At 40.6% G+C, this 576,716-nt stretch overlaps 14 protein-coding genes across 21 annotated transcripts; 6 read left to right on the forward strand and 8 right to left on the reverse strand.

The window, feature by feature from the left end:
• Positions 1-13,248: 13,248 nt before the first annotated feature.
• smarca2 (SWI/SNF related BAF chromatin remodeling complex subunit ATPase 2) lies at positions 13,249-77,179 on the reverse strand. 2 transcript variants are annotated; one of them, XM_069682484.1, is made up of 34 exons: positions 77,100-77,179; positions 75,333-75,596; positions 74,726-74,855; positions 74,088-74,486; positions 73,327-73,428; positions 70,389-70,641; positions 68,347-68,473; positions 67,701-67,874; positions 66,567-66,740; positions 64,883-65,053; positions 63,548-63,598; positions 60,745-60,875; positions 59,597-59,654; positions 59,197-59,291; positions 58,238-58,385; positions 54,417-54,580; positions 51,923-51,989; positions 51,708-51,818; positions 48,748-48,990; positions 47,086-47,199; positions 44,095-44,199; positions 42,952-43,038; positions 42,490-42,536; positions 39,231-39,397; positions 35,811-35,974; positions 33,228-33,455; positions 32,810-32,887; positions 31,040-31,258; positions 29,069-29,292; positions 23,779-23,884; positions 23,543-23,644; positions 21,903-22,029; positions 20,572-20,705; positions 13,249-16,053 (listed from the first exon to the last, which is right to left on the reverse strand). In XM_069682484.1, the coding sequence occupies exons 2-34, from the start codon at positions 75,564-75,566 to the stop codon at positions 16,018-16,020; spliced, it is 4,770 nt and encodes a 1,589-aa protein (XP_069538585.1). In that variant the 5' UTR covers positions 75,567-75,596; positions 77,100-77,179; the 3' UTR covers positions 13,249-16,017. The 2 variants fall into 2 exon arrangements, with proteins under 2 accessions (XP_069538585.1, XP_069538586.1); XM_069682485.1 differs by lacking the exon at positions 13,249-16,053 and adding an exon at positions 19,892-19,922.
• Positions 77,180-147,828: 70,649 nt separating this feature from the next.
• On the reverse strand, positions 147,829-153,355 carry dmrt2a (doublesex and mab-3 related transcription factor 2a). Of its 2 annotated transcripts, none has more exons than XM_069683219.1 (4): positions 153,188-153,355; positions 151,982-152,406; positions 149,540-149,642; positions 147,829-149,114 (listed from the first exon to the last, which is right to left on the reverse strand). In XM_069683219.1, the coding sequence occupies exons 2-4, from the start codon at positions 152,354-152,356 to the stop codon at positions 148,021-148,023; spliced, it is 1,572 nt and encodes a 523-aa protein (XP_069539320.1). In that variant the 5' UTR covers positions 152,357-152,406; positions 153,188-153,355; the 3' UTR covers positions 147,829-148,020. The 2 variants fall into 2 exon arrangements, with proteins under 2 accessions (XP_069539320.1, XP_069539319.1); XM_069683218.1 differs by having other exon boundaries at positions 147,829-149,126.
• Positions 153,356-161,852: 8,497 nt separating this feature from the next.
• Positions 161,853-164,903, reverse strand: dmrt3a (doublesex and mab-3 related transcription factor 3a). 3 transcript variants are annotated; one of them, XM_069683872.1, is made up of 2 exons: positions 164,540-164,903; positions 161,853-162,889 (listed from the first exon to the last, which is right to left on the reverse strand). In XM_069683872.1, the coding sequence occupies exons 1-2, from the start codon at positions 164,901-164,903 to the stop codon at positions 161,853-161,855; spliced, it is 1,401 nt and encodes a 466-aa protein (XP_069539973.1). The 3 variants fall into 3 exon arrangements, with proteins under 3 accessions (XP_069539973.1, XP_069539972.1, XP_069539971.1); XM_069683871.1 differs by having other exon boundaries at positions 161,853-162,862; positions 164,504-164,903; XM_069683870.1 differs by having other exon boundaries at positions 161,853-162,879; positions 164,473-164,903.
• Positions 164,904-173,750: 8,847 nt separating this feature from the next.
• dmrt1 (doublesex and mab-3 related transcription factor 1) lies at positions 173,751-207,407 on the reverse strand. Its single transcript, XM_069683873.1, is given in 8 exon segments — positions 173,751-173,911; positions 191,852-191,854; positions 194,451-194,628; positions 198,809-198,868; positions 198,870-198,890; positions 203,841-203,998; positions 205,862-206,036; positions 207,189-207,407. Coding segments are annotated over 8 exon segments (975 nt in total).
• A 3,473-nt stretch (positions 207,408-210,880) lies between these two features.
• cfap157 (cilia and flagella associated protein 157) lies at positions 210,881-216,494 on the forward strand. The gene is made up of 9 exons (XM_069682382.1): positions 210,881-211,044; positions 212,215-212,486; positions 212,801-212,954; positions 213,847-214,114; positions 214,309-214,430; positions 214,657-214,807; positions 215,157-215,287; positions 215,687-215,824; positions 216,464-216,494. Exons 1-9 carry the CDS (start codon positions 210,881-210,883, stop codon positions 216,492-216,494), a joined length of 1,431 nt encoding a protein of 476 aa, XP_069538483.1.
• Positions 216,495-217,395: 901 nt separating this feature from the next.
• kank1a (KN motif and ankyrin repeat domains 1a) lies at positions 217,396-279,735 on the reverse strand. 2 transcript variants are annotated; one of them, XM_069683098.1, is made up of 12 exons: positions 279,691-279,735; positions 244,241-244,370; positions 230,106-232,760; positions 226,362-226,547; positions 223,500-223,608; positions 223,034-223,258; positions 222,764-222,851; positions 221,335-221,554; positions 220,100-220,242; positions 218,713-218,913; positions 218,400-218,498; positions 217,396-218,301 (listed from the first exon to the last, which is right to left on the reverse strand). In XM_069683098.1, the coding sequence occupies exons 2-12, from the start codon at positions 244,275-244,277 to the stop codon at positions 218,239-218,241; spliced, it is 4,026 nt and encodes a 1,341-aa protein (XP_069539199.1). In that variant the 5' UTR covers positions 244,278-244,370; positions 279,691-279,735; the 3' UTR covers positions 217,396-218,238. The 2 variants fall into 2 exon arrangements, with proteins under 2 accessions (XP_069539199.1, XP_069539198.1); XM_069683097.1 differs by lacking the exon at positions 279,691-279,735 and adding an exon at positions 250,670-250,749.
• A 2,068-nt stretch (positions 279,736-281,803) lies between these two features.
• On the forward strand, positions 281,804-288,023 carry LOC138609993 (fructose-1,6-bisphosphatase 1-like). Its single transcript, XM_069682691.1, has 7 exons — positions 281,804-282,011; positions 282,860-283,022; positions 283,683-283,775; positions 284,062-284,202; positions 284,318-284,455; positions 284,715-284,834; positions 287,304-288,023. The coding sequence occupies exons 1-7, from the start codon at positions 281,842-281,844 to the stop codon at positions 287,493-287,495; spliced, it is 1,017 nt and encodes a 338-aa protein (XP_069538792.1). The 5' UTR covers positions 281,804-281,841; the 3' UTR covers positions 287,496-288,023.
• Positions 288,024-290,147: 2,124 nt separating this feature from the next.
• Positions 290,148-303,481, forward strand: fbp2 (fructose-1,6-bisphosphatase 2). The gene is made up of 7 exons (XM_069682794.1): positions 290,148-290,414; positions 292,361-292,523; positions 294,072-294,164; positions 295,361-295,501; positions 296,517-296,654; positions 300,917-301,036; positions 302,697-303,481. The coding sequence occupies exons 1-7, from the start codon at positions 290,242-290,244 to the stop codon at positions 302,880-302,882; spliced, it is 1,014 nt and encodes a 337-aa protein (XP_069538895.1). The 5' UTR covers positions 290,148-290,241; the 3' UTR covers positions 302,883-303,481.
• Positions 303,482-307,212: 3,731 nt separating this feature from the next.
• ctsla (cathepsin La) lies at positions 307,213-313,127 on the reverse strand. Its single transcript, XM_069682462.1, has 8 exons — positions 313,044-313,127; positions 311,910-312,044; positions 311,707-311,829; positions 311,003-311,155; positions 309,265-309,489; positions 308,612-308,780; positions 308,405-308,522; positions 307,213-307,652 (listed from the first exon to the last, which is right to left on the reverse strand). The coding sequence occupies exons 2-8, from the start codon at positions 312,030-312,032 to the stop codon at positions 307,553-307,555; spliced, it is 1,011 nt and encodes a 336-aa protein (XP_069538563.1). The 5' UTR covers positions 312,033-312,044; positions 313,044-313,127; the 3' UTR covers positions 307,213-307,552.
• Positions 313,128-319,856: 6,729 nt separating this feature from the next.
• dapk1 (death-associated protein kinase 1) lies at positions 319,857-402,577 on the reverse strand. Of its 2 annotated transcripts, XM_069682550.1 has the most exons (26): positions 402,485-402,577; positions 400,349-400,573; positions 375,566-375,787; positions 371,077-371,215; positions 367,037-367,166; positions 364,929-364,977; positions 364,768-364,794; positions 360,923-361,075; positions 356,961-357,006; positions 356,631-356,720; positions 354,820-354,912; positions 351,639-351,758; positions 348,878-348,976; positions 346,329-346,427; positions 345,098-345,196; positions 344,804-345,001; positions 344,292-344,489; positions 340,887-340,985; positions 335,421-335,498; positions 331,077-331,293; positions 326,875-327,060; positions 326,576-326,773; positions 325,905-326,043; positions 325,496-325,616; positions 324,769-324,957; positions 319,857-324,268 (listed from the first exon to the last, which is right to left on the reverse strand). In XM_069682550.1, the coding sequence occupies exons 2-26, from the start codon at positions 400,444-400,446 to the stop codon at positions 322,973-322,975; spliced, it is 4,383 nt and encodes a 1,460-aa protein (XP_069538651.1). In that variant the 5' UTR covers positions 400,447-400,573; positions 402,485-402,577; the 3' UTR covers positions 319,857-322,972. The 2 variants fall into 2 exon arrangements, with proteins under 2 accessions (XP_069538651.1, XP_069538652.1); XM_069682551.1 differs by lacking the exon at positions 402,485-402,577 and having other exon boundaries at positions 400,349-400,645.
• A 4,138-nt stretch (positions 402,578-406,715) lies between these two features.
• On the reverse strand, positions 406,716-460,234 carry LOC138609640 (phospholipid-transporting ATPase ID-like). Of its 2 annotated transcripts, XM_069682258.1 has the most exons (28): positions 460,124-460,234; positions 441,309-441,390; positions 439,695-439,753; positions 436,552-436,665; positions 431,840-431,938; positions 426,133-426,194; positions 425,246-425,318; positions 424,783-424,853; positions 424,521-424,603; positions 424,078-424,236; positions 423,839-423,927; positions 423,459-423,652; positions 423,139-423,347; positions 422,862-422,905; positions 422,491-422,656; positions 420,785-420,973; positions 420,574-420,689; positions 417,539-417,703; positions 417,337-417,448; positions 416,691-416,796; positions 416,304-416,445; positions 415,931-416,114; positions 415,280-415,503; positions 415,022-415,105; positions 413,640-413,885; positions 413,408-413,546; positions 411,045-411,175; positions 406,716-410,640 (listed from the first exon to the last, which is right to left on the reverse strand). In XM_069682258.1, the coding sequence occupies exons 2-28, from the start codon at positions 441,349-441,351 to the stop codon at positions 410,311-410,313; spliced, it is 3,633 nt and encodes a 1,210-aa protein (XP_069538359.1). In that variant the 5' UTR covers positions 441,352-441,390; positions 460,124-460,234; the 3' UTR covers positions 406,716-410,310. The 2 variants fall into 2 exon arrangements, with proteins under 2 accessions (XP_069538359.1, XP_069538360.1); XM_069682259.1 differs by lacking the exons at positions 406,716-410,640; positions 411,045-411,175 and adding an exon at positions 413,276-413,316.
• A 5,151-nt stretch (positions 460,235-465,385) lies between these two features.
• On the forward strand, positions 465,386-526,101 carry LOC138609986 (metal transporter CNNM4). The gene is made up of 7 exons (XM_069682678.1): positions 465,386-466,793; positions 489,324-489,467; positions 489,710-489,844; positions 492,693-492,862; positions 510,021-510,117; positions 520,231-520,409; positions 521,029-526,101. The coding sequence occupies exons 1-7, from the start codon at positions 465,386-465,388 to the stop codon at positions 521,284-521,286; spliced, it is 2,391 nt and encodes a 796-aa protein (XP_069538779.1). The 3' UTR covers positions 521,287-526,101.
• A 12,350-nt stretch (positions 526,102-538,451) lies between these two features.
• Positions 538,452-541,205, forward strand: LOC138610350 (interleukin-1 beta-like). Its single transcript, XM_069683088.1, has 5 exons — positions 538,452-538,520; positions 538,951-539,190; positions 539,674-539,838; positions 539,941-540,074; positions 540,217-541,205. Exons 2-5 carry the CDS (start codon positions 538,977-538,979, stop codon positions 540,436-540,438), a joined length of 735 nt encoding a protein of 244 aa, XP_069539189.1. The 5' UTR covers positions 538,452-538,520; positions 538,951-538,976; the 3' UTR covers positions 540,439-541,205.
• A 7,017-nt stretch (positions 541,206-548,222) lies between these two features.
• Positions 548,223-561,161, forward strand: ckap2l (cytoskeleton associated protein 2-like). Its single transcript, XM_069683471.1, has 9 exons — positions 548,223-548,299; positions 549,877-549,943; positions 550,048-550,102; positions 550,967-552,165; positions 553,210-553,405; positions 554,002-554,160; positions 556,051-556,111; positions 558,539-558,698; positions 560,623-561,161. Exons 1-9 carry the CDS (start codon positions 548,260-548,262, stop codon positions 560,930-560,932), a joined length of 2,247 nt encoding a protein of 748 aa, XP_069539572.1. The 5' UTR covers positions 548,223-548,259; the 3' UTR covers positions 560,933-561,161.
• Positions 561,162-576,716: the final 15,555 nt, after the last annotated feature.

The following is a 576,716-nucleotide window of genomic DNA, read 5'->3' on the forward strand; positions in this document are numbered from 1 at the left end:
CACCTGGGTCCTTTACCGTTTTATTTTTACCCAAACCGTGACATGCCTTAAGATGGACACCACCAGGCAAAAGAAAACCCGGAAGGCCCAAATCAACCTGGCGCTGAACTGTGACACAGGAGCTGAAAAAAATGACCCTGTCATGGAGAGAGGCCCAACATGCTGCCAAGAACCGAGTGCAATGGAGTGAGCTCATTGAAGCCTTATAAGGGTTGAATAGTGAAGAGACTGTTACACCTGTGTCAGATTTATATCTAAACCTCATGTCTGAGTTGTGTCATTTAAGTATCAGCTGAAATAACAAAGCAATGTAAACAAGAGTTTGCCCCTAAACAAGACTGGACCTCTTTATTCAGTTCAGCTTGATGTTCTTATACAGTTTTTATGTGTCATATTTCCAAACACATCTGCAATAAATTAAATTACTTACAACTGACAAATGAACCCGGCCTCCTTTCACCTCCCTCTCTGGATATTTACCTGATTGAACAGGGCTTTACTGTCAGGGTTTCCAGTTAAACAAAAGGTTGAGGACCCAGATGCAGACTGATATAAAATGATCTGTATTTAATCAAAAAGGAAGAAAACAAAAGGCTTACTGATTTAAGGAGTCCAAGGGGGGCAGGCAAACTAAATATAATGGCGAAAAGGTCCAACAAAACAGGCAATAAATAATCCGAATAAATCGGAAGGTGAAAAACCACAGAAGGAACAACGAAGAAAATCCACACAGGGAACAGAGAACAGAGATCACTGAGAACAAGCTAACACTCTGATGGTTGCACATGGACAGACGACAACAAACTAGCACAGGGACATGGGAAGACATGTTGTGTTCAAAATGCCATACTATACTAGCAGTACGTACTGATTTGGCCATAATGCAGTATGCATGCAAGCAAAATGTGCTGTATGCCAAAAATACCCGGATGTCGTACTGATTCGGAGAAAATCTCCAGTATGCATTGGACCAGTCTACCTCGCCTACTGCATCCCACAATGCAAAGTACTGGAACGTCACAGCGGTAGTTGGAATGACTGACAGCAGCCACATTCCAGCAGAAGGGGGCGCTATAGCTAAAGAAGTGGCGGTTATTGTTTACACCCACCTGGCGTAGGAAACTGCAAAACGAATTTACTACAAACTACCGCTGAGCACCGTATGCAGTATAGCGTGTAATATATCGCATGTACTATATAGTATGTAGTATGCAGTATATAGCATGTAGTATATAGTATATAGTATATAGTACGTAGTATGTTGTATATAGTACGGCATTTCGAACACAGCCACAGACTAAACACACTGGGGAGGTGAGACTAATCGGACACAGGTGAAAACAATAATGGCAGGGCACACAATCCAACAGGCAGGAAAACGCACAAAGGCAGGAAGTAAAACAAGACGACATACACGGGGCAAGAACTACAAGAGAAAACAGGAAACACTACAAACCAAACTCAGGACTGACAGTAGATCTCCAGGAGATCATCTCTAAACAATGAAACACTAATGAATTACATAACTAAAAAAGACAAGAACACAGAATATATTAAATACAGAACTAAACAATAGAACTCATGACATTTATATTGTGATAAAATACGAAGAAGCAGTTCTATACAAAGTGTTCTATAAATGAAGTCTGAAAGATGGAAGAGGCAAGCGTTACATACATGCAAGGACGTGAGCTGCACATGCTGCCATCGTTCACACTCCACACCAGCCACTGTCAGGTTCTTTCCTCAGGTGAAAGTTTAAATCCACCCCAACTGATCAGCTCGACCCCAGCTGCAAATCCTTTTTTTTCATGTTGAACTGAGATAACCTTCCAATCAGCTGGACAGTGTGTCGGTGGTGATCGGTTCATCTGAGAGCGCTCTTGTGTCTGAGACTTGATGAAAGCTTTAGGTGAAGCTGGCAGGTCCTCTGTGGGTTCATCGAGGTCTGGAGCAGAGTCTGTCTACTCGCAGGCTGCCTAATAGAAAGTTTTATTGTGAAATAGCTCAGAGAGACATGACAATGAAGTGTTCTAACTGGTTAGATTAGTCTTTTAGCATTTAAGACTTCAGTGTTACGATAAAATACATAGTTTGAGCGCACATAATGCTCGAGCACAGCCGTGAACAGACAAATAAGAAGCCTGGCTGTTCTGTCTTTAGACTGCACCATTATTCCAAATGCAGATAAGCTGCTTGCTGCAATGTTGAATTAGTTTCCTACTTTCACGAATTGTAGCTAATGAATTGACCTGTCATGTTGTTGAACGGGTGGATTAGTCACAGCTTCAGCTAATCTGTTATTGCATAATTAAAACAGACAGTGAATCAGTCATGGTTTATTTATACTGGACGTTTAATTGAGACATTTAATGATACTGAAGGGAAGCCACGACGTCTAATCTGGAGGTCATCCTGATTACACTCACACACACCTGTGATGAGGACAGCAGATATGTGCTAAATGTGGGTCAAACTGTCTGTACAGCTGTCGCTCAGCACTCCTGTGAGGCCTGGTGTCATGAACCGGGGACCACGAGGAAGGGCTCAATTGCAAACACACAGCCGGGTGATCCAAATTCAGAAACGGCTTAATGACAGGGTTCGGTACACAGATGAGCAGTCAGATCAGGCACAGGCATCCAAAAACATGAGGCAGAAAAAGGCAAGGTCAGAAGGCAAAACAGGGTCAGATCAGTAATCAAAAAACGAGAGCTAGGAAACAGAATGCTGGAACGCGACACGGAGGTACAAACGAACTGGCAACGAGACAGGGGAAGACAGAGAGGGTAAAATACACGAGCTAATGGGGCTGATGACACACAGCTGGAGAGAGCACAATCAGGAGCAGGTGAGCACACGATGGGGGAGGGGCAGGACACAGACCTGGAACAGAGACAGGGGTGAGTGATTTCAAGAAAACAGGATATATATGACATGAAACAGGAGGACAAATAAAAGACAACTTAACCTAACGAGCAGACATGACACCTGGATCCCCGTCAGCGTCATACTGGAGTTCTGCTTTCGTGAATTTTGACCAACCATCTTTTCTGTTTTCTGAATATAGTCTGAAACAGTTTGTACAAACAGGGAAGCAGGAAGACAGGGGATAGGACCAAAATGCAGACTACTGAGGAGGAGCAGGTGCATTTCAATGTGTTTATTAAAAAACAAACGAGCAGTGAACAACCTTGTTGTAATAATTTGAGGCGGGAAATGGTCAAAGCCACAGAGGGCAGTCCAAACAGGTTTATAAATCCGAGAGAGCAGGTAAGAACAGGTACAGATCGTTAAAAAAACAAACAGGAACACAAACACTAGAAGAAAAGCTTGACTCTTGACACACAGGAGGTGGAGGTGGAGGTGAGGCTTACACTGCACAAGTGAAAACAATCAGGAAAAGGCACACACTCACTCAGGTGGGAAACACACAAGGGCAGGAAGTAAAGTATCAAAAACAAGAGGCTACAAAAAATACAACAGGAACCGCTGACTTAAAGTGCTAATCTCGAAGATCTCAGCTTCGTTCTCTTTGGCGGCACCTATGGCGATAAATGGTAATTGCGGGAGCACACTTCACAGATATCCAGACAGTGTCGCATCTGACTCCGCGTATGTTTGGAATGTCACAGACATCTGTTGGGTTTCGTGGCCCCGGTACTAAACGACCTACGGCCTGGTACTGGTACCCCTGGTCTAACCATTACAATATTTTTATATAAATCGCTCGTTTAAATTATATTAAGACTTTAAATGATGCATAATTAGGGGTGGGGCAGCTCTAAGAGGCATGTGGGTGGTGACATCACTTTAGCTAACTTTACCTCTCGACCCTGTTCGTGTCTTTGTGTGTGCAAGATATGACACATAAAATATGTATCTATCAGTTAATACATCTGTACAATTATTTAACATTATTGTTTCTCCACCTACACCCTTCTGTCCACATCAGGAGCTGCAGCTGTGGTTTAACAAAGTGCATCAGTTCATGACAGAAGAGTGATGTTAGAGGACAGTGGGAAAATATATAAATTGACTACTTGCACCAGAAAAGACTCCTATATTACCCCACTTTGTTTGTGGAGGCATTGGAGCAGTAATGCACATCAGGCTTCATACAGCATCATGTGCTAACCTTCAGCTGGCGTCACAGAGGGTGAAGCTGCCCCCATCCATTCCATCAACCTGAAGCGACGAGGCCACCATGTGTAGGAGTTTGTTGGATAATCTGTCTGAAGGGTGTGACATTTTACCAGAGGGCAGGAGTAATGTAAGCTGCAACACGGGGGAATCTGGCTTTGTGGATATCAGAGTGCTTAATATCGGTGTATAAAATGGGGATTTACACAGAAAAGATTTGATTAAGTTTCATAGGCTTCTGTCCTGGTTGTGATGTCGCTGTACATCCAGATAAATCAGGATAAACGCACAAAACAAGTTAAACAGAATGTAAAATGAGTGAATGAGTTCAGGTCTGCTGCTTTTCCGAGAGGCCATAACAGATGTGGTCAGAATAATGTTGTTGCAGCCATATCGCTATGTATTTAAGGTAATTTGCTTAATACTTAATGCAAGGCAGTCTCGTCTCAGGTGATTATGTTTATCCTGTCGGCTAAGGGATGATTATGTGGATGATTTTCATTTGAAATGAGTTCACTTCCTGTCTTTACAGCAATGTCCTGTTCAGAAATAATACAGAATTCTATATTTCAAACATAAAGAAAGTGAAATGCACTTTCATAAAAGTTCTAAGAACTTTTGATTTTAATCTCACTCTGGTCGTGTTGGGAATTACGGCTCTTTGAAGGGAGCTGGATCTTATGGCTCCGTTCCTTCCCCGAGAACCGTTCATCATTCTGCACGTGACCTCGTATAGCAGTCCTGCAGTTGATAAAAGCTGCCTGTGGTAATTTGGCATAAAGGGGCGTGGATCTCGAGCGGGCAGGGAAAAAAAGAGCGTCTCTCGCCTACGACTCCCATCGTTCGCACAAAAGAGCCATTCAGAGGAATCAGATCGTTCTCGAACGTGACAACACTACACTCTAGCAGACAAACTGTTCCCATCTGGCTGCAAACAAGCTTGTAGTTATCAACATGGTTGATCAACTATAATTGCGGCTGAATTAAATGTGCTACGTTTATGTTTGTACCATCATGGCACTTAAACAAGCACCTTAAATTGCTGTATGCAGCATATTGTTGCTTATGCACAGCTCTTGGTCGTGTCTGACGATGTCTTTTTCACTGAGATGCACCGTGATGTTTCTCTGCTTCAATAATTTAAGTGCAGCAATTTTCTCTCGGGTGATTATGTTTATCCCGTCTCTGGCTGAAGGATGATTGTGTGGATGATTTTAATTTGAAAGGAGTCCATTTCCTGTCGTGGCAACAGCGTATGGAGAAAAATAACAAGAATCTAAAATGCAAGCAAAGAGAGTGGGAATTAAAATGCACTAAAGATTCATGATTTGGCTTTACATTACAATGCAGGCTTTTATGTCATGCATAATGTAAGGGTGTTTAGATGACATACTGAGGAGTGAAGATGCTGCATATCATGCTGATTGATTTGACTGAGAAGGAACTGAAACTGTGGGGAATGGTAAATATCAAATATCAAATTCGAAAAGACGGGATTGTCAGAGTGACAGCATTTTTTATGTCAAATTCAAGCAGCATCCCTTGGGACTGAAAAAAGAAGTCAACCTGGAAGTGCCAAAAAGTGCATTACCTCAGACGTCCACTTGAGGCTGACTCCAAAAGTGAGTCAATCCCCATAGACCTCCATGTTAAACTTTACAGCAGAATAAAACATGCTTACATCCTGGTACAAAGGACGGGTATGGTCTCTATAGTTAACTTCTCTTCTCAAGATAACAGTAGGGAGATTGAATTGTGATATAACTCTGCTGCAGAGTATATGATGGCTTAAAGTTACGCATAATAAGGGGCATGGAGTGACAGGTGACCTAAGCTATAAGTCACTGAACTTGACATCTCAGCTGTGTTTGTGGTGTGAAATGCTAATTGGCCAGCTTATGAATTTGTCTTTAGCATACGGGGTAAGTGTTTATTTTGGATAACTAGGCATCATTTGCAAGCAAGATGGCGACTGCCACAATGCCAAAATCAAGGCTGTAAAACAGCCGTTAACATATCAATGACAACGTCTCGGTGGTTATTTCAACGTCTTATACACAGTCTATGGATATTTTTGGAGGGAAGGGGGTTGTTTTCATGACATAGAATACATACATACAAGTCATAATTAATCACATCATAATGTTGAGCCGTTCACATCAACAAGCACAACAAATTAATATAAACAAATGCCAGCAACTGCTCAATTTAAGCCAAGAAAGATGTCTGGAAAATAGTTTTAAAAATACACAAGGCGAGTGACTAAACTCAGCCAAACATTTTATTATATTAACTTTCCATGGAGAGGGGAGATAAGGGAATCCCTGAGTCTTCAAAGAAACTCATTGGACCTCCTACAGGGTGGCAACAAGTAAATAAAATAATAATAACCATTGCGTTCTTCCATTAGCTGCTTTTACACCATGTCCATTTCCATTGTCATACTGTGCCATCAGGCAGGCTCAAGGCTGAAACCTGTTCATTGATGTGCTGTTTACACCTCTTGTAGTTTTTGTTGCCGCAGGCCTAGACAGACTGCTGAGCGATATCCATGACGCACTGAGCTCGTCTCTCTTCCTCTCCTTTTCAATCTATACGCTCTCTAATCCCATTAATGCATGTTAGTCACCCAACACCTCTCCTTTAGTTTTGTGCTTTCTCTCTTCTTCCGTCACTCCGGAGCTGCAGAGTCTGGATATGATTACGATCCACCTGCCTGTATGTTTCTCCTCCTTTCTTTTGTCCATGCTAAAGAAAATTGTATATTTGGCAGCTTAAAGGTGCTCATATGCTCAGAAAACTTTGCAAACACGTCAGAAGTGGGGAGAAAAAAAGATATTTGAAGATTTTTACAGTCAAATTGTATTTTATGAGCCTCAAGCATGAGTGTGGCAAGATAGCTCTATATAGCGCGCCCTAAAAGATTCAAAAGGAGTCAGCATAGAAGTTACTTTTAACCTGCATTATTGAAACTTGGTATGCATATTTACCATGTCAAGACCTCTAAAAAAGCCTCTTGCACCCATACCTTAAACCCAACAGGAAGTCGGCCATTTTGGTTTATATTTCATATTATGGTGTATTTTTCCAAATTACAGGGTCCATCCTTGACTTAACTCCTCATAGGCACTTTTTCACCCTGGACTGGTTGCCAGTCAATCACAGGGCCCAAACATAGAGACAGACAAGCTTTTGCACTCACATCCACACATACGGGCAATTTAGAGTGACCAATTAACTTTACAAGCATGTCTTTGGACTGTGGGAGGAAGCTGGAGACCCTGGAGGGAACCCACGCATGCATGAGGAGAACATGCAGACTCCGCACAGAAGGGCCCACTGTGCCCAAACTGGGGTTTGAGCCGGTGACCTTCTAGCTGTGAGGCAACAGCGCTTACCACTGCACCACTGTGCAGCCCCCCTGAATAGATCATCTTATAAATATGTAAGTTATTATTTAAGAAAAATTGGCTGTGTCCAGATTGTCAGATGTTTGAACTTCCTGCTATAAATCATTGCACATTGAATATCTTTAAAATTTTGGGCTGTTGGTTGGGAAAAGCAACTTGAAGACATCAACACAGCCTTAGGAAACTAGAGAGAATTTTCCACTTATCCCTGACATTTTTATAGACTTAACAATTGGTCAAAATAGACCTAATCATCAGTCATAAAAACAATGCTCTTTTGTACATAAAGCCCCTCATTGTCCTGCTATCTTTGATGCAGCCTTCCAGCTTACCAGGACTCGGCTCTGCAAAGAAAAATGATCCTTTTCCCCGATCATGCGTTAAACTGATAGTGAACCCCGGAATCCGAAGGGAGACAAAGCCTTTTCCCGCTCTGCCTTTTAAGTCGTGCAAGAGTTAGCATTGATAGCGCCCGTTTCCCGCCTTGAAAGCAGATAAAAACTGACTCTCTAATAATAGAGAGCACCTGGCCTTTTCAGATCACCATTCATGATTCACTAGGAAGGAAAATTCCCTGAATTAGTTTGCGATTGGAAGGACCTGCATCTGCTGCTTGGAGAATGTGATGATTGTGGACAAAAGCTACAGAGGAATAGCAGAAATCGCACTGGCACCTGACTTTTTCCAGCTGACATCTCTGGCACTCAGACAAGGATTAACTTCCACTTTGCCCCTCTCTTCCTGGGCTCAAGTCTATCCCAACAGCTCGGCACTTCAAAGAGGGAGATAAAAAGGGGGCGATGGATGGTCATTCTTCAGGGGGAATTGGCTTAGTGAGGCTCTGTTTAAAATGGCAGGAATACAAAAAGGAAAGCTGTTTTGATGTGCTGCAGAGCGTCAGGGTCCGGCCAGCTGTACAGTACGACGGCATGTCTTCTGCCCTCCAGTGTCTGAGCTGCACAACATAGCTGTGATGCCATGAAATACAGTAGGAACTAGACAGTAAACATATCACAGCCGGGGTTCACACAGGTGTGGCAAGGCAACTTTTTAAAGGTTAAATTGAAGTTTTCCCTCTGTTGTTTATTGTTTGTGTATTTTCTGAAGTAATTGAAGTATGCAGAAGTCAATGACTTCTAGACTTGAGGATTTTCAGGGTTTCCACACACTCTTGAAAACCTGGAAATATGGACATTAAGATTCTAGTCATTGAAGAACCTTGACATTGATTAATATGACCAAATATCTTGGAAGTATTTTATGTTATCTAAGAACATTTTAATTAAATTTTAGCCTTTTAAATGAAACAGGACTGTATCATAAGATGTGCAATGGGACCAACACAGTTACCCTTAAAATATGTCAGTGTTCAGATGTCAGCTGACGTGTTTTCTCTGTGTCTGAATTCTTAATAAGTCAGTGAAATAAATGAATTTCATGTATTCATCAATTAGAAAGACTCTGGGGTTTTGTTAGATTCAGAAGACAAAGCACTTTTATTTCCTGCCATTAAATATTTAAAAATCTGACTTAATAATGACACATTTGGGGAAAAATGGGAATTGTGGTAGACGTTGTTGTAAAGTATTCATGGTCAAGAGGAAGTATAACATGTTTCCTGTCAATTTTTCTGTGCACAGTAGAGTTGGCCACAGTTTACATCACTCAATCTCGACCTGGGCGACCGGTTGCCTCGAGCAGAGCAACAACATGAAGTCCCAGATGAAATTATTTTCAGTTTCCATGATTCCCACTTTCTCTCGGGACTCTGTTTACCCGGCTCTTCTCCCAGAAAGACAGTGAAGTACAGTAAACAAACAGACTGTAGGGAATAAAAATGCGATCGCCTCAGGTCAGGAGAAGTACACTAATCTTTTGCAGTCATGCTGGCAGCTCTAATGTAATGTTCACCAACACCACCAGAGATACATCTGCTCTTTCTTCCATAACTAAGAGATTCCAAAATTTCAAAAAAAAAATTGACCTGAGGGTGATGACCAATGACTGTATATATAGATGGACAACGCGTCTCATGTACGAAATTGATGCCAAAATAGCCCCTGTGATAGGCGCTGCCATCTTGCAATGGCGACGTCATATGAAGCCAGAGACTGCGCAGTAGAGATCGGCGAGTGAAGCGGCCGTAGCCACTTCCGCTAACCCAAACACACACACTTAACTTACCGAAAAAACAGCAAGGATCCCGCACACTGGCGTGTTTAACAGCAGAACAGCTTCTCTGTTGCGGTCTGAGGTAAACGTTCATGGAAACTTCAATGACTGTAGTGATTGTTTTAGTTACGTTTCCACTCGCGGATCGTCCTCCGCTCTGCTCACCCGGAACTGATCGGCTGCAGGAGTCGTATTTGTCAACAGAGCTGTCAATCATCATTTTGACAGCATCAATTAACTAATTAAACATAAACTTGTCAGAAAAATTAACACTTGGACGTAAATCAGCATGATAAGAACTAACTATAATGACAGAAACCATGTTTGAGAAAAATTTATTGGGCGTGTATTTTGATTTTATAGTTTGACTCATGTCCCATCTGTTAACATGGATGAGACAGGCTTTATGACCTATACTGCAGCCAGTCAGCAGGGGGCGATAGAGAGGGTTTGGCTTCATTTTTAGGGAGCTGTCATGTCGTCCATCTTTTTATACAGTCTATGGTGATGACAGACAAAAGGCACATGCCCAGGTATTTGTTTCCAGATGTTATCCAGAGTTCATAGAACCATAGTTCAAGTTGTAACTCCAGTAATTGTAGCATACATAGTTTCAGATTTGTATCTTTGTATAGTGAAATAATTTAGAGCTAATATAGATAATCACAAATGATTAAGTGTCTGTAAAGTATCTCAATGTCTGACTGAAAATTGACCAAACTTTTTCTCTAACGGTTGAAAGGTTAAGACTTTTATAGTCTACCCTGTATTTAATACTAACAAGCCAAAGCCAGATATATCTGTCCATTTGCACCATAGAGCATCAGTGTTGTCCAAAAACACTTCAGTGACACACTGTTTTACTGAGTTCAGACCAAAAGCTAAGCACGTTTTTCAATTAGTCGTCACTGACTGATCCTTAGCAGTTTTATGTGAGAACGCAGCAGAAAGCTCTGCTTCACCTTCAGATAAGCTTAGGGAAACGTAGCTTATATGGATGTTACAGTACTACTTGACAAATAAAAGAGCTAAGCTACATGTACTGTAAAGCTATGTGATACAGGACACGGTGACATTACTAACTCCTGGGAAATGTAGTTAAACTAGTGATGCTACAATGGAATGTAGTTAAACTAGTAGCACAGCTGGTAGCGCTGCTGGGAAATGTAGTTAAACTAGTAACGCTACTATGAAACGTAATTCAACTAGTAGCGCTGCTGGGAAAGTAGTTAAACTAGGAGTGCTGCTGAGAAAAGTAGTTCAACTAGTAGCACAGCTAGTAGCGCTGCTGGGAAATGTAGTTAAACTAGGAGTGCTGCTGAGAAATGTAGTTCAACTAGTAGCACAGCTAGTAGCGCTGCTGGGAAATGTAGTTAAACTAGCAGTGCTGCTGGGAAATGTAGTTTAACAAGTAATGCTACTATAAAATGTAGTTAAATTAGTAGCACAGCTAGTAGCGCTGCTGGTAAATTAGTAGCAGAGCTAGTAGCGCTGATGGGAAATGTAGTTAAACTAGTAGCGCTGCTGGGAAATGTAGTTAAACTAGTAATGCTACTATAAAATGTAGTTCAACTAAGCACAGCTAGTAGCGCTGCTGGGAAATGTAATTTAACTAGTAACGCTGCTGGGAAATGTAGTTAAACTAGGAGAGCGACTGGGAAATGTAGTTGAACTAGGAGTGCTTCTGGGAAATGTAGTTGAACAAGTAGTGCTGCTGGAAAATTCGTAAGGCTGTAGCTTGTAGTGCTGCTTCTGCCCAACACTGGTTGCGTCCTCCAAAAGGGTTTAATAAACACAAATTTTTTTATCATGAAACTATTCAGTGTTTTATTGGTTAATTATCTTTGCTATATAACAGATAATAATACAAAATACAGCCTTAATAATGTTTGTGTGTGTGTAGAAAACTTCCATCCACACATCCAAAACCACACTACTTATTCTTTCAACTAAAGAGCAGCACAGTGAAATGTAACAGGTTTATATAATCTGTCATGACGAGGACTTTTTCAGTACGTGTAGACATCCTGTTTCTAAACTGAAATTTTTCTGAGATCCTTAAGAAACACCCTCAAACTTGACTCAGGCGACCGGTTGCCTCGAGCAGAGCAACAACATGAAGTCCCAGATGAAATTATTTCCGTTTCCATGATTCCCACTTTCTCTTGGGACTCCGTTTACCTCTTCTCCCAGAAAGACAGTGAAGTACAGTAAACAAACAGACTGTAGGGAATAAAAACGCGATCGCCTCAGGTCAGGAGAAGTACACTAATCTTTTGCAGTCATGCTGGCAGCTCTGAAAGGCTGTAATGTTCACCAACACCACGAGAGATACATCTGCTCTTTCTTCCATAACTAAGAGATTCTAAAATCCTAAAAAAAAAAATTGACCTGAGGGTGACGACAGAGAAAAGGCACATGCCCAGGTATTTGTTTCCAGATGTTATCCAGAGTTCATAGAACCATAGTTCAAGTTGTAACTCCAGTAATTGTAGCATACATAGTTTCAGATTTGTATCTTTGTATAGTGAAATAATTTAGAGCTAATATAGATAATCACAAATGATTAAGTGTCTGTAAAGTATCTCAATGTCTGACTGAAAATTGACCAAACTTTTTCTCTAACGGTTGAAAGGTTAAGACTTTTATAGTCTACCCTGTATTTAATACTAACAAGCCAAAGCCAGATATATCTGTCCATTTGCACCATAGAGCATCAGTGTTGTCCAAAAACACTTCAGTGACACACTGTTTTACTGAGTTCAGACCAAAAGCTAAGCACGTTTTTCAATAAGTCGTCACTGACTGATCCTTAGCAGTTTTATGTGAGATCTGAAGGTGAAGCAGAGCTTTCTGCGGCGTTAAGCTTAGGAAAATGTAGCTTATATGGATGTTACAGTACTACTTGACAAATAAAAGAGCTAAGCTACATGTACTGTAAAGCTATATGATACAGGACACGGTGACATTACTAACTCCTGGGAAATGTAGTTAAACTAGTGATGCTACTATGGAATGTAGTTAAACTAGTAGCACAGCTAGTAGCGCTGCTGGGAAATGTAGTTAAACTAGTGATGCTACTATGGAATGTAGTTAAACTAGTAGCACAGCTAGTAGCGCTGCTGGGAAATGTAGTTTAACTAGTAGCGCTGCTGAGAAATGTAGTTAAACGAGTAGCACAGCTAGTAGCGCTGCTGGGAAATGTAGTTTAACTAGTAACGCTGCTGGAAAATGTAGTTAAACTAGTAGCACAGCTAGTAGCGCTGTTGGGAAATGTAGTTTAACTAGTAACGCTGCTGGGAAATGTAGTGAAACTAGTAGTGCTACTGGGAAATGTAGTTGAACAAGTAGTGCTGCTGGAAAATTCGTAAGGCTGTAGCTTGTAGTGCTGCTTCTGCCCAACACTGGTTGCGTTCTCCAAAAGGGTTTAATAAACACAATTTTTTTTGATCATGAAACTATCCAGTGTTTTATTGGTTAATTATCTTTGCTATATAACAGATAATAATACAAAATACAGCCTTAATAATGTTTGTGTGTGTGTAGAAAACTTTCATCCACACATCCAAAACCACACTACTTATTCTTTCAACTAAAGAGCAGCACAGTGAAATGTAACAGGTTTATATAATCTGTCATGACGAGGACTTTTTCAGTACCTGTAGACATCCTGTTTCTAAACGTAACTTTTTCCCAGATCCTTAAGAAACACCCTCAAACTTCTTTTTCAACCACATGCACACACAGATGGTGACAGATGGTAGAAATGGTTCTAAGGACAAAAAAATAATTGAATGAAACGTTTCTGTGCTGAAAATCTGTGAGATTTTTTATTTGCCCTGGGCTATGAAATAAAACCACAAAGACACTGTGCAAAGAAAGCAAAGATTAAGTCACACTTATGGAGAGTCGGCAAGCACAAATTACACAAACAAAATGATATATGCATGTACACAGTATACTGCCAAACAAGTTCATGCTACGCACAACATACAAATCAATAAAATGAGGGCTAATACAGAAACACAAACACCTCAATCCAAATGTGTAAATCAATACATAGTTTAAAATATACTGTTATATTCAAATCAAAGTTTTTAATCCAATAATACTGTTTTTTGTTGTTTTTTTCATTGTTTTCTGTTTTGCAAAAATCCAGCCAAACTTTATTCTTTACATTCTGTTTGCTGCCAACGAACCTCACGATGCAACATGTTTTCAGACGCTTTGAAAAGCTACATTAACTGCTACTGAAGTTTTATTCAACAGGACAAGTTGTTTCCCATTTAATCTGCTACCTAAAAAGAGAGACTGTTCTGAAGGCCTGTCTCTCAATCTAAATAACCCAAAGACTTCTTTCTAAGTGAAGTAAACTGTATCAACAAAGTTCAAAGCTTCTGCTCTGATGCACAACTTGAGACCATTACTAGAGAAGATACATAAAACACGTGGACATATCTAAATGATGTGCTGCCTACGTTATGCAAGGTTACATTTTAATAAAAGCAGGTTTAAAAAAGCACTCAGCATCAAATTCAGTTATAAGTCATTGAGCAACAACTGACGTTTTGTTGTGCTGGCCGTAAAATAAATGTACTTTAGAAATAGTCCAAAATAGTTTTTAACACTCAAAATTCTCGTTAATGACCGTTAGCTAAGCCACGCCCCTCACAGTTACTGTTGCTACATCTGTCAAGCTCTGTATGTCTTAGTTTTCAGTAATAACAGTAAATGATTCACTGATGAGTAATGTTTGAAATATTGGTGTCCCTTTCATTCTAGACAAGATTCATTTTTGCAATGAAAATGTAACAGTTGTAAATAGCTAACTAGCTTTTTAAGCTAACTTTGGCTTAATATGTTGGTTGTAAAGGCAGTTTCCAGCTGTTTGTTCTACATTGTCTTGACTCTTGTAAAGCAGTTCTAAATGTGCATTTAATGTATAGATGTGATCAAATTAGCAGCTAAAAGGCAGAAGCTAAAGCTACATGTGCCAGGACAAAAGTTTGCATCCTCACTAGTTACACATCAGGATCTTTGCTGCGTGCTAAAGTGTGACAGAGCTGCTCTGGACGATGCCCGGATAACACCACGAGATATGCTTTGCTTATATACTATTCATATTTTCAAACAATATTTTTTCACTTTTGAAGGAGAAAAAGTTAAGAAATGCTAATTTAACACTATCTTAGGGAACAATTTCATTTTTTTGAAAACGTTTTAAAAATAGAAAAGCAGCCAAAGCTGCTAACGTTAGCCTAAACTTGGTATCATCTGGGAACAGCTTCTACTCAGTGGAGAAATAGTATACAGTGCATGTTCCAGTCCTGAACCGGGCGTTTATTGATGTATTAAATAAACCAACAAAATAATGTCAGGTTTGTTATTGGCGGGTTCTCTTTCAACATTCGTTTCAGTCAATATCTCACTGTGGGACACGCTCCTTGTGCTGTCCGCCCGTGAGATACCTCACTCATGTTTTAGAGAACCGGGGTTACCTACGTAACCTAAAGTTTTCTTGGCCTCTGAAAAATAAATTTAAGCTAGTAAGCAGGGCTGCATTTTTTTAGTTATTGTTAATAGTAGTTGATGATGATGACATAAATAATACATATATTAATATAACAGATAAACACTGTCGAATGTATTCTCTGCCCTTTCTGCTTTTTATTTGTGGTTTTAACTTGCGGACAGGCCTGCCGTGCCAAGTAACAGTTGTAAGCGTTGATTGGACAGTCACTGGTCGGGGGCGGGCTTTAGCGAAGAGTCACTTTCTCAACGTTCCACAATTTGGCACTACGCAAGGTCAAACAACTGATCCAAAAATTAAAAACATGATTGATTGCCATCATTTTAATCACCAGTGGCTCTCCAAATTCACTTAGATGTCCATGGCTATTACTATATATGTTTTATCTTTAAAAATCTGGATATTCATATTTCATTTTCTAAAAGTGCGAGCAAGCGAGTACAAATTAAGCAAAAGCGCTTATGGCAAGACCAATCTTTTTTTTTTCCTTTTTCTCATACACAATTTAAATCTTCTTCAAAGCAGAGTTAAAAAATAGACTACAAAATTGTCTTAAAAACAGGAACAAAAGCTGATAGATATTGCTGTAGCTTATTGATTATTAGTAATACATTTCCAAGCTGGTAGGTGAAGGTGCAACAAAACACGACACAGACTGACACAGAGGACAAATGGACAAATACAGAAGATAAACCTGAAAAGACAGTAATGGAAGATATCGTCCTTTTGTTTATAAGCGCTATAAACAATGTCCTCACGTCCTCACTCGTCGTCGCTCTTGCTCTTGTCTGACTGATCCTGCAGAAAGAGAGAGAGATGGAGAGTGTGATGAGAGAGGGAGATTTAAGGGTAGACAAAGGCAGCGGAGAGAAGGAGAACACTGTGTGATGAAGGTTTATTGTGTGTGGAGAGCATCAACAAAGGGTGGCATAAGGGCAGCACAAGATGAATATATCAACACCAGAAAATAAGAGCGAGAGCTCTTCAGATTCAAGGTGTCTGGAGGTGAACCAGTGCCCTCTCCTCCCCGTTAGTGAGGAGGAGCGTTGAAGGAGGATGAAGACTCTGTAAGACTAATTTAGGAGGGAAGGTTAGTTTTTTAATTTGTGTTAAAAAAGCAAGCAGAGGGACAGAAGGACTTTTCATTTGAACTCAAATGCAGAGGATTTTTCCACCATGACTGATGGACAGCTGAGAAAATCACTCTCTACATTTGTATTCAGAGAGCCGTGGCTTTTGGCCATGCTCAGGTAAAGGTCTTATTTTAGCTGAGCTGTTTACATCAACCTCCAGCACCTTGCAGGTCAGGCTCACCGCCGGCATGAATAAAAACACAGATCCAACAAAAAACAGCAAAGACTAAAACTTCAGCTCTTCTGCTGAATATTGACCCAAATCAAACGGAGGACAAACCTTTTCAGATCCCTCTAGTTTAAATCTGAAACTAGGTCTGACTGCAGTTTTAATGACATCAAAATGTATGTATTTTGACACTCCTAAGTTGGATTTATTCTCATCATGTGTTAGTTATCCTGCGAGGATTCAGAGCGAACAAAAAGTGCTGCAGGAGGCTGTGCTGGTGGGATTGTGTTGTTAAAATACCGCTGAGACAAACAATTAGTAGTAGTAACGTTAACGTTAGTAGTCAGTAATGAGTTTGCAAAAGTTACGATGATGGTTACAGCTAACTCGCGCATCGCCAAAGTGGTTGCTATAGGTTGCACATAATGATAAGCACAGCATCACCCCGTCCATTAACGGGATTGGCTCCTTAGGTTTGTGACGTCTCAAACCTGCCAATCTGAAAACGTGTTGTTCAGCCTGTCCTTGGTACACTGCAGTTTAAAAGCAGACAGGCCCAGCCATGGAGATGACTGCTGATGTTGTCCCTGATTTGTCTTGTAGCACATGAAGAACACCACATGGAGATGTGTACAAGGTTAAACACTTGATTTTCACTGGAGGGGGGCTTTAAGGGCAAAATACTGCACATAAGCTTGTAATACTCACACACAGGATTTTACAACTCTAGAAAGTTATATAACTAGGTGTACTTGCGATGTTAAAGCACCAAGTGATCAAACCATATTAAAAAAACATAACAGCTTTGTTATCTCTTGTCTTGAGGATGGCTGTTTTTACATGAATGGTTCACGTTGGTCAAAACACTGAACACACAGAGGATACAAGTTTAAGACTCAATAGATATTGCTCTTGCTAATCTCCTTACAAATGTAACCACACTTGTAAACATTGGCTACAGAGATGCCAAGATCTGTGAATGGTCGGTTCAAGTAGCTTCTACAGATGTTCTTTTTGGGAGCCAGCTTTGAGCGATTTGAGTGGAGCGGGTCAAATCTGAATGTAACAAGGTTGAACAAAGCTCAACAAAAAGATCCGTGGACAAGCAGAGAAAATTACCAGCACTCCACTCAGCTCTCAATCTCCGGTAGCAGAGCATAAGTGCTGAACAGATGGTGGTCCGCACTAGAATTGGTTGAAAATCTCTATCAACGAAATAAATCTTTCTTTAGTTATTCTGTTAAATGAAGCAGCTTTAGGAGAACGTTTGCATAGTCAGATGTGTGCAAAGTTGGAGCCATCAGTGTCCGTCTTAAAAGTTCCATATGGGTCAGGCTTTAATAAACACGTTGAGTAGTTGAGTAGATTAGAAATGATGAATATGAATTAAGTTAACAGGGAGATGTGTTTTACTTTCAATTTCCGGGATGTGACCTGGATCCAGCAAGGACTGTGAGTCATTGTACTATATTTATCTCACTGTCTCTGTGTTTTTATACAGGGTCACTGCTTGACCTTTTACTCACACGTATACAACTTGAATTGAAGCACCCATTGAGAATCCAATTTGAAACTAAGAACTTTGCAATCAATAGGTGCTCAGGTGTGAAGATCTGTGTCTGGGATGGAAAACACTCAGCAGTTGTAAAGCAAAACAAATGCATCTCATCAGAGAAAAAGGAAGGCTATAATTACTCCAGGAAGGAGTCACAGAGACCTGCGGTTTACTCGATAAACAGGCAGATTGAAATTTCAATGAACTCTGATTGAGACTGCACAGTAAAGAAACAAAGGTGAAATTTCCAAGTGGGAAAACTCCCTGAAGTAAACAAAGCAAGACAGCACACTGATCAATCACACTCAACATGGTGGACTTTAATGTTTTGTTGTCAGAGTTTTTTAGTTTTAACGGACACTGTTCCACAGATCGATCAGTTCCACTCTCCTTTAGTTTTTCACTGAACAGTTCTCGTACGTTTCCACAAGCATTTGTGAAATTGTTTGGTCAGCCCATATTTCTATTTCCTCACCGCTCCCCCACATCTGTCCTCTACTCATCTCGCTGCGTGTCTCTGTAAACGTCAGCACCCGTAAACACTACAATGCACAGTTTTATGGTTTGTTTCCTGTATTTGGTCCTACTTTATGTCCGTTTACGTTCTCACCAGAATCAAACCGGACCGTGGTTTGTTTGGAAACAGACCGAGACCCGTCTTTTCTAGTGGACCATGGTCCGGTTGTTTGGTCCGCACCAGAGTTTCATTCCGGTGTTCACACCACCTCAATGAACCACACTGAGGGGACAAACGCTCCAGGGTTCAGTTTCAAGGCTGGTGTGAACCCGCCCTAACACTACATTGAACTTTCCATAACTGTGAATATCTGCTTCAGACCAACACAAGAAGCTTTTCTGCTGTTGAACGCGCCAACATGGGGGATCTTTGCTTTTTCTTCGCCAAGTTAAATCTTTGTTTTAGTTAGTGGAAGTGGAATTACTACAATATTCTTTGATTGGGCACTCTGAGCCTGATGTCAGTGAAAAAGGGCCACCATGTGAATGTGGTCAGTAGAGATGAGCTGTGCGCCATGATGGAGATACCACGCCACACGTTTCAACAGTCTCGTCTTGAAAACATTCTTGGTGTTTCACTTGGTAGACACAAAAAGTGAGTAGTTCTCTGGAGAACATACAGTACAATGGGAAATGTGTGCACTTCTTCCACACCTCTGCACACGTGTTCAGTTCCTCTTCTGATTTAAGAAGTTTTAAAGTTTTATTACAGCAGCACTTACCTGGACAGAGGAACAGGCCTTTAGAGGGCATCTCTGTAATATATGCCCCGAAGCATCGTTCACTTATCATTTGCATGATGAAAAGGGAAAATGGGTGGTAATTATATGAAAATTGGTACGTTAGTGATGGTTGCCATGGCTTTAATTTCCAATTACTGGTTTCATTGTGTGCTGGCAGAAAATGAGCCGATGTTGGAGCGTCTTTAGAACTCAGTGAAGAGGAGGATAAGCACAATAGACTAAGAGTAATGACTAAGAGATGGCTTCACAATAGAATATTTAATTGCATACAACTTAAAAGCTCAACTAATTATACTAAGTGGAAGATTACCTGTGTGGTATTTATTTCATTTTCCGCCTTTTTTATCTTGTACACATCAGGTTTAGATCCTTTTGTGTTGCGAATCCTGTTGTTTATCTGCTACATGGAAAGTGTTGTAAATTAGGTCTGAATTATTCACACGATGCTCCACCGGTTGAAGGTCCCGCTTCAGTCTGATTTAGAGGATGGAGGCGTGACTGTCTGATAAAGCCTCTTTCTGAGCGTCCTGCAGATTTGACCTTCAGACCAGCTAAAAAGTGGAAACAAAACCGCATTCAAAGCTTGAGAAAACTATGACTGTAAAATTAGACTTCAGTATTTATTCAATGGAAATTCAATGGATAATGGAATAGTGTAAGTTTTGGATTGTTAATTGGACGAAACCACCAATTTCACTTCACCATTTTCTTTGCTCTTCAAACTTATGTCAGTTTTTTTTTTTAAATCTAACTGACCAAACAAATAAATGATTGGTCTAAACTTCATTACTTAGAAGTGTCTGTAAGTAACAGCTGTAACAACAGCTTTTACAGAGAGGCAGGCTCATTTGTGCATTTTACTGTAAATGTTTAAACGATTTAACTTCAATTAATCGCCTGTATCTGACATCCAAGGTGTGAAACGACTGCTGATAAGATGGCTGGAAGGAAACAAGTGTGACTCTGAATCTCCATTTTTGTACCCAAAGTGCTGGCATAAGACTTTCTACTGTGAGCTTTTATAAACTGTCCTAGTCAATATTACTCAAATAATTTTAAGGCTGTAATTACTCTTTTCCTCATCCACAATCATATTGAAATGAAGTTTAACAGCTGAACAGCAGAGAACGTCTTTTCCTGAGTTCAAGTTATTTTTGTTATAACGATGTGTAAATGATCCAGTGGGGTGGAATGACCTACATTGTCATCCTGGTCTTCATCACTGTCGTCGTCACTGACGACCGGCTTGGCTTTCCCTCGGCTCTGCCTCTTCTTGCCTTTGTCACTGCTGCGGCCCTCCTTACTCAGCTTGATCTTAACCCACACCGACTTGGCTGAATGAAGAAAAGGGACAAGTAGGAGTGATTTAATTCCCAGTAAACAATCTTACAGAAGTAGTTACAATATTGTCTGTTTAGTCAGCAAATATAAATTATGCTTATCTAATTCTAAGCTTAATCCAAAAGAAGAACAAGTCCTGTTGCCTTCTGGATTAAGCTAATAATATAACTAACTATTACCTGGATGACTGAGAACCTTCACAGATAAGATGCTTCTCTAAGTTTTGAGAAGACAAACTGATTATATGTGGAATTACCATAAAATCTGGAATATAAGTCGCACCAGAATGTAAGTCGCAGTCTGTTTTTGGGGGTATCCCAGAGTGAAAAAGGTTTTCTGTAGCTATTCATTAATGGAAATGTGTATACAAGTTATTTCAACACTATTTCAATTCACTTTCATTTAAAACACATTCAAAACACACACAAATTACAGCCTACCATCTGTTTTCACAATGTCGAATTTCAATCCTGCTAGCTACCGGTGCGGTAGTTGAGCTCAGCCTATGGTAATGTTGATTGTTGTGAGGATGGTGGCTGCACTGGCAATCATGACGGCGCATGTCTGTGACGCTTTAGCTAGATAATAGCGCCATCATCTGGTTAAAATACCGTATATATATAAAATACTTGGCCAGTATATAGGACGCAGCCCACTTTTTAGATGGAAAAAAAAGGGGTTTCAGACTGCTGTTGGGTTAAAAAACAACAACAATTTCTTAAAATTCTTTTGTACAGCAAATGGAACAAAATAAAGACAAATATAATGAAAACTATGATTGCTAAAATTAAGATGTTTAGTTGTCATTATTTCTAACAATTGGAAACAACAAATAAACATATTTTTCTCAAAATTTAAATACAGTTTTCTACATGTTTTACTCTTTTCGTAATATACAGATATGTGGCATTTGTAAGATCACAACATTTATTCAGAAGCAGTTTAAAGCTCCAAAAAATAAATAAATAAATAAACTAGAAGAAAAAGACCCTGAGTGGCCCCCAAGTGCAGTTTCAGTTGTTTTTCCTTCCTGTCTTTTCGTAATATATTCCTTCAGTAGTCCATGCTGCTCAAAGTGAATGGAGCAGCATATACTGGACCAAAAGTGTAGAATTTAAATGAGACAATAGAAACTGTGTGTGTGTGTGTGTGTGTGTTTGTACGTATGCCCTAGAGGATGTGTGTCGTACCCTCTGACTCTGACTCATCCTCGTCATCCTCCTCCTCCTCGCTGTCGTCTTCACTCTCCTCGTCCTTGGCGATCTTCTGCCTGGCGCTCTTGAACACAGACTGAAGGACAATAGAGTCCTCGTATATCTGCGGGGGGAAAAACACAGATGGTGTAAACAGTTCCTCGAACAGCCTGACACACAGTACTGGGAATATGAGAGAGAAGAGCCTGCTGGACAAAGAGCGGATGTGTGCAGAGTTAATAACAGAGGAGAGATTAGATGAGATAGAGGTAGATGAGATGCCAGACAAGTGAATTTCCCTTTGGGGATCATTTTAGTTATTGTTATTGTTTTTAGGCATTAATGAAGAGAAGTGGGAGAGGAGGGAGGTTCAGATAGAGTTAGTACTGGTTTATTGATACTCTTTGGCTACAGAAGTGGATAATTGAACCTTCAATAAAATAATTTGTTTCCTCTAAAAGCAATGACACAGTGCTCTGTCCACAGGAAAATTGTCTCCTTTGTTTAATATAATTATAACAGACTGATACCTTTGGTAAGGACAAAATCGAGCCTTCAAAAACAACTGTACAAGAATAAAACAAAGGGAGAGTATTAGGCTGTCAAACCATGTCAAAAATGATTAACAATATTGTTACAATTAATGTTTTTCTAATGAGTTTATGGCCTCAATCACTCGTTTCATGTCTTTAATTGTGTAAAAAGTCCCATTTATATTAAAATACCATGAAGCAGGCAATTCCGATATACAGACAAGGAAGCAGGATGGCTACCTGTGATTCAAAAGTTGCTACCACAGAGACCCGTCAACCCGGATAGAGGCGTAACAATCTGTTTCCTCCTCAGCTCCATTCTCTCGTCCAAATTTGGTCACTTTTGTCTCCAAAAAACTTCCAAAATGCCAAACTCAATGTTTTGAAACTGTTGAGTGACATCATGGTGGCTACTTTCACTCATTCCAAACAGTCTGTGGCTAAGATGCACACCATGTAGCAGCATCATCTGTTTTTGCATGCCATATAACTATCACCTTTATACCAGCCATTCCCAACCTGTGGGCCACGGCCCCCTGAGGGTATTGCAAGTGGGCCGCCAAATCATTTGCAAACAAGACTAGGTCAAAACCTAGTATATTGCTGACCTCATCAGGTCAATGTGCGCTTTTGTGGGCAATGTGTTACAAGGACTGTCCTTATGAGGCTGATGACAGCGTGTTTGTGCTGCGGATGTAGGTGAGGACAGCGGAGGAGCAGCCCAGTATCGAGAGTATCCAGAGCCATATAGACAGAGAGTCGGGTCAGTGGAGGTCCAATATGAGTCGGGAAAGGTTGGGAACCGCTGCTTTATACATTTCAAGAGCCCAAGTTTATGCCGTCAATTATACTGTTCTTTTAAACCAACAGCCAGTAGCTTAAATATATTATATTCACAGTAATGCAGGAGGGAAATATTCATATTAGAAAAGCAAGAACCAGAGTGTTGGACATTTTTCTTGGTAAATAACTATGAATTTTCAGTTACCTGACTCAGCAGTACTTGTAGAAGTGTAGAAGTTGTAGAAGCACAATGAAAACATTTTAAAGACATTAGAGGTATTAAAAGGGAGGAATGTAGTTCCACATGGGGCTGTTTCTGACCTGGGATCCCTCCAGGTTGAAGGTCTGGGCGTTGTGACAAAGCAGCATCACGTCCTTCTCCAGGTCTCCCACGTTCCTGTATTTATGGCTCCTCACACGGTCCTGTTGACAGACAACAACTTAATTCACTCCTCTCAGGATCTGTGAGCCTTCTCTTCCTGTAATTTTCACAGTGTTCAATGTCTTACCTTTAAGTACTTTTCCAAAACTCAAACACAATGTCATTGTTAGCATACCTTGATCTTTTTGAAGTCCACAGGTTTTCTGATGAGCTCATAATATTCTGGGAGCTCTTTCCTGGATGGTAACTGCACAAACACTTCACTCAGTTGTCTTCCTGACCTGTAACACAAAATAATTTTCACATCATTATGAAACTGGTCCTCTCTCCTGTCTAGTTTTACAAGCAGTTCATTTCTTTAATTTACCTTTTTAACTCACCAGAAAGTTTTGTGTCCACTTTTTTAAAGCTTTTTTTGTGTTTGGAATCTCAAATATGAGCCATTAAAATATGGAAATTACAGACTAGCAAATACCAAAATGTGGGTGGCCCTTCATTTGAATGTATAGCAACAGAAAAATAATGAAAACTAAAGTTATAAAGCAACTTTAATGGTGTTCACTTATAAACCTGAGCTGTTTTAGAGGTAAATAAAAAGCATATTATATATAATTTACATATAAAATGAATTAGAAGTGTGAAATCCGCTGCTCTCTCCTGCTGTATTGACCACCACGGGACACCAATGTTGAAAAGCATCAAACGGCAAGAAATCAATGGGACTCATCACAAGTAAAGCTCAGTAATTAGACACACTCAAAGTGTTACAACAAATAAAATAATTACAGTACAAAATTTGTGATTCATGTATTTTTAATCCAAAGTCCCAAAGCTTCCTTAGGTTTATTGATTGCAATTTGGCCAGTGTTATGTTTAATATCTGTTGTTATGAGTATGAATAATGCAGCATGATCAATAATAAAGTGTTGCTTGGGGCCAATCTGCCTGAGTTAGTGAGGTAAACACAAGTACATGGAAAGAATTGCAATATGGCGACAAGGGTGAAAATAAGGTATCTATTGAAGCCTGTATGAGTTAGATGTTGAATACATACAGAGCTGTAACAGGGTTGTTTCAACAACACGACAAAAATGAGTTGTTGTGGCTACTTCTATTTTCCATCGAGGTCACAACGATATATAGACTTTGCACTCTGAAAAGCCTCCTGTCAGATGAGGGTTACTTCAGGTAAAAGAAGCAGAGTTTACTTCATACTTGTCCCTAAAGATTTGATTTGCCAAGTAAACATGTCCAATGCTACATCCAATCCAAGGTTCCTCTGAGGGCCTCTGCAGTGCACAGCTGCAAGGATGAGCCCACATTAACAAGGAAGTGAGAACTATCCTTGAATCCCTCTTCCTGCATTGAGGATAAACATTGACAGGACAGAATTGAACTGTGATTTTCCCCAACTAGTATCCCCAGGGTTTGAAAATGTGAATAGACTTAATAGAGAGGAGAGTTTTTAACGTCAACCTTGTAAACAGAGTTTGATGGCTCCTGTCAATTATACCAATTGCTGCTAATCTGCAATGCTGCCTCCCTCAGAATGTTATCTATGCAAAGACTAACACTGATCCGTCTGCCTCAAACTATTAATGACTGATTCATTTATTATGGGTTACATATAGCGATCTCACCGTTGTGTTATTAGCATCAACTAGTGTTCATTTCGTACATAGTAGAGATCATTCAGAGACTGGCTTGTTGCTTCTTCCACCGCCTCTTAATAAGCAACAGAGGAGCAGAAGAAGCAGGCCTCTCTGTCCAACAAAACAACAGTTCAAATCCTGGAGAAGCAGGGAAAAACTCTGCAAGTAAAGTGAAGAAGAAATCGTTTTTAAACAGTAACTGTAAAAAACAAAGTCAATATACTCAAAGCTGCGCTGTAACCACATGTGTTCGACCGCTCACAACAAGACTGCTGAAAAATCTCTAACTCTCCGGTGATAATGGAACAATTTAGAGACGAAAAAAATCTGAAGATGAACAAGGATGCAAAAAAAGTTTCACAGTACCTAGCTCGGCATCACTTACTGTCAAATGTGTATTATTAAAAAAAAAGCCCAAAACTTTCTGGTTCCAGCCTCTCTAATGTGAGGAATTACTGCTTTGCTCTGCAAGAAGAGGGGACACAAAAGACCCCCAATGCAAGAGAAATGTGGGCAAATAATATATAAATCCTGACATAACTTCTATATAGAAGGTGTATTCAGACAACTGAATATCAGTAATGCATATACAGCATTAGGGCCTGTGTCCACTAACTGTTTTTTGTGATGGCAGTGCCTATTTTCTACACAAAACCAATTTAGCTCTTTCAGCGCTCAGCATCCTCAGCGCAAAAACACCCTCAGGGTCAGCTGTTTTTTGTCCCTGTGCTCACAGCGCTCTTAGTTGAAAATTGTTCAACTTTTGTAACTCTGCCACATGCCACGCTCATCATGTCACTTCTCCCTCACTGACCAATCAAAATCAAGAAGGAACGGGACTTACAATATTAACCTTATCAACAACAATGGCGGCGGAGAAGCTAATCCTTTCCTTTTTTTTGAGGGTACAATTTCCAGGTGTAGAGCTGCTGCTAATGCTAGGACATGATTCCTCTCCATTGTTTTTATGTTTTCTTTGTAAAATTTCCTTGAATAAAATGAAATATTAAGCATACAGAGTGATTTAAAACAGACTTAACGGTCACTACCGAGGGAAGCGGAAGTGCCGCTGGACAACTTTAAGCGCCGATGAGAAGCGCTCTGAAGTTGAGGTTGTGGGCGCTACTGGCCCAAAAAACTTAGTGGACACAGACCCTTAAGCATTGAATATAAGAGATTTACAGTAAGGCTGTGTTTTTTCTTTGAGAGCTTTGCAAGTTTAGACATATTCAAGATTATTCTAAGGAGTTTGTTTTTTATTGCACATTTATAGTCTAAGATAGCCAAAAAGACGTGGGAGAGAGAGGAGGGCTGACATGCAGCCAGAGCTTGGGTTGGAATCACATCTGGGCTGCAGTGATAGGGACTCTGCCGTAAAAGTTACACGCTCTAATTGGTGACATACTGGGAAGACAGTTTCAGACATTTTCATGGATATTTTCGAGAGATTTTTTTTTTACCTTTACTGGATATTTACAGCCTGAGATGGACAAAAAGAAGTGGGAGAGAGCCGGGGGGTTGACATGCAGTCAAGGCTTGAGCTGGCCTTAAAAGGTACACGCTCTAATTGGTGAGATACCGAAATGTTTTAGGTTTTTCTGCAGGAAAAGAGCACAGACCAGCAGAGAGAAGACAAGGTTTTACTACCAGATTTGACCTGTTTTGTAAAAATCTGAATATTAATTATGATTGCAATAATTCCGTTCTGCACCAAAACACCAAAACAAATTCCTTGTATTTGTAAACCTATGTGGCAATAAACCCCCATTCTGATTCTGATAATAAGTTCCTTGATTTTCTTTAAAAAATCAAAACCCAACAATGAGCCTCAAGTAGAGACTTCCACCTAAAAGGCTGACCCTCCAGCAGCAGAGCAGTCTAGCCGCATCTCAAGGTCTCAGAAGACTCACATATTGTTCAATAAACAATCCTCCGTGGTGCCTCAGAAGTCTGCACGTGCTGCGAGCTGAGATCCAATGTGCGGACTGTGATGTAACCACAGAGGTGGACGGTATGTACAAAATGGGCTTTTACATATTGATGTATGAAGTGTGATGCATTTCAGGACGGCGTTATGGCGATGGGGGCCTCTGGGAACAGACCAAGTTGTTGACTTGCGTGAAACCACTGGAATGAACGGAAACATGATCATGAAGGCTTCAATGAGCAGGGTTTCTTCTGATGGCTTGGTAAAATAACTGATGATTTCAGAACAACATCTGTGCCTGATCATGAAAGGGATTTAAATTTCTTTACATTAGAAATCTCTACACTGCTACACTTTAATCTGGACTATGGAGGAAATAGAGGCTCCACTCTTGTTGACTTCATGCGGGTTTGAAGTTTAGTTTAGAAGTCCTGGAGTAGAAATGGCAGACTCTGTCCCAGGGCTTTGATTGAGATGCTCTGGGATGAACAATCATCAACTGGGAGAGGAAAGAATTTGACTTTTGGAAAGGCCGGTTGTAGTTTCCTGGAAACACTCCGACACAGTAGTCAGCCAGTGCATAGTTTAGTAACGGGAACACAAATGCACATGTTCTTTCATGCACGGGTGCATATTATAGAGACGGACACAGACTGATTTTGCACACGGGCAAAAGAGGAAAAACGCAGACACAACAGAACCAACCACACACACAGAAAATCACTCACACACCAACACCAACACACACACACACACACACACACACACACACAGACTCTCAGGGCTGAATGACTAAAAGAATACAAGGATGTTTTTTCACACTGTTCAGTTCCTCAGACACGTCTGTACTTTCTTGGATAATCAAAGCACATCCTCACATATAGAGGTGATGTTTTCTTCAAAGTCAATTTTAATAGAGATGCACCATAATAAGGACAGAAAATGTGCTTTTATACAACAGAGAACTAAAGTATTTTTCTGACACTTTCCAGTAAAAATATGTTCCACTCATAAGTTTCTACGTTCAGCTCATTAACGGGTTGAGGTGCATCAGTGACACAGGGAACAGCACTTTCACATTACTGCAGAGCTCTCAGTGCCCCATCAAACACCAGTGACCAGTGCTGTAAATTGCTAAGTTTTGCGGCTGATTTCTTGAGTTATCACCACCATTATTATGAGGTTGAACTGGCCTCATAAACACTGATGGAAAGCAGAGATTTTGGGTTAATCAAAACCGTTTTCATCATTTTGGAAGTTATTCAGACCCAGAATGCTTTTTAGAAAGGTTTGATGAAGAAAAGAATTAGACTATGGAAGTCAGACAGAAGTGGTATGTGAGAATGCTGAGTGGAGTAACAAATCCCTGCAGGAATGAGGATTGCACTCATCAAACTCAATGATCTCTTTCAGTGTAATCAGAAGAAGATGCATTGTTTAATTAAAACCTTGCATGTTCTCCCAGTGCACATGTGGGTTCCCTTCGGGTACTCCGGCTTCCTCCCACAGTCCAAAGACATGCTCGTTAGTTGGTTGTCTGTCTCTGTGTGTCAGCCCTGTGATTGACTGCTGATCAGTCCATAGTGTAACCCCGCCTCTCGCCCAATGAACAGGATAAGCGGTATAGATGATGGATGGATGGATAGGTGTTGCCTATTTACACGCTTTTCCCCGTGTGGAAAAACAATCTTGTAAATCTAAGCTCTGTATTCTGGATACACAATAAAGATGCAATCTTCCTGTACTAGAGTCACTGCACTATCAGCCTGCATCAATTGAAAATCACAACAAAGGCAAAATTGCAGCAAAAAAATGTGTCAAGTGTAGATGAGATCTTTGTAGCTCAACAGCTTGTTTTAGGTCAAGGTGTAAATAGATGTCCTTACCCGTCTCTGTAGTTGATGACTGTATCGATGATGGTATTCATCTGCTTGGTGAGTTTGGGGGGGTTAGGAGAGAGTTTCTCAGCTGGAGGACGTCCACGTCTCTTCTTGGCCTTGGAGCTGCCCTCGTCTCTGCTCGATGAGTCCTTGTCCTGACGCCTCTTACGTTTGCGCTTTTTCAGCCTGATCTCCTCCTCCATCTCCTCCAGGTTTCCATCCTCAATGGCCTGAAGTTGAAAAATAACCACAGCAAAGACACGGTTAATTACGGAAGCCCTTGGCGGACATAAATCCGTATACTTTATTTACTCTGTTTTCCCGTGATAACGAGTTATTTGTGGTCGTTTTTCTTGAGATCTCGACTTATTTTTCTCGTTATCTCGAGATAACAAAGCTTGTTTGCTCGTGATAACGGGATCATTTTCTGGCGACCTAGAAAACAAAACAACAGTCTGGTCACTGTGATATTACAGACCAGGACTTGCCATGCTGCCTTTGTCCACACTAATGAGGTAAGCCTGTTTCTGTTTGTTGTCTTTTGCAGCTTCATGATCATCTGATGTTACAGTCGTGCTGCATCTCACGATAACGGGATATATAAGTTGAGATCTCAAATAAACGACCAGAAATGACTTGTTATTGCAGGACAATGGAGTAAATATAATGTATGGGTGCATGTCTGCTAAGGGCTTTTGTAGTTAATCCCCAATCACTTATGATGTGGAATTTTAAGATCCATTAATGAAGAGTTTTTACAAACCATCTGTTTTATGAGATTTATGATTTTCAAGGCGAAATAAGAACAAATAACAGCAGCAAGTGCTTCAAATGACTGCAGTATTACTTCTTGGCATATTGTAATATTTTTTGTTGAGTGCATTCAGGTCTCTACATAATTATCTACTTCTAATTAGAGCCGCTCTGAACAGCAGCTAACACTTCCAACAGTGTGACACCCAGGTCACAAAGCCTCTCTGTTCAGTTCTTGTTTCCCCACCGCCTGAGCCCCAGTCAATAAAATAGATGTGCCGGGGTGGGATGAGTCTCCAGTGTGGCACAGTTGATTGCTCATGTTTGAGTAACATTTATGTAAAGCTACAGTGAGCAGCTGTTTAAGGAAATTACTGACCCTTTGAAAAGAAACTGAAACTATGCATTTGTGAGTAGCTGTTTGGAATTAATAAACAAATGAGCTTTTGTCTGAGACACAGTCAGGGCTAATACAGACTAATACATGAACACGTTCCTTGTGTGTCATTTGTTCTTTGGAGGGTGAACACAGCTTGATTTTCAATTTGTCAGTGTGAGAATAAACAAACAAAACAGATATTAAATTGCAGGTTAATGACTGTATTAAATATGAACAATGTGTGATTATATAAAAGACCATATCAGTAGACTGAAACTTAACAAGTTCTGTGTTCTATGTGCAGGGAAAAGTTTGGTATCTTTAATTACACAGAATGAGTTCGTGCAGATCAAATCAGTCTGTATATTACAGAAGATTGCTGCAATTAACTGCAGAAGCACCGAGTGGAAAGGAAACAAAGTCTGTCAACCATAGCAGCCGCTGTGCACTATTTTTTATCTGCTCTTTCACTGCATTCAGATTAAATGTTTGAATTAATTTCCTTTCCAATGATTGCGATATCTGAAATGGGGAATAGGCCAATAATGGTTCCCACTGAAAGCCATAAGACATCTGCAGAGCAGCTTGCTGAGTAAGTTGTTTAGGATCGATGAAGGAGAATACATTTTCTAGTAAGCGGCGCCGGTTTAGGTCGGCGGTTAAATTGTGCGTCCAATCTACAGAGGCTACAGTCCCATCCTCAGCCCTTTGCTGTGTGTCATCCCCACTTCCTCTTATGACACTATCCACTGTCCTCTCTGTGTCCATAAAGGCATACAAGGGCAACAAATAAATGACTAGATAAATTAAGAAAATACTAGTGAACCAACAACTGTATATTTTACCCGTAGCCACTGTTTTTCGGTCAGTGCGTCGCTGTAGTCCACGTCCCGACGGCAGCGCGATCCTCGGCCGAACATCTTCTCCTCCTCCTCTTCATACGTGAGCCGTTCAACCTCGGCGTCATCTTTGATGATCCAAGAGGGCAACTCGTCCTCCTCCATGAGACGAGGCTTACGCTTTGGGTTCCTGGCGTGCTCCCGGCGGCGGTCCATGTCCATGCGCTACAGAGCAGAAAGAAGGAAAACCACACTTTAACAGCAGGTGGTGACAAGGTTCATTGTTCCTTTGTTATATTACAAAAATGGAGCCCTTATGATGGATTTATACTGGACTCAACGGCAGTCCTAATGTAGGGTATAATTTACTGTGCAAGTTAAAATCACGGTAGTGTCACTAAACAGATGTGTGGATAATGATCAGGCCATGTTGTGCTTTAATGTTTGTTTAGACACATGACAGATGCATTATTCTTGTGCAATAGGTGGGTATATGGGGATGCCTTGCTGTCAAGTACTGTCCTGATTTGTCTTGTTTTTATGTCTTAAATTACAATGTTACAATTTCATTTATTCATTTCATTTATGTTTCATTCATTTATAAATTAGGTAGTCACTGCTTTTATGAACTGCTCAGAGAATGCCGCTCTACAAGCCCTTGGTGGGTTTTAAGGTAATTCTCTCTCTCATTTCCATGCAATTATATTGTTGTTCATCTTAAATTATTTTTTTATGTGCAAACTAAATAGATAAAAAAATAATAATTGCAATAATAATTGTTATACAGAGCGACTGTTGTGTTCGCGTGTTACAAGCCAGGTCACTGTTGTCTTCTCTCGTTACTTATTAAGATAATGCTGCCATTCATTTTCCATGTTGATGTATTTTCATTCACTGAGACCGAGCTGCCCTTGCCCAGATGTGAAGTTGCAGCATGTCTCATAAGCTGTGCTAAACCTCTCTGCACCTGGCAGTTTTTCTCCTGTCTTTGCACCTGGCTTTGTATTTATTGGGGTAACCTGAGAGCAGATGTTTCACAAGTGCAAGGAAGCAGCTTGTGTGCAAGATGAAGGGCTGCAGCTTGAGCGCAGAACATCAGTGTAGCAACAATACAATTTAGTTTAAGCATGCAGTTTGAGCAAAGCTGTGCAAATCTAAGCGCAGACAGGGGACGTTTAACATTCTAAAGGCTGAAACCAGCAACTGCTAACTTTACAATGTTGAAGTGAGTTGGTCATTGTCTGGGCAGTGTGCAGTCACCTAGACTGAAAGACCTCGCACTTGATTTAAGAAAGGAAAAAATCTCTCTAACACATAACTAATAATCCAACTTTTGATTTAAGAATACTAGATAAACCTTGGGAGAAAATCCTTCTGGAAGCATACAGCGAATATTTGCTATATTTCGTTTAGGAGTCATGGGGAAGCGATATGGAGCTAGATAAAGCATGAAAGATGTGTTACTACATTTCAAGCACAGAGGGTCACAAACTGAGTTTGAAACTGTCAAGTGTTGAAACTGTCATGGTGTATGTGAGTCCTTTATTCATGGCTATTCAGTCATTTACTATGCAAAAAGAAGCACCGTTTGAGGACTGATGTCTGAAAGTGCCCGAACAAATGATGATATTTAACAAGATAATAGCCCTGACATGATGGGGACAAGATGGAAGAGAAATAGATGTCGGCTTCTTCTCTTGCGAAAATTAATATTTGAAGAGTTTTAACCTGTAATTTTAAAGTCTATTTGATCTCCAAAAAATGTGTTTTTCTTACCATGAAGAGCTCAAACTCATCTTCGTTGCGAGCTATCATCTGGTTAAGGGTCTCGTCATCGGGTACTTCATCTTCTTCCTACATTTTGGAAAAAACATTAAAAGTCTCCTTCAGACATCCGAGTTTCAGTTTCAAAAGTTACAACAAAAAAGAAACCCAAAATGCAGAGTTCAAAACTAATCAGCTGGCATACAGATTTAATCAAATACCAATAAGTGTCTGACATTGACTTACAAAATGATGTAATATTAAAAGTGCTCTCTGATCGTATCTTAAGAGCTGCCTCCGGAAAAGCAGACATTAAATCAAAACCAGCGTTCTTTAACTAGAGAGTCAAAATGTATTTAGGGCTTCCTCCGTCATTCATTATATACAAATGCCTAATACAGCATTTAATCTTAAATAATAATAACATTACCTCATTCTGCTCCTCATGCTCTAAAATGGCCTGCAGGAAGACACGGCGCTCCTGGCCTGAGGACTTCTGGTCGAACATGCCCGCCTGGATGACCTTCTGATCCACGTTCAGTTTGTATTTGGCTGCTGCCAAGATTTTCTCCTCCACACTGTTGACGGTGCAGAGACGCAGCACGCGCACCTCGTTCTGCTGACCGATGCGGTGAGCCCGGTCCTGAGCCTGAAGGTCCTGGAGTCAGAGGATGAAAGAGGAATATGAGCTCATTTCAGTTGCTTAAATATAACGGATGACTTTGTCTCTGTGATCTAGAGAAGCAACTTTCTTCAGAAAAAGGGAGAAACGGTCTGCCTACATATCAGCAGAAGAGGACGCTTCGTGAAGGATTATTTAAGAGGATGTGCCCTCACACTGTATCCTTTTTTTTGTTTGTTTGTTTTCTTCCTGTTTCTCTTTTGTACATTGGTGACTCTAAAATTGCCTGTGAATGTGAAAGGTTGTCTGTCTCTGTGTGTCAGCTGTGGTGTCACCTGTGATTGACTGGTGATCAGTTCAGGGTGTACCCCGTCTCTCACCCAATCACAGCTGAGATAGGCTCCGGCCCCCAAGCCACCCCGAACAGGGTTAGCAGTAAAGATAATGGAAGGATGGACATCATATACATGTAAACATTTATAAAATAAAAAGTAAAAAACAACCTGATTTTAGCCTCCCCTTCTCTCTCTCCCAGTTATTGAAAACATGACAGAATGAATGATGCAACGCAATGCGTCAGCCCACATCTTCTGTTAACACAAGCCTGCAGCACCTGCTTCAGATATAACACACACTCTAAAATAAAATATATATCTATTATACAGCGACTATGAGCACTGGAAAGTTAAGCTTTTGTTTTCTTTGCATTGCATTGCACAGGTGTGGTTAGACTGTCTTCTTCTGCAGTGGGCACAAACTTATACAAAGCCACACAGAAAGGGGGATTAGTTGGACTTGGGCAGTCTGATGGTGCAATCCCAACATGTTTAGTTGGCTACAACCATTGATTAAAGGTGACTGGAGCCAGTGGCGCTGAACACATCACAGAGACTGAAAGTGATGGTCGCCCACAGACACTTGATGTGACAGCCAACCATAGCTTGTAGAGTCAGGAGCCTTAGGCTGCAACTTTGATCTGAGTTCCACTTTGTAGTGAGTCCCTGGATTGATTGTGAACATGAGACAATGCATTTTTCTCAAACTCTCTCAGGGGGATATTATTCACTTAGTCCCTTGCAAAATCACCATCAGGGGCCCAGAATGATGCATAACGACATTTCTTTCAATTTATTGCAGTATTTACAGGCTATTCACAGAGAATACAGGTGTGAATGAGCCCAGCCACAGTTTCTCATTTGCATAAAGTGCTGCTAATTAAGTTATGGCACCAGGCTGTAGTGACAGATGTTGCACATATCTAGAAAGTTGCTAAACAGAAAACTTAAGTGTTTTCTGCTGCCAGACTTTGAATAAAGGTCGAAGAGAGTTTTTTTTTTTTTTTGCCAGTGTGTATTAATAGCTGCTGAAAAATGTAAATGATGTGGTCAGCTCAGGAAAAACATGCTTGTTTGAATAAATTATTAACCAGAAGTGTGAGAGAGAAAGCTTTTTCTTTTGATTCTTTCTGCAAAGAGAAAAGATGAAATTACATATAGCCAGCCTGCTTATCATGAATCACTGGCTGCTTTAATTGCATCCTCTTTGAAAACAACAGAAAAACAAGCAGGAGAACACTCTGAGAAACAGAAATGCAGAAATATGAAAAAATAACAGGTTGTTGCTTGTGTTGGTGTTGTTTGTGGTGACAGAAGAGCTTGGTAAAATAACTTTATAATGGATCTTTACATTTGTGTTTCTCTCTTCCTCCCTTTAAAGTTCTGACATGATTTTAGTCTCTCTAACCTCGTGTGTTGCTTGATCAGTGCAACAAATTTTACACCTGGTTTTTCACATTGTTCTCTGCGACAGTGGTCTGCCTGAGGTGTTTTATAACTTGCCTTTCAAAAGCCACCCTGGTGCCAGGAATATTTCTTTTAATTTGCATTTATTCCTTCAATATTTGTATCTCTGATTTCAGCGGTACCTTCACTGTCGTCTGTGCCTCAAACCGGGTAGGACAAGCTTATTGGCGGTTAGCATGCTAGCGCAAAGTTAACGGGCGGTTAGCATGCTAACACAACGGTAACCGGCGGTTAGCATGTTAGCGCAAAGGTACGTGATGCTGTCGGTGTTAGCTCGGCGGGGTGGAGCATGTTCTTGCACAAAGAGTGAGAGTGAGCTTCTGGTGATGAAGAGCCCAGGAGGAGGGGCCCAGTTTGAATGTGTTATTAACAAAATGCAAGGAAAAATCCTACTTATTATACCTTTAAAACATAGCCTTTTAAATCTGCCTGTCTGAAGTTTTATTTTGTTTAGGTCATCAGTGGCATCAATGAAGAACTGATGATAAGAAGAACTACACTCTGAACACACTATAATCATACATTGACACTGTGTACACAAGTACCATACTTACAGGTTATAATAATAGAAATCTATAGACATACATACCTGGTGAGGGTTCCAGTCACTGTCAAAGATGACGACAGTGTCTGCGGCCTGCAGGTTGAGGCCGAGTCCCCCGGCTCTGGTGCTGAGCAGGAAGATGAAGTACTGAGATCCTTCCTCGTTAAACTTCTTCAGTAGAGTCGCTCGGTCCTCAGCCTTTGTGGTTCCTGAAAACCAAAAAGGATCATTTTAAGTCCATCAAGTTAACTGTTATAAAGTCTGCTTGAACTTTGTCTTGATCTTTTGGTCTGAAGCGTATTGTTGTCAGGAAAGTAAAAATGTCACAGTGCCATTTCTCTGACCAATTAAGCTGTTTCAGGGGTATTGTGTGGAAAAGGGCATGAAGTGGTTCACAGTCTGTTTAATTTAGTTCTGAAAGGGCTGTGTGGATGGTTTAACGGCTATGAAAATAAGTAACAGATTCCTTTGATTTGTTTCTTTCTTTCGTTGTGGACCAATACTATCATTATATAAATAAACCGATTGAAACTTTACCCACTTTAAACTGTGTTCTTTTCTTCCGAATATAACTATGCTTACTTACTGCAAAGTTTGTCATTACAGAGGTTTTTTCACATTGTTCTATTAAAGTTGGAGCTGTCTGTGCAAAATCTGAGATTCAAACAAACCCCGGGCGAAATAGATTTGAAACTAATTTAAAAGCCAGTCAAAGTCAAATATGCAACAACACCAACTCAGACACCTGACACCTCCAGAGCAGATGATATCAAACTTGTGAGCAGGCAGTTTGCATTAGTTTTGACAGCTAGGATGACAGTGAGTGCTTACGTTTGGATGTAATCTCTGGAGCTTCTTTCCCCTACCTAACACCTATCTATAACACTGAAGCAGATATTATTGTTTATTTTACACCCACTAAGGCTGTGTCAGCCACTGTTAGTTACAAGCTAACAAGCTAACAAACAATATACATACTAGAGTTGACTATTTTCTTTTAAAAGAGCTATGCATTCATGATAAGTATTATAGATGGCCAGATTAAACCCTCAGCTAACCCTCTAAATTGGGTGCCAGTTTTGTGGCAACTGCGCAGTAAGCTAGCATGATGGCTGGGGGGGAGAGAAGAGCAAAGGAAGTGTGCTTAAGGAATACTCTTCTATTGTAGTCTAACTATTTTGGATCAAAGCGAGACAACCTGTTCCAAACAGGTGGTTTGAAAACATGCAGAACAGCAGAAACAAGAACTGTAACAATATAGCTGCTTCAATACTGTAAATTCTCAAATAGTGGCAAGGCCTTTATTTACCTCAGCTGCAGAGAGTACCAGGCTTTTATATGAAGCAGCCTTATGTCAGAGACAGGCCGGTAATACTAATTCCCGTACAAATGTACTGTACATGTCATATTTTAGTATGAAGCCTCATTGTTCTATGGTCTGCTCTGTTTGCGCTGTTTTTTCCAGTTCCTGATTCTTTTCGGATCAATGTTAAAGCTCTATGCTAGATCTAAAATTCTATAAATTCCTTGAAACTGTGTCGCGAAAGCCATTCAGTGCTCAGATATCCCAACTTCCACAAATGCATCAGATCGATCCGACCTCCGTTCTACAAACGAGCATTTTAAAAGTAGTTTTTTTTCTCCTCTTGAGAACAGATCTGAAAAAACGTTCAGTTTTACTTTTTATCAATCTGCATCATGATGTTGAAATTTCGGCAAAGGTAAGACCCGTTAATTAAAGTCAATCACAAGAAAAAACGGGTTCTTTTTCTGTAACAATGCAGCATGTGGAACAGGAAGTCCTGACGTCGTTCATTGCCACTCCGGTTAGATCGCACCCGCAGTGACTAAAACAGAACACTTTAGATGAGTAATCCACAACAAACAAAGTGTTGATTTATTCAAAGTAACATGATTGTATGATTATTGGCTCATATTTGTAAATAAAAAGAATGATAGAATTCGTCACTCAAGAATAATTAAAAAATACATCTATAAATGATTTGATTTTACTTTTTTTTGTCTTCACTTTTTTCCCCAGCCTGTGTTCGGGGCTGGCCACGTCCCCAGCTATTTACAGAGAGCTGGCTTTTATTTGAGAATTTACAGTATTTGTTTATTTATCACAAGGCACATCGCCACACTATTGAACAATGTTACCACTCATCGCAAATGTTCTTCACACCGTGCAGGCCTTGGATATACATAATAAACACAAAGATGCTACCCACACTAGACATTCACATGTGTGGTGTAGTAAATTACAGACTTCACATCTAAGTCTGCGTCTAAATGAGGCTAAAACATGTCGGTCAGTGTTTCCTCAGAGGGACTAGATGTGCTTTCAGACACTTTTCAAAGGTATCAAAGTATTATCATTCGTAGTATGTTTTAACAAACTTTTAAATGTGTCTGGAGCAGAACTTTTTAATTGGCCACACTTTAATGCTCCTCTTGTTTTTCATGTTTGCTATGTGCTGCTATCTGATTCGTATCTCTCCTGTAAGTCTCTCACACGCAGAGGTAGAGGAATAAAAGATTTAAAGACAAATTCAATATCACGTCGCTCATTTTATTCTGTTTCAAAGAGCCGGAAAATGAATCTTAAACATCTCCTCAGATACCTCGAGGCCCTGTTTACAGAACTACTGGCTGATAGGATTTCTCTTTGTGTGAGATGCTGAGAGTATTCCCATCTCATACACTCAGCATGATAACCACTCTGACAGCTCAGCGTGAAAGATTACTATTCTTTTATTCTGACAAGTCTCACTCGTCTTGCATTAGAAATGAGAAATTGATCCTTTAAATACCCCAAATACACAAAGGCATAAAGGGATTATAAGGGCTCAAAATCTGACTTATTGTCAGATTATAATCACGTGTCCTGTTGCCAGGACTAGTTGGAAAACGTTCATATTTCCTTATATAGTTCTTCTATATAAGAAGAATAGTTCTTCTTTGCTCGGTACACAGAAAGTGTGTGTTGATGCATTATGGTATTTATACCTGTGGTTTTACACAGCACATGGACACTGCAGGAGGTGCGGGCTTACATGTGTAGCTGCAAATATCCTCCAACTTCCTCTGACGTGAAAGCAGTGATTTGTTAATGCCCCATTTTAGCAAATCTGTGTAAAGTGAACCCCGGTGTCAGAACAGAGTCACTCGCACCAGTGCACTCAAATAGTTTATCACGTTAACACACTAATTTTCATTTGCATAGGCAGTCAATTGCTCACACTGTTGAGCCTGGCTGTCATTAAGGAGAGCAACTCTGCAACACAAGCAGGCTGAGGTGGAGAAAACAGTAAACAAAGGAACAGCACCCACAAGGAAACACATAAATAAATCCTCATGATAGCCTGTGGTCACCTCAAATAATTAAACATCTTATATTAGACACATTATTGAGATGTAAAATGATGTAGCATATTTGTAGATGAAGTATAGGTGTAAGCTCACCATCAAGACGTAGATACTGGAAGTTGCGGTACCCGAAGTAGTCCTCCATGATGGTCATGAGGGTGGTCATTTGGCAGAACAGCAGGACTCTGTGGTTGGTGGCCTGAAGCTTTGGCAGGATGCGGTCCAGGAGCTCAAACTTTCCAGAAGCTCGATACAGATCATGCCTGGGTGGATACAAACAAGTGAAACATGTAACATAAATTATCACTGCTCATATGATGATTTAAAGAGTCTGTTGCTTTTAATTTGACAGCCATTAATGGTCTAAATCAGAGGTTCTTAACTGCTCTAGTCACAGGACCCACCACCTCCTCTTTACTGACAAACTGCGACCCAAATTTCTGAAATGTTTTCTTCAAATGTATTTAATAAAAAATGGTGCAGTTTAGACCTGAGACAACAAAACATCACAGTATGTCAGCTTCACAAAACACAACAGCATAATGGTCAACCTGAATGACCAGCAGGTGGCAGTGCGAGGAAAATATTTCCTGCACAATTAATTCAATAAACAGCTTTTTTCAAAAGAAATACACAAAAAAAGTGCAACATAAAGGCAACTACTGTCGTGCTCATCAAGTTTCAAGAATGTGAATGTAACTGTAGCTGGCATTTCCCAATCAGTTGATACATAGAGTGTGAATTAACTACACTCCCACTGCAAGCACATCATAGGAAACCCTACAAAAGAAAAGCGTAGCATAGACTTTTTGCCACAATTTGTATTTCATGCAGACTTACAGACCCAGAGAACACAGCGACCAGTTGAGAATCATGGGTCTAAATAACATTCTAATGAACTTCATGATCCATGAGCTTCTTAGTGTACAGCTTTGTTAGGCGTTGAAATTGTAACCTCTTGGTATTGTTTGAATAACCTGCATCGACAGCAATTTTAGCAGCTCTGTGAGGCTAAACTTTAGGACTGTGGTGCTTTGAGTTAAAAGCGCAGGACTTAGTTTTAATCCATCTGATCCCAGGACCACCTCCAAACATATAAACAAAAATGTAACATCACTCTTCTTATAGAATCATGTCTAAGCCTGTTGACACTTTGGCAAAAAAAGAAAGAGAAGAAAAAGAGAGGAAGAAAACGGCAGAAAAAGCAAGAGAGGTTAAAACACACAAAGCGCAAGGTGACAGAGTAATCAGAGTATTGGCTATGACGACTGGTTAATGGAAAGAAAATGTCAACAGACTTCAACAGCTGCTGTGATTCATGAGGTCCCATTAAACTTGTCTCGCTTCATCATCAATGGAAATGCTTAGTTAAGTGTAAATGTAATTATTTAATAGCTAACTAGGAACATTTTAAGAGGCCCCCAGAGACTATTTTTCTTCAAATGACAAACTACAGACCTGTGATCCTCTAACAGGCAGTGAGAGGTGTTCACACAAACACTGATGCTGCAGGTAGACGGATTAAGTTTTAGAAACATTCAACCCTTCTTAAAACTTTCTATTTCAAAACATTACAGTTAAAATCTATTTTATGACGGCAACAGAATAGGAATTATCTTTAAAAATAACTTATGGCAAAAATTCAGACAAACTAAATAAATTTCAAGATAAGAGCTGGCGTGTATGTGTGGTTGTACTGAGCGCACAGACTACACAGAAGCAAAGTAATGCTGGATTACACACTTCTGTGAGTCCTGTAAGAGGCGTAAAGAGGGAGATAAATCTCCCTGGATGGAGCAGCATTACATGGAGAGCTTAAGTGCGAAAACCTTTCAACATTTTTACTCTCATTCACCTGTTTAAGGTGGAGGTGGTGTTGCAAAATATTGCATTTTATTGATTTCACAATGTATGGCTCTAGTATCAATGCACTGCAGGATTCTGTGCTGCTGTGGAGTTCAAAGAAGAGTTAAAGCGTCCTTTCACCACAGACGGTTGTTTGAGGTGTTTTGAAAACCTATATACTGCAAGTGATTATAGTTTCATTAGCACGTCAAACACACATCTAAAGGTTTGTCACTTCTTATTAGAGGACTGTAATTTGAAGGCTCACACTACTTATTTGAGGTGAATTGCTGCTATAAGTGATTTCTATCGTCCTGAGAAGAAGTAATTATCTTCAGATGTGTTCTCGCTTAGGACGGTTTCACTGAGCTTTAAAAAAAGTCAGAGAGAAAAACAGTAATGCTGCGCACAATGTTGCTTAAGAACATAATCTTGGTGTCAGAACATTTATTCGGCATTCGTCTGTTTATAATCCTTTGTATAAAACTGAGACCCAGGCAGGTTATATCAAATAACAAGCTCGTCTAGACAGGATGTTCACAATTACTTGGAAAATTGAAAATGTAATTAAAGCAATAACTTGAGACTTCAGGTGTCTCAGTGTGTCCTATAAATTATCCTGCTTATTAACGACTTTGTACTAAAGAACTCGACTATTTGCCACAAAAATGTTGCTTTGGAAATGTTGAATTGATTAAGAAATGGTTTATTTTATTTCACTAAAACAAAACTTTATTAATTTCTACAGTTGGAGCTGCCTCAACAGCAAAGGTAATGTCTCCTCAATGTTAGCCTACTTAGCATCTGTAATACACAATCGATGGTAAGGTTAAACAAGGTAGGCATGAATGACAGCAGCACATGATTAAGGTTTATTGCACCAGAACTGTTAAGGTCAGTTGTCATTTTCCTTGCGAATAACGAGTCTTTGAACCATAGTTCATACTGTGTTCCATTAAGTGTTAATACAATGGACATCTTCAATTTCATTGCTTTTCTGAAGTTCTCTTTCTTTTTCTACCATGTTTTCATCTTCTCCTTTACTTTTCTTGTTTTTGCCACACTGCCAAAAGGCTCACAGACATACAGCATTTCTAACAACGAGCTGCCGTTAAATTGACCAAAACTTTTTGGATGGATTGAAAAAATGTTAGTCCTGAGATCAGGCAGGAACTGAACTGTGCCAGTAGCAACTGTCTGTTATTTATAGCAGTGTTCTGATACATATGAAGTAACAGTTTAAAGTGCAACGTGTGGAATGTGTACGTTTCTCTCGTCCGTCTGTCATGTGTATTGTAAGTGTTGCATTTTGGAATAAAGCAAATCACTGTTTCAAATAAAGATTTCAATTTCATACACCCAACACATCTTTAAAGGCTTTGTTGGCACTAAACCTGGTAACACATTCAGACCGCTCATCCAGTATTGGGCTAGATACATGGAAAAAAGAAACACTTTCTAGGTTTCTAGGTTTTTTAAAAGAACACATGACTTAATTTGTCTGACTTACCCGCTAATGATGCCGTTGGGATATCCCAAGTGTTCAGCAAAAGATTCCTGTAACAAAGAACATGTACTGGTTTTAATAAGAAGAGACAATCAAACCATCTCCTGCCTTTGAATCAGGCTGTCCAGGGAACAGACTTCCAAACAACTGTCTGAGCTGTCTGTCAAAATAGAAGACAGGAACTTTGTTATTTTAATTCTGACTGCTACCAAGTTTCTTCTTAAATCATATTTCTATGTTTAGCTGAGTTTTTTGCACACAATTAAAGTTCTTTGCTTGAAAAGGGCAAAGTCGGGCAAATCCAAAGGTGCAGTACATGTGTAACTCAATGTAAGAACATAAAAACTAAATGAGAAACCACCCAAATGTTACAAAACAGAGAATGCATGAAATCAGCCTCATATTTTCCAGTGTCAGTATTCACAAGTCCTTAAAAGCCAGTACCAGTGATCTTCCGGCACTCACCTCAATGTGCTGGAACATGTACGGATGGTTGCAGATCTTCTTCAGCTGCATGATGGTGTTCATCAGAGTCTTTGCTCCACCTTTGCCCTGGGAAAAGTTATAACGTTCAGAACTTTCACTTCATAGCTCAAAACTTTCAGTGCAGTACTTTGATCTGGAACTTTCCTTCTAGATCAAAGCGATAATGGAAGTTGAAAATCTCTCGGGTCAGAGAAATTGAGAAACATTGAAATACTCTCACTTTTAAGTTGGTAACATGTCACACGTGTAAACAAACAGCTGCTTATTTGCATATCCAGCAGTTATGGAGCAACATTACATCTTATTTAGAGATGTGTTTCAGGCCTCTGCTTATAGTCACGACTTCTCTCTGAAAGAATATCTCCGGCTCTTTCTGATGCCTGGTGGTGAGCAGGTACTGAATAGTGGGTTTTTAACGCCTTTTCATTTAAACAGCCGCCTGCTGCGACCAAAAAATGAGGCTACGAGAGCAGTGAGAGTGAAGCCTGTTGCAGCCAGGCAGCTATTCAATAAACTGAAACTGACTATAAAGCCCCTTTAAGACGAGGAGAGCTACAGATTCAGATGATGATTCTCTGTATGATTGTCGTTACAAGTAACCCCTTTCACTCTTCACATTGTTTTCACATTGTTTTTTGATAAATTGTTCATATAAAAATATAGATTTTAGCCTTTTTATGTAACTTTAACAGCAGAGAAACCCTCATAGAGACTCAGTTTTATTACAAAGTGTTGTCAGGTATCGCTGGATTGCACTGAAAAAGATTTGGAGTCCTCAATTACAATTTGTCTGAAAACCTTTGCAGCCTGCATCCCCGGGTGGTTTGGAGAACAGACTGCTGGTCCAGATTGAGCCTCAGAAGTTGAATAAAATTAGCAAATAATCTTCATCTTCGGCAAACATCGTATCTTGTCCATTCCACGGTGCATTATAAAAAGAAAGCGAACAAAGAGACTGTAACTCCAATTATAAAGAAAACTCTGGGATCTTCTGATGTCAAACAGCGGGAGCCTGTGAATATGGCTGTTCTCTGAGCTCTATGGCTCACTTTGTCAGCATGACACGCTGATAAAGCAAAGCACAGACGGACAGCGGAGCCACAGGGGTCTCAGTATGTTTACCTTCTTGTCTTTCTCCGAGCCGTCAGTGAGAAGGATTCCTTTCTGCATGTGTCGGTACAGAACCTTCTGTATGGCAGACATGTCACATTTTATGACATACTCCACCTGAGTGAATGACAGTAAACACAATGCATCAGGGACACTGTGGTGTCTTTTCAGTGGTAAGCCTGTTAGAGCTGACACCAATTTCACTTCGTTCTCCACACTAGAGAAGAAGTTAATGAGCAGGGAAAAACAAAACAAGGCACATTGTGTTCTTACATCATACATTATACATACAAAGAAGAATTTCAGTCTGTGCAAGTCTTGCATTCATAAATATCATGTTTTCAGAGTCTGGTCCCTGTTTTCTTCTGAAAATGATCAATTTTAAAAGATAAACTTGTTTCCTACAAACGCTTTTACATTTCTGCACAAGTTTCCCAAAGCAGAGTTGAAGAGCTTCTTCACGTTAACTGTCCATGGTGCTGAAGATGAAGCTAAGTACACTTTAAAGTTCCCATGAAACAGCACGCAGAGTGTAGTTTGATTTTGCATTTTGAAGTGTTTCCTAAGTGGAATTACAAACCTTTGAATGTCTTGCTATCTCTGATTGGATTGCAATTCTGATGGGGTTGCATTGCCCCCCAACCACACCAGAATTTAAAGTCACAAGGAGGGACTTAAAAAAAAACACGATGCGTTTAATTGGACACAGATTCAACGCCTTTCCTTGCAGGACGATTCATTAAATTTTTTGTATGTTTTCCAAGAAATTAAGAACTCTAAAACACCATTAAGAATACCAGAAAAAAAACATTCCTTGTTATTATAAGGTATATTATATTATAATGTTATTATATATAGATACTGGCATATGGACGACAATCAAAGCGAGACAAATGTGAAAAAAACCCAATTTTTTTAAATTTTGTGTTCAGCATAACAGGGAAGCTTAAATCATAGTTAGAAGACTTTCCGCTTGCTATTGTTTGGAATTCTGGGAGCTGGAAGTCGGATTAGGAAAGTAAACTTTGACTGATTTAAATTCTGCTTGAGGCAGAAGTTGCTCTTAAGTTCATGTTAAACCTAAAATATATTAGGCTTAAAGAAGAGGAGGATGAAGTCGATGAAGACTTGGAGATGAACTGAATTGAATGAGTTGAATTAATTTGTTTCTGCGTTAGTTTTGTTTTCACTGATGTAAACACTATCAGTCATTATAAATCAGACGGCAGTTTACAAAGAACATCAGTGGTCTAAAACAGGGGTTCCCAAACTTTTCCATGCCAAGGCCCCCCAAACAGCATTAGCTTCTGGCCGGGGACCCACAGACAATGCTACAAAATATGTTAAGAAACATCAACTTTTATAATGTATTTTCTTGCTTTTATTCACTATTCAATAATTATTGCATTTGTTTAGCATAAGAAAAATTATTAACGAACATCTTTTCAGCACTGTATATTCCCACTGAATAATAAACTTTTCAAGCAATGTGGTACGAGGCTAAAAATGATGCCTTCAGGGCCCGCTTGGGCACGGTAGCTTGCTGTGTGAATGCAGCAGATTGCCTGACCAAATGCTCTTCTTTACGTCTGAAGAAGTCTACTGTTTTATCGGCCTCTGCCGGATGTTTTTGCATCAAGTGACGCTGAAGTTTCGAAGGTTTTAAACACTCGTTTGAGAAGGTCTCCAGACAGAGGACGCATTTCGGGCAATCATGGCCATTTCTCTGTATTGCTGTAAAGCCATACTTAATGTATGCTGCCTCATATTTTCGGATTTTAGTTGGCCATGAGTTCTTAGGTTTTTTTGCAGCAGAGGCCTCCATGGCAGGGCTGTTGGTCTGCTCCTTCGGTCTATTTGTTGTCAAAAACCTGTCCATTTTGCGCTAGCTAGCTACAAGCAAGCTTGAGGAGCAGAGCAGCTTGATAACAACCGCCAGGTCTACACAGATTATGAAGTCATTATGACGTCGTCATGCCAAATTTGCAGCTGAATTTGAGAATCCGAGATTACGGCAGTTTACGTGTTGTACGGTTCAGGACAAATTGTTATTAAAAAAATTAAATTAAAAAATTAAAAATATATTTATTTTTTTTTGGCTTTTTTTTTCTTAGCGCCCTAGCGCCCCCTGGCGGCCCCCACTTTGAAAACACCGGTCTACATTTTAGTAATTAAAATGCCTTTTTTGTTTCCCTGCTTTTTTTTGGGATGTTCTCAGTGCGTGCGAGCTTATCATTTCATTTAATGAGCTCATTAGTAAGATCATCGTAGCCATAAGATGCTTTTTGGGAAACACGGACCTGATGTTTCTTCAATCAGTTCCATTCGGATGATTTTTGCCTCACACTGATGGGATGATACATTTAATGATTACACCAAAACTGCTTTCAGTTTTATTTCTACAAATAAGACTGCAGGTAGACTGAGAAGATAACTTAAATAATTGCCTTGTTTAATTAATTATTACCCGGGCTGGGCCACAGAGAGTAACTGATCCTTATCAAGAGCTATTCACATTAATTTCAGGCACTTTCACAGCTCTGACATAGTGGCCTCATCGCTGCTTTAATTAATACTTCAAATCTGGAAAGTCGCCTTTTCAGCAGTTTCAGGGCTTTAACCTTTAATAACTGCTGAATCAGTTACGTGTTAGTGTTAATTCATGGTTGTTGAAGAATGTAGTTTTCATTTAAGAATTGTACTGAACTGTAATAAGAATTTACATGTTTGTGTTAAGAACACTTTTACAAGAGCGTGAAATAAGAGACAAGAGATAAGACACTTGAACCCAGGCTGTCATGAAAACACTCTGCAGAGATTTTGAGCCACACAATAGGGAATTATTTTTAGTTAGAGTTAATATTTACCAAAGTCAATTTGGGATATGCTAGTTCAATGAAAACCCTCTAAATCAAATAACACTGCAGCGTTTCTGCATGGCAAATCATGCAGTAAATATAATAATGCTACATCAAACCATGGTACATTTAGTTCTAGTCCCACCTTCTCTGGCAGCTGAGACTCCACCTCTTTCTTCAGTCTGCGCAGCAGGAAGGGGCGGAGCACTTTATGCAAACGGCGAATAATCAGGATGGTCTCCTCCTCATTTAGGTCAACCTGAAAGACAGAAAGTAAATGTTATGGTATGTTCCAGAATATTGTGTTATGCATACTGGGCCACAAAAACCACAGTGACAACAAGACTGTTACGCACTACCATGACCCTAAAGCTGCAGCATAACCTGATACAAAAACACACATATAAACAGGATATATTTCACATTGACAATTTGTATGACTTCATGTACTCATATAGCAGAAGGTGCTGTTAAATAAAGTTGAATTGAGTTGATTCTTCTGCTTGCCTGAAGGTGGATTTTTCCTCAGGCATCATGTTTGTTATAACCAGGGGTGAGTGTAGTTGGAACATTTAAGGTACCCTGTGGACTTTTTGACCACTGGTGGCCATACTGAGCAATGTTTTAAAATTGGATTTGTTTGTGTTTGTTTGGTGCACATTCAACAAATGCACAGGTTGTGTGGTCATTGCAATATGCAGGTTATAATATAAAGTAAAGCAATGCACAAAAACGCTAGAACAAATGGATGTAAACACTGCATCATTTTAAACATGTTGCATGTTCATGATGAATCAAGTGTGTTGTGACCACTTTGCCATGGAAAATGAATGGTTGCTTTGATATGAATATTTTTCGTCAAAACCTATCCTGAGACAAATTTGCATACTTGCAAATTTGCACCAGCTTTGTGAGGTGGGATGCAGCTAAATATGAAGAGACTAGCTGAAGCAGCTGTGTTTTGCGTCTAATCTTCAGATACTCTGAGTTATGTTGGAAAAATAAGAACTTCCTTTAGTTTAAGGCAAATCAGGTTCAGAGGTTTCCTCAGCCTCAGGCAAGATCACACCTGAAGGTGGATAGTGAGGGAAGATGTCAGCACCGCCAGAACAAGTTTTCAAGTGCAGCACCCCTGAATCTCTAACAAGGATGTAAGTTTGTGACCTTGGCTCTAACTTTGCTGAGGACAGAGGACATTTCTCTGTGGGGAATTATAATAACTTTCATCCTTGGTCACAAAATCTCCTGAATGTTAATTGTGTGTATGGAATAACTTTTTCTTTTGCACCCTTTTAGTAGAAATGACCTCAGAGCTGAACAGAATGTGGTACAAGTTACAGCTCAAAAACCTTCAGAAAATGTCACATTTATACTTTATGTTCTGAGGATGAGAAGATTATTATTTAAAAGTTGTTTAAACAACTATTGCATACAATGGCACTTATTCTCTCTCTAGTCAAGTCAATATTATTTTATAAAGCACATTTAAAAACAGCAGCAGCTGATAATGAATACCATTGACAATACAATACCAAGGTGCTCAAGGTTTTTACAAGACTTGGTTTTCTCTGATCATTAACCAAAAGAAATTCAATGGTAGAATTTTTGAAAAACTGTTGAGCACTCTGCCGGCGCAGCCTTTAATCCTTTGTTCCTCCTGCATTTTTTGTGCTCGAGATAAATTACTCAAAATCACAACCTACGTTGGCGAAAAAGTAGCAAAAACTATCTGATCCTGTTCATTTAAAAATGTTTCACTAAACCGGAAAGCAGACTTTGTATGAAGGCTGTTTCTGCTCGTGCTTACCCTCTCTCCTGTCATGGCGAACGGGGCGTTGAACCACTGCTCGAAGGTGCTGCAGCTCTTAAAGATGGTGGGCAGCAGGAAGTTGAGCAGGGCCCACAGCTCAGGCAGCTTGTTCTGCAGCGGTGTGCCGGTGAGGAGGAGGCGGCGAGGAGCCACGTAGTGCGTGTTCAACACCTGCGTCAGCTTACAGTGGTGGTTCTTCATGCGGTGACCCTCGTCTACAATCATGTACTTCCAACGAATCTGAATATGGAAGAAGAGGACTTGTTAAAATTTGTATACTTTCAAATAGTGAAAAACACAGAGCACCATGTCTAAATTTGCACTTAAAATTGTGTTGATGAAAAAGGAGCTCAGGAGAGCAGAGGAGACAATCTTGAGTTCCTACTGTGAGTACCTTCAGAGTAAACTACACTTCTGCCACCAAACAAGAAGTTCCTTATTCCCTGTCTTACTTCATATGCTGATAATTCCTGTTTGTGAATGAACATGAATCCCTTCATCGATATTAATCACAGGTAGCCAGGTCTTAAACATACCCTGCCTTGTTATTGATTTTGCTCTTAATGGGACTGTAATTTACAAACTGAACATCAATCTGTATTAAAGAAACCTATAAGTAGCAACTGAGACAATAACATCAGTCATAAGGAAAATGTTTACTGAGGTTGTGAACGAACTGATCTCGTGTTGTTTCATAAAGTCAGACTTCTTTGCAAACACAGTTTACAAATAATGCAGGTTTAAGGCTACATTTACACAGTCTGTGGCCTGTGGTATCTCGTCTGACCCTTGCAGACAACTGAAGGTGCTTCTGATGCTGCTTTGCTAAAGTGCAGCTTTAACCTTATATCCTGTGGAAACACAGTCAGACTATATGCATGAGTTTGTGAGTGGGTTAAAAGCAGGCTCCTTGAAGTCCTTCACATCTGAAGCAACAAAATATTGAGTGATCTGTTTCTATTGAATTTTCAGGCCAACCTCACATAAGTATGCAGGCACCTACGCATAAACCAACAGTTCACTGGGGCAGAGAAATGATTCCTCTGATCGTGTGTGAAAGCACTGAAAGTAGCTGCTGCACCACCTCTGTATCAAATATAAACACTGTGCAGTCAATAGTAAACCTTGAACTTTTAACATGACATAGGTAGCAGAAAGATCATTAAATCAGCCAAACGATTTACAGAGTCCATCTTCAGCTAAATGTCTCTATTAGAAATCTAATTCATTGTGTTGCAGACTTTTTAACATTTTGTAAAACAAACTCTTGACCCTGCTGACAGATCTTAAGTATGGGTTGTATTCACTGCACACACTTTTTCTAATCACTAATTAAATATGACAGTGATGTAGAGAAGATCTGAGACGTCCTCTAACTGAACAAGGACAAACCGGAGGCTCAAGTTTTTACTTTGAGAACATTTCACCCAGTATTATAACTGATTCTCATTTAACTTTCCAGCCTCATAGAAGGAACACAGCTACCGCAGTGTTATATCATCAAAAGAGCCTCCAAAACATCAGATCCGTCCAAGCTTGTGCATTCATTTTCTCCCTGTAGGACTGACTACTGCAATCCTTCCTTCCCAGGTCTCCCCCAAAAAAGTCGATAAATCAATTACAGCTCACACAGAGTGCTTCAGCTGCTGCTGCTGATAGTTCAAAACTTTCAAACTCTGGCACTTGCATGATGAAATCTCAGGTATCAGTCATTTAACTACTGACTGGTGAAGTTGTGGTGAAAACTTTGTATTCAGTATAAAGTGAATTAAAGAGGATGTGTCTGTAAATGTGCTGGACACTGTGTATGAAGAGTACACAACGTTCTTACAGCCTATGTCAAGTTGGTAAGCAAGACTTTTTTAGAACGTTAAATGGGTTATGGAATTACATTAAAGACCAACTGTGCAATATGGCTGCACCATATATTTTTTAACAATCGCAATTGCGATGTCTGCATGTCCAATAGTTACATCGCAGGATGTGTGCTAGTGAAGCAAATTAAGTGAAACACGTCAAGCTGCTCCTTTTTTTGTTGCTCAGTGCAAAACGAAACTTGCCAGTTTCTCGTTTTCAGTGACTAATCCACAGGTAAAGTCCGTCTGATATCACATTAGTGCAGCTTTTCACTGAGCACACAGAGAACTGACCGTTGCAGCAGAGTCTGATGGTCACCTGCCTGTAAACAAGCACAAAAACTCACGTCTCCTGCTTCCTGTCGGCACACAAAACCTCATGCCGTGTGTGTGCTGCAGGTGTAGCTGCTTAAAGTAAACATAAAAGTGTTTTTGGGCCAGTGAAATTGGTATTTATTATCTACTTCTTAAGTTGAAAAGATGCAACACTTTGGAAAACAGCAACATTTCAAATAGCTTTTCTTCTGCATTCATTAGGTATTTTGCCTTTGAGCTACGCCTCACATCAAACACAACATCAAAGAGAACACAAAGTGAAAATGTTCCCTGCTAAGCCCTGATTGGTTGAATAGCCCTCAGTTTGTCTGCACTACCCCGTGTTATTTCTGTTACATGACAGATAGCATCCCAGCTAGCTAGCAGACGATAAACAGAAGTATGCCAGACTGAAACTAAATATGAGAGTTGTTTGTGTAAATGGCAAGATGTTAATTTGATAGTAAAAATACTTGTTTCCAAAGAGTTTTATATTTTAAATTGCGACCCCCCAAAAAAAGGATTCTTAAAATCCTTCTTCCCACGTCTTAGCATTTTAAAGACATTTCCTTTACTGAGGCGGCTGTGGCTCAGTGGTAGAGTCTCTCATCTCTCAGTCAGAAAGAAGACAAGAAAAGTGCTCTGTAAGTGCAGTCCATTTACCATTTACTGAAGACACTTTAAAACAAGACATTTAGACTTGGTTAGGATCTGGCACAAAATGGAAAAAGAGTGCAAGTAAAGAAGAAAATGACAGAGATAGGGAAAAGCTTTAATTTCTTTCACCTTGGCCAATATGTGCTTGTCCTTGATGATGTATTCATAGGTGGTCAGCAAGACATTGAACTTCCCGCTGCGGAGTTGAGGCACCAGCCCTCGGCGCAAAGCAGGGGTTCCCTTTCATGGGGAGGAGACACAAAGAAAAAACTTGCTGTCATAAGTCAGGCAGAAGAAGTCAGAGCGTCTTACATGGAATAAGAAGGAAAAATTGTTTTTCTTACCTTGTAAGCAATTTTCACCACAGAGGGTGCCCACTTGTCAAGTTCATAGACCCAGTTAGACAAAGTCCTGGAAAAACAGAAATCAATGACAATCAGCACATGTGTTGAAGGTGACATGTAAGAAAGTGGTTTTAATGTAGAGCAATTAGAGACAAAGTCTTAGCTGAGAAGTGGAGAGGAGAGGAGAGGTTAGAGTAACACTAAGAGAACCCATTAAAATCTCCATCATGGAGGATCAGATGCAATTTTCTGGATTATCATCAGAAGTAGAAATATATCCCTTGTGGTGGCAAAGTGCGATAGCTTTCCAAACAGTCAAACGGATGCAGCTCACAATGAGACACTTTTCTCTCAGAAAGCTTTGTTAAAACTTGGCCTCCGCGGGCAGATCAATCTCTCGGCCCATTAACTTTGATTTCCCAACACACAACTCTGAGCGAAAGAGGGCGAGTGTGAGGCTTTCCTCCGCATTAGTTCACTCTGCGTATTAAAAAGAACATTTAACACAGCATCCCAGAGCTCAAAGCGGAGCCTGTGCTGTGTTCAGTTTGACTTCCAAACGCAGCGCACTCCTCAGTAATAATAAATGTTTAAAAAATACTATTGTTCATTTTAATCCTTTGACACAGTTGCAAACACAAAAAAAGAATTAAGTGAAAAGTGAATTTGGGTGTTACATCACACAGCTTTCCCTTCAGTCGGAATGTACACACGGTAAGTTTGTGAGCACTGAGGCTGCTTCTACCTGCTATGTTTAAGGAAGGTGAAAAGGGACCCAGGAGCATTCAGCAACTTTTGATGTTTTTTGGGAGGAGTGGGTTTGAAACAACTACAACCCGGTCCACCCTGGAGAGGTGGTCTCCCGCTGCTTCAAAGTGAAGGTTGGAGTGGTTTGTATTTGAAGAATTTGAAGGGATTAGGGGTGAGGAAACAGCAAGGGAAATCACACACTTTTTCCAAAGATGAATAAATGGTTTAAGAGATTACCGTATTTTCATCACGTACCAACAAGAGATGGAGAATAACAAACAAATGAACAATTAATCTTGACCTTGGAAAATTTTAATGTGTCCTTTATCTGAGTAGCCTTAAAATTTGTATCTATATAAGTTTTTGAAAAGCATGTGTAAACCATAAAATTTGGTGAATAAGACGCACTTTTAATACTTTCTTTTTATCGAGAAAGGGGGGTGCATCCTATATACCAGTGCATCCTATATACCAGTATACATGCGGCGTCATGATGGCCAGTGCAGCCGCCATCCTCACAACAATCAAAGTTAATCGCAGGCTGAGCTCAACGTCCAGGATTGCAAACTCGGCATGGTGAAAACAGATGGTAGGCTGTAATTTGTGTTTTAAATGGGTTTCAAATGAAAATAGATTTAAATGGTGTTGAAATAACTTGTATAAACGTTTTTAATAATAAATAGCTATAGAAAACCTTTTTCCTCTCTGGGATACCAAAAAAAACAGACTGCGACTTATATTCCGGTGCAACATATATTCTGGATTTTACAGTAATACAAAGGGATGGGGGCTCTCAGATACATGTTTTTTAAAAGAACCCTTAAAAATTGTTTCTCACAATAAATATAATTTTTTAAAAGAAAATAATAATGAAATATCTCCTGCTGCAGCTATACTATACTGGTGTCATTATATGTCATGGTGGTGAGTTAAAATAGCCAAATAACATCATTCCAACTACCCCAAAGGCCTGACAGTGCAGTGTGACAATATGACTACAAAGTACACACATGTTCAAGAGTCATTCGACTTAACAGGAGAAAAAGGCGTCAAGAATTAGGACTTTCTTCTGCTCGGAGAATTTTGATGTGTGTGTTGAAGTGTTTTCTTTAAAAGATTGTTTTCCAATGCACATTTATATGCTATAGTAGTCTGTATTAATTCATTTATTTACTTTATTTTCTTCATGTATTCATTTTCTTAATGCATGTCTTAATTTACTAATATTATTATGACGTAATAGTTTTAATTTATTACAACTATAATAGGATAGGTGTATTGGAAGTAATGTGTTTAATATGTTATATCATTAGCAATACTTTCCTAACACCACATGTTTATTAGCGTGTAGTTTGGGTGCTAAAATGTCACCCTGGTGAGTCTAGTGGTGCCTGAGTATTAGCTCACTGCTGTAATAGAGTCCGTCTGTGTTTTGCAGTCAATTTTGACTCATCACTCCCTAAAGGCAGATGAGTTTTCACACCTGACACTTGAATATAATTTCAGGTAAATTGCTTGCCACTGGCATCAGTGTCTCAATCAGGGATGGGACCCCTGACTCCTCTGGTCTCTATTACAGCTCCATATTGAGATTTAGATTAATAAGGAGGGGTTTTTCAATCTGAAATGATTTCCTGGTGTAATTTTAAACGCTGTGTACATCGCCCCCTCGCTGAAAATATTTCAGGATGTCATAACAATGTGTGATAAGAGGCGTGATGGATGCAAGCTGAGAAGTACTGACGAGAGAGGAACAATGATGAGGAAGGGGCCGTTGATCCTTTTGTACTCCATCAGGTAGGTGATAAGGGCGATGGTTTGGATTGTTTTGCCGAGGCCCATTTCATCAGCCAGGATGCCGTTTAGATTGTTGTTGTACAAGGACACCATCCACTCCAGACCCTGGATCTAGATAACACAGACAAAGAAAGGCATGCTTTACAATATGTTTGCAGAGAAAATATAATTTACTGTGAGTATTTCTTCACATTCAAATCTTATTATGCATTCTTCTGAGCACATAAAAGATCCAGACAGACATTACTTTAGGCAGTTTTCAAAAGAAATTACACATTGCATGTCTTATTGAATGTCGAAGTGACTGAATGTTTTAGACACAAATTGTTAGGTTGTTTTAAAGGGCAGGCATGACAATCTGAATACTTAATGTGGAAAAACTCTCCTCCTAGCTCAGGTGGCTAACACATGCAGCCGGTCACATTGTGCTCTTTGTGGCTAAATATATCCTGTCACTTTTAGCCATGACAGTCTGAAAGGCAAAATTGCTGGAAAATACGGCTGTAAATAATGATCATTTCTGTGGCTGACTACACTGTCAGTTAATCCTTTGAATTATCGTAGATCAGACTGAAAGAAAGAAAAATGTCTGTTTGATGTTCTTGTCTTGTTTAACTAGTAATATTCAATTTACTATCCTATAATGTTAGCCTTACACCAAACAACTTTTCAAGCAATCGCTGTCGAAGACAAATTTTCAATGTCAGAATAAGATTATGAGAGTTTCATGAGTTTCCGGTTTGTCCTTGGCAGTCATAAAGCTCAGTTCGACCTTCAACTAAAGTTGTTATTGAACACTGTCAAAAATATCACAGAATATCTATCCAATAAACAAGGTGTTAGTAGCCCGTCTAATAATGATATTATTGGCCAATCTATATAACCTGTTCAAAAAGCCACGATGATGGTCTGGTCTAGTATTAACGAGTACGACTGATGAGGCTTCTCTTTGGGGAAAAATCATCAGGTAGCTGGGGTCTTTGATGTTGCGTGTTGCCATAGCGAGGAGTTTGACTGACAGCCAGTCATCCAATCATGACAATCACATACCGGGGAGCTTTTTGAGTCGTCCAATCATGATTCCCAGTTTGCGCTGCGTACAGACTTGATAGTAGGACAGAAACTTGCCAACATTGAATTTCATCATTTTATATTTAACAGCTAACATTCAAATTTAAGAACACACGCAAGTCATCCGAGTCATCATGCCTCGAGTCAAGTGAAGTCTCAAGTCATTAACTTGCAAGTCCAAGTCGCAAGTCATCAAAACAGTGATTTGAGTCCAAGTCACCAAGTCTCAAGTCCACATGATCTCTGCCGGAAGGTAACTGGTTATCCAGCAGAGTATATTACAATGGAAAAAGATGGTCGACATATAGCACAGTAAGGTTAGTAGCACCGAAATAATTAAAAAGTGGACTTTTAAATGTGTTTTTTTCTTCCACTCTGGGTGTAATAAAAAAACCTTTACATGCATCAACAGAAGGAAATTGAATGCTTTTTAAATTGAGTTCTGCAAATGTCCTTTGATCTCATTGCCACTTTGGGATTTTATTTACCAAGTGATTCAAGCGTGGCAGCGAAATACCAACTGTGTGAGTCGCCTGTGGCCTGAGGAAAGACATCAGCTAAAGACAGTACGGAGGAACGGGAAAGGGCAGGAGGGCAACGGTAGCAGAAAAAGAAACTGCCAACCAATTACCAACTGCATGTTATGGCTGACAGCGGTAAAAACAGGCTGGTTAAAGGGTTGAATAATTGAGTAATAATAAATAGTCAAGTATAAATGTGCAGCTTTCTATTAGTTCTCGAGGACAATTCAGTGTTGTTACACAGACTGCTGTTGGCATGACAGACAATTGATCCAATTACTGTACAGCTGAAATCTCTCCTATTTCCTCAGGGAGCTGCCACTATATCTCATTTAAAGCCTGGGACACAATACATCAGAGGAGTGCTACGACTGCAGCCTGGTTGTTAGGGAAAAAATGTCAGCAGCATCCAATTGCCAGTTCCCTATCTCTTGTAGAATACTATCTTTCCCTGCCGTCCCCACTTAGAGACGAGACGCTATACACACTGAAAAATAATGTGGCAGCATCATTACAAGCAGATAGCTCTCTATAAACTTGATTGAGCTTTCAGTTGGTGCAACAGCAGATGTTTGGTCACATCCTCCATCCAAGACCAAACCTAAGACAGCAGCTCTTTCCTACTGCACTGGAATATTTAGGCACAAAGTGTTATATGAATGACGAGGACAGAGTTTGTTGCTGTCTCTGTTTCCACAGCTCAGCTTCAACTGTGTGTTAAAGCTACAATAGCACTAGAGATGTTTTTTAGTGATAACACTGTAAGCGAAAAACAAAAAACCTTTCCCTACACACGATAACAAAATAGAAGCTGAACTATTCACACAGAAGATTCATGCAACTTTTTGATACATAAAAACTCACAGGCCCACACTCAATAACAAGACGTAGAAGAAGTAGAGGTAGAGATTTTATAGAGCGCTACTGACACCCATATAATAGGACAGACTCAGTAATTACAGATATTGAGGCTGAAATTTTGGAGCAGAAATGAAAATAACCCTTTTGCCTTGGATTTTGATGGATTTTTCAGCAATATTTTTATGCAAAGTACCCAGAAGGCTACTTTCTTAACAGGAAATTACCATTATTACACATCAATGAATTCTAATGCAGACCACGTGTTCCTGGCTCAGACGTAGTGGGCCTTTCTATGTGGAGTTTGCATGTTCTCCTCGTGCACGCGTGGGTTCCCTCCGGGTATTCCGGCTTCCTCCCACAATCCAAAGACATGCATTAGGTTCACTGGTGACTCTAAATTGCCCGTAGGTGTGAATGTGAGCATCAAAGGTTGTCTGTCTCTATAGCCCCTATTACACTGCCAGATTGTTAGGCCTCTGTTACGTTCCGTCTTCTATGCAAAACGAACAGAGGCGGAATGATTGGGAGAAGTCTCTGAGCCGTCATCAGAAATAGTAACAGAGGCAAAACAGTGTGTAAACAGCGGAGCCGGCAGGGTGGAAATGCTCTGTTTGATTACACTTTGCGCACCGGAACACTCTGTAAAAACACACACTGGAGCGATTTATTCAAGTGAATTTTGGTATAGTTCTCATTTGATCCTATCTGAAGTATTTTCTAGAATAATAGAGATGTCTTGAAACATGATGGTGTTTGTAATCTGTTCCCCACTGAAAAGTAACAAGAGATTCTCAATAACATTCTATATTTTGTGACTTTAAACTGTTTAAAAGGGAAATATGAATGTATATTTCTCTCTTTATTTTTATTTTACTGCTTAATAATTTATGTATGGACGCTGGATTGTTTCTTTTTATTTCAGTATTTCTGTCCCAGGTTTTGTCATCTGTCAAATGCTGGAGCCTTTTTAAAATCCCTCCTAGGTGATTAGTTAAAGGACAAGCTTTCATCACAGGTTTGACAGAGGGCCTCAAAGTGCTTTTTTGTATTCATGAGTGATTTTGATGGAAAAATAAAAAAATGATATGAAAATAATAGCATGTGTTTGTGTTTGCTGCCCGTATTAAAAAGTTGTTTGGCAGCAAAAATTCAATTTGAAACTCATTGAAAACACACTGTGGATAAAAATGACATATAATCATAAAATAACAACGAACACTGTTCAAAAGAGCAATAACCTTGTCAAAAAGCTTTTAGAAAAGTCGACAAAATAAAATCAAATAATAAATGTGTGTGTGCGTGTTCATGTGTGTACCTGGTAATGTTTGAGCGTGCCGTTGATCAGCAGCGACGACTGCTTCTCCACCCGCTCGATGACAGCGTGGGCCACGCCGTAGTAAGACGCAGAGCTTGTTTGTCCAGTGGGAACGCTGTACTCATCGTCCACATCCTGTTTGGCTGACCTTAAGGGGATGAAAGGAAGATTGAGTATTTGAAATGCATCAAACTACGGCAGAACTGCCCTTTTAATGATCAGTTTCAAGGTAAATGGTAAATGGACTGTACTTATATAGCGCTGTTGTAGTCTTACGGCCACTCAAAGCGCTTTTACACTACATGTGACATTCACCCATTCACACTCACATTCAGACACTGATGGCAAAGGCCTAAGTGCCAATCTCCAATCAGGGTCTATGTACATTCACACACCGATGGCTGTGCCTTCAGGAGCAATTTGGGATTCAATGATCCAAGGACACTTCAAAAAGCGACTGTAGCAGTGAGGGATCAACCCCCAAACTTCTGATTGCGAGACAACAGAGTCTACCACTGAGCCACAGCCACATTAGCTGACGGTATAAGCTCAGCTGGAGTACAGCCAGAGCTCCTCCATATGAACCCCTCTGGAGCGAGTCTGGAGTCTGGTTCAAGGTCTAACTCAGCTTCATTTATTCATGACTTTATTTTACTTCAATCTCAGTGTCTAGAAGTGTGACTTAATAACCTCTGACTGAGGCCCCTTCAGGGAAAATCGAAATAGTTTCAAGGCGAAAAAACATGTTTTTAACATTAAATGTTTCATTTCTTTCTAAACAATAACACGTGTTTTAAAAAGTACAACACAGACAAGTACGCTTCCACTTTTCCAGGAATTGGACCTTAAATTTAAGATTTTATCTTTGTCTCTAACAAAGCATGCAATTCATCAACAAGACACCAACGTGTCCTGCCAAGTTAGTCTGAGATGTGTGAAAGTAAGAGGGAACACAATACTCGATGATGTGCTTGGCAGCCACCACAGTCCCGTCTCCACTGGGATCGATTATCTTCTTCTCCTCTGTCTCTGCCCTGGCAGCGTCATCTTCCTCCTTTAAGGCAAAGTTGATAACACATGACTGAGAGCATACTTAAAGTAATAATAAAAGGAGAAGGAGCTTTGAGGATATAAAACAAAATCATAATTAAACTGAAGTGCATACAGCTACAGCCCCCTGGTGGAATTTGATGTGTGTGTTCAGCGTGTGTGTGTGTGTGTGTGTGTGTGTGTGTGTGTGTGTGTAGAGTTTGTCTGACATGTGGCCCGAATCCCTTTTAATAACATTTGCATGATTTGAAGAATTGCAGCAGAGGAAAGCCTCCACTGTGGGAGTTCATTAATAAGAAAGTCACTGACCTCCTCCTCATACTCTGAGCCGCTCTCCTCACTGTCTGACCGCGGGGCAACTTCATATCTGGTGATTAAACGAGGACGAGGAAAACAAGAGAAAGAGAAAAAACAGTGTACAAATGCACAACTTCAGCAGAAGGAAAAAGCAGCGAGCAGCAATACAGGGGGAGGGACGTTATTTGTGTATTCTGTACCTGGGACTTTTACATCTTCACTCAACCTTGACAAACTACATGCAGCCTCATAATTCTATCAAGGGCTGCACAATTTTGGAGCAAACCTCCCCTCCTTCTTCTAACACACTTGTAGCCCTCTGCCAGCACTCTGACATCAGCAAGGACAAGTGAAGAGAAAACAGACATATTTGAGACAACAAGTGTCTTAATAAACTTTCTAAATGGACCCTTAGTGTTATTTACAATTACATCCTACCACGTCTAATGATGTTGTAATATATGCTTGATCTGCCTGGGCATAGATAAACAGGCTTCTCAGCGCAGCTAACACGTAAAACTCTCAAACTAATGCAAGCAGGCATTGTGTGTGTCAAGTTTTTCTTACATAAGGGCACCTTCCTCTCCTTTAACTTTTTATAAAAACCATAGCTCACTTTCTTGTGTCCCTATGACTCACACAACAGCATGACGTACATACACTGCAAGTGATGCCACTAAAAGAAAACACTCAGTGGCACATCTGCTTTTATGAACAGTCCTTATATGTAGCCACAGATTTAACCAGAGACAGGCAAGATGCTGCTGAGAATGGGAGTACACTTTAAAAGTGACCTTGTGCAACTGTATGGCTACAACAATACATCGTGCAGATATCCAGCAGCCTGAAAGTTGAGCATCTGTTATGATCAGGCTGACAATATTTGCCTTGTCTGTGTATATTTTAACTCTTATTAGGACACTTTGCTGTTTAAATAATGGTCTGTTTGCTCTATTAAAGGCAATTAAATGCGGGTGATCCACTAATTACTGCTTCTAATTGACCATTTCATTGTGCATGTCAGTTTTAGCTTTTGCAAAAAAGAAAGTGGCTCCTTTAGCACTTTTAGAAAAAAGTTACCTTTTAAATACTTTCTTTAGGCCCAAAAACAACAACATTGTCATTTCAGAGTTATGTCAGTTCTAGATTTGCCTCCTCACCCAGGGTTCATCTCGAGCCAGGCCTCCAGCTGGCTGGATTTGGGAGCTTCGGTTCCCTGCAGAACTTTCCCAGTTTCCGTCTGAATCACTTTGACCGGCAGCTCGCTCATTTGGCTGCTCTCATCCATGGGCTGCAGGACAAACATACCACACAGAGAAACGTGTGAATTTAGACAAATTAGAATGAAAAACAAAGATTCAATCTTCAAAATGTATTTTCTCAAGCATTCAAGATCTCAGGCTGTTGTTTTGTTTGTTAATTTGTTAAATAATGTCCCATCATTCATTAGAAGGTAAAACTACAACATCTCCACTTATCTAGATGATGCTGTTTTTATGGCTGTGTATAAAGGTCTCATTGGAATCTGTTGTGTTCTCTGTGATCACCTGCACTGTGTTTTAATGTGTTGAATTCCAAATAGAGTTGTTTTCATTTACTTCATTCTCTGTTTGTGTTGTTAGATGTTGGAAGTTTCAATTAGCTTCGGTTGCACTGTTACCCAGGGAGCAGTCTGCAGGATAATTGCTGCTGATTTCATCTGATTTCGTTTTTCATATCTGCCTGGGCATAGCTGTAAGACTGAGGTACGGTGCAGGTTTGGTCTCACAGCAGCAGAGCTATAATTATCATCATAACAACATTCACTGACAACATTAAAAACCCTCTAATGGCAAAGAGCAATTAAAGCCTGAGATCCATCTGAAAATCAGGTACAGACTTTTAGGCACTCAGGGGCAGCAGAGACGAAGCTGCGATCACATGCCATCACCTATTTAGTTGATATAGTGAACTTGTTAGTGAACAGAAGCTAATACACAGATTCAGTAGTTCAGCAGAGTCCTGTTTCTTGCCAGCTGACGAATCTAAGTACAATATTTTCACTCCACCAACTCCTGGAGGAAATGTCTGTCTCTGAAGCTGCTAAATAGTCCACTGTGCTCAATAGCTAGATGACCTATTGCTCTCTTTATTTGTTGGTGAGCAGAGTGAGCAGTGGTGTTTATTTGCTTTTGAAAATGTTATTTGTTATGGAGTGTTAAGAGTGAACCAAACTAGTAAAGCTGTGAACCGTACAGCTAAAAAAATTAGCTGAAACTCATTCAAACCAAGTGAAGCTGCAGATTTAGTTGATAACTCTCTGTAGGTCCATCACTATTTCACATACTCACATTTTCACATTGATTCTGTAATTAGTTCGATAAATTTAAACTGAGAACTGGACAAAACTAAAAATGATTAAAGCAAATAACAAAAACTAAGAAGTAAATAATTCATTTTTATGGTTTCTTTTTTCCAAATTGTTTAAGATAAGATCATTCTTTATTGATCTGCAGAGGGGAAATCTGGGGGTTGCAACAGCACAAGACAAAGTAGCAAGAAGGTAAATGCTTCAAAACAACAGAAGACCTGACTAATCTAATTTGAAGAAGAACAAAATCCACACAATCAACTATTAAAAAATAAAAAAACTCAGGGCTGACCCAAACTAAAATAGTTGTGTTATATATTTAAATATCTCTTTATATTTTAAAGAATCAGGAAATGCTTGAAGTACCAAGGCTTTTTTCTCACCAACTATTTAAAATGTTATTGATTAACACTCTTTTCATCCACTGAAGTTTGGCTGACACTTAGCAAGCAGCCCTACAAGATATTCAACAATCATTTAACACAATAACCTTGCTGTTCATACATCAAGAGCCATCAGTCGATACCCACCACAGAGTTTCATGTAATTATAAACAAAGCTCAAAGCCTTCTGAGAAAGTGCTTCAGGATCCACTCATGTTTAGAGCCACAGAAAATGGGAAAAGTCCAACACTCGACCAATCAATATTTGGGGTACTTTATGACTCATAAGCTGTGTCTCAATTCAGGGGCTGCATCCTTCAAAGGACGCTGTCTACAGAGGATGAGTCATTCATAGCCTGCAGAGAGCGCTGAGGCTGAAGAGTCGAGACGTTCTGGTGTATGGAGGAATTCCTGTTTGCGTCACCAGCTGTTCCTTAACCTTGCATCACCAAACTCAGCTCCTGTCACCTAGCAACAGGAAGTTATCATAACTAACGTCACGTAACTTAACCTATTATTTTAGAAATAATTTGTTTCAAGGCCTCTTTCGGTTTTTTTTTATATCTGTGTCGCTATCTATTCGATTGATTATAACTTTTACATTTAAAGTGTATTCCTCTGCCGTTTAAGAGTCTGCCATCTCATTTGAATTGGCACACAATGAATCCTGGGATACATTGGGCTGCGAATGATGCACCCGATGGATCCTTTGTGGCCCGGGAAAAGGAGGACGCATTTGTCGGCCGCATCTAAAGGAGCCTTTGAAAAAGGACTGCCTTTGACGCGCTGCTGTGACGCAATCAGCCTTGAAATACGTCATTCAAGCCCCTGAATTGGGAAGCAGCTAACGACTCAGTAAGCGGGGGTCAGACATACTGACTGGCTGTTTTTCTGCTGCGATAGGTTGTTAGATCTATCCATAATTAGTAAAAATGGCCATAAAAAGTTTGTTATTGTTATCAGCATACATTTTTTAGCAGTCCCCTTTGAAGATTGTTTTATTTCCCAGCTCTACTTTACTTTAGAGGACTTAATTCAGGACCTTTTCACCTTGATGCCACAGCCAATGGAGAAACTTCAACACTCAACATACTGAAGGTGTCGCTTCACCCCTCACTCACTCAACAAGTCAGGGCCAGTTTTTCATGTGTATAGGACCGGCCCTGCTTTGTTGCAGTCCAGCCAAAAACAAACAAAAAGGGAAATACAACATTAACTACAGCAGCTCACCTCTCCATCAGGTCCAATGGCGCTGGTGCCTTCTCCATCTCCATCCACCTTCTTGACATCAAACACAGAAACATGAACCCATTAAGCTAACAAATCATCACACATGTTGCTGTTATATATAACAGGGTATTTTTAAAGTAGAGGTTACACCATCATCTCTCACTGATGGTGGCTCTACAATGGTTATGGCTGCTATTTATGATTTAATCCATTACTCAGCTAAAGAGCAGAGTCACAAAGGAAGAGCTCTTCAACAGAATTAGTCCGGGTCATGAGGCTTGTCTTCCATGTTGCTACTATAAAGATTATTCTTTTGGTGCTTTTTCCAGAATCATCATCACACATGCTCAGCAGAGGTGACGCATAATGCGCCACAGAAAGACCTTTTACAAGTAGCCGGCATCAGTGTCAGAATCTCTGCAGAGAGTCTGCAGGTGCAGGTTCAGTGATTAGTTCTGCTTCTCTGTTAGAAGGTGTGAAATTAGGTGAGGTGGTTCTCAGCTCACCGTGTCACAGTTTGAGACCATATCAAAGCTTTGAATCACGTGGATGTGGCCGTGTGAGGCTTGACAATAACCACATTGTCATTCTGGAAGATGCTTGAAATGAACTAAATAATGAAGTGTGATATTATAAATTTCATGCCACTGTGGTCAGTGCTTCTACTCAGGGTTGGATTGACTTCATCTAAGCATATACGCCTCACGTTATAATCTGTATGTTGGCCAAAAATCTCTTTCATTTTATCTTTAAAATAAAACCACATATTTGTGACCCATCTAAATAATATCTAAGTCTAACGAGGAAAGAGAAGGTTTGAAGCTGAAAATCAAATCAATCAATCATCAGAGTTATCTCGAGACACTTTACAAAAAGAGCAGGTCTAAACCGATTGTTATGTTATTTAAAGAGAGGCCCAACATGAATCACCATGAGTAGCACTTAGCAACATTTGGCACATTGGCAGAAAAACTTCCTTTTAACAGGCAGAAACCTCGAGCAGAACCAGACTCAGGTTGAACAGCCATCTGCCTCGACTGGATGGGCTGAAAATGGGATAGAAGGAGATGCAGGAGAGAGACAGGCAAAGAGAGCAACAACAACAATATGTCCTTGTTACATCAAAGGCCAGACAGCATGGAGAGAAGGACTAACAACATTGTGGGTTCCTTTTTTCGTGTATTTTTTTTTTTCACTCAAAAGGAAATATAGAGAAAAACATCAATATAAAGTCCTGACCTTAGAGACACACTTTGCTTTTCAGAAACTAGCACAACACAAATGTGACATCCATTAACATGAAGCACATCCTGTCACCACCGTTTCTTGTCCTACCTTCTTTTTCTTCTTCCTCCTCTTCTTCTCCTTGGCGGCCTGGGCAGCTTTGTGTTCGTACACCAGGGTGGTGAGGTTGGCCACGTATTCGTCCGTCTGCTGCAGCAAGTAGGCCAGACGCTTGTCTTTCTTTTGGTCGATAAGTTTTCGGTAGCCTTCCTCATCTTCTGCCTGAGCGGGGGATGTCGACAGGAGGTTAACAGAGGAAGAGTCTTGGGATAACACATATAAAAGCAGCTCTGGTCTGCTAATGCATCAATACAATACAACAGTTAACTTTATCAAATGGACAAGCAAACACCTGTCCATGTTAGATATTGTTTCTTAGTCTCCTTCACTGTCAAAGCTCTAGTAAGACCCTTTCAGCCATGCAGTGCAACCCTGAACCCATCAAGACATTTCTCAGAGGATATGTATGCAAGTATGCAAATGTCCAAATCAGTTGAACCGGACATAAGATAGACTCTACCCTGCAAGCTTAGGAAGAACTCCCAGCGAGCATGTGAGCGTTTTGATTTGCACTCTTTTCTTCTTGCCTCTATATTGCTTTCCACTCTAATAAATCCATCCTAATAAATCCTCCTGCACAATCTACCCAAGCACCATCCCTCATCTAAACATCATGGAGTTTATCCAGTATGTTAGAACATGTCTGACACAGACAATCTCCTGATGTGTGAAAAGACAATGTCATGAAATCTGACTGTGAAAGACCCACAGTCATACATCCTATAATCTGACTATAATCTGTTCTCAGACCTTTATCAGGTAAAATTCACACATATCATGATGCATCATAAAATTAAACTTAGATGATGATTCCAAACAATACTGTAAAGTTTGATCATGTTTAAGAAAGTGCTTTGTATCTGCCAATGTGCACAGTTTGTTGCAGGTAAAGAAAAGTAAGATTAGTGCATCCCTGTTTAGGTGCACACAGTGTAATGTTTAGTGTCACAGATTTTATGATACTTCAAAGACGGTATGCCACTGAAAGAAAAAAACATTATCAAGCAGAGTAGGATATAAGGAGAGCTTTGAAATTTCTAAATGCATCTTTCATTCAAGCAAACATTACACTGCTATTAGTATGTCTGTATAAGCCCCTTAAGCTGGTAACAAAGTGTGATGCTTGTTCTGAACTGCCACATGTGTAGAAGAATTTCAGCTTCCTCCATCTGGACAAGGTACCAGCCTGTAAAAACCAAGCGGTACAAAAATAGCTTCGTCCCAGCAGCCATCAGTGAGATCAACACGTCTTAGCAATACAGCAAATATCTGTATTATCAATCAACTACTTATGGATATCTGCATATGTTGTCTTATTTTTATTTACCTTGTTTTTATTCACTTTGTTCTTTACTGAATGTATATTTTATCTTGTTTTTGGGGTTATCCTTTTAGTCTTGAGCGCTGTCGTCACTTTGTGTATCATGTTTACCAAGTCTGTCTTGTGCTGTTGATTGTGTGTGTGTGTGTGTGTGTGTGTGTGTGTGTGTGTGTGTGTGTGTAAAAGAAGGCCAACTCACTCACTTAGCTGCAACTTCATTCAAAACAAAAAGCCAAAATAAATCAGTAGTAAAAACTGATTTCTGATGGTTTAAAATAAATGTTTTATAAGCAGAGACAGACATGAAAAGTGTACAGCTGTATATATAACATATTTTGACACTCAGGTCCTCACCATGAGTCTCCTCATCCTCTCCTTCTCGATCCTCTCGGTCTCCTTCTTCTGTTCCCGCTCGGTGTTGGTGTGCCAGGTGGCGATGGCTCTGGTGAGTTTCTGCATTTTACCCGACACTGAGCGGTGGTACTCTTTGAAGTCTTTTGCATGCTGAAGGATGCTGTTGAGATACTCCTGAAAAACAAATCATAGAACTGGTTGAGGTTTTTATACTATTTTGACAACTTGGCGTTCTTGTCAGGCTCCACTTTAGATGAATTCATTTCAGCATGGAGGGAGTGTTGCTTTGAAACCTTCAGCTTTCTGATGGTGTTAAATTTGTTTTGACTGTGGCTGTCCACTGTCAAAAATGGACTAGTGATGTCTGTTTTTATGTTTTCTCTTCTCTTCATCTTTACTTTTGTCAGTTGAAGCTTGCAGAAATCATAAACTCAAAGTAATAGTGATTGGCGGTTGTATTTTCTATCATACCAGCACCAGTTTACAGGGAGTTCAAGGAGAATAGATGCAACAGCCAACAAATGTTGTTGGAAAAACAGTGCTGTTGCTGTACTGGTCCAACACACAGATAGAACATAGAAGTGGACGTAGTCTAAGGGTTAGAAAAGTGAAGACAAAACGGAACCTGCATTCTTCTAATGGCTAGTAGGGGAAAAAGGAATCCAAATGTATAGCAGTCTATCAGAAATGAACTTACTTCTCACTTTGCTAATCATCTCAGTGAACATTGTCCTAAAGAGTTTATGATCTCAATCACTGGTTTTAAGTCTTCTTCAAAACAGTATGATGGTCATCTTGTAAAAAATAGTCCAATTTAAAGTCAAATAGACAACAAAGCATATCTGCCTTCTGATTAACAAGTTGCTACCACAGCAACCTGTCAGTCAGGATAGAGGTGTAACAATGCATATCCACCCTCACGTCAAAGTACCCTCCCTCCCTCCCTCTTTTTTGGTGCTATAAAAATAAAATTTGATTTGATTGATTAATTTGAAAGTATGGTGACTCCCAGATCCAAAAAAACAAACAGTGACAGTAGTCTACAAACCCGCTACGTTCCCCTTCAACTGTTTTCGATTCTCAACCATGAATGAAACAAGGTTGTTCTCATATACAAACTCTAATTTTCTTCACCTGATGTTTCTGCCTGCGCTTCTTCTCCTGCTCGAGCTTCTGCTGTTTCTCCAGCTTCTCGGTCATGCGGGCCTCCCTCAGCGTCTGCCGCTTGCTGCGCCTGTAAGCCTTCGAATTGAGGGCCGTCTCCAGGGTGGTGTCTCGCCTCATGCACGCCACCACGTCCTGTCTCAGCTGAAGGTACGACAGGTTAAACATCAGATCTCATTTCTGGGTATCTTGATACTGTCGCATCGAATGAGGCTTTTAATGGACTGAGGCCATGTAAAAACAACTAGAACATTTTTGACTAATATATGGCGATGAGAGGTTGCTGGTGAACCTCAGAAGAAGATATTAAGAATCTGGAGGTGGTGTAAGGCAAAAAACAAAACATGATTAAACTGAATTTAACTACGATGATATTTAATAAGCATAAAGTAATTGAGTTGTAATCCCTGCAGATAAAACAGGAGACTAACTGCAACAACTATCAAGCCTCAGTTATTTCAACAGCTAAACTGTCTACATATCAGAAGATATTAAATCTGTGTAAAATGCGTTATTATGCAGAATGAAATCACTCTTTGAGCCCTTTTGCTTTCTTAGATAATAAAAGAGTAAACCCACTTTGTGCGGTCACTTTGAACATGACACTTCTGCGTACCTGCCGCTGGAAGTTGAGCAGACGTAGAGCCTTGAGCTCCACAGTGGCTTTAGTCCTCAGGTCAGGGGGCAGAGATCCTGGCAAACTCTCCAGCTCCTGGATTCGATGTGCAATCCGAGCCTGCAGTCTGAGGAACATTATGAAGATGGGAAGTCAAACAACTACCCTTGAGGGACCATATAATAAATGCGCACTTGGAATATAAGCGTTTGTTAGACAACACAATCTAAACCTCATCAGAACTTTCTCTTCCTCTCCGAACTTCAGTTAGCCTCAATTTCTTTAAAATGGATAATATTGAGCAGTAAAACTTTTAAGGTTTAGTCAAGCATAGTTTCCTTAGTTTTCCAAGTGCCAATCAAATGATTAAGGCAGCAATGATTGCTTTTCTGGAAGAGGAAACACGGGGGAAGCGAGGGGAATGATGGTACAGAATCACACCAAGGACATTATTTGCAGCTGAAGTTGAAGGGGCAGAGAAACTATACAGAGGAGCCTGAATGTTTTATACCATACTCATGGAGCTTACATCATCTATACTAAGCAAAGGGGAACTTTGCTAAAAGCTCTGATTGTATTGTTTTGATTATACAGCTGTCAGCAGGCTTAGATGTTTATTACTAATTTATTGCACCATAGTAGCACTCAGGGTACAGTGTGTTCAGATGTCCTAATTGGACTGATGGGTTAAAGGGAGGTCAACTTGCTCTTGTCTCTGAGCTTTTCCTGACCAACGCAGCTTGTGAGGGGTGATCTGAGAGCACCAAGACAAGACCATCAAAACAAGAGCCCTAAAGTTTTACACAGAAAAACAAGCCTGAGGATCTGTAGCGAGATCCGGGTCTGTGAGACTTCATCATATCTCCATCGGCCGCCTCTCAGCCTGATAACTGATATCACAGACGATAACAGCGTGTGTTGTGATTGTGTGTGCACAGGTCCTGTGCCAAAAACCACCTGCGCTCCAACACAAAATGTTCCTCACATTATTAAAGCAATCTGTCAGGCGTGGACATGATTTTTTATTAAATTCAGAGCATCAATCTGACTGGTTAGGGTCACATTGTAAATATTTGTCTTTCTATGAGGGACACAGAATTAATAAAGAGGCAATATCAGCCTGAAATCATGAAAAACTGCCTTTAGGATTTATGCCTCCGTCAACCAGTCAAGTAACAGTTTAAATCTAACAGTATTTACATTAAATAAAGTGGATGGGGGCATATTTGTATATTGCAAACATTTGAAAGAATGCATTACCCCAAAAAGAAAACAACAGCATACGTACGCCAACATTAAATAGGGGAAGGTGCACAACAATCATCAAAATCTACACCAGTCTATGCACATCTTTAGGATCAGTTTTATCTTTAATTATTTCAACACAGTAAAACAAAAAGAAAATATTTTTAAAATGGAATAAATAAGCAGTTTAATGTTGGTCTGTTGTGTTTGTAGGACTCAGATGGAGCTTCGGTCCGTAATTTAAAGGATAACTTCGTGATTTTTCAACCTAGACCCTATTTTCTAATGTGTTTGTGTGTTAGTGGCATATTGGCATATGCGCAGCGCCCCGTTTAGTTACATTGTATCTCATTTTGCAGCTGCCGGCCGGTGCTCCCTCCCTGAATACTGGATCGATTTCAATAATTGTTGTCTCCACTAGTCACTTACACACAAACACACGGGAAAATAGGGTCTAGGTTGAAAAATCCCGAAGTTATCCTTTGAACATCTTTGCAATGTTGCTCTCTACTGTGCCCAAATAAGCTCATTATCTTGTATTTAAACTCTCAACAGTTTGTGATCAGTGGAAAGGAGGTATTTTATCCTTTTATCCTCAAATTAAAGACAATACCATCCATTTGTAAACTGCCTCATATTTGAAGATGCCAATTTAAAGACTGGTTTAAGGATTAAATGTTATTCAAATTAGCCAAGGGAGGTTGTCAAGATTGTCTATAAAATGTATGTTCACACAGTGTTTCTGTGCAGCACTGTGCAATGATAACAGTGTTAAAATGGTTATCAAAGATAAGTACCTGTATTCTCTCTCTTGCAGGATCCCCACAGGGTCCAAGCCCTGGGGCTTCTGGATGGGCGTGATGCGGTTCTGCTTCTGCTGCATCTGGAGCATGGGGGACACCTGCTGCCCGGGAGGCTGCGGGGTCACTGAGCTGCCCGGCATGGGTCCAGCTGGCACAGCAGAGGCCTGAGGGGGAGCTGGAGACGGACGTCCACTGGCAACAGGTGTGAGGTGTTTTTGAGCATTGGCTTGATTTTCACCACCCTGACCTAGAGAACAAAGGTTTTGTCTGTTATTGGGTCGAATTATTTTATATTAATATACTAGCAATTATCCTAACAGCAGAGGAAGCACTTTTGGTTCAGATAACGAAAACATGGCGTGCTGGTGATACATTTTGGCTTAGTTTTAAATTATAATAGAGGCTTTATTTCTCTAGTACATTATAACAGATCGACTGTATGTGCCTTGAATTTTGCATGTAGACTCTGCAGCTTTTCACAGGGCTGGACATGGGCAGATCTCCAGAGAAATAAATGTTGTTCACCCACACTTTGGTAAGCAGGTAAATACCAGCCAGGCTTTCCTGAGCTATATGAAAAGCACCTGTACTTTTCTCACTTTCACAGACAGATACCTGCACCTGCTCATAACGTTACTGGTCAGGCGGGGGGTTACCTAATCCCTCCATGGGCTGTCCTTAATCTAGACCTGAACATCTTTAAAATGACTTTAAGCTTGGTTCCTTATCTGGGGACCAATTTGCATTCAGAGATCCTTCCAGGGCCTAATGTTCTTTTCACTAAATATTTTATCTATTTATTCAGCTTTAAGTTGAGCTCAGTGGGATTTGGGATGTTTTTGTAGTTTTTTTGACTACTATTTTTGCTTTTCTCTCAACATTTTACAACAATTAACCCATTTGTATAATCTACTACTAACCTATACCTATATGGGTAAACTGTGAAAGACTGCTGTGTTTGATTTGTAGTTAGGACAAGAAAATATCTGCCTCAAGACACCAGACAGAGAAGGCAAACATCTTGTTTCATATAGCATATTTTGCTGTATCATTGTTCCCATATCGCCTGCCCCTGCCCATCATGTCAGAGCTGTAAACTCTCATTATCCATATAAATTATGAGGAGTAATTTATGCTACATGATCTGTTTTAAAAAACAAGATTTCCAAATACACTTTGTGTGTTGTGTGACAGATGCAGAGACCTGGGAAAAGCCTGTAATTGCTGCTGATGGTGTGTTTGTGTGTGTTTGTAAACAGTGTGGTACATTATAACAGACAACAGGGATGGTTCTCTGGAAAACATCTTTTGGAGGTGGATAAATCCTTTAATTTAACTGACAGCTTAGATCCCTTTACCAGACACCCTTAGTTTAACAATAACAATAACTTCATTGATCCCCAAAGGGAAATTCACTTAAGGTACATTCATTTAAAAAAAAATAAACTTGCTTCAAAAGCCTGGAAATCAAAGAATCTGTTAAATGCCCCCAGAGAAAAATGAACTGGAAATAACTGCTTGACAAAACAGATTTGAGAGTTGAAGACTTCTATGTCTCGTCCTACTGGGATTTGATTTGACAATAACATTCATTAAACACTATATTTTGCATGAATTTGCATAAAATTACAGTGTGTGTTGTTATCGTCATTTATGACTCACAGTGAGGATGTTTGTCTTCATCAACACCCCCTGGCTCTTCACTTGTTTACAGCCTTTCAGAGAAAATGGTTTTTGTTCTGAGGGAGCTGTCCAGATGACCAGCAACATATGCAAATTGTGTTTTGGGGCCATCTTAGCAACAGAAAATAATGTGGGTGTCTTCAAAGGCAGAGCTGTTACACCATATTTCATCTCCACCTCGGATTGCAACATCTTACTACACCATCTCGTGCAGCTTCAGAGAATTCACTTTGGTCTCCTTTCAAAGAGAGTCTGATGTAAGACTCCACATCAAACAGCTGGGTGTGTCCTGGTTAGTCTTAAAACTGATGATTAAAAAAAAAGGTGTATTGTAAGTCACAGCTAATGAAGCCCACTGTGGCTTTAGTCCACACATGCAGTTAAGGGAGCAGTGTGAAAGAGTCAGTGGCATCTAGTGGTGAGGTTGGAGACTGCAACCAATTGGTAATAACTTCCCTCATCCTCTCGTCTTCAAGCCTGAATCCTCCAGTAGAGCGTTGGAGAGACACTGATTTTTAACCTGAGACTGAAACTTTGTTTAGTGTTTTTACTGGTTTTAAATATATAAAATGTCTGAAGAGGAGGAGACCTCTGTGGATAATTAGGCCCTTGTTCAAAAAACTTGATGAACAATGTCAGCTAGAAACCCCTCCTGACCTCCTGTGTTATTAATCTTAGTTATTAATTTTCTTTTAATATACTTTTAAAAACCTTCACTTACAGTGATTCCATTTGTGTTAAATAATGTTTGTTTGTTTTTATTCTCTTTGTGTTTAAAATGTGATAAGTTGTGTTTTAAAAGTGCACTCTTCTTATGGTAAAGCATTTTGTAACTGTGCAACATAAACAACGTTTATTATTATTATTATTACTTTTAAAAAGAAAGAATAATGCCTCAAAATTCCATGACAACTGTGTGAATACCTAAAGCACATGTTAATAAACTGTATTCTAAAGTTTAACCATTGAACTGTCTTGTTTCTCCAGGCTTCTTTCTTTTTTAAGACACTCCTTTAACAAATCCTATATCGTGATAAATATTAACATTGATGAATACAGAAAAAAAATAATGTGATCATATTTTCTTAGGCAACTAAAACCTTTCTTATTTGCGGGTGTTTATACACCAATGAAAACATTCTAACAAAGATATTATTTATTTCCGCCAACAGACCCCTCTGATCTTACACTGGATTTTAACTCTAAAGCTCAAGTGGTCACCATTTAAACGTTTAAAGTGCTCACTTACCTTCAGACCAGGGCTTGGGTCCTGTGCTTTGATTGTGACCTTGCATGGCTGGTGTAGGGCAGGGACTCGACTGGGGACCACCCATAGGGGCCATCGACATACCTTTAAACACAGTAACAATTCATAGTTTGTAAAGTACTAGCTTACATTTTGTAGTTGTAATGTAAAATTATCTGAGACTGTTATGTGAATAAACTAATAAAGTTGATCTATGATGGGATGGTAGCCTCTGTTTGCATAAAATGATTTAATTTTATTCTTAGTTTGTTGTAGCTTCTTGAAACTTTTCTTCATTTAAATGCTTTTGAAGTGGTTTGGTTGGTTGTTTGATTTGCATGCAACAAAATCAGGATTTTTACCATAAAATGTTTCGGACACCTGAGAATGATTTAGATTCATAATATGATTTCCCTTGTCAATGCAAGCTGACACACTGTCCATGCCAGGCTATATAAACTGCCAGGTTGCATTACAGGTGTGGGTGCTCTCTGGTCAAAATGTTGGCAGCACTGAGGTATGAAGCATCTGTGTTTTCAGGTTTCCTGGCTCACATGGAGGACACAGGGCTCATATTAAAGTGTCACACAAGTTATTCTCTGTTTCATCGGATCACAAAGTCACACAAAAATACAATCCAAATTCTGGTTCAGATTTACACTGTGAGCTTTAAGGACCTTTCACTGTAACAAGACAATATACATTCAATTAATAAAAGCAAAACAACCTACAATATCAAACATCGCAAAGCTATGTCTTCTTACCTGGGGGCCTGTTGTAAGGACTAGCACTGGGGGCCTGTTGTTGCTGCTGCTGCTGCTGTTGTTGATGCTGATGCTGCTGCTGTTGCATTGTGGGTAGACTCCTCTTGCCCTGAACAGCCAGTTGCAGGTTTTCAGGCAGGGGTTGGCCACGGCCCAGGATTTTGTAGGCCAGGATCTGAGCTCTGAGCTGCTGCAGCTGGACCGGACTGAAGGCAGAAGGTCCTCGGCCCTGCTGGCTCATGTTGGGCATGGCTCCCTGAGGATCCATGGACATCATTGGGCCTGGCTGGGTGGGGGGAATGTGGGGCGGTGTGGGTCCCCCACCACCTCCACCTCCTGACATGGGACTAGAGGAATGCTCATGGACACTCATGGGGGAAGGATGGGGGGACATGTATCCTACAGCAGACAGGAAGAGAAAAAATGGTAAATGTAGCTATAATCTGTAGACATATGGAGCGATAAAGAGATGCTGTTTAAGGGTTACACAAGCCAAACAGGTTGGAAACCACGACCTAAAAGTACTGATCAGGTTTCTAATCCTAAAGACTTATTACAAGATTAAATTAAATACATAACCAGAATTAATTCTGACCACTTAGAAAGCTTTTAGTGTTAGGAACAAATAGAGAAGATACCTTGGCTGTGCTGGTCCATAGGACTTTGTGGAGGCCCCATACCACTATGCAGAGATCTCATCCCCACGCCTTTCATGTGACCGAAGTGCATCGCATCTGCCATGGTCTTCTCATTCATCCCCTCCATTGTCTGAAAAAGCACAACAAAAGATTTTAGTTTAATTGATTTTGTACACTTAATTTTTCCCAAAGCTGTCATTTCTAAAGCAACCATGAAATCAACAACTGAACACTTTGTTCTTGATATGTATATGGCATAACTCTGGCAAAAGGCGAACAGTGGGCTACAGGGGTAGTTTAGACGACTCGGAGGTTATACCCGTTACATGCTACATGTATACAAAATTGATCAGATGCTGCAGCTTAACAATAAATATCTCAGAAGAACATTAAAAACACTCTAGCAGAAATGCAACATATCTGCAGTATGTGAAAATAATTTGATACAGTATATTGGTCAGGCAGATTTCATTAGTCACACTTTTGTGCCAAGCTTCAACAACTAAGCCTGTTGAAGACATCACACAGTTATAAAATAAGTAGTTCAATGCTGGCCCTGTGCAGATGTGGCATTAAAAGACATTAAATAACAGTAGGCCCACTATACCTTGTGCATAGGATACATTGCATCCTGAGAGTATTCACTTTGTCCCTGGCCCTGCATGCCATGAGGTGCATTTGGTGTTCCAGGTCCAGGACTTGGTCCCATCATACTGTGAACAGAGCCTGGGGAGGGGTCCGGTCCAGGGCTGGGGCCCAAGATGGGCCCTGGGGACAGACCTGCCCCCGGAGAAGGGCCAGGATGGGACATACCACCTGAAGTGTCTGAAGGGGTGGACATCTACTGAACTGCTGGAAGGACTCCAGACAGCTTCAAAGAAAAAAAAAGAGGATACGAATGCCAAATTAACAATGCAACTCTAAAAACACAATAAAACATAATGCATAATACTATCTGCTTTAGATGTCTGCGCTTTTCTGTTTTGGAGCAGTGTTTCAAGTATTAAGTATGTTAAATAGTGGGTATTACTTTCCTTTAAAACAGGCAGATAAATAATCAATGGATTAAACTAACTAATCTGTGGCAGTGTAAAAAATGCACTATAACTCTGCATTTTCATTAGAGGATTATATATTTTATAGGTGCACCCGTCTCTGTATTATTTAAGTGTACATTATCTTTCATTCATTTTAATAATAAACATTGCACACTCAAAAATATCTGCTTCAGGTGCAAATGTGTTAAAATTCAGAGGGATTTTAAAAATTCTGATGTGTTATGTGTATTATTTGTACACAAGTCCTCCATTATAAAATTCTTACAACAAAGCAGAGTAATTTATAGCATTTTATAGTACTTAACACTTGAAGAATACTTAAATCAGGAGTCATCCTGGTTGCATAGATTAACAACATATGTAATGTGTAAAAAAAATTATAATGGTTAAAATTCCTTATTGGTACTGGATATAATGCACGTCAAAGTTAACAAAGTCAGCAAATCTTTTATGGTTTTGTCTGATGACTGTGCCATCACTGCACACTTTATTATCAGTCTGACGGACCACTTTCTCTTTTCAAACTAGAAACTGTCAATCGATTATTTCCTGCTGTCAACCCCTAGAGCGAGTGGTGCACAAGACTTGTGCCCAAATGCACATAATCAGCCTGACCTACACTTTCAAGACATTAACTTTTTACTTTTAATCACACAATATGACACATCTCTGACAATTAATAGTAGGGCTGTCAATAGTGTAATTACGACCACCGTCTAAAACAACTGTACTTAGAGGGTCAGTTTTTCTAAAAAATGTCTAAATCAATCAATTTACGATTAGATACAAAGTACATAATGCGATAAAGGCTATGTAATTGATCTAGCGTTAGCGTTTAACCGTTGTTTTATGACCATTCCTGTACAGTTACAGTGATATTAGCTTGGAAACGATTACTCCGTAGAACTAACTCTGATTGGATCATGGCTTCCCCAAAAAACTGGTGGCCATCACGGATATGCAGGCAAAATCAAAGTTTATGTGACAATCAAGCTCCTGGCATGACCTCGATGACATTTTTTCAGAGCCAAATATTTCCTTTATTGTTAAATTTAGACGTACATAGCTCAACAGTACATATAATACGGACGGTAGACTGTCTGCATCGCGCGACCTTTAAGGAACTCCGCTAACGGCTAGCAGACGTTAGTTAGCATAGCCACTAGCCTGCTAGCTAGTCCGGGAGGCTCAGGCTTCGGTTACAAAACCTCCTGCTTGCGAACTGTGCCCATGTCAGAAAGTTTGGACAGTTAGCAGTACACGGAGTGGTTACATGTCTTTATCTATCAAAAACAAAGCGCTGGTAGTCATTTTACCTTTCGGCTGAACTGTAACTGCACACAATCGGGTAAAAATTATAATGTTTCATCAAAATATGACTGCTGTCCATAAGTTCACTCCCCCTCGGTGTTGTTTTGCTGACATATTAAACTTTCTCTCGTGTCGCCATTACTGATTTGTCAATGTCACCGGAAGTCCCGCCTACCTTCCCAGTGATTGGCTGTATTACACGCCAATCGTCTTATGTTGTTTCTTGGGTGTGTTATGTGCCCTGTAAGCATTACTGTAACTTTCTGGTTCAGTGGCCATGACTGCAAACAATACGATAGTTTTGTGATAGTTTGATTAAATATGGAGATATTTTTGGTCCTCCGCCATGATAAAAAATAAAGTCACATTGTAATAACTTGTGTTTAATTCTAGATTTAGCACCAGTGCAAATTTTGAGGTTTTGAAGTGCTTTTCATTGCTAATTCCTTTTCCTGCTTCTAACAATAAATAAATAAATCTTATTTGCTACTTGCTTTAGCTATTTTTAGGTTAGCAACACAGATATTAAGGGGATGACAGACATATTCTGCGGAATGAATACTCGACATCACCAACTGAATTTAAGAGAGAAAATTATTCCACTAATAACATAGAGTGTGACCCTTTAGCTAAGAGAACACTTTTGACAAAATAACTTCATGCTGCTAAAAATATGTCTGAAGTTTTACTTAACAAGCAAGTATGAATGCAGGACTTTTTTTTTTTGCTTTATCTATTAAATATTGATTGATTGGATCTGATTTGTAAGCCACAGGTGAAGAAAGTTGCACCATTTTATATAAAATATAAATAAATTAAAAATAAAAAACATTATCAAATTTAAATAAAAAGGTAATATAAATGAGATTTTGTTATGTCCAAAATAAAATAATCAGACAAGTAACCTACATTAAAAAAGGAGCCTTATATTTGAAAATCCTCATGCATGTTGTTCATTCTTGTCATTTAAAGATTATGTAGGTGCTAAATGCAAATATTATGTTTACAGTTAAAGAAATGATGAAGCCAAAAAACTTGTGTGACTAATATTTACTATTGTCAGCATCATAAAGGGAAAAAAGAAGATAAGAAAAGACAAATTTTGTGATGCTGTTAAATTTTTAGGTTTAGAAATATTTCTTTCAAACTTTATATGAAGCAACTATTGAGAGGGAAATCCAGACATGTTCTAAAGAATACTTAAAAAAAATTGAACACTAGATGGCAGCAGTGACCAGCCCTTGCCTGGTTGCTTCTGCAGCTCTGCGCTGTAACTCAGAAACACCTGCAGGCAGGTAATGAATGCCCACAGACCTCTGAGCTCTAAACAAACATGTCAAGTGCAGAGTGACTGAGTGTTAGCTCTCATTTACATACACAACCTAGAAAGTCTGATGATAGCAACGCGGAGTTTCAAAGGCAAACCATGCAAATAACTCACAGGTTTAGTCAGGCTCCATTTGCATCCTTCTGATATCAGAACCTTTGTTTTGTTTTCATCATGAAAAGATAACGCTGTTTTTACTACATAATTAGTTTGTTTAAACTTGACAGAGCGATTATTTTTTCTGCCTGTTCTTTCAACAATGTACAGTTCAGAATTTGTCTGCATTTACATCAAGTGGTTCTCTAAATAAAGTCCAATAAATATCATAACTAGAACCTGTTTCAGGACTGAATTGTGTTAATATTGAAAATTCTCTGTACATCCTCTCCTCGATTTATGGCTTCAGAATGCGTTTAGATTAAAATCAGGCAAGGAAACACATCTTTTAAAGTCATTTGTTCAAACTTGACAGACCTGTTATTTTTCTATCCTGTTTTTTTTAATATACTTCAGTTCATAATTTGTTTGTATTTACATACAAGTGTTTCTTATCCAAATACCTTTTAAAAAAATATATATATAAGTAGAACCTGTTCTCAGACTAAAATGTGTCAATATTAAACATTTTCTATGCAGTCTTTCCTTGATCCAGTTTTCGGGGGGCTTTTTTCCCGGATGTTTTTGATCCTTAAAATCAAGTAAATAAAAACTTTAAATTGGCTCTATTTTAAACACCTGCTGAAGTGTGGAAAAAAGAGTGGCAGACTTCATCTTTTGTGTAAATAATATAATATGTCTGTGCAGGCAAAAAAAACTTTTGTGCAGTTTCTTCTTAACAATTATAAAAAGTATTTCAAGAGCAACTTAAAAGACAAAAACACATTTACATATTAAGCAAAGTACCAATATTAAAAAGTATTATTTAAACTTAAAAATGCATAAAATCTATCAAACTTTATCTATCTATCTAGCTATCCATCTAGCTATCTATCCATCTATCTATCTATCTATCTATCTATCTATCTATCTATCTATCTATCTATCTATCTATCTAGCAATCTATCAATCTATCTATCTAGCAATCTAGCTATCTATCTATCTGTGATGACACTTGGATGACCTTGTAAGACATTCAAAGTACTGCAGCCTGACATCCATCATTTGAATACCTCACATAATAATAAACAAAGCCGCGCGTTTAAACTTTGATCTTAACTTCCCCTCCTCAACAATTCTGCCCTTTCTTATACGTCTCCATAAAGGATGTGCAGAGGGTTCCTGAATGTAAATTTTACCCAAATAAACAAACCCAATTAACTCTGCGGTCAAAGCCAGCGTCCTCCTTCAGATTCAGTGAGCCAGGAAAGGCTCAGCCGCAGTCATTTGGCAGTGAAAGGACTAGTGGTTGTGGCTTCCATTCACCTTGAAAGCCTCCGTAAAAGGCTCCGGTGAACCACTGGCGTGACATTTTATTCAAAGTCTACAGGTTTTAAAATGGATGGGCTGAACAATGGAACACTCATTTTACGGATGCAAACAAGGTTCCTTGAACTCATCATTCTTCCCCCTTTTTCTTTGAAATTTCCTAATGCTTTATGTCCCTTTAGAAAGATTAAATAAATCAAGTTGAACTGAAAAAAGAAAGTATATGTACCAAGAATATTGTTATTTTAATTGGTATTTTACTTTTTAAAAGCATCCCAGTACAATGAGTCAAATAGGAATCATTTTAGAGCCAAACAATAATCTGATTTTAAAAGTTCCTCAGAACAACTTTCAATTGTAAAAGACTGGAAGGCTGCAACACAAACTTCAGAGCCTTTGATATCTTTGAGAGACTTAAACCTCTGCTTCTGATTCTGCATTTTTTAGAATAATTGTAATTGTTTTTAATTAGTGTGACTGTGTGCAGTGACCTATGGTGATTTACTCTTCTTTATGTATATTTATATTTACCCTCAGGTCACTCTTGCAAAAGTGATCTTGCTCTAAATGGGTCTTCTTATTTGAATTAAACTTCTACAATGCAAGAAAATGAAAATTTTACATGCAGATTTTGATACGTTGTTATTATTATACAATATATAGTTCTATAGTGATTAGAGCCAGCAGTTTAATATGGGTTATTTTTAGATTAAGTTAAAATTAAACATAATATAATAATATTTTTTGATTACTTTCCAGTTTATTTTACAGAAAAAGGGCTGACAACATATTACAATAAATAAGCAAAAACTTTTCTTAAAGTTTATTCTAAAATCTGTTGATAAAAAGTACCACAAAACAAATTGTATTATAGAAATGGTATACACACCATATTATCTATGCCTAGAAAAATTGCCTAAACAAATCACAAAACAAGTATTTATCATTCACTATATCTCTAAATGTATACATCATGTATGACACACACACACACATACACACACACTTGTGTTCATGCCAGTGCACCGTGTTGTTATCCACAGGTGTGTGCAAACAAAGGGAGGGTTATAATTAGTTTTACATGAGCCACATTTGGCAGCGAGCTGTTTGCTTTCACTCTGTGTTATCTGAGAGTCACATTTGAATAACCCATGCTTACATTGTGGTGCACTAATTTTATTTCTGAGTCAAATGATGGAGCTGTTGTTTAAACAGAGAAGATAGTGAAACAATAAAGAAGGGATATTTACTATGAAGATACACTAGCAAATGTGGTTGTTTCGTATGTTACATTTTTACATTTGTCTCTGCTTGTGTGGAACTTTGTTGGCAATTCATTCTTTTTTCCTTTTCTGCTTTTTCTCGTCTCTTTTGCATTTTTTTTCCCTCCGTCTGTTATCTCTACGGCCTTTCTTTTCATATTTAACATTTTCTTTAATCACTTCCATCTCTTTGCTGCCATTTTTCTTCAGTTTCAGTCCCTAACTCTGATCACATAAGTTTGACTACCAGTGAGCTAACCGCTAACACCTCATGCAGTCTGGCTAGCGTGGTTAGTCACATCAGGTCTCCAAGCTTCTTCTGATTTACTCTTTACAGGCATTTTACTCTCACCTGACATTTTGTGCTTATGATTCTACATCTTTTGTTTTCACTGAAGCAGGAAAAAAGCTCTCAGAACTGGCTAACTGACAGTTACCAACCAAACAGTTTTACTAGCTAGCTAACTAAAGTGACAGTTAGCAAGCTTGTTAGTCAGCAACGGGTGTATGCTCTTTTTTGGGGGGTAGTTTTTGTTCAGCCTTGCACTAACTAAAGGTCTGGTTACACAAGGCAGTCGGTGAGGTAATGCTAACTATAATACCATAGCTTGTCTAGCTAGTCAGTATATCTCTCCAAGCTTCTTTGTATTTGTACTTTAAAGGCAGTTTACTCTCCCCTTCCATTTTGAACTCATTGACAAAATTGTACATCATTTTATTGAAAGAGTCAGAACTCAGTCAGAACTTGATAACTGACAGTTAGCAACTGACTGTCAGTAACAATAGCAACAGGCTAACTAGCTTGCTAACTAAACCAACAGTTAGCAAGCTACTTAGTTATACAAAATGATATACAGAAATACAATAATGAAAGTTATACAAAAAATATACAAAAAGTTATACAAAATGTGAATATGTACCAAAGACTTATTTTCTCATGACTGTTTGTGAAAAAAACTATAATACTAAATTATACCCCACAAAAAGGTTATACAAAAAAGTAACACAGCTAGTAAGCTAGTTTCCTCCAATAGGGACCCCAAAGATTATGATCGCTTGCTCAAAGCACTTCACTTTAACTTCATTATAGGAAAAGCTTTGCAAGCCCATTGTTAATAAATAAAATAAATAATAGGAAATAGAAATCATAATAACTGTGCTTTTCCTGTGACATCAAAAAGTTTTTCAGGGAAAAAAGTAATTTCACGATGATTGAAGTCCGGGCAGAGGATTTTCTTTGTTTCTGACGCATATCACGTTATTGAAGTGATTGCATTAAAATATTCCAATTTTAAATTTTGGTGTGAACAGGTGATTCTACAGCAGCCCAAAGAAATACACAGAATATAAAAAATACATTTGCAGTTCTTTTAATCTTTTTGTTGCAGATATAAAATAGTATAGTCCTTTCTTTTGTTCATTAACATTTTAACTTTTTGATGTTTCAAATAAATGTGTTAGTCATCAAAAGTTTTAACAGTACAAGACGATCCAGACACACTGGTGGAAAAAAACCCACTGTTGTTAAATGTCTGCATGGTTGACTTTCGGATCTCAGAGGTGTTGTCCTGGCAGAGGATTTCCTAAACATTGTTCTTGGTCGTCTGGCTGCTCTCTCCCTCTGTTTTATCCTCTGGCCTTCTGACCGCTGTTTGTTTTTTCTCTCTTCAAGTGCTTCTTGTGAAAGGAAAACTTCTGCAAGATTTACGGGCAGGTGCTCCGTGCCCTCCTCCATCACTCCTCCCTCAATTTCTGCCTGCTGGTGCTCAATTTGCGAGAGCTGCTTTTGAGCTCTCTCGAGGGACCGGCGTCTGGTCCAGCACAACGGCGCTGAGATCTTTTTCCAAGATGGTGCCGGGGTCATGCAGGAGGCTGAGCGGAGAGGAAATGCTGTCAAAGGAAGCCTCTTTGTAGTTGCTTTTGTTGCAGGTGTTCTGCCATTCATTGTTAAAGCACGCTGTTTAATATTACAACCTGCCTGACATCTGGTGGCCCTGGCCGGACCCATGCAGGAGCATGATGATCAAAAATAACCCTGCCTGATAATATCCTCTGACAGATTACACATAGGCACAGATGTTGATCATCAACAGAAAATCTGGAACATTTTTGAGTAAATAAATCTTAACTTTGCTTCCTGCTATCCAAGAATGACGAATCCTCGAAATTAAATCAAATATGTGAAATCTGCCCTCCAGAACCACACACATAAAAACATGATCTGATCCCATGCCATGATTGAAAAACAGCATGACTAGCCAAAATCAACCTAGTCCTATCAAAACAGAAAAATTGTCTTATCTGACTTATCTGGTTTTGTAGGGTTTGGGGGTTTAAATCGGTTGGAATAACTACTTTACGAACATTAGGGGACCTTTGTTTTCAATATTTAAGTAATAAATACCTCATTTAAGGTTTGGGAACAATCTTGATCACGGTTAAATGAAATGGCTGGCAGTATGAAACAGGTAGCAAACCTCCTCTGAGGCTCTATGTAATGTATCACACTTCTTCCTAATTTGCTCCTAATAGACAAAAATAAGAGATCTCTTGAATGTTAGTTGAGCAACAGAGGACAGATGTCATTATTTTCTTGGTACGACGGTTTCTTTGCTGTTTAAAACGTGTAATGTCTTTACACCTAAAAGTGGCCGTCTGTCGCATCATGATGACATTCGTGGGGGGGGGGTAAATGCACTCGCTAAACTACTCCTTAACCAGCCCAACTTTGTTAAACACCACCAATTTACTCTCACTTGGACAGGAACCAGCTTATTTTGGACACTGAGACAGATGCAGCATTATTAAAAAGATGCAGCTGAGAGGAAACCTGGCACTGCAAGCGAGGTCAATAAAAACTTCATTCTGTTTCATTGTGATTGTTTCATCTATGAATGCTGTTATTTGTAAATTCCCCCCCAAAAAAAGCTGGAGTTAGACGTCATCCTGGGTTGCTTGTATGTCGTTATTAAAATCAGCCATGCATTCATTAAAGCATTGATTATAATAATACAAACATGCAATATGCATGATTCTGAAAATGGACTTTCTGTATAATAAATAGTTTGACTTTTGGCACTTAAGGTATATTGTGATTCTATTGAGGTAACAATCTTTAACTTCTTCCATAGTTGTTTTCTTCCTCTGTTCTTATGCGGGGTACACACTACAAGATAATCAAGCTGATTCTGCGCCTGATTCCACCCTTCCTACAAAAATCAGCAAAGTCACTATTTTCTGATTGTTCTAAAGATTATGTTGCCAGATGTTCCTGCGATGTGACGTATGTTAAGAGTGATTTTACTTCCCCCGATCTGCCGATTTTAAATTGTAAATATTAAACATTTATGATCCGATATCCTGTTGTGTGGGGGGAACCCTGAGGACAGCACTCTGCGGATCGTCATGTGGAACCAAACGATAGCTAACCGCCGGTCGCCCGCCATGGTTGTTGACTCTAAAGTCACGCTTGATTGCAAGAGATTTAGTGAGATTTCCAGTTGTGAGAGTTGGACTCTGGTTGTTGGTGTGTGTTGGTCATATCATTGCTCTCCACACAGTAAGGGAACAAGTCTGCTCAATCTGTCATTATTTGTCATCATGTGTGGGCTCTTTTAAAAATCTTTGTGGGGCAGCATTCAGTTATTTTTCTAAGAATTACAAATTTTATACTCATTTTAAAAGGAGAACAAAAAACTTCCCACCTGTATTTTGTTTTTGGCTTAATAAAAATATAAACTTTAATTGAATTTTTAAAAAATCCTTTCTTCCTAACTTTAAAATCTTCTTCATGGTATTTTGATTGACTTCTAATTTAGAGTATTTCTAGTGTATAGCATATTATTACACTGTGGTATTGCTATTTTTCCATCTCCCTCTGACACCCAACTTTCTCCTTAAGTGTGTACTAAGGCAGGAAAAGTTAATCCCATTCCTGCTGAAAACTGTTTTGATTGACATGTAAAGTGCAGAAACAAACACAGAAGTAACTCCTTTTGAACGATGTCTCTTAATGACACCTGTAATTGAGTTGTGTGCCCTTCTTTCTCTGCAGTTGGATGAAACAGATGAAAAACAGAGCAGAAATGTTAGTTTGGCTCCTTTAACCCAAATGTGTTTCCAGCTCTTTCCACTTGTAGCAGAAGCTCGGCTCAAAGTGCGACGCCGGCATGTGTTTTGAACTTGTCACAGTGAATCTACGCAGCGCAGAGGGGGGATGAAGTCAGCCCTGAATACCTGCCCGCCATCAGCGCACGGTGAGCATCTGTGAGCTGTTAAGACCTCTTCATCTCGAACACATGCACCGGAGAGGGGTTAGAGGTGTTAAGATGTAAAGAAGAGAACAATGTGTCGATCTGTATTTGTGGAGGAATGTGTCTGCTGGTGAATATCCAGCCTTAAAGGATGAAATGTGTGAATGTGTTTTGGCTTGTACTCAGTCTGAATCGGTGCAGAAATAAGATACAAGAAGCTCGGGGATGATACGCTCTGGTATGTGTGGCATGCTGGGACTAATTGCTTGTTTCCACTCGCAAAATTTAGCATTCAACAATTTAACGACAGACAGTTTGAGTCATTTTCCATCTCTAAGTCATCCAAAATGCCGTTACAGAAGGAATTCATGATAAAAAAAAATGTTGTCAAAAATAAATGGCTACTTTAAATTTCACATTGCTTCTGTTTGGTATAAAATACGGGTACTTGTGAGGTCAAAATGTTTTCCTGGTCTTTGACCTGCAGTAGTTTTGAAGTGAGGTGTCAAAGGTCAAAGATCAACATGTCCGGTGGATCTGTAGTAGCCTGGGTCTGTCTGAAACATAGTCTTAAAGTCTTTATCAGCTGTTTCTCTCCCTCTCATAAAAGTTTAATCCAACCTGTCTCTACTTTAAGGACGAGTGTTTAAGATTAAAGGGCGGCAGAAATTTAACATATTATTCAGAGGGATGTTTTCATTAGTGCATAATAGCCTGAGAGTTTGAATTGTTGGGTTTGTTACTTTAAAAAAGAGCTGCTTTGGTGCGTGTCTTGTACATGCAGTCCAGCATGTTGCAGTGATATGTTTCTACAGCAGCCCAGAACAGATGAACCTAACGCTGACTCTAGAGACGGCCTTCGTGTGTTTGCAGGTTCTGCAGCCACAGTCAATTCCCCTCCTACAAACTGCTCCTGTAAAGTGATCATTTAAATACTGTTAGGAATTATTTCTAAGTCCTGCAGAAAGATCTAAAGCTCCGCTTATCTGTGTTTTTCTTTATAGGTTGATAAAGCTGTGTAGAACAAGTTTCCAGCCCAATCTAACACACATTTTAACCAACTTTAAAGACAGAGTGTGAGAGTGCCAGACAATCGATGGAAACCAATAATGGGATGGAAAATCATGAAAGTGTTTCATTTTCTCTCCTCACCATCAGACAGGTCTGATGTTTGTTTCTCTTTGTGTCATGATAACAAGACGTGAAGTTTTACTTAGTGAGCTTTAGAGGTGCTGGTGGATGTTGTGACCTTTGAACCTTTCAATAGGCTAGCCTTTCCCCCTGTTTCCAGTCTTTATGCTAACCTAAGCTAACTGATTATTCGCTTCAGGTGTTCACCACGCAGACTCGACAGGTAGGTAAGCAGATATTCTCATCTAAATCCTAAAAAGTTTCTTTCTCAACACATTGAACTATTCCTTTAAGGTACTCATTCAGATGAAATGTTTACGTTAGTTATATACTTACCTGTAAAAAGATGCCCAGTAAAACACCAAAACAACCTTTGTAAATATAATTCTTGTCTGCTTTCTTGGCCTGAGCTTGTTACATAAAGCAAATGTGGAACAGTGATGGCAAGAGAATACAAGAGAGTGAAAAATGTGTGAATGTTTACAGGCAGCTTTGTGAGATGATCCTTGCAATACAGACAAAGAGAACGTCTTTTAACAGAACCACAGAACGCAAGCCCGTAAACTTAAAAAGATCTGTTTGACCGTCCTGACAGAAGTGATTCATTGTGTTATTATGTGGTATATTTTCACATGGATTTTGACCTCTGTGTAAACTCTGCTGCCTTTGTGTGTCTGCGTGCTGTCACGTTTCTGTTGTCTGTCTGGATTTGGGTTTGTTTTCCCACTTTGTATTGTTCAGAGGCGGCGAGAGTACGCACATTCATAGTGAAGAAGATACGTGTGTTAAAAAGAACTGATTCAACATCTTCACTAAAATCAAAGTGTACAAGTACTCACAGTAGAAGTCAAAATTTGCTCTTTGAGGGACATTTGTATCGGCTGTTTCTGTACAAAGCAAATTGAACCTCACGTCATATTTTTGAGACTTTCTTTAAAGGAAAAAAAAAATGCTGAATATAATGATTATTAACTGGAAATCTGTTACATGGGGACTGTATTACTGCTCTGACGTCGTCGGCCATGTTCGCTGGTCATCTTTTATCCATGTGGCCACAGGGTTCTCCCAGTTAATCACAGGTATCACATAAATTAGACACCTCGTCATGGTCAGGTTTCCTTCTTTTTCCTGTTTTGTCTTTAGCTCTTTTTACATTGCAATTCCAGCAAAACGTGCACAAAGTGTAAACAAACAGCGTGAGCCAGGGTTGCCAATTGGGCTACTTTTGAAGTGTTACTGCGGGTGGAAATTTTTGTCCGCTGGGTGGACCTCTTTTGCATCCAAATTTCATGAATAATAGGCTGCGGGAGCACTCCTTGCAGGACGGGTGTAGCAGCCTGCTGCTGAAGGAGCAGCTTAAGGCCCCCACAGTCTCATGCAGGGGGTGAGAGGAGTTGTCCATGATGGATGCCAGTTTTGATAACATCCTCCTCTCACCCACCTCTATGACCGTTAAATCAATCTGTGTATCTTATAATGCATTTGGCAATTATAGCAATGCTGTTGGACTTTAAAAGCAGTGTATACAGTTTGGCACACAGACCTGGCAACCCTGGTGTGAGCTTCACATACACACATATGGCACGTTTCATCCTTATTGCATATTGTGCTTTATCTGCCATATTTGTATCATTTCTGATTCCATTTTCTATCTTTTCTTTGTGTTCATTTTTCATGTGTTTTTCGTTATGATCATAAATTGGACTAAAAAGAACAAAAAAGTGCTACTTAGTTGATTCTTACTCTAACACGCTTACATTGCATTGTGCATTAGCATTAGGTATTCATGCAGGTTATCACTTGCTGTAATGCACACCATTCTTATCAGAGTTAAGAAGATGATGTATGTTTTGTCAGCCCTGTGCTATTTGACAGGTTTGGGGGCTTAACCCATTACTGAGGTAACGACAGACGTGTTTCTGACAAACAGGATCAGCTGCGTCAGCCTTCATCTTTTCACTCCAGACTCAGCGCTCACTTTAAGCGAACAATACCAGAGATAAGTATTTAGCTGTTAAATTCAAGCCTGTGCTATTTCACCTGGAACTGCCGACCAAGGCCCATTGACAGCGATGGATACCGCCCTGCGCTGCAATTAATAAGTGATTCCTCGCCTCACAAAGAGCTTGTCAAAGTGCCCCACCTCGCTCCTCTCAGGCCTTTCACAATACAAATCCCCTCTCCATTCTCCGGCTGCAGTTTAAAGGCTTCTCCCTCCTCTCTCTCGGAGCAGATGTGTGTGTAACTTTTTCACCCTGCACAGGAATCCTGTGATGACTTGTTGTCATTCAGAAACAGATCGAGCTGTCATATTCGTCAGACTCGGGTTTTGTTGTGGCATTAAGCAGGAGGAACGTTCACAGGAGCAGAGATGTTCAGTGTTTGGTTCACATCCAAACTCCTTCTTCTCTGTAACCCGTCCGATGTGAGCTGATACATTCAGCTTTGAGTGACTGACTGACTGTGGAGAGAAGCTGTCTCTATTAGCATCTGTGTTGTTGTCAAGTCTTTATTGACATTTAGGGCATGTGGGAGACTCTTTACAACAGGCAGTGGTTAAAAGTTACTACCTGTACCTGAGCTTCCTTTACTACTTTGATTGTTCTGTAGCATTTCCTCTTTGAAGAAAAGAAAAAGTAAAACAAAACACATTTTCTAATATTTGCTGAACAAAATGGAAAACAAAATTAAAGTGGATGTGGTTGATTTTTAAATGTTTTAAATGTAATTGCAGAAGAAAACAAATTCAAAGCTTTACAAAAAATATGTTCAAATCACTTTGTGATGTTCAAATCCACGTAAGGCGCTTTCACAGAACACAACTAGCCTAGCTGTAGCTGAAGAAACTTGGTCGTGCATTTGCATAAATCTTGCAAACAAGAATCATGCCAGTTCAGTTTTTTCACATTATATTTCGTTAAAAGCTTGTTTTGTCACCTTAACTCCTTAATGTGCAACCAAAAAACCAAGCCAAATCATTCAGTTACCAGAAGGGATGCACCCATGCATCGGCTGAACATCGGAATCGACCGATGTCGGCCGTGTTGACAGACATCGACCCATTGGCAAATAAGGTGGCTTGCGCTGATGGTAGTAGCTGATGTTTTTATTATTTAACTGCTCTAATTGTGCAGTAAATTTAATTGTAACATAAGAATATTTATGTTTTCAGAAAGATTTTTGTTAGGCTATGTAAGCACTGAAAAATGTTTGTACTAAAACAGGCTAAAGAGGCTTTCAGGCAGTTATTGTTGAAAAAAAGTTTGTTTATGTGAAAGAAGTTTAAATAAAAAGATGTGTTGGGAACTTTAAAGATTAAATTCATGCTTTCTCAAAGAGTGTGAGGAAAGCCTGAATACATTTATTTTATATAATTAAAGTTAATTTTGGCCCCTTATCCAGACGAGGGCATTAATAATTACAAAAATTACAGTTATTAAAAAAACATCAGCATCGGCAAAATTGTTGTTTTAAACATCGGTATCAGTATCGTCCCTGATTTTCTCAATCGGTGCATCCCAGAACAGGCAAGCACCCCAACAACTCCTCTTGTACTGAAGGTGTGCTTAGACCAAATGCAAATTGAATTTTTTGCGTGACTAAATTACATAGAAAGTCAATGGAATGATGCGTATATGCGGCAAGCAATGACAGGCAACGTGAATGACGCCTCATTCGAGTATTCCTGTGAGTTCAAAAATTTTAAGTCAAACAGATTGACTTGACGTTCTGTCGAGAAAGCCGATCAGTGTTTAGATTTCCCGACTTCCTGGAATGCATCATAAATCAATCCTACCTTGATTCAACAAAGACGCATTTCAAAAGTTTCTATCTGTTAATTGCTGTTAAATGGTGAGAAAATCTGTTTCTTTTTCAGGTTCACACCGCTGAAGTAAGAGTGCAGCCTCTGTGTGACTTAGGATTTCAGTGAAACTGAGACTCATCAGAAACAGGTGTATGGGCGCTCCTCTGCTGAAACAGAACGCTGTCGGTAGTTTGTTTGTATCTGAAAAATCTCATATATATCTGAAGGAGCGAATTTCATCTGAACAAACCTAAATGTTCCGCAAAAGTAACGCAACATTTTCTTTGCCTTCGCCTATCGTTCTGTTCCTTGCACAGTGTTTTTCCATCTTGAAGTTAGAGGCTAAATAATCCACATTAGACACCAACAGTTCAGACGTTTCTGTTTACATATCCACAGAGCCAAACTCTCAAAGAAACCTTTAAAAGCAGAAGCGTCTGTTCCAACTTATGGAAGAGTTATTTATGACAGTGTCATTTGTAATACATTCAAAGTCCGCATCACCCTGCTATTCGCCTCCTGACAGGTTTGTGCTGAACTCAGTGCTGCTTGTCCTCAAAGAAAAGCTCACACATGAACTAAGTACTGTCTCTGAGGTGTGCCGACATAAAAGGTTTGATTCTATTTTTATTCAGACTCAAATAGCAGAAGTTACAGGAAGGAACACCTCTGAAAATCCGTCTGAAAAGCCAAACATGCCTGAAATTGCCACAGTGATGCGTTTTCCAGAGGTGTAGCCGTACAGCTGGGATCAGTTTGTTCAGGCAAATTGCTGTGCGAGTCCATCAGTGAAATGTAGACAGGCCTGGCTCGGAGCCAGAGCAAAGCAGGGCCGCTGCAGACATCAGGAGAAACTCACTCTGCAGTCACAGCAGAGAGGAGGGAATGATTATGTGACCAGTGGAAACCTGTTGATGAACACTGTCAGTGGAACACGGCGGCCTGCTGCCAGTTCAACAAATCCAGTTTTATTCATTAATGTCAAAAATGTGTCGACTCTGCAGGTTTACTGGATCATCTGTCTTTAACCTTTAGTTTGAGCTGCGCCCACTCGGCCACGTACCGCTGGCAAGGTAAAGATTTACAAGGTTTATCCCCGACCAATTAATGTGGTCAACAAAGCTGTACACCAGTAAGAGCCGACTGCTTTTACATTTACACAAAAAGTGGTCCAAGTCCTTAACTTAAAACCAAATAACTGTCATTTGATCTTATTTTATTATAGAGAACAGATATTACATGTACACTAAGGCTGCTCAATAAATCCCAATTTCATCATTATTTCGCAAAAGTCCGAACTAATGCCAATCAATAACAAAAATAATTTCATGTGAACAATCCGTGCTTTCTCACTCACTTTCTCAGCATGTGTAAATTGTAGAGTTTAGGGTATAATGACCATGTGCCACACCATATGATGTGATCAGATGAAGCCCAAGCAGCTATCAGCCACCCTCAGATTAACTGGTGAAAACAGCTTTTTGGATTTTTTTTTGGATTCAGGAGCGACGTGTTGCAGACACAGGTATTGTGTAAAACATGCAGAACAGCAGATAGACATAGAAACTAAGAGTTACAGCTAATATGCACTCTTTAATATTCCTTTATTTTTTACACATATCGTTATCGCAATATTGAACAACATAATCGCACATCGCAGTTTTCTCATATTGTTCAGGCATAACATAACATTCCAGTGATTTAAATATAAGTTATTAATCATTTAAACACTTTTAAAAACACATTTAAACCCTTGTAGTGTTGACATTTGACTCAGCATGAACTAACTTTAACATTAGCTAAACACCGTTAGATTTGGACTCAGTCATTGATTCAATATGAGTACAGTAAAACTGAGCTCCAAAGGGACAAATCTTCTATTTCCACCATAAAATACCTAAAGATAAAAAGGTATCCCACACACAGATCTTCAGCAAAAAGTGGAAACATGTATTCTGGCAATCACATCCTACCTGCTAATGTTTGGGCCTGGACACTTTCCTCCGAGCATGGATGGGATTGAAAGTTATTTATATGTTGTTTTTTGTGGATGACAGGCTTAAAGGGACACAAGGTCATAACCTCCTAAAGCCCAATTAAAGTCTTTCTTATCTTCCACATTACAAATTCATCACACAAAAAAAACAGACTCAGACAAACTACATCATGAAGACGCTAAACTGACAGATGCAGGATATAAAGGTGGCATGCTAACAGACGTGAAACTGATGTGACCTGTCACCTTTGTACAAGTATTCTTGTCTTTTTATGACGTGCTACTATCACTGTGATTATCTGCAGTAATGTTAGTGCATGATCAGATGTCAAGTTGCATTTTTTTTGTTGCTCATATAAATTGTTCCTTCTGACATGAATACTTGAAAGTTCATGAAGGAGGTGGTGCCATAGTTATTTTTCTCCCGTGTTCATAGCAGGTAGAAGAAAGGCAGAAACACCTGAGTGCTTTTGGAAGAAGACAAAGAAAAATACATTTTTAGGTGTATTTTGTTTAAGTTTTTAAGTTACTATATGCACAAACAAGCTTACACAGGCATACTGGAGGGAAGTTCTCACCAGATGCGCAATTCAGCTCTAAGTGAGCGTGACTGTGGTGTTTTTAGTTTTCATATTTTCTCCTTTGAGCAGCGTTGAAAGGTTTTCACTTCACTGCGACAACATGGCATGGACTGTACCCCCCGTCTCACAAACACTGTGTTCATGTTCAACCTCTTCATTGACTTTCTATGAGATCTTCACATGCATGAATCCAAAAGCTACAAATGTGTTGAAATTTGTCTCACAACATCACATCTCTTCAGTTCTGTAGTCTTGAAAAGCGTTTATAATGAGTCAAGGAGACGCTAAATATTTTCATGTCTCTTAATGACACCTTTGACCAGAAAGCGGTGGGAGCAGACTCGCTGACAGCCCTGATTCTGCGTTTCTTCATGTTACTTTAAAATATTCAGAGTTAACAGTAACACGGTGTGACTTAACGGGGAACAGGTGGACCTCCTTAAGCTGTAAGAAAATAGCAAAAGCATAACAAGGCCCCTGTGGTTTCCTAAGTGTGCCCTCATTTACTGTATATACCCGCATATATCAGGGTTATAATCATTAACAAGCAGTTCAGCAGGAGTTCAGCGAGCACCGTGAGCCTGTGGAAGCCTGTTCTGAACGGGATATTTTGGTTTCCCCTGAAACCACACGAGAGACGCTGACCAAATGTTATGGTTTACTTGTTGCACAGAGCTCAACGGGAACTCTTTCCTTTCACTGCAGAGGGAGAAATCAAACGGGATTGAGTTGCAAATAATGGCTCGGTGCTGAAAATTTCCCTCAATTGCAAACGACTTAACATGCATGACACGTATTTGAGTTTTAACGGGAAGAAAAAAAGGCAAGCTCCTGCAGGCGCCATTGTCCCGCTTTGCCCCAAAATAGCGATTAAGGCTTCTATCGAATATCAGCGGGGATCTTAAGTGGCTCTGCGGCGTCGTATTGTCCTCTGCACGCCTCACCTCAGAGAAGAAACGTGATCGTACAAGGAAAAAAAGCACAAGCCTACATGCAACAACTGAACACTTTCAGAGAGGTAACCATTAGACTCTTAAAAACATACAGTAACCTTCCCACACGGTGCTCCTCTCATATCTCTCCTTTGAGCTCTCCAAACCTCAAACTCAGCTTTAAGAATGACACCATTTTTTAAAGACATCATACCTAAACAAACACTCTTTAAAAGTTGAGCGCACTCGGCCTCAGACAGCTTCAAAAGTCCCCCCCTCCCCTTCTCCCATGTGCAACAATTACCCCTTTTAGGATTGGCTAATCCTGAAATATGGGCCTGTGACTAATGGCGGAATTTAGCAAGAAATCAGCTCCAGTTTCAACAGCTTTTATTGACTCTAATGCATGATGCAGATACCTTTGGCTATGATGAATGAGCGTGGGGATACTGTCAGCTTCACCCCTCCTCCTCCTCCTCGTCTTTCACTCTTGCTTTTGTGCAGGTGATAATGAAAAGTGTCAGAGAAGCACGTAACAGCCCCTTTCACTTGCCTGCCAATAGAATAAGCTGTCATGTCAACATCCATGTTGAATGGGAACACTTGAGCTGTTTTATTTCTTGTTGTTTTATGGGGCGAGGTCCTCCAGAGGAGGTTATTTTTTTTAAATATCTCAGCCTTTAATAAAGTGTATCTTATTTTTGAGCGTGTGCCAGCCCGCTCTGACATTTTGCTACAGGGGGATTGAGCTCAAAGCCGCAACATCACGCTTTAGCGAACTTTACTGCACAAACAAGAGATCAATCAGGCTCTGAATGTGGATCTGAGCTGCATCAACAATGTAAAGGATATGTGCAACGCTTTTATTTGACACTGACACATATTGTGCTGGCGAATTAGTGCATATTGCTCAATTAATCAACCTCGAATGCTCGTGTACTCGTGGAAACAGTTTTACTTTGAAGGGGCCGAAGTTAAATATTTGAATGGTTGCACCTGTGAAGAGAAAAGGTGGATAATTACCACGTCATACAGCAAAAACTTTAGAGATAAGTTTGTTCAGATGTTAGATATGTAAGATATGATGAGAATTTATGGATTTCACTGAAGCGAAAAAGCTAAATAAACAATATATGGTTACAGGAACAGTAGAAACTATGTTGTAAGCAAATACACGCTTGTTGAAATAAAGTGTTTCAACACTTTACGACACAGCTAGACTGCTCATTTACATATCTGCAATATTTGCAATCAGAAACACATGCAATGTATGTTTAGTATTTGTATGCACATGAGTAGCCAGTACAATTTGACGAGTGCTGCTCTACAGTTCTGACTCAGCTGTACTTTCTTTAAGTGTGTCTAATATAAGTTCTATCACAGAAAAATACCCTCAATTTTAGTCCACTTCATATAACTGATGTCTGTAGTGTTTTTCTATTTTGCAGATTATCATGATCATTTCCAAATCGGCTTATTATGATTATAGCATGTCAAAGTTAAACTGACAATCTCAAAGATTTCAGTTTCGTTCTCTTGGGCGCCCCCTAATGGCGAAAAATGATAGATGCGGGACGACAGTTCCCAATTTAACCAGACGTCTACGGTTGGCTCCCTTTGTCACGGCTGTAACTCTTGATTTTCCTGGCTGACGGTCGCTCTCCTTTTCAGACTGTTTGCTTCATCTGAGTGTCCAATTTGTTTCTTTCTCTTTGGATTTTCACTTATTGTTGAAGTTGTATCTGTAGTCATCCAACTTTTCTTTGTTTGTTCAAACATAGTAGATTACTGTTTACTCGCAACACTTGCAGAGAGCGGAAAAGCAGCCGCTTAGCTCCTCCTACCCTCTCTGGCAGACCAATCACTGCTGGGTGATGGAAAACGCGTCTCTAACTGGGCATCGTTTGTGATTTTTTCCGCGAATGTCGCCATAGACACCCAGCCTGTAATGCTGCAAATGCAAAGGCTTTCATCAGTGGGCCATAGGCTCAATCACCATAGTGATAACATAGTGAGCTTATTACAATATTACCAGCAGTTGATTAATACTGATGATGCAGTTGAGAGCTCAAAAGAAGGAACTAAAAAATGACTTAAAGCTGCTGTGAGGAACTTTCAGTTTGTGTTGATTTTGGCGCCCCCTGTGGACAAAGCCGTACCTCTTATCTCTTTGCTGATTTTGTCCTGTTCATGCTTAAGTTGTGGTTTTAAACAAATAGTCTCATCCTGTTTTCTTTAACACTCACATGTATCACTCACTTTAAGTTTTTGCCCTGGAAAATGTAAACAAAGGCAGCGTGCAGTTAATCGCTTCATCTGACACCTACCCCCCCACCAGTGGTTTCAGGCATTAAAAATAACTATATAGAAATAATCAGTCTTGTCACTGATGGTCTGGTTTGCTTTTGTAGGTCATATAGAGTAATCAGAATTAATTTCAGACTGTTTCATAACCAGTGAATCTAAGGTCATGAACGATTATTCAATGTTACAGGAAGAACTGTACCGTTAAAAAGGTCGTGTTTATGACAGTGACATCATTAAAAGATTTACAGAGAATGTATTAGACCTGAAGCAAAGTTTTCAATCCTTCAGCTGAAGTTTGTAGCCTGTACCCGATGTCACACACGGTAGTATTTATTAGCTAAGCTTATTTGCATTTTCCTGTCCCTCCATCCATCTATACCGCTTATCCTGGTCACTGGGTGAGAGGCGGGGTTACACCCTGGACTGATCGCCAGTCAATCACAGGGCTGAGACATAGAGACAGATAACCTTTCACACTCACATCCACACCTACGGGCAGGCGCGTGCTGATAATTGTATGTAATCAGATGACAGTGTAAATGGCCACCTTTTGCTTCATACATTAAAATGTCTTACTCTTGTTCTACCGACCATTAAAATATTATATTTTTCTCCTATGAAGTTTCTCATTTTACACAGAATGTTGTATCAGTTTGGATTAGTTTGCTGATGCATGTTGTAAACGTGTTCCCATGCTGTGATAATGAAGCTTAAATCCTGCAGTAGATGTTCCTCACTGCAGCAGAGGAACCATGACACATATTCCTGAAAAGCTTGAATACATATTTACATAAAACACACAGGCAGCAGCCTCCTCTGCTTCTGTGTTTGATGTCAAATAGGAGATTCTGATGAAAGAAACGTTACCCTTTATAAAAACACTGTTGTATAAATACGAGTGAAACCTGCGCACGGTGGATTCTATTTTATGAATAAACAAGTGTATATATTATTAAAACAAAAAAGGAAGAATTAAAAGAGCAGGAAATATTGAGGCAACAATGAGTCAGGAGAAAGTGGCCAGGAATATGAAGAAAGATTATGTTTATCATATTTAAGAGTTACTGAAATGATACATGTGTTGGGCTTTGATGCAGCTAAAGATAAAGACAATAAACCAGAAGAATAATGCTGAATTTATGCTGTAAACTTGGAGTTTTTTGCTGACTCATTTTCTTGCTCTCAGACGTCTGTCAGACAGTGATAGAGAGATTACATCTTGGCAGTTGCAAAAGCCAACTGACTGTCAGATGTAACATATAACAACAGCAATCAGTCACGCTTGTGAACCCAGAAGGCAAATATGATCAGGTGTTGTTTTAAAAGCGATGCAAATCAAGCTAAAGTGATACATGATGAAAGGCTGAACCTTTGCAGGGAGCTGTCACAAATGTTTGCCTGCAGGACAGAAGAAAAGAGCAGATAATATCAACCTCTTCTCCTGGATATCATCCTGTTTTCACGTGTTAATCTTCTATAAACTGACCGAATTAAAGGTGTGTATCTGCCAGGATGTGGCCTGTGTATCCTGGATTAACCCCCTCTGACTGGAGTCCGTCAGCAGCCTCCTCTGCTCAGAAACAGTTAAGAATCGGCCGTGAGGTTTAATGACACTGGATCCCCCTTTATTGGTGATGTTAAGTACTAATATGAAGTCAGGAGCTCAGTAATGACCCCCTGGGGAGGGAAGCACTTTGCTGAATGGAGGAGATCATAAAGTATTTAAAGTGCTCCAGCAGCTGCAGGGCGCTCATGACAAATGCTCCTCTGATGCTCTCTGAGCGGCCAGTCGTCATCATGTTGTGACTGTTGGGTTTAAAGTTACGATTTAATCAAAGGAGCTGTAATGTGCACATGCAGCACTTTTTTTTGTGATAACTTAATCACATGAACACATTTAAATAACAAAAACCTCCACACGTATTGCATAAATCCCCCATTTTCAGCCCTCCCTTTATATAAAAAAAAAGCTTTTTTTATGAAGAAGTGGATGACCAAAAACTCAGAGTTGGTCTCTGACTGTATGTTAGCAGCCCGGCCGTGGCTTCCGCTGCGGACGAGATAACCCCAAACACCCGAACTACCCTTTGCCAGTTGAGTTAACACGAACACTTTACTGTACTCGGAGCCCGATACTGGATAGAGTAATCATAAAGAACCGCTAGCTGCACGGCTAACGGAAGCTACAATTAGCAGCGGTTACTTTAGCGAAGCTATCAGTTGATCAGAAGCCGTGTCTCAACAAAAGATGTGACTTCTTTGCTCATATTTTAAAGTTGTCAGTAGTACATGACCAACAGAGACGCTCAGCTCCAGCAGCGTCTGAAGCAAAGTCTGAGAAGTAATAAATTCACTGTCACGTCTCCCTCTCTCTCGGCCGTTAATAATAAACCTGTCACACCGAGCGCCCCCTACAGGCCTGGAGCGCTTCCGTTGTGATGGCTGTATTTGCAGCGTTTTTCTTTTGCAGTGCGTTTGATGTTCATGTATTTGTTTTGGCTTTTTGCAGAAGGTTTTTTTATTTGCAGCGCATTTCCGTCGTTGAATTTGTTTTGGACTTTCGCATGTGTTTTTGAATTTACATCGTTTCTGAACTTGCAGCTCGTTTCTTCTAATCAAAATCGTTTGGGCTGTTGCAGCGCGTTTCCGCAGTAGTTGCATCCAGTAAATGTGTTTTTGAAAGTAAATTTTATATTCCTATATATTCGACTATTTGGAACTTGTAAGAGCTCAATATTCAAACGTACAAAACAATAGAATTTTTTCTATTACTGATAATAAGCTCCATTACAGGATGACCAGAAGCTTATCAAAAATGTAGCATTTGATCAAACTGATATTTTGCATACAAATACACAGCCTAGGTATTAAACAATGTATAACTACACTACAGAAAAATACATAAACTATTAAGGGCAAAAATACGAATACAATGCAAAAAGAAATTCCGGAAAACTGGACTGGAAGTTGTTGTCATCATTGAAATACAAACATGTGCGCTTAAACTCCAAAAACTTACCCCATATTCTAATTTGTAACATCTGATAATAATCCAGGATGCTTTAAGGGCAGAAATAATCTGCAGTTCTGGCTTATCACTCAATTTCCACAAATTTCACTATCAGTCAAACAGGCACAATAGATTGTGTAACTGTGAATTCAACATTTAGTGTTAATGTTCTCACTTTTAATTTGAAACAAAGGCTTTTAATTTGAAATAAAATGCCTTTCATCCTTAGACTTACGACTCCTTATCTATATTATCAGTTCAACACATCTCATTCTCTGCTCACCAACTAAAGTGATATTTTCCAAACATGGACGGTGTCTCTCCTCAGTGCGTTTTCTTCTCACAGGTTTGTTGGTCATTTATTTTGCAGGCAGACCCTGGCAGTCTATCAGCACCGGTGTTGATAGACAGCCAATGGAGCGTAGCCAAACAACATGGACGCAGGTGTTGGTGCTGTCCTCCTGAGATCTGAGGAGCCATCTTGCCGAGGTCGTGATCAAAGCTGAGACCATCTGCAAATCAACGAGCCGGTTTATCGTTCATGCTAAAATTGATAGCATGATGGCATTTGGATAGTTTTCACATCAGATAAAGATCACTGTCGTCCATCAAAATGTTAACACAGTTCTACTCGCGTAAGCGTGTCAAATAAAGCGTCGCATCTCCCACCAAAGATGGCCACATCTCTGCTATCTCCTCAATCAGTCGGGCCTTTTGTTTGGGACTCTTATCAGCCTGGTCACAGTCGACCATTCTTCTTGTCCCCTCAATCATATCTGCCTTGGTGGTGGTTTGTGGCGATAGTTTATCATTTATAATCCAAAATACCTGCATGCCCGTACTGCAGAGAACAGTAGCACAAAGATGACTTAACTTTTCACTTCTTTACTTAGTTCAGCAGGTTCACGAGGAGAAATATTATCTGTGGATGCAACTTTCCTAGCATGAAACCCCAAACAAAGATGTCATCTTTAAACAATTCCGTAGAGGCAACAGTGGCAGGAAGATCTCAGTTGGGTCTGATTGGCGCCACCTATGGTGATAAGCAGTAATAATCTCATCCTGCTGATGGGTTTGACTGTTTTTTATCATCTGAAATTTCATCCGCAGCCACAAGAAAGTTGGTGTAATGGTAATGGAAAAATTTTAAGTGAATAATTCATTAAGTTAAAATAGCACGATTTAAACTTGAAAGGGCGAAAGAGGGCTGGACGTTTCCATGACAGATTAAAGTAATCAATAAAGGTGACAAGGTGACAGTGAGCCAAGGGGTCCATGGGACAGCCAAGGAGGCAGATGAGGAGAAGGCTACGCAGCCAGGGAAATCCTGAAGATCGAGGATGTCATATTTGTTCCAGCTGGATATTAAAATGCGGAGGTGCATTAGAGGAGTGCCTCCCTCTCACAAGCACTGACCAGGGACCAGGGACCAGGGACCACAGCTCCTGATGGGAGGGAGTGGAGCCTGTGCTCCTCTTGGGCTCAGGCAGTGCTAGTTTGTGCTGGGCCAAAGATGATGTCCATGAATTTCTCAGCTTCCTGGATCTGGTAGAGAGTGGATATCCCTTATTTCCAACTCAGCGATTTAATCGACAAGGCGAGCACAGCTACCACAGTCGGACAGGGAGATAAGTGGAGCCATAGTGTAGTTCGTCTTGATCCAGTGAACTTTCTGCCGTCCCCGTTGCAGTTGTTAGCTCCCAAGGCTAAAAACAAGCCGCCTGTGGTAGCCTCAGAAAGCTTTCTGTTGGCAGACAGAAACGTAGTTCTTGATGACTGAAATCGTCCCCTTTCTCCAAGCGTAAAAATAAAGACAAACAAGAACTAAAAGTACAGCGTGGAGTAAAACTTAAAACTGTTTGAACAAGAGGATAAAAAGTGGACACGCAACAGAGCTGCTGTCAACCCCCAAATTGATACATGAAACAACGTGGCATATACCCACTTGTTCCTTAGCATCACTGTTCTCTTAGGAGCAGAAAAAGAGTAACGAATAACAAAGTAATTAGTAATTAATGAGTCGTTACTAGTTTTGCCACTTAGTATCTAATACATATGTAATCCGCAAAGACTCATACAGAAAGAGGTCGTTATTCGGATATGAAATGATCACTGATTAGGCAACGGTTATATTAGGGGTTCTTAGGAACTAGTCTAATTTTTTTTTAGGTTTGTCCTGACTCATTACGTTGTAATTACTCATACTTTTGTTACCAGTTGTCTTTACATACTTGAAAATGTCAGACTGATAGGAGATAAACTGATGACAGCATTTATGCAAATGATTAAACAGAACACAGAGGAGCTTATCTCATCCCGCAGTAATCCCTCATGCAAAGAGTTAACTGTATAAACGTCCGTCAGTCTTCTGCTGAGTGACCCTGAATTAGACCTTTTTGCCCTCCGTCAGTTATCCCTCTAATGACCAGTGGCGCTGGTGCAATACACACACACACACACACACACACACACACACACACACACATACGCACGCCTCTGCCTGCAAACTGTGAATTGTCCAAAAAACACAGTTTGTGGCTGTTGGGTGAAAACAAAAGAAGCAGTTATCTTGTGAACTAATGACTGTTCTGTTTCTCTGTTTGTTCAGTTGTGTCACTCAGATGGTTCTGCATGTTCTCCTTGTACATGTTCGTTAGGTTCAGTGGTGACTCTAATTTGCCCGTAGGTGTGAATGTGAGCATGAATGGTTGTCTGTCTCTATGTGGCCGCCCTGTGATTGACTAGTGATCAGTCCAGGCTGTAACCCCGCCTCCCGCCCAATTACAGCTGGGATACGTTTCTTTGGTTATGTTTTCAAATGTTGGCTAAGGAGGCCAAACAAAGAAGCGCTGCTGGGTGATTTAGTAATGACATACAGGTGCTCTTTGGATACTTCAGGTTTGCTGTGGTTAACTCATCTTGTGAAGGATCATCGTGTGGGTGAAAAACAATGAACTCAATCAAAAAGTGTAAAACGCAACTGTTCTTCAAAGAACAATCCAAGGCATTCTGTAGGAGTTTTGTAGAATTAAAAAGCCTAATTTTACATGGCAAAAACATACTTTTAAAATAGCCATTGCATTGCTGCCAACTTGTTTTTATTAATGGTTATGTTAGATTGAAGAAGTCAGCAGTCAAAGGACAACTTTAGTTTCATCTTGACCTCCCTTCCCGCCACACTGCAGAATGATTTGGCATTTAAAGATGGTAAAAAAAAAAGCTCTTCTTTAACTCCATTTGGGTGGCCATATGGAGAGCGAGGCATGAGCAGACCTACACATTGCACAGTCCCCACCCCCTCCACCAGAAGAGAGGCTCAGGCTCCGCACATCAATAAAGTGTTCGTCTTTCACATGTAGAAATACCAAACTATCAGTCACACAGCAGGCAGCAGGTCCCAGTGCACGCACTCCTCTGAACATGTGTGTTCAAAATGTGAGCCACCTTTCTCTCATTCACACCCCTGATTGGAAGTGCTGTTTGTGCAGACTATCAATCATATTCAGCAGATCCAAAGCTCCCTTTTAACTCTGCTTCTATATTTGCACAGGAGGCAGAAATTGGGTGAGTGGTGGGAATTTCATTTAGATATATAGACGAAGTTGGCTGACATAAAGAAGCCTCCATTACTGTGGTTGCATGTAAACATGACTTGTAAAAATCAACACAACAGCGCAGCTTGGTCCAAATCTTCAAAATAAAATGATCCAGCTACCCCTACAAGGTCAGGGCACCAATAATAAATATGCTGGTTAGACTTTCAAAATAAAGGTTTCTGACAACCAACTTTTTATGACTTTTGAACGTGCAAAACAACTTAACAACGCATGATTCGGGAAAAGGGATCCATCCATCCTTTATCTAAAAGGCTTCTCCTGTTCAGGGTCGCAGGGGGCTGAAGCCTTTCCCAGCTTTCACTGGATGAGAGGCGGGGTACACCCTGGACTGATCGCCAGTTAATCACATAGAGACAGACACACTCACACTCACACTCACACCTACGGGCAATTTTAGAGTCACCAATGAACCTAACGAGCATGTCTTTGGACTGCGGGAGAAAGCTGGAGTACCCGGAAGGAACCCACGCATGCACAAGGGAGAACATGCTCCACACAGAAAGGCCCACTTCATCCGAACCGGGACTCGAACCAGGAACCTTCGGGAGAAGGGATTATGGTTTGAATTTAAATAAGGTGTAACTTCCTTACTTTAGTTGCGTAATTAATGTAGGCTGTTACAGAACTCATATACATAATATGACATAGCAAACACTCCTGGAAATGCATAAGGCCCTTTCTCGTGCCAGTTTGTCCGTTCTGAGCTACCGTAGGAATATAGCAGCGCAACATAACCGGCTCAGAAGAAAAGAACCATTAGCTTTTGTAGATACTTGTTCTAAAGTTTCGGAGACACAAGATCCCAATAAACAACAGATGCCCCTATCTTGTCCACTTGTCTTTAAAGTCCAACACAAATCTAAAACCTACGAAACCTATAAGACGAAAGCTAACACTTGAGTCCTAATTATCTCATCCAGAGAAGAAGAAACACGTGGGTACAATAAACCTCCTGATTTCTCCAGGACTTCTCATCACAGAGTGCCAACCTGTTGCTCTACGTCTCTGAGCTCTGTTCTGTTTCACTGGTGTGAAAGGTTGAGCAGGAGCAAAGTGAAGCTCTCACGCCTGATTGTTTGAAGTGTTTCCTCGGGTTTAAAGCACAGAGAGGTGATGCGATAAGGCCCGTGGCTCCCTTAATGTGTATGTGTCTATCTCAGGGAGTTACACGACCTCGTGATGAGGGAAGGAGAGGGGTTGAAGGGGGGAGAAAACACCTGCCTCACTCCTCTGTCCAACAAAGAGGTTATGTTCCAGTGAAAAGCCACCATAAACCTGGACACGGGCACGCAAGCCCTAATCGACCTGATCCCGAGGTGTCCCGTCTTCTCTGAAGTTGCTGCCAAAAACCTCCTCCTCTCCAGAGCCCCCTTATATCCCCCCGCTCCCCCGCTGAGCTCAGGTCTGCTCATCATCTTCAGGGTTCAAAAAATATAAGTCTGCACAGAAAAAGGGACTTTCTGCTGCTGGTGCATGTTTGCAGATAATGTGAGATTCTTCCGGATGATGTCTCCTATTTCCAGGAATATCTCTGAGATTTAAATGACATGATATGAGGCTGTCAAGTGCACTCCAGCAGGCGTCTCTGTTGCTGGAAAAAAAGGGATTGTATCTGGATGGAAAGAAGAGCAGCCCTCCCTGGGGAGCGATCCGTCTTGTAGTGGAGCTCTTGTGAAGTGCTTTTTAGTATCAGGTGCATCATCTTGAGAACACATCTGACATTCCTGGCTGAATTAGTTTGAAATTCCCACATAAAAAAAAAAAAAAAAGTCAAGCAGAGCCAGGTGGCGGAGCGTTACGTGCACATGCTGTGTAGAACTAAAAGGTTTTGCGTGTCTCTGTAGGAGGAATGTTTGGGTGATTTTGAAGCCAGGTCGTTTTTTATTCACTCTGCCACAGATACTTTTAACTGGACACTGTCACAGAAGAATAATTCTTCATCTTCATCAGCAACATGAGAACCACTTTTCCATCGCACTTTGAGCCAGAGTAGCATTTAAGCTAATGTCACTTTTAGCAGTTTGAAATCAGATGTTCCTTGAACATGTGAAACTGCATGTAACATAAATTAACAATTTATTCACCATTTACCTCTCTTCAGATTCATTTGACTAATAAAATATATGTCATAAATATTGAAAAGAATTTACACCCTTTTATGATGTATCTCTTTTGTGCCACAGCTGACGTCTCCTGCTCTTTATTCTTATGTAACTTATATTTCACAAACAGACACGACTGAACTGAAATAAATCATTCAAATATCTACTTGAGAAAAGCTTCTCCAAGGGATAAATAACGGTAATAAAGCTTTGCATGTTGCAACAGGGAACGTTTTCAAAGAAAGGACCTCCTGAAGAGTTTACAAAGTCTCCAATAATGTTTTTTACAAGCTGTTGGTATATAAGAGCAGACATGTTGCAGTGTTATCCAGCTCGTGCTGTACCAAAGAATTCCGTAGGAAGATGTTACGTGATAAAACAAAATACAGTTGTTGTAAACCTTTTGCAGAGCAGAGTGTGGTAATCCCAGCACAATGCTAAATGATCAATAACAGCAGCCTGACTGTCCTGCCAATTAACATTTGTAAGCATTAGCCACTGTTAGCTACTGGGCCAACAACGGATAAAGCAGAGAAAATCAGCCTTTACTGAGAATTATGGTGAGAGTTTTTTCATTTCACTTTATGTGCAGTCAATTTAATGGGTCATTTCTTCTCTTAAAAAAGATCCTTAAAGGCTTGTTTTTGTCATGTTTGCTGACATTATCTGTCTACTTGATACAATGTTATTCATACATTGCATTTAGCATTTATTGATGGAACTTGGAAGAAACCAACTCATGGAATTTTTTCGATTATTATTTATTTATATTTTAACGTTAACCAGGAAGAAATAGACCAATTATTGGCCGGGCCGATATTCGGCATTTTGACGCATATAGGCATCAGCCTTTTTTTTTTCTTTCTTTCTTCTTTTTTAATCCGACAGCCGATAAGAGATCAATTTAAAACTGGGTTATTTTGGCCCTGATGCATATGCTTAAAGGCATTTAAACAAAGTTAAGTGTTGGAGTTTGTATTATTCAAAGTTATCGGCCTCCTTGACTACTAATAATTGGTATCGGTATCGGCCCTGAAAAAACCATATCGGTCTATCTCTAGAAGAAATATGTTTTTAAATATAGCAAAAAACATGTTAATAACTGAAAGTGTTTCATGGTAAAAGATGATGTAGAAAGATCTCAACGGCAATCAATAAATAAAACAAAAAATAAAGAAAAAAAACGAGACCGAATTAAAAGCTTGCAAGCTGGTTGCACAAGAACGGCAGAGAAGGGAAGTTTGATAAACAATAAAAACGATGCACTGAATGTACAGAACAGTACTTGTTAGTTGTGTGTTAGTTAATACGATGCTTAACTTGGAAAAACTACTTAAAATTAAACTAAATGGGAAAATTGGATTTTAAAGTATGGCTGTTAAGTCTTTCCTCCCGCTTCACAGTCTGTTTCCAGTTGTTGAATAAAGTAAAAAGCTGTTATCTCTCTGTTAGCCGCCTGTCTGGTTTTTGTTTTCCACCTTCAGGATGGTAACTATCCACATGTTGTTGTTCTCTGAGGTATTTCTACATGACTTATGGCTCCATCCTGAGATGGGACACCACCACCACCCCCCTCCTCCTCCTGTCCATATGGTTTGACTTGGTTACAGCGTGAGTGTGGTGAGATACTTGTTAAAATGTGGTATGCGGCGGCTGCACTTGCTGAGATTCATCTCGAGGCCGACTGATTTGTTTTGTTCTTGGCTTCAGGGGGAAACGATACCTCCTCATGGTGGGTTTGGCTACAATGAGGTCGTAACGTATGAAAAATGTAATTTAATGTGGACACGAATTATGTGGAAATCACAGTCCTCCACTTAAACCTCTATTAAGATACAGTAAAAGGGATTGGACAGAGTTTTTTCACCTGCTGGTCACATTAAAAGGTTAGCCAACTTTTGCTTTACTGTCAAAGTGAAGCAATAAACTCCAAAGTGTCCAAGTCAGGTGTTGAACACAACAAGAACACAAACGTTTGTGTCAGTGTAACAAACCTCCATAACTCCATACGTCAGCCAAGCAAAAATGTCCTCATGGTAGCAACTTGTCAATCACATTTAGCCACGCCCTAAAGCATGCCCTGCTTAATTGTCTATTTTACTCTAAATGGGACCATAATTTACAAAATAAACATCCTGCTCTACTGAAGAAGAATTGAAACTGCTGATTGAGACCAAAAACTTGTTACGAAAGTTGACTTATTTTCTCCTACTCTTTTATACTTCTTTTTGCAAACAGTGGAGTCGCCCCCTGCTGGCCACAAAAATGCTGCAGGTTTAAGACACTTCTGCGCTGGCTTCAGTTTTGAAACCAAGAGGCTACGTATAGTACATGTGATATTTACAGTCTATGGGCACAATGCTTTCTGGTATATGTGGCCACTTCCTGCACAGCATTTCCCACTAACACTGACTACATACACATAAAACCTGGTGAGAATGCCCTTAAAGGGTTTATTTCATCAGTTATTTTACACAAAAATACTTTAATCAAAGACACAGTATCACTATTAGTGCACTTGTTTTACAGGGTCTGTGTCTCGGCTCTCTGGGATCGACTTGTTCCCCCTCGTTAAGCTTGTGGTGAATCATCGGATCAGTTTTATGCTGCATAATGTAAGATATTTGGGAGACAAGAGGGACTTGTTTCGCTGAGGCAGAGCTCTTCCCAGACAGAGATGTGTACACGTTTGAACCAGATCCACAAATGAGTCAATCTGATTTGACATTGGCTCTGAGTGAACATCTGAGTTTTGTATGTCTTCAGGGCTTTGGCGTGATGCAACATACGGGTCTGCAGAGACTAATTGTTTCAGCCTAACTGTCCTCCTTTTTCTCACTTTGGAGCACAAACAGCCTGAGGAAACATGTTGGCTGCACTCGCTCCGATCGCTTCAGAATGGCTGACACCCAGATCAAATCGCATTGTTCCATAAAAAGTGTAATTTATGATCCATTACCAATGTTTCTCTCTCTGTCCTTTTTTACTTCACGTCAGCTTGTTTGATCCTGACAAAGTCATTCCGTGATGGCGGCGTTTCTCATAACTTCCGTAAAAAAAAAAGAAGGCTCTGCAGCGAGGGAGAGAAAGAAACCGTGAAGGCCAAACGCGAGGAGGCTGAGATGGAAACTGAAGAACTCATCAAGCTCATTCATCTTGTCGGATGTGAAGGCCGAGAACGCCAAGCGGAGACGATTTCACACTCTCTCGTCTTTCCCAACACACTCCATGAATCATATCAGATAACAGGATGCAGAATTTACCAGAACAGCTCCATATTTACTCTTTGAGGTGGGTTGGGGTTTGTTTAAGCCTCATTAAGAGCCACACTGAGACCCTTGGCAGTGGTGAGCGGATGCCTCAGTCTGACTATCAAACAGGTAGTTCAGGAGATTTATGTCTCTTTGTCGCGCAGCAAACAGGACAGGAAGTTAAAGAGTGAAAGTCGATACCTCACTGAAGACAGTTTCTTGCAGAAAACTTGCCAAAACATGCCAAGCTGTCTGGATGCCCGGTGAACTCAGAGAGTGGCTCCAACTGCTGCTGCTGCTGGGTGCAGAATGTGGCTGCAGGAAACACATGAAAGACAAGAGAGGAGCATTTAACCCGTGACAGGAGATGGATGTGTTGTGTTAGATTCTTCTTGTCTTTTTTATTTTGACATTGGAGATATTTTGAATTTGACTCCGGTTGCATACATTTGGTCTGCACCCTATTGATGAACTGATTATATCTACACTTCCCTCTGTCTGCAAAATGTTATATGCAAGTAAATTTTGAATTGTTTCCACGCAGTTTTCACACAGACGAGCCTTACACATCCTTCTTCTACAAGATTTTTCTAATGTTCTTCCGTGCAATTTCTACAGTCAAACTGTGCAGGCAAGAGAGAGGTTGGGATGAAGTCTATTTTTGTCCTGGTTTCAGTACACATTATCCATAAAACAACTAAATTAGGAATGAGGTACAGCCATGCGAGGGCGTGATTTCCCATACTATATCTGTTGTACCGAGTGAATCGACTGAAAGGGCACTCGTATCAAATACGATCCTTATCTATATGTATATTTTGTAACCCCTCTAGTTATGCAGCACATCCAATGACTACAGACCACCTGATTACAGTGCAGTCATGTGATATTTTCCAAATTGACACTTTTACAAGGAGAATCTGAACGCCTCATTAAAAACTCTGTGGGATACTGAGTGCTGCAAAATCTTTGGTTTCCTCAAAATCATGGATTTCCTGTTCTTCTGAAGGCCTTTGTGATGCCAAAAATCGTACGCTGTAAAAACAGGTTAGCAAGTCCTGTGGAGATTGTCTCACTAGTCAGGGCGTACAGAAGAGTAACAGGGCCAGATATAAGAGATAAAACTTTTTTTCTTCTTTGCAATCTATAAAAAGTCGCATTGTCCAAAATAAATTACATTTTTCAGTATTAGTGGCAGGTATTCTTTTTAAATCAGAAGAGGGAAAGTTTATATATCAAAGACGGATTTATATTTTGACATTTCAACTTTATTCACAAAATGCAAAACAAAAACAATCTTTCAATTCTGACTTTTCCTCTTTTCTTTTTTCCTGGCACAAATTCTGACTTTTTTGACTTTTTTCTGACCATTTTAACTTTAACCTCAAAATGCATAAAAAAAGAAACACAAGAAAAAAAAACAGGAGAAAAAAAGAGAGAAACATGTCCTCGGATTTAGTTTTGGTAATTTCTGGCAATAATACGGAGCATTTGACTTTATTCTTGGAATTTTCAATCATTCGATTTATTCAAGAAACACAAAATGTAAAAAAATTATAACATATTTGTCTTTTTTTATTAAATATACTTGGCCCTAAGGCTCCTACATTTTGTCTTTCTGTGTCTCTAACACTTGTAACAGCTCTATGAACAGGTGGAATAATCTCACCTCTCAGGGAGCAAGAAGTCTTTCTTTACTAACGATATCTGAAAGTTGGAGTTAAAAGCCGCTCGTTTTGTTGTTTTGCAAATTGACGGGCCTTGTTGACTTGTTTTGGCACATTTTAAAATATGATATGATTAGGATAATTATGTAATTATAGGATAAAGGATCACTGTGTTGTGTCAGTGTTACTGCAGGGAAACTTAGCTGCATTAAGGAGCTCTGCTCTGCTAAAGCATTTAGAGCAAAGGCCTGATATGAGATAAAGCAGTCTAAATGTAACACAGGTGGCTCAGAGTCTTTCTGCGTGTTGTGTGTACTGTGTCCTCTGCCCGGTTATCTCCTGGGGCTCGTAGTAGCGGCCCATCTCTTTCATGGATCAGCAAATCAATCGGCTGCTGTCATCCTGAGGAATCCACAGCAGAAGGAGCTCGGCGGTGTGAAACGACACCTTGAGCTGAGGGGGGGAGACAGTGCAGCTCGGCCTCTGATGTGTTTCACCTCCCTCACAGCAGTTGTTCGGAGGTTTCAACACACACACACACACACACACACACGGGCCTGCAGTCCCCCCTCCCATGACCACATCATGACCTCATTCCAGTCACCTGCTGCTGAGACCGTGGCTAACCTGCCCTCCTAACCGGAAAATCGGCCGCCTTTTCTAACAAACGCTCGCAGGTCAACGTGCTACTTGCTCAGATACATACCTCCACTTTCTGACATGTTTGTGCACCCAAACAGCGGGGGGAAATTGTTTTGTATTGAGCGAAACAAAATGATGTGTTTGTTGCATTTAAATCAGAGCTAAGGCAGCTCAGAGGGAGAGAGCTGTTGGTTTTGTTGGAGCTGGAGGTTGAATGAAAACCAGCTTGCAAAGTTACATCCTGTACGAGGAACAAAGAGCGATGCCGAACGAGCCCCCCGGGACTCCCTGGCCACTCTTAAACATTTGGAACATTTATGCTGCTTTAAATTTCTCTCGTTTTTTAACATCTTTCCCCCTTGATATTTGGTCCGTGGAATGAATTTTGTTTGCCAAAGCAATTCAGCTCTCTATGGTGAATACCTTTTAAGTACATATGGGGATTTTGTGGTTGCAGGATTATGTTTCGAGATGCAATTTATTACAGTCTCAAAGAGGAGGCACTGGAATAGGTCACTTCAGTTTGATGCTCACACTCTTAAAGGCTGTTTAAAAGGAGCGCAGTGTAAATGTTATGTTTCCATGTGCTGTTTATATGTGAACGAGGAGTTTTGGCTGCAGTGTGATGATGAAAACTTTAAATCCCAGCGCTCGTCTAAGCCACAAACGCATCCAAACAGCGCAGCATGAAAGGCTTTTGTTTGAGCTGCAGTTTCAACATGCCCCCTAACATTATCTTTGTGTAACCATAAGAGGAAACAGGCTAATTCTAAAGTGCTCTACGGCTATTTTAACTGCTAATAGCAGCGCCGGGCAGCTCGGGCCATAGTGGCAATTCCCATGAAATCTGCCGATATTTCTTTCATTTGTTCTCCGTCCACAATTAGTCGTGGTCAGGCTGATCAAAGGCAGCGGTCGGGCGGTTGCATGTGAACTGGCGTCCACTTGCAATGACATCCACAAACCAGAATGAAATATGAAATATCAAGTTTCCACGGATGTATGGACTTGTAAAAAGGAATCTGAGGAATAGGAGGGTTTTCACACTGGGTAATGTGAAACATTTGGTGCAGATTGTAGGCCTCAGCAGAGGGAAGGCGAGAGCCAAAATCTGTCCGGCAGTAAAACCAGGAGCAGGCACAACTTAAAACAACTGCACAGTCCTGATGATTTAGACGTCATTATGTTGCACGGTGCAACACACAATGTGCTGCTGTTTGATGCTTTAGTTACTCCCAAAGCAAACCTGGAAACAAACAAACATTTTCTGCAATGCAGCTTTGGACACACCTTAAAAAAGACATAATGACGTGATTGTGCAACATTTTGCAAATCCTGGGAGGAAGTAATCATAATAAAGCCAGAGGTTAGAAGTGTTCACATGATTCACTAAAGTAAAAGAAGCAATGCTACAGCTTTAAAATATTCTGTTACAAGTAAAAACACCTGCAAACTGCAAATGTGGTATTATGGAAATAAACTTAAAGTACCAAAAGTAAAATTAGCATTATGCAGAATTATATGCCATATATCATTCAACTAGAATGATAGAATAATTACATATGTACAGTATTTCAATGTTGCAGCTGGTAATCTATACAGCTGGGAAGTGCAGTTTTTCCATAGAATCTATAAAGTTTATTTTAAAAGACAATTGTACATTATGTTACCGTTCACTCATCTGTTAAGTTTAGTGTTTTATTCATAATCGGCAAAGAAGCTCAAGTTATCAAATAAATCTAGTGGAGAAGAAACATAAAACATGTCGGAGGAGAAACTGCAAGCACAAGCACCTCAAAAGAGTACTTAAATGCAGCACTTATGTGCATGAACGTTACTTTCCATCACTGCATGCTGCATCTTTAATGTGAAATCTACAAACCCAATGAACTTCGCAAGTTGATGTCATAAATCTTGGAAATCCAGACTTTTCTTTTTTGCAATATTTTACCCTATACCAGCACCCTAATATAAGGTACAATGGCCCTAATTCACTTTCATTGTTTGAAGTGTTAGTAGTAGCAGTAGTAGTGGTATTATAATCTTTTAAACAAATGATTACAATGTGGTTCAGTTAATGCTATTTCAATTAAAACACCCATTTGATATCAGCAGCATGTAGGGTCTCTTCCAAATGTCTGAGCATAACCCTGACTAAATGAGTCAATAGTTAATAACCAGAATTATCATGTGATTTCTGGATCATTACAGGTGGTCTCTGCTGATAAATATCATCATATGTGTCGCGTTCAGGGGAGGTGTACGGACGTCCCGCTGACTGCTGTACATGATGGATCTGCAGGCGCACAGAACAAAGCCTGCCGAGGACAAACTGTGTATCTGAACCAAATGGGCCACTTCATCATTCCACAGCGATTGGCAGTAAATGTGGTGTCGGGTTCCCGTGCGTCTCCCCTCCTCATCTCGCCATAAATACTGCACAAAAGTAGACAGGTTGTGTGTGTATGAACGCAGAAAAAGAAGAAGCGGGTAAAATAATTGTGTCCCCAAACAAAGCAGCAGACTTTGTTCCAATTAGTGTTGACTGAGACAGGTGTTGTGTGCTTATTGACCTTTACAGGCTGAATGGGCCATTGGAAAGCTGTGTAAGCAAATAAATAGCCATCCGTTAAGGAGGGTGGGGTTGCTTAGGGTGGGGTGGGGTGAGGGGGGGTCTCTGTGTAACAGAAGCTGAAGAAAGAGAGGCTTTATCTGTTTAGCAGGCGTCCTCCTGCTACAGAAGTGTCAGGGCGAGAAGCCACTTTGCGACGGACGACCTGAAGCTTTTAATTGCTTCCTATGTGTTTTCCATCTGCAGGGGGGAGTGTGTGCGCGTTCTCTTTCTTATACGTCTCACAAAAGGTTCACGTGTCTATAAATACCAGGGTCACATCACATCACCTTTTCCTTTTCAAACTTAATAGTGGACATTTTAAGTTTGTATTATGTCCGTCTGGGTTTTTGGTGTATTTTTCTCTCCTTAGATCACCTGTCATCCCTGTGAGGTGTTTCCCCTCAGCTCGTTCTTTTTGATTGGCAGGTGATGCTTTTTTCTTCTTCTGTTCAGCCAAAGAAGCACCCACAACATGTTGTTGTTCTTCGGGTCAGTAGAGGCTGGTTTCAACTGATGTTAATTTTATAATTCCTAAAAAACAGAAGGCAAGAATTTTGCTTACCACAAGAAGTATGGGGTCTCTTATGTCTCAGTTTTCCTTTGTCTCATGTGTTTGTTTTACCAAGTTTAAAAATCATTGTTTCATCAATGAGATTAACATGTAGTTCCTGTTATGGCCACTAAATGCTGCCTCCAATTTAAATGATGTATTTCTTCTTTCTTCTTAAAAAACAATTCTTATCTCAAAATGTGTCAGATATTTGTAAAGAAATGAGAAACATAATAAATTATATATTATAGTCATCCTTTTGGAGAGATAATTCACAGTTATAGGAATCAGCACTGAGCCATAATGGATGTGCAACATTTTGATGCCAATTTGGAAAATCAATCTTCTGTTTGGAAATATTAAGGCTTAAAGACAAATAAACACACAAGTTATTTTATATATAAACATTTTTCTATTAACATTAATTGTCCACTTTCCCTATGGATAGCTACAAAAGAATTACCTCCAACAGCATCTGTATTTCTGTATCTGTTTTGTTTTTATCACCCATTTCCTGTAGACATAACTTGAATGTTTCAACTTTTGTAAGCTATAGCAGGAGGCTGTTTCAATAGAAAGAGTTCGCTTAAATCCCCATACACACCAAACAACAGATGGAAAAAGCTGATTTGCATGGATCATTCAGCAGCAGAAAGTTACATTTTTGCTGGTGGAGACCAAAGCAGAGCTACAAAGTGTTGTTACATTTCATATGAGGACATAAACACCACTTCTCTTGGATGATAATGTTGCTCCGTGTTATCTTATTGTGCAAGTAGATAAGTGTATGCTCACAGGTATTCCTTTGAAGTATACTAAATTGTTCTATGCAGCACTGAAACATCATGATAACAACTTACAGCCTTGTGAAGCTGATAACACTGATCAAGCTGACTGTTAGACTCTCTTTCTGGCAGGGTAATTTTGAGGTAACCACCTTCTTTATATAATAAAGCTCATTGGAAAGACCCAGGATTCCTTACATGCTACGACTTTGGATAAAAAGATCCGTGCAAACCTCATGTTTTATCCTTAATGTAAAAGCCTTTGACAATTTGCAGCACTCGTTTATACAGAATGACATCAATGGTCATAAAATGTGTCTTCTTATTAAGTTAATCCGTTTCTATGGTTTCACCACTTAGGAAGTCATTAAATTATATTGGCTTGTAAAAATGTAATAATGTATTTTTGCAGAATTGGGACTCATGTTCCAATTTCACATCCCCTTTCTGAGGAACTCAGTCGGTCCTTACTAATGTGAGTATTTTACTGGGGGTTCGGTAATTCAGAGAGCAGGTTTTTTCAATCAAAGAGAGCATTAGGTTTTTATTATTCCATCTTTAGAGTAGATCTAGGGAGCAAAGTTTCAAAGTTGCCTTTGGAGACTCGACTCCATCTCAAAATCATTATTCATTCAGCATGAACACTTTCACCATTAAGATCAGAGCAGTCAAAATTAAACTGAAATAAAATATGCAAGCGTGTGGAAATAAGGCAGTGTCAGACATCGTTAAAAAGAACGTTTTTAACAAGTAATGACTTGTATCATATCCTAATGGGACCTGTGCTCTGCCTGTTTAGGAGCTGGATGAGGCAATGTTTCTTCTCAAGTTACTTTAAAGATTTATGACATGCACTTATTATTCCAACTTCCTTTTCCACAAGTTTTACAGAATAAAATGTAATACATTTATTCATGACTTCCTGGAGTGCAAATTCTGTGCTCCTGTTGACTCTGCACTCAGAATGAAGTAAAACTACAGGTCAACACTCCTCTTATACCTGCAGGAACTGATCAGTCAGAAACAAGGACAGAACACAGTGTCGACAGATCACCTTTTAAGTTGATATGTTAAAGGATATTTCAACCTAGACCCTATTTTCCCATGTGTTTGTGTGTAAGTGACTAGTGGAGACAACAATTATTGAAATCGATCCAGTATTCAGGGAGGGAGCTGGCCAGCAGCCGCAAAATGAGAAACAATGTAAGTAAACAGGGGCACCGCGCATACGCCAATATACAGTCAGTCTCTGTTGTTGTCTGTAACCAAGTCTCTCTCATGGAGAAGTCTCGCGCTGAAATCTTGCGCCAGACTGTAGTTGTTGCAGGAAGAAGGAGGGAGAAGTGCCGTTTGTTGTGTTGGAGTACAGAAAGCGTTGCTCAGTGCTCTCTAAAAGATTGTCATGGCTGAAGATCCTCTCTCCCTCTTCGTCTTCTATCTCAGGTTTTGGTCTCCACCAACTTCAAAACAGAAGGAAAAAACAGCGAGCCACTAATTATTTTACTTCTTAAAATAAAATCACAGTCAAATTCTTGGCTACATGATTTCATGGTAGACTGAGGCATACGCTTCATATCCCAGACAAAAAGTTAGCATCCTTACCAGTCAAAGAACAGTGTTGTTCTTGTAATGGATAGCAGAGCTAGTTAGCATCATTTCGATCTGATATAATCAATGTTTAGATTCTAGCTTACTGTAGAAAACATATTTAACTGAAAACACAGTGGGTCAGTTTTATTTGCTCTTTATCTGGTTTTAGAAAGGCTCAAAGGGCATCCCCCTCCCAAATTTCAAAGGTGGGTATCGTGCATAGTACTACTATCCCTCAAACCACTCATGTCACGTCAGATGCAGTCATGGCTGACTGATGTTTGTAACTTCACACTGAACAATTATAAAGAGGATCCTGTTGATTCCCGTCCAAACAGAGGATCTATTTTATTCAAAGATTCAGTTCACTTGTTTTAGTTTTAACAACGCCATTAACTGTGCTCGTTCAGGTCCATCTCCGCCTGGGAAAAACCATGTGAACGCATCAAATAAAGATTCAAGAGGCAACTTTCCAACAATGATTTCATCAGTTTTATGAGTTTCAGTATCAAATAAGACAATAGTGTCAGCCTGGGCCTGTCAGCGTGTAGCCGTGTACCAATTTAATTACAAAATTACAATCATTGCCTTCTATCAAATCTTTATCAAAATATTTTTGTTATTAACTGAACTGACTAAAAAACAGTTCATAAAATCTGCTGTCCTGGCCGGCTGCATCCTTTAGAGGGGAAACAACATTTGTTTTTCATGTCCACACAGTTTGATTGTTAAGAATTATTGCAGCAAAGCAAACACTGCACCAACCCTTTCCTGGAATAAATAAATAAATAAATAAATAAAACAGAAGAAAATCCATGCATTTTAAAGGTTTTGTCTTGAACCTGCCGCACATGCAACAGATTTTGCTGAGCTGCTCTCAGAGTCACAGCTCCTCTGTGTTTCCAGCTGGTCGCTGCCGCCACAGGACACTTCTCAACCCTGACACCACTTTAGAAAATACACACACTCTCACTCACACACACACACACACACACACACACACACACACACACACACACAAGCTCCCTAGTTATTGCTTATTTCCTCACATCATTTAACGCCTCTGTTGCACCTGGGGTTACCAGACATGGCCTTCTCAGTTACACTTGACCAGGTTGGGTCAGTCTATTCTACCAGGCGCTCTCAAACCACAGAGCTGTTTTATTTCCTCCTGCTCGGGATTAAGTTATATGAGGACTGTCAGCATCTCTTTGATTCAGCTCTCAGAGGCAGTGGAAGTCAACACGAATGGCTTCAGCATGTACTGGCGGGTTAGTGCAAGAAAAGTAGAGCCGTTAAGTAATGTTAGAATGTGAATCAGCTTTTTTTGGACCCAGTTAAACTCCTGGGTTTTTAAAGTTTCAATCCACACTGCGGTAATCAAGGTTAAAATGCAGAAATGGAGCCTCCTTATCGTCAGCCTACATTTGACTGCGCAGCAATACTGAAGGGGCAAACAACACCATCTGTACTGTGATTGGTCTGCTTAAGAAGCTCGTGTTTAGCCTGTGCTTATCCATAAATCCAATATATTGTACTATAGAGCCAGAAATCCTCTGCAGAGTCATTGTTTAAGACATACACATGCACAAGTTTAAACAACAGCTGCTAACATGCTAACATGAGCTAGTCTTGTCTTCAAGGAATAATGTCGGCGTGTCCTTTTTAATGCCTCGACAAACAACTACAACTTTGATTAGCGGCAGGGCTCGACATAAGCACTGGCCCGGTGGCCCAACGGTATGTTTGTAACCCCCCGGGCCAGTAGATTAACTATTTAACTGGCCCAGTGTGCCAGTAGGACCCACAAGCCATCAATGTAAACAATATAGTAGCCCTCCCGAGATTCACAGTTCTGATGAACGGGACTAATTACTTTCTACGCAGAACCCCGCGGTAATCTCAGTCCGATGTCAGCATCACTGCAGGTACTTTGGCTACTGCTGTCAACAACACGCTCCTCCCTGCTGATCGAGGCAGATGGGCCGTTACATGGCAGGTGGCAATAAGTGTGTGTACTCCCGTTATCAGCGGCACCTCGTCCCGGTGCACGTTAGCGCTGTGGCTACATAAACAGACCGTTCACAGAGCGGACGCGCTGCGGATTGTTTATCTTTAACAGCTACAGGAAGTAGGAGACAGTCAGATTTTGTTTCAAAAAGTTACTCTCACGGGCTGATCACGCTAATTAAACATACATTTGACCAGCGTTAGTAATGGTAGGTAACACACCTTATAAGTAACGCAACTGCAGTTATACCTACTTATTCATGCAGGTGTCAGAGTTGCTGAACCAAGAGTGGTAAAAGAAGCCTCTTTATACCCATATGATTATTTTGGTCTATTTTATGAGTTTATAATAGTTCCACAATTGAACACATATTCAGTAATAAGAACCCTTACAGAGAAACAACATTTGACGTTAAAATGATACAGAAATAAATTATTTCAGGGCCAGTGAATTTGGAAAGTTACTGGCCCGGAGTGCCAGTGGAAAATTGTGCTCATTGTCGACCCCTGAGCTGGCTTGCTTCAACATGAATTCCTTAATAGTAATGATGTCGTTTTTTTTCTTGTCCTTAATTCCTACCAGTCTTCCTCTCTCATCTCTCTGCCCTTGTTCAGGCCGCTCTGAGGCCTCGTCTGATTCGTTCAGGGTGAGAACTGACAATAGAGGCAGAAAGCTCAGAATAATAAAGTTGTTTTCTGGACTGAGCAGAACTTTACTGACCAATAAAGACAACTTACAGCCCAGAAACATCGTGGAGAACAGAGAGGAGGAACGAGCATATGTATATATGTATTCATAAGACATAAACAGATATGAGCTGAGTATATTCATGTATTATTGACTAGACCTTTGTTGGGAATCGTTAACAATGTTTTTTTATGTTGAACACACAAGGTGCAGGATTTTACATACATAAATGTAACTCCACAAACAATTTGAAAATGTGATAATTCTAGTTTTCCTACATCTGGTGAGGTTTAATCTATTTAAGTGTTTTGCTTATAAACAGTTTATACCGTAAAGTAAAGTAAAGTAAGGTCTTATAATCTCATGTCTTGGTCGGCTTAAAGGTTGAAAGGTTACTGGTGGTGAAAATGGTTCATAGTTTAATTGTATTTTTAAACAACACAACACAAACATCAGGCAACCTGCAACCAGCCACACATCCAGCATACTGGTCTCATCTAATATGACACATGCTGTTTAAAATACCAACACAAGCTTTTCAAGTTTTCCACTGTAACAAGAAATGCTTGTCTCATGGGAACAAATGTGAAAGCAGGAAATCCATGGAAAGTCCCCACAGGCCGCGTCTGCACCTCTGTTTTCCCCCAAAACACCAAAGACTGCATGAAGGCTGCTGGCTCAACTCTCGCGAGAAGAGAGATGTTGATTACTTCATCTCAGTAAAGTCAGAGCTGAAAGTCTTCCCCCTGAGGGAAACACGTTGAGGTGTTAACCATTCAAAGCTAAACTTCTCTCTCTGCAACCAGAAGAGAAGCTGGCGAAAAAAAGGGTCCGCTGGGGTCAGAAACATGAGACGCGCTTGGCTTTTTGTCTTCTGAGCATTGAGTAACACAAGCCGCTGGGAGAGTACAGAAGTATTTGGGTGTGAAGTATAAAAATTAATATGCGTTTCCTGCTTCCATTAGCACACATCCATGTTTTGCCAGGCACGGTGTGTGACCTCCTCTCTCTCTTTCTTCTTTAACTCTCTTTACCTTCTGCGGTGCTGATGTAGATCTTGTTACTTTCACTGATCTCTCAAACGAATGTGATCGCACACAGAGTCTGTTTCACGTGTCAACAAAGTGATGAGGGCCTCGCTGTTCTGTTCCCATGTAAAGTTTAAATACTATGCTGTTGGTCAAGATTTCCTTTATTGTTGTTGATATCAAAGAAGTGTTTTAAAGTCAACTTGATCATTAACTCAGTGTTGGAAGAAGTATTCAGATCCTTTAGTTAAGTAAAAAAAAATACATATAATACCTTTAAAAGTACTCTGTGATTACATCAGTGTAAAGTTTAAAGTGTTAAATGTGAAAGTACTCAATGTAGAAAATGTCACTGTGACTGTTACATCATTAAAAGCCATGCGTTCTTGTAAAGCAGGATATTTCTCTTTATTATTGAGGAGGAGCTTAGGAACTACTTTGTATGTGACAGCAACTAATGATTATAATAATTGTCATTATGTATTAATCTGCTGATTATTTTCTCCATTTAACGACTGATTTTTAGGTTTATTGATTACCCAGATTAAAGTGACACCTTCTTAGTGCTTGTTTTGTCCAGACCATGTTCCTGCTTTACTTAAATGTTGTGCGTCTTCACTTAAAATGAAATATGACATTTAATAAGCCCATTATATGTTTTAGGTGCAGAAACCTAACTTTATAAAGTACTACAGAGCTGTCAGATAAATGTATTGAAGTAGTAAGTAAAATATCTGCAGTAAAGTATAAGTATGTTAATTATGAACCTGAGTAAATATGCCTAGTAACATTGCACCACAGCTTTAGCTTGGTGTCGGCAATCAACATAGCTGTCATGCAGCCGCTGTACTTTGCATTGAATTACAAGCAGTAATTCAGCTGCTGTTTGTTTGATTTCAGTGGTGCTGACTGAAAACTGCTGAAGAGGAGCATTTATATGTGTGTTGCATTGTACTGTTGTATGTATTTATGGATGAGCTAATTTAAACTACTTGATAATGTTGTCAATCCAACATCAAAGCATCGCACCAAGTAAAATCACTGTAGATTTAAGGCGTCAATGTCCTGTGTTAACCGTAAATACAAATAGGTATCACGTGTTTTGTAACCTGGTAATGACGTTGTTAGATCCCCTGTTGAAGCTAGTTCCTTTAAAGTCGATAAACAGTTGAATACTCGCAATGACGGAAAAACCTTTTTCCAGTCGGCAGAATGTAACTTACTTACAGTTTGAAGAAGAGCATTAAAGATTCATAGAGCAGTGAGAGATCTCTTTATGTAGAAGAGACGTTGGAAGCACAAAGCATATTTATCTGTCAGAGGCTGGCAGACAGTCAAACTGACCCTCAGGTTTCCACTGAGCGTCTGAGATCAGGCCAAACTCTGATCCTGCTTCGCTTTGAGCTCTGTGATTTACTGACACAGCTGATGATTCTTTACTGCACAGATTTCTCTGCTTGGATCCTCCAACGGCTGCCGTGACAAAGGTGAGATGACTTCCTCTGCCGTCTTCTTACTTGAAAGATGAGGCACCATCCTCTTTTTTTAAGACAACCTGATTTGTTTTGTAGTTTTGGCCAATTTATTCTGTGATGTATTTACAAAGGCAAATGTATTCTCTTCATTAGAATCCGCAGAAAAAGTTCCCTGTTTAATTTTGACCTTCTGTACTTCCTGTAGTTTATTGTGCAGAGGAAAATGATGACACCTTTTTGGTTCTATCGCTAAACAAGGGGTTTAGAAAATACAGACAAACTGCAGGTTGTTTCGTCATGTCTGACTGTAGGAGTTTGTTGCCCTCATGGAAACCCCTCGTGAAGTCACCGTGACCTCTAACATGTTATCACAACAGAAATGTGTGATGGCCACAACCAGAAAAATAAGACCCAGGTTGTAACAAAACACAGCTTTCCTTTAAAGATTTCCAGGAACTAGCATGCTAGTGCAAAAGGTAACCATGATGCTGTCAGTGTTAGCTCGGCGGGGTGGGCGTGTTCTCGCACGAGAGAGTGAGAGTAAGCCATTGGTGGCGAAGAGCCCAGGAGGAGGGGCCCAGCTTGAATGTGTTGTTGACAAAATCGAGGAAAATACCTTTAATACCTTTAAAGTCAGGATGAAATGAAGGCCTTCTGACTCCTTTGAGAGAACCTTTTCACATCCCTGGTCAAAGCCTACTGAGCAACTATTTAACAATATGCCACCAAAAAGGCAGAAATCAATTTCTTGGTATATAAATCAAATCATGTTTTCCTGTAAAACAAAATATGTTGTGAGCTAACGTGGGCTTGAACCAACCAACCAACATCAACCAATAATATCAGTAAATCCACCCATCAATCAATCTTTAACAGTCCAGGGTTCTTTGCCTAGCTAGCTCAGTAACCACATTGTTGTGTCTTGTTTCTCAGAGCAAATTATTGATCAATTAATTGATTTTTAAAAAAGCTACAATATCTTCAAAACTACAACTATGTTGAGAATAAAATAACAAGTTGCAGCTAAGGGAAAAAGAAAGCTTCATTAGCAGCACAAATTGCAAAACATTTAAGTTAAACATCAGGTACTATGTGATGCACATGGCTTTGGCTGCAAGAACGAAAATGTGTCGTCGTCATCATGTTGCTTCAAAGTCACAATAAAGCAGCAGCATGAGAACACATGGCCGCCTCAGTTTGGTGTGTTTCCAGTTAAACAGGACGTTTGGGTGGGACATCCATAATGGATCGCTCCCATCTGTTAAACAATGAGATGTTGTCCGTCAGGGAGAGCAAAAGCCTGTTTATCTGGGAGGACGGAGCCAAACCTGAGATGGATTTAATGGCTCCGTTTTTTGAGTTCACGGTGAAATCATCACTAAATAGTTTACAGTTGCAGGTAGTAAAAGCACCAGAAGCTCTATTTAAAGTTCATCCGGCCTTAATTTGTTGAATAAATTCCAGCATGATTGTATAATGGAGCTCAAGATTGATTTTTCATTTTGCTGTGACTTGAATAAAATAATGAAAACCCTCTGTCACTCATGTATCGTTCTGAAACTGAAGAACCATATGAAAGACATCAACACAGAGGATACAGTATGGGTAAGATTAGAGACATATGTTGCACCAGAGACAGCCAAGCAAACAAATGACCCCATCGGCCACTAGGGGACGCCAAAAAGCACTGAAAATGTGGACTCTCTTTTTGTTCCCTTTCTGTCATAATTAAAGCTTTTTAGTGCTTTTGACCAAAGAAACAAAAATCAAAGAACTAGCAGTCTGAACACTGTGTCGCCTAATACCAGCTGTGACTGGGCCAAGACGTTACACATAAAGACAACATAAAAAACTAAAGGTAATGGCTGAGGACAATGTAGGTCCTTACACGTGACGAGAGAGGAAATACCTCTCCATACCAGCAGGTAAAAAGGCAAACCAGAATACCAAGGACTGTGGATATACAATCATAAACGCTGGCAACAAAAAATGTCATAACTGCTACTGCTACTAAAAAAGTTGCAAAAGGCTCTTGTGTTGCCTCTAGTGTTGTCAAACGTGCGTGACAAACCGCAAAACTAGGGCCGCAGATGCTCAGCGATGGTCTTGCATTGCCGGTTGCTGAATGTCGGCCTGTTGTGTCAAGACCATAAGTGGCTAAATGTTCTACTATGTTTACCAGCTAGTTTCTAACTGTGCTAACTTTCATTAGGTAATTAAGCAGATAATGTATAGGTGAGTTTCAAGAGCCGTTTCATTGAATACTAATGCCTGCTGCAGCTGGAAAATGTGCCATGAAAGCGCTAAGAGTGGAACATTACAGTTGTGGGCCAGACAGTTTAACAATGAGCTGAAACTCACTTTAAAGCTCCATAAAAATGAGCGAGCTGCAGATTCAGGTAAAGATTCTCTGTAGATTATCATGTCATGAAGTGCTAATCAGTTTATATATAACAGATTATAGCTGCTTTAAATTGTAGTTACTTGATGTTATGAACACTAAGTTATTTTTCAGGGGGGTTTAGGGGGGCCAAGTCCTGATCAGGGCTTGTTCCGGCCCTGTGAGGCACATTAACTATTCCTCATCAGCGACATATAGTTTGTCAGTGTTGCGTTGTAACTGACTTGTTTTTTTTATCTACCACATAAACCAGCTGAGGTTACTGAGATTAAACAAACACTATTTTCTCTCTCTGTGTAATCGTGTTTATCTGTGAAAGTGACACATGGCAATAAGATGTTCGCTTGTTTGAAGTATTTTTTTCCCTCTCCCTCCGTGTCTTTTACTTAGATTACAGCTTCTGGAGCTGGAAGCCGCAGCACATCTGTAAGCCAGCGGAAATACCAAAATCTTGCATGCCTCTTTGATTGTTACATTCAAGATATCATGTGCGCTACCAGCTCTGCTGCTGCAAACCATTAGGCTCAGTAACTGGTGGCTTGTAAAATACGTTTGGAAATCCTGGAGACAAGGCAAAGAGGATGAGATGGGGATTCCACATGGTTATCCAAGGAGATGATAAACAAAGGGAGAAGGTGATACAGTCTAAGTGATATATTGGGCACATGTGGGATCTTGGAATAAAAAGAGAGGATGGAGGAAAAAAGAGTTTAGAGCGAGGGGAGGGCAGAGGGGAGTCTCTGATTTATTCAAAGCTTCAGGGCTTGTGTATCCGAGAACAAGATTGGTTCAGTAGATCACATCACCCTACTTCCTTTATAGGTTTTCGTCCCTGCCCGTCCTGCCTCATTCGTCAAAGACTCGACCAGGGCTGCAAAGCAAAGAAGCCCAAGTACTCGAGTACATTACTTAAGTGCAACTTTAAGGCACTTGTTGGTTTCATTTTCAGCTGCTTTACACCCCAATATTGTGTTTTTTACATTTATTTTAGACCAAATGGACAATTTTATGTTTGTTTCATATATAGATTTTAAGATTGTTAAGTATTTTTATTAATTTGCTTTTACGCTTTCATTAATACACCAACCTTCCCACCTCAGCCAAATGTAAAAACATTTTTTGCAGCACGTTTTGTGTCTAGTTGTGGCTCCTTGTCACATTCTAGATGTCTGTGTTTTTAGCAGTTAAACCAAATAATAATAAGTCCCCAATTTGCCTTCTGGGGATCGATAAAGAATGATCTTAATTTCACCTCTAAACTTCTCAAATAGTTCAGAGAGCTCAAATCAATCAATTATTACAGAAGAGTTTTACTCTTCTTTCCTCTCTCATTAGGTTTCCTCATAGCCCCTAAAATGTATCTGTTGACTCTCTGAGATAGGCATTGCTCTGAGACGTTAATAAAGAAGAGAGAAGAAGAAATGGAGAAGTTTGCTGCAGAGAGAGAATAGGATGACTTTTGACGAAATGTATGAGAATTTCTTTAAAGCTAATGTGACTCCCTATAGTCCTCATTACAATCTATTTGTCCATCCTTGTGCGTTGTCTTTATACAAATGTGAAATTCACTAAATAAAAAGTTTTAAAAAAAGAATAGCCATTGCACTACGATACTTTTTAATGTAATTAAAAGTAGCTCCAACACAACCAGCTACAACAGGAAAGTACCGTTTACACAAAACACAATCTGCAGAACAGGACGTTTTATCTCTATACTTCAAGTATATTTTGCTGATGACACTTCTGATCTAAAAGGATTTGAGTACTTTTTCCACTACTGGTCTGGACTCCTCACACTTACCGAAAGAGCCAATGAGAGGAGGCGAGGGGTCGAGGCAGCTTGTTAAACCTGGAGTTGGACAGATGCAGAGGTCATCGCCGGCCGTCACTCTGCAGGAAAAAAAGACATCAGCTCACAAAGGGAAAACCTCCAGCAGAGATTAATGCGCTGCTTTATATGTTCCAATCTAGATTCCAGATCCCGTTTTCTCTTTTATGGCTTTGCGAGCATTCCTGTTCCTATTGTAACCTGCCTGCACGGAAATAGCTGCGTCATACTTGCCGAGGCCGATGATTTGAAGGAGTCGTAGGAGCAGCTGGCCTTTGCCAAAAGGAGCAGATCTGGGCAGGTCATCAGCGAGCCCACATCAAGGAGCTGGAGCACTTCAAATCCTCTGTGTTAACTTTTATGGCAAGTGTTTATGCAAGGTCATGCACATTGACTTACACCTTTATTTTATGTAGGGTTGAAGGGACACATGTGTCAGATGGAAATGTATCTTGTTTGGTCACCTCAGGTCTGTTTTTCCAACTGCTCAGCTCTTTGCACGATTCCATTTTATTAAACAATCACAGTTTGATTTTTCTAAAGATGGTTTTTCACTTTTGACTGTTACCGCTATGATCAGCAAATTCAGGACTGTTTTATCCTCGCACGAGCGACAGCTGATATACTCAGCTCTGTTTCCGTACCTGACCACTGTCAATCATGCACTTGGCTCTGCTTATAGTGGACTCAACTCTATGGCCTTCATCTGGATCTGATCCACAACAGTCTTGATCCTTCTCTCAAGAGAGTAAGTTCATCTCAAGCAGTGGCTTTGGTCTATTTGAATCTTTATAATAAAAAAAACAATCAATAAACTTTTTATTCATTGATGGAATGCACTTATATAGCTCCTTTCTCGTCTTCAGATCACTTAAAGCCATCAGTGGACGACATGCCCTCTCCTGGGGGGACCTTTATTTGTTTTTTAGTGAACGTTAGCTTTACACTTATGGCCTTTACTTATAAAATATGAATATTTTTTACGTCTTACTTATTTTATCTAATCTTTTCTCATCTTAAATGAAGGCTAATTGGCTGTTTAGGCAAACAGCTGCAAGTGCTCATGCTGGTATGTTTCCTCTCTGTAAATACATTCTTATTCTTAACCTTCTTAACCTCTGCAAAAGGAGTCAAAGCAGCAGCCCTCCTCAGTGAAATGTGGTCAGTTTCCCAGCAGGCTGTGGGTGATTCAGTGACCTGTCAGGCCTGCATGTGTCAGGTCAGCCATGTTTACGCAGCAGCTCGTGGATGCATCCTGAAAGAGCTGCAGAGCAACAACAGACCAGCAGGAAGGTTTCAACTGTGTTTCCAACAGAGCAGAAGGGCGCTGAGACAACCAGCTGCACACCGGGGAAGCACTCAGACACACACACTCAGGCTCAGAGGGTGAGCAACGACACATAACACTACACATGAGCGGAGGATGGTGGGTAAAAGAAAACTGCCAGGCCAAAGGGTCACACAGGGACAGTGTTACTTATATCTCAGTTTCACTCAGTTTTCATTTTTTTTCTTTGTCTCCGTCTTTTTAGTTGCCCTTTTAGATTAATGTAGTTTAACTTTGTTTTTTGTTCAGTTTTATTTAACTTGTAGAAAAATAAACTATTGTTTGTTCCAGAAAAAAAAGAAAAGCTTTAGAGAAGAAAGAAAGTTTGGATCATCTGGTCACCTATCTGCGACGGAGTATTAGGGCCACATTGAGGGAAAAAGAAATCTCTAAGATTTCGAGAATAAAGTCATAATATTATGAAAATTTGAGGCTATGGTTAGCCTGTATCTATTTTGAAGGGTAATATCAGAAGAGCAGCCAGTCGCCTGCGCTAAGATCACGAGTCATTTTCAAATAAAATCACTTTTCAGAGTCCTGATCGTTCTGACAAAGTGGTGCTGATGTTCCGAAAGATTAAATATTTCGTATTTGTGAACCTATACTAATGTATTGATATATAGCTGTTTAGTGTGCTTGTGCATTACTGGGCAGGAGATCTCGCATGTTCTTGCGAGGTACATGTATGCTATGTTTCCAGGCTACCGGGTGTGTTCAATAAGCTCCGGCTCAAGTTGTGTTAAGCCTCCTGTGCGATCAGTTAGAAGCAGAACTGAAGATTTCACTGTGAAGTTATACTTCACACGTTCCTCATTTTAGTGACGGCGACTGGCTGCTCTTCTGATATTTATAATATTAAGGCTAACAACAGTCTAAAATGATGACTATATTCTAATAAAATAACAACTTTATACTCGTAATATAACGTCTTTATTCTCGTATTTTTAGGACTTTTTTCTCATATTTTTAGGACTTTATTGTCTTATGACTTCTTTTAGTCTTTTTTCTTTAATGTGGCCCTAATACTCTGTCATACCGATCTGAACAAATTAGATGTGGCAGCATTTAAATATTTGTTTCCTTGAGTTTTTCTGCTCATTCGTTTTATAATAAGGTTTTATCATCCTGTACTGCCAGCACACTTATTCAATTAAAAACAAGACAAAAAATGTAAAACTTTTAGCACTATCCCCGCTATATATAGAAGTTTAATTTAAAACAAAATATTTTATAAGTTTGTCAAAAGTCTAAATAAACTACAGCTGACAGATAAGCGTAGGCAAATAAAAGTATAATATGTTTTTTATAAAGGAAGAAAGTGGCAACAAAAGAAACAAGAACAAGAATCCTACATTTGCAGTAAAGTTCAGAACTTGTAAATGTACAGAGTTGCCTTTTTCATTCACACTAAATCTTTCTGTTAATGTTTGAATAACACAAACAGCAGATCAACAGGCTGAGCAGCAAAGTTAAGAGACAAAAGAGGAAAAGGATGAGCTGTTCATCTGCGTATGTAGAGATGGATGGAGGGATATACGGCTGAATTAAGACAAAGGCTGAAGGATGAGCAGAACTGAGAGAGGAGAGAGACTGAAGTCTGGTTACCATTAGCCCCCACTGGTCTGTCAGGGAACCCTGCTGGGCACCTCAGGGTGTCATACTGGAAAGTATGTGAGTCTGAGAGAAGGGAGGAGAGAGGAGGAGAGAAATATCACATATCACATCATATCATAGCTGTAGGGAAAAGTCTTTGGTGTCCAACAGCAGAGGACGGGCTTCACGCTGCATGGTACGGATGGCTAAAGTCCACTTGATTCTCTTTTGGTTCCTAGTAGTTTTCTGGACTTTGTTCTCTCCTCAATGCAGACGGGATTCTGAGCTGATTGTTATTTCAATTCCCAGTGAAGCTACCATAACATCATCTTCAACGCAACACAAACAGAGAAACGTTTGCTCCTGGCCTGGTTCTAAAAATCTCAATCTCAAAAGTGCAAAAAAATTATTTAATTGTCGCTTTTGACCGTTGCTTGGCTAATTCAAATTTCAGGCATGTGCAACATATATACTTACTTCTGCAGCTTTGAAATTAAGATTCAGTGGATAAATTAGATCTGGAAAGATGGTGACTATTAAGTCCAATAAGATTTGCTCAACTTCTGCCTGTATCGGCCAAAAAGTTCCTTACTTCTGGATGTACTTCTGGAGTTAGAGTTCCTGCACAGACAACAGACAAACAATGTGAATGCTTCATATTTCTTAATTGCATCTTGGCTCGAGTTAAATTCAACAAATACAAAACCATCATGGAATCAAAAGTCCTAATACAAAGAATCCTAATTGATCTTGTTTGCAGGTCAACATGTCCTGTCAGCAGTTATACAGACTCTTTTATGATGGAGGTCAATGGGACAATGCCTTTTTGGCTGCAACAACACAAATAATACATTCATTGCCATTAGGTAGCAGCTCAACAGGCTTGGAGCCTTGACGAATGTAATGCATTATCAAAGAAGTACCAGGAAACAGAGTTTTTGGAGCTGGAGCTCCAGATGGGTGGGTCATCAAGCTGAAAGAGCCGGGCCCCTGCAGATCCAGAGAGGGCTGCGTACAGATGGGGAGGTCCTCTTCTTTACAAGGACCCGGCCCTCCAGAGACCACCCTGCCGCTGCACTATCAAGTCATCTCGCTAACACACTTTACAGGAGGTGAAGCTCATCGTCTGCCTCATTTAACCGCTACATCCCTGTGGGAAAAGGAGGGAACGAGGCGCAGAGCTAAGACGGGTGAAGGAGGGCAGGGAGAAGTCGTTTTTCCTAACCAACATAAGATGTACCAGTGATTAGACTGGACTCTCTTTAATAGCCCTGATGTGAGATGAATCTGAAGACTGAACATTTACACAATATATCACAAAGACAAAGACCAAGTGACAATACCTGCTTTAACATCAAATTTAGCACTCAAAAGCAGTTTAAGACAATAAAGACAAACAAATCAAAAATGCTACATAACTGTTTCTAATTGGGAAATATTTCTGATTGAAGAAATGCATATAGAGTAGCAGATTTTGCCTTTCTCTGCACTCATTTGCTTGTAGGAGAGGAAAAGGCTGAGGAGGCATTTAAGATGCCTTCTGACCAGTTTCTGTCAAACTCACAGAACAGCCACCATCAAAATAGTGCTCATTTGTTTCATACGACTCAGTCAGTAGAAGCATCCTTTCAAAGCGAGAGATGTTTAGTGTCTTGCCAAAAGCCCTTTGACATTAGCATTAGCAGCTTGTAACACTTCTAGTTATAGGGAGACAGAACCAAAGTACAGCATGTTCTACACGGATGAGTGTCTTCACATTGAACATGGGAAGCTGAGCGATCAGCTTGCAGCCTACTGAAGCTGAAGCACATTAAAGGGTCGTCTGCACTCCCAAAAGCTCCCTTTCATGTGAGATTTTACACACGCTGTGACATTTTCTCAGCAAGGAACGAGCGAAACAATAAACTGTAGCGGTAAAGGTTATAAGGCCGTTATTGGACGAACTTTGTGGATCCTGATGAAAGCAATGATGGCCGGGATGAAGAGCGAACGGGAGCTTTCCGTCCTCCTGGCGTCACAGAAACCTCCGGAGAGTCTCTGCTTTGTTACAAGCTCTCTGAGTGAAGCGTGACGGGACCAGAAACGCTCGACCATCCTCTTCAAACATATGGGGCCTTTTAGGAGCCGTTACACCAGCTTTGCTTTTCTCATCAGCTGGGTCAATTTGTAGGAAGTGACTGGCTTTGTCATTCTCCCCGGCCCAGTATTATTCTTTCCTTCTTCCAAACAATACCACAACATATCCTGATGTAATGTAAAAATGGCTCAAATTGGGCCATTAAATTCTGTAACCTCAGCTCAAACCCTCTGTAGCTGAAGGTAATGCTCGGGGCGGATACTTAGCAGTAATGGTGAAAGAATGTGGATGGGCCCACTTTAAATGGAGCCATCAGCATGGCACGGAAAGAGGGGAAAAGGAAAGAGTTTTTATGATTTCCTTTGAAAAATTGATTCCAATTTATAAGGGGTCCTGTAAGGGTGTCGTCTACAGTCCCCCCTCCCACCCTCAATACTAAATCTTTCAGGCAGAAGCTTTTAAAACTTCAAATGCAGCTAGATCTGCTTACACATGTCATGCTATAGCCTATATAGCCCCTTTCCTGTTCGGCCGCGCTCCTCAAACGTGTGTTTCATGGATGTGAGGGTTTTTTTCCAGCGACAAAACAGAAGAGCAGCCCTCAGTAAAACAGCGCACATGCTGTCTGGCTTTCCCATCAATCCTTAAGGACGGGCCGGGCACGGCTCAGGTGGCTTCAAGTCCTCAACACTGCATCACTTCAATCACTCTAAGGCAGTGACGGAAGAAGAACTCAAAGTAAAAGTCCTGCATTCAAATTGTTAGTAAAGTAAAAGTACAAAAGTATGAGCATTACAATACTCAAAGAATTCACATGGATGCAGGCAGATGGACAACTGATCTTGGCACAGGTTCCAATAAAGTCCGATCATTTCTCTTTAAATGTCCGTCTGAAAACAAAGGAACTATACGTGAACAATCTGCTGTTTAAAAACCGCAAAGCGTGAGCTACTGTAGACTAATATTAATACCATTACGGCTCATTCCTAATCCAGATAAATCGTTGTGGTTCCACGTTGCGAGTCTTTATTGCACTGATGGGGATTTTGCTGATCAGATTATTTCCATTTTTCATATCGAGTGTTCATGTATGAAACCTGCAGCTGTTGTGGGCGAGCAGCAGAGGCAGGACGAGGCTGCAGAGCCGAGCTGAGCTCACCTGTGGTTCAGCAGCAGAAAGGAGGCAGTGAGGTCATTATAAAAAGGGGCAAATCTGAAGGTGGAAATCAGAGCTCCTGCTTCTAAACCTCAAACTGGTCCAATGGAGCCATGTTGCCAGATTATATAAAACATTTCAAGTCTCAGGTAGCGTGGAAACATGCAAGATTTAATCAATGTAACAGGTGCACGCAGAGAAAGATAGGAAATAAGCCAAAGAAACTCGAGTAATTTGAGGAGAAAAATCTCCAATTCTAATTCTCTGAGCCTTGTTTCACTACGGACCTTTCTATACAGTCTGCGCAGTATTCACTGTATAGCAACAGGAGCCAACTCTGTAATGGATGTAATAATCATAGACTATATAAGGAGTGGATGTAGCCACCATGACATCGCCCATTAGCTTGTTGGCTGCCATTTTAGATCTCAGCAAATAATGTTTGATTTTCCACAGAAGCTATCCAATATTGTGTCACTGTGAAACTTGATTTACGCCCCCAATTTTTTGGCCTTTGCCTTTACTGGATATGACAGTAAAGATAGACAGGACAACAAAGAACAGGGTCTGCTGCGACGAGAACTCAGGCTCTGTACACGGGGCGAACGCTCTACCAGCTGAGCTAAACCGGCGCCCCTACATCCCTTCATTTTAACACTCATTGCTTCTTTTACATCAGAAAATCACCTCAGCACATTCAGCTACTGTATCCTGGCCTAGTTGTGTTTGCTAACTGGTGTCAGGTTTGTTGCAATTTATTTAATAAAAAGCACTTTAAATTGTGCTTATTTGACTACTTCATAAAAAAAGACTAGAATATCTGATGATGAAAACAATCTTGAAGCCCTCTTTACTTCTAAAGCTCCTGTGTATCATTTTAATTTGACTGTTTAAGTTTCAGAGGCTTGTCTTCATTCATATTCAGGAGCTGTCCAAAGCAATCTAAATGACGATGAGTTATTAAACGTATCAACACGCGGTCACCTGGAAATTCTAACAGCATTTTCTTTCAGCGTTTTTATTTCCTTTTCCACTCTAGACGTAAAAGCAGTGAAACCGTCTGTTCACATGAGGGCCGAGGAGACTTCAGCTGTCGACGCCTCCCTCTCAGGCCCACAGGAAGTGGATATTTTTCCTGCTGAGGTTTGTCCGACCACTCAGGTCATTCTTTACACACGTTACTTATGATGGAGGACATGCAAAGCAGAGCTGTACTCGCCTCAGCAGCAGGTTTCAGAGAGACGCTACCTGAGAAGTTTAGGACTTTGGGAAGTTGTTCCACATGCAAACCACAGGAGTCATTAGTATCACAGATATATACTGTTACATTATTGAATATAATACACTCCCTTGAATGGGAGCAATAATCACCCCGTAGGAGATGTGGCTTGCAAGGTGATTTTTTTTCTGTTTGAGCAGGGGTGTAAATCTTTTTTGTAACGTGTGCAGGTTTTCCTCTGAAAACCAGAGCTGGGCTATAAGGCGAGCAGCTGAGTAGCACATGTTAAAAGACCTCCTGCCGACTTCCAAAGACCCTCTTGATAAATTTCCTACAGGTGGAGCAGTTTACCGCGCACTCAGATGCACAAATGTACACTATATGGTATTTAAGGGAGCAAACATAAACCTGATGTTTACCCTGACCTCTGGTCACGTTCGACACAAGGGCGTATTTGGGGGCAAACAATGCTTGTATGTCATTTTCTGTTACCATGTCTTTCATCTCGGTACATCCGCTGGTTAGTCTCACAGAGGTGATATAAGTTTACACTCAAAAGGTCAAAAGTAGAAGTCTCTTGTATTGCAGGAAAATGACTCTGGTTGGGACCTTTTTTCCTACAGGTGAGAATATTTTAAGCCTCATTGGTTCTTAATAATGAGTTCTGCAGTATAAATCCAATCCGAGGCCACATCAAACCGCCTGTTAAACGTCGTGCTGGGCAGGAAACAGCAGATCCTGTTTCAGTGTTAATATTCTGCACTGTAGTGCTGAGATGATGTGAGGTTAAGTAAGAAACAGGCAGGAGTGATTGTGCAGGATTTTTCTTTCTTGGGTGTTTAGCTTGAATCTTTTCCATCGAAAAGTGTAATGTAATATTTAAGGAAACTTTCAGTTACACAGCACTTCTATTAAAACAACCAGGTCAATAACTTCAACAGATAAAATCCTGATGACTACTGAGAGAATATCTAAGTACATTTACCTCAACAATTTGAGCACATTTTCCTATTATTTGAACTTTACAGTTACTCCATTTGTAATCCATTTAACTTCATTTCAGAGTTAAATGTTGAACTTTTTACTTCATTTACCCGACAGCTATAGCTAACTTGTGTTAATGATTTAGATTAAGATAAATAAATACTAAACATACAGCACAACAACGACTGCTAACAACAATCACACTACAAATCAAATTTACCAAAAGAACATAAGTGGATTTACAAAATGCTTCAGCTGTCAGCAAACACAACAGTAACACTGGCTAGAGTTCCATGTAGCAAAGCAGAGTCAGCTTCCATTAGCCTACTATGAAAACCGCACACAACTCCAGCTAGCTTACAGCTGCCTGTCAACGGAAGCTAGCGTTAGCGTTATGGCTCACAAAACAGCTTTACAAACAGCAGTAGCTTACTTTTAGCTTATGATGCTTACTTACCACATTAACGCAGTTCGTGCAGTCCTCTTCTTCATCATCCTCATCGTCCTCATTACCCTCTATAGCTGGCATAACATGCTGTAATTAGCCATCTTTGAACGTCACAACCGACTTAATCCACTTTAACCCGTTTATTTTTTGCGATAACAAAAGTAAAGCGGTCCATAATCATTGTTTAACACACCATAACGCCCGAATGTGTTGTATTTTGATCCACTGTCCTGGTAACTGCTTATAACTTGACAAGAAACTGCGAGACTAATATAAGTAAACCTTAAATGATAAAATGATATCAAACAACTATCATATTACACGCAAGTCAACGGTTATCATCACAGCTGCAACGTCATTACGTCATTACATAATTTAGATAGATCGATAGATCGATAGATATATGCAGGTTCAATATGTCTGAAAATACTATATTTTTTAATTTCATGTGTAAATCTCATCATTAAATTATATATACATATGTATTGTACATTATGTAGATCCTAGCAAAGTGAAAAAAAGGAAAGATTGAAAATTCAACTCTAAAAGTCAACTTTTTATTATGTAAGAAAGAACATGACAGTGTTTTACTTCTCAATACGTAAGCTAATTTCAAGATGCATATTTCTCCAAACAACATATTTTGTACACAAATATAGTATTGTCAAATACTCATGTCACACATCCCCCATCATGTTTTTTATTATATTTTATTCATACAAATATATAATGGCATGTTGTCTTGTTTGTGCTTTTTAATAAATGCTTTGAGTAATGAAGAAAACAATTTCACATAACATCCTAACTTGTTCCTAAAATAAGAATGTGAAAAGTTCAATATCTTTTTATATAAAAACCTCAAAAAATCCTTGTTAAGTCTCGTCAATGGCATAAAGATTAAGAACACTTTAAATTAGATAATAAGTTTTTCCTGCAATTAAGAAGCCATCTGTTCTGTGAGTGTACAGTAAAGCGATGCTTCAGCTAACATGTGACCTGTCATTTGTATTGTACAGTATGGAGTAACACACACACACACACACACACACACACACCTTGAAACTGACAGCTCTGCACTGGCCCTGATCAAAGGCCGGTTGTCTGTGCTTTCCAAAGATAGACTTACAGGTGATGTATTGGATGAGTCGAGTGTCCAAACTCTCCTTCAGAGGTGGTTTCCCCTGGTGTCACGCAGGTTCCACATAAAACACTTTCATGTACCAGCATAAAAAAGAAAAGTCCTGTAAAAATTTAAACGTGGAGTCAAATATGAGGGTTTTATTTTTCATGACCCAAAGTCTGACTGGCTCAGTTTCTCCTACTGGGACAAATTAGAGGACAGGTATCACAAGAATTCCTCAAGTTTATAATAAATCATCTTCACGACAAGGAACATCTTCATGCCGGCTGGATCACACTTCAACTTCACTTTGCTTTTGTTTTGTTTTTTTGCTTTTTTTTTAATTAATACATCACCTTTTTCAAATCAGCAGATTTATTTGACTTGTTCTTTAGATTCTTTTAATGTGCTAATTAAAAATGCAAATAAAATCAGGTGGATGGAAACACACTTGGTGTCATATAAGCCGGCACAGTCAATGGTACTCGGGGTATCTGCTTTTTCCTTCCTCTGTCTGAAATCAAGGATTGTTTTCAAAATGTCCTTAAGATTTTAGGGGTAAATCCATCATGAAAGGAAAGACTTTGTCAGGCAGAGAAAGAATGTCTCAAAACTGCTGATTATTTTTCAAACCATCTCACAAAACATGCCTTTTCTTAATAAAAAAAAATGTTCACTTTGACTTTTTAGTTTCCCAAATAAGCAAAAATAGTAAGTGTGTACTTTCAGGCCTTTATTAGTCGACCAATGGCAGGAAATGTGGGGCGGGGAGTAACATGCAAAACAACTTTCCCTGCAGGATTAAAATCTTAATTCTTTCGTTTTAGTTGATTATTTGTTACAAAACTGGAATCATGCAGAAACATTTTCTTATTGTCAAGATATTCATGACCCTGATCTTTGGAAGTCACAGCTCTGTTATACTTATGTAGGACTTCATGCAAAGAAACAACAGGCTTAACTCTTTCTTGGTCTTCACACAAAGTTTTGGGGCAAGCAGATTCAGTCTTCTTCAGGTGTCTGATAAGCGAAAGCTCAACAAGAAAATGACAAACAGATTCATCAGATAAGATCATTTCAGCATCGCCAGCACTAAAGTCTGACTGTCGCAGCAGAAATAGCCTCTCTGTTCACCTGCGAGCCACAGCGTAAACAGCCTCTTCACACACGGGGGGCGGATAAGAAATGGAAACCAGTTTCTTCACACTGTTTTGTACAGGAAACAAAATGTGTTGATGTGAAAACAGAGAGAATAGCACAGGCCCTGTTGACTAAACAGGGCCAAAGTGTCACAGTGGCAACAGGTTTTGTCAGACCAACTCCAAGGTTAAAGCCTCACCCTGCTCCTTCAGGGGTCAGCAGGTTTCTGCTGACGTAAAAATGTCATTTATGTAACATGCAGCCTGAAAACCTGGGAAGAGTTGCAGGTCATCGTGTTAATATTGTGATTAAAAATGTGGATAAAAGCAGTTAAATGCATCAAACAGTGTCACAAAGACCCTGGATTACACTCTGAACTGTGTATCTAAACTCTCTGTGACTACATTGTTTTATTTGTTTCATTTACAACATCCAGGAAATGTAACTACATTTCTTTTACTTTGTAGTTTTTTTTGCTGAGCAGGGCCTCAAACAGAAATATGTTTAGTCAGTTTATGCTGAATCTGAATTGTTGTGTCACCTCTCTGAAAGCCAACATGCCTCTGCAGGTGCAAAAGAGATCATTATCTGCAGCCTGCGGCCTCGCACCGACGACTGAATCACAGCCTTGATGATATTCAGTACATCGCTCCCTCTCATGTCATATTGCTTAAATATAGCAAGGTTTGTTAAAGGGCGTGGCTACCTTGTAATTGATAGATTGCTACCAAAGTGGCCCGTTCTAGAGCCAGGATAGAGTTGTAGCAATGTGTTTCAACCCTCTCATCCAAATATGGGGACGTTCTGGCTCTAAAACAACTCAAATTAAAACACTAAAGACTTCCTTCACATACAAGCAGTCACTTCTTTAAACTTCTGATTAGAGCCACTTTTTATAAAACGTCTACAAAATATAAGAGTCGTTGGTTTGGAGAAAAAAAAGAGGACAAATTGTTTGTCTGAGGATTTTGATCTCTGGGACCAGTGTGCTGCTCCTGACCCTTATTTTTATCGACATGACATAAACAGGACACTTAATCCTGCATTGGCTCTAAACATTGCTGCTAGGGGTACAACAAGGGCTGAAGCATGACACACATATGTGATCTTTTAAGGTGAATATATTGCTCACTGAAAAAGAAGCAAGTACAGTGTTAACGATAGCACACCACCTGCACCACACCACTGGTGTTGAGCCTCCGTCCACACATGAGCACCATCAGCTCCTCCAGATGAGCCGCCTTTGATGGACCAGTAAAAGTGTCCCTCTCTGCCCATGCAGACACAGGAAGTTCCAGTCTGGAGTCTGACTGCTGGTGTGAGGACACATTATTGAATCCATGTTTCAATGTGGAAACAAACTGCAGAGGCAGCTGCCTGCAGGACGCGATGAGACGTCTCTGTGCACAAGGTGTCGACTGCAGACTGAGGAGATGCTCCAAGTCATCCTACAACAGGAAACAGAGTCATTACCAAAGCTTGATGAACACACTGATTATTCCCAGTATGAAGTATATAGACGACACTGTAAAAGCCTCACTTCTGTGTTAACTCACTTTGCAGCAGCCACTTCAATTCAACAGAAGACATTAAATGTGTAAAATACTGTTTATTTAAATAACCATCTAACTATTCTGTTTCCCTCCTTCCTACTTCTTCTACCTACAGTCTTCTTTTGCAGTATAAGCTGCATGTTTTTCATGTTTTGTACAAATATAATTGACAAAAAAACCTTTCATCATTAATTTTCCATCCATAATCTATACCACTTATCCTGTTCAGGCTTACAGGGGGCTGGAGCCTCTCCCAGCTGTCATTGGGCGAGAGGCTGGGTTACACCCTGGACAACCTTTCATGATCACTTTCATACCTACCTAATTTAGAGTCACCAATGAACCTAACAAGCATGTCTTTGGACTGTGGTAGGAAGCCTGAGTACTGGGAGGGAACCCACGCATGCACGGGGAGAACATGCAAACTCCACACAGAAAGGCCCGCTGCATCTGAATTTGAACCAGGAACCTTCTAGCTGTGAGGCGACAGCGCTAACCAGCTCAACATCTGGGTCTAGAAACAATAATAAAAACTGCATCAGTATGTAGTATCAAGACACAGTGTAACAGACTGTTTGGTAACCTCAGTGTTATTCGACCCCTCACTTCATCTGCTGATCTGCATTTTTAAGCTTTGTGTGTGTTCACCAGCTGAGTCTTGAAAACAGATCATCCAGGCTTCATTGTACCATCTAAGCACTCTTCTCTAATGACCACCCCTTCTTGTGTGCAGAGACACACATAATGTAGGTATACTGTGCTAAATAATACTGATTTACAGATGTTAGCTTGTGGAATTGAGTTCTTTTCCTGGGCACTGTCGGGGTGCCCTTGAGCAAGGCACCAAATCCCCCAACTAACCGGGGCGCATGTCCACGTGCAGCCCCCTCACTTTGACATCTCTCCATTAGTGCATGCCTATAGAGTCCTGTTTGTGCGTGTGTGTATTCCAGGCATTTGTGTGTGCAGCATGTTTGCAAAAACAGAATGAAATTCTGAAAGTTAAATTCTGTTGCTAGCCTTTTTACACAGTCGATGCTTTGAGTCAGAGGCAAGCGTCATAACCTATGTAGTTTGCAGCTGAGCCTGTATGCTGGCGTTAGCAACCTGCGTTAGCTTCTTCGCATAGCAAAGTGTTAAAAGACAAAAAACACACGGCGTCAGACACAGAAGTGAACCGTCGTTTTTTTGGAACAATATTACAGCTACACCCGAGTAGGTGGGATGACTCACATATCTCTGTGGTGCATGCAAACTATGGCACAGCTTCAGTATGAAATTAACTACTTTCAACACATTAGCGCAGACTTTGCATCACTACATGAGAGACACTTGGTAAAGCAGGATCCTGATAATCTCGTATTTTTCTATTATTGTAAAAAAAAAAAAAAAACAACTTAACTTTATCCTTTGAAAGAATAACAAAGGGAGTTTTTTACGTCTTCTCGTGTTAATAGTGTAATTCTTTCAGCAGTATAAAGATCAAGAACATCCCTCTCTCTAAACATAGGCGCTCTGTTTGCCCTGGGGGAGGCTGTAAAAGAGGGAGTGTACATTTGAATACACTTTTATAGTCGTATGCAAATCGGAGCTTTTAAGTGTTAACCTTGGCAATCGTGGTGTTTATTCTAGTTAGCTTCAGCCAGGTGCGGTGGTCATTTATCTCTGTGTGAGTAGAATTACAGCTGCACCATCTGCACCGACCTCTACATGCAGTGGTGCTCGCGAAGCAACAGCCGCAAACGATCTGTGTTTCCATCCATTCATTCACACTGCAGCTACAAAACTGCTGTGGGTAGAAACAGAAGGCAGCAAAGACAACAAGCCGGACAGAAATAACATTTGTAATCAGTGTGCACAGCCGAGAGTGACAGCCCATGGCGGGGGATTCATGATATTTTCTTTGGGCGACAATGCAACACAAAGCATTTTTCCATAGCATTTACATGAGTGTTTAGACTGGCAAATTCCCTGCGAGAGCTCCGCAGGTGAAGATGATGCCAATGTTTGTGTTTGTCTCAAAATAAAGACATATTTGCAAAACGGGAAAGTCAAATAAATCTCACAAAACCACTTAGAGACTGAAACAAGAGAGCTACGACTTTAAATGTAAATGCTGTAGGAGCAAATACACGGCAGACAAAGTAAGACGTGATTGTCTTCTCGCTCTCTTGAGGTTCGCCTTTTACAAACTCGCTGCTCTAAGATTTACAACTATTTGCATACTCTTGCAAATGTGGCTATCATCTGAATTTAAAGTGGCCCAATTTGCCTTTCTCCTTGATCCTTGCGTGAATGTTTCAAAATTTTTCCAGAGAAGACGACACACCTTAAAGTAGCTTCAACTTGCAAATTGGGGTCAACTCCCGAGGAACACGAAGTCTGAATGAACAAAGTAAAACACAGAGGTGATGTAACTTCCCCTCTTGAAAAACAATAATCACTTTAGTTGTAACATGTCTCTCAGGTCCAGGCTGAAGAGGGCTGATTGTTTTATGGACCTGAGGAGAAGGTTCATGTTTACTTTGGGCCACAGACCGACCGTTCAGTTGTCTTGTTTCTTGCTCCAAATGTCACTTTGTGTTGCACAAATGTTGTTCTTCTCCTGCTGTGAGCAGAAGCACCGGGCTACACTTGAGGCTCCTGCAACAACAAAAACAAGCACAGGTGTCAGAGATAGAAATAATGGTTCTCGACCCTCAGAAGTCATTAGGACACTGAACAATGGGTGGATTGTGTGTATGTAAACCTGCCAAGAGTGTTTGTCTTTGACAAGAAACCAGAGGTTAACATCTTAAACGGTTGTTGATAAAGGTGCATTGGAGCCGTGTTCAGTTTACGCCAGCTAACGCCAGGACACTATTCCTTTCCATAGTTTCTGTTTTCTTTGTACAATTTCCGTGAATAAAAGCAAATATTAAGCAGACAGAGCGATTTAAAACAGACTTACGGCCAAATCAGACAGAGTGCGTTTTGCAGGCTCGCTACACCTTTTTTTTTTAGCAGTTGTTAAGGCAACCACTGACTCATAGCTGTCATTAACCTAACTGTTATATTGTAAACTCACGGAAGGCCCGCCTCTCCTTTCATCCGATTGGACAATAAGAAAGAATGGCCATTACGTCGGGAGCTTTTGTGCTTTGAATTGAAGTTTTTTTAACTCGAGGCGCTCAGAGTTTTTCCTCAAAAACGCGAGGCGCTCTGCAAAGCAAAAGCAGCATGCAAAAAGTGTCCCTCTCATTGAAAACAATGACAAAAAAGCCGCCACCAGTTGCTAAAACGCGTTCTGTCTGATCGGGCCCTTAACAGTCACTACCAAGGGAAGCAGAATTGCCACCGGTCAACTTTCATAACCTAGCAACAGTAAGCGCCGATGAGAAGCGCTCTGAAATTGAGGTTGTGGACGCTGCCAGAGCTAAAAACGTCGTTAGTGGACACAGGCTGTTAATCTCGTTGTATCCTGTCATACTATGACAATAAAGGCTTTCAATTCAGTTCAATTCAATTCAATCAGGACTCACGATGCGTGCTCACAATAAATATTTAAACACAGCAGCCTTGCTTGGGTTGCTCAGTGATCCAACTTTCTGCAAAGATAACATGTTTAACCCAAACCAATATGAGCTTCTCCTCCAGGAGCTGCAATGCTAGATAAAAGTTTCATGGACAGACTACAAAGGATAAAACAAGAAGTTGTATAAAGCACGAAACACTTTAAGGTTGCATAAAGCATCCTTTTCTAACTTGCTGCAAACTGTAGTGAATAGTCCTCCACAGTAGATCAGTTATATTTTGTCTTAACACCCTTTGTTTCCACTTCTCAACCCCAAATAAACCCTCTCAACATTGCTGTTATCCTAGCATAACTTGCATACAAACAGATTTTGGTCATTGAGGTTAAAATCAACCAAATAGATCATCTCTAATCAGTAAATGCTCCGGTGTGTGTTTAATGTTTCATTCCCCTGCTTCAGCCCTGAACCACCAGCCTTCTGCCCCTATCTGCCCCCCCGTCCTGTCAGCCTTAACAACATGGTAATTAAGTGGGAGCTACTTGTCAAAAAGCTGCAGTGCTACACATTTCTTATTGGATTACAAGGTGCTGGGAAGGAATGCAGGAACCGGCCGGTGTTCCTCTCCCTGCTGCTGCTGGTAGAGACGGAGAGAAACAACCCGGGTGAAAATGAATAGGGATCCTACCCTTTCCTTCACGCCCGCTGAACTCCAATGCAAAATACAGCATGTGCCATTTATTTCTAGAGTCATAATAACCCACCGTGTGAACGTGTGTTTGAGTTTGTGGTGCTTAATAGATTCTTAATGTGCAAAAGGATTGTGGCGTATCAGATGGGCTGCGAGCTACTGGCGTGACAATGGAAACAGTGGAACGGATGGCTGGCTTCAACACCTGGACAAGGGTTCATAAGTGTGTGTTTGTGTGTAAGTGTGTGCGTGAGTGTCAGGTCGAGACGACTCGGGCGGTGATAAAGCAATAAACCAACCACACAGTCACTGGCAGGGCAGCCAAATGCTATATGGGCAGGAGGACAGGAGAAGAATGGAGCTGTTGTATCGTAGCAGGGGAACTCCGTACTACAAGTTAAATCTCTTTGCTGATGACACCATTCTTTCGTCATGTTTACTTTTGTTCCAGAAAACCAAAACTTATGATTTACTTCTGAGCTTTTCTATAGGCTTATAGGTCTCTGCATACACGTATAAACAAGACAGATAAGTCTATAGCCAAGGTAGCGTCTATGGAGGGCTGCACTTAAGCACAGTGTTAGTCCAGACAAATAGTGCCTATGCTATCTTATGTTGTGTCATGTGCTAAGATCCTCAGGTTCAGAAGGAGATTTCAGGACAGTCACAGCCATTTGTCTAATATAGGGCGGTATTAATCAAGTTTAATATAATGATTATTCAGAGGAGTCATTTTTGTTAACAACCAAGATGGCTGCTGTTGACGAGGAAAGTTCCAAACTCACTATTGCTTCCATGTTAAACTAACTGAACAGTAGTTCATGTCACGTACAAATATTAAGTGTTGCCTAACAAATGATGTCATGCCAAACATCTGTGTATTTAGTTGAACTACAAGCTAAATAAATTCGATGTTAAAACTAGCCTCCAAGCCGAGCAGCCATCTGTATAGGTTTTGTTGTTCTGATTGGTTGTAGCGTCCAGAGGCATTGTGGTCTGCACGTGTTAATAACACCCCATGAATTTAACAGAACGTTTCAGGACTAATTAGCTTTTGGTCATTAGCCTAATGCCGTGCTAGCACAGCAGTCCTTTAAGCTAAATGCTACAGATGTTAACATGCTCTCAATGACTTACTTATTTACTTATGTTTGACAGGCATACAGTTTACCATGTTAACCATTGTTGTTTAGCATGTTAGCATGCTAAAGTGCTAATTAGCTATAAAACACAAAGACCAGCAAGGATTAAAGACATGTCATTGGAGTAATTATGGGATATATTTCAAATTAAAAATGTAATGTGTATATGGCGCTAGACGAAAAGTCAGACATTTACTATATTAATGTCTGTAGAAAATTTCATAGAAATCCATCGAATGGTTGTGAGATGTTCTACTCAAAACCATGTAGGAATCACCAAAGTCTGTAGGATACATCCTCTGGGGGCCATGGAAGTTTGAAGTACAGTACTGAGCATAAAGACTTACTTTCCAAAACAGGGATCCACTTGCCTTCCACCGGTTGGATTACACACGGTGGTTTAAACTTGTTTAAATTTAGCAACTGCTGCACTTTCTCAGTGATGTAAAGTTTGGTTGTTGAATCTTGAATCTGCAGGAAATTAAACGACTTAAGTGAAAGATGTCGTGCTCTACTTGCAAACAAGTTTAGCTTTGTGAAACTTCAGTCGACCGCATCTGTCTGTGTAAGCAACAAACACACCAGGACCTCTGCTCTGTTTTCTTTCTGAGCCTTGAAACAAGAGACGCCAAAGACAAGATTCCCAGACCGTTTGTGTGTTTTCCTTCTCCAACATCTCAGCATGAAGGAAAGTCATTGAAGTCTCTAAATGGCAAACGACACCTGCGTGCCCCAAACAAAATGCTACTGTGTGAACTACAACTGTTGATAAGAGGGGTGGAGGAGGGGGGAGGAGAACAGGGGAGGGGGGTGAGTCAACAAACCCACTCTGCTGACATGTTAAATCTCACACTTTGGGAATGAGAGAGTAGTCAGGACTTCAGCAGATACTTATCAGTGACAGTTAGTGCAGACAAACACTGTCACCTTCTGCTCAGCAGCCAACTGCTGTCGGAGCGCGCACACACACACACACACACACACACACACACACACACACACACACAAACACACACAACCATTGTTCAGTCATAGACAGACACAATGTCTTTATTGTGCTCTTGTAGTATCGCATGATTTGATACTTTAGAGCTGTAAATGTTAAAGAGCTCGCTGGGAATGTTTGTTTGATCTGCTCCAAAATAGAAGTGTAAAAAACACTGTGCCAAACGTCTTGGTCCAGTGATTTAAAAGATGTTTTCATACCTTGAATAATTTGATATTTTTGGGTTTAAATAAATTATAAGTACGGCAACGTTTGAAATTGTTCCAGGAGATTGCAGCTTGCAGCTTTGAACAAGCTACAATGGCTGCAACGTAATCTTTTTGGGAAACTGCGCTCTATCAAAGTATGTCTATAAGAAGTCTTTTTATGCCTTTATTGACAGAGAGAGGACAGTAGATCGTGTTGGAAACAGGGGAAGAGAGAGCGGGGATGACACGCGGCAAAGGGCCCGAGGGTGGGAGTCGGACCCCAGGCTGCAGCATCGATATGTGCTGCAGCAAGCGATTTAACCGCTGAGCTAAACCAGCACCCCAGATGTGCTATTTTTGGCCCTTGACGGGCCCAAGTGTCTAACAACATTAATGAAAGGATTTCTACAGATATTTACTTATTAATGTAAAATCCTTTTTGTTAAACCAGAAGCTAAAGTGTTCTGAAATTTGGATGAAAAGGTGAGCTGTTTCCGGAAGCAGATGCTGGAGAAATGAGTCATCGTTGGAGAGAGAAGGTCGGAATTCTTTCCATAATGTTATCAGAGGCTAAAACTAGTTCATCAGTACTAATTGGTTTAAAATGCACAACTTTTGCTACGTTTTGGTCTCCATACAATTGGGCGATGTAGAGCCCCTAAAACTGTAGACTCCCAGACCTCGAATAATGCAAAGAAAACAAGTTCATGTTCATGTTTAAACAACAGCATACAAATATTTTCACTCAAGAAGAATTCAGAATCAATAATCACAGCTCTCATGCATCTCTGCATGCTCTCCCCCAGTCTGTCACAGAGCTGCTGGGTGACGTGAGGCCGCTCTTGGAGCAGCTCGTCTTTGTTCGATGGCTTGTGACCATCCATCTTCCTCTTGATCACATTCAGGAGGTTTTCAGTGAGGTTCAGATCTGGATCGGGCTGGCCGTGACATGTAGAGAGAGATGCTGGTTTAAGGAACATTTGGAGTGGTTTCTTAATTTTTTCCAGAGTTGTATGTCTATGGATGTAGCCATAAATGCTCAAAAAGTCTCCATCTACTTACAACAAAGAATCCTTACAGAGACAGACCTTAATATGAAAGAGTAAGATCCTTCGTGTTTAACCAGAAACAGAAGCCACGCTCTGAAATGTTGCAAGAGGTGAGAAAAACATTAAAGGAAACATGAGCCACAGTTGGAGAGAGTGGGGACTTTTTCTATAATGTGGTCAGACACACACAACTGTCCACAACAAGGTCCAAAAATAACCATATGAAACACCCAAATACATGGGATTTATTAAAGAACAAACTAACAACCAAATCATAAACTGAAGACCAACAAAATCCACAAAACACAGCAACACAGAAGCCTCTCCTCTGATGTCACTGCTGGTGTCTTTAAGCATGTCAGACCAGGTGCACCTCAATGAGCAATCACCTGGGAAGAGCTGGGAATAGGCAACAGAAGGGGAAAAGGGACAAACAGTGCGGGGAGCACATACAGCCGTAACCAGTTGACATATTGGGTGCAGTTGCTTGCAAGATTAAGTATTTGCCTTTGCAGCCTGTTTCAAAGCTACCTGCTGAGACGATGTGATGGAGCGATTCCACATATTTATTGGAGCACTGGTTTAAAAAATGCTGTAATTGTCTTTTAATGATGTCTCCTCTGGGCCCACAAAAAAACTCAGTCTGGCCTTTATACGTTGGTTTTTATTATATTGAAACAGACAGGCACAACGTGTTAACCAGAGCACTTTATAGGATGGCTGTTTGACAGGGCCAGGCTAGCTGTTTCACGTCTTTGTGCTAAGCTAATCTCAGTTAAACACCCTACTCATTACTCCACCTAACACGTTACTACATTCCCAAAGGTCAAATCACTCTTTAAACTCAGAATGATTGCACTTTACTGTCTCTGTGTCTCTTAAAATGACATCCGCTGTCTGTCCAATCGTCATCATCAGTCCATTCACAGCAGCAACAACAGCACTCTTTGAAACCATCATCACACGATCTCCTCCTGACGGCAGATTTCTCAGTGGGTTTACCAGAGTAAAAATAAATCGAGGTCGAGTGGTTTGGCTGCAGAAACCTGCCGATGAAAAGTGACTGTTTGTGCCAGAAAGGAGAGATTAGTGACTTTATTTTCCAACCTCTCGTCTTGTTCATTATTGCACGGATCAGTGGTCTGCAGCTCATGTGAGACCCATGTTTGGAGATGTCTTTCAGCGTGTACACACACACACACACACACACACACACGCTGAGGGCCTGTAACTGGAAAGGAATGAGTGGAGAAATGCATCATGAACGGATGAGATGATTTTGCTCACAGATTTATGGGCTGGTATCATGTTTCAACCCCTCAGAGGACACAGTCAGTCCACATCTACACGTCATTCACGTCATTAGTTTGTCTGATTTGTGGTTTTGCAAATAGACAATATCATCAAAAACAATCAATGTTCCTCAGTGATGTGCTTTTGTTACGGAAAGTTACATTTTTGCTATTAAATCTGCGTTAAACACCTTCATGTGATATTGTAGGATTGTTATCAAGATTATGTAACTTAATTTTAGTGTCTCAGGGATTTGCAAAGTCGGTAAAATTACTTTCAGATACATTTCTGCTGCACTTCATTTGACCATTGCCGACATCAACAAGTCAAGCCTCACATGTAGATGCCATAAACCTATTTAAAAAACTAAAAAATACTTGTTTTTTATGTAAATGTATTTTTTTAAATATAGTTCTGTATGCCATGATCTATGATTGTTGCAGAATTCAAGTCAGTAAGTAATAAACAGCACGTTTCCAACAAAATGCATGTGAACTAATGTTAAATATAGGCACTTATTTTGTAATTCCTGTACATGATACAAAATGTTCAAGTTCTGAATTTCAAAATAAGATATAAAATGCCTCTATTCCTTTTTAAACCTGCCTCCTGCATAAATGAAGCTCAAGATAAATTAAAAAACATTAAAAAGTAAAATAATATTATTCTGTCATACGTATCGTTCCGTTATTTTTTTTAATAAACTCTCAGAAAACTCAATTTTAACTACAAACTCTTTTTACTCTGCTGGATTTTGAATTTTTTCAATGTGTTTTGTCTGAAGAGTTTTTTATGTGTGAATGTAAAAACCGTGGTGATTTACGAGAGGGTTCAGACTAACTCCTGACCTAAACAAAAACCTGTTCACAGTTAAACGTGTCAGAACGTGAGCATAAAATGAAATACAAGACTTTTTATGGAAAGAGTTCAGTCTTATAAAGTTTATTGACATGAGGAAAACATCGGGTTTAAATACTCTACATAATAAAGTTATTAAACATGCAGATGTAAAATATAATATACTGTACATAAATATTACATACACGTCTCTAGCTGGTCTAATTTCTGAAGCAGTGCCCTCTGTGTTTAAGATTCTGTTTGACCCCAAAACCACAACATGAGATGTTTATAGTGCAAGATGTTAATGGAAGTTAATGGAATGCTCTACTCATGGCGGGTGTCGGTCTCTTCAGTATGGCCTCCACAGAGAAAGACAAAGACTCGCTGGACGCCATCTTGGTCCCCACAGGTTTGGACAGAAAGTCTTTGGCGTACCTGTCGCTGATTTTGACCGCCTGAATGTCTTTAGCGGAGCCCTCCCTTAACTTTCGAGCGGCCTCCTCTAAGAGCTCTTTGCAGTACGGAGGCCTGAGCTCCGGGCCGGCCCCGCCACTGGCTTTTTCACTCAGCGAGTGCTGGATGAGGGAGTGAAAGGAGTTGAGTTTCATGGAGAGCTTAGCGCTGTCCTTGCTCAGCTTGTTCAGGACTTGGCTGGAGCTGTGGGAATGAGAGTTGTTGGGGAAGGATTGTCCAAAGCTCCTTTTAGGCGGAGAGAAGGCCGAGCACTCCCTCTGCCCCCCCTGAGCGACTACAGGAGGTTTGGGATCAGGTCGTTGAGGGTCTGAGGAGTCCTGCAGGGCAGCGGCTCGGGATCCCTCCAGTTTGGCAGCGAGAGCAGCGGCTGCCTCCTGCTCTGGCAGCTGGCTCTCTGCAGGCATCGCTTTGGGCTCCCACACGGCGCCCGGCTTCATGTTCTGCATGGCCGTGGCGTTGAAGAGACACTGCTGGTAGAGCAGAGCATCACCCAGGTTAGCTGCTCCGCGGGGCCACATCATGAAGCCGCCTCGTGACGGCTGCAGAGGGTAATGGCGGTAGGTGGTAGCGACACTGACGTTGGAGGCGATGAGCTCCACGTTGGCAGAGCTGGCCGGGTACTGCATGGGCAGATCGAGGCAGTTGGGACCCAGGAAGTTACACAGATCTTTGGGCTGTGGCTCAGCCTGAGCGGCAGGTGAGTACGCCGTCTTGTACGAGTTGTATTCGGCAGCGTGGTGGACCATGTTGTTTGGGAAGAGGAGCGAAGCTGTGGCCGCCTGGCTGTTCTCCAGCAGCTCTCGCTCTTTGTATTCCCGCTCCAGCATGATGGTCTCCAGCTCCTTGTCGGCGAAGGCTCTCCTCTTCCTCATGCGGTCACTCAGCGGCGGGGGGAGGGACGGGTTGGCTGCCAGGAACGGATCAGACTGCACTGGACGGTATCCTGCCATCAGAAGAACCCTCATTTAATTGAAATGTGTTTATGATCATTTGATAATGATGTCAAGCATGCAAGGACAAATGTTCAGAACACAGGCAAACATGCATCAAAGCAGAGATTTGCTCTCTTTACAAATCATGCTCAGTAATTAAATCACTCTGTATGTTGTGACAGTGATTAGGATGATAATTCATGAATTTATTGCATGCCAAAGGTTTATCAAGACACTGCTTACAGCTGTTAGTAAGTCCTTATCACTGTTTATGTGTTGTTAATGGAAAAAGATAGAAATCCAGGAAAAGCTAAGGGAGGAAAAGACGTTTGATCAGAGATAAAAAGGGACAGAAAACAAGCAAAGATCAGAAATGCAAAGACATGAAACATGTTTCTTTGTGTCAGATCTGTTCCCTTCTTACCTTCCAGGATGCTTTTGGCGAGCATGGTGGACGGTCGAATGTGTCGCTGATATATCGTCCTCCTCTCAGCTGGAATTTGTTTCCCAGATATTCCTTTCTTATCCTGAGAAATTAAAAAAAGAAAATTGATTAAAGACACGCTCTCAAGGCTGATTTGTTCCAAGTCAAAGGTGGAAATTATGAACCTGTTAAAAATATGGTGCCTTTTTTTCTGTTCTTTTCTGGTTCCTTTAACAGTTAAAGTATGTTCAGCAATTTAACTAAACATGTAAGTCTACAATTTGCATTAAAGTTAAAGATAAGTAATAGATTAAATACATTCATTTTTGGTATTTAAAGAAACAACGTAACAGTTTAAGATGAGGGCATAACTTCACGCTGCAATATTTTCACCAGATTGTGCAATAAAGTCACACATTTAGCTTGACACACACCCTGCACGCACACACACACACACACACACACACACACATTCAAAACGTCCATCTGGTATCATCTTTAAAATACCACAGCTGACGTGGTTCATTATTTTACCGCAGACACTCTCAAATATTTGAATGTCACCACAGTCAAAACACACACACATATATCACACACACATATCCAAATGTTTAGCTTTCAGATGATCATTTAAAGAGATTGAAACGTGTATTTTTACCTTCTCTAATAAAGCTGTGATAATAATCTTTAACATATATTTAATAATGATTCAAAGTGACACAGTAATACACGTAAAATAACGACAAGAGTGGCCAACCTCTAAACCTTAATCCGATCTGCTACATGCATACGAGCTCAAACTTAAATCGAAACCAAACAGAACACTGCTTTCAAAATCAGGAGGGTGAGTTTGGCAGGGACAAACAGAAACGTAACTTTAGAGTGTCTTTTATCATGTCATTCAAAGAAAATAAAATCATCAAGGACTGGTTGTTGACATCTGAAGCCGTGCAGCGTTCCTCTTCGAGAGCTTTACAGGCACTACGTTATCGGCTGAGCCTCTTTGATTTCTTCTCCTGCTTTGTTTACAGAAATACGCCGGTTTAAGAACAAGAATTATATGTGTACTGTAACCCGAAATCAAAACTGGTTTTTTCTGCATATTAGGGTCATAAATTGTGTTTTTTTCCCTCCAGTCTGTTTTACATACTTTGCTGTAATTGTTTCAGTCGTTTTTGCCTCACAACTTGAGGTGCAGTTAGGGGGGACTGTATTAGTCAGGCCGTCTTTTCCTTCAGAGCATCACATCAATGGAATTCAGTAGCACAGTCAATAAGAGAGAGTCGCCATTATGTCATTCGTTTAATGTCAAGAAATGAGAAATGTCAACACTGACTGCTTGAACGTTAGCATAAATTGGATTATGTCCTCTCATGTTGTTTTACGTTGCTTTTATCACAAACTAGTATATTTTTTAACCATTGTGCCTATTGAATTGTTTTGGTTGTTTAAGGATGCCAACAACATCTGACAAAAGGGACTAGCGATGATCAATGTACACTGTTGATCAATATACACTGTCTTCTTTTTCTTCTTCAAATAAACTATCAAGAAATTGTATTATTAATTGTCTTATAAATGTAACTGGTGTGGATTCTACCATCACTGATTCGGTCAACCTTTTTTTAATTATAAAATAGGTTTTAAAAATGAACTTGATTGATTGAATAATAGACGGCCCCCTTGATGTCACACTGCGTCTCAAATAAATAAAAAGAGCCATTAAAAATAACTTCAACTGGAATATTAAGTTGTTATTAGTTCAATCATAATGATTACTTTAAACAAACAATTGAAGTTCTGTTGGAATAAAGTAAAACTGAACACTTGGAGAATCAGCTGTTAGAGAGCTTATTGTGTAGAATTTATGATGATGATATAATTTACCATCTTGCCATCTGAAAAGATTAATAAATTCTTAACATGTCTTACATGATTTTTGCCCTCTGGTAGCAGATTATAAGTAGATATGCATTTTCTGCAGTGTGTAGAGATAGTAGAAACTGAGCCACTGGATTCACAAAGTAAATAAAAAAGGGGTTAGGAGAGGAAAGGTCAACAACTCCAGGTAATCTCTACAGGGAACAATGCTGCGTTCAAAGGCAGCGAGAGAATTGATGGACACTTCTGGATGCAAACGTGAATCTGAGCACGTGAGCATGTTTTGTTTAGATTGTTAATCTTATTGTTTTTGCATTGTTAGTATTCAAAGGAACTTATTTGAATCGATTGATTGTCGACGGGAAATAAAGAGAACTTTAAATGCGGTGTTTAATTTGTTTATCAGCTGTTACTAACTCCACCTGAACGCATCAAACTTTTACTACCTGCTTCTAAGTTTTTAAAGGTTTAGTAGCAGCATTAAAAGATGTGGAGCCAGCCGATGGACTCATGGACAGACACACACACACACACACACACACACACAGAGTCCCGGCTTACCTCAGTGGCTTGCTGCCTCCTCAGGGCCACCTGCGCCGCCATCACCCGCTGCCTCTCCACCACCAGCAGGCAGTTGGCACACTGGCAGTCCCTCCAGCGGCAGAAGCGCTTGTGTCCCTTCAGGCAGGAGACCACGCCGTGGTTTCGGCAGCGGGCGCACTTCGGCGTCCGGCTCAGCTTCCTCTGGTCCCCAGGACACAGGCCGCTGGGGCCCGGCTTGTCGTCGTTCTTGCAGCCGTCTCCGTCGTCCTCCGAGGCGGCGGCGCCGAGCGGCACAGAGCCGGGCCGGCTGCAAGAGGAGTCCGCCGGGTCGTCGCTCTCCGTCTCCAGACTCTCCACGTCGATTTCAAACTCGCAACCGGCGATGTCTGACATGTCTGCCCGAGTCCTCCGCCGGCTGTCTGTACACTTAAGGTTAGCTTTTTCTGCAGACAAATAATAAAGAATTAGCCTTGAATTATTTAGAACCGTGAGCATTTAATGAGACTTCATGGGTAGGCTAAATGTTTCCAACCTCACCTTTAAGGCGCCACTTCAGTAAATACGTTTAAAATAATATCTAAATTCAACCCCGGAAAATTAACTATAAATTGGCAAATTATGTTGTATATTATTCTAGCATATTTACACTCCAAAAACACCTGTCTTATACTAAATGATGGATTAAATGAATAAGGTATTTCCCTTTGAGCTAAACTGAATTTCATCACACAAAGATAACATATCCACACATAGAGAAGCAACAAATAAAAAATAAAAAAGACTTAATAATGGTCTACTTTAGTTATTAACCTGCAAAAATATAGCCAAACTAAAAAGAGGAAATAATCTTCCTACAAGTCTAGAAATGCAGAACAATACCGGTATAACCCAGAAAGTCTATCCTTAGTCTATTAGTCTACTTCTGATAGAAAGCCTGTCTATAGGCTACTATCGATATGGACTTATAGTAAGTCTACGATTGCTCTAACTTATTAAACATTATATTGGAGACATTAAACTATTTTGTACACTAGGCTACAAATCGTAGACGTAATAAGTGAGGAAATAGGAATATCTATAATTGGATGCCTAAATTTGCCTACAGCCAGAGAAGAGATCATTAAAATGACTAAATGTCTAAATTATTGATCACATCAGTCCATTAAAAGTCTTATCACACTCCGTAAATCTGTAAACAATGAAGAGCATAAGAGCTCGGTTTACCTCCAGAAGTTGTGTCAGCGGTGCTTCTCCGGGTTTGTGCAGCAGCGGTGTGGGAAAGCGTTCAGCACGTCGTTATGTCTCTGATGAATCACACACACAAACACACAGTACAGACTCCAGAACAGGCTTGTTATTATCTGTTAATTGAGTGAATAGAAACGTGTCACACTCCGGACAGATCCAGGTTTCCTCTGAAGCAGACACACGGAGCGCCACTCCTAAGAACAGCTTCAGTCTGCGCTCTCTGGCTTCTGATTGGCTGCTTCCAAACACGCACCGACCAATAGGATTACTAGCCGTTATTTGGGCGGATGGGGTTCTCCTAGTAACTGTTAGCAGTAATGTGATTACTGCTACTCAGTAACGAGTCCATCATTTAGTCATACATCGATCATAAAGGTATAGAAACTAAAGGAAAGTCACTTTTAATAATTAATTATTTTTTGTAACAGTGGCCTTATTCACATTGAGTTGCCTAAATAGATATCATTTATAGCTCCCCCTTTCCTCTTATTGAGAGCTAAAGAGACTAATTAGCTTAAATTAAGCTAGCTAGCTTGTTTAGCTAGGAAACTTTCCTGCTTAGCCTTAGAATAGAATATGGATCTTTTAAGTTTACAACCGGGGGGATACATTTTCAATTAGTTTGTTTCATTAAATACAAATGAAAGTTTAATCCTGATTTGCTACTTTACATTTCTATGAATTATTAATAAGGACAGCTTAAGAAACCGAAATAGAGGTGATAAACCGCCTGATAGGCTGTCATAGGAAAGTTTATTTCCTAACTTAAAATGCTGACTATAACAGCAAAATTCTGTAATGTAAATGAGAGCAGGTTAACAGGTGATAAATGTGTCCTACAGGTTGTTGCAGTCTGTCCTCCTTGCAGAAGTTAATCAGGATGATTACAATGTTTTCACAACAATCACACCTGAAGAAAAAATGTGAGTCCTACACGCAAAAACAACCAAAAAAACACCAACCTAAACCTTTAAGTGATCCTATAAATCCAATTAATCAATTTTTACCCCTAAAACACCCCTAAACCTCACAAATCTACTATTATGAAAGGCTATTTAATCCACATTTCTAACTTAACATTAACAAAAAAACAACAATAAAAATATGTCATATGAGGATATATTTTAAAACTTTTTCACTTCAGCTGTATAACTTTACAAGATTGATCACTTCTCTCGCACTGCCCTCCTCAGTCCATTAAACTCATAATGACATTTTTCATAATAAAAGTCAGATAATATTTGATATGTTCAGAGGTTACAAGGAGGAGTAGGTCGCTGTAACATCGCTGGGTGTGACGGATTACACCTGAATTTAAAAGAGGAATGTCGAGAACTTTCTATGTTTGGCTCTTTGTTTGCAGCTCGCTGAGTGAAAATTAGTCTGACGCAAAACAAGAAAAGAGACATCGTGTCGTTTACACAGACGTCCATGGGAACTGACAACAGGACAATACACCCTTCATATACCGCAGCGTTAAAATAGCCATGTTGACTTTAACCTTTTGTCCGTTTATCTGCCTTGTGATGTGAAATTAACGAACAAAGCGAAGTTAAGAGGAGGATATGAATCTCTGTGACGTTTGTAATGTAGGTTATTTTCTTTTTAAGATGTCTTTTTATGCCTGACTTTATACATTTATAATTTAAATTAAGCTTAATTTAGAGAAAGTAACATAAGGAAAAGGAAATCACCTCAATTTGTCATGTTTTGGATTTATGTTGGATTTACAAAGATGGCTTTATGTCTGAGAAGTTTTAAATGTCTGTGTCAGTGGATGCTTTAGATTAGTGACGTCTGATGTTCTTGTGTTTCAAATACATGGGCCAGACGTGGCCATCGAATAGGCCAGGGGGATCTGGCACCGAGTAGTTCCTGGAGCTTTTGTTTTGTTATTAAAATATGTATATAAATCAATAAATATATTGACTCTCAGCACTCTATTAGCTACTTTAGAGTTTGAGGCCTACGTAGAAATTGTATGAATGGTATTTTCTAAATTTTAGATCATATTTATATATACATATAGGCATATTTCATTATTTTTTATATCCAAAACGAGACAAAAACATTCTCACATTTTGATTAGGGACAGTATGTGGTATCCTAATAGTAATTCATACATTTTTTTATCGTATATCTACAATGAAACAAGGTTAATATTGAGGACTTACACTGAAAAATAGGTCAACGGTGTGTTTACTGGTTTGTTTTAGTGTTTATAAATCTTATATGAACTGTGTAGACTATCAAAGAATGGACGGCTAGTTAGCTTTGTTAAGGTAGCTAAAAGACACTGCTAGCTATTAGCTTAAATAAACTACGTCATTGCTTTTTTAAAATCTCGGATTGCGTCATTAATTTAAACGGTGTAAAATTGTAATTTATGATTTTTTTTCAGTTATCAAAACGTATTTAGCTTTTGAATTTTAGATGTTAATGAAATATAAAAACACATTACTTTTATCGTCTGAAAACCGTCCCTCCATGTTTTTCTGTCCTCTCTTCCTCCAGATGAAGACGGTGCCTCTTAACGGCTCCTCCATGTGTTGGAGGTGAAGACGTCAGGCCTGCAGGTGCAGCTTTATTTGCCACTTCGTCTTAATTTATTACGGAGGTTACGAGCGGCCACCCCGGGCTGCCGTTTCCCCATCAGGAATGCTTTGATGTGGGGAGCAGGCTGGACGGTGGGACGGGAGGATACGCACAGACCCGGACCATCCAGGTGAAACGTGTTGTCTGTGTCCGCTGCATCATTAAGGAAGAGCAGAGGGGGGCCTCCAGAGGTCCTTGAATGGGTTTCCAGGAATCTTTCAGGAGTATCCAGGCGTCATTTCAATACTTCCAGGGGTCGCTCCAAGACGCTCTTGGGAATTTGGAAGAGGCTAAAGGTAGTAATGTGTAGCTATTTTAGGAGTTTCTAGGCGTCATTGAAGAAGTTGCAATTATCTTTAATGTATCCATTCATTCAAAAAGGAGTTCCATTGTTTCATGGTCTTGAAGTCCTGGAGGAATCCAGCAGTAGTACCAATGCAACTTTTAATGGATTCCAAGCATTTATTGAAAGTGTCTTTGTGAGGGTCCAGGGATCTTAAACTTTGTAGTCTTTGCAGTGGTGTGGTGATCCAGTCATCCTTGGAGTCATTACAGGGGTCGAAAGGTCCTCTAGGAGTTTCCAGGGATTCTTGAAGTTGTTTGAGGCGGTTTGAATAAGTTTCAAGTGTCTGTGAAAGTGTCTATTGATCCTTGAGGATATCCCAGGAATCGTTGAAGAGGTTCCAGTTGTTAGAGAACGAGTTTTAGGGTCTTTTACAGAGGATGGAGATCCTCGATGCGATTGCAGGGATCCTTGAAGTGGTTACAGGCATCAGTGGAGTAATTTCAGGAGGCTTTACAGAGTCCAAAGCTTTTTAAAGGATCCAAGAGGAGTGTAGCATCCTTGAATCAACTTTAAAGGGTCTTCAAAGATCTGATGATCCTTGAGGAGATCCCAGGGATCTTTGGTGCAGGTTGCAGGCCTAATTGAAGAGATTTTGGTTGTCTTTGCAGAAGACTTGGGATAGTAAGTCCTTAAAGGAGTTTTAGAATCCTTAAAGGAGATTCAGTGATCTTTGACGGTTTTCCATGGGTCCTTAAAGGGATTCCAGGTAATTATCTGGAGGTTCAGATTTACCTTGTAATATCCATGTATTCTTGAAGAAGTTCCACTGACCTCAAAATCCTAGAGGGATCTAAAAGAAGTTCTCATGGATCCTTACATGAATGAAAAGTTTCAGGGTTTTTGAGTGGTCTGGAGGCATTCCAGTAAGGTCTCAGGCATTATCGGAGGAATTTCAGGTAGCTTTACAAGAGTCTACAGGGCCTAAAGGGTCCGAGGATACTTAGGTGGTTGAAGTGGTTCCAGGCAGTCTTGACGGAGTTTCAAGGACCTTTGAAACGGTCTGGCGATCCATAAGGAACTGCCAGACATCCTTGAAAGGCTTCAAGGCACATTTGGAAATTAAATAGTTTTTACAGGGGTCTTGAGATCTTGTCAAATTTTTTAAGGTCCTTGAAGATGTTTCAGAATCCTTGTAAGAAACCAGGGGTCCATGAGGAGATTCCAGGCAACACTGAGGGAGCTGAAAGGTTCATGACAGGATTCAATGGATCCTTCATATACACATATTCACATAGTTAAGGTGTTATTGATTGAGTTCCAGATCTGGGTCAGGACGTATGATATCTTTTCTGCAAAGCCTTGGTGATTTAGAGGTTTCAGGAGTTTTTGAAGGGACCCACTGAGCTTCCTTGACAGGTCTCCAGGAAATATTGGATTAATTCAAGGAGTTTTTACAATGGATACAGGAATCAGTGAACAAATTCCAGGTATTATGGAATAACTTTCAGGGGCCGTTGCAGGGAGATTAAGGAGATTTTAAGAATCTATTTAAGGGTTTCCAGGCATTTAATGAGTTTAGATATTTGATGCATGTCCAGGAATCCTTCCTGAGTTGATAGGGAATCTCAACGTGGGTTCAAGGCCTTACTTAAGTACTTTCAAGGAACAGTGAGGATCCCTGGGGTCTTTGGTGGATCCTTGAGGGGATTTAGCTTTTAGTAAAGGAATTTCAAAGATCATTGAGACATTTTTGAATCTATGAATTGATTCCGGGTATTAGTAATGCAATTCAAGGGGATACTTGAGTGTTTTTCAGGGCTCCATCAATGGCATTTTTTAAATACATTTCAAGGGTCCTTGTAGGCTAGGAGTTGGTATAGAAATTTTTAGGGATCCCAGAAGTAATGATGTCAAAAATAAAAGAGAAATAAAACTTAAAAATGTCCCTTTCCTCCTTTTAAAATCTTGGACAAACCCTGTATAAAAGCTAAAAAACAGGCTCTAACTGATCACGTTGTCCCTTTTTTAATGGGCACAGACTGGAGAAAGACACAGACACGTAATGACACTTTCTCACACGCTGTCCGGTTTACTCTGGGGTCTGATTGAAACAGCAGCATCTTGTTGGAAACGTCCCGCTGTGCCGGTCGTAAAGTGTAACCGGAGCTGGGTATAGACAGAAGAGCAGAGTGTGGGATCACTGGGGATCCTGTTATGTTAATTAGCCTCTGATGGAGCGACAACACATGCAGCTCAAATACTAAACCAGGCGGGCGGCATTTGTCTCTGTCTGCAGGCTCTGACACCTCGACCTCTCCTCCTTAATGTGCAACAAACAGGACGACGTGTCCTTCAGCTGTGCAGGAAGTACTCGGATCCTTCACTTAGGTAAAAGTACTAATAAACAGGGAAAATAATATGTCATGAGTAAAAGTCCAGCTTTAAAAAAGTCAATTAAGTGAACTACAATCGGGAAAATGTGCTTAAAGTATTAAAAGTAGAATTTCTCAATGCAGAAAAAGGCCTAACCTGTGACTTTAATAAAGTAGATCATTAGACTATTAATACACATGCAATAATATAAAAGCAGGATTTTTAGTTGAATGAGGGGGAGCTCATTCGTAAACTGATGATGATTTTGATTTTGGATTAATCTGCTGATTCATTTCTCCAGTAATCTCAGATTTTGGAAAAAGTGACAAATATTTGTTTTTTCCAACCAACAGTCCAAACGTCAACATTTTTTAGAAATAAAGCAAAAGGATTCAACCAATCAAAAGAATAAGAAGCAAATCCTCACAAAAGGACGAGAAGCTGTAAATATAAAATGTTTCTGGATTTTAAAAAATGATTTAAGTTATTATCAAATTCAACACCTCCTATTTTTGTCAGTTATCATTCCAGCTTTATTTTTGTATACTAAAAAAAATCTTATCAATAAGCTCTTCAGAAAGTAACATACAAAGACAAAAAAAAGTAAAAGTACCTCAACTTTGTGTGTGAAGAGTATTTCAATAAATGTTCTTTCCACTACAGGAATTTTTACATTTCTCTGCACCAGTCTGGATTTCTGATTCCAGAAAATCCTGACAGAACATTTTATTTTAGGGCTGTATCAGAAGAAAGTTAATGTAATATGTTTTAGCCTCATTAGGTTACCATTGATACACCATAGTAATATAGTGTACTTCACTGCAGGCAGCAGTATGGTGCAGTAAAAATACACATTTTGCCCACTAGGTGGCAGACTGGAGCAGGTGAACAGGACTCCGCTACCCTGAGGCCTGTGCAGCTTTAGCAGATAGAACAAATATATATTTAGGAAGTGATTTATTAACACAAAGTTTCTTGTTTTAAACTTGAACTGGTTTGAGGACAATATATAGAAACAGTGAAGTGCCTCTTTTAGAATGAAAACCCCAAAGGATCATGTGATATTTACATTACATGGAATTACTTTGGTCTGATGATGCAGAATATAATCACTCAGAAAAGTAGAAGTAAGGAAAGATACATATTAAAATAAATATATGCTATAAAGAAGATGCCAAAAGCTATAATAGATTAAAAGACATCATGCACATAATGTGTTTTTTAAAGTTTAAAGTAGTGCAGGAATGTGCACAAAGTGAATAAGGAAATCAGTCCCCATTTCTTTGTTCCCTTCCTTCCTGAAAATCTAAATAGAGCAATACTTTACTGATTATCCCTTATATTACTTTTATTTCTTTTTTTATTTACATATATTTTGTACTGAAACTCCAATCTTGATGGCCTGTTATGAAATCTGTCCTGTGATGTATGAACATGCTGTAGATCCATTTCACCACTAGATGGCAGCATATTAAAGGCCAGAGACTCGCTGCTGCAGGAGAACACGTTAAAAAACACAAGGGGATAATATGAAGGGAAACAACAGTTTTAATATTTAGTTATATTATCACCAGTGAAAGTAAAATTCATTTATTAGAATTAATATCTAATATAATCATCACAGAAAACAAATGAATGACTTGTAGTGGAAATTCTATAAATTCATTTCTGATTTCATGAACTCTACTTGAATATTTGCATTTTGTGTTCCTGTGATATGCAACTACATTTCAGAGGGAAATAAAGTAGTTTTACAGCAAAAACATTCATTTACATCGACAAAATAAATAAGAATGTCATATATTTTTGATTAAGATAACACTTTATTTATCGGCAGGGGGTTATTTAAAAATCTAGCAAGCATATAAAGTCATTTAAACTTAAAAGGGGTTCTCTGACTATTTTTTCTATCTAATACGGCTACTGAAGTAATTGTCTGTTTAGTAGAGACACACTTACACACACACAATCAGCCTTTAAAATTGACTTAAATATTGTGAGTACATGTGATTTTTTTATTGCTTGTTTGTATAAAGTCAATAAAGTCAAAAAGCACCAGAATAAAAATCTTTACGACGCGCTCGTCTACTTTTGTTGCTGCCTCTGTTGGTGAGATCTTTCTCTGTGTTTTCAGGAGGGGAAATGAAAAACATATTCTGTGTTTCTTCACCGTCAGAGGTACAACTGGACTTTGCAGCAGTGCTTGTGTTCTCTATCAGGAGGTGAGGTGTTAATACTATTAATGTTATATAACATTAGCTTTTCTTTATTTGACCAACGGAATTTCAAACATCAGTGGTGGAATATATATTTACAAGAGCAGGCCTGCAGTCATTTATACCATACCTTAGAGGTTAATAAAGTACTTTTAATGACATTTCTCTTACAGCACTTGTCAGAATTCTTATCCAATGAAAATTGTTTTGTCCAAATGTGTTGATATTACATCTTTGTGATAAAAAAGGGACTAAGTCTTTATTCGCTGAGATAATCGTCCTACTTCTTCATCTAAACAAAATATGTATCAGCTTTTTAGAGATCTTGTAGACCATGATGCATTGCTGCAGATTGAACATTAAACAGTATATAAAGAACTTCAATTTAGCACAAACTTAAACATCTAAAGGAGTGAAATGCAACATTAATGTAGCAAAAATATTCGCGCAAAACAAACACTGACTACAATAGGCCGATAATACTTTGAAAATTAGGTTTGATAAGCTGGATGTTTACTTGTAGGAGTATTTTCAGCATACTCTTAATAAATGATTTAAATTCTCTAACCACAAACATCTTCTATGTAGAATTGTTGGAAAAGACACGTCAGGCTTTGAAATAGTCGGTACTTTCTGAATTTCTTTTGTTTTAAACACATAATAAAAGTGTGTGGATGTGAGTCTTATGTCTAGTGGTGATATTTACCGACATGTTCAGAGCAGAGCTGCACTATTTTACACCTGGATATAAAGACCGTACCAGTGCTGAGTTTGAAAACGCTGTCAGGTTTTACTTCTGAAGCTGCAGAGTGTCTTACGAATGTTCTGAGTGAGACTAAAGACATCAGCCTGCTTTATTTGGGAAACTTTGGGGTTTATTTGGCATACTCTTCACATGCATTGGTGATCACAGTGTTCACAGTACTTAAACATGCTTTACAGGAAATAGATGACGGATTTTCAAAACAAAGCGAGTCCTCTACATTCATCCGTTTTGGTTTAAAGTCCACGTGACATCTTGACAGCGTGATGTCAGGAGGAGTAACATCAGCTTATCAGAGGGTGATTGATTGACACAATTCAAACAAAACATCGACAAAAATAATACATACACCGGAAGTCCTTTCACAATAATACATTTTTGGTGTCCCCTGCTGCAGCTCGTTAGAGTCTAGGTGGAGGAGTTGAGGATGCGGGAGTCTGCGGAGTCGGAGCGCTCTTCGTACTCCTCATCAGGGGAGTAGAGGCCCGGTTTGGGTCCCAGCGTGCAGCTCTCCTCCTGGAGGCTGATTCGCTGCTCCTCGGAGGCTCTGGAGGAGAGGAGGGGGGAGCTGCGGAACACGGAGCCTGCGGGGCCTGATGCGGGGCCTGCGGGGGAGAAGGGCGACACGTACTGTGCGGCCGAGCGCAGCTGGTACTGCTGCTGCAGCGCCATCGTGTTCCACAGAGTCACGTCGTTGTGCATGAACGGGCTGGCCTGGCTGCGCGTGAGAGAGTTGCGCAGCATGAGCGGGTAGCGCGTGGGCTGCGGGAAGGACGGGTGCTGCAGGGGGACACCCAGCGGGCCCGAGGCAGAGTCGGATGTGAATCTGAGGGACTCAGGGACCCGGAAAGCAGAGCCAACAGACCACTTAGCGGAGGAGGAGACGGGGTGGTAGGAGCCCAGCGCGTGCTCGAACAGGTGTCCGTTTGAGGGCAGCACCAGGGCGTCCGCGTGCGGGTCTGAGTGCGCGTGCGCGCTCCCGTCAGGACTCCTGCTGGACAGCAGAACCTCGATGGCCCCCACCAGGTCCCCCCCGCAGCCCCTGAGGATGAGCTCCAGCACGGGGGGCTTGTGCGCGGGGAAGATCTTCTTGAGGACCTCCAGCGGGGGCCGGTTGGCTCTGAGGCTGAAGGGCAGGTTGATGGAGCCTGTGAGGCCTTCAATGATCACGCTCTGCTCCGAGGGGCTGACGGGAAACTTCTGAGGGCTCTCGGCTTTGGCCTCCTTCTCTGTGCTGCCGGCTTTGGGGAGGCTGTAGCGGCTCTCCTCCGGCTGGGAGGGGGTCTCCGGGGGCTCCGGGGTGTAGCAGGAGTTCGGTTTGGAGCCTTCAGGGGAGCTGACCGGGTCCTGCTCCTTCTCGCTGGAGCTGCCCCCGTTTTCACCTCCTGACACCTCATCAGGAGCGTCCTCTGCCGGATCTGCAGGACCAGAGACAGTCAGAGTTTAAACAAAGACAAAAACAAACAGTCAGCTGAAAGAGCAGCGCACACATCTGTTAGACTTATTTTGTGCCCTTCTTAATGCAAACTTAAAGAGGAAACGTAACGTGTAATCAATCTCCTGCCCTCTTGTCTCCACACAGAGACAAATGTGGATTCTCTCGCTGCTCTCCTGCAGAGCTGTTAACTCAAAGTGCTGACTGTCAGTGACGCCGTGTCAGTGAGGGATCTGCCGTCGATGCCCTTTTCCCCACACTTTGTAAACAGATCGCTCGTTGCTCGGTAACTTTTCATCTCCAGTTGACCTCGTGCAGAGAAATATGGCGATTACATTCGATCCTTCTGTCCGCCGCTGATTACTGAGACCTTTTAAAGCTCAGCTCGGTGTGTGAGGCTGCACGTGCGAGCTGATCTGAGGTCAGCTGATCGGTGCTGCGCGTGTCCAAATGTTTGAGAAAGAAATGACGGCAAAATCTGTTCTGATAGTGAAATATTCAATTATTATAGTCAGTAATGTGGGAGGAATACTGAGCATAAAACCGAGATAAAAATTAATTTGCGTCACAACAAACAGAAGGACAAATACTCCAATCAGAGCAGCAGATGTGGGTTAAAAAGGAAGTTTACAGTTACTGAATCACCACGTTTTAAATATTCTGTTATAAATAATAAACAGGATTTAAACCAAGTAAATGTTTGTTATTTTTATAAGTCTATACAGAATAAAATCTTTCATCGCCAAAAGGAAGAAATTGTCAAGAAATCTTCAAGAAATAAAAGAATAAATAAATAAAGACAAGAATACTTCTACTGGGCCAAAACAAATTAATCCCCTATAATAAATAAAATATACTACTTAGGTTTGCTGTTCCTCGTGAGATCCACCGGTTTAAAAATAAATATTGCAAAATATCACAAAAGAAACACTTTATATTTATACGTTAGCAGCCTCACAAAGCAGCACAGCGACAACGTTTTAAATCAGCCTGTTTTATTTCTTCTAATTCTTTTGTGGTGCTGTAACATTTAAAACGTCTTTCCTTTCTTATTTTGATCATTAAAAATCGCTTTAAGCTTTATCTGGTAAAATAAATACATACTTTCCTTTGCCCTGCAATCAATAATAAACGATATATCCTGCAACAAAAGAGCGCACAATGAAGAGGACAGTGTTTTTCTGTGTACCCAGAAAACAAATGTAACACAACAGTCAAATCAGACCCAATGTAACACAAATAACACCATCAAATACAAAACATAGAAACTGTTGGTCAGATAAAAAATAAACATCTCAGTCTGCAGTATTATTGACAAATAACTCTCCCCTTCCAATATTTACAACTTCATTTTAACGTTTTAAAATATAAAAACATTAAATAGAAAATGTGTAAGAAGAAATGTTATTTCTGAGATGCCAAAAGCGATATTTCTGTGTTTTCATTTATTCGCATTATCGATATACATTTGGTCTTTATTTACTTAGAAATAACATCTCTATAATTTGGCGTTATTTCTCAAGTTTTATAGTTTTCATTAAATTAAATAAAAGTTCTAACTTATCAGAAATATCCAAATGTAAACATTAAGATTCCCTCCTCTCCTCTCCCCTCTCCTCCTCACCTGCACATGTTTGCGCTCCAGCCTGCACCGCCTCCGCGCTGCTCCACCTCAGCTCCAGCTCCTCCGTCCTCTGCGTGGCTCCCTGGTTCCCCTCTCCGGCTCCCGCCATGCCGATGCCGGGCAGCACTCGGAGCGACTCCGGGATGAGGCTCTCCAGGCTCTCGTTGGCCTGCTGCCTGCGGAGCGCCACCTGCGCCGCCATGACGCGCTGCCGCTCGATGATAAGGATGCACTTCTCGCACGTGCAGTCCTTGAAGCGGCAGTAGCGCTTGTGACCTTTGAGCCACGAGAGCACGCCGTGGTTCCGGCACCGCGCGCACTTGGGGGTCCTCTGCAGCGGGGCCCGGGGCTGAGACACCGGAGCCCCCATGTACAGGTAGGGGGACCCGTAGCCGTTCATTCTGTCAGACGCGGTTTGTTTTCCTGGACCCACGAGAGCGTCTGCGGGGCGGCGAGGCGGGGCGGGAGTGATGTTGTCGAGATGGAGCAGGATGGAGCTGCTCTGCCTCACGCATGACACGATGAGGAGAAGAGGAGTGGGCTTGTCGCGCAGGATCCACCTTTCCTCCGGCTGACAGCACAGATATGCATCAGGCTGACACGCGCTTATGGAGACGAGTAACCAAACGCTGTCACTCGCGTCAACGCGCATGCACGCTGCAAAAAATGTCCACGAGAGGCAAAAACAAAAACTGGCAGTGAGGATCAGCTAACCTGCATGTTTCCCTGTAAGGCTGCAGAGTCTCCTTTAAAACAAGGAATGTAACACTTCAGGATTCAAGAGAACATTTGTGTGCAGTGGGAACAAACGTGCTCTCTTTTATCAGCAGCTCAGAGATAAGAAGGCTTGGATTCCTGTTGCTGATATGAAAGGGATACCGCAGCTTTATCAGTGGAAAGCTGCAACATTATCTGCAGAAATGTTTCCAGGAAAGCCTTTACTGCAGCACAGGCCTTTAATGTGATATGTTATAAGACTGCATGCAGGAGACCTGAGTCCCTGCATTAAAAACTCAATCTAAAACATTTGTAAGGGGGTAAAAGATTAGGAAAAAAACCTATTTATACAGAAAATACAGTTACATCGAACAAATGTAATCTTAGAATAGCATCATAAATACCTAATATCACATGTGTAAAGCTTTCAGGTCAAAACACTGATTACTCTGCAAATGCTCAACACAAAGAAAATAAAGTTGCAGCTGAATAAACTGCCGCTCGCGACACATCTAACAGATTATAAACAAGAAAACTGAGTCTGCTCATGTAAGAAATATACATTCAATTTCAGGGGAGGCTAAAATACTAAATGTGCCTTTTTTCGTGGGCAGATTAAAATATAGTAATTCCTCAAGTAAAAAACATACAATTTAAGCTGAAAATGCAATTATTATTGCCTGAAAGATATGGAAGCCTATATTCTTGACTGTCGTCGGTATATAATGCCATAATTTGGACATCCAAGGGGTCTAAACTGTCCTATAACGAGTCCCTGCATGAAACAGACGACCATTTAATCATTTGGAAAGATAAAAATAAAACTTTTCAGACAAACTGCAGAGAAAGTTCATATTGGTACCTACTTGTAGGTTTTGAGGCGTACATTTCTTATTTTAACAAGTAAATATGGGGATGAAAACATGACAAAAGCAACCATAAATTCTCTTTTGTAAAAGATTTGTGATGTGCAAAGAGAACTGAGCAAATATGACATCCAAGCTGTCAACAATGAGGCATGCAGGGGAAAGAAACTAGTCCCTGCTTGGAAATACGACCAGTTAGAGATTCTTCATCACATTAAAGACCAATTGGATTTTTAACACAAAATGTAACATCGAAATAAAGGAATAAATATTTAAAATATATCTAATCCAAGTAAAAGTTCAATTGTTTCACTCAGCTGAGACTTACGGATGTTTTTAGGTAAATATCCAAATACATTTAAATTTGTAGGAAATGAAACAAGTATTTCAAGATGTAATTTAATTAATAAAGTCAGATTTGTTTATATTCCCTCTTCCTGTTTGCCTGCAGGCCCTTCATTCAGACAAACCGCTCGCAGCTCCTCGCACCTTTTACACAATCGTACATAACTTAGATGATTAGCTCTCTGCATGTATAAAAGGCCTTTGGGAACTATGTCGAGGACGCTGATATGTCCCTTCTGCTGGACTAATAGAGGGCATTGAAACATAACACCGGACAAAGCCGGGGCCCATTTCTGACCGTAAAAAAGGTTTATTCAAGCAAATAATGGGATCGGAGGCTGCGCGGCTCACAGAGAATAAGAGCACGGTAAACTTCCCCACATGCAGCCCGTCTCCAGGGCTATTAAGCTTTTAATTGGAAAATAGCAGAGGAAATTTCAAGGTGACTAGAGTGGCTTTGCAGTTTGTGCCGGCCGAGTAGATTTGTGGGAGTGGGAGGCGGTGGGTTAACGCCTACAGCACAACGCATAATAAATTTATTCATGTTGTTCGTTGATAAAGAGTAAAACACAAACCAGAATAAAAGTTTATACTGCAGGTTTCACTGGTATTAGCATGAGGCCTGATGCCTTTTTTTTATTCTGATGCACTGCAAAGAATATTTCATGCTCAGGTCCCGTGTGCGTTTAATAAAGAACACAGAATAGGTTTTAAGTAACGAGAAATACATGATCTTTATTAGCTTTGTGATAGACTACTGTATCATCAGGACGGGCTATAACCTGAAATGTTATACAGGTGTGTTTGTGGGAATTAAAAAATAAATAGAACTGTAATATTTGAATAAAATATACAATAAAACAAATAACTTGAAATAAACCTATAATAAATTGTAAAAACTCTCCTTTAATATTAAGATTAAGAAATACTTTATAAATCCCAGAAGAGCATTTTTTTTCGCTCTGTTATTACAAACATGCTACACACACACACGCACGCACACGCACACGCACACACACACACACACACACACACACACACAGGCCCGATAAACACACATGCACAAACAGGACTCTATGGACATGCATTAATGGAAAGATGTCAGTGTGCACATGGACGTGCGCCCCGAGCAGTTGGGGAATTCGGTGCCTTGCTCAATAGTGCCCAGGAAAGGAACTGGCACCTCTCCAGCTACCAGTCCCATTTGCTATGCTTGGTCCAAACGGGGACTTGAACCGCCCACCCTCCTGTTCCCAAGTCCCTACAGACTGAGCTACCGTCTACCCTTACAGCGCCATCATCAGGTTAATAATGTTCCCTCCAGCTTCAACTGTGCAGCTTTTTGCGCTCACTACCAAATTTGCATTGTGTCTGACTTTTAAGTTCGATTTTTATTGTGTCTGATTTTACTGGTAAAGTTGTCCTTGTGTCGTTCTGTGCTCCTGCTGCCAAACAAATCTCCCCTTGTGGGACAATAAAGATAATCTGAATCAGAATCATGCTAACAGGCTAAACTACAATGGTTAAGGTAACCATAACATACCTACTAAACATCAACATGTGAGTAAAGTCAGCGTGGTAGCATGCTGTTGTCGGATAGTGCAGCTGTTCTGTACTGTTGTAGCATTGCTTGCAAAAAATTGCTTTGTTTGCTTAAGTGGAAAAAGTGTGTGTTTATAGAAGCTAAGTGAGACAAAGCTAAATGGAGTCCGGCAGGTTCAGCCCTGATAAAACGTAATAACAGTTTCTCTCTTATAAGTGCATCAATTTACATTTTTCAATTATTTTTAAGGTTAAAATTTGTATAGAAACTTTTGTTTACATTCTTTCTTTCATCATGAATGACTTTCATTTTGCCGTAACTTTTGAACACTTCGACTGCTTTAATTTCTTAAAAACAGCAGGAAATATTCGGGTTATTTTGTTTAAAAGCAGCCTCATATTCTTTACAATAAATACACTTATCTCAACCTGTTACTAAAAGGAACTGACACAGGTTCAAATCAACACTATGGACTTAAATAATTTATTATTAATTTTTATACTGTCTTCATTGCTGTGGTGTTAATCCCAAGTTTGATTCATGACTCACACGTTTAGACACTTTTAAAGCATGAATAGAAAATCATTAAATATACTCCACTTAATAGAAGAGTCGAAAATCTACATGTCAGGTTCGAGCAGGATGTTCATCATAATTATAAATAATCTACTCTTTTGTAGGTATTCTCTATCTTTTCATGAATCATGGCGAGTGCATTTTGTATAAATGGTGATTTTATATGTGCTCTGATTTGCTCCAAAAACACCACATTCTCTTTTTATTTCTAATATCACAGAGATTTTAAGGACTTTAATTGTCGAAAGTCGACTAACGATGAGCTAACAGGACTATTAATTCTACATTTCAATCACTCATCTTTGGTCTCATGTTTATATAAGCAGAGTGAACTCCTCCTGCTGGGCCTCTCCGGAGCAGGAGCAGGAGGAGGAGGAGGAGCTGACCTCTGCTGAGTGGGGTTATTATTAGGTGCTGATTGGGGGCGTTGCTGCCACTCAGAAGTCCTGTCACAGAAACGCTGATTTAAGTCTCCCCGGGGAGGCGGGACACTGAGTTCCTACAGGGGGAATTAGCCGGACGTCTGAATTAGTGACAAAAGCACTGAACATCAGTCTTAAACCATCGGTCTCAGGGGGAAAAGAGGATGTCTGAGGGTTGATTTAGGCTACTGCATTAAAGGCTTTACAAAAGAAGAGATACAGAGTATTAAAAGTAAGTTAAAGCATCCATGAGCACTTAGAAATGTTATATTTTTAGGTTTGACACTACCTTTTACAAGCTTGTGATTGGAGCAACACTTTCCTTTCAAAATAAAGGTTTCGGCCTTTATAATAAAAAGGAAATGTTAAATTAAAGTCTGATATACCAGAGTAAAAAATCTGAATTCATGCCTGTGAGCCACTTGTGGAGAAGAGTGCCGTCCTCCTGAAGGCTGCTGTGCTGCTCTTAGATCAGGTGTAAAGACAAATGACGGGTGACGTCCTCAGATTAGATGTGGATGCACGGCGTCACAGCGGCCTGTTAACTTGGTTTAGTCCGTCAGCTTCAGCCTGTTTATTGGTGCTCGGCTCTCAGGGCGGGACGTTTATGACCGCAGCTCTGCCTGTCCTTCAAATCCTCCACCGCTGCTCAGCAAACACACGGAGACAACATTGGATACAGCCACGGCCTGGTCGTACAAATAATACATTCAAGGAAGAGTTTATAAAATTACTAAAATATGTGTAAAATATGTATCTATATTGGCTTAAAAGCTGCACGATACAACTTTATACTGTATGTTAGAAGTTTTTAATGCAGCAAGTAGGATTATGTTTTAACTTCATTACCCAGAAATCCTGCAACACGTCAGACAGCACCCTCATATTAACTAAAACACTGCAGGTCGAAAATGCTTAAAAAAACTTAAAAGAAATGACAAAATATTTGCAAACTTGCTGAAAACACGCTTTAAGAACTGCATGTTTGCTGCAGCTGATCATTCTGGGGCCTGGCAACAAAATGAAAAAAAAACTGTTTTCCTGTTCGCTTTAAAGATGTCTAATATTTTTGAGCCATAAATGTCAAACGGGGCTCCTTCACATTTTCCTTACAAAATTCCATATTTTCCAGACTTCTTGTTAGATTTTTAAGACCATAATCGACGTTACAGTCCAAAGATCTAGATTTATATTACTTAAATATGAGATTTTGCTGAATTGGCCCGATCCCAAACTCTAAACTCACGAGGGCTCTGGTGTGGAGTCTCTATATCTGCAGACTTGCCCGTAGTCAATAGCAAAGTCTGTAGCTTTTAAAACTCATGATCAAAAAAGACAACACAGATTTTACTCCTCTGCCTCGCCACCGTGACGGATGCAAAGTGTCAGAGGGCACGCTATCTCACGCCTTCTGGTTCTGCCCCTCACTAACTGGATATTTGACTGTTACTCTGACGCCTATAAAAGACTTTCTTCAGCCACAGTAAACTGAAGATCTCTCCACACCCATACAACAGACACTGATGCTGGGGATGACAATTGCCCAAAAGACTCATTCAGAATGAACTGCTGATCTGATGTCAGTCATACAAGTTCCTGAGGACGGGTTCAATAAGGAAATCTTCAGCTACCTGGCCTACTTGGACCAGACTGATGCAGGATGAAAAAAGGTTCTTTTTTGCCTACCCTTCATCTACCTGCTTTCCTTCCTAATTCCTCTCATACACCCGTCCTTGCATTTAGTTATATTTCACATGTCTGAGTGTTTGTCTGTTCTTGTTGTGTTATATTTTATTGTGCTTAAAAACAAGTACAAATAAAGTAATTAAAAAAGAGAGAAAGAAAAATGTAAACAAAGCAAACAGGGACAGTGAAGGAGAGAAGTTTGTGTGAGAAACTGTGGCTGTTGTGGATATTTATTGCACGTTTGAGGAGTTAGAGAGTGTTCAGTGAACTTACTAATTATTAACAGAGTGTTGAGTTACCTCTTTCCACCTCTGAGCTAACAGCCTCCTCTTCCTCACTTCCTGTCTGCATCGAGCGGCCATCACTCCACCAGGAGGTGTCACGGCGGGATCCCGGCAGATTTTATCTATTACGGGAGGGCATGATTCATGGAGGCGGAGGCAGCTCAAGGAAAACCAATCCTGTGACACTTTCTCCCCTGCGCCGTGCAGCGGGCGGCAGCAGCTACAGAAGGACAAGGCAGCGGCAGCCGGTCGCCCCTGACAGTCGTGATAAAATGGCCTTCCTTAACTAAACTCGTAAAGCACGGGGCAATAAAACTCAATCTTCTGTAAAATCCAATTAAGTCATTATCTGACTGATTGTATCTTTAATTGAAAACAGAAGTGACAGTAAATTTCTGTGATATATCAGGATCAATCGATACTGCTGTACAATCTGGTCTCAAGAGGTGATTTATAATGTCAAAGTCTTATAGGTAACTCCACATTCTTCTCTCTAAAACCACTGGTGGATGAAATTAAGAGTAAGTGCGTTTCATAAAAAAACAAGATGGTCACGTTATTGATTACAACAGATGGGGCAGAATCCAATGAATGTTCCCACAGCGCAGCAGAAAGAAAACACAAGTAATTTTCTCTCTCTGTTTTATATCGTTGTTTCCAGCACAGCATCACATACACACTCGATCACGTCGGAGCGTTTTTATTTCTCTAAAACTTGTAGCGACATAAACTCCAAGACTCCAAATTACTTTTGTTGCTGTCTTATTCCAACACAAACACAAATAAACACTTTGAAAGCATGCAGTGGGAAATGAATCTCCATAAAACACAGAACACATTAACAATATACAGTACAGCGGTGTACGAGTCAGCTTCACAGAGGCAGCAAAGTGGGCAAAATCTCATCCGAGTTGTCTCTTTTTAATTAACACTTTAACAACACAACTCAAAGGTGGGCAGCTCCGGATTTCTTTCATTCATTCGTGAAGAAAAGAGTGACTATATGTTGTTTTTGGGTGATCAGGTACACAAAAAATAACACCAGCGACCAGGTATGTAATCTGATGGAAAACACAACTTTAGGGTTTATAAGGGCTGCAGCTAGCTATCATTATTTGTCTGTTAACGGAGGAGTTATTCAGTCTATAAATTGCTCACGGCAGTTCAAACTCTTAAGATATTAAATGTCCTATAATCAAGGACAAGAAGAAGCAGCAAATAACTTTAGAGAAGCTTAAGAGATAAAATGTGTTGCTTATTTTTGTAAATAAATGATTATCAAAATGTTTCTGCTCATTTTCTGGATCCACCTGTCAGTAATCAGCTAATTGTTTCAGCTCTACAGTCGGCGCTAAGGAGTCACCTGTGTGCATGGCCTTCTCCTGGTCTGAAGGGGTTAAATACATAATAGAAATGCAAATCCTCTGGTATAAATGATGCCACTGGATCGTTTCCATAAATAAGCAGCCGGTGCTCATCACACGCTAACACAACGGAGAGACACATGATTCATGTGCAAACCCCGGAGTCGCACTTTGTCCTACAGGAGGAGCCCAGTGTCAGAGATGTTCTGCACACTAAACTTTACTTCAGTGACACTTTTATTTATACCAGAAACAAAGAAATACATGTGTGGTTTTTTAAACATGTAAGAAAATCAGTTGACTTCTCCAAAGTTATCTGATTGTTGTTCAGGGTTTTCCAGCAGGTCACAAGATGTCTGATTGGATGCAGAAGTAGCCAAATATATTTTTGAGTTAATTTGGAAACACTCGATAGTTTGTGTAAGAAAATAATGGAAATAATTCTTTGAAAAGCGTTGATAAAAACATGTATGAAGTAAATGACATCCAGTGTATCATTATCAAAGTTTTTAACTCTGAAAAATCAATACATCGACCTTAAAAAGGTTTCAGTTATGTTACATTTCAAAAGCATCTTGGTGAAAATATAATATAATAAAAAACAGCTGAATAATAATTTGGTTACAGATAAAACACCTGAAAGCCTTAAACCAAGTAGTTTAGCAAAACACCGCTGTTCACCCTGCTGGTTAATTATTAATCTCACATTTTAACCAGGACGTCTGGACATCTTTTGACCTGCAAAATCCCCAAATCATTGTTCACTGGGAGGAATAGGGTCAACTTTGTCTGGATCACTAAAAAACAATAAAAAAAATAACATTTACTGCATATTATTTGCATGTACTGCATGGCAACCACAGGGACTTCAAGAAACAAGGGAATGCATGTGCTTAATTTGTTTCTAAATAAGTGCTTCAGATTCTGTATAAAAGTGATTCCAGATGTTAAGCTCAAAGCCTGAATTCTGATTGTCAAACTATAACTAATCAACACTAATTCACCGTTCATGACACTGTGTGAAAACTGCACTAGTCAGATTTGCTGTTTGCTACAAAGAACTGTAAAGCCATTATTCTACATGTTGCTTCACTTTTTTTCTGAGGAGTTAAAACAAGTGTAAAACTTTACTAATAAACAAGTTACTTTAAATTGTCTTTACGAAGGGGCTTTCCATTTAAACCTGATTTCGCCAATCAAAATGTATACGTTGTTTGTGAACTTGTACATTTTCTTTGCTGAACTGGCTTTAACAGAAGATTTAACAGCTTAATGCAAACTTCAGTATTCTCTCTAACAATTTGGAAGATGTGTTTTTATGCCTCGTGGACAGAAACAGTAAAACCTGCAGCAACAATAAACTATGAAACTATTTTGCAATAACATGAAGTTAACTCAGCTGATCTCATAATGCTTTGTCGTGTAGTGTTCTTCTTAGCTTCTTTTATTTGGCAGCGTCACCCTCCATGATGGAGTCGACGGTGAAGGTTGGCGTCTCGCTGCCGGCTTCGCACTCAGCGCTGACGTCAGAGTTGACCAGGCAGCTGATGGACCTGCAGGTGAGGGTGGAGTCGTGACCAGTGGAGACGCCGTTGGGCGAGAAGGCTGCAGAGACGAGAAACACACAAATGATACACTTTAGATCTCCGTATGTTTCAAACGTAGTTCTTCTTTGATTGTTTTCGGACTTGACAACAGAGTACAAAACGTGGATGCCTTCCAGGAGGACTGTCTGAAGTGTTGTGTTCAAGTGCAGTCGCAGTTTTAACAAACATTTTGGGCTTGCCAGCAGCCATGCTCTATCGATGTCCAGACTTAAATATCTAAAAAAAAATTTGATGTGTGGCCATAAGATTGTGTTTTCATGATCACTACATAACTGACTTTTGTGATTGTTTGACATTTTCTACAGCGCAAACAGCAGTTCAAAGTTTCCACAATTTTAAACAGACATTCATGGTTCCCAGATAATTTATCCTATTACTTTATTTAGTCCCCAATTTTCCTCTAGCGCCACCATGAGGTTCACATTGTTGCTTTTTTATTGAAAAGACTAAAAAACTCTTTCAGGGATTGCAATGAATTTGAGTTTCCCCCAGGATCAATTGTAATCACATTTCTTGTAGAGCCATCGTCAGATTAAACTAATCATTTGTTCAATACATTGGTTTTATTCCCAAATACCTGCAAAAAAGAAAAACATATACAAGAGTATTAATTTGTTATTTAACAGGGACCTCAGACTATGGGTGTCGGTAACACTGTACAGTAAATGTTGAATTTTCCAACCAGACTTTGTCTTTAGGTCTCTTGCCGGTCCTTCCTCCGAAAGCTCTCTGCAGATACAAGCTAGCACATCTTCTCCACACAGGCCACCTAAAGATTGAACTTTATTGCATTTTCTACTATTTATTAAATTTGAAGCCAACTTCAATCAAATGTTTTTGTTCAATTTCAAAATTAGCCACGTTTTTTCTTTATTTTAGGTGCAAAATCCATAAATAAAACAAATTAATTCCAAAAATCTGTGAATGTAAAGATGATCTGGTTATGCTTAAGTTCTTGCAGTAATGTGTTTTGTTTTACACCTGAGTTTGTCCAAGTTAAGTTGCTGTCATATTAAATCCCTCTGGTGTTGTATTTGGAAACCTGTTTGACACTGTACCAGTGAATCCCATCAGATACAGGAAATAGAGGTAAAAATACAGCTCATTTCTGTATGAGACTAGGAGTTAAAGGATGACATACGAGTCCTGAACTGTGAGCTGATCTGGCGGAAATGAGTGACGATATTATGCGTCGGTCAAGATGGTGCACATATTTGTTGAGTTTCGTTGTTGTTATATTCAGTTCCCGATCTTTTTCTTCATGTCCAAAAACTGAGCCATCATAAAATGCGTTATGCTTCTTAGATAATGTTCACTTAAGTTCTGCACAATTAATCGAATATTAACCCTGATCACAATTTTGTCTTTCAATGATTAAATAAACATGATGGACGGCGATATTGACTTTTTAAATGGTCGCTCCGCTCGTAGAAAACTCTGTTGCATATCAAAGGAAGTGCACCTTTAACTAACAGCCACTCCCCCAGGGAACGATCCAGAGGTTTTGGCTTCATGTCATGAGCACCTACCTTTCAGTGGCAGTTTAGAGTGGAAGAGTGAACAACAGAGAGCGGTGTTTTGGTTCCACGAGTGACTATGTTAACTGGCGACTTTCAGCCGAATGCGTCCGGTTGTCGTAGTCACAACAGCTGTTGAAAACGGGAAGAGAATAAGTAGCTGTCTTCGTGAATGCCTTTTAAGTCTAGTTTGTGCAAACGTGTCATGAAGGCTACTGACGCTCAGTCGTGCTTTGAACACTGCTTGTTGTTACGCTAAAACAGGGAGAGAGCAAGTCACTCGTTCAACCGAAACACCGCTCCCCCAAAAGGCTGAACATCGGTTGTTTGGAGGGCGAGTGATGTTAAGCAAGAAAAAACAATATGCAAAGAGTGCATGAAACCTGTGTCTGCGCCGCAAAGCAACAACTAACTGAAAAAACAGCACAAAGTGCAGCATGATGAGTGTATGAAGGCAAAGAGGAAGAACGTCGCTACTCCCCGTCCTTGTCCAGCGTCAAGTCACACATCCATAACAGCGATGCTCTACAGCGCGACACCCTATCCACCCAACTCCCACAAACAGACCCAAATTACCAATGATGCACCAATGTAAAGGAGCACCAAATTCAGGGGAAGAACCAAATTTTAAGTCTCAGTTTGATGCACAATTTGTACATGAGCTTGAATGCAGCAGTGCGTTTTGCTGTGTTTATTTAAATGTGAAAGTACGTTCAGAAATGTTGTTCCTAAACTTAATAAATAATCATGATCTCAAAATGTATCAAAATTATTTGTGATTATCATTCTGGCCATAGTCATGCAGCACTACTTCACTCATTAGAATTATTGATAAAACCAACACAATTCAGTACATTTATCTCTTCTAAAAGGAAATAAACTTTAAATATTTCCCTTCTCCTTCAGATATTGAACAACAAATCTTTTTCTTGGATACTCCTCAAAGTCATTAACATGATAAACTCCTGTTTCCTTGCGTAGGTAGACAGAACAGCAGTGCACATAAAATAAAAAATGTCTTCGTACTGTAAGGCGAGTAAATAAAAGGAGAATAGAAATACTGTAGTGAGACAGACAAAACAGCCGAGTCGTATCATCACTACAGAACAAATGGTCCCCTCTGTTAATGCTGTATTCGCCTGATATAAATATGACTGTACAGTAAAATGATTCTTAGCAAAGCTCAGGATTTATAGCAAATTGAATCAGTCAGCAAAAAGGGAAGACACTGCACACTAAACAAAACCATCAGATCTTTTACAGTTAAAAGGAGAGCGAGTGCACCGACCCATTTTAACACGTGTCTACAGATACTGCTCTGCACTCACACTAATAACACTGTGAGCCCAGCAGACATTAGGCTCTGTACAGTCATTCAGATGGTGCTAACCTTTCATAAACATTGTGGACCCTTCACATGCGTGGCCAAGATGAAAGATGATTATGATAGATCACACAGTTGGAACCGTGACAGGAGACAAAGCTTCAAATATGGATGTTCCTGCTGCGAAGAGGAACGAATCTTCAACAGATGTTTCTTTACACAGTTTCAAGATAAGTGCCACCAATTCAGTATCCAAAAATCAGCTAACATTAGCAGCATTTTTCCCATAGTATTAGCAAGCGGCAACCTCTTAGATGCTAATCTTTGGTACTTCTCAGATTTTAAAACTCTGTGCTCCATACATTTGCTAGATATTAAAGTAGTAACTTGTAAGCAAGTAATGTGTACAATTTACTCATTTTAGTTTCTTACATTTAAATATTTGTTGGTTTTATTACATTTTTGTTAATGGCATCCCTTTGGGACAGTTCAAAGTCCACCTTGGACTTTTTTCCCGCCGTTTTGATATATTTAATCATGACTAAACAATTCACTAAGAAAATAGTTTCCAGATTAATTGATCTTGAAAACAATGCGACCCATATGTGACCCAAATAATTAGAGAGAAAAGCCATTGGTAGATCCACTACAATAGGAATTATCTAGAGACTGTATAAATAATGGACATGGTCACCGTGACCTCACCCATTGGTTTCTTGACTGCGTAAATGAAGCCTCAAATTCGGGATTTGGCCACCGGCGTGTTGGTTTTGCTTCTAAACCAGCCATCAAAACTAAACCAGACACAGACTGTGGCTGATTCATTAACTGGTGACTGACTGCAGTTGTTTATTTAGGAGACTAAAGAGGTAGAAGACTCGCCGCTTGCTCGCCTGGTGAGAGAGCGGCGGGTGAACGACACGTACCGGGAAACAAAAAAGTAAGTACGTTTTCTCATCAATACGGTCTGCCGTAATCTCTGTGGGGAAAAGCCAACAACTCCTGCCTCCTGATTAAACAAATGTTTGATAAACACTGAACAGGCTAACAAGCCAGGTATGGCAAGCACAGTATACCTGCTACTTAGTGCTAAAAATATATCAGTACAATAATACTAGCATTTAAAAAGCTGGAGCTCAGACTCTGTGTGTCCGTGTTGACGTCTAGTAGACAGCCAGCATGATCCACCTGTCACTCAAGTGAGCCGGCCCCTATGATTTGAGGCTTAATGTAATTAAAACGGGTGAGATATTAAATAATTCACCCCCCGTACAGTTATCTTGAACACTAAAATTAGCTATTTATGACAAAACCGCTTTTTTGTACCAGGCTGTAAACATTTAACGTTTATTTGTGCTGTAAAAATGGGCATTTTCCCATCTACTGTAATGTTATTTCTTGTTTTCTGGAGCCTCAAGTGGACACTCAAGGAACTGCAGTTTGTTGCACTTCCACATTGGCTTCATTTTTCAACACCAGAAATCAACACGGCTTAGAAATATCCTACAAAATATAATAAAACAATCTGTACTTTATATGTTTTTAAAGATATTTGATGAACACCGTTATCAGAGGATTCCAAAATGTTTCAAAATACTCCAGAGAAATCCTCGAAAGCCGAAATTATTTGAATGTACCTGTATTTACAATTTCTGATCATCACCGACGTTACGAAGAAAAACCTCCTGATGATAATAACATTAAAATCAGCCAGACCTGCTCTCCATGTTTTTCCCATAATCCTCTGACGTCTTGATTGGCCTCCCTCATCCCTCACCCTCTCTCTCTCTTCCTCAGCAGTGGTGGGAGGGGAAAAAAAGAGGAGCAATTTTTCTCCTCATTAACTTCCTGATTGGTTTCGGACTCCAATTTTTGCTCGTCTGCAGTTTGTCACCAATTCCAAACTGGCAGCCCAATCGTTAATACTAATGTTTGTGTAGCTAAGTGCACCATGCTCTTTTTTTCTATCCTCAGTGGTCTACTTGTACAGCAATAACATCATGTGGGTGGGGGAGAGCGGCTGTGAATTAGCCTGTTCGCTGTTAATTCTCTGCCTGTTCATCAGCAGGAAATCTATGATGTAATTAAAGGCTGGAAGCAACTGGACGTGTTAGTTTCACCGGAGATGTTAAATCATGACGCGCTGCTGTACACATGTTCTCTGCTGCTTCAGACTGTCCTCTGCTCTCCTGTTTAATATAGATTAATGTTGCTGAAACACCACAAAGCCTTGTTCTCAATTAGCCTCCGAGCACCTGTTAATGACACGGCATGCAACTAATTGAACATTTAACAGGTTTTTGTCATTGTCAGTTACATTTTCTGTATTTTATTTGGTTTAACAAGTGATTTGTTGGTCTGAAAAAATGTCAGAAAAACTGTTAAAAGTTTTCACATTCACTTTCTCAGATCTAAGAAGCAGGAGTCACATTGTGTTTGACATGTTTGCATGAAAGAAATACTTATATTTTGTTACTTACTTTGGTTTACAGACTAATCCTATTGGACTGAATAGGCGCCATGTTTGGGTCAGTTATCCAGTACTTCAATTATCCAAACTCTCCTACTGAGCCAAAAATACCAGGAAGTCCTTCTACAACTGGATGCATTTTGCAATGTGTAAGCCAGCATGCTCTTCAGCTCCTCTGACCCACATGTTCCTCCGTGCTAAAATGGAACTTATCTGTTGCCAGCTATTTTGACAGCCATGTTTGTTACTGTGCAGTGGCAATGACACATCGTACAGATTGCAGACTTGGTCTATCAGCTTGTCCTAAAAACTTTCTGCCATTATTGTTCCTGCTGTGTTGATACCTCTTTCTTTATTTGTTTGCTTCTTTTGTTCTGTTGTCTGTTCATTATTTACTCTGTAAAGCGGCCTTATGTCCCTTGAAAGGTGCTATATAAGTCTAAGTTATTATTATTATTATTATTGAGCCTGTCACATTCCCTCTGCTCCTACACTGCCCCTTCTGTTCATGTGCATACTTCATCTTGCGATTAATTTCTGAGGATGTTCACAGCAGATGCAGGGAGCGCGGGGCAGCCATCATGCGCACACACAAAAAACGCGTCATCAAAAGCAAGTGTATCTCCGGCTTGAGATATGATGACTTTTGTTTTTTTATTTGACTTAAAGGTTTGGTTACATCTGCGATTTGATGACACAGAGTGTTGATATAAAGTAAAGATCCTGCTTATTGTATGGTTTGTGGAACACTGTGGATCGTGTTTGACTGGCATGATGCTGCTTCTCTGACAGATTGTGTGCATGAGTCCACCTACAGTTCGTCCAATGACCCCAAAGCAGACAAGAAAGGGATTTCAAATAAAAATGTACAGCTTATATTTTAATTACATCAAACAACAGCCCAAACTAATCCAGGGTAAATGAGATCTCTGAGTTTTCAGCTGTGAAAGCACAATTCTGCTGATACTGTACATCACAGTTGTTAGTGGTAATGACTGCGATTGCTACGTCTCTCTGTGTGAACCTTTAAAAAGAAGCTCTTGTGTAAGATCGAGTCTGTTTGAGGTTCAGGCTAAAATAGTTTGTAACAAGAGAGACTTTACCTGTGTAAGATGTTGAAAGAGAGTTTAGTCTCCTGAATGAACTTTTGCCCTTTTCCCAGTCACTCAGCACTCTATATAAGATTTCAAACTATTAAACAGTCTTTGTGTGGACTAACAAAAGGAAGCTTTTTTAACCTCCCACTTGTCCTGCTGAAGGAGGGGAGGGAGGTGTGGATGAAGGAGCAATCATTTCTGCTGCTGCCAAACGGGAGAACAAAAGCCCAGATGTGAGAGGAGATGGTAATTCAGTCTGATCCAGCAGGATAAGCTTTCTCTGTGGGTTTCATACTCTACACTCATCCACCGTACACAAGGGTCATAGGGGTAGATAACAGTTAAGTAAACACACACACAGGCGTGTACACACACACACAGTGCTGCAGTAAACTGTGGGGATGTGAGTCAGTTAGTGAAGTCTCTGGAAGAACAGCAATAGAAAAGAACAACGTAACATGCACATATATATTACTTTCAAGAGATTATCATCTTCCACTAATTAATTAGTTGGATGTTTAATTAGATGTTATTACTTTAATGCCTTTTCAGTTTACAATTAGATAATGAATGATTAATGAATAAGATCAAATAATGTGTATGTAGCCATGGTGTGTTCAAATTATAAAAAATAAAGAGAAAATTAAAGCAACATTGTTTTATTAACATCGATTTATTGTTAAAATTAGTTCAATCAGAGTCACTATTTCCAATATCTGACACATTGGAGTGTTTTGTTTTGTCTAAAATCATTCAATCAATATTTCTAGACAGATATCCAGACAGTGTCGCATGTGTGACGTCCACCTTTGGCTCCGGTTGTAACTCCTGATTTTCCTCGCTGACGGTCGCTTTCCTTTATAGACTGTTTGCTTTCTTTTGAGCGTCCAATTTGTTCTGACTCTCAAGACTGGAAATCTCTCACAGTCAAACGTGACTTTATAGTAAACAAACATGGCGGACGACGGGCAGGAAGAATTGGCGATGATAATTTTGGGACTTTTTACTGAAAATTCCCAAAGAAAAAAGAACAAACTAATGAAGTCGTGGAGACGGTGTGAACATGTGCTGTACATGTTTGCGTTATGCTTCGTGCTTGCTGCCATGTCAGCCTTCAGTCAGCTTGCTTCCCAGTTAGCTATTATTTCATTCAATGTGCGAAATGTGTGTTCAAGGGGCGGCTGTCGCTCAGTGGTAGAGTCGGTCGTCTTTCAATTGGAAGGTCGGAGGTTCGATCCCCAGCTCCCTCAGGCTACATGTCGAAGTGTCCTTGGGCAAGACACTGAACCCCAAATTGCTCCCGGCGGCATAGCCAACGGGTATGAATGTGTTATCTGATTGACAGTTGGGCACTTTACGTAGCAGCCTCTGCCATCAGTGTATGAATGTGTGTGTGAATGGGTGAATGTGACATATAGTAAAAGCAGCTTTGAGTGATCGCAAAGACTAGAAAAGCGCTATATAAGTACAGTCCATTTACCATTTCAATGTGACAATCCACAGAGTGAATGCTGGGCTGTCCTCAGGGTTCCCCACGCAATATCTGATCGTAAATATTGAACAGGTTTAATATTTATCATTTGAAATCAGCGTGGCCCCTACGTTCTACCGAGCAGATCAGGGGAAGTAAACTCAGTCTTCACATCCCTCACACCACAGGAACATCTGGCAAGATCATCTTTAGAACCATCAAAAAAATCAGGACATTGGTTACTTTTTTCAGGAGGGAGGAATCAGGCCCAAAATCGCCTTGATTATCAGCACCCCACCATATACTTTTGAAGTAGAGTAGTTTGATACCGATACCATTATCAGAAATGCCTGCAAAGCGGCACATATACCATAATTTGCCTAAAAAACGTATTCCACCTCATCACATTGTATTTCTTTCTTGCCACTCCAAAACCCAGACAGCGATTTGCACTATGCTGCCACCATGAATGCATTATGGCTTTTGTTATTGACAAATTAATAATGTTATTGTTTCCACCATGTCTCGGTCTTCTTCAGCGGATAGATTTTGCTCAGTGTGACAATACTCAGTCCACACCCTGCCAGTCACCGCGAAACAATCAGCTGAATCTGTCGGTGCTGTCCGGGGACAAGAGCACTTAGTGGAGGCCATCATCAAGGGAACAGAAATTCAATCTTAAGAATGAAGAGTTGCCTGTCACATGACAAGGTTGGCCTGGGATTAAATGGCTCCCATTAAAATGATACGAGCTGTGTCTAAAAGAAAAAAATCGTCCCTGGCCAGTTTGAGAAGGTCCCACCGGTGTCCAACTGAGGACGACCCCTCGTAGAGATGGACGCTCTCCTCTCTAGAAACGACACGGCCGTCTGGCTGCTCTTCATCAGACCAGCAGCAGAATTAATGACCCAGAAAACTCAGTCAAAGAGCAGACAGGCAGGCTTTAAATACTGAGCAGTGAACAGTGGAGGCTCAGGGCACTCAGCTGATGTTCACACCGCAGACCTTCACCCTCAGTTTCAAACCACTGCTCATATCTGAACTCTCTTTAACGACTCCTATTTCTGCAAGCTTTGTGTGATATAACCAACGTCTGATAACAAACATGAACTCGGAGCAATGCAGAGACGATGAAGAATCAATCAAGGTCTAATCCAGGTTTGTTTCTGACACATATCTGTTAGTATTTACATAAACTGAACCTAGATATCTCTTTTTTACATTGTAACATCATAACGTGAGATGCAGCCTTTCTACGATAAATTACATTTACAACTAAATAATGTAACCGAAAACAGCACACTGAGGTCGAGAAGCGCTTTGTTGCTTAAACACACATAGAAAAACAACACTTGTGCTTTAGTTGCCACATTTTACATAAAACAAATTAAATCTGTTCATATTTGCAGCATAACTATTTTGCGGTTGCAATGTTCATTTAGCTTCAGCTTCCATTTACTGTACAATCCAGCAAAAATTCAAATCAAATAGTAGGGCACTGGAACCAGAGTCGGCCGCTGTTTTCATGATTATTTAAGTAATTATTTGAATGTAAAAATGATTAACATTTTATGGCTCCTGCTCACTAAATGTAAGGTTTTATTGTTTCAATTTACATGAAATAACTTCAAATTTTGTTCGATCTGAAGAACTGAACATTGTGAAGGTGTGACTTCTGGCTCTGGGGAGCTGTGATGACATTTCTCAGTATTTTTAGAAGTTTTGCAAAAGAAAACTTCCTTAGTTAATGGGTAGAATAACCTGGTTCAGCTCAGTTTGTTAGAGCAGGTTCCCCCGTGTACAGATGCAATGTCCTCCACGCATCGTCTGCAGGTTCAACTCCGACTCACGGCCCTTTGCTGCATTTCATCCCCGAACTCTTGTCCCCATATTTCCTGTCACTCTTCTCTGTCCTATCTAATAAAGGCAAAAGGCCAAAAAAAGATCTGCAGAGGAATCATGCTAATAATCATTAGTTAAATTATTATTCAAAATAGTTGAGCTCCACCTCAACTAAATACAACATATCATACTACGTTATATACATATACAATATGTAATAAACCATACTGAGTTGTATTGCCAAATTTATATTGCACTATATCTTATACCTTTATACCTCATATCATACTGGATTATCTCACACTGCTAAAATGTTGCTGCTATTACCCACACGTCACTCTATCTCTTAACTGCCACATTAGCTTTACGAACTTTAACTTGTCACTTACACCTACTTGTTTACCAGTTGTCTTTATTTTATTTTTCATCTTTTATTTTTATACTGTATTAACTTGCTTCCTATTTTGTCTTTGTCCTGCTGCAACACCTGAATTTCCCCTCTCGGGATCATTACAGGATTATCTTATCTTAATATCCAGGTTTTTGTAGATTCATGGATAATAATAATTATCTTCCATAATGACTTTCAATAACTGCAGCCTCTGTGAACAAAGCAGTACGTCCCATCACTTTGCTGACCCTGTCCCGTACATGCTTGTGTTTTATTCACAGAATAAAAATCTCCTCCTGCTTCCTTTAATGTATCACTCACTGTGAAAGTGTGAACTAAAACTCTTCTGGTCTGTGCGCTGTAAGTCTCGCTGACAGAGGAGACAAGTGAAACAACTAGATAAAAATATTTATTCTTCTTGTCGATGGTTTGTTTTGCTTTTGTAGGTTGTAAAGAGGCATCAGCGTTAAATTGAATCTGGTTCATAACCAGTTAAAAACTACTCACAGTACGTTCGTGATAGTATCATACTTTTACCAAAATATCAATGCAAGTAAAGGATCTGAACATCCTCTTAAACACAGACCTTTCAAAAACAGTGTTCACTTTGGTCGTGCTTGTAGAGCAAACGCCAACACTGATCTCACAGTACACCTGGTAGTAAAGCTTGTGCTACTAATTTCAAGCTACATCAAATACTTTAATCAGAGAACTAAATAAAGAGACAAATAATAGCTTTTACATTTTCTTTAAATACCGACTATTCATTGTTGTGTTGTTGTTGTGCAGTTAAATCTTCTACATATTCCTCATTCTCCTCTCCCAAACAGAGCGTTTAAGACAATTGTTCAAAGGCAGCAGTCTCTCATGCAGCCATTACAGGGGTCAGAAACACTTAAATGCTCATTATTGGTTTCTTATGGAGCTGAAGAGAGTGGAGGCCAAACGCAGGCTGACAGAAGGCATCAGTGTTCGGGGTCAAAGGCTAATTAAGCAGAGAGGAACCTTTGCTCCTGCATTGTTAACCAATCTGTCCCCGGTGAAGATGACTGCCGGAGAGGCGTGACACGGCCCACGTCCCTATGCTAAATCTCCATTTCGGCTACTGTGCCCCATCAACTCACAAAATGGCCTGTCAGTCTATCGCCGGGCTTTCTGACGCCATCCGTCGAAAAGTTATGGATATGCAATAATGAGCTGGGGCGGGCCGATCAATATTTGCGGGAGTTTTCTATCAGTACATTTTAAACATGAGATTCATTGTGAGTCGACAGGGTAAGAAAAATGCCAAAGTAAAGGACACAGGAAGAGTGAAATATATTGCTATGGAAAGGAGGACGCCTCTCGCGGGTGCTAAAGCTGCCATATGTGTTTATCCAAGTCGTTCAGCTGTTTCAGAGAGCTGCCAAGGCAACATCATTTATCAATCCACGCCGGGACGCCGCCACCGCTGCTCAGAACAACACAAGGAAAGTGACGAGAACAGAAGAGCACGATTAGGTACACAGGCATGTAACCGAGTTTGTCTTTAACATATAGTTTGCTCAGAGATATCAGGAAAACAGTGACAAATGTATGTATGTTTAAAGACGCGAGTATGACATACCTAGTGTGAGAAGCACTTTAAATGTGGATTCAGTTTGAATACACCTGCTGTGTCTTAAAAATGTGCCATTTCTGTGATTAATTCTTTTTAGATATTGGAATTAAGAACAGATTCATTTATTTGTGTAAACAAAGCACAACATCCATGCAAACCCACTTAGTGAAGGATCTTTCCTGCAGAGGGTTAAAATGTGATTTTATCATTTTACTTGTTTACATGCAGGAAACTTTTCGTTCAGGGGCAGGAAGTAAAAATGTGGATTTAAAGCAACCTAGCAGGTAAGAAAAAGCATAATACAGATAGTTAAATTCTAGCTTCCAGTAACAGAGGTTAAGAATTAGAAAGGCCACATTAATTGCTGTTTTATTAATGCACATTGCATCTTAATTAGAATGATTTGTGCCTTTTAATTTCTTTATTTAATATTGATTCTAGCATCTTTTTTAAACGCCTGATGTTTTTCCAGTAGGTTTCAGCAGGGTGTGCAGATCTTCACTAAAGCCTTAAAAAGCTAAATTAATTTGACAGGCCAACCAGTGTGTAACAGGCAAAACCGAGGGCAGACACACGTTTCTGCTGCTTTTTGATTCTGGGGTGGGACTTAATCATTAAAATGCAACCTATAAGCATACCAGCATTTGCATAAACACATCTATTATTCAGATTATAGAGTCTGAATAGAAAGAGGATAGTGTTTACAAATTTCAGCTAACATCATTAAGGATATACATTCCACAGCCTTAGACAAAATCAACACTTCACACAGATATCAGACTGAAATACATGTTCTTGAATGTTTAAATATTGTTGCAACGAAAACCACAGAAGAAGAAAAATCACATTCCATTTACTTCCTTTCAAGTCCCTCAAAGCTGGACAGAGTATGAGTGTGTGCAAGTGTGTGTGTGTGTGTGTGTGTGTGTGTGTGTGTGTGTGTGTGTGTGTGTGTGTGTGTGTGTGAGTAAGCGAGAGAAATAGAGAGTGAGGGGAAGAGGACATAAACTACACAGCCCCGGCCATTTAATGTCCCCTCAGCCCCAGGCCGGCGTTAATGGTGGTGTTGTACAACACATTACAGCGGTGCTTGTGCCCTGAGCAGACAATTACACCGGTATTTAGCCCATCCACGGCCCTGGAGGCTATCAGGGCACTTAGCAGCACAGCAGGGTGGGAAACACAATCTGACAGGCCACACAGGACTTTTACACTGTAACCAAGAGCCAAGAGAGACACTCAATCAGCCTCACACACAGCGAGGCCCTCCGGGGTCCCACAGGCCCCAGCAGGGTCCCTTTCTCTCTGCTGCTAGCTCTTATTTACAGATTGAATCAAGTCATTACCTTCCCTAAAGTGCATTCATTCCCTAAAGGAAAAGTGGATATTTTCTGGGGTTTGTTAGGTAGCAAAATCATTTACTTAGAAACAGCGGGTAGAGTCGGAAATGAGGGAAGAGAGAGTGATGATGACATGCAGCAAAGGACAGAGGGTCGGAGTTAAACCTTGGACTGCTGCGTCGAGGGCTGGCGTCCACATGTTGTTATTTTTTTAAGTAAGTGTAAGTATGTTTTTAAGTGTGTTTTTGAAGTTTGACAAAAAGTGATATAAAGAACTAAAAACTGGAGGTTGTTTGTTTATCATTGTGATATTTCATTTTGCATGACTAAGAGGGACAAAAGTTGCTCTCCAAATGACAGACTTTTTGCAACTGGTAAGAAAGTTCCAGTAAAGTAGGAACTTTCTCATGAATGAACAGTTAGAAAACCCTCCAAAAAAGTGATTAATCAATTTTATTACATGGCCTAGTTGAATACTTGATTCTGATTGGTCAATTGCGGCGGCCTGTTATTTCTGCATGGCAAACCGTTACTAAGTATACCAGAGCGTTGCTATGGAGGGAGTTCTAACCTCCGACACTAAAGGACGATTTAAATCAACATTTTGTGTCAAATTATTGTTTCAAAGTAAGTAAGTAGCCGTGTAATAAGCGGGATAATGTAAAGCGAGCAAGTCATTGTTGCAAAATGAACCCCTGGGGCAACGATCAATCGATTTAGAGGTCACCTATTAGTGTAAATTAACCTTGAACTATTTTAATAACTGATTAATCGTAGAGGAGGGAAAATGTAAAAATTCTTTGATTACAGCTCCTTTAATGCGAAACTGAATATATTTTGGTTTGTGGACGTAATGGGGCATCATGTTGGGCTTTGTCAAACACTAAACTACATTTCTCACTATTTTCTGACTGATAGATTTTCTTGATAAAATCATTATTTATAAGTGAATGAATCAAAACTTCTTTAGCTGCACAGTAACAAAATGTCATGTAAGCAATCACAGGGAAAACAGTTTTAGGTTAAAACCTGCCTTAATGTAGTTGGAAAGTTAACATTTTTAGACTATTAGATTACATAATATGATACCTTCAAGCACATTCTGATTTAACTCTGAAGCCGATCCTCTCTACATGTTAAAATTATGTCTAAACGAATATTAAAATGAAACAAATGATCTCTGAAAAGACACACATCTAAGAAAACCAGCCAATATTCAGAGGGATACTTGATGTACAACTTGCTGATACAGTATCACTCGAAGATGAAAACAACACAATCCAAACTATTATACTTCTTATCGCCTTGGCTTTTTCTTAGGTCATGAAACACCAGAGTTCACGTACGGACGTGAGTGATGTTCTCAGCATGTCAGTGACCAAGGAAATGAACTCTTGCTGCTACATGACATGAAACAGCACTTCCTTTGAAAAGGTCACCTCTCAGGTTGGAAGTACCGATTTGTTTCAGGTTTAATAAATCCAAAAGAGTGAGAGGCCTCTCTGACATCTCCAGAATGAGCGTGGCCACAAGTGTGCGTGTAGGTACAGTACGCAGTGTGTGCGTTTGAAGGGACTTCCCTAAGTGTTTGTGTGTGTGTGAGAGTGCGTGGGTGTTTGAAGTAATCTGATCTGAAAGCAGGTAAAGCCCACATAACACACGAAACAAAGAAACTTAGTGAAGGCAATCTCTCCGTCGTTTTTTTACTTCTTTTTCAGAGAAGGCGGAGAGCCTGAAACGACAGACTTTATACGCAGTAACTCACTTTGGTGTACAGTACAGTATAGATTGAAGCGAGAAAAATCAATAGAATATCATCTAGAAAGATAGTAATGGATTTCTAACTTAATGGGCTCACACAGGTCTATCGATTAGCAGGATTAACATCTGCAATACCTCAACAATCTGATTTGCATTTAAATTACTGTACGCTCTGCGCTGACACCAATATAACAAAGCAGACAAACGTATAGCCAGCACAGCGGCGCTCGATTGTGCGGTCTGACTTTAGTATAAATATTGTTTTACCAGGAAAAAAGGGTACAAACTATGTGAAAGGAAAAGTTGCAGTGCTGACAGCTTGCAAACTTTGAGCAGTTTTGAATTTTGAAATCGTCTAGACAAGGACGAAAAAAGAAGAAGGAACATAAAGTCAGACTGACTCGGCTCGGAGCTGTCTCCTGTAAGACTGAAACAGCCATAACTCTTTTGGGGCAGCTCATCTGAGCCTCCCCGGGTAGATCTTAGTGAGGAAACAGTGTGAGTGTGTGTGTATATATGGAGGAGGTGGTGGAGGAGGATGGGGAGGGGGAATGGCAGTGTGAGGTGAGATGTTGGGAGGGCAGCGAGGTGGGGTGGGAGTTTGATGGACTGCGCTGTCACCTCCCGCTCAGCGATTTACGGCGGCGGTGCTGCTGACGAGCGCGGGGCAGTAAACAGGCCGGCCGGGGGCGTATTTCACAGAGAGCTGGCTTTTATGAAGAACACCAGGACGGCTCTACCCACAGCTCCGCCCGGCCCGCCGTGACGGATGGAGAAAGACGCATGACAAGCTTCATCATTGTTTGTAAATCTTAACTGTTCCCGCTCACTAACTCCAGAAGGCAATTTTGCGGAGACAGCGGGGCCTGCGGAGGGGGAGGGCGGAGAGAGGAGGGAGGGAGGAAGAGGAGGCTAGGAGGGGAGGGGGAAAGGACAGCGTGGCACTCCTGAAGGTTATTTGGATCTCTGTATTTGGCCAACTGATTAGTCCTATCCGGGGAGGGAGATAAATCTGACGGGCGCTGGTTGGCAGCCAGGTAGAAGAGGAGGGCAGGTAGGCTCAGAAAGCAGAGCTATTTCCTCCTCGTGGATGATCCAGAGGTATACAACATGTTCGGTCAAAGGATTAAAGGTGTGGCTGAAATCTGATGTGCAATAAGCATTGACCCCAAAGAAGTTACATCATGTACTTTTTGTTTAACATGACCAACACACAGAAGTCAACACAATACTAACAATGTTATGAATCAGACAGCTTGTGAACTTTTTCCAGTTCAGATTTTAGTCTGAACATCTGGCTCATGGTTTTGATTAAACAAACTGGGCTCCAACTTGCGCAAGATTTGGCCTCGAGATTAAGGGGAAATACTGCATACTGTACAACAACATGCCGAAAATACACTCGCAGCCAAAGCCGACACTCACAGAGAGTAACACAAACATTAGTGCAAAACTAACTTACATATTCATGGACGCACACACGATAAAAAGAGTCCGTCAGCGATCACTGATGTCTCCGAAGTCGGCGCAGTAAACAAGTCCGGGCATGTCTCCAATCTTGGGATTTATTTATCGATATTGGGTCATTCAAATGAGAAATGATTCGAATCGGAAAAATCGTTTTTTTAAACCAAGTCTTTAAAAAAGATTCTAAAGATCTACTAATTGTTCAATAATTTTTCAACCAAACAGAAGTATAAGGTGACAGCTTATTAAATGTCAAGGTTAGTCTTTTTGATAGCAAAATGAATATTTTGGGTGTATAAGGTTATAAGTCAGACAAAATAATGAATTTGAAGACATCATCTGGGGCTCCAGGAACTTTTGTTTTTTGTTATTTTTGTAGACTAAACGACCAACTAAAAATAAAAAAATAATTGTTAATTGAAGGCCTTGTCCAAAAGCCCCAGAAAAAAATGAAAATACTTATTTTATATTTAGCATCCTAAACTTAGATTTTCATCTCCACTTAAAATTTAAGCTTCATGTCATTCTGGGTAAAATCAGATTTAAAAAAAAAGTGAAATATATTAATTCAGAATATCAGAAATACATCTACATACTCTAAGTAGAAAAGCTACAGTGCAGAGAAGAAATTAACACAGCCACTCAACTTAAGATAAAAAGTTAATTATTTGATGCTCACAAGAACAACACGCTTATACCCCTGCAGAGTGATTTATACTCGGCTGATAAGATGTGATTCAGCCTTGGAACCACATCAAGGACACAGTCAAAGACTTACGCACACACAGTCGTGCAGACAAGGGAAAGGACAAGCTTCAAAAATGTTTCACACAACATCTTAGACACTGAGGCTCTAACAGAAAGACTCCTCTGCAGGAACAAGGCTCATCTTCAGTGTCCTGTGTAGATACGACTCACTCCCACGCACTGGACTTGGCAGAGGTTAATACAGAGTGGGAACCAAATGAGACTGACTCTGAGGTAACAGTGCTGAGTCAAGCTCTTGGAAATCTCCTCTCTCAGCTCTGTGTTACAAAGGACACTGAGAACAAAATGTTGGAAAGCAACGTTAAACAGTAGTAGATTCTACTTCTGATCCCTCGTAAGATACATTACCAAGAAGAGCATTTTCTACTGCATCTGGAAGGATAGATTAACCCTTTAATCCGGGAAAATATTTACAATAAATGCACAAGGATATTTTGTATGGTGGTCAGCATTGTCCTGCATAAATACACACTTGGAAAACGATGCAAAGTTTAATATAGTTTAAAGTTATATTGCAGTATTTGAATGTGTTACAATCAAAATTTGAATATGTATAAAAGAGGGATAGCTCTCTTCAGAGACTTTGGGATGCATAGAAAACTTTAAATAACTGTCCTGTCGCATTAAATCTTTGATAACAAGATTAGCCAAAAGCTGACTACCAAACACTGGCACACAACAATTGTGTCTGCATTGAGTGGGTTTTTTTTTATTTTTCCACATATAAAGACAGAAAAACAGAAAAACTTGCAACCTATAACGAGATGTTGCAAGTAAATATTGCTTGCTTTTAGGGGGTCACAAGCCAGAAAAAAAGCGTTGGAAATCCTGATTTTGTAGTTTTTTCCTCTGTTATTGGAGCCTGAGACAACGCCAAATTGTTGGACCACCTGCTGAGATTGTTGTTCTGTTGTAATGGAGCGTGAGGATTTCACGGCAGGAGGGCTGACGTGGGACCCTCACAGGAAACGGACAGGTGAAAGTCATAAACAAATACAGGTACAAGAGGAGATATGGGGGTCTTTAGGTTTGTGATGCTGGTGGTGTCAGCGGTTTATTACGCTAAAAGAAGGATGTTGATGTTGTCGTAATATTGCTCCTCCCCTAAGCCCTTTGTAAAGTGCTAATAATATACAATTTGTTTTACACATATATGTTAAAGGTTGGTAAGATCAAAGATTATACTGCTTTATTTTGAGAGGAAAAACAGTAGTGATTTTTGTTTTTTGTTTTAGTTTAACTATTTTTGCATGTCAAAAACAAAGCTTACAGGACAGAGTTGGTTCATTACAAACAAATTAAAGCTTGATTAAAAAAAAGAATCCTTCACATGACTGAAAAAATATCTCTGCACTGAAATTATGCAAGGTGCGTCGCAGGGCAGCACAATGAAAGTAAAGGTGGAAGAATAGCATCCAGCATAGTGTCCACCATGCATGCACAAACAACGAAAAGAGCGCCACCTACAGATGTTTTATATTCAGTCAACAATCTCACCCACACCGTTTTTGCTTCATGAATATATCTGCAGCCTTTTTCACTAAACTGGTGACATGCAGGATGCAACCTGCAACAGGAGATCATTTCCTCCTGCTTTGATTTGGACACATTTTACTTTTTAAAGCAAATGCCATACAGTACTCTAAAACCCATACACAACCATACATATTAATGCTATATAACAAAAAACTACTACAACATATTTATCTTCTATTTATGAGTGACATTAATTTTTGAGACAGGCAGCCAGGATTTGTTATCGAGCCTCTGAAAGCACCAAAAGATGTTTAATACTCGGACCAATCTTCATCTTATCTCACGCACTTCATCCACTTACACGCATTCCTTTCAAAGCTCCACAAATATTTTACCAGACATTTAAAGCAATACACACAATCTGATTTACCCACATTCACAGGTACTAAGAAAGCAAAGAATTCCAGGTAACCACTGTCAGCAGCAGCCATGAGATTCCCATCTGAGATTAGTGGGTGTAGAGTGCCAGTAATCTACTAATGCATGGTCAGAAATCAGACGTACTCCATCTTTAAATGAGACAAAAAGAGACACTGCTGCTCAGTTAAAGCTGGTAACTTTTTCTATGACTATAAAATACGTCAAAGCTTGAATACCCTAGACCGCTCGGGACTTTTAAACAAGTTACAAGTTACATTAGTGCTGTTATTCCCACTCACCATGTCTCTATTTGCTTTATCCTACCAATTTGACCAATGTTTAGACGAATGTAATAAATGCCTCAGGACAGTTTAGGTTATTAAGCTGTAGTTTGTAGTAGTTGTAGTTGGATTTTTTAGGTTGTAGATGTTACTGCATAAAGCCTGAATTCAACAGGGCACAGCTACTTTAGAGGAGATGAGTCAGTCACAGGAAAGATGTGAATCAATTCATTTTTCAAAGTGAAACACCCGATGCACACTTCAGATTAGTGGTGCAACGATTACTCGACATTGTCTACAAAAAATCAATGACAAAATTAGTTGCCAACAAATTTAATTGTCAATAATTAGTTGGTTACGTCATCGCACGTTTGTCATGCTGTGCGCAGACATAACATCGTTTTCTGGAGCTGACTTGCTGAGGGGTGAGCCATCTCGCATCCTTACTATCTCTGCTGAGAGTTGTGCATGCAAAACAGCGACCGGGTAGCGACAGGTAAACAAAACATAGTAGAACCCTCAGTGCTGCAAAGAAAAAGATCACCTGCAGGATTTGTAAAGTGGATCTTTCTTGTCACAGGAGCTTGTCGATAATGCAAGAGCATGTGATAAGGTATATATATATATGATATATTACAACACAACACCAACATTTATAGTGATTTAATGTAGCCGCTGGTTCAGAACAAAACCTATGGATGTCATCATTAAGAGGTATCGATTGGAATCCTGGCATAATACATGCACTATTTCAGATCAAGACGATGTGTCAGTCAGCATATATTTTAAACATTTTATCAGGATGTTGCTCTTACATATTTCAGTCTTGTATGATTGTACTTGTGACTGTTTCGTTGTTGGCTCTTAGTTACAGCCGTAAGATCTGTGTTTTTAAATGTCATTAATGACTGTAAATGATAAAAAGTTAAGGCTGAATAGAAGAGCAGAGATTTCATGAACCTTCTATACTCCTGTTTAAAAGAAAAGAAAATCTAACTTTGCTGCTTTTTGGTTCATTCAAGTAAAATCTCAGTCCGGAAAACAAGTATAACTCGAGTCACACTTCCATACACAGCTCTGTATTTGAAGTAAAGTAAAAAGTAAAAAAGTTAGTATAGTTAAACTTAAGAAGCTTCACTTTTTTTTATCTTATACATTTAATGACACTCTAGTCTTGAGTGCACTCCTCCCTTGAATGTACTTAACCACACAGTTGATAAATTCTGGATAAAACTTTATGGGGCCTGAGAAATGTTTGATTATATATGGGACTGAGTGTGTGTGTGTGTGTGTGTGCGTGTGTATCACTCACAGGCTGCCATGGTCTCAGAGCAGTTGTTGTTGTTGTTGTCCTCCAGGCTGAAGAGGGGCGGCACACAGGTGGTGGAGCCCAGGCCCTGAGTCAGGTATGTGGCTGCTGGGTAATAGGAATGCATGCGGTACTGAGAGGACACGTTGTGGCTGGACAGGCGACCGTCACCATGGGGCATCTGCTTTATACAAGAATACACAAAAACAGACAATTCATCAGAGAGGTGAGACTATTGTCTTAAAACACTGTATATCTTAGACGATAATCATCAGCTTGGTATTCCCAGCTGGAAATGTTTTGTTCTAAGAACGTTCTGAGAATGTTACATGCAATGTTCTGGTAATGTTTTGAGCGGGCAGTTTTTATTTGGTTCCTTTTAATGGTAGGAGAACGTTCTCTGAAAACATGTTCAGAACGTTGCAGTGAGAATGTTCAAATCACATTTCAGGAACATTTTATAAATCACGTTCTGATAGCTCAGGTCGTACTAACATCCTGAAGAGATCATCAGAATGTTGCAGTGAGCATGTTCTACCTTTGTTTTGAGCAAATGTTTTATAAAAGGCGTTCCAAAATCCCAGGCCTCAATAACAACCTGAAAATCTCTTCAGAATGTTGCAGTTCAAACGTTTTGTCTTAGTTTAAGTTTTAACGTTACTAGAACTTTATTTCAAATGATAAACATCTTTAAAATGTTCTTTGAATATTAGATTAAAAAGTTTTCTTTCAAACGTAACTAGAACTTGGAGGTACTGTTAGCCAATGTTATGGAAACGTTCCCTGCTAGCTGGGTTGGCCGATATCAAATGCTAATCCAATTTTCACTTCAAAAGCTGCATACCCCTGTGTGTCAAAGAGACTGGCTTCAATTCACAACAACAAACAACAATAGTGAGATGCTAGCAGAGAATGTAATGTTAGTCAAAGCTTGCAAAATGTCAGCTGTCAGTGTTTTCCCTCGAATATTGAATGATATGAATATTTTTTACATTGCACTAGGATGGGACGGGTACCCTGTAACTGCCGATACCCAGGTCTAGGTACCAGAATCAGCATTTGTCCTTTTGAAAAGCATGTAAAAAGTTTGAAAATGGCAAAAAATAAGGAAAGAAAGAAAAAGCCCAACGATTTCATTAAAACCCAAGGTGAAACCTAAAAACCTCTTGTTTTGTCTAAGAATCCAAACACATTTATCTTTATATCACATATGACAAAGAAAAAGCTGCAAATCTTTGCAGAGAATGTTCATTTTTACTCAAAAAATTATAATGATATCATTGTGACGTCCTGTCCTCTCTACCTGCACTGGTTTGGTAGGTTTGGCTTCTTGGTACCATTCATGATCCGAATTATAAACATAGTTCCCAATTAATTTTCTGACAATTGACTAATGGCTTCAGCCTCACAATAAAATATTGTATACGAGTCTCACAATCTGATTTTAACATAGTGGGGGAAATCCTGCTGAGCGTTATCATGTGCAGGGCAGTGAGCAGGAGAGGACCAGAACGCAAATACTCCTTACACTGGCACAGCTATTAAAGGAATATACTTCTTCAACATCTACGGTGGCTTTGTAGTTTTTGGTAAAACATTTTTTGATCCTAATTAGATCACATTTCAAGGTGGACAACAGGTCAAGATGAGTGACAATCACCGGAGCGAAACCTCTCAATCTTTAGAAGGGCTTTGCTTCCTTCCCAAACTGGGAGGCTTCATTTTAATCTCTACAGGAGCACACTCAGGTCGAAATCTGCAAGAAAATAATACAAGTTATATTTCTAGCTGTGACTTCATGTTACTTTGTCCTTGAGGCTATTTTGGATCAGGACCTTATCAGGACTTTATGTATAAAACAAAAGGATTGTTAAATGAAATGCTGTTTATTCTCAAATCATTTTATTAAAAAATCTCTGCAGAAGGACTTTGTTTGTTTACATTGGCTATATGATATAAGCCATTTTACTCACTGATCATCCATGCATACTAATCCAAGCAACACCAGGGATATACTGGCGTTTCCATAAAGTTGTTTCCTTTTCTACTCTTGAAATCTTCAAACACAACATAAACACTGTTGTATGACCATATTCACATATGTTTGACTGTACAAACCTATAAATCAGCCATCAGATATGCATGGGCAACATTTTAACAACCTCAGCTGACAGGAGAAAAAATTGAGAAAAAATAATATATAGCAGAGAATTAGTCGTGTTTGAAGTCACAAGTCTGTGGTCTGTACTAAAAATGAGCTGCAACATGCAGGACCGGCTTTCTCCATCCCTGAAAACTTTAAAACGAGCTGTCTACTCAGCAGCAAGGCCGCCTCGCGAAGGGTTTTCAATTTCACTTTTATGGAATTTGATTTCTGTCAGCCTGTAATATGTCACCCGTATTGTCCACACCATCAATTCTCCGACAGCTTTATAAACTGTTATTTAAGCTACACTCAGCTCCTGTATTAGGCTGTGAAAAATACAATAGAGATTGGACTGGAGTCTTGAAAATGCACTAAGCTTTCGGTTTGCAGGACACATACAGCTCCAAACAAAACTGTCTTTGTGAAAGTTGCTCACAAAAGGCGAGTTTAGCTGTGCTCACAGAAAAAAGGTTTACACCCTGTAATTAAAGGCAGATCCATACAGAGTGAACAACTTAATATCATGCTATATAAACAGTTTATAAACCCTTCTCAGTGTATACTGCTTGGGTTAAGACTTCAATCACTTAAAAGCTATTTCAGACGGAGTTATCTTACAGGTCCCTCCAAGGTCAAGTCACGTGACAGTTGTACTTTTACTGTAAAGCAGGTTTTGTTCTGTGACACGTAAAAAGCAGTTGTGGACAAAGAAAAACATGTTACCATTTTACATCACGACAACAGCCTCAAAATCATTTTGATGGTACATTGACTTGTCATCAGGAGATTGGGGCCTCTTTCATCCCCCCTCTGATACCCAAATGCATGTTCTTGCACTATGCAAATGAAGTTAAACTTCTCTTGTTATCGGCCTTAGCTCAGTATTATTATTACAGACATCATTGCAGAGGGGAAGAGAACGAGGAGGACGTTAACAGAGAAGAGAAAACATAACCAAGTAAGAGGCAGGACAAGAGAATAAACTTAATGTAGACAAAATGGATTTTAGATAAATTACAAGACACATCACAAAAAAAACTATTCTTACAAATAATTGAATATCTTGTTTTCTTTAAGGTTATCTTAGCAGGTCTTTCACAAAACTGGAAAGAAACCCTGCATTTATGTCCTGTCAGAATTATAGGAGAAATTTGTTCTCTACTGGGAAAGTTCATGCTCAAGTTTAAACCACAGCTTGGAAAGTATGAGAACATTTGGGTACACGACTTGGAGTGTTGACATGTCAAATTACCCAGAGGCATTCAGGGATTTGCATTTGGTATGTAAAATAATGCACCTGGGATTTTTGCATTGCTGTTTCTCTTTTCCCACACGAAACTGCATGCTGTTAGGAGTACAGTCTAGCAATCACATTGCCTAACTCTCAGGTCTGCACAACCTATTGTTGGGATCTATGTGGTGTGCGTGTAAATGTAACTGTTAATGTGATGGGGATCGAATAAGAAACCAGAAGATGATCTTAAATATCCCCTAATTACGTGGGTCCTGTTTTGTCCCCAGTGAATTAAAGGAACACTGACAGAGGAGTAAAGTCAGGTAACATTGAGGCTGGAAATAGCTCTTCAAAGGGCTTATTCCGAGAGGTAGTTTTAAAACAGCCTGGCACGAGTGCAATCCTCCGGTCTGTCATCATGCAGCCATAGGTCAAACCGATAACCAGTTCCCCAGGAGTCTTCATCACATCAGACATGCTACAATACTCAGTGAGACTCAGAGATTGTGGCATTTAAACAAAACTATGAGCCCCCGTTTAGTGGTTTTCAAAATAAAGGGAAGGAAATTCAATCTTATGTTTGTACTAAAATCTTACAGCAGAAACCTGCGACCTAGTTGAACCATAAATCCTGTGTACTGTAACACACCTATTACCAGCAGAGTGGGTGGCAGGGTGTGTAGTGTACTTTAGGTACATGAGGGGTTATACGCAAGCAACATCATAGACTATAGAGAAAAAGATGATGATGATAACTTTAAAAACATACATCTCAAGAGCCTGTTCTTACATGTGTTTTCATGGCAGGTAAACCACAGTCAGTTTACAGTTTGGGCAGAGATGATTTGATAGCGTTTAAGTTGTGAGCTACATGAGATTAACAACTCCAGCAACACCAGTGATATATACTTGTGTCAGATGTGTCTCATACTGTACTTTCCCTAAACTCAACTTGCTGACTCCTTGGGGGGGCTTCCTTACCTCCCTGAACGGGCCTGTCTTCTTATCTGGCACCATCACCTGTCTGGAAGCTCTGCACCACCCTTATATTATCATCATCCACCTGCATGACAGCCAAGCACCACTGACAGCACAGGAGAGGAGAGGACGTGGTAGATGGCCTCACACTGATAAAGACCACAGTGTTTACTTGTGGGTTTTTTATTAAGAGGCGGGAAGAGCTGAAGATCACTATATTGTGACAATCGCAAATGTTACATTAGGTCGATGATTTAAAGGGAACTATGATTCTACTGGACTTTTTACAGTTAAAAATAACATTTGCACTTGTAGCAATTACAATGAGGTTGGTGCAGGACTATGCTCTGCAAATGTTGCAAAACAATAAATTGATATTTGTGCATAAAGGTGGTGTGTTTAATGTACATTCGAGTACCTAACCAGAACTAACAAGCATTTAAACGGCCCAACAAGAGGCAGACAGCTTACTGAAGACGCTGTGGGACTGTGAAAGGAAATCATCACCATGTGGGAATGTTCTTCAATTCACAGCTACTGGACAACCATCATAGATACAGTATTAATTTCGTCAACGAAAATGATGACGATAAATGAACGTCAACAACCTTTTTTCCATGACGAAGACGAGACTTCGATGAGCTAAAAATAGATCGTTGATAAAAGCTCTGACGACATTTTTTTTTTTTGTCAAGGCAAGACTAAAATGTTAGTGGTGGGCTGTCGCCCATTTAAAATACATATTTTCCCCCACTGTGCCTCTAATCTGTCCGTCAAAATTCAAGCAATGCAATCCTGTAACTGGCTGAATTGGTTTTAGGGCGTGTGTGGACCCCCCCTGAATCCGACCCAGCCATACTGGTGAGGATGTCCCTTAGCAGCAGCTTGACAACACCGTTAGGGTATCCATGCAAAACGGGTTTAGTCGGGAAAACGGATATTAGGACACACTTTGTTATTGACTTAATGCAATGCACAGTAGTAAATCGACAAGGAAAGACGCCCTGGGGCTACAATTTAGGTGGTAAGAATCGGGGGAAGAGTCCAGGCTAGATTGTGCAAGCTAAGGAATCTGGATATTACACAAGTGTTTAGAGAGTGCAATGTTGCGATGTTGCTTTACAGATTCAAACACTTGGTACAACCTGTCACCTTGATACCAATTTTTGATACCATATAAAGGCTTATTAAATTAGATTCAAGCGAGAATGCTAATGACTAATATGTAATGACTTTTTTTGGACTAAAACTGGACTAAAATGTTTTGAGTTGTCGCTGACTAAAAGTAGACTGAAACTATAAAGGGTAAAAATGACTGAAATGTGACTAAAACTAATAAGCATTTTCATCTAAAGACTAAATTTAAAATAGCTGCCAAAATGAACATAGCAAAGATAGTTCTGAAAAAGATTCAAAATAAAGAATAACTTTTGTTTTTAGGTCTTGTGCTCGCGACCCAAATGTCCCAACCACTCAAATGTATTTAATAAAAAATGGTGCATTTTGGACCTGAGATGGCCACCTGACCAGCAGGTAGCAATGCAAGAAAATATTCCCTCTACAATTCATTTAATCAGAAGCCTTTTTTCCACAGAAATAAACTAAAAACATGCAACATAAATGTAACTACTGTAGGGCTCATCAAGTTCCAAGAATGTAACTGTAGCTGGGATTACCCAATCAGTGAATACAAGGAGTGTGAATAAACTACACTACTACTTCACGCACGCCATAGGAAACCCATGTCCTTCAAAATAAAAGAGCAGCATAGACTTTTTGTCACGCTCTTTTTTTCCCCAAGCGCACATCTAAAAACAGTTCGGTTGTGTCCCAACCCACCATTGGAGAACCATGGTTCTAAAGGATAAATATTAAAAATAATAATGCTGCTTGCCAGTAAAAAACAAGCATTAAGAAGAAAAGGGTTATGTCAAGGACCAATCACATTAGAAGATTGGTTGAATGTGTGCATGGGACTTTTGAGTTGGAAAAATGAACTTTACCTTGTGATTTAAGACACACAGAGTATTGTTCTTTCATGTGTGTTTCTTTTGTTTAGTTTGTTTTAAAAACATAGTGAAAAAATATAAATTATTTGTACCTGTTGACTTTTTATTACAAAGAAAATTAAAATAAATACAAAGACAGAAATGATAAATGCAATAACATGATGGTAAATGTACCTTAGGGTACTCTCTATTGTTGCACTCTGCAATGTGGTCAACCTTTCACTACTATTCACAAACAACTGTGCATCAGGTGAAACCATCACGAGGATCCTCTGTAGCAACTCAAATAAAAAAGTTATGGGTGACATTTCCTATTTAAATCCTTTTTTAAAGATATAATGTACACATTTGCCAGATGCTATGATGGAGACAAGAGCACCACCACCTTCAGAATCAGAAGTTTATAAGGAGAGATGTCACAGCCGGACACTGTGACCACAGCGATGAGTGCATCACAGCAAATATGGAGACAAAATCAAAGTAACTCAAGGATAATCACTTCAGTTTGGGATGCTAAAATTGAAGTGTAGCCCATCAAATTGTGGAGGTTTAGGACAGGTAAAGGTGACAGACAAAGACACAAGAGAAAAGCCAATGGAGACGTGGTAATTATTTCAATTGTTTAACAAGATTAACTGCTTCTTTAACTTCTAATGAAATATAGTGTCACTCTTGGTGAATATGACGATACTTTCAGAGTAAGAAATGGAGCAACTGTGTATTTGTGCCACTGAAATTCATCTTCGAATAACCAGCTCTTAATGCAAATACAAAAAAAAGTGGTCCCTGAATTTAAATAACCGTAGCACGTAGCCCTCTCAACCTGACACCTTCACTGAAAATATCATAAATCACAAAGGAGGATGGCTAAATTATGCTAAAGAGTGCTAACTGATTAGCATTAATGTGCTCACTTTCTCCTTCGAGCGCTGAGGCATAGCGGTTTGTTCCTCTGCCGACAGACAATACCATTAACCTTTGCAATTCAGGCTCTGCTGTGCGCTGGCAGGTTAGCGGAGGCAGTGACCCCAAAGCTAGATGTTGCTATTGGGGGAACGTGGTGGAGGAGGAGGAGGAGGAGGAGGAGGGGGGTGGTGGAGAGGGGAGAGGAAGGGTGGACAAATGCTCTTCATAAAAAAAACAAACCGCCTCATCTGAGATCACAGGAGAGTTATAGATCTAATTTGCTTCACACACAAGCTCATCTCATTTGACACAATAGAGATACATTTAAGCATAAATCAGTGGGAAAATAAAGATTGGTGAATGAAAAACCGACTGTATGTGTATGTGTGTGTGTGGGGGATGTTAGGTACTGTCTCCCAGTGTCTCCTACTTTATGCCGACATTAAAGAGGATACTCTCATTTATCTCGAAGGAAAACAGAAATAAAAGTTTGTATAAATCACTACATGAAGCAACAAACATTAATTTTAATGTTCACAAGGTTACGTTCAGATCCACCAGGAGCACCTGCTTTGTTTTAAAACAATGTCAAAGTGATTGTTTTTCACTAATTTAACTTAATTGTTAAATAAGTTTTTCTATCAAGGTTTCAGTACAAATATATATAAAGTCTTCATCACATTGCTTCTGAACAGTTATATTCTGCAAGTGCTGTTGTATTCTTTACCAAGACATACACCTTTCATCACTGCTGAAAAAATCTGTCTGTTTGACATAAGAATACATTTTGATAAATGATTAATCATCTATCAAGAAAAGAACACCTAATATCTGACTGCTGCTTGTCAAATGTGATGATTTATCTTGCAGATTTTCTCTGTTTAAACATTTATAGAGATATTTTGGATTCTTGGAACCGCCAATCTTTTCTCTGATTCTGGTAAATGACTGTAAAGACTGTTTTTTTTTTTGGTTCCAATTTTGCCTTTAATAGCAGACAGCCGTGACAGACAGGAAACATGGGGACAGAGTGAAGAGGGGGCTGGCATGCAACAAAGGCGCTGGTTGCTTATTTTAAATTGTTGTTTTGGCTTAAAATATTTCAATGTTGAGAGTAAATTAATATGCAGCATGAACAACAAGTGTTTGAATAAGCTGTTGAATGGTACTATGCTTGAAGTCATCTGTCAACCAATCAGAATAAACTTAAGGCACTATATGCGTTTGATAAACTGTATGTACACTGATACCAGATTTGTTACTTTGTAGAATGATTTATTTTTTTAGGTCTATGTATGATATTTGGGAATGGTAGACAATGAACTGTCTTTTGGTCTTTATGCCTTCTAATGACACTTTGAGGATGTGATTGGGAAAGCTTCTTATTATCAAAAAGCATTTGCGTCATTGACAAAGGCAGTTAATCAATGTACAAATTCAGGTTAGACAGTGCAGGAGTTATTTCCATTTCTCGCTCGTCATGTTGTTGTTTTTTTATATTTTCGAAAAATGTGTTGCTGCCTTCATATCCTCCAGCTGTGACGTTGGTTTCATATTACTGGAAGAGTTTTGTGATGAGGTAACAGAAAGTAAGCCTTGTTCATGCTGAGTTAATTTGTAGCTAAGCAGCTTATCTTCTGTTTCTGTGCATGAAGAGGCTTAGATAGGAAGTAACTCCTCCAACACAAGCACACACACACACACACACACACACATTCACACACACACGCACACACACGCACAGTGCCTGCCTGGAGAATGTCACTAAAGGGTGCCCTGGAGAGATTTTATGCAGTTCTTTTTCATATTCCATTGCATTTTTTTCACTGTACCTTTGAACAAATGTAAACATTGTTTGAAGGCTATGGTCCGTCTAGATACTTACTATACTTCATGTTGCAAGGTGCATTTTAGCAACAACAAAATTAGAACTTTCTTTTTATGATATGAGTATTTTCCAGTGCTAGATAAGTAAAGTGGTTGGGTTTGGGTTCAAAATTGTTAAATATCAACAATTTCAATTTAACTCTTTTAAGTTTAATACCTTCTATAAGCTTCAGAAGTGGTATATCAGAGCTTGACTGTTACCGATAAAAAGCAGGGTGGTTATTGTTAGTCACCTGGTATTGCTGGTAGTTGTAGAGGTTTCCGTAGTAGGGGGGATAGCGTGAAGGCTGGTAAAAGTTGTAATAGGAGGTTTCCAGCAGCAGGTCAGACGGTCCCTCAGTGTGAGCCCGAGCACCAGCTGATGGGCTGGGGGACAAAGCCGAGCGACTCCCTGGAGTTAATATAAACAGAATAAAGACAGAGGCTTAAGTTTGATGTTTGGGGCTAGAGTTTTGTGTTTCCTAAACATTGTTGCATTTCAAATATGGATCTAAGAATTGCATTACTAAATGTACAGTATGTAGTTTTATTTTGTAGTTTTAATTGGTTTAATATGGTTCATATTTGTATAAATTTTGCTACCAACAGCAGATCTCAAACACACTTTCAGGTTTTTAGAGACTTTTTGCAAGTACTTAAAACCAATGGATCAGTTATAGATCAAAACTAGCCCTACATAATTTGACTGATGATTCAACAGAAAAAAAGACTTGAACTTAAAATGATTTGTCAGGTCATTCTTAATTCCCAAGCTCAAATTGTTATCAACAGCACCATCTGCAGGTGATGGGTGTCAAATTTGCGGAACTAATGCAACAAAATCACAATACCCATTATGTGGGATTCCCTATTAGGAGAGAAATGACCATCAAATCATACTCATTATCTGCTGTTCTTTCCTTATCAACAAGGCCACATTCTTCTCAGGCAGATCCTGATCCTTCGGCCTTTCACAATGAAGACACTGTGCACCAGTGAAGCCAAAGATAATGACATTTGTTGTCCCTGTTCTATTTCTTGTCATCAGTGAGTCACAGAGTGCTCGACTCCTTTTTCCACCTCAGCCTTTCCCGTCTGTTGCCAAGCCGGAGACCCAGAGTTCACTCTCACAAGAGCAGAATCCGAGCAAAGTCATGAGCAGCCTTGACCACAGTCAACTCTTAATATGTGCTATCAGGCCGACAAGGAACACGATATCTGTCTGCCTCCACACCCTGCCCTTTTATGCTGGTGCCATCAAATCAGCTTTAATTTCACTGATTTTCCCATGAAACTTATTTGATGGTATCTACAGTGTCTCTGCAGCGCCTTTAAAAGTATTCCGTCTCGGTTTTATTGTTGTACAATGTTCAACAACAGACAAAGACAAAATAGCAAAGTGATTTTTAAGTTCAAACGTAACACTCAAAATAATCGATTGAACAGAATGTAGCTTTATGGCCCATTAAACTGTTTCAGTTTAGAGACAGTATCAAATAATTAATCAACAGAGATTCCTCTTTCATCCATGAAAAGCAACTGATTACAATCTGATTTTGGAAAGTTGTCATCCCACATTCTAAGTTTGTTGATAATTCAGATAAGGAATATCCGGTAGTATGTCTTCAAGATGGTGACATCAACACCCTTAAATCTAAATATATTGATTTTATAAACACTAAGGTTAAATCTAATTGTCACAATCGAGTTGTGTAAATCAAGTTATGTTATGTCCTTTTGCTCAAAGAATGTCTGATGCAATTATTTGCTAAAGAAAATAAATGTTTCAGCTCTATGTGTAACTATTTTTATTATAAAACTTTGATTAAAATAACTACCTTTGCTAGTTTTCAGAATGGCTTGTAGATATTTCTTTAATATATTATTTAGAGCAAGCTAACTTTAACACATTGTGTATCTGAAACACGCCCTATATTCAACACTTATTTGTATTATAAAGAAAGCATTTAATTTAGACATAGTAAAGGCTTTAAGAGAACATTTCGCTTATAAATTGATAGGGTTCTCCCTCAATGTGTTTTCCGAAGATTCCTATTGATGCTATGAATGAGTAGACAAGTTATCAAGATATGAAGATTTCATGAACTCTTACTGTGCTTTAGAATCAGCTCCACTGTAAAAAAGCACTAAACCTTTTCAGTGCTGTTCACATTTTTCAATGTACAGCTGTAGGCTACATTGGTACTGTGACACCTGACTTGGTGGTAGAGGGCAAGGTAGGACAACAAGTGAATAATAGTTGGCTATACTACACCTGTGACAGACAGAGAAGAGGTGGAGTTACTGGTAGGTGTTTGGGATTGTCCATCCACAGAGAACAAGCAGTCTGGTCCTGCTTCATTCTTCACCATCACATCAGGGCCGGACAGAGCCACCGGACTACAAATCCCAAGCTCCTCCTCCTGAGCCTGCTGCCGTCTCAAGGCGACCTGGAGGGAGGGAAACGGAAAAAAACATCTCCCTTGTCTACTGACTTTGCAGAAGAGACTCAATATCTGCTTGATAATGCTACAAATTAATTACACATAATCAGTAAGATATACACTATAGCTTAAGAAAAAGTTGGTTGTCTTGTCTGCTATACTTGCTTAACAAATTAATGATGGTCATCAATGATAAAAATTATTTTGGAATTATTTCTCAAGTCATGACTGTACAGTATGCAGGCTTCTTACTCAGATTTATTGTAAAATGCTGGCTGTAGTTATGCCTACTTTATTTGTGTTGCTACTGGCCATTGTCCCAAAGAGAAATCATAACAAGCATTTAATTGAATCATTAGCAAAGGATTTGCAAAGATATCATTATGTTATGAATTTACTTATTGAGGCACGATTATTAACTCACTATGAAGTGTAAACGGGCATCGGCCCATTGTGGTAATTAACACGTGAATTTACAGTATTTATTAAGTAGTAGACTTAATCAATAGATATGCATATATTAGGCTACTCAGTGTGTGAATCATGACTCATTAGTTGCTGATGTGGTAATCATTAATGTATGTCTTAGTTCCTCATGAGTCATACATTAATTTGGCATAAGTAATTGTATAAGAGCGCACCAGTATCGTAAAGTGTTACCCAATAGTTTTTAAAGTTTTAGTTGGTGTTAGTTAATTTCATAACAGTTTTATAAACTCCTAAAACTGTAACTTTGTAGCTTAAAGTTACAAAGTAAATGAACACAAAACAAAAAATATTATTATCAAATTATATTTATAAATTGTTAATTGTTAGCAACAATTGTAGCAATATAATTAAAACAAATAATACCATTGTTGTAAGCTAGCTATGGAAAATTCTCAACTAAGCTAGCTATGGAACGCCTGAACTGAGTTAGCTTAGCTAGGTTAAAATTAGCCTACAGTAAAAGAAAACTAGGGGGGAAAAAGTAAACTTTTTCAAAGCGATCAATACGTATACAAACATATCAAAAAATGTTTTTCAAAACAGTTACATGCTATAAAACCCGTTTCACATCGCAGTAACAATGTAATATTGAACAGTTAATGTTCAAAAACGTTACTTTCTGCTCAGCCCTAGCTAGCCTTACGCGCTCATTAAAAAAACCACGGTTACCTGGGCCGCCATGACTCTCTGCCTCTCTGCTATCAGTTTACATTTAGGACACTGGCAGTCCCTCCAGCTGCAGAATCGTTTGTGTCCCTTAAGAGGAGACACATAGCCGTGGTTCCTACAGCGGGAGCACTTGGGCATCCTGGGCGCTTTCTGGCCTTCGGATGGGGACAGAGGTCCGGTGGACTCCGGCACCTGCTTGCTCTGCTTGTCCTTGCTCATGACTACTGGTAGGCCTAATAAAACAACAGATAAATCTAGTCCTAAATGCTTAACCTGCCCAACCGTCCGTCTTTGGCTACTATGTTGGAGTTTGTCCCAGCAGGGCAAGCTCGGCTGGTTAAAGCCTGTACTGGTGCCAGGCTGGAGGCTATAAGGTCACGGTCCCTCCCCGCCCTGCTGATGCTGTGATGTGGGAGGAAACAAGTTGGAAGCGTGGGAGAGACCTGGGAGGACAGTGGATAAGTGGGGGGCCTCAGTCTGCAACACTCACTCTCATTCACACTCAAATAATTAGTAAAACTTTATCACGAAAAGCCAATCTTACCCAGAATGTGGGAGAGGTATTCAAGTAGTAAAATCGCAGTGTAGAATAGGCTCAGTAAAGTAAGAAGTGTAGAGGTAAAAATTATGCATTCAAATGTTTTTTTCAGTAGTTTTAGCATTAACTTATGTCTTAATTACCAAAAGTTAAGTATTATGATATGCAGAATGGCCCATTTCAGAATCATGTAAGCATCTCTTTTCTCTGCAGTGCTGAGTACTGACAAATTCAAAAAAACAACACTGTAGAGAATGTGGGGAAGAACAAGTTTTTCCCCTTCATGTCAGAATATCTGTGGAAGTTACAACACACACTCATTTACCAATTCTGATTCCCACTTAACAGGGATGCCTATAAGATAAGTATCAGTATAAACATTTGTCTCCAGCGCATTATATCTGCAGGGATGATCAGAGACAATAATAACAAGGAAGACTTTTTTTTTTTTTAAACTATGCAAACTATGCTCAGACTGTACCATTACAGGGGGTAGGAGGGGGGTGGGGGGAACAGTGAATAAAAGTACCGTAAATAAAATATATTTCTAAGTTAGGACTATTAGAATAATGGAAAGGAAATTGGTTTGATGATTTTAAATTGAAATGTTGATTGTGTTAATCATAAAAGCATTAACATTATTATTATTTCAGATAATGTTTGCTATATGTTTAAAGACACAGCGCTGGAAGCTTAGCTAGCTGTCCATTAGCAATTGGACAACTTTTCTTTGTTGATTCATAGATTTTTGCACATTTTAATCCCCACACATTTACCAAAAGCAGCCCAAACTGCTTTTAAGTTTTATGTAAACTACAAGTAAAACATAGGTTACACTTGGTGAAAACGTGAAAAGTTGTTTTTCTATTAACAAAGCGATCATTTACATAGGATGCTTGTACATTTTAGATTATTATATTCTGAACTAACTTGAGCTCAATTCATGTTGTCTCTTTGTTTGGCATTGAGGTACAGGTGCCAGGAAGGTCATGACAGAACATAGGTGTTCATGATCCACATGTAAATCTTTAGAGAGCCAAGAATCCCAATGAAAGCAAACTTGAATGATCCTTTTAATATAACAAAGTCAGATTTAACTGTATCCTCCTAACTCTCAAACTGTAGCAGCTGAGATGCATCCCTGACAAAATAATGCAGTAAAGGAAAGATTTAATTAGGTTTGTGTGAGTGAACTGCAACTGAATTACTCTTGATCTTGATTAATTCCCCTAATTAAATATTTCTGCACCTCCCTACAGCAGCTTGTAGTGTGTCTATATGGTGCTCAATAATAATAGCAATTAATAATACTGTGATATCCCCCATGCTTGTATTAATGCTATAATATCCTACTAAAATACATTTACTGTTTCCATTTTAAAGGACGTCTGATATGCTACGTGCGGAGTTAATACTCTCTTATTAATTTACAGGCTTGATTGAGCTGAAACTGAATTAACCTCCACACTGGTCTGCAGTGAAGCCAGGTGGATTTATAGGCAGGGAGTGGAGCGAGGTGAAACATATGGCATCCAATTAAAACCCCTGCAGGCAAATAGAGGGGCAATGAAAAGTTACCAATTAAAAAGCAGACATTAACACAGCGCTGAAACACCCGCTGAAGATAAATAACTACTACACTTCATTGGCTGAGGTCCTGCTTCTAAGCACTTACTGAAATCAGCTTAACACTGACTTTAATTACCTCTATAGCACAAGGTAATAATGACAGATTATAATGCAATAATGCAGTCTGTGATTTTGCACATTTAACCTTTCTATTAGTATGACTTTTCTCGGGGCTATACAGTTACAGGCTATAAAGGTTGGTACAGCTGATGAAAAGATGTAGGTGTCCTCAGATCAGCAGCTGACATTTAATGAACATGATAAGAAATCTGGAAAGAGAAAATGTACACTACAAATTGAAGTGTTCTGTATCATGAAACCAGGCAAATTGTTCATGCAATACTAGCTCAGACCACCTGAGGGAGTTACTGAGTTAAAAATCACAGCTACTAGCTAGATAGATAGATAAGGGTGGGGGTGTGTAAGGAGGTGCTGGGTGGGCAGTTGCTGGCTGCAATAGCTGGGCTTTCAAACCTGTTGTAAAACAGGTTGACCTGTTTTGCTCTCACAGCGTCCCCCTCCTCTGTGTTCCTGTCCATCTTCTTGCAGCCTTTGATGGTTTTCATGCTATCCCTGACCTCCCTCATGTTGTTGTCCTGCAGCTTCTGCTCCACTTTCCTTCTGTATTCCTCCTTTGCCTCTCTCAGTAGGACCTTGAGCTCCCACTGCACGTGCATCAGCTCTTCCCGGTCTCCCTCTTAGAATGCCATCTTTCCCTGTTAAGGATGTCCTTGACATTGCTGGAAATCAAGGGCTTTTTGTGAGGAAAGCAGTGCACAGTTTTTATGGGAATCACAACAAGATATCTAAATGTTGATCAATTCTGTCTAATAATAAGATATAAAATAAAAATAAAGTCAGACTTTAATGAATATAGTATGACAAAACTTTATTTTAGAGTATATTGTCACAAAAGGATAAAGGTAAAGGATGAAGAGTTGGTTATGTTGCCTTTCTGAGAGAAAATAAACAGATATTCAATATCTTTCATTTCTCTTTATAGTCTACATGTACTGCACATTCAAGAAATTAGATTAAAATCTTTTGAACTGCAGTCTATGACAAATAGTGTGTTTGTTAGTGTCATAATTCATTACAACAGAATAATTTAATAATTAGAATAATTTATTATCTAACTATTATATTTCAATCTTTAATTTCTTAACAGCATTTTAAACATTCGAATACGTAACAATTCATGAATTTGACATCATGTTTCAATCTGGTCTGGCCAATGTGTTGCTAGCTTTGAAAGCATTGGAATTCCCATGTTCATTTCCCCCCCAAAAAGATCAAACAACTTTTAAATTCGTTTGTAAAAGCCTTTATTTGTTAAAAGACAGAAATAAATGTGAATACCCGGCGGGAATGATCAATTTTGAATCTTGTTGCAATTACAAGCACCCGTGTGCATAAAGAAAACTTTTCGTCCTTGAAGTCCCTGAACGCAGCATTGCCTAGCAACAACGCTTAGCAACAACCCAGCTCCGCTGGCTGCAAACTTTGAGCAACTTTTTCTGACAAAATGCCGAAGAAGAAGGATAAGAAAAGCGGCGACAAACAAGATGACAAAAAGAAAACATCAAAAAAGGAGAGTTTAGAGACCTCTAGAGATAAAACTGCTTCTGACGACAGAGAAAAGGATTTATATCTGACTCAAATACAATATTTGAACGAGCAGTTGGAGAGGTGAGGCTGTTTTAATGCAACGAAAAGCGCTTCTCTATTTTGGGAAATACGTTATTTTAAGTCACTTTAACGGGATAATGTGTCTATATGTTTATTCGTGCAAGTCAATGTTTCATAAGCCTTTCTGTGTTTCATGTTTAGATTTTAAAAAATCACTTCAAGTCAACTTTTACGTCATTTGCATTGAGTTTACACGTTAGAGCTAACGTTATGCTAGCAGGTGCTATGCTAGCTTTGATATCACTTTGACAGTACCTTCTTTAATACTTTAATTGGTACTCATAATTTATCTCACACCAATATAGTAATAGTTTTAACACGAAACCAGCAGTGGAAAGTAATTAATTACATTTACACAAGTAACTTAATGTACTGAAGTCACATTTTTGAGAATTTCATTTTCATGCTACTATAGTACACATTACCATTACTATTAAGATTTTACCTGAAGATCGTAAAAAACAAAACAAAAAAAATATTAGCAATATTAGTAATTTACTTTCTTTATTTTTTTTTTCAGATAGAGTTAGCTTGATGTTAGATAAAGTAATATTATACTACATAAGGTAATATTAGTAGTATAACTAGCTCTAATATCACAAGTTGCAACAATAAATCAATATATCAATAATTATAATCTCATAACGTAATACATATTACTCCAAAGTCCTGCATTGTGATTTTTTTTTTTAATATTGTGATACTATAATAAATTATACTTTTTACAATTTTGAGTGCAGGACTTGTTGTGGAGTATTTTTCCATTGATGTATTGTTACTTTTATATTTTAGGTGAAGACTTTAAATATGTCTTCAAATGCTGCATGTAACCCAACTAAAGTCATAATATTTTGTTTTTCAAGCATTGACTGGCCCAGAAAAAAAGCTCCTTTTTCCTTTTTGAAAAATCATTAAACACATTTTTAGAGGGTTGGATTGACAGTTGTTTATGACACCTTGAAAGTAAAGTATCTGTCCAAATGAATAAAAGGCAATTGAAGTATGCTAAAAAGATCGCCATATTACAGCAGCAAAACATCACATTCCTGTGTGGGGCAGCATGGAATTTATGGACGTGAATTCACAAGATACACATCACCTTAATGTACATACAGTATGTACCACAAGAATCTGAACTCTTAAGCCTGTATGGCTCCCTTCATTCTCCAGATATCAGCTGAAATGTGATCAACTAGAGGTGCAGAAGAAGGACTTAAACTCTCAGCACACTGTACTGGAAAAGGAGAAGAAGGACATTGTTGAGTATCTGAAACGCTCCCTGCTGGAAAAGGAGGATGAGGTGGACGAGTTGACAGAGCGCCTGGAGAGTCAGCGGCAGGCTGCAGATCAGGAGAGAGATGTCCTTCAGCTGCAGCTCAGTCAGCTGAGGAAAGAGTTTCAAGATCGGAGCGATCAACTCACAGCAGAAAGCATGACACTGGGTGAGACTGAAACAGGCCCTCTAATGTGTTCTGAAGTTGTTTTAAGGTGGCTACTGTTCAGTTATTTTATGTTTGTTCAAATATAACGGAGCCACAATTATATAGGTGAGAATATAATACCAGTATCAAAGGTAAAATGTCCTTCACGCAGCATTAAATTATCACATCCTTGCAACTTAGATAGGAACTATGTCACATGAAATGTAAACATGAGAACATCTATGGTCAAATTTCAATAGATAAATGTTATTTTATTGTCAATGATTGAAAAATGTTTACGTTCTCTGACTTTCCTCTCTCCTCTCATCTCCAAGCGACGAGGCTGGATAGTCTGGATGAGTTTCAGAAGCAGAAGGAGCAGCTGATGTCTAACTTGGAGTCTCTGGAGAATCAGCTGGCCAACAAGGAGGAGGAACACAAAGCTGACACCCACAGTCTGGAGATGAAAGTGCTGTTGGAGAAGAAGAGGTCGAGATGGCTGCTTTACTAGCAGCATTATATCAGAAATGTCAGCCTACAATTACAGTCTGTTCTAAATTTTAAAAAAGCCTAAAAGGCCACTGGAGCTCGACTGATATTGGATTTTTGTCATCGTTATATACCGATATTAGAGGGGAAAGTTCACTTATTACAGAGAAGGCGACCGATATATTGGACATGGATTGTGCACTGATATGACTGTGCTCTTATTTTAACAGAAAACTTTATTAAATGATATAACATTATTTTACACTGGCAACCAAATCTAGTGCAGACTACCTGCTCAGCTGTGATTCTCTGTGAGATGTGCTGCAGAAAGTGCTGAGAGTAGTAAACTATCGAGTTGGACAAACTACATGATGACACCATTTGGACACACCACCATTACAGCATTATTTTCTACATTATATTTTAAGAGTTTCATGTCTTGGCAGCAGGCTAAGAAAGGTGACCCTGTTGTCCCTCTCCCCAGCACGATTTTTCCAGCTCCTCCTGGGGGATTCCGAGGCGTTCCCAGGCTTGATGGGATATGTAATCCATCCAGCGAGCTCTGGGTCTGCCTCAGGGTCTCCTCCCAGTTGGACGTGCCTGGAAAACCTCCAAAGGGTGGTGCCCTGGAGGCATCCCAATCAGACACCTGAACCGCTTCAACTGGCTATATGATAGGCCGATATCAGATGATAATATCGATCCACTGACATATCGGTTGGGTTCTAGTGGTAATATAAAAAAATGAAATAGTCCTTTGACTTTAAGTGTAAAAAGCCATAGTTTAGTCACCTAAAAAATAAACATAGCTTGCCTGAACAATTATTAATAAAAAAAATGTTTTACCCATCCCTCCCTTCTCCTGCTCTCCTCTCTCGTTCCCCAACAAAAGGCTGGACAAGGAGATGGAGAGCCATGTGGCGGCCATGGTGGCAGACATGCAGCACCAGGTGGACCAGAAGGTCCCAGAGACGACCAGGTCAGCCCTTCAGGAGAACATGGAGCTTAAAGCTCAGCTTGACCAGCTGTCCGCTCACACGCAGGCCCTGATGGAGGAGAACTCTGCCCTGAGAGAGCGGAAGAGTTGGCTGAGCGTGGACGCGGAGAACCTGGAGCAGATGTTCAACGAGACGTCCCGCCAGAGCTGCATCCTCAAGAGGGTAAGAGGAAGACGAAGATAGTAAAGCTTTTCTCCAATAAAGACGTTTCTATTATTATTTGTTTGTTTGGTCCAATAATTGGTGTGTGTCCAATGTAAAATCAGCTCGTAAAGGATATGGTTGTGAAAAATTGTTTATTATTATTATTAATGATTAAAAACAAATAAAATCACTGAACACGTTCTCTCCATCAGGTGGTGGAGCAGCTCACAGAAAAGTGTCAGCAGCTGCAGGTAGAGCTGAAAGACTGCAGCCACAAGCTGGAGCAGCTTCAAACCGAACAGACGGGAATCCAGGCTGAAACGGAGGCACTCAGGTCAACGTTAACTCGAACTCTACTCTCCACACCGCTGACTCATATTTAATCAAAGTTCATATTCATGTCAGCAATTAAAAAGAATATCTTGATAAGTAAAGGGTAAAAAAACAAACTTAAATATCAAATTTGTCTTATGATAAACTGGCAGGGGTCGCTCTTTCAATCTATAAATCTAAATATACACGATGAAGTCAGCATCACTGTCAGTGTGTCGTGCTGTCAGACAGGACCGGGCCTCGCTGACTGAGCAGTGCCGTAAAGACAGAGCCGAGGTGACTCGGCTGGAGGCTGAGCTCCAGGAGGAGAGGAGGGAGAGGAGCACGATGAAGAGCATCATGAAGGAAGCAGCTGTCATGCTCAAACAAGCGCTGATGGTAAAAATAAAAAGATGTTCCACAACATAAAACCCCACATCTGGAACATCAGGACACACACATGTTTAAGTATCTTTTTACACAACAAATTGGCCAAATATAAGCTAGCACATAAAAACCTGAACTAGTATAAAATCAATTTCTAATTCTTTTAAAATAAAAAACAAAGATCTACACTGACATCTACTTTTTTGTAGTATGGACATTGTTAGTTGGCTGTAATGTATAAATGGGGAAGTTATGAACAGTTCTTTTAGCAACATTTAATATATCTACAAATGTTAAGTCGATGCTTGCACTGACATTTATCTTAGCCAATGAGATTTTTTTAAGGCTCTGTTCCCTGCAGGAAGACCCTACCGAGGAGGACTCACAGGTGGACTCTGTGGTCCAGTGGAAGCAGCTGATGCAGAGGCTGCTTGTGGTCTTGGACAGGCCGAAAGTCAGCAGCGAACGAACATCTGATCCTGCAGCAGCCAGGTTAGATAAAGTCGCTCTCTCGCTGGATAATGTTTGATGTTGTGGGATCGTCTGTTGTTTTGAAAACAGACACTTTTTTAGCTTTGCATTTTAAACCATGTAAGACTGAGGTATACATCAACTACAGGTACACTGAACTAAAATATAAATGCAACACTTTTGTTCTTGCTCCTGCTAAGTCTTTTTTTTATATATAGAGAAAAATCTGTAACATTAATACGCATCATGTGTGTTTAAGTGCATTTATACGGGAGAGGTTTAAATGATCCAATCATAACAAATAAAAAGGTTTGATTTTCCCTGAACAGTGGAGTTTGTGTTCCCGCTCTGAAACCGAAGTTGTTGCAGTAAGTGAATCAAAACAGAACTCACCATCCTCCTGTTCGTTGTTTCTTTCAGAGCAGAGACCCTGAATCCAGCTCAGAGTTTCCACTTCGAGTTGGCCCGTTACAGGCTGGGAGATCTCGGCATCGTACCCCGTCCAACACCGACACAAAAACACACGATCTCCAGGAGCGGATCCCACCCGGCTCACAGGTTTGTTCTGACATTGAAATCCACTTCCTGTTTCTGCAGGAGGCAGTGTTGTGTTTGGAAGTGTTGTTGACTCTCTTTACTCTTACTACTATTGATTACTAATTATTTTTATTAGTTTATGTTGTCCTTTTTCTACATATATATATATATCTCACTTTTGTATAACTTTTATAATTGAGAAAAACAAAAGCTCCGGCGCTCACAGGATCAAGTAAAACTGACTTTAATGTGGGTCACGTACTTTTATAATTTGTTTGTCCGCTTTTACTTTATTTTAAAGCACTTTGTATCCCTTTTTAAGACTATTACTATTAAAATAACATTTATGATCAACTGTCTTTTAGAAATAGAAAATCATAATCTAAGAATATCTTTCTTGTGCTAAATTTAGGATTTCTTTTACAAACATTATTCATATATAATAGAAAAGAAACATCACCTAAGACTCTTAAATGATCTAATTAAAAATTGAGAGATGTCATCATTTGATATTTAAGGACTTTAATCACCAGCTAATGTACTAGTTAAATAGAATAGATAGTCCCTTTATTTACAGATGAATAGGTTTGTTGTGCTGAAATTTTCCTCTTTAATAAACCTATTCTCACTTATTTTACTTTTCTTGTTCTCATCCCTCAGGAAGCCACCAAGTAAGAAAACGGCTCCATAAACCCGACTGACCTCCAGAAACTATTTCACTAAACCAAAATAATACTGAGCTCATGTCAGATTACCATGTGGGAGAAAACTCTTATGATCCAATTTGTTCATGTTGCCTGATACTGTCATGTACCTTCTGTTCTTTGCAAAGGGTTTAAAATCATTAAAATTTTTGCAACAAGGGTCTTTGTTAAAGTGAGCCTTTTATATTAAGATGGTGTATTTGCATATATTAAAAATTGCAAATTTATGACTTTTTATACACAAAAAATATAATTTTCTTGTACCACTTTAATCACTAAGAATGTCAAATTTTACAGCTTAAATCTTGTTTTTTTTAATGGAACGGCCTGAATGTGATTATGCATATGTGTATAAATGCTAAATAATGTTTACATTTGGTAAAGCATTGGTATAAGTCAAGAGTCACTGAAGAATCATTACAGTGACTGCTGTTTTTATCCTCATTTGTTTTGCCTTGGGTTGTGAAATGTTTTTTTGGGGGTGGTCGTTGTCTCTTATCAAACACAACGATACACTTGTGAGCATAACTAGTCTTAAATTAGTGCGTCTCTAGTCCCCTAAGATATGTTTAAAGTTAATTTATCCTCATTGTGAGTGAACTTGGTGATCTGTGTGCGTCCTTAACATTTCATTTTTGGCTCATATTTTTGTTTGCAGTATGTTTTAAAACAAAATCCTAAATATTGGATGTAACATTTTGTGCATGAATTAAATGTTTTTAATTCCTGAAAACAAAAGATAAACTCTTAAAAACACAGTTTCTTTCAGGCTTTGAGAAGAGAAACACGTTCCTACATCCAAACACGATCACACAACCGTAAAACCTGATCCTCGAAGCAGTTTAATTTCTTAACGTTTTGGATCATCAATGATGACACTGATTTGTATTCTTTAATATGTTTATTGTTATATGGCAAAGTCTCAGGCACTTCAATTCTCATCGGAGGATGAAAGTCAGCACCTTGATGAAGACTAGAGGAGGACAGACGGTTTATTTTACACACGAGAGAAAGAGAGTGGACATAGAGACAAAAAGGAGAAAATCTAAACTACTGACCACCGTATGTACAATGAAATACATATATCTGCATTAAAAACTATACTTTGATAAATATATAACTTCATGGGTCGTTAAGTAGTAGTAGGAAATATTGAAAATACTGTGATTCTTCTTTTTAAATAGATACAAAGGATTTGTATAAAAGTACAATTTCTCCAGTCTAGGTCACAATGTCTACTCGATGATGTCCACATTATTTGTACATGTGCAGAGGAGCTGTGTGCACATGTGTGAGACCGAGGCGAGCGATATATACAGGAAATACTTCCTCTAACATGTGGGTGGATTATTCTCCTTCTGTCTACTCTGATATGCTCAAAAAAATAAAAAAATAAATCACAAATGAAGATGTTTTGGTGCTCTTGAATGATCAACATTGAGCTTTAGGAATAAAAAAAAGAAAAAACTTTAAAAAATTAATAAAGATAGGAAAAAATGGCGTTTTAGAGTTAAATTTGTGTCCATGTTGGTTTGCTGAAAACAGAATGTGATGGGACTGGAGGCACCGGCTGTTTACATTCATATTAAAGGGCACTTTGGGCTCTCACGTGTGCACATAGATAAAAAACTCATTGGTTGGTTGGGATTTAGTTCCTTATCCAGCTGTGGGTAAGGCGTCGTTCAGCGTGAACCAATAGCAGCGCAGGGTTTACAGGGAGAGGCGGGACCTTCAATCAAACATCCCCCTCCGTGTGGGACTGGGTGACGTCTTCCTGCCGAGTCGAGGGGTCCCCTGGAGTAAACATGTACACAAACACATGTATTTAGACAGAAATTCAAAGTACAGGGTGGAAATAAAATAGAGGGAGTGATAAAGTGATGAGGACGTACCGGTGACTGGGCTTTGGAGAAGTTGACGTGTGCATAAAGCAGCACAGCGATGTCCTTGTGTCCTGCTTCCAGAGCGATGGACAGAGCGTTACTCTCATCCTGAAGGACAAGCAAAAGATCAGCTAGTTGTTTGCCTCTCATTTACATACTATATATATGATACTTCAAGATTAAATATGTAATATCTATGTATGTTTTTCATGAATAAATCTTATTTTGTAAAGCCAGGAAATAACTCAAATAAAAGTAGTCAAGTTAAGAGGACAAGTAAAAAGTAGAATGAAAACAAAGGGTCCCTCAATGCGTCACTCACGCTGTCGCTGAGCGTGGCGTCGCAGCCCGGCTGAGCCAGCAGCAGTTTGACAATCTCCACGTGTCCGTGTTCGCTGGCGCACATCAGCGCCGTGGATCCCTCGTCGTCCTGGACGTTGACGTCGGCCCCGTGACCCAGCAGAGCCCGAACCATGTCCATCCTGCCGTGACTGACCGCCAGCATCAGCCCCGTCTGACCAGCCTGGAAACAGGGAAACAGCACGGTGAGGGGATGAGTTTCACACGCCAAATCATGACTTTAAACATTTACACAGTTATAACATTTAGTTTTATTGTCTGACTGTTAGATTTCCAGCATGTCATATCTGTTTATTATTATAACTAGTTTAATCTCATATCATTCTTTGGCATTTCATTTGAGTAAGTTTTGTCTTTTTTTTTTTCCTCATTGCAGCCCTGAAATGTTTCATTCTGGTTTACCGTGCCATTGTTTATTTTATTATTTTAATTTTACCTTTACTTGATCAGGAGGGACTTCAATGCAAACACACTGACTCGGTTTGGTGATCATTTAGACCAGTGCTTCTCAACACTGCTAGTCATTTTGATGGACTATTATACTGTGTTTACTACTGTATTTATAATACTGTATTAAACTGCAGCATTTTTCATTAAATACATTTGAGGGGTTGAACATTTTTCAGATATTTGTCTCGATAAGTCATTAAAGAGGAGGTGGTGGGTCCTGAGGTTAGACCAGTTGAGAACCTAGACACTGAAACTATTTGACTGTATTTGCATTTTACATGTGACATAGAATTAAGTTCATAAAAATTATTATTTTAACAATCATTGGTTGCAGCTTCGACACATGCTTCTTTAAAGGACCTAACTTGTGCAACCTAACTGAGATACAACCTGAAATTCTCGTTGGAGAATCTGGCAAGAAATCCTCTTCCCCCCCATGGACACAAAGTTAAAATAAAAACAGTCTCCTGCTAAACATGTAAACATCTCCATCCACAGAGAAGTGCCCTCTGAACCATGAGGATTAAAATTCACTTTTTTTAACAGCATGAGGAAAACCCCAAACAGTTACCTTCTTTCACCACTTGGTGTCACCAGAGTACAAGCTTTCCAACATCGAGTCAAATTCAACTTGGTGGGAAACTGTTTAGACTTCAAACTGAGACTATTTTGAGTTTTAATTGTCACTGATTAACAAATAAATCACAAAAAAGACCTTATTTGACCCCTTCATAATGTTGGAACAGGAGCCAGGTACAGACTTAATTGCTGTTTAAACCTACGAACAAAGAGTCGGTTGTTGATTTGACCCCCTTAGAGCGTTCATTTAAACCTGTAGCTTGTGTGTGTTGCTGCCCTGCTGCTGCCTTCTGACCTCTGACCTCCGGACGCTCACTGACCTGGCTGGCTCGGGCGTTCACGTCGCCCTTGCTGAAGAGCTCCTCCACGATGTGCATGTCCTTGGGCGTCTCCACGGCGGCCAGCGCTGCCAGCATGATGGGCGTGTATCCTGCCTTGTTCTGTTGGTTCACGTTACACACATCTGAAACACACACACACACAGACGCCATGTTTAAAGCTCCCTGCCGTAGCTTCTTGCAGTGTGGGTGGTCTCGCTGGGATTCAAACACTTGTATGTGATGACTGGTCTGTGATTGACTTGTCACCACTCCACCTGTCAGTCAACAACACAGTGAGGTACAGGGAGTGTGTGACAGGCTTCAGTCCATCCCTCAGCCCCTCTACACTTTCTGTTAGCAGCCTTTAAGACGCAGAAGACATCAGAGCCTCGTTTAGGGTGGGAGGGGGGCGGGGATGAGGGTGGCTGCACGGCCACAGAGGGGAGGAGAGGTCTGAGGAACCAGGACGGAGTGAGGACAAAGGACACAATGAGGACAGGGGGGTGGAGGTGCTGTCACAGGGCACAAGGACACAAAAGGCCGACGGGACAAAAGGCTCTTAGAGCCGCGAGCGAGCGGGACCTCATCACAGTCTATAGGGCCTCAGAGAGGTCGCTGCGCGGCTGAAGGACTCAAACCCTCTACTCAAGTTAAAGTCCTGATACCACACTGTTTACATGAACCTCTTAACTGCATTGAAACTCACAACAGGTTCATCTTAACAACAACATCTTATCTGAGTGTTTTTCTCTATGACTTACGAGCAGATTTATTTACTATTTACAGATGTTTTGATTGCTAATATAAAGAGGATTCTGGTAGTGTAACTCTGAAGAATTAACTGCAACCATGTGCAGTCAATCACTCTAGATTAGTGACAAAAGACAAGAAGAGGAAACCAGTGTAGTTAAATGCCTTAACATTTCAGTTACTGTTGGCTTTCTGCAGTGACCTGATATCTTACAGAGGAAGATAAGCATGAGGGGAAGCTGGAGAAGCAGGACTTGAGTGCTGAACTGTAAAACAAAAAACAAATACTTGGCTGCATTTTGAGCGACGAAAAGATAATCTGAGGGCTGGTTAAGAAGGCTTTGAAAGATTTTCAAAACATCTGGATTCCTTTTACATTAGTACTCAACACAAACAGGAAACGGATGCTCTGCTACAGGTTTTCATATAACACAAGCAAACGCTTTTTCTAATTGAGAATTTCAGAATATCCCTGCAGCTCTCACCTGCATCCAGCAGCTTCTTCACCACCTGGAAGTTGGAGTGCGACACGCTGTAGTGCAGCGCTGTGTTGCCGTTTCCGTCGGCCATGTTGACGATGTGGCGCAGCACGGCGGGCGAGACTCCCCCGAAGGCTCCCAGGTAGTCCTCCACCATGGCCGCCGACGCCGCCTTCTGGCTGGACACGCGGAACCACTCGTGCTGCACCGTGTTCAGACAGGCTCTCTGAGGGGGGGTAGGGGGCTCATTAGTGATTATACACTGTGCTCTTTACCTGTGATGATATGCTACATAAGCTCATTCTAAAACTTGTGTCTGTCTACAACATGAAAATAAAAGTATTTCAGCTTTACAACACTTGACACAATGACAGATTTAGTTGGTGTTTTTAAGTCTGAGTGTTATAACACAATATCATTTTCCATCCAAGACTAATTCATGGCACTTCAGGGTAAAATAAAGCAAACAGGGAAAGTATTCTGCAGAACATAAACATAAAATCTAGTAAAAATGCAAGGCCATAATCATATACAAGCCCATGCTCAAAATCAGAAGATTATTAAAACTTTAAAGTAATAATCTCGAAGTTTTTCATTTCAATAAATGTGTGTTAAGTCACTATCTATCGCGGAATGAGGTAACACAATGGTGATTGAGCCTATGGCCCACTGATGAAAGCCTTTGCATTTGCAGTATTACAGACTGGGTGTCTGTGGCGACTTTCACCCATGAAATTACAAGCGACGCCCAGTTAGTGACCAGTTTTCCTTCAGCCACAGTGATTGGTCTGCCAGAGAGGGTAGGCGGAGCTAAGCGGCTGCTTTTCCGGTCCCTGCAAGTGTTGCGAGTAACGATAATCTACTATGGCTGAACAAACAAAGAAAAGATCGATGACTACAGATACAACTTCAAAGAACTTCAAATAAGTGAAATTCGACGCTCAGATGAAGCAAACAGTCTAAAAAGGAAAGCGACCGTCAGCCAGGAAAATCAAGAGTTACAACCGGAGCCAACCGTGGACGTCACACATGCAACACTGTCTGGATATCTGGGAAGTGTGCTCCTGCAATTACCATTTATCGTCATAGGTGCCGCCAAAGAGAACGAAACAGATCTTCAAATTACCACTTTAAAGACACTTTTTGGCTCAAAGGAATCATTCCTGCTAAAAATGCTACATCCTTAAAAAAAAAAACCCTGATCTATAGGGTAAATATAAGAAAACCTGAGTGTTAAAAAACAACAGAATTTCCTCATTAGTGAAGGTAAGGACCACAAGTTTCATTTAGTTACGTTTATTTAAAAAGCAGTGGTGCAAATGAATATATAAACTGAAGAAATGATGCCAGAGTTAGCTATTATTTTCATCTGTAGTCACTAGCCAGGGTGTTAAAAAGGCTGCCTTACACGCATGAAAGAAAAAACCCTCCTCACCACATCTTTACTGCTCACAGTCTTCGGGTCACTGAGGTGATTTTTGAGAACGCTGCACGCAGCTGACATCTTCTCACTCAGCTCATACCTTTGGAAACATGAACACAATCAAATGTCATGCATGAACCTCCAGTCCCATTTGCTGCATTCAATTTACCCTTAATCTAATACATAAAGGTTCAATAATACAAAATTCAAAATGAGCACATCCCACATTAATGTTACTGCCCAAACAAAGATGAATTTAAAAAGTAACTCCGTTTAACCCACCTCTCTCTCTTCTCCTGCTTCTCTGAACTTTCCTCCTCGTCCTTCTTATCCACATCCTCGTCTCCCTCGGGCTGGTTCTCCTCCCCTGTGCTGCACCCTCCCTCCACGTTCTTATATCCCTCTTTACCCCCGTACTCCTCCTTCTCCTCATCCTCTTCCTCTTCGTCTGACCCGGAGGAGCTGCTGTCCTCTGAGCTGGAGTCGTCGCTTGATGTAGTCTCATACCTGGAAGAAGGGTGACAGAGGGCCACAAGGGGGCGACAGAGCACACAGAAGCTTGAAGATGTTTGCAGTAAGTAAGTAAAAACAGCCTTTTGAATGTACAACAACGGCACCTTTCACCTTGCTTGGGAAATTTTTAACCACAAATATAACTACAATAAAAACATCCAACAGGCGTCTGAACATGCAAAGCAAAAGAAAACCTACTTGAATATTTATTTATAAACAGGAGAGCCTGACTCACCCTCCGTTCACCCCGACGAACTGCAGGTTCTTCTTGGTGCCGTTGGTGTCGGGTCGGCCATCTTTCTTCTTCATGATGGACTTCAGGGTGCTCTGGCTGCACGGCTGCCCTGTAGGGGGAAAAGTGAACGCAGAAGGAGGAATTTAGACGTGAAAATCAACTTCAAAATAAAAGAGATATTTATCTGGAGTTTGTGGAACATAAAAACAAGTTTGTCACGTCTATAATTCTCTTTTTATGAAGCTTTTCAGATGCTGCTAATTTAACTATTTTATATATTCTACAAACTTTTAATCCTTCCCTTCCGTTTTGTACTTTCCCTGGTTGTGAATCACCAGGGGTCTGGGACACGATGTCATTATGTTTCTTTAATCACCATATTATTGAGATTTAAAACGTTTTTCAATATGCCGATTATTGCCAAAACCTTATTAGAACAAAAGTTGCAATAAGTTAACCTTCTTCAACTGCAATTTATGCCCCCAAAGGAGAACATCTATTAGACCTGACAAATTGACTTCATAGACCAGGTGGACTGAATGTAATCAGGTATTTTAAACTGTGTCACTTGTACACAAAATTACAAATCCTTCAGTAACCCGGGGATTTAGAAGAAATTTAAAGCACCTCATACAACACCACTTCAAAAAACACAAACTATCCTTAGACAAAAATTAGATAATGAAGTCTTCATCTGTGTGTGTTTATTATTAAGGAACAAAGAAGATTGATTTGTATTTGTAACATTACCGTACTAGTTTACATATTAAAATAGCCATAATTGGTACACATGTAGTTATACAGTATTGCCTTGAAAAATATCATGACAAGATGCAAAATTGATTATCCATCTCTAGTGGGGGTGGGAATCACAGGATAACTCACGATATGATACGCGATACGTGTTCCAGAATAACGACAATATCACGATACAGCGACTCTGCAATAATTGATATATTGCAAGACAATCATATCATGATACATCAAGATATCTGATTAACTTTTCCCTTCACGTTACCCTCATTCATGTCGTAAACGCCACCGCAAGGAGTCATAAAGTAGTGATGCAGTGAGTCAAAATCGCAGGGAAATCTGTTCAGAGCGCTATAAATGTGTAAATTAATTTTAAATATCGATGTTTGGCACCGGCGTATCGATAATGTTACTGCACTAGTCAGGACACCGATATATTGCTGTATCCATATTTTGTCCCACCCCTAATCTCAAGTATTTTCTGCTTATAAATTGTCCTTTGCACTCTTCTCCTGCAACATTTAAGTATGCTGCAGCTAAATTAACAGGCTCAGTTAGTTCATTACAAACAGTCTGATAACGCCCGAATGATCCACTTAAAGTCCTCCGACATGATCAAGAGCTTTGGCAGAGGGCAAAGTAGCCATTAAGTGTCCGTCTGGTGTTCTTTCCAAAGCGATCTGTCAGCGAGGCTTTCTGGAAGTTTCCCCAAACCCTGAACTATCTGAAACATTTTAAATAGAGGCCTAGCAACCCAAAATACCAGCCGAGAGCCAGAACGCTCTGCACATCTGCCAAGACTTGCCCCGATAGAGGGGAGGGGGCTCCTCTGTCTGTGCTCGGGGGGACAGGCTGAGAGACAGTGAGAGTGTACGTGTGTGTTCATGTATCACCAAGTGTGGAGGTGAGTATGTTTACGCTGGCATGTGCTCAATCAGTAGCAACAGAGTCATTTAGTATGAATGCAGTGTTTTGACAGGTGGCAGCATGAGGAGCTTGTTACCAGGAATCCAGGCTGATGAGGATGTTTGTGGTGTTTCGTGTTTTTTTTGGCATGTTTCCTGCCTCATTTATGAAGAATGTGTGAAACCCAGAAGGACAAAGCAGGTGACAGGTGATGTGATGGATGTGCTTTAGATATAATCAGCCTGCTGTTAATAGAAGCTGAGCAGGTTTAGCTATCTGTAGCCCTGTGATGTGGTCAGACAACTTATTTGAATGTTTTTAAGAACATCAGATGTGTTTTTAATTTCTTGTCTCTGTGCAGCTGAAAAGTGGATTAAAAAGTGGAACTAATTATCGTCAAGTGGTTTCTTATGGCCAACAAGTGACCGAGGTAACATCTGATCCATCACATCTTTCACTGCTGAAGAAAGCACTTCTTAAACTTCAGGATATATTGATGTCATTTAGTTTGTGATGTGATTTTAGTCCACAATGCCTTAGATCTGAAACAAACATATCACACATAATATATGTAGATGTGTTGGCCAGTGCCTGAAAGTAAAGTACATTTACTCAACTATTGTACTTGAGCACAATTTTGAGGTATACTTTACTAGCATTTCCGTTTTATGCTACTTTATACTTCTACTGTTCTAAAATAAAATATTGTACTTTGCTCCTTTACATTTGTCTGACAGGTGTGGTTACAAGTTACTTAATCTCTATTCAAAGATTCAGCATACAAAAATGCTGAATCTGTCGGCAGATGACACGACTCTGGGTATTGGAAGCTTTCTGGTTTCCATTTGTAGTCCCAGTATAATCGCCAATTAGCATTTCAGCACGTTTTGATTGCATGCAGAAAAAACTGTCCGTGTGGAGAGCGGAAGAGGCCATAATACAATCCTGGCGGTCATCTGAGGACGATTTCGCTTTTGATTAATCTCTATAAACAGACATCTACATGCAAGTGAAGCTAACAATCCATCTTAAACGTTGTACATCAACTCTGACTCCATTCTCGCTTCTCTAGTTGCTAATCAGACTGTAAACGATGCAGCACACTGAGAAGGAAGTCAGAAATTAGCCGATAGGTTCCAAGATCATCACAAAACACATGATCAGTTTAAGAAATATAACACTTTGTAGGACTGCCAGCTGTACCGTGTAGCGCTGTGGACATCTGCAGGTCCATGCGGCTCTTCTGCTCCGCTGCACTGATCTGCTGCTGCTGCTGTGCAGGTGTGTTGGCAGGTTTGTCTGCAGGAGTCAAGCCCGATGAAATCTTCTCCATCTGTGAGCGCTCCATCTGAACGGACAGCGGCTGGACGCAAAGCTGCTGAGTGCTCTCTAAAGTGATGAGAGGAAGAGCAAGGTCAGCAACTAACAGCACAGGTAGCGCAGGTATGCAATCAAAGAGCAGAGCCATTAAAGACAACATGTGTGGATGTTCATGAACACTAGAGGACTAAGAGCAGGACCCGGTTATGTTTGAAACAAGGATCATCACATTACTTCACATAACTAGGAAGCAGGTAAGCTTATATTTATGTATTAAACACTTAGTAAATAATACTTGGGGATATTGATCGTTGCTAATATTATAATGAATCTATAAGAAATAGTTCTGCCTGGTAGATTTACAAGATAGGTCTTAAAATAGGATCCTAAACGTTTTCCTGAAAGTTTAAGAATGCAACTACTTGCAGTTTTTATACTTTAGCTTTATATCAGTCTTTTAATGTCTTAAGAATCCTCTTGCTTCCTCACAACAATCTACAGCTGACCTTTGAACCGTACAGCAGTTGAACAGCTGTCTTTACAATGATTCTTTTAATAACCGTTATCTCGAGATAATGAGTTATTTATTTTCTTATCTGAAGGAAATTAGTTTGGTTGTACTGGGGTAATAAATACTCCTCATGGAAAAACAAAGGTTGTTTCCTCCCATTAGTTATAATGGCTTAACAGAGATCAGCAGACACAAGCAAACTTATACATATGGTGTCTTGACAACTGTTTCATCTAATTTAAGCTGAAACTGTCACATAAAGGTTTAGCCATTATGAGATCAGACTATGTTAAGTTATGAATCCCCTCTGACGGACCTCCGGTTTGGCAATGTAGGAGGAAGACGTAGAGTAGAGGAGCTCCCGACTACTTCTTTTAATCACCCAAATAACTGACACTGTTTTCACCAAGAGTTTACTGTATAGTTGAGAGCCGAGTTTATGAACTATAAGTACTACAAAATGAGCAGCGCTAAGCTGCAAAGACAAACGAACACACAAACTCCAGCCACGCGAGCCAGCGTTAGCCTAGCTGGTGAGCTAGCGACCATGGCGGCAGCAGCTAACACTGTAGACAACACGGATGGTGTTGGGGATTCTCTCTCCATGAAGCAACTGGTTACAGAGCTGGCTAAACAACGTTCCAGTCTCAAGGAAGACATGGCCACACTAATCCAGGAATCAATCAAGCCTCTACAAACTGCGGTAGATGGACTACCTGTCATAGTGAACTCTTTCTAGGGCCGTCTATAAATCCTCTGACATTTAAGACAATAATCTTAAAGGCTGAAAATTAAATATCAGGAGAAAAAAAAGGGTATTTTCATGACAAGTTCTGCCGAGAAAAATGAGCGTCTCGTTCTCTTGAGATCACAAGATGAATTAACTTGTGATTTCAAGATAATGACATCCAAAAATTATTAACTGACCGTTCTCAGCGTCTGATGACTTAATGCAATCAAAGTTTTTGTCAGTTGGTGGCAGGAAAGCATGAGTAAAACAAGGTAAACAAGAAGCTATCTGATGTAAACAACGCTGGTGATTATCATTTCTTGCAATATTCTTACAATGTTTAACTCTTTTTATATCATGTAAAAAAAGAGAAATGAGCAAAGATTTAACAACAAAATGCTTTAAAAGGGCCACATTATTTCAGTGTTAGCTTAGCATGTTATGGTCTGTTAACTCACACAACACAGCTGTAATAAAGCTCCAGTTAAATGCAATACAGCCAAATGACATGGAGAAAGTTACTTAAGCTTGAACTTGGAAATCAAGCTCCAGTCATTGCTTTCAGTGCCATATTTTAAACTAGGTCTCACTGAGCTTCCTGTCCTCCATTCTGCTGACAGCTACGTGCACAGGAACCACGACTGGTCAGTAATTCTACATCCCGAAAGAGGCCAGCAACTGACCAGAAACAAGCTCGCACACAACTCAGACAATCGGCCTGCATTCATGTGCCAGCCAGCATGAATGCATGTTATGTAACTCAGAAGGAGCCATGAATCAGCATCAGCAGTGAGGTGTGAGTGAAGGCAGGGCGGCTCGCTAAAACAACAAGCGGCCGATTGGTGCGACGTTACTGGTTCCCAAAAAGAAATGAGCTCATTGTTGGTTCGAGTCCAAAGCCCCCGCTGCATATTTCAGGGTCAGAGATAACTTTGGCCTGTCTGATCCGATCAGGATTCTCTTTAGCCAGTGTGTGAAAGCAGACCAGGTCCTCCACAGCACAGCTAAAACTGCTGGTATTCAGTCCAAAACTACATCTTACTTTGTCCCTACATTATCAGCTGGTTTGCTGTCCTCTGAACAGCCCTGGCAATTTTCAATGCATTTGTTTGCTTATTTTCTAGATTGACAAACTCTAAAACATTCTTTATATTGAGTATTGTTTAGTTAAATTCCCAAAGTAGTCAAGGACAATCCCAATTATCCTACAAGCAAACGCACGTAACACACAGATAAAATACAAATATAAAAAACAAAAACAGGAAAAAACTGAATGACTTTGGCTCAAACTGTCCTTAACCCTCTTTGCTCATTACATTCATATAAAGCAGAATCTCGATTGTAAGACTCTTAGCTTGTACCCCTTTTCTCAGCGTGTAATGACTCTTTTCACATCTTCATTCAGATTACTTAATTCCAAATCACAGACGTATTCCTGCCATTTTTCTACGTGCAGTGTTGTTGTTTTGAGATTGTTTCTGGCTTTTAGTTTGAAGAGAAACTGTAGGAAGTACTGTGTGTATGCAATTGAAGAAAGCTAAACTGAAGAGCCCCCTGTTCAAAGTCTGCACGAGGACTTACAAATACATCTTTTTCTAGCATAGACAGCCCAGTTTAATGAGAAGACCCTCTTTCCAGCTGTGAAATACTTCTTTAAATGAAAACCTGTGGAGTTTTTGGCCCCTAAGAGCACTATAGACCAACGTGATGTACATGTGGTTCAAGACACATTCCTGACTCACAGTATTTCACTGGTCGACATGTGGCGGCAAAGCTCGGCGACCAGAAACGAAACAAGATACCCACAATGAGAAGAAGACTGCAAGCTGGTAAATATGGATGCTTCATTAAGAATACTTAAAACAGCAAAGCAAACATTTGTTTGTTTACAAAACAACTCCATCCACACATTTTAACTGCTGCTGGAAATATAAGAACTTTAAAATGATTGATTGGTTATTACTAAAACTGACAAACTTGTCTTAGGCTAATACAGAGGGTACAGTCTGGACCTGCTCTATATGTACGTCTCGTTCTTGTGGTTATGAACTGTATATGAATGCTGTATATTAAAAATTGAGTGATTGATGTATTATGCAACAAACCATGGAATAGAAAAAAAGAAATCAAACTCTGAACCCTCTCTTTAGTACACCCTCAGGCACTGTATACATAACAGAATCTTGCTCAAGCAAAATAGCTGGCAAGCAGGCAGCGTGAGTGTGTGTCTGTGTGTGCATTTACTGTTGTCTGCCCTTGAAACTATGCTTTGATTGCCTGACATGACTTTCAGCCCATTACCACAACAACCACTTATGCTTCTGCAACACTTACGAGCATGTGGAAACATTAGCATCCACAGTGCTGGCTGTGCTTCACCTCTCACCTGCGTTTAGGTCCGACTGCAGCTTGAGGATATCCTCGACGCTTCCGTACTTCATGACGGAGTTGATGGACGTGAGCGTGCTGACCAGCTGACTGTTGATGGATCCAAACTGGGACTGGGGCTGACCAAAAGCCTCTGCAAGCTCGCTGTAGTTCTCTGCTAGCAGCATCTGTTGCTCCTGCAGCAGCTTCTGCACCCTCTCGATGTAATGGTCCAGTCCGGCGCCCCCCTGGGCCTGAGCTTGCAGTGGTGCATTCTCAGCCTCAGTCTCAACCTCAACGGTTGTTTTGCTGCAGCTTGTGACAGATTCAGTTGGCTGGGAGGGGCCACATGCTATGTTCCTGGTTTTTAAGCCGACCAAGAAGTTCTCTTGGATGCTTACCGGTCCCACCCCACATTCTTTGGTTTTCGTAGAGCTTGATTTGCCAAGGGATGACTCCACTTCTGTAGTGGTTCCAACAGCAATCGACCGAGTCTTCGCTGTTGAGTGAACATCCTTGACAAGACCTTCCCCAGCAGCTACCGTCCTGGTTTCAGTCACAGCCGTGTTGGTGTGCTTGTCACAAGTGACCAAAACCATTTCGGTGAAAGAATCAGTCAAGACAACTGTTTTTGTGTTGGTGGATTTGCTCACAACCTCAGTCTCAGTATTGGTCTGCTGAGTTGCTGACTTAGGAGCAGCCATGACACCACAGTCCACCTTGCTGACGAAATCTGTGTCGGTTCCTTGCGACACAAGCTTCTTTATAGGACTGACGACCACATCCACCGAACAATCTCCACAGCCGACTGATCTTGACTCTTTGCTAAGCTCTGTCATGGGTTTGCAAAGAGCCAAACTGTCCACTGATTCCTCTGTGTTGACTCCAACCTCACAAACATTCAGCTCCATGCCTACCTGCTGGTCACATGTCTCCACCCGCCTCCCTACACACTGATCATTTACCTCCACACGCTCATGCACCACCCATCGATCCATCGGAATCTCTGGGCCTGAGGACACACTCTGCACACTGGGTTGACAGGACACTCCAATACTGTGGCTTTGTAGAGTTTTAACTGTGCTAGCAGGGCTGAATTCCAGATGGTCACCTACTCCCTGGCTGCGCATCTGGACTTTAGCCTCCACACATGCATTGTACATCTCCGGCCTGGCCATCAAACCTTTGTCCGCTTTTTTCTTGTTTGACCCGCCGGCAGCTTGGAGCTCCAGTTTTAGCTTCCCCATCTCTATTTGGTGAGTGGATTCTTTCAGCTGCACCTCCAGGCGGTAGATCTTCTCCTTCAGGGCTTCGATGGTCTGCTGCTGTAGCTCAATCTCCTTCTCAGCCTCAGTTGTCATACCCAGCATGGCCTCAGTCACGCCAACTGCAGCGCTGCGTACTTCCTGCCGCTCTGTTGCTACCTCAACGTCCCGGTAATTACGTTCATTTGTCAACTTCCTCTGAGCGACAGGTAGGTTGTTCATATTCTCATCAGTAACTACTCCAATGGACTTTTGGTGGGCTTGATTTTGTGTGGTCTTATGAGGCTGAATTTCATTAATATTATTGTCTAGAGATGTCTTCTCCAGAGCTTGGACATCAGCAGCCAGACGTCTGAACTCCTCCAGCCGCTGAGTGTTCTGTTCCTGGGCTTCAGGCTCCATGATGTGCAGCTCTGTTTCTTTTTGGATGGGGGCTTGGTTCTCCATTTGGTCAGCACTGCCTACACTGTAGGAGCGCTTGCGGAAGCCACCAGGACCTTGATTTTTGGACTGAGCAGCCAACTGTCTTTTCTCTTCCTGGAGAACAGCAATCTTAACCTGTAAGATAGGAATGGTTTTCACCTGCTCTTCTAACTCTTTCAGCTTCTTGAGGGCCACAACCATCTGCTCTCGAATTTGTTGAAGGTGTAACGGGCTGACATTTGTGACAGGCGTGGCCATGCCAGAGCTCATGGGGCTGTGGCGGATGGAGCTGCCCATAGATGGTGGGTAGTAAGGGTTATAATCTCCATTGGGGAGGTGACCGTTGATGATAAGAGGTTGATTGGTGCTCGGAGAGATCTGACTTGGGGCCATGGAGCCTGAGTACGAGGAGAGTGAGCTGTTGGAGCCCATGCCGCCGAAGCTGGCGAGACGGCGGCGAGGCAACGGAGGCTCAATGTGCGGCTGCATGAGCAGGCGCTCCTGTTCGAGACGGAGACGCGTCTCCATGAGGGTCCTCTCCACCTGTGGGTTGTGACGAGGGACAAACCTTGGTGAAGGAGGCGGCAGGAGTTGTTTCTGCTCCGTGATGTTCAAGTAGGATTGCTGCAGGGGGACTTCACAGGTTGCCCTGGGGAGTGTGGGGGTCAGCGGTGCAGAGACCTGGGGCCTGGAGTTAAAGAAGACTGGGGACTGCTTGCCGTCGCTGTTGGAGGAGGACAGGGAGTCTGTGGAGGTCCATTCAGCCTGAGTGCTGCCCCCGCCAGTGCTGCCCCGAGTCACCGACAAGGGTTTGGCCACTTTGGGCTTCCTCTGGATGCTCAGCTTCTTGATGGTGTTGCCCCTTTCAATGTCATCGACATATTTGAGGAAGTCCAGGTCCAGCTGATAACCATAGGGAGTTTCAACATAGTAGGGGGCCACAGCGTCCTTCTCTTCTCCTGTGCTTGGGCATCTTTGTCCTTTTTCTGAAATAGGGACAACAAGAAGAACATTTTAGTCGAGTAGATTTCTAAAAAAAGATAATAAATAATAGTTAATATTCTGTGCACCAAGGTTACTTGTGAAGAGATTTGCAACTAGAAGAGACTTGAATTTAAAACGATGCAATTGTTGCCAATATTTAAGCCCCTGAAACAGCTTAAGTGTCAGTTAAAGTGTTAATTGTTTCCTCGGCCGCTGACAGTCGCCCTCATTTGACAGTGCAAGTACAAACACGTCTCAAGTTTCTCACATCCCTGCTGGAAAAGCGTGAGTGATAATCATTTTGGCAAGAGGGTGGTTTTTAGTCAGCCCAAAACTATGTGAGATCCAAGTATGCGAAGCCAATGCAAAACAACAAGAGGCTTAGTGAACCTCCAAATAAAAACAAATGCTGGTTTTCCTCGTATGATTCAGCTTTGTGAGATTTGTGGAGACCAAAAAGTGCAAAGCTTGTGACAGATAAACAGGCTGTTGTTTACAAAGCTGGGATAAGAGACGAGCCAAAGGGGTCAGCAGGACAGAAAAACAGACAATGTCAATACTTTGTAGTCCAAAATCCATCCCTAGTGTCAACATCAGAGGTTTTAGAGACACAAGTGTAACATAAACTGAACATCAGATCTTGAACTCATAGTTTGAAGACAAAAAACAAGCTACAATGTTTATTTTAGAGATCATTCAAAGCTGCTTAAATCAAAGTCCAAACTCCAAACATGCAGCAAAAATGCACCCTGTCAGACAGACCTGAGCGTACAGAGCCAGTCAGCTTTCCAGGCCATTAGTAGCCTCCACTACGCTCCCACTGTGCTGGCTAAATGCAGCGTCTTGTTCTTGGTATGCCTGGAACTCTCGCCGACTAAAGCAAACACAGGCTGGAAATAAACAGCCCTGCTCTTCCTCTGCAGTCCACCCAGCACCGGCCACTTCTCCCGTCAATCCTTTCCATTCACAGGAGGGAATTACAAGACTAAGCCTGCTGCTAAAACCTTCACTGCCTTGTTGTTCAAGCTTCACTCACCTCAGACCAACAGCACGCTCTCCAACTTTCTTCTTCAGCCCTTCTCTTTGCTCTTCAGAGAATCAGACACACTGTACTTAGAGTTCTGACTTTTTCAGCTGTTTGTGCTCACTCTTTGCACTCTTTCTCAATCCTCTCTCCATAAGGGGGGGAAAAAAGTTCCACTATTGGTGTAAAGTAAGCACAGCACTGCTCGGGCGCACTATTGGACAGCTGCCTCCTCCAATCCTGTGAGGCTCTGGGACCAACACTTCCCTACCCAAATAAGAGTCCTGTTATTCAGGGGAGGGGAGGTGAACTCATGACTGTAACAGCCTGTTGTTGAGACGAATAGCTCAGCGACTGAACATGTCAAACTTTTATAATCTGGTTTATGCTGTGGTCCATTTTGCAGCACACACTTTCACCTTAAACAGTGTTACTTACAAGTCAATTTCAACTTTCACAGATACATTTTTCTGGCCCTATTTTCAGAGGTACTCTTAAAATATGTCTCTAGAAAGGCTGCAATTAGCAATTATTGATTCTTTTGTTTTGTCCTTAAAAAAGGTCAGAATGTCGCAAAAATGCGAGTTCATACCCAAAGATTTTGATGTTTTGTGATAAATGATTAAAACAGAGTACAACTTGTTGGGAACTATTTCTCTGTCCATCATCTTATTGTTTCACCACTCATAAACACAGCTGCCGTTTCCCTCTGCACTATACAGTTTTACTAAATTACAGCTCAGATGATTAGTGAATGATCCCTTGGTAAATCCACAGAGAATAAGGGTTATTTACACAACACACAAACGCCAAACATTGTCTGGTACCTGCTACGCAAATGTCACGGTTAGCTGCTCTTTGACGTTAGAACGTTCTGGGAGTTTGAGTCGGTTGGTTAGACATTTAAAGACATTTCTCACAGGTCTTTGACATTTCATTGGAAATAATGATTAACAAAGGAAAGAATCTACAGGAAACAATATACTTGTTATATTACTCGTTAATTTCAACTTTTACAACTTTGTATTCAAGCCAGTTTGTGCAGTTTTCTGTACTTTGTTAGGGAGCATTCTGAAGACAAAGCTGGTGTTGTGTTTTCTTCTGTACTGCCCTGTAAAAAACACGTCCTGTATATTTTTCCTGTTATAAATAATCTCTGTGAGGCCGCACAGTCACGGTCTTGTGCTGTCTGGGTTAGAGGACTCTCTGGCACGAGTGAACGCTGACCAACCACACACACGTACACACACACACACACACACACACACACACACACACACACACACACACACACACACACACACAGGAGTGACAGGCAGACCTATGGTACCACACAGACCCTGAACAGCTGAGCGATGACCTCATCAACATGGGACAACTGAAGGGGTCACGCTCCAGTGACGGGGAGCCAACAGTGACACTGAGAACCCATGAAGTCAGCTCCAGTTATCAGCAGCTGTTACACTGACAATGTGAGAGGGATTACACGGCAGCTAGACAGACAGAAGACTGTTCTTTCCTCAGCTGAAGAACGGCTTCTTTTGGAATTGCTGGTTAAACCTGGAGGTGATCGTTTGTTGCTAAACATTTTCAACTTCTACAATCATTCCTGCCTTAAACTGTTTGCAACAACAACTCAATGACACATTTTTGTGGATGAAGTGATTCCCTGAAACCTTTCCAAGCACGCTGAGCTCCACCAGCATGACTAAGCACTGCTAGTATTTAAGGGGCCTCCACCTAGATTTAACGTCTCTCTGCAGCAGCAAAAGAAACTGAGCAAGTGAGACATTAGTGGCTTCATTTTTTAGTTCACAAACTTTGTCAAGTAAGGTCTAAGAGTACCTCTCTCTTTGCATCTGACGACCGATAAAAGGTACGAGATAGAACAAATAGACACTATGAGCGGACATCTACGGCTGTTACATTATACAAGAGAGTAAGACCAATATGACAATATGCAGCACTTAGATGAAAAATGCATCCCAGATGAACCTCCACTTGTCTAAAATAAGCTCAATGCAGGTGGAAAGGACGTGAGAGCAGCAAAGTTTAAGTGCCGTCCAAGTATTCATTAAGAAGTAATGAAACGTAACTTCACCAAAGAGCATGGGGCAAGGAGGGTTACTGCATTAGTGGAGAGACGATGAGAAAAGAGCTGCTGTCTATCGCCTCGAAGGAGGCCGACAACAGGTGCCACAAATTAAGGTAACAACTGCCTGACTGCAGGTTCCTGCAGGAGAAGACGACTGCAGGTGCTGTACTAATATGCCAACCGCATCGTCGCTCTTACTGTGTTAGCACACATTTAGGGCCAGAATGTGGAAGTCTCCACGTCTCCAAACATCCTGACAGAACAAAACCTACAAGGGTCCTCAGAGAGCCTGATTTCCTGGTCCAACATTTAATGGGTTCTTTGTGGCTTTCGGTTTTTATGCGCTAAGTATTATGAAAATTAGGGCCAGGAGTATTTCTGTAATCCTACTGACAGACTGGAAAACAACACCTATGTTCCACATTTTGTAGACAAAAACATGAACATAGACAACTTCCTTTTTTGGTAAACAAGAGCTGAGAAAATCAGCCGACTATACTGAACTAGATATTTTATAAGTGCTAAGTCAACACCTTAAAAACAGCATTCAGAGCTCAACAAACAGGGTCCAACCCTCCTCCATACTCTCTCACCTGGGATATTAAAATATTTCAGCAGAGATTAACTCGGGCAACAAATTCTGAGTTTGCTCCAAAGGAAAAAGTGGCCGTTTAAGTTTCTCACTCGCATGCTTCAAGGAGCCACTTGTACGTCTCTCACGGATGATTTCCAGGCCAGAGGCTCTAACAGAAACCATGTGCTGAGTGAGCACAGTTGTTCTTTAGATTACGCCAAATACATTTACATGTGCAGAAGCAGCCACAGTCGAATTATTCACACGTCCAAACACACCGAGGTGATACCAGCACATGTTAGAGCCATTTGCACTTTAACAGACGTGCTCTGCCCTTTAAACACATCGAAACTAAACTCAGGCAATAAAGATATTCTGATTCGTCTTTTGCATATTTTTCTGCCACTATGTGATATGCTGCACCAGCTGAAAGTCTTTCACTTTTAAGCCCATGAACCCTCCTCTCTCTGTGTTTGCTCTTAAAATATTGTGCTGAAGGCCAACTTGGGCCTTGATGTTAATCTGTGAGGAAAAATATACAAGCAGGGTTTGGCTTATTTTGCAGTGGCTCTGTAAAAGTTTAAATTTAGAGCTTACGAAAGCCTTCTCACATCCACAGCATCCCCAGAGACAGAACAAATACGGCTACTGGTCTAAATCTGTCTGCCAGTTCTTTGTTATCCAACCAGTGCACAGGAAAGTCTTATTTTTGTCGATTTAGAAAACTTCACTTCTCAGCTCAGAAACACTGACCATGCTACGATACGATAGGATAAGATGAGATAGAACTTTTTAATCCTCGAGGAAATAATAGTGTCAGATTGCTCCAAAGTTACAGCACAAAATAAGAGTAATTATAAAAAGGTTGAAGTTATAATCGCGAAGATCTCAGTTTAGTTCTCTTTGGCGGCTCCTATGGCGATAAGTGGTAATTGCGGGAGCACACTTCCCAGATATCCAGACAGTGTCGCATGTGTGACGTCCACGGTTGGCTCCGGTTGTAACTGATTTTCCTGGCTGACGGTCGCTTTCCTTTTTAGACTGTTTGCTTCATCTGAGCGTCGAGTTTGTTTCTTCTTCTTTGGATTTTCACTTCTTGTTGAAGTTGTATCTGTAGTCATCCATCTTTTCTTTGTTTGTTCAGCCATAGTAGATTACTGTTTACTCGCAACACTTGCAGAGACCGGAAAAGCAGCCGCTTAGCTCCGCCTACCCTCTCTGGCAGACCAACCACTGCTGGCTGATGGAAAATGCGTCACTAACTGGGCGCCGCTTGTTATTTTTTGGGTGAAAGTCGCCACAGACACCCAGTCCATAATAAAACTATATACAGCAAATGCAAAGGCTTTCATCAGTGGGCCATAGGCTCAATCACCATTGTGTTACCTCATTCGGCGACAGATAGAGACTTAACAGACATTTATTTAAATTAAAATCTTAGATTATTACTTTAAAAAGGTAAATTTAAAGGTTTTGCAAGTTTTCTTTGTTTGATATATTTTACATTTGGGGAGTTTTCAGTCCGTAAGGCAATTTAAGGACATTGCATTTTCTGATGTGTTGTGGACAGCATAAATAACTTAATCTAAACACTAAAATGGACAGTTATCTAGCTGCTGTTTTATAATTTGTCCTTTATCTTTTATCTTTCAAGGTGAAAAAAAGAAAAAAACACCTATATTTATCTTGTTGTGGTTTTCTATAAACCCTTTGAGTCTAACTATCCGGTTGTTTACATAATCAAATAAATCAAATGATATTTGTATAGCGCCAATCATAACCAAAGTTATCTCGAGACACTTTACAGAAAGAGCAGGTCTAGAGCATCCCCTGTTTAGAGAGAGACCCAACATGAATCCACCACGAGCAGCACTTTGCAACATTTGGCAGCAGTGGCAGAAAAACTTCCTTTATACAGAAACCTCGAGCAGAACCAGACTCATGTTGAACAGCCGTCTGCCTCGACTGGACGGGCCGAAGAGTGGGAGAGAGGGAGGAGCAGGAGAGAGACAGGCATAGAGAGCAACGACAACAACATATGTTCTTGTTACATCAACGACAACAGGTAATACATACTTATGGTTATGATGCCAATAATAGTGGTAGCAAGAACAGCAAGATAAGCATAGTACACATACAGACAAATTAAACCAGAATAAGAGAGGAGGAACAGGAGAAACATTACACACTGATGCTGCCATACTGGAAATATTAGGTCACTGGAACGACAAAGGAGGACAAGAGCGGCGTAGGAGAGGAAGCTGCTTATGTTAGTGTTTCCTTTTTTATGCCTTTCACAGACATAAATCTCACAGGAGCAACAGAATATAGTGAAAATCTGCCCCTCTGAGACAAGATTATAAACACATATTTCAATACAACAACACAAAGTCATCAGACGGAGAGAGAAAGTTGTACTGCTGTCATACACAGCTGCAGAGCTGAGTGATACAGAGAAGTATTCACTCTCTGCATTACTGTGAGTGAGAGCAAAGCGTGATGCAAGGGCCTGGGTGGAGGGGGCTCACACACACACACACGTACACACAAAAACACACACACGTCCTTTTCTCATACAACCAGCCTGGTATTTCCTGGCTCTGCCCGTGAGCTCTATACGCCTAATTACTCTCCAGAAAAGTAGTGCCAACGTTTGATCAGCACCTCACACCGCAGCAGCTCCACACAAGGAACAGCGAGACACATCCGACCTCATGAAGAAAACCAGGAAACTAAACAATAAGTACACGAAAGCTGCACATTCCTGCCCTTTTTATATTGTACCCAGGCAGGAGCGACTGGCTGTGATCTATTAGTTTCTCGCAGAAAGTCACAGGGCCGTGCCAGACTCTGCTGCCAAATTCAACAACTTAACTCTGTACATGATGATGCAGACGGGAGGAAATGTTTGGGCTTCCTCTGCAAACACTGAGGCAGACTGAAAAACCTTTCTCATAGATGGTCAGGCAAAACAATCAAAAGCACTGCAGGCTAGCTCGACAGATTTGCAACACTAGAAAATTAATATCATGACCAAACAAACCACACCACAATTAAGAAATAGAGTGCATTAGCCACTGGATTTACCACATCACATTAGGCTTTTTAATTTTGTTTACAGGATGTTTTGTTGAGTGTATCTGGGTGTGACCGACAGTAAGCTGGTGTGGGGCTATCTCGCATTAGCTTCACTGATGCCAGTACTGTTTTTCATGAATGGTGGGCCCTAAACCTGGAACTAGAAGCTGCTTCGGGGAAAGACAGCTCCAGGTGTGAAAAGTGTTAAAACAGAAAAAGGAGCAGCTGCAGGGGAAAGAAAGAGCAATAAAACAAGATGCATCAAAGCAAAAAGGCTGTAAACTGTTACTTTGCGGTCATAGGCACACATGCTACATACGTCAGCGCAGAAAACAAACTGCAAGTGCAGAAACTGAACAACACTGAGTTAAAGTAACGTTTGTTTCTGCAATAAATCTGCATTACTTTCCCAGGTCTATGCAGATGATGCCTCACATCATCTAAATGAGGCTAAGAGTCCACAGTCATGCTAGCTGCTCCGTAAGGCTCAGCTTGTTCTGCACTGCATGTGAGAGGGGAGCCGGCCTGAGAGGGCAGGTCTGCAGCCACTGTCCTGCCTATTTGTTGACATCCTTCTAAACACCTGCTACCTGCAGATGCAGCAGGTAGGTCTACCAAGTCCGGCATGTCGGTTAGCTAGTTAGCATGCTAACATTTGATTATCAGCACTTTACAGTTAGTACATCTGAGGCTGATGGGGATGTTGTTAGATTTGCTGGCCTTTTGGCATGACAGGGACATTGAACGACTGAGCAGTTAAAAAGAACTAAACACCAAATAAGTGAAATCTAGTAACTAATGAACACGTTTCTATCAGGTTTTGTTCAATCGTACGGAAAAGATGACTGCAAAAAGAAATAAGACCTATAAAACTAAAGTGTGTCACTTTTACGCTTCAGTTTTTCAAGGGATTAAACAAATTAAAAAACTATAATTATTGGTGAAGGGATTTTGTGACCTTTGCAGAGACCCAGGCTATCTGTGTCTCCCCGTCTCCAGTCTTATGATTAGCAAAGATAAGCTACACTAACCAGCTGATTAATGCAAAAAAAAGCCCAACAAAATTGTTGGTTTTTTTTCTCCAGTTGCACTGCAAATAAATCAGCCTCCACTGAGGAAGACTGTCACTATTAAAGTTACAGTGCAGTCATTGTGCATGCAATCCCAGTAGCAATAAGTCATTAACAAAATGGTTTATGTACTTATTTGCCTCAGTGACTTCTGTAATGTACATCCATTTATTGTTGATCCTTAAGTGAAACATTGTTCAGCCCAACAGGCTGCAGGAAGCACCTTTCAATGAACGGGTTTAAGACACTTAAACAAACTAGTTCCACATCTATATGTCAAACACTGTTGTGTTTAAGACACTACGAGTTCAGTTAATAAAACAGACAATGATCCTGTTTAGTTAAGCGGCACCCTGCCCTCTTTGGCACACATTATTGTAAGCTTACAGCACTTACATCAACACAAACAATAGGAAAGTGAGTGATGGTGCACAGTCAGAAAACAGTACCATGGGGTATATTAAGTGGCAGCTGGGTCTGTCCCCGCTGCACAAACAAAACCACTTCAGTGGGTTTGAATGAGCTGCAGCGAGGCGGGGGGGCTGGACCTATTGGCCCGACAGAAAACCCAAAGAGAAGTGGTCAGACTGGTGGCATTCATGGTCTGCTGTGAGCCATGACTCTGCAACCTCTGCAGGGTTTATTTAAACAACAAGTCTGCAGGAGGGAGGAAGGTTTTAGTGCCGTAGTGTTTCTTTCTTATACGTAGCCAATTAATGGAATATAACAAAACACGATGGGTTTATTTCCTCTTGTCCTCCCCACTTTTCTGTGGCACCAGCTACAACAGATCTCAATCTGTCTGAGTTAGCTATATAGTGTGAAGAACGCCTGCAGTTGTTGATGATACTCTCTGTATCTGTGGTTCTTCAGGCACCAGCCCAGACCTTGAACGTAGATGATGGCGAGGAAGACCAGCAGACTATTTCAGCTTGGATTCTGCTTAAATGGCAAACTAGATACTTAATCATTTAGAGCAGGGGTCACAAACTCAGTCAGAGAGGGGCCCGAAATGAAAAACTGGGTCTAAGACGAGGGCCGAATGGGGTCAACATTATTTGGACAACAGACATAAACACATTTGATTATTGTCATTATGACAAATCAGTCAAACAGAAATATGAACTTTACTGCTCCAAAGACATCTTATAGAATTCAGAACAAACCAAGGGTATCAAACAAATGAGACCAAATGAAAGATAAAATAAATCAGCATCATTAATTAGTTTTTGTCTCCCTCTCTATCAGCAGTTTTTCACTGCGTCATTTCCAAAAAAAAGTTGTATCACAGGCATCAAAAACAGCCAGAAAACTATTTTAAACTATATAAAAATATTTTTCTAAAGAAAATCTTAAATATTCTGTTTTTTTCATTCACAACACCATCAAGAAAATAAGAATATTTCAAATGTGATCAATCTGGAAAATGTGCAAATATTTCAACCATAAGCAGTCTCCCTGTGATTACAGGAAAAGGTGCAAAAAGTAAATATATTTAGGTGCAATCTGCTCTTATGACCGTTTGCCAGAGCCAGATGCTTGGCATCTTTTCATTAATGATTGTGGTTAGGTTCTGAGCTGTGGACACTCAGGGTGGAGTGAAGGTGTGCTGACACAGATACACTACTCACAAAAAGTTAGGGATATTCGGCTTCCGGGTGAAATTTCAGGATGAACCTAAAATGTACTATAGCCTTTACAGGTGAACCTAATGTGACTTTCTCTAAAGTCCAACAGTTCAATGTTTCAGTACTTTCTGCACCACTTGCTGTTCTGTAACAAGGAGCTTAATGGCAAAATTCACAACAGGTGTTTGATCCATGAATCAACCAATACATTTCCTGGTTCAATTAAACAGTCCTCCTCTTCATGTTGTTCACATTTTGACATCATGAGACCAAGACGACACCTAACAATTGATCAACAGTACCTCGTCATTGCAAGGCTTCAAACAGGATGTTCTCAGACGTAAGTGGCCACTGAGCTTAGACTGTCACAGAGTGTCATCAGCAGGTTGCAACAGAGATACAGAGAGACTGGAAGAGTCACAGAAAGGCATAGAAGTGGACGTCCTTTGGCCACATCCCACACTGATGACCGCTTCATTGTGAACAGTGCCCTGTGGAACCGGATGATGAATGCCACTCAACTCCAGGCACATTTAAGGGAGCTGAGAGGCACCCAAGTTTCACGTCAGACCATTCGAAACCATTTACATCAGCGTGGTGCTAGACGACCTGCAAGGGTACCTGACCACACCACCAGGCACAGGCGTCATCGACTTGCATGGTGTCGAAAAGTGACCCAAGTTTCCTTGCTGCACCTGAGTCTTCCACAGGCGCAGCCTGTCTGGGAAAGCTCTCACTGGGTCTGATCACACGGTCCCTACCCTGAAGCTCGAGGTTCACACAGCCGGTGCTCGGAATTCTTGATTGGCGCGCCCGCTGTTGCAGTGCATTCTGGGATTTTTCCGGGCCAGTTATGATAGACATATGATATTATCTCACGGGCCAGATATTATTTTATCCTTGAGGACTTGAGTCTGAGACCCCTGATTAAGAGTGAGTTAACCCACTTCTGAGCACACAGGAGCATCTTTACTCTAAAGTTTGAGTTTTGCTTTCATCTTGAAATTCTTTCAGTGCAACAGGTGACCACGTTGTTAACTGCCAACACTGTGAAGAGGAGCCATTTTTACAGTTTTGCAGGGGGGGAGGAGGTTAGCAGAGTTAGCATAGCATTCCTCTGCATTATTCACATTTCTCTTTGCAGCATCTGAACCGAATCCGCACATTTTCCTTGCTCTCCATACTAAAAAAGGTATCATATCTCAGACTGCCACCACTAAGCACACAACCCTGACGCCGAGGACGTTGTGCGGGTGTCCTGAAAGCGTCTGCTCTGCATGCTGTGCATTCCTGGAGGGATTTGGAAGCAAGGAGCTTCACTCTCTCCTGTTAGTCTGCTCAGGAATGTGAGCTGTCTGCAGGTGTGTGTGTTCAGAGCTGCTCCTCGGCTGACAGCGTTTATTTCACACTGAAGCGTGGAAATCTTTCTCTACATGTGCGCTGAGTGAATGCACACAGAGGGGAACAGAAATAACATGAGGAGGAGCGAATAAGTTTGAAGAAGAAGGGTTTTTTTCTCAGCTAAAGTCATACTTCAATGCCTCAAAACATCACGGAATATTCAGACACAAAATATTGCAAATCATCTTCTAAACTCTTGATGCAGGAGGGGACAGCTTGTGCACTTGTGTAAGGTGTTTAGACAGAGGCAGATGTGATGCATGTGCTCACTGGTTAAATATACATGCCTGATGTAAGCCTGAAACTGGATATCTAATCTACATTTAGCCTCATTGTACCATTAGCGTGCTATGTTTATTCTAGTAAGGCTGAGCACATATTGTTCACGAGGCAGCGCGGTATCATTTGACATGTAGAAGCATGTTATTATTATTAAACAGTGTCTAAAGGAGGAAACTAAATCCAACCATCTACAATGTAACCGTGATGATTGAGCGAGAGTAAAAGTGTGCGAGTGGCAGAAGAAAACACTTATTCACTTATTAGAACATGCTACAGCTTCATCAACACATGCATTTGACAAACAATAATGGATAGTAAAGGGTTGTTTACCTGGGCCATTGCCATTCACGTGCATGGTTTGAGCCATGGCTGCAGCTGTGTGCTCTCAGTCCCACAACAAGACCTACTGCGGTCATGCAACTGCCATGCATCAAGTCCAGATTACCATGCAGCCTGCAAACTGGGAGAGAACACAAAGAGAGACATCCACTCAACGTTAATCACAGCAAGTTAGTTGCACACAGGTAAACAGCAATTAGAAAAAGCTCTGCACATCAGAAAGGTAGGGAAATGCGTCAATGTTGTCACAAAACGAAATGCAGTAATATCAAAACATAAGGATTCTAGCTCCGTCAACCTGCTGATTTAAGACTTTGCTTCAGTACTTTGACACCTTCTTTGTCCATAAACTTGGCGCGGTAAGCTTAAATATAAAGGAATAACACAGAAAAGGGTCAAAAAATGAGAACTTTTCCGAAGCGTACCCCACAAGAGGTCTCCGTCCGACATGTTTTTTAAGTTACCGCACACAAAGGCCTTTCTCTTTGTGCGTGGTGGCGCTGACCTCTGCTTTTTCACAGGTGTGTTTGCATCTGACATTTATGAACATAGAGGTCCTGTGTGCACCCGCCTGCTCATTATCAATGGACACATTATGAGCAGGAACAAAAGAGCTTTTCTCCTCTAATAAAAGAGGGGAAGAAAGTCGACTTCATGGGCCACAGAGAGGGGCATCTGGAGGAGTCAAGACGCACACAAGGTTGCCTCAGATGGTTTCACAGAGTCGATACAGCCCGGCTCTTTTTATACACTCTCTGACCTCAGGCTCTATTTACCAGCAAGACCAGCAACCTTGGATCCTCTGCCCTGGTGATCGCCAGCTTCTTAAGAGGGATCTAGGCCCCCTGGTGGTCTTTAGGAGGGTCCTTAAGGCTCCTCGGTAAAATAAGAGTAAGATTCAGCAAATGTAAGTAGAATAGAAACTTGCTGAAGAAGAGATTTAACAGAGGTTTATTCCTTTTTGATTAATAACATGGATTTTGTTTACTTACTAACTCATTTATAAGTACTTTAATTTTGTTTTTACTGTATAACTGGAAATATTTGACAGGCTTGTCAATGTTTTGAGAACCGCAGGGACTTCAAAATCTGTTTAGTTAAGGAAAATTAGCACAAACTGTAAAACAGCAAAAAAGCTATAAATTAAAATATTCTAACAGGAAGTTGTGGTTGTGTAGGCCCTTATTATCAAAGACAGCAATATGAACCCAGGTCCATGAAGCTTAAATTCATTCCCTCTGGTACCTCCAATAAATCCTACAATCAGTAGACTACATGATGTAGTCTAAGTATAAAAAAAACATCCTCTAAATGGCCATAAAGTTAAACTGATGCGTGTCTAAAACCTGAACCCAGTGAAAAACCTTATTATAAAACAGGGCATTACTGCAGGGTTATATTAAACTGTAGATGTCTCAGCCAAGTGTACATAATGAACAAGCAAGTAGGTCTGTACCTGAGTTCAGTGGAGAAACTATTCAGAAATAAAAGAACAACGTAGGGTTTGTTTTGTTATTCATGTGATCAATCAAGGTGCTTCATCAGGCTGATGCACGAAACCTGTAAACCTACTATAAACATGAAGCACTGCTGCTCTCTGACTAACTTCACACATAAGAAAGTGGGTCACTCCATCAGGAGTCACTCTGCAGGCAGCTCTCGCTCATCTGCAGCCCCTGTACCTCCATGTGTACAGAATGCACCCAAATAAAGCAGCACAGCCATGTCATTAGTCTTTTAGTAGATGTGTCTAAATCCTAACAGTGCGTCATCCCGAGGACTCATTATAGATCTGATGCAGAGAGGAGAGAGATATGAATAGAGCACAAACAGATACGCTGTAAGGAGTCTCTTTACTCTGAGCTCGCATTAAATATGAGAGACAGGAGCTCACAGTAAACTAAATGATTCATATCTATTGTTATATTTTAGCATTCATACTTAATTTACCACTTCACTGTTGGCCTTTTAAAGGTTTTCTTTTGGGCCGCTGGTTTAGCTCAGCAGAGCAGGTGCTTCATATACAGAATCTACAGTCCCTGACGCTGCAGCTGCAGGCTCGACTCCCGCCTTCGGTCCTTTGCTGCCACCACGATTTATATCATGATGCATTTAAAAAACTACAGCAGTTATGTAAAAATATGCTATTATTGGACACTTTATTATCATCTTCATAAGGACAAACATCAAAATCTTGGACTGAAATAAGAGCATGAACATGACAGCATGAACTATGTTCTCAAGGACAAACTCTAAAAATGAAGTTTAGTTGTTATTGTTGAATCTGCCATTATTTACACACCTTTGTTACAATTAGGTGGATAGAATTACTTATATGCGAGTCTGATTGGGTCCCAAATGTAGAGGGATATTTCTTGCTTCATGCTACATCTTTCCAACAAATTTCAAAAAAATTGGCCACAGAATTTTGACATGATCCTGCAGACAAACAGCATCGAAAATATCACCTCCTTCTGAGACATGTTAATAATGTATAAATATCTGAGGGAACATTTAAGCCCTGAAGGGTCAACATGCCGTCCCTGGGTTAAACAGGTAACTTGCATCAACAACATAAAGACGTTGTCATGACCCAGACTCTGTCCTGACAGTATAAACACAGGGCCTACATCATAAACATCTATCAGCATCAAATTATATCCTGTGCATGTTCTACTGAAAGGTGGATATGAAACGTACCACATATAGACACATAAAGGAGGAATGTGACCCTCATGCACGTTACCTCGGAGCATAATCCCATCTGAACAAAGCAGGTGAAAATATTTCATGTTCATGTGCGGCTTTTAAAGAGACATGCCAACTCAAAGATCCAACTTCAACACAAACACGAGCTCTTCTTGCAAATTTCATGCAAAAAACAACCAATGAGCCAAAACATGAGACTGACCAAACATCTCCCACGTGTCCTCTTCCATGTGCTGCCAGAAAACAAACCTGAAGGAAGGAGCAGGAAACGCTCAGATATCAGGAAGAATCGGATGTATGGAAGAAGCTCCCAAACTTGGAGCCTCATCAGAACCAGCTAGCTCATTCAGAAACTCTAATGTGATGAAGGTTGCAAGACTGAAACATTCATGCATTTATTTTTTGGCTTGGAGAGCGTCTCCCCCGGCATGTTTGGTTGTAATATAGTATGTTTTCCATTTATGGACATCACTGCGTCTCTTTCACAGCCCTGTATCCTGCAGGAGAAAATGCTGTATTCCATAAAAGCTGTATTAAAAAGATCATTGAGCTTGATTTGATCTTTTCCATGTGTGTCTCGTTTGTGATTTGTTTTTATTGTGTTTTTTTAGTCATTAAAATTAAGCCGCTGTGCTGCGTTAGCCAAGTTTCTCACGGAAAAGAGAAGTTTTAATTCCAGGGAATTCCTTGTTGAATAAAAGTCAAATTAAATCAAGTGAAATGCTTTTTACAGAATCTTATAGGAACTATGTGAAGCGAGTGATCAACGGGCGGCATAGGAGGAAACTGGAAACCTCCCTGAATGCATGAATATTAAAACATGTCCAAAACAAGGGCTGATTTTAAAGGACTAGTCTGCACTTTTTTCTTTATTCTCTCCACTCTGTTGTATTGCAGCAACATTAGCCTCTGTTACTTATTTTACAACCTTTGTATTCATAATTTACAACTTGACTAGTTGTAAATTAAACTAACTAACTAACTAACTAAACTAGTCGTGCAGCATGTCTACAAATATCCTATAGAAGAAAAAAAAAGCGTTCAACCTGTTGCATAATCTCTTGGTGGACTCACTTGAAAGTAAACTTTTTTAAGACCTCCATGTCACATGCAGAAGCTCCGAGTTTAAAAACAGGCACTGAAGCTCATCACATTACATTTCTGAAACTTTTCCAAGTCGATTCCAACAAACAGCCATGTTTTTCAGTATGTGTGTCCCCTGAGTAATGTGACGTTCACAGTAAAACCAAGGTGTTATTGAGGCCTGTTGCATGAAGTAAAGCTGCAGGATATCTGTGTGGTTGACGACCTTCAAACACTGAGATCTGCTCCTCTAACAATCAGCTCATGCAGCTTACCTGTCTCTCTCATTCTAACTTCCTCCTACTGCTCGCAGGTAGCAAACATGACTGGCTCCACAAGACCCCTGAAAACCAGCCTCTACCCAGCAGCCCCTCTGGGTGAGAGGGATAAGTTTCACGGCTAAGATTAGACGACTTCCTCAGATGACAGCCAAACGATCTGTGTCCTATAAGAGGAACAGGACTTTAGGCGGTTTGGGCAGAACTGACCCCTGCGATGGGCCTCCAGGTGAAGCGCATGGCGAGCTAATGCGGGTAACAACCTCCGGTCACTCCTCAGCCGGAGCTGACCTTCAGCTCAGGGCCGAACAACAGCTAATGAGGCAGACAAAAGGACGTAATGGAAAGCTTTTCATGAACAGTTACACATTAACCCACAGCAGTGTTTTCCCTTCAGCCCTGAGAAAGCTGAAGGGAAAAACACCAAGCTGCAAAATCACTCAATCTCAACTCAGGCAAAGACGCCTCGTTTGGAATGACGGGAGAAGATCTTTCAAAATAAAAGACTTGTAAATAAGATGAATTTAGGACGTCTTTTGTCTAGAAACATTTACACGTTCAGAAACAAAACAGTGAAAGCCTTTTCCATTTAGCTGTCACATGTTCATCCCTGTGTTAAGTCTGCAAGCTATTCTCAACTAATTAGAGCACCTTTCCAATGAGTTCATTCATACATTGAGACTTTAGTTTATAATTTCAAAAATCAATTCATCACAAATTCTAAATACAAACCGTCTCCAGTCTCTTCTATGTGACAATTTGCTGTTTTTATCTGCTTTATACAAATGTATGTCGAATACTTTCGGGTTCGGACACAAACACATTTTCAACATCTTTAGGCTCAAAGAACTTTAGTCATGTTCAGATTGCAGGCTTACTTATAGACAAAGTGGCTAATTAATAAATACAAAAATATTTCCATAAATATTAAAGTACGCTCTGCAGGAAATTATCTGACAGCTTGTTTTCTTATTTATTCAAGTATCTTTTTCAGCACTGTGGCGTGTATAAGTTTATGACACAATTGGTGCATATTGGACAGCATGTATGCAGCTATCAATACATACCAATATGACTTTCATTGGTAAATATCAGGTCAATATACAGCTCCAGAAAAAATTAAGACACCACTCCAAATGTTCCTTAAACCAGCATCTCTCTCTCAAGGCACGGCCAGCCCGATCCAGATCTGAACCTGACTGAAAACCTCCTGAATGTGATCAAGAGGAAGATGGATGGTCACAGGCCGTCGAACACCCTACGCCTAACATCACCCAACAGCTCTGTGACAGACTGGAGGAGAGCATGCAGAGATGCATAAAAGCTGTAGTAAAAAAACAGGTTATTCCACCAGATATTGATCTCTGAACTCTCCCTGAGTTAAAACATTAGTATTCTGATGTTTAAAAATGAACGTGGGGGCGCTGGTTTGGCTCAGTTGGTAGAGCGGGCACCCCATGTACAGAGGCTGTAGTCCTTGACACACTGATCGCAGGCTCAACTCCTGGTCTGCCGATCCATTTGGTGCATGTCATCCCCCACTCTCTGCTCCCCACACTTCCTGTCTCTCTTCAGCTGTACTAAACAATAAAGGCAAAAAAAGCCCAATAAATAATCATGTCATCAACATGAACTTGTTTTCTTTGCATTATTCGAGCTCTGACAAACATCTTTTGGTTTTCTTAACTGGTCGTTATTTTCTGCAAAATTGGCCTGATTGAGAATATTTTATTTGGAGGTAAGAGAAATGTTGTTTACAATAACACAAATGTTAATTTTACACAAACACAAACCTATAAATAGAACCAGAGAAAAACATCTTGTTGCAGAGGTCTCTGAACTTTATCCAGAGCTGTACATTGTGCATGCCAGTCTTTGTAAAAATGGCTATAGGTGATGACACTTCCAGAAAAGTTCATTCTACACTGTGAATGCACAAAATGATAGTTCACACGAACAAAAAGGAATGTTATGTTAAAGTAAGAAGCACTAAAATAACAAGATCTACCTACAGAACCATCACCTTCATACCGATAGATGGGCCTCTGTGAAAACGTACACACAATTACATACTCGTGAAGTTCTTGTCAAACATCAGAAAAGTCTGTCACTAAATCACAGTTAATTTCAACTGGCTGACAAATTGTTTGCAGCAGCCGAAGCCTTGTAGCTGTCAAAGTGAAGTGTGGTATTATCTACTAAAAAGCTCTATTAGCCTATTTAATGTAGTATTGTAGCAGTTATTAATTCTGGTTCTAGTAAGACACAGGCATCATTTTACTGTATCTGTATCTTAAATCACCAATTTCTCTTCCGATTAAGTGGGAACAAACGAGATTTAAAAACTCACCATAGTTTACAGGACAACAGAACCGGACAAATGGATTTATAACTTTCTGATCCACGTAAGACACACCAATGTGACACGACTGACGACCTGAGATAAAACCAAACACGGCATCGTCACAGCGTTAGAGGACACAAACCAGATCTTCTCGTTTTGTTCCTCGTAGGCGGTTACGTAAATGTGACAGGAGCGCGCGGAGCATCCAGAGTGACAGGAGCTGCAGGTGTTTGTCTACTTTAATTGACAGTGACTCAGGTCAGGTTACACCTCACCTCGTGCTGTGTGTGCGTCTGTGTTAGTCATTCATGATCTTTGTCAGTTGTACAAATAATCAAACAGAGTCATATGTCTGACTTTTTCTTGTTTGTTTGAGTATTCAGATTCCTTACTAATACTCCACGACATGTAAAAGTCCTGCAGTCACAACCTTACTGTAGTGAAAGCATTAAAAATACTGTTTGCTGAAGCTAACGGCCGAACAAAAGTGTGTTTTTGATCAAAGATAAAGCGGGCTAATAACATCATTTATCAATTTAAAGATAATCTTTGGTTTTGTTTCATCCATTAGAGTTTTTGTGTACACAAATTGTTCATCTTGAATGTACAAATGACTCATTTGAGGTATTAAATTATCAGAAACAGACAAAATTCTGCCAATGTTATAATCTAAGTTCCCTTAAAAGTGTGGGGCATTTAGTGGCACGCGTTACTATAAGAAAACAGATTGGCAGCCGCAGAACACCGCAGAAGGGCCCCACTGTATCCAGTGTTTGGTTTGTCCATTCTGGGCTACTGTAGGAACATGTGTGCACGGCAGGCAACTTAAGAGAGGACCTTCTTACTCTGAGGATATGACGACCTCATTCAAATGTTGATGTATGCAAAAAAAACAACTTCATATTACATTAAATGTCTGTCTATAGATCCCCCTAAGTCTATACACACTGGTCCTCTGAGGTTCAGTGTTAAATGAAGTGATTTTACTCTTCAGTGAGTTCTGTCACAACGTTTTAAAGTGCACCAAGCTGTCACATGACCACAACAAAGTAAAAATGGAGAGGAAGAATACGTCAAGTGGAAACAAAACTACTTTTCATAATGGGTTTCCGACATCATGCCGCAAAGGCAACCAGAAAAACACCTGAAACACCAAACATTTCATTTAATTAGTCAGAATTTTGGTGGCTAAAGATGTATAACATTCTTCCCAGACTTCAGCTTTAAATTACACAATGACAAAGTCAGAGCAGAAGATTAAAAGCTGCACCCACCTGAGAGTGAAATCAAGAGTTTGCCGCTTATTTGAGAAAAACTTAAAACAATCGGCATGTTTTTACGACCAAAACATGCCCGCCTTAATGCCATGCAGTGTGTCTAGACTCATTTGTGTACCATATAAAGTGACTGACTTAAGGAATGAAAAAGTCTCATTCAGTGGATGTGGTGGGACCATTCACATTTTCCACTGTTAAAAAAACACCCAGAGTTCAGCTTTAGTAACTCGTGTCAACAGTAAACAGCGCGAGGAGTTCACAGAGGGCCGTTAAGGTTGCAAACCCCACTGCGCTGAATATTCAACAGGCTTGTTTTTCCCCTAATAAAAGCTCGACTGCAGCTTTAATGGAGGGAAAAAGCCTGCAGATATTTTCATTCAGAGCACCAGAACGGGCTCAGGAGCATGAGAACACGATCAATGCGTGGAGCACTTTACCTCTCTGTGGATAATCGGCATGATTGTTCACAGGTGTCTTTTTCAGGAGCATCTCTGTATGAGCAGAAAAAGACAACCAAAGCCCATTGTAGCCACACAGAGTACTTGTTTTCCAAGTGCCAATATGTATGTGTGTGCGAGTGTCGGTGTAATTGCAGAACAAGCATCGGCTGCTTGTCGTCTCAGCTCTGCATCTGGCCCTCATTAAGAAATGCCTTTGAAGCTTTGGAGGAGAAGCTGCTGTGCCGACGAGGGAGAAGACGCGGGTCATACGCCTCAGTCAGAGCTGTAGTTCACTACTGTTTGGCAGCGTAAGCCGTGTTATTGACCCCGGCTTGTGCTGTCCGACGGTCCGTTTCCCTTTGATGTCCTGCGTGAGCCCGCTGAGTTCAACCCCAGAGACACGGCCTCAAAGCCTTTCAATTATCCCGGCGAGGAGGGAGGAACTTACAGGAATGAAAAAGTTAACCGAAGGGATTTTTGCCTTTTGTTTTATGAGTTTCGTGTCACAAGGTCAGAGGAAGGGAAGAGAACACTTCCAGCTACATCAAAGAGGCTAACGGTAAAGACTTCCTATCTTCAGGAAGATAAAGAAGCTTTTTCAGGAGCAAATTTTACCCTTATGAAAAAAAAATCACCTACTCTTCATAGACAAAGAGAATCATTAATCAATGTTATAAAACTAAGAACAGCAGCTCTGTGACACTGTAAATGCAAACGTCACTATAATAATGCTAACATGCTGATGTTTGGTAGGGATAGTTGACCATGTCAGTTCACCGTTAGCATGCTAGCATTGCATATTAGCACTGTGCACAAAATACAGCTGATGGGAATGTTGTTCGTCGACATACAAACATACAAGACAAATATAAACTCTGAACAGATAATAGCTCAAGAGAAGGAGATAAAACACATTTTGCACTTGTACTGTCTGGTTAATGATTTGCACTCAATCGTTAACAAGACAAAACCACAGACGCCAACCTCATGGTGGCGCTAGAGGAAAAATCGCTAGGATTCAACATCTGGGAGGCTTAATTTCTCAGCAAGATTTCACATGTAAATTCACATGCAGTTGAACTTAAGGCTACTAAAAAGACAAATTGTTGTCTGATGAAAGTTGAAGAGTTTGAGTTTCAGGCAGTGCTCCTCCTCTCTCTTAAACAGCTCATCCCGTTCAGGGTCGCCTCAGCTGTCATTGGGCGAGAGGCGGGGTCACACCTTGGACCGATCGCCAGTCAAACACAGGATAGCATGTCTTTGGACTGTGGGAGGAAGCCGGAGTACCCGGAAGGAACCCACACATGCACAAGGAGAACATACAAACTCCACACAGAAAGGCCCCCTACGTCCAAACCGGGATTCAAACCAACCTTCTAGCTGTGACTCGAAATCACTTACTACTGCACCACTGTGCAGCCCCTCCACCCGGACTGTTTCAACCTAAATAACATCCAGAGCAGCGTCATCATCACCCTATTCTTTTCCCTATATCTACTCTTAATACTGCATCGAACAGCGATGAACATACACCACACATACCACTTATCCAAAAAGAGAAGGTCTGTTGATACTGTAACTGATGTGATAAAAGCAGCACACAAAAAGTCACAAACTTGCACTCAAAATGTTGAAAACAAGCACTGTACCTTTAAGAATACGTTCAGCCAGCTGGAATCTGTTTGATAGTCTGTAGTGAAGTATTTTAACACTGTGCTCCCAAAGTGAAATCCTAACCTGGATGTGTTGACCTAACGTGCCCACACTGTCTTAGGAGTGTTTAGCCATGTGAACAATGAGACAAGAACAGGACAGTTGTCCATAAAGTGAGACGATGAGTCAACCTTCAGTCAGTCCTGTTGCTGTATAATCACACATCAAGTTATTTCTGGCGCATCACTTTCATCTCTGAGCTATGCCCTCTCTGGTGCAGCCGCAGACCTCGTGCATGCAGTAAACACAGCATTCGACAAGCGTTTGGCTCAATATCGGAAATCAAAGAGATGATGCATACACGCTCTGTCATTATGTTCATTCCTGTCTGTCCATTTCCACCTCATCCAATCGCTCTCAGGACTTGGACAGAGTGTTTCCAGAACAAAAGATGCTTGAAAATGGACCCCTGTTATTTTAAGATTGAAGAGTGTTGAAGGACTGCTGGAATGAGGATTTAAATCAAAGATGGAGAACAGTTTAGACGGTCTGTGCAACATGTGCAAACTGCAACTCTTCTACAAAGTGAAGCACATTTTTGAGCCAGAGCTTGGCAGGTGTTCCTGACGCTGCTTCTCTTTTAAAAGGTCATTTAGGTCATTTTGGAGAGCAGTGGTATGTTGTTTTGGAAGTCATTGGACATTGACCTAATCATTGAGGATTTTCCACCCCCCTTATTTTTCCATTGTAAATTAAAAATGTACCAAACTGGTGTATAAACAACTGATCCTTTGATCCGAAAGTCGTACTTTCTCTTACAAGTTATACATTCATTGTAAAGCCGTGGTGGGCGGGAGTGGATAAACACGGTTTAAGAGTAACCGCCCATACGGGATGCTCTAAAAAATACAGCTGACGCGCAGACACCAGGTAACACCGATAACATCAGCGGTCGACCTTGTACCTGTATTTTCTGTTGGTTGGGGAATTTTGACAGAGTTGGTGCATCAAGAAATCCAAAAGCAGAGAAAAAAATCCAAGAGCGGACGTTTCACAAGCGCACAGAAGAGGAGACGGGTTGCAACTGGAGCGCAGGAAATTGGTGCAAGCATCAATATATTTGAGCAGAAAGAGCAAATCTAAGCACAAACAGGGGTTACATGAGAGCAAAAGCAGGTTTTTCAGGGAAATTATTACAAAATCGGAACGCAAAATCAATAAATCATGCTCTCAAAATGAAAAAACACGCTCTTGATTAAAGTTAAGGAAAAAGCTCCATGCCCATTCTGTCCTCTGGGTCTGAGGATGGGTTGAAATGCCGTATAGATACAAGCACAGCGAATTAAAACAGCCCATATGGCCAGAATATGCTATAAAAAGAGAGAGACTACGCGTGTACGTCTAAAATAAACAATGAACACTGCTGTCAGCGTTCCTATTGATGATCCCAAGAAAGGAGAGCACACTTAAGAGAGGCGTCTGTAAGTGCTCTGTGTCTATTTTAGGACCGTCCTTTATCTTGGCAGCTGCTCTCCAGAGGTTCAGTGTCCCTCAGATGGATTTGGTGCAACAATAATAGCACATCTGCAGGTGAAAGTTTGACTTCAAAAGGCTACAGTAAAAGAATAGTAAACATCAGAATCACACATGGCTGGATTCCAGAATATCTTTGCACAAGATATCTGCAGATGTGGTTCAGATTACCCTGAAGTATGATTTACTGTGCTGAGTGACAGCCCGCAGAGGCTGCTGGGGTCTTGCATCGAGCTCCACCTTCGATTTATTGCTCAGATTCTTTGTGCCTGCAGCCAAAGAGCCAATCAGCTGCTTCTGGATACCTTTTCTGACACGCTCCAGCTCAAGTTCCAGTTTGTCTCATCTTTAATAGGTTCAATTAGATCCAGCCTTCAGCGTGTTTGAGGTAATAACACTTTATTTGTTGGCAAAGAACAAAACAAGTGCAATTTAAATCTGCACTAGGAACCGTTTCAGGAGGATGGAGCTGGTTTAAGTAGAATTTTCACACTTTCTGTTCACAAAAACAACCTAAAAGTGAATAATTAACGGCCTGCTTTGAAACAAAAAAGATTGCCTTCTGCTCTGTCATTGAGGTTCTGATAAATCCTCACACATCCAAGGATTGTCTTTAACTCTCTCACTCACTGTTCCTCAAATAAAAAGGAAGCTTTAAAGCAGAGTCTGTGTGGTTACTGTTATCAACAAGCTCATTCAGCTGTCAGCGTCAAAGTGAAGTTACCCGGAGCAGTGATTTAAAGCTTGATCCGCTCGTTAAGGACACACAACTGCTCTGAGACATTTTTCCTTTAAACGTAGTGACTCCTTCTGTTGACAACAGCGCCCCCTAGAGGGAAAAGAGGGCTGAGAAACACAGAGACTGTGGCTTGGTCACACTAATAATAAACTTCAAACTGCAGACAATGGAAAGTGGAAATATAAGGTATTATTAAAGCATGTTGTTAGTTTCTTAAATCTCTACTCACATTCACAAGCATACCCGTTTTAAATAAGAAAGAACAACAAAATGCTGCAGTTCATCTTTATGTCCAAAGAGAGCCAGCAGCTGTACATGTCTGTACAAATATTTTCTTATTCAACTGACAATAAAATGTAAAAAGACATCGGCACAAAATGCCCAATGATTGCAACGAACGCTGAATAATGATTGATATCTTCTTACAAAAAAGTGTCAATTTTTCATAAACTGTTCCCAAAGCGACGTCTTCAACTTCCTTCTTTTGTTGACAGAAACTCCAAAGACTCTTCATTTATCATCATTAAAGACACAAAAGCATCAGATCTTTACATTTAGGAAACTTTAACAAGCAAATACGTCAAAGAAATGATGCTTAAAAGAAATAATCTTTTATCAAAGCAGTTGGAAATGAGTTCTCTTTTGATCGTGAATCGACTTATTATTGAAGCCCAGAGACAATCAATGCTTCCCGGAGTAAAGCAACAAATAATCCTATCTAAGAAACTGTTGTGGATAAATGGTTCTTATTTTAGCTCTTGTCTAGAAGTTAAAAACAGCTGCAACTTTGAACATTTTCTCTTTCACTGTCCTCCCTTCAAACTTCCTGTTCTGTGCACCTTCTAAGTTCTTAAACAGCTCAATACAAAAGACACAGTGTAATTTTAGCATCCTCTCTCACAAAGACAAAAATAAATCACCCTCTGGGGATTAAACATCTCAGCTCCTCCCTCCCTCTCTCTCCATCGTTATCCTCTTCCTCAATTACAGACCTAGTCTAGTTTAACTCCCACTATTTCCCACTACTCTCTTTCTTTCTCCTCCTGCTCCCTGACTCTCCTCTCTATCATTTTCCCTCCACACCTCCCTCTCTGCCCCCTCCTCTGTCCTGTGTCCAGCCTGCACTTGACCAAAAGACAGGCTGGAGCCTCTTATTTGTTCGGCTCTCGAGTGGAGTCACAGAGGCGGACAAGGGGCGCAACGGGCTGCTGAACATACCCACCACTCATCACCTCATGCAGGAGGACCCCCCCTCCCAGTGCAAACTAGACTCAAGCGTACAATAAAGTCGGTCATGTTGAGCAGGAGATGGCACTGCTTCGGACAAATTCTAGGATCAGTAATATATTTTGAACGTTAGTCCTCGTGCACAGAAACACTCGCCAGATGGTGCAGGTGCAACACGGTGCAACAATAAACACACTTAGACAAAATAATATCTGGCCGGGGAGAGGGAAAAGGTTGTGGGTTGACTTTAAATAGCCGACAGAACTTTGTGGGAAGTATCAAACGAAGGAAGTAAAATCAGATTACGTATGTGGAGTAACTTGATTCAGTAAATTACCTCAACCCAGTCTTGAGGTTGAGGTAATTTCAAGTTTTCAGAAGTACAAAATAATAAGCCTCAACATTTACTCAAACTACCAAACGTTTAAAAAAGGACTCATTATGCAGAATGACCCCTGACACAATATAACTGCACTTCAATTATTGATGCACTCATGTGGTCCTAACTTTATAGCTGCAACTGGTTATTGTGGAGCCGATTCAAACAACTGTATGCACTGCAGATTAGCTTCAGCTAACAAACAATCATAAAGCATCTGCTGATTTGACTTTGAATTGATAATCTCAATCTGCAAAGTAATTTAAGATATCAAATAAATGTTAAGTAAAAAGCCATCCCTCCAGGAAGTTGGGATGTTACGTTCTCGCCAATTCAACCAACTGCTGCAACTTTTTCTCGACTGTGCAATTTTGGCCAATTTTTCCAATCATCCTTTTTCCAAGCATGCAAGTAATTTAGGAAGTACAGTGTCTTTAAGGAGACTCTGTACAGTAAATACATAAAACTAAATCCAATCCTCGTTGTCTTCTTGTTATAATCCAAGTTTCTGTGCTGAAAGTTAGCAGTCCACTTATCCACTTTTCAAATAGTCATCTCAGCGAGATGGTAATCCCCGTTCTCTCATCAGTTGGTTAATGCTGCCGCAGCAGCTGAAATACCCAGTAGAACAGCGGGAGTGTACTAACATGTAGATTCTCCTGTGCACATATGGACAGCATTGAATCTGCACGTGCAGTGAGAAATTAGCATTCCTAGCGAGTATTTTATTTGGCGTCTTGTCACAAAAATCGACAGGAAGTGATGTCAGAAGACAAACAGCTCAGTCAGCTATAGATGGCTTTATTAGAGTGAATGTGTAAGGTGTTAAAAAGTTAAAAAAAAAACAGCCTCAAAACATCGTAACTTGCATTGCAACTTAAAAAAGCTGCTGCAGAGTGAGGCATTTTAGGCCACAACAAAAAAAACAGACTGAAAAAAGACAAGGAACAGCAGTGGAGTGGAAGTGTGAAGCTGCAGGAAATAGAAATACCTGTGTAAAGCCAGTAAAACTGCACTATATTACTCTCTTTGGACTTATGACTTTTAGTCGGGATGCACCAATACCACTTTCTTTCAGACCAAGTACAACTACTTACATTTGGGTACTTGCCGATACCGAGCACCGATATGAGTACTGAATAATATCATTATAGTTCTCATAATGACTTTAAAAACATGTTCCATTTTCATCAGATGTTCCTCACTTTCTGACTGTAACAAAGTAAATCAGAACGATGCAACTGTTGCTGACATTTTAACAGTAAACTTTGCTTCCCCGCCGGCCTGCTTAACTAACGGGAGGCTAACGTCAAGCCGTGAAGTGGTATTCGGGTGCGGAACTTGTCGTAGTTTTACAAGTGAGAGTACGAGTACTTAAGCTCCGATACCGCATCCCTAACTTTTAGTAAAGGTGAAATTATAAAATTTTGACAATGATGGGAGAAAAACGACGCTTTAGATAATTTTTGAAGAGCCCAAAAAAAGCATTTTCGCTTGCCTTCTACTAAACATACCACTCCTCTGCTTTAAACAGCGTCCACAGTACAAAGTCTAACCACTCCAGATGAAGTCTGAGGGACCGTCACTCCCAGAGCTTTCACCTCTTGTCAGCTCTCTCAAAAGAGGCATTGTGGGAGAAATTCCCCAACCTTAAGTGCTCTCATGTTTGCTTTTGTGCCAAGTGAGCCCACTCCGCTGACCTTTCACAGACGCACCAGTGAGATCCACCGCTGCGTCGCTCTGCTGCCCTTCTCCCTCCGACAGCAGCCAGACAATGAGCAACAAGCTAATTAAAGTGACGACGGCATGAAGGGAACACTGAACTTTGACAAAGACGGAGAGACGGAAGCTTCAAAAAACAGACAAACACCTAACAAAGTGCCTCAAAAAGAAGCATCTTCAGAAAAGGATTAACAACTGATTCTTGCAGGTTTAAGCTCCACATTTTCATCATTAAATATATTCTGTTGTATTGATGGCTTCAGTGATCGACAGTTACACGTCTGTAACACCGACAGCCTGCAGCCCGGACACACAAATATGTCAGGAATGTTTTAGGAGACAAAACAAACCTTGTCTGACTTTTTCTTTTTTTGTTCGGGTCGCCTAAACACTTGAGCTGCTGGACTAATTATATGGTGTTAATGAGTGACGGGCCAATTACTGCCATTGGAAGGCGGGGTGGTGCTGCTGGTGAGAGGGCTCGCTCATGTATGGAGATGCTGCTCTGGGACCCATAATGCATGATGAGAGGAGGGGACACGTCCTTTTGCACCAAGCTGTCAGGCATACACGCAGCTAGATATCCTGCCACCAATTTTGTGTCGGTATTTGTCTGTCTGTAGGACTCCAGTTTCTTCTGACAGCTGAGATAAAGCTTCTCTGTGTGACGCAGCTGCCAGTGAGGAAATAAAGGCTCTTTCAGGTGCAACCTCACCATCAGGAGAAACAGCAGCTATAAAGATGTCGTAACTCAAAGTGTTATGACCTTTCTTTGCTGGCAGTGGATCCATTTAGTCAACGGTTGTTAACAAGTAGTAAATACACACTCAAGTACAGTACTTGGCAACTTATTATATACTATTATACATATATTGGAGCTTTTTATTTATAGAGTGCTGTCAGGAAGTGAGATGAATGTCATTTCATGTCTGTGGCCATCACAGGACTGCAATAACACCGTCCAATCATCAAGGACTGGACGCACTGAATGAAGCGCTGTGTGGACCTGCACAATAAATAGCCATTTTCTTCGTTATTGCAACATGAGCATTTGCAATAAACACATCACAAAACTCTGAATTTATGTAAACAAGCCTTGCTTTGTCACTCAGCCTGAGTAAATGTGACCTGTTGGATGGAGCCCTGGGTGTAATGGCCACGCTTCACACTATTTGGATGCGATGAGGTGAAGCCCAAGCAGCTATCAGCCCCCCTAGCTTTTGGGATTTATATGAGATTCAGGAGGACATGTTGCAAACACAGGGATTGTTTAAAGCACGCAGAACAGCAGATAGACAGAGAAACTAAGAGTTACAGCTAAGATGCTATTTATTATGCATCATATTGCTATCGCAGTATTGAACTACACAACTGCATCATCGTAGAGTTTTCTCATATCGTGCAGGCCTTGTACTAACTGAAGTAAGTTCGCCCGTCCAATCACTGTCTATGGATCAAATGAAATGATTGGATGAATGAAACAATGTTCACTTCTCTCTCAAACACCTGTCTTGTACAGAAAGTTAAATTGATTGCTCCTTTCACTCCTTTTACTTCCACTCGTCTACTATTTACAAAATCTTAATTTTCTTATTGATTATTCTTAATCCTTACCTGAATATTAAGTCCTATCTTTTCTTGCATCCTGTTTTTATTAAATAAAAGACTTGTTTTTAAGTTTTGTTTAAAATGTATTTTTCCCAACTGTAGCAAAAGGTTTTCTTGCTCGTTTGAAAAACTAACATTTGCAGGACTCAGTCACATATATATATATATATATATATATATATATATATATATATATGAAATACAGTATAATATAAAACGTTTGAGATTCAGACAGGATACTAAAATGTTGAATAGAGAGAACTACATAAAGGTTTTGTTTTGGGACACAGCTCAGGGTCAGTGAGTTTGTGTTTCTTTGGAGAGGAGATGAAAAAAGTAAAAGATAAGACAGGTCACTGTAACTCTGCAAACAGGGCTACACCCACACGTTTCTTTTAATGACTTTCACTTTCGCTATGTTGTTTCCGACTTAAATTAAATTTGCTTACAGAAAAGTCTGAAAACTAATATGAACAATGTCTATTTTTATGCTATTTATATTCACCTACAGAGCCGCAGTTTTCACTAGAGGAAGAATTGATTCTGTGTTGTTACAAGAACATAAACAAGGTCTTTCTCTCCTCTTCTTTCCTCTTTCAAATGCAGAATTTCTACATGAAAATAAAACAATAAAACAGCCATCTCACACAGAGACATTAAAACCTTGTTTCTGAAAAACTGCACAACAGATGTGTGATTATTTTCAGTGGAGAATCACGCTATGTTTTTAAAGAGACCGTTTCAAATATGCACATATCCATCAGCACTTCCTACACAGCCCGTTTTTATGTTGTTTTGAGGTGTGCGGTCCCAGATGTGCCATGGTCCAGGTCCTGGGAACAAAAGATGTCCCAGCATCACCGGGGACCCAAACAGCCTCCAATAGATGTTTTCCATTTAACACTTTACCTGAATCATTAAAGCGCTCGGCTTGTGATAGCAGTTGGTCTTTTAGTTGATCAAAATCTGCAATGATCAATGTCATCAACAGAGCGCTGCAACTGACTGTGACCAACAGGTGGCTGAAGAACTGAGGAGGTCATGCTGTGCTGATTAAAGTTAAAAGCAAAACTAAAAATCACAACTGAAGCAGATGGCGGAGGTGATGAAGTGTGTTTGAACAACTAACCATGCTAACCAACAGTAACGCTAGCTGATACTGATACCCCTCTCCCACCAAAAGTAACGCGTCGATGCAGGTTTTTCAGACCTGGGAAGACCTGCTAATAAATGGTGAATGTCTCTTCTCCCATCGCCAGTGAAGTATCCTGCTTTCGGTGTCTTTCTAATATAAATGCAATGTAAAACAAATTCACGACCATCTGTCGAGCACCTCGTCCCCAGCTGGCCCCCCGACGCTGGCTGGCTTTTGTGTGCTCTCAGCTGGCCTCATTGTTTGTCATGGTAGCGTCAGGACCACACTGCTAAATGTGGTGATGACAGCAGAGAGAGATTCCGCCTGATTAAAGAGCCTCAATGTCATATGTCATTGGGTATATTAAGCATGCTAATCTGGGGGCAAGCCGTTATCCCCTATCAGTCATTTGGACACCAAACTGCAGCGATAAAGAGTTTATTTGGAGTTTATGTGGCATTCAGCGGAGATAAAGGTCATTTTATCGCTTAGATCACACCAACTGAAACCTTTAGCAACAAAATCAGCAAACAGAAAGATGCCAAACTCTTAAAACCTCCATTAACTCCTCATTCATTCACAATTGTCCCCTCTCTAAAGCTTTTCCATTGAGATGAACCACTTGTGTTTTTCCAGAGGCAGAGCCCCAAAAGAGACGAGCCGAAGGATGGACTTGAATATGTGAAAGAAAAAGAAAGAAGACAAGAGAGGAAGGAAGGAAGGGAGGGAGGAGAAGAGAGAGCGGACTAATCCCATTAGGGTGGGAGCTAAATGATTTGTTCCAAAGAGAGCGGGGGAGATAAAAAAGGTGCATGTGGGGAAGGAAAAGGGGGGGCGGTCTTTTTGGTATGATGACAGAAGCAATGAGGCCCAAACCTCTTCCAAAAAGGATGTCCTTCTCTTCTCGTCTCCCTGTTAGCTTCCTCACTGACAGCGCTCAAAGCCGTCCACACGCCACTTTATCCCAAATTTGAAAGTCTAATTTATTCCCAGGGGGGAAGCAACGAGGAAATATTAGAACAAAGCGTGTATAGGAGCTGGTGAAACGCCAGATTCAGACACAAAAGCATGACCTTCCAGAGATACTTTATAAACAAGCCTAATACGGCCTCATTATCTGCCTTTGGGGAGGATATTTAAGATGCACAACAGTTATTAGAAATGATTAACAGGATTAAAAGAAAGTGTTAACAAATGGCTGACATGTCTGGTTCTGGAGCCTTTGGGTACAAGAACAAACAGATTGACAAAAACTTGTACAAAGACTTGAAGATTACTTTTGAAAATATAATAAGATGAACATAAAATAAAAACATTTTATGTCCAGCAATTACACTTATGGTTGAATAATCTTAAAAGTGGTGTTTATTAGTCAAAATGACCTTGCCAGCAGAACTTGTCTTTGCCTGTAAGTTTGTTTTCTGCATTAATCCAACATCCATGGAAAAATCCTGATGGCATTCTGTCCAGTTATGTGTTGGCCTACAAAAATACATCATTCCTGCAGCACTACATACCCAGCCTGGCAAATACACGTGGAAAAAAAAACGAGAGAGGTGTCCTTCAGCGCTGACAGACCGACAGACCACATGGACAGTTTCCATTCCCCAAGAACGACAACAAAGAGACTCCCCGTCCTCTTACGGTAAACTTCAACAGCCTCAGGAAGTCGTTAAAACAGCAAATGGGTGTTTGGCTCAGAGAGAGGAGAGCTACTCCAGGTGAAGGAGGACAACAGAAAGAGTGTGTGGAGGAACTTTTCTGACATGCCACATGTGCATGAATAGCAGGGTCTTGAGTGGTGCTTTATAGAAATCGACATTTAAAATTCATGCACTTTTATGAAATAAAACAAAACCTCATATGTGTCTGACCGCATCAGGTCAATGTGCGCTTTTGTGGGCCATGTGTTACAAGGACTGTCCTGATGAGGCCGATGATAACGTGTTTAAAAGCAGGTGTGTGCTGCGGACGTAGGTGAGGACAGCGGAGGAGCAGCCCCGCCTACTCTCCGAAGTATCCAGAGCCATGTAGACAGAGAGTCGCGTCAGTGGAGGTCCAACCTGCTCCATGATCCGCCATTATGTCGCAACTCTCTCTCTCTACGGCTCTCAAAGTACTGTCACTCACTCGCTCAGTCAGTTACTCAGTCAGTCCCATACAGACCCATGTGTAGGGCTGACCCCGGCGGTCAGCCAAAAATTTACTTTTAATTACCGTAAAATTCGGTGTATAAGACACTCTTTAAATACGTTTTTTTTCATCTAAAATGTAGGCTGAGTCCAGTAATGGTGCGACTAATATAGCAGTTTATCAATAGTGTTGAAATAACTTAAATAGCTATTGAAAACCTTTCTTCCCCTCTAGGACACCCACAGAAACAGACTGCGACTTATACTCCGGATTTTACGGTAAATATCTTTGGTTTCAGGAACTTTCTTGGTTGATTTGTTGCTTAAATGATTCAGCCATTTTCTGGTTTCAGCATCTTACATTTTAGATTTGCTGTTATTACTTGTCGTTACACACTGAACTGACTATTTTAAGGTTTGGGACTGTTAGTCAGACAAAACAAGAAAATTTAAGACGCCATCCTGGGCACTGAGAGAATGTGTAAGCCATTTATTTTCTACTCTTAACATTTTATTGACTAAACAATCAAATCAGGAAGTAGATTGATGGATGAATTGATAGTGAAGATAAACGTTGCAGGCCAAGATATAAAATTTTGTTTTGTTATACTGATAGGGAATACAGAGAATGTAACCTGAAAATGTCACATCTTAGTTGGATTTTCACAATGACTGAAAAAATGAAAGTGAGTATTCCCAGCCGTCAGTGAGCAGAGGAAGCTGTGCTAACTGGGGGACTAACTAATGACTTCCGTGTCTTCCTTTTCATTATCCGGGCCTCGGTTTGCGGTCACGGGGTCACAGGCTACGAAAACAGTAGCATGCCTTCATAGCTCGAATGCAACACATTGTATTGTGTTGGCAGCGAAGGGGTGAGGGGGTGAGGAGGCGGGGGGTGTCTTCCCAGTGGGAGTCATTCTGGTCGACAATAGCAGTGACATTCCTCTGGAAACACTGTGGCATTATGGCGGCCCTCTGTTTTTGGTGGAAGTGGGGATCCTCCCGCTGAACAAAGGGATTAACTCCCAGGGTATTCTGGGAATTTTCAATGTCACCTTTGGGAATGAATCAGAGGGAGGATAAACAGGAATAACAAAAATTCTTCCAGTGCTGTCAAAATTACTCAGCATCACTTTTATCACTCATGAAAACACTTGTTTTGATAGGCAGACATGTTCTTTCACGCTTGTTTTGGCAGCTCTGAACTGGGAACAAATATATTGTCAGAGCACAAGATTCCCAAACGCTTGTTTGGATAGAAACATGGTGCCGAAAGAAAGGGCTGTCTGACTAAAATATTCAGAAATATAGTACTCTTCAACATGTCTGAGATCATCCTGATGAGTCTTTATTACGAATTCTAACATCACTAACCGTCTCCTATAAACAGACGACACCGCCCAGAAGGCCATGAACAAATATTGACTTGAGTGGTGACCCGTGCTCGGCTATTATTTCAGCGAGGCCGGAGGGCAAAAACAATCAGCATTAGCTGGCTGAGAGGTTCGGTGGCAGATGTCACTGAATATGTAAAACAGTTGACGAGAAAGGAAGGGACGGTAGCTGTATCAACAATGAACAACTGATAAACTGGAAATGTGCAACATAGTTTATTACATCTGTGGTCACAACCTGGCAAGGACACATTGAACCACCTCGCCTTGCCCTGTTTTTATTAAAAATATGAGCTCACTGGAAAGTGCTGATAATATTGAACAAATAAATCCATAATGCAGAGTTTCCATATTCAGACAAGTCAGCCAAAGAAAGTGTTTGAGCCGTGCTGATCCTTTAATATAAAGCTCTATTGTTTTCTCTGTTGAATTGCAAATCACACTCCTTAAAACAATGATTTTGGTCATTTAGACAATCCGTTGAGTTCTTCTGCACAACATGAATGCAGGGAGCAAGTTTGCGTGAAAGCAACACAATAAAAAAACATGTTAAAGACTGTAAAGTGACTGAATGAGGTCATTCCAAACAGGAGGACTTCGACCACCTAACGCCTGGATCCCACAGGATCCGTGTACGGCGTGATGCGTCTGTGGCGCAGTTGTGGCCCGTCAGACGGCGCGAGCCCTCGCCCACAGGAGGCATGTCTTATCCGCAGCACAGCAGAGAGCTGGCCCAAGCAGCTGGATTCACAAGATCACAAGATCACAGGAGAACTACATTATCGCGCGAGAATTGCAAAAATCACGCGATAACATCAATGTTACACAGAGTTTGCCGAGGTTGATAATCTGCTCATTTGGAGATCATTCTGTGATTTCTGTGCTTCTACCGGCGGCGCGTGCTGTGGAATCACGAGCATTGACTTGAATGGGAGCGATCGACTCCCGAGGTCGGGGCGCACACGGAACACGCCGGAGACGGATCCTGTGGAATCGAAGGGTAAGGCAAAAAAGAGGGACATTGGACAGAGTTACAAGTTAATAACTCAAAAAGTAATGAGACATAGGTCTTTCCATGTCATTTTATATTAACTACTAACTCCTTAAAATGTCCCAGTCTGAATCTGCTAACCAGCTAGCTCCTGTTAGCTGAGAAACCCAGGAGAAAAACACAGCAAGGGAAGGCTAAACAAGCTAAATTAGCTTGTTAGCTGGTAAGCTAGGTATCACCTTTTTTCTAGTTGACATAAAAAGCAGAAAGGTTGCTAATTATTTTACCTTGACTGTTTCTATCTATACAGCAGCAGCAGCTTAGCTTATGTACAGTTAGCTACTGTTACTGCACTAGCTAGTAGTAGCTAGCTGACTATAGCATGACTAGCTGTTGCTATGCATACAGAGAAACACTTATCATTACTTACATTATATATTATTCTGGTGTATGCTGTCTACATGTATGCTAGACTTTCTCTCTTGCTATTAATCACGCCACTATCAATTTAACTTGAATTTTCTCTCTGATCAATTGTCTTATCTTAAATTATCCGACCTCCCCATCCCCGTGCTTTGATAGCAGACACCTGTCAGAGGAAGAGGCAGAGGAACTTGTGCTCTCTCTCTCCTCTGAGGGGAAACATGGGATAGGACGGCGTTGTCATGGCCACCTGCTCCACACTTTGTGGAAACTGAAACCTGAGAGTGTGCGGCGCCATTGTCCACCTGACTTCACCATAGTGCGGTGATGAGGACTAAAGTCACACAGCCCAAACACTACAGACATCTTTTATTGCACTAACAGCCAAGTATCAAAAAAGACTTTTATCTCCATAAAAAAATCATCTATGTGTTGATTACAGAGTATTTCCTCAGTATAGTTAATGTAGGATGTTGAAAAGCCGCCTCCTGCAAACACAGCCTCATATTAAAAGCGCTCCATGTGGAGTGCTGACAGCAGGCCTTCATGTTCACAGTAGCTCTGACCGCAGCAGATAAGATCAATGGTGTCACCCGGGAGTCAATCTCCACTGTAAACAAAGCCCCACTGACCGCAGGAGGAAATAATTTACTGCTGCAGTTTAACAGTTTACTGAGAAACGCCCGACCTTCTTCTTCAGGAAAGATGTTTATACTTCGAATCAAAGGCATGTGGCTGCAGACAGGTTTTATGAAAAACCTCCTAACTGGAAAAAACTGATTTAAGAGACCACTACAGAGAGAAGTTGTCTTCACCTGACTGTGCGAGTAAGTCACAAGACAGACTGGAATAGATTACATAGTTTAATTAGGGGAAAATAATAGGTTAACTGTCTCATACCTCTATTTCAAATGTGACAAATTGGATGACAGATGTTTAATTTAACTACCAAGGGGCCTTTTCCCCAACATATTAAGTGGATTCTGAGCAAATTTTACACGACTCCTTATAATGATGTAATTGAAATGATATGAATGAAAGAAAGAAAGACAAAATGAAAAGGACACCTCTGCTGAAGCGGACACAAAATGTTTAGCTCATAATGTCCAGCAGGACAGAAACTTCCGTCCCCAGCATCCTGCATTTACAGTAAATATCACATAACATGACCACTGCATGACCCAGCACACATCAAGAGGCTAGCTGATTGGCAGTTGCTGGTATGGTTATGAGTGTGGCTGACCTGTAGCTTTTGCAGTGCGACTGTCACCACTGCATGTTTTTTTATACCACAAGCGAGAGACCGCCGGCCATCAGCAACAAAAAGAAAAACTCAGAAACCATCACATCAAGTGATAAGCTAAGTCAAGAGATTCTATTCCCCTTCCTCTCTGCTATTCACCTTAAATTAAAGGATGATTTTTCAGACATGCTTTGAGCATGTGTGCATCCTGAAGCGGGCATTAAACTCAAAGCATCATTCTGCCGAAGTACTAGGCTACCTCATACAACTGCTAGCATGGCTACAGACTCAAGGGCTTTTCACACTGCCAGTTCAAGGCAGGGTTATTATGCCTCGGTTACGTTCTGTCTTTTATGTAGAACGCACAGAGGCGGAATAGTGGGGCGAAGTCGTTCTGGTAGTAACAGAGGCGTAACAGAGCCGAAACCATGTCTGTGTAAACTGCAGAGCTGGCAGGACGGAACAGCTCAGTGTGTGTATACTTGAAGCACGCACTTTTTGTTTACACGTCGCGCATGTTTTGCTTCCGCAACGCTATTTAAAAACACACACTGGGGCGGCTTTACGCCGGCGTTGCTTAGTCCAATGTGAAATGACAAAGGTGGCATGAGGACGGAGCTTCGTTACGCCGCTGTGGCGGAAATGCAGTGTAAAGAAGGCTATAGACTACTGGCCAGTTAATTCTTCTCACACAAGCAGAACCTACAGTGTGGATATGTATGAGGTCAAGTAAACCCAAAAGGAGTAAATATTAAGGAAAATGGTCCAAATTATTCCTGGTTCTGCATCATCCAATTTTCATGGACAGACAGCAGATCATGCCGCAATTTACTGGGTGTTATGTTTACTTGTATTCTCAGGTGTTGGAGCAATTTTAGGCTGAATTGACAGATGACAAACAAATGGGTATAAACAAGATGAAAGAAGCATCTAACGTTACAAATCCTGTGGTAAGTCCATTTTACTTTCATAGAACAAACAGCACCACATTCGGCAAAGGGGCCGAACCGAGACGCAGATTAAAGGTGGGTCCTGCTGCTGATGACCCCAAAAAACAAGCGCACTCAAAACAAATAATATTTGTCATTGCCTTTGTGAGAATTAAGAAGCCAGCCAAAACAGTGAAGCCCCAACCAGCGATGAGGTCAGAGTGATCTTGGGAACGTGTCGAGCAGCAGCTGTAGACACAACATTCATCCCTAATCCCCCAACAACCCTAAGTATGCCCAGTTCACAAAAAACAGAAGTATTTCCTCTCATATTAAACTTAAAATAATCAGTCAATCAAACTTTATTTCTATCGCGCCAAATCCTAACAAAGTTATCCCAGGGACTTTACAAAAAGAGCAGGTCTAGACCGTACTCTGTTAGATTTCCAGTAATCAGATCAACCCGAGCAGCAACCATTCTATTAAAAAAGCTAATATGAGTGAAATTTGACAAATGCACATAAAGCTACAAAAATTAAATGACTGATCAACAGTACATTGGTGGTGGCACTGACCAAACACGTTGAATAAAAAACTAAAAGGTGCTTTACATCTGCAGGGTGCCTGAATCCAAATATGCAGCTCAAAAACTGAACCCAACTAAAGAAACAACACAACAGCTGTATCAGCAACAATAGGATTGCCTAACTAACAAAACATGTTCTGCACTCACCTTACTCAGGTCTGAAAAGTCTTACAGTCATGCATGTTCCTCTGCTGCACCTCACAAACACTCTCAGTACAACCAGTGAGAAAACATCCCAGAGAGAAACGGGGGATTAAACATGGGAGACGTCAGCCGGTGCTGTCTCACACAGCAGAGCGCGAGCCAATCACAACACGGCCGCTCAGACACCAAACACACACACATTGTAACCTGACAATACCAGCCAGTGAGGGAGGCTGTAATATGAGTAGCATGGTGGCCGACGGGCTGAGGCTCTGGGCTCCTCTCAGCCGTAAACAGTGGCATCCCTACCAACAGCTCTGTCTGTGGCGTTCAGGAGAATGGAGGTGTGGAGGAATTGGGAGGCGTTCCCTTTAGCCTTTGGGTAAAAGTTGCACAAGGTGAGATACTGCTCATTAAAAGTGATACTCCACCCAAAATCTATTTCTTGAGAATGAGACACGCCTCCCTTCAAGGCCCAACTGTGGATTGATTTACAGTGAATTGAGACTAACAATTATTTTAATGATAGCTTACACTGCCAATTCTTTTGTTTGTTAGTGACGTGTAGGTCTGTTCACGACTCGACTAAATCTAACTCAACTGACAAAATTCTGTTTCATACAAAGCTTCAGCTATTCTTCTTTAAATTGAGTTCTGTGCCACACTAAACTACTAAATTATCGGTGGATTGTCTGGCTAACTCACCAATATCTTATTCAGGCCGACACAGATACTGGTACTGGTATTAGAAAACCCTACATCAGACTGCCACTTTGCTGTGAGTTTTAACTAGCACAAAAAGGAAGCCAGCAAAATTTAATAAACGTTTTTAAATACAATATGGTTTTTGGTAAACAAAGCTAGCCCCTAGCATCCTTAGCTAGCCCTTAGCCATCTGCTAACAGCTGGTTAACCTTCATGATAAAGGGTTGAGTTTTGGCTATATTGAATCCTTTCCAAGACTGCCTTTCTGTGGAATGCCTCAACTTGATAGGCAGAGTCTGTGCACGCCTGCATAGTTGAGGGATTATCACAGTATCAATTGAGCCCTGAATTCCCTTTGCACCTGCCTTGTCCTGCTTAACGTACAAGAAACAGGCGGGATTCTGTCACTCCTCCCTTTTTCTAAAGCCTTGTCTTTCATTCACAAGTCATTCTGACGGGATAATAACAAGCTGAGGGTGAGCTCCTTTTACAAACTGACACTTCCCTCCAAAACAGGTAGTCATGGAAGTTTTGTAAATACAAGTTTTGTTGATCTTTATCATTTCCGCAGCACTTCAGATCCACTGAGGTCGCTCTGTGTAAAGAAACGGAGAGAGGAAGCTACAGGTATTGTGGTGGTTTTGTAGAGCAGTAACACCAAGACTGCTGGTTTAATCCATTGACAGATGATTATCTATACCGACAGTAAGGAAAAAACTGTGAGCAAATTGTGTCACCACTTCAGTACGAGCGAGAAAATGACCAATGAGAGCCAGCGAAAGGAGCTGACGTTTGCTTATCTGCATGTTTTAACCTCAGTTTTGTAGTTTTTTTGCTTTTCTTGATAACAATTTTTAGTTTCCGGCCCTTAATGTTCAGAACCTTGACATATTTCCAAACATGTTTGTCAAGTTTTTGTTGTAGTTTTATAAAAAATAATCTTAAAACTACTATTGTTGCTGGAATTTTGACTTCAATACCCCTTTCCCTCCTAAATTTAACGTGTTGATGCAGGTTTTTCAGATCCGGGAAGACCCGCTAATAAATGCTGATTGTCTCTCTTCCCATTGCCAGTGAAGTATTCGTCTTTCGGTCTCTTTTCTGCTGCGTCACCGTCTGATGTCACAAACGGGCCCAAAACAGGGTTGTTAAACAGTGAAGGTGTAACAGTGGTTAGGTCTTTATTGCATCTTTTACTCATTCAGTCAGTTTATTAAACTCAGTGCCGGCAAATTTCGAATGATATTCGAGCGCTGCTCGGACGGAGACGGGTGGAATTTGTAGCTGAGATGTCGAGGAGTCGCAGAAGTTACCGACAGAGCATAGCATCGTGCTGTATAGGGAGTGGAGATTAGCCTGCTGATCCGGGTTTTGTGTTCCCATCAATGCCGATCGGAGCCGAGGCGATAATTACCCGAGTCTACTGCCGAGTCATTTGACCCGGTCTGAATGCCGAGTGTTGCCTTTCCCATTAAGGAAACAAGCTGAGTGTTAGTGGGTTTTTTGACCAGAGAGAAAGCAGCTCAAGATTGATTTCCTGTAGGTTAAGTGCAAGAAAGCCCCCCTTTAGTTCTGAATGAAAACAGTACACCGTGTATTATCCAGCAGTAGACCAGCATAGCCCTACTTTGTGTGAAGGTTTAGCTATTTTATCTGCATTGAAGAAGAGTGGTCTACGTTTTCCTTAAAGCGTGCATAATGGAGTTAAAGATATTCAGACTTTACAATCAGATATTTCTGCCACTCCTCCCGTTGTGGTCAAATATTTGTTTTGATGTTTGACCACAAAGAGAGGAGTGGCAGAGAAAACATTTACAACACGCCTCGTCAAGCTGTTTCTTTCAGGGCGTCTTTTAAGTGTTTCATTAATTTAATTCACAGGATTATCCCATTAGCTCTGGCAGAGACGATTAAAGACTAAAGCACAAATCCTGTCCACAACAAGCACGGCTGAAACTGACCCTCCTTCATGAGGAAGAAATCATAAACCATGTTAGCTAGTTTATCTGTACAACTCCAATAAAACAGTTAGATTTTGTGTCAACATGCTGAGTAAACCAGAGTGTGATCATATAAAGGGATTCATTGAAATGTTTTCCAGGCAATGTTTATGAAAGGTGGAACTAAAAAAGAATACATTCTGAAGGTATTGATCAGCTTTGCTAAATTTGGGAAAAGGCTGAAGAGAATTAAACAACCTGAGGGATGGCAGGAGTCATTGATGGCACTGATCATCTCCGATATATAGAGCATGTGATGACTGAGAGGAGGGGCGAATGAAAGAAAGGGATTAACATACCAGGAAACAAAACATCTTTGTGAAACACACTTCAAGGTTTAGTCGGGGTTAATCCCAGCTACACGGAGAAATACCTTCACTCAATCACGTCCACCACCACAATTTTCCTCCATCACAAATCTCACACAAGTCGAAGCATGCAGGGCTGAATCATCCAACAATTCTTTATGCAGTTAAATCAACTTAACAAAAGAAGAAAAAGTAAAAAAGACAGAACATAGGCAACTGTTTTAAGAAAGAAAATGATGATTTTTAAAGAGACAGTTTGGGGGTTTAAGAGTTCTGCACAAGTGTCCGTTTGCCTTTGACAATAAGAGATGCACCGGCTGAAAATTGACTCACTTCACGACCCCGGGGGCTTCAGCTCTACGGGCCTTAAAGGCAAGAGAGGTTATCAAGTCTACCATCAGCAAGACAACAGCTTCCTCTCATGTGGACACAAAGGAGCAGCAGAGCTTTTTAATTACACAGTGAAAGCAGGGTTATTGAATTACACCATGTCACACTTTAAATATCTTTAAGGATCCTTTTTAATTGGTTCGACTAACCTTAACAATCGTCTAACATTTCCCAATGCACTGGGAATTGTTTACTGCAGCCCTGTGGGTGGACGAAACCTGCAGAGGTATCTGTGCAATTTTAAATCCTAAAACTAGTCGGGAAAAAAATAACAATATTTGACCTGAAGGAGGCTCCAGAAAGTCTTATTGTTACCTGTATTAAATGGGCTTGTGGGAGAAGTTTTAACACAAGACGTTGAAAAAAAAAAAAAAAAAGAAAAGATAATTGATAATAAAAACTCAGAGACTAAAATGTGTTCACAGAAAAAAGGGGCGTCATTTGACACTTCTCCCGCACAAAACAAGCGATGGCCGGCTGTCTGCTTCACTCAGACTGTTTGAGAGAAGTGAGAAGAGATGATGAATATATAAAAAGTTATTACTATAAAAACAACACTGCTGCTGTAAATGAGGCAAGCGAGGAAAGTGCAGTATGTGCTACTGTAAGTGCACGACTTAGTCCAGTGGTTTTACATGTGGAACGTTGCGTTCCAGAAGTTTCCATATAGATGTCCTCAGCTGATCTACATTGCCCGTGCAGGAGGAAACAATTGATGTAAGGATGGATGAAAGCACTGAGGATGCTGATATTTTCCAACCGTTTTTGCCGATTGCTGATTTTGATACCGATAATTAGGTCTGTTTTTTCCACCTGATTGCAGAGAACATCAAGTCTCCCCTGTAGTGGAATTGATATCAGGCCTGTTCTTATTGTAGTCGCCAAAAACTGCCATATCGCAGACATCTTTTTCAGGGAATCATCGAGCATTTAGGCCGAATTAAAGGGTTGTTTTATCAGCGGAAAATATCTGCAGACATAATGACAAAATGACATAATCTGCAGATAACGATAATATCGTGCATCCCTAAACTGTATTATACAGCGTCACTGTGGATATTGTGTTTGTGGATATAAACGGCTTCAAAAAGAAATAATCTTCCCAAGTGGGAATCATGGCAACATTACTTCACATCCCTAAAAACAATAATGTTTTAACCTGAAATATTGGCAGATTCTTCTACCTTTACATTGATCAAGCCTTTAAAATAATCACCCTTGCGCACAGCCAAGTCTCAGCCTACACAAAGGTCCCCCAATCCATCTCAGGCCATCTCAGACTGTGTTAAGCCTGTAAATCCAGTAAGTACTGATTTAAAAAGATTTTCAAGCAGTTCTGCCAGAGCTTTGATCACGCCAATAATGACTTCCGAGCAAATTTGCAAACAATGTGTGGCTGGCCTGGCAGCTGCCCCAGGCCAGTGGAAATCTTTAAGGAGGATTCCCTGAAGCTTGACGGATTTTCTTTTTTCTCCAAATAAAATCTGCCGTTATGGCCTTGTTGTTTTAGATTTTACACTGTTATTTCTACAGGCTACTTGTGTGATATCGTATATAATCTAATATCACAAAACAGATGTAACTTTCATCAAATAGTGCACAGTGAGGCTGGGTTTGTGCAGGGGAGATCAAATTGTTTAGTTTCAGTGGATCTACTACTTAGAGTAAGTTTGATCTTGTAATAACAGGGCAGACCCCGGGTTTCATGTAGGTCTTTATCCCACACTTTGAGGCATGAACAGCTGTAACAACTCCCTTCACCTCCACAGTCAAACACTGAACCCAGTAAGAGTGGTTTCCTCGGTGTGAAGCTCATATCAGCGTACTGACGGGTACAAAAAATAATCTTTTCCAGCTAAAGCAGCCAAAAATGCTTTATTTTAAGCCCCAAAACACGCAAGAGAAGCACAAACGGGAAAGAAGCATGCACAGATGTTCGACCAAAACTAAAATTACAACTCTGCAAACCCCTCTGCTTAAAATTACAGAGAAAACACCACTGCAAGGAATCCACAAAAAAACTGCACAGCCGCAAGAAAAGCAGGGCCACATTTGATGTGAAACCCGCTCAGACGGGGAAGTGGAGTGGAAGTCATTTTCTCTGAACAAACACAGGAGGGATGGGAGTCATAATCACAGGGAGGTGGAGGTCAGGGGTGACACATCCGAGCAGAGGAGGCCCGGCTTTGATCATGTGGACAGAAGGGTCGTCTCACTAAGGTGTTAATTGAGAGACCTCTGCCATATGTCCACAGAGGCTGCATGGCCAAGCCTGACGATGTGTGGACTCAGAGCGCTCCGCTAAGCCTGATGTACCACCCGACGCCAGGCTGTGCTCCCACCAGATCTGCTTATGTGTCAGATGCAAACAGTGAGAGGCTGTGGAAAGCTCTGCGTGTTGCTGGAGGACCTGCACAATGTACAGGTTTAACTCTAAGCTTGTTACAGTATGAGGTCTGAGCTATGAACGTCAGTGTGATAAACAACAGGCACAGGAGCTGCCTACATGTTACAATGTCATACATTTATGGTAATAAAAAGCCAGAAGTTATCATAAACAGTGCACTGATTAGCAGAAATTTTAAGCAGCAAAAGTGGCAGCAAAAACAGATTTTCCCTCGTAGAATTCAATAAAACTATAAAACTTATTCAACATTCATTTCTTAAAGACACAACAAACCACAATCCAGAATAGCCTTCCAACTATATTATTTATGGTCTCATATGTAGCATAAGTATTAGAAATAAGTTTCAATCAGAATCCAAAGTATTGTCATTTAGGTTTCTGCACTCTAAGATAAGATTTATTGATCCCTGGGGGGGGGAATTCGGAGAAGTTGTATGCCCAATGTGATCCCATCGGCTTTAGTACGACGATATATCCTCATGGGACAACAGTGAACATGCCAGGCGTGTAGCCAGCGGTTAGCGATAAACGACTTCCAGTCAAGATTTCCCCGTGTGCGGCATTGTTTACTGAAAAAGAAACCGTTTTTTCTTGTGATTTACTTTAATTAACGGCTCTTGCCTTTGCCGAAGTTTCACGGTCATGATGCAGGTTTGTAAAAAGTCAAAATGAAGCTTTGTCAGGTCTGTCCTCAAGAGGAGAAGAAAACTACTTTTAAAATGCTCGTTTGTTGAACAGAGGTCTGAGCCATCATTTCTGATGCATTCAAGGAAGTCAGGAAATCTGAGCGCTGATCTTGAATTTTAGATCTACATCTGATTGATAAGTGTCAGCATGGAGATGTCTTTAAATCGAGATTAATAAGAAGGTAAATCATCGTCAGATAGCCGCTGATGGGAGCCGGGATGTCATTACGGCGCATTACGTTCCGCCTGCTTTTGCTCTCCTCACAGACTGTTTTTCCTGCATACGCCGCAGCCCGCTGATACATGATTGGTCAATATTACTCGGACTACAAGCATACCACACACCAGAACACTTTCCATCACTGAAATCCATCACTGCCTGAAGATTAAGGTTTCTGTAATGTTTCCTGACATTGGGTTTGGATTGGGCCTCATCGAGTTAGAATATTTGTTACAGATTGCACCAGTAATTTTGCAAAATAATCAGAAGAATAGTCACACGGCAGCTATTCCTCTATTTACACCAAGCAGGGCATCGTGAGCGGAGGGGATAATGGGCGGTTGAGGGTGATTATTGATAGCTGAGGGTGTTGGGACGACTGCAGTTTTATTTCTTTGGCTGCAGGTTTAATGCAACGTTGATAAGTTGTTGTTGGCAGAAGGTGTTATGCATCAGCGGAGGAAGTTTACTTCTGTTATAATATAGAACTAGCTAACTCTCCAGAGCCTTCAGTTAGCATTGCATTCGTCCAAATAAGGGCATCTTTTAGCTTGCATTGCTAACTATGGTCTGGATAGTCTGGATTTTCAATATTTAGAGACCAATTTTAAAAAGTCAGGCAGTCTTCCTGATTTTGGAAAAGGTTTTCTAATAGTTATGAACTAAATTTCACTCTGAGTTTAGTGGATGCTCAATGGAAATGGACAAGGAAAACCCATGTAAAAAAAAAAGGTTTACTTAGATCATATAATCTGCACGTCTAAATATTTATTGTTTCCCAAGTTGCTGATGCTCAAGAATGTGCAGACAGATGAACAGACAGACAACAACTTGAGGACATAATGTCCCGTATAGGCCTACCCTACATGGTGGCAACACAAACATGACAGAGCTGCCGGTTGCTGTTTTGAAAACAAAAACTTTCTGGCTTTACTGCCAAGGATCTGTAGGCTGGAAAAAATCCAGGTATGGTCCAAGTCCGCCAACTTAATATGGGAAATATATGTTAACAGCCAATTTATCAGCTTAAATTAGTGCAATATATTACAACCGCCACAAAATACTTTTTTTAAGGAAGATTTAATATTGACTTCTAGTACAAACCCACAGACATGGTGATGGTACTTTATGGGCATTTTTGAGGACATAGTTTGTAGACTGCCTTTGATAGTAATGTATGAGACTGAGAGTTCTATCTATCTATCTATCTATCCATCTATCTATCTGTCTGTCATGTTGCCAACATGTGAGAATAAGTCTCTCTACATGCGTTTAGTGCAATTAAGTGTAAAAAAAATTAGGCTCCGTTTAGACGTATATACATTGAATCTTATGACTCATAGATCTGGAAATGTGTAGCTCAATAGGGAAGGCAGCACTGTCATTGCTATGCTTTCTGCCTTAATAAACTGAAAATCAAACAGCCAAATTGTTTTAAACAATAGAAAACCCTGAAACAGCTAAAAAAACAAACAAACAAGTAACTTACAAAGAAATGTTTTCCCCAAAGTGACTGTACAAAGGATCACCAGGTTGGTTCTTTTAAGTCTGAAGGAATGCTTTGTTTGGGCTCCTGGATGAAAGCACTGTTTGTAATCTCTCTTTTTATTATAAGCAAGTGTAGAAAAATGGATTCAGGGATATGCCAAAAGTGCCTCACTGGAAGCCAAAGAATTTCATTAAACCTCTGTCACAGAGCTCATATTCTTCCCCTTGACATTTCAATTCAGCGCTCAAGAGAAGTGGAAAAGCCTCTGAGCCCGGCAGAAGAAGAGCCCTCTATCTGATCCCTGCTCTCCACCAACACAATAGGGGACCACCATACAGGTCTATATCCACCATGTGCTCCCCACTGCAAAGCTTTCACCTGCCTGCTTCAACCTCAGACGGTAACAAAAATGGGTTGTGGCGTGCCAAATCAAAGGATAAGAGGAAGACTTAACTCTGTCGCTGACTGGATATGACCACTGCTGACTGCAACATTGCAAAGGTGATTACAGTCTCCTTTAAGCAGCCCATTAAGACACTTTTGTTAAGAGAAGAGGACTGTTATATTTTAAGGAGAAGGCATGAACACTGCGCACAGAGAAAGAAAGACTGTTTTCTTTGAGAAGCTTGAGGTGAGGTGTTTGGTACAGTGGTAAACCCCGATTTAAGCTGCTAAATCCATAGCAAAGATGAGTCAGTATGGGTCATATAATGGTGAAGGATTACCAAGTTACATGAGAGAGAACGGTCAGTGTTTTGAGTGCAAAATCCTTCAAATAAGAGCCACCTCACAAGTCTCAGTTAAGTTAAACCTTAATGAATTAACAGACTTTTTCCTCGCCATGTCCCTGCACTTAGAGCTCAAAGGTCAACCCACACAACTACTGCACCATGAGACACTTCCACCACTTCCATGACACCTGCCTGGCGCAAAAAAAGCTTTACTTCTTCGGGATAGAACAACACAAAAAACAACAGATTACCACGACAGAAGTAGCTACAACAAACGCCATATGACTTTAAACATAATCCTGCTTAACCAGCAGCGCTTCATGGGATTGTCTGGTCTGTGTCTCTGCAGCACCACCTGACCCAGAACACGCATCGGATGCACATTTGACTCATCCATGTAATCAAACTAAAGGCTCGTGCATGCTGACACAAGCATAAATACATCTTCAAACGCTTAGATATTTTAATGGACGACGAAATTAACATATCTCTGCATTTATCAGAAGACCCAAGCGAGTGCAAAGCGTTGAACTTACCCGACGCTAAGTGTCTCCAAAGCTGTTTTTGGACTAAAATGCAACTCCTCTCTGTTAAATCAACTGATTGTCCTTGAAGTAGAGCATTGGAGGGTAAAATCGCCCGGATAAGGTGGTAACTGAACGTCAAACTCTACTTTAACCCCAGTGGCACACGACACGTCCCGTCTGCAACACCAGCAGCCTCTTTGTACTTGTCCGCCTCAGCAGCAAGTTGTTAACCCGCGGTCATGCGCAGTCGGTGCCAAGACAAGCCCTCAGAGCTATTATGAAGGTCAGTCAGTGTATGCAGGTGTAGTTCGCTTACCTGCAGAAAGGTCGGCCTTCTTATGTACTGCCTACAGAGTTACAGAAGGTTTAACAGCCTGAATATTCAGTCTGTAGTCTTCTTGTCAGAACTTAAGCGTTGTTTTACTTCAGTAAGGTTTCAACGCTAGCTCTAAAACAAGTAAGAGCTTGATAGTTAACGTCCGCACTGTTGAACCGATGTTGGTTGATGTTAACGTGAATCGACAGTTTATCCAGCCGTTCAGCAGGACGTCAAAAGACTTATTTACTAAAATATCAACTGTTAAATGAAATGTATAAACATTTTACCAAGATGGTAGTTCATATTTTTTTCTTTTTTAATATTAATAACAGTGACAACAACTCACCTAGCTAAATGTTCATCTTCCGCAAAAGAATGTAGTTCTTGGAACATTTAACGTATCTCAAATGGGGCAGTTTTTAGTTGGCGCATTTATATGATTCTCTTTTTAATTTCCTATGTGACACAGAAGTGCGGTTTGGGGGACTTATTTTAACGGTTAAGATCAGCCTAGCCTGAAAAACGTTTGTAAAAAGTTGGTTAAACCAAAAGGTTACACACATAAAGCTATACAGTGTCTGGAGGATTCATTATAATTCATGGCTATTAAAACACACTACATGATCAAGTGTTTTGGCACAGAGCGGTGTGTGACCGTCCTAAACGGGGTCGACTGGCCAAGACCGCCATCTTGTGGCGTTTTGTTACAACAGCATTAACAGTTGACAAAACTTGAACACTTTAGTTTTGTACCAAGTACAAAAGTTGCTGATTGTCAGTTTATGTTTTAACTTAATTTCGAGCAGAGGTGGAAAAACTGTTAGTACACTTACTCTAGTACTGCACTTTTGTAGGGGAGGCCGGGGGTAATTGTAATGTCTCAAATTGCACCAATCAGAGTTGAGATTGAACCATGAAACTCAGTTTGCACATGGTCTGTGATGATCCCTGCCTGCCAGCCAAAGGACAAACTGGTGTCTCATACTTACCAAAGTTTTTCTGCCAAAACTAAAAAAAAATTAACGTATGACAGTTTTTTTCATAGATATTTTCCTCATACTGTCTAGTTTTAATTACTATTATGTTGTCTAACATTTGATATCTTTGTCAAAAGTTCACTTTGTTGTTTCTAGTCAGCAGGGAAGCTTGTGTCATGGGCCTAAAATACTGTAATTGTTGAATATCTCATACAAAAATCCATCGGCATTAATCTACTGCCTTTAACCTTTTGGTAAGACTCTACAGAAGATTTTAGTTTCTGTTCATCCCACAGGTGCTGGATTGTGTTCGGGTAAGTGCTCACTGGGAGGACAGTCTAGTTGTTCTTCACTAAAGCAGGGGGGGAATTACCTGGCTTTGTGAATGGGGGCATGTTGAAACAGGGGAAGGGGACTTCCTTAAGAAAGATAGATAGATAGATAGATAGATAGACAGATAGATAGACGTAGAAGGGAAAAAAGCTGCAAAGTTCATCAGTCAAAGAGAAATAAGAATGTGGATACACACTATCAGAGTTAAGAGTTATGAAATCGTTCACTATTGTTTTCAGACCTGCTAAAAGTACACGACGGGTTTTGCGCAAGCACACTTTGCACCCAGGTATGCACAGCGTCTATTATTCTGTTCACATCCCTGTATTGGTCAATGTACCATTTCATCACTACCCGAGTCAGTTTGTACACAGCGGGTCGTGTTTCCAGCGGGGCCACACCTCTCCTGCTGCTCTGGATTGGCCCTTCTCGCTTCACTCCCTCCACTGAGTTCCGCGTTGCAGAGCATTTAAGTCCTGCAGCATTTCCTCCAAACTTCTACTCTCAGGCTGCAGGAGACCATCCGCCACCATGTCCGATCGAGGAGCCTTCGACACCAACGTGGTCACCATGACCCGGTTCGTTATGGAGGAGGGCAGGAAGGCGAAAGGCACCGGGGAGCTGACAACGCTGCTGAACTCGATGTGTACGGCGGTGAAAGCCATCTCCTGCGCTGTGCGTAAAGCTGGGATCGCCCACCTGTGAGTACACTTTGTAGGAGATGTCATTTTATTAAATCACAGTGCTCGTGCGTATATCGAACTTTTTAAAGTAGCAGTTACTGATGCATCAGCTCCAGTCATCCACGTTGGCACAAATGGAGCAGGAGATATTAGTTCCTGATGCGCCAATCAGGAAGCGCATACCTGAAACCACCACGCCCACTTTCATATCATTTACGCTGTATGCAATATAATTTAACATATTTCTACCTTACATTTAATGTTTGTTATGTGTAGTCTTATTGCCAGTCGTATTGGTCAGTTTTAACCCTCTTATTTAATATTAATAACCTTACTTTAGTGCACACTATTCACCTTCTGATCCTCACAAAGGCAGCATAATGAAAGCAACAAATCATGAAATCGTCAGGTTTTAGAAGATACTAGATATCTATACAGTGTAGAAAGAGGCAGGAATAAAACACATTTTTTTAATCGTTAAAACTTGCAAAAATACAGCTTTTCCCTAAGTATTTATGTTATGTATGAGCACATTTAACTATGTTTTGTTTGTTGTGTTGTTTTCATGTGATCTAATCGATCAGAAATCTTTTACATGTGCTAATCTTTTGTGGCTGATTAGACCGATTCTGATTCAGCTTAAGCAGTGTGGAAATGCAGTGTCATGCTTCAGTTGCTGTTTGTTCTTCCCCATCTGATGTGCAGAATGTTGTGATTATGAATTGATTCAAACCAAACTTGACTCAATTATAAATGTAGAGCTGTTTGGATTGTACTTCTTTTAAATGAACAGAGGAAGACAAATAAGAAAATATTAGAGAACCAGTTGTAACCCTCCTCCTAACTGGTGTTTCTCTTCTCTTCAGTTATGGCATTGCTGGCAGCACCAATGTGACAGGTGACCAGGTGAAGAAGCTGGACATTCTGTCCAATGATCTCGTCATCAACATGATCAAGTCGTCCTTTACCTCCTGTGTGCTGGTGTCTGAGGAGAACGAGAAAGCCATCATTATAGAGCCAGAAACAAGGGTGAGGGTGTTAAAATAAAACTTTCAGTGAGGCTAGCGCTCAAGTTTGGAAAACAGGCTTTAATTTATTTAGGAACTCATCTGAGGAATGACCCGGGAGCACACTAAAACAGGATCATCCAGTTTTCTCTGGTTTAATGTAAATGTCAGATCTTTTCCTCATAGGATCCCATCCTATCCCGTATAACAGGTTCAGTAAAACAAGGCTTGGGTTCAGCTCCTGTCTGAATAACTGCTGTATGAAATTACTTTCAGTCTGATCCCTTCCACAGCAGGAATATGACTCTTATTATTAATAGTCACCGGTCAGTACAGTTAAAGATCCCATTGGTATTTTAGAGACAATACAGTCTTACATACTAATACTCAGATCTACAGCTGATAGGAAGTTATGCGGAAAAAATGCAGCAATTTGCCAGCAAGGGCAGAGAAGTAGAAGGCAGCTAACAAGGGCATATAATGTAAACAATGCAGGATGTAAAATTCATCTAAACAACCAGCTTTACACTTGTATTACGATAAAGGAAATGCATTGAACGACACATTTTGGTGAGTAATGCTAGTAAACATAGCTTCTATTTGTTTACAAGGAAACTCCACAGGGCATGTTTACCAACAGAGATAGCATCATTAGGTTTTTGACTCTTCCTTCTTCCTTCAGGGTAAATACATCGTGTGCTTTGATCCTTTGGACGGCTCCTCCAACATCGACTGTCTCGTATCCATAGGAACCATCTTTGCCATCTACAAAAAGGTACAAGCACAGGTTTAACTTCTTTGTCCTTCACTTACAAATTAAAAGTCATGGAATAGCCCCATCATATGTATTTTTTATTGGCTTTCCTAATTGTACAATCTTTAAATTTAAACGATAAAAATGACAAAATGTAATGCAGATATTATATTACCCCCTTACCAAAGAGTTATATGACCTGGATCCATTCCTCTTTATTTCTTTGTTATAGATAACAAAGTAGCTGACAAACAGCTGAAATGATAAATGAAAGGGATGGGGATTTTATTATGCTGTTTCTCCCTAGAACACAGATGATGAGCCCTGTGAGAAGGATGCCCTGCAGCCTGGCAGGAACCTTGTCGCAGCAGGTTACGCCCTCTACGGCAGCGCCACCATGATGGTGATCTCCACCGGCAACGGAGTCAACTGCTTCATGCTCGACCCAGTTAGTACTTCGTCTCTTCTCTTTCTTTTCACAATATCACAAATTGATTGTTAAAAAAAACCCCAAAAAACGTGCTTCTGAGGTTAGTTGTAACTTTCTGCTCTTTGTTTGTCAGGCAATCGGTGAATTCATTCTGGTGGATCGGGACGTGAAGATCAAGAAGCGGGGAAAGATTTACAGCTTGAATGAAGGCTACGCAAAGCACTTTGAACCAGCTGTCACAGAGTACCTGCAGAAGAAGAAATTCCCTCAGGTAACACTGATGTCAGGACATGTTTGGGCAAAGTACAGTATGTTTCTAAATGTAAATGTCTAACACATTAAAAAGAACACATGAATTATGTCTAGCTTATCTTATCTCCTGTTGCTCTCCATGTATCCCGCTTCACTGGAGCAGCTGTGGTTTCTTTGTATTTTTTAATCGGGGACAGTGGATGTTAATTATTGTTGTGTTGCACTTGTCCAGAGCAGGGTTGAATAGCGTACTAATGCATCATTTTAAATGGCCGCAGGATGGCACTGAGCCCTACGGCGCCCGTTACATCGGTTCCATGGTAGCAGACGTCCACCGAACGCTGATGTATGGAGGCATCTTTTTATACCCTGGAAATGTCAAGAGCCCACAAGGAAAGGTAAGGTCACTTTGCTGCTTGCTCCTTTCTCTTTAAATCATATAACATTGACAGAATTACACATTAAAAACAGGTTGATTGTATGAAGACATGCTGACACACGCTGAACGAGCTCAAAGGATAAGGCTGATCATATTCCATGTTTCTGGTTTTGTCAGTACCCCCATAAAAAAGACAAAATCAATAACAGTCTAATTCTCAATACATCTGAAGCCTGTTTGTTGCTCTCAGTTTAATTTTAACTAAAACAGCTGGAAACTGAAGTTTTTAGTAACCGTTACTCAAATAGGAGTGAGTAGTGTATGAATTACTTCTTACACGAAAACTTTGCCTATTTTAAGCTGTGCATTTGGTATGCTAGCAAGTATTTACAGCAGAAGGACAGTATACGCGGGTGCGACTCAAAATAAACTACAGTGTCCTTGTTCATCACAATGAAGACATGTGTCCCACAGTGCCAAAGTTTGACTCATTAATGTGATCTTATAGTTTTAACAACAGAGGTCTATCACATAGAGGAATGGACGGTATCAGGCATCAGGTAAACAGATGAGCCCTGCAATTAAAGCTTATTTTCGCTGTCAATTAATCTGTTGATTAATTTTCTCAATTGGTCTACAAAAGAGTGAAGCAATCTGAACGTCTAATCATTTAATAGTTGCTTTGCTTAAAATATTGATGCTTTAAAGTCGAGTTGAAACGGTATTTGGAGAGTATCTAGCTTTGGTATCATAACATATTTTCGAGTGAAACAGGACGTGCAGGCGGGACATATCATTAGAGGGATTTGATTTGATCGTTGAGTGGGGGCGTAGACAGACGTTCTCCACAGCGCAGTAGCTAGCTAACTGAGCGAGCGGTCTTGGTGCTCTGCGGCTAAATGTTGCAGATTGATTGGTTGAAATTGTTTGGTGCTAACTTACGTAAGCACGTGTGAAATTTAGTTTTACTGGAAGAAAAAATTATCAGATCTTGATATAAGAATACGAAGACATGGATTTTCTGTATTTTTTTTGACTAAATTGTCAAATAGATGCACAATATTACCGGGGATGTGATCTAAAAGGATTAAAATGACATTTTTCATTTCACCTCGACTTTAACTACTTTTCAGAAGCAATAGTAGTTGATTTACTGTCAACTGTAACATGAGGCCATACTGAAGAAAGTGTTACCACTTTGTTTCTTAACTCTCCACATCCGTCCACGATTACAAGACTGAGCCAAACATGATGTTGTCACATTTTACAAAGGTAGAAAGCAGCTGACTTTAAATGCATATGAGAAGATACACAGAAGGAGGGCAAATTTAGTGCTTAAAATGCAGCGAAATATACAATTACTTGGTACTGTTTAAAGTGATAATCCTGAAGATTCCCATATAAATAAATGTCTGTTAAGTCACTATCTATCGCCAAATGAGGTAACACAATGGTGACTGAGCCTATAGCCCACTGATGAAACCCTTTGCATTTGCAGTATTACGGACTGTGTGTCTGTGGCGAATTTCGTGACGTGTTTTCCATCAGCCAGCAGTGGCTTAATTATCAGTACAGTATGTACTGTAGTTAAAAAGTTAAAAAGTCATATAATATCAAAGGCTTTTTATAATACTCAGAACAAACATGAGATTTACCTCTCACAACTAACAGACAAAAACATTTAAGTACAATGAAACAGAGTAGAAAATAATATATATCAATAATCATGGCATCAAAAAACACCTTAAAATAGGGGGTTTATTTAAGTTGAATATTTACAGGCAGATGTTTTCCTTTCGTTTTTATCCTTTGTAGTTGGCTCCCAAAAGGATAGATTCCCCTTTTTTAAAATAACACTCACGTTCCCATATTTCTGCTTAAACAGATTTTGCATGCTGTAATAATTTCTTCTTTTCTCAATGGTGATTGAATGATCTCGTCCTTGTGTGCTTTTGATGTAAAGGATTCGGAACAATATATACACTAACCATCTCTGTCCGAAAGTTAATCTGGAGCTAACATCAGCAGCCTTGTTAAACTCAGTGGGCATCTTTTAAAGATCTTTGAAACAGTCATTTAAGTGTGAAAAGCTCTCTGTGTTTCCCCGGACTGTTTCTTTACTCAGCTCTGGTGGTGGGAGGAATATTCAGCCCAATAATTGCAGACTAAAACTTTGGAAGATATCTTCTTGACCTAATTCTAAATGTTAAAACCTCAAATTAGCTCTGAAAACTTTACATGTATCTTTTTGTCCTGGGAACGATACAGCAAGAATGCATGTTTAAATGTTCATATGCTCACCCGACTTGTTTAAGACTGTGGACCTATCCTTTTACTGCTGGTACATTTAATGCTGTAATGTTGACCTAAGGTAGTGGCTGGAAGTATAGACGAGGGAGAGACAGTTGCCTAGTCCTAAAACATTTAGATTATTGTAAACAAATAACAGTTGAAAGAATAGAAGCTAAACTCGTCCTGTTCCTTAAAGCTGCGGCTGCTGTACGAAGGCAACCCAATGGCCTACATCATTGAGCAGGCAGGCGGCATGGCCTCCACAGGCCTCGAGACAATCCTGGACATCCAGCCTGAGAGCATCCACCAGCGGTCGCCGGTGGCTATGGGCTCCTCCGAGGACGTGCTGGAGTACGTCGCCATCTGCAAGAAACATGCCAAGAAGTGAGACCACAGCGACTCGCTCTCACAACTGTCACAGTCCTACAACAAAACCTTGCATCTCCAAACTGTGCACTCTTTCCGGAAATGAGGAAGTTTATTTTTGATCATGTCTTGTGGAGGGTGTTTCTCATTTAATATTTAATATTACCACATTTGGATTTGCAGGGTTTTACTGCCATACAAGAAATGTTCACGTTCTATTTGTAGAACGCTGACAGATAATAGAAAGAAGGTGGTTCAGTGGAAACATGACACTGTGGCTAATAAGCTCAGTTACACGCACAAACGCACACATTCCTTAAAACGACCAAAAATGTGCCAAAAAACAAACAAATGCACTTAAACAAACAAAACCTGAAGACTTTTCCTGCTCTGTTTACCTCCAGTTGTGCCTTAATTAGAATGAACATACATTCTATACGTGTGAAGGACCAAATACAATACACCTCTATGCAATCAAAACTTGGTGCCTTTAACAATGTGAACTACTGTTTGGAATGATGAAGTCTCTCAATAAAATGAAATGAGTCAAAGATGATAAAATCAGTGTTTTCTTTTTGTTGAAATATGTCACATCTTTAAATCTCACCCTTTTACTTGTGTGTAGTGCACACGTTCTTTTATTATAGCATGAAAAGACAATTCTTAGTACACTGACCTTTACAGAAAAGGTGTAAGTATATACAAGAAACCTACAGCCTTATCTATATGCTATGTAAAGCCAACAAATATGTTCTAGAACAGGGGTCTCGTCACCAACAGGTAGCTCGCGGCCTGGATTTTAGTAGCTCGCCAAGAGGTTCAGACTCAAATACACAGATGTCCCACCCCCTCCAATACAAAATAAGAGGATAGGCCTATCAGCTGTCAATAAAAAAACGGTGATGCTACTGTCAAGTTTGTCAACGTCTTAACCGAACCAATCACAGCAATGTTGCAGCAACCTACATCGTCAATTCGGGTCAGTTATGCTGTACGCTAGTTGAGCTAGTTCGGTGCTATTAGCCTGTTTAGCCAGATGTATGATGGACAGTGAAGGTGGCCCTGCCAAGAAAAAGCAGAGAACATACTATTTCCACGGGGGAGTGGGAAATCAAGTTTTTATTCACGAATGTGAAGGACAAGTGTGTGTGCCTCATCTGTGGCACCAACGTTTCAGTCGACAAAAGAATCAACATGGGGCGCCACCAGCAATTACAGCGATGTGATGCAAGTAGATCTTGGCCACTTTCATTTTGTCAAAGTAGCTCTCAGATAAAAAAAGGTTGGAGACCCCTGCTCTAGAAAATTTGTTAGACTGAAAAGACAGAATACCTTAGTTTTGAGCCATTGGTCATTTAGGCATTTTTGCACTTTAAGAAATGTCTTAGTCATGCCAGTTTTAGGGTTCAATATCTTCGTATATAGAACTCCTAGTGCCGTGAAATTTAAGAGGATCACAAACAAAATGCTGTACCACACATCAAAACCAGCGTTAGAGACGTAAAGACGGAAGTAGATGTCTTATTTACCATAACGGGCCTTAAAAAAGAAAGAAAAAAGGTGCAAAATTGGTAGTTTTGGGGTCTGAGGCAGTCCCCCAGAACATGTACATATGAACGTTTCCATACGTCTGGCTAAAAATGCAGTATTTGATTGATGTTGTATCAAGTTTCATGGCATATAACATAAATAGAATCTGATATATGGCAAGTACAAGCCAAGGTTGCAATTTGTTGCAGTTTGAGATGCCAAAACTGCAATTTATAAGTAAAAGTACAAGTTCTTTCCATGTTGTCTTTATGTTTAAAATTATCAAAATATCACAATACATAACACACTACTACCCGTGTATCTGCAGTATATTTATTAAAGAATCTCAAAATAAGACATAAAACAAGTCTGCATTTGTAAAAGTCCATCAAAATATATTACAGAACTTTTAAACAAAAGACCTCATAGTGTTTTAGATATCAAAATGTTGGAAGATACACTGTGTTCAAAAACTAAGAGGTACTTTGACCTTTAAGCTAAAGGTCACAAAAAGCTCAGACCCCGAATGACATTTAAAGCTCACTTGAGCTGCTGTTGTGCTGAAACCTATCGAGTGTGTCTGCTTCTACTCTCTTAATATTCACTTCACCTCTTATATCCCAGAGACCCAAAGCATAAAACGAATCCCTTTAAACTTAATATGAAAGTTGTTTTTAGGTAGGTCAGATGCAGCATATAAAACACATCGATCAAAGTATTCAGAGTATTCATGCTGCATTTTTTAATGAAAGCATCAAATTTAGCTTCTATTTAATGCAAGATGTCTTAACTTAAAGTAAACAAATTACCACATGAACTTGGATAAAGCCTATAGAGCGAACTGTTCCTCTATTGTCACAGCACCAGACCATTCTCAGGTTCATGTGCAAACAATTGTGGTTAAAATACCGACAGTTTACAAAAGAGGTCTCACATTACCCAAGGTTTGAGTCACAGCTGTCACACATGTTGCAAACCTTCTGACTAAATGAATAACTGTTCTTGTCTTGTGCAGGACTAAACTGTGCCAGTCTCTCTCTACAGCTGACATCCGACACCCCCTCACCCATCTCCTAATACACACACACACACACTCCCTCTTCCACTCCACTGCACTCACAAATAGATCCCCTGGCCTGCCGTCATGGCTTTGGGTATGAAAAGGACTTGGCTGGTAATGAGGTCGCTCACTCGCCCTTCCGCTTCTCCGGGACTGAAGGACCAGATTAGAACCCAGCATGTCGGACCAGTCGACGTTTGACACGGACGTATGGACCCTCACTCGGTTCGTCATCGAGACCGGTCGGCAGGCCAAGGGGGCGACGGGTGAGCTGACCCAGCTCATCAATGCCATGCTGACCGCTATCAAAGCCATCTCCTCTGCTGTGCGTAAGGCCGGCCTCGCTCACCTGTAAGTACCATTGATATATCCTGTATATGCACCATCACATTACTGCCTGATTTAGAGTAAGATTTGCGTTTATTCAAAGGCTATTGTGCAAATTGCCCCTTAAATGTAATGTGATAAAACCATATTTGTAAGATTTTGCTTGCACACCTCTGTGGAAAGGTCAGAGGTCAAGGTTAGCTGCAGAACAGCAGTCACAGACTTCTTGCTAACGCTAGTTGTTTGACATTTTGCTTCACTCCCTCAGTTGGTGGATTTTGGAGCTTAAAGTGAATCAAGACTTGAGGTGTTGTGTAAATTTAGGGTTTAGAAGTATTTCAACACACAACTATTGAAGCAGTGAAGTGACGGAGCAAGTAGTGCTGATATGATTTATTGTTGAAGTCATGCAGCTGTATTTGATTTTGGTGCATTTCAACACTCTTATCTGGACGTGATAAAAGACTGCACAGGGTTTTTTCTTGAAGGAGATAAAATGATTAATGCATGACATTGCAGGACGTTTTTGTGACACAATGAAGAGTTCTTTGTTATGAGGGTTGACACAGGAGAGAAACGAGTAGTTGTGGAAGAAGTATTTAGAGCATTTACTTAAGAAACAGTACTAATATCACTACTGGAAAAGACGACCTGTAAGGGATGAAGTGAGCAGGTTGTTATCGTGGAATGAAACCCTGACATGGTGAGCAGGACCCCGACTCGAAGTGGAGGAAATTATTTTGTTTTTAAGAAATGATTATATTTCTTTTTTTTTTCGTTTAAAAATAGTCTGTCACAGTGAGAGCTGCGTCCATAGCAACAGTTAACTCTAGCCTTCTTAAAATGAGCTAAGCTGGCTGTTTTTATTCGCATCAAATGGAAACATTTCCACTGATGGTGAAGTCACTGTCAGAGTCTGTTGACATTTTCTTTTCCATTCACTGTCTTTAAACACCTCCGTATCCCGTACTGTGTTCAGTTTAATCTTTACTTCATGTGCCGTCTTCAGGTTTGTAGATCTCTCTGTCGTAGCCTTCAGTTTTTGCATCGTTTAACCTTTATTGTTTCTCTCCGCTGTTTCGTCTCTTCCCCCCCCAACCCCCCCCCCCGCCCCTCTGTAAACAAGCCAACGTCAAACTTACCTGACTTCTTTCGGCGGATTGATATGATTACAGGTAGTCCTCCGGATTGTGTCATTAGAGCCGCATCCCTAGCAACGGTCTGTTCTTCATAGCAACAGTGTGTTATCGAGAAATAACAGACCTCGTAATGCTGTAATTAACCAATCAGAATCAAGTATTTATCACAGCTGTTTATTATTACTAGTTAAAGTCCTGCATTTGATCAGAAGCAGAATGTACGTGAAGAAGCAAAAAAAAGCTAATGTTTCGCATTAAAAGGGTCCCTGTCAGTGTTATATTAATATGATGTCTTTGGATCGATTACCATTACATTGATGTGTATGTTTCATTTTAATGCTGTAAATGTAAATTGTCATTTTAACTGCTTAATATGATGTTAGGCACACTAAGCTTTGGCTTGTTATTACCCAGTTACACAATGTGAACAAACAGCCTTTAAATGCTAAAAAGAGGGACTTGAAGTAAAGAGATGCCCTGAAAATGTTCCATAATAGGGAGAGTTACTGAAACTATGCCAACCTACAAAGAATGAGTCTTATTCAGTAGCTTCACACACGTTGGGATTATGTAACTGAACACAAATCAACATTGTTTGAAGCTAATTGATGTCCACAAGCGGGCTAAATGCATCTTGTACATGTGACTGCTGCTCAAGAGTTAATTTATAGTCGCCTTGTTGTCCTCCAAGGATGAAAGTTTCACCTTAACACCTTCAAACCTCCAGCTGTAACCTCTTCAAGCAGTTAAATCCTTTTTTCCCCTGTTTCATGCAACAAGTTGTACATGTGTGAGGCTAAAGCCTGGCTGCTGATTGTTTGCGCCACACAGGCAGGGCTTGGCGGGCTCAGTGAACGTGACGGGGGATGATGTGAAGAAGCTGGACGTGCTGTCTAATGACCTGGTTATCAACATGCTGCAGGCCTCCTACAGCACTTGCTGCATGGTGTCTGAGGAGAACAAGGAGCTCATCATTACGCCCAAAGATAAGAGGGTGAGCACTAGGCGTCTGACACTGCATGGAGATAGATACTAGAGTTGTGTAGGTCCTATAATTTAAAAGCTGATTAGATGATGTTTATTAGCACACATATGTTAATCCAAAGTAACTCAGCGAATGAGGCATGCTGAGAAAGTTTGCTGCATGAACTTAATCTGCTGGAAAGAGAAAAATGTGGTAAAGCTGATTTTTGAGGAAACAGTTACGTCTTGTTTCCACTTGGTGTCACCAAAGTGCGTGTTTAGAGATGCAGCTGAAAGGTGCAAATAGCAAGAATCACGATAGCAAGTTACTGAGATCAATTTCTAAACAACATATTTCAGCATACACACATTTTCATGATTTAATTGTTACATTTAACAATTACTCCTTGTTTGGTAGCCACTGCTGTGTCTGATCTGGATCTGGAGTTGTGTTTCTTCAAGCATCCAAAAAGTTTGGAGGATGGAACGACTATTTAGTGGCTTAGACACAACCAGAAATAGAACTCTCTCTGAACTACTGCTCGTACCTCTGTATTTTGATCCCTTATTCTAAGGCTATAAGTCAGGCAATATAGATGTTTTGTTCATTACACAGATGATTGTAAATGTGCTACTCTGGTAAGTGGTGGACAAAGAATGTCTGAGTGGCAGGGGGGAAAAAGGTACCAGCTGCATGCAGTTATAATGTTACAATTTAATTTAGCTGGCGCTTTTGTCCAAAGCGACGTACATCTGAGAGTTAATACAACACAAGCAACGATCAAGACAGGAGGGAACGAAGTCAGTCAGAGCCAACACACAGCTTCAAGTGCGATCAGACACTGGTGCCGACAGGCAGTGCACAGGGCGTAAGAGCACAGTGAAAGTGTTTAGAAAGTCTAAACATTGGTTAAGATTAAAATTGTTTTATCATAATCAGAATATATTATTGACTCCAGTTTGTTTATTATAAGTATTATCTCTATTGTACCACAAAAACACACTGTTATGTAACCCAATATAGCAGTTTATATACATATATACATGTATACATACACAAGGGCAACCTGGAAGGACACTCTTAAGGCCACGTTATCACGTTTTCTCCATTTGAAGCGCAACATAGAGGGCACTTTATAATGTTTTCTCCACTGGAAGAGCACTATTAAGTTCACTTCAACACATTTTCTCTGCTGGGCACCTAAGAGGGTTTCTTAGTTGTGTTTCCTCCACTGGAAGGATACCCTAAAGAGCTCTACTTTTTTACCCCCCGTGCTGCCCTGAGGTGTGACCACATTGTCTTTAATCTGCTGAATAAATATTGCATTGTTACTGGAACTCCTGGCTGCTTTTGAATTAAACGACACATATATTATTCAGAACTGACTAAGAAAGGAGCCAAGTCAGTTAATTCCAATCAACAGCCAAAACTAACAACTGGATGCTGTTAACACAATAAGCTATTCTGAATTTAGAGCTATTCCTCCCACTTCATGATCAATGTGTAGAGCGTGACAGTTATAAATATTTGTTTTTCTAATTCCTCATAACTTCTTGGCCTGATTTTTATTCTTCACAGGGAAAGTACGTGGTCTGCTTTGACCCTCTGGACGGCTCCAGTAACATCGACTGCTTGGCTTCTATCGGCACCATATTTGCCATCTACAAACGGGTGAGTCTGATACAGATGTATAAACAAACCTTGCAGACACTGAGAAGAATATTACAGTCGCAAGTGTTCATATTTTTGTAACCTTGTTTTTAAGTAACAAGGTTAAGCTAATGTTTTTAGAAAGGAGGTAAGGAATTTTTTTTAGTCCTTGTGTTCATGAGAGTGATTCCAAACAGTAAATATCATGTGAAGCATCTTTTTTACTGCTGCAAAGCTCTCTTACATTACACATTCCTGAATTGTGCTTTTACTTTTAAAACTGTATAGGAGGAGAAACATTTTAGAGAAACAAATGCATCTGATGAAACACGATGATATGAGTGCTAGAATAGTTTTTAGTTATATTTGAAAATGTGCAGCTTGAAGTTGTAATGTTTCTCTGCAGACACAAGGGGGCACCGCTGTCCAGCTAATCCAGGTTCCTGTATGCAGAGGGAGTATAATTGTTTCAAGGGTCACCCCCTGTTTCATTGGCCTCACAAACAGAGAAACAATTCAGAATATGTTGTTTCTACATACGTAAGATAAATAGAGTCACACTGTGTTCACACTGTGTTCACATTGTTTTTGCTTGATCTTTACAAACATGTGGGTGTCATTGCATACAAATAGATACGTTACCTTTATTTGTTTTGCTTTGGATTGTTTTTAATAACTTGTTTGAGTGGTTCAGTATTTTTCCTTGTGAATCACAACTTATAGGCAAAAGTATTATAGTTAGGTATACCAAAACTCACTATGAATTATGCTTGTTTTTTCTCCAAAATAACATAAAAATTAATCAAATTCTGAGCTTCTATGTACTGCATAGTATGGCCCCATTTAGCCCCTCTCTTCTGTTGTTGATTGAACCCTTTCTGCTGTAAATATTTACATACAATCCGAAGCTTAATCCAAAAGGAAACTGGACTCGGTTGAAGTTCTTGGAGACGTTTCACCTCTCATCGGAAAGCCTTCTTCAGTTCTGATGTTCAGTTCAGCCTTTCGGATGAGACGTCTTCAAGAACTTCAGCCATGTCCAGTTACAGCTTAGATAAAGCTTCGAACTACCATGACCTGGAAGACTGAGAGCCTTCAGACATTTTGCATACAGTCCTTGAATCAGACACCCTTGGGTCAGTGGTATGTGGGGAACTGATTACTTCTTTCATGTCTTCTTCTTTGTTTGTTTACCATTCCCCTCTCGGCTGGCTCAGGCTACAGAGGGGGAGCCCACAGAGAAAGATGCCCTGCAGCAAGGAAACAACATCGTGTGTGCAGGCTACACCGTGTACGGCAGCGCCACCCTGGTGGCCCTCAGCACCGGCGCAGGCCTCAACTTCTTCATGCTGGACCCTGTGAGTACTTCACGCTCACTATGGTTAAATGTCTACAGTTTTCCTCGGGATAGTCAGAGAGTGTCTCTCCCTTTTATGCTTTTATTGCCCTATAGCTGCTTTAATTTAAGAAAACACACAGTATCCTGTCAATCATTCCTCCGTGCTGCACTTGGGGGCTGTAAACACACATAAATCCCTTTTTATTAGGCAGAGAGTGTGCAGCACCTTAACTATCCTTGAATAAATTCATAAGTGTAAGTTTAAATCACATGGTTCAAAGGTCTTTAAGGCAAAAAAAGAGAATAAATTCAATATCAGTGAAAAGATTTCAGCCCTTTTTGTATTTAGTGATGGATATGTCCCTTTTCGTAGCTCATTTTTCAACATTTTTATCATCTCTTCACCCATATTTTCAGTCCGTAACAGGAACTTATTTACTCACATGCTGCAGGACATGTTCTGCATCCAGGTTTAGATTCACACATACATAGAAATCTGTAAGAAAAACAACCGATCACTGGGAACTTGTCTTTAGAAAAGCCGCTTTAGTATTTACAGGATGAAAAGGTTCACTACATGTTCCTGTAAGTAATCTTTCTGTTGTTGTTATACATCCAGAAACCTTCAAATGCCAGAGTGCTGTGCTGTTTTCATGCATGCCATTCACAAACCATGAGAGCTCTTAAGGCCCAAAGAGGGAAATGTTGCACCTGCACCTTTAAGACTTTCAGAAATGTCAATACAGATAACTTTTTTATGTTATTATAGGCCTATTTAATATGTATTTCCCAGGCTTCTCTATGAAATACTGCATTTTTTATGGACTTTATTCTCTAGCTGATTCATTTAGTTCTTTTTTTAAGTTACCACTTTTTTTTTTTGCCTCGAATAAAATGATTTTTGCACAATTCCAAATCTGAAAATGTTTTTTTTAATCCCTTTTTCATGTTTTTAAGCATCAGTTTCTCTCAAATTGCATCAGTATAAGGGAGGGGAGAATCCCAACCTAAACATTACTGTTCATGTTCCTCAGGCCATCGGCGAGTTCATCCTGACCGAGAGGAACGTGAAGATCAAGCCGAAGGGGAAGATCTACAGTCTTAACGAGGGCTACGCCAAGTACTTCCACCCCTCCATCAACGAGTACCTCAAGCACAAGAAGTACCCCGAGGTGAGAAAGAGCACACACACAGTGAAGTGAAATCCCATTTTTAATTTGTGGCTTTTGATCACTTCTACTTTGTGTTTGTCGCGTTGAATCTGACACCTTTAACCGAAGCTGAGCCGTAGGGATGAGTCTTGTTTCCTCTCGTTCTGCTGACACAAAGCTTTCTTTAGACTCAGTCCTGAGGCCCGATTTCAAACACCAGCGGCCTCTCAAGCTCATCATGTGAATCCTGACCAAGCGTTTGCTCTGCTCGACTGAGTCTATGTGAGGACTTTTAGTTTGCAGAGTCGTTTTATTAGAGATTTTTCAAAGATTATCAGCAGATCGACTTCGTCAAACAGCAGAAATAATCTACAGTTATGGTAAACCTAAAGAGGAGCAGCTACTTTTACTCTTTTTACTGGTTTTCCATTAAGAAATCACCATTTTCAGCCTATTTCAAGCTCAAATAAGGAACCGTCCTCACACTTCCTCATATTTTATTGTGAAACTGAATAGTGATGTGAAGTTATTTGCCATTTAAACCACATTAAAGTTAGAATGTGGTTTCTGCAGCTCAAACACTGACAGCAAGATCAATAACTGATTATTAGTATTTCACAGTTGTTTTACACGTAGACACTTAGAAAATGTGCGTTATTGTTGGAACAGCATGCATATTTTGTCACACATGCAAAGTAAAAATCACTTTTAAAGGTTAAAGTGAAAAACACTTGAGGCCACCAGGTACCGCGGGCAGAGCAGCATGTGATTAGCGGTCAGTTGAGCGTGATTGTCAGCGAGACAGGTCGAAGGGTGTCAGCCCGGTCAGCTGAGCCGCAGGATGGCGACACATTTACTGCAGGAAACATCGTGTTCCTCAGGAAACTGCGACTGTCATCTGGAAACTCTGATCTCCTCACACACACGTGCACACTCAGCACTTCTGCAGCATGCTCATATACATGACAGCAAAGTTTTGTGTGGTCATCTGCATCCATCTCAAAATTTTACACATTTATGAAATATCATTCTGAAAGTGCATCTGTGAGGCGTCTTTCTGACCAGTTACAACACTTATACCCAACTGTGACGAAGAAACACAGGATCTGCTCGTCACTAAATAGCTGATTATGTTCTCTGATTGCAGGTTAACTTGCTTCCAGTAGATTTAAAGTGTTGTTTTAGGAAATCAGTTTTTATCCATCCTTCCATTACCTATACCGCTCATCCTGTTCAGGGTCGCGGGGGGCTTGAGCCTATCCCAGCTGTCATTGGGCGAGAGGTGGGGTTACACCCTGAACTGATCGCCAATCAATCACAGGGCTGACACAAAGAGACAGACAACCTTCCCCGCTTACACTCACACCTACGGGCAATTTTAGAGTCACCAATGAACCTAACGAGCATGTCTTTGGACTGTGGGAGGAAGCCGGAGTACCCGGCATGCACAGGGAGAACATGCAAACCCCACACAGAAAGGCACACTGCGTCCAAACCGGGATTCGAAACCAGGAACTTTCTTGCTGTGTTGCAACAGCGCTAACCTTGCTAAAGACCTGCTCATCTTTAAGTGTCAGTTTCAGCATCTGATGATGGTTTAAAGATCATAACAGCATTTACACGTTGTAAAAGTACATCACGTGCAAATTTTAAACATGAAGATAGAAAATGTCAGTTGTATCCTCTATCAGTTATACGTCTACATTGGTTGAAGACTCATCGTCATGTAACACTTCACACAACCATCATGACCCAGCAGAACGCAGCAGTAACCACACTGTTAGTCACTGCTGGTCACTGTCACACATGCTTCGTTGTGAAACAGCACATAACTTGTCTCACAAGGGTGAACTGGAATGCAGATGTTGTTTTAAAGACAGACAGGGAGGTTTAAAGAGAGTGTAAAGGTGAAATCTTTTGTCCTTTTGAAATATCTCAGTGTTAGCACCTGCTCCTTTGATGGCTTCAAGACACAAAACTTGTCACCTGTTGGTTTTACAGCCTGCAGAATGATTTCACATTTAAAGCCTGGAAAATAGATATTATAACTGTTTTCCTCTTATTCCACATACCGAATCGATGTGTTAGAGACACACATTTTCAAGTCTGATGGAAGTGAAATTATGATAATTAAATGTTCAATTTTGAGCCAAAATCCAAAGACTTGACACTAGAAGGTTTTGAAACACTGACACACAAATATTTATTAACAAAGTCCTGGACAAAGAAAAACAACTGGCAGGTCAACATCACCTGATCGATGCTTTAACTGAGTTTTATACGGTTTTAAAGATAATTTTCATGAATCTCTCTTTCAAAAACTTTCCCACACTGTCTTTCATTTTCTCTTCCTTTATTTTTCGGAAGTTTCATTTTGTCTGAACTGTCACCAGCTGGATGTGCTTATTGCGTGTCAGTGAGTGTTGTGTTGTGTGGGTGGATCTGTTTTTGGGAAATACTCTACAAACACACTCACACACACACACACACACACACACACACACACACACACACAGCCCACTCCCACATGATGACTAGGCTGTGACTCAGCAAGCACATGACTCTGCATCACGTTGTGCCCGTCTGAACATGAAGCTCACCTCAGGGCGGCTCCGCTCAGAATCCACTGTCACACAGTTTTGTCTTTTTAACTTTAGTGAATTAAACGTTAATGTGTGAATTCACTTAATGAAACAAAGCAAAATAAATGAGACTTTTAGTGCTCTGAAAGTTGAGTGTGAGTCCCCTCCTTTAGCAGAGTTGACGTTTGTTGCAGCTGCTGCAGACGGACTTTGACCTCTCTGTTGTTTGTTGTTTAACTTTTCCTCAGCCACAGGTCAGAAACGGCTCATGATCTCTGAACGGAGCAGATCTGCTGCAGCTGCAACTTTCAAATGAGCCGCCTGACAGACCTGTTTATACATCATCCTGTCATGTGCTCAAAGCGGCTGCATCGCTCTGAACCCCTCATGTGCTGTAAGAAATGCGACAGAGTCCGTGTATGCAAACCAGTTTTTCTCTTTCACAGGAAAATCTAAGTGTCATGTTCCATTCTGGGCTGCACAGTGGTGCAGTGGTTAGCTCTGTCGCCTCACAGCTAGAAGGTTCCTGGTTCGATTCCTCTTTCAGTCAAACACACACATTAGGTTCATTGGTGACTCTAAAATGCCTGTAGGTGTGAGTGTGAGTGCGAAAGGTTGTCTGTCTCTATACATCAGCCCTGTGATTGACTGGCGACCAGTCCAGGGTGTACCCCGCCTTTCTCCCAATGACAGCTAGGATAGGCTCCAGCCCCCCCTGCGACCCTGAACAGGATAAGCAATATAGATAAAAGATGGATCTCTGTAGTGCTTTTAAAAGTTAAGAATCCAAGTAGCCAGACATCACTATTATTATATTATATATCATTATTATATGCCGATTGTAACCTTTTCAATTTCAGAGGGACTTAATCCTGTGGTTGAGTCCGAAATGCTCCTGGACGCATTCAGAGCAATAAAACGTACAAAGTTGCATTAGCCTGCTAGTAGCTAGTTCAAACATCCAACTCGTATGGCTTCTAGTCCAACATTAAACAGACGTTTAGCATGACATGATTAAGTAACGCCAACACTTATGATCTGTACATAACATGAACTAATGTGAGAGTTTGTTGTTAGATATGTAAGACAGGATTCAGAGCATTCCACATAAGCGGCAGCCATCTTGGATGTTTATTACAATGCCTCAAAGGCTTTTAAACACACCTCGTATGAGATAAGAAGGTGTAATTTTCCAACTGAGACGGGGGCGATGCACGTCTGGCAGAGTAAATAAAAGAGGAGCTGCAGATTTGGTTCGCAGGGTTGTATGCATGTTTAAACTACAAAATAAGAGTCTTTAAAACCAATTACAGAGAGCAAATTCTCTAAAGCACTTTTTCACACGCAGTCCTAAAAGTTTCCCGACATCGTCTTGGTGGGCTGCATGTGTGAACGCAAACGGCTGAATTTGTCAACCCGACCATCACCACCTCCGAGTATAATCTCTGCAGGAAGTCGGGGTGACGCATGAATTTAAGCTGCTCTTCTCTTTGAAAGAGGACCAACCCTCAAGTCTGTAGGGGGACATAATCAAAAGGTTATAACTATTAAAGAATACAATTTGCTACCCCTAAAATCAAGCCCTTTAAAGTCATTCTTTTATGCATGTTTAATAAAGACACTCTCACTTGAATCATGCATCAAGTTTGACATTTAAAGATACCTGCACTAATGTTTGAATTGCACACGTGTCTCCTGCAGGACGGCAGCTCCCCATACGGAGCTCGGTATGTGGGCTCCATGGTGTCTGATGTTCACCGCACCATCGCCTACGGAGGGATCTTCATGTACCCGGCCAACGAGAAGAGCCCCAAGGGAAAGGTGAGAAGCTCAGATTACTGATCACCACCACCACATTGTCAGAGAGCATTTCGATCGGACTTTACTGCATCATACACGACCTAAAACACCTACTTTTACTATTTATAAATGTAGATGTTGGGCAGAGAACGACTGGCCTTAGCCTTCTCTTTGACCTCAGCACTTCACATGTTTCTCTGTTGTTTAGTCGGCCTTATGCATCATCCAAACGTATATTTTTCATCCCATAAATGTCGACTTTATGAGAATCCAAGGTTGGCCTGCTTCGTAGTTTTCGGGGAAACCATGGGTCCCTGTTTCTAAAAAAAAAAGGAAAGGTAGTCAAAAGGTTATAGATTCAACTAAAATTCAACCACTAAGATATTGTTTTAAGATAGTAACTCTTTATTTGACTAATACAAAAGCCTTAACCAGAAGGTTAGATATGGACCCAGTGAACCAAACTGGTTAATTAATTGGCCAATTTATCACCTGCAAAGACCACAAGTCACCTAATGTGCCTCATCAGTTCACTTCACAGGGTTATAAAGGGTTAAAATATTCTGTTTTTATGTGTTATTAATGTAAATCGATCTGATATTTACATGAGAAAGGTACAACCCTGGAGTCCATCCTGCTGCTGACAGGACTGAACACACTCGGTGACACACTGTACGGGGATCGTTCAGGATGAAACCTGAGAGTGTTTTTCTCGTCCTGAGATAAATAAAGCTCACACACGTTTCAGAGCAGGTTGTAAAGATAAACCACAACCTCTCACCCGTTTCCTTACACTGACCGGACTGTTATTATTTACATCTCTGACAGAGTCTTATCAGTAATGTGTTTAAGATTGAGATTATAATTTTGATTTAAATCAACAGAGTTGTGAAGTTGAACAAACTGTTTCTTTTCATTGTTTCCTTCTTCTGTCTCCTTTTCTCTGTCTCCCCTTCCTTCTTTTAGTTATTCGTTTCCTTCTCTTGTTGTTTCCTTTGTGCTGTTTGTCCTTCCTTTGTTTCCTTCTGTTCTTTATTCATTCTGTCTTTCTTTCCTTCTAACTGTCAATCATGTTTTGATTTACTTACTTATTTCATCCTTCTTACACTCTCTCTTTCCTTTGTTTCTTTCTTTCCTTCCTGTTTCACATTTGTCCCTGTGTTTCCTTTTTCCTGCCCTTTTTTCTGTCTTTAGTTTCCGTGTTTCTTTTTCTTCTTTCCTTCCTTCTTTCCACATGACCTTTCACCTTTCCTTGCTTCTCTGTCCTTTGTTTCCTTGTTTGGTTTCCCTCTTTTTAATGCACTTAGTTTACAGTTTCAACATGGTAGTTAGGAGCTGCTTCCCACTTTCACATTATCTCTCAAATGTTTTAATTTACTCACTTCTATCAGAAAATATTCATGTGTTCATCATAAACTCGTTGTAAGCTTTTCTTTATGCCAGGGCAAAAGAAGCTCTTGTATAACTAATAGCAACAATATGCTTCTCCAAAACTTTTTCATGACAGTTTGATTACATCTCATAACTGCTAAAAGTTTACTCTGTAGGTGAACAAAGTCATTAAGAGGAAATCTGCTTTTTGGCCCTTAAAATACTGTGCGATATAAATGTTAATAGACAGCACATATATGCACATTTATCCTGTTTAAATTGTGCTTCTTCATTTTTGTTCCCCACAAAGCTGCGTCTGTTGTACGAGTGCAACCCCATCGCTTTCCTCGTCGAGCAGGCGGGGGGCCTCGCCACCACCGGCACGCAGAGGATACTGGACGTCCAGCCGGAGTCGCTCCATCAGCGGGTGCCCTTCGTGGTCGGCTCCACGGATGACGTCAACGAGTACCTGTCCTTCGTCCAGAAGTACCAGTAGAGCTGCATCAGGACTCTCTCAGTATTTATGAATCTAGAAAAGCAAAGTTGTTTTATGAATATTATAAAGTAGAAACAAAACATCCCAAATGCAAACATGACGGGTGTGTCCCTCACAGCTCTCTGTACTTTTCAGCTTGTTCCTCTTCTTTTGGATCAAAATAAGAAGAAATATTCAAAGACTTTAAAGTCATTTAACAAACAAATGCTAATCAATGTTAATGAAGTATTTTTAAATGCAAATGATTTTTCTTTAGTTCAGTTAAACATGATACACGTGTTGTTGAAGAACGCTGACTGTGTCTGAATTCCCTGAATGACGACAGTTTTTTCTCCGTTTGCACAACAACAACATGTCTCATGGAAAAGTGTTCATCGTCAGATAAAAGAGGAAGAGTTCAGTTTCTCATTGACTATAAAGATGTATTTTTGTACCTTCAACATCCTAAAACTGTTTAATTTAGCCGCTAATAAAAGTTCCTGTTTTTACCAACACGTTCTCAGCTTTGCAAAATTCATGTCACTGTTGATCTCATCTGTTTTATCGTCCTGTATTTCATTCTGTCAGTCGTGTCACAGAAACTGAATTAAAACATGTTTTTCCTTTATTGTCGCTCTTTTTGAAACATCAGAGGAAATATTTGCAGACTGAGTCCGGTTAGGGAGATACATTTGGAAACAAAATACTTTTTTCAGCTTTAAAGTCGAGGTGAAATAAAAAATGTCATTTTAATCCTTTTAGATCACATCCCCGGTAATATTGTGCATCTATTTGACAATATAGGCCAAAAAAAATACAGAAAATCCATTTCTTCATATTCTTGTATCAAAATCCGATCATTTTTTCTTCCTGTAAAAAAAAAAATATCCCATGTGCTTACGTAAGTTAGCACCAAACAATTTCAACCAATCAATCTGAAACATTTATTCTGGACTTTAAGACGTAAAGCAACGCTTGTTTTTGAAAGTTGATGACGTCCCGTTTCCTAATAACAGTCCGCAGAGTCGACAGAGTTCTTCCCGGTGGCTGTGCGGGACTTTATGCATGTTTTCGTTCCTGTAAATAAATCTTCACTGCTGTAAACACAACCAACACCTGCACTGTGTTTTGGAGTTGCAGCTGAGGTCATACCTTTGGAACATAACTGTAAAAAACAAAACTATCTACATGGCTCGACACAATCAGAGGGAGGTGGGAAAATATGTGTTAGTTGTAATAAGGTGAACTGACCCTTTAATCTCTTTCTCTCTCTCTCTACACATGAATCTAGCTGCACAAGTGTTCGCTCTGCAAATCCACCTGGACTGAATTCAGAGGTGAAGTAAACATGTCACACACACACTTATACGCTGCGCAGCTTTACTTCCAGGAACCTTTGTACTGTGATCTGGGTCAGACAGCAGGCCGAATCGAAACCTTAAATAACTTTCTGACAGAGAAAGATATTTAGACAACTTATGTAAAAGTACTAAAGTACTGTTGAATGGTAGATTTCAGAATTGATTTTATATTCAGTGATTATAATTTTTCAAGCATAACAGCTCTTTCGTAAATTAAATGCTGTTTAGTGTTGATTCAGAGACATTTCAGATTATACCATCTTGCTCACAAACGATCCTAATATATGGAAGATGTAGAAACAGTACAACAAAACCTTTTTCATATTTGTCCTGCTTGTAAATATGACCCCAAACATCTGTAAATAACTTTACTACACCTATTTTTTTATTCTGCCGGCCTAACATTGACAGTAGATAACAATTCAATAATAGTAATTTGTGAAAATGTAGATAAATACATGCAAACATTAAAAATATATATATTCACTTCTGTTTGTTCCTAACTCACCTCTATTCAAAAAGGTGCTTTGACCTTCTATTTTGTTTTTAATATTGACCTTTAATTAACACCGATCAGGCAGAAATAACTAAGTAACTAGTCAGTTGATTGATAAGCTGAACAACAAAAGATAGAGCATCAATAATTTGACTATTGAAAATTAGTTCTAAGTTGTATTCAAGCAAAAACAATCAAAAACGCTTCCCACAAATATGATAATTTGCTTGTTTTTATGGTTTTATATGTTTATGCCTTGAATATTTTTTATCATAAAAATGTAGGTCAGATAAGTCGAGTCTTTAGAGGACGATAACTCAGGCTTTTCATCATTTTATAAATAAAATCATCTCTTTAAACATAGCCTCCTTTAGCTTGTAGCAACCAATGGCTCGTGCTGGTTCGAAGTTTTTAAGAAGTTGTTAAGTTCTTAAGTGCAATTCACTATCATTTTCTTAAGAATGGTCTTATTTCTTTATTTTCTTACTTATGAACATCTTAGATGAGATGAACTATGTATGTAAATTAGGCCTGTCATTATTGACTACAAGGGACCGAAGTGTTATTCCAATTTATTAAAATAAGCATGGGTGTCACAACAATATAATAAAATAATAATAATAATAATATCTATCTGTCATTTATCTGTTACAACAGATAACAGAAAAAAACAGTATGAACTGTAGTTCATTGATTTAATTAAATAGATAACTTCAAGTACAGGAAAATATTCAAACATTAGTTACTGACTTTGCTTTAAGGCCCTTTAAATGTTAACCTTCTCATTTGCTAGCTTAACTTTAGTAGATATCAGATGTACACCATGAACAATAGTGACATGCTAACATTCTAAATAAATGTATAACTAAATGTTTGCTATTGTAAGTGAACCTAGTAAAACTGAAATTCAGAGAGTTGATTGTCTAATGTTATGATATCAGGGGCCAGCTTCAGATTCACGACATTCTAATGCTTCGTGAATCCGGCCCCTGATATCCCTTTTGATTGGTTTTTAAATAAAATTAGAATTTATTTTTTTAGTTTGAATTAAAATGATTCTTTAATGAAGGCTTCCTGTGTGGACCTCCCTCTCTTGTTATGACCTTAACAAGTCATAACACTAAACAATACAAGGAATCTTACAGCTCTGGTTAATACCTATTACCTTCAGGACTCATGTAAGGTGACACATAGTAAAGAGTTTCCTTATGAATCAATGCTATTGTTACAGGATCAATAATCCTATAAGATCCCCGTACCAGACGTCGAGGGCACGCCAGCTTTTTCACAAGACCACATGACCCTTTCTCTACATTCAAACCAGCGAGCAGGATAACAGCTGAAGTCTCGTTTAAATGTGTGAATCGCTGAAAAATTAAACAGGAAATTCTGCCTTGAGTTTCACTATTTTTAAAACATGTCAAGAAATGTTTTGGGCTCACTCCTCTTATATATATAAAAAGCTGAAAAAGCATCAATAAATCTGTCAATACCAGGCTTAAAAAACAAGATTATACACCCCTAAATCAGTGATCATATCTTAGTGCATATGTCCGCATATGTCCTCAGTGTTCTGGGAGGAGCAACATGCACACCTGTGCTGGCTGGACTCACTGATACACAGCTGAAGTTCATCTCCTCGCAATCAAGACTCTTATTGATCAGTTAACTCTTTAACCAACCAGACATGTGTTCTCCTTTGCCTGTCAAGTGCGTCAAAAGGGAGTTATGATTTAAGGACTGTTCGTTTTTCATGATGCCATTTATTTGTTAAGCTCAATTTGACTGTAGTGTTTGATATCTTGTATTTACCTGCGTTTAGAGCTTAATCTAACTTGTCAGGCTAATGTTCATTCACCTGTTCATCATTTTTGTTAATATTGTTGAAAACATGGAACTGACCCTTTTCATTATATACTTTTCTCTTTGTTTACAGACTTCACCACTATGACAAGCTAAAGGTGCAACTGTAAAGACGTGCGTATTGGAGTCTCGCGTCTCATGCCTCTAATTTGGATACCTCATGTCAATAATTGAACGTTGATAAGCTCCAGCCCTCCTCAATTAGGTTACACCTAAAACAATCTGAGTGACTGTCTTTAAAGTTAGCTACAGGTCAAGAGCATTGAATGCAAACTTTTTGTATATTAAGCACCTTTCTCAGCCGTTAAAACATGCCGGTGCACAGACAAAATCATGAAAATAAGTTTAATTTTCTTGCACTATAACATGATTTTATAAATCATTAATTCAAATGAGTTTGCAGATGTTTAGTTTTTACTTTTAAAGAAGAACAAAAGTAATAAAGTTGCTTTGTTTTTGTGACTTGGGCGCATAATTAAGTATTTTAAATATACCATTGAAAGCAAGTTCAGTGAAGGTATCTACATTTTCCAGATAAACTTAATGTTGCTGTAAGAACTGAGGAAATGCATCTTTTTACACATATGAAGCTAAACAAACCTGAACGATCAAAAACACTCAAACACCAAAGTAGTGTTTCACAACTTTAATTGATCACAGTAATAGTAGAAAAAAAAAAAAATCATTTACAATGACCGAAGCAAGTGTCAACAAATCACTCACCAAGTAGCATACATATATTTACAAAGAATAAAACACTAGACTAAAATCTTCAGACATAATACAGTGGCATAAAACCAGCCACAAACAAAATGGCGCCATTTCCCTAAAAACAGTGTTTCCTCTCCTCGTCATGACACATCTCAGAATCTCCTGTCGGTGCCCTGGCCGAAGCGTTTTCCTCCTCCAGCCTTTAAACTATTGCAATTTAAAAAAACGCTATGGTGCTACGAAGTGGAGCTGTGCAAACGTTACACCAGAGGGTAGCTGGCTGCTGTGGCAATGCCACAGTGGTTCTTCCGGTCCTTGGCCATGAGGATGTAGCCTTTGTCTCCCCACTTTTCACTCCAGCTGCAAACAAACAAAAACAGGTCAGGAAATGAGTTTAATTGATTTGTCTGTGTCCTTTGTTCCACTGTTAAATCATAGAAGTAATCAATCTGGAGTTAAATCAAAGGTTGAATCAGCTTCAGAGATGAGTCCTGTTTACCCTGCATTTGTTTTATTCGTGCTCTTTGTGTTAGATCTGTAACATCCGACGAGGTTCGTATGCTTTCTAAATGAAGGTATTGACTGAAGTGACCCTGTAGCAACTAGCATCAAAACTCCTCCAGGTGCATAATACATGCATGTGACCAATGTTGTGCTTAGATCTTGGGGAAAAATACAGTTTTAGTGGGATTGCTAACAGCCAATCACTGCAAGAGTTGTTCGATTTATTGAGACGTGCAATTGGACCAATACGTCGCCATAACTTGAAGGGTGCTGGTATTGTATCTTTGTATTTTTAGCCCTATTTCAGGCCTTTGTTTGTAAGTTAAAGCAGACTTTAACAACAGAATTATAACAAGAAAAAGCCTTAAAAACATTCAGAAGGTTGTCAAAGCTGTCAAACTACGGGCAACCACTACAAATAAGATGCAAAATCCTTTCTGGATACATTTTGTCAACTTTTCTGAAGTGGATTTTAAGATACTTTAATAAAGAACGCTTAAAATGACTTAATTTTAAACCTCTTTAGGACTTTGGTATGGAGTAATACAAATATGAACTACAGTTAGAGCATTTTATCTTGCCATTATGCAAAGTTGAATTGCACTGACCTGTTCTTCACGATCCAGTATTTGTTTCCGTCCACATCTTCTCCCTGGAAGCCATAACCGACAACCAGCACACCGTGGTCCAGCTCCTCACTGCTGCACTCCTTCTCATAGTAGATTCCTTTAAACACCCCGAAGCACCCACAGTCAGTCACTTGTAAGTCTTTAAAAGCGTCTCTAATGTATATAATAAAACGAAAAGGGGCTGACCTGATTGGTAGAACTGGAAGGACTCGTGTCCGGCGTCGATGGCGACTGAAACGGGTCCCACGGAGGCCACAGCCTTCATCAGAGCGCGCTCCTTACCGCTGGGGATGTCGACGAATCCGGTGTCGTTGGCGGAGTTGAAGCTGGGGTCGTAGTGACACTGCTGGTCGTCCTGGAGGAAGAGAGGAAGACGAGGGTGAGCTGGATGTTATGGGGACCGCACCAACATATATTAGAAAGAGTAATACATCTAAAAAAGGTGATTGGTTTGCAGTAAAGTTAAGCTCCTATTAAAACTGAATCGCTGGCTGAAAAGGTGTGCTGTGTGTGCACCTTGTGCTGCAGGTTAGGTCATATTTTTAAATCTAACGGCTCAGATAGTTGGCTGATTAATCAATAAAGGAATAATGGTATGTTGCTGACTGTGTTCTATGAACCTAAATTTAAACTTTTTCCACTTATACTAAGGTATCTGAAAGGCATGCTGTTAGGATACACAATAAGACAAATTATATGATTTAGGGAAAAGAACAGGAAACGAGGGTCTTCTGATCTTCATAAATCATTGTTCACATCATTTTTTTTACTAGAGACTTAATTTAAGATTTTAAGAAACTTCCGCCTTAATTTTCCCCTCCGTCCAATGAGGTACGTACCGTTCCCAGGTAGGGATACGAGTCCTCGGAGTCCAGGCCCTGGTTGTCCTTGACGTACTGGAATGCCTGGTCCATCAGACCCCCATTGCAGCCCTCGTTGCCCTCGGGCCTGGAGCAGTCCACCAGGTTCTGCTCGCTCAGAGACACCAGTGTGCCGGTCTTCCTAAACTCCTGACCCTCCAGAGCTCCGGTGGTGCTGAAGGCCCAGCAGGAGCCACACTGACCCTGGGGGAGAGAGGAAGGTGGGTTGGGTTAAGATGGACGACAATGACAAAGAAATAGAATGCGTTTTCATATGTTTAGAATCAGTAAATCAAAACTCCATCACAATATAAAAGTTGTATTTAAAGATAGTGATTTAAATTGTTAAAACAGTTCTTTCATATTATTCTTTTTCAGTCTTTTTTCCCTCGCCAATGCCGGCCATTATGTATGAATAGGGTTAGGGTTAGGGTTAGGGTTAGACTTATGAATATAGTCTTTCAATTGATAATTTACCTGCAACATTTTTGATAAATACACTAGAAATATTCTGCCCGTATTCGAGCCCGTTGAATGTTAATAATTGCCGTTTTTGTAGCTTTCTGCTGTTGTAAATTGAGGACTTTTGGATTCTCCCATAAAGACTGAGTGATTTTAAAGTTTGAAATGGGACAAAAATAACTATAATAATATATTTAGTTTAGTTTCGCAGTATTTACTGCACGGTCTCTTTTCAACAGCCCTTCTTGCAAACAATTTTGCTTGTGTTCTGTATTTATATCCTGCTTCAAAATCTTATCACCTTCTGGACACTATAATAAAAGTTGTTTGCATACTGGTGCTTGGTCACATAAACATTGGACTGTTTTAGCTCCCATTTTAGCTCTTTATGTATAAAATAACCCATTTCTTTTTGTCTGAATGTTCTTTTCAGCCCTGTAATGATGTAGTTGTTATGGCACCTTTTATCTTGTTATTGCTGATATCTCCCTGACTCCGGGAAGCACTTTACTTCTATAAATAAAATCATGTTGGACATTGCACTCCAGCTCTAATGTATATGACAGTGTTTTCTCCACCCCAGTCTGGTTTACAGTAAGCTGGTCGGACTGGTTTCAGCTTACAGGGTGCTAATGTACTCCGAGGGAGTGGAGAGGACACCCTGTGCACCCAGGGAGGTGGAGGAGGAGTGCGTGGCGCAAATAGATAACAAAAACAAGTTTGCAAGCAGCCGTGTTATCTTTCTGTCCGAGCCAAACATTAACTGCAGTGGACAGAGGGTCGTCCATAATGCAAAGCTGCAGCAATGCAACTGTTTTGAAGTTGCATGTTAAGCAATTTTGTTTATTAAATATCTTCAACAGCTGACGTTAGGTCATAGCTTTGGAGCAACTGCACTGCTAAAAACAATTAAAATAAGAGCCTGTGGTAATGTACACAGAGTGGTTTTAACTGGAACAACCAATGAGCTGCGATTTATTGTAACTACCCAAGAACTTTAAAATGAAGAGTAGGGGTTGTTTTAAGGTTGTGCATGGTTTCTGAAATTTATTTTACACGCTAGATATTTACGAGTATGTCCCCAAAAGGGTCCTAAATTGTTTATAAAACAGTAACGTCAATACAGTCATCAATAAAGATTGTAAATGTCTTAACGGAGGTCTTCTCCCTTCACTTTGTACCACTCCTTAATATTTACCACGTGTTGTTGTCTGAGAGCCAAGAGGCTACACGAGACGTTAAAAACAGTCATTACCTGGTCCTTAACGGGGGTGACGTAGCCCTTATCCCTCCAGTCGACAGCACGTGGGGCCTCCAGGAAGTTTGGCTCCATGAACAGGGATCCCTTGAACTTTCTGTCTACTTTGTGCTTGTAGCCGTTCATGATCTGCCTGAACTCCTCGTGAGTCTGTGGAAAAGAAAGACAAGCTAATAAATAACAGCTACAGTTTGAAAAAGACTAAAAGGCAATAATCTGCTGTGGTTTCTGGTTTTAAAGAAGTGCAGGTTGTGTATACGCTGCAGGCTTTGATGGCTAATTGGCAAATTTAGCTCTCAAGTAGCTACATTTGTAGCAACTACAGTTAAAGTTACAGTGTTTTATCCTGTACATTCTCTAATTCTATGCTTTTAAAATGTGTTATCTATCGCCGCTCTCATTTCCTTGCACTTCACCAGATTCAACGAGTTTTATTTTATTTACTTCTTCCTATGTTTCTGCATTTCTGGAGATATTTTATGCATACAGTGACTTACAATGGAGTAAAATCTATGTTATGCTTTGTTATCATCTAGTTCGTGCCTCTTTTCCAAAACCTCCAAAGTCTTGTTGTCTCATCTTATCTACCAGTTATCAAGTCTATATTCTTCACATTTCTTTGGTTTCCAGGCCTTTAACAAAAACCCGGATGTGTGCTTCCAAGTGAGATTTGGCTCTGTGTTTTGAAACCATGTTCTTACCATGTCTCCAAAGTGGTTCATGCCCAGGCTATAGGAGTGTTTGCCGAGAGAGTGCTCCAGGTTGTGCAGTTCGATCTTCATCAGGTTCTTCTCCCACACCATCCTCCTCCAGCCCTCCTCCTTCTACAAAATAAATTATAATCATTTAGACTTTTTCAGGGTAATCTGGCAGCCTGACACTGCTTGCTGGAAACAACAATTACCTCATGGTATTGCTTTGTGTGCCAGCTCTTCCACAGGTCCCAGTGCTCATCCAGCTGTGGGTTCAGGCTGGGTGCTGACAGGGCTGCACTTAGGCACACGGCCAACAAGGCTAAAGGCAGCATTATGGATTCCTACTGTGGAAACAACAGGAGAAAAAACACGTTAGTACTCCATGTCCAAAGACGCTGGTTTATCATAAATAGAGGCCTGATAAAGTAAACGGAATCCACTATAAAAGGCATCTTTTCTTAGGAAATGTCATCCTCGTTTACTATAGAAATTCCTTCTCACATGTTGTCTCATCGTGATTCTGTTTATCACGCAACCAAAGCCTTTGAAACTGCTTGTTCACTCCCATGATTCATGCAAAAATAGGATCAGCATTAGCTGCAATACGCATTCCCGACAGTACAGTCATTTCCCAACTGCTCAGCCACAACTGGTGAGGCGAAATAATCAATAAAAGCCCTGAAAATATTGTGTTGACTGAATGTAGAGAAAGAGCCGAACATGTTTGTTGTTTTCGGTCTGTTTTTTTCTGCAAGTTATGCTGCGGAAATTCATCAAGATTCCCGTCAAGAAGCCGAGCCTGTTTGTGTTTTGTTCGCAGTCACGGGATCTTCTGCGGAGTAGGAGGAGAATAACCAAGAAACCGGCCTGATCACCGAAACTACAACCAGGAAAACGAAAAGAAAACCAAAACTTTGACATGCAGCTGTCAGATAGAGGTCCTTGCCATCGGATCCACTTGTAACTAGTGGATGTGGCTGCTTTTATTGACTTAAAGCAGAGGGAAGTAAACAAGTAGGCTAATGGCTGCTTTCAGCTAACCTTTGAGGGACTCGACGACAACAAAGGCAGCCGAATGAAACAAGATGGCTAAGGCTGACGGATAACAATAAAAACGTAGAAATTTTGGATTTAGAAAATAGATTAAGACTGTACATTTGCTAAAGTGGTAGTTTTTGAAACGGACTCTGGTGTGTTGTTTAATTCGGTCTGAAATGACGCAGAATTCCCAAAGAAACACAAACACTCCTCTATAGTTTTGCTTTACATCCTTAATTAAGGCGTCAAACTTAAATATTTTGTCGACAAAAAAACAAGAACATGAATAATTAAATATGACTTACTGTATTTTCTCTGATGAAGGCGAAGAAGGGGAAAAACTGATCTCGGCTGAGGTACACAAAGTTTATAAAGGCCTTACTGGCAGCTGTGTAACGGCCCACCGAGCTCTCTTATTGGCCCGTTCCTTGTTTATTGCAACGATGCACCGCCCTAATGCGTGACGTCAGGCTTGGATGCACGTGATAATCCCCCTCTGGAACGGTGCTGAAAAAGGACATTGTGTTTTCTCAAGATTGTAGCTGCGAAAACTGTGAAAAGGAGACTTTTATCCACTCAGGGTTGTTTGTTTGAACTTGTTCAAATGTTAAGGACAGTCTAATAAACACAAATACTTACAAGTGGTAAGTTGTTCAGTAAGAAAATCAGCCTACAAGTAAGCTAGCTGGGGCTCCGTTGGCCTACACAACAGGTTTTCATCCCTTTCTTCTCAACACTCAGCTTGCACACAAGCACTTAAGTAATCAGGATAGTGTCGGCTTACTGTGGTAAATTGAATTCTGTGTAATGTAATGCAGGCTACAGAAGAAACCTGTTTTTTGCAGCCAGAGGAGTTGCCTACAGTAACATGATTTTCCCAGCTACATTTCTCATGTAGTAAGTAAACTTCTTGGCCCTGTAGATGTGTAACCAGGCTGTCTTATTACCTTTTTGCATGTGCATGACAAAAAATTCAGCCAGTGAAAGTATTGCTGTGAGGGCAGAAATTAAAGGCCAATAAATCAATGTACTTTAGAGACACTGAATCTCACACAAACTAGCTTCTAGAAGTTTACAAAAATCTTTTTAACCACTGATTATTTGACTTCTTTTGTAAAACACATTCTGCTATTTAGTCAGTAGCCTGATTAGTACTGTGCATGTAAACTTGTTGCATTATCTGTCTTGTAACCTGGTTTCCCTATGTAACCTGGTTTCTAATGTGTCTGTTAGTATAGGGCCAAACGTTACACAACAAACATGAACTCAAGAAACTGTAGGTCAATCATTAGGTTTATGGCTGTGACTGCAGGACCCTGAGATGGCGGGATTACTTGGCAGGTCCATGCAGGACACTGGTCCAGTGGGCTACACGGGGTCAAGGCGGCCTCTGAGCCAAAGCTTGCTGGCCAGTCAGGGATACCTGTAAGTGGGGAATCTTTTGATCCATAACATTTTAAGGAGTTTTAACTTGATCCTTTCGTATATATTTACCAGCAACAAAATACTGAAGTTCAGCAGCACTTTAAAGTCAAGGTTAACCTGCAAAATGTTACCTATAAAATACGAAAAACACCCGTGAAGACAGACCTTTATTTGACCCATGACCTGAGCAACCATATAGTTCGATTATGCCTTTGATAAAGTTATGATTTTTTAGCCTGTGAGTGAAAATAAAGTAGGCCGACTTTGGCATACTATTTAATTAGACTGCTAAAGAAAACAAAAAGAGAGGGAATATTTGCTCTTTGTTTGCTTTCTAGATGAGGAGATAACACAGAGTAATAACGGCCAAAGAATAGCTGCTCCTACAGGTGAAAACAAAACATTGTGAAAAGGAAGCTTAAAGCCATAAGAAAATTGGGCTTTTTAGTTGATAACATTGATCTCTAAAAGGAATAGATAAAATATATATACTGTTGGCTGTAGGTGGTAATGAATGTGCAGGACTTCCTGGAACTGCTGTGACAGTCTGAGTGAATCAGGGTCGATGCTCATGTGATTGATAAGATTGTGAAACTTTGGACAGGCTGAGTTGTTTATGCATTTAGAGCAAAACCTTTGTTTTTGACACTTCATATGATAGTCTGTATTTATGACAGTGTGAAATGACCTATTTTTTTATTTTAAGTATTTACATCCATACTTTAATTCAATTAAATTTGCAACAATCAAATTCTGCTTGGAAAACAGGAAGCTTATCCATTTTCAAAAATTTGGCTCAGGGTAAATCAGATTTAAACCAATAGTTTGCCATTTTGAGAACTAAGCTTACTGGCTTGGTGGTTTATGTTAAGCTTGCTGGCTTTTGCTAAGCATAGTTCAGCAATGCATAGCTTAGAATAAAGACTGGAAACAAGGGGAAACAGCTCACCTTTGGTTATTGTACAAATTAAACAAAATATAACAAATTATTTTTATTTGGACTGGTAAATATATTTGGGCAGAGCCAGGCTAGCTGTTTCCTACTGTATTCAGTCTTTATGCTAAACCAAGCGAGCCTGCTGCTAGCTGTAGCTACATATTAATGGTGTAGACATGAGACCGGTAAGCTCTTATCATCTATCTTTAACCAATTAAAATCAATCAATCACATGAAAGTTGTTAAATGTAGGACGTTAACCACCCCAAACTGTTAAAACCTTCATTTGTAGGTAATACAATATAGATTAAGTCATACAAAGCTTATACCAACCACATGCTCACATTAAATGCTTAGCAGTGATATGCCTGTCCATTTAATGACTCAGATCTTTACGTTGTCACATGTAGGATGCATGATGTTCCCAAATTTCCTTCTCTGTGGTGAAGTTAGCATGCCATCATACTTTACAGTTGGCTAAATATACATCATTTTCCTGCACGAATCAGAAAGCAGACATGCATCCTCAGCAACCTGACGTGTGACTGGATCTTGTTGCTCAAGCAGAGAGACACATGACAATAGTTGAGCACTTCCTGCATGAGCACGCAAGTGTGGTCAGTTATAACAAAATACAAACGTAATCTCTAGGAGACAAGGTTGCTTTAATAATCACATAAAAACAGATGACTGCAGCTGTTTTTCCCTATTGAGGAAATATATTAGCAAAAGATGGAAGTTTTTAAAAATGCGTTGGTAAATACGAAGCTTCTGCCAGCAGCCTGTTAGCTTAGCTTAAAAGAGGTAAAAGATAGCCTGGCCCTGTTCTTGTTTGTTATTCTTTCAAATACCATATAGTACAAATTATAAGTTGTAGTGTTATCTTCAGTTATGTGCTAGGCAAGTTTTCCCCTCTGTTCTAGTATTTAAGCTAAGCTAGCTGGCTGGCTTCAAGCGCCTCTAAAGCTTACTAAGGAACACATAACCCTTTATTAAATCCAAAGCTTGTTTGTTGAAAGTGAAGTGCAAATGCCATTTGCACTTGCCATGTCTTATGCCATGTTACCTTTAGGACAGCCTTAGCTGTTTTAGCAAAGCTAACTGGCTTCTGGATAGCTTCTAAGCCACCTTTTTATTTTCAATAAAGGCCCCTTACAACCTCCAGATACTGTGTCACAATCTTAATTTGTTTAACATAACTGTGATTAAAGATTTCCTGTCGTCCTTAATCTATAATTTGATGAATATTCAGTTTATCTTCATTGTAACAGGCTGCTGTAGAGGCCTAATGGTGTACTTGGTGAGCTGCTAATGTATCATTCATACATTCCTCAGATTAGCGCTCAGCTAACACAACAGCTAAAGCAAGTTATCAGCTGCCCGTCCAGTCACAAAGGTTAACAGACCTGAACTGATCAATACGTCTACAGACATAGAGTTGTTTTTGACCTAAGAGCAGTTAGCTAACAATATGATGCAGGAAGCATTTATCAGGTAATACAACAACAACAACAAAGGTCTCGATAACGCTAGCCATCTGTGTTGTTAATAGATGATGATATCACATACGATTTAATGTCGCAAACAGCTACTAAATGGACATTAAGGTGTTTATAAACTACAGTTTTACAGTTTTGAAGATCAAAACTGAAATTCGAACTTCAACTTTTTGGAAAACATGGTCAAGAAAAATTGAAAATTTAAACATCTATTATTCATTCAACTTCATCTGCTGACAAAGATCATGATCGAATGCTCGAAAGACTACATTGAAGTCAACAATCTTTGATTAAGTTTGTTAAGATTGGAGCTAAACCAGTTTCATAATTCCAGATTAGTTAGCTTCAATAAGCCTCTGCTGTTGTAGATAGTTAGAATACAGTTAAAAAATTCTGCTTGCATTTAATGAATCAGTAATACAAATCTATTATTGCAATAATCTAACACTAACTAGTTTTGGTCAATAGAATGTTAACGTTCTTCTCTTTAACACAGTTTTACATGCAGGCAACAAACAGCTTTGATTTTAATACGCTAATATTTAGCATATAACTTTAAGTATTTTAGCATTTAAATGTAGGAAATGCTGTGTGTCCCCATCCAGTTTGTTTAATCTCTTCTGTCAGAGTATAAACTGGGACAAGACTTCAAGACTTCACACACATGATGAACTTTGTGTCCTGTAAGCTAATTAGCTAACCTGCTCACTGACACTTTCGGCTGGCTAGCTCAGATAGATACAAAACAGAGAAAATGTTGGACAGCAATTGTGACTGAGTAGCTCAAAGCTCAACCTGCAAGTGGTCACTACATCATGTTAATATGCTAATATCTACAAACATTTAACACTAGCATGTAAGCCAGCCAGCTAAATCATGTTAGCTTTTGCCTGTTAACATGCTAACATTCCAAGCCATGTTTCTAAACTGGCTGCTATTATACTGTAGCTGTTTTTCAGGGATAAGTAATAAGAAATAAGTAACCTACTGCTAAGAAAAAAGAAGTCAGTAAAAATATGTCCGAGCCAAACTCCAAACTTTTTAACCCTACTCTATAGAAACACATTTATCTGTTACATTTTTGTTAACATTTTAACCATTTTACAAGTTAGTGATGCAGGTCAGTAAAGTTCTTAACAAACATACACACATCTGAATATAATGTATACTTTTTTACAATTCATTAAATGTTAACAGGTCTTCTCAGTAAGGAAGTGTACTTAAGGTATGGTTTATTGCAATGTTGCCAACTTCCTTAATGGTAAACTGATAAGAATGAAACTCAACCTGTACTTGTAATGACCTGGAATTGTTTGCATCTTATCATGTGACAAAACTATAAACGTAGGCTATTTATGTTGTATGCTGTATGTGTACTTGGTAGCTTGTTAGCTTTTCCTGATAAAGGCCATAAATTAGAGAACATATAAAAGTATTCCGTATACTGTTGTTGAGTAAAGATCATATGCTGAATTTTGTAACCTACATGTAGTGTGCTTATTATTATCTCCATATTTCCACAAGCAATATAACTATACTGTACTTTTATATTTACCTTGTAGGCTCGTGTTTATTTTTGTAGGCAGAACTGATACCCCCAGATGCTTGAGCTCGTGGTCGCACTGAAACTATTTTAAAAAAAGGTGTTTTCATGTCAATTATTTTTAGGCAAAGTGTGAAAATGAATGTATTCGAAAATGTGATTGAAAAAGTCGATTTAAACAGTTCAAACATAGTTTTCTGTCTTATGACATATTTATTTTGGTATTTATGAACTACTTATGAACTTGAACCCAAGTGAAATCATGCTTAAAAACAAAAATCTGCATCTCATCCTGTAGAATAAGCATGACATATTCTGCTTCACGTGATTCAAACAAATATTTTTCAATGACAGTCAACACTGTCAGAAGTTGGGGCATGTTAAGACCAAACCCCAGAGTGCTTCAGGCAGCAGCGGGTCATGTGAGTGTGTGGGTGGAGGGTTGGATGTCCCTGCAGCTGAAGCTTCACAATGAACCCAGAGACGTGTGAATAACAGCCTGGAATCTGTTAGAGGACAAATAAAGCGCAAGACAAACGTCTGTCCCCGATTCACCAAAGAGATTTAGACTCATAAGAGATCAATTAAATAAGTCAGTATTTGTTTTTTCTTTCTTCCTTTACTTGAGTCATTGTAGCAAGTAGTAGTAAACACTTCACTACAGGTAAAAGTACTGAACATGAGCTTGGATTTTTTTTAGGGTTACTTACTTGTAACAGATTATTTTTTGACACTGTCGTGCTGCTGATTTTAGTGGGATTTAAAAAAAAAATTGTGACATACACCTGTGATGAAAGATTAAATCTCTGTTTTTGATGGAAGAACATCGCCCTCTTCCTGTTTCACACTGTAAAGCAGTGCTCCAAAACCTTTGGTTTTAAAAGATGCAACATTTACTTGCAGATCCTTGCCACTAATTGTGTTCTTTTGTTTCATTTTAATACATTTTAGATTATTTACAAGGGAAAATATCAAATCTTAGAGTAAAGCCTGAAGAAACAAACTATGTCTATGTTGTAGAAATAAGAATCATTTTTGTTGCCCTGTTGCCATTTGAACTAAAAGGGTTTGTTTTCACTTACTTTGTCCATGTCAGTCAATCTACCCTTAATACGCTCTGCATCTGGTGTGAGATGCCAAATGATGACAACCAAATTATCATGACCGGATCGATTCCTCTGACATATTTAGAGATTTTTGGTTTACATGCAGGAATTTGAAGATATGAAACACAAGATAATGTTGAAAACAAAGCATTTTTAAAGGAGTACATTCAAATTCAAGCAGGGTCCTAACCTTGAAAACATAATGGATAAAATGAGGTGTTTTCCAAACTATCCGCTCTCTTCAATTCCAATATTTTTGCATGTAATCTTACTTACTGCAGGTCTGTGAATGTTGTTAGTTAATACTACATGTATTAAATAGTAGTTTACATACTACTTCAAACAATCAAAGGAACCCATGTTTAAAGTTGCATACCTGGTGTACCATAAAAGTTAGACTTTGGGAACTTAGATGATGTTTTCTGTATAATGGGATTGAAGTACATCGCCAGTCTTACACTGAACAAATAAAACAATGCACCATGTTATATTGCATATACAATTATAATAATAGTACAACATTTTGGGACACTGGTTTAGCTCAGTTGGTAGAGCATGCGCCTCATGTACAGAGGTCACAGTCCTCGAAGCTTAGGACAGAGACAGGATGTTAGGTAAAGAATTTATTATAAAATGTATCACACTATAAAGTGTCAGAAGTACTAAGAACATGGCATTCCAAGACATGCTAAAATAATGTAACATAAATAGCGACAAAAAGACTTGTGCAATGTGGCGATTAGACCGGAGTCTCCGAGGGGGAAAATTCTCTCATAACTCACATCGAGTTTGTCAAAATTTCCTCGTCAAACAGAAAAATATTCATAAGCACACCTTTAAAATCCACTTGTTTTGGTCGGACTCGCAGTCAGAGCCACCCGGGGAAAACAAAAGACACCAAACGGAGAAAGAGTTGATAATAATATAGTGATTCCCAGCTTTTACAAAAAACAAAGTCTTTCCTCTGAAACAAGAGAAAAAATATTCACGTCCCTTTCTGAGCATGTCAGCTTGTGTTCTGTACAAGGCGATAACAGAGGAATGAGCAAGTGTGTTTGAGGCACACAAACATTGGCAATTTTTACACACAACTCCAACAAAAGCTTCGATTAGACATGAAAATAAAAGATGTTTCTGAGCAGTTTTAGGGACGTTCAATTTTCATGATGTACACATTTTGATCACTGTCATCTTTTATTTGTTTTTAATTGTGACAGTATTCTTCAGAGAGATTGAAATACATTCATTTGCCTTGTTGGGAAAAACATATCGGCATAAAGTAAAGGTTAAAGCGAGCTGAAAACGAATAGTGAAATGAGGATGTAGCTGAGGAAACAGGCCTCGAGTATTAAACCTCACAGCTGAAAGTTTGCTGTCATTTGGCAACTTCAGCATGAGAAAACAAATAGTGCAAGAAGTGAAGTATGTAGAATAGAAAGTCTTGTTTTATCTGTGTGGACAGACGGTAACACTGGGGAAGTAAAGCAGACAGGAAATACTGGACGAGAGATCATTTTTTACTATCAAACTGTGACTGTGGGAAAAAGGTTTAAACAGTAAGGAATGAGACTGTTTTCCCAACATCAACACATATGATCTGAAAAAGGAGCTTTTTTTTATGGTTCACAGACATTACAAAGTACCAGCGTACACAGAATGCTTTTTCAGGGATATTTCTGTCATCACATCCTTTGGCTTTTTTTCAGCTTACAATACTTCACAACATAACGCTGGCTTTTCTGCTTCCCGCTGACCGAGCCGAGATGCAGCTTCGTGTTATAGAAAAAGAAAAACTGAAAGAAGATGTGAAGCCACGCACGCTCGACCAACACTGACAGAAGCTCATATTCAGATCCACAGAAGCGGCGTGTGGGAATGAGACGCTGTGGACGGTCTCTGATACAGAAAAGCTGATGAGGAAGCATTAAAAAGGTGCAAAGCTGGTTTGTTGTTGTAACAATTTACCCTTCAGCCCAGTAGGAAATGTTACAAATTGTTTACATGTCATTTTTGGTGGCACTTTCTATTCAAAGTAATGAGTGCACAGATTGGAGTCTCAGCTGGACCCTGTAGTTCCACCCTGTGTGCCTTAATGATTTTAAACGTCAGACGCTCTCAGCTTTGTGTCTCACCTTCTTAATGAACACATTTTGGAGCTTGAGGGATACAAATCCTTCAATAAGACACTGAACTTTGGAGAAAAAACATTTGTGTTTCTCTGTTAAATGGCTAAAGGTCCCTTTGTGTGAAGTCAAAATGAGTAAATGGGCTTTACAGTAACACTTAATTTTATAGGTCACAGCTGTTTCAGAAGTGGTTCGTGGAAAGAACAATATGTGAACTTGTTAGCAAACCTGCAGAGTGTTAAAGTTTATGTTTAAGTTAATACATCACTGACCCGAAAAACAGCTGCTGTGAAGAATAATGGGCCCATAAAAAACAGAAAATCACCTCAAAATCTCTGCAGATCTGCAAAATGGTGCGATAGTTCTCTGTAGGTTCTTCACCCCCGACCATTTTTGAATTACACATTACCTTTGGATCCATTATTGCTCAATAACTGATCAGTGCGGGTTTAATTCCAGATACTGTTTCTGCTGAACAAAGAGTAAAGTTTTAGCAGCTCTTTGAAAGAACTATTATTAATACCAAATTACAAAGTTGTCACCAAGAATCATTTTAGGGAAATTAAGGGACCTGTAAGATAACATGTATCAACAATCAATTGATTTTTCTGGTTGGCAATGAAGAAATAATCCTTATAAACCCACAAACACACAGATCAAACGTGTGTGATGTTGTTTCCCTTTCCTCTCACTGTAACACGAGAGACACTGAACATGTTTTATCTCAAACACTGAACACAGCAGAAATCTGATCCCTCATTTCTGCTTTGTGTTGTAAAAGTTTCAAAACCCTGTAACATGAGCCGAGCTTTCCTTTTTCCTTCTCTTACTTAATTCACCTTAAATGTAACATGGCCTTTTCCTCAATAGACGTGATTAAAAATCGTTTTACCTTTAAAGGCACAGGTCCTCAAATGTTTACAAAGAACTACTGTTTTTTTCTTATAACAAGACTATTTGTGCTCTTTAGGGAGGTAGAAGGCCACAAAGGCACTCTGAAAAATGCTGTTTAATTATGAAACACTAAGCTGAACGGCCAAATATCACAACAGTAACACAGAAGCAACGAGGGAGATCATATTGTATAGAGCTGTTTGGAAGGAGTAAAGACGGCAGCCTCCCATTTTTTACTGATACAGATTATTCCTCACTGATATGAAAAAGGTCCAAACATGAGGCTGCCATCTTTTTAAACACCTCCATACCGTCATGTAGAGTCGATAGCTGTTAAAAATGTGTCTTTTCTGTCTTAAGCTGTAACAAGAGTGAGACTCAGTGTGCAGTAGCGCAGGAGGGATATTAAAAAGCAGCACAACAAGATACAGAACAAAATAAAAGCACTGGATTCCTCTTTGGAGCTCAGGACAATCAGCTCTTTTACAACATTCATAGTGGAAGGAAAGGTCGGCTGTACAGGTGTGGAGAGCACAAACACAACATCTGGATCACACGCCAACTTAATGGAGCGATTGAGAACGAGCAGCTGGACTCTGGTAACGATTGCACTTCATGTTCATTCACACACGAGTCTGTGACGGTTCTGTTTTAACGTCTCGTCAGATTATCTGACGTTTGGCAGAAAGCTGACCCTGTTCGGTTCAGCGGGATATGACGGAGCTGATGGAGTTGTACGACGTTCCCCCGTTACAGGTGGGGGGGTAGCCATTAGCAGCCCCTCCCACAGCCTCCATGTTGACCCTGAAAACAGGAGAAGCTTTGAGCAGGAAGTCGGCAGCGTCTCGGCGGCCGAGCTCCCTCAGTTTGGCCATCAGCACGCCCACCGTGCTGTCCGCTCGCCCGCTCCACTCCTGCAGCAGCGCTGCCGTTGGGCTGGGCTGCAGTGTGGCCGGCTGGGAGTCTGAGTCAGAGTCCAGCTCAGGGGAGCCGTTTGCTGTGCCATTGCTGTGTTTGGCCACCAAGTCTGTGAGGCCGAGGTTCATTGCCAGCAGGCACCAGTCTTTCCCCAGAGCGTCAGGAGGGTCCAGCATGCGGCAGAGCTTCCTGCGAGCCAGCAGGGGGACGTCTGATATGTGGATGTCCGTTCCCAGAATCCCCTGCTGGTAAACTTCAGCGCAGCCAAAAGAAAGGATGCTGCTGAAGCTCTCTCGGTAGCCGCCCATGGTGTTGGTGAGTGAGGTTTCCCGCTGGACCTGCGCTCTGAAGAAGTCTTTGGGCTGGTAGATCATGATGGGGGCGTGGTGCTCACGCAGCTGCTGAGGACTCAGGTAGTATTTGGCTGTGAGCAGACCAGGGAGGGTGGAGGCCAGCAGGTTCTCTGTGATACTGCAGACGGTGTCCAGCAGGGTGTAGCACTTGGCCCGCTCTGTGTCGTGTCCGCGCACCTGAATTTCCACCCCCTGGCCATGGTTGACCAGCAGGATCATGGCCTCCACTCCCCCCTGGCTCACCTTGGCCCCGTTGGTCCACAGGTGGATGTCTCCGTCGAAGTCCTCCCCGCCCTCCTCCTCGGGCTTCTGCTGGTGGCTCCAGCGACACAGGTTCACCTGCAGTTTGTGAAACAGGCCACAAGGGAAGGGGGTCAGGTGCTCCGCAGGGACGAGTCGGACCCCTCCGTAGATCAGCGACTCCTCCTCCTCCTCTTCGGTCCAGGAGCGGTGGAGGCCGTTGGTCTTGATGAGGGCGGGAACGTCCACCATGGAGGGGTTGAGGACATCTCTGGCGCAGACGTCCATGGCATCCAGGATCTGCAGCAGCTCGTCCACGTCACTTTCAGGAGCCAGAGCTTGCACCTCCTCCAGCCTGTAGCGCCCCCTGTAGTGGTGGATGGCCTTGGGCGTCTCCGCGGACAGCAGCTTGCCGAGGACGTTGCTGCAGAGCCAGCGAGGCTCCAACAGAACAACATCCTGCACCGTCTCACTCTGCATGATGTTGATCTGCGGGGGGAATGAAGGAGGGGGGAAGAGGAAGAATGATGAGAGAGGAGAAGGAAAGGAAAGTCAGAGAAGATGTGGAGAAAGAGAGTGACAGAAAGTGATCGGGGGGAAAATTGCTGCATTGCTTAATTTTATGCAAAATCCACAGCAAGCATGTAAAGACTTCTTAGACTGAAGATAGTTTGTTGTCTGGCTTCCTGAGCCATGAGTTACTCTGCTAAATAAACAGAGAAACAACAAGTTCCTGCTCTAAGAGTAATTATGAGTAATTGTTTACTGATGTTTTGGTTTTATATTTTCATGAATCAATAGCGCACCCTGGTGGTAGTCTGGTAAACTGCATTTACTTTCTGCCATTATAATACAGACTTTGTACAGATTTTGTAATGTGTTCTGGCAGCTTTTCCTGTTCAGTATCTTATTCTGACTCCCCAAAAGGATCACCAAGTATTTTATTCTCATGCAACAGTCTGATTTGACGCTGATAAACGGACTCCTACCTCCCCCATGCTGTGGAGCTGCAGTGCCAGTGTGCGCAGGTGATCCTGGCTGACCAGAGGGTTGATGTGCTCCTGGACGTCGCTGACAAACTGCTGCCATGACGTCAGCTGGTTTGGTCCGCTCAGCTTCCTCCAGGCCGGCAGGGTGGTCAGCAAACGCTCCGACAGCAGCGTCATGGGACTACACCTCTGCAGTGACGGAGAAGGAGGGGTGAATATTAGGTGGATTCACTGTACGTTAATATTTATTAAGATTAACAGACCGTTTTTAAAAGGTGCTATGTGGAGTTTTTAGAACAAACATTATCATTATTGACTCTGTAACGACCCTGCTTCACTCACACTCTGTAGGCACAAGCGAGTATCCTGGGCATTGGCCAAAACACTGAGGTTACATACGCAAATAATGGTGTTTGACCTGCATAATGTTCATTATTCACCTTTGATTTGTACAGTTATATAATTTATTGTTGCCTAACATCAAAAGTGTTTGTCATAACACATAGGTTAGCTTCAGAAACTACGAGATCTATGATACTTACACAACCATTGAGATAGTATTTTACCATCAAGCAAGCGACCTAAGTTTAGCCAGCCAACTAACTTTGCCACATATGGTTTCTTCATAATGTTAGCTTATAAAGTAAAATGTTAAATTAAATTTAAAACTCAGACAAAACAGAATGTTAAAGATACATATAGAGAAAGAAGAGTCTGCAGAGCTCACAGAGATGATGTTGGCGCGTAGTTCCTGCAGGTGACTCCTCAGCAGCCTCACGTCTCTGGAGTTTGAGGCTCCTGCATCCATCACAAACAATTTGTCGCTGATCTGCAGGTCGACACCAAACCTGAGAGCAAAACCACAACAAAAAACATTTTAAAAATGTATGAACCTCTTTACAGGAGTTCTGAGATACAGCACAGGACCCACCTTGTGGACTTAAATGTTGAAAAACAGGTGGAAGTACCGATATTAATATTATTCTTCAATCATTCAAGAGGCTAGTTTTCATAGCTTCGGTTGCTGAAGCTCAGGGGTAGTGAAGTATTAACAGCTATTTGACATACGAAAATACACTTTGTTTTTCCTGCTTTAAGTCCCCATGTCCCTCATGTGTGCTGGTTTGAGTTCTGACCTGTTCCTGACTTCCTTGAGCAGAGCTTTCTCCTTGTCGTAGCTGAACTCTCCAGAGAAAGCTCGGGGGACATCTGCGAGGTCAGCGTAAGTGGCCACCAGGACGACCACAAGAGGCTGCTGGATACGACCTCCGAAAGCTGGAGCAACACAGGAAAACACACACACATAAAGAACAGAATATCTTTTACTAAAACCTTTCGAATCACTGCATTTATACAAACAAAAATGCGAGAAAGCCAGACGATTCAGTAGCCTTTAAAACATAATTTTGTGTTTGTGCAATTAAAATAAGTGTTGTTTGGTGAAATTCAACGACCTAGTTGGCTTGTTGGTTTTCTGGTAAGACACGCAGGAGAACAAAGGTCATGATTTTTACAAATTCACTTGTCAAGTCTCTGTTAATGCCAGTAAAATTGTAGATTGTTGTCACAATTAGGGAGACTTTGTTAAAGTCAAATTATAACCAATTATATTATCAAGACAATAATGAGTGTTTGGCTTCATTGGTTTTACTTTGATTGCATTAAAATCGCTTGTGATTTTGGTTAGTGATTTTTAGAGTAAAAAGAAAACATTCCAAAATTTGTGCATTGATTTAATGACTACTTTGACTACTCTGTACAATAAAAATATTTCTCAGACTGGTCGAACATCCCTCCCCGTCCTCACCGATGTTGTCCTGCGGCAGCGTCAGGGCCTTCAGCAGGTTCAGCCAGTAGGTGATGTGGCTCAGCTGAGTCTCGTACGGCTCCTCCAGACTGAACAGGACCAGGTGGATCGCTGTGGCGTCGTTGGCTGCAAAGTAGTCGTAGGAGCAGTAATAGACCGGGTTCCCCGAAAACTCCCACGCGCTGAAATCCCCCACACCTAGAGAGAGGGCAACAAGGGACATCATCAGCATGTTAATGCAAACAGAGTGTGTGTGAGTACTACACAATCTGAAAACGTGCTGTATCTCTAACTCTCACCGTGGATGTTGGCGTGCTGGATGTCGATGGCCTTGGTGGCCTGTTCGTCAGCAGTGGACAGAGCGTTGTGGACCGGGGAGAAGACCTCCAGCACACCTTTGGTCAGGCTGGGCTCAAACATCATGCTGCGACTCCGCACACTCACGTTCTCACAGCCCGGGTACAGGTTGGAAATGCTCACAGACACTGAACGGAGAGAAACACAGACATGAAGAGAATTACATACCTTGGTAGTATACTTAGAACATGATGCAGCACAGAAATATAACATAGATTCAATGCACTTCTTTGTTTTTATGTCTATGGTTTTAGCTGATCAAATATAACTTAAGAGCAGATGGTGCACAAATCTTAATCTGTTTAAATATATCATTTTATTTACATGCAGATCTGCACAAAGAACAAACTGAGCTCAAGTCTTTATGAATACAAAGTTCTAAAAGCCAATAAACCTCCATCCACATATTTGTTTTCACACACACACAAAAGAAATCCCCCTTGCTAACACTTGGGGGTGCTATTTTGTTGCAGATAAATCCACTTTGCAGACACAACATTTGGATTTCATTCACACTCTGTGAGACCACACCTACGGTTTGTTTCCAAGGGTCTTGGAGCAACATTTTAGCTGCAGCTTTGTATTTCTTTAGGCCCACACAGCTGCATTTGACATAATCAAGGCTGGACAAATTGATTCATAGATCTTATAGATGATAAGTTATCTATCTAATAGAAGATAACTTGTAAGTGTTTTACAACTTGTATCTATGCAAAATGTTGAAGTGAACAGCTTTTCTGAAGATCCTAATGTTGAAATAATTTACATCATTTTCTGCTTATTCCCTTGCACAATGTTCAAGTTCTTGGTGCAAACTGACTGGAGAGAGCTGTTCACCAGGACAAACTATCAAACAAACAGAAATAATATAAAACACATGCTGGAGTTGAAATGTTTCCAACATTTCCAGTGTGATTGTACTGAGACAAAACAACAGAAGCATATTGAGGGACATTACGTGCAATAAGATCTTGACTTGTTGTTGCAGAGCTGCACACACTGGTCGGTTGGGTTGGACAGAAAAAGCTACTTGATTAGGTGACTTTTAAAGTTATTATGAGCATCTTTTTGACATGTTATAGATGAATCCAGAATGATTATAATCATATGTTGCAGCCTGCTATAATAGCCACAAAAAGAGTGAGAATCTATTTTACAGCACATGAAAAATGGCCATATTGATTTTCTGGTTTAATGTCAGGCATCTTTTTTAATAACAGCTGCTGTTGGTTTGGACTTCAGGGATAAAAAGCTGCTCATATGTCTGTGTCAACATCCTCCGTCTTCATAAAAGGAAAAGTGTCTCACAAGAAAAGATGCTTTATAAATGTCACAAAATGAAAACTGAAAACTTCAGGCCTGTATTCAAGCAAAGCACACGACTCTTCGATGCTTTTTGTGCCTTTTACAGATGACTAAAGTGAATGACTAAAATAATCAGTCCCTACTGAATAACTGAAGCAAGAACAAACTGAAAGACCAGAAATCAAAGCACACTGCAGAATACTTTCAGGTGTCAAAAGCATCACTAAATATTGAGACTAGACGACGGTAAATATGCATTAAACGGCCTCTCTTTGACTTGTGACAGGCTCACAAAAGAACAAAATTGATGCTTTTCTCGTGTAGAAATATAAAAAGCAGACAAATGGACATCATGACTTGTCCCTGCTCCCTCCCCGCCCGTTTCTTTGTGTTCGCCTGTGGACCCATGTCACGTATCTCTGCAGATTTAACAGAGTCAATACAGACTATTACTGAATTCAGCGGGAATTGAAAGGGCGAGAAAAAACTCTTTCAACCTCTCCTTCAGCTGCGACAGAGGCTGCAGATCTCCAGATAGTATAGAGCATGGGATCAGTAACATTATACGGGCTCACCTAACTGACCATTATCTGAAAATCACGTCTGTCTGGGAGGTAATGACTGTGAGCGCCGCAGAATAGAGCGGTTAAAGGAAACACAATGGTATGCATGTGTGTGTGTGTGTGTGCGGGGGCAAATAGAGTGCAAATACAGAGAGATTCAAGTGTACGTAAGTGTGTGTGTGTGTGTGTGCTTGGTCAAGGTTTTTACACTACACTGAACATGTCAGGGAGTCTTAGCACAGACCTGTCAGAGTGCTTCTGAAGACGAGGAGCAGAAAAAGGATCGACTGTTTCCAGTTTTAGATTCAAGTTAGTGTTACTGGAGTAATGGGGTAAATATTTAGGGTCACTGGGTTAGTTGCCAGACTGAATTGGGGTCAGAGGCAGGGCAGTGCTTGTGTTGGTGCTTTTTGTTTTGCTTGTGTGGACAGTATGTGGTGTGTCTCAGCATACTGGATGTTTTTTGCAGTAAAACAAGACATCCGGTGGAAATGTTTTGCTCTCAGCCCGCTCCCTTCTGAGTCCCCGGGTCGGATCTGTGAGAGGGGTGATATGTGGTTTGGAAGTCATGCATGGATTAAGGTTTCATTTCAAAGCTGTGGGGCACACAACAAGGGGGGAGATTTTGAGCATCAAACGTGTCACACTCTCCAATCTGATGATTTATTTATGCACCAATTTGTGTCTTCTCTGTATAAATGTAAAATGGAAATGTGTTTAAACCACGATTCAGCTGTGTGACAGTTAAAAATATGACTCAATATATAATGCAGTGAGGCTCTCAGAAACTCAAAAATATTACCTTGTAGATCATTAGCTGCGATCACACCTCACTTTGCTTTGAAAATAGGTTTGCTCATTTAACTTGCTTGTTAATACCAGCTTGTTTTCTGCATCCTTGTGCACTTATGACAAAAAACAGGAACCTGTTTAAATCGCCTTAACAATAAAGTCTAATTTATTAAGACCTTTGGCAGTTTTCTTTGTTTTGCAGACATGTGTCTGATGTATATATTCATTCATGATCATTCACCCCACCACTGAAACAATGTGTGTCATTCTGCAGGAACAATACTAGGGAGACCAGGGCATCAGCAAGAAGGTACATTTAAGAAAACTGCTTTTGGACAATCAGCATTTTCAGTAAGAGCAACTCAACTCCCAGCCACATCAGAGACTGCACAATAAAAACATGGCTTCAGGCAAACCAGTCATGTGATGATTTTAACCTTTGTATGGAACCGTCCTCAAACGTGGAGAAGGAAATTTAGTTTTGCATGTCACAAACACTGTTTGTGAAATGTGTTCATTTGTATTGTATTTAATTGTTTGTATTGTGATGCATGTTTTTTAGATCCTCCTGCCCAGGGACCACAGATGTAAACTAGCTATATAGCTAACTCTGGCCCAACAGTTGTGTTTTGCTCTCCTGTCAAATAAACAAAAAAAATACTTACCAATTATTTAACTGCGTTGAACCATTGCACAGCTTTTTGTTCTCCATGTAAAAAATTACTGTATTTTCAAACCCTTCTTATTAATAATCAAGAGAACAATCGAGAAATTTAAAGTTTGAAAAACAGAGAAGTCCATCTGACTGTACTAAATCATTTTTTTGTAGCATGTGATTTAAAACGTGCGGTGATGTAAATGTAACAAGACTAGGTCTAAACCTAGTATGGGGCTGACCGCATCAGGTCAATGTGCGCTTTTGTGGGCAATGTGTTACAAGGACTGTCCTCATGAGGCCGATGACAACGTGTTTGAAAGCAGGTGTGCGCTGCGGACGTAAGTGAGGACAGCGGAGGAGCAGCCCCGCCTACTCCCCGAACAGAGTATCCAGAGAGTCGCATCAGTGGAGGTCCAATATGCTCCGTGATCTGCCATTGCGATGTCGCGACTCTCTCTCTCTATGGCTGTGGATATACTGTCGCTCACTCAGTCAGTTATCCGTCAGTCATTCACAAACAGACCCATGTGTAGGGCTGACCCCGACGGTCAGCCAAAAAATGAGGAAATGAGGATTTTATGGCTAAAACTACAAAAATTACAAGCCAAATTTTGGTAAATTATTGTTTTCATGCCTCAAAAACTCCAAATGAATGATAAATGATAAATATGGGAGCAGGCATTAAATAAACACGGTTGCTCTGCACTGATTAGAAATGAATAACTCGGGCCTGTTTCAGCAGCATAAATAATTCTGGTCCTCTGCAGGTGTAATCTTAATCTTGTGAAGGATTATCTCAGCTTCATCAGAGCCGTCTGTCACCTACCAGCCGGTTTGGAGCTGATGGGGGAGTTTGGGTGGCGGGTCGTGTTGGTCATGCGTGTCCTCTTCCTCCTGAAGAAGCTGCGCAGGATGCCGCATTTCAGAGACTCCAGCAGCGTGCTCTTCCCGGCTCCGGTGTGTCCGAACAGCTTCAGCTTGATCCTGGGCTGCACGGTCTGAGTGGGCCGCAGCTGCTGGATGTAGCTCAGTTTGTGGTTGTCCTGAAAACAACGACACAGAGGAAGGATTTATCATGAACCACTGACAGTTCAGGTCACACTGAGATAGATAATAAATCATTTCAAGAGGCCTCAAAAATCAGATGACCGAGCTTGTGTCTTCTATTTGAGGAAATTCTAAACACACCAGACAAAGTTACATCTCATATTTTAAGTCTGAATTCATGACAAGCAAGAACAGTAAGCTGTGTGGGGTTTGCAGACACTTGCTTTAATGCACCATGAACAGGTCAGTAATGTCTAAGGAAAACACTTGTTTGAATCATTCCATCACAGGAGCATACTGGATAAGGGCCTAATTGTTTTTGCACTAGCAACAGTTTTCATATTGTGGACAGTCAATGAGGGTGGTAATGTCTCAAAATCTAATCACAAATTCTCTCAATTCTCAAAGTTCCTGAATGAGTGTGGGAGGACTGATTACCTCCAGATGATGACAGGGTGCAATAAGGAAACCAACAAACCAAAAGCTAGAGGCTTTGTAAGGATGTAATTAGACACAAGCTTATTAACATTATTCATATGCTTCCTGGATATAATAAGCTTAGTACATAAGCATGCTAACATTTGTTAATAAGCTTAACTCAAAGTATAGCTGAGGATGAATTATGCAGGTATTTGCATGGTATTTAACAATACAAGTTTTGTAATGATTATGGCGCTAGTGTGCGTAAAATTTCATGCAGTGCTTTGAATAGTTGTATTTCTGCATCTCAAGGGTCGGGAATATTGTGAATTAGATGATAATGTGTCTTACTGTTGTTGATTAATACATGACGAACAATATTTTCTTCTTGACTAAAATAGGCAGTATGATTTCAGGGTTTCACTTAGAGCATTCATCATAGAGCAGTTTGTTCTTTTTTCTTCCTGAATTTTCAGTAAAAAAACTATCATCACCAATTCTTCCTGCCCGTCATCCCGTACTCTGAAGTCTCGTTTGACCGCGAGAGATTTAGTGAGATTTCAGTTGTGAGAGTGGGACTCTGGTTGTTCATGAATGAATCTGTGAGTGTGTGGTGTGCTGTTTTGGCATTATCATTGCCCTCCACACACTAAAGGAGCAAAACTGTTCAATCTATGATTAAAAATGGTCATGTGTGGGGTCTCTCACATTTTAAGCATCAGTAAAGATTTGAAAAATCTTATAACGTGGGCCAGGCTTAAGGCAAAACAGCCCAAAAAAGACAATAAAATCTTTTGAAAAGCTCAATATCATTTGGTAAAACGTTGTGATAGCTTAGCAGTGACCAAACAAGCCAGTCTTGTGTTTCGTTAAAAATACTTTGTTACTGTGATTGTGGGTGGTAAAACAAACGTTTGTCTAACAGCTTTAAATGCTGAACTAACCTCAACCCTTGATGGGACATGAAAATGAAAAGAGGCACATAAAGTCAACAATATTTAAATGCTATTTAAAGTGGTAATCTCGAAGAGCACACTTTCCAGATATCCAGACAGTGTTGCATGTGTGACGTCCACGGTTGGCTACGGTTGTAACTCTGAGCGTCGAGTTTCTTTTTCTTTGGATTTTCACTTATTGTTGAAGTTGTATCTGTAGTCATCCATCTTCTCTTTGTTTGTTCGGCCATAGTAGATTACTGTTTACTCACAACACTTGCAGAGAGCGGAAAAGCAGCCGCTTAGCTCCGCCTACCCTCTTTGGCAGACCAACCACTGCTGGCTGATAGATGATGGAAAACGCGTCACTAACTGGACGCCGCTTGTGATTTTATTCCGTGAAAGTCGCACCAGACACCCAGTCTGTAATACTGCAAATGCAAAGGCTTTCATCAGAGGGCCGTAGGCTCAATCACCATTGTGTGATTATCACTTTAATATGTTGTTGTATTGCAGAAAAGGGCAGCCATAATGTATGCCATGTGTAAAATCACCATCACGTCCTGCAGCCACAATAATAATATTTATTTTGGACATTCAAATAACTCTTTTATGTTATCTGAATGGATCCAACCACTATTCCAGCTAAGTTTGTCTGTGTCAAAGAAATAGGTGATGCTGTAAACTCAGATACATAAACAACTAAAGCTAATCCCAAAGATGGCTGGCTCCTCTCCTTACCTGTAGTTATTCTGCCAATGTAATACCATTAGTTAACACGTAAGACACTTTCTTAACCATCAGCAGATGAGTCACACATCAGAAGAGGCCTCAAACACTGTGAGTGTTTGTGTGGGCTGTGAACGCACCCCTGACTCCCACCTGGGTTGTGTGAACACATTCAATAAATAAAACTTGTAATTGTAATAACTGTGATTCATGTCTGAGCTGAACACAAACCCTCGTACTGAAATAATTAGATTGAACTCGTTACAGTAAGAAGAGCAGGACTGTGAGTATTTTTCCTCAGGGTTCTTGGAAAGTCGACTTCTCTTTCAAAACTGGCATCGATGTGTTAAAGTGTCTTAAATTAGCCTGACATATGCAGAGGATGACTGTTTTCACAGTTGCTGCTGTCATGTTTTCACACTCTGAACTCAATCTCAGCAGGTTCTCTGGAAAACTGGATTAGAAGACAAGTCGGTGACATTTAGCTTCAGGTTGGTTCTGGTAGATGTATCTCGAGGCCGACTGGGAACACTGGACGTATTTCAGATACACCTTGTTACGTCTCCCCAGAAAGAAAACCTGAAGGACAGGGGTCGCGGTTTGGAAAACTAAAAAAACACTACACTTGTTCAAAAAGGGTCAAAGCAAAGATGGCATAGGATACAACGAAAAAGTCTTGGAAACACCTTTGAAGTATAGACTGTATAAAAACATGGACGACATGACAGCTCCCTAAAAGTGAAGCCAAAACATTTCGGGCGCCCCCTGCTGACTGGCTGCAGTATGGGTCATAAAGCCCGCCTGTCCATCTATATATACAGTCATTGCTTTGAAGATGGCTTATGGTTGTGAAATTGAAGTTCAATTCACATGAACAGCTCTAAAGGACATTCCTTAGCATCTTTACTGTACCCTACTTCAAAACTCGAGACATCAGTGGCAAAGTTACACTCATGTAATCAGCATGCTTTTTATTTCACTCAATAACAATGATTTAAAACATTTCTGTAAGTAAATTTGAGATAAATAATCCTTTTACATGCACAGAAGATGTATAAAATCTTCAATTTCAACTCATGTTAAATGGCAGCAAAAACAAATATACTATTAAATGTACTGTGTGTGTATTTGTTTAGTATACTTGATGTTATTTGGATAAAAATGATAAAATTACCAAGTTAAAGCTCCTGTGAGGAACGTTTACTTTGTGTCGATTTAGGCGCCCCCTGTGGACAAAGAAGTGCCTCTTATCTCTTTGCTCATCTTGCCCTGTATGTGTTAGGTTTGTTTTCTGGTGAAAAATCTCCTCCTGCTTTATTTTATAATTTAAACATCACTCATCGAGAGTCATTGCGATGAAAAATGTAAACAAAGGCTCATTCGCCCACTTACTGTTAATCTCCTCGTCTGACACCTACCCCTAACAGTTACAGGCATTAAACATATCTATATGAAAATAATGAATCTTGTCACTATTAGTCTTTCTTGCTTTTTTAGGTCATACAGATGCATCAGTATTAATTTGTTATTAATTAATCTGTTTCTTATTCTCACAGGAGCTTTAACATGTTACATAAACAACCACAAAGCATCATAAAGCTTTGAAGCTTATTTCTTATGTTCTATAAACTAATAGTTGTGTTATTATCACACAGTAGTAGCTCAACAATGAAAGAAAAATGATTTATATTTTTGATTTTTTTAAAGAAAAAAAAAGGTTTAAAAAGGAGTTCCAAATATTTCACAAAGTACTGTCATTTTATAACTTATTCTACTTTTACATGTTTCGGAAAGCGTTGCCACAGAGTCAAAAAGTGGTGAGATGTTAAAATCTAACACCTTCCTGCTGAAGACGTCTCTCTCCACACCTCTGCACTGAAATAAACCAAGTGTGAAGAGAGTTTGTGAAACTTGCACAAAGCAAAGTTTAGTTCTCTTTCTTTCCTCTATTAAATTCAAATTGTAAGAAATCATTGGTTAATATTTTATTGATAGACCTAGATGTGAGTGTGTGTGTGTGTGTGTGTCATTTCTTTTACCTTTTTAAGCTTGCCCAAAAGAGAAACGATGGGTTCATGTTGATCTTTATACGCCAAATCCTCGGCCGTCTTTCCGTCCTGCAAAATGAGAACAAAGGGCAGAATAAATGCAGGAGAAATCTTCAGCAACAGATAATCCCCTACATTTCCTTTGGCTGTAAAAAGGGTTCGCTCTAGTGCTTCTAAAAACACATCTTTTTGTTGATATTTCATTTAAGGAGCCTAGCATGTCTGTTTTTGTTCATTATAGATCAAGAAAAATTCTTAGTGTTCATTCATCTGATACACAGCTGATAGCCATTCAAATATTCAGCCTAAGCCTGTGTGTTTGTTCCAGCAGAATATTTATAGGATATACCGTTTGTTAGCACGACATATAGGCAGGGGAATGATGTTTGATCATCATTCAAACATCAGATTTCTGAGGCCAAACCAAACAAAGTTTGGAGGATTATAAGGGTCAGGTTGGGTGAAACTGCGGTATCAGCTTGCCAGATCATTAAAGAAGATATAGACCAGATTATTTTCCAAGAGGCTTTAGAGACAACCAGAAAAATGAGAGATGAAGGCGGTGAGGAGGACTAAAACTGACCTTTAATAACATTGTACCAAGTCTTTCTGAAGCCTTCTTATTACACATTTTAAAAGTTCTGATTTAGAAATTATATAACACTGTCAGAGTCACAACAGACAGTTAGATATCATCATTTTTATTCCAAGCTTTCTTCCATGTCAAAACCCATTCTCATTACCCACAATGCAACTCAACAGCCAGAAGCTCAGCTGGAGATTTGGGTGTTATGCTAGTAGAGGCTCATGTGTTTCAATAAGAGATGAGGAGCGGGTTACAGAGGTCTGGGGAAAGCGCTTCTCCCTGATTTCTCTCAGATTTCTAGGTTCTGCTCTTCTCCACAAACGCTGACTCAAGTGACATCATCTGAGGCATTTTATCGGACTTCACCCAACTCTTTTTGGAGATACAAAAATGCTTTGTGCTACTTTTTTTGCTCCCAAACACCTGCAAACATACAATGATCAGCCATAACATTATGACCACCTGCCTAATATTGTGTAGGACCCCCTTTTGCCGTTAAAAGATCCCTCACTCGTCAAGGCATTGACTCCACGACCATCTGGTACCAAGACATTAGCAGAAGATCCTTAAAGTCCTGTAAGTTGTGAGGTGGGGCCTCCATGGATCGGACTTGTTTGTCCAGCACATCCCACAGACGCTCGATTGGATGGAGATCTGGAGAAGTTGGAGGCCAAGTCAACACCTTGAACTCGTTGTTGGGTTCCTTAAACAATTCCTGAACCATGTTTGCAGTGTGGCAGGCCATATTATCCTGCCATTAGGGAATGTCGATTCCATGAAGGGGTGTACTTGGTCTGCAACAATGTTTAGGTAGGTGGTACGTGTCAAAGTGACATCTCACATGAATGGCAGAACCCAAGGTTTCCCAGCAGAACATTGCCCAAAGCATCACACTGCCTCTGCTGGCTTGCCTTCTTCCCATAGTGCATCATGGTGCCATGTCTTCCCCAGGTAAGAGATGCACCTGGCAATCCACATGGTGTAAAAGAAAACATGATTCATCAGACCAGGACACCTTCATCCATTGCTCTGTGGTCCAGTTGTGATTCTCACGTGCCCATTGTAGGCACTGTCTGTGGTGGACAGGGGTCAGCATGGGCACCCTGACCGGTCTGCGGCTACGCAGCCTCATACACAACAAAACTGCAATGCTCTGTGAGTTCTGACACCTTTCTATCAGAACCAGCATCAACTTTTTCAGCTATTTGAGCTTCAGCAGCTCTTCTGTTGGATGACCCATGGCCCTGTAGCTTGTTGTGTTTCTTCCTTGGACCACTTTTAAAGGGTACTGACCACTACAGACCGGGAACACCCCACAAGAGCTGCAGCTCTGGAGATGCTCTAGCCATCACAATTTGGCCCTTGTCAAAGTCGGTCAAATCCTTGCACTTGCCCATTTTTCCTGCTTCCAATACATCAATTTCATGGACAAAATGTTCACTTGCTGCCTGACATATCCCATCCACTGACAGGTGCCACTGTAGCGACATAATCAATGTTAGTCACCTAACCTGTCAGTGGTCATAATGTTATGGTTGATCAGTGTATTTCATATTTGTGTTCCCCTCACAGTTGATACCTGTAGATTCACAACACACTCACAGTGCATTGTCTCTTATATTTCCCTCCATCCATCTCTAGAACTGCTCTCATGTGTTTCCCTGTCCATTCTCCTCTGAACACACTGACACAGAACCACCACAGAGCCGACAAGTTTAATGTCTCTTTCACTTACGCAGCCATCTGTCACTGTCCGGCTCTGGCTGCTGCTTCACGGGGGAACAAAATTGCACTGACAGCCTGAAACGCCCACAGAGCGCTTCCTCCTTATACACACCATAATGCCAAAGGACAGTCAACTGGGTTTATTATGAAAAGATACACATTAATAATCTTTTTATGTTGGAAAATCAGTAAAGGAAAACTAAAAATGTAACACCTGTTCTCATCAAAACATTTTTGACTTTATTCTCCTTATGGTTTTAATATTTCTTTCTCTCAAGAGCCTCAATGATAAGGTCACATAATATTTTAAGAGCACTGAAAACACTGACCTTTAAGTTGTTTTCCTCAGCGAAATGTCAGAGATGTGAATGTAAATGAAGTGCAACAAATTTGACCACTTAGTGGGATTGACTTGGGAGTGAATTCATGAGACTTGCTCTTACAGATGGCACAGTGTCGCCACTATTACTAAGGCTGCTTGGCAACTGAGAGCTTATGTGACCGGCTGGTGTTATGTTTGCCTCAAAATTGGAGAGGAGAGGATATTCAAGCATCTTTAGTATCACTGCTTTAGATTTAATATAGGTGGATTGTGTTTGTGTTGATTATAGGAAAAGTAGGGAAACAGGATAAATTAAAGAGAGCAATGATGACACACAAAAGGGACTGAAAATTAAATCTAAATGCACAAAGCTGCAAATAGCATGTAACTTAGCACCCTCCAATTACACGTTAAAATAAATGAACGAGCCCTGAGCTTCCTGTATCCTCCCCCCCAGCTGACCGCAGTCCACTGGACAATGAATTATACATCTCAGTATGTGCTCTCCAGATTAAACATGCATAGCACATCAGCTGTCATACAATATTAACAGCTAGAGAATGCAGAGAGGAAAAAAGAAACCTCAGTGTGAGACATCTGGCGGCTGAGCCTCTTAAAAATCATCAAATGTTACATACAAGGCCTCTAATATCTGATTATCTGAATTAACCGCATTAAGTGATAAATGTACTCTGAGAAACAACCACATGTTGATCTCTGGGCTTTGACGGTCTTTGCCTAACAGGATGCCAGATGTGTTTGAGAGACATAAGATTTATCGTATTGAGTCCAGGTTTGAGTGATGAAAACCATTTCTATGTATACACAGTCTGCAGAAAGTTAAAGCCATAGGTGAAGGATGACACTCAGGAGTTCATAAAGATTTCAAACAGGCCTCAGGTGGTCGATTATAATCTGTAAAATGTCCTTGCAGGGCTGCATCTGACGGTTACTTTCTTTATCCAGTGATCTGCTGAATTTCTGGCTCCACCGATGAGATTTGTTTGTGTCAAATATTTGTCTGCCAAGTGTGCAGCATGAGCCAAGAATCAACCATTTAAATGTTGGAGTGGTTACATATCTAACCCATGAAAAAGCAATAATACTGAACACATTCATTTCTTATAGTTTCGGTAAATAATAAATATTATTACACAGCTGTGTTAAATACTTGATTCTGATTGCTTAATTACGGCATTCCAAGGTCTGTTACTTCTTGATAGCAGACCGTTGCTATGAAGAACAGACCGTTGCTGAGGATGCAGCTCTAATCACACAATCTGGCTAACTGTAGTCATATCAATCCGCCAAAAGAAGTCTGGTAAAAAAGGAAACAGACAAAACAGCAGAGAGAAAGCAATAGGCTAAAGGTTAAAACACAAAAACTGTAGGCTACGAAACTGAAGACGGCGTATGAATTAAACATTAAACAGAACACAGTACGGGATACGGCGGTTTTTAAAGACTGTGAATGAAAAAGAAAATGTCAACAGACTCTGACAGCGATGAGACAGAAAACCTCCATCAGGCGCTGTGCTGACTCCTGCGGTCCCGTTCACCATGTCTGACTTCACCATCAGTTGAAACAGCTATCTTAGCTCATTTTACGAAGGCTACAGAGTTAACCGTTGCTATGGACGCAGCTCTCACTGTGAGTGAAACAGACTTTAAACAGAAGATGGAAATATAATCATTCTTCAACCAGGTGATAATGTATAGTAAGGTTGTTATAACGTGAGACAACACCGGCGTCTGGGTTCCATTCTGCTATAACCACCTGCTCACTATACATTGTCGCTTACATAAATAATTAGAATAAAACGTTGTCATTTTGTCAACGTATGACCTGTAAGTCACAATATATAATCTTAGTGAGCAGCTTCTCTTCTCGCAATTGTTACATGTTTAATTACCGTACATATCAGCAGCTCAGATTTGTTCAGACATTTTTTTTTATTTTTGCTCCAAATTGATCTTTATAAGTTTCCAATGGTTCCAAATATGCTTGGCTGTATTTGCACCAAAATGTGTTCAACATGTTTTTTAATATTTGAGTGAGTATATGAAGGAAAAAGGTTGGTTAAAGGTGGATACAGAATGTGTGATGACCATTAAGAGGAAAGAGGTGTTTTGTCAAAACTTTGAAGCTTCTTAAAAGTTAAATTTAAAGTGAGTATTAAGGTTCAAAAGGTTAAATCATTTTCAACAATACAAAAGGAGGAAACGTTAAGATTTGTAAGCTTTAAATCCAAAGAGGTGAGGTAGAATTAAAGGAAGTGCAGCTCAGTATCAGGAGGGCAGCACTATTAATACATTTCAGCAGATTAATTCCAGTTTGAGTTAAAAAGCTGCCATCAGCCTTTTTACTTTTATTGAGTGTGTATGCAGAAGTGAGCTGTGACGTGCTCTGCAGCTCAAGCAGAAAATTACCTCACCAACAAGTACGATGTTATACGGACAAATAGAGACAGAGATGTTTCAGTTTGTATACTATTAAGCTAAGTCATCCATTAGGTTAAACCGTGGCCACATCCCCCACACGATACTACACATCTGTCATGGTGCTAAATCCTCTCTACATACTAATGCATTCATCCTTCAGAGCAGCAGTGTTCAAATATAACCCAGCTTGTACAGTATAATTAGTCAAAATGCCAAAACTCTGCACTGGATTTTACTGAAATGGCAATAAAACAGCTTTTTACAAATACCTGCTGAATCTGAGATAAATTCTTGTCATAGTGCATTATAACAACTGTCATGTTACTGCTCCTTTAGAATGAAGGCAGACATGAAGGTACAACAAAGCTGTGCGGTGACTTACGTTTGTGACGGCATCGATGTTGGCTCCAGTCAGGCAGAGATGACGGACGACCTCCAGGCTCCCGTTGTTGGCGGCCAGGTGGAGAGGAGTTTTTCCATACTGCAAGAGAAGAATATGAAGGAGGTGTTTCAGCCAATACCGGGTGACGTGATAATAACTTTTTACTTCATTTTACTCATGAGAATATTTTGCAAAGTTTTTTATCATCTAGTCTAGCTCAAGGAACCAGACCATTGGACACGTAGGCCCAAGTTATGTCATCAGTATCCTTGTAGCTGTGAGGGTCACATAGTATACAGTTTTTAATCTCTAATGGTTTTTGCAAGGGATCCTTACGAACATGCCCAGGTGGATATTTGCAGCAGAATAATTTGTGCGTTCTCTCCGGTCCTGAACTTGGACAAAGGACAATGATCTCTATAGCATTAGTTGTTAACACAGTTGTGTTTAAAGTGGTAATCTCAAAGATCTCAGTTTCGTTCTCTTTGGCGGCACCTATGGCAATAAACGGTAATTGCGGGAGCACACTTCCCAGATATCCAGACAGTGTTGCATGTGTGACGTCCACGGTTGGCTCCAGTTGTAACTCTTGATTTTCCTTGCCTTCATCTGAGTGTCAAATTTGTTTCTTTTTCTTTGTAGTTTCACTTCTTTTTGAAGTTGTATCTGTAGTCATCCATCTTTTCTTTGTTTGTTCAGCCATAGTAGATTACTGTTTACTCGCAACACTTGCAGAGACCGGAAAAGCAGCTGCTTAGCTCCGCCTACTCTCTCTGGCAGACCAACCACTGCTGGGTGATGGAAAACATGTCACTAACTGGGCGCCGCTTGTAATTCAACAAAATGTAACATTTTGTTTATTATTATTTTTTGGCTTTTGCCTTTATTAGATAGGAAGTGTGGGGAGGAGAGAGATGGGATGAGATGCACCAAATGATCACAGACCGGGAGTCAAGGACTGTAGCCTCTGGACATGGTACGCCTGCTCTACCAACTCAGCTAAACCAGCGCCAAAATAAAATATAAAATTTAACAAAGTTCGAAATGTTTCAGCCATTTTAACGAGGACAAGGTACAACTTAAAAAAAGATACTAAAACCAACCAAAAGAGTTTCCTCTGCCAGAAGATAAAAGCAGCAGTGGAAAATATCAACACCCACAAGAAAACAAGCATGTCTGAAAGCAGCATTTCAAATCAATTCCTGTTTGTCACAACTTGAAAAAACAAGGAAGCAATCATATGTTTCCATTCTCCTTGAAACAGAACAGGAGACATTTTCAATTCCACCCTTCTCATTTTCCTCCCCCAGTGTCTCCAGCTGACAGCGAAGACAAACCCTGGCACAGACTCAGCAATGTGTGATATGCTGCTATAGATTTAGCTTCAAAAAACACACACAGAGAAACAGAATATAATGAATAAATCACAACATCTCAGGCAGCGCTGACTGTTCGTGATGCACATCACTTCCCTGAACTACTCCAAACATATTTCCACATGCGTGGAAGCTGAGGAGCTACCAGCAGCATCCTATCGCAGAATGCATTAAAATGGATGGCATCAATATAGAAATCACCAAAGGGGGGAATGTGTGGGAAGTCGGGCCTGGCAGAGAGGCAATGCAAGATGGTATTATCAGTCAAATATATGCAATGTATGTAATAGCTCCCTTTAAAGGACTAGTTCACCCAAAAACATTAACATAGAAAAAACACCACATGTACATGTTTACAAGGTTTATTTGATTGGTCTTAAAAATCAGCTTAACAGATTTCTGACTTTCAACTACAACCACAATAGGCAAACCTACAGTAAATATTTTTTATAAGCAATAGAGTGAATGGGACATTTATAAGCCCAGTTGAGATTAGATTGGATCACACAGCAGAAATCCTCAAAAATCCTTTTAATCCCTATAATATGTTTGCTTTCTATGTTTATCCATCCCTCCGTTTGGCCTGTGATTAGCCCTACGTTGTTATAGATGGAACAGCTGTAATACATAGTCAAAAGTTCACTGGAGCCTATGTTTCAAAAACATATATCGGCCTCCAATATTTTGGGGAGGCTGTTCTCAAGTTTTTGGAACCTGGCTGCAGGGATTTGATCCAATTCAGCTACAGGAGCAATAGTGAGGTCTAACACCCATGTTGGGCGATAGAATCTGGCCCAGCCCATCCCCTGTAGTGTTGGATTAACAGATTGAAGTAGACACAGGAAAATGCCTTTCCAAAACACACTGAAATGTTATAGTTTGCTGCAGCCTTAACATTCCCTTTGATTGGATTAAAGGGGCCCAAACAATGAAAAGCAGTGTCTAATTGACAAGTATGTCCACATACTTTTGACTACTTAGTGTTGTATTCTCTGGCTGATTTGAATGTCTTTAGAAAATTTCAAAAATGTTTGAAAGTTTACTCATCAATGTGACAAAATGCATCACTTCATGCTGCTAGTGTTTGTTGCACTGAAAACAAAAGGTGTTTTATCAACCCTACGCACTTTTTAATTGAAGGATTAATTATCCAAATGTTGCTGGGGTCATTACATTTCCAAAAAAAGAGTATCATTTTGATATTAGAAATGCAAATAAGTATAACATATAAACATGCACTTTGACTGAATGGAGCTATAGAGCAGGTCTGGTGGTTAGATCCCTGATCCCTGTCAGCATGTCAAATTGTCCTTGAACCTGTCCTTATATTATAATATATTCCCCACAAGTATCTTGCTTTTGATAGAAGTGTCCGACAAATTAATGTAATGTCATGCGATCTCACTAATATTCAGTGGGGAGATCGTAATGCTGATGGTTTTCTTTTATTTGTTCAAGATTTGAGATATCTACCGCATAAATTAAATCTAGCGTGTTTCCAGATTTCCCTGTCCACAGGTTTTTCTTTTAACCACAGAAAAAAAAACTTTTTAGGGCGGAAGCAAACATTTTAAAGGATTATTACCTCAAATCCTGGGCTGCACGCTGGTTAGCACTGTTTCCTCACAGCTAGAAGGTTTCTAGTTCTAATCCAGGTTCGTGGGCCTGTGTGGAGTTTGCATGTTCTCCCCCCGTGTATGCATGGGTAACGGCCTGGTACTCCGGCTTCCTCTGGTGAATTGGTGACTTAAATTGCCTGTAGGCTTGGGTGTGAGCGTGAAATGTTGTCTGTCTCTATGTGTCAACCCTGTGATTGACTGGCGACCAGTCCAGGGTGTACCCCGCCTCTCGCCCAATGACAGCTGGGATAGGCTCCAGCCCCCCGCGAAAAGATCCTCCAATCAGGATAAGCAGTATTGATAATGGATGGATGGAACTCAAAACCTGGCTACATATTTTGGCCTGAAATTCAGCGTTTCGTAGACATAAGAACATGGGGTGTGTGTGTGTGATAAGTGGACATCCTCACCTTGTTGGGGAGGTCCAGGCTGGCCTTGGCGCTGCAAATCGCGGTGACGACGGGCAGGTTTCCATCTTTACAGGCGATGTGCAGCGGCGTGTTACCATGGCGATCCTGTTGGTCCAGGTGGCAGTGGTGTCTGAGGAGGCAGCGGACCACATCAACCTGACACCTCCGCACAGCCAGGTGGAGGGCTGTGTGGCCGTCCTGGAGACACAGAACAGCAGTGCATTCAATCAGTCAGTGATGTCCTGAGAGGTGAATGATGCCCTCAGGTTTTCATCATGTGTAATACTTTTTATATTGGTATTGTTTAGGTGCATTTATTGTATTTTGTGGTAAGATTCCCCTCTAGACAGGTAATATTTTTTTATCTTGTGTTTTTCTGTGAATAATTTACTTGCACAGGCTGAAAAAATATCACCCTACAGGACTTCAAGGGCTTTGTTGTCAGTGCAGAGGTGACCAAGCTAGCTTACCTAATAGAAAAAAATAAAAATAATTAAAGAAAATCTGATCACCTTGTCAGTCGCTTCTAGATCTGACTTGTGCTCCACCAGGCACTCCACAATGTCCACGAAGCCCCGAGCCGACGCTGTCAGCAGCGGACTCTCACCCTCCCGGTTCTTTGCGTCCACATGGCATCCCGCCTGGCACAGTGCTCGGGCCACTGGCGAGTATCCATGCCACGCAGCGCAATGCAGCGGGGTCTCCTGCTCCTGGAGATAGAAGTGTAGAAATGAAAAGGATTAAGAAGTGTCTCCTTAAAAACCACAAGGTCATGTTGCTGCATGTGTACATGTGCATGTTCTTACCCTGTCGGACAGGTCTGGGTTGGCCCTGATGCTGCACAGGTAGCTCACCACATCCACGTTGCCATAGCGAGCTGCTACGTGAAGAGCAGTTTCCCCGGACTGGAGGAGACAACAAGGAACTACAATTAATATCAACAAATAATCCAGAGTTTAAATAAACAGTTGGATGGATATGTCAATCATTAGAGAACTTTTTATTTTAATTTTTTTTTTTACAAAAATAACCTTAATGTGAAAAGTATTTCAAAGCTGTGACTTCCTTGGTGAGGTAAGTGAAAGCCTGTTCCTGTTAGTCATACCATTTCCCCTGAGTCACAAACTTCCATTTAAACAAATGCATTCAGATTTTACAGCCCTGTGTGTGCAGACAGACGACTCTCAAGAAATCGATCAGCTTTAACTTTATGGCTGCCAGTCAGAGCAGAAGCTCGTTAGAGGAGAGGCTGCGTATGTGAAATGGCACCCGGGACGCAGAGTTCTCTTGTAGGTGGGAAATTGAACCGCTTAAAATAGCATCTAATGGATTAATGTTGGAAGGAAAGCTTTACAGCTCTATTTAATGAGAGGAATTAAATAAAAACACAGAAGAGAGAAAAGATTCATCTTGTTAAAAAGGCGTTGAAAGGTCTTATGGTGTTACTTTTCTCATCAGGGTGCAGACACCTTAGCTGGTGATTTCTGGGTTGTAGTGTAATAAAGTAAGATGAAACTTTAATGATCCTTGGACAGGAACTAGATAATAATCACGAAAATGCCTGGAGTGCAGATTAGCTCTGGTCTGGTGGAGGAGAAGGACTCGGCTCTACTGGGTCAGTGTTCACAGGCAGAAGAGGACACCAGCGGAGGGTAAAAAAGATTGACGAGATTGGAAAATGCTTTGGGGATTTGGTCTGCCCAAGCCTGCTCTGTGATGGAGGATACACTGGCATCAAAAGCAAACACACACACACAACCCATCGTTCTCGGCAAGACCTGTTTCTATAGCAACAGCAAATAAGCTGATAAAATGCCAGAGTAGCTGTTTTTCTCCACAGGTGTGTGCTGTGGTGAGTGTGAACGTGTGTGTCTGGGTATTTTGTAGAATCAAAGTAAAGCTTCTCAGGAGGTTTGATGGGTGGGAGTGTGTGAGTAATTGCTGAGAGTGTGGTGAGTAGTAGTAAGTGTGTTTCTGTACATGTGTGTGTGTGCGTGAGACAGGCAGAGGGAGGAAACGAAGAGGCACTTGATTCACCTTATCTTGGACATCCAGCGGGCATTTCTTTTCATGGAGGAATTTCAGGGTCTCGACGTGGCCGTGTCTCGCTGCGTAGTAGATAGCGTTGGCTCCACTCTGAAGGTTTGAGAGAGAACAAAATTCCAGGATTTATCCTTGACCTTTATTCTGAAAACCCTGCGCACTGGGAGTGTGTCTGCTGCCAGATGATATAAACACATCCTTTTAAAATACTGCAGAGCACATCTCTGACAAAGAACTTAGAACTATTAAAGGGTGTGCTAGCAACAATTTTAGAGCTGCACTAGCCGACCATATAACTTTAAAACTGAACATGCTTGAAATCTGGTATAGATGGCTTTTTGAACCAGAGGTTTTGTTTGTTTTCAGAAAAATTGTTTCTTGTGTTCAGACTGCAAGAACTGGAAATGATGAAGGACTTTTAGTTTGTTAATTTTACTTCATTACAGGAGGAACTTTGAGAGAACTATTGTAGTGTTAAGTTTATTGATGGCTAACCGCTTGAGATGAATTTTCGAGGGAGTCCTACAAAAAAACCCCATACAAAGTAGTACATAGACACAGTCACAAATGGGGCTGGGTTTAAAAAATCGATTTTTTCCAATTCTAATCGATTCTCATTTGAATGACCCAATATCGATTCATAAATCCCAATATCGATGTTTAAAAATATGTGAAAACGTGTCTGATCACCTGCGTTTCTGAGCACTCCTGAAAGCAGCACGACTCAGCGCATCCCCTCGAAACACGGCAGTGAGGGAGACATGCCCGGACTTGTTTACTGCAGCTACTACGGATACATCAGTGACCGCTGACTGACTCTTTTTATCGTGTGTGCGTCCATGAATATGTGAGTTAGTTTTGCACTGATGTTTATGTTACTCTCTGTTAGCATCGGCTTTGGCCGCGAGTGTATTTTCGGCATGTCGTTTTAAAGTAGGCCTTTCCCAAAGCTCTCGTGTAGCTTTGTTCTTCGTGCTGTGAGATCTTGTGGCCAAATCTCGCGCAAGTTGAAGCCCAGTTCGTTTAATCAAAACCATGAGCCAGATGTTCAGACTAAAAATCTGAACTGGAAAAAACGTTCATAAGCTGTCTGATTCATAACATTGTTAATATTGTGTTGACTGCTGTGTGTTGGTCATGTTAAATAAAAAGTACATGATGTGGGGGTCAATTCTTATTGTAAACATTAAACATTTTGATAATGCACCAGGTTAGAGGAGCACTGATATTGTAACTGAAATACCCCTAACACAAATAGACATCAAATCGAATCGGGACCCTGTGAATCTGAATCAGCACCCACCCACACATCTTTTCCCTGAGCCCACAACAACCACACAAAGTAACTTGGAGTATACACCATAAAGACATATAAAGTAATTACAATAATGAAGATGCTATTAGCGCCAGAGAAAACTGAGAAAAAAACAAAAAAAAACCCATACAATGTTAAAGAAGCAAGAAGTTATCACCATTAGAAGTAACAACAAGGTGTTTTGAGAGAAAATAATAATTGTTGAGTTGATTGTCCTTAACGTAAGAACTATTGTACGGTTATTGGTCCAGACACAAGAGAGAGATGATTAGTCGAACACATGATCTAATGCAGAAACTGCAACCGCAATCTTTACAAACCTGTGCAACAGCTCTTACTGGTAGTTAAAAAACAAAAAGAAAGAAAAAGTGACAAAACAAACAAACCGCTCAAAAATGAATCTTAATTCAGATCTCCCATTTTCAACTCACATGAAACCCACAACACACAACAAACATGTATGTCACGTTGCCACACCAACTTCAGCATTTGTTTTGGCAGTACAAATTCTTACAGAAAAAAAGCCTTTAACAGGAGAGAACAGAACCATCACCACAACTGAAAACACCTATGAATTTTTACACAGAACACACTGAATTGATTTGCTATCCTGCCTGCTACGTGATAATTTGCAATACACCAAACAATTCCAGACGCAAGAGAGGCAACAAGTGTAGCTAATATTGGGGAATTTAAAAAGAAACTACTTACTCCAGAAGTTGTCAGTTTGTTCTACAGTTGTACTTTTGTTTGTCACTTCTTTTTTAGAAAGAAAAGTCACCCCAAACATATGTCTGAAAATCATTAATCTGCACATTTCTTTCAGTCTTTTGCTAAGGATGTTACCTTTTAAGGGAAAGTAGATTTTCCTCAGGGAAAGTTTTTCAGATCTTTTGCAAAATATTTTGTACTTTCACATTCTGATGCTGTTCTGTCTGTACGGATGGACAGATGAATCAAGTATCTGTGTATATGAAAGGCTTCTTTCAGACTATTTAAAAACATATAAGTGTAGCATATGTTATCCTGTACAGTCATTTCTGCAGTGCAGCTGAGTTATCTCTGTATTTATTTACAGTGCAAATAGCCCCCGTCATAATCCAAATGACAGCCTGTCACATTTCTCTCCCCTCATTACTGCAGCTCTGTCGCCTTTACTGCCTGTCTGTTAAAGTTCACAGCTGCCTATCAGAACAACACTGATTACACCACACAGATGAGTCTTTACCTTGTCATGGGCCTGGATCTCTGCACCTTTCCTCATCAGCACCTCGATGATCTGAATGTTGCCGCAGCCAGCTGCAATCAGGAGGGGAGGAGTCCCATGCTGCATGTACACACACATTGTAATGATCATTATCAGTTGTCTTTGATGTCTGCTAAATCTTGAGCTCTAAACTTCAATCTGAGACCTTGTAATAACACATAAAACATATGGGTAAGAAGGCCGGCATTTACACACTGGTTGTTAAAAAGGCGTGCAAGAAATCACACGTTTCAGACACTATCGACGTGTTGTGTCAGAGTGTCTGCATAGTCATGAAAATACAAGCCGAGTAAAAACAAAGAATAAACGAGGACGGGAGAAAATGCCAAAGTGACCTTTTCTGAATCCCTTCCCGAACTAAAACAAAAACAAAGTTTGAAAATCTGGCAAGTAGCCCTTCCTAAGTCCCGCCCCTTTTTGCTCTGTGCTCCAGTAACAGTTTAGCTTTCTTGGTACCTGTCAGAGCTTCTGTCAACTTTCCCACTTCCTGTTACACCTAAATAAGCAATGTGCTAGACTCATCTTTGTTTGAAAAATTGAACTGTCATAGTCATGCTTCTGTTTTGTCAAGCTTGTCTGACTTAGCAACTGAAACTGAAGGGGGTGAGATTTTGGATCTGTCAATTACTTTAACTAACCTTTTTACTGTTGCTGTTTAACACTCGGAAACGTCTCTCAAACTCTCAAACTGTAGTGTTTTCCTCCTCCTCTTCAAATGGCTGTACTCTCTTTCCCTCTCTGGCCTGCCACACTTCACTGAGTTTAATAACATCACGTCCTCCCATCACACATCAGCTGTCAACAAACAGCATCTCCTCTCAATTGAAACAGCCAGCAGAATGGATATGAGGGAGCTGTTATGTACCTTTTCATCAGAGGTAGTAACAAAAAAAGTTTTCACTACACTCCTAAAATGTCATTTCATTACTGTAATGTGTTTGTCTCTCTATAAATACATACAAATAGAAAACACTTAAATAAGTGGGTACTACCTCACATAAGCTTCATCATCTATCATTCATGTTTTTCCTTTATAGGAAGTCTCCATTCTTCAGTTCTTTAAGCCTATTTGAGCCTTTTCTCCACTTTTCCCATCTGTGTTTTCCATTTCTATTCTTACAAGATAAAAGGGGATAAATGTGGATATTAAACTGTTTCTTTGCACTGGAGTTGTTCAGAAGCTAATTTGTAGCATTTTAAAGTACAGAAAGCTCTTCTGTTTAGGATGATTACAGCCTAGATACTTATCATCATGAACTGGAAGTCTGTCTCTGCTCCTGTTTTCATACAATATTTGAATGATATGACCTTTTCACTACAGCTGAGGAAAGTTTGTTACAGACAGAACTGGCTCTGACTAAAATATAATGTTTTTTGGAGACAATTCTGAGTGATAAACACTTTAAAATTTCCAATCTCTATGTGGGGTTTAATTTTTTCTTTTGTTTTGACTTTAGGGAATGGGAGGACCTAGTGTCAGTAGCACTTGTTGTAGCTTTAAATTTAATGAAAAAAAATCAAACTGTAGCCCTTTTTACACTGCGGTTCCACCTCAGCGCCGTAACGAACCTCCACGATCATGCAGCCTTTGCCATGTTACATTGGACCAAGCAAGGGCAGCGTAAAGCCGCCCCAGTGTGTATTCTTACACCACGTTCCGGCAGTGGGGGAAGCAAAATGTGTGTGAGGTGTAAACAAACAGCGTGGAAGAGCACTGCCGCCCTGCCCCCTTTACACCGACGATGTTACGCCGAGGCACAACGACTTCGCCCCACCATTCCGCCTCCATGCGTTTGACATAGATGACGGAACGTATCAGAGGTGTAATAATGCCGCCTTACAATGGCAGTGTATAAAAGGCTACAAACACATAAAATAAGAAATGATAGACACTAACAGCCTTCTAGAAGGACCAGACTCCCTTGGGTCCCAAATGAAGCACCAACTTAGCTTGAGCACAAGCTACAAAAATAATAACCAGACCCTCGGCTAATCAGCTGTGTTTCTGATGACACTGAAGTAGTCTGATTGCATACTTTTACAGACAATTCTTCAAATAATGAGGAGTCAATTTCTGTAAATCTCTGAGTGTTAAATTCTGGGACTAGAAGGTTTGAATACATAAAAAAATGTACAAGAAGAACACATTTAAAATAATAAAATATTGTAAAAAAAGGGTTAAAAGAATATAAAACTATGTAGAGTATGGTTATATCTTTGAAAGGATGTGCAATCCGTTTTACCAAAGGTACACGCACAGATCAGAAAGAAGTTGACTAATCCAATTTCACCAATTTATTCTGGCCATGTCAAACAAACATGCAACATTTCAACATAACAACCTTCATCAGAGAGTGGAGGAGAATGTTGCAAGTGCTTCCTCTAAACAAGTTTCAACATAAAGGAACAGAGAATATATTTCACAGAACCTTAGTGATACTGTTAAATGGTACGTTACCATTTCACCTGATTTTAGTCACTGTCATATTGTCATGAAAATATTTACTGTGATGTGACTTTAGTAAGTTATTAAACATGTGACCTTTTAAGCCAATCACCTGCCGGGATGCCACAAGGCTGAGATGTTGGCATGTTTGTTTGACATGGCCAGAATAAATTGTTGTGATTAAGATGAGTCACGACTTTCTCTGTGTGTGCTGCTCTTTACCTCTGGGTCTTTAACATTGGGCCTATTTCTGTACACCCTGTCCGTGTTAGTCACCTTGTTAGGCTGGTTGACGTCGTAGCTGTTCAATGAGCCGAGCAGATGCTGCAGGCCGGGCACGTTGTCGTCGTTTATGGCGTGGATGATGGCCTTCATCACAAAGGAGTCTTCCTCATCCTGGACGGGTGGGAAAGACAGTTACTGTTGTTCTGAGTATGATCTAATCCTGTGAACATTAATCCTGTGAATTCTTTCTATCACATGCCTCCCCTAAGTCTCTCTTTCATCTTTTCTCTCATGCATGAACTCACACAGAAACAAACAGACTTTTCTTTAGCAAGTTCAGGTTCAGATTCTTCTCTCTGGCTGTGACATGTGACCTAATGACCTTCAGCCAGAGTCATTCACACAGGCACAGAAATCAGCTGTGACGCTCTGTTGCACAAAGAAACGAGGAGGAGGAAGGCAGGGAGGTGAGGAAGGGGGAGAGCGGGAGGGGAGGCTGATGTGGCGTTTGTTCTGCCAACCGCTACACTGCGGCTACATTCCTCAATATAACCTCCCTGCTGGGCGAGACATGACTAAACCACCTCACAGAGCTGCAAACACAACACGCACATGAACGAGCAGCAAAACCGCCTGCTGGGGATTCTGTGTCAACACAGACATTGGGGATTTTTACCTTCCAGAAATTAAAATTCATGACGCAGGACAGAGAGGTTTATCCAGTCTACCTTATTGTCTGTTTCTCTGCAGAGTAGGCCTCTGATTACAGCCTGCTGGTGAGTGACCACTTACAACCTCTACAGGAAAACTACAACAGTCAATAACTGAGGCTTTAAAAGGACAATAAACTCTCCAGGTAGATTTGATCAACACAAAACATCAGCAATGTCTTTTGTTGTTTTAAAACAAAGTTAAAGATACAAGACTGTGTAAAACAAACAAACTCTCTCTTCAGCTGTCTTATCCGATAAAGGCAAAAAGCCAAATAATTCATCTTTAAGAAGTCCAATCAGTCCTTTGCAGTTTAGCAGTTTTCATAACATAACTCTTATGACAGAATCAATTTGACAATTTCAGGGTCTGTTTCACCAAAAAGCCAAAGTGCAAACTGCAATTTGAAAAATTAGAATGATTTCTTTCATGTTAATTTTGACACTTTTTTTCTGATCATATGTTTTTTATTTAAAATTTTGAATAAATACGATTAGACACAAATCACATAAATGAATAGACAAAAAATAAATAAGGGCAAAATTACAGGAGGACAAAACCAAGGGCAAGAAAAAGTAAATAAAGATAGTAATTAAAATGAAACCTCACTCCCTCCCCCGACCACAGGGATCCCCAGGACAAACAAATGTGAACCTAGATAAGATGGCTAGATACTTTCAATTTTTCAGCTACCACCACCCAGAAACCAGTATTGGACTCCTTAACTCCAATCACACGAACAGTGGACAGCTCCAAGTAAATAACATCTAGAAATGTTAGAATTCAGTTGCTCAGAGAAAGCTGTTCAGGGTGTTTCCACCTCATAGCAACCAGTTTCTGGGCCGCAGCAAAATAAGTTCTTTTCTGGTACCCAGGAGCCGTATCATTCAGAAGTAGTTATAGAACTGGGCATCGTCAAAGAGAATATATCTGACAACTGTGAAGAGACCATATTCCTAATTTTGACACTTTGATAATAACAATATTTCTTTCCCATGCATGACCATCCAAAGGCCCCTGCAGGATTTAAAAATTCTGCTGCTCTTGTTCAATAACATCTTTTGTGAATATTGACACGGGCACCATTTGAGTTTGAAGTAAGCCGTGCTCACATTTACTTTGCTTCTTCATAGGTGTAAATATTGCAGCCTTTAGGGCCAGAAAGGTGGCATAAAACCAGAGTATAATTAAATTATCCAGGTAAATCTTGTTTTTATATTTGGAAATATTTTTTCTTAAATATAATTTTTGGGCCTTTTTGCTGTTATTGGATAGAACAGCTGTTGAGAGACAAGGAAATACGTGGAGAAGAGAGTGGGGGATGACATGCAGCAAAGGCTGAGGGTGGAGTCGATCCTGTGGTTGCTGCATCAAGGACTGTAGATTCTGTATATGGGGCGCCTGCTCTACCAACTGAGCTACACCAGCCCCGTGGGAACATTGAGGTTATCAGGAAAAGAAAGCATTTACAGGGATGAAAATCACCTCTAGAACCAGAAGATCCTCCAACTTTACAACTCTACTAGTCAACACATTTTAAAGACAACAAAAAATCATTACCAAAGAAATAATTTATTTAAATAATCAGAAGGTGCAGCCCTCCTACTAATACTTTCCCAGACTAACGTCCACCCTGATACAAAGCCTCTAAAACATAACACAAACAACTTCTTAGTTGAAAATTCACAGAGGGGCCGCAGCACTAAACCCACCTCTGAGTAGAGTCTTTAAGCAAAGCACTTAACCCTGGAACTACTCAGCCAATAAAGACAATGACCTTTTAGAAAGCTTGTACTCGTAACAATTACTTGCTGCTGCAGTTCTCTTTGTGGACTTCAGGGGGCACAATAACACGTTCAGTTCTACCTGCCAGCTCACCTGTGACAGGGGGAAGCTGCTGTGTAAACCTTTCATGAGGAAACAGGTCTGGTCTTGGCCTGCAGGTAACGCTTTGTTAATGATTAAACCTCTAACCAAGGCTACAGTGTTTACACCTCACAGGCTCGTCAGTAACATCTTACATAGACACGCACATATAAAAGCTTTCTTTTCCTTCAATATATATGCGTACAAACTCATACTAAACATTCTCTGGAGGCACATTCCTACAAAGCTCAAAGCTGCTTTCACACTGAAATTCCAGCAATACTACAAACACCTGACCTGTGGCACTCGGGGGAAATGAGGAACAGATCAATTACACGTAGGCGCTCGAGATTCTCAGAGAGATTGTCGAGTTAGAAATACCAGAGCTGAAACTGAGAGCTCGGAATCCTAATAAGCAAACACACTTCAATAAAACAGTCAGAAACTCATTAAGCTGAAAGCCTCCTGTCATATCAAAGATGGACTGTGGAGATAAAGGTAATGGTCCTGTTGTTGTAGATGTTTTACTCAAGTGTAATTAAAGCCTTGATGGTGCTAAGAGCTGCAAACCTAATCACCTTGAATGAATATGGATCAAGATCTTTCCTGTCTTTTGCTTTAGTATCTAACTGAGAATTAGATCTTTAGGTCTTACCAGCGTGTCATCACTGCGTGCCACACTTATGTTGCTTCTGGACAGGAAGGAGCGGGACAGGCGGTTGCATAAGGAGATCAGTCGGACGGATTGCTGGAAAAGAGAAGAAAGGGGGTTAACGAATGAGAAGATGTAGGACAAGTTTATGTCGAGTCGCGGTCAGGGGAGCGTGAACAGGCAGGCAGGTGAAGACATAAAGCAATTTTCTGCTCTATTTAAATTCACTTCGGTTACTGTACTCATAGTAATTCATAGTTTCCACCTAGTGTCCTGTACTGTACTCTTAAATGATTGATCTAGACTTTTTACGACAATGTGGTGGTATATTGGAAGTTGACGTGTGCACTGCAGCACCAAATTGGTGCACAAAACTATAATGATCACATCTTTTTATTTGAGAAATTTTTTGTATCAAGGTTTCTATTAGAGCCTAGGTTAACAAACCCTGCAATCAGTGCTTGTTCTTTTGACAAACGGGATACAAACCAGCAAATAGATTTTTCTTGTACGCCTAACAGATTTTATGAGGCAGGATTTTAATCATAAACTGGGCCCTGTTTGATTCATCTTTTGGCATTTAAATCAACAGAAGTTGGTCATGATGACAGATGATGAGAAGAAGCGAGGTTACATTGCAGTATCAAGATCTATGGTTTCTGTGTGTCCATGATTGTTCTTGGAAATCGTAGATGTTACAGGCCATGACTGTAGCCCTTTTTACATTGTGATTCCACCACTATAGAAGACGAGACGTAACAGATGGGTAATAATCCCGCCTTTGACAACTGACAGAGTAAAAGGTGCTTGTGATTCATGCAAAGCTGTTGGGTATTTTCAGAGAAGAAGTGGTCTTCCACTAGTTCATAAACTAAAGCCCATCTGTTGGCCTTGGGTCAAGAGGAAATATGGTTTTACAAATGTTTTTAATTAATTCATGTAAGAACTCAAGTTTTTTCCACTTTATTTATGTGGCTTGTCTAAGAGAAAAAAACACAAATAATCCCATAATATACTGTTTAAAATAACCTATATTTATAATGTGACACCTGGTCCACCTTAAAGTTAGATTTCTTAAAGTCAGATTATGTTGTTTGAGAGGACTGTGATTGCTGTATGTCTTCGTCTGACCATGCACCAAGCTATTTGTTCATATCATTTGGTAATAAAAATATCTGGTTCTTTTAATTTTTTTAGTGTACAGATTTCCTGAATTCTTTCTGCTCATTCAGGGATTGTTGGAGACTCATCGTTCCATTTACCTGTTACTGCTTTTTTGTTTTTACTACCTGCTTGTAGTATTTGTAATGTTTTGAGATGCATCATCAACCTGGCAGACTTAAAGCTTCACTTTCAAAGCTGAATTTATGTTTCTGGCTGCTTTGTTATGTTTTGGTGTCACATTTTAAGTGTGAATAAATAAACTCAAAGTCAATGAAGGTTACTGCACAGCCTGAAGCTGCCAGACTGTTTGTGGCAGCCTGAGCAGAAGACAGAGACATGGCGTGACAGCATTGCCAAAACGCCACAGATAAATGAACCCAGGGTTTCTTGCAGGCCGGGAGCAGTGCTGGGTCAGCCGTGACGAACCAAAACAGACAAGCAGACGACCGCTAAAGCAGCGCAGCAGTAAATCTGACGGTTATGGCTATCCTGGAGCACTCGATGGCGATGTCAAACGAGGACGTCTGAGAAGGCTTTTTGGCAAGAAGCTGTCACGGTGCAGTTTTTATGTCATGAGTTTAAAAATTCAATATCTTTTCTTTCCTGAAGCTTCAGTTCGTAACATTTGAGACACCATCACAAAAACTCACTTTCCATTTTCTTCGAGCTGCAAACTTCTTGAACTTCTCCATGTTGACAGCCGACTCCTTTCTGCTCAGTGCTTGTTGAGTGTCTTTTGGCTGATTACACAAACACAACAAATACATTGATAGAAAGAGATAATGACAACATTACTGAGCAGACAAATTTGGTACAGAATCAGCATGTTAAGGCTTGGCAACATTAGGCTAACAGTATAAACAAGAGTCATTTAAACTATCATCCACTGGCACAATTTAAAAGGAAACATTTTAAATTTTACAGATTGACAAGTGTTCAAATCAAACACAGCTGCCATCATCAGCCATCAAAAGACCAACCTTGATCCAGGGGTGCTGGAGGCTGTCCTGAATCGTCATTCTCTTTCTGCAAATAGAAAATAATAAAAAATGAAAGACAGCAGAGAAATGTCTGCAGACAGAGTGTTTTTAGATATTAGCACCTGCATGTTGATCAGCTCATTCTCTACATTCTGGCATGACGTTTAAATATTCAACAAATTTTGCCTTTTGTCTTTGGACATGAGCAGAGTTCAATCTTGAAGATTTTCATTTAAATAAATGTCAGTTTATTTGACAGTCCCTATCAGCGAATGAGGTCACACAATGGATGAAAGCCTTTGCATTTGCAGTATTACAGACTGGGTTTCTGGTGCGACTTGCACAGAAAGAAAATCCCAAGTTAGTGACGCGTTTTCTATCACCCAGCAGGGGTTGGTCTGCCAGAGAGGGTAGGCGGAGCTAAGCGGCTGCTTTTCCGCTCTCTGCAAGTGTTGCAAGTAAACAGTAATCTACTATGGCTGAACAAACACAGAAAAGAAAAAATAAGTGAAAATCCAAAGAAAAAGAAACACATTCGACGCTCAGATGAAGGCACACAGTCTAAAAGGAAATTGACTGTAAGTGAGGAAAATCACAGCAGGACGTCTGGTTATCTGGGAAGTCTGCTCCCGCAATTACCGTTTATCGGTTTTGAATTGCTGATTTGACAAAAGAACTAGTTTGAAGACGTCACTTTGGGCTTCGGGAAATTGGGAATTTTTCGCAATTTCTTTTTTGACATTTTAATCTGCAGACTAATCTCTCATGAAAATAACTGTTACTTGCAGCCTTACAATAATATCTGCAAAAATAGATAAGAGATTCAACTGATAAATGTCCTCCTGTTTATAGTCGGAAAAGCTGTTTGCTGTCAACAGTCAATGACAGCTATGGAGGAAACAGCAAACACAGCTGTGTGAAGATGGATATAAGAAACTATCAACCCGCTTTTTGCTGTAAAGTAGCGGTTATAAAAGAGATGAAAGATATTAATATGGCATGCTGATATAAAATCCTCACAACCTCGAGAATATATTAATCATTTCCAAGTACTAGTGTGACTCAAACCCCTTAGTATTAAAGTGGGTGAATCTTAGACTGTATTCAGACTGAAATCAGCACTGCGTGAAAAAACACAGCCCCCTCATTCATTGTAATGAGGTCACAGGGATGACACACCAGAAAGAAAAAACATGCACTGTCATCACGGAAAAAAGTGAAACCCAGCTCAACATGCATTTTTCAGTAAGGCATCAAACTCGTGGATCAGCTACTTAAACTGCACATCCTGGGTCATACAGCCATTAAAGTTTAATTTTGTCACACGAAAAATGTATTCAGTGTAGAGATGAAACAATGGCTCATTGGTGACTATTCTGATGGCTTATTAATCAGTTAGGTCATTTTTTTCTCTCCTTCCTCCTGAAACGAACAAGTCGTTTTGCCATTCAAAGGTCAGACCTTAGCCACGAATGGCTGACGGTATTTGGAGTGACTGCGTAGCAGTGTGGCTGCTCACCCACGTGTGCAATCCCACGTGGGGGAGTGGCCGAGCTGCACTTTCACTCCAAAGTTGTAGAAAACATGGCTGCTCTAGGATCGATTATTCAGCCTTATATGTACGAGCCAGAATCACCAGGAGGTATCGGAATGGTTATTTGAAATCTGAACAACGACTTGACTACAAGCTTGTGCAAGAAGGCAGCCTGAGGTGAATGACGGTGAATGATGATTGTTTCAAGAAAGGTTCTACGTAGAAACCAGCAGCTGTTTTGAACCGCCCATTTCAGAGGCGACCTTTTTAAAAATGTAATTCTGGAAAAACATGGAATTATGCAGTTTTTACTTTTTTACTGTGAACAATAAACACCCAAAAATGTGAGACCCTTCCAAATACGAGCATATCCATTTAAAAGATATGGCCACTTTAAAAATGATGACAATTTAATTAGTTAGTTGCAGCCTTAGGTTATAGCGTAAAAGTGACCATATCTCTGCAGATCATACAAACGAAAAGCCCTACACTACCAGGTGTAACATTTGTTGTAACATTTGTGGGTAACTAACATGTTATTTTTTTTATTGTTAATCTCATTTCCTTTTTGAACGCATCATTCTTCTCCCCGAATTTCCCCCCTGGGGATCAATAAAGGATTATCTTAACAACACCTGAAGAAAGGTAATGAGAAAATCTGGAACATGTATATAACAACGGGTGAGATACTTAAATTAAATCAGATGTTGAATCAAGGCTACAAATAGACACAGGATATATTTAATCTTCTGACAGCCAATCAAAGCCAAGCTAGTCTTAAAGGAAGTCCCTCACTGTTATTACAACTGCTGTAAACAAACACATTCTGTTGAAAGGCTTCAGTTTGTTAGGAAGTACACAAACCACTTCCTCCCTCCTGACTGTGTCTGTTCACTACCACATCCTACACTATCTTCTGTTCAAACACACCTGAGTCAAAGTAGAAACAAATCATTACTCTATTGACTCAGGTAACAGTTAACAAAAGGGGTGATAGTGTCTTGCAGTGTGTCCACATTTGAGGTGACCAGTGTCTCTGCTGCTGCAGGCCAGTGTCATGGTGAGCATTATTAAACAGTAATGTGTGTCTCCCTCACAGGAGCCTTCATTAATCTTCCTGCCAGCGGAGTGGCTCCATGTCTGCTCGCCATGTAGATCAATTAAAAGCTGTTCTGTTCTGATGCACTCGGCAGGGATTTTAAAAGCCCCATTACTTCAAGTTTGTAAAGTCAGACTCCTCTTTTGCCCCCGTCTACATGTTGAAGGCAATTTATAACTCTAGTCTACACTGCCTAAATGTAATTATCTAACACCTAGTTATTTTCCCCTCTTCCTCTCGCTCCGTTGTTTTTGAAGGAACAGGAGAAAGAAAGAGTTTTGGTGACCTTCATGTGTAGCTGCAAACTTTTTTCTTGTCAGCTTTTAAAGAGGCGGTATTATGCTAATTTCAAGCTTCATATTTCACTCGGTGATACCTGTGGAGTAGCTTAGCATAATTTACAGTTAAAAAAACTGTTCATTTTTCTCACACTGGTGCTCTGTGCAGGCCCTCATGCAGCCTCTGCCTGAAACGACTCAGTCAGCTCTGTCCCTTTAAGAAACCCCGCCCCCTACAAGCCCACTTTCTCCTGATTGGCCAACTCTCTGAAGCTGCACTTTGTGACATCACAAAGTGCAGCGTGTAGAAAAAACTGTGTGAAACCTGTCGTTCACAGCAGCCTGCAGATTGAGCTGAGAAGCCTGAGGATGACTCCAACAGACTTTGACCTACAGAATTGAAACTTCACCCATGTATAGACTGGACATCCAACATTGTAACATTATATATACGTCTAAAATGTGAAACAGCATTATATCCCCTCTTTAAGATTTTTTTTAAATGAGAGAAATTATAACTTTAAAGTTAATGTTAAATGTATATTTCATATAAAAGGGAGCTTTGGACAAATTTCTTTTTATGAAGATTCATTACTCTATTTCAACTGCAAAGAGCTGCTGTCTTCCAACATAAATTTATGTTGTATGATATAACTTTTGGTAGTAATTTCCCAAAAACGGATATGTTGAATTTTTGTTATCAAGTCTTTAAATTAATTACAAAATGTGGAGTCATCTGAGTCACAAAGCATTTTCACATGGGTGAAAAACGGCAGATTAGTTCAACCTTTTGCTGAAAATGTCAGTCAGGAAATTAATTGTCAACAATATCGACTCCTGATTCATTATTTAAGTCATCTGTTGAAAAAAACTTTGTTTAATTATCAGAATTTAACAAAAAGAACATGAAATTTGATCAAAAGCTTGTGCAGATGGTATTATCATATTTTTCTTTGCAGCCATCACAGCCTCTTTTCACCATTTTTTGAGAGTAAAGGATTCATAGAAAGTGACAGACACAATAATTCAACATGAAAGCAATCATTCATACTTGGGGTCTTTGACAAGAAGCCTTGCTATGAAGTCTTTGGCCAGGATGCTGGTGCTGCTGAAGAACTCCTCGTCGAACGTGTAATCCACAGCCGACACATTGGCCAGAGTCTCCTGCTTGTTGTCGCCCAGGAAGGGAGACGCACCGCTCAGGCTGCAGGACGAGACAGAGGTGAACAGTGAGGTTAGAGGAGTAAACCTTGACTGCCGATTAGCAATAAGACTTTAGCTGACCAATGTGGTGGTTTGTGGTATAGATTCACCAACTTAAGGATTTGGCTGCCAATATAGTTCATCTTTGATGCGTTTACCATATGGACTGTCTAATAATTTTGCACCCATATGGCTACAGAAAGGAACTGCTTTCCTACACAAATACATGTATTGAACATATTTAATGATTATAAATGGCAACCAATTCTAGTGCGGACCTCTGTCTGCTCTGCTGTGCTGCTCTGCTACGTGTGCTGCAGGCAGTGCTGAGAGGATTGTGTAATTTGGTGTCAGAACCTGCTCTGCTGGACAAACTGACACAATTTCTAAATCACCCCGAGCACGGATTTCCTATTTTATGTAAAAAGGTTTTTATATTGGTGGAATATTAGAAAACATACATTTCAATACATATTTATCTGTAATAGCCCCATATCAGCCTGATAATATTCTCAAGTCCATTCAAACACCTGTTCTGAAAGTATAATGAATCTAAAAATGTACCTACATAATTTAATCAACTCCGCTACATCTGAACTTCCAATGTATTCAACTACAACAACAACAACACTCTCATTATCTTAATTTTCCAGTTCCATCTTGTAATCAAAGGGAAAGAGAATATATTGAATTTAAGTTCAAACACTAACTCACCCGGCACTGATTATCTTCAGCGCTTGAAACCGAAACCATGACCCTACTATTCGTTGATTTGGGGAATGTGATTACAGAGCTGCGTAGCAACTAATGGCGACTCATTAGTCAAGCATTGCTATCAAACTGAAGTATTTGTCAAACATTATCAGTGGAAAGCCAGCTGGATGATCTCTCAGTACCAACTGATACAGGATGGGTTTGAGTGGAGTGCAGGAATTGTAATGCATTTTCACACCTCTCTGCTGAACACAGAAGAATAAGCAGATATACAGACGAGGTCAAGCAAGACTTAATGGATAAACAAAGACACAGTTCAGCACACTGAGCAGTCAGGCGTGTTGACGACGTCTCATAGAGCTCAGGCAGTTAAACTAAACCCCCGGCCCTCCCCTCTTCGCTGAAACCTCTCCAGCTCGTCAGCACCAGCCGCTAATTAACATGCCAGCTGGGATGGACATGGAGGTGCTGCAGGTCAAGCTCAAGTTGAGTGGAAATGTATGAATTTATCGACTGTACGAGGTGCAGCTGCTCACAACAAACAATTAAGGGAATTCTTCATCAAGCCAGGCGCAAAAATCAGCAGGAAAGTGTTAAATGAGGATTCTGTGGTAACATCCTTGTGCACTGTTTTCCAAAAATGCTTCTTAAAGACACACTATGCACATTTGTTAAGCTTAAATATACCCCTTTTTAACAACTGCCAACCCAAATTTGGACTCCAGCTGAGCAGGAAATCGCAGGAACACTCATTTGCTTATTCACCACATTTACCCAAATGATTTCGGGTTATATTATGTCAAGTGAAATCTCTCAAACTCTAAAAAACAGAAGAGGAAGCATCTCTTGTTATAACACTGAGTTGCCTAATGGAGCTTTTTGTGCAGCTTTCATTACATTGCAGCAATCAGCTCATTATTCATGCAGAATACTCCCATTAGGAGTTTGGAGATGCTCCTAAAAATCACCCCAAATGTTTATTGAATTATTCCAATCCTCATTTTTTCCCCTCACATTATTTTTTACAGAAGGAGATGAGCGCTAAGTGCAGCTCACAGTTACTCCGCTGTGATAATAGGCAGTGAACGATCTATTTTCTACCTTGCCGGGCAGAGCTGTGACAGCTGTGTGGGTGGACGGCATGAACAGAGATGGTGTGTGGTTTGTATGTGTGCATCGCACGTGTAAGAGTGAGTTCATGTAATGTGGAGGCAAAATGATGCATCATTTTACAACAGCTACAGGTTACTCCTCAAAATATAAGCAGGGAATATTTGCAGCCACTAATTATGAAATAATGACATCAAATAGTTTTTGATGTTTCTTCTTTATTAACCTCGCTATATTGTGATGAGAGTTCTGTATCCATTTGTGTGGGCAAAGGCACCTGATGTACAGTTCTGTGCACATATTTTCGTGTAGGTGTCTCTCTGGAGGATAAAGGTGTGTGGGAGCTCAGAAAGCCTCACAGCCAGTATAAAGAGAAGAGGACGGCATCTTCAAGAGCAAACAGCAGTTGATCTGTGGGTCGCAGAGGGCATGAACTTCTCTCTCACTGTTGAATTAAACTGTGCTGACATGTCTGCAGATGGCTGCTTGAAAGCTCTTACTGTAGCTGTAGAGGATGAAGTCAGCTGTTTCTACTGAATTATAAGCAAATAAGCCACAGGTGAAACATTTTTACATGATTTATGAAGACATTCATTTTAAGACTTTTGTATAATTGCCTTTGAGTTATACTTTTAAGACCCCCGCCAGTGAAAATCAAGTGTTTAACCTTGTAAACATCTCCATGCGGTGTTCTTCATGTGCTACAAGACACATCAGGGACAACATCAGCATCATCTCCGTGGCTGGACCTGTCTGCTTTTAAACTGCAGTGTACCAAGGACAGGCTGAACAACACGTTTTCAGATCAACAGGGTTTGTGATGTCACAAACCTAAGGAGCCAATCCCGTTAATGGACGGGGTGACGCTATGCATATCATTATGTGCAACCTATGGCAACCACTTTGGCGATGTGCTAGCCAGCTGTAATGGTTGTCGTAGTTTTTGCAAACTCACTACTGACTACTAACGTTAACGTTACTACAACTAATCACTACATTTCAAGCTAGCTAAGTTTCAACAAGTTGCACTAAACGATGGCAGAGATGTGTTTTGTTTTCGGCTGTAATTTTACAAAAGGAGAAACATAGCAAATAGTGGGCGGGGCCTATGCAGATTCAGGAATTTCTAATGAGGGAGAAGGAGGAGATGCCTTGGGAGGATTTTTTAATTAAACATATTTTGCAGAAAAAACATATCAGACACAATTTATTATTTCAAGCAGAGCATTTTAGGTCTTAAAACATGACTGGAGCTGCCATTTAAGTAAATGTGCTTAGTTACTTTCCACCTCTGATAGTATGATTTATGGCGGAAATAATGGCAAATGGCCAGAGTAATCTACAAAAAAACGTACTGAGCAACTTAATAAAAACAAGGATATAAACTTAACACTGTTTGAAGTAACTAAGTAAGTTTGAAGCCTCCATAATGTGATCATAAACAATATTTCATAAGATGTAGATACCTGTCTGATAAGTGTGAAAACAATATCTCTTGATTTAAAAAAACGCACAAAATTCACACAACTGCTGACACAACATCATTCTCAAATGCAGTTTTAATATGCTCGACGGCCCTCGCTGCAGGCTCTGACATTACTCATGACAAAACTGCAAACACACCAGCTCAAGTTCAACGACAAAGAGGTCAGAACGAAGAGCCGCTAACCTCTTTATGTCTGACAAACATTCAGCCTGACTGTCATGTTCGGTGAGCGACGACGCCCGCGGGTGTGTAGGACAATGTGAACATTAAAGGCGAAGGTGGCTGTTGTTAAAACCCCTGCGGTAATGGATGTTTTCCACTCTAAAAAAGGTTTACATTTCACACAATTATTAGTCATTGCTGGTGCCATTTCAAATACTTACAGAATGTAGGTGATCACACCAACACTCCTGAGGAGAGACAGAGAGAGAGGAGAGCATTTTGACAGCAGTACATCATGCAAAAAAACTTAACAGCAGATGCTCTTCAGAAATAAGAACTAATGCAAACAGCTTATGCACATAATGAGTTTTTGTTTACTCACCACATGTCTGCCTCCAGGCCTAAAGGTTCATAGTTGACTACCTCTGGAGCTGCAACACAAATGCACAAAACAGGACATTATTCCTATTCAGCTCAACAACAAAGTATAACTAAAATGTGATTATTCCTTTCCCTTTTTTGTTCATGTACTTGTTTTGTTTTTGCGTTGTCTTCTTGATGAGTCCTGTTTGAGCAGTTATCACATTCTGTTGGGCTCACAGACTCTTGTTTCTTTAGAGGTGTTGTTTTATAAGCTGCTGTTTTTTTAATCACACCTGCTGTAACAGTGATTATTTCTCTTCTTACTTTCTCTTGTCAGATGTGTTAATAATTAAATTAATTAATTGGTACATTAATTTCTAACCTATTTAAACTAAACATCTCTGAAGCTGTTTTATATAAGAAGCAGTCAATACTTCCTGTTTGCAATGTACCCATGGATGCACAGACAACTGCTGTATGACTGGGGTATTTTGCCACTCAAAGGAGGGTGTAAGTCATCAGGAAGTGTAAGTCATACTGAATCTTAAAAAATACATGTGTCATGTCTGTTTATTTTTGTGTTATGACTAAGAGAAGGAGAATGATTCTGAGGCAAATAACAATTTTTGTGATCGCCATAGGAAGCAAAGGTAAGTGGAAAATAAAGACTCATTTGTATTTACTATTAATTTATAATGCATTGTTCTTATTCGATAGATAAGATACATAACTTTTAGACTGGATTACCATACAACAAATGCCGATCTCAAATCACACGAGCACCTCTCTGTCAGATTATTAGGATGAAGGATGAAGAAATTTACACCCCAGAGAGTGACAGGAGGGTAGGGAGGGACGTTGCTGCATGTGTCGGATTTATAGATGGCAATAAAGTTGGAAATAATGATGTGAACAACATGTTTTCTCCGTCTCTAAAGCAACATTTTTACTGTACACAGTATGCATTAAACAACAAACATTATCATCTCTCTCTCAGTGCAGCAGGTAGGGTAAGATGCGCTGTCATGTAGAGCAAGATCAAATTAGTGATGTGCAAGTCGACAGCCTAATTTTGTATTAAGGTAAATATAACGACTGGTTTTGTTCAACATCTTTATAGCTCTCCCGCTCTTTGCTGTACAAGAGCTTTGAACAAAATTAATTAAAGGCTCGTCTCCAATAAATGCAGGGTGAGTTTATAGATTAAAGGGCCAGTCCTATCGTGCTTATTATGGGGAGCTAATGCCATTACGGAAGGAAAAAAATGCAATTTGGCTCTGTGCCTTTGGAGGACGCTATCCGCTTCTCCAATGGGCCCTGGAAAACGCATCATCTGGCGGAAGCCAGGGAGCTTGCTAAACTACACTTCCTCAATCTTGTTTTGATGTCCTTTTATAATATTTTTTGAAGAAAATTATTTTTAATCTCTAAATGTTTGCTTGTTTTCCTTTTGTTTTTAGTTGTCTTTTCAGTGCAATTTTAATGTTTCATTGTCTTATTTTAATGTATTCCTACAACCTTTGAATTTCCTTGTGTCCAACAGTTGCAACATAAATACACCTATAAGCCTTGCCTTGCCTATTATGTCATTTTCACTCCTTGGACCTGCTGAATTTCCAAGTGCTCTTATTTTCTGGCACCATCTATCTAACTCATCATTTCGGCTCTCTTCCACTTGATCTTTATTTAGACCATTTGGCCACCGCCGTCCTGCTGAACTGGGAACAGGCCCTGGTTTTGGCTTGGATCATAGAGGGAGAGGGGGAATGGGAGTGTTGGCGGTCGCCCCGGGCAAAGGGGTACTTGAGGGAAGTTTGGACAGCGCGACTGATGGGTCTATCAGTGTTTGTGTGTGTTTGTTGGCAGGAAGAAGCCGTTCCTATAGTCTTCACTCTATCATCAGGCCTCTCTCACTTTTTCCCTATGGCACAGTTGGCACCTGCTCTCACAATACGCAACTCCTGGGATAAAGCCAGCAAAACAGGGTGGTGCAGTTTTGTGTTTGTGTGTGGAGAGTAGAGAAAGGAAGAAGAGTATGTTTGTGCAGACTAATCAGAGCTGAATCTGCTTAATGAAACATCAAACCAGATAAAAAGGATGATTAGACAAGTTAAAAGAGATACCGACCTACAAACTCTGGTGTTCCAAAGATGTTTTTAAAATCGTTGCCAAAATCCATCTTGTGTGCCAGGCCGAAGTCAATGAGCTTGATGCGCGGGTGAGGCACTGAGCGGCTCAGCAGCATGATGTTCTCCGGCTAGACAGAAATGAAAAGAAAAGACAATCAAAAAATGGTGAGACAGGAAAGGAAAGGGGAGACAAGGAGGACAAACAGAGGCAAAGAGAGGTGGATACTTTTATAAAAAACAAACTCTAAACTGCATCTTTGTTTTTAAGCTGTAATTAGCATGTAGCTAATACCATCGAGGAACTTTTCTGATGCTGATGCTGATTAACACAAATGCTGAAAAATGACCCGCTCATTTATCAGTGTATGACACAAACTACGTGTAAACAGAGCAGTGAGTCGCAGAGTCAGACACAAAACCAGGAACAAGGCTGGCAGGAAGGAGGCTCATCAGCCATGGAAATCTCATGCAAAACAAGGGTGAAAAACCTCTCGAGGAAGTGAGAGAAAGGGAAGGACGGCAAAGATGCGCTTCAAGCAAAGCTGAACAACAGAACAGGACATTCCTAAGGACACAATGCTTCTTTTAAACGAAGCCATCTACCCTCCAAACCTCGTCCTTTCAGCTGGACTATGAGCTGAGCTGGAGGGTTTAGTCTGGAAAGGAACAAGAGCAGACTGGCTGTGGGCAGCAGAGGCAACAGGAGGCGCTGAGGAAACACAATCATGCACCAGATCAGCCCGTTGGTTTTGTTCCCTGCTCTGTAAACACTGATACTCTCATGTTTATGATAGAATAAAGGAGTGGTTCTAAATGTGGGCTACTTACTATTATTTTGACTGCTTCAGTTACTTATCAAATACATCTTTTGCAGGAAATATAGTGTTTTTAATTTCTTCAACTGGAATGATAAGTCAATCAGTCAGTTAGGCTCCGTTCACACTGCAGGCAAATGTGGTCCAAATCACATTTTTTTGCTCATATGTGACTCAGGTCTGTTTTTGTGATGACAGTGTGAACAGCATAAATCACATGAAATCTGATCTTTTCAAATCTGATTTGGGGCACTTTCATATATGGTTGTAAATCATATACAGGTGTGATTTTTTGCAATGTGAGTTGAGCCTGAACTGTCATATCGGAATTTCAATTTTACGTCACTCTTGATCGATATTCTGCACTGGCGGGAGTCAAACTGTAAATATAAATATGGAAGGAAGCTCTGACTCCGCGTTGACACACACCTCTGTCCTGAAGTAGCAACCATTCCATGGCGTCCATGTTTGTCTACGTACGACAGCGTGCTGCGCGTAGTCTTTTTTATTGTTCTTTTGCGCATGCCGGTCAGTTCATGCCCATGACCAGTTTACACTGCAATCTGATATTGACCAAATGTTAAAAAATAATGTGAACAGCCAAAGATAAAATAATGGGATCTGAGAAATAAATTGGGATTGAGCACTAAGGCTGGCAGTGTGAACGTAGCAGCTGATACATAATGAATTGACAACCATTTTGATTATTGTTTATGGATTAAGCTTCTCATATGTGACAATTTACTGCTTTTATTTAATGCATTTGAAATTGTAATAATTGAGAGCATTATTAAGATGATAAATAAACAAAGAAATAGTAGAAGGTCTTTTCAGGTGTTACTATAAATCATATTGGTCATCAGTTCAGTTACAAGCTGCATTTAAGACTACTGGTGATCGGTCAGACATCATTACTCTGCCCTGCACAACATATAAACTAATCAGGACATTGATTGGCAATATTATTGTCTGTGTAGGATTGATTTGACTCTCCTGAGTTCTGAAAAACGACCTTGTTTAGTTAGGCAGTATTAGTTTTGAGAGGTCAGAGAGAATAGTTGAGGTGTTTGTAATTTTGCAATAGAATGTCCTCCTGCTGTTAGAGTATGGATATGAATCTACATATCTATACATTAAAAGCGCTGTTAACTCAAATGAGTTGTCTTTTAAATGGTGTCAAAAACTACAAAAAGGGTCAAAAAGTAGAAGTAGAAGAATGTGGGAGAAAACAGCATATAGAGACACTGAACTTCCAACCTTTGAAGTATGCAGTATTAGTCTTACAGCAAGCCATTCATATGAACATAATAAGTCCTAATCTGAGCCACTGCTAGACAGTGAATAACAGTAGCTAAGATGAAAAGTAAAAGCTGTGTGGTTGGTAAAAGCTCTGGCATTGATCAGAAGTGGCCCGATGGACAGAGAGGTCATTACTGTGTTTAAACTGGAGGTCCTGAACTCTGCTGTCTGACTCTGGAAGATTATCATTGTGCAGCCATCAGAGGGAAGCTGATCAATGATATTGATTGAGATTTAAGTTAAAAACTATCCAACAATACACCAAACAGAGAGGTAGTCTAAGTATCAAATGGTGTGTCTGTGCTGTTGTGCAGCAAGATCACTTTGACATTTACCCTTTTTTCCTCTGGAGTTTTTAACTTCACTCACTCCATGATAAAAGGAGAGAATCTAAAATAAGCCAAAACAAGATTAGTCATGGCAATAAGCCTCAGATGCATTCCAAAATGCACTCCAAAAACATAAACAAACTGAAATAAAAGACTGACTGATATAAAGGAGAGGTCCCAAACAGTTACTGCAAAAAAAAAGGATTAAACTGTATATTCCCATAATACTTAAAATCTAGTTCTCCAGTGATCTGGCATTAAGGGATATTTAGGAGGACAGACAACATTACAACCCTTTACTGTGACCTCTAAGTAAGAGGAAAATAGGTGGTGTTTTTTGTCCTGCATGTGCGTAGGAGTCTTTCCAAAGAAAACATCTGATGTGTTGTGTAAACGTAACATGACCCTGAACGAGACGCTGTCATAATCTGTTGTGACCTAAAATGGAAATGATCAGAGGAGTGGATCTCTTGTGTTGGTTTGGTTCTCAATTCGAGGACTAATCACTCGAAAAAGCTCATTTGCATTTGAACACAAAGGATCCATGATGGACAAACACATGAGCTGCTGTGTGCAGGCTTACGTAACATGTACTTATTTTATTTTTTTTTGCATTTAGTATTAAAAAAAGAGTACTTTGTTATTTTGCATTAAAAGGAAGTGAGGAAGTGAGAAAGCTTAAGAAGAAAAGGGAACAAGTTTACCATCATATCTGAGATAGCTGCCAAGTTGGAACCAAACAAGTGTTTTGACTTGAAAAAGATAATAGCTTGTTTTGTGCTGAATAATCAATTAATCAACTACTCTTCAAAGTTCTAATGACTGAATTGAATTTCACCCGTGCCCTCGAAGCTAGTACCTAACAATTTCAACCAATCAATCTGCAACATTTAGCCGCAGAGCACCGAGAATGCTTGGTCAGTTAGCTAGCTACTGCGCTGTGGAGAACGTCTGTCTACGCCCACTTCTCAACGATCAAATCACATCCCTCTAACGATATGTCCCGCCTGCACGTCCTGTTTCACTCAGAAATACGTCACGATATGGAAGCTAGATACTCTCGAAATGCCGTTTCAGGTCGACTTTAAAGCTCCTGTGAGGAACTTTCAGTTTGTGTTGATTATGGCACCCCCTGTGGACAAAGCCGTACCTCTTATCTCTTTGCTGATTTTGTTCTGTTCATGCTTAAGTGGTGGGTTTTAACAAAAAACTTATCCTGCTTTCTTTAACAGTCATATGTATCACTCTGTATCACTTTAAATCTTTGCCCTGGAAAATGTAAACAAAGGCAGCGTGCAGTCGCTTCATCTGACACCTACCCCCCGCCAGCAGTTTCAGGCATTAAAAATAACCATATTGAAATAATCAATCTTGTCACTGATGGTCTGGTTTGCGTTTGTAGGTCATAAAGAGAAATCAGAATCAATTTCATTCTGTTTCATAACCAGCGAAAAACGCCTCACAGGGGCTTGAAGTGTCAATGTAGCTTTTGTTGACACTGTGTACAATACAAGCCAATACCTCAAGTACGTGTCTTGCAAAAGGAACCAGACATCAGACAAGACAAAGTTTTCGGTCTTAAGTTGCCGTAGTACCTTAAGGTCAAAGTGAGCAATTTGTTTGGAGTGCAGGTAGAAGACTCCGTCCAGGATCTGCTTGAGGAACTGAGTGGCTTCCTCCTCACTCAGTGACTCCTTCTCTGCCAGGAAGTCGAAGAGTTCACCGCCGGCCACGCTGGACGAGCAGAGAGAGAGAGAGAGAAAGAGAGCGAGAGAGGCAGAATTAAAACATGAGATCTCTCAGATCACAGCCAGATACAAATCCCTGCTTAACACAGCTGAGCTGATGTAATCTAATCATCCTGGTGCGTTAGAGCACGACCAATTTACACATCGCAAGAACGCTTCATCCAGCGCTGTTTAAGTGATGAAAACTTTCCATCTGAAAAACAACAGAGGGAAAATATCAAATGCTCCAGAGCCTGAGCTACTTTTGTTTTACTGTAGTTTAAAAAGTTAGAGTTTTTCAACATGGGTATTTTATCTGTATGTAATCATATTGTCTCCCTTAAGCCTGTTTATATCAGTGTGTGCACTTTCTAATCAGTGCTGAGACATTACCCTAGATTTAATCTTTCAAAATGCACTCAGGCCTGTTCGGGTGTGTTTGAAATCAGAACTTAAGATCATTTAATCTAACCAAAGCTTGATTCAGCACCTAAATAAAGAAAATAAATGTGCGGGACAGAGGCTTTAGCTTGGTCACGGCTCAATAGTGTGAGTGCAAGCAGAAGAGAGATAATTGTAATTACAGCCGTGCTTATCCAGAGGTTGAGCATTCACTCAGCCATACAATTTGTTTTTCTTACAGTATTAAACGGACCCCGAAGTCACTGTGAATTCTCCAAATGAGAACAAAGGTTTAATATTTAGTTACATTGCCATACAATCATTTCCACTGAATAATGTTTTCCCAAATTCTTCTGCAGGAAAACAGAAACACGCACTGCTCCTCCCTTCAGGGAGGAAACACCCGACCAGCTGCACAGCTGGGACCTCCACCGCCTCCTCCCACCAAACACCCACTCTGCATCTCGAATGTTTATTTCATCAGCTGCCTCGGTGGATAGCAGGGTGTAAACGCACATCAGTGAAGGGAAAGACGGTTCCTACCCCTACATGTTATCTCTGCCTTGTTTTGTACGGGCTAGTTTAATGTTAAAAATACAGTCGCTGTGACAGTTGTATTTACCCAGAGTGCAGCAGGAGGAGGGAGAGGATGTGGAGGACAAAGGGGCACAACATGAAGCCAAATATTTTTAGCACCCACATGTAACATGTTGTTCTACCTGCTCAGGGCTGGAAACACTAAAAAAAACATTATGTCAACGCACCAGCTTTGAATGCTAATGGAAGTGTTTGTACCAGGAGCAGTGTTCTGGTGCTGTCACTATCACATCTCCACAGCAACATGGAGACAAAAACAACTTCATATGGTTGCTAGTTGCTCAAAGTTCATCATCTGGGACATGAATAAATTTGGAGACTGGAAAAAATCTGCTCCAGAATATAAAGCCAAGTGCTGCTCCACAGACGGCAAAACAAAAACCAGGATGCTTAATCTTTGCTTAATCTTTGGACATGTACCTAACAGAACCGTAGCACTGATCCATGTTAAAAAGGGCTCCAAAGTTTAACACAGACTTGTACTATACTTATACAAAACAAGCTGAAACATACTGTAAGCAGTGGGGTTACTGGAGTAGAACCCCATATTTGAGTTCTTTTCCCCATGTCATATGCCAGCTCGGGCAGTTTTACAAAAAAGAGTGAAGAGCCCTTTAAGAGCTTAATTACAGAAACCCTTTATTTAAATCTAACTTGACACAGTTAAACAATGCAGTGTGGAAGTGAGCAATTTCATAAGTGAGAGTGAAGCTTGAATGTGTGAGATACAGCCTGTGCTGTGAAGGTGTTAGATGGAGCCAAACTGAGCCAAACAACATACAGGACGGATGCCAGCTGGAAGAGAGAAGAAGCGAGCAAACAGGGCCGGTCTTATCCAGGCTGCAGGGTCCAGACAGATCAGGAGAGACCATCACTGATGACCCTCCCATAAGAAAGACCACCCCCTAAAAACAGCAGTAAGCTGATAAAGGTTTTTCTGGGAGAACTGGCTCAGCTATTGGTTATAATGCCTTGCTTTAAAAGGTGCTTCGGTAATAGTTTGACTTTTCTCAGCGACATTTGAGCCTGCTGCCTTCCACAAATAAGTCCAGTTCTACAGTACATTTCAGGGTTAATTCTGCCCACATGAACACAAATTGATTTGATGAACTCAAATGAAAAGAAAATCGATGAATCCTCCTTAATGGATTGAATGATGCAGTTTCAGCAGCGTTACCACCAGGCACTGAAAACTGGCTGCTTTTGAGGAACTGTGTTAAACTGGACTCATTTGTATACATCACAAAAGCTTAAACATCCACATAAGCAACTTTGTTTTCTTTGGTATGTTTGCAACTACCCAAAATTCATTGATAATGTAGAATTGTACTGCATTACAAGCCTTTCCTTCTTTGCAAATATTTTGAGCTCTGTACTGAAAAGATACTGAGACCTCATTCACAAAAATATTCAAATATCCAATTGTAGCAAGATTATAGGGATATGGGACCAATTTTTGTATGTGTTTTATGTCTGAAAAGTACGTTTAACGGCCTGGAAAGTTGTGTATTCATCCAATCAGTTTAAGCAGAAAGCTCTTGGTTGAACATGTTAAAATTGTCTTGGACCGAGCTAAGACCAGGATGCAGCGATGACGCCTTTGCAAAATAGTATCAGCAGTAAACTAGTTTTGGTTGCACATGGGGAGTTGAGCCCAGGGTCCAGGTAATACAATGACTATATACAAAGATCCATGATCCAAATCTTGGACGAATCTCGCTGTTTTCAGCATGAAGTTTGCTTGTCTATATTTTGTCGAGTGATGAGGATTTTGAAAACAGTAACAGATAGCAGAGCAGATAGCAGATAGGGGGGTGAACTCTGATGGCAGGCTTAAAAAGGCACAGTGTACATCCTGTCAGTGATGAGGCTTCCTGTTACTGTACTTTGCAGGAAGTAGCAGTGCTTACACATGTTTTAAAGAGCCTAATTATGTTGATTCTAAATTTAAACTCTGTGTTTCTAAAACTTCAATAAAGAGGCTTGATAATGATAAATAAGATCATATTTGTATTGGTCTGTTGAAGCCAATGTCATTTATTAAAGATTGTTTGTAATCCAGCCTATAAAATATTGAACCTTTTGACCTGCTGCACCTGTTTTCAGCTGGAAATGAGCCATGTACTTATTATCCACACACGCGCTGCACTATAGACCGGGACGGTGCTTGTTGTTTCTTCCTTGCGACTATCGAATGTGATCAGCGGTCAGGAATGTTGTCCAGCAGCTCTTAACAATTGCACTCATGCTGGCTGTAAGGTGACCTAGTAATGGAGGTGTATTGTATTATGCTTGGGCGCTTATCGGTTCTAAATCACTGTGTCAGCTGGATACTTGTGGTGTAAACACAGTTGGTCTTCCAGTTTTAGGAGTTACATGTAAACTGGTCAAACTGGTCCTTGAAAAATGAAAAACAGGCTTGAAGCCACAGAAAACTTCTAACAGGTTATAGTTACATTCACAGTTTACAATCAACCTATCCTGGATACTGCATACTAGGAGGACTCACAATCACCATCTAACAACTATTTTATTTTTGACTTTTGGATTTTTAAAGGGCCGGTCCAGAGATTTCATATATGAAGTTCAGTTTACTCACTGTGAGGAGTTTTTTATATTGTTTTTTGGGGTATTTTGTCAGGAGAAGCCGGCCGGAGTTTCTACACAGAAGCTAAGCTAAGCACCGCTGCAGACGGGGTCAAGAGCACCACGTACTTTAGCCACTTAAGAGTCCTACACATAAACAAACATTTCAGTTTAAGTGTACGCTGTAGTTTTTTGTCACTGTGTCACATTGACGTCAGACAATTACTATTGACAAGTACCTCATACAACCCCACTTCAAAAAATCCAAACTATCCCTTTAAACTGAAAGGAATGAAGTGTCTGATAATAGATGCAGTTGAAATGAATCATGGGACATGTAGGGTCAAGAGGTTTCAGAGCATTACCCCCACTAGGGATGAAAAGTAGAGATATCTCAGTCTCTGAAGCTTAGATTTTGACGGTCAGTCTTTTTTAAAAATCTGTCTCTTCTGAGTCCTTCAACTTCATGGAAGTGCAATACTGAGTCAATGGAGTATTAGCTTAATTTGTTGTAATTAACTGTTATCTTATCATATCATAAGATGCTACAAAGACTAATTTGAAATTTCAGATTTTGAAGACTATAAAGCAACAAAATGACAAAAAGAAGACATCTTATGTCAGAATTTGGTCAGTGTTTTTCCCCATTAATTTTTAGAAACCTCACACACTATCTTAGAGCATGATGCCTAAGTGTGGATTTGAACACGCAAATCTCAGTTTGCCCCCTTGTGAGTACAAATGACACAAAGAAAAAGAAGAGTCAACTCACAGCTCCAGGATCAGGATGACCTCTGCCTTGTTTTCAAAGACCTCCTGCAGGGTGATGATGTTCGGGTGCTGGATCTCCTTCAGGATGTTCACCTCACGCTCGATGTCGTCCCTCGTCACCCCTCTTCGACTTGACTTGCTGCGGCGCTTCTTGATGAATTTGGCGGCGTACTCCACAGCGGTACTCCTGTGCCGACATCTTCTGACCACAGCAAACTGGCCACTGGTGAGAGAAGGAGAAGAAGAGGTTTTTTGATGCCTTTTGATGCCATGAAACATTATTACTGAATTTTAAAAAAAAAATCTGCCTATGAGCACCTCTGAAGCTCACGTTTTAAAAAAACATGGCTAACTCTTTGCTACAGTTTCCGGTCTTTATGCTACGCTAAGCTAACCGTAACTTTTAACCGTATTCCCTTAACACTGAAGAAATCATGAATAACGCACCTATATATAAACTGAACAGGAGAATTACATTCACAGAGAAAAGTATTAAAAAACAGACAATTAACCTTATCTGTATGAGTGCTAAACAGTGCTAAACACAAACATCTGAGCCTAAATGAGTGGGCGGGACTATAAGGCATTAAAACTGTTGATCATAGCTGCTTTAATTAAACAAATCATGAATCATGTTGACCGACACTGCCGGGAAACAGAAATAGAAATGAGCGCTTAATAAAGACACTATCCAGATCCAACATTGTGTCAACCTGCGGAGGTGTTTCAGAGACTTACTCCAATATTAAAACTTATTATCCTGTTATATACTGTATATAAACTGATCATCTAGGTGGGTTTATATCTTACACCTGTGTTTTCCTGTTTGATCCAAAATTCTGTCACAAGCTTATCAAAGTTTTTGTGCAGTAAAAAAAAGCATCTGTCTTCTCCCTCATCTTTTCCTTCATCATCAGTTCTACAGTGTATGAATTATTCGAGCAGCACAGCTCCCACTGTCAGCAACACACTGAGAAGAATCACAGCTCAGCACAACATCAACACAGCTGACCAACACAAACCCAACTACTGCCTTGATTTAGAAAGAAGCACAGACCTTTTCTTGGCTATATAAAAACTTATATTTTCTCTACAACTACATTACAGATAATGTCATTCTAAGAAAATGTGTACTTTGTGCAGTCACATCTAAAGCTGAGTATAACATTCTCAGTGATTCCTTTCATATGAGTAAAACAGGGTACTGACTATTTTTGAAAACAAAGACAACATTTGAATTAAACACAAATCCTACAGTGTGCATTGCATTGGTTTTCAAGGACAGGTGCATTTTACATTTTTGATTGAGTTCACTTTTCACCCATGCAATGACCGCAAGATCTATTATTACTATATTATTATCTATTGTTAATCCAACTTTATGTTGTTTACCAAACAGCCCCCAGAAAAGGCAAGATCTATTATTCATGCATTTAACCCAGAAAAAAACTGGTTCTAGCTTTTCAAATACAAATACTTCTTGGTTCTCTTAATTTTCTGTGATTATAATCTGACATCTGACATGTGCTTTAGACTGTTGGTTTCAAAGACAAAAGTACGTGGGGGGGGTTTTTTGACATTCAGAGGGACATTTTTAACTATTTATTGACATTTTGATGACTCCACAAAAAGCAGCAATATGACAAAGTGTGCTCTGTTAGGATTTTCACAGTTTAAGCAATAAGAGAGGCGTTTGATCTTTTTAAAATAAGTTAACTCTCTTACAGGCCCAGGTGTTGTTTCCTTCCTTATTTAACTGTGTTAACAGGCTGCTGCAGAAACAGTCTTAGTTAAGTGGAATTGAACTGTCTGTGTGTGTAATTCCAGCCTGCTGAAGCGCACACATAAGCATATTAACGGTCTAGGATGTGGTGAGCCTGCGTGACATTTTAGCGTGACAAATTACTCTCATGTATGAACAACACAGGACTTGTTATGGAAATTCAACCATCGTGTTGCCATGCAGCATTGTTGTTAAACGCTGCTATCTGACCGGATAACGCTGACTCCACCGTCACTCCACCACAACACTGCCAGAAAATCCACTCAGGGAAGCAAGGACACTTGGCTGAAGGCTGCTGACGCCTCCGCCGATTGTGCCTCCTCGCGGCCCTGGCAATCATGAAGCACTTAGTGTACCAAACACCCACAGAGGGAGGAAGAGAACAAGGGAGTAGGGGGTGAGAGAAAGAGAAGTGAGAGAAGGAGAGAGAGAGCAGAGACACATTCTGTCACACTTTTTAGGTTTCCAGAGCCAGATTTTCACTGAATTTTACAGCTTTGGAGCAAAAGCTTCTTCTGCCTTGGCAAAGAGAAAAATAGATCCAGTAAAGAGAGAGTCATCTGACTCCTACAGTCCTGACAGGCCTAAAGGTGCACTGTTGTCAGGAAGCAGTGTAGTAATTTAGCTATATGTTCCCACTCTAATCCTCTCTACTATGTGTGCTTCACAATATTTGATGAGTAAATGCAGGATCCAGACTACAACACTGCAGAAGAGCTTTAAAGGAAAGACGAAATAAGGCAAGAGCCCTCGGGGAGTATCAGTAACAAAAACGTCACCCTGATCTGACCCGTAGCTGTAGGGCGTCCCCTGGGCAGAACCGGGGTGTCTGAGGCCTTGTCCTCATTCATGTGGATGAATCAGAAGATGCTGTTTGGATTTTAGACTGCTTCTGCATCCACATTCACACATGTAGTATATATTGTAATGGTTCCGCTGCTCAGATTAGGGCTGTAACAAGTGAATAGACAGAAAATCTATAAAAAATGTAGCTTAATTTTCAAGCAAAAAGGCCCAACGATTGATTGTAACAGCTTCTTAGATGTGAGCATTTGTGTCTCATGTGATAGTAAAATTAATTTCCTTGTGAATTCAACAGTTGGTTGAACCAAAAAAATGTGATGACATCAATCATTGCATTGTAACCTTTGTAAACCTGCAAACAATTAAAAAGTTCCTCTCACCCTAAGCAGAAATGAAATGTCTGTATGTCTGTAAAACAGTGTCAGTGATGCAAAGACATCTGGCTTTGTTGTTTGTTTTGTTTGCAGCAAATTTGATTTTAGTGTTGTTGTTCTACTGGTGGTGCTTCACATTGAACAGAGCCTGGTAACAGAGTATAAAATTGGACAGTACAACAGTAAGGATGCTAATGTAAAAGCTGACTCTCTATTTTTGTTTCCTCAAAAGACAGCATTGTAAAGATGTTTTACAAAACTGAAAACATTCTGAAAACCCTGCTGAACCCGTTAGAGTTCAAAAACTCTTGGAATATTTTTTAGTGTGTACGTGCTCAAACAGAGACTTCCTGATTGGGTCTTATAAGTCAGGGTGTGTTATACTCTTGTGTTACAGCAAAAGTTTCATCTCGGCGTCCAGCCAAATTGTCCAAACACAGATCTCTGGTCTTACTTTTCACCATTGCAACATAGTTTGTAGTATTTTCTGCAGCTAAGCAACCAGCTGCAGAGTGGGCATTCTGCTTCCTGTTACACCATCACGCACATGCCTGGTGCATGTGAATGGTCATTTGATATGCGTCTTTAGTCATACAATATGAACTGAGATGATTTTCCGAAATCTCGACAGAAATCTTTTCTTTTAAAACACTAATATATTCTGTTGTGAAGGTGGCCATATAGAGCATTATTGGGCATCATTAGTACTATATGAGAAGAGTGTTTTCATCTACTTTGACAACACAAAATTAGCATGAATAGCGAGAAGAAAAAATGTATTTGCCTTTGTGTTGACATGGATTAACGCAAGCTAAAAACAAAAACGCATTAAAAAAACAGCCAGGGAAAGTTCTTACTCCTAAACATCACTTTCAAACATTTGTAACTTGATGAAACAAATGTTTTAAATAACCATCAACCATATTAAAGTGACAGATTTGAAAGGGAAGTAATCTGTTTATGGTTCAGAAAACAGTTTGTAGACAAACAGAACTACAGGCTAGCAAAAGGGAATGATATCTCTTTAAGGAAGTGACTTGTCCCACGAGCGAGCCAGAGACATGAAGCAGACAATGTGAAGAGGAAGAGGGAGCTGAGGAAGAGGGCTTTCTCATGCTAATGACACTTCCACCCCCATTCAGTCTGACTTCACTCTTTTGTCAGCATGGCCTTCTTCGTGTAGATATACGGGAGAGAAACATCAGGATTTTATCTGTTTCTTGTCTGAAGACAGCAGAGGGCTGTTGTTCACACTGAGTATATGTAATATTATACATGCACATACACACAGGACACCAGAATCTGAATAATAATGACTTAACACCTGTTAAACACACACCTGGATGGATGATGCAACAATAAGCCAATGAGTTGAACTCTGCATGCCATCATACCTCAAAGGATAATCATTGCAGAAACAAATGTGCATAGAAAGTCAAATTTAGACAGCTATAGTGATGACAATACATGTTGCTAATGTTTATCCTGCAAGTTCAAAAGCTGTTTCTCAATTTGCAAAAGGTGCATATTTCTGGCCAGCAAACAATGTGTCTTTTCTGGACAAGCAGACATCCAGATGAACCAATAAACTAGAAGTTCAGTGGCTGACAGTGTAACTTCATGTGCTAATCATTGAAACCAAAAAGCAAATCAAGCAGCTTTCTCAGAACATCCATCAGCCCGTTCTTGTGCTGTCAAACTTTCCACTGCTGAAAGATCAAGCAGAGGACAGTTTATTCTGTGAAGGCGTGGGATTGGGTGTGAAAACGCTGTTGAGGATGAGAAAGAAAAACACAACTGATTTCCTGTTCTGGATTATGCACCATCTGTGCAGTTTGGAAGATATCCTGTGACACACAAGATCGTACCATTTATTTTTCAATGTTTACTTGACCAGTCAGAGCAGCTCTCCTGAATCCTAACAATGGTTTTATTCATTTGTCCAGAGATTGACTTAAGTAACACAAAAACATACATGTACCATGATGCATCTGGACTTAAAGGAGAGGACTTTGAAGGCTCTTCTACTTCAGTGCTTTGTAGACTAAAAAGTTCTATGCTTGAAAATGAACCATTGCAGACACTTGAGAAGATTCAGTGTAACACTTGTGTGAAGAGTGAAGCTTCACAGTGCCCCTACATTTCATCTCGCAACCCACTCAAAAGTTTTCTGCACAGTGCTAACTATTGCATATACACTACAAGACTTTGAAAAACTTAGAAGACTACAGTCTGTAACCCTCTCAAATCTAAACTCAGTTTAGTCACAGACTTGTAAATAGTGACCCCAAGATATTTACACCTAAATAGACATCAGCCCTTATTTGTGAAATGTTTCCATATTCTGTCCCTTCCATGTTTTATTTTACCTCATCAGCTTTTTTGGTTCTGGAATGAGTGCACTCATTTTTTCTTGACACTATTAACTTGATTGGACTTCAATATTTAACCATTTCATTATTTTATGAGTAAAGTAAAAGTCCTTTGAATGGAAACCTTATACTACTTTTAAAGTAAACAAAAAACAAACATGGAAATGGCTATTTGTATAATACACTGTATGACCTTCTATATAGACTATAATATTAAATCACCTGTTGGGTGTCAGGTTGAGGGTGCTCTGTCAAAGACTGCAGCCGAGCGTAGCCATGACTCGGGAGGACTGCTCCATGATGGGAAAAGCTGAATAGGAGTCACACCTCTTTGAGTTGGGAAACACACCGCGCAGAATCAGCCTCAGTAATGCCACTACTAGGAACCCAAATCCAAAGCACAACAGGGGTAGTTGATGTAATATAATCGAAGCCTTTAATAAGTGGGGCGGGGTGAAGAACTTTATGAGCAAATATCATCAGCAAAGTCAGCAAAGAAATCTGTGCAATGCTTAATAGTTAGAATACAATTATAAAAACAAAACTCAAAAGATGGGAATGTTTCCAAACACAGATTTCAGCACTGACACTATGCTAACATGTAACAATAGAATAGCTGCAAAAATGTAACAGAAAAACAGCAACATGTTGAGATTGATTGATTGCGCTTTGGAATAAAACTCTACACTTGTGTCATTTCCAAAGCTCTCCCACTGTAGGAACACAAGGAGAGGAGAAAGTGAGCCCACCCTCTGTTAACAACACCAGCTGCACACACATACAAACAAGGGGAAAATGGCAGCAGTTCAACCGAACTCTCTCCCCTTGGTGAGGTAGTGGAGGGAAACCAAAACCCAAAGCTGCCTTGAAAAAATCCAACACCCTTTGCCTGCTAGAGTTTCTCTCGCTGAGAGCAGAGACATAGTTTTTGTAAATCCAGCTAGGAGCTAGGCTGAATGGAGCTAATGTGGAGGATTCCCCCTGTATGTTTACTTACTAGTAAGTAGAGGCTAGGAGGGAAATCCCTCTCATCCTCCAGGGATGTTGAGGGAGGGCACTGCCACTGACTTGCACGGATGCTGCTGAATAAGCGTAAAGATGGGGCAGAAATAATGAGCAGGCAGAGGAGAAAAACCTTCCTGGGAATCACTGACAAACAGAGGCAGGGAGGCTTTTCAACAGCAGCTCTCCCCCTCAACACGGTGCAGTGTAAAGCTCTGCACAGGGTTGTCTGCAGGATCAAATTGCTCAGTTCCCTTTGTTGTGCTTGAAGAACAGACAAGGCTTCCCACTTTTGGCCTACTTGTTTTTCTAAAGCAACTAGAGGGGAGGGGATGACAGGAGTGGAGGGGAGAGGTTTGTTTGTGTCTATCAGAGCTGCCTGGGTGTGTGACAATACCTAGCAGAGCCTTGCATTACCTAACACTGCTTGCTGCAGATTGTTTATCCATGGAAAGATACTGCGGCGGTTAACAGAAGTGTTGCTTCACGCTTCTCTTTGCCCTCGATACAACAGGAGTGTACGACAGAGACACTTCAGCACTCCCCATTCATCAACTGACATCTCAGGTTTACTGTATACAGCCGTGCCTGTTGAATGTACACACATGGGAGCACAGTTGCATATACACAGTACAAAGTAACTGACGCTGCTTCTTAAAACTGGCCTGCACTCAGTCAATTAACATGCAAACAGACACACATATGCCAGGCTAAGAGCATCAGCTCAGGCAGTGCAAGCAAGACAAATTAGATTTTATGTCTTTTAAAGTGCTGCTTCAAAGCTCTGGCTCTAGTCAGGCCTCCATATGCAGAACGAATGCTGGAAACACCTTGAAAACGCTGATATATCTGATGTTTTAAAGACCAAACAATAAACCGTTTAATCGGGAAAACTATTGCCAAAGGAGTCGATAGGTTAAAGCCTTAACATTATGTAAAGTATAGTAAAAATATAAGCCTACTCATAGCAATTGCAATTCATTAATATATTAATGAATATATTACACACATGTAACTTATAATGTATTAGAAATAAAAGATAACTCAGGAATACAGACAGTAGCTTCAACACAGTCAATAAGCTGTGTGAGCAGGGGGCACATTCATAAAAAGCTTGAAAGCACACACAGATGTGATAGCACAAAGTCTCGTCTCCACTCATAAGGAAACTGACCACTGCAGTGTAGAGTGCTGTCAAATGAGAACAGCCTCGCCTGGATGACTGGCTGATGTTAGTTAGAGGTCTGGTCTTGTCAGGATGAGGCAGCGCTGGAGGAACAATGTTCAGACGTAATGAGCACTCGGAAGGCCTTGTAAACAAAAATCAGTGAAGTGGGAGTGGGCTGGGTGAGGAATACATCTGATGCTAACAAGCACACAACAAGCACAATACACAACAAAGTGGAGCCAGCGTGAAACAGTCTGGACAGAACAAGCAGCTGTGGATGTTACAGTTAAAATTCTATAGTTTTACTGTGTAAACCACCAGGGGAAATATGGACACACCCAGACGCTATGCAGCTGTAGCTCTGCTTCAAGTTACAGATCACAAGGCAGGTAAAGGGAAAATAATTAGAAGTGTCGAGATAAAATTTTAAGCATCTGTCGACACAAAGTCCAATCTATAAGTTATATTTACCTTTGAGACTTGAAATAACACCTGTAGCCTTCACAATTTGACCCAATTTATTTTCCTTGATCTAAATACTACAGGGCCCCATTTTGAAGAAATAATATGAATAACATATTGAAAGGGAAAACGCAACTCTTCACACAATTAGCAACAGAAAAGAAGCACCAGAAACATTCAGTCTAAGCAATTTACAAAGAATGTTTGGCTGGGTGAAGAAACTACACAAGAAAACAGACACGTTTTACTTTGGCACATTATCAAGCTACTCACAGAATTAAAGTTACTTAGTGTCAGCTGATATGACCTGTAGCCAGAGGTGTGCATGACACTCAAGCGCTTGCTAGAAATGAGATTCTGCAACTGAAGGTTTTGTACATTGACATCTCTAACTTGAATTTACGTGTCAACCAAGCTCAAAGATTCAGGGCAAACTCAATGAAATGTACAGTACTTTAATACAATTAAAAATAATGTCAGCTGAGTTTTTCATTCATCATTCATCATTTGGGCAATACAGGAAACAAGAAGAAATCGCTTCTTGTTTCCTAAGTTTCATTTCTGTAAAACTGCTAACGAGGATTTTTTTCCGAAAGCTCCAAAACAAACTGATTGATAATAACTTTTCTTTACAGTGGCTTCTTATTTCCAAAAGTACACTGACACTGAGGAATCATTACTGTCTGCACCAGGTAACACCTTAAAAAGATAGTTATACCTCCAAGGTAACCGCTGGGTGAGAATGAAATCAAACAGACACTTGGAAGTCCAAACAAAGCTGCAACCTGAGTCAAGACACTATGACTTGTATGTTGTTTTTTCAGTCCCACTTGTGTTGTGGCCAATGCTGAAATAAATAAAATCTCATTTTCTAATAAACACAAATGAGTAAAATGTGTATTAATTTGTCACAGAATTATTTTAACTTTAGAAGCAGACACACGATTGTGTTGATAAGGTAGCTTCCTGAGTGAGAATGAGGTGATAACAAGCTCAGTGTGAAGCTCAAGTCCTCAACGCAGGGTGTCTGGCACAGCTTGGGCTGACAGCAGCTGAAGATGACACACGTACAGCCACAGTTTCACACACAAACACCCGCACACACCACTACCTGCCTAGAAAATCTGTATTCCCTGCAGGAGAGTTGATTTCAGCATGAGCTCCGGATGGCTTTAGGATCTCAGAGGCAGGGAGAAATCTCCCTGATATCTTTATGTCTTTATGCATCTGCACTCCTGATACTACAATGCAGAAAATATACCTGCTGTTTCACCAATAGAATTTTTTTCAGCCAGACAGTGCGAGCCCTCTCTAAGACTACACTAATGCTTGTCTGGAGAGCATTAGATGTAAATCATTTACTGCAGAATAATCTAATAGGTAAGTAACTGTTAGAGAGACCGGGCTGGAAGAGGGCAGTATGATATATGCACCCTTCTAATCTCTGGCCTCAATCCCGCCATAATCCATCTATGCATCACAGCCTCTTAAACAGAGGCTACATAGTGGGAGTTTAATGCAACGTACATCATGACATTTTGAGACCAGCACTCCCACACACTCCAAAAACACATCTGATCTGATATCAAATGATGCATGAGGATAAAATAAAAGCAAACCTGCAACGGGCTGTCTGCACAGTGCAACATGTTTAACATAGTGTCGATGGAATAAAAAACCTTTTCTTGTAGCATCTTAGTAAAAAAACAACATCTTCCACCATCTTCCCCCGACAGTGAAAGAAGCTGCCATCCAAGAACATCACATCAGTGATTATTCAAAGCAATTAGCAACCCGGCAAGCAGCTACATCACCATACAGCTGTCACTTTATTGATTAGAGCTGAGTCACTGCTGGCTCTAAAGAGGGAAATGCAGCGTAGTACAACAACAGAGTCATGACATTTATCACAAACAGGCACTTCATCTCCAAACCCCTCTAAATCACACACAAATCTACAACTGATGGATGTTTCGTTCAGTGAATTTTGTAACAGAGAATAACATCCAGGTTTACTCCACTATAGACCAATTTGAATATAACTTAAAAAGGTACCAAGATGTGCAAACAGTGAGCATGGACAAAAAGCCAGGAAGGATAATCAAATAATAGAAGAGAGGTACAAAACAGACCAGAAAACAGCCAACTAACTACGTGTTAACACACACACAATACAAAACAAAGCTTAAAAGACGATGTCTTCAATTCCTGACCTAAAATTTAGTTGTCCTTTTAACGGTTTGAGAAAGACCTTTATAGGCTTTCTATGGTCAATGATGAAGACTAAAAACACAAAAAACAACTCCATGAAATTCATCATATTCATCAATCCTCATATTTGATTCAGCTTTCAAGGATAAGAAGTATTGTCTCTGTGTTATAATGGTGAGTACTACACTGTGTATCATCACCCCTCCACTGCTGTGAGCCAGCTATTGATTGGCTCTGTGCATTACTACTGTGAAACAGGAGCGGGTGCTGAAAAGCTGGAAAGTGTTAAGTAGAATAGCAGGCAGCCTTGCAGAGCTCCAGGAAGGCACACAGCACACACACACAGCACGCACACACACACACACACACACACACAATGGGCATGGACTAGAGGACGAGACACGAGTGGGAACGTGATGAGAACGATCTCACCTACAGTTTGTTCTCTTTTGGTAAGAACAGCAGAGGAAGTTTGCTTTGTTGCATGTTGTTCATTTGGGTTTCTGCTGCCCAGTTACAAGCAAAACAAACAGCAAATCACAAGACATAAACTCTGATTGACATTTCATTACGTGGCAAAAAAATGTCTACGTCCACGTCTTCACTGTCTCTTCACTTTTAGCTCTGTTTTTGGTCTCAACCAACTCCTGCGGGACATATCTGGCTCTTTAGCCGTTTAGAAGCTCAACTCTGTTCCCCAGTTTATCTCTAGCTGTTTGATGCTGGGCTGGTAGAGTACAGGAGGTTTTGAGAGCTTTTATTCTGAAAATAGCTGCCAGCTGTGACTGGAAACAACACTATGAGAGCAGTGAGAGTAAAACAGGAGCCTGACAGTGAACAATTGTCTGAAACTTTTTATAAAGCTCTATGAAGCCTATGTGATCAGTTTAATGTAGTTGTTTGTCAGTTTCTTACATTGTTAAATGAGAAATTACACTTTAAGATACCCATAATATAATTTTCACTTTAACCTCTCCAAGGGAAAAACACACTAAAGGCGAGTAAAGTTAACCCCAAAAGACATCCTAAATTGTATTTATTTGATATGCTTCGCACCAAGTCCCTCTGACAATAACAGTAAAAGAGTATTAGCCAGCATGCGGACAGAAAATTGCTCAATTATTTTATAAGCATCTGCTTCTTTGCTGTTTTTTTTCAATTTCTAAACTACACTGCTGCCAAACATCTGCTTTCTGGAGATGGTGTCCCCAAATAGGATTTGATGTCATTAAAGGTCTGTGATTCAGGATGGATAATACAGCCATCTGAAAAAAGTGAAGTGCTATAATCTGGCAGTCTCAATCCTGATTGTAAGCTTTGTGATAAAGCAGCTTTTATGCAGCCCAATGATTGGCTGATGGGATCAGTCTCCATTGTGTCAGCCTCGTAGAGAGCCGCTCAGGTGTTGCTGGCTTCTAATAGGTCTGCAAAAAAACAATTATCCTCAAGTAAAATGAGTGGAGTCCAAATTTTACATTTCATCTGACCTATTACAACGCCCAGCAGCAGTTAAAACTGTAATTTTATTTAATAATACTCCACAATTTACGTTAATCCCCGAGTCCCTGGAGAGCGGAGTAAACAGGGAGATATTGTACTGTAATAACAGCACTATGTAACCTCTCTTTCAACTGCCTGCTCTGCCTTTATTCAGCTTCTTTCAGGCTAGAGTGCTTGAATGTGCCCACTCACACTGAGTTTGCAGCACTCCGACAACAGACAGTCTAAGGAAATCAATATGTGTGTTCAAAAGAAAATTACCCATATCGCTGTTGCTTACTGGAAAGAGTGTTTTAGAAGGTGAAGGACATAAAGTTAAAATGTTATGATTAAATGAAGTGGTGTTTTTAAGGTTTTTACACCTCTCACACACACACATGTGAATGTACAGAGTGAATACTCATCTAATATGCAACAGCTTTAACAAATGTGGTTACCAGGTATTAACAAACAGTAATTACTTTTCATTAACATAATAGATATGTATAATAACTCAACTGTACTGCACTTTGATTAGCACTCAGAAACTTATGCCAGCAAGTCCATTAGTATGTTTCCTTTTCACTTTGCCTTTCACCTTGGCGTTTTAAGTGTTTCCATACTTATAGAAGAAGCAAACCAGTCAAACTCATCTGTCCAACGTAATGGAAAACACAGCAGCTGCCAGCTTTCATGGATTTTAAGATGAACTTGAGGTTTTAAACAGGACTGCCAAGTAATTTGGAGGACAATCCAAAGCATCCCGATAAACCTTGGATGTGCTGTGCGATGGTGCATTTTGTTTTTCATAACAGAGATTAATATTTCATGGGGATAAAACTCATCTATGCTGCATTGCTGCCAAATTGCTTGGCACTTGGGAGAGCAAAAACAAAGTGAAAGAATGAAAGAGAGCGTCACGACTGTGAAAGAGGGAAATTGCTCTGCTTAAAATGTGCATCAGATTCTACGTATTCACTCCTGGTTTAATAACTTCCCACAAAGAAAGGTTATAAACTTTGATATTTGGTCACTTCTGTAAATTAAATCATTAACTACCTCATTTAAACACCCACAAGTCACCATGACTACAACAAGTCACCCAATGCCCAACATCTTCACATGAAGACAGAAACCAACAATCTTTATGTGAGCTGTCCCGTCACTACAATTACAGTTCTGCTTCTCTAGTTAATTAAATTGTCTTTGGCTCATGGGGGATGAATAAAGTCCCCGGGCACTGAACACACATCCTTTGTCAGTGTTCAAATACACCACATCAGTCCACTCGTCCAGAACTGGAGATGATACATCTCTGACCTCTACATTCTGAAGTGCTAAAGGAAACGATAAGTGTAGATGACAGAACAGAAACTATACACAGCTGACAAACTGTAACCAGTGATCTGTACTACCTCCCTTTCTGTGCTCTAATTTGGGTTTTGAACTGTTAGTCGACAAAACAACCCCTTTGAAGAAGTCATCTTGAGTTTGTGTTCCAATATTTTCAGACATTTTAAAGACCAAACTCTTTGAATAAGGCCTTTATGCATCACAGTACACACTTTTAAAATCCCTTTAAGCAGAAAACTGTAACTGAATGGTGAGGAGGCATATTGCATAACCACAATGTCCCTGGTTTGATTCCAGCTGGAGATCTTGGTTGCGACACATCCACCCCTCTGCTTCCTCATTTTCTGTCTTCCTGTCTTCAATGTCAAATTTTCAATAAAAAGAATTACCCACAACCAAAATAAAAAACCTCCCCTGCACAATCATTATGTTAGCATTACACTAGTGCAGTGACTAATGATGTTTGTCCTTTTAAGGGTCTGTAAATAGCTTAAGGACCTTCCATTTACACATTTCAAGATGGTGTGTTGAAGTATCTTTATTGTTGGTCAAACAGTCCAAAATCCAAAGACATTGGAGTAACAGTGATGTAATACAGAGAAAAGCAACAAATGTTCACAGAACAGAAGCTTAGATTAGCATTTATTTCAAGTTCCTTTTATCAGTCGATTATCTAAATAACTGCTGATTAATTTTCTATCCATAAACTAATTAATTTAGTATTTTGGATGTTTCATTCATCCATTCTCTATACTGCTTATCCTGTTTAAGGTCTTGGGGGGGGGGGGGGGGGCTGTCATTGGGTGAGAGTCCCTGGACTAATCTCCAGTCAATCACAGGGCACACAGAAAGAGACAGACAACCATTCACACTCACATTCACACCTAGGGGCAATTTACAGTCACCAATGAACCTAACGAGCATGTCTTTGGACTGTGGGAGGAAGCCGGAGTAACCAGAGGGAACCTACGCCTGCACAGGGAGAACATGCAAACTCCTCACAGAAAGGCCCCCTCCGCCCGAACTGGGATTCCATCCAGGAACCTTCTAGCTGTGAGGCAACAGCGCTAACAACTGCACCATCTTGAGCCCCATGTTGCATTATACTACTGATAAATAATGGACAGTTTCTGCCAAGTTTTCATTATCACTTCTGTCTTTAATATACCGCAACTGTGTTGCACTGTGCCAGATGGGGTCTATAATAAATGCATTATCATGAGTGCAAGAAGATCATTATTCTGATACATATTCTTCATGGAATACAAGTTGCATCTGTTTAACTCCTGAAAACTCATAAATGCTGTCTACTAAATGTCCCACAAGGTAATACTAGTCCACTTAACAAATATATGCATATGTAAAGCTGTCATCTTCATTTCCTTTGTGTTGTGGTACAATCAAGACATGTCACTCAATTAACTCAGAGAAGTTAAAAGTGTGTCTGCGCTGAGAGAAAGAACTGTTTTTCATCCTTTTCCTGCACCTTTCACTTCACGTTTTGTAGCCAGGTGAGTCCCACTGGGTTCACACAAGAATATTAAACAAACTGCCACTCTGGATTCCTGAGTAGTTCACCCAATGACAAAGGAGTCAAAAGGACGTAGCCTCTGCAGCAGGGCAGCAACCAGAGGCTCTGAGGCTCTCTGGTGTCCGATATGATTCAGTGTGAAAAACTCCCTGGTGAGGCCAAGCTTTTCATTAGCATGGAGCGAAGTGTGGGAGGGCGGCTCGGAGTGCTCCCTGCCCACTCAGCTGTAGTGTGGGCCACAAGCTGCACCAGCAGAAAAACATTATGCAACCACCATGCCATTGTGTACAGCGGAAGGGTTACCACGGCAACAGGATTCAGAGACGGCGCAGAGGAACCAGCGCTGGTTGGAGGAAGGAAGAGTGTGGTGGATAATCCTGGGTGGCCGTAAACACTGTTTTTGTACAGATATGGATTTTATCAGGATGTCCTCATGGAGTTTTTCCTGACCCCAACCCCCATCTAAGTCATCTAATACCAATAATGCCATGGCCAAGGACATTACTAGGACACTACAAACAGAATGTAGGCCTGCTGGTTTGATACATATACTGAAAAAATATTCACACAAAGTATGTTAAGGAAAATACAACAATACCTACAGTATTAGGTCGTAGGTATCAGTAAAATGAACAATCTGGTAAAAAAAACAAAAAACTTTTAGAAGAATACAAATCGGCCATGTTGGACGTCCTCACTCTAATATGAGATCATTCTACAGGTGGATACACTTTTTTCCACTGTGCACCTTTACGGTCTAGCAGCCAAGTGTGACCACAGGAGGGTGGAGTCACAGTCGCAGACTCAGAAACTATAAGCGACAGCACTGACAGACAGATTGCTGACAGAAAGCCAAATGAGAGGCAGGCGGTGTTTGCCCTTGTCTAGTAGCCACAGTGAAAAGCCATTCAACGTGTCAGAGGAATGTCATTCACCTCCCCCAGCTCCAAGGTTTTAAGGCGGCACCAACAATAGAAACATTGTGCTTAGAGGTAGAGAGAGGTGAAAGGTTTCCTTTACCATCTTCAGAGCTGTTATGGTCCATGGGCACCATGGTTTCCCAAACATTTTCACTGTAAAGAGCTCCTGAACAGATTCTTCAACCCTAAGAACACGGTTACTATGATCCAAGGCATTACAGAAACACAGGTGTGGATTAAAACAGACCAGCACAGAATATGGATATGAAGATAATTGTGCTGGTAACATCAAATTTTCTGTGTGCTAGTTTTCGAGAGACTGGTCTGGACAAACGTAATGAACAATTACCATAACTGTGCCATCTCCTCGAACAGAATCAGTGATGTGAATTCTCTAATCATGCAGAGATAATTGGCAAAGTCTGCACTGTGAAGCTCTCAATTATGCTCCATGCTGATTCTAAGGCTTACAGTAGTTAATAATATATGCAATTATTCTGTAAATCTGACCATTTCCATGCCAAAAATTGTCTTCATGAATGACCAGGTTTGGGTAATTATGCCTAATCTATATTCTGGGTTGGCTGAAAGCTGCGATGAATACTAATAACAAACAGAGCGTGGCACACATCCCTGCAGATTTCACACACTGCTGACAATGAAGGCACTAAGGAAAATCTTCTAGTTACCCGTCTCACATTCGGACAACAAAATCTACTGATATTATTATTATTAAAATTTTACCCAGGTATTGTTTGACAAGATTTGAAGTGTTATAAGCCAAGTGCTAACATCAGCTTGCTAACAAGCTTCCAATGACCATAAAGAAGAATAAAATGCTGATGTTTAGCAGGAATACTATTTTTAAACTCAACAATTGACAACATAGGGAAACCCAATGTGATTCTACACCTGTTCAAATATTAAGATGGAAATCTCCCTTTGTTCTCGTTGGCACCACAATATGAGGTAATAGCAGGTTTGGTTTTTGACCTCATTGTAACAGAGATCCAAACAGCGTCCTTGCTCAGCAGAGACAGCAGAAAAGTGTTTGTCACTTCTGCCTACTCTCTCCTTAAGACCAACAACTGCTTAGTGATGGAAGCTGCTTGTGATTTTTCCAGGGAATGTCAACTCAACAGCCAGTTCTTAAAACTTAAGAGTACTGCAAAAGCAAGGGTTTATACAGTATGAGTAGCCAATAGTCTCAATGACCAACACATTCACCAAAAGTTGGTGAAACAAATAACAGAGGTTTTTTTAAACTCAAAATCTTCTAGATAATAACTTCAATATTAAACCCACATCTTGGATCACCTTGAATTGTACACCGCTAACAACAACATAATTCTTTCAGGTTGGCACTTAATGTGATGTTTCTTCTTGTTCAGACACCTCTGAACGGGGTGTACCTGTCTTTTTTAGGTACGAATGTGCTCACTTTACTAAACAGAGACAAATAACAGACACCAACGTGATTCCTGGCTGTGCATACAAATTGAGAGGAGTGCAAAACTGTTGTTTTGAGAAGATGGTGGCAGGAGATGTGTGTGTGTGTGTGTGTGTGTGGGGTAGCTGGTGGTGCTTCAGCTGGTCCATCTTTCGTCCCCTGCTTTATTTTGTGCTTGCTCTTTGAAACCAGCCCCTATATGTCTGCTGAAACTGACATTCAGCAGGTTTCGACGTGGTTAACTCTGTCATGACTCAGGGAAAGTTGCACAGACTGGTTCTGTAAGTTTTCAAAGACGCTGTGTGCTGCTGTGACCCCGCTGTTATGAGACAATCTCCACAATGACGCCAGGAGATGACATTCAAGTGCTAAATGATGACTGCACTGTATGATTAGTTGTAATGACTGCAAGATTAACAAAGTTGAATTTCCTCCCCTCCAGTGTGACCTTGGAGAACTTAATTAATACTGAACATAGTTTTGAAAGCCCCTGCTCTGTGTTTGATTATCTCTGAGCAGAAACGCATAACCGACAACACAAAAGGCTGATCTTCAAGGAAAGGACCTTCAACGAAACTAAACACAACACACTGTGAGTCTGAATATTGCCAAGGTAACATTGATTGGCCTAGAAACAAGCAACAGAAAGCACTGGACATGGAACTGAGAAGAAAAATGGTTCAAATCTTCCCTAAATCATTTAATTTCTAGTTCTGGTTAACAAAGGCACAAATATATAACTCAGGTTCTTCACTTTTGACAACAGAACTGAAACTGGCTTAATTGTAGACTAGCTGAATAAGTTTAAGACCCTCAACATGCTCTAGACAAGTACAACACATAGAGGCTTCAAGCTATGCAAGATCGTTTTTATGCATCGTCACATTCTGGCGTGTGCCTAAAATATTTTCAATTTAGTGCAGGCACAAGATGCAGTCTGAGTGTTGCAGCTGGGGACGCATTAAACTACAAGAGGCAGCTCACCTCTTCCATTTGGATCACTTCCACTCCAAACAAACACAACTGATAGACACAAAGCTCCAGCTGAACTCCTCTGTAAGTCACATTTATGACACCTTGACACTTCTTCAGTCAGACAGGTAACCTATGCAGACAGGAATGTTGTCATTTGCTTTTGCATTCTTGCATGAAATAGTTTTGTGGGCTTAAGGCTCTTGTACTGGAGGATATTCTCCTTCCACCTCATTCAAAGACAGGGCTGACAGGGACCTGAGAAGCACTTCCTTATGTAAAGCCTGCTCTAAGTAGGGCTTGGTAATATCAATGTATTAACACTGATGGGCATAGAAAATGTCCTTTATAGTAAAATCAGAAACTTTCAGAAAAGTCAGATTTAAAAAACCGGCTACTTAATAGGTCATTTGGCCATTAAGTGTATGAGACTGTTCCAAACAGGGCGAGGCTCACGTTAAGCCTGTCATAAAACAGATGGTGATGTATAATATAATGACAACAAAGCTGGAAACCTGTGCAAAACAACAACGGGGAATTCCATAAACTGAGTTTATCAGCTTCATGAGGCTCTCTGGGAAACATCTCAGAAGCAAACCATTAAATCACTATGTGTCAAGGACACATACTGGTTAAAATTGCAATTCTAGGCCCAGCTTCAAAATGGCTATTCTATGGCTCAGCTAACCTTGAGCAATCAATGGGCTCAGGGTTAGAAACATTTCCTTTGCTATAGCTTTTTGAACTGTGTTGGCTTTAATGGGGCTGGCCATGATTCTATTTTTTACATTAAAATGGCATGAATAACCGGTAAACATATTGGCAGAACTGCGTGCGCAGTGCATAGACAGACATCTTCCTCCAGTATCCAGCAAAAAAGTTTCCCAACCAGACAGCAAGCAGGATCAGTCATTCAGTCTGCGGTGCGCCAGCCAGGCAAGCTTGAGCCAGACTGAGGCTTTAGGCAATATATCAATGCATACAATAGTAATACTTTAAGCCTTCAGAGTATTTTCCAACAATGATCTTTAATCCTTCTGGGGGCTGACAATGTTTTGCTCATAGTGCTTCAAATCATTTTGGGTGCAATAAACCCAACCTACATAAAAGCACATCATCTGTCAGAGAGTGGAGAGGCAGCAAAACACAACATGAAATAATACAGCAAAGTAATGTTTTGATGTCATGATTAAGATATACTCAACAAAATAACACATCAGAAGGACTGTTACATAACCTTACATCTCTTTAATGTACAATGTACCCCTGTCAAATGGAACTGAAATCCTCACCATCGACTATCCACTTAAACTATTCTAAGCTGTTTTTGGACAAGAGGGCTTCATTTGAATAGTACAGTAGGTACAGTTTTTAGTTATGTAACATCATCAGAGTCATTATTGTAAATTGCAGGGGAGAGGATCTTGTGACAGAGTATTACCAAGAGTGCAAAAGTAACACGAGGACGATGAAAGGCGGAAAAGGGGGAAAGTTGTCTTTCCTCCACGATTACATTCTGTCAGTTTCCATGCTTGACTGCCTGCAGATCTCTCCTAATTGACCACAAAGGGTTGTAATTCCCCCTCTTCCCCCCAATACACACACACACACACATACATACACAGACATGCAGAGCATGACACCCCTGCCATTCACCCGCTAACACAGTTGGCAAGGATCCAATTATCCTCCATTGACTGCAGAGATTAATTGAAAATAACTCATTACGCTTCTTGAGGACATTCCAAATGAGTAAGATTTCAATTTGACTCGTAAGCTGACCGCAATTTAAGGAGTCTGACTGGAGCGATCACAAGGCTTAAGTCATCCGGGCAAAGACGGACAGACAGGCCCTCCAGACAAAAGGAAGACAATCTGACTTCAACACTGAACGCTGCAGGAGTACTGTCTGCCAGAAACCCTGCACCGTGATCTACTTCTCCGCTCATTTTCAACAACACTGTTCCTTTCTCTTTTCTGATTTCTTTTCTGGCTCTCCTACAGGATGATCTTAAAGTCACAGTAAATATCAACAGGCCTCTCTGACACATACACTACTCACTATTGCTGGATGATGTTGGCAATACAGACTGGAGCTTAGTGTGCTTTTGCACCCCGTGTACTCAGTGATGTCAGCTAAATGATTGACATGTAAACACATGCAGGACTGGAACATATGTCTTGTTATCAATGGTGACCTTCTAGATGATCAATTTTAAGTCTGACCTCTGGACCCTGCATCAGATGCTAACAATCGGTAGATATGTTGCTGACATCTTAAGGACCAATTGATTGACGTTGCTACACTGCATCTTTCAGGGATCATGTGTCAATCTATGTGTCTGGATGTTCAGTAATGTCAGGGCTTTTCATTTGAAACAGCAAAAACTTTAGAGCCAATTGCCTTCTGTGACCTAAAGGATTTTCCTTATGAATGTGACCTAACACAGTTGTGTGATATCCACCTCCATTAGCTCCAGACTTACAGATTACAACTGTTTAGTTAAGCTGCAGCTCAAAGGAGGAACAAAGATGACATAAGTCAGTATGTTGTGTAACCTTTTCCTCTTTTTCAAATGTCTATTGTTTATTGTTAAAACTACCTCAAATCAAAGATGTTATAAACATTATATAAGAATGTATGAGATGATTAATAATGACAGAATAAGCTTGAAGTAATTCAATCAGATCCTTGGACTCAAAAAGTGAAAACACTGCATCAATGCGACAGCGCTGCTGCTCCCTGGGGTCTATGAGGGGCGGGTTTGGGGGGGTGGGTGGCAGGCCTCATCAAGGCCACTCCTGCGACCCAGACTGCTCCTCCGCCCAATAATTCAACCCAGGGTAGGGGGGTAAATCTAGGTCAGTGGCTGGGGCACAGTCTGCATGCATGGCATTTGATGGTAGCTCTGGTGTTTTGGAAAAAAGGATGTCATAGTTTGCTGTGGTGAATATTCAGTAGATTTGTTTTCAAAGATCTGCATAAAAACTAGCTCTGTCTTAGGGGAAACAAGTCCTAAATCTTATCTCCATTTGATAGAGAAGCCCATGTGGATGTCTTGCATGTATATAATCCTATTTTGTATTCATAGAAATTTGTCTTTGGGGTGGTTTTTGCTGAGGAATAACCCAAATGCAGTTCCAGTTTGATGCTTTTTATGTTCATTTGCATTGCAGAATCCCTACTGATATACATAAACCCCTCTCCATCTATGAATGGCAACCACATGCGCGCGCGCACACACACACACACACAATAGCAGAGCCAATTGGTAGAGAGCCACACAGCGGTCACATTAATGCAGGCTAATGACAGAGGCAGGGCGCTGCAAAAATATGCAAAGTGTAAAACTGTGAACCAGATAAACGGCAAAAACGCCTTCTACAGTCAGCTTATGTCTCAGTTCATCTTTTTCTCTCTAAGTCACCCAGAAAGTGGCTGAGTCAGTGCGTCTGTTAACAAAAGTCAACATGGAAACTAAAGGAAAAAAACAGAACTCACATGACTCCAACAGTAATTCTGCTCGGCCTGTTTTTTTCATGCACACTTGGATGCAGCTCTGTTTTGCTAAAGAACAGTCGAGCTGAGGTGATCCTGAAAGATTGCATGCAGCCAGACCAACATAGGGAATTACTAATCTAAACTGATACTGGCTTCATGTAAAATATCAGTTATCAGTGTCGCCACTCATGATTACGGTTTCCCAGATCCAAGTGTGACATCTTCAGTGTCTTTTAGAATGAAAACAGTATCATGAAACATAATTAACACTACTCAAGTGTATCAATATTTTTGTACACCCTTAATAATCCTTTAGCTTAAGCACAGTATTGACTATTTGACAATGCTACGTATAAAGGGTTTGGAAGCCCACTGGAAAAACTTTCACGCCCTTCAGTATGCAACTATTTCTCAACTACAAGCTGAAGAGGCTTGGAGTGTTTTATCCCTGCAGTTAGACAGACATTACAACACACCACCACCATGAAACCCTTAGACACTTCAACGATGCTTCTCCTTCACTTCATTTTGAGGAGGTATCAAATAGGAAATCCTTTGAGATGCCAGTTGCAGTAATGTCTTCAGTAATTCCCTCAGTGATCTCGGCCATGAAGTGAGAATTTTCTGCCAATCTGTGAGGCAATTAGAGAGATCAACAGAGCACAGATGTGACCAGTGCTTGGCTTATTAGGGGAGAGGGTTTGAAGGAGACCAGGAGCAGAGGCAATTTCTATCAGGAGCCCTTTAAATGGCAGACTAACAGGCCATTTGTGGACCCAGTTCAAAAAGGGAGTATTTGACCACTGGTGCCCAGATATTTTCTCACTCTCCGAAGCAGCTCAGCAGGTATCAACTTGACTCCTCTCCTGGGGATCAACAGCTACACCCACCATGACTCCAGCCATTCTCTGAATGACGGTTCACTTTGTACTTCTGATAATTCAAGCTTTCTGATTTGCCTCTGCACATCCTGGGGTTGATAAAAAAAGTCTCACTGGTTATACCACAAATAACACAACACACCAACAAGGCCGACACAAGGCTGGTCCAGGTCATAAGGCGGTTAAGTCAAGGTCTGATGAATAAATCATGCTCGATAGTGAAGACTTGAGAGGCTTTAGCAGGTCATTCCAGTGGCTTTAAGACAGGATCGGGCTGCACACCTCACCCTTAAAGCATTACACATCCCCTCTGGCTGTTTTTACTGAATCCTGCAGCTGCATTGCTTCTTCCACGCTCTCCTCCTCATTAAGCTGCGCCTGCTTGTATGCTCACTGTAGCTAGGTAGATCCTAATGAAGGTTAGATGCTTGGCTTCACCAGCGTTCAGTTCTACCATGCATGCTCACAACAGCAGTGTCAGTATCAGTGAAAGGATAAAGTCCCTGCCTGGGTGATTTTCCACTTTCCCCACTTCTTCCAACCTAATAGGGCTCATTCCAATTCCAGCGAGAGTCGGGCCTGGAGTACGGTGAGATTAAAAGCCACTCTGTTTTAAGCATGCAAGGCAGTACAGTGCAGTGCAGTGCAGGTAATGCCCCTTTTAGTCCAGCCAATGAATTGAAGACAAACACACTAGCTTTTAGCATTAACTAATCAGATAACTCAGCATTCATCCAAGTATTTTTGTTTGCTTATCCCTAACCTCTCTTTTGTTGTGATTACTTCATAATTAAGCTGGTTTGTCACATACAGTATATTATACTTTTTCATTGTGCAGCCTTATAGGGGGTGCATGACATGAAGTTGTATGCGGAAAAGGCTTGATAAGGCAAGTAAGATAAAATCTATGATCAAGTCCCCCTAAAATACTTGTACATGTAACTTAAGAAGAAATGTGTTTGTGCGAGTTGTTCTTGCATGAGGCCCAGAGCTCACCTTTACCTGTAGACAAGGTGCATGGCCTTTTTTAGCCTATGCAAAACATGTCTACCACAGTCAGCTAATTATCTCTGTTCATGGGTAGATGTTATCAGATGTATTTTTACATGTAGGCTTATACTCAAGATCAGCTGAACATCAAGTGCACTTGTAGCTCTAAAGTTTAACGCATTAGCTACAGAATAAGAAATGCAATCTATTAAATCTCTTTTTTATGCTGGAGCCTTGAAATCCTTTCCAACTCATACATAATTACGCTCTCTCATAAAAGACATGACATCCCTCCAAAAGCAGACTCATGCACCACTCCATCTAGGCTGTTCTGGATGCTGTTATTGCAGAACTGAGACATTCACCACTCCAACTGAAATTCTCATAATTACCACACCAGGATGGTAGACAATCCAATTTAAACTCTTTACTCATCAAACTACAATAGAGACTGGATCCTTGTGTTGTAGGAGACGGCCAAATAAGACTATCACACTCGTGTCTCTTTACCTCCAGACAGAAATTCAATCCCATTACACAAAGCTTGCCAAACGTCTCTATTACAAAACTAGCACAGTGAAGCAGTTCCAGCAGCTTCAGCTCTCCCACACAGCGCTCCAATGTGAGCACTAAAAGGCGAAGTGGTGTTGCCAGACAGGCGAAACAACTAGTTGATTATTACCAGCACAGAGACATGTGTGCCTTTGATAAGAGAGAGAGAGATGCATTTCCATGTTTTTGACTGTCTTTTGATGAGATGTATGCAGTCCACTTTGAGGATTCCTACACCCTAGCTTGTTGTATTTCCTTTACAATTATGCAATGCCGTTTTGGTTCTAAGCAGCACTTATGTTAAGCTGTATCTTACGCTCCAGTTTGCTACCTAACAGGACAGCACAGCAAATCAAGAACACGGCTAAATCTTCAACGTTAACGTGACCACACTGGTTTGTCATCTATGTACCTTTCCACACATTTGATCCCCATTGTCAAGCAGTCCCCCCTCACCAAACACTGACTGAATGAAAAGACACCAGGATGTGCCACACGATGCAAATCCTCTCCCTATAAAAGATGCACAATGATCCTGTCTGCTCCCTCCAGCAATAAATCTCCAGGAGCAGGCAGCTACAGCTACAGTAACAGACGCTAACCTCTTCATCACTGACAACACAGCATTATGGACTGCATTAATCAGAGGCTATCAAGATGCACTCACAGTGGGGGGATGCATGTCCAGGGGAATACCCAGTCACAGGCGTAGCATGTGTGCATGCATGCTTGAGATATAGACTATGCATCAGTGTATGTGTTTATGCACTAAACCCATCTGTATGCAGAGTTGTGGGTGTAGCTGGCATGACAACATATATTTAGGACCATTATATAGACACTTTAGATAAGTGCTGCCCCTACATATAAATGCCATCCAAATTCAGAGATGTAAGTCAGGCATTTCTCACACCTCTGCCACACAAAAGGGGAAGTTAATACGCATTAGAAATAAGAAAAGACCTCAGTAGAACTTACCTCCCCAATTCGTCTCCAATTTCATAAAATTCCTCAACATTTTCCTGGCTGGTCATGTTGTCCAGGCACTTCCTCCCTTTTCCCCCGACCACAGGCATGTCCTCCCCCGTTCCTCTTTGAAACGGCACACCGGCTCTTCACAGCGGCACCATCCCTACCAGCAGCAGCAGCAGCCTCCAGTCTGGGCAGGGTTACAGCCAAACAATCCTCCGAGTCATGTTAGAGCTTCCACAAGCAAGTGAGAAAAAGAGGAACAAAACAAGAGAAGAGAGAATAAACAAAAAGACCTCGCCGAAAGCTGGCTGCAGCAGATATTTACAGGTAAAAATGTGCGTGTCCCGTTTACTAGTGATGGGAATTGTGTCTCTTTTTAGTGAGCCTGATCATTTTGCTCAGCTCAGAAAGAAGAGCCGGCTCTTTCAGCTCTTCACTTAGTACCGCCTCTGGAGATTATAAATTCTGTGAAATTTAGTAATGTTTTGACTTATGATTGTTATGTTTAAACACATTTTACTGAAATTATTTAATTTATTTTTACTAACCCTTATAATTTCCAGAATGCCATAATTTTAAACTTTGTTTAGTATTATAATCCTTAAAGATAAATCAAAAAACGACCTTAAATGAACAAACATTTTTACTCATAGATAGCTCAACAGAGCTTGTGTTACAAGCAGCGGGGGTAGCAGCTCATCCTGACACCCAGTGTCTGTTGAAGAGCATCAGAGAAACACTGACATTTTTAATGTTAAACTCCATCATATTGTGTCTGTGAAGATTCTCAGTTATCAAAGCCATGGTAATTCATCATAAAGCCTCAAGGATTAGAGGTGAAACGTCTTCAAGAACCAGTTTCCTTTTGGATTTAACAAACTTATTTCCCAGGTCTGTTTGAATAGAGAGTAGAAAACCCATGACGATAATTTGCCGCCTGTTAAAAACATGGTAAAGAATGAACACTAAAGGGAATCCTAGCTTAAACAAGCTGAACTCCTACAATCAAGCTAAGCTAATGTTAGCAGAACCCTCATGGACATGCTGTGTCCACAGAACAGTGTCGGAAAGAATTTTTACATTAAAAACCCTATTTAGCGTATTTATAGATTTTAATCTTTACTTAAAATAAAAGTACTTCAGTCTTAAAAATATGTGATAGACAACTTTGGGGCCTAATAATAAACTGTATTCTAAAGTTTCACTGATGAACCCTCTGGTTTCTTCAGGCTTCAGTCATTATCAGGATACCCCCTCCAACTGGCAGCATTATCAAATTATATGACATGATAAATATATCAATAAATATGGAAAAAAATATCTTGATATATGATTTAATATAAAACAAAAATAATTCAGTAAAAATGTTGTAGATTTGTTGCCCCATTTGAATTCATTTTTTTGACCTTATTTTTGACAAATGCTTTATCCAGCACCACAGTTTTATTGTGCTTTATGTTCATATAGCCTAAAGAAAAAATATATGTAAAAGAAAGAAAATTAAGTCCCCTCGTTCACTTAAAGGAGCCGGTTTTTAGAGCCGACTCGTTCACGACTTGCACATCATCACTATGGTCAACAAAAGGAGACCTGACTGAAAAATGAACCTGCACCTCCGGGGCGACGTCACGACTCCAGTCTCCACTATCTCTGTTGTTTTCCCAGCACAACTTTGAGTTATTGTGCTATAACAGCAGCCAGTTTTAAAGATTAGAATAATTTAATCAGAACTATGTCACCACCGGCTGGTTAGGAATGCAAACAGCCCTCGTGAAAGCTTGTTGTAGCCATGGGAAACACGCTAGGTTTTAGCCTACTCCTCCTCCTTACAGTCCGACTGTTGAGTAGTCATATCGTTAGCCTATCTTTCTCTATAAAATGACCTGCGTGGACCCGGACAGGTGTTTAGCCCAGTTTAACTCAGTACTAAAAAGAAGTCACACCCCTACAAACACAATTTAAAAGCCAAACCATTTAGCTTTTCCTCAATTAAAACCAAGACTCGCCCCCTAAATATTCCTCTGCAGTATGAAATATTCAGAATCGTGAACATTAACGGTTAGCGTTTTTCCGAGCGTTACTAGCGCCTTCTTAGTCCGAAAACTGAGACACATTTAATGAATACATAGTAAAGTATCTTACAGTTTGCCGGTGTGTGTCCCGCTGCCAAATGTAGCTGATATTTCATGCGTTTTGTGGGAGCCTGGGACCCGGGTTTGGCTCACGGAAGACAAAATGCTGCTGGCTTCCACGGGAGAAATCAACGTTAACAATGTAAGGCAAGTGGTGTGTTCACGGTCTATAGGAAATTTGGCAATAAAGATGGAGCGACCTGACTTCGGTCGTGGACGTGGGTTAAACAGCTCACGTAGAAGAGCAAACAAAACAACGCCATACAGCTACAAATAAACGATACGATACAAAAAAATGTTTTTCCTCCTACTTAAAACATAACAGTTTTTTGCTTCCAGATTTACTCTTAACCAAAAGAAGGTGGGGTTTTTTTTTACGAGGAAGCCAGAATTTCCATGTTTTTACGCGACGTAAATGCAGCATCGTTGTCTGTCAGTTGGAGCAGCTGTTTCGCTCGCAGGAGGGCAGCAAAGCTTTCACTTTTTTAATTTAATCGCAGTTAAGTAGATAATTTGTGTGAGATTTTTTTTCGCCATTTATTTTTTGATTGTTAAAAAGTAGTTTAAATTATCTTGGTAAAGCCACAAGCAAAACTATCAAAATCCCATTTATTCACTCTTACAATGAAGTAAAATGGTGAAAGTTTATTCTGAAAATACCTCCTTCTGTTGGGTAGTAATCTCAACAATGTATCAGACGGCTTTGTGATGTTTTGTATGTAAAACCTTTAATCTACAAAGTATTTAAAGCTGTCAGACAATTGTTTTGCGTCAAAACTACTTAACTTTCACCTGAAATGTAGTGAAATAGAGGTAGAAGGTAGCAAGAAAATAATACTGAAATCTGCATTAAAGTACAGGCTTCAAGTAAATTATCAAGTTAGCAAGTAATTTGAAGCAAACTGACTTTTTTTGTCACTTATTTCTTCTTTGTAATTAGGTTGTTTTATTTTATTTTTGAAAAGATCATATGCACAAAGCAAAACTATCAATATCTAAGCCCATTTCTACATTTATATAATAAATTACAACTTAACTGCAACACTGTATGTTAGATACATTCTTTAGGAAAAAGTATTTAAGCAACTGTCCTATTATATTTATATGAGTCGTTGTTTATCATGCTGTTTTTATTGTTTTGGCTGTTCGAGAAATGGTGTTCATCTTTACTGTTGACATTTTGCATTACTTTTTTAACGCAGTCACGTAATACTAGCAGCATTTGTGGGAAAAATCATCATCATTATCCCCAAAGTGATTCACGGAGAAACCCTCCATCCATTTATCCTTTTTCTAAACCAGCGCTCATCTTTCTCAGGCCTGCGGGGGGCCAGAGCCTCTCCCAGCATGCTCTGAGAAAGAGGCAGGTTTTGCCCCCGGTCGATTTACTTTGAGACAAACTTAACAAGTTAGAGCAGGAGGGCCCCTCTCTGACACTCATTAGGGTTTGATTTGTATTGTGCATGCTCAGTCGAGGGGGAAGTCTGAAACTGTGTTACCATCATATCTGATCTGGCCTGCTGCCCTTCACACTGGAAGCATACTGTAAGAGATGTATTGCAGAGTCCACAGCTGCAGAGTCAACGATTATATCAAATATCTGTCAATGCTGCTTATGTAATAACCTAAACATTTAATAAGTTATCAAAATTGATACAGCATAGTAGAGCGTCTTTCCTTGAAGTGGAATAACTGTTCTGACTCCAATATTCGTGCCAGTGTACAGGACTCACTCAGCTTTGAAGAGGTGTGAATTTGGGATTCACACGGAGCTTTTAGAGTTTCAATTATTTGTCTATTCACTTTACTGGAGCAGCTCAAGCACGTAAAATTGCACTTAGTAAAGAAAGAAGCAAAACTGACAGGAACCAGCTGAAGAGGAGGCAGAGATAAAAAAGACTTCTGCCATCATACATTTAACTTGCAAAGAGAGGGACGGATCACATTTCTAATTTGTCCAATATTTTGTTTTATGAACAAACACCTGCCAAACTAATGTCACTCCCATCAGTGTGGCTGTACTTTGTTTGGTACAAGTAAGCAAATGTTTTCAAGCTTACATGCTAAACTTAGATAGGGAAATTATAAACATATACCTGCATTAAAAAGCATGTTGACGCTAACATGTAGCTCAGCTCAACAGGTAGATTTGCCTTGATATTTTGTACAAACCTTTATGGTCCCCACAAGAATCCTACTGACTTTGGTGATCTTTAAAGTTTTATCTAGTGCTACCACGAGGTAAAAAATGTTTTAATTCAATAATCTGAACAACGACAGGCTTGCCATGACATGACAGCCATATTTCCCACAGGATGATGAAAAATTGTTGTGCTTCGTCTACTTTATAGTATTTCCGCATGATGACATAACATTTAGGGCTGCAAGGTGGTGCAGTGGTTCGGACCTTTCTGTGTGGAGTTTGCATGTTCTCCCTGTGCATGCATGGCTACTCCGGCTTCCTCCCACAGTCCAAAGACATGCTCGTTAGGTTCATTGGTGACTCTAAAATTGCCTGCAGTGTCTCTGTGTGCCCTGTGATTGACTGACGATCAGTCCAGGGTGTACCAAGCCCCTCGCCCAATGACAGTTGGATAGGCTCCAGCCCCCCGCGACCCTGAACAAGTTAAGCAGTATAGATAATGGATGGATGGATGGACACAGATGAAGGATCAATTTTGTCTGGTGTCCTTTATCAGGGCCACACCAAAATGACATAATCATCCACATAATAGTGGTATGAGAGCTGCAGCCTAATCTAAATGTCACTGAAACTATGGTGAATGAGACAAACTGTTGACTTTATGACAGTCCAGGAGGTGCTTAAAAGTAAATACAGAAGTAGGAAACAGCAACAAATTCACAACACTACTACCTGACACTTATAATGTTATTGTCCCTGTCTTAGTCTGTGCACTACAGTCTATGAACAACATGAAGCTGCACCTTTGCACCAAACATCCCTCAATTTTTAATCTCCTTAATGGTCACAAATGTGCTCTTTTGGCCCTCAGATCGCACAGGACTGAGCTTGTTAATGATTAATGAGGCTAATTTTCAGCTACATGCACCACTGTTATCATATGCAGTCTCATCAATCATATTTTATTACATACTGCCCATATCACTGCATGCATCAGTATGTTAATAATAAATGGATCATGTAGTTTTAGAGACACAGTTAATCTGCACAGTTGTTGTGTTCCAGCACAAAGGGATTCTTTCAGTATGACAGAGTAATTGGAAACATCAGACTGGTGCTCTGTGGTGTGGCAGTGATATGAGCACTGTGGATTAAAGGGTTATTACACCATCTGCTGGTGAGGAGCTGCACGCATCTCTAACAGCATTTATCTGACTGCAGATTGTAATTATTCTGCCTTAGAAAGAGTCCGCTACGAGCAAACATCAGAGTTTCTAAATATCAAATGCAGTTTTTAAACAGAGAGCGGGAGATCTTACCTTTTCTTGTAAATTACTAAAGTGTAAATCTCTTATAAACTATCTTATAAGAGAAGATAAGATGAGATAATTTACTTGTGACTCGTTATATCACGATCTCTCCGACAACAGAGCTTCGGATCAGGAAAAGAAACCGAGCATTTATGGTGGACAAATTTTGGAGGTGCCAAACATGCTATAATTTTACTGCAATATAGAAATCTAAATATGCTACTTGACCTTACTTAATTGCTAAATCTTCTTAAAATGCCTTAATTTACAGTAGGAGTCTGGGACTCCAGGGTCTGGGACCCAAGAGAATTCTGGGAATTGTAACAACTCCAAGGGTTTGGAACCCTTACAGGAGAAAAGGTAGTTGTAGGAACACCTTTTCAGGGTTTGGAACCCGCAGATACAAACGAGTTAAAACTTAAAAAGGTGCTTCAAATACTTTACGTGGTAGAAAGCGTCCTTTGGGAAGTAAGCATATACTGTTGTAGTGTTCTGACCTGAACCTGAACTTATATAAAAAAATGTTTTAATCTATTTTTTGCTTCCTGTCACTTCTTTTAATGTTCTTAATGCTCTGTTTTTAACTGTGTGAAGCACTTGGGGTTGCTTTATGTATGAATGGTGCTCTATAAATAAACTTAGCTTGCCTTAAGTTGTAAGAAAAACTACAATGGAAGGATTTTTTCTTCTTTCTGATAGGGTTAAAGAGGCATTGCACTCATAGCAGAAAAACAGTAAATGCACACAGAGTCAAAAAATTGGAACTCGTCAGATTAGACACGAGGATCTATTAGATGTTTTATTGCAGTAAAAAGTACAAAATGATGCAAAATGACACAGTTACAGTTTCAGTCTTCAGGGCTGGAGATATAATGATAGAACGATATGGATAATTGTTTAAACTTTCCATTATGGCTACTATTCATTTAACAAAGTGCCACAGAAATAGTGGAAAAATATTTACATACATTAGTAGACGTGTAGTGGCCACTCATGAATTGAATTTATCCTGCAGAATAAACTCTGTTAAATGACATTCACAGGCTCATTTTCCACAATATGAAATCATTTCCTCACCTTTGACTGGTCCCAAAAATAAAGCCTTGCTTGTGGCCATTTCTTGTAGGACTTGCATATATATCTGAAAACTACGGCCCACAAAATGTAAAAAAATCTTTGGTTTAGTAAATTCATTCTGTGCAAACACTACAGCTGCTTCAGCGAGTGTTACATCAGCTGTCTTAATGGTTTAAATTCAAGTGTAAAAACTAATCAGTATGCATATTTGGATTTTTGCTACTAAACCCTGATGCATGGAAAAGAAAACAAATATGGCCAATTAAAATAAACATTCTGATTGTGCAATTTGAAAACATTTCCCTTTTGGACAATCTGAAACCTTCAAACACCAAGTAATAAATGAAAGACCTACAGGAGCAGCTGCTCCGCCGTTGTCTTCAGGTTGTGTGACATTTAAAAACCCTGTTTGCTTATTTAACTTAAACATTGACTGGGTTACGTAAAAAAAATATTTTTTATCATTCTAATATCCCATCACACATGCCTCTCATTACTCACTCCTATTTGCATATTTTATTTTATTTTAATATTAAGGCAGCTAGTGTTTTTTCCGTTACATTTTCAGTGAGCCTGCTGTACACAAAATTGGAAGAGAAATTGAACTGTCGAGGGAGGGAAGCCACTGGGCTTTCTTCAGGCACACTTGCACCAAACCACGGATTTAGTTTAAAATGCTTTTATTGAATCAGGGCATCTCTCAATAAAAACATCAATATCAAGGAAATAAAAGCCGACAATTTGACCCTCATCGGGTCTTCCTCAGGGTGTGGCTAGGAAGAGTCATGACGCATTTTAAACTACACCCTTGGCTCCGTGCGGTTTACTTTTTAGCCTTTAAGAGCACCTGACATTCACCTGGAGTTTAACACCTTGCTACCATGAGTATTCCTCTTATTTCTGGAAGAGACAGATGTTGGAAACAAGCACTTCATATTTAAACTGTTGATAGGATATGCTGCTATTTAGAGCCTGACCCATAAATCTGTCGGCCGATCTCATCAGGCTGATATCCCAGCTAGAAATGTTTTGTTCTAGCTCAGTTTTGTTCAGAACATTCTGAGAATATTACGTTCGATGTTCTGGTAATGTTTTTAGCATTTTTTTGAATGTTCCTTTTAATAGAAGGAGAAAGTTTCAGTGAGAATGTTTAAATCACATTTCAGGAACGTTTTATTAATCATGTTCTGGTAGTTTAGGCCGAACTAACATCCTGAAAAGATTCTCAGAATGTCGCAGTGAGCATGTTCTACCTTTGTTCTTATGTAACATCGAGCAAATGTTTTATAAAAGGCGTTCCGACATCCCAGGCCTCAATAACAACCTGAAAATCTCTTCAGAATGTTGCAGTTAAAACACTTTGTTTTAGTTTAAGTTTTAATGTTACAAGAACTTTATTTGAAATAATAAACATCTTTGAATATTAGATTAAAACGTTTTCTTTCAAACGTAATTAGAACTTGTAGGTAATGTTAGCCAATGTTTTGGGAACGTTCCCTGCTAGCTGGGATGGGCCTACCCTGGATATGTATCAGCGTATATATCTTTAAATCTGTGCAGATATGATAACTTTTTTAGAACATACTGTATAATGCAGAAACAATGCTTGGGTTGCTTTAAACAACAGAAATGACGTCTATCCAGCAGTGTGACTCATTACTTTACAGATGTGTCGTTAATGTGTGTAGCACATGCAGCAGCGTCACAGCTACGACGAGGAAGTGGTTGACTGATTGGTTGAATTTGTTATAATGTTGGTAATCTTTTGATAAAATTATTTAGTTTACAAAGTAGCCTTATGGTCAGGAACATTCACCGCGAGCGAGCGGGCCGGTGTGACCGCTGTGAATCCAGAAGAGCGACACATAACAGGATTAATTAATAGCATCTGATGCTGGAGAAGAAGGATTATTTACAAGACGACAACAGCAAAGATGTCTGCGCATCGGCGAGATGAAGAGATTCGGGAGCTTCTGGCTGTAAGGGCCAACGACGAAATTGCCAGTTGAGGGGACTGCAGGATACTTTTAGCGTCATGTCCCGCTTATGACTCATCAGTGTCATTAAAAGTACACTAAGCAGAGTTTTTTTAGGCCTTGTTCACACTCAATTGTTTCAATTGAGACATGATCACAAGTGGTCAGCTCTGACCGCAGATGTGAACGCATGTAGAGAGTGTGACCCTTAATGTGTTAAAGCACTACCTAGTCAACTTTGTAGTGTGTTCAGTCAAACATAGGTAGATGTGATTGATTTTCCTTCAGCAAACTGCTCGTCTGCATTTAAAAACTGGCTGCTAGACAGCCTGCGTTGTTCCAGTTACTGGTGCATATATTAAACTACAATGTGGATAAATACAAGTTCAGTACAGGAGGGTTGAAAGAGGCCTTACAGACCTCGTTGCTGCTTGTCTAGGTTGCTTCTTGTAGGGAGATTAAAATGCCTGGTAGTCCAAAAAGTATCCTATTAAATTATAATAATGTATCTGTAAAGTCATTATTTTCAAACCAATATAAAAGCTATAACAAACCTTTAAAGTATAAAGATGACTGTCTTTGAGTATCAATCAAAAATAGGGTCCGCTTCTCTTTTGCTTTCCCAATATAATTAAAGTTGCATGGTCTTCTTTCAGAACAGAGAGTGATGAAACAAAAGAAGAAGAAATATCCAACAGAGGCTGATTCCTGCTGCAAAAACAAACATCTTCTCCTGTTGCTGAAAAGTTGATCGCTTGTTTTCTCTCTTGTGACGCTGCCAAAGTGGGAAGTGATTGTACAGCTTCTGGATAGGCAAATAAAATGCTTTTAAAAAAGACACTTGAAGTATAAAATTAAAATATTCTCATGCAAAATGTCTTTGCTGGTTATTTCCCCTGTACATGCTGTGCATCTGGCCTCCCAGGGTTAAGGAAGTCCTGGTAGTCTGTAAACATGAGGACACTTTGTCATTTTGTGGAGCTCTGAGTGGAAAATAAATCAGCCCTTTCTAGCGTCAGAAAGATTTCATTTCTCAACCTCAACACCCCTGGTCAGAGGAAACTGGTCCTTATACCCATCACAAGGGGCTGAACGCTCTGCTGTAGTTCCCTTTGATAAAACATTTAACAATAAAATGCTTGGAGCAAAAGTCATGTTCTTTTCAAACCTCATCTTCTGTGCCGATGAGACTGATCATCCAAAATCTCCAACATGAAGTTCTCTGGAGATCCTGATTCAAGTGTTTTAGGGAGCAAACGGGGGTTTCAAGCACCTTTGTCCAGTCGTCATTGTTCCCTCTCCCACATCACCTCCAAACACCATCTTACTGTCAGAGTGGAGGATCACTGAAAGTCCTGTACATCTGCAGAGACGTCACCTCCACATCCGGGACCTTGGTGTTCTGTGGGCGCCCTGTCGGGCTGTATCCCGCCGAGCGTCCCATTGGACTGAAGCCCGTGGTGGTGCGACCAATGATGGGGAAACCTGAAGATCTCGACACTGCGGGACGCCGCAGGAACCGACCTGACGTCACCAGGTCCCCGTAGCCCTGAGCGTGTGAGAAGGCGTAGCCCGAGCGGCGGGAGCTGGTGCGGCGGATGCGGGTGCGTCGAGGTGGAGGAGGAGGTGTGGCTTTGGCCTGTCTCACCTTGAACATCACCTGAAAGTTTGGGCAGAGAATGACAACATTTAAATTTTGGATAACGACAGGCCTATCAAATACTTGGTAAGTTGGAAGCCAGAGGTTGGATGAGTCCATCTTTTATCTACTTTACTGTAGTCAGATTTTCTTAAAGACAAACATAAAAAAGTAACTACACAGGTAATGAAGGGGTGGACATCTTTTCCTTCTCCTCAGAGAGACAGGATTTGAATCCTAGTGGTGAAAAGAGTCAAATATATCCTGTTATAATTCTTTTTCTTACTCACTCTTTTCTAACATCTTGAGCAGTGTTTTTGAGCCAATATTCCAACTGTATATATTAGCATAATAAATATATAATATAAATATATTATAAGCATAATAAAGTGTGGAGCGCTGAATAGTTCTGTGCCAGTCTGTACCTTGTCGTTGATGGTTGGGCAGAGCTGAATAAACAGGAAGCGGTAGGTAACCACAGGAAGGACACACAGGATGGAGGTGAGGAGGATCGTCAGCCAAATGTTGGGCTGGCTCAAAGAGTTTCGGGCGGTTCCTGCACACACACACACACACACACACACACACACATATCAGGATCTTCTCTTGGCTTAACTCACCTGAGGACAATACTTCTATAATTACTATTGAATTTAACTGTGCATTACTACTGTTGATGCGTCTGACTCAGTTCAGTCACTGTTGTGTTTTTGAGGTTCTTTTTGGTCAGTTACTGCTGCCGAGTGAATTTACAAAATAATTGAAATTAAATTTAGTGTTTTTGTAAAAGCTGCCAAACTTTCATTGAAAACAAAAGTACAAGGAAATGCAAATATAATTCATGGCATACGTATCTAATGGCTTTACTTTAATACATTTACTAGAAGAAGTCTAGCTAGAGAATTAATGTGGTGATATAACGAAAAAAAAAAGGAAGATGACTCGGATATCATTTGAAATTTTCTTAATACAATTGCCTAATCAACACCTTAATTTTGTCCAAAAGCATAATTCAAAGCATAATCTATATAAAATATGACATTGCCTTTTTTCTCATTTACAATGATTCTATGTTTAAAGTGACTGTCCCTAAAGTCGGCACTGCCGGCCGCTAGAATAAGGACTCAATAGTTCTGCTATGTACGCAGCATTGATTCTGGTCTCTACTGGAAGCCAATGGAAGGAGGCAATAAATGGAGTAATATGAGACTGACGACTCGTGTTTGTTAACAACCTAGCCGCTGCATTTTGGACCATTTGAGGCGTGCTGGAGTGAGGTGAGGAGGGAGTCACAGTAGTCTAAACGGGAGAAGATTAAGGTGTGTACTAGAAGTTCAGTTTGTTTGGTTGTTGGCATAGATTTGATTTTGGCAATATTTCTCAGAAACTCAAAACTCAAATGCTTTACATAACATATTGTATGTATGTGTGTGAGGGAGCTGGAAAGCATCCCCCTCACAAAGGTGAAAAAGAACACATATGCACATTGACTGTGAAGTTGACTGTGGACACCAATGCAGGAAATTCATTGTTGTTTTGTTGTCATTTTATTTTGTAAACCCTACTAACCCCTCTCTCTTCAAGGTCTACTTCCTGGGGGCGTGTTCTCATGCAGTGCACGCATGGGAATGCGGCAACAAGGCCTCAGCAGCTGTCAGTTACCTTGTCAGGCTGAGTGGATGCTCAGGGAAGAGAGGGGGAGGGGCGTAGGAAGTTATTTTGCTAAGTTTAGCTTTTGTTTATTTCTTGAGTTTCTTATTCTTGTGAAGTTTATTAAGGTTAAATTGTAAGTATATGTTTTAAAACTTGTGGGAGTGTCTCTGTTTCACTGAGTAATGGGAGGTGGAGACTAAGGTTTGAAAAGGCAGGTGAGGATGAGTGTGAGGAAGAGAAGGAGGGGGCAGGTTAAGTGTCACTTCTGCTCTGCTGCTGATGAAATGTGCTGCACCTGTGAGACTCCTTTGTTAGCCAGCAGTCGGCTGCCTGTTTGGTGAGAGATGTTGGACTCTTTGTACACCGTTTTGGGATTGGAGTAAAATTCAGAGCTCTGGAACCAAAAAGCCTGCTTGTCTGATACCCTCATTTCTACCACCACGCTTTACACCTTCATTGCTGCCTGTTTCCATCATGTTTGTAGAGGTTCACCACCATCAAAACCCTACAATGTGATTGAACCTGTAATTTGTTCTTTATTCTTTCTTTTGAATCGTTATATATATGTTGTGTTTTATGTGTTGCTGCTCTTTTGGCCAGGACACTATTGAGAAAGTGATTTTTAATCTCAGTGAGAATGTACTCCTGGCAAAATAAAGGTTCAGTAAAATATAACGATGAGGCATAAATTGTTTTTCTCCCTTTTTTAAAATTTGACAAATATAGGCAAAGACTTCTCAAAAGTAACAGTGTTTAAGGTCTTGACGCAGAGTGTAAATAAAATACAGTATAAAATAAATAAAAGTATGAAAGTGAGAAGCTTAGTTTTACTGATCACATGACTTCGGTGAGAAACTACAGGGAATTAAACCTCATAACACCTGTGGTTTACCTGCTGCACACACTGTGCTGATCCAAGCCTATTTTGGTAGTTAGGTTGGTTGTTAATCAGATGTTTTGTCTGTGCAAACAAACCCAACCCAGCTCTGACTCTGTGTGTGGCAGCATCATTCTACTCAGTTGAATTTTACTGCCACCTTTACTCTGGAAAAGCAAAGTAGACAAAGCAGACATGCATGATAACACTCGCTACCCAAATAAATGAGGAAATGTACAGAGATCATTTACCACTCACCTATGAAAGGGAAGGCTGACGGCAACATGAGGAACATGCCGTTACTGTACATGGTGAATGTGACGGCAAAGTACATGCCCAGACTGCCCAACACAAAGAAAGTGTTCACCGCTGTCCAGAAAGACATCTCCAACCCCAACTACGGACACAGCAACATGTGTTAAAAATAAGTGTAATCTTTAGATTGTGAGCCACAAAAGCAAAGTTATCCAGCAGAAGTAGTTCCTGATACCTGGATGGTGACGGCAAACAGCAGACATGTCTGTGTGAGGAGGGCGAAGGACTGGTAGTCTGCCACGTCCATCCCGTCAGCCCTCACCGTGTCTTGCAAGGCAGCGTAGGGGATGAAGAAGAGAACCAAGGAGCTGTAGCAGCTGTGGAGGGCACACTTGAAGAAGGCCTTCTTGCTGAAGTAGAGGTTGAGCTGACCGGGAACGTAGAGCTGAGGATGCTGGAAACTCCACACGTCGTTCACATCCTGACCAGCAGGGGGAGACAAAGCTGTGAGGGCTATATGACTGAGCTCAAAGGCTGAATGAAAGAAGTGGACCCAACCTCCTGGTTTAAAACGTGAAGCTAATGTAGAAGTGCCTTAGGTCTGCATTCTTTCTCATGGCCTGCAGGGGGCGACTCCACTGGTTGCAAACAAAAAGAAGCCCACTTATAAGGAGGTAGACTGATGAGAGAATAAATCTACTTTTTAGTTGTGGTATTGAGAAGAAGATAAGACTTTGTACTTAATAAATCCCCAAGGTGAAAGTTTATAATTTCCCACATTTTTACAAACATTCTACACACCTGAAAGGCCTGAAATACAGACATGCACAAACAGGACCCCATGGACATGCACTAATGGAGAGAAGTCAGGGTGAGGGGGCTGCACATGGACATGCACCCTGAGAAGCTCAAGGACACTTCGACAGTGCCCAGGCACATCTCCAGCTACCAGAACCAATATAAACGTATTACCTCAGTAAGCGTTTTCCTAATGAGTTTATGGTTTAAAGTCTTCTCCCACATTAGATGTAGTTTATTTTCTAGATTATGCTACCACATGTGCACAGGACATATAAATAGCAATGAACTTGCTTTCCAACTCGAACTTTGTCCCTTCCCTTGAGTGTTTTTAGTTCATGAGAGAGTAACATTTTGGCTTCCACCAAAAGTTCACTGTTCAAATTAATGTTTTTTATAAAGATCTTTTTTGGGGCCTCTTATACCTTTATTGACAGAGAGGACAGTGGATAGTGTTGGAAACAGGGGAAGAGAGAGAGAGGGGGGATGACACGCTGCAAGGGGCAGAGGGCGGGAGTTGAACCCGGGGCTGCAGCATTGAGGACTAAAGCCTCTGTATATGGTTGCCGATTTAACCTCTGAGCCAAACCAGCGCCTTAAGTTAATTTTTAAGACATTTTTTTTTATAGCCAAAATCAGCAATCAAATTCCCTGCTCCAGCCTCTCGACCAAATATGGTCACATCCGGCTCCAGTTTTAGAACTGTAGTCCACAAACCAATTGTTAGTATAAAATGCGATCATGTAAAGTTTCTCAACAGTTCTGCCATACGTAGCTCTCATTAACACAGATAAATACATACGTGCATCAAATAGTTACCTGATCAAACAGACTCATTCCCAGAACAGGTAGTGCTGTGTACACCAGGTTGTAGAGTGTGATGAACCACTCGTCATACACCGTCTGAAAAGCAAAGTCAGAGGCAGAAAACTTATTTATTACTTCAACATTTATTCATTAATTCGATACCAGACAGACAGCTTTTCCCTTTTCTTTTTTTAGGTAAATTAAATATTTTCAGCATTTTCTGGGACTTTGTCGTTGTTTTTAACAGCAAAATTGGGTTCACACTCTCACCTGTGCAGAGAAGCCGCAGAAGAAGGCGTACCAGAAGTGGACGAAGGTGAAGGTGAAGTTCTTGTAGAAGAAGTAGCGCAGGAACTTGCACATGCGCAGGTAGGACCAGCGGCCGTGCACCAGCAGGAGGCGCTGCAGGAAGCGGAACTGGGCGAAGGAGTAGTCACTGGACAGCACGGCCTGCATGCCCTCCTGACCTGAGATGCCCACGCCTATATGAGCCGCTGCAGGGACAGTGGGTTAAGAATGCTTCAGTCACCTTTTCTGCTTAGAGGAAGAAATACATTTTGGCCACTAGGGGGCAGAAATGCACCAAAATAAGCTGACAGATGAATCACTTGCAGTTTGGTTTGTAAGCAGGAGACAGAGAGCAATACTATCAATCATTTAGAGCCACATTTGTATTCAGCTGACATGTTAGTCCAGTGTACTCTCTCCATTTAGCTCCTTTTTTGGTCCGCCAGCTCCTGAGAAGAATATTTGGCTGCACTATGTTTAATATTTGCTGAGACCTTTTCTGTCTGCAACTTGGTGCCCTGAATGGATCAGGTTTTAACCATGCAGCTAAAGATTATTTCGTCATTGATTAATCTAAAGGTTATTTTCTTGATTAACTTATTTTCAGTTGTAGTTTTATACATAAGAAGATACCTTTGATCATGCTGACATCGTTGGCTCCGTCTCCAATGGCCAGCGTGACCGCCTTCTTGTACTTCTTGACGAGCTCGACCACCTGAGCTTTCTGCAGAGGAGTGACCCTGCAGCAGATCACGGACTTGCACATGCACGCCGTCTTCAGGAACTCCTGCTCCATGCTGTGCTCCAGGGCGTACGCCTGAAGGAACCAGGAAGGAAGGGATGATTTTTACTCACACAAAATAAAGGAATGTTTCTTATTTTGAATTTCTTGATTTTTATGGTTTTCATGCGGATTAAAATATAACTTTTTTCCAAGTCAGTGTGAGTAAAGGCCTACAAGACATTTACAACGTGCACTGCAATTAGGCAGCTTCTTATGACGTACCAGACTGTGTCCGTTGATCACCAGGCCGTACTCCCCGTTTGCCATCTCTTCTGATATCACTTCGACACCGTTACCCAGAGTCCCTTGCGGCAGAAACACTGAATCCTCCTCTGAAACTGGTTTCATGGAGGTTTGTGCATTTCTGTTTGATAAGATAAAGTAGAATGTTACATAATCAGCTTGTAAAAACAACACTTCTTCACTACTAATGTCTTTGACTTATATTTACTTTTTTATGATTATGATTCTCTTGTTACTTGTGTGATTTTCTTTTCTACATTTTTTAGGGGTATTGTTGCAGGAAGTCTTACTGTGCATATGACAAAATAAGAAGTTGAAATAATGCTGAGTGTAAATGGAAACACTTATTTAAAAACGTCCTCTTACCTCAGTTCCTGTCTGACGTCTTCGGTCGAGTTGCCCGAGACGACAAAGACCTCGTTCATCTCCTCTCGCAGCAAGTTGCACGAGTAACCAATGTTTTCTGCAGTTTCTGCAACACGAACAAAGTTAGCGTTCACTTAATTATTTGGAAACATGAATTTCAGAGCAAAGATTTTTGACATTTAACAATAGCTCTGTATCACCTATCACAAATACCTCATTTACATGACTGTACAATAAACCAACAAGGACGCATCTTCTGACAAACTAGCAGAAGACAGTTACGTACATACAAGCAAACAAAGTGTATCTTATAAGTGTGTAAAAAAGAAAGAGGATGTTATGGTGCACAGACGAGGAAGGAAAAGATCAGGATGTTAGTTAAATTCCAAATAACAAGTCACTTGGTCATTTTGTCAGTTTCTAACTTAGGTGTGAAATACTTTGAGGGCAGACATGCATTGAATAAAAAAGTTAGACAGTAGATCAAGTTGAGTCTCTTCCTGTTTTGATTGATTTCAAACGAGAGAACTGATTTATTGGACATGACAAAACATTCTCAGACCTGTTTCTGTCTAAACATGATCAGAGAAATTTTTTAAAATATGTGAAAATATGTAATTATCAAACCTTATCTAAAGTTATGTACCTTGCTTGTCTCCAGTCAAAACCCAGATTTTGATGTCGGCTTTGGAGAGCTGCTCGATCGTCTGAGGGACTCCGTCTTGTAGCTTGTCTTCTATGGCTGTCGCTCCGAGCAGCTGGACACACACATGCAGAAACACACTTGTAAATTTGACTATAAATAATAAAAATCAATCCGATTTATCGTATGTGCTTTCTCTTCGAACCAGCAGATCCTTCTCTATCTCCTCATACAGCTGGTCCAGTTTCCCCTCCCGGTCGTCCAGCGCGGTGCTGGCCTCATGGTGGCGCTGTTTCCACTGGTTGAAATACTCGTCATCCAGGTCCTTGTAAGCCAGCGCCAGAGTCCTGAGGCCCTCTCCTGCAAACTCCTGCAGATCATTCACATACTTATATGGCTGGACTGTTCACATGTAGGTACACATGTGTGAATGCACATCTTGAAAGAACCGACACACGCACAAGCTGATGGAATTTGAAGATATAAACAAAGTAAAGCTACGCCAGCTGGGTCTATTTTCCGACGCAGGTAATAAACTACAAGATGGGCGGAGACAAACAGCAAGGAGATGATGACTGTTTCATCCTTTCTATGAGCTGAACATTATAAAAATAAAGAGAGGAAATAAATAGGAGAACTAAGAAGAGAAGAGAAGTGGAGAGAAATACAGGAAAGTCTGTTTATTTAAAGCTAAATTTAGTTCATTCTTCTGCACAATAGAGCTCTATTGTTGTCAGACAAACTGCTGCACCGGTTGAAATGTCCGTATTTAACCTGGGCATTGTAGTGTGTATCTAAAGTCACACACACAATCCACACTAAATGTGCATAAATTTGTTAATGGAAAAAGTCCCTTACAAATATCCTAGCTCAAGCATTTTTAACATACTATGAGGAATATTTAACTGGTTTTGAAACAGTCCAAATTTAATATTGTGTTTTTATATGACCGAATACAGCAGTATAAGCGCGCACAGCTCCAAACTATGTTTCAAAATAGCCTTTCGGGTGCACGGTAGAAAATAAAACTAGAAAACAAAAGCTCCGGCACTCACAGAATCATGTATGACTCAATTTAATGTCGGTCATGAACGAACACGTTTCAGCTTTTGTTTTTCTCTTTATATGACCAACAGAAGTAAACCAGACCATCATCTGGACTTTTGGCTCTCAGATATTGTTTTTCTTTTCCTTTTTTATTGAGCGGACAGTGGATAGTGTTAGAAACAGGGGAAGAGATTGGGGATGACACACGCCAAAGGGCCGAGGGTGGGAGTTGAACCGGGGCTGCCGCATCTAGGACTGTAGCCTCTGTATTTGTCCGCCGATTTAACCGCTGAGCTAAACCGGCGCCTGATATTGTTATTCTGAACACCTTTCACTGCTGTCACTGAGTCCAATCCTGACAAAGTGATTTACAGCACTTCACCCTTTGTTTACATTTTCCTCTGTGAAGTTTCACAGTAGTGCTGCACGGCGGTGCAGTGGTTAGTGCTGCCTCAGAGGTAGAAGGTTCATAGTTTGAATCCTGGTTCAGACATAGTGGGCCTTACTGTGTGGAGTTTGCATGTTCTCACTGTGCATGCGTGGGTTTCCTCCCACAGTCCAAAGACGTTAGGTTCACTGGTGACTCTAAATTGCTCGTAGGTGTGAGAGTGAGCGTGAAAGGTTGTCTGTCTCTGTGTGTCAGCCCTGTGATTGACTGGCGATCAGTCCAGGGTGTAACCCCGCCTCTCGCCCAATGACAGCTGGGATAGGCTCCAGCCCCCCCGCGACCCTGAACAGGATAAGCGGTATAGATAATGGATGGATGATATTTTCACAGTGCAGCTGTACATTAGACAGTTCAAAGGAAGCAGGGGGAGAATACCAGGAAATATAATGGACCCATGCCCATTACAATTTCCAAGCAACTGTATCTGTTAGTTGTCCAAACCATTAAGTTAATGGTAATAAAACTGTCGGCATATTAAGGTCATTCATCTTATATTCATCTAACGTTCCGGTTACAATCTTAACTGATCATAACCCTCTTGTGTTTTTGCACAGAATGCGCAATACAAATCAGAGGTTGATAATTTTGAGTGTTTTTTTGCAAGCCTTCAATGTTGATGTAAAACATCTCCGTGGCAGGGATAATGTGGTAGCTGATGCGTTGTCGCACTCATAGGGAGTATTGTTTGTGATTATTGTTTTTTTTTTGTGTGTGTGTAAAAAAAAAAAATGTAATCACTAACTAAGGGTGGGGGTGTTACGCGCTCCCCCTTCTGCTTTCTTTTCCCTCAGGTGGCTTGATTGCTGTTGGCCCTGCCCCTCCTATATAAGGGAGGCGGGAGCAGGAGCTCAGTCTCTCTCCCTGATCCTGCAAGCCTGCACACCATGCTAGTTACTTTGGGTTTTTTTTTTCCTTTTGATGCTGGAGGTCTGGTAGTCTAGTTTCGTGGCTTCCTTTCCAGTTTAGTTAACTTAGAACTTTTACTAGGTTAGGGGGGGGAGAGCAGGGTCCTACGGCCCATTGTGTGGTTGGCCCAGACTTCCTCACTCCTTCTGTTCTTTTTGGCCGGACCTCCAGACTCCCATAGTTTTGGTAATTATCAAAGTATTGTTTCTTCGTAAATAAAAACTCCTTATCTTTTTGAAACTTGTACTCGGTTATGGTGTCCTTCTCCATGTGTTACTGGCCACATGGTGAGCCAAACATTTCCTTTTTTGTGGCCGTAACAGCCACAAATAAACAAATACATTCTTTGCTTCACATCCTGCAATCAGCTGTGTTTAAACAAGAAAACGGGAGATGCAATAGTTTTATAAAGAAGCTGCATCTTTCTTTTATCTGCTACAAAAACAATGCTGGTGCTATTTAGATCAAGATGTTTACGACACTAGTCATACTGCTTCTGAAATGTCCTCACAGCTGCTTTAAAGAGAAAACTTTATATATGTTTATTTAAAAGATTTATGTGCTCTGTCGGGGGAAACGTTGGGCTTGTGGCCTTCTGTAGACTTCATCAAACTATATCCACAGCTAGACGGAGAACATGCACACTCGGATGACCTTTGTACACATAAACACATTTCACACATGATGAAGAACCAACACAAAGGCACGCACAAGGTTTCTTCTGGTTGTCTCCTGAATGAACACAGAGAGACACACACAGACACACACACACACACACACAGAGACAGAGACACACACACACACAGAGAGACACACATACTTATAGAAATATTACTGACGTTAAGATGCTCTGTAGTGACGTCCATCAGCTTGCTACAGGACTGATGCAGCCGCTCATAGATGATTGTGTCGGCACCTTTACAGAGGAGAGACAGCTTCCCCTCTGGACTGCGAACTATAAAGACACACATAAAGATACATTACAGCAGCAGTCTATATTTTAAATCACTCCAAATTTGAACCTTTACTCCAAACAATAAGTTTTCATACCTATGACAGACATCCTCTTGCGGACGTTGTTGAAGTCCAGGATGGCGAGGAGTTCGTAGCTGCGCTGCTGTCCCATTTCCACGATGGAAACGCTGTCCGGTGTTCGTGAGCGGAAGACGAATCCAAAGTTTCTGGCCGCTGTGACCAACGCTCCCTCATCTGGAGACTGAGCCTGGTAGAAGATCTCACCTGCAGGAGAAAAACACGATATGTATTAGTCAGCAGAGAAAGAGGAATACCAGTTATGCCTGAATGATTAAGTAAAGCTGGTCATTTCTAGAACCTTCCTGCTTTTTTACAAACAGAAAACCATAGGCTGCATGTACAGTAAGAAGTAGCCAAAGTGACTACAGATTTGAGGCCTTGAATCTGGCGTTTTGATTGTCGCCATCTTGTTTTCTGGGGCCAGAAGTGACCATATTTGGACAAGAGGCTGGATACTCAGGGGTTTATTGACAGCTATTGACAGAAGACAGCTAGTGACATCTGCCTGTCACTCAAACCAAACATGCTCTTAATCATGCATTACTTTTCAGGGTAGACGGCAGCTCAGTTTGTAGGGACTTGGTTTGGGAACCAGAGGGTGGCTGGTTCAAATCCTGGTACGGACCAAGCATGGAATCGGGGCTGGTAGCCAGGTGTCCTTGAGCAAGGCACCGAATCCCCCAACTGCTCAGGGTACATGTCAACGTTTAATATTTCCGCAAACTTTTACTCCGATGAAATTCCAAAATAAAATGTATACTTTTACTGCGATACATTTCACCTTAGAATCTTTGTTACTCAAAGTAAAATCAGGAGAAATTTAGTGGTCTATTAGTTTTATTTTTACAGAAAACACAGATTTAAATGAACAGAAACGGAGAGGTTAAAAACTGAGGGTGGCAGTCATGCAACATCGTGGGTGTCAACTGACATAAAAACCTCAAAGAAGAAGCAGAAGAAGAAGAAGAAACGTGCAACAAGGGATTTCAAAGTTGTCAGATGCAAGCGAGTAGCAACTACGTGAGTAGGCTAGCACTCGACGGTGATACTTGACACATGATCGAGGCAGAAACAGAAACGGTGTCGCCACCAGCTACTCCGGTGAAAGATGACGGTGGTGACGAAGACGAAGTTTAAGAAGGTAATTCTCACCAAAAGGGTGACTCCACTTTTTAAGGTGGTTTACATTTCTAAATAAATTCTCTAAATTCACTTACTTGTACTTTTTACTTTCAATACTTAAGAACAATTTATATCACATACTTTAAGATTTTTACTTAAGTAATATTAGAATGACCGACTTTCACTTCTTCCAAAGTCATTTTCTGGTTTGATAGTTTTAGTGTTTGGCTTTCAGGTACTTCATCCACCACTGGGTAACAAGGTGAGTTGTATAAATATAAGCCCTCCCACACTGTTGTCATTGATAGATAAATGACAAAAGCTGTAAACATGTTTAATACTGTAAGTTTGGCTTTCTAACATCGGGGATCTGATGACTCACTTTTGGCAAAGCCTCAAGTGGCCACTGAAGGAACTGCAGTTTTTTTACTTTGTTGGCTCAGAAAAAGCTGAAACATTTTACTTTGTGCTTTTATTGGACTGAGATTTGCATGAATCCACTGGGTAATAAAATGTTCTGCTCTTCTCTAAAACGACTTTGTTCAAGACAATGCTGTGTCTCACTCCCTCATGATGAAACCCTTAATCCCCCCCCTCACCTTCTTTCTTCTCCTCGGCCATGACGGTGTGGCACAGGGCCAGCAGCCTGAAGAAGGCGTGGACCTCTGGGTTCTCCAGCTTCATTGCCTCCACCAGGGCGTGGTCGTGGAACATGAAGCGAGGGTCAGCCAGCGGGTTGAAGGAGAAGTCCACCGTCTCTGTATCCTGATGGGAGAGAGGAAGAACAATGTGTTACTTCTTTTTTTGTGTTTTCTGAAAGCCCCTATTAGTTACTGATTAAGCATCTGTAGAGTTAAATCCATTGGCTCTTAGATGACACACTGTTGTAATAGAAGAAAATGTATAAACACACAACAAGATGACACAATTTTCCATGGATGTGTGTCAACTTGCTGAATCACAGACTCACCTCTGTAATTTCTAGTCGCTGACCCGTGTAGTCGAAAACATCCCCTGGAAAGGAGAGAAAGAAAATGTATGAAATGCATGTTTAGAGCCACAAAACACAAACAGACCAGTAACAGGATCGAAATGTGAACTCAAATCTCTCAACCTGCAGAGAGAAGGCACGTAAATACAACATCAGCCGACTGACACTGTGGGAAAAATGTAAAGAGGAGAAACAGTAACAGACAAAAAAATATTACAGAAGACGGCTCCACAGCTGCAGGCAACATGACTCTTACCATAGGTTTTGCCGTTGATGGAGCACTTGTTGAACACCATGATATTCTGGGTGAGCGTCCCTGTTTTGTCGCTGAAGACGTACTTGATTTGACCGAGCTCCTCGTTCAGCGTGGTGGTTCGAGCTTCGGCGGGGGTGTCTTTGCGCGAGTAGTACATCTTCCTGTCCCAGTCGATGTAGAAGCTGTTCCCCAACCGAATGATCTCCACACTGCAGAAAGACGAAGACACAGGAAGTGTTTACAGGAAGTGTTAGCTCTATTCTCACTGGATGTTCCTTTAAAACGAACCAACACCAACATTTTTCTTTGTGCATTGTTACCTAACGTAGAGGGAGATAGGCACCACGGTGTTGAGGATGATGACGTAGGACCAGAATGTGAGGAAGGCGGAGACGGCAGCGTTGTTGTCATTTTGTCTGGGTAGAAAAACGGTGAACTGCGCTCCTTCGTTTATCTCCCAGAAGTAGTTTCCAATCGCCAGGATGGTGCACATGAAGGCCAGGAAACCGAAAATCTGCATGGAAAGTTTTCAGAAACATGATGTCAAAACATCGTCATCAGAAAACCTTTTCTGCTGAGTTAAATTGGATGAGGTTTTACAGACAGCCTCAATGACAACCCTATCAGGGGATCAACAAACAAAGGACTTTTGTCGTTAAATAATTAACAGCTGGGCATTTTCAGATCAGATAAAACTCACACAAAGGACGAGGACGTTCATCATACGGTCGACACTGGTCCTCTTGAACGTGCTCTTCCCACAGTTCTGCATCAGCTTCGTCTCTGGACCTGCAGGAAGAGGAACATGCAAGAGCTGAAAGATGTTCATTCAAAACAGTCTCTGTGTATTTTGAATCCATCCATCTCTTTTTAAAAGGGGTACAAGTTGATCATTTTCACTCCTTCCTCATAATGAGTGTCTGTGAAAGTCCGTCCCACCTCCAAACAGCACCAGGCCAAAGCACCACTCGGTGTTCCTCAGGGTGCAGCCTCTCAGCAGGATCTTCTCGTTGTCCAGCGAGTATTTCTGATCAGCGACGGTCAGCGTTCCTGTGAAGCGGTCGAGGCGGTTGTTGGGGGGTTCACAGCGCACCTCGCCTTTAAGGGGGACACAGGAGAAACAGATTCTCAACTAGAAGCGGCTGCACAAAAAAAAATGGATGCTGGTGCTCAGACAAACCAAAAATGTATTGGCACAGCTTTAGCAGAGCAACTCTCAAGATGGCCAGACTTGGATTTTTGTTCTTTCTGCTTGCACTAACCTACATATTTTTGTTATGTAACAAGGTTTCACAGACTCAATAGGAAGGGGAGGGGGCATTGTCTTTTCTGCATGCTTTTACTTGCAGCAGTTGGTTGCCCTGTAGTACAGTTCATCTCACCGTTGAAGTCTGCCAGTTTTTCAATATCATCTCCCAGGTCTCCTGTCACAGGGAGGGCCTGTCTCACCTTCAGGTTAGTCTCTCTGAGGAAGAGGAGGAGAGGAGGAAAACATTGGGGGTAAAAAGAAGGAGGAGAACGAAGGAGGAAAGAAGGAAAAAATAGTGAGCAGGAAGAAGAGAGACAAGATGAAGCATAAATAAATTACAGATTATTCATCACATATCTGATGATGCATGGCACTACACAAAAAAATACACTAACCCATCCAGTTCTGCTGTCTCGATGTACACCAGGTTGAGAGGTTCACTGCTGGAGAGCAGCAGGAGGTCGGCCTGAAAATACAGCATCACACATGCATACATTGCTGTCAATCAGTGATCAATAGATGAGACAGATTCTGCTGAATCCAAAAGGCAATTGGAATTGGTTGAACTTCTTGAAGGCGTTTGACCGCTCATCCGACAGGATTCTTCAGTCCTAACTGTCCAGCTGCCTTTTGGATTGAGCTCACGCCATTAAGTAAAAAAAAGAACTGAAAGACAAAAGGGTTAAAAAATGCAAAAACGCACAGGAAATCATGAATTCAGATGACTAATGCGGCACAGAGGCCCAACAAAAACACTATGAAAGCACTGTAAATAGAGATGAATAGAGGTGACATCCAGTGGGAAATGGAGAAACGAGTGAAGTAGGCTGAAGGTTATATTTTCAACAATTTACTCACAGTGACAAACTGGTTGTTTTCCAGCTTGATGATGTCTCCCACCTGGACGTCCATCCATTTCTCGCTCCGCAGTCTGAGAACAGGAAACAGGCTGATAAGTGGATGTTTGGGCTGTGTGTGTGTGTGTGTGTGTGTGTGTGTGTGTGCAGTAGAGTTCAGAGGAAAGGTATTCTTTTCCCTTTCATTCAAGGAGTGGCAGAAAATAAACTGTAAATAAGCCCTGAACACCAAGGTCATCCTATTATTAGTCACCTTCCTTCACTGAATGTTCCTGTCAGTTTCCTGTATTATCTTTCTGTCAATAATAGAGAGTTTCAAGAGAAGCAGCCTCCCAACCCAGGCGTCAGTTAGGGAATTAGTACTTTGAAAATACATATTTGAAGCCCACTTTCACTTTTAATGACTTTAAATTCTTCTGGTAATAGACAAGCCCACTGCTTACTTCTTCTTCTGACCTTCCTCTGATATTTGTAGTGCATATTCCTGTGTTTCACCCATCCCTGTATTCCTTGTGTGCGACAAACGCTCTCTAGTAAAGCAACAGGAAGCAGATGCAGGATGGTGGGCAGCACTTGTTTTATATCCTGTTGACTTGATGTCTGCTATTTCAAAACTGTGAGGTATGCTTGATTTGGACATGGCTTTATTTCACTTTTAGAGTTGAAACAAGCAGACAGGATGACTTGATAAGATTTTTTGAGGATCTTTATAACAAAGCTTAAAAGGCACCACCAAGATTCCCTGAGGAACTCCTACCTGTACAGAAAAGTGAAATGACTCTGATGTTGCCCTTACAAATATATAAAATACAGGATGTAGCTACTTGAAGCTTTCATATATGTTCACAAGTGTTTGCCCAACAATTCATAGCACATGAACAAACTTACTTTCTATCAATAAGGACCTCAACTTTTCTGTTGTTGACTTGATTGTCGCTCCTGTGGCGATTCTGGAAAGAAGACACAAACAAACAAAGAGTTTTTAAATCCCACAAGAAACTTAATTTTTATGCCTTTTACGCCTTTATTGAAATAGAGAGGACAGTGGATAGTGTTGGAAACAGGGGAAGAGAGAGACGGGATGACATGTGTCAAAGGGCCGATTGTGGGAGTTGAACTCAGGGCTGCCACAATGAGGACTGTAACCTCTGAACATGGGATACGCAATCTAACCACTGAGCTGAACCAGCGCCCCATGAACTTAATTTAATAACTGCATCATTATTTAGTCCTGGCATGTGGTTTCCCTTTAGTAGGCCTAATCACCAACTTTCATGGTTCGGCATGGTTAGGGCCTGTGTCCACTAACATTGTATTTTGCATTGCTTTCTGTTGTTGTGCTCACAGCGCTCTCAGTTAAAAATGGTTCAGCTTTTGGAGCATCACTGCGCTCATCAATGTCAGTTCTCCCTCACCGACCAATCAATGTCCTTAAATAAAAGCAAATATTAAGCACACAGAGTGATTTAAAACAGACTTAACGGTCACTACCAAGGGAAGTGGAACTTCTGTTACCTAGCAACAGTAAGTGCTAGTGAGAAGTGCTCTGAAGTTGTGGTTGTGGGCGTTGCCAGCGCAAAAAACACCGTTAGTGGTCACAGGCCTTTATACTGTTGTTTTTGTTCTCTAACTGTGAAACTGATGGGTCATCCAGAGTCATATCTATATCTTGCAGTTTGTTTATGTAAGAGCCCTTTAAATTACCTTTAATCAATACTGTTTTATTAGCTCAGCAAATGGAAACATCCATCTGAAGGCTACATTATAAACTTGGGCCCCCAAGCAGCAGGGACAGGCATATTTTCCCTTTTTTTGATTCATTCATTTAAACCTGTATTTAAGCCTGGAAATCATTGAGGTTTCCTTCATTTACAATGATGTCGAGATCTAGAAAACGACACAATTAAAGTAATCAAAACACAGCAATTAATAAAAACATTCACAAGCTGAGGTGACGTGGTTTGAGATCCTTCATTTGTCCGAGAGAAATTAGAGTGTCGATCCTGAGAGTGTGTTGTAATTGATTCCACATGTTTGGAGCACAAAAAGTAAAGGCGGATTTTCCAAGTTCAGAGTAAACGCGAGGGACTTGAAGCATGAGACAGTCAGTACAGTGAGTTTTGCAGGTTCCAGTGGTCCAGTTCAGCATGGATGATATGTATGATTTATAGATACAAAGATACAAGTGCTTATCACGCCTCTGTGTTAGAGAAGACCAGCCAACTTTGTTATACAGGATACAATGATGAGTGTTGTAGGGATCTCCGGAAATGAATCTAAGAGCAGAGTGATGAATTGAGTCCAGGGATTTGAGAGTGGAAGCAGCAGCGTGTCATTATATCACCATAAATTAGGACTGACAGAAGGACTGATGTGGTTATAACTTTTCTACAGTTAATAAGGAAGTTAGATCTGTTTCTGTACACTAAACCAAGTTTTTGTTGCAGTTTGCTAATAAGGTTTTCAATATGGTGTTTAAATGTGAATGATTCATCCAGCCAGATACCAAGATATTTATATACTGAGACGCTTTCAATGCTGCGACCATTCAGTGTGGATAGGTGTAGACTGTTAAAATCTGAATCTCTTGATCTTGAAAAAAGCATACATTTTGTTTTTGCTAGCATTTAGTACCAGTTTAAGGCTGAGAAGTGCATTCTGCAGAATATTAAAATAAAGTTGTAGCTTCTCAACAGCAGCACAAAACAAAATAGCACCATCAGCATAAAGATGATTACAGTCAGTTATTAAAGAAACAATGTTATTAATATAAATTGTGACTAAGACAGGGCCCAGAACTGATCCTTGGGGAACTCCTTTGCTAATGGTAAAAACTCTGATTGGATATTTCCGGCTTTGATCTATCAGAAAGGTAATTCTGGAACCATTTGCATGCAACAGAGTCAAACCCAATATTCAATGTGTCAAGTATTGAGACCTTTTGACAAGTCAATAAAAACAGCAGCACAATGCTTCTTCTCATCTATGTTAGAGACAATGTTACTAACAACTAATGTTACAGCAGACATGGTACTATGCTTAGGTCTGAAACCAGACTGATGAGGGCTTAAGATGGAATATTGTGAGAGAAATAGAGGCAGTTTATATAATTTAACTTTCTATAATTTGGATGTGTTGTACACTGTTTTGTCTGAGCCTGTAAGAGGTTTTAAATGACAAAATTCTCTGTCGCTAAAACTAAGACCTATCCGTAACCCTACCAAAAACTGTAGCATTATTAAGGCTGACATAGCTCAGTAGGCCATAGCTTGTGAAAACGTTCCGTTAACAGCAGCTTTCCCCACCCAGGAGTCAGTTATTTCAGCTTTTGTTTTGCAAGGTCGTCCACGTTTGCCATACATGGTCAGTGTTGAGTTGCTGTGAGCCTGCTGAGATCAAATCGAGCCTGTACCCTCCCTGTGACTTCACTCTGGGAACAGATGGGTACCGGCGGGCAGGGACCGTTCAGGATCGCCACCACTGACAAACAAAAGGAGCCCTGTTCTCCTCCAGCCAATGTTTAACCCCTGACAACACTCATTTCCTCTTGGTGGTTTGGCATTAAAATATTAGGTGTCACACCCACGCTCACATACAACCATTTGTTTAGTTGACCTTGACAAATGAAACGAAAATCTGTTTTACTTTTAATTGTCTTTGGGAGGCATTTTGTTCTGTTACAGTTCCCCTACAAGGATTAAAGAAAAGACAAACAGTTTGACCTTTAACAAAATCTACTTCCTCATGAACAGGCGGTGTAGGTCAAACAGTGAAGAAGGTGTGACCCTGGTCTGAGGGGAATTTTTGTTATTTCTTAATCAGTCTATCTAAATGACATCATTTTATGTCAACATCACAACCTTTTTACAAATGTGACTGATGAAACAGTTTGTTGAGCAACAACTTAACAGAGCTAATAACTAAAAAAGTGAATATTGAAGAGAGTCAAATGTTTTTATCATTTGTGTCTGTTTGCCAAGATTGGTATTGAAATCATGGAAAAGAAAGTGCAGTATAAGATTGACGGAGGTTAGTCAACTCAAATGTATCTGTAAAACAACGTGAGCTGACCAAAGTGCTTCACAGACAGTGGCAAATAAAACAGTAAAATGACAACAAATGATGTTGATCGATGACAAGTATAAAAAATGAACAAAAAACAATTAATAAAGTAAAAAAACAAATATAAAAACAAACATTTAAAGATGCTTTAACTGAATTCGAAGGCCAAATTAAGGAGGTGGCATTTGAACTGATGCTTGAAGGAATTAATTGAGTTGGCACTTGGGATTGGAGGAGGCAGTTTGTTCCACAAATGGGGGCCCACAGCTTAAAAGGCGCGGCCACCCCCGAGTCCCTGCTGAGCCCAAGGGGCCACCAGCAGGCACTGCTAAGAGCACCTTAGTGCTCGTGCTGGGGTATAAGAGATCAAAAGGTCTGATAAATATGAGGGAGCCGATTCATGGAGTGACTTAAAAACTGGTAAAAAAAATTTTTTAATCTATTCTAAAACTAACAGGGAGCCAGTGGAGGGAGGCGAGTATGGGGCAGAAATGCTCGCGCTTTCGTGTACCTGTTAAAAATCTGGCAGCAGCGTTCTGAACATACTGCAGTCATGAGAGGATGGACTGATTAAACCCCATGTACAGGTCAAAATCAATGACTGTGTATACATAGATGGCCGAGGCATCTCCATCTGCTCCCATTGTACGAAAGTGGTGCCAAAATAACCCCCGTGATAGGTGCTGCCATCTTGCGATGGTGACGTCATATGGAGCCAGAGTCTGCGCTGTGGAGATTGGCAGGTGGCGCTGCCGTAGTCACTTCCGCTAACCCAAACACACACTTAACTCACTGAAAAACAGCAGTTTAACAGCTTCTCTGTGTTGGTCTGAGGTTAACGTTCACAGGTATAGAAACGTCAATGACTGTAGTGATTGTTTTAGTTACGTTTCCACTCGCGGATCGTCCTCCGCTCTGCTCACCCGGAACTGATCGGCTGCAGGAGCCGTATTTGTCAACAGAGCTGTCAATCATCATTTTGACAGCATCAAATAACTAATCAAAAATAAACTTGTCAGAAAAATGAACACTTGGATGTGAATCAGCATGATAAGAACTAAATATAAAGACAACAACCATGTTTGACAAAATTTATTTGACTCATGTCCCATCTGTTAACATGGAGGAGGCAGGCTTGGTGACCTATACTGCAGCCAGTCAACAGGGGGCGATGGAGAGGGTTTGGCATTACTTTTAGGGAGCTGCCATGTTGTCCATCTTTTTATACAGTCTTTGGTTAAAATGTGCATGAATCAAACATTAATCAAACAGACAGACAGTCGCTAAGACAACCTTATTTTGAGGCTGAGAAAACAGGTTACCGCCTGTGCTAACGGACAGATGTGTGTTAGGTTCAACACTGAAAACGAGATAACGTGTTTTGTACTTGAGACTGCTGATGTTTTTCCCACAGTCAGAGCGTAAATGGTGATTGTGAGCAACATGAGATAACATGAAATAACACACAGTTCTTGGTTTGTTTGTACAAATGATGAGCGGATATATTGTTTCGATAACTTTAGGTTAGTTCACTTTAGATTTGAGGGAAAATTTCTTCTGGATGAGCTGGAAAATTTAAGAAGATATACTTTATTAATCCCTGAGGGCAAATTCAGTGTTTTAACTCACATGCACAAACACACACACACACACACACACATGCACAAACAGGACTCTATCAATGAAGAGATGCACATGGACATGCGCCCCAGCAGTAAGGGATTCGGTGCCCTTTATGGCTAAGTGTGGCCATGTTTAGGAAAATGGGAAACTACTTGGTTAAAGGTTCAGAAGGCAATTCCTTTGTGGAGTACTTGTGTGACATTTGAAAGAAAACTCTATCCTGACACAATCAATAAATAAAATGCTCACTAAAATCAGTGCCATTTGTAGGACCGTAACAAGTCTGTACAATCAGTTAATTTAGACCTGCCTGTCTACCACCGACTTTCCTACATGCACACACTCTGCCTGTGCACACACTGATCGTGAGGTGAGTCTACCCCAGCTTTAAGCTTCATGCGGTTCATACAGAAATCCAATTTGACCGTTGGTAAACACTGACCAGTTTTTGTTAACTCAACCATCAACACTCCCATCCACACTGACGTTCTAACAACCTCATGCCATCTCCACCTTTTGCCTTTCAGAGAGCGTAACCTCTGTGGACACGACCTGAAGAGGTTACATGTCAGGAAAAGGTGAACATACTTCGTCTGAAGCCGGTGGTTCACAAACTGATATGGTGAACTTTTTCCCCCATCACAGGCAGGGTGCTCAGATGAGCTATAAAGCATCTCTTCTTGTAATCAATATATTTTGTAGAGATCAGACTTAATAATACATTTAAAAACTTTAGGGAAGCTCAACAGTTGCCAGGCTGTAAAGTCTGCAGTGAAACCTGCTTCTACATGCATTACATTCATCATGAATCAATATTATAGTATAAGTGATCGTGATGTCTATAAAAATGAATCTATAAAAATCAAAGTGATGCAATGCCACACAAAACAAGTTTAGGGAGTTTGCTTACGATATCATCAGTGGCATCCTTGGCAGCGGTGACTGACAGCACGAGGACCAGAGGCACGACAGTGGTGAACCAGGACAGAGAGGAGATCTGAGGAATCACCTGAAGAAAACACACACAGAGGAAGGTGTCTTTATTTCATCAAAGTTTAGGTTCATTTTTGCATATAAAGTCGTGCGTAAAAACTGAAAAGTAACCAGACTACAGATCAAAATTGTGACAGGGAGAGACAGGAAAGAAAATGTGGAGAAACAATGAAAGATAGAGTTCCCCCGATTTTCAACCTCAGTCCTATCATGCTATTACGGAGAGCTAATGCCATTATGGTAGGAAAAAATGCAATTTCCCTCTGTGCCTTTGGAGGACACTATCTGCTTCTCCAATGGGCCCTGGAAAACCTCCTCCAGACTACGTAAAACGCGTCATCTAACGGAGGCCAGGGAGCTCGCTAAACTACACTTCCTCATAGGATGCCCACCTCCGATGTCATGTCTCATTCAAAATCGTCAGTTTTGAAATGTAGACTGCAGACCTGAAGAGTTTTTACACGATCCAACGGTATATTCTTGTTGTAGAGTTCTGTACCGCTCTGAGCCGTTGCCTGTAGCTAAACGGTAGTATTTCACTCCAACAGTCTCGCTGGCCGGTTCCTTTCAGAGGGAGGGGCGCAATGCACGCTGGGTGTTGTAGGAATGTTGAATGGGCGAAACCACGAGCTGTTTGTTCAACTTTCTCCACAGCTATGGTGCTAATTTGAAATATTATTGCTTCTATTGATTACAGAGAACACCAGCTTTGACTGACTTTTTCTAGGGGTGAATCCCCCTTTAAGTTAAAAACAAACAAACATACTCAAGTACGTTTAAAAAGAATTCCAATACTTTTATAAAAACTAAAGTCACCACCATAATAAACACATTTTAAACTACATTTGTAACCCTAACCCCTTTGAGTAGATCTACTTTGAGTAGATCCAGAAGCCGAGTGTTTACTGGACAAGTTTTTCGTAGACTGCAGACATTATTGATATTGGCTCATGGAATTATATCCACCAGAGCAGTTAGTTCTGTCCCAAAATGGTTCTTCTGTATTTGTTATTCAGCAGGATATCTCAAAAGCACATTTCCTGATTGAACAAAATTTGTTGAAAGTAAGCCATGTGATGAGAAACAGCTGCTTAGCTGCTGGTGTGAACATTTTAATCTCTCATTCTCTGCTCGATTTTAATGCATAAAAAGTAATTATGATCATTACTCCTGAGAAAATGCATTAAAATGTTGCATATCATTCATTTAAACTGCTCAACTTCCTCCTTTCCCGTCAGCACAGAAGTCACAGCAGACAACCTCTGTGGTGCAACATGCCTGTTGTTGGTTTTGCACACGATGAGGCAATTTCCTGTGCTGGATATTACACTTCCTTAATCTCATTGCACTTGATTCGTCCATATCCTGTTTGTTCAGCACACTCAGCTTCATTGTGAGACAGGGCAGCATGTGCACGTGTCACGTTGCTTTGCGTGTTTGCGAGCGTGTTAACAGTGAATCCCAATCAATCAATTTCATGTGGCTCAAGAGAAAATGAGAACTGTTCTATTTTCACGTTGATCTACAGATTGTGTGAAAGGCAGGCAATGAAATGTATCGCTGAGGTTAACCACAACTTAACATGATCAATATGAAAGGTATCTAGCAGCTGATACATTTTAAATCCAATTTCCACCGCTGTAATCTTTGTACCAACACAATCTGTTTTAATACAATAATGCAGTGGTCGGCCGGTTCTTTCCTGGACTGTCCTCTGGACTCTATACAGGAGGTGGGTGAGAGGAGGATGTTAAAAACTGACATCCATCATGGACAACCCCTCTCACCCCCTGCATGAGACGGTGGGGGCCTTCAGCAGCTCCTTTAGCAGCAGACTGAGACACCCACCCTGCAAGAAGGAGCGCTACCGCAGGTCATTCATACCTGCTGCTGTCAGACTCTATAACACCTCATTATAATGTAATAACTGCACTGTAACTATCATCAACATTCGTACTACAATTACACATATTCTCCCTTCCACACATAGTTCATCATGCCATGCAATAATTCTGTGCAAATACTTTCTGCTACACTGTGCAATATTGACTGCACTATTTTCTGTGCAGGAAAATAACCCCTGCTTATTTCGACAAGGAAAGATGTGTACATAGTGTGAGCAGTTTGTTAATCATTTTGTTACTGTTATTATTTATGTTTTTAAAAAGAATCTTTTTTTGGTTTTGTCTTTTTGATTACTTGAGTACTTAATTTAATTTGCCTGTTTTATGAGCTGCTGTAACAAGTAAATAATAAATAAACAATAAAGCTTATCTTATCTTATCTTATCTTAATACATCATAGGGCATATATAAATGATGTGTTTGGGGGTCCAGGTGTGGCTGTTATCTCAGTCTAGGAGCTGCTGCGATAAAAGCACGGGTATCTATCCTTGTCAGCTAACTGTAAAACTGTAAAAGAACCGTGTTTCAACATGGAGAGAAGGAGATGTAGCTTTGCAATGTATGTTGTCTTTATGTCAAACACTGTTTGTGAAACACTTAGTTCATTTGTATCGTTTTTAATTGTTTCTTTATTCTTTATTTCAGACCCAGGGGGATCCAAAACAGACACACACACAAAAAATAAAATACAAAGCCTTCCACAATGTTCAGTGTCTAACATACAGACATGTTCGCCAATGGTTCCACAGTCTGGAAGAAAATCTGACAGAACTGCGTACAGGGTTAGCCAGAACAGCGATTAAGTTGTTTTCTGACTCCGATGCCCTACACATAAATCTAAACAACAGGTTACGTAAAACAGCAGAGCAGGTAGGGACCCCGATACTGACAAACATATGGCTTGCACTGGAGCTCCTTGAAGCTCTCAGCAGCAGCCTCATGCCGTCATTATAAGGCACTGTGAGTTTCCTAATGCTGCCTTGTTTATAACAACACCACAGGTAGGCAGTATACAAAGGTGTACAATACGCTCCAAAGAGTGAGATCTTCACAGATACAGAGCACATGCTAAACTTACGACACAGCATGTTCGCTTGAAATACAGCTTCCGACGCTGCCTATAGATATCCCGGTCATTTACGATAATATGGCCCAAATATGTAATCTCACTGCACACACTGAGTGCAGTGCCAGACAGATAGAAGTCAGGGAAGGTTGACTGTCTGTCTTCTCTACTTCTGACGGTCATGATCTTACTCTTTTTAGCATTGTATTTTATATCAAAATCAGCACCATACTGTGTGCATATTCTCAGAAGCTGTTGGAGACCAGCACTATACGGGCTAAAAATGACCAAATCATCTGCGTACATAAGGTGATTAATTAGTGAGTCACCAACCCTACAACCTGTACCACATGCATTTCAAATCAAAGACAAATCATTCATGTATATATCAAAAAGAAAAGGAGACAAAATTCCGCCCTGGCGAACACCATTGGTCACATGGAAGGGAACAGATGTTACATTCCCCCATCTCACTCTCATTGCCTGATGTGAGTACCAATAAACCAAGATTCTAATTAAAAACTTTTTCTTTGTATTGTGATGTATCTTATTTTTTTTTTTTTTTTAGAACTTCCTGCTCACAGATGTTAACTAGCTAACTAGCAACAGTTGTGTTGTGCACGGCCCTTGTCAAATAAACTAATAAACTAATACTGTATAATGTCTGTCTTTAACATTATCTTAACTTGAAAATGAGCCAAAGGTTTAAGCATTCAAAACGTTAACCAGGGCTAAGCTAACGGTGACCACATCTTCTGGTTTGTCCAGCTTTGTCAAGCTGAGTGTCCAGAGTCCTGACTAATATGTAAAACACCACAATGCCTAACTATGTTTTTAATATTGTCTCAGTTTTAACCACAATAATAATCAATGATTATATCGAACACACCAATTTTAGAAGTCCCTTACAGTTGAGGCATCAAGTATCTATTTAAATGCAATGATTCTCTCACGTTTCGTACTGTTCAGGCAGGTCAAACAGCCTCATGACCACTTGAATCACTGTATAAAAACACCCTCAAAATTCATGATAAAAAAACCCCCTCTATATCATCACTGTGATATTCTCATGTTAAATTTTGAAAATGTTACCATACATTGAAATGTTCATCATTCATAATGCTGCTCCTCCTCCCCTGAGGAAATGTGGTACACTCAGCTCTGAAATCCTCCCTTGGCAATGAAGCTTCTCTTTCATGGCTATAAATAACTAGTAACTAATAATATCTACAAAGTTTCAAACTTTCTCCCGTCTTTCAGAACAGTGGAGACTCAGACAGCAAACTTGCCAACATTAATAGTAATGGGGAGGGGGCAAGGTGCACTTATTAATGTGAAGTCTTTTTATAATGTCACTGTCTTCTTAGTATTTATACTAACCTGCCTTCCTACAACCTGGTGCAATATATGTTAATATAAGGTTTATGTTCTTTGTGCATTGTAACATAACATGTTTTCAGCACAGATATAGGTGTCTCACTTACTATTAATTAACCCAACATAAACACATAAAATGCACCAACTGTGTAAAATAAACACTCATTTTTCAGTAGGTTTACCAACCAACCTACACATTTTCCATCATCAAAGTCAAAATCTTTTGACAGTTGGATGGTAGCCTTGCCTGAGTGTGTCTGCATGTGCGTTTGTTTCCCTCACCTGGAGTACCAGCAGGAACAGAAAGTAGGCGTTTGCGATCCTCTGGAACTGCTCGAACAGGTTGAGAGGTAGGAAGGTGATGAAGTTGTACTTGGAGGTTTTGATGGCGTTCGTCTGGGAGAGAAGTAGGAAAAGATGATGTTAAATTAATACAGGTCAAAATTTATCAAAAAACATAGAGGTTTATATTCAGTGAAATTCAGAGTTGGAGAAAGCTTGGTTTTTTTGTGATGGTTGTAAACGTGCTGATCTGATGGTTGTTAACATGCTGATCTGATGGTTGTAAACATGCTGATCTGATGGTTGTAAACATGCTGATCTGATGGTTGTAAACATGCTGATCTGTCATGTTGGTGTGAAACTGAGGCCAAAACAACATCAAAACAGGAACAAAAAGCCTTGATCACAAAATTGGTAATGTTGCCTTGTCTTTTGTTTTGACCACGACATCTCTCACTCTACTACTCTTGTTTTTATAGTTAAATTGTTAGTGTGAATGTTACAGTTTAATGAGTATATTATTATTTTAATGAATGGTGACTGTCTCCCAGTCCCCCTACTAATCATGAACGTGTTCAGTTTAGAATCAACTATTTGCCTTCTTGTACAGCTGAAGACGACCATTGCCCTGCTTTAAATGACTTCATACCAAGTAATCTGATCTACAAGAGGCATTCCACGAGTGGTGATACAGAGAACAACATCACTGGGACTTTTCACTCTGTGTATCACTCCGCCTCAGCCATGCATTCTGAATACTGTTAATGAACATGACAGCAGACTGTGTATGTCCACATTGTTTAGGCTGGTACCTCTGAATCACACAGCAGACTCTTATTTCACTGGTTGATGATAAATTAAAACAAACAATACAATAAATGTACATAATAAAAAACTGCTGATCTGTGGTAACCTGGACACAAGCTGTGTTCCAATCCAGGGGCTGCAGCCTTCGAAGGCCGTATTTGAAGACTGATTGCATCACAGCAGCACGTCGAAGACTGTCGAACACCTTCGACTAATGTGTCCTCCTTTTCCCACGCCACGAAGGATCCATCGGGTGCATCCTTCACGGCCCTAAAGTATCCCGAGTTTCATTGCGTGCCAATTCCAATGAGATTGCGGACTCTTACAAGGCCGAGGAATACACTTTAAATGTAAAGGCCAGTTCAGATTAATGATTCGCAACAAGACTGGATGCAACTGCCAAAAGAATCCCTCGACATCTGATCGTAAACGTTCTAAAACTGGGCCGTACACATCAAAGCAACGCAACGGCACGCACACAGACACAGCTGACCGTCTCCATAGAAACGACACACTGACATACCCCACTACTTCTACGTTAATACTATATAACTTTAGTATTAGGCCCAGGTTACATGAATTAACGAGCTGGATTTCTGTCATCATTATAAAAAAGAAGTGGATGACAGTGGCAGTAACATGCTCACAATGTTACCTGTAACACTGATTAAGATTTTGTTTTGTTTTGAATCATTGATCTGAACTGGGCTTTAAAGTTTTTGGTTTCAACTCAATCGAATAGCTAGCGACACATGTTTAAAAAAGCGAAAGGGACCTTGAAACATTACCTTACACCTTTAAAATAATAGGTTAAGTTACGTGATGTTAGTTATGCTAGCTAGTTAGCCTGCTAGCTACCTGTTGCTAGGCGACAGGAGCAGCGTTTGGTGACACAAGGTTGAGGGCGGGAACAGCTGTTGATGCAAACAGGAAATGCTCGGTAGACCAGACCGTCTCTTATCGGTTTTAACGGTCCACACAGGCTTTTCCTTCGAAGGCTGCAGCCCCTGGATTTGGACACAGCTACAGAGTGCAGGAGAATGTTTGGGTTGCTTGGCAACAAAAGTCCAGTTTCAGTTGAGTTGCAGAACTAGTTGAGTTGGTGGAGCAAAAAATAATCTGTGGTTGATTATTACTTTTTACTATGATTTGCTGCTTGTATAACTGTTGTTTAAAATGTTGTACTGAATATCACCACGGCAGCCTTGTGCCTACGACCGTAATTAATGGACCAAAATTTGATTCTGAACAAAGAAGACTCTTTGTAAATTTAGCAGTGTAAGGATCCTAATAGAAAAAATTCTCCATATGTAAGAAAAATGTGGGTTAAAGATGTTTTTATTCTAATGAAGCCCTTTGTCTGGTAATATGCTGAATCGTTGAGGCAGAAGTTTGTCGTCCTGACTGTGAGGCCCGGTGGGAGGCGTTTGGTGTGTTCAAGGTGGATCTTATCAGGAGGCTGAGAGCTGAGAGCAGCCGGACTCTGACTCACATGCCTCTTCATATCTGGATCTCTTTACTAACAACACCACCCACACACACTGGATAATGTTGTTCGGGTTGTGTATGTTTGAATACACAAGCAGGGAAAATGAGTTTTTTCACCCGTTTTTGGTATTTTCCACTTGTTGTATGGAAGATTTTTAAGGCCAAAAACAAAAATGAACAAAGAAAAAGTTTTTCATAGTTTCATATTCTGAGTTTAAATTCTCACAGGTTTCAATATGCATGTTTTTGTCTTTGTACATGTTCTTATGGTACAGTTTATGTATGTTTTGTGCATTTATTTAAAGTGAAAGTTTGGACATATCATTTTAGACAGTTAGCTTTGTTTATTTTATTGTCATACAATTTGGATTTTGTTCATCTGTATGTCAGTTCTTCTGTTTCAGTAGTGGTTTTATACCAATTTGTTACCTTAACTATCTGATGTAGCAAACATGTGGCTGAAAAGTTACTAACAGTTACTGTTATTTTAATAATTCCTATTAGACATTATCCCCAAGTCATTTCAATTTCTCACTTCCTTCTCTACTTTTTTAACTTTTCATTATGTCTTGTTCATCCTGAGTCGTGGAGCAAAAACACTTCTTTGTTTAACATTTTCCTTCCATTTTCCTTTTCTAAATTAAACCAGCGTTGACTTTGGCTGACGTCCAGTCCCCTCATCACAGTCAGACACTCCATTAGCAAGACGCAGCCAGCAGGAGAGCTTGTAAATATCAGCCCTGACTGCATACTGTAGTAAATTGTTTTGTGTATATGTATGTGGGCTGCATCCGCTGTACATCTTCTGTTTTATAAAGGACATTTTTGTGAAGAAAAACAGTACTTACTGCATATTTGAAGGAGAGGTTGTACTCGCGGTCGTTGGCGCGTAGTTTCCTCTCCAGCTCTGATCAGCAAGACAGAAAGGAATCATTATGATTAATGTACAAGAGTTTAAAAGTCTGTTCTGATCGTTAGTTTCTATCATGGAAAGTTGCATGAAACACACATCAAGCATGTCGAAGTTGCTATTTCTTCAAACCCAGTAGACAAACTGTCTCCTACATAATAAGGACTGGTGGAGGCCTGGCCTTTTTATATTAAGTTTCGACGGTCTATTGTTAAAGTATTGGCTGTTTTTGAGCAGAAATGAAAATGAAGAGAGGTGCTTCGTACATTTACGCACGAGGCGAGGCGAGGCGAGGCGAGACTTCATTAATTATTTAAATCTCCAAACACGCCGGCCTCAGGATCAGACAGGATCTTATGTTTATTAAAATTCTGTGTGCTGACCATCAAAGAAAGGTCGGCTGTAAATGTTACATATGTAAATATTTACTTAATGTTGCTGCTGGACCACATGGCTGTATTCTCCAGCGTGTGCATAATGGACAGTGTATTAATGTCAGTGTGTATGATTGTCGGTGCCACAGGTAGCTATGTTTGAGGATAATAATAAATGCACCTTTTTAGTTGCGTGTTTGTGTGTGTCTGTTTCTGCGAGTATCAGAGCGTGCATGAGGGATCTAAATTAGCAACCCTAATCAAAAGTTTTCCTAATTGTGTGCTGTCAGGTTTGAGTACACTTTCATTTTTAAGTTATCAATATTGAATTAGTATCTTGTGTACTGTGGCCTTTTTGCACACAGTTATAGTAGTTATAGCTATAGTTATAGACGTGTCAAATTAGTCTCATTTTAAGATAAGGTAAGATAAGATGAGATAGTACTTTATTGATCCCCAGCTGGGAAATTCGGTTGTTGCAACAGCCCAAAGAAGCAAAACGTTGTGAAATCTATAGGCCTGATCAGACAGAGCACGTTTTAGCAGCTGGGGGCTTTTTTGTAGTTGTTTTCAATGAGAGGGACGCTTTGTGCGAGCTGCTTTTGTGTTGCAGATTGCCTCGTGTCTTTCCGCTCTGTGCGCCTCGCGATTTTGGTGAAACGCTCTAAGAGCCTCGAGTTAAAAAAACGTCAACTCAAAGCAGAAAAGCGGCCGATGCGCATCGTGTTTTACAGCCTGCAAAAGACTCTCTGTCTGCTCGGGCGGTATTTGAATACATTCAAGGATTCAAGGTACAAGTAATTTTTCAATTTCAATTGTCAACTTGAAAAATGTCAAGGACACTATCGTGATAAGGTCTCTGCTGTCTCTGTTGTGGAGCAATCATATCACATGACCTTCCTCAGCTGACGGAGTGACTGAATTGTCACAAATTCTAAATTATTTTCTAAACATGTAATTCAAAACTTTACCAATTACTTATTAAAAAATACAATAGTTTAATATCATCATATTCAAGCATTGTACCGACAGGAAGCAAACAAATCTGCTGAGAACGCTCATGTGACATGATTGAGAGCTCTCAAACAGCTACTGAAATGACCCTGTAGTGAGACGTTTATGAAGGTCAAGAATGCGATATGATGTTCGAATATTGATTCTGATTTTGAAAAACATACCTTCCTCTTTCTTCCTGACACAGTCCATGCCGAAGAACGACATCTTCTCTTCCTTGTCCTGCTATCTATCCATCATACCGCTCTGTGAACGAGGAGAGAGAGAGCTGTTATAAACACGGCTGAAAAAATGGATCAACCTGACTCACATCATGTCTTTATATTTACCAGGAATTTAACACAAATTTACACCAAACTGTTTGAGTCAAATGTCGACTCTCAGCTGGAAACTGAGGGTTTAAACGTCTCTGCTGGTAAAGTGAGAATGACTGAGTGCCCGCCAGCTGCCATCAGGGCTCTTTCCATAATGTGCTCGATGAGGTAATCATTCCCCAGCCGTCCTGGGCTTTCTAAGGTTAAAGCAGGTTTTAGCTTCCCAGTAACATACGTTTAATGTCTGACTGGAAGTATAGAAGGTCAAAGCTTCTCAGAAATGAGGCTGTTGGAGGTCGTTGTATTTACTGCATCTCCGTCATACAACTTTTTCACATTTCAATGGCAGAGATACAAAGTTAAGCTTTCTGTGTTTATGTTTCTTGACTAAATGGGTATTTGGTTCTATTTACGTTAGAGTTACAGAGAGTTCTGCCTTCACTTCCCCTTTTACTCCCATTACTCCAGGTTTGCATCAGCTCTTGGGCCTCTTAATGTTTTTCCCATGAAGGGCAGAGTGAGTCAGAGGGAGGCTCCTCTCTCAGGCCACACTTCCACTCATTCAGCTATCTGCTCCTTCTGACAGTAAAGGGTTTAAAATCATGTCTGCTCGGCCCTGTGGTCTGTCTCAGCTGAGTGATGGAGAGACTGAGAAGTGGCTGTCGGTATGCAGCTGTTATTGCAGCGGTGTCTCCACTACGACAGTGAAAAACCACACCGCAGTGTGTTACTCACCTCACCATTGCTCCTCAACAGTGAACCAAAATCGACAAACTGCACCAACACCATCATGCATGTTGATATATAAACTTCTCAAAGACATACAGTATATTCTACAATGTGGCTGCAAACAGTCAGGACCAAGGGGCAACCTCCAGGGCTGAGGAATAAAGCCAATGCAGAAGCTGCAGTTCCTCGAGTGGCCACAAGAGGCTGGCCCCAAAGGTGAGTCAATCCTCATTAGGACCCATGTTAAAATGCCCAACTTTACAGCAGAATTAAACATGTTCACAGCCTGTGGTACAATAAAACAGTTATTGTCTTTATAGCTACTTTTCTGTATCAGTGAAAACTAAAGGAAAGTTTGTGCTGTTGGTACCTTTTGCCCAACACACAACAAACTGCGATGCTCTGTGAGTTCTGACGGCTTTCTATCAGAACCAGCATCAACTTTTTCAGTTATATGAGCTACAGTAGCTCTTCTGTTGGATCCGACCACATGATCAGCCTTCACTCCCCACATGTATCGATAAGATGTTGTACTATTTGCTATAAAATAAAATAACATACGTTTTCTTTGTAATATCCACACTGCTTGCATGTATAGACTCATAAACACACCAATGTCAGAACAACAAGTAATATGGGTTTTTGTGCATGCGTTTGTGCTTTTTGGACACTTTTGGACAACTGTGCAAAAACCACAAACTTAATCGAAAAATATCACCAGAGAAAAGAACGTAATGACGTGCCAATGTGGTCATAAGGGAGGGGAAAGTGTGTGTGTGTGCGTCCTCTGCCCATGCTGAGAATTCCCGGACAGGAAACAGAGGTTGACGTCGCCGCTTGAGCTATAAATACAGCCCACATGTGTTTGTCGAAGAATGTGTGTGTTTTAACAAGATTGCCAAGGCTGTGGAAAACACACACCTACTGCATGAGACATGGGCCAAACGGTGTGTGTTCTGTCTGCATCATTGTTTTTATGTGTTTATATATCTGTGTCTGTAATTCCTCTAGTGTTAAAGTGCAAAGATATTAAAATGACTATTAATAGAGTAAACGCACACTTGTAACCGCCCAGTGTGTGACAAAGTTCCATCATAAAATCCCTAAAACAAACAGTCCACCTATTCATTCACTCCCAGTTTGTTCCACTCCCCAACACGTGAAAAAAGTGACATTTAAACTCACTTCAGTCATCATGATTTAATGAGGCTTTACAATTTTTGCCCTATGATGTGTCCTTTTAAATGTTGGGGAGGAGTACAGCGCTGACATAACACAGATAAAAACCGTCTCCAGAGGGAGGTGATTAGGAGATAAACCAATGACTGTATATAAAGATGGACAACGCCTCTCCACCTCCTCTTGTTGTACAAAAATAAAGCCAGAATCCCCCCGGAGCGATTGCTGCCATCTTGCACATTGAGTCTGTGCAGTAGAGATCGGCTGGTGGAGCCGCAGTATTGACGTACCACCCCTTTTGCTAACCAAAACACACATTTAACATACTGAGAGAAAAACGCAAAGATCCCTCATGTCGGCGTATTTAACAACAGAACAGCTTCTTGTGTTGGTCTGAAGCAGATATTGACAGATATGGAAACTTCAATGACTGTAGTGATTGTTTTAGTTACGTCTCCTCTCGCTGATCCTCCTCTGCTCTGCTACTCGTGAACAGATCGGCTGCAGGAGCCAGATTTGTCAACAGAGCTGTCAATCATCTTTTTTTTACAGCATCAAATAACTAATTAAAAATAAACTTGTCAGAAAAATGAACACTTGGATGTAAATCAGCATGATAAGAACTAACTATAATGACAGAAACCATGTTTGACAAAAAAGTGTTTGACGTGTATTTTGATTTTATAGTTTGACTCATGTCCCATCTGATAACATGGAGGAGGCGGGCTTTATGACCTATACTGCAGCCAGTCAGCAGGGGGCGATAGAGAGGGTTTGGCTTCACTTTAGGGGAGCTGTCATCACCGGATTATCGTCCATACTCACGTCATCTCAAGTACGTGAAGCAAACAAGGGATTGTATCACCTAGTCCTAATCAGAACCACAGACATCTGTCTCTTTGTCTTTAACTTTCTATTTTTTCCAGCAGGATTACAGAAACAATGACTTTCATTTTGGCTCATACTCATGACATAAGGACCAAATTAGTATCAGGATATAGTTGCATTTATTTGGGACCTGGCTCACGAACAGGTAAACATTTCTTCCTTGTGATCATCCAGTTTTTTTGGAACAACTGTTTGTGATTTTATTTGAGTTCATGATGTTATTTGAGTCTCAGCATGTTATGTTTACATGATACAAGTTCATGATACAAGTGGAGTTTTGTTTGTTTGTTCTTAAAAGGCATATATAAAGGCCAGTTCAGATCAATGATTCGCAACCAGACTGGATGCAACTGGCAAAAGAATCCCCTGACATCTTATCGTTCTAAAACTGGGCCGTTCACATCAAAGCAACGCAACGCACACAGACACAGCTGACCGTCTCCATAGCAACGACGCATTGACATACCCCACTAATTCTTAATACTATATAACGTTAGAATTAGGCCCAGGTTACATGATTTATCTAGCTGGATTTCTGTTATCGTTATAAAAAGAAGTGGATGACAGTGACAGGCTCTGCTGTAACACTGATTAATAAACGGCGCAGATGGAGAGTTTGGAAAGAGAGGATCTGGAGCCGTCTTTGGCTACTGCAGCACCAGAGACGGGGTGCCTACACCAACTTGTGCTGTTTCCTGATTGGCTGAGGTGAAATAGCTCAATCATTGACAAGTCAAATCTGCAACTCCACGCAACGGCTTCAGACACTCTGCAACTGACCAGTTCACACCGCTGCAATTTTGTCTGCAACATCCTAAAACTGTTTTGTTGCGTTGCGAATCATTGATCTGAACTGGGCTAAAGGATTTGAAATATTTCCAATGTTTTTCCAAAGCTGAGATGGCCGTGCATCAGCCAGGAACAACCATATTTTGACATTTTGAATGTAGATATTCAAAAATGCCTTCTAAACACTGATAAAACACAAATCAATGAGCCACATTGCTCCATTAGGATGACATGTTCCTTTATCACAATGACCTCTATAACACCAAAGGTTATTCTTCTCAGCTCCTTACACTAAAGCTTTAAGAAGGCACATCCACAAGCTACACTCACACATACAGTTGTGTAGAGGTTTGCTTTGCTTTGAACCTAAACGTTCATGACCACACTGTTTAAAGAGGATCATCCTGCTTTTATACGTCATGAATGAGCAACATTTAAGATGATTATGGAGTAAAGAATATTTTTCTGCTATGACAAGAAGAAGAAGCTGTAACAGAATGATACACATCTTCTGGCTACCAAAAAGTACTGAAATGCATTTGCTATAGATCAATACAGAATATATAAGTGGTAATGGTGGTGCTGTTTGTCCATATTCAGGGTTTGCAGTAAACACAGCTGCTCTCTGTCCACTCTCTAACCGACATCTCTCCGAGGATAAGGAAGGATAAACATTTTGCTGGCAGATTTTCATTCTTTCCACCTGATATCACCAGAAGATCTCACAGTTTTGGCTCAGTCTGTGCTGAGCGAACATTTGTATGCCTTAAAATAACCTCAGTGTTTTCCTTTCAAATCTGATCCCTGGTTAACATGAGGCTGCTCTCTGATATCCACGATAACCTGATATCTTTCTTAAAACAGGTGCAACAGTACGGTCTATAACAAACTTCTACCTCTTAAAAAATCTCCACGTTTAGTGAAAAGAAATTACTTTGACTTCTGTTTCTTCTGTACAATATGAAAATAGATCAGCAGACACACCAGCCTTCCATTATCTACACCACTTATCCTGTTCAGGGTCGCGGGGGGCTGGAGCCAATCCCAGCTGTCACTGGGCAACAGAGGTACACCCTGGACTGATCACCAGTCAATCACAGGGCTGACACATAGACAGATGCTGTGTTCGAAATGCCATACTATACTAGCAGTACGTACTGATTTGGCCAAACTGTACTATGCAGTATGCAAACAAAAGCAAAATGTGCAGTACGTCAAATACCCAGATGTCGTTCTTATTCGGAAAAAATATCCAGTATGCATCAGAGTATGTAGTATATAGTGCGTAGTATATAGTATGTAGTATAGAGTATGCAGTATATAGTATGTAGTATGTAGTATGTAGTATGTAGTATATAGTATGCAGTATGTAGTATGTAGTATATAGTATGTAGTAAATAGTATGCAGTATATAGTATGCAGTATGTAGTATGTAGTAAATAGTATGCAGTATATAGTATGCAGTATATAGCATGTAGTATGTAGTACATAGTACGGCATTTCGAACACAGCCAAAGTATCACAATCACACCCATGAGTCACCAATGAACCTAACGAGCATGTCTTTGGACTGTGTGAGGAAGCCGGAGTACCCGGAGGGAACACACGCATGCACGGGGAGAACGTGCAAACGCCACACAGAAAGACCCACTTTGTCTTGGACTCGAACCAGGACCCTTAGGCTGCAGCATTAACCACCGCACCACCGTGCAGCCCAGCAGATACACATAACATTGAAATCCTTTCCAGTATGCATCTATTTTCTCTAAGTGTCCAAATATATCAAATGCAGATTAATTTGAAAAGTTAAAAACTCCGTTAAAATATTTTTTTATTTATATTTTTGGAGACAAAACAGAATGTGACGCATAGATGTATAAATTCTTCATTTAGATATGCTACAAGAAGTGTTCTAATGTTTATGCATGGCACAATAATAAAAATCAAATCAAATCAAATGAGTGAGCGATAAACGATGAGGAGAACACTTTTAAAATGCTCTTTCGTTGAATGGAGGTCGGATCGTTCTGATGCATTCGAGGAAGTCTGGAAATCTGAACGCTGAACAGCTTTTGTGACACAGTGTCAAGGGAATTCATCTTAAGTTACATTTTAGATCTAGAACGGATTGTGAGCTGTGTGTGCTGACATACACGCAGATGTCTGTTTATAGAGATTAATAAGAAGCTAAATCATCGTCAGATGACGCTGATGGGAGCCGGGATGGAATGGCGAATGACGTTCCGCCTGCTTTTGCTCTCCTCATGGACTGTTTTTCTTGCATACGCCGCAGCCTGCTGATACTTGATTGGTCAATATTACTCGGACTACAAGCGTAGTTCAAACGGAAACCAGAACACTTGCCTTCCCGGAAATCCACATAGACTATTCTACTATGTGGAATCTGTAAATAGAGATTACAAGCAAGGATCAAGACAGGAGAGAACAATTCCAGGCAGTACAGGAAGAGTTTTGGACTGTCTATATGACAAAATAAGCAAATTGAAGACGTCTTTTTGGGCCCTGGGAAACTGAGCAGCTGTTTAATAGACACGTCATGAAAATAATAGCCAAATTGCGCAATAATGTTAATAACCGCAAATTGCGACTCTATTAAAAAGATCACAGGTGTAAAGGGATTCCAGATTCAGCTTTAAAGCCACAACGGAAAAAACAAGCTGAGTGGGAATCAGAACATGATGTGGTTTAACTGAAACCTCATTTACCGATGAAACCCAACAATGTCCTACTTCTCTGTCTCTGTTCCACACACACACACACACACACACACACACACACACACACACACACACACGCACACACACACACACACACACACACACACACACACACGTGCACACACACACAATCCTTTTACTTTCTGAAGTGGTAACAAACAGCGGACTTTAAGCTATTCCAGGCAAACAAAGGTGTGTAACAGTACCTCAGTGTCACAGTCACCTGTGACTGGATTAACAGGTCAAAGGTCACACACATGAATGAGTGTCTTGTCCACTTGGTGATCTCTGGTTTCTCAGAGGAACAGAGCTCTATTATCAAACTGACCGCTCGTTTGTGGCTGAAAGAACGAACCCTTTCCTCTGAGTGTGTGTGTGTGTGTGTGTGTGTGTGTGTGTGTGTGTGTGTATTTACCATGTTGGTGAACGGGTAAGGAGCTCTTTTGTGTCCTCTATAACTCCCTCCTACAACAACTGAACACTGACTTCATCAGGACATCATATAAATTACGAGCTGGTCAATGATGTTTCGATGTGTATGGCACCATAGGAATTTCTATCAGGATGACATCATATATTTTTTGTCTGGAAATTCAAGTGACATTTATGATTAATAACTATTATTGGAGAGAAACTTGAAGTCAACAAATCAGTTAGTCTTCTTGTTGATTTGTTTCATTACTTAATTTTCGCCCTTTGAAGGAATAGTTTGACACTTTTAGGTCTACATTCACGTTCCTTGGAGTTACATGACAGATCAATAACACTCTCACATCTATGTGTTAACTGAAGCTAAGCTTTGCATAAAGACTGGAAGCCAAGGGGCAACAGTTAGCCTGGCTCTGTCCAGACTTAAGCTCCTTAAATGTTCATTAAAAAAAAATACAGCATCTGTTTGGATGTGGTGATGGCGCGATGGGGGGACGCAGTATGTGGACACTGTTGGACGGACATTGTTCAAACATTCATGTTTGAAAGACGGGGACAGGACATTACGTACGATGGACATCTCAATTTGCCCAACATGTCATGTTAATACTTGTATTTTGTTTATGTTTTCTTATAATGTACTTCTATTTTTATTGTCTAACCTGTATTATTCTTGTTTATTGTTTTGTTAGTTTTGTGCCAGTCAACCTTACATATTTTATCTTTAGTTTTTACTCTTTTGCCTGGTGTTGTTTTGCTCTGTATGCTGTGGATTTGTGTTGTTAAAAAATTCAATAAACTTTAAATCATTAAAAAAAAAAAGAGACAAAATTAGTTGCCAACATATTTAATGGTCGATAATCAGTCGGTTACGTCATCGTGCGTTTTTCATGCTGTGCGAAGACAAAACATCGTTTTCAGGAGCTGACTTGCTGAGGGGTGAGCCACCTCGCATCCTTACTATCTCTGCTCAGAGTTGCACATGCAAAACAGCGACCGGGAAGCGGCAGGTAAATAAAACAGAGCAGTAAAATGTCAGCAGCCGATGCAACACCATCGCGTCCTGAAACTTGTCTGGGAGCTTTTCAACCCCAACGCTGCAAGGAAAAGGATCGGCTGCAGGACTAGTAAATCGGAGCTTGCTTTCGCAGGAGCTCGTCGGTGATGTGCGAGCATTAGAAAAGAAGGCATGTTGGATATTATGTACTTGATTTGATTTATTTTTCATATCAGCACTTTGTCTGTCCTCGGTTTTAAAAGAACAGAAACTTAATGTTGGATCTTTTATTGATCTTTTGTATCAGTAGGAGCTAAATCAGCAGCAAAGTTTATTAAGACATGTTTTTGAATGAAGAACTCCTATTTATTGTTGGTTTGCACATGCTTTAAAGAACCTCCAACTACATTTAAAAGCTGCTAAATAAGAGCCATTAAGTTACTGTGTAATTAATTATCCGACTAGTCAACTAATCATTCCAATAATTGATGATCGACTTTCAAAGTAGTCGTTAGTTGCAGCCCTCGTTTCCTGCCTCTCGTATGAGGAGTTGTAGCATTTCTTTGTCATAAATGACAGAAAAATGCATATCTTCTAGTTTCGGAGGGTTGCTCTGATTAAATAAGGAATTCGCAGACTTTAGGTCAAATTTACCAAATATATGTCAGCCTAAATTTTGGGTAAATAAATCTGTATGAAATCATGAAGACGTCTAAAATTGTCAGTCTCAGAGGATGTGCAGGCAGTCTGGGGATGAATATTTAACCCAGTGAAAACACAATCAAACTTCAATAAAGTCTTGAACCATTTAAGAATAACTATCATTAATAGACTTGTCCTATCTCTCTTGTAACGTGCCGTAGTTCAGCCCCACGCACAGTACGCTTTAAATCCAGTTTGACCCGTGTCCAACTCTCTTATCAAAACTAACACCAGAGGAACACGAACCCTCCCCGCCTGCAGGAAGAACAAGAAAACAGCTCTGTACTCACAATGATGGACTGAATGCTGTGTTAGTGAACAACACTTGAAACAACCGGAGAAAGATACGAGTTGTTGCATTAAAGTTTCCGTAGATCGGCGATCACACAATGAGCCGCAGTGACAGAAAAGCCAATGAGCTCAGCTGCTGCACGTTTCCTCTGCCTGTGTTTTGTCTCACAGCAAACAGAGCTGTGGATAAAATGAGGCCTGGTTTTAACAAGGACACGAGTCGAGGGGCGTCTAAGTTCTGAAGAGGATCTTTGTGGCTGTGACAGATCTTCTGTTCTCAGAAAACATGAGGGTGATGGATTACAGACAATCAGGGCTCAAACAGGTCAAAGCCACGTCAACATAGAAGCAAGACACCCAGAAGGAACACCGTTAGAGTTGTGGTCTTAGACATGTGTGGTCTTTTGTACTCTTTGAGTCATTTTGCTTTGTTTTCTGGTCGTTTTTAACCCTTTGTAGTTGTTTTGTGACGATTCATTCGTTGTTTTTTCTCTCTTTGTAGTCATTTTACATCTTAAGCAGTGATGCTATGTAGCGGTCGACTGCTATGGGTTTTTTAATGGCCGATGCCGATAGTTAAAGAGCAGGGTGGCCGATATATGAGGCCGATATCATGTTGCCGCAATTTATTAATAAGAACAAATGACTGTGCAGAGAAAGTACCTGCAGCAGACTCCATGAAGCACATGCTGCAAGCCAGCCACACAGATGAGGCTGCCTGCGTATGCATAGACGTCAGACACATTTTGTTTAATCGGCCTTGTGAGCGCAGACATCGGCCCATGCAGATTATGTCAAATGTCATTAATCGGCCTATCATTACGTATCTTTGTAGACCTTATGCAGCTCTTTGTGGTCGTTTTGAGTCTCTGTGGTAATTTTGCACATCGTTGGGGTCAATCATATCTCTTCGTAGTCCTTCTGCGTGGTAGTTTAGCATGCCCCGGGCAGTGTTCATTTTATAAACAAAAATGATGACGCAAAATGTTTAATTGATTTTTTTACATAACGAAGACGAGATGTTGACGAGCTAGAAATAGATCCTTGATGATAAAAACTGTGACGACACGTATGTTTTATTTTTTGTTAACGAGACGAGACTTTGATGTTGGTGGTGGGCTGTCGGACATTTAAATTCTTTGGCTAGTTCGAATCAGAGTGAAATCGAATTTTGGTTCTGTCACACCGCGGTGAGGTTTGTCTTGTCTTGGATTTTTGTCTCGTAACTTCCTGTTTTATTTGGAAACCTAACTCTCCTCTCGTTTCAGGTCACTTGCCCTTCCTCATGTGTCACCGGTCTGATTGTCTCCCCTGATCCCTGATTGTTTCCACCTGTTCCCCACTACCCTCATGTGCTTATAGTCTGCGTCTCCCCTTTGTCTTTTGCCGAAGTGTTTCGTCCTTGTCCGTGCACCCAAGCCCTTATCCACAGTCATAGTCGGTTTTGCCAAGAGTTTTTTGCTACGCCACGTAAGTTGTTTTCTGTTTCCTCCTTTGAGAGTGATTTTTCGTTTGTTAAAGTTTTCTAGTTTAGCGTCGATTTTGTGTTATTTTGTAAACTGTTTTCTTTCCTCCCTTTTGGAGCGATTTTGTGTTTAATAAGTATTAGATAGTTGTAGAGCCTCCTTTTTAGGTGAGCCTTTTTCTTTTGTCCCGTTGATCAGTAGTTTTGGTTTTCCTCCTTCGGGAGCGATTTATGTTTTAGGATCTTCCCTGTTTCTAGTGTGTTTTTTGTCTCTCCTTTTATTGGAGATTTTCCTATTTAGGAAGTTTATCTTCCGCGAGTTATCTTGCCAGGACTTAGTTATTTAGGGAGTTTTTCATAGCCCAATTGTTTGTCACTCTTCAAAGAGGATCTGAAATCAATAAAGTGTGCTTGTACGTGATCTCATTTTAGTCCAGGCCTGACAGGTTCGTTTTCCATTTAGTCCAGTTCAGTTTAAAGGTGCACAAATTTGGAACAAATAAAAGAATAAATCTGCTGAGGGGCGTGTACGAAGGAGCAGGGCCGGTACTCGCAGAAGTCTCTTATTTGTCAGACATTCGGTGGAAAATGTAAACATGAAAATCGACACACCGGAGATTGATGTTGCACGTGTTGTTTATCCGTGTACATCTCAACAAATGCCTGCGCAGGCTGCATTTTGGTTCACTACCTGCAATTGTGTCGGTCTATGTTCTCACTGCAATCGAACCGCACTAGGGTTCGCTTGGAAATGGTCCGAGACCACCTCTCCAAGCGGCTGTTGTTTTGGTCGGCACCAGAATACGATTACTGCTTTCACAACTTAGAGTTAGATTAAAACGGACTGAATGCTGTGCTTGTAAAAACGCCCTTAAAGCCTCAAGCACTAGTTAGAGACGACAGGTATCACAAAGGTGGTTATGAACTGTCTCTGTTAGCCCAGGCTTTCGGCTTCAGGCTCTGAGCGCGCTCACAGAAAAAAAGGTGTTTTACGCGTCATTTGATGCTTCTTCCGCACAAACAGTAGCGCTCATCGGCTGCTTCAGTCAGACTGTTTAAATGAGAAGCGATGATGAAAAGTAATCTTTAGATGCTGTGTCCTCATCGTGCTTCGACTGAAAGTTTAAACAGGAAATTCTGACAGTTATTTCAAGCAGAGACTCTGATCCTTTGGGCCCCTGGACCTTTGCATATCAGGAGTTTAATAATCCATGATAACAGGAACCACACCACACACTTCCTTAAAGCATCTCTAACAGAGCTCTCTCAGATGTGTTTTGTGAAGAGCTTTTTTAAAGAAACTCTGAAATACAAAGTCCTGGTTTGGTTTAAAGATCGACCACATTCCCAAATCCAGCAGCCCACGTTTTCTGTTGCATCTCTATCATCAGGTACTCGTCTTATCAGGCTGCTGGCTAATAATAGCAGAGAGGCAGCACTGTGCTTTACACAGCACATCAACTCTGAGCAATAAAACCACACACAGTGAGATCTGCAGTGTAGGAAAACGTATTTCACCTTCATCGTTACAGTGTCGCTTCTTTCCTGATCAGCTACTTCCTGTATTGTTACTGAAAGCTTAGATCAGCAGCCAATGCAACTACAACACTAACACACAAAGGAAGGGAGGGGAGGAAATATTGCACAGTGGCACAGAATCAAAACTGAACTGGATTTCACCGTCTGGTTTTCTGTGCAGTCAGAAGGCCAGACGAGCAAACTTATGAGCAGCATGTTCAACTGCTGATCGTACAAACACTTAAAATTGGGCGTCTGTGTTGTTTCACCTTATCTGCCTCCAGATTTCAGCGCACAAATCTGTTACAGTGCCTCAACAATAGCAGGAAGTCGCACTGATAGCCACCTCTTGCTAATTGCCCCAAACAGCTACTTCTGTGAGAAACAGGGTTTTTATGGGAAGCAGTGAGTCGAGTCACAAACACTGTTTTAAGACAAACATGCTGATGACTTAAATATGCCGTACTGACTCAATCTTATCCACAGTTTACATCATTAACACAGATCAAACTGTGCTGCTGATGTGGAGTGAAAAAGTGTCTCTCTTGTCTATTTACTGTTGATTTACCTTTTTCAACAATCAAATCTGGTGTCACATGACACAAATTCTGCGTCCAAAAACAGTGACAAAAATGCCCAAAGCAGCATAAAGAGAGCACCTTTACAAGCTGTTAAAGTAATAATCTCAAAGACTTTAATTCAACTGAATGAGGTAACACAGTGGTGATTGAGCCTATGGCCCACTGATGAAAGCCTTTGCACTTGCAGTATTACAGACTGCGTGTGTGGCGAAAAATCACAAGCGGCGCCCAGTTAGTGACACGTTTTCCATCAGCCAGCAGTGGTTGGTCCGCCAGAGAGGGTAGGCGGAGCTAAGCAGCTGCCTTTCCGGTCTCTGCAAGTGTTGCGAGTAAACAGTAATCTACTATGGCTGAACAAACAAAGAAAAGATGGATGACTACAGATACAACTTCAACAAGAAGTGAAAATCCAAAGAAAAAGAAACAAACTCGTCGCTCAGATGAAGCAAACAGTCTAAAAAGGAAAGCGACCATCAGCGAGGAAAAACATGAGTTACAACCGGAGCCAACCGTGGTCGTCACACATGCAACACTGTCTGGATATCTGGGAAGTGTGCTCTCAATTACTGTTTATCGCCATGCTGACAAAGAGAACTAAACTGCGATCTTCGAGATTAGCACTGTAAGAAGGAACATAGAGGTCATTTTAGAGGTGGTAAGATTCCTTAATGACAGTGGAAAGATTGAACAAACTTAGGTCGAAATGTGTGTATACGTTTTAAAAGTTTAATATTGGAGTAAAATCGAATAAAAGACAAGCAGGGCATCAAAAGTGTGAATCACAAAGGTGACATTAAAATGTCTCTTCTTGTGCGACCTACATTAAAAAAGATAAAAGAGAACTAAAGATATTACATTCAGGATCTAAGGAGGGAAAGGAAATCAAACCTTAGCATATAACAGAAATGTTACGTTTTTTTTCTATTTTTTTACTTTAAAAATTGATGTCAGGGGCGCTGGTTTAGCTAAAAGGTTAAGGCCAAATGTAAAGAGGCACAGTCCTCGACACAACGGCCCCGGGTTCGACTCCGACCCTCGGCCCTTTGCTGCATGCTGCCCCACAATGTCTTTATATTTTCATATTAATGTACTCTGCCACATAATGTCAGGCCAACATTGCGGACTTGTAACAAATACATAGCAATTGTAATAATTATTGACAATAATTATTCAGCAAACAAGGTTTCACTCAGACGGGCAGGTACTTCTCTCTCCTACATGTATAAAGTTGTGCAACAACAACAGTCCGGAGACACTATTCTGCCCGTTTTCGCTCATGTCTGTTGCAGCTTTTGTATTTGTGTTGCAGGTTATTTTATTTGTGTTGCGGCTTTTGCACTTATGTTTGCCAAGTGTTTCAAATATGGAGTTCATTGGACACCTCTCGACCACCGTATCGTCTACGGTGGTCTATAAAACGTGCATCTAGGTCATGTTCTAGTTCAGAACTAAGTAAGACTTTCACTCTGCGTGGCTCTAAGATTTCCACCTGCCCGCAGCTCAACCACAGCTCAGCTGAAACCCACCTAGCCACTTCCATTCTGACTTTTTTCTCCGGATTCTGAGAGATCCGAGATTGAAGTCAGAATTCTGAGTAAAAGTCAATCCTCAAAAGGGGCCCTAATCCTCTTCTGTAGCATTCTGGGAATCTTGTTTTTAGTTTTTGCATTGAAAGGCTGTTCCTCCTCTAAACTCCCTAACCGAGTGTGTCAGCCATTAAGAACAAACCACTCATAGAGATTTTTTTGGACGAATCAAATACAGTGAAACGGCTGAAACAAGCAAACATTTGAAAATGCTGAAGGGTGATGTTTGGCTCGTTTGCACCAAAATAAAAGTCATATTTGCTTCTGCAACTCAAAACAGATTCTGGTGTTTAGAGCTTGAGGTCAATACTTTAAAAAGGTACCAACTAAACATGTCCTCAATACACAGAGGATTGTAAACCGCCATGTTGCAACAGGGTTTTTATCATTTTTCTTTTCTTTCATTTATACTGACCCACTTTTGGGCCCAGACCCACCAGTTGAGAACCACTGCTCTCACAGACTACTTTGTGATGCAGAACCCGCAACACTGCATGTAAAGGAGTTTTTTTTATATCTGGTGTTTTTACTGAACTTAAAGATCTGTGTACTTTTACTGTGTTCATGTCCCTTCTGTCTGATACTCACATCATTGTGCACTGACCACAGCAGCAGCTTTAATCTGACTGAGGCTGGACAAACAAAAAGAACGTAACAGACGGTGACAGTGTTTCCCGAACTGTTGGTTACTGATTGATGACGGTTTTCCCCTGCAGACACGGCTGTGAGTGAATGAGGAAGTTTTCTGTGCCAGCTTTTTCTCTGATTCATGCCTGAGAAAGAGAAAATAAGATAACAGCAGCACTGTACTAAAACAAACTTTCATTTTTTTGAGTTGGGCCTTTAAGAAGATGAAAACCTGAAGTGATTTGTGCCTCGGCTGCGTGTATGAAGAGAGATGCCTGTTGAGACCTTTTCTCACTGATGACAAACATTAACAAAGCCTGAATGGAAAAGTGAGATGCAGTTATGACACGGGGGCACAATACAGCATCGGCCCTTTGAGCGCCGCACCAAAAGACCCGAACAATCAACCTCTGAATAATTCACCTGACCTCTCAGGCCACAGAGCCACTCCTCCTCTCACCTTACCTGATAAAACCCCGACATTTTGATTGACCTTTTTCAGCCTTGTAATATTCCTCATGTATCATAAAGACTCAGGCATGCAGGGTCGCACCAGTCCAACAACAACTGACGCAAACTTGGATGCTTGACCCACATTAAATAAACTTTGCACTGCTGGGAAGATATTAATTCTCCCTGAAGTGAATGAGCTACCTTTCATGACCCTTTCACACCTCCTGACAGTGTTCAGTTTGAGGCTGCAAGTTTCAAAATGTCAGTATTTTCTGTTTCTAATTAACCAAACTGCTTCAGATTTTCTCTCCTGTTAGTTTAATCTCTGTTACGTAGTGTTCTTTCTCTGTTGTTGTACCTTTTTTCTTGGATTATATACAAGACGATGGCCATGTTGGCCCTGCCACAGTATTTGGTGGGTGAACCCATTTTCGAAGACTCTTAGTTGGTGTTTTTGCAGGCGCCATCTTGTTTTTTATGGAGACAGAAGGGACCAAGTAAGATAAGCATTGCCACGTCTTTATCCTGGTTGACAGGCCGCTATGGTAGCGACTTGTCAATCACAGGAGGCCACACCCTCAAGCAACCTTCATTTTCATTCATCCATTATTCTCAAATTCCACAGGATCCGTCTCCAGCGCGTTCCGTGTGCGCCCCGACCTCCGGAGTCGATCGCACCCATTGAAGTCAATGATAGTGATTCCACAGCACGCGCCGCAGACGAGCTCTCTCCGCTCTGCTCCGCTAAAGATACGTCCCGGGTCTATTTTTGACGGAGGCCGCTTCAAGCACGCGTGAAGCTGAACAGAGCAGATCGTTCCAAACAGGAAGTCACACATGAAAGCAGCATACAGCATCCGGTCATTTCAAAATAAAACATCATGTTCAGACCGGTACAGACTCCCGTTTTTTTCCGTTTTCATAACAACAACACAATGAAATCTTGAAAAAAGAACAAACAGTCCAAAAACATGCTCGTCGTGAATCTAAAAATGCCCGTAGGTGTGAGCATGAAACATTGTCCGTCTCTGAGTGTCAGCCCTGTGATTGACTGGCGTTCAGTCCAGGGTGTACCCTGCCTCTCCTCCAGTGTTAGCTGAAATCAACCCCCCTGTGAGCCTGAACAGGATATAACATATAAAGTTAAATTGCTGCATTCAAAATCATTGAAAGTGTCATTATGTAAGGTTTAAGGGGATGTATTGTGTGTAGAATCACCTGAAAACATTAATCATTGTGTTTTCTTCATCTTAGGATGAGTTTTTATGGCGACAGAGGGAGCTGGTCTGCTTTCACACAATCATCATGCACCGCCATGTTTCAGGCTGGAAAGGAGGAGTTGGATGTAAACTGCATACTGTTCCTGTAACATTATTAGCATTATACACTCACTGGCCACTTTATTACGTACACCTTGTTAGTAGGGCTGCACGATTAATCGAAATAAAATCGGGATCTCGATTCATACTTCTACGCAATCTCATTCCTAAATAACAACGATCTTGCCGCATTTTCATTCAGGACATCAGCTGCATCAAAACAAGCGCTCCCCCTTTCTCCCTCAACAAACGACAACGTGGCGTTACACCACGTGATGCAGAGCAGCAGTAACTGGCCAAAACAAACCCATGTGAAATAATGACGTTGCCTTACTCTCCTTACTAAGGACAAATAAAACGACAAAATGATCCAGAAGATGGTGGTGAGACCAATAACATATGGCTCCGCACTTTCTTGTTTTTGACGTGTTTGGAGTACTGTTATCGGTCCGATTCCCGTCCTGGCAGAAGCGAGCCAGGGCTCCATTGTTTACACCAGGGATCAGCTGATGGGACTCCGACACAGCGGCGTTACTGGCAAGTGACCTCACACACACACACCGCCTGAGGTTGTGTGCGCCGACGGGAACGACAGGAAACAGGAGACGTGATTTTTGTTTCCGTAAAATGACTGTCACGGGGCTGATCACGCTGATTAAACACACATTTGATCATCATTATGGTTGATGACATCCCATATTAATAACACAACTGGAGCCCACAGGTCTGTTAGTAAGACCAACCAAGAGTGATAAAAGTAGGAGGGTTTGTTTATTATCAGTCCCAAATAATAAAAAATATGATTAATTGTTTATATGTATGTTTATATGTATATAACAAAAATATATCGCAATGTACGTTGTTTCCAATATCGTGCAGCCCTAATTCTGTTCTAATCTATTGTTTGTAACTTAAGCTTTAAAACAGAAGCATTCCCCTTCTGTTGTCCAAAATTGAAGTGCCTGTCCGATATCAGGCACCTTTATATTTGTTGTTGCGTTTCTTTTTGTATCAGGTGAGTGCAATATTCATTTATATTGAGAAAAAAAAATCGTGATCTCAATTCTTAGCAAGAAAATCGTGATTCTCATTGTATCCAGAATCGTGCAGGCCTACTTGTTAGTACCGGGTTGAACTGCCTCAATTCTTCGTGGCATAGATCCAACAAGGTGCTGGAAACATTGCTCAGAGAGTTTGGTCCATATTGACGACAGCATCACGCAGTTGCGTTAACAAGCAGTTGAACAGGTGTATCTAATAAAGTGGTCGGTGACTGTATACTGATAATGGCTCATGTCAGACTTAGATCATTAGGTTGATGCTTTATTCAGTGATGCATTCATGACTAAGTGACGCTAGTGTCGCAGCTCATAAAGGTGGAGCTTTTCAGAACTACTTCACATGCAGCTGAGCAGCTTGAATGTTACATCATGATTTATTAGTTTATTTATATTTTTCATGGTTAAATTTAATCTTCAAAGCAACCTAAGCGATCATCATTTAGAGAAGTCATATTAGCTTCCAAATGTAGTGAAATAAAAGTATAAACTCCATGAAATGTAAATATTCTAATGAAGTACAACACAGTACAATCACAAGGTAGTTTACTGTCCTGGCCCTGAGTAGAAACCGCTAACACAGGATGTGAATGTCTTCCGCACAAAGAAATTACTCAGCATTCATCACTGATAAACTAACAGTATTAGTACAATCAGCTTCCTCCTCGTCGCGCTTCCCACTAACAAAGACGCCGTCATCTTCACCTTCAGCACATTCAAAACAGGACTGCAACCTTCAGAGCGAAAACATGAAGTAAAACTAAGTTGGGAGAACTGAACTCTTCTTCCTCAAATCTTGTAGTGGTCGTTCAGTATCACAAGAACAACAAAACACACTTTGAACATGCCGAAATGTTGTGTTCAGGTAGTTTGAGTTGAAAATAAGGACTGTGAGAAGTTTCGGAGAAGTTAATGCACACAACTGTTAAACCAATGCAGAACCAAAGCTGTTGTTGTTGTGGAAGCACACACTACGAGTTCAATTTAGTTTTCAGAGTTAAAAAAGAAAGGGAAGCAGAGGTTTCCCCCTGCATTACAAACTCTCTCTCTCTTCTCCTTTAACTCTGTCACTCTTTCCGTTACTTTTCCACTTTGAGGCTCCCCGGAGGGCAGCAGAGACAAGGAAAGAGAGAGTGAGGAGACACCGCTCAACCATTCACTTCAGCTTCCTGTTCGCCTGTCTGCCTCTCTCTCGTCCTCCTCCATCTCTCTCACTTTCTTCCCCAAAATCCATCTCAAGCATGTCAAACACACTTCCCCTTTAAACTCCTTCACCTTGACCCTTCAGAAGTCGGTAAAACAGCGCGTCTTCTTACCGTGCGTCCTTGGCTTTGTGTGGTGCGTCTCCAGCGACTCCTAAACGTTTAGCAAGAAAATCTCCAGACTCCGGGGAGAAGCGAGGTCTAATGTTTTCCTCCTGGCTCCCCAACACCCGCCTCTCCTCTCCTCTCCCCCCCTCCCTCCCTCCCTCATGCTCTCCCTTCCTCTATTTTCTCCACTCCTCCCTTTTTTTTCGCCCTCCACTCCCTCCTCTGTGAGCGCAGCGCTTCGCTAGCTCCGTTCAGTTAAAATTCAGCCCCTGCTGCGTCCGAACGCGGAAACGTATGCTAAGAAAAAAGCAATTAGCGCGCGCAGGGCGAGATAACAAGGCAGTCACGTTATTTAGAGTGGTATTTAAGAATTTGGGGTAAGCTTTGATCTGTAGTTAGTGAACTTTATAATGAAGCAAATGTACATTTACTGGTACTTATTTTCCTTTTTATTCCTCACCCTCACTCTTTCTTTCTTCTTCACAACTTTACTATTAAGAGGACCGAATAAATCCGATACTACATTTGTTTGTGCTGCAAATATATGGTCAGATCCTTACTTAAAAATGAATAACATTGCAAGTAAAATTGCAATGTTATTTGAGGAAAAGTATGTAAGAATAATCAGAAAAATGTACTTAAAGTATAGTTAATGCAGAAAAATGTCCCCTGTGACTGTTACAGGCTACTAGAAGCTATCATTAGAGTATTGGTGATGGTGCATTTAGGTGTAAAGAGTATTTTAAAGGTTGCACTATTGATTAAGGTCTTTATGGATTAATCTGGTGATTATTTTCTCGATTTATGGATTGATTGTAAAAAAAATAAGACCTGTCTATCAGAAGAGTCCAAACTGAAACCTTCACAATGTTTGTTTTGTCCAACCAACAGTCCAAATATCTTCATCTGTAAAAATAAAGAGATTATCACAACAATTAAAGTCTAAAAGATATAAATCCTAACATTAGAGAAGCTGGAAACATGGGTTAGTAACATTTTGTTAAAACATGACTAATAAATAAGAATAAATGACTAATTGCCGCAGCTTTGCTAACATATACATCATGTTTTACAAGCTAAATATGTTTTGCATTCCTACATTTTTAAAGTAAGTGGGAACTGTGAAAGTGCAAGATTTTCAAGTCAAAGGTGACATAAATGGAAATACTCAGTAAAGTGGAAGTACTTCAATAAATGAATGCACCACTCCTCAGCCGGTTTATTTACCATCTTAAACCTTTTATTAAATGTCTCCTCTTCTCTTTTCTCTCATATTTGCACACGTCTCATTCTTCCTCCTTTATTTACTCAAACTGTCTTTTTGATTCCGTCAGATTTCTTCTTTACACCTGTGACGTTTCTCTGCTGTTCCTTGTCTCTGTTGCGTTTCCTTTAAGATGCTGCAGGGTCTCTTTCTGCCCCTCCCCAAAACTGAGGTTACAGTTTCCTGCAGATGCAGGAGATGAGGAAACTGTGGTTTAAAGTTTTGTTGCTTTGTCTACTCTCAGTTTCTTAGCAGCACCTTATAAACACTGCATTCAAATAAAATCTCATCACAAAGGTTTATCTTTTGTTCTTTGAGTACATGGAATCACCTCCTCACTCCCCGTGGACTCTACATAACTATATTTACGCATCATGAGGAGCCAAGCTGTGAAACCCACTAGAGGCTGCTGCTGTGAGGCTTTCACACGGGATCTCTTTCATGTCTGCACACCATAACACATTTCTATGAGAGAAAAGATTTGCAGTCAGAAATATAAATTCATTGTAAAAGGCACAAACACAAGTTGGGATAAAATAATTTTGCATGAAAATATAATAAAGTGTAGTTTTATTTCTTCGTTTTTTTTATGTGTATAAATAAGGAAACAATATTTTTACAATCTTGAACTTTTATGTTACAAAATGTAAACACTCAAGTCATAGATGTGTACCTCAGTTCAGGACTACAATACAAATGTCCAGCACTGCTTTCTGGTTCAAATAAAGGCTACTGGTGGAGGCTCGTGCTCATGCAGAGTGAAAGATGTTTCCTACTTTAATCCAGCTCATGTATAACGTTGAGAATAAACTATAATATCAAAAAAAAAACATGGCGTGAGCAGTGTTTATCATATTCAAACACTCTCCTTGTGTAGTAATGTTAAACTGTGTTTCCTGCCTCACAAAGACTTTGACTTTAACTTACGTAAAACTCTGAAAGTCATCAGTCATTTACATGTTCACTCTCTGTTCATTTTCATGTTTTGTTCTCACTTTTGCCAAAATATGTATGAATATATGACCTAATGTGGAGCCTCTGAGCTTTATGGGTGTCACACCATATAATGTAATGTATAAAATATGGCTCGTGTATTAAATACACTACGGTGTTTAAGGCCAAAAAAATAACTCAGAAAACAAACGAGGTCAAGGCTTACGTCAGTCAGAACGCTGTGAGAATACTGGAACGAGACACGGGGAGACATGAGGTTTAAATACAAGAGGTAATGAGGAGTGATTAGACACAGCTGTGGAAGAGACAATCACGAGCAGGTGAGCACATGACGGGGGGTGGGGTGGGGGGGTGGGGGAGAGGGACAGGACACAGACCTGAAACAGAGACAAGGGTGAGTGACCTTCAAAATAAAACAGGAAACACGAGACATGACACATGAGGGAACAAAAATGTAACTTAACTAAGGTGCAGATGACAGGAACATGCAGACAACACGTTTAAGTCTAAGTGTTATATTTCTTGTGTCATAGCTATCTTATATTTTGTTGTGCGTTGATCCCAAACTAAATCAGTTACAACTCATAAAAAAACAAATACTAAACTGTCCCTTATGAGAAAACATTAAAATATTCAGTACTGTGCTTTAAACATTAACTTCACTTCAAGCCCTTCCCCTTTACATCTGCACTGTTCTAAAGTGGCCACAGGGTGTCGCCAACATGCAAAAACCCGCATTTTAGTCATCAGAATGAACTTCCTTGTTACTGGAAAAGACTGCAAAATGGGTGAAAAAAAGCAGCAACATTCCCCCACTTCTTTATAGATAATTGTTAGTTTCTAACTCAGTGGGGAAAATAAACATTTATTATCGGTCTTCTTCTTTATGGTCTTCCTCTCCTTCCTCTATCCATCTATCTATCTATCTATCTATCTAGCTATCTATCTCTCTATTCAAAGTTGTTTCAGCAGCTCCTCCTCTGCACTGAGATACTTAATTATACAGGGCTCAGGACAAGGCTCATAAAGTCCCATGTTGTCACCACAGCAGTGTCACATTATAAGAACAGATCATTCTCAGAGCCTTACGAGAGTAAACTTCCAGTGAACACTTGAATTCCTCAACGGGAAGTTGAGTCATGTATTGTGTTTATCAGTGTTGGGAGGTCTTTGTCATGTATCCCCTTCTCAAATGATTCTATTATGTGTAATTCAGGTAGTCTTAAATTTATATCTATATCTCTATCTATCTAGCTAGCTATCTATCTAGCTATCTAGCTCTCTATTCAAAGTTGTTTCAGCAGCTCCTCCTCTGCACTGAGTTACTTCACCACAAGATGGCGCTCTGTCCCCAGTAAACACGTTTGCACACGCTAATGTTTCAAACGGAAGTTAAGGCACTCAAATTAAAATCTCTGCAATCTGACTCCGGATTCTTCGGAGGTTGTTCATCTTTCAATCTTTGCCATTTATAATCTGTTATTTTTAACTTTTCTAAATTATACAGGGCTCAGGACAAGGCTCATAAAGTCCCATGTTGTCACCACAGCAGTGTCACATTATAAGAGCAGATCATTCTCAGAGCCTTACGAGAGTAAACTTCCAGTGAACACTTGAATTCCTCAACGGGAAGTTGAGTCATTTATTGTGTTTATCAGTGTTGGGAGGTCTTTGTCATGTATCCCCTTCTCAAATGTTTCTATTATGTGTAATTCAGGTAGTCTTAAATTTATATCTATATCTCTATCTATCTATCTAGCTAGCTAGCTATCTAGCTATCTATCTATCTCTCTATTCAAAGTTGTTTCAGCAGCTCCTCCTCTGCACTGAGTTACTTCACCACAAGATGGCGCTCTGTCCTAAGTAAACACGTTTGCACACGCTGATGTTTCAAACGGAAGTTAAGGCACTCAAATTAAAATCTCTGCAATCTGACTCCGGATTCTTCGGACGTTGTTCATCTTTCAATCTTTGTCGTTTATAATCTGTTATTTTTAACTTTTCTAAATAATACAGGGCTCAGGACAAGGCTCATAAAGTCCCATGTTGTCACCACAGCAGTGTCACATTATAAGAGCAGATCATTCTCAGAGCCTTACGAGAGTAGACTTCCAGTGAACACTTGAATTCCTCGACGGGAAGTTGAGTCATTTGTTGTGTTTATCAGTGTTGGGAGGTCTTTGTCACGTATCCCCTTCTCAAATGTTTCTATTATGTGTAATTCAGGTAGTCTTAAATGTATATCTATATATATATCTATATCTATCTATCTATCTATCTATATATATATATGTATGTATATATATATACACATATTGCTTTAAATATAGTATATGAACATCAGTAAATCATGTCATCAACTTAGTTGGTATTAAGTCCAATAGCAAACAAGTTTAGCCTACTTATAATTTCCCGTCTTAGTTTTTACTAAGATGTGAACTTAGGAAACCCTCAACAAATATCTGTATCACTTCATACAATCCCTTTAATGCCTTTTATGTTTAAATAAGTTTCCTATTATGCCTGGTGGAATACATTTGTGTTGTATTGTTCAATACGGCCTATATGAACTTGAACAAACGCAATAAAAAAACAAAACAAAAAACAAACAAACATAAAAAGTTTGCGTTTAAATTCAATTGGTCATATTATTATTATTTTTTAAGTGTTTAATTCACGTGAATTCACATTTCACAGCTATCAGAAGTTCAGCTTTTATAAATAAAATATGAAACATTTAAATAATTGAATTAAGTCCTCTCTGTTTCAATGCAAAACTTCAAAATGAATCTTTAAAAATGTAGTCTAAAATGAGTCAGAATTACTGTAAAAGGAATGTCGGTGGGGAAATACATAGTCCACCTTAAAAGAAACAATACCAGTCCATCTTAAAACTTAAAATTTAAGGGGGCTCGGTCAAGTTTGTCGAGTGACGTCTCAGCCGCTGATTGGCTGTATTTCGAGGTATGCGGGGATGCAAATTAGAGGGGTGGGCTCGTGGAAACGAGTAGGTGACGTCAGTTCCCCCATTCGCAAAGAGCGAAACAAACATGGCGATAGACTCGAGTGGACGGAGGTTTACGCTAACTTTATTCTTCTTTTCTTGTATTTTTGCGGGCAGGCAGGCCGAGGCGGCGGCTCCGGAGACAAGAACCCCCCCTCATATACTCGGCTTCAGGCTGGAGAAGAGCGACAAGCCGGCCGAGACCACCGAGAGAGGGGTTATTCAGGTGACCGAGGGCAGCGACACCCTCCTCAGGTTGTACGGGCTCCGCTTGCGCCCGGACAGCTCGAAGATTATCGGCTTCACGGAACTTTACACCAGTGATAAAGAGGATGACGCGTTCGGTGCGATCATTCTCCCCTACAATAGGACTTGTCCCGAAATCACGAAGGATGTAGCAGTTAAGGGGTCCATGGATGTACGGAACCAGAACACCTCCGGGGTGGTCAGCCTCCTGATCAAGCAGCTCCGCAAGAGCGAGGTGGTGAAGGTGTTCGGTTTGTGCGTCCAGGACCCCCAGGACAAGGAGTGGTACCTGCTGGACGACAAAGACGGCAGGCTGAGGGTGTTGGAGGAGAAGAAGTCCCTGCTGCCTATCTGGCTGCAGGTGATCCTCATCTCCTTCCTGCTCGTGCTATCCGGCATGTTCAGCGGGCTCAACCTGGGGCTGATGGCGCTGGACCCGATGGAGCTCCGCATCGTGCAGAGCTGCGGCACCGAAAAGGAGAAGAAGTACGCGCGGAAGATCGAGCCCATCCGCAGGAAAGGGAACTACCTGCTGTGCTCCCTGCTCCTCGGTAACGTCCTGGTGAACACCACCCTCACCATCCTCCTGGACGACCTGATCGGGTCCGGACTGGGCGCTGTGGTCGCCTCCACAGTGGGCATCGTTATTTTCGGGGAGATCGTCCCGCAGGCGCTGTGCTCCCGGCACGGCTTGGCTGTTGGGGCGAACACCATCATGGTCACCAAGTTGTTCATGTTGTTAACTTTCCCTCTGTCGTGGCCCATCAGTAAGCTCCTGGACTGCGTGCTGGGTCAGGAGATCGGCACCGTGTACAACCGGGAGAAGCTGGTGGAGATGCTGAAAGTCACCGAGCCGTACAACGACCTGGTGAAGGAGGAGCTCAACATGATCCAGGGCGCGCTGGAGCTCAGGACCAAAACAGTGGAGGACGTCATGACCCCGATCGGGAACTGCTTCATGATCCACAGCGACGCCGTGCTGGACTTCAACACCATGTCAGAGATCATGGAGAGCGGATACACCAGGATACCTGTGTACGAGGACGAGCGCTCCAACATCGTGGACATCCTGTACGTCAAGGACCTGGCCTTCGTGGACCCGGACGACTGCACCACATTGAAGACCATCACCAAGTTCTACAACCATCCGGTGCACTTTGTGTTCCACGACACCAAGCTGGACTCCATGCTGGAGGAGTTCAAGAAAGGTTAGTGGAAAACTTTTGACACTTAAACCCCCAATAAGTTTTGTCCTCTCCAGGACAGGCAGCAGTTAAATGTTTCAGAAAGTCACGTGGGAGTACTTTACCTCCAAGATTAGAGTACTAACATCTTACTTTGAAATACAGGTTGTTGTAAATTATGATGAATCTGGTTATTTATGACACTGTCAGAGGTTTCGGCTCAACCTGATGCTTATTATCACTTCATTTACACTTTATTATCCCGCCTTTTCCACCTGATTTAGTGAGCAGCCAGACTGTGTTGAAACATATAGAGATTAGAGCAAAGCTTGACCTTTGACCTCTACTTGGAGTAGCCCAAGCAATAATAGAAATTTACTTTGTTTGTACCGCTGAATTTATCCTGTGTGCAACACAGCATATAACCCCCCCGGAAATGTCAGATAACAGATAATACTGCCTGCTTCTACCTACACAGGCTTTATTTTGGTGTTATTGCCGATGCTTTTATATTGAGTCTCAGGATAACAATCCAGAGGAGCTGCACAATCAATCAAAATATGACAGAACCTTGAGGTAAAATGTGACTAAAGAGGATTAAAATGAAGTACTGTTTTGCTAGTTATGGACCCAAACAACCTCGTAGTGTCTCATCGTGAAAATATAGATTGTGCTGCAAAAGGATGATCCAAAATAATCGTGACTGAAATTACAATCCTAAAACCTGTTAAAACAGTCTTAATCTGTTTTTTTCCCCACCACATTGTGCAGCTCTCGTGTCTTGCAGTGAAACAGGCATTACACGTCTGTGTGTGCATCAAGTGTTTTATTAGCAGGCAGCGTACGTCGGCCAGACTCCCTCGTGTTCTGAGTCTTTGATATCAAAGACGTGTTAGTTTTAGATTTCAGGCTGGTGTTTGGCTAGAAGCAGGAAGTATTTTCTGAATCAAGATGCCCTCATTTACTAGTAAAGTGAACCAGGAGCCACTTTTAGGGGTTATAAAAGAGAAAGGAGGTTTATTTATTGCAGTTTAAAGTATGAACGACGTTAAAGAACGTAACTAAAACAGTGTTAACGCGAGGCTTTGTTTCTGGCAACCTCAGTCAGGATTGTCTTTCAGTGATATAACAAACACTTCCCAGTTTTACTTCTCTCTCATGATTTGCTGCTTTTCCTCTTTCAACACACATGCGCACACATCAACGAATGTGCACACTCCCTCTCTCAGGAGGACATGAACACACTGACGCCATCCCCCGCAGGGATATATTTTTCCTTTCTCAGGCATCTTGTCTCAAGGTCACAGACAGTAGACTCTCACACACACACACACACACACACACACACTCTTGGCTGTTTATATCTCAGCACAGTGAGGAAGGAGTGATCTCCTTTCTGTCTCTGTTGCAGCATCACTCTCCGACTGTAAGACGTAGTAATGAAGCTAAACTTTCACTGAACTTTGCTGGCAGGCTCGGCTCCATGTGTGTGCCAGCATGTCAGTGACATTGTGCGCCGTCACTTTGCTCTGATTTCAGGTCAGCTGCTGTAGATTGTGTTTGGAGTAGCTGTAGCGGTTGTTGTGTTGGTGCTGTGTGACATTTGGCCAAGAAATGGCTCTGCGGCTCATCGCAGAAGGCTCGGCTGGAGAGGTGGGAGGAGGGTTTGGCTACAAGCTGCAGTGCCTACACAAACACACACACACACACACACGCGCACAAACACACCCACTACATTGGCTCAGAGATTGGCAGAGAGATTTACTGTAAGTAGTTGTCCGAATGCACAGTGTATAAAGCGTTCAGTTTTGTTGTTACTGCAGTGGAGAAAGGCCTCAGTGCCTCTCTCAGATATTCAAAGGAAATAACAATAAACATCCATCCGTCCATTATCTATACCGCTCAGCCTGTGTGGAGCCTATCCCTGCTGTCATTGGGCGAGAGGCGGGGTTACACCTGGATTGATCGACAGTCAATCACAGGGCTGACACATAGAGACAGACAACCTTTCATGCTCACATTCACACCTACGCCACTTAACCTAACGAGCACGTCTTTTCACTGTGGGAGGAAGCTGAAGTACCCAAAGGGGCCGCACGCATGCACGGGGAGAACGTGCAAACTCCACGCAGAAAGGCCCGCTTTGTCCGAACCGCTGTGAGGCGACAGCGCTCACCACTGCACCACTGTGCAGCCCTAATAATGAACATTTTCACAAAAAAAGTGAGATTATAATGAAAATGAAAACAATATTGCTTTGTCAACAGAAGCCTGTAATTACTGTGATTTCCTCGGTTGGCTCCGGTTGTAACTCTTGATTTTCCTGGCTGACGGTCGCTTTCCTTTTCAGACTGTTTGCTTCATCTGAGCGTCGAGTTTGTTTCTTCTTCTTTGGATTTTCACTTATTGTTGAAGTTGTATCTGTAGTCATCCATCTTTTCTTTGTTTGTTCAGCCATAGTAGATTACTGTTTACTCGCAACACTTGCAGAGACTGGAAAAGCAGCCGCTTAGCTCCGCCTACCCTCTCTGGCAGACCAACCACTGCTGGCTGATGGAAAACGCGTCACTAACTGGGTGCCGCTTGGGATTCTTCACAACAGTCACCACAGACACCCAGTCTGTGATACTGCAAATGCAAAGGCTTTCACCTGCGTGCCATCGGCTCAATCACCATTGTGTTACCTCATTCGGCGATAGATTTAACTTAACAGACATTTATTTTAATGAAAATCTTTGAGATTATCACTTTAAAAATCTAATTTAATTTGCAGTTGAGCTTGGGTTAATACAGAGGTGAAACCATAGTTATATCCCGAGCTGCTGTTGTTCATAGCACCCCAGGAATGTTTCTTTATCCCCAGGTAAAATGTCAGCACGGCGGCCTGCTCCGGCCTTAACATAAGAAAGAGGTTGTTTAACAAGAATCTGTCTCCTCAGTTGTCTGGAAGTTTTTTAGCTTCTCCACGTCCGACCTGGAGCTAAATCTGTCTGTTGTAAAGTTTGTCTTAAATGATGTCACTAATGGATTTCGAGGTTGAATACTGCAGGAAAAGTCTCAGAGGGTATCTTCTGCCATCCGACAGGTCTCGCTCTGTTGCAATGTCAATATATTAAGTTAGAAATTACAGACTGATGTGCAACTATGAGACATTTTGAAACTTCTCTGTTGACTGCATAGCAGAGCCGATCTTATCTGTTTCCTGCCTTTCATCTGCTGTTTGCTCATCAAGTGGTAGATTTTCACCTGGCACACACACGGGGAGTGATCATTCCTTTCGTTTCTAATTAACCTAAAAAAAATGGCTGCTTTTACAAATAATTTAAGGACAAGAACATCCACAAGAAATGAAACACATAGATATAGACAAGACATCTTTTACCACGTCTTTATCCCCGCTGTGGTCATGATGGTGTTGTATGGCTCAGGCCCCCTGCCTCCTCTCTGAGCCGACTCCCCGCTTACATCTCAAGTTCCTCTCTCCGCAGCTTGGCATCCGTTTCCACTGCGACGGCATCCAGCAGTGTGTGTACACAGGTTCCTTTAGGTCACGCCACATAATCAGATCGAGATTTAAACCCTTTACTTGCTGTGAATTGTGACATTTTATCCTTCAGTGCCTGTGAGTGTGACCTTTAAGATGGACTCAGAAGTGACCTTATTAGAAGAGATGAAATTTTAATGACACGCTGACTGTCGTCGCAGGAAATAGCAGCAGACATCAAAGCAATAAAGAAGGAGACTTTTCTTGGTGTGTGCCTTTTAAAAAGAGGGTGTGAATAATAAAAAACATTGGTGCAAGCTGTCGAGCACACATAGATTTAATAACATTTCTAATATTATATCCCTAGCAAGAGTTTTGTGCCTCCTCTGGGATCATTTAAAGGTTTAAATTCATGCACGCTGGACATCAATCAAGTGTAATTTAGAAAACACACAAACACAAATGAAGCATGAATCCACAGGAGGCACACCGCGCTCTGTCAACACACTGTCCCATTAAGAAGTGTGTGTGTTATATTAGCCTACATGTTAGCCTCAGGGACTCTGCTTAGCTTTAATAACACAAGCATAGCATTAAAGAGAATCTTCCCTTTGTGTCTTTGTGTTTTTATTTCTTCTTTGAAAGTGATGATAAAGACAGTGCAGAACCAAACACACTTCTGCTGTAGTGAAAGAAAGACAACAAGCGTCATTTTATTGTGTAATTGTGTTCCTATCTTAGATAAAGCTGAAAAGATAACTTGATTTATTGTGAGTTAATTGACAGAAAATCAATTCCAACTATGTTTATAATCCTTGTTGGCCTCTTGAAGCACAAATGGACAGACTTCACAGCAAGTAGCTTTTTTTAAATCGTAATATTTCTTGTTTTTTTTGCTCCTCTCTGATGTTAAGCCACATATCTTTGTGTTTTGAACAGCTGGGCTTTAAGCACAGCTGCGGGGGTGTCCCCTAAAAGTCAACGATTCAAATCATCAGTCTGGAAGATCCCGAGTTGACTCACCTTTTTTCAGTTAATTCTGGGGCAGCTGTGGCTCAGTGGTTGGTCGTCTCTCATTCAGAAGGTTGGGGGTTTGATCCCTGCTGACTGCTACAGTCACATGTCGCAATGTCCTTGGGCAAGACGATACAGTCTCGGCACGTGTCTCGTCATGCCTTGCTGATATCTCTAAATGCACGAAAGAATGCCACCTTCAGCTCAACCTATCCAAGACTGAGCTCCTCGTCATCGCAGCCAGTCCCTCAATACAACACCAGATCAATACCAAGCTTGGACAAACCGAACTCATACCCACTAAGTCTGCCCAGAACCTGGGTGTCATAACTGACGACCGGCTAACCTTTAAGGTTCACGCGGCCTCGATTGCTCTGTCATGTCGATTTGCCCTGTACAACATCAGGAAGATCAGACCCTACCTTCCAGAGCATGCAACACAACTGCTGGTACAGACTCTCACAGATATCACGCATTGATTACTGCAACTTCCTACTGGCAGAGCTTCCTGCATGCACATTCAAACCTCTGCAGATGATCCAGAACGCAGCAGTGCGACTGGTCTTCAACCAACCCAAAACGGCACACGTCACTCCACTGCTCATATCCCTCCACTGGCTCCGATAATGTGAGTGTGAATGGGTGAATGTGACGTGGAGTGTAAAAGCGCTTTGAGTGGTCGCAAGACTAGAAAAGCCCTGTAGAAGTAGAGTCCATTTACCATTTGCAGTGTTGTGTTGTAGCTCTATAAAGCCCCTTTTCACATATGCACTCCCGACAGTCTGCCCCTGAAGTTTTCCAGAGTTTCCCTTTCACACATGTTGGAAGAGGGGGGGTCTCATGAGGCAGGACATGGCATAAAAAGCATGCTGCAGATCCCAAATCTCTTCATCTCTCCAGTTTGCAGACATCTATACTGTTGTCGTCTTGTAAACCATCCTTCTTCTTCAACCTCGGATGTTTTTATTCAACCCGTTATGTGTCGCTCTTCTGTCTTCGCACCGGTCGCATGATATAAGCGTCATTACTTCGCCCACTCGCTCGCGGTGAATGTTTCTGACTATTACCTGCAGAGTTCACACATCGACCCCGACTTCTTGCAGACATTTTACTGGGAGGCTGCCAGGAAAAAGTCTGCATAAAGTCGGGTGAAAAAGCGGGAAACTTTGAGTGCAGTGCATGCGTGAAAGCCTCTACATGAACCCACGGTGTTGTTTTTACCGGGAGCTGAATCATCCACAGAGCTCTCCTCTCCAAACAAAATGTGGCAGGTAATTGACTGAATTAGACAAAAAAGACCCAGTGATTCAACACCGAAAAATACACCAAAAGAAAAAAAGGTTCACCTTTAAAACCAGTGTTTCTTAGACGCTCTTTGGCTGGAGACGGGGGTGCGAGCCGAGCTGCAACTAACTTTAGCTCAGATTCTTTCTCTGATAACTTAACATCAAGATGTCCGGTGACTAAGACCCTTCATGTGCTTTATTACATAGTTAAAAACCACAGTGAGGCGACATCAAACACCTAGACAGTATTTGCTCTGTTGATGGAGAAAACTATTGATAGACTCATGCTGAAGAAAACCATGTTAACTTGTAGCCCTAGTGGAACACACAGCCGACCTATTCTGATCCGTCTAACTGTATTGTTTTGGATGTGGGTCCGTCGGCAGGTCTGGACTTTCAGACTAAACACTGGTTGAACTTTAAACACGTCGAGCCTCTCAGGAAATGAACCAGCTTGTGTTTTGTTTGTGGTTGTCAGGAGCGTCTGCATTGTCTGCTCTTTATCACAGTTTGGGCACTTATCTGTCCACTCCACCCGGCGCTAAGGCACGTTGTGTGTGCTACTGTTAAATGACTGTTTGTCTGTTAGGTAGCAGTATACCACAAAGACCGTAATACACTGGTAGAATTTAATGGACCAGTAAGTGCTTTGATTTTTTAAAAAGCCGTTCAATGTTAACCTCTCAGATTCCATGTCCAGGTGAAGTACAGTGAGTCTCACAGCCATTCTATCGCTCATGTGATGGCGGTTTTTGCAGTTTTTTCTGGCATGTTGTTGACCAAATTTTCAGTTAATTGAATAAAAAAACTCAAAGAATAAGTGGAAAACTCTCACAGTTTCCAGCACTGTATTTGTGGAACTGGAAGTTAAACGGCATCGTCCCTATCAAATAAAATAAGTTCAACTTCAACGTAAGCTCCTTTAGCCGGATGCAGGTGACTTCTGGCAGGCCTTCCTGCATGCACATTCAGACCTCTGCAGATGATCCAGAATGCAGCAGCGCGACTGCTCTTCAATCAACCCAAAACAGCACATATCACTCCACTGCTAGTATCCCTCCGCTGGCTCCCAGTCGCCGCTCGCATCAAATTCTAAACCCTGTTGCTCGCTTACAAAACAGCAACAAAAACGGTTCCTGCCTACCTGAACGCCCTCAGCCAGCTCTGCCAATGAAAGGCGCCTGGTACTCCCATCACAACACGGCCCTAAGTCTCTAACTACACTCTTCTCCTCAGTAGTCCCCAGGTGGTGGAACGAGGTACCAAACTCCATTCGGCCCGCAGAGTCCCTTTCACCTTTAAGAAGAAGCTAAAGACCCAGCTCTTTATGAACACCTCTGACCTTAATGATATTGATGCTATTGATGATGATGACATTGAGGATGTAGTTTATGCTAATTAGGATATTCATGATGATGATGATATTGATCTTGTTGATGTTGTTGATGATGATAATAATCTGCTTCTTTACACCCTATACACTGCCTGTTGGCACCAGTGTCTGATCCCACTTGAAGCTGTTTGTTGGCTCTTACTGACTTTGTTCCCTCCTGTCTTGTTCGTTGCTTGTGTTGTATTAACTCTCAGATGTACGTCGCTTTGGATAAAAGCGTCTGCTAAATGAAATTGTAACAAATTGTAAGAAGCTGCCGGCTGAACATCTCAAAAATAACACGAGAGATTTCAGGTTTGGTAGCTTTCAAGGGGCCATATCTTTTAAATGGATATTCTCATATTTTGCAGTTTCACATGTTTGGGTGTTTATTGTTCACAGTGAAAAAGTAAAAAACGCCTAATTCAGTGTTTTTCCAGAACGACATTTTTAAAAAGGTCTCCTCTGAAATGGGCCGTTCAGAACAGCTGCAGGTTTCTACGTAGAACCTTGCTTTGGCTGAAATCGACCAATCGTCATTCACCTCAGACGGCCTTCTTGCACGAGCTTGTAGTCAAGTCGTGTCAAGATTTCAACTTACCATTCTGATACCTCCTGGTGATTCTGGCTTGTACAAAGGCTGAATAACCGACCCAAGGGCAGCCATGTTTGCCACAACTTTGTAGTGACAGTGCAGCGTGGCCGCTCCCCCATGTTGGATCGCACACGTGTGTGAGGGGCTACGCGGTCACTCCAAATGCTGTCAGCCAATCGTGGCTAAGTTCTGACCTTTGAATGGCCAAACAGCTTGTTCGTTTCAGGAGGAAGGAGAGGCTCCGAAATATAATTAAAGTATACAATTGACAAACGAAACAAACTTTACCGACGTGATTCAACTAACTGCATAGCTAAAATATGTCCACTTTAAAGTTTAATGAAGCCATCTCTGTATTTTGTCAAACTGCCATGACAAAAGGAAGAGACATACACGTAGTTGTAAGGAGAAGAAAAATGACAACAGAACACAGAAACTAAGAAATGAAAGGAGCCATCAGTGCATCAGAAGTGTTGGTGGGCGGATGTGTGAAAGTGTAGTTGTTGTCTTTGTTAAATAAAGCTAACGAAACACAAGGAAACAGACAGAGAGAGAGACACTGTCTGATGCTCATTCTACGTTCTGGATACGCTGTCCAGGTGCATCCAGATGCACTCATACAGGCTCCGCCCACCAGGCAGCACCTGAAGGGAGACACAAACCACCAGCAGCAGGTCGAGCTGCTCACAGCTCTGTCATGTGTTCTGACGGACTGACCTCAGTGACCTTTGGACCCTGCCACACACATTAAACACACTGCTCCCTGCTCGTAGACACACATCTTAATCCTGCCTGAACCTAATCTCTACCTTTAACCCCACCCGAACTTTACACCACAAGAGTCTTTAAGAAGCTGTTTCTGCTCCTTTTTTTTAAGCACTAAAGAAAGTTTCACAACGCTGAGTGGAAGATTACCCAATCTCAGCCTGACAATGTCCCAGAGCAGACCTGAATCTCCACTCCTCCTTTTGTGTAGTGGGTGTGTCTCTTTTACACTCTACCCTCCATGTTGACCTCCAATTACCCTGTGTTTCCTGCGACCTGTGCTTCTCCTTCTGTTTCTCTTGGTGTGTCTGTGTAGGAGGGAGCAGTTTCTATCACGCTTAAGGTGGTTAAATATAAATTTCTCTTATTGGAGCAAGAAAAACTAAGCAGTTGTTATTGTTCATGTTAGCGGTGGAGGGATGGCAGTAAAGTGTAAACAAGGGAGAACCCGTAAAACGAGAATGTTCCGGATAATTTAACAATCTGTAAATGTTTTAAAAATCCCTCCTGAATAATTCACGAGCTGTTCTCTGTGAATGAGTCTGAAGCAGGAAATAGGACGTCACATTTTGTTTCAGGAGTTAAACTACTTCCCATTTGCTCATTGATTCATTATTTTTGTGTATCTGCCAAGTTTTTAAACAAAATCAATATCAGCTTTCTTCTGCGTACCTGGCCTCCTTGTTAAAATTCTTGCTCTCCTCTATCACATGACATTTTGAATCAGTGAACCATAAAAGGCAACGCAGAGTCGAATTTCTCTCAGTTTTGATCCCTCACTGTCGGATAAATGACACACATTTAGATTTTAAAGCTTAAAAGGGAATTTGTCTGTCCTTTTGTTGATGAATATTTCATAATTCTTGCATCCACGACACATTGTTTAGCATTTAGGTCAAAAAGACACGAGTGTGTTGGACATAAACAGAGGTGGAGACGTGCAGAAAAAGATGTGGTATCTGTCTTTTCAACATCAGCCTTACTAGGCAGGAGGTGCCTAAAAGAAACACAATCATGTGTGAAATTTAAACCTGGCTTAAAGAAGGAAAATGATGGGATTATATTTCACTGCGATTGAACCAATTAAACTTGATTGATTGATTTAAAGTATGTTTAATTGCTATCAGAGGCCAAAACATTTTTCTCATGCTGATTTGACCTTAAGCTGAAGTTGAAAAGAAAAACAGAAGCACGACAGAAAAGTTACAGCAACAAGCTCCTTCATCTCTCCAGTCTTTGCAGTTGTCGTCTTGTAAACGATCCTTCTTCAACCTCGGATGTTTTTAATCCTCCCTTTATGTGTTGCTCTTCTAGTTTTGCCCCGGTCGTGTGATATAAACATCATCTTCCTTGCTGTGAATGTTCTTGACTGTTACCTGCTGCACTCGTACATCGGCTCGGCTCACCTCGACTTCTTGCTCACATTTTACGAGGAGGCTGGAAGGAAAAAGTCTGCATGAAGTCAGGGTGAAGCCCTCGGCTGTCCCAGTTGGACAATGTCGGGAAATTTTCAAGAGTTGACTGGAGTTAATAAAGGGGAGAAGGATTGTAATGTGGCTCTTGGTAGAGATAAATCTTCATCATGCAGCGGTGATGAATGGTTCCCTTTGTCACTGCGAAGCAAGTTAGCCCCTGAAGTGCTATTTCCCTTTCTGGTACATTTTGTGTTTGATGTTTCAGGTAATAAAGGGAAAGAAGAAGGATTGGTATGGGCACATTTTAGTGCAGAACAAGGTTTATAAGTTTGGGCGACAAATAAGATGCAGACTCGTCCTCTTTAGGCAAAGGTCAGTTTCTCCACCCAGTCAATTCCAGTCACGATCCAGTCGTCCTTTCGTAGTGGGTTAGTCTGCAGCCACGTATGTGTGACGGCTTCTTGCTCGCAACTAAAAGAAAAGTATAAATGTATTCACCCTGTGCAACAGGGTCACCTGGGACTTTGTTTATGTATAATGTGACAGTGATGGTTGAAAGGTTCGCAAAACCAGCTGCTGCTTTGTGAAACTTTTTAAATACCTACAGACAAACTGACCAGCTCTCAAACACATTCTCTGCTGCCGGCATCTTTCTGCAGGTAGCTCTGTGTCTGTGTGTGTGTGTGTCTGTGTGTGTCTGTGTGTGTGTGTGTCTGTGTGTGTGTGTGTGTGTGTGTGTGTGTGTGTCTGTGTGTGTGTCTGTGTGTGTGTGTGTGTGTGTGTGTGTGTGTGTGTGTGTGTGTGTGTGTGTGTGTGTGTGTGTGTGTGTCAACGAATATTTGACTTTCTATTTTTAAGAGACAAACCCTCAGGTGTTCTGCTGAGTCACAGAGAGTAAACACACACACACACACACACACACACACACACACACGCACACACACACACACACACACAGACACACACACTCACTCACGCTCTTGTCAGCTGACCTCCCTGTCCGTAGTGCTCTGATTTCATGTGAGGAAAATAAAACCTGCATGATTGATTCAGGTCTGCGTTTCATGCTCACTGTTATGTATGAGTGCTTAGAAACACTCTCACTCCTCTGCTGCACAGACGGATCACTCTTTAATCGCTTTAACAGGTTCAGAACCAGCTGAGAAAATATATTCTTACACTGTCTGTTGCTATTTTTAGGCTGTAAAGCACATTTTTGTCTTCTTTCAGCACATTTATCTTGAAAAAGTTTTGCATAGTTTGAGTCAAATAGTGAAAATTTGATTTGTAGTAAAAATTGTCAGTTAGATTGTTGGATTGTTCCACCAACTTGTTGTAGTTGTAGATTTTGTGCGCTTTTGAAATTTACATTCAGTTTTCAACTTTGGTAACAGTAGCTGACAAAATATTCTTGGAATCAGAATCAAAGTTTATTGCCATACATATTTACACATACAAGGGATTTGATTTGGTGTTTTGGTGCAGAACAGTCATAACAGAGCTGGAATAAAGATAAGTAAAAGACTTGAATAGAACAAGATAGAAAATAGGCAATAAGAATAAAAATATTAAAAGCTATACGTATAATACAAATTATGTTAAACAGGTGTGATTAAAAAACTGTACAGATGTGCAGGATATTCAAGCATGGTAATAATTCTCCGTCTCTCTCTCTCTCTGTAGGGCGCCCAGGTAGCTCACACGGCTCAGTGTGTACCATTTAAGGCTTAAGCTGGAGATATACTTGCTTTTAACTACACATTAACGTGAGCATGATAGCTGCCCCGCCTTCCCTACGTCTGTTGGTAGGCCGGCTGTGCACGTCGTCAAAAACGCTACGCAATATGCAGTATGCACATGAACAGTAGGGGCAGTGTAGAGGCAGAGGGGATGTGACGGGGTCAACACAGCAGCAGGGACAACAACGGCAGAAAGTTTTTAAGAAGAGCTGATACACTAAATCTGTAATGATCCACATCTGTATGATGTGTTACTGCCACTGCACAGCGACAAACATGCCTGTCAAAGTAGCTGGAGACAGATGAGGTCCATTTTAGAAGTCGACGTGGAAACCTGTAAAACTAAATAAAACAAGTCTGAGACCGTTACGTTTGTGCAAGAAGGAGTTTGTTCTGTACACTGAACACACAAAACCTGACTCTTTTTCTGCTGCGATCTCAGACTGAACATAACCAGTAACAAGTAACCTCCTCCAGTGTCGCCATGCTTGTGGTTTACATCCCGCACATATGGTTGTTGCAAACAGCCTGAGCTCTCTGGTGCGCCCTCTAGAGGTATCCTCCAGTAACACGTGTAGTGCATAGACAAGTATGTGAACAATTACGTTCATGACGCGGACGGTTGTGTACGCAAGCGCAACGTTAAAAAGCAAGTATATCTGCGGATTTAATCCTTATAGCAGTGGCCAAGGTTCGATGCCAACCCAAGCTCCTGCTGCATGTCTTCCTTTATTCCTTTCAAGCCTCAGCTGTCACCAACCAATCATAAAAAAAATCACTATATAATGCTGCTACTTGACCCAACTTTCAGCTAACTGTATGCCTCACCGTGTGGAAGACACTGGGATCATTCTTATGTGTGAGTGGACATCAGGCTTTCCTTACATTGTACAACCAAATGTAACAACTTAGCAGATACGACAAGTAGCTGCAGAACTTGTTGGCTTAGCAAGCGTGAAATTTCTCCAAGTGCTGACATTTAAGCTCCCTTCATGCCGGCGAGGTAACCCCCTCCGTCTGCCTTGGAAAAGAATGGCCGCCCTGTAAGCTATTACCACATGTCCACGCCGTGCAGGTAGACGTTAACATTGAATTAAATTGAATAGATTGGCCCCAGCGTCCAATACCCAATCCAGCTCTTTGAGACGGTATCAGATCGGTGCATCACTAATCAGGTTTTGCAGCCTTAGATCTACTTTAGTTATCTTTTTAACCTATGTGGGTCGGGCACTTGGTATAAATGATATAAAAAATTAAAGTCAGTCACTCATTGAGTCTTGTTTATTTGCTGGATGGACTATAAACTTGGACCTGGACTACGTAACCCCTCATCAGGACTCGTGCAATCAGCAGCTGGAAATCAGAAGGCTTCTTATCAGCCGCCTGCTGCTTTACTCTCTTTTCCTGTCCTGCTGTTGTAGCTCGGAGTGCTGACGGTGCAGCTGCAGTCCTCTCAGCTTCTACTTAGCGTGTATGTTGTGTGTGCGTGTGTCACATCAACACTTCCAGACTGTGTGCCATAATGATATCAGTCAGCAAGAAGAAAGAGCAGCTCAGCAGAAGTGACTCGATGCTTCAGACACGAGCGCACGTCGCTGTCCTGTCTTTGAGTTTGAACTTCTTCTACACATCACACGACATAACACAGGGCTGAATATAAACTTAGCAGCACTCCACTGTTAAACACTATTTTGAATTTGCAGATCAGGCTGCAAGCATCTTAGGTTAAGATCATTTTGTCTAATGGGCAGCAGGGCTGAGTATCATGAAAGTGTTGGACCCAGATGTCAGTTTTTTTCTGCTTCGGCTGCAACTATTGATTATTTTCAAACAATTTTCCGATTGTAATCGATTCTCATTTGAATGACCCAATATCGACTCATAAATCCTGAGAGCAATCTTTAAAAATGTGTAAAAACGTGTCTGATCACTCACATTTCTGAGCGCTCCTGAACGCAGCACGACTCAGCGCGTCCCCTCGAAACACGGCAGTGAGGGAGACATGCCCGGACTTGTTTACTGCAGCTACTACGGAGACATCAGTGATCGCTGACTGACTCTTTTTATCGTGTGTGCGTCCATGAATATGTGAGTTAGTTTTGCACTGATGTTTATGTTACACTCTCTTAGTGTTGGCTTTGGCCGCGAGTGTATTTCCGGCATGTTGTTATACAGAATGCCTTTCCCTGTAACTCTTGTGTGGCTTTGTTCTTTTCCATTACATGATGTCTCGCCCAGTTCGTTTAATCAAAACCATGAGCCAGATGTTCAGACTAAAAATCTGAACTGGAAAAAAAGTTTCATAACATTGTTAATATTGTGTTGACTGCTGTGTGTTGGTCATGTTAAAAGTACATGATGTGGGCGTTAATTCTTAAACATTAAACATTTTGATAATGCACCAGGTTAGAGGAGCACTGATATTGTAACTTAAATACCCCTAACACACGTCGATAGCAAATCGAATCGAATTGAGAAGTCCATATTGATACCCAGCCCTGCTCGTTCATTGGTGATTCTAAAATTGCCCGTAGGTGTGAAAGGTTGTCTGTCTCTGTGTGTCAGCCCTGTGATTGACTGGGCGTATCCCACCTCTCGTCCAATGACAACTGGGATAGGCTCCAGCACAGGATTAGCAGTGTAGATAATGGATGGATGGATTATAGTACAGATTTTTTATCAGGACTCATCCAGTAATAGTTAAGTCTATAAAACGTGTGACGTCACAAAGTGCAGCGTGTAGAAAAAACAGTGTGAAACCTGTCGTTCGCAGCAGCCTGCAGACTGAGCTGAGAAGCCTGGGGATTACTCCAACATACTTTGACCTACAGATTTGAAACTTCACCCACGTTTAGTCTGAACATCCAACATTGTAACATTACATACGTCTTGAAACAACAGAATACCCCGTCTTTAAAAACTCGGACCATAAGGTTTATATGTGATTTTCTCACTGATGCTCATTAGCATCACATCCACCATACATAGCTTAAAACTTCACCTCAGCCTAAGCTTCTTTACATGCCCTCTCTCCCTGAGGATCAGAGTAAATCTCCCTGCATGGAACTCCAGTTTTACCTGGAAAAACAAGTTATGAGGGCTTGACCTGTCCCGCACAACACGCCTTTGTGTGTTTGCACTGTATTTTGGTAAGTTTGTGTGTGTATGAGACGAGTGCACACCCGCATAATTCCAGCCGTGCATTTTTGCTTCATCCCCTCACAGCGGTCATGTTTTGCAGCCGGTGGCCGCGGTCAGTGCTGCTGATTTGTGGCCGTCCGGCTGTGTTTTGCGCGTGGGCGGTATGCGTGTGGCATTCCTTTCCCATACAGGCTCATCGCGCTCCCCCTCGTCCTTTTGTCGCCGATGTTTCGTGTCAACAAACAGCCCGGCTCGCAAGGCTGGTGACGAGAGAGCCAGAGGGCAGAGAAACAGGACTGGAAGGTCAACTGACCTGCTGGGAATATCTCTGTGTGTGTGCATGTGTGCAAAGATTTGACACACAGATTTAGTTAAATTAATGATGAAACGAAGCTGAGAAAAGGAAAACAAATCTTCACATATTAAAAGATGAAGCGGACGAGAAACACAAACAAGGTTGTGTGAGATGAAATCCCACTACAGAGCCCTGACAACTCATGTGTGGAAAGGTGTCCATTTAGCTGGTTGGTGTATTGTTCAGTCAAGAAAAGAGAAGCTGCAGCCTGGAGCTCAGCAGCGTTTACCGTTTGAGACAAAGGTCAACGTGTTTCTCGGTTCCTGTTTTGACAATTCATTCTTCTCTCTCTGCTCTCATGAAATTTACTGGGTCCTAGTTTGGAGTAAATCAGCAGTTGATCTATATTTCTAAGCGTACACTCCCTGCAATGATCTTAAGACATACTGACAAATAATAAACACATATACAAAAGAACATTCCCTGATTATAAGAGTTAGCAGAAGCTCTTCCTGTGTTTTCCCAGTGTTTTTGTGGAGGGATTCAGTTTACAGAAAATTTACCAGCAAGAATTTTGACAATTGTCTAACTAAATATGTTCCTTTTTTCAATCAAGAAGGCACGCATTTCTTGGTTTAAGCCCCTAATAGTCATGATTTGAGGTCTATCTTTGTCTTATATGATGGCAATTAGAGTATTTTTGAGTTTTTCCATCTCTTCATAAACCAAATGATCAACTAACTACTAAATGACTAACTTGCTTACAACCCTAGATTGACTGAAAGATGGATTCGATGACAAGTCACATACATCAACTAGAAGAACCAGCAGTCGGTGTTGCATATGTAAGGGATAATCTGTAGTGAGCAGGTATTATTGCAGAAGGAACCTCGACAGGGTGAAATCTTTGACACAAAATATTGATTCGGAAATGATGTTATTAATTTAAAAATGATTATATTTCTGTTTTCTGTTTAAAATTAGACCGTTACACTCACAGTGAGAGGTGCGTCCATTGCAACAGTTATCTCTAAGCTAGCTGTTTTCACTCACATTAAATGGAAACATTTCCACTGATGGTGAAGTAAGACACGGTAAATGGGACGGCAGGAATCAGCGCAGCACCTGATTAAAGTTTTCTGTCTCGTCTCTGTTAGAGTCTGTCGACATTTTCTTTTCCATTCACTGTCTTTAAACACTGCCGTATCCCGTACTGTGTTCTGTTTAATGTTTACTCCATGTGCCGTCTTCAGTTTCGTAGATCTCTCTTTAGTAGCTTCAGTTTTTGTGTATTTTAACCTTTATTGCTTTCTCTCCGCTCTCTTTTCTGTTTTTCCCTCTATAAACAGACCGATGTGAAATTAACCGGACTTCTTTTGGGGGATTGATATGATTTTAGTTAGTCCTCTGGATTGTGTGATTAGAGCTGCATCCCTAGCAACAGTCTGTTCTTTAAAGCAACGGTCCGTTATCGAGGAATAACAGACATCGGAGTGCCGTAATTAACCAATCAGAATCAAGTATTTAACACAGCCGTGTAATAATAGCGTTTATTTTATTTGTACAACACTAGTTAAACAAAGGGCTTTACATAAACATTTAAAACCTAATGAAATACACGGAATGCTTGAATAAAACAGGAAGCACGAGGAATAAAAGGGAAACGACTTACAACAATGCACGACCACAATGTGCAGGGGAAACAATGTAATTCACCTGAGGAGATTTATTGTCTGAAATAACCTACATTTTGTCAGCTTGTAGTGTAAAACATTTTGGACATTTTATGTATTAATGCTGTTGTCTGTAGCTGTAGGACTTTTATTGGCTCTAAAATTGACCTCAAGTCAAGTTTCATGTCAAATTCAAAGCTGGAAAACACAAATATAAACAAAAAACTTGGTGGAGAACAGTTAGTAAAATGTTAGTTCACTAAAGAGGGTTCAAAACAATAAACCCTGTGACCTTTTTTACGGACGTCAGCGATGGATAGTCCAAACATCTGCAGCGGCCATCACTGTAACCTCAGTATAAAGCACGAACAATTAGGGTTGGATTTGTACCCCCAGATTCTCAGAGAGATGATTGACAGCTGTTTGTATTTGTGTGTGTATTTGAGCCTGATGAACATGCTGCTCTGACGACCACACACACATCTGGCCTGGAGGTACAGGAGCAGGGTGACTGTGGGTTTTCTAATTGTAGACTCAGCTGATAGAGGTCAGACACTGCACGCATGAGGCGGCCTGAGCTTGGCTGGACTTCCTTGTACTGTGTGTGTGTGTGTGTGTGTGTGTGTGTGTGTGTGTGTGTGCGTGTGTTTGCGTGTGTGTGTGTGTGTGTGTGTGTGTGTGTGTGTGTGTCTAAAGGAGTCAATAGACACCCAAGTGACTCTCCAGTAACTGGGGGCAAGTATGTCCCCTGGGGTCCTACTTCCTCTGAAATATTGACTCAGCACTGCAGGGAGAGGTCACACACACACACACACACACACACACTGAGTTCCTTTTCCATTACATGATGTCTCTATTTTGGTTGCGGCAGTGATCTCGTGTGGAATGAACAACGATCAGCTAATGAATGTACTCTGAGGCTTTCGTACCGTGGGACTCTGTTGACTAATGTTTCCATCCAGGGGAAATCACACTCGACATGTCCCATGAAATCAAATCAGTCCTCCCTTATGTGATGTCATTCCCAGTGAAACAGGATTTTAGGGTAGAAGACGACACATTAAGAGGTTCATCTTGACTAAAAATAAATATGACATTAAAAGGACTTCAGGAAGCGTAGCCAGAACATTAGTCCCTGATGAAGCCCAATAACTGAACACAGATTAAAGAATGCATTTTAGCTCTAACTCTTTTACTTCTGTCTGCTGTTCTGCATGTTTTACACACTACCTGCGTTTGCGACATTTCCCTGAATCCAAAAGTAATCCAAACAGCAGGGTTTTTTTTCACCACTAAACTGACCCCAGTTAATCTGAGGGTATCTGAGAGCTGCTCGGGCTTCATCTGATCGCATCTAAATGGTGTGAAACATGGCCATCATACCCAGGGCTCCATTTAAAGGTAAAATGTAGGTCAGATTGCATGGCTTGTTTACGTAAAATAATTTCTTATTCATTGCGATGCATTCTCACTTTTGCGATGTGTTTATTGCGACAGCTCAGATAGCGATTAAAATTGCTGTAAATTGTGCAGCCTTAACTTTAATGTAAATCTACACTGAACAAAAATCAACAACCACAGGCCACAATCAACAACCTGATCAACTCTATGCGAAGGAGAAGTGTTGCACTGCGTGAGGCACATGGTGACTGGTTTTCTGACCCCCTGGACCCCCCCAATACAGTAAAACTGCACATTTTAGAGTGGCCTTTTATTGTGGCCAGCCTAGGGCACACCTGTGCAATAATCATGCTGTCTAATCAGCATCTTGATATGCCACACCTGTGAGGTGGATGGATTATCTGGGCAAAGGAGAAGTGCTCACTAACACAGACTTTTGTGTACATAGAAAAAGTCTTAGATCTTTGAGTTCAGCTCATGAAAAATAGGAGCAAAAACAAAAGTGTTGCGTTTATATTTTTGCTCAGTGTAAATCTATGGCAGGTTGAAGTTCCACACGGCCTGTGAAACCATGAGCTGGGATTTCGGGGAAATCTACACTGACCGGGCTAAGCTGGCAAAGATTGCCAGCACAATTCCCACGTCGAGTGTGGCTGCGGAGCGTGGATTCTCGCTCCAGAACCGGATAAAAACGGCCATGAGAAGCCGCCTCACTGAGGAAAAGGTTAATAACTTGCAAATTGTCCCAGTGGATTGGATGGCTTCATCTTTGCTAAAGCAGTGGAGCAGTTTGGTCAATGAAGCCCCGCCGCAAACTTTACCTAAATTGGCCGTCAAAAAGTCTGGAGTAAACTCGGGTTGGGACTAAGTCAAAATGTAGCGCCAAGGTGACATGTCTGTCTCTCTGCTCTGCTCTCTGTCTGTCTGCAAGAGACACTATTGTAATGTTTGCATCCTTATGAGACGTAAAAGGGACTTCACAAGACGTCTTTATGTGCTGTTCTGTGAATATGAACAGTCCGCTGTGTTGTCGCTGTATAAGAGCACTCGGTGTGATGGAGGGCGGAGCAGTCGGACGGACACAGTTGCCTTTAAAAACTAAACCCTGTACCTTCCTGCGGGGTTGTGTAGGCGTGTTAGTTTGACGCACAAGATGGCGGCGTGGTCAGGTTCTGGCAGCTTTATTATTTTTACCTTGTTGTTCAGGCTGTAAAATGTTTCACTGCTTTATGCCGCTCGACCACAGCTGCTCTCTCTCTTTTGCTTGCAGCAGCTTTGGGCTGAAAATCTGACTGTAGATCAATATCATGTAATGTAAAGCCACAAATCAATAGTTAAAATGTGTTTTACTGCTTAGAAATGTAGTTATTATTATTATAGTTTAACTTTGTTTATTAGGGGTGGAAAGATACCACGTCCACTTGAGAGACAGGAAGTATATGTAGCTTGTAGTTTGACATCTTTGTTATAGAGAATCTTTGATTCCCCAAGCAGGACTTTTTGGGGTTAAAATAAAGTCCCTAAAACTTAAATTAGACCCTTGTTCATGCTGTTGAAACACAACAAGTTCCCCCAAAAGGTTCCTTGTCTCTGGGGAAAGTCCCTGCAGTGGAAACATGTCTATTGTAACACCTTTTTGACTGTCTGTCAGACAGAACAAGGTACCTGAAAACATCCACTTGTGCTTGGATGCACTTGTAATTAAGTCAGACAGTTTCACAGGCTAAATGCTGAATGGGTTATCTATAAAAAGTCCAGAATAAAGAGCTTAAAAGCTGCATAAACTTGAGTGCTGTGATGAGAACTTTGTAAACCTTTGCTAACTTGTTGCTCAGCCAGTGATGAATGTCCACACTCGCTGTTTCCTTTCAAGACCTGAAAGACCAAGACCAGACTAAACACAAAGTCCATCACCCGCCCACATGCTGTGACATCACAGACTCCCACAGTAAAGCCGGCCTTGTGGGACATAGATTCCTCACAGTCTATTCATGTGGTGAAACCAGGCAAGGTCAAAGCTGGGAATGTGTGAGGTGTGTTTGTGCCTTTGTACCAGCAGCGCCCACTGTGCCCGGCAGACATCAAGGACACACACTCATACACAAAGACACTTTTAGCCTCTGGTCTTCTGTTAATTGCCGGTAATATGAGCCTGTTGTAAGTCCTATAGATCTCCTGCTCTCTTTTTGGAAACAAACACAGGCGATGGATCTCTCTACCTCCTCTCCCTCTCTTTTGTTTTATCCTTTATTATGATTTTCAGCCTGTGCTGTGTGAGTCAGAGAGAGGGCATTTTAAACCTGTTGTTTGCATGTGCACCCTCACATATGCCCTATTTTTGTCTGGATTGATGAGGAAGAAATTATCCACATGGGGTCCAAATTCCCAGATATCCTCTTGAGTGCATCATCAATAATTCAAAGCAGCACCTGGTGCCAACTTTGCTCTCGTTTGGACACAAGTGTGCAGCCGTCCTTCCAGCGCCCATCTGCACTTTGAGCTGTTTGTCATGTGAGGAGTTCAGCAGGGTGTGTGCATCTTGGTGTACATGTGTGTTTTGGCGTTGTACAGGAACGCTCTTGGCCAAAGTCCAGACCCAACCCCGACTGTAACGACCCGTACACATTAACAAGCTATTTGTGGTGCAAGCAAAGGGAGTGGGCAGATAGATTGTTGCTGCCATCAGAAGAGAATCCATCAAAATACGATTGTCATGACTGAGGGGTTCGGCCATGTTTGTATGGTGGAGTGTACGAACAAAGAGCAGAGACTTGATCAAAGTTTTGTAGTAACTGTACAAAAATTACAAGCAATTGAACATGATGAACTTGAGTTTCATCACAGTGGATGCTGTTTTATTTTGAAGGAACATGCAAAAAAAAAGCGCCAAGTATTTTAAGGAAACTGCTCCTAAAATCGTATTCCTGTTCATACCAGCAAGAGCAAGACAATGTTGATATCATCTTTACATTTTTAATTTATTTTGTAGTTCTAGTTCGATATCTCGGGGGCAGATTATATAAGGAAAATGTTGGCTCAATGTTGGTGCTGTTGGTGCAGCAGTTTACAGAGAGGGTATCTGATCATAGAAAGAAACATTGAAGGATCATATAAATGTGGTGGTGACACAGCACCATTTGGTTAAAGATTCCACTAGTTGTTAAGAATAATAAAAACAATAATAATACGATGTACTGTTATTGTCGCCCGGATTAAAAGTAGCTTTCGTCTCTTGTTTTTAAAATTGTGCTTTATAACGTCCATAACTTCTGACAAATACAGCTTAATGCGTTCTCATTCTCACTGATTGATCTCATGATTAAAAAGTTATGAAATTGTTGAAGATATACATCGTGTTAGACTCGATGCAATCTCAGATCAACGGTGAACATGGCGGGCGTGTAGCCAGCGGTTAGCGATAAATGACTTCCAGTCAAGACTTCCTTCTCTGCGTGCTGCATTCTTTACACAGAAATATACAGTTTTTCTTGTGATTGACTTTAATTAACGGATCTTACCTTTGCTGAAATAACATCATGATGCAGATTAGTATAAAGTCGACATGAAGCTTTGTCAGGTCTGTCCTCAAGAGGAGAAGAAAACTATTTTAAAAATGCTCTTTTGTTGAACGGAGGTCGACTCGATCATTTCTGATGCATTCGAGGAAGTCGGGAAATCTAAACACTGAACAGCTTTCGTGACACAGTGTCAAGCAAATTTGTCTCAAGTTGAATTTTTGATCTAGAACGGATTGTTAGCTGAATTTGCTGCAGATGTCTGTTTATAGAGATGAATAAGAAGCTAAACTGTTTTTACAAACAAGGGAAAAAGATATTTCAGAATTTTGATGCACAAAACATGTCAATGATGCAATCAATCACTGAAAATGAAAACACCTGCACATTGACTCCAAGCTACAACATTTTCGACTCAGCCTGACTTGTTTAAATATTGTCTCACTATATCTCATTATATCGACTGATATAACGGTTTTGCAGACATCTGCATGTTCCCATCTTCTTCTTTTTATTGATGCTTTGCTTAATTTTATGGTGCAATAATTCCACTGATTATTGAAACCGTACAGTAGTGGCTTCTGTACTTGGCACGCACATTACAGCGCCATCATGCTTTTGTCGTTGAAATCAGTATAAATTTAAATCGTCAAGATGCTGATCTGATTTCCTTTTTTGCTTCTCTGGCTGTTCATACAAATTGTGTAGATCACAACATCTCAGAATTATCACGACAAACATCGTTCCTGCAACCCTGAAACCCTGCTTCCTGTGTGCTTGGTTATAAGGCCTTGAGGAGTGGATGTATGAATCAGCCGAAAACCCCACTTATATTGTTGAACTCTTTCTTCCTCTTTAGGAAAATCCCACCTGGCCATTGTCCAGAAGGTGAACAACGAGGGGGAGGGAGATCCGTTCTACGAAGTGCTGGGGCTGGTCACCCTGGAAGACGTGATCGAGGAGATAATTAAATCAGAGATCCTGGATGAGTCCGATCTTTACAGTGAGTTACCAACAAAGCCTGTCTTTAGTCACTGCTGATAAAGCTATTTTATCCTCACTCTAAGTGGCTTTATCTCTAAATAGTCGTTCTCTCTTTTGAGATGAATGTAAACTGACTATTTTTAGGTAATAATATTTGTCAGGTTTGCAGGAATATGCAGATTGAGATGTTTCTACCTTATGATCTTTTAACTGCACCTCTGTTAATAAACAACTTAATGAGATTTTTTTTTCACTTCTCAGCTGATAATCGCAACAGGAAAAAGGTAGCGCCCAACAAGAACAAGAGAGATTTCTCCGCCTTCAAACACGAGAGCGAATCAAAGGTGAAGGTGTCTCCTCAGCTGCTGCTGGCCGCCCATCGCTTCCTGGCTACAGGTGGGGAATGGACTGATGCACTCACCTACACACACAGTCACCCCTCACAATAATACTCTAACACAGCCAGATTATTTATAACTTCTAATCCAGCTGTACATCTGAACACGTCGTCTATGTGTAGCCACAACATGAGCACGCTCAGGATGTCAGGATGGATTCAGTTATTCTGCCCTCTGACAGGCTTGGCACGTCCCAGCATGCATGCAGAGAGGGAGGAGGTTTAATGTGTTTATTTACTCTAAAGGTCTATTTAAGTGCCGAGCAACGAGCCCGCCTGTGCTTACCACCACAGGAAGACTCTGGACCCTGGCCAGCTGGATGTGATGCCTCCACACTGCTACAAATCACCTAAGAACATGTTGCAATACGTCCAGTTAGCCAGCGTTAGCTGATATGCTCTGCCAGATGCAGCTAGTGCTAGCAGCTGCTAGCATGACGTAGCACTTCCTAGTCTTGTGCAGGAGCAATGCCAGAGTCTGCTCCTCTGCAGTGTCTGTAGTCTCTGTTTCAGGATGTTGGTTTCATTTTTCTTTCTTGATTCATTGCACAGGAATTTGAGGTTCTGTTTTCAGTCCAGGAAGTTTCTGTTCCCTTTTTTTTGTTGTTCATGCTCCCATCAATGGTCAGCACACAGCTCCTTTTAGATTCTGTGTTGCCATATATGTCTATATATGACACTGTTCTTTGAGTGATGTAGTCCTCACACAGAAAGGCAGGTATTATGAGGGAATTTTACAACTGTATTACGACACCAGGACTTTTGTGTTTTGAAACAGCACACTTTGTTAGTCGACCAGGAAGATATAACATTTGTCATTGAAAAGTCATGCATCATTTCACCTGAGCCACAGCAATCACTCATTTTTTTCCCTTGCGTAAACCAGATGAACTTGTTCACTTCATACGTTAACCAGAGTGAAAGGACACTGTTTGCCTTTTACATGACGAATGCCAACGTCGGTCATATAGGCTGCAGAGGGTTTTGTTTGCAGGGTGAACTCTTTCTTTGTTCTCACTCTGGGTGGGGTCGAAGGCACTTAGGGTTGACTCTTTATTGCAGCGGCCTGTTCTGCAAAGAGTTGAGAATACACTTCGAATACACTTCACCGGGTCTTCCTTTTATCAGGGACAATAAATCCACATCATTGTAAATGTGCTAGTTTAAGCTAGTTATTGGTGTGTTGATCAACTCAGATTAATCCAATGTTTTCCTGCTGTACAAATGTACGCTCATTTACTCATTATTTACATTTAAAGAAAACACAATGAGAAACAAAAACCTACTTGTTTAGGTTGAACAAGTTAAACCAGAAAAGCAAGCAAAAGAAAAGAATAAAACAAAGTTAACCACAGTCAACAAAAAGAAAGTTCACCAACATAATTTGTACTTTCAGTGTCTTTGTTTGTAAAAAAACAAAACATACTGAAATATTATAAATAAATATAAATATTATAAATAAAAGTTAATGTCCTTAAAATGATTGTTTTGTTAAGATTCCAAAAACTCAAAGTGATTCAAGTTTACAATCATGTGTTAATATTATTTATACTATTATGCAATCAAAATAGTAGTTGGTTCATGATCTAATACAACCACACATTTTTGCAGCTCAGGCAGTCGATGCAACTGAAAGCTCTAATGTGACGTAACGGTTCGTTTAGACCAAGTATTCTGATTGGATAAGAGGCATTCCATGAGCGCTGCTATAGAGAACAACATCATTGGGACTTTTCACTCTGTGTATCCCTCCGCCTCAGCCAGGTGTTCTGAATACTGTTAATTAACATTACAGCAGACCATGTAAGTTAACATTGATCAGGCTGGTACCTCTGAATCACACAGCAGACTCTTATTTCACTGGTTGATGATAAATTAAAACAAACAGGTAAATGTACATGATAAGAAACAGCTGATTTGTCGTAACCTGTAGACACAGAGTGCAGGAGAATGTTTGGGTTGCTTAGCAACAGTCCAATTTCAGTTAAGTTCTGCAACTAGTTGGGTTGGTGGAGCAAAAAATAATTTGTTGATAAATATAACTTTTTACTATTTTCTGCTTTTATAACTGTTGTATAAGAGCAATAACACACTCGAGGTCGTGATGTTGAACTGAATATCATCACGGCTGTGATTCGGTCGTAGGCACGAGGCCACAGCATCACTCCCTCTTATGTGATATTGCTTAAATGTCACTTAAAATATGATAAACTAAATGTGCTTTCCAACTCTTGTTGATCACTTCATCCTTAATCCCTGTAATCCTTTTAAATGATCAAGTTTGTCTCAGGTTCAGGTTCAGGTTACTTTATGTGTAGCTGTAGGTAGATTTGGTTTACAGCGCTCAAGACGAAAAGGGTAACCCTTAATAAAAACAATATAAATATATACTGTAAATAAAAACACGATACAAATATGCCATTAGTATAAACAAGGTAAATAAAAAAACAGCTAAAATAAGCAGATATCCATAAATATATAGTCGAGTGATAATACAGAGTTTTGCTGTATTGCTTTGACTTGTTGATCAGTGAAGTTTGGGTTGCTCTCCTTTGTTCAGTGCAGGAGCAGACGTGTAATACAGATGTACTTGGCACACACCTTGTTATGTAATGACAGGTTGTACTACAGACAAAAGCATGAATGACTTATCTGACAAGCACCTGGATCTGTGATGTCAGGAGAAAAGTTCAGTTACTTCTAGTGCTACTTACTTATGTGCGTACATCTCTTGAATTTAGATTTTTTAATACTGGTATGTTTATTTCTTGAATATTTTTTGTATCGTCAGGCAGTAAAAACAGTCTTGAAATGCCCTCAGCATCTCCGTCTTTTCTCTTCCTGCAGAGGTGAGCTTGTTCAGCCCGTCTCAGATCTCGGACAAGGTGCTGCTCAGAATCCTTCGCCACCCGGATGTGATCCAGGAGATCAAGTTCAACGAAAACGACAAGCGCTCGTCGCATCACTACGTCTACCAGAGGGGCAAGCCCGTCGACTACTTCGTCCTCATCCTGCAGGTACGCTATGGTTTAGGGCGGAGGGGGTCAAGCATCAGTTCGACTTGTTAAAGCTACTTCAGTGTGGGTGAAACTGCAGGTCTGATCTTCAAACGCTGATTGAAAGGAGAACCGGCTCTTTAAAAATCTTTTCTCTTTGCGTAGATTAAAATGGACTGGTAGTACACTCATGGAAACAAAACAAAGTAAAATATTTAGATTTAATCTCTCACATAACTGTTGCGTAGTGTTCTGCATAGAAGAAACATAACAGCAGTTTGACGGGCCTACTTTGTGTGAAAATGAGGCAATCTTTTAAATCAGATCTTGAACATCAAGTTTGAATAATAACAAACTGCCTGACGTCAGAATATGTTCTAACCAGGAGGTTCATACCTTCAGCAGCCCTGTGACTCACTGTGATGAACTCATCCTGCCCTCTAAATGTCACACTCCCATAGCTGCAGCGTGGGTAAAAGCTGTGCGGCCTGCATTATTAGACTAACCTTCCACACACACCTGTCTCCTTTCTGTCTGTGACCCTACTCACCTCCTCCTCTTCTTCCCGCCACCTGTCAGCTCATCATCTGGAGCCGAGCGGCACTGAGCGGTGTGCCTTGTTTTTAAACTCCGCTCTAAGTAACAGCTCCTGACAGATGGTGGTAGGCGTCGCACACCGAGTCAACACATCGGGGGTCCAGAAGCTGTTGATAAAGCAAAGTGTTTGTAAAGTTTGTGTGTTTCCAAACTCAGCATTCGAAATCAAGTTGAGTCACGGATAAAGAGCTGCTTAACTAAAACAACAACACATTAGAGTACTGTTTACTGGAAATAATGATACAGTTACTAAAGTTATCTGGATTTGCGAGGTCCTGTGTTCACTGAAGCAGCGCCCACAACCTCAATTTCAGAGCGCTTCTTACCGACGCTTACTGTTGCTAGGTTACTGAAGTTGTTCGCTTCCCTCGGTAGTGATAGTTAAGTCCGATGTAAATTGAAGAAAAAAAGAAAACAATGGAAAAGAATGGTGTCCTGGCTTCAGCTGCAGCGCTACACCTGGAAATTGTACCCTTGAAAAAACGTAACGATTAGCTTCTCCTCCGCCATTGTTGTTGACAAAGTTGATATCTGAAGTCCCGCCTCTTCTTGATTTTGATTGGTCGGTGAGGGAGAAGTGACATTATCAAGCGGCTGGTCTCCAAAAGTTGAACTATTCCTGACTGAGAGCGCTCAATGAGAGCAAAATTAATCTTCTAATTCGTGTAGCGTTTTGTTCACCTGTGAGCATACTTTGTGTGGATATGTTGTCAGATAGATCAGTGATTCACTCGTTCAGTGTTTGCTGCACAGTCAACACTGTCACCAGACAGGATCAGATTTTTTTGTCTGTTTTAGTTTTTTGATGTGGCCAATATCAGATTGCAGTGTCATCTGTTCACGGCCCTGAGCTGACCCACACATGGAATCATTCCACTGAAGTGAGCATTTGCTGTAAATAAAAATAAATAAAATAGCAGTTAATAAAAGGATGAGTAGAAAGAGAGCAGAATTTTTTAATAACGGCGTCTCATGGACCAATGGTTGCTTCTTCTGTGTGCAGGCGTGTTTGTGTGGATGCAGAGTCAGAGTCAGCCATGGTGTTTATGCATTGCAAAAAATCAGACCTGTGTCTGATTTAGGACCACTTATGAAGGGGAGTCAAACGAGAACTGAAAATATTAGATTCCATGTGATCCGGGCTGTTCACAAGCCAAACAGCGCCGTGTGTGTATTTGAACCATGCGCTTTTTGTTTACATGTCGCGCTCCTTTTGCTTCCGGAATGTAAAAACACACACACTGGGGCGGCTTTATGCTGGCATTGCTTGATTCAATGTAAAATGTCAAAGGTGGCGTAACGGAGCTTCGTTACGGAGTGTGCTGGAACTGCAAAGTAACACGACTAGGTCAAAACCTGGCTGACCGCATCAGGTCAATGTGCGCTTTTGTAGGCAATGTGTTACAAGGACTGTCCTTATGAAAGCAGGTGCGCGCTGCTGACGTAGGTGAGGACAGAGGAGGAGCAGCAGAGGAGCAGCCCCTCCTACTCCCTATCTAGAGCCATGTAGACAGAGAGTCGCGTCAGTGGAGGTCCAATATGCGCCATGATCCGCCATTGCGATGTCGCGACTCTCTCTCTCTACGGCTGTGAAAGTACCGTCACTCACTCACTCAGTCAGTCAGTCAGTCAGTCAGTTTCTCAGTCAGTCACATACAGACCCATGTGTAGGGCTGACCCCGGCAGTCAGCCAAAAAGGACTAATGATTACTCTGTAAAATCATTACCAGTCTTTTCAGCCACATACATCTGGTCCACCCCGAAAAAAACATTTTTAATAGACTAGAAACACCTCCTGTTCACACGTTTAATGACAATCATTATGACTCATTTATTAGGCACAAATTAAGTTATTGTGTAAATCTCTTTAAATCTGTCTTAATCTGTCTTTTGAATATTTCCCTCTGAGCTCTCTGTACCAGAGCACAGCCAGCTGTAGCAGTAGTTACTGTAAGATAAGAAAGAATAGTACATATTCACGTCCAATAAAGTTAAATTATGGCAATAATATTGAACCCACATAAAAGTTTCTCGATCCTTCTTTTCATTAAGCTGTGGTTCGACAAAGTTTTGCATCGTAAAGATCTCAAATCAGTCCCATAAAAGAAACACAAAGCAGGAATGTCATGAACGTGGAGTCTATTCAGTAAAACAAAGCGAGTAAGAAAAACACACTGTGTGAGTGTGTGTGTTGTTATACCAACAACAGTCACAACTGATCCAAAGTCAATCAACTCTAAGAGGAGATTAAGTGGCTAGTTTTAATAGCCAAGGTTGGTGGAGTGCCAGGCTGCAGGAAGTTAAAGCCAAGCTCCGCCTGAAATCTTTTAACACACTCACCACCTCGGAAAAACACAGTTTTAAAGTTAACCTTGGAAAGACAGACACTAACAGAGATTGGAAGAGAGCGGTGCCGCTGGTCTTAAAGGACACACTCTTCACTAATGATCCCTATTAAATAAGATGCTAGTGGAGCAAGAAGACATCATACTCGCCCGCTGTCAGTCAGCTATGAGTACACCTACACATTCACCCACTTCAACCTGAGCATCTACGCCTCCCTCTGCTTGTTTACGCTCTGTAAACACACCAACACCGCCTTCTGTATCCACTCTGTGTACATGTACACGTGCGATCAGATACTTAAGGGTGGGAAAATTACGCTTCAGTGTCTTAATCTCACTCGTTCAAACACATTTATTTCCCACACGTCTGTTACAAACAGTCATTAGCCGGGTCCAGTAATCCCGGGATCACTTCCACTTTCTCCCCGCCGCTCGTCTCAGTGAGATCTTCCCCCCTGTGGGAGGCCGGAGGATGTTTTGGAGGGACCCCACATGTGGAATAATCCGCTGAGACCTTTTAGGAGAGAGTGGCATTTAGTGTCAGCGTGCCAGGGAGGGAATTTTCCACGGGGAGGAAAGATACCGCCGGAGCCAGTAGTTGGGAATATTTGTGGATGGTGAGTTTGACTCTGCAGAAAATCCTCTGGGCTTTGGTTGGGTTTTAAACGTAGTAGATGAAGCAAACTTTCAGCCATCCAGTGTTTTCTGTCATAGTCAAAATACTGTTTTTGCTTTGTTTTCTGTCAATAAAAATCTGAGAGAATATCTAATTCAGGTTAACAAAGTCAATCGTAAGCTCTGAGACAACAATTTAATGACTGTATTATACTGAACATGGATTTCTGCATGTATACTCAAAACAGAGGAAGGACTACTTTCATTAGATCCTGAGCAGATTAATATTAATTACTGTAATGGCATTCACTACAGACTGCTTGATCTAGTTCCTCTGAGGAGTCGTGGACTGAGCTTGTGTGTGTGTGTGTGTGTGTGTGTGTGTGTGTGCTGCTCATATTTGTCCTGTAAACAAAATTATGCTAACACATTCCAGGAGTGCTTATTTGGAAAAAGAGGAAGAAGGAGAGAGACGGGATAGTGCAGAGGGAAAGGGAGAGAAAGATGCAAAGAGATTTCATTTAATTTGACACTAGTTATTTTTGGACGTGTGACAACAGCTGATTGGTTAAAAAAATCTGTTTAATAGTGGTGTAAGTGTGGAGGGAGTGTTGGCAGCTTTTTGCATGTTTGAGAACAGAGAGAAAAGTGTCGTGTAGGCAGCTGATGTGGAACTTTTTTTCAGCACTATTTTAACTTTTTACCTTCCTTATCTGAACATCCAAATTACATGTGTAATATATACAGCACTCAAAAAGATGTTGCTGGTAAGTGTTGTGCTCTTATCGCCCTACGTGTTGTGAACCTGTTGTTAGCTGCGTACAGCGTTTCTTTCTCTCATCGCACAAGTGCTTCACCCCAGCGCTCTCTAGCGCCCTGCCAGCACTGCAAGACTAAGGCGCTATGTGGACACGGGGCCTAACTTCCTAAAATCGAACTTTGCCATTATTCATTATTATTCCATTCTTTCAACAGGCTCCTCTTTCAGGAGAATTGTGTACAGTTAAAAACCATCTGTCTGATGTGCACAGAAGAAAAAAAGCCAAATATTTGTTGCAGGTTGAAAGTTTGATTCTGCATGGCTCCAAAAAACATCCATCGTTTGTAGTGTTTGTAGTCTTTTTTTCATGCGTTAAAGTCCAGCTTTGAGAGATCAACACACTCATGACGGTGTGCAAGAGTACAACATAGCCACATCTAGATTATAGCTGTTATACTTGTCACAGTTACCTGATCACATCTTCTTTGTCCTGTTTTGTTAGAGTTATGATAACTGTATTTCTTCTCTAATTGCAGGATAATTTCCCAACCAAAAGTCCCCTTACAATGTAGAAGTCTTCGACGATAAACTTAATAGAGGAACATTTCGGCTGTTTGGTGTGTTAGCTTACCATGCTAGTATTATCAACACCTCTCACCTTCACGTTCGGGCATGTGTATTGTAAAAGAAATACCTGATGTTTTAAGTTAGCATCAGTTGTAGCTCTATGCAGGAACATTTGCTAAAGGCCATGGTAGCCAACTGTGGAGAAACCATTGAGCTAAGTTAGCTAATGAAGCAAATTAACAGCAATACATATCAAAGTTTGTTTACAGATTTTGGGGGTGCAAATCCATATGTGCTAAAAGTCAGAGGGAGCTATGAGAAATATGATAAAGAGCTTCAACTCTCTTGAGATATGAGGTTAGAAAGACGTACGCTTACCGGACCTTTGTAGTCCACTCCTCATCTCTGCTTTAGGCTACCAGCTTAAAGCTACATTTGCCGCTACTAGCATAACAAACTGGAATCTCTGACTGAACTGTCTGTTGAGTTGCATTGTGGGGAATGTAGGCACCAGGTTTGACAAAGTAGAAGATTCAGTTGATAATAAAGTTTTGGACTCCACCTGTTTTGATCCTTTTGTCACTTGTTACGTCTGGACCCAAATACATACTACAACAGATAAGGTGTCAAAACATGTTTATCAAGTAAGCTAGCAGGGGGTAGTGGAGGGGTAGTTGGTGGGGGTCCTGTGCTGGGGAGTGATGGAGTGATCCCGGAGGTGGTTGGCTGGGCAGGCTAGCAAAATGGAGGTCCTGGAGACAAGGAGAACAGGTGTAAGTAAAGGTGGCAGGCAGGCAGGTTGGCAAAGAGGCTAACCTTGAGCTGGACTTGCGGCACATAAATAAAGCGTGTATTGCACAACGTTCCGGCAGGGACTGGCAGTCAGTGCAGGGATCTTGTAGGAGCTGGTGATTGCTGGATGACAGGCAGGTGTGTTGAGAGTGACGGAGACAGAGGGCAAGAGGGGAGGGGGGAACTAAAACACACCAAGCACTCCCCACTCATACTAAGCAGTCTGAAATGCACACACATGCATCACAGAGGAGGGAATGTGACACCTTTCTTTGAAAAATAAAACTACCCACAATGAAGTAAGAGACTGCTGGTACATACTGTTAATGATGCACAGAGATTGTCTTTGGCACTCAAAAACGAGACCTGGTGGACTGAGGGAGGTGAATGAATCTAGAAGAAACTCCGGGAAAATGTGTACAGTAATGTGTTCTTAGCATTATATGGGTATGTATGTATGTATGTGTGTGTGTGTGGGAGTCCAGTAGACTCATGAGAACTAAAAAACCTCGGATACTGATAATTCACTGACCTTGTTCCACTCCTTTTATAGTGTGTACATCTGCATTTGTGTGCGTTTCTGTGAGTGTGTGTGTTCTTTCCTGGTTGTGATCTTCGCTGTCAGCAGACAGGCTGTTTGTTTATGACCAGCGTGATTCATGCGTCTATAAAGATGCACTGTGTTTCTCACAGAGCGGGGTCAGTCCACACACAGGCAGAGTTAGATCACTGGTGCGTTCACAGGCTTCTTTCAGCGTCTGGAAACTTTTGGAGGTTCTACACTAAATGAGCTGAATTATTTTGTCATAAACAGGAAAGACATTTGGGATGCTTGGAGGATAGCATTTTCCTGCTGAGGACAATAAACCATCATATATGTTTTCTGTATTTGTGTGTTGTTTTCAATTTAAATTTCAGTTATACTGTTACTACTCCATTAAGTATCAAGCATTAAAAAGTTAGAGAACCATGGGTGTAAGAAAAAACGATGCACTTGAACATTGCAATATTTAGTGTTATAATAATAATATATTAAAATAATATTTGATCTAGCTGTAATTAAAATAAAGATTATTTGCTGTATTATTCGATACCGTATGAAATGGTACAATATGGTATGAAACGATACGGTATGATAAGGTATGGTACGGTACGATACAGTACGGTACGGTAATATACTGTATGAAACAGTACAATACAATACTGTACAATACCGTACGGTACGATACGGTATGATATGAAACGGTATGATATCGTACTGTATGATATGATACAGTACGGTACAATACCGTATGAAACGGTACGAAACGATACAGTACGATATGAAACGGTATGATATGGTACGGTACATTACGATACTGTATGAAACGGGACAATACAATACGGTACGGTGCGGTACGGTATAAAATGGTTTGATACGATAAGATACAATACAGTACAGTATGATACGGTACGGTACGATATGCTTTATTGTCTCCGTAGGGAAATAATTAAAAAACAATTAAAACAATCAACATGTGAGCACGTACCACTGAACAGATTTGTTTTGTCTCTGATCAGTCTTCAAAATGTTGGATTTTTTTGTGTGTTTTGGATGTTGTTTTGGGTTGGCTGACATCACCCGTTGTTATTAAATGTTCATTGGGAATATTCATATATATTTCACCTGAATGGTTCTTAAGAATTTTTCTCCTACCATGTCCCTTCCCACTGTCCATAAGATTTGTTGTAGTATTTTGATAATGTGTGACTCTTTACAGACATAAACTGAGACAGGAAGTAGTTGAAATGTAAACAGGAAGATATAGACATTAAAGTTTGATTACAATATCCCCAATATATTAAATAGTAACCCCTGTATTGTGATACATATTGTATCACCAGATTTTTGCGGATGCCTCGCCTTATAAAGAACCAAAATCTACTTATTAAAGGTCTTAGTTTTTTAGCTGAAGATTGTGTGTTTCCCTGCTCTAGGTGATAGTCTGGTTTATTTCACAACCCGATTGTTTTTTTAATCACCAGGTTGTTTTGGACGATATGCAGGCATCCAGCTTAATTAATAAATGTGTCAAGTATCAGTAATAAAATGGTGTCTTCAGAGACTGTTTATTTTGTGAGACCAACAGTGTGTTGTGGCAACATTCCAGGATAATTAGGTCAGGACACTTTTGTGAGCAATGACTCTTCCTGTTGTGAAAAACAAGAGCTGGAAAAATGTCAGCCCTGAGAGAATAAGAAATATTCCTGGACATTACAGGAGGCAGCTTTGTTTATGTGTGTGTATGAGTGTACACATGAGAGTCAGATCAGGCTTTAGATGGATGTAAGTTGCCTCTGAATCACACTGTAACATCTAACTGAGAAAATATGTGTGCGTGTGTGCGTGTGTGCGTGTGTGTGTGTGTGTGCGTGTGTGTGTGTGTGTGTGCGTGTGTGTGTGTGTGTGTGCGTGTGTGTGTGTGCGTGTGTGTGCGCGTCAGAGGACACTGTTCAGTTTTACATCAGCCATTAACCAAAGTCAGCAGTTCATTCTATGACAAACACACGGTCACAAACCACTAAACACTGGCTGGAAGCACAGACACAACCACAATCCCACACACACACACACATACACACACACACACACACACACACACACACACACACACACACAGTCAGAAGATTGTGTGTGGTTTCAGGCAGCCCCCCTGCTGGCTTTGTTTTAAGTTATTAACAAACCTGTGGCTTCAGACCTCTGCAGGAGCTCAACACAGCAACACACATACACAAGAATAACACACACACACACACACACACACACACACACACACACACACACACACACAAAGTATTGCTAGCTCTGGTTTCATATTGCCCCCTTTGTACCTTTTGAAATAGAATTTTAGCCTTAACTTTGGCCTTTCCTTTCACACACAAAGAGGCCCCATTCCAACACTTTAACCTCCCCTCCTTGTCTGGTGTCTGTAAGGCTGGGTTACATTCCTGCTTTCTTGTTTTGAGACCTAGTGGCTTCTATTCCTTGTCTCACTCCCGAATCTTCGTTTCTCCTTTACGCCGGGAACACACCGGACGCCGAAGCGCCGCGAAGCGCCGCCAGTTTCCTTTCGGCGCCCATGTTAACCGATTGTGTCGTTCACACCAGCGCCCTGCAGCGATCGTTTTGGCGTCTGGTCTATTTTTTGCGCGAGCCGCGAGCGATCACGTCAATCCTGGCAGTAAGTCACACATGAAACAATGCGAAAATCCGGTCAATTTTCAAAATGTAAACAATTTTCAAAATAAAACACTGCGATTGACAAATGCGATGTTATATTTGTGTGCTTTTATATATTTGTCAGTATCTAAACAGAGCGCGAGAGAGATGAAGATACACACACACACACACACACAGACACAGACACACAGGCACACACAAGAAAGAGAGAGACACAAAGTGGACTGGCTATAGGGGGTGCGGACGGGGTGTCAAAACAAACACGCAAACAGAGAGAGAGAGCATGATGAAAAAACAGCTCCAAATGTGAGTAAACGACAGCTGAGGAGCAGAGGCGCTTGTCGACCGGTGCGGAGAAATGCGCGTCTGGTGTGAACGGAAGTGCTCCGGCTCGCGCGCAATTTTCGTTGCGCGGCGCTTGGCAGCGCTTCGGCATCCGGTGTGTTCCAGGCGTTAGGGTCACTGGACATTTTACTCTTGCATAATGTTTGATGTGTCATTTAAGTACAGAAGCTAGTATAAAGAACAAGGACAATCCCCATAGGGAGGTAGTCTGTGTTGGACTTTAACCTAGTGGACTGGGCTGAAGTTTCCGGTGTGTAAAACTAAAAGTAAACATAGACTTTTTTTAAATTAACATTATGTAAACGCTAACATTTATTTCACCCCCAAACAATGAGATTTTCCAAAATAACCAAGCAGCTTTGGGTCCTAATCATAACCGAACTGCAACCTTTTAACAACTTTAACCACAGGTTTATTATCTGCACCATGAGGTCACTTGACTATTGTTCCCATTACTAGTAAGGTCAATTTGCGTCATCCTTTCCTGCACGTCAAAAACTCAAAAGCAGTCTTCATTCTAAAAACAGAATCTGTAAGGCAGATGGTCATCCACTTACATTCTGATTCTGCCTGAAGCTTCTGTCCATTAAAAGAGAGTATTTGAATGTGTTTGGTCTCTGTAAATAATATTATAGAGAGGAAGGTTGTTTTTTTTCCAAGTTCATTCTCCAAAAATATATATTTAAACTTTAGAGAGGGTGTGGCATTAGATTTTTGGTGGTAAGTTAAGATGTTGGTCAATATTACCTTAAAATCATCTGAAAACAAAGTACTTATTTCTATAAGTAACAATAACACTGTAATCACTAAGTGTATTTGTAAAATATGTGAACAATACAACTGTAAATGAAACACAGGCCAGATGAACAGACAGGCAAGTTTTTAACAAACCCACAAACTGTTTAAAGAGGGGGTATTAAGCTGTTCCACATTTTATGACACATATATATAATGTTACAATGTTGGATGTCCAGACTAAACGTGGGTGATGTTTCAAATCTGTAGGAATATGTTGGAGTAATCCCCAGGCTTCACAGCTCAGTCTGCTGTGAACGCCAGGTTTCACACAGTTTTTTTTCTTCACGCTGCACTTTGTGATGTCACAAAGTGCAGCCTCAGCAGGCTTCGGAGGGCTGGCCAATCAGAAGAAAGTGGGCTTGTAGGGGTGGGGTTTCTTAAAGGGACAGAGCTGACTTCAGTCGTTTCAGTTTGTAACTGTTTGTAACTGTAAATTATTTTAAGCTACTCCACTGGTATCACAGAGTGAAATACAAAGATTGAAATTAGCATAATACCCCCCTTTAAACTTATTTAGAAAATAAAACAAAGACAAACAGCATATTTGTTAGCCAACTTTTCCCTGTAAATGTCCATCCTAGCTTACAGGACCTTCAAACTGGATGTAATGTGTGCTTTTTGAAAACCTTGTCTTATAAGGCTTTATTACAGTGATGTCCAAGATCTCTACAGACCGTTTAGTGAGTAAAATCTTATCTTTATTGAGAGAAACAAGTGAGTTGTTTACCTGCCTAAAGGCTGTGCTATAATACCCCACCTGACTCCACCTTTTTCCCCGATCCTGCTTTTATGACTTCACCTTCCTGCCGTCCCTGACTTTGATTTGTTTCATCACAGAAATGGAGACACTCCTCACAGGCACAGTCCAGTATAAAAACATCACAAAGAGTGCAGTTGTTTGAAAGCTGTCGTGGATAACACACATCAGCACCTTGATGTGTGTCAGTTTTGATGGATTGAGACTCCGGCAAGGACACAGAGTTCTCGCTCACGTTGTTGATGAGTCATAACGCACCGACTTGAACTTTGGCCAAGACCCACCCACAGCTCAGGTCCTCCTGCACATGTCTTAGCAAAAACACTCAGACAGAAACACACACAGTTTGAACTTTAAGCTGCAGCACACAGCTCTCTGTTAGGAATGAGTAAGTTCTTCTGCAATGAGGTTAAAGTACCACGCCAAGAGGTGTATCAAGTCTCTTCATCACTTTTACTAAGACTTTTGTGCATGTGTGCATACTGGAAGTTTTGCCATACTCTAGTGTTGGGTTTACGGTGCTTAAAGGACGCTTTCCAAGGCTGAAATACATTTATTGTGTGTTTTTATGCACATTCTTGAAGGCAAATAAACTTGATAGCAGGTTTGTCTATTCCAGTTAAATGATGTTTTAAACTAAGTGAAATATTCAAACCCAGAACTCCATCATGTTTTAATGGCTGCAGCAAACAATGAGATTTAAAATATTCCAGATGCCTGATGCTTCATTCTAGTGGGCACACATGCCACCCAAATTCAACCCTGATATGTTTAGTATCTTCGTAATCTTTGTGATTTAAAAAAACAAGTTGTATGGATTTGAAAAATGTTGAACACTTGAGTTGAAATGCTAAATATAATGGCAAATATAACCTACTTAAGCAACAATCAAAGTTAAAGTTCAGGGGGTAAAACTCATCCTTTATTAAATAAAATGAAGCATTGAGCCTCATTATGAACATGTGTGTGTGTAGTTTGGTCAGATTTGATTGACAGTGCTGGAAATAAAAGCAAACAATCCCACAACTGTCGGACCTGGATTCAAATGTTGCTAAACTCTGATTGGTGCTCGAACATGAATGACGACACCTTTTTCTTACTAAGCCTCGCCCACTTTGAACCAGTGAGGAAAAGACAGCAACACAGTTACAGAAATCTCATGTGAAAGAACTACAAATGTTCCCACCTTGGTAGATATCGTGTCTTGGCTCTCATTTTCAGGGGCCTTTCACGGTCCAGTTGGTAAGGTCAGAGAGATATTGAATATAATCTTCACAAGTATGTATTCAGTGATGTTTTATCACCAGAAAATCTGAGTCATTGTTTCATTGTCTTTATGCTGTAGAGTGACCTCTTTATATCAGACATCTGCCATGTTTCTACTTTAGCCCCAAAACAAACACTCGCTCTAAAGAACTGGGATTCGAACCAGGAACCTTCTAGCTGTTAGGCGGCAGCGGTAACCACTGCACCATCTTGCAGCCCAGATTAAAGATTCACACCTATGAAACTCTTATTATGTGTGATAAAATGTTTGTAATAAAATGAAAGGTTATAATAAGTTGATAAAACTACAGGGTGTTTTGAAGCATTTAACTTTGTGTAAGATCTTTACTGTGCGTTCACACCGAACGCGAATAGACGTGAATTTACTGCGAGATACCACACAAAGTCAGTGCAATAAGGTGAGTAGATGCAAATTTGCGTCAGGGGGCGGGAATAACGCGAGGGATCACGACGCAAATACGCGTGAGTTGGAAAAATTGAATTTCCTCGGCAGATTCGCATCACGTGGTGTAGCGAAAGCCTATCAACATCAAGATTCTCCTGACGCCGTTGGTATCCATGGAGATAAGCCCCGCTTCCTCTTCTCCATTCTGGAAGCGAAGGGCGAATATTTGCCTGTTATTTAAACGTGAATTTTGATCCGGCGTTCAAACTCGCGCGAGTAACGTGAGGCGATTATTCGCGTCACGTTCGGTGTGAACGCACAGTTAGAGTCCTATATAAAGAGAAGTTGCTAAAATTGCTGATACTTGCAGGTTGCTGCACTGGTGCATGTACAATGAACAGAAATGAGAATGTTTCTCCTGTTAGTGTTCCTTTATTAGCTGTCATCTGCAACCACCTGCCTGCTCAAGCTCGTTCGTTGTCTGACGTCATCAGATGCGCGACAGAAGGGCTGCAGTACTGTCTGACCTTTGTCACAGAGAGGTTTAAGCGCTCTAATAGCTTCATAAATTCATGTTTGAGCAGGTTTGATGTTCATGTATTAGAGGGAGACTGCAGAGGCTGCAGACTGCACAATTATTTCTCATACCAGACATTCGAACAATAATAATAATGATAATAATAACATCCTGTGACTGAGGTTGAATCTAAATAATACAATATCTGCTGTGGACCTCTCAGGGCCTATTTTTAATAAAGATGCTGCTGCAGTATATTGTATAAGTGTTGGCAGGGTGTACCGTCAGTGCAGATCTGGGAAAACTGGTCTGACCGGAGCACCAGCAGGCTTTACACCTCTCACTCCTCTCCTCCGCCTCCCTCTGTTTCTATTCTTTCTCTCCTCCCTCCCCCGTGCCTCCCTTTTAAATTAAACTCCAGCCATGCAGCAGCAGCAGCAGCGTGGACAGCCACAAATCAGCCCGGAGTCGGCCTTTCTGCAGGCTCGTAAGGCATGTATGAGTTGTTTTTGTGTGCGTGCGTGCACGTGTAACAGGCTAAGTATTTGACCCCGGTCTATACTCTCCCACACGCAGAGTCGACCATATGTTAGAGGTGATTAGTATCTTTCCAGATCTGCTGGTAGACCCTAAGCTGGCGTCAGAGCCGAGGAGGTTTAACCTTTGCATGGAGTGCAGAAGCTGCTGCAAACCTGCATACTTCAGGGGGGCAACAGTAGAGTTGATGTTAGAGGGATGTGGGATTATTAAAGAAACATCAGTAGGTCAAATTACTGGATGGAGAAAGTTGTTTACTTTTCATTAGTGTAGAAAAGCCAGAAGAGTTTCCACTGTTTCTATTTCAGCAGACGGTTGTCCTTGAGCAAGGCATTCGACCTCTGCTTACTCACTGATGCCTGTAGTTGTACTGAGCAGGTGTGCATGTGTGTAGCTGGATGAATTTGGACCTGTGCGTCGCAGCAAAGGCATCCCACCGACTGAATCAACCTTTTAGAATAAATATAGAAAATTAGCATCTTCACACGCAGGGAGCTCGAGAGACGACAGATGGAAGACGCGGCCTCATTAAGACAATGTCTTTTCACTTGCTGCACGAAGACAGCTGAAGAATCACTTCTATTTTTGAACATCAGAGTGTCTTCATGAAGCACAAAGAAAGCAGAGGCCTGAGAGAGAGACATGAGAGTGGTGTGCGTTAGTGAATAATCTGGACACACATGATTGGACAACAACTTCCACTACATCCATACATCCATCCATTATCTATACCACTTATCGTGTTCAGGGTCGCAGCAGGCTGGAGTCGGTCACAGCTGTCATTGGACGAGAGGCGGGGTACACCTGGACTGATCGCCAGACAATCACAGGGCTGACACAATAGCCATTTTCCCACTGGTCAAAAGACAACCGGCTTTTTTGCTTAGTGGCAAAGGTTACAATGGGCATTCAGACCCGGGTCAAATGACTCTGCAGTAGACCCGGGTAGTTAACGCCTCGGCTCCGATCGGCATTGATGGGAACACAAAACCTGTGTCGACACGTTAATCTCCGCCCCCTGTACACCACGATGCTGTGCTCCGTCTGTAACTTCTGTGACTCAGCTACAAATTCCGTTCAAACATCGTTCCAAATTTGTCTGCACAGAGTTTGATAAACAGACTGAATGAGTAATAGATACAATAAAGACCTAACCACCGTAACATCTTCACTGTTTACTAACCCTGTTTCCAGCGTGTTTGTGACGTCAGACGATGACGCAGCAGAAAAGAGACAGAAGGGAGTATACTTCACTTGCAATGGGAAAAGAGACAATCAGCATTTATTAGCGGGTCTTCTCGGGTCTGAGAAATCTGTGGCAACACATTCAATTTAGGAGGGAAAGGGGTAATAGAAACATACAACCTTTCACGCTCACGCTCACACGTCTAAGAGTCATGAAAGTCAAAAAACATGTCTCATTTGTCACTCCTGAATGATGTTTTATTTTGTTATTTTCTGACATAAACTTTCATTTATTTGCCCGGCTGGACACATACAAATATAAGTTGCTTTAACTACTTAAAAAAGAAAACAGGTACTGTTAAATGACTTATTATTAATGTGTGGGACGTGCTGGACAAACAAGTCGGATCCATGGAGGCCCCACCTCGCAACTTCCAGGACTTAAAGGATCTGCTGCTCACGTCTTTGCGCCAGACACCTCAGCACACCTTCAGAGGTCTAGTGGAGTCCATGCCTCGACGAGTCAGGTCTGTTTTGGCGGCAACAGGGGGACCTACACAATATTAGGCAGGTAGTTGGGGTAGGGTTATTGACAAAGAGAACAGAGATGACATAGTTAGCATTTTTCGCATTAGTTTAATTATTATGGAGAAAAAAAGCAGCAAAATATTCCGACTTCGACAAAAATGTCTCTGGTGTCAGAGCGGCGTTTGTATTCGGTTTAAAGGAGATCAGTCCTGACATTGGTCGTGAAGCAGGGAGATGTTGTGAGATGATTCAGCACAGTGTTTGTGACGGGACAGACCCCCACCCCACCCTCCTCTCCTGTTATATCCAAGTCAGGTTTCTAAAATTGGCACACACCCTAAAATAGCACCAGGGATGGATATATCAGATTGTTTGTTTGTTTACACTCGCTCTCTGTTGTACCAGTTCCTTTAAGGACATCTTAAAGAGAAAGTTAATTAAACCTTTATAAATAAGTCGGTCTGATTTGATTGACTTGTTGAATAAAGATATAAATTCGAGATCTTGAGAAAACACCCGGAAATTACTCGTTATCACGGGAAACGGAGTGAATGAAATGTATGGGTGCATGTCCGCTCAGGGCTTCCGTACCGCAGCCCATCCTGATATATTTGATATGTTTGACGAACTTGTAAATGTGACCAGGAATTAAATGTTTGCTGCACTGTTTAAGCTGAAACTTGACAGCACAACATAACGTGTAAAGCCTCAGAGTTTATACCCCTAAACTCAACGCACTGCAGAGGTGTCACTGTTTGATACAGCAAGCTCCCTGTGCCGTCTTGTTTGTCCTTTCTTCTTTGTCTCCCTTTTATATTACCACCTGTTCTGCTTTCATCAGCCCAGTCTGTGTGTGTGCGTGCGTGTGTGTGTGTGAGTGTGTGTGTGTAGGGGGAGGTGGGAGGATGTAGGGAAGGAGGGATGACAGTGTGGATTAACTGTCCTGTGTTGTTGCTGCAGTTCACACATTCCAGCGGGCCGATCCAGGCCAACTCACTGTACCAACACAGAGGCCTCCTCCTGTCCTCCCCTCTGCCCTCTCACCCTCCATCTCATCCCTCTCCATCCCTCCGCTGTGGAGCCTTGATTTTAATTTCACAAAGACCCTCTCGCTCTTGCCCCACATCTTACCTCTGCAGCCACATTTCTTTTTGACTCTAACGACAGCTGATTCATAAAGAGTGTACGCTGAGTGTCCAATTAAGGCCTAAGTAAACACGTTTCCTCCCACAAGTGATGCAGAGGCTTTCCAGAGGACAATTACTAATACTGTCCTGTACCTTATCTTGTTTTGGCTCGTTATAACACCGCCCTCTAGAGGCCAAACTGTGTAAGTTCAGGAAGACTGAGAATCAGGGCTACAAGGCGATATCCACCCCTCTATAAATACTGGTCCAGTGTAGTCTGTCTCTCTTCAGAGCTGCTAGGTTTCTTCGTCTTTTTTTGGCAATGCTTTAGTCATTTATTGGTTCTCAAATGTCACCATTAGATGCTTTTCTTTGTTGTGCATCATAGTTGACTAAATATCTGTGGGTGTTGAACCAACAGTTGCACCAAACTAGGCATTTAAAGACATCGAAGCGGACACAGTAACAACCGTTTATTTGGTTTTTACAAGAAGAGTATCGGCAGATTAACAGATTGTTGCAGCTGTAGGTCTTAACGTCTCCTGAAGTGGATTTTATCCAGGGGGAGCGCAGAATCAACTTTATGAAGCTTAAAGAAAAAACATAAACGATGGATTCCATGTTCATATCAAGTACACTTTTTTTTAAGAAAATCTGCTTTGTGTTATAAAATTGTTCAGTATTGCAGATCATGTCTTTACGTCTGATGAATAATCACAAATGTTGAAGTGTGCAAAGTCTGCTCAGCTGCACAATGTCCTGAGTCTGTCCTGTGATAAATGAGTGTTGTTGATTTTCTTTGTTTCTGTTTCTTCAGGGCCGGGTGGAGGTGGAGGCCGGCAACGAGAACATGAAGTTTGAGACCGGGCCTTTCTCGTTCTACGGCGTCATGGCGCTCAGTGCTCCCACACTAGGTGAGTCCAAAACATCCATGTCTCCTCTCCTCTCCCTTTTTTTCTCCTCTGACTTCTGTCCTCTCCCCTCCTTTACTCTCCTCACTTCTCCCCTCTTGTCTCATCTCCTCTTGTCTCTTCTCCTCTTATCTCCTCTCCCTTTTTTTCTCCTCTGCTCTTCTGTCTTCTCCTCTCCTCTTCACCCCTCTTGTCTCTTCTCCTTTCATCTCCTCTCATCCCCTGTCCTTTTTTCTCCTCCCCTCCCCTCCCCTCATCTCCCCTTTTGTCCCGTCTCCTTTCATCTCCTCTCCTCTCCTCCCCCTTTTTTTCTCCTCTACTCTTCTGTCCTCTGCCATTCTTTAATCTCCTTTCCTGTCCTCTCGTCCCCTGTCCTTTTTTTCTCCTCCTCTCCTCTCCTCTCCTCTCCTCTCCTCTCCTTACCCCTCTTGTCTCTTCTCCTTTCATCTCCTCTGCTCTCCTCTCCTCTTCAAAGTATTACTGCCTTCATCATTAACCCAATATCCCTTCCTACCTTGTTTAAATGCCTCTGCTGCCACCTTGTGGTGAAATGTCAGAGTAAAGCCGCCTCTTGTGTCAAAATGTGAAGTTGACCAGAGACAAGGACGTCTGAAGTAACCAGAATTTGTACTTTTCAGGTCCATCAGTTATCCTGGTTATTTTATTGATTGAAAAAAGGTTAATCTATTTTAAGAACATGAAATTATACAAGAGGCAACACATGTTGTGTCTTATTTCACCTCCAATCAAAGTGCATTATATCATCATGTCCTCCAGCAGCTCGAGAGCACATGGTGATGTTTGCGTGGCTGCAGCCCACACACTTAAACTGAAAACTTAAAGTCAGTTTGACCAACTGCTTAAACAGCAAATACAATTTACAACTGAACACATGCCAGCTCTCTGCAGGACTCTTGATGTTATTATTAGTCTTTACTGAACACAGACCGCGCACAAACACATTCATCCTAAAATAGGAACAGATGATTTAAGACAGATTTAGCCGTTAGCATTTTTCCATCTGCAGCCTCTGGGGAGGCAAACACATCCTCTCTGTTCACAGACAAGGACACAGTCAGATCCACAAACACACGTCAGCACATGAATACGAACAACTCAGAACAGTTTTAAATTCTCAGTTGGAAACATATTACAATAACATACTGATGCCAGAGTATTCTTATTTTGTCAAAGAGAATAAAAAAGAAGAAAAAGCAGCAGATGAGGTTACTTTCCTCCTAAAGTTAGGCCACATGTATTCACAGTATTTGTTAGATTATCTGGAGGGCTGAATTGACTTCAAACCAGTTTATTGACGATATATTTCCTGTGATACACTCATGTTTGCTCCATGGAGCTTATAACGAACACTAATATTTCCTTTTGAATATGTCTGAGTAAACGTGCACACACAGTCAAACGTCTTTGACACACACTCATGCACCTACTTTCTTGTGGTAGAGAATGTGTTTGGTAAATCAGTTAATTTTCATTTAAAAAGTCCCAGAAAGGAAAATGAGCTTTTTGTTCTGATCTCAGAACCAGAGTCTTTTTGTTTTATTCAGGAAGCTAAAACGCTTCAGAGGGAGGCTCTTAAATTACATCTGTGCATCCCTCACTTCCATCTTTTCCTTGCATCTTAGTCCCTCCCTCGGGATGCACAGAGAGACGCGAAGAAACCACAGGAGAAGAAATGACATGATGAAATGTGTTTTTAAGAGACACGAGACGTCCCATCATCTCTGGTGGGAAGACGCAAGGAAAAGACACAAGTGAGGGATGCAATTTAAGAGACCTGAGTTCCAGCCAATAACTGATATCCAATAAGGGGGCGTTTCAGCCAGTGAAAGACGTCCGTGGAGGCTCTCGTGTATCCTCGCTCCTCGGAGTAGTAGTAAGCTCTTTGGGACGGTCCTCAATATGACGGATCCGAAACTACTTCCGGATCGAGGAGCGAGAAAATATCAAATAAAAGACTTTAGATCCAGCCCATGTGTTGGATGGGGGAAGCTGATTTTACTGATGACCTTTGAACTCCTCCTTCCTCTCCTCTCTGTCTCTTTTTCTCTCGAGCACTTCCATCCCCTTAAAGAGAAAAAGTCGCTCTTGTCTTTTTCTCTCTCAAAGCTTTCTCTTGTTGACATTCAGCTGTCAACGTGTCTGTCTGCTGTCACATTCATCTCTCCGCTCATGTCTCAGTTGATTTGTCAGGCTCTTCTGGGTCTTCTACTCTCTGTACAGTTTGTTTTATCCCACTGAATTTGACTTATGATGTCGGAATTTTTGCTCCCGCCATGTGTGACGACTTCTATGACGGGCTGTGTGACGGGGACCAAACACAGACCAGGATATCAAACACAATATTTCAGAGGTGCAGACTGAAATGTGTCCTCAGCGCTGAGCTCAGAACTCCTGAAGCTGAATCCCTCTCTTTCTATTGTTTTTATCGTAACACTTAACAGCTTCTCCTCCAGGTGCTTCAGGTAGAGAGGAAGACATTTGTATCTTTTTTCCGCCTTTCACCAGCGACATTCTCCCATTTCATCTTCAGAAGCAGCTCAGTAACAACCATCTCTCCTGTAATCTAACATGGGATGTTCTCGGAGCAGCTGTGGGTTTTTTTTTTTTTTGCATGACCTCGCTCGAGATCTGTCTCTCTGTCTCCAACTGTGTCACTCACTTTCCATCCCTCCTCCCCTCCTTCATCCCCCTCCTCCCTCTGTCCTGTGGATTGCCTCCTCCTTCCTCCTCCCTCTTCTCCTCTCAGTGGCTGCACCTCGTCCTCGTCTCCTCTCCTTTAAGAGGTTTTCTCTGTTCTCTCGGTTGCCAGGTAAACTCCGGCATGTCTGGGTCATTTAACAAGGACGGGCGGGGCTGTGGGGTGGGTGTGTGGGCGGGGCCTGGCTGTGATTCGCCAGGTGTGACTTTGACACTTTTGTATATTTTATGTCTCAAAAATCTATTAAAGGGTAAATTAGCGCCTGACTCAGAGGGCAGACAACTGCTGTTGCACTGCTCTTTATCGATTAAAACAATGAATAATGGTTGCACCTTTATTTAAAACAAGCAATGCATGAAAAACCGGCTGTGACATCACTGATTACACTGCAGCCAAAGGTGCAACATGTTCTAAGGCTTCAGCAGGGCAGCAGCAGTCATTGCTCTTTGAGTACAGCAAATACTCATAGAATGACAGCTGCTTTTTGGCAGATGAGCTCTTTTTTCAAACAATTTGCCTGTAAACTGCAGATTACATGAGGAGGAGGAGGCGGCAGTGCAGAGGCGGTGAGTCCGTCTATTATCAGCAAACACGTGTAGGCGTAGGTGAGCGCTCGCGTTACTTTACGGCACGAATTTGAATTTCTTTGTCACGAAGGGAAGACTCTGGCAGAAAGTGGAGTGGTGATGGTCTTCATATTGGTTTCTCCATTTGGAATAAACTCTCTCATTTAAGCCTGATACAAAGGCAAAGTCAGTATTAAAGCAATAATGCCCCGCAACGTGTGCATTAGTAGAAATAAATGAACGACGTGAAGGCCAGATTATGCATTAATTTAACGAACAGAAAATTTTACTCAAACTTCTATGTAGATGTTCATTCTGTGGAATTAATGAAAGACGTTTGCTGTGTTCGAAATCGGATACTGTATACTACATACTACTGACTGTGTTCGGCGGTATGTGGCACGGAGCTGTTCAAATTTATTTTGCAGTACGCAACCCCAGCTGTCAGTCTCTGGTTTTGGAAAGCGGAAGTAAACAAGAGCCCGCCAACAGCAAAAAGCTGCTTCTTTAGCTACAGCGCCCCCTTCTGCTGCTGTCTGCCATTTCAACTGCTGTTGTGACGTTCCAGCGCTTTGCATTGTGGGATACAGTAGCCGAGGTAGACTGGTTCGGGTATTTTTGCCGTACTGTAAATGTTGCTTTTGTTTGCATACCACATACGACATTTAGGCCAAATCATTATGTACTGCTAGTGTGGTATGACAGCTCGAACACAGCCATGGAGTAGAGGTGGGAATTGCAGAGTTACTCACGATAAGATACATGGCCCACGATAACGATAATACCACGATACAGCGTTTCTGCGATAATTGATATATTGCAAAACAATCACATAATTGATACATCACGATATGTGATTAACTGAGGAATACAAAATGCCCCTAAAAAGTCTGTATGTATTATTCACTGCACTCGGGTGTCAGTTTCACAGATGTTGACACAAATTGAGATGATGCAGTGACTCAAATTGGCAGGGAGATCTGTTTAGAGCGCTGCATTTTTCTTTAATTAAAATATCGATATTTGGCGCCAGCGATACGATAATTGTATCACAGCAGTCAGGACCAAGATATATTGCAATATCGATGTTTTGGCCCACACCTGACATGGAAACCAAACAGCACACTAATTATTAAGAGACAATATTACTGTAACTTCTATTTAGGCGTCCACTATCAGAAATGAATGGACACCCTGCAGCAAATCAGAATTGAGTATTCACCAAGACCATGGTAGAGTATCACTTATCACAGTGTTGTAGAAAAGTCAGCCAGTAACTAAAAACAAACAGTAATAAAAAAGAGCAGAGTTCAGTCAGACAACTCACGTTGTTATAGTTTGAAATGTTTATTTCAGCAGCAGAACATAGCTCGTGTTTGCCGTCGTTGGTCCGACCTCATCACTCCTCACAGATTTATTTTACATGCAGAAATCTGAGGAGTGATGAGATCGTATCTTAAATCTGGGTGCGGGTGGAAAGTCAGAGCGCAGTACTGGTGTAGGGCAGCGGTGGCAATGGCAGAGCTTAAATAGATGCTAAATTAATGACGCATGTCAAGAATGAAATCAGTGCAGCTCGAGATGTCTGCCTGAACTAGCTCGCAGGCGTCGCTCCATTTTTGCTATTACAGACTTTGTCCAAAAGAGAGCACGCATTAGTAACGTTTTAACGTCTGTGAAAAGTTGCGCTCAGTATAAGTGATGAGTCGATTGTGAGAAATATAATCACTAACACTTTGATTAATCATATTAGTCATTTATTAAACAGAAAGTGAAATGTGAGTATTTTGCTGCTTTTTATAATTTTCTGTGAAAGTAAACTATAAAAAAAAAAAATTAAAGACCAAATTTAAACAATAAAATAATCTGTGGATAATTCTGTAAGGAAAATCGTCCCTGTTATCAGACTTTATAAACTCCCAAATACCTGTGTGTAAAAGTCTGCCATTGGATGGCTATTTCAAGTATAGGTCTCCCACGTCTCTCTATCCTTATATGTAAGTCTTTTAATGCTTCTTGTGGAGTTTTTTTTTTCTCCAGGAATTGAGTCATTTAATTCCAGGATTTGCCTCCTATACGCAAATGTATCAACAAAACAAATTCCCTCACGCCACTGTTTTGCAATGAAACTGTCGCTGATCAAGACGACCCTGATTTGCTGAAAGATAAACAAAAAACTCAGAGCATATTTATTCCCTGTTGTGTGGGATTATAATGAGTTAAGCCAGATCGTACACAGCACTACAGTATGAGCATATGCATGCTACAGAACAGAAGTATAATAGAGGAGACCCAGTGGTGGCCCAGAACATGTTGCAAAGTAATAATCAAAGAGCTTATCTGCCAGAATGTGAGCACGGTTCTTGAACTCGCAGGCACTCGGGGACAGAAAATGATCACATGACATCTCTAAGATAAAATGGAGAGGGATCGGACAACATCATGGGACCCCCTCGAGGGGCTCAGCTGCTCGAGCGACTTTGAATACATCCTAATAGCTTCAGATGGTTCCACGCTCTGTTTGTTTTAAGGTCTTTTCACTTTTATATCCACAACAAGAGTGAAGGCAGGAAGTGGAGCTATTAAGATGCAGCTGTTTTATTTTAGTAATTGTTGTCCTATCCCTCGTCTTCATGGTGTACTTTAGTTTTCAAGACTTACAGGAATAATTGCTGAAGTAGATTGTAGCCCTTAGAGCACAATAACTAGTCAGTTTTTAGAAAATCATTACACCTTTAGCTTTGATATCTTTCCACCACTTAATCACAAATGCCCAGTTCCAAATGTGATCCCAGTACCCACCCACTTCCTGAATGAAACTGTTTTGATAACGGTATTTAAACTAAAGGGTGTGTGATCAGCGTAAAGGTGAGGATCACGGATTGGAACTGGGTCAATCACTTGTCCACTTTGATTTAAAAACACTAACTCACCCTGCGAGCAGCAGGTCACATGTAGAGGTTTGATTGCATTTAAACCCTCACAGGTTTTATTTTGAACTTGAAGATCCAGCAGGTCACTTTTCTGTTGATGTAATTGTAAAGCTGTATGATATGACGGATATAATAATGCAATGTAATTTACAATTTATGGGAATGGTCAGTTTTTGAGTCACTAGTTTAATTTTGACTGGAAAAAAAAAACATCAAGTCATGATGATGTGAAGTGTATGCGGGTCTGTACCCAACAAGGATGTTCTCTTGAGAACAGGATTTGTCAGCCAGGCTGTTTTTGCAACACTACAGTTCTGCAATAAAACTTTTGTGGGGCGCTGGTTCAGCTCAGTCAGTAGAGCAAGCGCCCCATGTACAGAGGCTACAGCCCTCCACGCAGCGGATGCAGGCTCGACTCCGGCCCTTTGCTGCATGTCATTCCCCACTCTCTTCTCCCAATACTGTACATGTCTACATGTACACAGGTATTTTTTAAAACGTACCTTTTCCCTGTGTTATGGCCTTCCGTTCACACACCTTCACTGAAAATTGATTTTCTAAAACTCAAACCAGGGTGAAGACTTTTAGAAACTAATTTCCACGGAGACGTGTAGACGGGGTAAACAGCTTTTTGGCTCGTGTCGTCAGGCTGTGCGCCGGTAGCTCCTTTGTGAGGCATCACCAATGAGGTGACATTCCTTCCAAAATGACGGACGTGACAAAAACAGCGATGCTTCTAACCTCGCTAACAGGACTTTTACATGTTTACACATATATGTACAGTTACTCATCCACTATATTGATATATCAGCCCCCTTCCTCGATGCGCCATTGCAGTCTGCCATGTAGTCTTCCGGCAATAGATTTTTTCAGACTTTTAAATGCCTGCGATTTTCTTTCTTCTTTGCATGACCGGGTTATATCGCCTCCTGTTGGAGTGGCATTCTTATGACAGTGTTTCTGTTGTGTTACGTAACGGCGCTGTGGTGGAACTGCAATGTAAGGGTTTAAGCATCTGTTAGTATTAAATGTTTGGCTAAATTAATCAGGACAGAGGTCGACTCAGCAGCCTTTGCTGTGAATTTATGGGTTAAGGCAGCTCTTTTCACATATAAATTATAAGCCTACAGTCAAAGGTCTTCTCTATCCAGATGTATTAATCAGGTGGAGCTACAAAAATTATTGAAACTATTAAATTAAAATTAAAGTATGCATACCTGCTTTTAAAGTCATGTAAACAGCAAATTGCACTGATTGAAATATATATTCAGAGCGTGTTTACACTCTCTCACAAGTATACAGGACATAGCAGAACCCTGGTAGTCTGTAACGTGGACACTAAAAGCTACATTGTAGCTAAAACGGCTAAATAAGAGTTTTACATCAGATTTAAGTCGACAGGATCAAAATAAAGAAAAGTTGCCTGCTGGATCTTAAAAGTCAATGTTTTGTTTATCAACATAATAAACATTGTCTCATGACTAAGTGAAATCTAACTACTAACTATGAATTAGTTGTAGCTATCCAAGATTAACTAGCTAGCTTAATTCCATGAAAGCTAACACAGTTGACGTGTCCAGGTAAAACAGTTTCCTATGACTCACTGAGGCCCCCTGCTGGACGACTCGCACTTACCGGTAATAACACACAGCTGGTAAAGAGCATGAGTGTGGTGTGTGTGTGTGTGTGTGTGTGTGTTTGTGTGTGTGGCACATTTTGAGAGGATTGTTTCGTTTGGATTGCATGCCCTAATAAAAACTGAACTAAACTGTCAGCTGGTCGACACCCATGGATGTTAGTCATTGTGGTTTCAGTATTGTGGTTGTAGTATTCAGCATGGATCAGAGGTGGAAAATAACCAGCTAAAGGGGGACGTGTTATTAAGTGTTATTGTTATCAAGAATCTGTCAACAACTATGACTAACAGTTCTACAGTAACTGATGAAACTGTCAGATGTAACCTGCTGAAAGTCGAGCCGGCTGTTTTGATTTGACTAAAAACCTGGGCTGTGTTTGGTTCAGTATTTTCTTGTAGATGTTAACCTCCTGTATATCCCCCTCAAAATGAAAACATAGCAATTTTTTTAAGGTTTCAGTTGTTTAATCAAAAGCTGAAATGATTTGTCACTTAATTTATTAGGACAATTAAACAACAACAATGTATATATAATTTAAATAATCATTTTAGACACTTTTCAGGCAAAAATGTCCAAAATTTGCTGTCCCTGGCCTCATCAATGGGTCATATTTATTTAATTTTCTCTGTTTTATATCACTGAAAGTTTAATTTCTTTGGACTTTGGATTGTTAATCGTAAATAATGAGACATTTTTTATTATTTAATCCTAAAATAAACAACTACTGTCTAAAAAACGATCAAAAATGACATCCTGCTAAGACTTCTACCTGCATCATTTTATCACCTCTTTTGTAAAATGTTCAAAAAGTCAACAAATACTGTACGTTTATACTACACGTAACATGTCATAGTAGAAGCCAGAGATTTGGAATTGAGACTTGGTGACTTGGAATCGAGTCGACTCGGGTCACTGTTTTGATGACTTGCGAGTTGACTTGACAAAAAAATAAATGACTTGAGACTCGACTTGACTTGAGGCATGATGACTCGATGACTTGTGTGTGTTCATAAGTTTGAATGTTAGCTGTTAAATATAAAATGATAAAATTCAATGTTGTCAAGTTTCTGTCTAACTATCAAGTATGTACGCAGCGCAAACTGGGAATCATGATTGGACGACTCAAAAAGCTCCCTTATGTGATTGTCATGATTGGATGACTGGCTGTCAGTCAAACTCCTCGATTTGGCAACACGCAACATCAAAGCCCCTAAATAGAAGCCTCATCAGTCGTACTCGTTACTACTCAATACTGTCTCAGAGCAGACCATCATCATGGCTGCGTCTGTGCCGAGATAATACAGATACAATTCACTGTCATACTTTTTGAACAGGTTATATAAACTGGCAAATAATATCATTATTAGACAAACTAATAACACCTTGTCTTTTTTCTTTATAAAGACCGATACTACAGGTCAGAGTGCTGCATCTTGGGTGGAAAAAAAGTGACTTGACTCGGGACTTGACTTGCCTTAACTAAGGACTCGACTTGACTTGACATAACCTGTGACTCGACTTGACTCGCTCAAGAAAAAGTGACTCGAGACTTGCTTGAGACTTGGACCAAATGACTTAAGACTTACTTGAGATTTGAGCAAAGACGACTTGGTCACAACACTGGTAGAAGCTGTTGGAGACTTTCTACATAACACTCTTGTCATGCGGGTGTGTATCATGTGTACATCATTGAATATTGTCTCCACCTTTGTTATTGCATCTTGCCCTGACCAACAGTCAATGAAATGCTTTATTTAGTCGTATCTGTAAGTGAGTGATAAGTTTGAGGCATCACTTTTATCTCATACTGAGTCACTGCTTGTTAAGCTGTTGGAAAGTTTTGTATGTCACCACCTCTGGGTGTGAGGCAGGCACCACGTTGCTGCTGTGATAGTGAAACAAAGGGTATGTACAGTCGAGAGACAACTGAACTTTAACCCCAATAACCTTTTTTTTTAGCTCCCTCTGTGCCTGTCGCACTCACAGATTTAACTTTCATTTGTTTGTGCATCCATGTATCATTAATTATTCATACATATCATTAATATTAACCTGCATTTGTACCTACACTGCATCTTGTGCTGTCCAGGTCGTACATTGATCTGTGTCTCCATCATAGAAAGATTGAATCAAAAGATGGCTTTGATTATTAGTGTACCACCCAAACTCCAGCTCTCTGTAGTGACAAAAACTGTATCCTATTACATGTCTTTTAAATGCTAACAGAATAAACCTTTCTTTGTTTGCGTGTGTGTTTGCAGAGTTTCGTTCGCCCTCCCACCTCAGCGGGTTGAACCGCACGGCCTCTCTGAGCGGAGCTGACCGGACGGAGTCGCTCTCTGTCAGCGGCAGCAACAGCCAGCTCAACAACAGCATGCCCTCGCAGCAGTACACACCCGACTTCTACGTCCGAGCTCTCACAGACCTTCAGTTTGTCAAGGTGGGTTATCAATCTTAATGAAAAAAGACATAAGCTGCTAGTACGCTGTGGAGGTCTCTGACAGCCAGAAGCTCCTGAAGCTCTCTATCTCTCCAGTTTGCAGACATCTTTGCTGTTGTCGTGATGTAAATTATCCTTCTTCTTCAACCTCAGATCTTTTTATTCATCCTGTTGTGTGCCGCTCTTCTGGTTTCACACCGGTCACATGATTTAAAAGTCACCACCCTGCCCACACGGTAAATGCTCTTGACTATTACCTGCTGCGTGCTCACATCGGCTCACCCAGACTTTGCACACACAGAGGCTGGCAGGAAAAAGTCTGCACAAAGTCGGGGTGAATAATTCGCCCGTTTGCGCTCCCATATGTAGCCCTCCTAGACAATGTTGGAAATGGTGGGGTTTCTTAAAGGGACATAGCCGACTGAGTCGTTTCAGGCAGAGGCTGTATGAGGGCCTGCACAGAGCACCAGAGTGAGAAAAAAGAGGAGTTTTTACTGTAAATTATGATAAGCTACTCCACAGGTATCACAGAGTGAAACATGAAGCTTGAAATTAGCATAATACTCCCCCTTTAAAGTGAAACACTTGATGCATTACCCTTTTCTCCTCTGTCCCTCAGATCACAAAAGCCCAGTACCAGAACGGCCTGATGGCGTCCCGTCTGGACAGCACGCCTCAGTCCCCGGAGAGTGGCCACAACATGGCCCGCCTGGATCAGACCACTCCCCCCGCTACCGCCAACACCACCATCACGGACCTGGGAGCAGACTCCATCCCGACGGAGAACGGGCCGGACGAAACGACGCTCCTCCTCCTCAACGAGCAGAACTCCCCACACACAGCCAACCACCACAGCCAGCTGGAGAACAGCATCTGACCCAACTTCGTAGGCGATTCTGCTACGTTTGCACGCATGCACTACTACGCTCGAATGTATGCTGAGGAGGGGAGGAGTGTGTATGTATGTGTCAGTGTGTGTGAGTGTGAGTGAGGGGGATGCAAATACACGCTTTTGCACAGCTGGCAAAGCATACAGAGACAAGCCATGTGCGTGCATATTGTGTAAATATGCAAGGATTTCACAAAACACACATGTGCAAACATGCCAAAGTGTATGTTTCCCATCATAAACAGACTCAAACCCAACACTCATTTATGGTAGAAAGGAGTATCTGTGTGTGTGTGTGTGTGTGTGTGTGTGTGTGCGTGTGTGTGTGCGTGTGTGTGTACGTGTGTGTGTGTGTGTGTGTGTGTACGTGTGTGTACATCCTTATTGTATTAAAGGACGACAAACATCTGAAGGACCTGCTTGTCTGGACCAGAAAGCTCCTCCTTGTCTCGCCCACTTTTTCTGTGATTTGCGAGTTTCTTCCTCTGTGTGTGTGTGTGTGTGTGTGTGTGTGTGTGTGTGTGTGTGTGTTTTTAAATGTGTGTGTGTTGCTTTCAATGTCTTGTCCCTAATCAGAGACTCAGGGAGACCCCCCCCCCCCCACACCCCTCTGGATGCCGCATGTGTAGCAGCCTGCCTCCCCTCCTTGACATCCATACAGCTAGAAGACAAAGATGACCCGAGCATGTCAGCGGAGTCCAAACAAAGTAATATATGTTCCTTAAGAATCTAATATGAGATATTTATTGATGAATTCTGCGTGAGGACGGATACACGAGACTCCTACTGAGTCTTTTTTTTCCAGGCGGGGGAGGGAGCGAGGGGTTTGGGGCGGATTTATAAACAAATATCTATATTTTCCTTCTTGTTTCCTGGATAGAAGCAGTGATTAGCCCAGAGCCTTTTATCACAGAGCTGGTGATAGATAGACAGCCAGTCTGTGCCGTGATTAAGACAATCAATATGATCATTATGAATGTGTTAAATTAAATGTGTAGGGTACGTTAACTGAGGCCGACCCCCTTCTCTCTGTGAAATCTTTAATTTCTTCACTGATGACAGATCTGACGAGACAGTTCAGATAAAACGTGTAAGAATCGGTTTTCATAAGTGTGGCAGGTGTTTACTGACTTTATAAGAGAGGGTGGGTTGTGTGTGCGTATGTGCGTATGTTTGTGACCAAAATGGGCCGGGAACAGAAACCAAAAGAGGGAAGCTTGATCACATTCTGACCAGAAAATAGTAGAAAATCTGAGACTTTATTTATTGAGTTCGACGTGTGTGTGTGTGTTTGGTGTGTGTATATATCTTATGTCAAAAGGGGGGGTGAGAAATATGATTTTTATTTTGCCTCTTTATGAGATTTTACATGTTTAATGTTCCTTTGCATTCAGTGGTTATGTCTGGGTTTCCTTTTGTTTTTTAAATCAGATCTTTTGGTATTCTGTCAGACTGAACAGCCGACTTTAATATCCTTTTGTTGTTTGTGCTTCTGCAGCCAAACACACCGCTCAGCCCTGGTTACAGCCAGTTTAGTGGGAAACAAAGTTGTGTATTTTCTGATTATCACAAGGTTTGTTTTTTTTTCACAGAAATGCACACACTCCAGTTGTATTTTACTGTAGGGGAGATTTTAAAGGGAAAAAATCGATCCTAAAACTCATACATTTTGTGTCTTTTGAGGGATTTAATTTCTGTGGTGTTTCAGTTCTTCCTTTTTGTGTGTTTAATATACAACAAAGGTGAAAAGTGAATCATTCATCAGGTTTTTGTTCTGTAAACCAAAGAGAAACAGCTGCTTTCCATGGGACATCTACTGCAGAGACTGATTTCTAACACTAACTACATGTACCAGAACTCAGCCACATCAAGTATCGCCCCTGCTGTCACTTGTGTATCTTTGCTGCTTATTTTCAGTATCCCTACAGGTTTATTTTAACTGAACTTACATCAATCACAGGTGAATCCAACGAGTTTCCATCAGCTCTTTGAGTTAAGTTATGTTCTGGGAAGTGATCAAGAGTAGAGGTACAAAACACACTGTAGGGAAGAGGGTACACCAAAAACAATGTGATGTGACACTTAATTTAAAGCCACAGATCATCACAAATGGATGATTTTTCAGTTTGTGAACGTGGATTTTCTCACACCTTCAGATACTAAATCTCCAACACTGACACATGTTGAAATCACTAAATTCCACTTCTTACTTCAACTAAACAAACTACTGTAAAACTACTGAAGCCCCGTGTTCCTCCTGAAAGAGGAATTGAGAATCACTTTTATTTCTGTTTTAGCACGAATCTGAACACGGAACTTGAATAAATTATGACTTAATTTCTGTTTTCCAGTGAATTTGGTATAACTTGGTATTTCAAGGTTTTCACACTTTAAATGTCAAAAGAGCTTTGGAAAAAAACCAGAAACATTAAGCCTCGTCATGCTTCAGTAGGAGTCATTTTTCAGCAGAGCGATAATCAGAATACATATCGAGAATTTGTTTTATGGGCTGTCCTGGTGTTTATATCTATCAAACAATATGCCAATTATTTGTCTACAAGTTTCAATAATTTAAGAAGAATTCGATGCTTTGTCAGTCATTTCATTGTAATACTTCCAGTTTATTAAAGTCACGTTCAGTTTTTTTTAACTCTAACTTTGCAGGACAGTTTGGAGGCTTTCTCAGCTCGTGTCACACCACACACTGCCTTAATAACACTTCAGTTTGAGTCTCATTTACCCGATCCTTTAATACACTGCTGTACTGTCGCATGTATTATTATACGTTAATTATATTTAACAACACTAAAATCACAGCTTACTGGATTTAAATAATATGGGTTGTTGAGTTTAACTTTAGTGGGTGAAGCCAAGGATGCAGATAATTGTCTGAGCTGAAGTTACCTTATTAGCAAAGAGATAAATGACACCAAAAATGAAAAGTTAGTCCAAATAGGATTTAAAAAATAATAACTAAAATGTCCTGTTTTATGCAAAAGTTATTTTGATATCCGCTATAGTTACGCTTTTTGACTTGTAAGATATTTTGTGACCAAGGTTATGTGTAGGTTATGAGAGAATAAAACCTGCTCAACACAAATGTAACATTAAAAAATGGCTAGCTAGCTAACACCGGGGGCCTCCTAGCTCAGTTTATTTGCATTATGAAAAGCACCCACACTTTTCTGGGGTTTAGTTTTCTTATCATATGTCTAAGATAGTTAAGTTTCTATTGCACTGTATGGAAAAGTTTAGCAAAGAATATTTGTTTTGTTTTGTTAGCATTTGAGAACTACATCGTTCAGCAACAAGCTAACAGCTAGCATCATTTGTGACTTCAGCGATCTGAACAAGGATAAAGAAAAGAGTCAGAGCATTTTTTTTTTTACTAATTGAACATAATCTTAAAATGGATTCATGTGTTTTTTGCACATGTTGTCTGTGTTCAAAAAATGATTAAACTTTGCCTGGACCAAACTAAAGTTTCAATTTCACCTAGCTATGGTCAGCTATCACTAGCAGCCAGTGCTGTCTGTGTACATACTGGATTTAAGCATTGGTTTCTCCTCTTAGGAAACATTGCATGATTAAAGCCAGACAGCTGTGAGCTCACGTAAGACTGTTTATGGATAAGACCTGCTGCTGTCTTTTTTTCTTTTTTGTGTTGTGAACACTTTCTGACTCAATCACTGAGTCAGGTATGGAGTGCAGAGGTCAAATATGTGTTTTTTATTTCACAAGAATACTGGGATAAACAGCCATCTTTGTAATGTTAACAAAGACTTAGTCACGTATTAAGATCCAGTTCAGTAGCAAATACTTGATTATCTCATGAATAGGAACATGTTTAAGCTTTTTGAGGAAATCCCAGGGAGTGGAAGCGGGCTAAAAGTGATGAAACAGTTTTATTTTGAAAGGTATTTATGCACCAACCATATTAGACTATATTTATACATATTTTAACTCCACCAATGGGGTTTCTTCTATATTCAGCAGCTCTGCTTTTGAGATGTTTTCATTTAAAGATATTTTAAACAAAGAAAATTAAAACGGCCCAAAAACTTCTGCCATTCAAAATAAAAGCACTTTAGCAAGGACAGCAGTGTTTTCCCAAAATTTCTGGCTGGAGTTGCTGGCTCAGTCACTCGGATTTCATAAAAACGTCTTTAACATGACACTGCTTTTGTTTTTTCTCTACGCTGTCATGTCTCAGTCTTAGCTTGTCTGACACAGAAAGCTAAAGGAACTCAATGACTCACCGTTCTGTTGCCTTCACTGTCTTCTAACGACTGTACTGGATTATTTTTGTGCTCATTCCTGAATAATGTTTGACAAACACACACACACTCCCATTTCAAATGACTGTTTATGTTCATTTTTTTATGGCTGAGATTGTCGTTCGTATATGATTTCTGTTGGTGTTAATGTGTGTGCCTGGAGTACCCCCCTCACTTATTTTAAATTGTTCTGGGTTTGGGTTCTTTATGTGTGTGTGTGAAAGCCTGTGAATCATATCTGGTTATTTTTTGTACCTCAGAACACTGTCAGTAATTGTGGGAAACAACAACCTTTTTTTATTTGTTGTATGATTAGATTTGGGATCAGAGCGAATGGAGCGACCCGTGTTGTGTTTGAGGGAATAAACTGATTGTCCTTCATTCTCTCTGGCATGCTTTAACTTAAAAAACAACAACAACAACAACAGAGAAACAAGGTGTAAATACTGTTTTATAATTTCTGTCTTAATGAGTTTTGAAGATGAAGAAAGTTATTAATAAACCTGAGATATATTTCTCTATTGACTTTCGTGATTGTTGTAGTTTTTTTCTCATGTCTTTAAGTTATTTTACAATGATCTTTGGGGGAGGTAAACGGACGAACGAAGTGGCACATGGCTCCCATAGACTGTATAAAAAGATGGACGACATGACAGCTCCCTAAAGTGAAGCTAAACCCTCTCTATCGCCCCCTGCTGACTGGCTGCAGTATAGCTCATAAATCCCGCCTCCTCCATGTTACAGTTTTTCTCAGTCGCTTTGGGAAATTTCTCGAATCATCCTCGACATTTGCAAAACAGTAAGTGCATTTCTCAAAACAATTCGTACAAATAGCAAAACAGCATGGATTACTTGCTGTGAAGGAAATTTTTATGTTAACCTGTTTGATCATGCGTTTAATTAATTTTATTACTCTAGAATCAATAATCATGGTATAATCAGCTAAGGTTAATTTTAAGGATATGTATTGTCTGCTCCCCTCCAGGGTCTTGTGCATGAATTACTGTTGCTCCTTCTGTCCTCGAGAGATAGTTGGTAGCCTTGTCTGGGCTGAGACCTCCAAGGCAAAGGGTAAACTCTAGATAGTCAGGCGCCTCAGCTAAAGTCATAACAATAACACCTTACTTTGTCTCTGTGAGAGGGAGTTCTTTCTGTAATGTATAACATACACTGTGAACCTTGAGTCTGTGTCAGTCAGTCAGACAGCTGCGTTCTGTGTAGTACTGATCTGGCCCAGCTCGAGTTGTTATTTGCTTTTACTCATCTTTTAATATTCTTCAATTAAATGACATCAAAAGACTTTGTTTCCCTAAGAACTTTATTGGTCTCGTCATCAGAAAATTGCCACCACAACTTGGCGACGAGGATGGGATTCGACGCCTGACCGGACTCCGTCGGACTGGCAGAAAAGCGCAACTGACCGCCTTGCGGAGCCCGGCCAGCGCTCGGATCCTATCGAAAGGGAAAAGAACCAACCCAAAACCGCGTGCAAAGAAACAATACAACGGTGAGAGAAAATTTTAATTAATTTTTGAAATTTTCCAATGATGTCTAGTTGTTGAGTATTGATTTTTGAGTAGGCTAAAGGTTTACCGGTAAAAGAAGGAAAAAGCTTAAAATCCCACGGACCGTGTCGCCAAGGCGAGAGTCAGGCCGACTCGTAAATGACTGATACCAAGGTCGTTTATTCAAAGAGAGAGAGGGCTTCACGGGGTCGGTGATAGACGTGTCATAGTACTTAACAGTAGTTGGGAGTCCGGAGACTCATAGATAACTGATACCAAGGTTGTTTATTCAAAGAGGAGGTAAGTTAAGGCTAGGGATAGGATGGGTAGGGCTCAGAGCAAGCAGTCTTGCGAACCGGACCCAGGTCCGAAACCTAAATTCCAATCAGACATGATTAAAGTGATGGAGTCAAAGCACCCAGGAAGTGGTGATCAGTTATCAAAACGGGTAGAATTGAGTTTCCCTCAACAGGGCAGTTTCAGTCTCCGCCAACTTGACCAGTTACGTGAAATATTAGAGAGAATATGTTCACACAAAGAACAGAAAGACAGAAAGAAAGCAGAAAAAAGTCTAAATCTAAAAGAAAAAGTTTTTGCCATTTCAGGCTGACTGGAAAACAGTTAATGATTGGAGAACAGAAGCATGTAGATAAAGCTGAAAAAAAAGGAACAAGACATTTCAGAAAAACACACACTAACCCAACCCTTATATCCTGTGTTACATGGGCCCTCTGAGAGAGGAATGGAACACCACCTGGAGTTGTGATATCAGGTAAATTACCCTCACACTATTGTGCTCAAGCAGCTGAACTTGTCGCCCTCACAGGAGCCTGTAAACAAGCTGCTGGTAAATCTGTTAAAATCTACACTGACTCTCGATACGCATTTGGAATAGTGCATGACTTTGGTGCCCTCTGGAGACGCGGAGGATTTTAATATCCTCAGGTAAACCTGTTTCTAACCATTCTTTTTTGGTCTCATCACTCCTTGGTGCTGTTTTGCTCCCCTCAGCAGTTTCTGTAATTAAGTGTGAAGCAAACACACGACGTGATGATGCTGCTTCTCGTGGAAATGCGTCAGCGGACGCAGCTGCAAAGGCAGTGGCCCGCCATGGTGATGTATTTAACATGTTCTCATCCTCACATTTGTCTGACACTCCACCTGATCTAACAGCCTTCACTCACATGGCTGCACAATCTGAAAAAACACTTTGGTCAAAATCTGGTGCTAAATTCACAAATGACATTTGGATTGTTCCTGATGACAAACCCTGTTTACCACGTGCTCTTTTCACTTTGTATGCGCGCCTGGCTCATGGAAAGGATCACGTGGGTAAGGGGGGATGTGTGCTGCCATTAATTCATGCTGGTATACACGAGGTTTTCTGTTGTTGCTAAACATTTCTGCAAAAACTGTATCTGTGCAGCTCACAATGCAGTGGGCGCTTCAAAAGTCCCACCGCACAGTCATCCGCCCCTACAGGCCCAGGACAACATTGGATGATGGATTTCATTGAACTCTCAGTCTGTGAAGGTAAAAAGTGCTGTTTGGTCATGGTGGACATGTTCAGTAAATGGGTTGAAGTTTTCCCCTCCAGCAAACAGGATTCAACAGCAGTGGCAAAAGCCCTGCTCATGGAAGTGATGCCCCGGTGGGGGATCCCTGGTAAGATAAGCTGTGGTAATGGTCTTGCTGTCATTCATCAAGCCATCTGCGTCCATCTCAATCCACAATGTGTATTAATATCTTTTAATGTGTCAGTTGTGATTTTTAGTTTTGTTTAGAAACAGATTTTGGTATTTTTATGTGCCTGATTTGTGTCGTAGTGTTACATGTGGTGTCTTGGCGGTGATTGAAGCTGCTGTAGCAGTGAAATTTCCTGTAAAGGATTAATAAAGTATCTAACTAACTAATTTACTAACCAACTAACTAACATCAAAGAAATGTCTGAAGTTTTGGGGGTTTGATTTAAAACACCACTGCTCCTGTCAGCCACAGAGTGCAGGTGCAGTACAGCGTGAAAATGGTTCCTTTGAAGCTAAAGCTAAATGCTAAAGCTAAGGATGCTGAACTTATATGGGTAAAGATGTATCTGCTCGTGCTGTTTCACATGCGGACGCGCATGTGAGATAAGCGCGGGCTGAGCCCTTTTCAGATATTACTGGGTCAACCTAACAGCTTCCCTTTCAGCCCTTCACCTCCAAGGGAAGGCTGCACTGCCTCAACAGGCCGCTGGTCCTCAACACAACACCCAGCCTGGTGACTGGGTGCTCAAAGATTTCAGGAGGAAGCAATGGAAGCAAAGGCGTTTCACTGGCCCTTTCCAGGTCCTCCTAACAACACACAACCCTCTCAAGGGAGGGCTACTTGGGTCCACACCAGCCACTGCAAACTGGCTCCTTCTCCAACTGGAGAGCCTCTGAGGAAATGATTTACAACCTTTGGAATATACAAGTTTTGTTCTCCCATCGGGGGGAACCTTTGGAAATATCATTGCCTCTCTCTGCCTTTGGGGAGAACCTGAAAGAAATAAAAAGGCTGAAAAGCCAAAATTTGAGACGCTGAGGAAGACAACTGGGAAGTGAGCCTAGCACCACCCTACCCTACAGCTGCGCTGGAACCTAAAGTAAGAGGCAGGGGCCTCGCGACTAAACAGCTGCACTGATCCAAACTGACTCTGACCTCCCTAATGACCCCCGCTCACCTGACCTTTTCCCCTTCCCCGACTATGACACAGACATGATATCACACATGGGTAAGTATTGACAATTCTCACAGGACAGCAGATATTACAATGATTTTTACCATGATTCTTTTACTCCCCTTCTGTGTGACGAGTGTAATTAAACTGTAAAACAGGGTTTACATTCTTATGTTGCTGAAGGCTTATATACTCATATACTCGAATTTAATTATCAGTGAATGATAAAAAGTGGGGAGTTGTGAAGGAAATTTTTATGTTAACCTGTTTGATCATGTGTTTAATTAATTTTATTACTCTAGAATCAATAATCATGGTATAATCAGCTAAGGTTAATTTTAAGGATATGTATTGTCTGCTCCTCTCCAGGGTCTTGTGCATGAATTACTGTTGCTCCTTCTGTCCTCGAGAGATAGTTGGTGGCCTTGTCTGGGGCTGAGACCTCCAAGGCAAAGGGTAAACTCTAGATAGTCAGGCGCCTCAGCTAAAGTCATAACAATGACATGTAGCTTTGTCTCAGTGAGAAGGAATTCTATCTGTAATGTATAAAATACACTGTGAACCTTGAGTCTGTGTCAGTCAGTCAGACAGCTGCGTGCTGTGTAGTACTGATCTGGCCCAGCTCGAGTTGTTATTTGCTTTTACTCATCTTTTAATATTCTTCAATTAAATGACATCAAAAGACTTTGTTTCCCTAAGAACTTTATTGGTCTCGTCATCAGAAAATTGCCACCACACTTGCAAAAGCCAGTCTCTTGCTCAAAATCCTTAGTCCATCTCTCAAAAGTAAATATCTGTGTCAATGAACATGTCTGTGCCATCAGAATGACAAGTCCTTGTGTCGTCGGTACGGATAAGACAGTCAAATTGCTTAGTCATGTTGTCAATATAACAGTGTACTCTGGAGGGGTGTTCTGATGTAAACTATGGCTAAAGTTCTGATGACAATTATTGTAAATTGTAAGTTACACCTTAGTGTATGTGGGAGATTGATTGCAAGAGATTGGACAAGATTCAAATTTCATTCACATCAAATGTGAACACAATCTCCTTTGGGAAAACTGTACATGCAGTGCTGTAGGAATTACAGTGCAGTCTTCCTACACCTCCTGACGTTCCTGTCTGTTGGGCCACAAATACTCATCCACACCACAACGAATATCTTCTCTTGCGATGCAGCGTGGAAAGAATCTTTTAGAGTGTCTTATCAAGCCTCTGCAGGCATCTGCCGTGATGTCATCACACGCTGCATCCATGGCAGCCAGAAGGGTCATCTGTGTATGTGGCTGGCGATCACATACTCTGCATCTCCATGCTGAGAAAAATTCCTCAATGGGGTTAAGGAATGGGGAGTAGGGTGGGAGGAACTCCATCAGCATCCTGTTGTGGGTCGCAAACCATCGCCTGATGATGATGGAGCGATGGAAACTGAAATTGTCCCAAACTATCATGTACTTTGGCAAGTCATCTCCAGTCTGACCCCTCTCTTGTTCAGGGATGGGATCCCTGTAGAGAGTGTCTACAAAGGTGACAAGACGCTCTGTATTGTATGGCCCAATAATGGGAATATGCGTTAGCACACCATTCTCAGAGATAGCAGCACCCATGGTTATGTTCCCACCCCGTTGGCCTGGCACATCAACTGTAGCTCTGTGGCCGATGATATTTCGAGCACGCCTTCTGCGTTATGTTAGGTTGAAGCCAGCCTCATCCATGTAGATGAAGTTGTGCAGTGGTTCACTTGCTTCTAGTTCCATTATAGGCTATATCCAGAAGACACAAAATGAGTTTTATGAATTACATGCATTTTCATTGTGGACCAGATACAGTTACATCAATGTATACAGCACGTATTGCATCTTCTTTTCTACAGCCATAGCAAATGTGTAAAGGTCACACTTACTGTACTGTATATCACTATACGATAGTACGGTACAGTTACTGCATGCTCATACATGTGTTACCTGTACATACTGGTAGCACAGCTCCTTCACTCTTTCACCATTTCTTTCAAAAGGAGCAGTGTACAGCTGTTTTTTCAGCACCCTGTCAGTGGTTGAGATGGTGACTGTTTGGATGTTTTCAAAGATGTTGTTGTCCTCTATAAAGGCTCTTTATCTCCCTTAGTCTCATGGCATTGTTTTCTACAACCATGGTGCAAATAGCCTCCTCCTGTTCAGGTGTGAAAAGGGGCCCTCTGCCACCCCTGTGAAGTTGTCTTGCAGTCCTATGTGGAAAAAATATAATACTGCAAAACACAAAATTGAGTAAGATAAAATGTCACTGTGTAAAGTATACTTACTGTATATTGTAAAATGCAAGTGGAATACTGTAATATTGTATGTCCTCGGCCTTTTCTGCCTCTTCCTCTGTTTTGCCTCCCAGCTCCTCCGCCACGCAGCCTCACTCCTCTTCCTCGTCCTTCCATTGTCAGACATTGTAACATTGTGTTGTGCTCCGGCTATATATATACTTGCCAGTTGATGGCTCATGAGATGCACCTTTGAGCTATTTCAGAAAACTGGTTGATCATTGGTTGATCTAATGCTTCACACATTTCCCTTCGTTCGAGAAAGTCAAGATTCACCTGGGAGCAATTTACCAATTCAGGACAGATTTAGAAAAAAAGTCTAATGGAAATGTATAGAAATATGCTTGACATATTATGACAACTTGTTTAACCATTTTGCATGTAAAGACTTATGTGATGAACTAATTCCTAAATGTTGTAGGGGGTGAGACTATTCAACAACAGAGACCCATTGTAATACATTTTGATCAACATGACATAAGCAATTGATAATGTAGGAAACAGCAGAGAATTGTACATAATCATTTGCATGGATGTACCAAAGCATTTGCAACTTGTTCAAAGAAATGAGAAACTGCTTCTTTGTCACAATGATGTGAAGATTGAACAAGTAGTTTTTAGTTTTGTTTCTTTTTCTTTGGATTTTCACTTATTGTTGAAGTTGTATCTGTAGTCATCCATCTTTTCTTTGTTTGTTCAGCCATAGTAGATTACTGTTTACTCGAAACACTTGCAGAGACCTGAAAAGCAGCTGCTTAGCTCCGCCTACCCTCTCTGGCAGACCAACCACTGCTGGCTGATGGAAAACGCGTCTCTAACTGGGCGCCGCTTGTGATTTGTCGCCAGACACCCAGTCTGCAATACTGTGGGCCATAGGCTCAATCACCATTGTGTTATCTCATTCGGCAATAGATAGTGACTTAACAGACATTTATTTACATGACATGCCTATGCTAATTTAGATTTATGTTTACGATGTATTCAGATATTTTTGATGTGTCTTGTTACCTTTTGTTGATTTCTGTTGGTGTTGGTGTCATTTTTTAAATGTAAACACTCTTCAGATAGTGAGATATATAAAAACTCTTTTTTCTTTGTTTCCTGTCTAAACGCGGTAAACTGTAAACTTTTAACTTCCTGTTTCCTTGTTGGTGTGTAAAATGCCTGGAAGCAGCATTAACTCGTCTGAGAGCCAGTTGATGACACACGATGATGAAACATCCATTTACTGTTGCAGCAGGTCTGTAAGACACACGCACACACACACACACACACACACACACACACACACACACAGGTCGGGTGTGGAGGAAGAAGTATTTTTGAGAAGCGAGGAATTTACAACTTGAGTAATCCCAAAGCTGCTGCTCCTGTGCTCTTACAGCACTGGGAATTTTGCTTGTAAAACTGGTTACACAGGGGGATGCAGTGTGTAGAGCAATAGGGTGTCTAAACTTTTTTTTTGTCTGTAAAAGTAGGGCGAGTGTGATATAGAAACCTGCTGTGAGAGAGAGAGAAAGAGGAAGGAGTCTGGCAGGGAATATTCTCAGATGAGGATCTAACAGCCGCCCCGTAATCCCTGCTGACCCTCACACACTGAGGTTTGATCAGACCACAGAGTTTTACTGGAATGGTTCCTGAAATCAGACGTTCACATGCAGTCCACTGACAAAGCTGACAAAGTAAAAAATGTTTCGCAACTCATCTGAGTAAAACTGTTCTTCTACACGTTTTGATTTCATAAGTTTAATATGAAGAAATCAGGAAGTATTACCAGTAAAATATACGTGAAGGACCAAGTGTTGAGTGCTTATTAGACAGCAGAATAACATGTAACAAACCCTTTGATGCTCTGGCTGGCTGTGACCAATTGAATAATTAAATACACTGTCTGGGACTTCAGTAAATGTATTATTAATATATTTAATTGTTTGAAATGACAGTATATTTGTTTGTAAAAAGATTTCATTGATGTTTATTTGTATAGGGACAAGAATAAAGCAAGTAAACCAATGCCACACACGGCAGCATTTATAGCCTTGGCTTATTTGCAATGCCCATCCCGAGATGGGACTTTAAAATACATACAATCAATGAGAAATGCACAAGAGACCGCACAAAACAAGATAAAGACCAACTTTAAAGTAACAGAGGATGTAAAGGATTATATAGTTCTAATATTGATGTACAACTACCTCAAAATAATACACAGACAATCTCCAAGGGCGAGTTTGTCATACTGAGAATGACATTGGTGAGTTCTCAAGTGAGACTCAATCACCATTTTGTAACGTCACTCAACTGAACAACTTCAACGACTTATTTATTTCGAGATAACAAAGCTGGTTTTCTCCTGAGAACGGGATAATACTCTGTTGATCGAGAAAAAACAAACAACAGGCTGGTCACTGTGATATTACAGACCAGGACATGCCATGCTGCCATCGCTCGCACTAAAGAGGCAAGTTAAGCCCGTTTCTATGTTTGTTTTGTGCTTTTGTAATTCTGGGGATACGAAATATGATCATCTGACATTACGGTGGTGCAGCATTATCATGCATGTCCACTTAGGGCTTCCGTAGAGAAGCAACCAGTCGGAATAAATAACTTTAAATTTGAAACTATAAATGCAGTTCAAGTGATAATCTCGAAGATCTCAGTTTTGTTCTCTTTGGCGGCTCCTATGGCGATAAGTGGTAATTGCGGGAGCACACTTCCCAGATATCCAGACAGTGTTGCATGTGTGACGTCCACGGTTGGCTCCGGTTGTAACTGATTTTCCTGGCTGACGGTCACTTTCCTTTTCAGACTGTTTGCCTTCATCTGAGCGTTGAGTTTGTTTCTTTTTCTTTGTATTTTCACTTATTGTTGAAGTTGTATCTGTAGTCATCCATCTTTTCTTTGTTTGTTCAGCCATAGTAGATTACTGTTTACTCGCAACACTTGCAGAGACCGGAAAAGCAGCGGCTTAGCTCCACCTACCCTCTCTGGCAGACCAACCACTGCTGGCTGATGGAACTAACTGGGCGCCGCTTGGGATTTTTCGCCACACACCCAGTCTGTAATACTGCAAATGCAAAGGCTTTCATCAGTGGGCCATCGGCTCAACCACCATTGTGTTACCTCATTCGGTGATAGATAGTGACTTAACACACATTTATTTAAATGAAAATCTTGTGAGGAGTTTTTCACTGGTTATGAAACAGACTGAAACTATTCTGATTACTCTAAATGGCCTAAAAAAGCAAACCAGACCATCAGCGACAAGATTGATTATTTCTATATATTCATTTTTAATGCCTGAAACTGCTGGCGGGGCTTACTTAAAAAAAGCCAAAATCAACACAAAGTGAAAGTTCCTCACAGGAGCTTTAAATTCAATAATATAGAACATTGTAAGTTGTAGTGTGTAACATTGTTTCACTGAGGACAAATTTAGGTTTAAAATGTACATGTTTCTCAAGCTTGACTTCATATTTTGAAAATGAAATTATCTTCATTAGTTGAGTCATTCATATTTGTCCATATGTCACGCAATGTTGAACTATTTCTTAAGCAAGGATAACATAACTTTATAGATTTTCACATTTCAGCATTTCTGTTGCGTCCATTGAAAAATACCTCAATGGGATGTGAAAGTGCTGCTGTGACACTGAGAGAACTTCCAACAGGGAATACATCAGCAGCAATTAAGAGTGACTCACACAAAGGAAGAGTAAGCACATGGTCGTGTGGTTTTTACACACCCTAACTGTTAGGATCAAAGAACACACACACACACAATTCAAATCTTTCCACTGTTTTCCGGCTGCACCGGATGATCAGATTTTGTGATCAAAACAAGACGGTCCTGATTTTCTAGCTTTTGCCTCGATGTCGCAAATAAGTGTAATCATAAAAATAAACAAGATCATTGCTTCGGACACACATTTAAACATAAAAGAAAGATGATTTAGTTTATAGTTATACAATATTTCCGTTAACGCACCAGTAACAATATAAATATTATTTTTTATTTACTAATTTCCATCCAGACAGTATGAATTCAGTCCGAATGAAAGTAGGCTAAATCCAGTCTGAGTGGCGCAGCTTCCTCTGTTACATCACAGCTCATTGAGGAAGTGAAGAAATCTGTGATTCAGTCACCTTTATGCAACAGTAAATAACATGCAGGTCTGCTGCGGCTGGTGGAATTTTTTTTACAACAAAAGAACCACAAAACTCCGCAGGGCCTGGCTGAATACGTGAAAACATTGGGAAATCGAAGACAAGAAAATTTAGCATTACATATTATGAGCTTTTACCCAGTTACAGAATGTTATAAGGGATACATGAACTTTAAAGTAGATGTTAGAAGAAAATATGTATTTTAAATGAGGTGTTGATGTTGTATTATTATTAATAAAAGTCCATTTAAAGTTTGAATGCTAAATAGAGGTGTGCAGGTATGCTCGTATAATATTATGTAACATCCTCTGAGCCCTGTGTCTCAGGTCATACTCATCCTCTGTTGAATTAGCAAAAAAAAACCTAGTTGTTTGAACTAATAAAGTGAGTGTCCAGGCTGCCTTAAAATTTAAGGCCAGTTCAGATCAATGATTCGCAACAAGACTGGATGCAACTGCTAAAAGAGTCCCCTGACATCTGATCGTAAACGTTCTACAACTGGGCTGTTCAACGCAACGCAACGCAACGCAACGCAACGCAACGCAACGCAACGCAGCTGACTGTCTCCATAGCAACGACGCACTGACATACCCCATTACTTTTGCGTTAATACGATAACTTTAGTATTAGGCCCAGGTTACATGAATTAACTAGCTGGATTTCTGTCATCATTATGAAAAGAAGTGGATGACAGTGACGTGCTCACAGTGTTAGCTGTAACACTGATTAATAAACGTCAAAGACAGAGAGTTTGAAAAGAGAGGATCTGGAGCCGTCTTTGGCTACTGCAGCACCAGAGACGGGGTGCTACGCCAACTTATGCTGTTTCTTGATTAGCTGAAGTGAAATAGCTACATCATTCAGTTCTAAAACTGCATTTGGAGATTTGACAAGTCAAATCTTCTGCAACTCCAGGCAACGGCTTCAGACGCTCTGCAACTAACCAGTTCCCACCGCTGAAATTTTCTCCGCAACATTCTGAAACTGTTTTGTTGCGTTACGAATCATTGATCTGAACTGGACTTTAAAGTTGACTGAATTTTGAGATTTGTACTGATTCAAAACAAATCTGGGTCAAGTTAGCTTGTATTTGTCGTCCTTTGAATCACAATGCAATCGTTTTGTCAACTCAGTCTCTCAACATCATTCACGGCCGACTGCGGATGCGATTCAGGGATCTTCTAACTTTGAGGCGAGAGCGCTAACTGCTTCACTGTGTAGCCACTTCATTTAATGTCAACTTCATTACATATTTAAGCAATATCACACTTGAGGTCATGATGTTGTACTGAATATCATCACAACCGTCTTGTCTCTTGTCCAATCAGATTACTCGGTCGGAACTAACTGTTTGTAAAATTATATTTGTGTCAACTTCATCATAAGTTATATCCTTTTGACTCACATTCTTAATTTCAATTGAATTATTTTTGTAAGCTGAACACACTGAACATAAGTTGAGATGACGGAAATACAAAAAATTATTCAAAGGATTTCAAACTGCAATGCACCTCTGATAGGTATAAAGGGGTATCAAAAAATAATCAGATTATATGGAAAAAAATGTTTGCATTCGACACAATGCGCAAAAGACATATACAACAAATAAATACCTGTATGAGGACGTCAGCAGATCGGTGTCTCTTTTTTATATCCTACGGCTTTAAAAAGTTGTGTGTGGCAGGTCAGCATATTTAGATGAGATGCCAGACAAGTGAATTTCCCTTTGGGGATCAATAAAGTTATTGTTATTGTTATTGTTATTGTTATGCATATCTTGGGGGAAATGAAAGAAACCTGATTGTAATACCACTATAATATATCTCTGCGTCTGCTACTTATAATAACGTCTTTTATGAATAAAATCTCACATGTAACGTTGTGTTTTGAGCCAGTTTAGTATTCCAACCTAAAAGTATTCTTAAAGACAATTCACTTTTAATGAATGCATGAAAAAGGTGTACAGTACATACCAAACATAATCCCTCATTCTTCAACAGCTGACGTCACACGGTTATCAATCTACACCTGCGTCTGTGCTTCTGCATGTGTGTGCGTGTCACAATCAGATGTGTTGTCCAGTATTGCTTCAGCATTAAGAATGCCCTCCCACTTCCTGTCTGTGAAGGAAAATTCCCTCACTGTAGTGCGTGTGAATAAAAGCCTTCAGGCCAGCTGCAGATAGGCAGAACATTACCGACAGGACAACTGCTGGGATCTTAAACACACTAACACAACTTCTAATCCACTGTCTTCATCAGGTAGATGACTTTCTTTTTAATGTATTTTCTCTCTGACAGGATCTGTCATTTGCTCAGTGGCACTTTGATGTCAGTTTAGCTGCTATTTAATGTGATCTGGTTGCAGGATATTTCATTACTTTTTTGTCATTTCTGACTGCTGGAAGATTTATTACTCCTGTCTCTATCTTATTCAATATAACTGCCTTTTTAAGGGCATCACATTCAAGTGTTGATACAGTAGAGAGTCATAAGTCTCTGCAGCAGCTGACAGACTGACAGCACTGAAGTGAAATGGAGGGTTTAAGGGTGAATAGTTATATTTAAGGATCATAAATTAAAATGAAAGATGGTAACAATTAAATAAGACAGTAAAAGTAGACCTGAAATTCTTCCCTTAATGCTTGATGATTCAGTGATTCTATTTCTATTTCTTTCTGTCTTTCTGCAGAACTTTTTTGATTCAGAGAAAAAAAGATGGCCATGCACTGCAACATGATCAAGAACTGGTCCACCAAGATGCCCGAGGGGATGGACTTGGAGATTTCCCAACATCCCCTGACACTGAGGCGTGTGGTCAACCTCATCATCGCCACAGAGCGGCTGAAGAGCAGCGCGTCAGAGTCGCTGATGAGCACCGAGTTCAGAGATGAAAACTTGCTCAGCATCATGCTGGAGAACATCGTGGAAGGTAATCACACACACAAGACTTCATGTCAGCGCTGCTGCATAAAAACCTCTCTCTAGACTGATCTCTTTTAAAGTCTGTGTTAAAAAGAAACATTAAATATGAGGCTATACGAGTCATTTACCATTAGGATCAGTGTGGAGTAAAATCTGAAAGGGAATAAATAGTTTACATGCTTTTGTTCAGTGTTTACATTTTTCTGTGGCTGGAAACCAACCCAACAAACGGTAACACCACAGCCCCTACTCACACACTCGCACTGTGTGAGTAGGGGCTGCTCAGAGTTTAATACTCGCCCTGTTCTGTTCAACTGTGTTTGTAGTTTGTAATATTATAAAGGGATGTTGGCATGACTTTTACTGTTCCATAAACTATTCAAATCACTCCGCGAAGTGCTAAGACTTGGCTTTCAAGCTGGATTGTGCATGAAGAGACAAGGTCTATTACTGTTCTTCAACATCAGTTTTTTCTCTTTCCCCCCATCAGAGCGAGTCATCTTCGAGCGTGGTTCAGCTCCTCCTGATCAGTTCAGCAGGACGGGTGTGCACCAGTGCAACGTGACCGACAGCGAGCAGAGGAGCTTAGTTCTGGTCAAGAACAGCATGGAGCTCCACGCAATGATGCTGCAGGGAGGTGCTGACGACCGCAAAGGTAACTACACGATGCTTGGATAGGATAAGAAAAGTGTTCTCTTGGTTGGTAGATATAGTGTTTTAGCTTTCATTGAACTTATATAATCTTTTCTCTCCTCAGTTCACCTGAACATGTCGACCTATGTGCACCCTGCACCCAGCATCGAGGCCAGAATAGTGGCTCTGGGCATCAAGGACACAAAGCTCTTCCTGTCCTGCCACAAAGAGGGAGATGAGGCCACCTTGCATCTGGAGGTAAAACTCTCACATGAAGATTACACACTTTGTCGTGCTGTTAAAGAGTCGGCTTTTTACCATGTGTTCACTTTGACATGAGCTAATAAGTTGATCCCCTGTAATAGTCAAACACTCTGACATGTGTCTTTTTACCCCTCAGGAGGTAGAGGACAAGGACAGTCTGCTGAACATCAGCTCGGGCAGTGACCTGGTGCGGTTTCTCTTCTACAAACAGGACACCGGGCTGAACTTAAGCACCCTGGTGTCTGTTCCCCACAGCGCCTGGTACATCAGCACTGCAAAGGATAACAACAAGCCGGTGGAAATGTGCCTGGAGAGCAGCCATCGTCACAGATACTTCAAAACGCAGCGTCAGATTTAGAACATGGCAAAGACACCCAATGTAAAATGTTTGATCCTTGGGTGTGACACAGAGTGTTCAACTAGGGCGCAAGTATCTTGTGTTTAATTGAAATTCACTATTGCTATATTTATTACAAAAATCAGCAACAGTAACTCAGTCTTTTGTAAAAAGGCGAGTGTCTCGTGAAAATGTCTTTTACTGTATGTACCAAGTACAGAAAGTGAAATGCTGAGTGTATTGACCTAGTCAAGTTTCACCACAAGGTGGCATTGTTGTGCTTCCTGGTGAGCACCCTGTGTATTTATTGTGCCAAATGACTTAACTCACTGATTATGCTTTAATCTATTAATCTATTTATCTATTTATGCAACATGTTAACATATATATTTATTTTGATGACTGCTTACTAACAAGTATTTAATTCCTGAAAAGTGAATGTTTCATAAAGCTTTGTAATGTATGTGGATTTGAGTTTTAGATGCTTATTCAGACACTGGTAGTCCTATGTTTCATCCTAACTGGCCACATGTGTTATTTAGTAAAGTACAATGTATTATTTTTTATAATGCCAACCAACCAATATGTATTGTAATGCCATACATTTTATGCAGCTTTATACTGCTATCCAACAACATTTAGAGGGAAATATCGCAATTGAGACTCTACAACATTCATTTGCCGACTGTACTTACTTGGCAGAATGGGATTTCCCTCAGAGCATTTTTGATCATGCAACCTTGTGATGCATTTCTTCAAACAATCCAATAAAATCTTTTACAATAATGTAACACTCTGAATGTAGCAATTCATGGTTTCCTTTTCTTTTGGGTACATTTCTGCCAACAGTATTGCACCTTATAAAATCTTAATGAAATAGGTAATAAGAAGTCTTACTTGTTCTCAAATTCTGAATTTGTTAGAGAAAGTACAATTTTGTTAACACATGCATAAATTCGCCCATTCCTAAACAATATCCCCTGAACTCTAAATTACAGGTTTTCTCAGTCGCTTTGGTGCATTTCTCACATCACTATTTACATTTGCACAACAGTTAATGCATTTCTCAAAACAATTAACTGCAAAACCTAGTTGATAACCTGCAAAAGTGTGTCACTTGCTCAAAATGGATAGTTCATTCCTCAAAAGCAAGTATTCATGTCAATGAAAGTGTCAGTGTCATCAAGATGAAAAGTCCTGACACCATTGTTTATGAACAAGATAGTCACATGGCTTTGATATGTTTTCATTATGACAGTTTACTCTGTAAGTGTTTTCCAATGCAAAGAAAGTCAGATCTTGGTGACACTACCTGAAAATGCTCAAGACAGCAATATACACTATTTACACAGCCATTTGAAAACTACATGAAAGTTACACATTACTGTATTTATAGTAGGGGGGCCAATGTATTTCTGTAATTCTGGAATGTAAATTTTTGGAGAGTGGTTGGACTGTCTTCTTGGGTGATTACACTTTGAGAAAAAATATGTCTCCAAAATATGTCACTATTTTTTTTATACTTTTCTCTCTAATTTGATATTTTGAACCTTATTTGCACAAAAGTAAATTACAATGGTTAAAATCACTATTTTCATGAAATAAAATGAACAGAAAGTCCTCTTTTTAGTTGTGATTATATTCAATAGTATTTTACAGATGTCTTTACAAACAAACATTTCAATAAAGAACATAATAGCTATTGATCTTGCTGAAAAAAGAACAACATTTCAAGTCATATCATTTTTGACCTTTGCAAAATTTCAAAGTTTTTTAAACATGCCTATTAATATATGAATTCAGACCTGAAGACCAAGTGTCAATATAGAAACAAACAAACAAACAAACATGACACAATAGTCTTCATGGTGCAAATAAAATCCCAGCATCTTCCATGATAGAACGAATTTCAGTAACTTTGTTTCAGTAACTTTGTTAGTTTAAATGGAAGGATCACCATCATCCTCATCTTCATCAATCCCCACCGGATGTCCCTGGCTGACATTTGCACAAACCTCTTCATCTGCTCCACACAGGCACATCTCGAAGCAGTAGAGATTTTGAGACCTGCAAGAACAGTGTGACATGCAAAAGGTTTTCTTGCAGCCACATTTGATGAGATGTATGATGGTGGCTGGGGCTGGGGGATCCTGTGTTGTGAGTGGCAACAGTTTACCTCCTTCTGCCTCCCATCCATATTCTGTTGCTGGTGGTAACTGTGGGTAAGGTGTGAGGTCCTGATTCCATACCATTGCCTGGAAATGTGCACGGGCAATGGCTTCATGTAAGGCTCCTTGTGTTGGTGGCAGTCTCTCAGCTTCTAACTGTTTCTTTGAGAATAATCTCCACCTGAGATCACAGACATTTACCAGTGTGGTACAATGCTCATACAGAAGACAGACAAATGCTTCAATACTTCTTTCTATGTCAGGACTCAAGTTTTCTGTAGTCCCCAGAGCAGCAAATGCTGATAGCACCTCCCCTGGACATCTGTTTAGTGCTTGCCAACAGGTCAGCTTTCCTTTGCCAGCAAATCGACCTGTCTGGTCAGCTCCAGAGAAGGCATGCAACCCTGGTAATCAATGTGAGCGGTGATTTTCGCCTTGTTGGTATGTGTTGATGGCTGTACATCATGCACACCATTACATTCAAGGATCCTGGAGTAGACCAGCTTCAGTTCTGTCATGGTGAGGACTTCTCTTGCCTTAAGTCTGCTGTAATCTAGGCTAACGAACTCAATATCTGAGGCTACTATGCCAAAATTATCTTCTTGCTTTTGGCATTCCTGGGTTTCATCACAACTCTTTTTTACCACGTTGGACATTCTTCACCCAGCACTGGAGGTGATATTTGACATCAATTGCGCGTGCATCATCTGAACTTTCCACCACTGGTTATTGCTTTTCTGGACAGCTTCTCTCAGCTGTTTACATGCATTGAATGAAGAAACCTCATGAAGAGGATCTTTTGTCTCCTTCTGTCAAAAGAAGCACTGATTTCCACTCAACAGCTGCTGCAGAACAGGTGTACTGGGTTTCACTGGACAGGTTTGATGGACTTGATCCAGCTGCAGTTGCGGAAGATGGTCGTCCTAGCTTTTTCTGAAGAACCTGACTCTTACCTTCTTCACATGCTTTATGGTAGCGAGCTTTAGCACGCTTTAGGTGCTCACTGTTGCAGGTGGATCCATAGCAACTTCTGTGCCATGACGCTTTCTTGTGTTGCAGATCATCTGCACTGTAGGGTTTAAGTCTATCGCTGATCTGTGGGTAATCGCCATCTCCATACCGTCCTTTCTCGTGGATAAAATAAAGAAATTTGGAATATGCCTGCAATGATGGTTCTTTTACCATTCTATCTTTATCTGCCTTCTGGCACAGGATACATTGTGCAAAATGTGTTTCCTGTCTGGCTTTCGTAGTGGATAGACTTTGTGCCATGTTGGTTTTGCTGTCTATGGTGGCATCAGATCTGCATCACAAAATATTGAAGGTCATAATGGGATGAGTGCTGATGTGTTATTCTTATGGCTAATTCCTTAAACTCAGTGCAATTTAGTTAGCTAGTTAGCTTGCTTGTTATCACAGTGAAAACACTGACAATGGCCTAAGTACCTAACCCTTATATGCAGTTTATGAGATGAGAAATGATAAAAGCGATGAAAATAATTCCTATTTAATAAAAATATGGGAAATAAATGGGTAATTCTAACATCTGAGTAATAATGAACCAGTATTATTTTCCTTGTACAGATTTGAGCATTTTAGGTTTATGAAATCGGTACGTCACAATTATTATAATTTTCCGAAAAAAAAGAGGTCATCAGCCCAGAAGCCTTCATAATATTATTTTATGTAGTCATTCTGTGGTTTTTCAGGATTATACCCTTAGATGTTCATGAGGAATACGTTAGGCGAGAATACATCTGAATTTGACCTACAATTATTATCACTAAATCAGGAAAAAAATGGAGACACTTTTATTTGTCTTGCTAGGAACACCAGGAATCAAGATGTAACAATCTCCAAAAATTAACAATAAAAAAATGACGGCTATTGATACTGGCTACGTTGCCCCCTCTACTATTAGTGAGGTAACTAAGTACAAGACACTGAATCTGTATGTTTCACGTTTTTACTGCATATGCTCTTTGCAATTCTAATTTGTTCAGCATTGTGCAAAAGAAAAAATACACCCTCATTTGCAACAAACATAAACTCCCTTTGGGTAGAGCTGTGCTCAACTGTAAACAATATTGCAGTACATATTGGAACTGAACATACTCTATTGGATTTAGGAATGGTGAGTAGGGAGGGAGATATTCCATCAGCATCCTATCATGTGCTGCAAACCACTGTCGGACCACATCTGAGTGGTGAAAACGCACATTATCACAAACAACAACATACTTGTTCAGATGGTCTCCAGTTAGACCCCTCTCATTCTCAGGGATTATGTCCCTGTAAAGAGTGTTTAAAAAAGTCAGCAGATGTTGTGTGTTGTATGGACCAAGACGGTTTTCTGAGATGGCTGCACACATAGTAATATTCCCTCCTCGTTGGCCTGGGACATCAATGGTAGCTGTCTGTCCAGTGCGATTCCTTCCACGCCCTCTACCTTTTGCCAGATTGAAACCCGCCTCATCAAGGTATATGAATGTGTGCAGCGGTTCCCTGGCCTCCAGCTCCAGTACACGCTTTATCACAGAAGAGGGAGCGAGAAAAACTATAACAACTTGTCCTGTGTAACATAATGCATTTTGGACAACATATTGTACAGTATGCACTGTGAATACACATACACAGAGCTGTCATGTAAGTGTAGTGCATGGCACTACACAAAGTAAACAGTTTACAGCACTGAACATTAGAGTATGCATAGAACACATACATGTTTTACCTGTACATACTGGTGACGGATCTCCTTCACTCTGTCACTGTTCCGTTCAAATGGCACACTGAACAATTGTCTCATGCGCATTTCATTTCTCCTGAGCACTCTGTCAATTGTAGCGATTTAAACGGATTCAATATTCCCAAAGATGTTGTCATCCTCTATAACAGCACTTTGTATCTCTCTCAACCTTATGGCATTGTTTGCAATCACCATTGCACAAATGGCTTCCTCTTGTTGCGGAGTAAAAAGGGGCCCTCTTCCACCTCGGCAAGGTTGTCTTGCAATCCTATGTGGTGCAGAGTAAAATGACAGTAAATATGGCAAATCTTTACTGTAACACTACTGTACACTACAATACACAAAATCTGTGCTGCAGTAAAGCTGTAGGTCTAACTGTAAAATGTAAAAAGTCAATCAATCAATCAATCAATCAAATTTTATTTGTATAGCGCCAAATCATAACCAGAGTTATCTCGAGACACTTTACAAAAAGAGCAGGCTGACTCTTTGTTATGTTATTTAAAGAGAGGCCCAACATGAATCACCATGAGTAGCACTTAGCAACATTCGGTACATTGGCAGAAAAACTTCCTTTTAACAGGCAGAAACCTCGAGCAGAACCAGACTCATGTTGAACAGCCGTCTGCCTCGACTGGATGGGCCAAAAATGGGATAGAAGGAGATGCAGGATAGAGACAGGCAAAGAGAGCAACAACAACAATATGTTCTTGTTACAGCAACAACAACAGGAAATACATACTTATGGTTACAATGTCAATAATAGTGGTATACTAGTGTGAAAATTAGCAAAATAAATAAATAAATAAATTAGCGAGAGAAGCAGAGTAATGATAAAGGCTGAGGTAATCGTAATTGTAACAGTTAAAGTCAACAGGTCTACTATGAGCATTAGCAGCAACAGTAATGATACTATGGGGAAGGCTGATGTTAGTAGTTGTTGCAGTCGAGCAGGTCCACAGCAGCAGGTGGTCTGCAGCAACGATTCCCAGGAACCTTCAGGACAAGGGAGCACGAGAACTCCCGGGAAGATATATGATTAGTAATGTTAACGGGACCAGAAGATACAGAGTTAATGAGCTGCATTAATATGACAGAGAGAGAGAGAGGGAGAGGGAGAGAGAGAGAGAGTGGGAGAGGGAGAGAGAGAGAGAGAGAGAGAGACAAGTTCTTTTCCCACTGCAAGCTTCATGTATGACGCAATGACAGGAGTGCAGTGCAGATTGTTTAGTGCTGAATTACTGTCCATTATACACACTTGTTCTCCCGACGAAATGTTTGAATAATTGAATTCACAGTGGTTCTCCCAACATTTGGCTGCACCCTTCGACCAGCCTCAGCCATTGTGAGGTTGTGATTGACAACATGATCCACAATTGTAGCCCTGATTTTATCAGGAATCCGCCTATGTACTATGTACAGGAATGAGAAACTGCTACTGTGATGTGCACAAATTACAAAATGTTGTGGAGGTTGAACTAACTGTTGTGCAAATGTTAATAGTGATGTGAGGAATGCACCAAAGCGACTGAGAAAAACTGTAAGTACTTAAAGAAATAATCTTGAAGTTCTCAGTTTTGTTCTATTTGGCGGCACCTAATGTCAATAGTACACAACGGGCACATATGTCCCAGTTTCAACAGATGTCCTGAGTTGGCTCCCTTTGTCACGGTTGTAACTCTTGATTTATCTCGCTGACGGTCGCTTTTCTCCAAAGCAATGTACATCTGAGAGTTAATACATCACAAGCAACGGTCGAGACAGGAGGGAACAAAGTCAGTAAGAGCCATAAAACAGCTTCAAGTGCGATCAGACTAGATTACTAGATTAGATTACTGTTTACTCGCAACAATTGCAGAGACTGGAAAGGCAGCCGCTTAGCTCTGCCTACCCTCTCTGGCCGACCAACCACTGCTGGGTGATGCAAAACACGTCACTTACTGGGCGCTGCTCGTGATTTTTTTTGCCACCGACACCCAATCTGTAATACTACTACATACAGCAAATGTAAAGGCTTTCATCAGTGGGCCATAGGCCCAATCACCACTGTGTTAGCTCATTTAGCATTAGATAGTGACTTAAAAGACATTTATTTAAATAAAAATCTTCGAGATTATATCTTTAACGCTCCTGTGAGGAACTTTCGGTTTGTGTTGATTTTGGTGCACCCTGTGGACAAAGCTGTACCTCTTATCTCTCTTTTTTTTGTCCTGTACATGCGTAAATAGTGTTTTTTAACAAAAGAATCTCATCCTGCTTTATTGAACACTTTAAAATTGAATTTCCCAGAGGGAGTCATCCCAAAGGGATCAATAAAGTTGAGTCTAAGTCTAAGTCTAAGTCTAAGTCCAAGTCTATTTGCCCTGAAAAATGTAAACAAAGGATCTCTGCACCTTTGCACTGTTCATTGCACTATTGTCTCCAGTCTATAAGCGTTGATATTTTTTTATATATATATTTTAATACTTTGTAATATATATTTGTATCCATAGGCTTGTATATAGTAGTGTTAGTTTTTGGTGTCTGTGTTACCTTGTCTGACCTGTCCTTGTTTTTAGCTAAGAATGTGAATTTGTGTGTATAATGAAAGTTAAGAAAAAACATTCAAATTCCTTGTATGTGCCCACAAACTTAATAAAAATGAATCCGATTCTGCTTCAGAAGAGTATGTACCTCTTGTATGTACTTTTTGTTAGTATTTTATAATCCAATGACCGAATGCATTTTGCGCATGCGTGTTGTTCGAATTTCAAACTGTCCAATCAGAGACGAGGAGGCGTTTTAACCGGTAATTTCAAAACCGGAAGCGCGAGCTCAGTTGTCGTGCAGCTTGTTTTTCTTACGTTTTGTAAACTGCAGCAAGTCCAGAGAAAGTTTTTGAAATCAAATTTATAGTCGGTCGAAAGAAGATATTGATTGCTAAGCGACATGGAAGAGGGAGAGACTGTAACAATACTTTCAAGAAAAGGTTTGCGAGTTTGATAATAGTTCTAATAGATAGAAGTGAGCGTTTGCTATTACAGTGTAGCTAACTCATGCTAACGCTACATAGCAAACGTTAGCTAACAGTTACACGCTAGTTACAATATTTAAACGTTTGCATGTCTTGCCAAATGTAATATCGCTGTCAGGAAGTTAACCAGGATACTGATGAACAAAAGTTCCTTTGAAGTTCGGATCCTAAAAGTTTCCACAAGATAGCAACGTAAACTCAGCACCTAACGCTAAATGACAAAGGATAGAGATAAACAGTCCAATAACGCTGCCATGCCTGTAAGCTTCATTCACTGGTATTACTGATAACTTTGTGAATACGCCTCCCAAACCATGTGTTACAATAACCTTCAATGCAGTGCAAACTATAAATGAACTACCCAAGCTCCTTGTCCGTTATAGTAACGTATCTTGATGAAATGTACGAGGTGTAAGTTTGTTTGTTTATTTAGGTCCCCATTAGCTTCAGCATGTTCTATTGTTCCTGGGGTCTGCAAAAGTTTACACTGTGATAATGCAAAATACACCTCGACACAGTTTATCATAATACAAACACATCATACATCACATCCAACAAAATAAATATTGACACAAATGAAACAACAAGCTAAAGAAAAAAGCAGACAAGCTCCAACTCAGTTTATCATGACCTCATAGGTAAATATCATGTTTACAAAGAAAGCCAATTGACACATTACAGCACAAAGAATGAATATTAACGACTGAAATTTCTCTGTAAGTAATGCCCTTTACGTGATTAAAAAAACCAAAACGATATATAGTATTGAGTTGTTTTATATATGGTAATGAATTCCATTCTTGCATTGCCCTGTATGTTACTGAACGCTGACATGATGTGGTTTTACATTTTGGTAACGTAAGACAGACTCCAAAATTAAGTATTTAATACAAATATGCAATATTTTTGATCATGTTAGAAAAGTGAAAAGGAGCAAACATTCACATTGCAGAGGCTGGGATAACTAGATTTTAAGGTAATCAACTAATCTTTTTTGTTCACTGATAATTAAAGCTCCGGCCCATTTCCATAATTGAGGTTTTCTACATGAATGTACATATAGCACCAACCCGCAGCCAGATGGCAGTAAGCTTCTGTGGAATTGTAAGCTCACTTTGTTCATATGCTTTCCCCCTTTCAGGTCTTATTATAGATGCTTGGTGAAAATATGACTCACCCTCTATTTTCTATTCCTCATTGTACAGTAGACAATTGATTAAAAATATATATTGAGCTTATTGGCTTATTCATTTTTTTTATATTTCCAATAAGGCGAAGTGAACTGTTGTTTTTTTGCCCAGTTACCTTAAAGTGAAGTTCTTAAACTTTCAATGTAATGGAGGTCTGCATTTAAGATAATTTTATATACGCAAAGTTATAAAAAGCTACAGTATGTGGCAGGATAATAATCCTTTATGCACAAATGATTTCAGGTTGGACACTAAGTATGACTCAATAATATTGATTTTACTGTTGCATATATTAGACAGTCACTCGTTGGACCAGTGCTGAATTGTTATTTTTCCAAACAGAGCTGCGTAAGCAGAAGTTGATGGAATACTTGGCAGCAAAAGGAAAGCTGAAACAGCCCAACCCTAAGTAAGAAGACAAGATTCTCTGCATGAAAACTTGCAATGTATTAAGATGTTTGTTCTGTTCTTTATTGTATCTAGGGTAAATAAATCCACTCTCTTACTTCTCAGGTCATACCTCCGTGATGACTGTCAGGTTAAGAAGCCTGTGACATCTGCCCCGAAGGTGAGTTGGAACCCTTTTTCACACAGCCAACGCCAAAAATTTTAAAAGAATGACGTCTGTGTTTCTTTGGTGTGGGTCTGAGTTGACCTGAAAATCAGACTGAAATGCTGTTTTGTTTTACTCAAAATTGAATCCTCAAACTATGCTGACTTTAGGGTTGGGCATTGTTTGTTCAAAGCCCTACCCTCCCTTTTAGCAGTGCACTCCTATATAAATAATAAAGTTGAGTCTAAGTCTAAGTCTATATCTTCCTAATGAGTCTTTTTTTAACCTTTGACTTACATTTACCGCTTTTCTTGGTCATCTGTGTTGTGAAAACCACAGATTTCCACACACCCAGGGAAAGTAGAATCGTCCATTGTGCTCATATTCAATTATGAAATTTAATTGCAGAGGGTGACTCAGACAGCAGCAGCGCAGTTTGTAATGTAATGTTGCCACCATCTAAATAAAACGTGGTTAAGACTACTTCACAGACAATCATTCCTGAAGCAGGGAGCGTCCAGAAGACAGAAATCAATCTACCCTTCATCCGGCTGCCCAGTGTCACTCTACCCTCTGTTTCCACTTCCATGACATTTACTTTTGTGTTTGTGGTCGTTTGAAGACTTGCTTTGCAATTGGCGAGCCTTTCACATTGCTCCTGCGTTGCTCTGTATACAAGGTCAAAGTGTACAAGGTCAAAGCAAAAAAACTAACAAACCGGAATTATATCGTGATCCAACGGGATGTTTGTATCCTGACATTGTCATAGGTCATATTGGAAGACATTTCCCAGCTGTAGCAGACATGTGATATGATTCAGAGGTCTGGAACAAGGCAGGTGTCAACTTGTTATTTCAATATCTGTTTTTATTTTCACAGATTAAGGACAAAGAGAACACAGTGCCAGCTGAAAATGTCATAAGAGAAAACACAAAAGTCCCAACTGGGCCTTCTCAATCCATAAAACACCCTGACAGAAGAGCATTTGGTGTCACAAACAAAGTGAATGCAAAAAGCAGCATCCTGACTGGAAGACAGAAGGCCTATCGTTCATCTGCAGCTGGTGACCCAGCAAAGCCCCAACTTAATGAAAACCCGGTGCTCACAGGGACATACAGACATTTGAAAAACCAGCCAAACACAGGAATGCAGTCTTCAGGCAGAGACTCCTCAAATCTAGCTCGCACAGCTGCAACAAAACCGAACAGCAGATTCAGCAGTAGCTCAAATGCTGCTTTCTTACGTCCAATAAAGACAGTCAGTGTCAGGATGAGTCTCGGTCCAATTGTCAAAACTAAAACAGGACTCATTCCTGCAGTGACCCAGCCAAGAAACAGTCATGGTCAAATTTTAACACACATCCCTGCCACAGCAGCTACTACCACCACCGGCACTACTTCTACAGCTAACAAGGTGCGATCCAGCATGTTGTCATCAGTGTCCATTTCCAAGAGGAAAACATTGCCTAACACTGCTCTAAACAGCCATGTTAATGAGAGAACAAGCCTTTCTTCAACTGCAAGAGCTAGGATTAAAGTTCAGGATCAGAATAGGGTGAACTCCAAACCACTTTTGAGTAAACTGTCGTCTATAAAGAGTCAACCAAATGGACTGAAATCAGCGACTATCTCCTCCAAGTTCATAGCCGCACCAAATAAGCCTAATAAATCTTCTGTTCAGTCCACAAACACGTCCACAAAACCAGCATCTGAGAGTCAGTGGAAAAAAAGTGGCCAACCAAGCAAAGTCGTATCCAGCACATATTTGGGGCCAGCGAGCAGACGCAGCTCCAGACCTGTCAGTGGGGTTATGCAATCTGCTGTGGCCATTCTGGAGGGTAAAACCAAGACAAGGAGAGAGACAGATGGCAAGAAGGGTCACAGTTCAGCCAATGCCCCTCAACCACATACAGGTATTGATAGAAAAGGTGCTCCAGTTGTATCACAGACAGTGCCACAGCCTGCCAGGACCATCAGCCTAACAGGCCAGACCAGAGATGGAAAAACAACAAAGGTCCCAGCCAGAGTCATTCCGCAGACAGGGGGAAAGAAACTGACTGCTGTTCAGGAGGAAAGAATGTAAGTGGAAAATTACTTGCAAATTTATTAGCATGAAAGTATGATATGTTACCAATGAACCATCACATTTTGGCAGCTACTGTGGGCTAATTGAAGGTTAGGTTGGCTTGTGTTGGTTCTAACCCCTAAGTGGTGCACAAGGAAACATACATTTAGGACTGGGTAACAAGTCAATGTCAATATTGGTATATATTCAAGTATGAGATAAAAATAATGCAGATATTCCATCAATCTTTCAAGCTAGAGCAATCATCGGTATGACTGAGGAAGGGCTGTAAGAGCAATTAAAAACCAGGAACAAATCATCAGTAAACAACAATTAAACGTGCAATAATTAACAGAGCAAAGCTCAGCAGTAAGTATAAACAGGTATTGTAATGTAAGGCAAGATGCAGTTGATGAAGTTTAACTAAGCTCGTCTTAAATTGAACTCTTGGCAGGGTAATTGACCTTCAGTTTTTCCGTTTACTTTTGTGACACTAATGTGGAACTTCAACACATTGTGCAAGTTAACTGTCACTTTCTTACAACAACAGGATTGTACTTTCACAGAGGCACAACAGACAACATGTCTAGACACATGGCAAGCACTTTCCAATCGAAACTCTTTTTTTAAAATGAGTCACTTTCACGAAGTTCACACACATTTAATTTAGTTTAACAATTTGCAGCTACCATAAAATATAAATTGAAGCTTAAACATAATTTCCCCCATATAATTATGAATAAGCTTTTGTTTGAACATCAAGGGTTTATACTCTAGTGAGTTTTGAGGTCTAAATAAGTAATAGTGATAACGTCACCCCTCCTCTGATACCAGTGCAATAAAAATGTGCACATTATCTATGGAAAAGCAGACATTTTGCTTTAAATTCACGTAAGTTTGCACTATTGCTGTTTGTTATCTTAACATGATAATTTACCCATGACCTATTTTTCCATGGGGCTAGAATATTCCGGTATTGACTATATCAGGGAAACAGCTCTACCAAAGAAATACCATGAAATAAATTGTGGACTTTTAACTGTGCTTTTGGTCCCAAGGAGAAAATTGCAGGAATGGAGAGAAGCCAGAGGCATTTCCTACAAACGCCCTCCAATGCCAGTTAAACCTCAGGTCAGGCGCACTGTGGCTGTGTCCCAACCTTTCTGGGCCGCCATGACAGAAGAAGACCAGGCTCACTCCCTCATCTCCGCCGTGGACAGATCGCTGGCTGACTGCATCAAATTGCTTGGCGAGGTATTTGGCAGGGAAGGAGTCACAGAGGATGGATGATGAATTTTATTTTGATTGAATGGGCGTAATTCTACGGAGCTCCCCTGGTGACAGCACATGAAAACTTTTTGGTTGGAATGTTGGAGTACAGACATGACATGAAGATAAATTAAATTCCTTTTAGGTGGTGTAGTCCTACCCCTCCTCAAATGTACTAGGTCATCAGACAAGGTTGGAATTGCCAAACTTGAAGGCATGCAAGAGGCAGGCAGTTCTGCAGCTGTTAGAAGTGAACACAGGTTTATAGTCCCTCTCGATAGGTATTAATCTAATCCATTTCACCAAAAATCAGAGAAAGTGTGTAAAGAATGAGAAAAGAATGCTTCAGAGAGACGTTCAAACACTGCTTAGTCTTTGTTTCTTTTACCCGCACACGTGGCCAATCATTGTGAGAAACTCCTGTAATTTTACAAAAAGTTGATTTTGGAAAATAAGAGTGATCGGATGGGTGGGTGTGAGTGGAGGGGGTTTCGGATGCAGTTCATCCATACAGTAAGGTTTTTTGTTAGACACTGATGCTTTTCTTTCAGTGTATGTGTTTGCCTCCCTTGCACCCACAGGGTTGCCCTACAGACCAGGTGAAGGAGGTTCTCTCAAGGCTGCCGGCAGTGTCCCACAAGTTTGCCAAATACTGGATCTGCCAGGCCCGTCTGATGGAGCAGGAAGGCAACCTGGATGTCCTGCCCATGTTTGAAGAGGCTGTTGGTGTTGTGTTGGAGGTAAGACATCCATATTTTACTTACATTTTTGTACATTTCTTTAATGTGCCCTACTTCTGTCTTGCAAACAGACAGTAGTCACATTAACATGTATTGTTACTCAGCAACACACTGTTTTCCGGACCTGACTTCAGCATCTTTTTCATTTTTTTCTTCAGGAAAATGTGCTGTTATCTTTAGGAATTAGTAATATGACAATGTACCATGAAAGGAGGGATAGTTCTTAACTGGTCATCTGTGCTGATATACCAGTTTTATCTAATCACAGATGCATTATTTTTGTATTGGCTTATATGTCGGGTTAATTGGTGAAAATACTTTTCATTACCGAAACACCTTGAGGTGATTTAGACAGTGAATATCACTTCTAAGTTTTGCAAACTCTCTTATAAGGCATCTGCCTCATAGGACTAATGTCAGTTTGTCTATTCCTTTTATGTGTTTTTCAGTAGATTCTACAAGAGTTGCTGAAACATATATATATATATAGATCTCAATAAAAACATTACATGAGATTGTGTACGTATTGCCCCCTGACTAATGTCATAATATACATTATATTACTATTATATTAAATAAATGATGAGATTGTGATAAGTTTCATATCATCACTTGCTGAATTAAACTCATACAATTTCTTTTTCATACAAGTCAGCTTGAGCATCCATACTAGCATTTTTCCTGACCTCTTTTTCCTCTTTATCATCGGTGTCAGGCCACAGCAGCAGAGCATTTGGTTGTGCAAACTGCAGCTCAGCTCTCACTGAGGGCGCTTCCGCTCCTAAGGTCTGTTTGGTCCGAATCAAAGACCAAATTGTAACAATGTTACATTTTGCCTCGAGTTTGGTTTGTGTTCACACGGCAGCTTTTACCAGCGGACCAAAAGTTTTGATGCGCAGGGAAACTACTCTCTGATTGGTCAGAATTTCCTTATGGTAAAACTCGCTGAAGTAAACAAAGCAAGAGAGCACACTGATCAATCACACTCAACATGATCCGAGTTTTTTACTTTTAACCAAAATTATTCCACAGTTCAATTCTCCTTTAGATTGAACACCTCCGTGTTCTTGTGCGTTTCCACAAGCAATTGTGAAATTGTTTGGTCAGCCCATATTTCTATTTCCTCACCGCTCCCCCACGTCTGTCACGTCTCATCTCGCTGCATGTCTCTATAAACGTCAGCACCCGTAAACATTCTACAATGCACAGTTTTATGGTTTGTTTCCTGTATTTGGTCCTACTATAAGTCCGTTCACGCTCTCACCAGAATCAAACCGGACCGTGGTTCGTTTGGAAACAGAACTTTTCTAGCTGACCATTGTCCGGTTGTTTGATCCGCACTAGAGTTTCATTCCGGCGTTCACACCGGCCTAAACGAACTGCACCGAGGGGACAAACACTCCAGGGTTCGGTTCAATCGGACTAAACAAGGCTGGTGTGAACCCACCCTAAGTTTCAGCTTCATTGAGCCAGAAAGAGAACAGACTAAACTGTTTTCTCGTAGATATCCCAGGTCAACATGGCTCTTACAGCTATCAACATCAGGACAGAACTATACATCTGAAATCTGTGATTTGTTTTATCACGCGTCAGCACAGCATGCAAGGTCGTCCCAGTGTGTCAGTCTGGTTCACTTCCTGTGAGAGGATCTCTGATCTTTGTCAGACCCAGAGGAGATCTTATCTAATCTCCAGTGGAATTTAAACGTGAGGTTTTCTTCTGTGTTAAGAACTGCGTCCTCCAATAAGAGCTGTTTGTAATCCTTCAGCAGTGGGCCATAGGCTCAATCCCCATTGTGTTACCTCAATCAGCGATAGATAATGACTTAACAGACATTTATTTACATGAAAATCTATATCTATAAGTTTCTACCCTTCTGTTTTCTTTCAGCCGGTGGACGAGCTGCGGACTGTGGTGTTTGAGATACTGAAGAAAAAGGATGAGACCCAAGGTATTTGGCCAGCACTTCCCTTTTTGTATTATTGTTATGGACCATGAAGATTACTCATAGCAGGAACTAACTGCCTTGCATTGCTTACATTGCACAGATTTCAGTCAGTATTTGTATCTAGAAGTTACTTGCTTTATTTTATATGCAGTTGATTATCATGGTCCTGTAAGGGCCATAAATTGTGCCACATAGATGCATTTATTCAAATTACAGCCCCAATGTCGTAGCCGTTATTCGATATGGAGAAAAAACTTTTTTGCTTAATTTCTTTAAATGTTTGGATAAGATGTTAAACACACAAACCTAAGAAGTCAATAAACAATGAGCTCTGCTAAAGACTACTCCTCCAGTCTGAGTCACGAGTGGATGGTTCTGTGTCAACAGGACATTGTTCAGTGACACTGATAAAGGGGCGTTAACAATATTTTTTAAAATCAACCACATGACACAGATGAGTTCCAACCAGTTGATTCTATGTCAGCATTGGCTTTGTTAATTTAAGCTACAGGGCAGTTTTCAACCAATGAATCACAGATGTTCATAAATTATATTGAATATTATCATCAGCATTTATGTCTTTCACAGTCATATTCAGTTTACAGTTATACCAGGAACTTTTAGTTCCAGGAACTTCTCTTCAAGGAACTTAATGGTTCCTGTGGCCCATTGTTGTCTGAGTTTCCACAGCGGCCTAAAGTCCCGGAAAGATTATGCATCAGGCTAATGATGTATGGAGCAATGACTGTATATAAAGATGGACAACACGTCCCCATCTGCTCCCATTGTACGAAATTGATGCCAAAATAGCTCCTGTGATAGGTGCTGCCATCTTGCAATGGTGACGTCATATGGAGCCAGAGACACTTAACTTATCGAAAAAACAGCAAGGATCCCGCACGCCGGCGTGTTTAACAGCAGAACAGCTTCTCTGTGTTGGTCTGAGGTTAACGTTCACAGGTATGGAAACTTCAATGATGTAGTGATGGTTTTAGTTACGTCTCCTCTCACCGTTCGTCCTCCGCTCTGCTCACCCAGAACAGATCGGCTGCAGGAAACTTATTTGTCAACAGAGCTGTCAATCATCATTTTGACAGCATCAAATAGCTAATTAAAAATAAACTTGTCAGAAAAATGAACACTTCGATGTAAATCAGCATGATAATAACTAACTATAATGACAGAAACCATGTTTGAGAGAAATTTATCGGGCGTGTATTTTGATTTTATAGTTTGACTCATGTCCCATCTGTTAACATGGAGGAGGCGGGCTTTATGACCTATACTGCAGCCAGTCAGCAGGGGGCACCCGAAATGTTTTAGCTTCACTTTTAGGGAGCTGTCATGTCGTCCATCTTTTTAGACTGTCTATGGTATGGAGGTGCAATAAAAGTAACTGCACTACACTGCCAGTCCAGTAGGTGGTGGTAAGAAGAAGATGAATGCCATACAACAAAGATAACGCTATAAAACACTGAGCATGGAGGAGATTCAACTTTTGAACTCTTTTGATTGTGCTTTATTGCATTGCAGGACAGGCTTTCTTCTCTGACTCCATCTCAAAGCACGGTAATAAACAATCTCGAAGCACGGTGGTAACAGTGAGCTTGCAGCTGCAGTCTTTTAAACATGGCGGTTAAAATAAAGCGCTTTGAGTACTCGACCAATCAGAAACGAACAGCACTGCAGGCCACGCCCTGAAAGTTCCTGGATCTTTGGAAAGTACTACCCCCCCGAGCAGGGACTTGTCAGGGGGTAAATCAATTACCCCGGAACTAAATATAGACCCTGGTTCCTGCTATCAAAACGCACAGAGTTCCTCAAAAGGCTCCTGGGGAAAGTTCCTGCTGTCGAAAAGCACCTTAAGTGTGCCGTCCCTCTTAAAATAAGACCACTGTAACCTTCCTAAAGGCCTTCCTATATTTAATGTACTGAAAACAAGAGTATTTTTGTGTGTAATTTTACTCCCATCCTTAGTTTATTGCTGCTGTACATTTTCTATGTACAAATGAGAATAAACATCCGCTATGATCCCTACAGCACAGACACCCAAGAGAATATCCACCTCAACATCTGAAGAGACACCACGGTTTACGTGGTGTGATTGAACACTGGCTAATTCCTGGACAACAGTACCTCAGTACCCAAAAGATGGCTATGTCCTGTAGTGCTGAACTAGTGTGGTAGCTAAGGAGACTCAAAATGAATGCTAATGTTGCAAGTGATAAGCTAAATAAACCCCTGTTTCCTATTTAATACACCCCAACCGCTTCATGAATGATATGTCGATTTAGTGTTTGCAGCTTGTTGGCCGAAAAATGACTTAAAGCAGCTCTAAGGTTTAAATGATAATGGCAAAATTCCAACAGACGTCTGAATAAAACTCTTTCTGTTGTATTTATATAACTCTGATTTTCATGTTTTTGTTAGCATCCCAAGAAGATGAGAAAGAGGACCAGATGTTATCCAGTGGAAGTACTCCTGAGAATGTTAACAACGCAATGATGACTCCTAAACCTGTCCGAGCCCTCATCTGGGGGGAGAAAGGAGATTCATCTGTGGTCAAGTACAAGATCACAGCAACTCCCGGGTTTGTTTGAGTCATTATATCAACTAAAAATTTAATAGTGCTGCTGCTTCCTGCTAGCCAGATTGTTACCAAATGTTTTTGTGATGTTGAAATGTTTGTCAGTGGTCCAGTGTTTAAAAACCTGAATGATCCTGGTAAATGTTTTCCTGTCACACTTTCTTAAAGTGACATGCTAGCTCAAACTAAAAAGCTGAAAAAAAACCTATGGACAGCTGTACTTCTCTCCGGGGTGCCAGCGGGTGCAGCGTAAACCAAAGTAATAAACACACACCAGGTGATAGAGGATAACTTAGGGATTTTTCAACCTAGACCCTATTTTCCCATGTGTTTGTGTGTAAGTGACTAGTGGAGACAACAATTATTGAAATCGATCCAGTATTCAGGGAGGGAGCTGGCCAGCAGCCGCGAAATGAGATACAATGTAACTAAACGGGGCACCGGGCATACGCCAATATGAAGTTATCCTTTAATATTGACGCCATGTTTTTTTTCATTTAAAGCATTTAAATTCTGGCAGCATCATCCTGTCAAAAGGAGCCCTGAAGCACTTCATGACAGTAGAAGCGAAGGCAGTCAGACTACAGAGTCAACACATATCTTTTTGCAGCATCGATGTGATGGATGTTGTCTGGAAAATATGTGATGGCTGGTTGGCATATATCAACGTGTAGAATGCTGACGTTTTGCACTGATATTTTAAACGCCTAGTGAGGCAGGAATAGACAGAAATGTGCAGTCCTTGACTTTTCATCTTGTTTTGTTTTTCCAGTATATTTTTCTTCTTACAATACATATAAACTCATCAAAAAAAGTTTGGAATATGGTCGATCATATCTGTTGTCTCATTTGTAAGGGCCATGCATCTGTGGGATGAGAACATCCGAGATGTGGGTGAGGTCCCAAGGAAAATGTGCCAAATTTCCCTCCCATTGAAAAACAGTTTAGACAATTCTCCTGTTGTAAATGACTCTTTTGTTTCCTCTCGCCGTTCGTCCTCCACTCTGCTAATCCGGAACAGATCAGATTTACAGCATCAAATAACCAATTAAAAATAAACTTGTCAGAAAAATGAACACTTGGAAAAATCAGCATAATAAGAACTAACTATAATGAATTTGTATTGTATGTATTTTGATTTTATAGTGACTCATGTCCCATCTGTTAACATGGAGGAGGCGGGCTTTATGACCGATACTGCAGCCAGTCAGCAGGGGGCGCCCAAAATGTTTTAGCTTCACTTTTAGGGAGCTGTCATGTCGTCCATCTTTTTATACAGTCTTTGGTCAGAACACACAGTGCGTCACAATTGTTGTGTATAGGGCTGCAAAGCCAAAGACCGGTAAGAGTGGCAGGTGGTCATAATTTTATGGCTGATCGGTGTATAACCACCAGTCTATGGCGGTCAGAATGGTCTCCTGTTTGGAGAAGGGGCCATGATTGACCAGAGAATGGCCACAGTCCTTTTGTTTTTGCTCCCATTTTTCTTGAGCTGAACTCAAAGATCTAAGACTTTTTCTACGTACACAAAAGGCCTATTTCTCTCAAATATTGTTCACAAATTTGTCTAAATCTGTGTTAGTGAGCACTTCTCCTTTGCCGAGATAATCCATCCACCTCACAGGTGTGGCATATCAAGATGCTGATTAGACAGCATGACAACATTTACTTAGGATGAAAATTATAAATATCGATTTTTGGAAGTTTTTTAATCTATTCAGAATTTTAGAATTGTAGCATTGTGATTCTGATATGGTTTTTCATGATCGATTCTTTTCAGCACCCATAGTAATATCCCCACTTAATACAGCCCCACTTAAGGAATCACACACATTTCTGAAATTGCTGTAGTCACAATAGAGTGAATTATAATCCTTTTTTAACGGTTGAAAATCATGGTTGTTGTTTTTTCTTTATTTTCCCTCAGTGGCCCTCAAAGCCTGCAGAAGGAACCAGCACGGGTCAACGGCCAGGAGGTTCGCTTCTTCACCCCTGTTAGACGCTCTGTACGCATCGAGAGAGCCTCTCTCCGATACCCCGCATCCCTCCAGGACCATGACCTGTGCGTGGCCTCCTACAACGACCTGATCTCCGAGGAGGATAACGAGAGAAGTGAAGAGCAGGCCGGTGGGGAAACCAGCCCGTCTGCTAACTGCACACCGATGTACGTCTACAGACAGAACGAGGCGCTTGAAGACAAGGTGTTCGTCAAGCTAGTCTGCGATGAAGGTGTTTAGCTTCAGGTGCTAACTTCATCTCCAGTTAGCAGCTGAGATAAAGTTCAGGTTTATATTTTGTCAACAGTAACGTCAACTTTGGTGTTCCCCTTTTGTAAAAAAACCAAAACCAAAAAAAAGGTGGGCATGTTAGGTCTTGAGCTGTTTTATAGAGTTAGGTATTTCTATGCTTCCTTATGGAGAAGTTTTCTTTTGGTATTTTGTTTCTATAAACAATTTGATGTACATAGTGATGTAAAATAAATGTTTTCTTTTTTAAACCTATACATATTGTCTTTATTAATCTTTATCTGGCATGTCTACGCATAAACCTCATAAGCTGAGATGGAAGGTGTCTGTACGTCTTTGACAGTAGCTGTTGGGTTTATGTTGGTTGTCTTGGCAGTAACATATTGTCCAACTGTCGCATCATCAAACTGGAATTTTCCAAACTCATTTTAATTGCTGCTAACCGAAGACAGGCTTATGATGCATGTTACTGCCACACCTAAATGACAAAAAATAATCTGAGAGTGAAACATCCTGAATTACAGATACATCTGAAAGTCAGAATACTCCTACAGAAATAGAGTGACTAACCCCTGTACCCTGGAGGAGGTCATGGCTCAGGTTTAAATTTATCTGCTGGCGACACCAGAAATATTGACAGCCGCCCCCAGATTCAAAGTCACATCAGACAGAAGCAGATGAGTCATGAGATTGATTCAGCAGTGACTATTCATGAATAAACTACAGAACTACTAAGTCAATATCATAATGTACTCTAAAACCGTCATATACCTCTTTATTCTTTTGGTCTTTCCTGTTCAGACTAAAATAGGAGTGAACCTTTTTAGTACAAAAATCTAACCTTCTGACTCAGCCTACTTTATTTTTAGTCACTTACTCTATGATACTATTTACAGTGGCTCATAAGTATTCATACCCTATTTTTGGCTGGGCAATTCCAACACATGAATATGTTTTGTTTGAAACCATTCCATTGTAGCCCTGGCTTTATGTTTAGGGTTGTTGTCTTGCTGGAAGGTGAACCTCCGCCCCAGTCTCAAGTCTTCTTCCAAGATTGCCCTATATTTGGCTCCATCCATCCTCCCATCAACTCTGACCATCTTCCCTGTCCCTGCTGAAGAGAAGCACCCCCAGAGCATGATGCTGCCACCACCATGTTTGACAGTGGGGACGGTGTGTTCAGAGTGATGTGCAGTGTTACTTTTCCGCCACACACAGCGTTTTGTATGTAGGCCAAAAAGTTCAATTTTGGTCTCATCTGACCAGAGCACCTTCTTCCACATGTTTGCTATGTCCCCCACATGGCTTCTGGCAAACTGCAAATGGGACTTCTTATGGTTTTCTGTTAACAATGGCTTTCTTCTTGCCTTCCATAAAGGCCAGATTTGTGCAGTGCAAGACTAATAGCTGTCCTGTGGACAGATTCCCCCACCTGAGCTGTGGATCTCTGCAGTTCGTCCAGAGTCACCATGGGCCTCTTGGCTGCATCTCTGATCAGTGCTCTCCTTGTTCGGCCTGTAAGTTTAGGTGGACGGCCGTGTCTTGGTAGGTTTGCAGTTGTGCCATACTCTTTCCATTTCCGGATGACGGATCGAACAGTGCTCCGTGAGATGTTCAAAGCTTGGGAAATCTTTTTGTAGCCTAACCCTGCTTTAAACTTCTCCACAACTTTATCCCTGACCTGTCTGGTGTGTTCCTTGGACTTCATGGTGCTTTTTGTTCCCCAATATTTTCTTAACAAACCTCTGAGGCCGTCATAGAACAGCTGTATTTGTACTGAGATTAGATTACACACATGTGGACTCTATTTAGACATTAGGTCAACATTCGATCATTCAGCAATCATCAGGATACTTCTGAAGGCAATTGGTTGCACTCAGAGAAAAGGGGGCTGAATACTTTTGCACACCACACTTTTCATTTTTTTATTTGTAAAGTTTACAAATAAAAAAATGAAAAGTGTTATTATTATACATGATTTAAAAAAATGTTTACAATGTAAACATTTTTTTAAATCATGTATAATTTTCTTTCTACTTCACAATTGTGTACCACTGGGTGTTGGTCTTTCACATAAAATTCCCAAAAAATATATTTATGTTTGTGGTCATAACGTGACAAAATGTGGAAAAGTTCAAAGGGTATGAATACTTATGCAAGTCACTGTATAAGATAAACTTTATTGTCCCCGGAGGGAAATTTGTCATGGACATAAGTGCAGTGCTGCTCACAATCAATACATTCATCATACCAATCACACAATACATACAATCATACAATAACATGCCCACTATCAAAAAATGAAAAAGACTGTATCACTGTGGCAAACCAGTGACACAGCAAATATCATAAATACAGTAAGATACCACATGGCGGTAAAACGCAATTTCATGTTGAAATTTATGCAAGAGTGGAGCAACCCTCCTACTAAAACATTATGTTATTGCAGGCTGTTTGTTAAGTGGAGTGATGGAAATAGGAAGGCTATATTAGACACTAATACTAACTACTTCCTTTATAACCTTTGTTTCCTTAGAATGTCTCGTCCAAGGTTTCTGTGTATTGGGGGCTTTTTTTTTTTGTCAGGCAGCACATGTTCTCAGAAATTACTGCCTCACATCTCATGACCAAACCTTTTTGGACAACTCGACTATTTCCATTTCTATTTACAGAATTTCTCACATCTGCCGTTGGAATTTCCCAATTAAACACACAGTCAGCAAGGTCCAAACAGGAGTTTAGTCCAGACTTCCAGAGCTATCGAATGCTGTCGAGTAGCATTGACTTAAAATAAATATAGCAAGTATTATATCCTATATTAAGAACTGTAAAGCGACACAAGGATAAAAATACACTGTCGGTTAGTATTATACACAATACTAATTGTTCTCTTCTCTTTTCTAAGGACGTTTCAAAGTGCTGCTAAAAAGAAAGATTCAGCAATTGTTGCTCACTTCTAAGAGCCACGTTTCAAAAAGCAGTGTTTTAAGTTATCCACTTTTAGTTTTTTTCAATAGGACAAAAATTTACAAAGATTGTTGGGACAACAGTTACTTTATAACTACCCACTACACAAGAGTTTGGTTGGGAGATCCTGTCGAAGACTAATCACGTCCATAAAGCACAGACAAGTCTCGTCCTTAGTGTTCTGGATGTGAGCTTCTATTGTAAAGCCATCCCCCGTGTAACTCTGGTAATTATTGTTACACTGGGTGTTCTTAGCATTAACTAAAAACTTGATGTACTTAATTCAATATACCTACAGGATGTGGATAACGCAAGAGCACGGACACAACTTCTGCTGTGTGTTGTGGTGCACCTTTCATGTCTATCTCTCACAACAACTGTGATTCATCACTTCACTGTCAGAAAACACTCAGACAATCTTAATATTCAGTAACCTTAAAGGCAGAGTGCACCTTGTTAACTTTTCATTAGGAAAAGAACACAATAAAGATATAAATGTAGTTGTCATTAAACGATGGAAATAAGGCAATCGACAAAATAAATTGATATATAATAAAGTGTAATGAGTGACAACACTAAAGGTCTGATATTACTTTAAAGCAGTAAATATCTGATACATTCTTTTGGAAGTAAGTCAGAAATAATTAAAACTTTCTATACCTAGAGCGGCACTCTGAGAGCGCAGACCTCCGCCAAGGCCAATACTCCAGTCTTCTAGGATACGCAAAACTGCGAGCATAACACTTTATCGTGGGCATACAGATGGGTGAAAAATTCAACTGTTAAATATATCTGTGAATGTTTAGGCACTCTTTCAAAGTCTGAAAAAGCCGTAAAAGTAACTTGTAGGAGACGTTTTGAGCTTAAGAAAAACACACTTTTCACCTAACCCTGACTAAAGTATGTGTGTTTTTCCCCCCATAGTTAGTATGACTGTTGTTCACTTGAAAACAAAGTACATATTGCCTGTTTTGTTGCTAAAGCAGTTTAGAAATGTCTTGCCAGGAGTTCAACAGAAGTTGAATATTTTTGTATACATTTGGGTAACCGGAATCTCCACTTAGAACCTCTTGTATTGTTATGGAGTGTGGGCAGCTGGTGTGGACCCAGATGCAGGAGACAAAGATGAGTGATAACATTTACGTCACCCTGAGGAAAGCAGAACCTCCTGGGGTAAGTATGACGCTAGCTTAAAGTAATAATCTCAAAGATCTCCGTTTCGTTCTCTTTGGCGGCACCTTTGGCGATAAACAGTAATTGCAGGAGCACAAGCTCCGGTTGTAACTCTTGATTTTCCTGGTTGACGGTCGCTTTCCTTTTCAGACTGTTTGCCTTCATCTGAGTGTTGAGTTTGTTGCTTTTTCTTTGGATTTTCTCTTATTTCTGAAGTTGTATCTGTAGTCATCCATCTTTTCTTTGTTTGTTCAGCCATAGTAGATTACTGTTTACTCGCAACACCAGAAAAGCAGCCGCTTAGCTCCGCCTACCCTCTCTGGCAGACCAACCACTGCTTGGTGATGGAAAACGCCTCACAACCTGGGCGCCACTTGTGATTTTTGTTGCACCGGACACCCAGTCTGTAATTCTGCAAATGCAAAGGCTTTCATCAGTGGGCCATTGGCTCAATCACCATTGTGTTACCTCATTCGGTGATAGATAGTGACTTAACAGACATTTATTTGAATAAAAATCTTTCCTTTGAGTAGGACTCAGAATAAAAACCCTGTATGCGTGGTACCGGTTTAGCTCATATACAGAGGCTACAGTCCTCTAAGCAGTGACTCCCACCCTTGGCCCCTTGCCGTGCAAGTTTCTAAAGTACTGCAGGATGAGTAACTTTTTTCTCTCCTTCCTCTCATGACAGAACATAACTGCCGCAAGCCATCCCCCTCTCTCTTCCTGTTTCACACACTACCCACCATCTTCTCCTTCGTTTAAACAACTTATTTTCCTAGCAAGTTGTAAGACTGGCCATCACTCCATCTACTTTTCAATTTTCATTCATATATTTTTGTGTACAAGGCCATGCTGGGTAAACTGCCCTCACATAATGTAACCTCCTGACACAGACCTTCAGTAGTCTTCACCTCTGTTCCACCAGGTGGCTCTCTTACCAGGGTCCAAGGGTTTGTACAGAGCTAGGGAAAAAAGCATTCTCAACAATCTGCAGAGCAAACTACATTTCTGAAAAATGTGACTGCTTCATTGGAGCTGGTTTTAGTCCTTTCCTTGTGTATTTGATGATTGTACATCTTGTTTGTTATTGTTTTATCTTTATTGGAACTGTAACTGGTATGGTGTCTTGCCAGGTCTCCCTGGAGTGTGAGCGTAAAACCCAGCTTTAGATAATAATTCTGTTGTGTATTAATTCAGGAGACGTTATAGCGTTCACATGCATGTCTTTACTCAGGCATTTTTCCACATGGAGAGCATAGCGCATGCTTGCTACAACTTCACAGGGGCGTTTCCTGGAGGTGACAACACTACAACACAACTAATACAGAAATACAAAATAACTATGTGGTTAATACACCACATCACCTTCCTTTTTAGCTTAGACTTAGTACAACTTAAGCTCTGATCCAATATACTATTAGAACTAGGATTAACTATGTTTAACACTGTGTATGAATCATTTTGTAAACCAAATAAACTACTACATGAATTTAACACAATATTTTCCTTCCAACAGAAACAAATTGTTTTTTAAACACACAAACATTTTCAATCCTCTACACATTGCTCCTAGGTTGATTTGCTTGTATTAGTTGTTTTCATCTTAAATGAACTTAATTCAAGATTGAATAAGTAGGTGTACAAGTACAGTCTACTCCCTATTTCCTGTATCTTATGGGTGGTTTAGTCTCCCGCTGTGAGCGCCTCAAAGTGACTGGTTCAGGCTCAATGGTCTCTGGTGACAGCCTGGTCGAGTCCATAGTTTCTTTTTCTCCACTGCAGAGATTTTCATCATCCCATTCAGATCTGGGTTCAGAGATGTCAGAGTCTGGTTCAGCAGTGGCTCGAGCCCGCAACTGATCTCCATGTCGTCGGTGCACTGTATCCGAGTCCCTCTCGCGGACCTCATATGACACAGGGCCGGTCTGTCTCACCACCATTCCTGTTCCAAGTCTGGAACTCCTCCGATGTGAATGTGGTAGCATTATCTGTCACAATTTGCTCTGGCAGGCCATAGGAAGCAAATAGTCTTCTCAGCCTTGTGATAGTAGCCTGCGTGGTGATTTGTGACATGCAAAACACTTCCAACCATTTGGAATGGGCGTCAACCCCTATCATGAACATGTTATATAGGAAAGGTCCAGCAAAGTCAATGTGCAGTCTCTTCCACGGCTCACCTGGAAATTCCCATGGATGTAGTGGGACATGTCGTGGCATTTTTTGATCCAGCTGGCAAGTCTCACATTCCCTGCAGATTTTCTCCACCTCAGAGTCAAGATTCGGCCACCATACATATTTTCGAGCTAAGGCCTCAGTTTTCACTATACCTTGGTGCCCCGAGTGGACCTCCTTCAACACTTCATTTCTCATCTTTGAAGGTATGATGACCCTGTTCCCCCACAGGACACAGCCTTGCTCTGTGGACAGCTCATTCCTTTTAGTGAAAAACACCTTTAAGTGTTCATCTACATGTGCGGGCCAACCTTCCATGACATACTTGTGCACTCGGGACAGCTCATTGTCTGTGCGTGTCGCCCTTGCAACTTGTGTAGCATTAAGGGGTGCATCTTGTAGGTGCCCTTCTAACATCGCATGCACTAGTACTGAAGTTCCAGCTGTCCCCTTGTCGCTGGTTTCAGGCAGGGGGCATCGGGAAAGTCCATCTGCATTGCTGTGCTCCTGTGACTTGCAATATACAATATGGTAGTCATAAGCTGATAATATAATTGCCCACCTCTGAATCCGTGCAGCAGCTAGTGTAGGTAGACCTTTGCGTTCTCCAAACGGCATCACAAGAGGGCGATGGTCAGTCACTAAAGTGAAATGTCTGCCCCACAAGTACTGGTGGAACTTTTTTACCCCATAAATCAGTCCCAAAGCTTCCTTCTCTATTTGAGAATAGTTTTTCTCTGCCGGGTTAAGAGGTCGAGAAGCATATGCGATAGGTCGTTCTTCCCCATTTGGCATTGTGTGTTCCGCTGGAAGATGGATTCATCATCTTGCAGCTTGAATAAGAACAATACACTGTGTGTGTGACTATGTGTTGGAGTATTCTTTTGTGTGTGTTTGAGTGGCAGCTCAGCCTTGAACTGATGTTAGATCATTAAGAACTCACCAGTCCGGTTGTTTCCTTCACTTTCCTCTTGTCTCTTTTTCCTCCTGTCTCTGGACATTTATGAAGTAGATTTTCTCAGTTTCTCAAAGGAGAAATGTATTTTTGCATCGCCCGTGTAATTAAATCATATCCAATCATATTGAGTCTTTTAGTTAAGTTGAAAAATGTTTTCCCTATGAAACATAATCCTGGGGGCTACATTTTTTCCCTTTAAGGGTAACTGGCAAAACAAGCAAACCAGTGTGCTACAACTGAAACATAAAAAGACAGGGCAGGGGTTTTGCCTAACATTTCTGAATGTCTAATGTGTGCACTGATCTCGATGGGCAAAGTGCCAAGAAAGTGTTATTCCTTATGTCTTTATGTACGCGGTCATGTAGTGCTAATAAACTAGGCCTTCATACATTTAGGGCTCCAATAAGGAGAGATAAAAACTTTGCAGAAAACTATAAAACATTGGGGAAAAAACTAGAAAAAAGGGAAATAAGAACCTGTTCGCTCTGCATCAACATGATTCAGCTGGAAGCGTTGAGTTCAAAGCACCCCATTTATTACGCGGGTCAATATTAATCATGCTGCACGGGGGTTGCACTGTGTCAGTCCACCCCATTATCAAACCACGCCCGGAACGCCTACGCCAGACCTGCGGCGCAGTCTTTTAAAAGAGTCTCCCGTCTCTGCTGAGACTGGAAAAGCAACACCGCTCCAAGACAGGACTCACCACAAGCTCGACTTCACAGCGTCACAATCCTCGATCCTTGCGGGTAGGTGACTAATGCAATACTTCAAGCAATCCCTCTTTACTGTAATATCTAAGCTTTAACATTGTGTATATGTTTGCCAAGCTGCATGCATTTAACGCTTATTCTACAGGTGTGTGATAATAACTCCAGTCAGCAGGAGTAGTTTTAGTAGTAGTAGAGTAGTTTTTGTGAGAAAGCTACATTTTACTTTGTTAAAGCTACAGTAGAAAGATATTTTCTAACTTTCACCACGTCGTCCTCCCGGGCGTCTCTGTCTTCTGCTGCCAGTAGCCTAATATGAAGCAGCCAGTGTTGACGACACTTGTTTATGGGACAAATTCAAGGTGCAGTGTAGCAGGAGAGGCGCGTTTCACTCGACACACTGTAGGTGTCGCGTTGAGCTTTCTGCAGTTAAGCCGATTTTCTAAAGTTTTACAAAACAAACAAATCTGTTTAAACATAAATGTGCAATAATGTGCGAAATGATATCTAAATAAGATGAATGTAACATTAACTTTTTTACCCACTTTATTACTATTTTATTTTTAGCTTATATTTATTATCTGCACAGGCAGGGCTTTGTGTCAGTGCCTGTGGGCATGTAGGGAATGTTAAATAATTGTTTTAGGAGATGCACGGCATATTTAAACAAGGTGCGATAACAATGAGGGCATTCAGTTTTAACAGGTGTAGTGCAGTAAAACGTCCGATACTCGCCTCCTAATGTTAAGAAGTGTATGTATAAAGAGCCTTCGGCAGTCCACCGCTGACTGCTAAATAGTCAGGACTTTATGAAGGCTAACAGCATCCTGGTGTTTGCAGTGTTTTATTTTCATGATACAGAAGAATGAAGATGCTCTTTAGCCTATTTATTATGCTCATTTTATAGCGGACTCAAAAACTCTAGATGTCTCATTCATTACCGATGCGTACGCACTAAAAAGTGGCGTATATCACTTACCATGCCAAAGTTGTGAACTATAAAATAAAAACTTGACGGGAAAATGTGCGCACCGGTAAGCAAACTGTGACCCATGCGTTGGTACATGTTGTGGAAAATATGCGACGCAGATGGTGGCGGTGGTGAACTGAAGCCAGGTTGTATATTGATCCGTTTCACACATTTAATTTCACGTTTTTCGTTTTGATAAGATATAAGCCAGACTGTCTCCTGAATCGTCGGATGTAGAAATCCAAAACAACATCAAAAAGCGTTGAAGAGTTGCAGAGCGTCAATAGTTTTTATTAATATCTTGTGTATATTTGTGCCTATATGTCAGAAAGTAGGATTTTTTGGCTTTAATAAAGGTATTGTGACTTAATTAACTGCGATGATCACGGCTGTGCCGTCAGGCGCTCAGTGCGAGACTCGCAGCGGCTGCTTCACCTGTCACCGCCACCGGAATGTCCTCACCACCTGCACATATGGATTGTGAGGACATGTGTCCTCCAAACAACACGTGCTTTCTGAACTCCAAATCAGTCACAAGCACCTCGAGCTGTCAAAAATTTCATTTCCTTCGGTTCCTTCTCGGTTGTTTCCGTGTCCATTCAGGAGGTGCTTTGCATTGACCATTTATGGTCTAACGTGGGCGGCATACAGATATAATATAGGGCGGCATGAGAGGCTAATTCACGTGCCCAGGTGGATTGTGATTTATGAAGCGAACCTTGCGTGCAGGTGGGCGTGTGCACGGTTTTATAAATCGGAGTTATTTTTGGCGCACGCCATTTCCGGGTTTTCTCCTTACTTACAGTTTTAGAATCGACTCTACACACTCTTTAATAAATCAGACTCCAGATGATGTTTTTTTGTTATTTAAAGCTGCACAATCCTGAATTTCTGGGTTCTGTACAACGAAGTGCTGCAGATTGTGTAACTTTTTCTCTTCCTCCCTTTCTCAGCAGAACACCACTGAGGAGACAGCATGAACAGCAACAAGTATTTACTGAAGATGGGAGGAAAAATTGTGACAGTCCGAGACTTTGATGAAGAAATGCAGATGTGTGCCATTGAGTGTCCAAATGAAAGAATTGATGGTACAACTTTTTTCTTAATGACCATACATATCATAAAACATTTCTGGTTATGCAAAGGTAGAAGTCTGGTGCTCTATTGATGTTGGTATTACCCTCTAGATTGGATGAGAATAAGTCTTTGTACAGGGCTTATTGAACCCTACCTTTGATTTTTATCAGATTATGAATTAACATCTATTATTATGGCAAAATAATTCACCCTGTCACACAGTAAATATGTTGCTTTAAATTTCTCCTCAGACCATGTGGTGCACATAACCGAACGTGAGAAAGGCCAGACAAAACAAATGGCTTTCTGTTTCCCTTGTGGCAATCATTTCTATTACCCCATGGTGGATGGAAATAAACTCAAGGTAAATATGAATAAATATTATGCTAAATATTTGTTCTTAGTGTTCAAGTACAGATCAGTACAAAGCATCATTATAGGAGACAAACTAAAGAAAAAGCAACTGAAATACTTTTATTGAATGTGCATATTGCTTGTTTCTTTCTGCCTAACATGGAACCAAAACAGTCCCCAACATTGTGTTTTGTGTTTTTAGATAAGCAATGTCTCAGACGATTTAACCGACAGCTACTGGTTTGTGCGGGAAAACCACGTGAGTGGGAATTGGTACAACCTGCGCTCTCTGGTGAAACCCATTTACTGCTTGTCAGTGCTCCATCAGAGGCCCTACACTTTCAGCCTCAGTGACAGCAAGCCGGTTCAGATCAAAGCTGAAAAGGTTTGAGGTATGTTCTCTTAATCTCACCAACGTTACTTGGTTACTTGGTTACTTGGTTACTTGCATGTTCTATATTGCTACTCTTCTCTGCTTTTACCTGTTTTCAAAATGTGTTTCTACGGTGGCCAGGGAGTTCAAACCTGCTGCAACAGCCCAACAGTGGGTCTCTGAGGGCCATGCAGCACTACTTCTACTGCTGTGCAAAAACATGACTTTATAACGTACCAAAAAAAAGACCTGATAGCTTTGCTAAAGTAACCGCTGCCAAGTGTTGCTACAGATATCAGTTAGCCTGCAACCAGCTAGTAGTAATAGTACTTTTAGCTGTATATACTAAATACTATATACTATATATTACGTACTATATACTACATACTATCTACTACACTACATACTATATACTACATACTATATACTACATTCTATATGCTACGTACTATATACTACATACTACATACTATATACTATACACTACATACTATATACTACATACTACATACTCTATACTATACACTACATACTATATACTACATACTACATACTCTATACTATACACTGCATACTATATACTACATACTACATACTCTATACTATACACTACATACTATATACTACATACTACATACTCTATACTCTATACTATACACTACATACTATATACTACATACTACATACTCTATACTCTATACTATACACTACATACTATATACTACATACTACATACTCTATACTCTATACTATACACTACATACTATATACTATATACTAGATATTACGTACTATAAACTACATACTATATACTACATACTACATAATATATACTACGTCCTATATACTATATAATACATACTACATATTATATTCTACGTACTATATACTAAATAATACATACTACATACTATATACCACGTACTATATACTACATACTATATACTACCTACTATATACTGCATACTGCGTTGGGCGGTAGTATGTGGTATGGAGGAGCTTTTCAAATTCATTTTGCAGTATGCTACGCCAGGTGGGCGTAAACAATAACCGCCACTTCTTTAGCTATAGCGCCCCCCTCTGCTGGAATGCTGCTGCTGTCCGTCATTTTAACTGCCACTGTGACGTTCCAGCGCTCTGCATTGTGGGATACAGTAGGCGAGGTATACTGGTCTGATGCATATTGGATTTTCTCTTTTCAAATCAGTACGACATCTGGGTATTTTTGGCATGCTGCACATTTTGCTTTTGTTTGCATACTGCATACTGCATTTTGGCCAAATCAGTACGTACTGCTAGTATAGTATGGCATTTCGAACACAGCAAGTATTTGGAGTGACCGCGTAGCCCCTCCCTCACATGTGCGATTTCATGTGGGGGAGCAGCCACACTGCACTGTCACTCCAAAGTTGTAGAAAACATGGCTGCTCTGGGATCGGTTATTCGGCCTTATATGTACGAGCCAGAATCTCCAGGAGGTATCAGAATGCTAAGTTGAAAAGACTTGACTTCATGCCTGTGCAAGAAGGCAGCCTGAGGTGAATGACAGTGAATGACGATTGGTCGATTTCAGCCAAAGCAAGGTTCTACGTAGAAACCTGCAGCTGTTCTGAACGGCCCATTTCAGAGGAGACCTTTTTAAAAACGTCATTCTGGAAAAACACGGAATTATGCAGTTTTGTGAAACCTATGCAAAGTACGAGAATATCCATTTAAAGGATATGGCCCCTTTAAGTGCCGCTGGTTTAGCTCAGTTGGTAGAGCAGGCAAAGTTATACAGAGGCTACAGTCCTCAATGCTGCAGCTGCAGGCTTGACTCCCGGTCTGCCAATCATTTGGTGCATATCATCCCCCCTCTCCTCCCCATATTTCCTGTTTATCTTCAGCTGTCCTATCTGATAAAAACAACAAAACAACCGCTTCATTAGTTAAGCAGCATTTTCCCTCCAAAAGAGGGTTTTGTTAGATTTTCATGCACACGCTGCCAGTCCATCCTCCCCCCTCTCCTCCTGTATTCTGTTTCATCTCATCCATCCAATTACTGTCTGAATTTATGTTTCACTTTTTGTTTATTCAGAAAGTGGCCATTGACCTTCTTCTTTGTTTCCTCTGCAGGCATCCATCAACATATCCATGCTTCCACTGCACTCCACAGGACCAGATCTGCTCCAGCTAAGAAATAAACAAACTGCGGAGCTCTTCAGATAAATTCCATTCTTGGGTGGTGTCTTTGTGTTAAACTTAACTCAAATACTCTTGCTATTAAAGTCGAGTTTGGGGAAAAGGCCGATTAAATAGATAATGCTCAAATTTAACGCAGATTATGTTAAACCTGTTTTAAGCTGATCTACATTTGTCAGATACGTTTTGGAGTGTTCCCTTTAATGTGAAGATGTTTTTCGATTGTTTGGGAAGCGTTGGCATTTAAGTGGGGATTGAGTATTTACTTGTTTCTTTGACACATTTGAATGATTACTGTAATCTGTGAAGAACATTGGTGTTTGGTTTGGATAAAAGCTATTGGTCAAAGTAACAATCCACTACACTATATGGCACGCAGTCACGCTGCTGTCTCATGAAGCTTGATTCCGACCTGAACTTTGTAGCAAAATAGTAAATGTCATGTGTTTATCAGCAGCAGCAATTATGTACTTTTAACACATCCAAAAGTTGTCTAAACTTTTGAGCAGCTACATACTTTTAATTACACCTGCAACTGCTTAAAGAGAGAGGTTTACGGCGCATCAAAGGTTTTATGTTGTTGGTGTTGGAAAAGAAAAGCTTTTTTGTATCTATATATGTATATTTTTTATCATGTCTATATGCAGCCAAATATGGGCACATATTTAATAAAAAGAGGTGTAATCTGAGTATTGTCTTGGGGTCTTGGTTTTGTGGAAGACTTTACAGGAAGTAAGGTTTGATCAATGTTGGATTCATCAAGGATCTCACTCTCTTCCAACAAACTTGATTGGCTGCCTTCTCTGCCTCGAGCCTTAACAAAACAAATACAGCAAATACCTTTTGCAATGTGTTAAGGCTTGTGTTAAGGCTAATATCAGTTAAAACCAGCCACAAGTTGTTCAACAGGTCCTTTTACTGAATTCTCGGAACATGAAATAAAAAAAAGTAAGTCATTTCAACACCATTGCCAATTTGTGAGCAGTTTAACTTTCAAGCAGACCGTGCCAAGCAGACCGGTGTTGTAATCAAGCAAACACCATATTTAAAAGATCCTTCCGAGGAAGGACAACCACAATCCATGAGGTGCGAGGGTCGTATTTGTTTGGATGTGAGGCATAAAGAGTGTAGGTGGTGTTCAGACGAATGAATGGGATTAATGATTTTTTTTCCAATGGTCTCTCTAGCTATGAAAGTGTTTAGTACTTCAAAGACAATAAATGAAATGTGTCCCAATTCAGAGACTGCATCCTTCGGAGGACGTACACCACCAGTCAAAAGTTTGGACACACTTTCCCATTCACTTGTATGAGAAAATGTGTCCAAACTTTTGACCGGTAGTGTATTTGAAGGCCAATTAAGTCACAGCGGTGCAACGAAGGCTTTCCCATTTCGAAGGCTCGAAGCCTAAGATGTGCCCGACAAATGCGTCTTCCTTTTGCTGGGCCAAGAAGGAGCTATTTGGTGCATCCTTTGCGGCCCAATTCAAACAATATGGCGGACTCTCAAGCGGCCGAGGAATATACTTTTAAATGTAAAAGTTTCTGGTTTCAACTCAGTCAGATAGATAGTGAAACAAACGTTAAAAAAAACTAAAGGGGCCTTGAAACTTTAAATTATCTGTAAAATATGAGGTTAAAGTAATAATCTTGAAGATTTGAATAAATGTCTGTTAAGGCACTATCTATTGCCAAATGAAGTAACACAATGTTGATTGAGCCTATGGCCCACTGATGAAAGCCTTTGCATTTGCAGTATATATTATTATTATGGACCGGGTGTCCCAGTTAGTGACGCGTTTTCCATCAGCCAGCAGTGGTTGGTCTGCCAGAGAGGTTAGGCGGAGCTAAGCGGCTGCTTTTCCGATCTCTGCAAGTGTTGCGAGTAAACAGTAATCTACTATGGCTGAACAAACAAAGAAAAGATCGATGACGACAGATACAACTTCAACAATAAGTGAAAATCCAAAGAAAAAGAAACAAATTGGACGCTCAGATGAAGGCAAACAGTTTACAAGGCAAATCAAGAGTTACAACCTTTACAACTGGAGCCAACTGTAGACGTCTGGTGAAATTGTATGCGCCCACACTTCCTTTTTATTGTCGATAGGTGTCGCCAAATAGAACAAAACTGAGAACTTCGAGATTATATCTTTGTGTCATGTGACGTTAGTTGTGATTGCTAGTTAGCAAGCTAGCTGCCTCTTGCTAAGCGACAGGAGCGGCGTTTGGTGACACAGGAAAGAAGAAATCCTCCGTGAACCAGGCTATGAATGATTCATCCTCTGTAGGCAGCGTCCTTCGAAGAACGCATTGAGACACAGCTAAAATTAGATCCGATGTGAAAGCATTTCACAGGAAGTGACAGGCAGGAAAGTGACAAACAAAAACAACAACAACAACAACAAGCAAAAACATAATTTAAGAACTTAGGAAAGCAAAGCAATATACAGAAAGTGACTTTAAAAACTGTAGAATCTGATGATCAGAAATTAATTAAAGCACAGTGTTCTTAGTGTGACAATCCCCTTGACTTCCTGTTTGGGCTGCATGTCCCTTTAAGGAAGGAAACAGGAAGTGTTCCATATACTTGATTATCATGTGTGCCTGCTGCTCCTCAGATAAGTAAGTTTGTGGGTCACTTTCTCTCACTTATCTGCGTGTATATTTAGTTGTTTGGGTTAGACATGTCTTTGTCCATTACTCTTCACTGTGCGCTTATTCAAACACGCAAAACACCACTGAACTTACTTATTTATCTTCTTTATATTGCCATTGTGAAACTTTTTCTTCAGTTATTATGTAACAGGGGTCTCAAGTCTCACGCATTTAAGCCAG

This window comes from Semicossyphus pulcher, unplaced genomic scaffold (genome assembly GCF_022749685.1).
Source record: "Semicossyphus pulcher isolate SPU_LCO1_2020_fin unplaced genomic scaffold, fSemPul1.0.p SCAF_6, whole genome shotgun sequence".
In the NCBI taxonomy this organism is placed as follows: domain Eukaryota; kingdom Metazoa; phylum Chordata; class Actinopteri; order Labriformes; family Labridae; genus Semicossyphus; species Semicossyphus pulcher.

Bases quoted from the DNA above. Each gene is read 5' to 3' on its own strand.
- smarca2 (XM_069682484.1), bottom strand. From the start codon at position 75,566: ATGTCCACCCCTTCAGACACTTCAGGTGGTATGTCCCATCCTGGCCCT. The intron at 60,876-63,547 runs GTGAGCTGCTGT...TTTGTCCTGCAG, and splicing joins CCATTGGACCTGATGGAGAG to CCCATGGATGAGAGCAGCCA. The intron at 44,200-47,085 runs GTGGGACTAGAA...TCATTCACTCAG, and splicing joins AGTCTCAGCTGCCAGAGAAG to GTGGAGTATGTCATAAAATG.
- dmrt2a (XM_069683218.1), bottom strand. From the start codon at position 152,356: ATGTCAGACATCGCCGGTTGCGAGTTTGAAATCGACGTGGAGAGTCTG. The intron at 149,643-151,981 runs GTAAGCCGGGAC...TTAATTTCTCAG, and splicing joins GGAGGCAGCAAGCCACTGAG to GATAAGAAAGGAATATCTGG. The intron at 149,127-149,539 runs GTAAGAAGGGAA...TTCTGATGGCAG, and splicing joins CGCCAAAAGCATCCTGGAAG to GATACCGTCCAGTGCAGTCT.
- dmrt3a (XM_069683870.1), bottom strand. From the start codon at position 164,903: ATGAACGGCTACGGGTCCCCCTACCTGTACATGGGGGCTCCGGTGTCT. The intron at 162,880-164,472 runs ATCTTAATGTTT...TTAAACTCTGAC, and splicing joins AGGGGAGAGGAGAGGAGGGA to TGTCTCTGGTCCTGCAGATC.
- cfap157 (XM_069682382.1), top strand. From the start codon at position 210,881: ATGCCGAAGAAGAAGGATAAGAAAAGCGGCGACAAACAAGATGACAAA. The intron at 212,955-213,846 runs GTCGAGATGGCT...CCCCAACAAAAG, and splicing joins GTGCTGTTGGAGAAGAAGAG to GCTGGACAAGGAGATGGAGA. The intron at 215,825-216,463 runs GTTTGTTCTGAC...CTCATCCCTCAG, and splicing joins GGATCCCACCCGGCTCACAG to GAAGCCACCAAGTAAGAAAA.
- kank1a (XM_069683098.1), bottom strand. From the start codon at position 244,277: ATGGCTCAAACCATGCACGTGAATGGCAATGGCCCAG. The intron at 218,499-218,712 runs GTGAGTGACGCA...CTTGTCCTTCAG, and splicing joins ACGCCACGCTCAGCGACAGC to GATGAGAGTAACGCTCTGTC. The intron at 218,302-218,399 runs GTACGTCCTCAT...TGTTTACTCCAG, and splicing joins TCTCCAAAGCCCAGTCACCG to GGGACCCCTCGACTCGGCAG.
- LOC138609993 (XM_069682691.1), top strand. From the start codon at position 281,842: ATGTCCGATCGAGGAGCCTTCGACACCAACGTGGTCACCATGACCCGG. The intron at 282,012-282,859 runs GTGAGTACACTT...TCTTCTCTTCAG, and splicing joins AAAGCTGGGATCGCCCACCT to TTATGGCATTGCTGGCAGCA. The intron at 284,456-284,714 runs GTAACACTGATG...AAATGGCCGCAG, and splicing joins AGAAGAAGAAATTCCCTCAG to GATGGCACTGAGCCCTACGG.
- fbp2 (XM_069682794.1), top strand. From the start codon at position 290,242: ATGTCGGACCAGTCGACGTTTGACACGGACGTATGGACCCTCACTCGG. The intron at 295,502-296,516 runs GTGAGTACTTCA...CATGTTCCTCAG, and splicing joins ACTTCTTCATGCTGGACCCT to GCCATCGGCGAGTTCATCCT. The intron at 296,655-300,916 runs GTGAGAAAGAGC...TGTCTCCTGCAG, and splicing joins AGCACAAGAAGTACCCCGAG to GACGGCAGCTCCCCATACGG.
- ctsla (XM_069682462.1), bottom strand. From the start codon at position 312,032: ATGCTGCCTTTAGCCTTGTTGGCCGTGTGCCTAAGTGCAGCCCTGTCA. The intron at 308,781-309,264 runs GTACGTACCTCA...CTCTTCCTCCAG, and splicing joins CGTATCCCTACCTGGGAACG to GACGACCAGCAGTGTCACTA. The intron at 307,653-308,404 runs GTCAGTGCAATT...GTTTGTTTGCAG, and splicing joins TACTGGATCGTGAAGAACAG to CTGGAGTGAAAAGTGGGGAG.
- dapk1 (XM_069682550.1), bottom strand. From the start codon at position 400,446: ATGCCTGTGGTCGGGGGAAAAGGGAGGAAGTGCCTGGACAACATGACC. The intron at 345,197-346,328 runs GTGAATCAAGTG...TGTCTCCTCCAG, and splicing joins CGCTGGATGTCCAAGATAAG to TCCGGGGAAACTGCTCTTCA. The intron at 324,958-325,495 runs GTGAGCTCTGCA...CCGTCACTGCAG, and splicing joins TACGCGCCAACATCATCTCT to AGGTGTAGTCCCATGACGCT.
- LOC138609640 (XM_069682258.1), bottom strand. From the start codon at position 441,351: ATGTCGTTCTTCGGCATGGACTGTGTCAGGAAGAAAGAGGAAG. The intron at 424,604-424,782 runs GTTAGTGTATTT...CCTCTTCCTCAG, and splicing joins GAGACAGCAGAACTGGATGG to AGAGACTAACCTGAAGGTGA. The intron at 413,886-415,021 runs GTAACTATTTGA...CCTGCTGGTCAG, and splicing joins GAATGAGTCTGTTTGATCAG to GATGTGAACGACGTGTGGAG.
- LOC138609986 (XM_069682678.1), top strand. From the start codon at position 465,386: ATGGCGATAGACTCGAGTGGACGGAGGTTTACGCTAACTTTATTCTTC. The intron at 466,794-489,323 runs GTTAGTGGAAAA...CTTCCTCTTTAG, and splicing joins GCTGGAGGAGTTCAAGAAAG to GAAAATCCCACCTGGCCATT. The intron at 492,863-510,020 runs GTACGCTATGGT...CTGTTTCTTCAG, and splicing joins ACTTCGTCCTCATCCTGCAG to GGCCGGGTGGAGGTGGAGGC.
- LOC138610350 (XM_069683088.1), top strand. From the start codon at position 538,977: ATGGCCATGCACTGCAACATGATCAAGAACTGGTCCACCAAGATGCCC. The intron at 539,839-539,940 runs GTAACTACACGA...TTCTCTCCTCAG, and splicing joins AGGTGCTGACGACCGCAAAG to TTCACCTGAACATGTCGACC. The intron at 540,075-540,216 runs GTAAAACTCTCA...TTTACCCCTCAG, and splicing joins AGGCCACCTTGCATCTGGAG to GAGGTAGAGGACAAGGACAG.
- ckap2l (XM_069683471.1), top strand. From the start codon at position 548,260: ATGGAAGAGGGAGAGACTGTAACAATACTTTCAAGAAAAG. The intron at 548,300-549,876 runs GTTTGCGAGTTT...TTTTCCAAACAG, and splicing joins AACAATACTTTCAAGAAAAG to AGCTGCGTAAGCAGAAGTTG. The intron at 554,161-556,050 runs GTAAGACATCCA...GTTTTCTTTCAG, and splicing joins CTGTTGGTGTTGTGTTGGAG to CCGGTGGACGAGCTGCGGAC.